The sequence below is a fragment of the Stegodyphus dumicola genome, chromosome 2, assembly GCF_044657685.1.
Source record: "Stegodyphus dumicola isolate Sdum_Otavi_A_Nest chromosome 2, ASM4465768v1".
In the NCBI taxonomy this organism is placed as follows: Eukaryota; Metazoa; Arthropoda; class Arachnida; order Araneae; family Eresidae; genus Stegodyphus; species Stegodyphus dumicola.
The window spans coordinates 191,100,599-191,652,416 of record NC_140769.1 but is presented as its reverse complement, the minus strand read 5'-3'; the positions used below and the strand labels follow the sequence as shown (position 1 = coordinate 191,652,416).

At 33.5% G+C, this 551,818-nt stretch overlaps 3 protein-coding genes, 1 long non-coding RNA gene and 1 other non-coding gene across 20 annotated transcripts; 2 read left to right on the top strand and 3 right to left on the bottom strand.

The window, feature by feature from the left end:
• Positions 1–18,278: 18,278 nt before the first annotated feature.
• LOC118200639 (uncharacterized) lies at positions 18,279–26,286 on the bottom strand. Of its 2 annotated transcripts, none has more exons than XM_035372602.2 (2): positions 24,874–26,286; positions 18,279–21,237 (listed from the first exon to the last, which is right to left on the bottom strand). In XM_035372602.2, the coding sequence occupies exon 1, from the start codon at positions 26,216–26,218 to the stop codon at positions 25,682–25,684; it is 537 nt and encodes a 178-aa protein (XP_035228493.1). In that variant the 5' UTR covers positions 26,219–26,286; the 3' UTR covers positions 18,279–21,237; positions 24,874–25,681. The 2 variants fall into 2 exon arrangements, with proteins under 2 accessions (XP_035228493.1, XP_035228494.1); XM_035372603.2 differs by having other exon boundaries at positions 25,207–26,286.
• A 366-nt stretch (positions 26,287–26,652) lies between these two features.
• Positions 26,653–149,634, top strand: LOC118200638 (uncharacterized). Of its 4 annotated transcripts, none has more exons than XM_085811590.1 (15): positions 26,695–26,730; positions 33,151–33,222; positions 33,418–33,506; positions 33,683–33,782; positions 60,053–60,127; positions 69,506–69,681; positions 75,150–75,454; positions 82,157–82,397; positions 102,658–103,362; positions 106,911–107,209; positions 125,505–125,720; positions 132,032–132,134; positions 135,552–135,701; positions 137,528–137,610; positions 141,573–149,634. In XM_085811590.1, the coding sequence occupies exons 3-15, from the start codon at positions 33,446–33,448 to the stop codon at positions 141,690–141,692; spliced, it is 2,634 nt and encodes an 877-aa protein (XP_085667716.1). In that variant the 5' UTR covers positions 26,695–26,730; positions 33,151–33,222; positions 33,418–33,445; the 3' UTR covers positions 141,693–149,634. The 4 variants fall into 4 exon arrangements, with proteins under 4 accessions (XP_085667718.1, XP_085667716.1, XP_085667717.1 ...); XM_085811591.1 differs by lacking the exon at positions 26,695–26,730 and adding an exon at positions 26,783–27,241; XM_085811592.1 differs by lacking the exon at positions 33,151–33,222 and having other exon boundaries at positions 26,653–26,730.
• Positions 94,619–94,692, bottom strand: TRNAS-GCU (transfer RNA serine (anticodon GCU)). The gene has a single exon. It is a non-coding gene; the product is annotated as a tRNA-Ser (tRNA).
• A 5,790-nt stretch (positions 149,635–155,424) lies between the features above and the next one.
• On the bottom strand, positions 155,425–447,655 carry Ziz (dedicator of cytokinesis protein Ziz). Of its 8 annotated transcripts, none has more exons than XM_085811582.1 (52): positions 447,443–447,648; positions 433,876–433,992; positions 428,361–428,533; positions 428,110–428,182; positions 425,587–425,685; positions 417,348–417,479; positions 399,073–399,256; positions 391,431–391,522; positions 386,851–386,934; positions 386,620–386,769; positions 383,523–383,756; positions 375,695–375,909; positions 374,946–375,068; positions 360,331–360,410; positions 356,016–356,203; positions 333,321–333,386; positions 330,942–331,034; positions 320,114–320,271; positions 318,266–318,353; positions 313,386–313,472; positions 313,182–313,268; positions 308,622–308,729; positions 308,230–308,289; positions 300,200–300,229; positions 290,283–290,468; positions 287,115–287,312; positions 282,661–282,807; positions 282,373–282,456; positions 278,354–278,474; positions 267,682–267,702; positions 262,271–262,449; positions 260,615–260,882; positions 255,339–255,501; positions 249,761–249,879; positions 245,014–245,080; positions 243,276–243,320; positions 241,945–242,063; positions 228,520–228,776; positions 219,712–219,768; positions 210,258–210,383; positions 210,014–210,134; positions 207,875–208,083; positions 206,500–206,557; positions 206,284–206,393; positions 196,917–197,039; positions 196,692–196,805; positions 191,819–191,965; positions 189,241–189,454; positions 183,659–183,849; positions 183,272–183,372; positions 161,532–161,670; positions 155,425–156,296 (listed from the first exon to the last, which is right to left on the bottom strand). In XM_085811582.1, the coding sequence occupies exons 1-52, from the start codon at positions 447,539–447,541 to the stop codon at positions 156,201–156,203; spliced, it is 6,600 nt and encodes a 2,199-aa protein (XP_085667708.1). In that variant the 5' UTR covers positions 447,542–447,648; the 3' UTR covers positions 155,425–156,200. The 8 variants fall into 8 exon arrangements, with proteins under 8 accessions (XP_085667708.1, XP_085667709.1, XP_085667711.1 ...); XM_085811587.1 differs by lacking the exon at positions 155,425–156,296 and adding an exon at positions 174,560–174,669 and having other exon boundaries at positions 161,551–161,670; positions 447,443–447,651; XM_085811583.1 differs by lacking the exon at positions 267,682–267,702.
• Positions 447,656–448,030: 375 nt separating this feature from the next.
• LOC146998685 (uncharacterized) lies at positions 448,031–453,776 on the top strand. Of its 5 annotated transcripts, none has more exons than XR_015039685.1 (4): positions 448,303–449,202; positions 451,845–451,882; positions 452,460–452,513; positions 453,554–453,776. It is a non-coding gene; the product is annotated as an uncharacterized LOC146998685 (long non-coding RNA). The 5 variants fall into 5 exon arrangements; XR_015039686.1 differs by having other exon boundaries at positions 452,460–452,590; XR_015039688.1 differs by lacking the exon at positions 448,303–449,202 and adding an exon at positions 448,031–448,296 and having other exon boundaries at positions 452,460–453,776.
• The last annotated feature ends 98,042 nt before the right edge of the window (positions 453,777–551,818 follow it).

The window sequence follows — 551,818 nt, the reverse complement described above, 5'->3', positions numbered from 1 at the left end:
ATTTTATCACTTATCATAGGAATAATGAAATTGGCGATATTTATTGATGGTATATGGCAATCTAGAAATAAGTCAATTGTTCAACGATTTTATCGAATTTTTAATTTTGAATTCCTTTATTTTTTCCAAAATTTACATTTGATGTCATATTTTTTTTTATAAATTTGTTCTCTTATTCGATAATTAAAACCGTCTTAAATAATAAATTAATAAACTATGAGCATTATTTTAGTCAAAAGTTATTACATTCAGTCAAATATTGTACACAAGAAATTTATCCAGAATTTCAGGTAACTTGCTCATTCTTCAGGAGCAGCGGTCTTACGACGTCGACGGCGTCTGGAACTCTTTCCTGATGCTTTCCTTCTTGATGATCTCCTTCGTCGCGATCTTGCCTTTTTAGGAGATGCACTCCTTCTTCTGCGCCTGCGACTTCTGGGAGCCCCAGCTGACTTACCTCTCCTTCTGCTGGGACTTCTTCGCCTTCTACCTCGTTCCATGACTTTATAATGGCCATCCAGTTTTGATAAAATACCTCGATCTACGGCACTCTTCAAGAATAATTTTATCTCAGCGTCAATGGATTTGACGTCTAGCTTCTGACTGTTGTTGAGGAAAGTCTTCATATCCCGAAGAGTAGCTCCTTTGCTGCCCTGAATTTTGCGAATAGTGTTCAGAAGTAGGCGTCCAAATCCTTTTTGCTGCTGAGCATCATTCTTCATAGCAGCTCCTGAAAATTCCATTTTCGTGGGTTTTTTGGACTCGTTTCCTTTATTTTCACCTACATTCATGGCTTATATAAAGAAATTATGATTACTGAAAATTATTATGTTGATTAATCAGAACTGGTAAGGGACTGGGAAATAATTCAATTGATAGTTTGAAAGTGATAATATGAATCGTCAGAAAAAATTCATAATGAAGTGACAGAATTCTCGCGCAAGATGTATGTGCAACAAAATACTCGTGTATTAAATACAGTTAAGGTTTAAAGAAAAGAAAAGGACATGCATTACATTAAACATTCATTTTATAAAATTTTACTTAGAGCGCGAGACGTAATCTACGAGCAGTCTTAATTTTATCTATGAGAACAGCGTTCAAAAAACCTAAATACTCAAAGATTTGAAAATTAATATTTGATACTGGCAACACAAAAAACATGAAATTTGGTGAATTATCTATTCCATTTATGGAGAAGAAATTACAGAATTCCAGTTACGGGAAGAAAATGTTTCAGCCTGTGATTTGAATAAATTGTAAACATTTTATACTTATTTAATAACTAATGCACTGCGATTAGTTTGCAGAAATGGCAGCTTTATCTGATTAATGGATAAAGAGAAGATCTCTGGATGAGGTGAACTTGCGATCCTATACCTTAAATTAAAAAAAATAAAAAAAAAATAAGAGATTTTTTTTATACATGAAATTTATCAAAGTGTCCTCGACATCAAAATGGCCACACCTCTGTGGCAGTCACCTTTAAATTTGAGAAAGCAGCGTTGGTAAATTTACCAGCATCCTTTTCTAGTAAAATTTAAGTTTGCCTTATTCATCCAATATTATAGTCCTATTTCCATCAGGATGTTTTGGAATAAATTTGTGACTCTTTTATGGCGCTTGGTTTTTTTTCCCAAGTAAAAAAAAAATTGTAAGGATATATTTATGCGGGAAGCCCTTTCACGAATGTTTCTGGGCTGGTGAACATTGGTTGATCTACATGAAAGTGCCTACGGACTCAATGAAGTCTCTGAGAACTTTAGTTAGTATATAACGATATGGCAGTTCATCGCTAAAAGCAATGCCTATTATTGAATATACTATAGCAATCAGAATCAGTGTAATTTTCATAGATTTGCATAGTTTCAGAAGTTTGGATATAGAACCTCCTTCATCTGCAGCAAGTGAAAATGACGAGAGAAGCCTGCATTTATGCGATAAGAATATACCAGAAAATTCGAAAAAGTTCCATTAAGGAAAGAGGCATAGCTACTGGCGCCAGCTGTTGAAAAAAAAAAAAAATAGAAAGCAACTTCGAAATAAAACTCTTCCTTAAAAGCTGAGTAAAGATGGTTGGAAATTTGAAACATTAACCAGAACTGAGAGATTTTTATGAATATGAAACACCTTTAGAAAATCTAATTCGCCAAAGAAACATATTTTTGTTTATATATATATATATAAACATTCTGGCTGCAGAAAAATGGAAAATTTGATTTTTTGACCAACAATTTTGGACAACAGCCGATCTTAAGTGTTTCGTTTTTCCTAACATATGCCTCATGTCTCTTAATTCGAAAATTTTATCCTCTCTTAGTTTGACCAAAATATATTTAACTAGATGGCAAGGAATACTGTACACATATACGCCAGAACTTCATATCCGGAATGGAGTCTAAATAAGGAATTGCAAAATTAAAAGAACATCCTCTCTTGCCAAACATTGTTGGTCAAAAAATCAGATTTAAAATTTTTCTGCACTCAAAATTATTAAAAAAAAAAACATATTCCCTTAGTGAATTACATTTTCTAGAGGCGTTTCCTATTCACAGAAATCTTTCATTTCTACTTGAGGATCCAAATTCCAATCCGTCTTTACTTTCAGTTTTCAAAGAAATTATTCCATAGTTACTTTCATTTTGTAGCAATAAATGGCTCCAGCAGTTTTGCTTTTTCCCTTAACGAAATTTTAAAAAATTTTCTGGTCTATTGTTATCGCATGAGCACAGATTTCTCCTTAATTTTCTCTTATAGCTGATGAAGAAGGTTCTATAATCAAACTTCCGATACTAGTCGTGCAAATTTACGAAAATTAGGCTGATTGTTTACTTCCCTGTACGAAGTAAAAAGGAAGTATTCTAATCACAAAAAAATTCGGGTATCAAATTTCAACGAAAATGTCCATTTTTACCGCTATCGAATGCAATTTAACGATGTTTTTGCGTGACATCTGTAGGTAAGGACAGAATAATGGACTCTTTTTTTCCCCAAAAATAATTAAAAAACTGATTTAAAATTAATTCTGAAGAGATTTTTTTCGTGGCGTCTGTACGTACGCACGTACGTATGTATCTCGCTTTACTCAAAACCAAATAGTTTCAGGACATTGAAATTTTGTATACATGACTGCTATAACATGTAGATGTGAACCTCCCATTTTAGTTGCAATCGGCCACACCAAAAATTATATAAATATATGTATATATATATATTCATATGTGTTATTCGGCTCGGTGAGATCAGTTTCTTTGTTCTTATATAGTGGCTCCCAAAATTGTTCGTACACTTATGACTTTCATTGAAATAGGGCTCTATCCATTAATTAAAAGTGAACTTTCTAAATGAGATTTTAATAATAAGATCTATAATCTATTCGTAACAAAATTACATGAAATATTTTTAAAATGTAGCAAAACTTTATTTTTAAGAAATTAATAATAAAAAAATGACAAACATTTTATCTCACAAATGTCTTCGTACATTGAAATATTTTTGGATAAAATCAAAATTAGAATCATCGTTTACCGCTTTTTTTAATTTTTGCATTGTGGTGGCATTTAAAAAATCGTTTGCTTTAATTTTTGATTGTTTACTTAATAATATTCTATTTATTATTGAAAAATGGGTCGCAGTTTTAAAGAAATTATAAACAGCATTCGAAAACTGATAATTTTTCACCATTGTCGTGGTAAATCAATTCGAAATATCGCTAAATTAGTTAATTTATCCAATTCTACAGTGAAATATGTGATAAAACGCTTTAAAGAAGAAAATCGGATTGAAAACAAGGTAAGAAAAGTTCGACCGAGAAAGTTAATTAAACGTAATGAGAAACTTATTATTAGAAAATCTGTGAAAAATCCACGTTTGAGTGTTGTAAAAGTTTCTGCAGAATTTAATGCAAAGTTTTCTACTTCAATTTCACCTGAAACTCTCGACGAGTTCTCAGAGCAGCTGGATTACATGGCCCATAAAAATTTTTTTGATACTGAGAAAAACAGAAAGTTTAGGCTTTCATTCGCAAAATCGATGATAAATACACCCGAAACGTATTGAAATAGTGTCTTATATGCTGACGAAAGCAAATTTAACATTTTTGGTTCCGATGGTCGAATGGAGAAGAAAAAATGAGGAACTTCATTCTAAGAACTTAGTTGGAACAGTTAAGCATGGCGATGGAGGTGTTCTTGTGTGGGGGTGTATGGCAAGGACTAGGTAATTTGGTATTTATTGATAGCATAATGAATCATTCTCTTTATTTAAATATTTAAAGATACAATTTAAAATTATCAGCCCAAAATTTGTGTATTGGAAACAACTTTATTTTTAATCATGATGACGATCCTAAGTATACGGCTCTCAACGTTCGCCTGTGGTGTCTCTGTGGCGTTCCGACAGATACTTCAACTTCTATTCATGAGATGGCGCCACGTGTAAAATCCAGTTCTTAATCGGAGCAGCAAAGCGACATTTTTACTCACTCAGACTTCTCGTCACACAACTGTACGCGAAGGTAGCATGAACTGTGTTCCGAGCTCTGTGTTGATCTCTTCAATGTAATTTAAATTGTAATTTAGTACTTAATATATTCTTTTGTTATAGGAGATTGTCTATTCTTATTTTCTTTAATTATATCATGCATTAAGCACACACGACCACCAAAAGTGGTGACCTTTTGACTGAGCACGCTACTGAGAATGGATTTTCAACGACCCTAAGCCACGTGCATCCAAGGCATTCTGAAGAACTGACTAAAAATAACAACGAATATGGACATTAAACGTATGCTACAACGTACCCCTTCAATTATTTCTAGAAGTATTGATATATATTGCTTGTGTTTTTTTTTTCAAAGTCGTGCATATCATCGCAAGGAGCTTCAGCAAATCATCAATGTGATCTGTTCCGTTCCGCTGACTTCGCCGTCGTGCAATAATTCTTTGATCATTCAACTTTTGTGACAAATGTGCTACAACAGTGATTTTTGCTGAATGTGCTACATCAGTAACTTTTGTGCAACGTGCTACGGCAAAATTCTTCCCTCAGTGTTCGAAAGTAGTGAATTTCTTTCCCACGTGCTACAGGAGTGATTTCCTTTTTCCTTCGAAAATGCCTTAGCAGTGTGAAGTGGTGATTTTGTGTGTGCGCAATACAAAATGAACGCATCATTTTTTTTCTCAAATAAGGGTTTCTTTTCAAATGCATTTCGGTAAAATATTATTTGTGTGTGTAATTGCTGACCCTGTATTATTTGTGTGTGTATCATTACGTAAATTTTTTATGCATGGTTAAAATATTTATTGTTATGGAAAAATATCAATAGTGTATCATCTTGCTACAATATTTGTGCTGTTAAGTGTTTATTAATTAAAGTGAAAATTATCTATCAGTATGCCCGACGATATTCCACCAGAGCCACAAATCACACGCGTTGCGGTGAAGCCACCGCCTTTCTGGAAAAATAATCCTTCATTGTGGTTCGCTCAGATCGAAGCACAATTTTCTATCGTTCGCATTAGTGAGGATTCTACAAAATTCAACCACGTAGTTGCAGCACGTAGTTGCAGCTAATGCTGCACCTTCCGGTTCATCCCTCGAACAAAAAAGTGGCTGAATTGACCAAAAAAGTATCTGAACTCTCTACAAGTCTTCATGCTTCACGGAGATACAATCGATCAAATCAGGGCCCACGTAATAAATTTCGTGCCCGAAGCAGGTGTCAATCTCGTCACAATACTCGAACGCAGTACAAAGAACCCACAAGTGGCATATGTTTTTATCATATGAATTTTGGCTCGCAAGTGTGCCCCTCCATGCACTTTTGAACAAGCGGGAAACTAAATGGGCGGTCTTCTGCTGGCCAACAGAATGTCCGCCACATCGACAGAATAGTACTGGCTCATCGTTCAACTCAGTTATGTTTTCTAGTAGATACTGGAGCTGACATATCAGTGCTCCCGAGAACTAAAACAAATGCTCACCAACTTAATAAACTTGTACTGTATGCAGCCAATTGTACCCAAAGTGCAACCTACGGCACCAAGCTATTGACACTTAATTTAAACTTGCGCCGGACTTTCAACTGGCCTTTTATTATTGCTGATGTAACTCAAGCAATTATTGGTGTCGACTTCTTGACACATTTCCACCTTCTAGTGGATGTCAAGAATAATTGCTTAATTGATGCTACAACTCAGCTGACATCACAGGGCCAAGCTTCTCACATATCAAACGTACCTACCAACATAAGTGTTTTATCGGGCAGCACACGGTTTCATCGGTTATTAGCAGAATTCCCTGACATTTTAAACCCATCCAAATCAGGGCAGCATACTCATCAGCCAGAAATGTATCATCACATTGAAACACATGGCCCACCTGTATTTTCCAAGCTTCGTCGTCTTTCTCCAGAGATGCTAAAAGCTGCTCGTAAAGAATTTGAATTCATGCTAGCACAGGGAACCATTCGCCCATCTAAAAGTCCATGGGCCAGTCCACTTCACATGGTTAAAAAGTCTAATGGTGACTGGCGGCCGTGTGGAGATTATCGTCGACTTAATGCCGTCACAGTCCCTGACAGATATCCAGTCCCACATATCCAAGACTGTACCCATCTTTTTCATGGAACAAACATATTTTCTACCCTCGATCTTGCCAGAGCATATCATCAGATCCCAGTGCATGCTGAAGATGTGCCTAAGACCGCAGTGACTACACCATTTGGTCTCTTTGAGTACTTATATATGCCATTTGGCCTTCGCAATGCTGGCCAAACATTTCAGCGTTTCATACACCAAGTACTGTCTGGCCTCGATTTCTGCATCCCATATTTTGATGATATCCTGGTTGCATCTACAGATGCGGAAGAACATTTTCAACATCTGCGTCAGATTTTCACTCGCCTTAAAGATCATGGATTAAAACTAAATCCATCCAAATGTGTACTTGGTCAACCCTCAGTTTCCTTTCTTGGATGTCCTATCACCCAGAATGGAGTCAAACCTTTACCGGAAAGAGTCAAAGCAATTAACGACCTACCTCAGCCCAAAACCATCTCTGAACTGAAGCGTTTTCTAGCAATGTTAAATTTCTACCGACGCTTTCTGCCAAATGCCGCAAAAACACAAGCCTGCCTACATGAGTTTCTGAAGAATAGCAAAAAAAACGATCAACGAGCTGTCCCTTGGACTGAATCTGCATCTGCAGCATTCGTGCAATGCAAACACGATCTGGCAAATGCAGCCACACTTTCTTATCACTCACCTAGTGAACAGCTCTCTATAATGGTAGATGCATCTGACACGGCCATAGGAGCAGTGCTTCAAGCCCATACCACTAAAGGACTTTCCCCAATGGCATTCTTTTCCAGAAAACTCACTACTGAAGAAAGGAAATACAGCACATATGACAGAGAGCTACTTGCTGTGTACTGTGCTGTTAAATACTTCCGGCATAACATGGAAGGACACGACTTCATCATTTTCACCGATCATCGACCATTAACCTTCGCTTTTAGGAAAAACTCTGACGCATGTTCTCCTCGTCAGCTTCGACATCTGGATATCATCGCCCAGTTTAGTACAGATATCAGATATGTCTCTGGTACTGATAATTGTGTCGCTGATGCATTGTCTCGGGTAAACAATATCAACCTCACTACCCCAGATTTCTCTGAAATTGCAAAAGCTCAATTGCATGATGAGGAACTCAAGAACCTAATCTCAAATCCACAAACCTCCCTTCAGTTACAACCGCTGCACATTGATCCAACGCTTAAAATTTACTGTGACATAAAGAACAATAGAATACGTCCCTATATTCCAGTCAATTTTAGACGTGAAGTATTTAATGCCTTGCACAATTTGGCACATCCTGGAATCCGTGCCACCAAAAAGCTGATCGCAGACAGATTTGTCTGGCCAGCAATGAATCAAGACATCACAGAATGGACTCGTTCATGTATTAGATGTCAACGGTGTAAAGTATCCCGTCAGACTCACAGCCCCATTCAACAATTTAAACTTCCAGCAAGACGCTTTGATCATGTGCACTTGGACTTGGTTGGCACATTGCCTCCTTCAAATGGTTACACTTACCTCCTCACTTGTATTGATCGGTACACAAGATGGCCTGAAGCCATTCCTATTGAAAATATATCCGCTGAAACTGTAGCTCGAGCATTCATCTCCCAGTGGCTTTCAAGATTTGGCATGCCTACCACCATCACTACTGACCAAGGCCGACAATTTCAATGTCACTTGTTCGCATCCCTCACCTCTCTTCTTGGCATTCGCCATATTCGCACAACACCATACCATCCATCTGGAAATGGGATGGTGAACGCTTTCACCGATCTCTCAAACAAGGTCTGAAGTGCCACAGTAGCACACACTGGACAGAAGCCTTACCCCTAGTCTTGCTTGGTCTTCGCGCAGCATTCAAAGAAGACATTGGTAGCACTTGTGCTGAAATGTTATATGGTGCAACCCTCCGTCTGCCAGGTGAATTCTTTCACCCAGAATCTACTCCAGTTAGCGACCCTCCAACATTCCTTCAACGTTTACGTGAGACCATGAGCAATATCTCGCCAACCCCAGCATCTTCGCGTAACCAGCCAAGCTATTTTGTACATCCTGCGCTTGAGACATCTTCGCACGTATTCGTGCGCAACGATGCAATTAAGCCAACTTTAACACCTTCATATGATGGTCTATTCAAAGTTGTCAAACGAACACCGAAACATTTCACCATCATCTGCAATGGCAAACAATCAGTAATTGGAATCGATCGTCTCAAACCAGCATTTCTAATGCAAGATCCAACAACTTCCTCATCAACATCACTCCCGGCAGAAAGCTTACATCCCGTTAAAGAGCAACCTAAAACTACCAGATCTGGAAGAAAGGTTAAATTTAACCCAAAGTACTTATAACGTACCGATGGTACTTGGGGGGGGGGTACTGTGGCGTTCCGACAGATACTTCAACTTCTATTCATGAGATGGCGCCACGTGTAAAATCCAGTTCTTAATCGTAGCAGCAAAGCGACATTTTTACTCACTCAGACTTCTCGTCACACAACTGTACGCGAAGGTAGCATGAACTGTGTTCCGAGCTCTGTGTTGATCTCTTCAATGTAATTTAAATTGTAATTTAGTACTTAATATATTCTTTTGTTATAGGAGATTGTCTATTCTTATTTTCTTCAATTATATCATGCATTAAGCACACACGACCACCAAATCTCTATAATTGTCCACAGGATTTCAAAACACCACCTCAGTCGCCAGATTTAAACCCCATAGAACACATTTGGAAAGAACTGGAGGTTAGAGTACGAAAACACGACATCAAAACGAAAAGCGAACTCAAAACAGTCATGATGGAAGAATGGATGAACATTGATACAGAAATTACAAAAAAACTAATAAAATCTATTCTCAGATGCTTAAAAGCTGTTATGGATGCTAAGGGATATCCTACTAAATATTAATTTAAAGAAAAATGAAAATAAGATGTAATTAAACATTACATCTTATTTTCATAAGATGTTTAAGATATATGTTTTAAAATAAGATATAATAAGATGTTACGTAAAATGAAAATTAGATGAATAATGACTAATATGTCAATATTTTTTGAAGTGTATGAAGACTTTTGTGAGATAAAATGTTTGTCATTTTTTGATTATTAATTTCTTAAAAATAAAGTGTAAGGATCTTAAGTTTTACTAACGTTTATTTTATTTTAAATCTTTACTATCACTTCTTATTTTCTACTTCCGGCCAGAATTATAAGCGTGAAGGTTTTTATGCAAAGTTTGTCTGGCGAACGCCAAGTATTTAAGTGTGGCCTTTTTGCCAAGCGAAAGAGAGGAAGCAGTAAGTCAACGCAGGCCGCTTACCTCAGAAGTTACGCAGTTGCTGTTCGCCTTCCAGGCCAGAGGTTTTAATCCTCTTGATAAATTAAACGTATTGTAGTGTTCACAGTCTCTGTGCTACATACGCTTCCTGTTATTATAAGGCCAATCTTCCACGTGTATTATTCTAAAGTTAAATTAGAGTTTAGTTTTATTTTTTATACTTTTTTACGTTAGACCCCGAGTGGAGGGTCAGTGTATTCCGAAGTACGGAAGTTATTGTATATAGAGAAAAATAAAGGGTTTTGTATACCCTTCGTCTGTATCCTGTCTACTTACCACAATTAGTGAACATAGCTTTAGTAAGCTCTCTGTTCCGAGTCAGGTCCTTGTATGTTCCCGAAGAAGGTTAGAAGGAACATTGAACCTGATAAAAGTTTCGCTATATTTTAAAAAATATTTCATATAATTTTGTTACGAATAGATTATAGATCTCATTGTTAAAATCTCATTCAGAAAATTTACTTTTAATTAATGGATTGAGCCCTATTTCAATGAAAATCATAAGTGTACGAACACTTTTGGGAGCCACTGTATATTTGTAAATTGTGCATATTTTGCTTTAAAAATGACTGAATTATGTTGTTCTTATCTTCCGGTTAAGATTTTCATGCTCTTAGTTAGCCTGCATGCAATCATTGTAGAATTATCAACAATTTAAAAGTTTTTTAAGTGCGGCTAAGCCTAATTTTTGTTTACTAGAGCAGCCATATTTGTTTACATTCGAAACTCAGCAGAATAGTGGATTTGTTGCCAATCTAGAGAAACTAAGCTTCGCAACAACAAAGTATCGTCTTCTTTTATTATTGCCGGTTAAATTATGCTTAATTCATTCTAGAATTAAAATTTAAGTTATTATCTTGTTTTTTTCGTAGAAACTGTAATTTTAATTGTAAAAATTGTTTTAACTGTACTTGGTGTTTTATGTTTCTCTATAGATTTCAATTTTTAATGAAAATATTTTGAATTTTATGTATTTTTGCCTTGCCGTGAAGTGAGAACTGAATTAATTAGTAGCGCATTAGGTAAGAGGTGATGAATCGTCTGTGAAAAACTGTTTTTTTTTTTTTTCTTTTGCACATCATTTTAGATTTATTATATTATTTGAGAAGAACTTGTGGTAATTCTTCAGATGATTTAATTTTTGTGCACTCCGAGTTATAAAATGAATGAGATGTAACGCTGTTAAGTGAACCTAGCGTCAAAGTGTCGTTATGTTAAATAAATATAATGAATTTTAAAGAGTGCATTTATTCTACTGTGGTTTATGCGCTATCGATGAAGTAGATTTAATTAAAAATTCGTTAACTGTTAATTCAATATGTTTAAATGAAAGGCAGGAAAATTGCGTATAATTTAATATTCCGTACAAGGAAGTCATGTGGTGTACACATCAGATTTTTTTTGTCTTAGTATCTCCAATTATTGTTTTTCGACGTGATATTTTTAACTCAAACAATCCCCATAATCGTATTTTTAACTCAAACAAACCCCATAATCGTAATCGTGATAATGACATGTTATGATTATTAGAGACAACAGCTAACACTTCATTTCTGACAGATTTTAAATGTATAACATTGACCGAAAGTAATGAATTTTAAACACAAAATGCACTCGTTGTAGTTCAAAGAGGGGCCTTATCGATCGCTTTCCCTTGGGTTTAGCAGTGTCTTTTTTTTTTTTTTTTTTTTTTTTTTTTTTTTCGGTTTTTGAAGGTGCATGATTAGTGCAATTTTCCCTGGGCAAGAAAAATCTAAATTTTGCTAAGCAGGCGTTTATCACAGCAGAACTAGAAACCTAACTTCTAGGAGATCTTGTATAATTTCGTCAGCGCCTGTAAAGGCTTCTAAGGATTACTTTCAGTTTTCTTTCCTCGATGAGCGGGAAACAGTAAAATTTAATTAATATTTTTGCTTCAGCATGCTAATAAGACTTCTCTAAATACGAGGATCGTCTGAGGATGTAATGACATCAGTTATCATTTTCCTGTCTATTCATTTTTGCAGAATTTTTCCTCGAATATCATCTTTCGGATATCTTTCCAGCTGAATCAAGCATCCTAGATAGCGATTGGTTAAAGTCTTGGAGCAGGTTTAGGATAGCCGAATTCATCTTGATTGTGCTTATTCTCATCTTAGTCAGCATTTATCATTTCAATGTTAGGCAAAGCAGAGGTTTCATCAGCTTTGCCTTTTGAAGAGAAATTTTTCTTGGGTTGGGCTCAAGGGAGCAACCGTTTTGTCGCCTATCGGTTCGCAGTCGGAATCCAAACTTTCATCAAGCGGCTTGAAGGGTCGCTGGTTATTTGCAGGATTTTTCTCCATTGGAGTAGATTTATCGGTATCCATTTTCCCTTAAATATGCGCTTGGTGTTTAAATATGTGATTTTCTGAAGTAGTTCTGATTCTGGTAGTCATAATTTATCATATTTCAAGCCTTCAAGTTGAATTTGGGATTTTTGGAACTTTGCATTTTTGAGTGTCTAAGTGGCTTGGTGAGGTACGCGCAAGTAACACGTGCCTACAAAAGTATTGATAACATTACCTAGAAAAACAGCAGTCGTAACTGAGATAGGCATATACAACTAATGATGAAATTTAATAAGGAAAAGTAACATAGATACATTATAATGGCTTAAGAAAGAAAATAGTCCCAACACAGACACAGATGCCAAAGTTTACATATCACGGCGAAGGTACAAGACTGAAGAAGTTACACAGACTAGACTGCGGAGAAAACTCGTCAGCCCGTAAGGTTGCCATACAGGCTTACCTTTTTTGTTTACTGTTTCGCCAATTGGCGGTTTTCTCTACAGTTTTTGAGTTTATATCGCCTGTTTGGCGCTGCCGCTGCATACTCCCTCCGCAGTGTCAACGGAATGTCACATACCGATGCAGGGGTCGGATTACTCGTCCAGAACGGGTGGTACAAATGTCCAAATTTTTTTTCACACTCTGGGAAACAATCTGAGAAGTGTCTATGGTTATAAAAGCGGGCTTCAGTCTATCTATGGAGATCGTTTTCTTAATCCCTTTTATTTCGAGATCAAGCGTTTTATCTCGTCTTTCTAGCACTTTAAATGGTCCATCATAAGGAGCTTGGAGTGGCTTTCTAACTCCGTCGTGTTGAACAAACACATGAGTGGACTCATGAAGTCGTGGATGGTTCGCTGGCCGTGGCTGGAAGTCGTGGCGGGGCGGACACTGGCAAAGTGGGACTTTAAATCCTCCACAAACTTTTTGGGGACGCGTCCCTAGGTGTCTGATCGAAAAATTCTCTTAGGAGACGAATAGTCTTGCCGTACACAAGTTCAGAAGTGATTGCTCCTATGTCCTTCTTGAAAGCGGAGCGGAAACCCACCAGAAGCTTTGGAAGGGTTGCCACCCAGTGACTGGTATCATACGCTTTTAAGGCAGCTTTCAGCGGACGGGGAAACTCCTCTAGAAGTCCATTCGCCTGTGGGTGGTACAGAGACGTTCTGATCCTCTTGATTCCCAAAAATTGGGAAAGGGCTCGAAATAAGTCACTTTCAAATTGTTGCCCTGGTCAGTAGTAATAATAGCCGGACAACCAAATCGAGTAATTCAGTGGTCGTAGAAAGCCTGTGCTGCTGTGCATGCAGTTATGTCTAGTATGGGTACAGCTTCGGGCCATCTAGTAAACCTATCTATCATAGTTAGACAGTAATAATTAATATGAGAAGGAGGTAGCGGACCAACGAGGTCACGGGGGACGTGATCAAATCTCTGATTTGGTTTGGAAACTTCATTAACGGGATTATAATATGTCTGTTTACTTTTGCTTTCTGGCATGGAATGCATTGCTGTGCCCATTTTGCACAATCTTTACGGATGGAAGACCAAGCAAACCGAGAACATATTAATTTTGTTGATGCCAGAATGAGACAAATTGTGCAATGTGGCAAAAACTTTCTCACGGAATGCCGGGGGAATGTAAGGGCGGGCTGCACTTGGTAACAAACCGCAATACATCGGTAAGCTACAATTCGGTAATGTAACTTTTCTGAGTTGTAGAACTTTTTAATCTTTAAGTAAAGTTTGTAATTCTGGATCGTTTTGTTGCATTTTAGAAATTTCCTTATAGTCAATAAGGTTAGGCATGCTTATCGCTTCTATGCGAGAAAGTGCGTCCGCAGAGATATTCTCCGAACCTTTGCTTAAAATGACTAATAGCAGCATAAGCTGCCAATAGCTCCCGATCATAAGCGCTTTCTTTTTGCTTGCAAAAGCTTTCGTCAGAAAAATGCGAGAGGCTGCAAATTTCCATTAACTATTTGTGTGTGTGTGATTATGGCAAAGCCTCGAGGGCTATCTGCCTAAGAGGAGGGATGCCTTCGTGGAGGACTTTCTAAGGGAAACTGACTCGTATATACTAACTATTTGTGATAGCGCTCCGCCGATCGCGAAGTCTGACGCATCGACCTGTAAAACTAACTGAACAACTGCTGTTTCAGAACAGTTTCTTCAGACAAGCTTTTTGTTTTATCTGGCATTTTCCCTCTGTCTATATTTTATATATTTTATTTGGAAAAATTTCTTTTAAGAACCCTTAGAAATGTTTTTATTTTATATAATGACATCCTAGTTACCAAACATATGTTTGAAAAAAAATTCAAAGTTTTATTGCCATCCACTTGCAAACTTTATATTTCATTTAGATAAAAAAAAAAAAAAATTCCTTCTGTTGGTGTAATTGACATATACAGTAAATCCTGGAATTGATGGGAAGTATGGTGCAGCCTTCTGTGCTTTTTTATTATGAAGTCGAAATTGATAGTAGTAGATGTTTTAAACTTAAATATGTACAATTCCGTTTTTCAATCAGAATGCTACAAGCCTTGAAATGAATTAAAAATCAAAGTGCAGAACTGAAATAGATATTTATTCTGATTGTTTATCACTTCTTATGTTACTGGCTGCTCCTATTACAAAAAATTATTTGGTTTTAAATATTAAAGATATTTTGAAATCCCTGCAGAAAGATTTTTGCATTAGAATGTTTCTTTCATGCGAAAGTGTCCCTTTTTCGATTTGTATGGAACTGTCGTGTGTCGAAATACTATCAGAATACTGTAAAGTGAGCTTCTGAATGTAAACAAAGAACACCCCATCTAGTGACCGAAGCTTCGAAGCAGTGCTTCACTTCTAGTGCCGGTTGGCTACTCCTTCCTTCCTTATCTCCATAATACTGATCAATGGAGAAAGGGATGAGAACGGTCTGACCGAAATCAATGTTTAGTTCAAAATATTAAAATTTCCTTGAAAATGGATATATACAAATGATATTGAGAAAAGTTTATAATCCTTTAAAATTCAACATAAGCTCTTTATTACTTAAAGGAAAACTCCTGGGTGATTAATCAATCACAGATCAATGTAAATGTTAAAAAAAAAAAAAAAAAAAAAAAAGCTCCAGGAAGAAAAATTAAAGAATTCATTAATGATTCTTATCCATAACGGGGATAAAAGGAATTTCAGCCTAGTAAAATAAATACATTAGCGAAAAGAATTGAAACACAAATGTAAAAGCTTGTCTTTCTTTTTTTGCTTGAATGTGATAGAATTTTAGTAAATTTTTTCCCCTTGTAGTCAGAGCGTTTTGTTTCATATTTTCATGTCACTTTTGTTTTAATAATATTTATCTTTCAAGTCTTTTACAATTTATAAATGAACGTATGTTTACCTTTGAATGCTTTGTAGGCTGGAATCCATCTTGTTTCTTGCAGTTCCAAATCCATTTGTTTCTCAATCCTCCTGTAGGCAAATTAAATATGGCACCTTCAGATCATTCTTACAATTTTCTTTGCATGTTGCAAGACGGCACTTGGGAGGTATAATAAAAAAGCAAATAAAGGAATTAAAATATTATTTTACAGTAGACTGTTCTTTCAAACAACAGTCCATTCACTACATTACAAGACCACGAGAAAGGTGTTGAAAAACAACATACTTGACGTCTGAGCATTCAAGTAACCCTAGTGCCTTTGAATTGCTTAAAGGAGGTACTGCTATAGGTTGTCTCTAAGTTTATGACATTTTAGAAGTTATACAGAAGAATTTTTTCCTTAATTACAATATGCTTTCATGGGGTAATTGGAAGCACATCCAGCTAGCATGAAGGAGGTCTGGAGTTTGAACTGCTGAACGCATTGTTGATTTTTCACGCTTCCTTCCCGAAATGAATCTAATGACTTTATAAGTGAAATCCAAATTAAAATGTGGTATACTTATTTTACTAGCATGAGAATTTGGCAACTGCATTTCACTCCTGCCCAGTCAACCTTCAAATGAGATAGAATATAAGGAATTTTCTTCTTTCTTACTGTGTGCTTTTGTAGTGTAGTTGAAAGCACATATGACCAGCTACTGGGAAGTTTGGGAAGGGCAATGCTGATTTTTAATGTTTTCTACTCCAAAATAAACTTAACCATTTGACTGCTACGCAGCAAAAAGCGCTGCGTTCATTTGTCTCGAAAACAGCGATGCAGCGCTTCAGTGTGTCTTTGTTGCTCCGTCATGAAGTCAAAATATAATTATAATAAAATATAAGTCAACAGACAACATCAAGTCAAAACATGTCCCACAGTTTTCGTGCATTCTGGCAAGAATTACTTAGCAGTCAAACGGTTAATGAAGAGTGATTTCTTAGAAGGTTCCATAACTGCACAGGTGTTCTCAGCTAGGGGATAATTCTGTCAGCCTAACTCTGCCTGCCCCACCAGTGGCCGAGTGGTTAACACCATTGAATACTGATAATTTGACCTGGCTAGGTAAACAAGCTGAATGCATAGTTTTCCCATATATAATGTGAATATGAGACAGTTTCCCTTAGAAAATCCTCCATGTTGCTCGAGCCATATTAAAAAAAAACCTAATCTAATCAATAACTTTTCCTGCAGTGCTGTTAAAAAATAATCTGAATTTAAATAAACAAATGCATATACTTTTTGAGTTTTGGAAAGGGTCATGATCTACCAATGATGAAAGGGCTGCATGGGACAAAATAGGGTCAGAACTCTTGCATTAGTGCTTTAAGCAATAGTATAAATACAAATTACTGAACAGCCATGACTTGATTCGGTTCAGAGTCTACTGTAGACTATTTATTGCATTACTGAGCTTTTAACTCATTAATTCCATTTTGCTCTGGCGTGATTTTGTGCTTTGCAACCTTCATGCCATGTTAAAAATTCCATGTCATCTCCGAGTTCTTCTTACATTATTTTTAACTGCTCGTCTTCCCTTTAAAAATCTGCTTTTACATGTTCACTGCTATACTTATTTATTAAATTCACAAGCATATGTAAAGTTTTATGTTCATCAAATCTGGTATTTAAACATATTTCTATGACTGTATATCATGCAACAATATTTAAATAACATTACTGCAATATCTTACTCCTTACTGCAAATTAAAAATAATATAATGAATTAAATTTAATACTCAGGAAACAGAGTCCATCTCCCCTCCATATAGTTCTGTATTTAAAATGTTCTTCACAGTTAACATAGCAGTTCTGCTACTTCTTCAATTATTTATTAGATTAAATCAAACACAGTACACTAAAATTTATATATATATAAATGAAATAATAGATCTAGCATAGCATCCTGAATAAATATGAAGAGAAAGTTGTGAAAATTAAAAATAAGTAGATATAAGAAAGAATAAGTCAAATATAAAACTTCCTTCTGATCTTCTTTTTAAGATCAAAACAACAATCATCCACATAGTGCAGCAAACTGTGAGTGGTGAGAGCTGTTGCTATAATGGTAAAAGACTTTTTATTTTTTATATGTAGCAAATTAAGCAATTTAAAAACAACATAAATACTATTCGTATTACCAGTTCTTAGTAGTATATTTAATATAAAATTTTAAAAAAATATTTACACTATTTAAAAGACATTGTTATTCCACAAAATTACATACCTCAGAGAATAATCATATATGTGCCATTTTTGTAACCAGTGGATTGTGCTTTCATGCTGTTACTGCTACACTTATTTATAAAATAACATTTTGAAATAAAATTACACAAATACTTACAGATTTTTTTAAAGATATTTCAATTTCTTGATTTTTTTTAAGAAGAAATATTTACTTTGCATTTTCAGTCTCTTTAAAGCTATCAGTACTCTTCTGTTATTGGGTGGTTCTGATAGCAGAAGAGTACCAAACTATCTAAGATAGTAGTAGAAGTTAAAAATTTATGACATATGTTAAGAGTGTAGGAAGAAAAAAAAACCTGAATTATTGTAGATCAAATTACTCTGAATTTTATATTGTTAATATAATGAGAAGTTGGTTAAAAGTCCCCTCAAATGAGTATAATTTGCCATGTTAAAAGCACTTTATTCAACAATAAATTTGATATAATTAGTATAAATACAACATGATAATGATTTGTTACTTTTTAGAGATACAACAGAATGATAAAACAATAAATGATATGAAAATTATTAGATGCAGATAATTCAAAAGTACATAATATAACTTTGAAATATATTTTTTTGGACATAAAATTGGGGGAGGGGAACCTCTACTTAAAAAAAGTTCAACATTCAAGGATGTAATCACCACACAGCTTCCACATTAGTTTTCAAGTTGCATACACAATACTGATTTCAAATGGGAATGTGAAATTACATCTGTTTATTATAGAAATAATGCTACAAAATGATAATATATTATTCATTGCTTGACATGACAGAAAACTCACTTGACACATGCTAGGAAAAATTATTCCATAAAATAAAATTTTCAGCTTTTGTCTGCAGTGTTAAAGCTTGTACAGAATGAAGAGAAGGATTTATTTCATAAAATATTAAAAAAATCATAAAATGCAAAGTTAAATACGCAATTTCACACCTTAATTAAGGATACAATGATTTCTCATAGAAAAAACTTTTTAATGAATGTTACATACATATCTGTTTACTATATATTACATGTAGAATCCTAAATCATAACTTCTGAAAAAAATTGTTTCAAAACAAAAGGAAAAAAGGATTTAACAGCATAAATTTTCTTTTTTTAATTACATTTTATAAGTGACACTAAGGAACTCTATAAAAATCTTTACTTATAAGCAGTAAGATCAAATATTTAAAAAAAATTAAAATTTATAATATTTTTAAGATAAATAATATACAGAAGCATACAAAGAATTTAAAAACCTTTATAATAAGAAATTCAGCAGCTGTTTAGTACACAAATACTTAATGAGGGAGGAAAAATTTCAATAGCAGATATGGAAAAACACAGACTATTACAAAAAAATTTTAAAATATAATCAACTGCTAATTTTGATATACTTGCATAATGAGTAACTAATCCCGTGTAACAAGATATAAATGTTAAGATATGAGAAAAGAAACGAGTTAATATTTCCTTTCTTAATCTTTTCCTTAAGAAAGAAAATATTAACTCAACCATCATATCAATGAATAAAATGAAAATATTTATGTGCTTTTAGTGACCTAAATTAAATTTAAATTGCTAATTTTTAAAAATAAACTTTCAGTTTTTGATGAAAATAGCTTTTTTTAGAATGAATGGTACTTATATATTATACCATTGACCATGAAACTGCTATCAAGAAGTGCTATTACCTTCATTTATGGATAAGTGTAACTGCACTTTTGTTTGATATAACCCTGATAAGCTACATCTCACTTTTGTGAACAAGGGTATACATTAACGGTTATTGATGTATTTTTTCCTAGCATTTTGAAGGGGGGGGGAAGACTCAAATCTGGGATTTTCCAACAACAGAATAGTAAGCGGTGGCATTTTTTTCAAAGTTATGGGATCGTAATACCTAATGTATTACGATCCCATAACTTTGAAAATTACATACATTAATAAAGTATCATTATGAAAAAAGTATGTATTAATAGAATTCCTTTCCTTCAGAAATTCACAGGAACAACTGATGAAAATTTGGCGAGATTTCCGCTAACTTTATTAGTTTGATGCTTTCACAATTGATGGGATAATATGCAAGTACTAAAAACTTTTAGCTGATCAGTGTACTAAAAGTTTCTTTACCAAAGGTTAGTGTAAGTTCTCCCTTCTTTTCAAAAACAGCTAAAAATTATTTAATTTTAAAAGTAAAATTCATAACATTAATAATAAAAATTAGTTGTTCAAGTTCAACATTTCGCTGTGTCACATTTGGAGCTTTGGCAACTGACATCCCATTAACAGAAAAGCACCAAAAAAATTAAATATAAATATTAAATACAATGTCAAAATTAATAAGATATATATTTTTTTATCATTAACAGTTCTGTGTATGGAGCACAGCTTATTTTCTACCAAATCTGCTAATGATGTGAAAGATATATAGTGTCTTACAAAAGTGTTTGCATGCTTTAAGACTTTGCAAAAAAAGCACTTTAACCTGGAATTTAATTCGAATATTAATTAAACTTTTTCATTTTTAATACCGACTTATTTTCTTTTTCTAAGACTGAAAATGTAAGGAGGCATAGAAAAAACCCGAACTAAAGTGATCGTACACCGAAACAACTTCATAAATAAAATTATCGTCTACCACTTTTTTTTTAATTAATTTTTTTCTTGTTTACTTCATTATATTTTATTTACTGTTTAAAGATGGCTCGTAGTCATAAGAAAACAACGAACAGCTTACGAAAATTGATCATTTTTTATTATAAAGATGGAAATTCAATTTGCGATATTGCTAAATTAGTAAATTTATCCCATTCTACAGTGCAGTATAATGACAAAATGCTTTAAAGAAGAAAATCGGATCAAAAATAAAGTAAGAAGACGTTGTCCGTCAAAGAGGATGCAATGCGACTCAACATAATCAGAGATTTATAGTTAAAAAAATCTAAAAAAAAAAAAAAAACCATGTTTGAGTATTTTAGAGGTTTCTTCTGCTTCAACTTGAATTAAAATTGTCCAATGAGTATTCAGATCAGCTAGATTTACATGGATGCCCTGCTCGAAGAAAATTTTTTAGAAGTGCAAAAAGTAGAAAGCTTAGGCTTTTCCTCTCAAAATTAATAGTAAATAAGCTCGAAGTGTATTAGAATCATGTCTTACTTGCAGATGAAAGCAAATTTAACATTTTTTATTTCATTGGGCGTATAATTGTTAGGAGGGGAAAAAATGAGAAATTTAATCCGAAGACCCTGGTTGGTAAAGTACAGCATGGCGGTGGAGACGTTCTTGTGTGAAGATGCATGTCTACATCAGGATTAATCCCTTAACAGACCAGTGTGCGGAGAACTGGGCCGTGCATTTTCAGCAGTTAACCCTAATTTTACAAAAAAAAAAAAAAAAAAAAAAAAAAAAAAAAAAAAAAAAATCAGCATTTTGATATAATGACTTCAATTTTTGAAGTTGTATATTTAAGTTTTTAATGTGTATTAATATAAAGAATATCACATTAGTAGAAATAAATTAAACAGGCAAAATACTAATATCATAACTATACACACAGAAATAAATACTATAAACATGAAAACAAAATTACAAATACAGAATTAAAAAAAAAAAAAAAAAAAACTAAGCAAGAATTACCTGTAGGTAATTAAATTCCAATTTAAAAATTCTGCTGTGTGTAAAATAATTCAAGACAAAGATCGACACACAGCCCTACACTGGAAATTTTACACTCAAAATACGTTGTTTGCTTTCGTTTTTCCTTGTTTTTAGCGCACGCAACGCATCTTTTCCTACCTTTATTACCTTTTCCATAAATGTAAATTTTCAGAAAATGTCTTCCAGTTAGCCGGAAATGTGGAGTGTCTGGTGATTTTGGACAAATTTTTAAGTTAGGTTTCTTAGCCATGGCTAACGGAATGAAACAGAATATAACCCCAACACATGTATGTCCCAGAACTTCTTCAAAAGACACCCAGAAATATTTCCTCCTCAAACCCTGTGCGACATCAGGTTTATATTAGAAAACTTCCTGTTTTTCTAGATTGAAAAACAGTGTCCACCAGATAACTGGAAAGTGATCAAGAAAAGGCCCCCATTGGCGGGATATCCATTACTGATCATGTCAATATATACATTATGTATAATTACATGACATTATATAATGACTATTAAAGGCATTATATATAATGGCCTAGTAAATTGAGTAAGAAAAACAAAAACGCTGGCTCTTTCCTGAGAAATGCGAGCGAGTAAGACTTATTACATGTCGAGAAAGCTGATGGTCTTTGCCCTACTGTAATAATGTTGTAATATTACTTTTTAATTAACCAAGAAAGGAAAGCTTATGTTAAGTTTCAAAATAAATGGAAAAAAGAACAACTGGTCTTGAGTTTTTCCATCACGGAAGTTCAGTGACCTTACACTTGCTACAGTCAGTTGAATGCACTTTCCACATAAAAAATGCAAATACCATAAACGAAAACAAGGATCTGGATGCACTTACCCACATTTTAATAACAACAAAAGCGAAAAAAAAAAAAAAAGAAATTCCTAGCGACATAAATAAAAATGCCTTTAATTCAAAGGCGTACTTATAAAGAACCACAATTCCCAGTTTGTTTGTTTATACCAATAAATCTATGGAAACCAGAAGCACAAAACAGAAACTAAAGCCAGTACATGAAGGTCAAATGTCATATGAATCAACCCATGTGAAAACAGTTACCATTTATCTCCATCTAATGGCTTTTAAAAATGGAAATAAATCATTCCGTTTTCAGGTTATGTATACGCAACGCTGGGTTCCAAAGATAGATCACAGCTCTTTGCGTATACGCAATGCTGGGCTGGTAGGAGTGGAGTCGTTGCATCACTGGTCCTGAACGGGTTAAACGATTTAATATTTATTGATGGCACAATGAACCCTGCTCTTTATTTAAATGCTTCAAAAGATAATTTAAAATTATCTGCCCAAAATTTGGATAAATTTATTTTTTTTATCAGGATAATGATTCTAAGCACACGGCCCTCCCCTCAACGTTCACCTTTTGGGTATCTATAATTATCCACAAGTTCTGAAAACACCATCTAAGTCACCAGATTTAAACCCAACATAACACATCTGGAGATAATTATACGTTAAAGTACATGGACACAACACAGAAACGAAAACCGAACTAAAAACAATAATCATGCAAATAAAATAAAAAATAAAAAAAAAAAAAACAACCAACCCAAAAACTGGTGAACTCTATGTCTAGATGTTTGAAAGCTGTCATAATTGCAGTATATACTACAAAATACTAACTGACAGAAATACTACAATATTTACTAACATGTGCAGATTTCTTTAAAACATAAATAGAATTTTGTGCGGTAACTTTTGTGTTACATTTTTATTATTGATTTTCCAAAAACAAAACAAAAAAAAAAAAAGTTTTAATATGTTTATAAAATGATTAATGAAGTTTTGCTAAGAGGAATTTATAGACAAAATTTTTTTGTTCTAAAATATTAATTTTTATTAATGAATAAAGCAATATATCACTGAAACTCTTTAAGTGTACGAACACTTTTGAGAGCCACTCTACATAGATAAAAAAATTATATTGTTATTCAGATACTAGTATTAAAAAATAATTTAAATAAACTGGAGTTCAGGAAAAACTTTCTACTTGTTACATGAATTTGATTCAACAATTTTCCATAATGGCTAGCCTGAATACAAAAGTCAAAGAGACTACAAAATATTAATAGGTTACCACTTTAGCAATAAACTTCATTATTATTAATATTAAATAGCTCAAATGAGTTGTTCAAGTTGAAATTGGGAGTGCAGATAATTAAAAAGTACCACTAAAATTTCTGGTTTCTTTTAATTTTTTAGTGTTTAATGGTTACCATTATTACACATTGTTAAATATACAGAGCAATTAAGAAATTGATAGTTAAAAAATTTATAAAAACTGAATGCACTAAATACAGTGGTAGAAACTTTATATGAAAATGAGTTGCAAACAGGAGGGGTTTTTCCAGGGAAATCAGATTTAATCAGCATTTTCACTGAAAGATAGTGTTCCTATAAATGGAATGCAGAATAATTTTAGGTGCAATACTGGGTGTATCAGAATTTTATTACACCATCACAGTAATACATAATTAGATCCTACATTCTTGACAATTATTGTGAGCAAATGATTTATCACGAGCCTACTCAAAAAAAGTTCAGTTATCCATCAGTACTTTTTTTTTTCAAATGCAAGGTCATAAAGTTCGGGGCAAATACAACTAAAGGCAGCAGTGGAGGACGTTAATAGATTTCTATTAATGATCATTCCTAGTATAACTAGTATTAAAAATTATGGTATGTGTTTTTTGCTGACCTTGAAAGCTGGCAGATTGTCAATCATTCTAAAAGAAATTTGAACGAACAGATTATTGTACAGCTACACTTAATTTAATATATTGGTTTCTTTTGTTTGTTGTTAAAAATGGATACTGAAAAAATACATAAGTACCAAAATTATTCATGAAAGGCAAAAAACCCAAAATACGTAAAAAAAAAAATTCACTCAGATCTGTCAGGTACAATATCTCAGGAAACTTTTCAAGCAATTCATGAAAACACGATCAAAGTTATTTTTTAAACTTTAAGGAAAAGAATCTTATTATTTTATTTCTTAAAGATGCTTCATAATAGAGAGCATAAAATACATTTATAAAGGCTAGTTAAGGTGCTCTCACAATTCTTAGTTAATCAGTATACTGCAATATACTGATAAACTTAAATAACTTTTAATACTAGGTCAGATTAGAATCTAAAATAATCATTATAAAATGTACATCATAAAACTAGCAAGTTTGATTGCAACATGAAAATATGCTCAAGGACATCATTTTGTTGGGGGGGGGGTGATGAACTTGAGATTATTAAAAAAAATTACATTGATATAAAACAGATAATTTAAAAAAAAATTTTAATAAAATAATTGATAACATTACTTACTGGGGTTTAATCCTAGTATCCGGTGCACATGGGATTTGGCTACTTTATGATGAGCAGTAAAATCGGGAGATATATGATGAATAATAAACAAGTCATTCAAAGAATACATACTATACACTATATACTACGTATATATACATAGACGTTCTTCGGGTCATTTTTGGTGTTGCGATAATTTTCAAAATCGCACCAGGGCTGCACCGTATACTAGGATTTTACCCTTACTGAAATCAACTTTTTCAGTATAAAATGTATATACACAATTTATGTACATCAATGTAAATTCCCTTTCACCTAGAATTTCTGCTTTATCCATCATTAAACTGCGATTACCTTCAAGTCAAAATGCAGAACATCCTTTCCACTTAAGTGAAGAAATTACAGATATGTGGACAAGTTTCTTCACATTTATAGGTAATATAAAATGAAACTGCAAACCATTGATTTAATAGCTATTAATAATCCATTTACCAATCGAAGAGGCACCCAATTCTACACTAAAGCCAAAAATTTTTCCATAATTCAAATAATTTCATTTTAAATAAGAGAAGAACATAATTTAATTCTGGAAAAATTATTTCAGAAGTAATGCAGTACAGATCCCTCATCTGAATTCTTATGCTAAATACTACAAACATTTGTTTTTGAAATCTATTGAATATTAAATATTTCACATACTATAAAAGGAAATATTTTGTTACACAAAATGAAATTGAAAAATAAAAACTTATAAATTTCAGTCATTCATAAGATGATTTCTTTTCATGATTAGTCATTTAAACAACTCTATTCGATGACCAAATTTTCATCAATCAATTTTAAATTGTTGCTGATATATTTTTCTATTTATTTCAGCCAGTATTATACTAAACTGATGCTCTTTTTCTTTCGACAAGTTGGAAAACATATCATCATCATCATCCTTTTCAGAAGTTTTTTCTGTTTTATCTGCATTGGAAAAGTTCTTTTTCGGTCTGCCTCTTTTTCTATGTTTCGTATTCAGGGTTGAGGGCCTCGGAGGGTTTACAACTTCGCTTCCTTCTTCACTATTCGATCCCTCACCTTCCTTTTCATTTGCATTGGAATTATTTTCAGACTTTTTACGCGTCTTTTGCAAACTTTTCATTTTTTTAAGCTCATTTTCAATTTGTAAGGAATTAAAATAGTCTGGTCTTTCCCTCTTCGTGCGCTCTGTTCGTCGTCTTTTAATTTCACCGTCATCCGTACGGCCAGTTTTATGAATACTAACAGGTCGTCTAGTCACGAAGAATACATGTCCACACGGACAAGCTTTACAAGCTACAGGTACATGCTGTTGACATTTTGGACACTGTTTAGTAACCATTATTACTTAATGGCTACATAAATGCAACAAATATTAATGACAATTCAAATACATAGAAATAATCTTTAACTCACTTCATGATAGTAATTGTGCTGCCACTTAGTTGATATAAAATATTTAATGAGAATTCTCGCAAAGACAGATAGCAAAACATTTTCCAGAATAAAATAATAAGAAAATCCCGCAATTATTTTTAAAAAATTATAATTTAGTGAAAATGACACAATATGATTATCTTCTTCAAAATATTTGTTTGATATTCATAGCTGGTATCATTTTTTTAAAGCTAGCTTAGGTTAAAATAAATTACAATTTAATATGAATCTAAATTTTAAGCTGGTTAATTGTTTATATTTAAATATATTAGCAAAATTAACATGTTAACATATTAATATGACTTTTGAGTATTTGTTGAAGTGGAATCACCATTGTGATATTGTGAAATAAATTTTAAGTTCTGAATGGCTTGAAGCGTTCAATGTGAAGTCATTGAACGGTTGGCTCTGTTTAAGGTAAACAAATGCTTTATTGTGATGTGTTGTAATAATCGTGTTGAATGAATTTGAAGAACTTTATCTGAAACAAATTAACAGGTTTAAGGAGTGAAGACGAAAATATAGTTAACTAATAATAGGGTTTTAAATAGACCGTGTGTTTGAAAAATTCCGTCTGCCCAGCTATAACGATAGTGAAATACGGAAAGTGCATCTTAATTTTTATGTTTCTAAATTAAGATTTGTTTAATTTTCTTAAAACGTTGACTTTTCAACAGTGCAATAGCAAAATAAAGTTTTATATAATTGTGTATTTTCATGGATCGAGAAACGTGTATTTTATAAATTATACATTCTTCGATTATTATTCCTAAATGTTTATTAGGAGGTTAACTTGAACTTACTTAAACACAACATAACCTAAGTATGTATTGGAGATTAGCTTATGTACGAGTAAAGTGGTGAAATTTTCAGTGCGTTATAGTTTTGGCTTTGTAATATGGTGTTTTAAAATCAAATATAGAGACAAGTAGGTATTCCTTTGATAAATAAATGGATTATCATAAATGTTTTTCTTATTAAAATACTCTGGTTTTACATGCATCTCATTTTTGCATGATATTTTTAGGAATGGTTTAATGGGAAGCAGTAATCTTGCTATAAATTTCATTATACTTTCTCTAAAGTTAATACTTTATAGATACATGCTTTACTGATATTTACTTTTGTAGAGACACAGTATTTCTTCTTCATTTACAAAGTTCAAATTCTATACTGTAGTTACTAGTAAGTACTGTGTTGAGAATTCCCACTAAATTGTCAATCAAATTTTTTTCATTCTCAACAACCTTTCTGTATCTGTTGATTGATTTTTAGAGCATTACTATTCCATTGGAATATTTCTGCTATATCACCTTCATTTATTGCTATTTCTCTGCATTTCTTCACAAATTCCATTAATTGGAAAATTTTGCATTTTGTTCGTGATATCCGGAAACCTTAAAATTTGTGGCTATCATCATAAAGCTTGGTTTGTATTCACTATACATTCTTCACGATGTATCATGAGATTGATAACTGAAGACATGTTGTTCCATTAAAATCAGTCTTGTTCTTATCACACACTGACAGAAATTAAACCTGAATAATATTAGTTTTGTTATTTATTATAGATAATCTATTTCTCGCATGTGTTCAAGGCTTAGGTGTGTCCTAATGAAGTAAATTCCCATGTGTACTAAAGACAGTATTTTGCCATCGTGTACCTGATATGCATTCCAGTGGGGTTTTTTAATTCTAAACAATTTCTAGTTATAGTTTATAGATGGCAAACACACACATATGCTGCGTGGCAGTTGATGATTTCACCTGTGCCATAAAGGGTGACAGGTACATAATGGAAAAGTACCCTTAAAGCTTATTGGAATAATAAATTTGTGTACTATTTGGTTTTGAGGGCCGTGAAAAATCGCCGAACTATTGCTGCCCAAAATAATTGTGGCAACCTTAGCGCGAGAAAGGAAGTATAATTGTAAATAACTATCTAAGGTTGATGTTTTAATTTAGATGAAAAGTTAATTTCATATAATACTTTTTTATTATAATTTATATAAAAAAAGGCTAAACATGATTGAATGAAAGCGTAAGAGTAGATAACTATTTCAGATCATTATTATAATTTATGTAAAAATTGCTAAACATAACTGAATGGATGCCTGCATCGCTATCTCGGTAGCGAATAAAAGCATAATTTCATAAAAAAATAATTTCAAAACATAATTTCATAATAAAGCATTGGTTGTTCAAACATAATTTTCTGTAATGAATGATGCCTTTTCAATGAAAAAATTCTCGGTAAACTGCAAAATCGCCGACTTATTTGTTTGCCTCTTTTTATAAGGGTAAAAACAATTAGATTTTTGTCAATTTTCTTTTACTTTTTAAGTGAAAACAGGTCGATGTGTACATAAATAAAGTCAAGGGTGTGTGCAGTGCCATTTTTTTGCAATTCTGAGATTTTTTTTGAAGTGAAAATAGGTCGATGTGTACATGGATACAGAGTATGTGCAATTCTTAAAAACGCATCAAGCAGTGGGTAATTCTGCACTTTACCCAAAATTCTATTGCAGACTTTTCTTCATGGACAATTCCCAAATTGTTAAATCCATAGGATATCAAAAATTATTTAAAAATTAAACTAGTATTTCAATGGTGTCTTAAGAAATATAGAACTATATAAACTTACGCAATCTGAAATCAACGTGTATGCTAGATTTTGCATGCTGTTAAATGGGCGTGTTTGCTAGATTTGGTGCTTTTGCGCATACATTTTCACTGCAATTTTTTTACGGTCCTCAAAATGGAATAGTACCTAAATTTTGTATTTGTAATTTGGTAAATTTGGTATAAAATCAATTTTTATAAATTTCTATTAAATTTCTCCTCGTCAGTACATTTAACACTTTGCAGCACAATTGGCTTACGTTTGTAATTGTTGTTAAGCGTAATGTCAACATAAAAGGTTACCATGCTATTTGGTATTCAGCTACTGATATTTAAAACAAAAATTGTTTTAGATATCGCTGCATGAGTCATTTCTTAAGCTGCCATGAGTTGACAGTTATGTGGTATTAAAAGCAAAAAATAATAAATTATTCCCCAGGTTGGTGTAAAAATTAGCGATAAACTTCGATAAAGTATTTGGATTTCAGATGTATGCCGAACAATAAGGTGGCGGTGAAGCGAAATTATTAATAATCACTTTTGAATGTATTTTTCTTCAACATAGAAGTGTTTTATTTAGGGCCAAAGTGAAATTAAGATTCAGGACCCTCCACATGTTTTATTAGAAAAAAGTCTACTGCACATGCGTGAAGCATTCGCTATATGCTGCTGTTGGAATCCAATTCTTTTTGGTAGGTCCGAATATTAAATCTTTCCGGATACTAAACGCGTAGATTTCGGACTTTATACTGTATAGGCTTCCCCCCTCCTTGAAGGAAATTCCCCAGCTGCTTTTTATTGTAAAAATGCAATGCACAATACATTTAAATACGTTCAATGTGTGTTAAGTCTACTGTTTACGTTATCAGTAAGGTTTCTGATCGATGCCACCTACTAATTATAGTTTTTGAGAAATTATACACACTTTTGGAACTGCTTGATGTATATCACTATTAATCCTCCTCTATTTCAAGGATTACTGTCTGCATATCTGTATATGAATAAAGAAATCAGTTTTAAAGTAATTTGGCCCAAATTGTACCTGATGAGAGCAAGAAATATTAAGTGCATTTGAAATTATTTTAATTGTATAAATTCAAATGTAAGATTTGTTCCATTCTAAAGATGTTCTTCAAAAAATCATGCTTCTCTTAAAGCAGCCTAGCATTTAAAAAATACATTAAAAATTTAAAAAAAAACGTATTTTCTTAGTTTTACTATAAGATATGACATTTAGACCAAATGATTTTGGTATTTCAAATGCATCATCTTGTCAGTAAAATCATTCCATCTCTCCTTTTCTGTAAAATATATTAAAAAGGGATGATCTTATCAGCAAAATGGCCTTTTATTTCGACTGATATGATACACCAGAACCTTTTGCTTCTGTCATTTGCTTGTAAGGTAAAAATATATTTATGGGTTCCCCTTGGCGAAAATTGGCGGTACATAGATAACGATTTTGTGCAGTTCTTTGACCTTGTTATTTTGGCTTTGTGTGGCGGCGATTTTTGTGCCAAAAAATTGCTGCTACACAAAGCCAAAACAGCAAGTCAAAGAATTGCACAAACTTGGTGTCCATGTACACATCAACCTATTTTCTCTTAAAAAACATCAGAGAATTGCACAAACTTGGCATTGTGCACTCCCTTGACTCTGTACACATTGATTTATTTTCACTTAAAAAGTCAAAGGAGCAGCCAATTCTATTCTAGAGCCAAACAAAAAATATTTAATCTCAAATTACATTTTAAATCAAACTTTGAAATAACATAAAAAAAGAAAATCATCTTAGCACTACACAAAGGATATATCGACTTACCTTATTTAGAAATTTCTGTGTCTTCACTCAAACAAAATTCGGAACTTTTCCGTTTCACCGGCGCAAATCTCGCCAAGTAGACTTTATTGGCGACAACATACAGTATACTCATAAAAAATTTTAACAAATGTTAGTTCTTAAGAGTTTTTTATTTTAAAGGCATAAACATTTTAATATTGTTTAAAATTTTGTAAAAAGGCCAATAAACAAAGACAATAAATTTATAAAAAGACATTAATTTAAGAATTTACTATGCTTTTATGGTTCAACATCCTGATTCGCCAGATCTGATCCTTATCTCATCTCGCATTGACTACGCTACAAAAATCTAATTCTCTCAATTATCTACATTAATTTCAAGTTAAATCTTAGTTTGGAATACGAGTTTAAATGAAAGAATTACAGTCAAAAGTCGTTAATTCGGACACCCATAATCCGGAATGATCTATAATCCGGACCTCAAAGCTAAAAACTTTCTGCGCATGCGCCGCGTTGATACATGCGGATAGGCGTTTACGCGTGTGCGTAAGACCTTTTAAGTCTGCGCATATGCATGTGCGCAAGTGCAGAATACGTTTTCGCGTGCGCGTTTTATGTATAACGGACGGAATAAGCTAAAATTATCTAATTATCTATTTCAGTTAATGTTGATGATTGCGTTGTTCCTTAATTTTCGAATTGGATCCGGCTTATTATTTTTTGCAGACTGTAAGAGCAGTACTATAAAAGTAAACTTGAACTTTCGATTATATCAAATAGAATTTTTGATGCTGGAGCTCCCAAACGATCTACAAAACGAAAGTATGTTTCGATGTCCATCAAACAAAAAGTGGAATTGCTGCAAAAAATGGATAAAGACATGAAGAAGGTGACAGAGAGGCTAGTGAAAACGAAAAAATTTCGATTGACAAGTTAGTCGGTATTCTCGGCACAGCAATTACGGGACTTGAACAGCGGAACTTCGTAACTGAACAAGAAATTATGTCTGTTTATAGAATTAAAGAGAAAGTATTATCACATAAAACGAAGCAACTTAAACAACTTACATTGAAAGAAATGTTTAATAAAGTAAACAAATAAATATTAAGCTTTTTTTTTTTGTAAATTTTGATACCCTTTAGATCATAATTGTTCTTTATTTCATAAATTACGGTTTCATATTTTTAATTTTAGAATTTCTGCATGCCATCTTACGAGATTTAAACTGATGATCTATAATCCGGAATCGCCGAAGTCCCGACGAGTCCGGATTAACGACTTTTGACTGTATTTCAATTTTTATAAACAGGTTTTTCAGAAATTATGTAAAACCTCAGTGCTTTACTTCGCTAGAGCCTTCTCATTAGAATTGATGAATTTAAGCCTTCACTTTGCCTTTTCTATATTTTCGCCTTCGGTGAGCAGTGTGATTGCATTGTAATTGACTTAATTACTGCGAATGACCTTAGAACATGAAATTGAACTATCTGGTAAAAATTCTATGTAATTGTATGCCAGTATTGAAAGAAACAATCAATCTGATAAGAAATGGCTGTGACTTGTTTTGAAAATGAGGTGTAAGAACCACTACCAGCGAAGATATTCCGTTTGCCATCAATTGGTGGCGACTTTATCACCTGCGCCAGCAAAACAGAAAAGCAGCCAAAATTCCTTAACAGCATCCAAAAACTTCCTAAAATTATCTGAACTAGAATCTGTATACTGGAGTCGCTACATAAATTCACAAAAATAAGAGTAAAAAATATTCTTCGACCATATGTATTTCCTTCTTATAAAAAGGACACTTATAATGGTTACTAAGTAAACCTCATTTACACACCAGTCAATTAATCCTTTTTTTTTCCCCTTTCATTCCAAATTGTACAAAAACTTCAAATTAATCTTACCACATCAACTGCCATTTTACTCTATAAACCACAAAATAACCACCCTACTTCCTAAGCAACATCCGACACACAAACAAATTTTTAAATCTTTTTTTTAAATTTCTTTTCTTTTTTCTTTTTTTAAAAAATCTTTTCCCATCATTCAAATTCACCACAACCATGCAACCAATTACATCATAATAGGGTTTCCATAACATTCAACTATTCAGGTTATAAGGTATTTCTCCCACTTCCCTAGCGTGCCTTTGTGGTGTAGTGGTTCTGCACACTGAACCTGTATCTCAGAGGTCCGTGGTTCGATTCCCGGCGAAGGCGGTTGCATATTTTTCATCTTTTCTGCTTCCAATTACACTAATAATTCTACATACAAGGTTACCATAAATGAAACAACAACTTTGTGATAATCCAAAGGGCACCCTTCAATATACCATAACCACTGTAATATTTGACATTTCAATTCAGCTGTAGATATTATTCTTAAATACTTTGATTTTTGGTTTATTGCAGGATTGTTATTGTTCTTAAACAGTTTCATGGTTCCGAATATTTATTTACTTTCACTTGGTGACAAAATAAAAGGTAATTGTTGTATGTTAAATTAGAGTTTTTGTAAAAATACATATTTTTAGAAATACCTATTAATACATATGTATTAAATACTTTTTTTTTTGAAATCTAACGAAAGATTAGACTGATGAAAATATCAGTTACAAATCAAGTATGGGAGTTCATTGTCAAGTATCAAGTTCATATTTATGCATGTTTTTATTTTAGGTATTTGTTACAAAAAATTGCAGTAAAAATGTGGCCTATGTATGTGGATTATTCGGATGATGAATGTAGGAGAGTTTTACGGAGTTTAGGTTGGTAATTTACCTAATTATTGTCTTTTTTTTTAAATTTGTAACAAATGTATGTAGTAAAATAATCTAGTATTTTACTACATACATTTTAATACTTAATACTTATATAGTAAAATATTTATGAATTTTGTGTTAATTATTATTACCTTAATTACCTTTTTATTTTGCATGGAAAGAATTAGAAGCTTATGCAGCTGTTGTCAATGCTTTTCGAGCTCAAGGTGCATTGACCAAAGAAAGAAAGAAATTGCTGCAAGATTTGTGTTTTGCATTAAGGTTAGTGATTAAAATGTTATTTTTTTTATTTTAATTACGTAGTATATTTCTTTTTGAATGAATGAACTTTTTTGTGTTGTAAAATATGTAACTGATCTGAATTTTTTAAAACAGTGCCTTATATATATTTGGTGGTCGTATGTGCTTAATGCATGATATAATTAAAGAAAATAAGAGTAGACAATCTCCTATAACAAAAGAATATATTAAGTACTAAATTACAATTTAAATTACATTGCAGAGATCAACACAGAGCTCGGAACACAGTTCGTGCTAGCGTCGCGTACACTTGTCCGACGAGAAGTCTGAGTGAGTAAAAATGTCGCTTTGCTGCTCCGATTAAGAACTGGATTTTACACGTGGCGCCATCTCATGAATAGAAGTTGAAGTATCTGTCAGAACGCCACAGTACTCCCCCCCCAAGTACCATCAGTACGTTATAAGTACTTTGGGTTAAATTTAACCTTTCTTCCAGATCTGGTAGTTTTAGGTTGCTCTTTAACGGGATGTAAGCTTTCTGCCGGGAGTGATGTTGATGAGGAAGTTGTTGGATCTTGCATTAGAAATGCTGGTTTGAGACGATCGATTCCAATTACTGATTGTTTGCCATTGCAGATGATGGTGAAATGTTTCGGTGTTCGTTTGACAACTTTGAATGGACCATCGTATGAAGGTGTTAAAGTTGGCTTGATTGCATCGTTGCGCACGAATACGTGCGAAGATGTCTCAAGCGCAGGATGTACAAAATAGCTTGGCTGGTTAAGCAAAGATGCTGGGGTTGGCGAGATATTGCTCATGGTCTCACGTAAACGTTGAAGGAATGTTGGAGGGTCGATAACTGGAGTAGATTCTGGGTGAAAGAATTCACCTGGCAGACGGAGGGTTGCACCATATAACATTTCAGCACAAGTGCTACTAATGTCTTCTTTGAATGCTGTGCGAAGACCAAGCAAGACTAGGGGTAAGGCTTCTGTCCAGTGTGTGCTACTGTGGCACTTCAGACCTTGTTTGAGAGATCGGTGAAAGCGTTCCACCATCCCATTTCCAGATGGATGGTATGGTGTTGTGCGAATATGGCGAATGCCAAGAAGGGAGGTGAGGGATGCGAACAAGTGACATTGAAATTGTCGGCCTTGGTCAGTAGTGATGGTGGTAGGCATGCCAAATCTTGAAAGCCACTGGGAGATGAATGCTCGAGCTACAGTTTCAGTGGATATATTTTCAATAGGAATGGCTTCAGGCCATCTTGTGTACCAATCAATACAAGTGAGGAGGTAAGTGTAACCATTTGAAGGAGGGAATGGGCCAACCAAGTCCAAGTGCACATGATCAAAGCGTCTTGCTGGAAGGTTAAATTGTTGAATGGGGCTGTGAGTGTGACGGGATACTTTACACCGTTGACATCTAGTACATGAACGAGTCCATTCTGTGATGTCTTGATTCATTGCTGGCCAGACAAATCTGTCTGCGATCAGCTTTTTGGTGGCACGGATTCCAGGATGTGCCAAATTGTGAAGGCATTAAACACTTCACGTCTAAAATTGACTGGAATATAGGGACGTATTCTATTGTTCTTTATGTCACAGTAAATTTTAAGCGTTGGATCAATGTGCAGCCGTTGTAACTGAAGGGAGGTTTGTGGATTTGAGATTAGGTTCTTGAGTTCCTCATCATGCAATTGAGCTTTTGCAATTTCAGAGAAATCTGGGGTAGTGAGGTTGATATTGTTTACCCGAGACAAGGCATCAGCGACACAATTATCATTACCAGAGACATATCTGATATCTGTACTAAACTGGGCGATGAAATCCAGATGTCGAAGCTGACGTGGAGAACGTGAGTCAGAGTTTTTTCTAAAAGCGAAGGTTAATGGTCGATGATCGGTGAAAATGATGAAGTCGTGTCCTTCCAAGTTGTGCCGGAAGTATTTAACAGCACAGTACACAGCAAGTAGCTCTCTGTCATATGTGCTGTATTTCCTTTCTGCAGTAGTAAGTTTTCTGGAAAAGAATGCCATTGGGGAAAGTCCTTTAGTGGTATGGGCTTGAAGCACTGCTCCTATGGCCGTGTCAGATGCATCTACCATTATAGAGAGCTGATCACTAGGTGAGTGATAAGAAAGTGTGGCTGCATTTGCCAGATCGTGTTTGCATTGCACGAATGCTGCAGATGCAGATTCAGTCCAAGGGACAGCTCGTTGATCATTTTTTTTGCTATTCTTCAGAAACTCATGTAGGCAGGCTTGTGTTTTTGCGGCATTTGGCAGAAAGCGTCGGTAGAAATTTAACATTGCTAGAAAACGCTTCAGTTCAGAGATGGTTTTGGGCTGAGGTAGGTCGTTAATTGCTTTGACTCTTTCCGGTAAAGGTTTGACTCCATTCTGGGTGATAAGACATCCAAGAAAGGAAACTGAGGGTTGACCAAGTACACATTTGGATGGATTTAGTTTTAATCCATGATCTTTAAGGCGAGTGAAAATCTGACGCAGATGTTGAAAATGTTCTTCCGCATCTGTAGATGCAACCAGGATATCATCAAAATATGGAATGCAGAAATCGAGGCCAGACAGTACTTGGTGTATGAAACGCTGAAATGTTTGGCCAGCATTGCGAAGGCCAAATGGCATATATAAGTACTCAAAGAGACCAAATGGTGTAGTCACTGCGGTCTTGGGCACATCTTCAGCATGCACTGGGATCTGATGATATGCTCTGGCAAGATCGAGGGTAGAAAATATGTTTGTTCCATGAAAAGGATGGGTACAGTCTTGGATATGTGGGACTGGATATCTGTCAGGGACTGTGACAGCATTAAGTCGACGATAATCCCCACAAGGCCGCCAGTCACCATTAGACTTTTTAACCATGTGAAGTGGACTGGCCCATGGACTTTTAGATGGGCGAATGGTTCCCTGTGCTAGCATGAATTCAAATTCTTTGCGAGCAGCTTTTAGCATCTCTGGAGAAAGACGACGAGGCTTGGAAAATACAGGTGGGCCATGTGTTTCAATGTGATGATACACTTCTGGCTGATGAGTATGCTCCCCTGATTTGGATGGGTTTAAAATGTCAGGGAATTCTGCTAATAACCGATGAAACCGTGTGCTGCCCGATAAAACACTTATGTTGGTAGGTACGTTTGATACGTGAGAAGCTTGGCCCTGTGATGTCAGCTGAGTTGTAACATCAATTAAGCAATTATTCTTGACATCCACTAGAAGGTGGAAATGTGTCAAGAAGTCGACACCAATAATTGCTTGAGTTACATCCGCAATAATAAAAGGCCAGTTGAAAGTCCGGCGCAAGTTTAAATCAAGTGTCAATAGTTTGGTGCCGTAGGTTGCAATTTGGGTACCATTGGCTGCATACAGTACAAGTTTATTAAGTTGGTGAGCATTTGTTTTAGTTCTCGGGAGCACTGATATGTCAGCTCTAGTATCTACTAGAAAACATAACTGAGTTGAACGATCAGCCAGTACTATTCTGTCGATGTGGCGGACATTCTGTTGGCCAGCAGAAGACCGCCCATTTAGTTTCCCGCTTGTTCAAAAGTGCATGGAGGGGCACACTTGCGAGCTTGCGAGCCAAAATTCATATGATAAAAACATATGCTACTTGTGGGATTTTTGCACTGCGTTCGAGTATTGTGACGAGATCGATTCCTGCTTCGAGCACGAAATTTATTACGTGGGCCCTGATTTGATCGACTGTATCTCCGTGAAGCATGAAGACTTGTAGAGAGTTCAGATACTTTTTTGGTCAATTCAGCCACTTTTTGTTCGAGGGATGAACTGGAAGGTGCAGCATTAGCAGCACTGACATAAGCTGGAGTAACAAGTTCATTAATTTTGTCAGCCATTGCTGCTAAACGGGTTAGATCTTCATTGGAAGCAGCGAGAATTATTTGTATGTTATTAGGGAGACGCGAAAGCCATAGTGACTTCAACAAGTCGTCACTAAAATGGCTTCCTGCCAGATCACGCATTCGTGACAGCAAGTATGAAGGTCGCTGATCTCCAAGTTCAAGTCCTTGTAGTAAAGTACGTATTTTTGAAGATTTACTTTCTGAATAGATTTCAATGAGCCGCTGTTTCAGTTTGGAGTATTTATCACAATCAGGTGGTTTGAGAATTAAGTCATGCACTGAATTCAGAATATCAGACTCAATTGCTGCAAGTACATGGTTGAATTTTGTAGAATCCTCACTAATGCGAGCAATAGAAAATTGTGCTTCGATCTGAGCGAACCACAATGAAGGATTATTTTTCCAGAAAGGCGGTGGCTTCACCGCAACGCGTGTGATTTGTGGCTCTGGTGGAATATCGTCGGGCATACTGATAGATAATTTTCACTTTAAATAATAAACACTTAACAGCACAAATATTGTAGCATGAAGATACACTATTGATATTTTACCATGATAACAATAAATATTTTAACCATGCAGAAAAAATTTACGTAACGATACACACACAAATAAGACAGGGTCAGCAATTACACACACAAATAATATTTTACCGAAATGCATTTGAAAAGAAACCCCTATTTGAGAAAAAAAAAAATGATGCGTTCATTTTGTATTGCGCACACACAAAATCACCACTTCACACTGTAAAGGCACTTTCGAAGGAAAAAGGAAATCACTCCTGTAGCACGTGGGAAAGAAATTCACTACTTTCGAACACTGAGAAAAGAATTTTGCCGTAGCATGTTGCACAAAAGTTACTGATGTGGCACATTTAGCGAAAATCACTGTTGTAGCACATTTGTCGTTGAATGATCGAAGAATTATTGCACGACTGGCGAAGTCAGCGGAACGGAACAGATCACATTGATGATTTGCTGAAGCTCCTTGCGATGATATGCACGACTTTGAAAAAAAAACACAAGCAATATATATCAATACTTCTAGAAATAATTGAAGGGGTACGTTGTAGCATACGTTTAATGTCCATATTCGTTGTTATTTTTAGTCAGTTCTTCAGAATGCCTTGGATGCACGTGGCTTAGGGTCCTTGAAAATCCATTCTCAGTAGCGTGCTCAGTCAAAAGGTCACCACTTTTGGTGGTCGTGTGTGCTTAATGCATGATATAATTAAAGAAAATAAGAGTAGACAATCTCCTATAACAAAAGAATATATTAAGTACTAAATTACAATTTAAATTACATTGCAGAGATCAACACAGAGCTCGGAACACAGTTCGTGCTAACGTCGCGTACACTTGTCCGACGAGAAGTCTGAGTGAGTAAAAATGTCGCTTTGCTGCTCCGATCAAGAACTGGATTTTACACGTGGCGCCATCTCATGAATAGAAGTTGAAGTATCTGTCGGAACGCCACATATATATAAATATGTAATATGAGAGCACAAGGAAAAGCCGGAGCAGTGTTGATGCGTACTTAGATCCATATTGAAGAAGAATTTTGATTGCATAGTATGCTAATAATGTTAACTTGGCAATATCTAAAGAACTTGGCAGTCGAGGCAATTTTAATCCCATTTTTATTTGCATTTGATAATTTGTGGCCACAATCACTTGGCACTCTAGTCGTGCCTTTCCACAGAAGATTCACATTTTTTATATTGTTGAGATAGAAAGCAAGCCAGCGAAATTACATCTTAGCTGAGTTGAGAGCAAAAGCTGAAGTGCATAGTTATGCAAGATGGAAGCATGCCAAGAGAAAATTTTGGTTTGCAGTTTGGTGATTGGTCAAGAGGCATCTGCATTAACGTTTACGTAAGATTGCATGATTAATTTGAATGACGCAGTTTAGACTTAAGTGCTATTTTTAGGACAGATAGATGAAGTTCCCAAATGAAATAGAAAATAAAAGAAGTTATAGTTAATTAAATTTAGAAGTTTGCTTTCATATTTTTTATCTTATTCAGGAGCAGGAATTTTGATGATGTAGAAGTGTTGATCCATAATGACTAGGAATTGGGGCGAAGGCAGATTAAATCTTCAGTTTTATTTTCAACAACATGTTGCGGCTACACACAAGTCGCCACATTAAATGTGTCTGTTCCAAACGGCTTACATTTTTGATAGATTTGCAGCAAAAAAGAAGAAGCAGACAGGCTGCTGTCTACCTAAGGCAAAGCGTACAAAGAAAGTGCGTAATGTTCAGGATGAAAAGTCAAACTGAGTTAGTTTTGGTTCTCAAAGCATTTTGATTGGATAGTTAACCCGGGTGTGATTGTGCTGGGTATGTCAAACCCACCCCTTCTTATTTTCTCTGTTTCTCTCCAACCTTTTTTTAATAATGGGTGATTCTTCTTGTAGCTGCCCCCAAGGTCCATAACCTTGGAAAGGAAGAATAGGGTAAAGAGTTCTAAAAATAGGTATCTTTAAATTGCCACTCCAGGGTATGTCACACCCAGCGCGAGCATTTGTGTTACAGTTCTGAGTATTGGTAGATGCACTGAAATCGTTGTCTGAGTATTGCACATTTTCAAAGTTATGATAAAAAAATTCGACATTTAAGAAATTTACTTATACTGTTTCTTCGGGTGAAGAAAGTCTTGAGGAAGGTAATGAAGTGCCGGATACTGGAGAAATTTACAGCGAACACGAATCTTCCACAGAACTAGAATCTGATTTAGAGAGCGATATTTCTGATTCAAATGAAAGAGACTATTTTATAGGGAAGGATAATATAACAAAATGGAGTAAAATGAAATTCCATGGAAATGTTAGAATTTTTGCTAGAAATATAATTTCGAAACTCCCTGGAAACACATGCATTTCAAAAATGTCGCTGCTCCCTTGGAAGCTTGGAACCTACTTTGATCTTCTGTTTTGATAAAAGAAACTAGTGCAAGGTACTAATATTTTTATTGGCTCAATTAAATGGGGGCAGCTGGGTTTCAGAAAGAAACAACTATTGTTTCTTTATAAACCCAAAAATAGAAATGTGCTAAAGGAGCCGTCGATGTGTGGATGAAATGGCTGCAACATATTCAACGGCTAAAAAAAACAAGTCATTCGCCTATGGCTATTTTTTGTTCCATGTTGAATGTTGTTGCAATAAATGCACAGATAATTTTGCTATCAAGAAAAACACCACCTACTGGGCATCGAACCCAATGTTCATTTCTGAAAACATCGCCATTTCAACTGATAGGAGATTGTAAGAGGTCAACAAGCAATGCTCCCACAAAGTCTAAAAGTAAAACTGGGCAGCAATGAGGCCGGTACAACCCCCTGCTAAGAAAGTAAAGACGACATATAAAAGATGTGCTGAATGCAGGGCCCAAAAAAGGCAGAAAAACCAAGTTTGTATGTGAAAAATGGGAAAAACATGTATGCATGGAACATATGGCATGCATTTCCCAGAATTGAGCAAATTAAAGGTAAAATTTTTAATATATGTTTAAAAGTGTGTTTTCTCTTCTCTGTTTTTGTTGTTTTATGTTTTGTGAAGATTTAATGGTAAAAGAGGGGAAGAAACTGCCCTGGGTACGTCATACCCAGCGCAAGCTGTCCCGTCCATTTTTCTGGTGTGAGTAATGCCGGGTTAATATTGCTGTAAAATTATTATTGGCTGTTGAGTTTTAGTTCAATTTACATCACCAGAATTACGTAAGAGTCATATGACATAGATTTTTCTCGAAATGATGCAGTGCAAATAGATGTTGCTATTTTTAGAACAGAGAAGGGAAATTAATTTCCTCTGCTAATTTAATCTGTTACATATTTTTTATTTTTCTTACATATTCCCTCCCCTTCAAGAAGAAAAAGGCGTAGCGATAGCAAAGCCTTTTTAAAGAAAAAGCATTGAAGCACTAGCAAATAAAAAAAACATAAATCATAAAATTTTGATCCTGTAAAGTATAATGTATAAATATCAGTTTTTAAAAACAAATTTTAAATTTTAGAGTCCTATTGAATTTTTCAGCATTTCAGTCCAAAAGTCTTTTTGTTTGAGAGTTCTCTTAATCATAAATCTTCAGGGAAGGTTCTTGTTATCACAGAATATCACAAAATAAAACTTTTACATAATCATTACTTAAATGTAACTCACATAAATATTTATGATACTAATTTCCATACTAATAAATATAATAAGAGTAACAGTTTCAGAAATTATGGTTTCACTGTTATTATCTTTCATTTCCAATTCCTGATTTTACCAAACTGGAAGGCCTCACAATACTTCTAAACAAACATATCCATCAATAGGGCTGTCCTCTTGAGCTAATCAGTGTGTTTGTTCTCTGCACTGGTGGCCCAGGATGCCTAGGCAGTTACTTGAAAAGGCCTCCGTTCCTTGCATAAGGTAACTGGCCTTTGAGAACTGCACTAATACATTGCACGCTAAAAAAAATATAATATAAAAAAATTTACACACATAAAATGAGAGCCTCCAACATTATCTTACATGAAGAGGGTAAAAGGAACAACTGTACAAAGGTAATTAACAGGCTTCTGTTTCAGAACCAGTACTCCCTCAACATACTCTATACTTAACACACAATCACCCATAAATTTTAACATGCATTTACTACAATTTCATATTACTTCTCTGTACTAATTTTACTTATTTTGTACATCTACTTCATTTTTAGAATAATTATAAAATTCATATTCAAAATTTCAAAAATATAAAAACTTAATAGCCTTCCATAAAAATACTTAAAAATATAAGAATTCTTTACATGCTTTTCTAAATTATTAGAATTCATTATTAAATTATATTTCTTAATATCACAGTGTTCATTTTTAATGTCCAATTTATAATGGGAACTGATATTTTTTCCTTAGAAAAAATATCAGTTCCCATTATAGACTCAGTTACACAAAAGCAGAAACGAAACTAATTTTCTGTCACCTACTTTAAGTGTAAATTTAATCCCATAACTGCGAATTTATTTGCATAAGAGTCGGATCAAGATATGCAGTTCGATGACCTTGAAAGCACTGAAATGATTTGAAAAGTTGACACTCGGAAAACATTCATTATTTTACTGTAAACAAACGCTGAATTAATTTTGAAAGGCTGGCACTAGATTTCATTTTTAAGCATTCGCAGCAAATCTATTATTCAATTTTTTTTTTTTTTTACATTTTTATATTGCTGTTGAATTACGTTGCACTTTTGAAATCACTGCATATGCCGGATTAAATTTTGAAGCATGGATTTTGACTTGCTTTGGAACACTTGTTTTGGAATGATTAGGTGTAGTTGACTTGCTGATACCAGGTTGCGCACATAGATTGACGGAGCTGTACCTATATTGAAAATACAGGTATAATTAACTAATTCGCTTTCTCAGTCGTAGCCACAATTTGGATGATAACACTTCTGTGAAGAACAGGCATATTTTGATGATTTAAAACACTTTTTTTTTTTTTTTAAACATTTAAGAGATAGCTGTACACTTTGAGACTTTCAGGTACTTGATATCCAGTATGAATTTCCGCTACACATGGAAGTTTGAAAAGATGGTTGGTTATTGCAGACATTTCCACTGGAATTCCAACGCACAGGACGTGCGTCCTGTTGACTCTGTTGTAATAAAAACAAACTTAGAAGTAATGATGAGCAGAATTTTGATGGCGTAGAAATGTTGATATATAATGATATATAATGGCTAGGAAGTTGGAGGTGAAGGCAGATTAAATCTTCAGTTTTATTTTCAGCAACATGTTGCAGCTACACACAAGTCAGCACATTATATGTGCCTGTTCCAAAGGGCTTACATATTTGATAGATTTGCAGCAAAAAAGAAGAAGCAGACAGGCTGCTGTCTACCTAAGGCAAAGCGTACAAAGAGAGTGCGTAATGTTCAGGATGAAAAGTCAAACTGAGTTAGTTTTGGTTCTCAAAGCATTTTGATTGGATAGTTAATATTGCTGTAAAATTATTATTGGCTGCTTGAGTTTTAGTTCAATTTACATCACCAGAATTACGTAAGAGTCATATGACATAGATTTTTCTCGAAATGATGCAGTGCAAATAGGTGTTGCTATTTTTAGAATAAAGAAGGGAAATTAATTTCCACTGCTTATTTAACCTTTTACATATTCTTCATTTTTTTTTTTACATATATATATACTTTGGCTACCTTGTTGTGCAGCAGCACCACAAGTCTGGGTTTCGATCCCTGGGCTGGACAATGTTGACTCAGCCTTTCATCCCTGAGTGGTCGATCAAATGAATATCAAGTTTGCTTGGGGACTAAACACTGAGGGGCCTGCAGCAAGCTGACCACTTGTCCAGGGCATATGCTTATGCACCCCTGAGCAGATGCTCAGGAAAGCGGATATTGGGATACTGCAAGCCATGGTGCACTACGTCTGTTGCACCACCAAGTTTAATTTAGTTATATATAAGTACTTTTTGATTTTCTATGTATCTAAAATGTCATATCAATAATCATTTTGTGAATTGGTGAAAGACGTTTGTTTTACTATTCTGTTCATAAATACTTATAATATGAAGCACTTTTATAAGAAATAAATTTTATATGGAGAACGACTATTTGACTCATACAGTAAAATTCCAGAAATCCGCAAAGCTTGGGGCAGAGGTTGTGTGCATTTTAGGATTTTGCAGATTTCAGGACAGAAAAGAAAAAGCATAATATTCGGACTAAAAATGCAAAATGAATAAGGCATATTAGATACATTTAATTAAATTATTATATACATTATTGCAATAATTTATTATATGCATTAATTTATTATTACATATATAAATTGATTATGTTATTCATTGTAGTATATGTACACAGCATCGAGGTTTGCCGATTTCACCTCGTGCAAAGATTTCCGGTTTCGGATTCCGGTGTTAGAATCACTGTTGCCGTAAAATTTCAATGGCTTTTCTTTATTTTTCCGTATATCATACACAGTCGTGTCGCAATTCCATACCATTCTGCTATAAATCGAGGAGTAGCACCTGCTTTCATCTTTTGTAGAATTTGCACCTTTTGCATTACCGTCAATGCAACGTGTTTACGTTTTTCAATGTTGCAAGCAGTAAAATCGCGAGTGCGATTCTTATCTGTCATTGCAGATTAGAGAGAAAAAATTTATTTATTTTATCTTATTTTTTTAACTTTTTTATATCAATCATTTGGTATTTCCATTTTGAATCATTATTATTCGGTAATTATGACATCATTATTCGGTAAGTATTTTTTTCTTTGATATTTCGTACTCAATGTTGCGGTTTCCGGAACCTATAAACTGAATGTTTATATTCTGAGAGGCAACGCGGATTTCGGGACAAAATATATCAAAAGCAGAGAAGTTCAGTTGAGTATTCAACCATGACAATTGAAAGAACAAGGCCTTGACACTGGGATTATGATGTCGCTAGTACTAGGTAAAAGAAAGAATATACTTGCACCACGGTAATCCTGTATAAGTTAGAAATGAGACAGAAATGCTTGTTAAAAATCCTGTGCCCAGTATCAACAGGAATAGTTTATTAATTGAGCATGTTTTCTTTTACTGTATCAAATTTAAGAAATTTACTGAAGTTTTTCTCTAATGCATTATTGTAAAATTGTTTTCAAGTTTTAGGTTCTTTTAAATAATTGGCATTATGTTGAAGTACAATGTACTTGATAAGTATATCTAAAGCATAGCAAGTGTTACATGATTCATAAAAAAGGTTATAAACATAACTTGATACTAAAACATTTGTTTTTATTTGAGTGTTATTTTTTCAAAAATATTGCAGCTTTTCAGCGTAATAAATATTAGGTTGTCCGGAAAATAATGCAGGTTTTTAACCTATATCCTTAAAGTATCATAACTCAAAAACAATTTTATTAATCAAAATAAGCACCATGCGAATCAATGCATTTTTGCCAACGAGATATAAGTTTATTTATGCCGGTAGAATAAAATTACGGTGTTCTGGACGTGATAAAGTTGTCAAAGGCGTTTTTGACCTTGTCTTGGTTTCTGAAGCATTTCTTCTGGAGAATATTATCCAGATGTTTGAAAAAGTGGTATTCGGTTGGCGAGAGGTCAGGCGAATATGGGAAAAGAGGGAGAGTCTCATATCTCAATTTGTTCAATTCCTGTAGAACCCTACACGACGTGTAGTTGCACGACGTGCGGCCAAGCATCGTCATAGAGAAAAACTCACCACTTTCTGTTGACCAATGGTGAGCACATGCGTTGCAATGTTAGGCGCATTTCATTGATTTGTTGACAGTACTTATCTGCTGTAATTGTTTTGTCAAAGGAGCAGCCAATCCGTTTTTAGATTTAGGAAGCTGTAGTGGATGAGACCGGCCGCAGACGACCAAACAGGCACCATAATTTTCTTTTGGTGCAAATTTGGCTTTGAAAAGTGTGGTGGTGTCACCAGTTGTTAGAGAAATCCACTTTTCATCGCACATAACAATTCGATCAAGAAAAGGATAGTTTTTGTTGCGGAGAAGAAGAGCAGGTGACACTTCAAAACGGCGACTTTTTTTATTTTCGCTCAATTCGTGAGGCACCCACTTATCAAGCTTCTTTGACTTTCCTATACAATTCAAATGATTAGAAATCATTGTTTTGCTTATGCTAAGCTCCTCCGCAAGCTCTCGAACAGTTGTGCACTGGTTTGTTTCAACTTAAGTCTTCAAATCATCGTCATCAACAGCTGAAAAGCATCCACGACGTTCTTGATCTTCCAGGTCAAATTCTCTATGACGAAACGTTTGGTATCACAATTGAACTAGAGATTCATTAACACTTTTCTCGCCCCATACTTCATTGGCATTTCGAGCCATTTGTGTTGTGCTGTGGCCTAGCTTGTACTCATTAGAGTAAATTTGTAGAAAATCTCATTTTGACATGTAAAGAAAAACACCTAGTAAATATTTTTGGAACAAAATGATCCAAATCAATACATTGTTGCCAATGAGATATAAGTTTACTTATATTGGTAGAATAAAATTCCGGTGTTCTGGACGTGATAAAGTTGTCAAAGGCGTTTTTGACCTTGTCTTGGTTTCTGAAGCATTTCTTTTGGAGAATATTATCCAGATGTTTGAAAAAGTGGTATTTGGTTGGCGAGAGGTCAGGCGAATATGGGGAAAGAGGGAGAGTCTCGTATCCCAAATTGTTAAATTTCTGTAGGGTCAGTTGCACGACGTGCGGCCGAGCATCGTCATAGAGAAGAACTCGCCGCTTTCTGTTGACCAATGGCGAGCACATGCGTTGCAATGTTTGGCGCATTTCATTGATTTGCTGACAGTACTTATCTGCTGTAATTGTTTCGTCAAAGGAGCAGCCAATCCGTTTTTAGATTTAGGAAGCTGTAGTGGAAGAGACCGGCCGCGGACCACCAAACAGTCACCATAATTTTCTTTTGGTGCAAATTTGGCTTTGAAAAGTGTGGTGGTGTCACCAGTTGTTAGACAGAATCCACTTGTCATCGCACATAACAATTCGATCAAGAAAAGGATAGTTTTTGTTGCGGAGAAGAAGAGCAGGTGACACTTCAAAACGGCGACTTTTTTTATTTTCGCTCAATTCGTGAGGCACCCACTTATCAAGCTTCTTTGACTTTCCTATACGATTCAAGTGATTAGAAATCATTGTTTTCCTTATGCTAAGCTCCTCCGCAAGCTCTCGAACAGTTGTGCACGGGTTTGTTTCAACTTAAGTCTTCAAATCATCATCATCAACAGCTGAAAAGCATCCACCACGCTCTTGATCTTCCAGGTCAAATTCTCTATGACGAAACTTCTGGTATCACAATTGAACTATAGATTCATTAACACTTTTCTCGCCCCATACTTCGTTGACATTTCGAGCCATTTGTGTTGTGCTGTGGCCTAGCTTGTACTCATTAGAATAAATTTGTAGAAAATCTCGTTTTAACATCTAAACAAAAACACCTAGTAAATATTTGGGAACAAAATGATTATTATAGAAATATGGAGCGAAAATGGAGCTTTAAAAAATATATATATAAACCGGTGTAGTTCAAAATATATTTGTTAAGAAAGATAAACAATTGCAAAAACCTGCATTTTTTTCTGGACAACCCAATATTAACTAAATTTAATATAATGTATGCATTCTAACGAAAATTTTGAGACTAATTTTAAAATTATTACATAATTAGGTTAGGTAAAAATATATTTACGGGTGCCCCTCGCTGAAAATTAGCGATTTTTGGCGGTACATGGACACTGAGTTTGTGCAATTCTTTGACTTGTTATTTTGGCTTTAGCAAGTCAAAGAATTGCACAGACTTGGTATCCATGTACACATCAACCTATTTTCACTTAAAAAAATGTGAGAGTATTGCACAAACTTGGCATTGCATACTCCCTTTGTCCATGTGCACATTGATTTATTTTCACTTTAAAAGTCAAAGGAGCAGCCAATTCTACATTAGAGCCAAACAAAAAATACATAATCTCTATAAACTACATTTTAAATCAAACAATGAGATAACATAAAAAAGGAAATTCATTTTAGCACTACACAAAGGAAATATCGACTTAACTTTATTTAGAAATTTCCGTGTCTTCACTCAAACAAAATTCCTTAACAGCATAGCATACAAAAACTTTCTAAAAAAATTATCTAAAAAAAACTATCTAGAATCGGTATACTGGCATCGCCACATAAATTCACAAAAATAAGAGTAAAAAATATTCTCCGTAATGCCAGTATCCTTCGACGTTTGACCATACACATTTCCTTTGTACAAACAGAACACTTATAATTACTACTAACAGGGTTTGTACGATCCTTAAAAGTCTTTAGATTTTTGGAATCGATTTTTAGTCCTTTAAAGTCCTTAGGTTTTTTGGAATCGATTTTTGGTCCGTAAAGTCCTTAATTTCAGCCAAAATCAGCAGAAGGTCCTTAATTTTAATCATGTGAGATTTCTGTCTTGTTTTTACGATGGCTGTTTTGAGTGTGAATTATCATTATGCAGGAATATTTTTGACAATTCAATGACAAATATGATTATCTTTTGAATGGGTTCAGGAGTTATAAATTGTTCCTATTTCTAATGTAGAGGGTGGGATACTGGAGTTTCTGAGCAAGGATTCAAACATAAGCATTTCAAAATTATTTCATTTTTTTCTAACGAAGAGCATTTAAACAACTTTCTGCTTCTGGGGATGTGAATTCTTTTATTAAATGACTCTAAATTTGGCAACTTATCAACAGTTTGGCGATTTTAAGATTAATTTCTATAGAAAATTTTTAATTTGAAGATCTGGGAATTTTTCAACGATTTTTTTTGAAACATTATAACATTGATAAATTTAAATAAAATAATGGTAATATATTTAAATTACATTTAAGGAATAACATTAAAATAAAACATTTTTATTTTCTTTTGCTGTCATATTATAAAGTGGCATTACTTTCCATTTTGGTTACTTATTATATAGTATTTTGAATATGAAAAATAAACGAGGTAATAAATGCTATAAAGCACAGTTTACAAAACAATTCATAGCAAAAGCAAAATAGATATATAATTAATTCAAAATGTTTTCCTTTTAATTTTTTAATGGTAAGAATTTTCCCCATGTAATTGTCTCAGAATTATCAGAATATGTATCAGTTTTCTATAAAATTAGTTTTCCACTGATTTTTTTTTTTTTTTCCAAAATATTTCTAGTCCTTTTTCTCTTGTAGAATTGGTAGGGCTAATTTTTCTTTAGGATTTTACACATTGCAACTTGGAAAGTTTAGAAGGATTTGAAGGCAAGATTTACAGACCCATTATTCTAGAAGGCTCCAGAAAAAATGACAGAATGAAAATGTCTTCATTGTATTAACACATACTGGATGTATTTTACAGAAAGTTTGTGATACTAGCTTCTGATACTAGAAGTCTTTTCTTAACATGTTTAACTTCCCTTTATTTTCTCAACTTTTCACTGGACACAAGTATGGAAAATATCAAAAATGTTTCTAATCTTTTTGCATGGACAGACATTTATAAAAAAGAATTTTTCTATTAATAAAGAAATTGAAATCTGACATTTTAAAAGATTTGCCTTATATATCTCAATGGATTATACATAAGGCTGATTCAAGACATTTTCCCACCTGATGCAATCTCTGTGGATCCTAAGTGTTCTGCGTGGTCTGTCCTAAATTCTAAAAGTTTTGTCATTTCTAGATTTTGTTGCTCAGTGTGTCACTAAATTCTAAAAATTCTGCCCCATCGGCCCTGAAATCAGCTCTAACTATACATCATTTCATATTTATCAGCTTTTTCTATGCATTCTAAATGCATTTGGTTTTTTAGAATAACAGAAGTCTTTAATTAATTCTAAAGTGAAGAGGAAACAAACTGAAGAAAGAAACTTAATGCATAAAGAGGAAGAAAATTATTCTTCGATGATATGTACAGTTATTATTATGCAAATTAACTAGCTGTTTATAATTTTAGCCTTTACTATAAGTTCCCCTTTCCATTTCCTCACCATAATGCAAATCAGGTAGTTTTTAAACTGAGGTTTTGCCCTCTGCTTGGATGTTGCATTAGTTTCTGCCAGCTCTGATAATTTGTAATTATTCATCTTTGCATAATTGCCGCTAACATTTGAATTTGTTATGATGATAGAGTTACCAAACCAGCTTAGATTAAAATTAGATTGTGTAGTCTTTGACTAATAGTCTACATTTTTAGTTTGAATTTGACTGTTCCTCTTTAATTGCATCACCACAAGCTGTAGTTGATTTTGTTAACATAGGAACGTGCCTGTATGTTCTAAGTTCTTTTTAAATAAAAGGTTTATTGAAACCTGTATGTGACTTTGTAGTTACTTTCAGACATAGCGATAATTTGCTTCATGTCTATAAGAGGTTTTGGGCTATTTAACTTTTACAAGATCAAGCAAAACCTCATTATGTACACTGTTAAGAGACTGGCAAATTAAGAGATAAAGCACACTGAACTAGTGGGAACATTGGTTTGTGTATTGAAACAGATTTTTAATTGTTAGGAAAGATGTTTAAAGAGAAGAAAATCCATATAAATTAAGCCAAAATGTCTGGGAAGGCTTCAAATCAAAAAGATGCATAAATATTTTGTTATGTGTTATTGCTACAAAACATAAATATTATTGGTACTATTCGGTTTTGAGGGCCGTAAAAAATCGCCAAACTATTGTTGATGCCAGTGCTGCCAAAAATAATTGTGGCAACCCTAATGCAAGAAAGGAATAATAATAATAGTAAATAATGATAATAGTAAATAACTATTTAAGATTGATGTTTTAATTTAGATGAAAGGTTAATTTCATATAACACATTTTTATTATTATAATTTATATAAAAAAGGCTAAACATGACTGAATGGAATCATAAGAGTAAATAACTATTTCAGATCATTATTATAATTTATATAAAATTGCTAAACATGACTCAATGGATGCCTGCATCGCTGTTTCACTTCCGAGTTACCGCTAAAGCATACTTTCCTCTTGTTGGTTATTCAGATATAATTTTCTATAATGAATGATACCTTTTCTTTGAAAAAATTATTGGTAAAGTTCAGAATCGCAATCTTATTTGTTTGCCGCTTTTTACAAGGGTAAAAACAATTGGATTTTTGTCAATTTTCCTTTACTTTAAGTGTATAGTCAATTTGTCAATTTTCCTTTACTTTAAGTGTATTCCTTTACTTTAAGTGTAAAATAGGTCGATGTGTACATAGATAAAGTCAAGGGTGTGCGAAGTGCCATTTTTGTGTAATTCTGCGATTTTTTTTTAAAGTGAAAATAGGTCGATGCGTACATGGATATCGAGTATGTGCAGTTTTTAAAAACGTGCCAAGCAGTGGGTGATTCTGCACTTTACCCAAAATTCTATTGCAGACTTTATGTCACAGGTAATTCCCAAATTGTTAATTCCATAGGATATCAAAAAAGTATTTAAAAATTAAACTAGTATTTCAATGCCGTCGTAAAAAATATAGAACTATATAAACTTACGCAATCTGAAATCAGCCAGTACGCTGGATGGGTGCTTTTGCGCATACATTTTCGCTGCAATTTTTTTACGGTCCTCAAAACGGAATAGTACCATATTATTTTGTAGCTTTTAATACGGAATTACCCTAATACTGTTTAAGAATCAATGTTATTACATTGATTTAAAACTGACAAAGTAAAATTACATGCATTTTAAACTGTGAAATGTTATTAGGTTATGATTTTAATAGTGCTTTTTCAACAAATGTTTTTAAAAAATAAATAAAATTTAATAGTGGTCATGTAAATATATAACCACCTACCTTTAAAAGTCTCTGCATATTAAAGCAAGTTTTATTACCTTTCATTAATCCTTACTGTGGTCAGAAGATATAGCACAAAAATGTAAAAATTAATGTAAAACTTATCCTTTGCATCTAGTGAGACTTCAAATAATACAAACCAACTTATCGCCTCTGGTGCATTAGTGACTTATTGGAACCTTAAAATATATTAACTAGGTTACAATGACAGGAACTCTACATGAAGCTATAAACCCTAACTGCGTCAGACAGATGGAGCACAACCAGGGGCGTAGCTAGAGGGGGGCAAAGGGGGGCACCTGTTCGTGGGCGCAGAATCCAATGGGCGCCAAACTGATGTTACGACATTTTAGAATTAAATGATTTCCATCCTTGGCAAGCAGTAGAGGGTGCGAAATCTTCAGTTGTCCCTGGGCGCTGAAAACCCTAGCTACGACTCTGAGCACAACTAACTTTCAAAACTTGCCAACCTCCAAACTAATCAGGCTTTCAGGTTTGTTCTGATTAACAGATCTCTCTCTAGGCAAGCAGCAGCACTGGCAACAGCCAATCTTTTGTTGCAAATTATGCTGATTATGATTTTATTTCTCATTTTAACCTATGCCATTTGACATAAAATCTACCTGCTATTTACTAAACCTCTAGACTAAGTACGTGGCAAAATGACACATAAAAAATAGAATCAACATAAAGCTGACTGTTAGTAAAACGTAAATAAAATGTCCCTAATCTTCTTTCAAACTAGTATTACTTATTTCAAACTATCTTCAAACTACGTCCAACTATTCATTCATTCATTATCCCTATTGCCGGGATATTGCAGTTGAGATGCAACGTGTACAGCTCAGTGATACTTAATCCCAAAGGGCACATGACAATGATATATCTGGAACTGGGTAGGAGTCGGAAGTGGAAAGAAGGAGGTGACTACAGGGCATCACAGGAAAAGAAAACGACAGACTAAAACCAAAGACCAGGAGAAGCGTTGACCTAATGGAAAATCTGACACGAAAAATTGTTCATGACGGGTAGGTGGGAAATAAAACATAAAACCATGGAACATTTTTTTAAATACAAGACACTGCAAGATAGAATAAATAAAAAATACAATACACAGTAAATAAAATAAAAATATAATATAAAACTAAGAACCTATGTACATATATACAGTGATGTTGCACAAACGATTTGACTAAATACAACTATTATATGTGTAAAATATTTAATGTTACCTGATAAATTTTATAAAGTGGATTTTATTCTCAAATTTATTTTATAGTTATGTTTATTAAGAATGTGTCCTACTTACTGATCTATTTTATTATTAGAGGGCTATTACAAAAACGGAGTTGAGACATAAGTTGATTGAATTTTAATTGAATTTATTCAGCTCCCATTTTCTGATAGGTCCTTGATTTTTTTTTTTTCATTAATGGTTCTTAAAAGTCCTTAATTTCCATGTGCAGAAATGCGTATGAATCCTGTACTAAGTAAACCTTCATTTACACACCAGTCAATTAATGCTTTTTTCCCTTTCATTCCAAATCGTACAGAAATTAATCTTACTACATTCAGCTATTTTACCATGTAAATCACAAAATAGCAACATACTTCCCAACCAACATCCAACACACAAACAAGCCTTTACAAATCTTGGTAAAAGTATATTTATAAGTACCCCTTGGCGATTTTTGGCAGTACATGGATACTGAGTTTGTGCAATTCTTTGACTTGTTATTTTGGCTTGCGTAGCAGCGATTTTTGCTCCAAAAATTGCTGCTATACAACCTATTTTCACTTAAAAAAACATCCCAGAGTTGAACAAACTTGGCTTTGTGCACTCCCTTGGCTTTAGCCATGTACACATCAATCTATTTTCACTTAGAAAAACATCAGAGCATTGCACAAACTAGGCATTGTGCACTCCCTTGACATTGTCCATGTACACATCAAACTACGAGGGCTATCCAGAAAGTAGATTACGTTTTGGAATAAAAAAATAAACAAAGTATAGGAAACAAATTTTATTATATACAGATGAAAGCCACACTCAAATACTACTTTTCTACATAGTCACCATACAAATTAAGGCATTTATCGTAGCGATGTACGAGCTTGGAAATTCCTTCGTCGAAAAATTCGGCCGCCTGCGCCTTCAACCACTTCGTTACCTCTTCTTGCAGCTGTGCGTCGTCATCAAAACGCTGCATAGCCAGCCACTTCTTCATTGCTGGGAATAGGTGGAAGTCGCTCGGTGCCAGGTCGGGACTGTACGGCGGATGAGGAAACAACTCCCACTTAAAAGATTCAAGAACTTTACGAGTGACGTTTGCCGTGTGGGGCCGGGCGTTGTCGTGAATCAGCAAGATGTTAGAGCTCATCATTCCTCTGCGCTTGTTTTGAATTGCTCTTCTGAGTTTTTGGAGAGTTTGGCAATACCTTTGAGAGTTTATTGTAGTGCCTCTTTCCAGGAAGTCCACCAAAATTACACCTTTTCTGTCCCAAAAAACAGTCGCCATCATCTTCCTTGCCGACATTGTTTGCATGCATTTCTTGGGTTTTTGGGGAGAACTTGTGTGCTCCCACTGCATTGATTGCAATTTCGTTTCACAGTTCACATATTTCACCCATGTTTCGTCACCAGTAACGATGCGATCGAGTAAAGAGTCACCATCCTTATGGTAAGCGTCCAAAAAGTTCAACGCTGCAGCCATTCGCTGATTTTTGTGGTCCTCTGTCAAGATTTTTGGAATCCATCTTGCACAAAACTTGTGGTAACCAAGCTTTTCGCTGATGATTTCGTGCAACAAACTTCGTGAAATTTGTGGAAAACTCAAAGAAAGTTCCGTTATTGTGAAATTTCGATTTTCACGGACTTTAGCATCGACTTTTTCGAGAAGTTCGGCGGTCACTATGCTGGGTCTCCCACTTCGATCTTCGTCGTGAACATCGGTTCGGCCATTTTGAAATCTTATGACCCACTGACGCACTCCACCTTCAGTGATAATGTTGTCCCCATACACTTCACGAAGCTGCCGATAGATTTCTATCGGTTTACAGTTTTTTGCAGTCAGAAACCTTATTACTGAGCGCACCTCGCAGCTCGCGGGATTTTCAATTAACGCAGACATTTCAAACCGTCACAGTATCTGAACGGAGCACAGCACGAACCTCTCACTAGCACGGCTAGATGCAGACTGAGCTGCGCAACGCTCTGACCCCAAGATGGCCGCGCTAGCCCCGCCCCTAGCGGACACAGACGGAAACGTAATCTACTTCCTGGATGGCCCTCGTATATTTACTTAAAAAGTCAAAGGAGCAGCCAACAAAAAAATATATAATCTCAATCATTTTAAATCAAACAATGAAATAACATAAAAAAGGAAATTCTTCTTTGCACTACACGAAGGAAATATCCACTTACCTTATTTACGAATTAACATGTCTTCAGTCAAACAAATTTGCTTAACAGCATCCAAAATCTTCCTAAAAGTATCTGAACTAGAATCTGTATACTGGCGGCGGCACATAAATTCACAAAATAAGAGTAAAAAATATCCTCCATAGCGCCGTATTATTAGACCATACGCATTTCCTTCCTACAAACAGGACACTTAATAATGGCTACTAAGTAAACCTTCATTTATGCACCAGTCAGGAAATGCCTTTTTTCTCGTTTCTTTCCAAATCGTACAGAAACTTCAATTAATCTTACCACATTCAGTCATTTTACTGTCGTTTTCCTTATGTAATATGTATAGAGCCAGCTTCCCTTGGAAAGTCCTCCATAAAGGCATCCATCCTATTAGGCAGATAGCCCTAGTTTGCTTTGCCATAATCTAATAAACCAAACCAATTTTGTCTCCACTCTTATTAACATTTACTCTAGGAACATGATAAATTTCTGGGCAGTCAGGCAGTTGTGAAAGTAAAATATCCTTTCAAGTAAAATATCCTTTCAAATCGTTGGGTGAACCAAATGTAGTTTTATGAAGTTCCTTTTTTCTTATCAAAATGCTCAGTTACTCTTGAAATGTCCGGTTCAGAACAATATTTTTTTCAAACTGAGAAGGAAAACAATTCTGTATTGACTACCACTGTAGATTCACTAGGAAATCTTACAATTCTATTCAGTGCAAAATGAAAATAAAGTTTCCATGCAAGGTGTTAGGTTTCCATTCAGGAATAAATTTATGGAACTGGAAAATGCTATGTAGCTTGCTGAATTCCAGGATATAAACTTATCCTGATATTCTGAAAAGCTTGTGAATATTCAGGAAAAATTTACGAGTCTTTCTAGTATATATTGGTTTAAATGTTATGCTTTAATTGATATGTCAGTATATTTTGTACAGATTTAATTAAATACTTTTGCATTAATGACTAACTGCAGTGTTATTTGTTAGCATCTGCATTAGCATAATTCAGTTCTGATTTTATTTATTCAAAATCTTATAGAAGTTTAATTACATTAAACATGAAATAAGGCCTAACTTTTGGATTAAGAAATACATACATGTCTAAAATACACCAATTAGAATATTTATTAAAGTATCTTCTTCAATTAAAGAAACTATGATGAATATGAAACTGGCATTTTTATACAAAAGGTCTGCATATATATGAATATTTTGATAGATTCAAATTTTGCCGGTGAATGGTACGTAACCATTTCTTGTACATAAAAATCCAGTTTTGGAAATAAAAACAAGTCCATTTTTTCAGCATTGGAGTAATTTTCTTTGCAATGAGGTACACAGCAAGTATATACCATTCGTTAGCAGATTATCAGTAACTACTGAATAAAATAATTTTCAATCCTTTACAAATATCTATGCAGTATGCAAATATCATGCTACATCTAAAAGCATGTGGTACCACAAGTTTGTTATGTCTACTAGTTCCTTTGCTGGTGACATTGCTCATAGCGGATAGAAGGCCTTGTTTGTTCATTGTTGACAGTTTAACCCCTGGGTGTAAATAATCAGATAGTACTTTTTTCCTCCCAAAATATCTGTGCTAGTATTTTTTGTAAGCTGCATTTGTGCTATCAAAGCTGAATTTTCTCTAAGCCATAGAGTTTACATAAATGTAATAAAATTCATCATCAGAGAAGTAGGATTTAATTGTAATAACAAAAATTAAAACTAGGCAAAAAAGCAATGTTAGTTTGGTATAGATTTTGACTGTTAGGTTACTTAATTTTTTTTTTTGGGGGGGGGGATATTTTGGTATTATTGCAATCATTCTGGTAGAAGTTGCCAAACTGTGGCAATCATGCCCATAACAGTTTTACAAGTAACGAAATCAATAACTGTAAGTTTGATAAAGCAATGCTGCCATTTTCATACATGTTGTGTTGATTGCATTGGAAACTGTAAAGGCAAATTGCCATATTTTTGGTCTTCAGCTGAATTTTGAAATCTGCACTTTTGGATTTGCCAGCAAAGAAAGTAACTTCTGTGAAAGAATATAATATTTGCTGCAAGGGCAGGAATATACAGATTCACATTTCATGATTTTATATTTTGGAAATGCAGCTTGAAAAAGGTGTAACAAACACATCAATATTCAAAGCAGTAATTGATTTGAAAATAAGCTGCCATTTACTACAGTAGTCAGATTTATTTACTGCTGGAATAAAGAAATAACAAATGTTAAATTTTGCTTAGAAGAGTTAGAAGACCAGTAAGATTTTGGTAGATTGGAAGAAATATGTGGGAGATACCATTTGCAGCTAGTTTTATGAATTGTTTTAAAGCTGTCATATTGAATTAAAATTTGTACCTAATAACATGTATGACATGAAATAAATAACGTTTTCTGATTTGAAATTAGCATTCTTTTTCTTTTAAAAAAATCGCCAAATTGCACTAAGGTGGTTATTATACCAAAGTACCTTTTTTTTTTAAAATCTAATTTAAAATTTTGTGTCACTTTTCCAATTTTGATATGAAATATTGAAAATAGAAAGATATTTGGTACTTGCATGTTAACATTAGTAGAAACTGCCAAATCTTCAAAATGCACCAAACTTTGAAAACAAAGCACATAATAATTCTTCAGTTTAACAAACATCATCGTCTTACAAGGCTTTTATGCTGGATTTCAAGTTCCCTTGCAGTAGATGAAATTGTAGTAAAATTTCTCCAGTATTTTGCCTTAAATTTGCAAAAGGAAAAATTGCTTTGAATATGTTCTTAAAATGATTGCCACAAAATTTCTACCAAGACCAAAAAAATAAATAATAATAATAATAATAATAAAAATAAATAAATAAAAAAAAATAAAATAAAAAAATAAAAAAAAAATAAAAATAAAAATAAAATGAATAAAACCGATCCACTTTAAGGAAATAAAATTGATTTTAGAATAAATACTTAATTACAACATAAAATGGAATGCATGTTATAAAATAATTTGTTGCTGTCATCAGTTATTCTTTTCTGTAAAAAAGTGCCAAACTGCACCAAGATTGCACTAATATAAGGGCGAGTCAAATGAAAGTGAGCCAACCCCTCCTCAGCAAGAATGGTTCGGTCCATCATTTGTGGCGCATGCGCGTAGCACAGAGACAGCCTTCATTTACGAAAGTGGCGCAAAAGTGTGAGGTTAAAGTTCTTTAAGGCGCTCTTACACTGGGTTGAAGACGGTAGCGTGACATAATGGACGCTCCAAAAGAGGAACAGCGCGGTGTGGTCAGGTTTTTGACAGCTGAAGGTGTTTCCCAACATGAAATTAGTCGCCGTATGACTGCTGTGTACGGTGAACATTGCATCGCATTGGCCACTGTGAAGCATTGGAGCAAACGGTTCAGAGAAGGACGTGAAAGTTGCAAAGACGATCCAAGACCGGGCCAAAGCCACCTTGCAATCAGCCCCGACACAATTGCACAGGTTGATGAGCTGATTAGACAAGAACGGAGGATAAGCATCGATAAACTGGCAGAGCGTGTGAACATCAGTCACGGTTCGGTTCACATCATAATTTCATGATCATCTCGGTTATCGGCTTTTGTGTGCTCAATGGATGCCCAAGATTTTGAACGACCGCCAGAAGACAGAGAGGTTCGGTGCTGCTTTGACTCATCTCATCCGGTATCACAATGAGGGTGACGACTTCTTGTCTGCAATTGTGCCCGGAGACGAATCATGGTGCCACCACTACGAACCTGAAACACGCTGGCAAAGCTTACAGTGGAAACATTTGAATTCACCACCCACGAAGAAAGCAAAGGCTGTCATTTCCTCGGGAAAGGTGCTATTGACTTTTTTTTTTTTTGATCGTCAGGGGCCATTACTGATTGAATTTGCTAAACGTGGAGAGACTATCAATAGTTCGCGATATTGTGCAACGCTGGATCGGCTGCGTGTCGCAATCAAGAACAAACGACCTGGAAGATTGACGAATGGTGTGATCTTGCTACACAACAATGCTCGTCCCCACGTCGTTGATGTGGTTAAGACACAACTGGCAAAGTTCAAGTGGGACACGCTGCAACATCCTCCATACAGCCCAGATTAGTCGCCATGCGACTTTCACATTTTCGGGAAACTGCTCAAGGGTACCAGATTCGTGTCGGACGCCGCCGTGAAGGAGTCGGTTACAGACTTTTTGAATCGACAGCCCAAAGAGTTTTATGAGACGGGGATCATGCGGCTCATTTGTCAATGGGATAAATGTCTCAGTGTTCATGGAGACTGCCTTTAAATAAAGTACTCTGTTTGTCATATATTCGCATTGGCTCACTTTCATTTGACTCGCCCTTGTATATAAGTACCAAATAATTTTATCTGTCTATTTATTTATTTCTGATCCAAATGCTTTGGTGTATTTTGAATCTTTCAGAATCAAGTTTTTAAAATTTTGGAATATAATTATTTGTTATTAAATAAATATATTCCAAAATTAATAATTATTTGTTATTAAATAAATAACAAAAATTATATTTAAAAAATGAATAAATTTATTAAATTAATGAACTTCAGATATTTTTTATTTTTTATTTATTTTTTTTTTTTTTTTTTACAAAGCATATCTATAGAAAGGCATAGAGCAGAGATAAGGAGAGCTGTGAATGATGAGCATTTGAACACAATAGCAGAAAGGTAATGTAGTTAAGAACTGCTTTAAATTAAAAATAAAATGTTTTTTACTTATAACCCAGTTAATAAATAAAAAAAAATATGCCTATAAACTAGTTTATGAAATTTTGTAATTTGTGCTTATTTATATTACTTGTATTTGGTAGTATGCTAAACACTATAGTGCACACCTATAGTGCACTATAGTGCAGAACTATACAATATTTTTCAGTGTAAAGGGTGATTTTTTTATCTGTGTATCTTTATCCATTTCTCTTTTTAAACTTTCTTTAGTTAATTATAAATGTATATGATACATAAAGAGTGTAAAAACAAGCAAATTAAGTCACTTTTGGTACCCCCACAAAAGTTGTCAAAAAAACTCTTGTCTGGCTATCTTCACAGCTTATAGCTATTCATGAATAGTAATACAAGAAAGCATTTTTTGAGAAATAAGAAATTTTATGAGGCGTGGAGGAAAGACCTATGTGGCCAATACGTACTTTACAATCCATATAAATCTACGTGCACCCAAACAGCCAATGCGAAAGTGAGCCAATGCGAATATATGTGTTTATCATGCATGTGTATGAGTTGGCTATTATCACTTGTATACTTGATAATATGCTAAAAAATGGCAGTTTTACAACATGTTGAAATCAGGGGTGCGGATATATCGAGAGTACCAAAAATAATTGTGAAGAAACACAATTATTTTTGTATCACTAAAGAATCTTAAGAATTGTGGTGTTAAAAATATTTATCTAAAAGAATATGTTTGACTTTTAATACATTGTTGGTTAACATTTTTTATTCTTTTTCCTGTAATTTGTTATTTATTGAACTCTTAATTCATATAAATTATATTGTGTACTTTTTACAAAATAATATGTTCTTATAAATTATTCTGCTAAAAAAATTATAAAGGAAAGTTATTTTTCTTTTGTGTCAAGTAAATAAATAAAGAAAGAAAATGTAGGCAATCTGCATTCATTCTAATTTTTACACTTTGTCTCAGATTAAAAAAAAAATAAGGCAATTGTTTACAAATGTTGATATTTATGTTAATTTTTTAATTCCGGACAACAGTCCGCATAAAGTTCCATTCAAATTTCAAACTTATTTAGAAAAAAATGAAGGAAAGTTTTCTTTATGAGGTAAAAATTTACAATAGAGTTTCCCTTGATATTTTTGGCAATCTTTATGATGTCAAGAATGACACCAAATTGTAATGTTTTAAAGATGAATGTTTCCTAAAGCAATGTCGAAAACGTATGATGGATATCCTGCAAATCACATAGTCCTCAATATCTAAGTTAAAAAGTTACAGTCAGATTTAATTTAAGAAAAACATTGCCACATTACCAAAAAATGGCTACCATTACATAGGGTAAACAGAGTTGATTCTGGTTTACTAGAAAAGCAGTATCAGCATTGGTATTTGGTGTCAAAACAAAGGGCACCCTTTTCTACACTAGAACCCTTTATGGCAGGGATGTCAAACTCATAGGTACACTTGGGCCAAACAAACAAGGTTTAACTTTAGGTAGGCCGAAAAAAAATCAATATTCATAGAAACGTAGATTTATTTCGAATAATACAATAATAAACATATATATATATTTATATAGAAAGGAACAAGAAAAATTTAATGTTTACGTCCTGGTACTTGACATCTCTTCTCTGCTATTATCTTTCCTATTTCGGGAGAAATTTTGTTTGCAGTGATAACTTTCAACGCTGACCCAAGGTGAGCATCATTAATACGGTTTCTAATAGAAGACTTATTATCTTTCATGACTGAAAATAACTGCTCGCACCGATAAGTGCTACCAAACATGGAAATAATTTCGTATGCAAATTTTCGAGTATTTTCAAACCTGGCTGGTAAATATTTGTAAAATTCAGGCACTTCAATGAATTTTGCTTTCAAATTTGCGTTGCATTGAATCTCGATCACCTCCATTTGCATATGGCTGGGTACTGAGTCAACACTTATTGAGAAAATCGAAGAAAACAAAAAAAAAAAAAAATTTGTCTTCGAGGGAACTAAAATCATTAAACCTTGTTTCAAATTCAGTTGTTAAATTTGCAATTTTTTCTGCGTATTTTTGATACAAACAAGTATCATCTAAACTTGATTTGTTCATGCTGCACGTCGTGAAGGGCGTCAAATCTTCATTTTTAAGTTGTTTTACCCAAAGAACTAGTTGACATTTGAATGCTTTAATTATGTCAAACATGTTCGTAATGATATGATCTTTTCCTTGTAACGATAAATTTAAATCGGTTAAGTGTTTGGTTATATCAACCAAGAAAGATAAATCTTGTATCCATATTGGATCGTATAACATAAAAACTGACATATTTCTTCTTTCAAATCCCAGAATTGTTTGAGAATCTTGGAGCAAGATAACCAACGTACCTCGGTATAGTAGGACAAACCCGAATATTCAATATCTAACTCACTTAAGAAAGCAGTGAATTGACGCTGATTTAAACCTCGAGATCTTATAAAATTTATAACTTTTTTTATATATGACAAAACATTCTCCATATTTATTACTTTCGTGCATAGAACTTCTTGATGTATAATACAATGCATATGATGAATGTTTGAACAATGAATTTCACTAAGTTTTTTTCTTAGTAATGCTACGAAGCCTTTGTTTTTCTCGGTCATTGATGGAGCGCCATCTGTAGCTACAGAATTTAATTTTGCCAAAGGTAGATTGTATTTCTGCAGAAGTCCAAAAACACAAGTAAATATATCTTCTCCTGTGGTAGTACCAGGCATCGGTATTAGTTCCAGTAATTCCTCAAAAATGTTAAAATTCTCGTCACAAGAACGAAGAAATGCTGCTAATTGAGCTTTGCCACTAATGTCCGTGCTCTCGTCACAGGCAATGGAGAAACTTTTGAAACTAGATGATTTTGCTTTGATCTGATCACTTAAATTCGCGGCTAAATCAGTAACTCTTTCCGCAACTGTATTTCGAGACAATGAAATTGATTGAAAAGCCTTCACATTTCCAGGACAAACTATTTCTCCAGCTTTCATTAGGCATTCCTTGATGAAATCACCGTCAGTAAAAGGCTTGGAATGTTTAGCTATCAACTCGGACAAGGCGTAGCTTGCATGTACCGCCACTTCACTTTCTTGCAATACTAAACATGGACTGTTGCTTTTTCACTCCTAACTTGAGCTCTTTCAACTTTTCTTCTCTCATTAATCCTTCGTAATTGTTATATTTCGTATTTCACAGAAAAAATATTCTAATTCCCATTTTACTTGATATATTCTATATTCGTCAGCGATTTTTCGTTTAGTTTTACTACCACTTGGTTTTGATATAGACATACTGAATACAAAGGGCTGGAATAAACACGATTAACGTTAAAAAGTTAACAAAAATTTATTCTTTCCACAAGAGATAAATCAAAATGCTGAAATATTTCTTCAAAAATATTCTAACAATATCACAAAATGTCAAATGTTTAGCAAAAATTAATTCAAAACAGAGAAACTAATTCTATCTCACAGCGAAATCGCTACAAATCAATCACAGCATTAAGTAAACAAACAGTTCGCTAGAACTACAGCTACTACTGAGATGAGTTGTTTGTTCTCGACTTTTATAAGCTTTATAATTAATTTCTCGAATATACTTGAAACATCTATAAATATCTGGATTTTTGTGGATGGCAACAGCAATTATGAGATATTTATTTATTAGGTATTAAATGCACGCGCTGTTCTATTTTTAACCTTCCAATGCAGCTGTTTTTTCAAAAATCGTCTGCATTGCTAAACATGAAGCAAATCTAATTACAATTCTAAATAAATAAATAAATAAATAAATAAATAAATAACTATGAAATCCGTAACAATATGAATTAAGTAATAATTAATAATAAAGCAAAGTACCACCAATATATCGTACAAAACTATGATTGGAAAACTGAGACCATGAGTTCGGCCACATTCGGCTATCGGGGAATGCGTACAAGCTCCGAGTGCACGTGTCCCCCAAAAGCCGAAGGTAGCTGAACGCGAGCTACTCACACGCATTTGTAATTTAAATAGTGTGTATCTCAGCTTGCTGTGAGTAATCTAACAACACTGAATAAATTATCGTTAATTACTTAGCAGTAAACATTTCATTTTTTTCTTCGTCGATATGTTATTTTATTATTATATATTATTATTTGCCAATATATTGGCCGGGCCGCAAAAATATTTGTTGTGGGCCGCGAGTTTGACACCTTTGCTTTATGGTATTGTCATGATGATTTGGCAACCAGATGAGCCAAATAAATTTATTGGTAGATTGTTCCAATATTGAAAATTTCATTTATACATTGCTTTAAAAAATGAAAGCATTGTATAAATAACATTTAATTTAAATTAAATTCTCAACTGGTAGGAAATGATGTAAGGAGAAATTTTTCAACTTTAGGAGATTGGTAGATTTAAATATTAGCAAAAAATTCATGTGAAAGAGTAATTAATGCATGTGTGAAATCATGTAACTTAAAAAGTGCTGAAAAAATGATGCTTTTGGGCACCATGTAAGTGAAGTGAAATCAACTAAAATGTTTCCTAAATTATATTCTAGAAACATAAGTAATATATAGTTATTAAACATAATTTTGGATTTAAGTGTGTTATTAAAGCATAGTGAAATAAAAATATTTAGTTTTCTCTTTTACCTAGTTTAAATGCATTGCATAAATAACTTTTGAAAAGGGGGATTTTAGTACTTTTTAAGAGAGAGCATGGAGCAGTAAAGGTTTGAAACTGCAGTTTTAACTTCTTTAAACAGTATTTAATGGCAAAAGCTTTTAAGCTAAAATGTCTGAGCATAAGACATACAGGGTTCGTACGGTCCTTAAGAGTCCTTAAAAGTCCTTAAGTTTTTTGGAATCGATTTATGGTCCTTAAAAGTCCTTAATTTTGGCCAAAAGCGGCAGAAGGTCCTTAATTTTAATCATCTGAAATTTCTGTCTGTTTTTACGACTGTCATTTCGAGTGTGAATTAGCATTTTGCAGGAATATTTTTGGCGATTCACTGACAAATATGGCTATTTTTTGAATGGGTTCATGAGTTATAATTTTTTCCTATTTGTAATATAAATAATGGTGGGAACTCGAGTTTCTGAACAAGAAGTGAAACATAAGCATTTCAAAATTATTTCATTTTTTGTAATGAAGAGCTCTCAAAGAACTTTCCACTTTTGGTGATGTGAATTCTTTTATTAAACGGTTCTAAATTTGGCGATTATCAACATTTTGGCGATTTTAAAATCGGTTTCTATAGAAAATTTTTAATTCCGAGATCTGTGAATTTTTTGACGATTTTTTTGTTAAATTTCATTAAAATAATGGTAATATATTGGAATTGAATTTAAGAAATAATATTAAAATAAAGTATTTTTATTTTTCTTTGTCATATTATAAAGTTCCATTTTGGCCATATATTGTACAATTTTTTGAATCTGAAAAATAAGCAAGGAATAATGCTATAAAGCACAGTTTACAAAACAGTTTTTAGCAAAAGTAAAATAGCTGTGTAATTAATTAAAAATGTCTTTAATTTTTTCATGTTAAGAATTTTTCCCATTTCTCAGAATGATCAGAATTCTCAGAAAATGCATCAGTTTTCTCTATAAAATTGATTTCACACTTTTTTCTTCCGATTTTTTTAAAAAAACATTTCTGGCTTTTTGCTGTTACAGAATTGGTAGGGGTAATTTTTCTTTAGGATTTTAGGCATTGAAGCTTGGAAAGTTTAGAAAGATTTTAAGGCAAATTTTTAGACCCTCGATTCTAAAAGATTCCAGAAAAATGTGATAAAATGAATGTTTCCGGAGTGTAAGACAAGTGTGTTTCTGACCTTCACTTGCTCTTTGCATTAGTTGTGTCAGCTCTGATAATTTGTAATTATTAGTCTTTCCATTACTGCTGCTGACATTTGAGTTTATTATGACAATAGAGTTACTGAACCAGATTAAATTGAAATTAAATTGTATAGTCTTTGACCACTAGTCCATATTTTTAGTTTGAATTTGACTCTTCTTGTTTAATTATATCACCACAAACTGTAAATGATTTTGTTTGCGTAAGAACAGGCTTATATGTTCCAAGTTCGTTTTGAATAAGAAGCTTATTTAAACCTTTATTTAAATTTATTATCTGATTTATAGTTACTTTCAGACATAGTGATAATTTGTTCACGTCTGTCGGGGGGGGGGGGGGTTGTTGGACTATTTAACTTTTACCAGATCAAATAAGCCCTCATAGGTAGTACATTGTGGAGAGGTTAGCAGTTGGGAGATAAAACACACAGAAACTAATGAGAACATTGTTTTGCATATTGAGACAAATTTCTAATTGTTAGAAAACATGTTTAAGGAGAAGGAAATCGATATAAATTAGCCAAAATGTCTGGGCAGGCCTTCAAATTAAAAAGACGCATAATTATTTTGTTGAGTTTTATGTTTTGTAGATTTTAATGTTTAATTATCCTAATATTGTTTAAAAATCAATGTCATAAATTGCATGTATTTTAAACTGTGAAATTTTATGAGATTGTGATATTAATAGGGTTTTTTTAACAAATATTATTCTGGAATTTTCGTTTGGCTGGCATCAGTCCGCCGGACCGACAGTATTAAAGTTAAAAAATAAGTATAGTCTCAATGAAATGTAATCAAAAGTAGTTTTAATGAAATTTATTGAAACATTCTAAACAAAAATACGGCTTAGCTTTACACATATTACAATATGAAACAACTATTTTGGTTACATTTTTGGCTATCTTGCATCCAAATAGTTTTGAATTGTCATCATAACATTTCGAACAATACTTTTGGACTTTATGTGCGTCTCCTTCCTTTTTGTATAATTTATGAATAATTTAAGTCGGCAATATTGCACCGCTTGATCGCAATATTGCCACCGGCTGATCGCTGCCGGCTGAACAGAAAGGACAACAAATTCGGTGCCGAGCTCAACGTGTTAAACCTTTACCGTGGTCACAAGGTAAAACACAAAAATATAAAAATTCATGTGAAACTTATTCTTTGCATCTAGTGAGATTTAATGCAAAACAACTTATCACCGCTAATGCTTTAGTGGCCTAATAGAACCTTAAATTCTATTAACTGAGTTACAACCCCTGGAACTCTACACGAAGCTATGATACTAACAGCGTCAGACAGTGGTCAGCTAACTTTCAAAACTTGCTAACTATGCCTACATCAGGTCTTTCAGGTTTGTTCTGATTAGCAGGTCTTACTATAGGCGAGCAGGAGTGGTGACAACAGCCAGTCTTTTGTTATGAATCCTGCTGATTATGATTTTAATGCTCATTTTAACCTATGGTGCTTGACATAAAATCTACTTACTAAACTTCTAGACTGAGCAAGTGTGTGACAAAAGGAGACATTAAAAAAAAAAAAAAAAAAAAAAGCTAACTGTTAGTAAAATGTAACTAAAATGTCACTTATCTTCTTTCAGATATGTCCAGTTATTATGAGTGTAAAATATTTAATGCTACTTGATAAATTTCATAAAATTATTTTTATTCTCAAAATATTAATAATTATGTTAATTAAGTTATGTTTAATAATAATGCAAGCTACTCACATTCAGGCATAGATATAATATTTTTAATTGAATTTATTCAGTTCCCATTTGCTCATAGGTCCTTAATTTTTTTCATTAATGGTCCTTAAAAGTACTTAATTTCCTTGTGCAGAAATGCGTACGAACCCTGGATATAGTTTTGCAGAAGTACATGGGAGTTTTTTAAATTGAAATTCTTTTAGAGTTAACTTTCAATTTTATTCAACAGTAAAGACTTAATTGTAAGAGTTGGTAGTGATAGATTTTACTTTTAATTTAGAGAAGAAGAGAAATAACAGTCAAAAGTCGTTAATCCGGACACCCATAATCCGGAATGATCTATAATCCAGACCTCAAAGCTACAAACTTTCTGCGCATGCGTCGACGCATGCGCGTAGTACTTTTATGCATGTCATAATACGTTTACACATGCGCGTTTAATGTTTAACGGACGGTATAAGCTAAGCTAAAATTATCTAATTATCCATTTCAGTTAATGTTGCAGATTGCGTTGTTCCTTAATCTTCGAATTGGATCAGGCTTATTATTTTTTGAAGACTGTTAGAGCAATTTTATAAAAGTAAGCTTGAACTTTTGATTATGTCAAATAGAATTTCTGATGCTGGAGCTGCCAAAGGATCTACGAAGCGAAAGTATGTTTCGATGTCCATCAAACAAAAAGTGGAATTGCTGCAAAAAGTGGATAAAGGCATATCCTTTGTTTCTCTAACCATTCCGAAATCTGTAAATTTCACGCTGCTCTGCGGGGAGGGGGGGAAACGTCACAGCGCGCAATGAACTGGAAGTTGATCTGTCAGCACTATCCTTATCTTCAGGGCAGATGTTTTTATTTTATTTGGCTTATAATTCCTTACTAAATGTAGTATTTCATCTCGATGTACTCCATCTTTGATATGATTTAAATCAAATTCCTCGTCATTATAATTTGCTTCTGGTAGTGATGAAAATGACACAGAGGGTATTGAAAACGAAAAAATTTTGATTGACAAATTAGTCGGTATTCTCGACACAGCAATTATAGAACTTGAACAGCGGAAATTTGTAACTGAACAAGAAATTATGTCTGTTTATAGAATTAAAGAGAAAGTATTATCACATAAAACGAAGCAACTTAAACAACTTACATTGAAAGAAATGTTTAATAAAGTAAACAAATAAATATTAAGCTTTTTTTTTGTAAATTTTGACACCGTTTAGATCATAATTGTTCTCTATTTCATAAATTACGGTTTCATATTTTTAATTTTATAATTTCTGCATGCCATCTTACCAGATTTAAACTGATGATCTATAATCCGGAATCGCCAAAGTCCCGACGAGTCCGGATTAAAGACTTTTGACTGTATTTCTGTTTTAATAAGTAGCATAAAACTGAATTTAGTTAGAACTTCTGTTATCAGGACCGGATTCAGAAATGTAGCTATGTGTGTGTATACATATCCGTGCACGTACTTATATCCATGCATACTTGAACACATACATGCATGCATATATACAAATCCAGTCCCGATGAGAATTTTTCCGATTTTAATTTCTCTGCATATTTCTGAAAAATTTAAGATGTAATGTTGCACTTCAGTTATTGCATTAGTCTTGATAGTTGCTTTGAATAAAGTTTTGATTTTCCGGCTCAAAAGTGCATGTTTTTTTTTTTTTTTTTTTTTTTTAATTACAAAAAAATTTGTTAATTTATATGGTTTTTAATGCTGATGTAATCCATGTCATATAATTTATATGGTTTTTATTTGCAGACTGTCAGGCCCAAATACGGCTACTGAATGGGCAATTGAAGGCAGGCGACTTGTGCCATTAATGCCTCGTCTTGCACCACAGACTGCCTTTACTGCTATTGCTGATTCTGTTGCAAATGCACAAGCTGCCAAAAATGCAACTCTGCCTTTGCCTGGAAAAACTGGCTGTAGAGAAAGTAATATTTCATAGTTTTCTTTTAATGTGTTATGTTAACAAGATTTAAATACTTTAAAATTGTAATTTAAAATTACAAATTAATATGACAATCAAATCAAAGTATCTTACAATGGAAGGAATACTTCATTTTTTTAAAATTATTTCTTCATTTGCAAGATATTTTAATTTTACTATTGCAATAATTTATATGTTTGAAAATGAAGTTTTATTTTTGTTCCACGAAAGTAAGAATATTTTAATAAGCTTAAGTAGTTTTAATATATGCATATATTGTAATTTAAACATTAATTTTGATTACGTTGAGGGCAGCATAAAATATTGTATGTTTAATTTGGTTGTGTAGTTTTTAAGCATTAAATATCTTCTGCAAAACTGCCTTAAACATCTGTGCCCTTTGAAAATAAAAACCATAAATTTTTATAAAAGGGCATCAAAGAAACCTTAAGTGCTTTTTTTTCGTAAAGTGGAAATGTTCTTCTATGGATGGAAATGGTATCAATTTCATTTGGTAAGCAAAATCAGGAATAAATATGTCTTTCATAAAAGCAACATGGCACAATGTGAACTTTTGTAAAGGGGATACTTGTATTTGAATATGAAACTGTCTTGTATTGAGTCTGCTTTAAATAGTTTAACCAGAAAAATTCAAGAGCCGTGAAAAACATCATCAATGTGATTGCTACCATTTAACAAAAAGTTCTGGACTACCACTATAACAACAATTGCATCATTGGGATGGAAAAGTTGATACTGACTTTTACGGTAAATACTGAATCCAGATCTATTAAGACCCATCTCCATAAGGAGATATATCTGCAAACAATTATTTCTGTATGTTTGGTTGTGACTGATGCATGTTGATACCTGCCTGTTGAAGAAAATTAGAGTCAAAGAAATACAAAGAAAATTATATTAATCTGATAATCTACATTAGGGTATTGTTTAATGGATCCATTGAGAAAACACATCATAGTATCCAGAAGTGTAAAGTTTAATGAAGACAAGTTGATGAATGATGATAGGAAGTTTATTTCAGAGAATTTTAATTTTTCTGAAAAAGAAACTAAAGATTATGAGATAAAGGATGAAAGATGATGATTAGGTGAAAGCATTGGTAAAGATAAAAGCGATGTGGATATATTTCATAGTAAGAAAATGAAAAATGCAAGTCCCTTAAGAAAGAAAAAGCTGCCAATTAGATATCCTGAACAAGAAGTGTATGAAGCCATTATTGCTAATGAAGAAACATTGTTGTATGAAGATATATCTATGTTGCCAGATCATGAACAAACTGTGGAAGAAGGCTTTGTATGAAGAAATGCAGGTTATGAAAAGCAATGATGTTTGATGTCTAGAAGGAGTTCTAGAAGAGGAAAAGATCAATTTCATGCATGTGGATTTTCTGGCTTTCATCTTCTGGCTTTCAGCTTCATGCAACAAGAATGTGTTGCTTATAATTATGCTTATTCACCTATTATCAATATTCTTGCCTTATGTTTTAGTCCAGTGATTATTTTCCCTGAAAATTTAACTATTTTTGTCGTAGGTATTAAAACTGCTTTCTTAAATGATGATCTAAGAGAAATAATTTATATGGATCATCCAAAGGATTATGATGACTGTTGTAGGAAATGTAGTTTATATGATTTGAAATCACCGGAAAATTTCATCGAAAAATTCACTGAAAAAAGTATGAAAAATTTCTCAATTTCGTTATTAAAAATAGGTGTTGGGCAATTAAGCAGTAAGCTTTATATTTTTATTCACCATAAAAGCACTTCAAAGGTAATTATTATTCTTTATGTGGGTAACTTGCTAATGGTTGGATCAAATAATCATGAACTTGATGTAGTTATTGAGTTTTTAACTGAAAAATTTAAGATGCCTAAATTTCTGAGTTTCAAGAGATACAGTTAAAGTTTATGTAACATAAATATCCTTAGATTAAGAGTTTTATATCTTGTCATTGTTGAAAAGTTCTCATTGAATTGCAAAGCATGTTCTCTTTAGTGGAGCCTAAATCTGTGTCAGCGAATTTCTGAAGTGATTTGCTTCTAAAAGACTTTATCAAGAATTTGTTAGTTCTTTGATGTATGTAGCTTACATGACTAGACAGATACTTTATATGCAGTTAATTGTTTGAGTCATTTGGGAAAAAATCCTACTGTTATTGCATGTGTTCCTAAGTTAATTTTTCATTATTCTAAATTGAAAGTTGTTTTCGAAAGGAATAACTTAAAATGTTTCACTATCTTAAAGGAACTGCTTCTCCAAAAGAAATTAGTGTATCAAAGTGTAGTGAAATTTTTCATTTGTCTGTGTATGTTGATGCAGATTGAGGGCAAACCCTCACAGAAAATCAATTCCTTGCTATTGTTAAGAATTTTGTACATGGATAGATGATTTTAATGCAATTATATCTGAATGCTCTGTTGGAAAAATAAGAATATATGGTCAAGTCTATTTAACATTGAGTAAATGGCTATCTCGCTAATTTGGCAAGGTATCGCCAAGCTGGCAAGGGTTTTGGCGACTAATTTTTTACATCAAACTTGACAACATTTTGGTCTCATGTGTAGCTGTAATCGTAATTCTGCCCTCATATGCCTTTCCATAATTTTGAAGCAAAAAGTACGAGAAATATCTTAGTGGTCGGGTGAAAAATATAATAAGGCCGGAGAGAACATATGTCCTCAGTTGTTGTTGTGAGTTGTTAGTTTAGAACAACTTCAGAGTATTGAAAGCTTCAATTTTTAGGTACACTTTGCTTCTGTTGTGTTTAACGTTCTTAGTAGTTTGAAGTGCAACTGTTGATTGTACTTTGTGTTATTTGTGAACATGTGTATGAGTATTTCTGCAGAAATTTCTGGAATTCTGAAATGTTTTTTTTATTTTAAAATTTATTAACCTATCATTTATTTAAATTTTATCAACCTATCATCGGACCTAAGTGCATTCAATCTATTATGAGCCCATACACACCTAACACTATGTAATCATGTTAAATGATTATTCTATATTGTCGTGTAAGAAAAAAATTGTATTGCTTTGTCCTCAACAGAAAATGTAGTTATTGCTAAGGTGTTCAAGTTTTATTGTGGCTGAAATCTGTAATTAGTGAAACCTTGATATTAACAGTATCTCAGTGTATGAAAGAATAACCAGTCATGTGTCAAGTGCATGTTTATAAAGAATAATTGAGGTAGGTAATTGCTAACTTGTTAACTAAATCTTTACTGAAGAATGAACATTTACTTTAGAGTGGTTTAAAGTTATATTAATTTAGTTCTGAATATGATTAAGGGCACGTTTGTGGATCTAATTGCATACCCTGTTTTATGGCAATAGTATTATTTCATGTTTTAAAGTGATATGTAAAACGTTTTTAAGTTTGTGAAACTGTATTAAGAATAATTGATGGATTTGGTAAGTTTAGGCATATAATAAATATGGGTATCATTAGTCCAGGTATGTACAGAGTACCGAGTAGTATGTAACAGACAATCTTAGTAACTGTCATTGCTGGTGTCTGTTTTATTGTGCCAAATCTTATATATATATATATTGTGTGTATCGTTTGCTGTGCATATTTAAAATAAACCTCTATTTTCTGTCCAGCAGAACATCAGAGCTATTATCTCAAAAAACAAGTAAATAATAAAAAATTAAATACCAAAAGAGAAGCATTTATGTCTTCTGGTATTGCGGCTCACAGTGCATAGTTGGCTATTGCTTTAGAACTTTTTTTACTATTTATAATACTAATTATATGTAAAGTAATTTCCGGAAGAAAGGCCGCATCAGCGTAAACGCCGCACTCGAGAAAAATGGCGGGGAAAAAATTAAAATTACACAGAAACGCCGCATCAACGTAAACGCCGCACTCGAGAAAAATGGCAGGGAAAAAATTTAAATTACACAGAAACGCCGCAATAGATTAAATTGCGCGTGACATCGTCGTGGGCCGTATAGATGCAAAAACTCAACCCAAGTCCTGATATATGACATACCATCTCCCTTCGGAATAGTCCTTTGTTTAAAAATGATCATCGGCTTTAGCTTGTCACCGTTTGCAGCACAAGCTAATACACATGTAAATGACATTCTTTCATGCCCCGTCATAAACATAGATACAGTTTTTGCACCAGTTTCATCAACAGTTCTGTTTGCAGGAGAGTCGAAAGCTAACGACATTTCGTCCATATTTATTATCTGCGACCGAAGAAGTTTTTTTTTTTTTTTGTCAATAATAGCTGTCACATATTTTAGAAAAGATGACTTTTTATCATGCCAGTCCATTAGTAATTGTTGCCCGACCGTTGTTCTAGTACGCACAGAAATATTTTTTCTTTTCATAAATCTGCTACACCTCCTTTGAAATCATTTATGTTCATTCGTTTTGCTATAAATTTTGCTTGTAAGCGAATTTTTACAGTCGAAATTGACATTCCCTTTCCTCGTTGCTCCTTTATCCAGTTTGCAGTGTCGTCCTCTAGATTTGGCCACCTTACAGTACCACTTCTTTTGGGTCGTTTCTGTTGTGGCATATTTTTAAGAAGTGCTTTTTCAGTTCTCCAACGTCGAATACATCTGTCATCCACTTCAAACTTTCGAGCTGCTGCTCAATTTCTAATTTGTTCAGCACGTGAAATTACATTAAGCTTAAAACCAGCAGTATAGCTTCTGTGCTGTTTAGGGACATTTTCAAAAATTTTCCGCTCCCTTCTTTCTTAAAAACTATCCAACAAGTACTTGTACCCAAACTGATGGGATCTGTATCTGGCAGAATGCCAAGAAAAATCCATTCATGCTGAAAGGGGAAATACGTCAGAGTTCGTTATTGCGAGGCAGGTGGAGTCGTGTCCGTCTTTGTTTTCAAATTTTTTTAAATTGCAGAAAAGGCAGGGGTAGGAAGAGGATGGGTCCTGGAAGATTCATCGAATGGCAGAGGAGAGAGACTATTCGAACTGATGAGGATGTTGATTTGAAAGGGGGAAGAATGTTATTGTTCTGAGATCTCGTTTAGGGTGAATAAGGCATGTAAGTCCGTTCAAGGGAAAGAATGTAAACAAAATAACGTTCGCAAAAAGCAACTGAGTGGTCTTTTGTGAGGGAACAGCACCAGTCTATGCACAATGACAAGGCCATCCAAACTATGTACAATGACCATCATAGGAAATATTTTATTTTTAGTGCACGTAAACGCCGCACCCGCTGAAAATTTAAATTTTAAACACGTAAACGCCGCGGCATTTCTTCCGGGAATTACGGTATATCAATACATTGATTTATTAAAATTTGATGCTGTTACTGATAAATATTATGCATTTTCCCATTTTTATCTTAAAAGCTGCATTGTTGTTGTTTAAATGATGTGATTTAAAATGTACTTAAAGTATATGTAAATATTAATTCATCTTAAACTATTATAAGTTCACCCACTGTTAAGTATCTCTTTTTTTTCAGTGAGCAATGGTGGGGAAACAATGGTCAGCCGTAAAAGGAAAGAACTGCCTACTGATTCAACAGAATCACCATCAAAAATGAGTGCACCAGACAACCAGTATTTAAACAATTTATTCCCTTTTGAAAGTACTAATTCATCAGTTCCTGAGCCTTCTCAACTGCCTGTTTCACAGAGTTGTGAAAGTTTTCCAGTTACTGAGAGTGTCTCTCAAGTTTCATGTGCAGACTTTAATGCACCTAAAACCATGTCTGTATTAACAACATGTGTTACTTCAGCTTCATCACCAATCAAATCTTCTCCAAAGGTTTTTATCTTTATGTGCCTGCCCTGTTTGAAACTAAGAATAGAAATATAATTTTATGTGCATGATTCACAGATAAATTCAAGTTGAGCTTTTATAATATTACAGTTTTATAAATTAATATGAATTAGTAACTTGTTATTTTTATGGTACTATCATATTATTCTATCAGCTGTAAAACCATCACCAAGCAGCAGCATGATTTAGTGCCAATTATGGATGAGTGTGATGTCACAACACACTCATAACATCTATGCTTTTTTTTTTTTATACAGCCACATATGGGCGATGCAACAAAAAAAAAAAAAAAAAAAACTGTGACAAGAGAATATTCATTCAAAAAAGAATGGAATTAAGAGCTGTGGAATCGCATTGGTGATTGCATTCCGGTTCATTTACAGCGAGTGAGTCGTGAGAATTAACCTCTTTTGAAGGGGCAAATGAGCAGCTCAATATGGCTGATAACACAGGAGTAGATTGGAACAATTGCTTGCAGGAAGTTTATAGTTTTTTAATACGTTTTTTAGAATAATGATGATTTATGCGAGGGCTGGATTAATAATTAAAGAAATGTAAAAATTTGATAGCAATATAAACACATTATAGTGCTCCAAAGTGAAAGGGGACCGCAGAAATATTTTACTAGAACAACTGGGAAGTCTTTTTTTTTTTTTTTTTTTAATTAGCCATTTTTTTTTTGGTACTAGCCATTTTTAGGCTTTCTTCGCTACTAAGCGCCAGAAGTGGTGATCATTTTATTAGGGAGGCACTGTTGCCTCCTGTGAGGGAACAGACATTCTAAACAGAGCTTCTATAAAATTAGGGAGTCTAACAAAATATAGGAGTCAATAATGAGTTTTAGGTAGTGCAAAATTGGAGTCGGTTGAATATTTCCACCACAGTTGGTATTAGATGGATTGTGCAAAGAGACTGATAAATGTTTTATTGTAAGAGTTACAGATAGAAGTGCTGCTCAGAATTCTGCAAGATATTTGACGCAGCTTTGTTGGAATCTGTTGGGTAGAGGCGAGCGAACGTTTTTTTTTCTTATGCGCATGCGTATTAATTATGATGGCGCAGCTGTCTCTTCTCCCGACACATCCGTCATTCGAGCTTCGAGCGTAGGGATATGTTGAGATGCTATTTGCTGTGTGATCTTTTTATTAATTATTCATGTACATAAAGTGTGTTGTCCTACGATGGCTTCTTTACTCTAAATATTGGCCTCTGAACAACAAATGGTAGCAGAGCGTGGTTTTGTCAAGAAGAATTGGATATAAAATACCAAGTCGAAACCGAAACTGTCTTAGTGGAAGCCAAAAATGGAGAAGTGGAACGTTCCCGAATTAACTGGAGAGAACTATTTTATTTGGGCATTGAAAATTAAAGCTGCCTTATCACTAAAAAGACTTGACTCGGTAATTTCAACAGTAAAACCAGAAAACTTAGACGAGAAAGATGAAAGATTGTGGAATGAGAAAAATGCTGACGCCGTAGCATATATAAAACTTTTACTATCGGATCAACAGGCACTTCAGTTCTCCACAGAAGAGAATGCAAAAATTCTTTGGGAAAAAATAAAGTAAACATTTACGGGACAAGCCAAAGATCGAAAAATAGATGCTGGTAATGAGTTAAAAAATTTAGAAATGAAGTTGCATGAGTCGGCTAATGATTATATCGCAAGAGCAAGAGGAATAGCAACTAAGTGCCAATCGCTAGGACTGGATGTATTTCCTCGGGAACTGGTGTTTTACACAGTTCGTGGACTTCGTGGAAAATTCTCTCGAATTAGGGAAATTGTAAAAACTCAGCGGGAAAAAACAATTGATGAAGTACTCGAAATACTCCGTGAGGAAGATTCCGTTCACAATTCAACAGATGGGAAACGACCTGATGGAACCAACGCAGAGGCGTTCATATCAAGGAGGAATAAAAACTATAAGCCAAGAATTTGTTACATTTGCCGACGGCCTGCTTACATAGCAAAGGGCTGCTATTACAGAAACAAGAATCCAAAAAGTGAGTTATCCAAAGGTAACAAGGAAAGAAAGAAGTCACAATCTACAAGTGTGAACGTTTCATCTCATTCTGATGAAAGAGAAAGTGATTTTGCTCTTCAACTTACGCGGGGGAAAAATGATGAATGTGATAAAATTTGGTTGCTGGATAGTGGTGCAACTGGACACATAGGAAAAGACTTTTTTTGGTTTCATAATATTACACCAGAGGTGAGGGAGATTTACCAGGCAGGTAAACATTCAAAAATATTTTCAGAAGGTATTGGTACTGTTAGAGCAAAAATTATAAATACAAAGAATTCTATTTTTATTAATTTAACTATTAGTAATGTTAGTTATATTTCTGATTTAAGAAGTAACTTATTGTCACTCACTGCATTAATAGATAAAGGATGTAAAATTGAATCAAGGAATAATTCTGTATTAGTTTTTACTAGGTGTAATTAATTACATTTAAGAATAATGGTAGGCTTGAAGTTAATTTAGAACCATATTATAATTCTGAATCTTGCATTGCTTATGATTGAGCTGGTAATAATTATGAACTTTGGCATAGTAGATTGTGCCATTTGAATCCAAAATATATGCTTAAAATGAAAGAATACATTGATATTAATGATGTAACTAATTTTAAGTGTGAAACTTGTGACATAAGTAAAATAACTAGAAAAAGTCATCCAAATATTGACATTAACCAGAGTTCAGAAATTTTAGAATTAATTCATTCGGATCTATGTGGCCCTGTTCAAACTGAATCAATTAGTGGGTCTAAATATTTTATGATCTTAGTGGATGATTTTTCTGAAATGTATTTTACTTATTTTCTTAAAAGTAAAAGTGAAGTATTTGACGCATTTTATAAATTTAAAGCTAAGTATGAAAATTTAACTGGTAAATGAATGAAACGTTTAAGAACGGACAATGGTTTAGAATTTGTAAATCAACAATTAGATAATTATCTTGCTAATTCAGGTATTTTTCATGAAAAAACAATTCCATATAACAGTGAGAGTAATGGGAAAGCTGAACGGGCAAACAGAGTTCTTCTAGAAAGAGCTAGGACATTACTACATGAGAGTGAGCTTCCAGTAAAATTCTGGGCAGAAGCAATTAATTTTAGTACTCAAGTATCAAATTTAACACCCCGGAAAGGAATAGAAAAAATTCCTTTAGAAATTTGGACTGGTAAAAAACCCAAATTAAACTATCTAAAAAAGTTTGGATGTGTGGCATACTTTCACATTCCGAAAGTATTGCGAAACAAATTTGACATACCAGGGATAAGAGGGATAATGTTAGAATATCGTATTTATGATATAGCAAGTAATAAAATAATTGAAGATCAGTTCAATTTAACGAATCTTTAAAAGGTAGTAATTATATGGGGAAAAATAAAACCTTAGAAACTTGGGATATTGAAGAATTAAAAGGAAAGGGAAACTAAGTAGATCAAAAACCACACCTCGAATTGGTTGTTACGGGAAATACTCAAGCAAGCAAATATGATGACTCATCGAATTTCGAAATCGCCGACATGAGCCGTTGTAGCGGGGGTCCAAACATCTGATATGACAGGGGGAATAAAGTCCAAACATCTGATAGCTATGAAAAAAGTAATAAATATGGAAATAAAATACCATTAAGACGATCCATCCGAGAGGCTCAAATCAAAACAACTAGGCGTCAAGTATAATCAGTAATGTTCCGAATGATTTTTCAGAAGCAAAATAAAGTGCCAATTGGTATGACTGGAAATCCGCAATGGAAAAAGAATTAGATTCATTACATAAGCATGAAATGTGGGAAACAGTAGAGAGGCCTGAAAAAACAAAATTAGTAAAAAGTAAGTGGGTGACTTTGAAGGAAGGAGACTCTGGGGAAGTAAAATATAAAGCGCTATTAGTAGCGGCTGGGTTTAATCAAATAAAAAGTAAGGATTGTACCGAATCATATTCAGCAGTAGTTACCATTGAATGTTTTAGATTATTGCTTGCACTTTCAGCTAAATTAAACCTGACTGTTAAATTTTATGATGTAAAAACAGCATACTTGTACAGTGACTTAAACGAGGATGTGTATATGACTACTCGACCTGGTTATGAAAAACTGATTGGAGAAGGTAAAGTATGTAAATTGAAGAAAAGTATTTATGGGTTGCCTCAATCGGGTAGAAATTGGTATATGAAAATAAAAACTGAATTAGAAAAACTTGGGCTGATACAGTTAGCATCTGATAATTGTATATTCATTTATACCAAAAACATACCAAAAACATTTTTATTTTGTGTTTGTATGTTGATGATTTAGCTGTAATCTGTAATAATAAGGAAATGCTTGAAAATATTGTTTCTAAAATTAAAAATGTATTTGAGTTACATAAAAATACTAATTCAAAATTTTTGGGAATGCAGATAGAAAAACTTGAAAATGGTATATGTTTGTCTTAAACAGAATATATTGAATCTTTATTGACTAAACACAATCTGGAAAATTGTAAAGCAGTAAAAATGCCAATCGTTAAAGGGGCAGATAAAGGTTTTTCAGGTACAAATGAAAAAATTGATGCAATTTTGTATCAGGAATTAATTGGGGAACTTTTATATTTAGCGAATAGAAACACATCCTGATATATCATTTGTAACAACTTATTTGTCACAATTTAATCATGTACCAGAAAAAAGGCATTATCTTTTGGCTAAAAGGGTGTTAAGGTATTTAAAAGGTACAAAAAATAAAAAAAAACTTTTCTATAGCAATGATTTTGGAGTTTTAAATGCATATGCTGATGCTAGCTGGGGAAATGCAGAAAATGGTAAATCATTTTCTGGTGGTACTATTTTACTAGGTGATTCATTGATAAGCAGAGAAGTGTTAGTCTGTCTACTTGTAAAGCAGAATTATTTTCTATTTCTGAAATTTGTAAGGATATTACAGTGGATGGACAAAAATATGGAAACACCTTGTGAAATGCATGTTTGAAAAGAAAGATTGATTTTAATGAAATATGTAGGTGGCGCTGGCGTTTTTGACTACTGACGCCACCTATACAACTTCGTAAATGTGCTAAACAGTTCAGTTGTTTGTCGAAGTACTGTTATGTGAGGTTGTCATTGCATTATGTCAGAGTTAACAGACTTCGAACGTGGGCAAATTGTTGGAGCACATATGGTAGGTGCTTCCGTAAGCAAGGTAGCCGAGGTGTTTAGTGTTTTAAGAGGTACTGTATCAAAGATTTATTCCGCATATTTGAAAAGCGGAAAAACATCATCTGCTAAATCACAGCGCGGACGAAAGTGTGTCCTGAGTGATCGTGACAGACGATCATTAAGGACAATTGTGACGAAAAATAAGAAGACCACAGCTGCAAAAGTTACTGCTGAAATGAATGTTGTGTTACCGAACCCTGTGAGTACCAAAACAATTAGAAGGGAGCTTCATAAACAGGGAATTGCTGGCCGTGCTGCAATTGAGAAGCCACTCATCAGTGATGCTAATGCCTGTAACAGGGAAAGGTGGTGTTTAAATCATAAAGCCTGGACTATAGAGCAGTGGAAGCGAGTAATATGGTCTGACGAGTCTTCTTTCACATTGTTTCCCACTTCTGGCCGAGTTTACGTCTGGAGAACGCCATCTCAAGCCTATAATACAGACTGCTTGTTGCCAAGAGTGAAACATAGTGGGGGTTCTGTTATGGTTTGGGCAGCCATATCGTGGTTCTCTGCTAGCCCCATGATAACTGTGTCAGGGCACATGACTGCCAAGACTTATGTGAACATTTTGGCCGATCAAGTTCATCCCATGATCAACATGTTTTTTTAAAGGTGTTTCCATATTTTTGTCCAACCCCTGTATTTTGACTGTAAATTTATTATCATAATTAAAATGTAAACAATTTTTGAATGGTGCAGTGGTCTTGAATACAGACAGTCAAGCTGCCATCCAGTGGATCAACTGTGCCAGATCTTCTACGAAATCCAGACACATGAACTTACGGTTTCATTTTATGAAGGACTTAACAAAGGACAATGTTATTAAGTTGAAATATTCACAAATTGATAATATGATTGCAGATTTTCATACTAAGAGTGTCAGTGAAGAAAAATTAATGTATACATTGAAAATAATTTCTTTAATTTCTTAATGTAATATGTTATATATTGTTTGTATTTCATTTTTGTATTGAAAAAATGTTGCTCGCAGGAGGGGTGTGTTGGGTAGAGGCGAGCGAACATTTTTTTCTTATGCGCATTCGTATTAATTATGATGGCGTAGCTGTCTCTTCTCCCGACACATCCGTCATTCGAGCTTCGAGCGTAGGGATATGTTGAGATGTTATTTGCTGTGTGATGGTCAATATGATTTCCTGTGTGATCTTTTTATTAATTATTGGTGTAAATAAAGTGTGTTGTCCTACGATGGCTTCTTTACTCTAAATATTGGCCTCTGAACAACAGAATCTCCACCAACTTTCATGGTTCGATGGTTGGCAACTTATCCAGTCAATAGGACAATATGTCAGTTCCATATTTTCTGCATGTATTGGTATTATAAGTAAAAGAATGAAATAAAAAACTGAAATGTAAAAAATAATGAGAAAATTTCAGAAATGTCTTAAATAAATGATAAATTTGTATGATATGAAACCATAAGAAAAATAAGTTCACAGTTATATTTTCTTTTACAGCAGGTAATGTTAAAGTCATCATCAACTGTTACTACATTTTCAACCTTTGACCAATTATCAACAAATTTGTTAGCAAGCAGACCTACTTCGCTATCTTCTGTTACTACAGTAGCCCAGGAAGAGCAAGTTTCTACTGTCTCTGATGTTAAAACTACATGTGAGTTAAAAAGTACTATGAGATTGTCACCATCAGTCTCATCTATGAAACCATTGTCTTCCATAACTACTGTATCGACTCCATGTAAGTAATCAGATTTTCTCTCTCATTTTATAGCTTAAAATAATTTTATTGCACTTAATGTTACAGCCCCAAAAATTTAAAATAATTAAATGAAGCTTTCTTCTCACAAATTAAACATGTCATCTGATTAAGAGGATTCCAAAAACATGCATTATTTTATGTTTTAGAACTACACAAAATCTCCTGCTTTCAAATACCATTTTGACTCAAATGTTTTTCATGAGTGCATTGTGATAATAGCAGAGATTTTATGCAATTTAAAGGAGTATTCAGTAAACATAGATTTTTATAAGTTTTTTCCTTTTTTATTGCCATAAGAAATAGAATTAGACACTGTTTTGAAAAGAGCATTTAGTGTGTAACTCTATAAATTCTGAATGAATTGGAAAATTTTCATTTGAAAGTTGCTGAATTTTTTATCATGTGAATAATCAGGTAATGAAATAAAGGTGCTTTCTTATTATGTGCCTCCTGTCAAAAATCATATACTTGTTAGCGACTCATTTTATGTCAAGCTAGTGTGTGAAAGCCAACAGACATTTTTAAAATGGTGGCTCATTAAAAATTCCACATAACAGCAACCAATCAATAAAACTGAAAAAGCAAGAAGCATTGGTAATAAAAGACTTATTTTTTTTCCTGCTGTTCTCCATGTACACAGTGATCTGTTTTAGCTAAAAAAAGATCAGAGATTAACACAAACTCAGCATCATCCAGCATTAGCATCAGCATTACACCACCAAAAGAGATGTGATAGGTGCATAACCTGGATTGTCAAGCTAGCAACATCATCGGTTGCCCGATAACTATTTTGACAACATGCTGTAACACTAATGATTATTTTATGTTAAAGTATATAAATGCAGGGCATTAAAATATTTTTTATTAATTTCAATGATGGTGCAAATTTTCAACACAAAGTTGTTGGTTATATTATAATAACTAATAATATTATATATACCATATAGGGAGATTATTAAAAATACAACAATGTTACAAGTTAAGAAATGTATTTGTTGGCGCCTGATCGTCTGCTATGCGAAACCTTTCGCCTCTAACTTAGTTGCCTAGCAACGAATCTTGTAATGCGCATGCGCCAATATCGTTTGTTTTTGTAATTCTTTTTATTAGTGTGTTCGATGAGAAATTTGCTGCTTGGATTTTTGAATGGCTCTTAATTGAGCGGTTAATTTTCTAATAGAATAAAACATGGATTTAAAAGAAATTTAGTTTTGTTTATTTTGTAGCTATAGTCCAAAACAGTGGTCCATCGAGCTGGAGTGGAATTGGCCAAATAAATTGTTGTTCCGAACGTTAAAAGCAATAAAAACTTTAGTTTGATCGTGTATTAAAAACGAAAATGACTAACGCAGATGATGACCTGAACAGTAGAGATAATTCTACAGTATTGTTATTAGATGAAAAACTAAAAGTGCTGAATCGATGTCAGGGACACTTTAAAACTAGGATTATGAAATTGGAAACTTTTTTGAAAGATTCAAATTTGAATGCTGACAAGATGCGCCTTCAAATCAAATTGAATATGGTTTCGGACATGTTATCTCAGATTGAATCGTTGCAACTGGAATATTATGATGTCATTGATGATGAAAATTTATCGAGTGGGGATTTAGAATTTGAAGAAATGAAAGACCGTTTAGAAGAAACAAAGTAAGCTTACAAACATTATTGTTAAATTCAGATTTAGTTGATAAATCTTTAACGAATAATATTAAGGATCCTAAGTCTATCTATATTAAGTTACCTGATTTAAGCTTACCAGAATTTGACAGTTGTATTGAGAACTGGAGTAATTTTAAAAAACAATTTGATAGTTTGATTGAAATAACTCTTCTTTAAATGATATTAAAAAATTGTTCTATTTACGTTCTGCATTAAAAGGAGACGCGAAAGCTGTAGAAACTCCAGAAGATGGTTTTCTGTCTTTATTTGAGGTTTTAATTGATAGATATGAAAATAAACGGTTGATTGTTAATTCTCATATTATGAATATTTTAAATTTTGAGAAATTACATGTTGAATCTTATAAGAGTCTTAGAAATCTAGTTGATGTTTTGAACAAGAACCTAAGAGGTTTAAACTTAATGAAATTAGAAGCTAATGAACTAACACATCAATTCCTTATAAATATTGTTATTCAAAAGTTAGATAAAGAAACAACAAAACAATATGAAATGAGTTTAACATCGACTGAATTACCCAAATTCGGAAGGTTCATGGAATATTTAGAAAAACGATCCCAAATGTAGAAAATTTACATGGAGTTCAATTGCCATCATTAAAAACTAAAACTTCTTATGCAAATAAAGCCAGACATTTCCTGTTAAAGTCGAACAGCAATTCCTGCATATTGTGTAAAATGTCACATTTGGTATATAATAGTTCTTTATTTTTAAAAATGACTCCATTGCAAAGATTTAATATTACTAAAAAACATGCACTTTGTATAAACTGTCTAAGTGATAAACATAAGCTTGCATCATGCAAATCCAAATATTCTTGTCGTTTATGCCAAGAAAAGTACAATTATCTATTGTGTAGGTCTGAAACTAAAAATTCCTTGTGTGAAAAAACTTCGGCAGATCAAGATATTTCGCCAAGTTTGCAGTCGGAAAATCTTTCCATTTCAGAGACTGCAGATGCTCGTAATATGCAGAGCAAAAAGAACCCTAGTTCGCCCGATGTAATAAAAAATCCAAACTTAATTGAAGCAACAGTTTTGCATCTTTAAATAAAATGTAAAAAAAAAAAAAAAAAAAAAAGTTTTGCTTTCTACAGCCATGGTTAAGGTTTGTTCACCGATTCGGAGTGATTATATTAGTGGCAGAGCGATACTGGACAGTGCATGTCAATCATATTTTATGACCTAGCAGTTCATTTCTTCGCTTGGTCTTAACAAATATAAGGTAAATATTCCTATTAATGGGTTTAAGTAGAAATATGATGAATATTAAATGGAAATTAAATGACGTTCTCATTAGTAATAATGACTCTTCTTTCAACTCAATAATAGACCTTCTCATTGTACCTAAAATAGCAGACTTTGTACCTGCTACCAGAATAAATGTAGAAAATCTGAAAACACCTGAGCATATATACTTAGCAGATCCAGATTTTGACAAGCCAGGAAGGATCAACCTCATATTGGGTGCTGAAAATTTTTTCGAATTAGTGAAGGTGCGAAAGATTCGATTATCTAGTACTTTACTTTTCCAAGATTCAATCTTCAGATTTATTGCTAGTGGATTTGTTGAAACTGAAAATTCACATCAGTGGGCTAATCTCACATTTGGAAAGTCTTGAAGAATGTGTACATAAATTTTGGCAAATCAAAGAAATAGCCAAAGAACCCCTTAAAAGCAAAGAAGAGGAGTTTTGCGAATTGCATTATCAGAAGACACATTGGAGAAACGAGAGTGTGCGTTTCATAGTACAGATGCCTATTCGAGAAGAAGCACTTCATCAATTAGGTGATTCAAAAAACATTCTAATAAAGATTCTAATAAACGTCTTATTCAGACGATTAAAAGGTTAAATAAAAACCCAGACCTAAAAAGGCTTTATACCGATTTTATCAATGATTACAAAAGCTTAAATCCAGTGGCGGCTTGTAGCTAAAATTAGTGGGGGTGCTGTTCCAAAAAAATTTAACCTTTGTTTTAAAATTGTGTAAAAGGAAACGAACAGGTATAAAAAGAAAATTTATTTTGAAACTTCATGAAATCTTCCAAGAAAAAAATTAAACATTTCTTAATTACTTTAACCAAAATTGTTACAGTTCAATCTTTGTCTATTCATTTAAAAATGAAATCCTTTCTTCTTGTTTTAATTTGCACGAAATGATCAATAATTTTGTCCTTGATCTCTGGATGACAACTGAGGATATTTTACTATATTAAAAGCAATACAAGCGCATTAGTCTTTCCGAATTCTTAGTGCTTCTTAAAAAAGTTTTCATTCTTTTCAATGTTGAAAAGCAGCGTTCTGCCTCTGATATAGTCTTGAGAACTCTCAAGAGAATTTGTATCAGTTTCGCAATTTCACTAAGAACATCATCTAGATTGTTTTCGAAGATAAATTTCAGTAGCTCAATTAATTTGCAGTATTCATGGATATCAGAACAATTTAGCAGCTGCTAAGTGTTTAGTGAAAGAATATCTGCACATTATATCAATACATAGTATAAAGTCACATATTTCCTTAGCTTCTGCCATCAGTCTCTTTGAAAAATTCTTACAGTACTTTGAATTTCTTAATTCTAAAATACCAGTTTTGAAATATGTTACATATTCATTAACTTTAAACACACTAGTTTCTCTGGATTGCATTTAGTCGTATATTATTTCAACATGAGGCATAATCTGATAAAAAAGCTCTAACCAAAATTTGAAATTATCCTCATTTAAATATTTTTAAATTCCTGTTGCTTTTGCAATAGTTTGAACTGCATTGATGATTGAATTTCAGTAAGTCAACTTTTAAAGCATATTTATTTATATTTATATATTATTATTTTATATTTTTTTTTTGCACATTTTCATGAACTCTATTTATGGTGAAGTTCCACTTTGTGGAGGAATACCACACGCGCGGAGTAAAAGCCAATCAACTTTTCAACAACATGCCAGAATTGCAGCACTGCAAGAGCGACAGTGCTCTTCGCTCTACCTGGCTTGCGTGCTGTTTTCTGTGTGCGCATGTGCAGAACAGCCAAACACTGATGCTAAAGCAAAGTTTAAAGTTTATAAAATTAAACATTGAGCAGTAGTAACAATAAAAGCTCCCTGAGATAATATGTTTGTGCAGACATTGAAGACAATAAAAAGGTTTCAATTTTAACCAATTTATTAACAATATAATAAAGAATAAAAACACAGAAAATAAATTTCAACAATATCAGAGTCTTAGGAAAAATATAATATAACCATCATTCATCAAATAATATTTTTACCTGGTCTCCAAAACACTGGCATTCAATACAAACAAAAATGTCCTAAACATTAATTATGCGGCTTAAAAATGAAGTTGGCTACACATTCAAAACATCCGTGATCAATGGTTGAGAAAACACCTGAAAATTTAAATGAAGTTCTTGAAAGCACTTAAAACCAGCCTAACTCTGTTTGCACGAGGAATCGCCGCTCAAGTATTTTAAATGCCGCCTTCATTGAAGAACATGGATGCCGCCCATGGCAGTCACTCACATGGTAGCCTCTGGAACCAAGGAGCTTTATTCTGGAACAACCATCTTATGGATATGAACCAAGGAACTCATTCTGAAACAATCATCCCGCGGACAGGCACCAAGGAACTTTATTCAGGAACAGCCATCCCGCAAACAGGAGCCAAGGATCTTTATTCACCGGACTGCATGCATCCTTCTGAAGGGGCTGGCAACCGCTCACTCAAGTGCCAGGAAAGCAGGAACTAGAAGGAGGAGAACTGGAAGGAGGACTGAGCCAGAGCGACGCGAGATACTTATATCTAGAAGTATGCATGACGTCATCTCGCAGCAACCAATCAGCTATTGGCACGAATCGGCTTTCCAGATGACAACATCACTTTCGTTTTTGCATCTTAATTAGGCTGAAACAGTCCGTTCTCAACGCAAACAGTGGCAGTAAAAACAAGAAGTAACTAATATATTACATTAAAATAAGAACTAAACTAAATAAACATTTCAAGGAGGAGAGATAATGCAGTAAAAGGTTTACAGTAAGTTATATTTTCCAACAAACACCACGTCGCTGGAACTGTGAAGCGCGCAGTTCCAAACACAGACTTTCGTAAATTTCTCACAAACTGGAGAATGGCTACTGACGTCAAGCTTACGGATTATGTATTTTAAAAGTATAAAGAAAGAATTAAAGATTAAAGGGAACACTATATTAAATATTAAAAATAATAATAAGTGGAAATAGGGGTGCTGCAGTTCCACAGTGCTTATTATGAGCCGCCACTGCTTAAATCCCATGGAAAGGGTTGAAGAAGAAAATCCTCCACCCGTTACTTTCTACTTTCCTCACCATGAAATTTACTAACCTGAAAAATCATCTATGAAATTGTGCATTGTGTTTAATGCATCAGCTTCTTCTACTACAGGATTGAGTCTGAACAACATTTTACTCTCAGGAGAGGTTAAAGAAGATATTTTTGATTTAATTGTTCGATTTCGTAAACATAAAATAGCACTGGTTGCAGACATTAAACAAATGTTTAAACAGATTTTAATCAATTCATCGCAAAGGAATCTTCTACATATCTTATGGAAAGAGCATGAAGATGACTCACCTATTATTTTTAGATTGAATTCTGTAATGTATGGGACTAAATGTGCTCCATTTCTAGCTATAAGAACTTTAAAACAGCTTTGGATGAACAGCAGCAATACCCTTTAGCTTCTGAAGTAATTCTTTCTGACATCTATATGGACGACATAGTCACAGGAGCCTCTGATTTTGAGTCTGCTATTGAATTAAAGAATCAACTAATAAAGATATTCGACAGCCGTGGAATGTCTTTACACAAATGGCAATCTAACTCTAAGAATGTATTACACACTTTAATATCTAAGGAAAAATTTCACTTTGATTCCACTGAATTTACGAAAACTCTTGGCATAATTTGGCAACCGGAATCCGACATCTTTACTTTTAAAGTCGCTTTCCAAGGCTAGTCATTTTTTACAAAAAGATGTTCTTTCAGTAATTGCGTGGTTGTATGATCCTATTGGCTTTATCGGGTCAGTCATCTGTAAAGCAAAAGTATTCCTTCAGAAACTATGGTCTTAAAAAACTGAACTGGGACGATGAATTACCTGAACCATTTGCCAGTGAATGGAATCATTTCATTTTAAAGGAATAGAAAATCTTAAGATAAGAAGATATGCTCTGCATTCTACAACCAATAAAAGGGCTATCGTAGGTTTCTCCAATGTTTCAACATCTGCGTATACAGCAGTGGTCTACCTAAGTGCCACTCAAGATAACCCTTGTTTAAAGTTACTGGCAAGCAGATCTCGAGTAGCCCCTTTAAGGACTCTATCTTTACCACGCTTAGAACTCTTGGCTTGTCTTCTACTTGCTAAGCGTGTTAAAAAAATTCTGACTTCTATAAATATAGGCATTGAAAAGGTAACATTATATTTGGATTCTACAATTGCATTAGCGGGGATAAATGCTTCACCACATCAACTCAAAACCTTTGTTGGGAATCGTGTTGCGAAACTTCAGTCTTTATCAGAAAACTTTGAGTGGAAACATATCCATTCTAAGGAGAATCCTGCTGATTTGGTTTCTCGTGGAGTCGAGCCTAGTGAACTTTTATCTTCAGAATTATGGTTCCATGGACCTTCTAATCATGACATGAATATTATAGAAAAGGCTTGGATATTAAGGACTATGAACTTTACGAATGCGAATTGAAAATATTTTCCAGAAATTTCTCCTAGTATTACTTCTAGTGCTGATTTTATTAACTATTTTCTTTCTTTAAGTAATAGTTTTGTTAAACTAATTCGTATTCTTAGTTTTATTTATAGGTTTATTTCCAACTGTCGACAAGGTAAGAGATCATCAGGTCCTATTACTAGAGATGAATTTATGTATGCCAAGCTAGCAATGGTAAGGCTAGTACAGTGAGTAGTATTCAAGGAAGAAATTCAAGCCCTTATATATGGTAAAATTATAAAGGATGGTAACTTAAGTAGTTTAAATCTTTTCGTCGACGAAGATGGAATACTTAGGTTAGGTGGCAGATTAAATAAACCATCTTTATCCTGTGACCAAAAGCATCCTATTCTGCTGTCTAGGGATCATAACTTAACTACTATAATTATGCAATACTTCCATTTAAAAAATTTACATGTTGGTGCTCAGACTTTGCTTTATTGTGTTCAACAGGAATTTTGGCCACTAAACGGCAGAAACGCTGCTCGTAAAATAATACATAACTGCATTATCTGTTTTAAAAATAAACCTAAAATAGCCCAACAACTTATGGCACCATTGCCGAAGGAAAGAGTTTCTGTGAGTCCCCCTTTTTCCGTAACTGCAATTGATTTGTGCAGAACTTCTTACTTAAAATATAAAAATCAATGAAGAGGTACCTTAACTAAGATATGTGTTGTTATTTTTGTATGTTTAGTTACTTGAGCGATACATCTCAATTTTGTTACAGATCTAACATGGCAGGCTGTAATTGCAACATTAAAAAGATTTTTCGCGCGACGTGGCCTTAGCTCAATTATATATTCGGATAACGCTACCAACTTTGTCGGGCCAACACCGATTTGAAAAGGCTGTTATACCTTGTCAAAAGTTCCCCTAGTCTGTTGTCATATTTAGCTTCTGAATCAATCATTTGGAAATTCAATCCACCACATTCTCCCAACTTCTGTGGTAAAAACGAGGCCGAGGTGAAATCCTTTAAACATCATCTAAAACAAACTACCGGAAATGCAAAATTGACTCTCGAAGAATTTTTGACTGTTGTAAATCAAATTGAAGGTATATTAAATAGTAGACCTCTATTACCTTTATCTTCAGATCCAATGAAACTTTGACCCCTGATTATTTTTTAATTGGAAGACCTCTTAATGCTCTACCTGAACCTTGTATAACAGAAATTCCCGACAATAGACTTTCCCACTGGCAGAAAATTTTTAAAATGAACCAAATAATATGGAAGAAATGGTCCAGAGATTATCTAAACAATCTTCAACAGAGAAGTAAATGGCTCTTTCAGAAGGATAATATAAAGATAGGTACTCTTGTATTAATTAAAGAGGATAAACTACCTCTATGTACGTGGATAGTAGGCCGTATCTATGACACCATTCCTGGAAGCAATGGCAAAGTCCATGTTGTTGTTATCAAAATGCCTCAAGGACTGATAAAACGTGGAATATTGAACCTGTGTAATCTACCTATGAACGATTGATGTAGTGAATTTATATTATAATTACTTGTACAATCAAAAGTCGTTAATTCGGACACCCATAATCCGGAATGATCTATAATCCGGACCTCAAAGCTACAAACTTTCTGCGCAGGCATCAAGCATGTAAGACCTTGACGGCTACGAATACGCGTGTGCGCAAAATACGTTTACGAATGCGCGTTTAATGTATAACAGACGGTATAAGCTAAGCTAAAATTATCTAATTCAGTTAATGTTCCAGATTGTGTTGTTCCTTAATCTTCGAATTGGATTCGGCTTATTATTTTTTGTAGACTGTTAGAGCAATTTTATAAAAGTAAGCTTGAACTTTCAATTATGTCAAATAGAATTTCTGATATATATTTTATATATATATTTACTAATATGTAAAAGATCTACAAGGCGAAAGTATGTTTTGACGTCCATTAAACAAAAAGTGGAATTTCTGCAAAAAATGGATAAAGGCATATCCTTTGTTTATCTAAACTTTAATGTTTGTTTATCTAAACTTTGTTTATCTTTAACACCCTGGCACGCAATGAATTGGAAGTTGATCGTCAGCACTATCCTTATCTTCAGGGCAGATGTTTTTATTTTATTTGGCTTATAATTCCTTACTAAATGTAATATTTCATCTCGATGTACTCCGTCTTTGATATGATTTAAATCAAATTCCTCGTCATTATAATTTGCTTCCGATGCGAAGAAAGTGACAGAGGTTATTGAAAACGAAAAAATTGCGATTGACAAATTAGTCGGTATTCTCGACACAGCAATTATAGGACTTGAACAGCGGAACTTTGTAACTAAACAAGAAATTATGTCTGCTTAATAGAATTAAAGAGAAAGTATTATCACATAAAACGAAGCAACTTAAACAACTTACATTGAAAGAAATGTTTAATAAAGTAAACAAATAAATATTAAGCTTTTTTTTTTGTAAATTTTGATACCCTTTAGATCATAATTGTTCTTTATTTCATAAATTACGGTTTCATATTTTTAATTTTGTAATTTCTGCATGCCATCTTACCAGATTTAAACTGATGATCTATAATCCGGAAAAATCGATAATCCGGAATCGGCGAAGTCCCGATGAGTCCGGATTAACGACTTTTGACTGTATTAATATTGCATTTCTATTTTATTGTAATGTAGTAATTTGTTTGTTATTCGTGTAATAGATATATTATTACATTTAATTGTTTCTAACTGATATATGTATCAAACTTTGAATTTTTTAAATAATTTGTATTAACTGTTAAATAATTTGTATGAAATTAGTATTTCAACGCCGGGCGGGATGTTGGCGCCTGATCGTCTGCTATGCGAAACCTTTTGCCTCTAACTTAGTTGTTTAGCAATGAATCTTGTAACATGCATGCATCAATATCATTTGTTTTTGTAATTCTTTTTATTAGCTTGTTCGATGAAAAATTTGTTGCTTGGATTTTTTAATGGGTTCTAATTGAACGGTTTATTTTCGAATAGAATAAAAGATAGATTTAAAAGAAATTTAGTTTTGTTTATTTCGTAGCTACAGTCCAAAACAGTGTTCATTGCTTTTAAATTGTTTAATCATTACAGTTATCATTTAGAAGAAAAATAAAAAATCTCAGGTTATATCTAATGGCTTTTCTAACATCAAATTGTGATGGACAGTCATTGGTAGGTATGCTGTCGCGATTTGATTTTTCGACTAATCTTTCGAAACTATCCTGACTTGTGGCTCTATCTATAATAATATAGTGAACTAATTTCTCTTTTGGTCTGAATTTTAATGATGATTAATATTAAATGGTGATGTTCGTCAGTAGAGGGCACCTTCAAAATACAGGTTCATTAGACCAATGATGACAGCTGAAGATAGAACCTGGCATCTCTTGCTCTCAAGCTTTTATGCTTTTTACTCCGAAAGCAGCTGTCCTTGAAGAAAGTGGTATAGCCATATATTTCGTGGTCAGTGTTAGCTACACTGTCGTAAGATCAAGTCCTTATTTAAAAAACAAAAGTGAAATTTCTGGACATATGGTTATTTTTTACTATAGCACATTAGTGATATCATTTAAAAAATTAATGTAATAAATGCATAACTTTTTCATTCTAATTTAAAAATGTTTATATATAAGATTGGAATTATAATTGAGGAGTTGGAGGAAAGAAGTGATGAGGAAATGATTGTATTGATGATGTTATAACAATGAATATTCTAATGCTGCAAACTTAGGGTGCAGGTTGTTTTAGATATGTAAATGAATTTATTTACCTAATTAAATGTGAGATGTGGTAGGCTATAAAGCATAGTTAATTTTAAAAAATGCTGCAGTAATAAATATATTAAAAAAAACTAATTGTTCATTTGAAAACATTTTTATATAGTAATATAAAATTTATTTACTTTTTTCAAATTATGTTGTATTTCATTAAATAATTTGGCTTTAATTTATTACTTAATTTTAAAATGTTGCAAGATGATAGCTGTTTAGAATGTGTATTTCCATCTACACTCCATTTGTGATGAAAAAGAATTGTTTGTCGTATATTTATAGTATTTCAGGAGTGTATTAGTATGTGTATGATATTTAATTTGCTATTTTAATTTCGTGGTTCAGCTATCAGTAACAGTTTCTTTTGGAATAAAATTCAAAATTAAGTAGCACTAATGTACTTGAGAAGAAAAGGTCAAAATGCTATTCTATCTTCACAAAATTTCATAATTTTAATTTACTAAATAGTTTCTTAGAAGAAAAACTTAAATAAATTAATTTGTGCAATATTTATCGTGGTAATTTTTTATTTACTTGTGCCCTCACTGAAAAAAAACTTGTAAACTTTTTGCAACTTTAGAGAGGATTGCAAACATGTTGTTTGAAAGGTAACAGCCATTTTCAAAATGGAAGCAAGAAAAAAGCAAGGAATATTGGTAATAAAATACTTACTTTTTTCAAAAAAACCTTTTTTTGTAGAGACATTAGGTATTTTTTGGAAGCAGGCAAGATGAAAAATAAGCAATCGCCTTCACTGGAAATCGAACCATCAACCTCTGGAATACCGGCCTAATGTGCAGAACTACTATACCACGAAGGCGGGAGAAATACCTTATATACTCTCCCTTTTAAATGCAACTGGGGTTTTTAGGGGACCCAATCGCCAAATCCTGGGTGAGGAGAATTATCATCCAAAAACACCCGTTTAGTTTGGGTGCCACTGTAGAGACATTAGGTATTTTTTGGAAGTAGGCAAGATGAAAAATGAGCAATCGCCTTCGCCGGGAATCGAACCACGGACCTCTGGAATAGCGGCCCAGTGTGCAGAACCACTACACCACGAAGGCACACTAGGAAGGCGGGAGAAAAACCTTATACTTTTACTTTTTCCCCCATGTGCATGGTTTTTTTTTCTTCTTGGGGGGGGGTAATCAGAGAATCACACAAACTTGGCATCATACGTGAATACTTTTTGTAACTTTTTGATGGGGAGTGCAGATAATCAGGAAGTACCCTTGTCTTTTATTCCCCCCAAAAAAATCTATAAAACAATTTATTTAGAAAAGTAAATTTTTTTAAAAGTTAAGACTGCACTATTTAGTTTTTAATGTACACTGCTCAAAAAAAAAAAAAAAAATGGGACAGTGCTATATCTCCCGTTCTACTGGGCCGATTGACAAAATTCAAACTACGTTTTTCATGTCTCGAAGGCGCGACTTAGGATATATATTAGATTTATATATAGTACTATTCTAACATAGGTATTTTGACACAAAATCGGACTTTTTCTGAAATAACATACCAATTTTTTTACATATTTCAATTCTACGACTCAAATTATGCCAGAATACCAAGTTTTGTAAAAATCGTACGAATAGTTTTTAAAATATTAGCTCTCAAAATTTTAGCTCTTCAATGTTAATTGAATTTGGCAAATATTTATTAATATCTCTTTTTTTACTAAACCTTTTTGATTTTTTCTCTCACATTTCGAAATTTTGGTTCATTCCAAATAAAATTTACCCATTTTTTGCGTTTCATTTTTAAAATTTCTATTTTTAAATAATTTTTATAAATTTTTCGAAAAAAATTTTGAATTATAACCTATAAAATTTTTGCCATCATCTTAAAGTAGGTGTATTTTTAAGCATATCTGCAAAAAATTAAGACTTTTTTATTCAAAATTTTCTAAGATATACACGAATTTACATAATTTCGCGTTTTGAAATTTGGCACCTTTTTTTTGAGCGATAATAACGCCAAATGTGGTCTATGGATTTTTGTTACACTGAATTGCCACAGCTATTTTTAACCTTAAACTTCAAGTAAAATTTTACGGAGAATTAATTATATGACATTTTTTCCCTCAATGATGCTTAATAAATATTTATTAATACTATATGAAAGGCTATTTTTTTTAAATTATAGATGATATTATTCAAATTTTTAACTATTTTTTTTTAAATTTCTCTCGTATCTTTTCTTTTTTTAAAAAATTTAAGAGTAAGTTTTTGAAAGAGTAAATTTTTACCTTTGGCGTTTTATCGTCTGCTACTTTACTTCGTTTAAATCGAATTGTCTAAAACTGAGAATTTTCGTTTGATATTTATTTGAATTTTATGACATTAACTGCATAATTTATTTCTGAACAAACTGTTGCTTTTGAAGTGGCTGAAAGAGCGGCTGATACTATTATCCATATTTTTAAAGCACAATATATTTTTATAGAAACATAATATTTAGAATAATCATTTTTTATAAAAGTCAAATTATGATATAAACATACAACCCTCTAGAGACTGAATTAATGGAAGTTCAATGGTTATGTAGAAATGATCTGCAGCTACTTAATGGCTGGATAAGTCAGCAGATTCTGTGGACAAGTAAGAATAATTATATAAACGACACCAACATTCTGGATTCAATAAACAACGAGGATACGATGTTTACTAAATGAATTTAAGAAGTTTTAAAACCTAAAAAAGCAACTCATTTTTTTTCCTAAAATGTATTTTTGTGCGTAGCGTATTTTTATTATATCCTTAAAATTCTAATTTAGAATGTAATTGTCAAGAACTGAATCCTAATCATCAGTAATATAATAAGTAATTATTGCGGTTATTAATAAATCCTTCTTATAAAGTAATTGCAAATATTTCAAAAAACTTTCTGTCTGAATGCAAACATTTTTCTATGCAAATATTTTTAATTTTATATTAATCAAGATTGCACACCATATTACTTATTTCCACTTCAATTCTTACCGTCAGTTTTAGTAGAATTTACAAATCAATTATATTTAATTAAGGATTGGATTGGATTATTTAATTATGGCAAAGCACACGAGGGCTATCTGCCTAAAGCGAGGGATGCCTTCGTGGAGGACTTTCTAAGAGAAACTGGCCCATATACACGTTACACATGGGGAAAACCACGAAACCGCCCATGCGGCCAGCCCGTTCGCGGGATTCGAAACTCGAACTGAACTACCAGTGTTCAGCGTCTTTACCGCTCGGCCGTTGGTGGGCTATTTAATTAAGGAATGACCATCTAAGTTAAGAAACAGCGTAACGTAACAACATTTCAATTATTGGTTCCGTATCTTTCATGTTACTCCCGATTGGCTAGCTACATGATTTTTAATGAGTATTCGGATTTTACTAGTAACTTCACCTGGAAATCGAGCTTAAACTAGGTTAGTTGGTTATTTGAACATAGAAAGAACATGGGAGCTATTTGATTAAGATGCTTTCATAGAGAATCTTTGTAAAGAGAACCTAAAAAACTACGAAAACCAAACCATGCAGCCTGGGTTAGACTGAGCAGCAAACAATTAGTATTTAACAATCTTTTCTTTTTCAAATGCTAGGCGACGGATGAGGCTCCAATTAAATCTCCAATTTAATATTTTATTTGTAAATATTTAAAATATTGTTGTATTCTTTGACACAAAAAGCAGAATTTAAGTTTTGTTAACTCGTTAGTAAACTACCAAGCCGTAGTGCAAATGAATATTCAATTTCTTTGGCAATAATTGTATTCACTTAATATTCTTGGAATATGAGCTAAAAAAGGAACATTCTCGGAAGATTAAAGAAGTGTTTAAATCCAGTGATATTAGGTTTGTCTTACAAGCTCAGGATCAAAACGATTCTGCAATTGCCCGAGTAGTTGACTTGTAAATGGATGTGAATTAAGCAGATGACTTTTAATCTTACAATATTCAGCCAGAAAATGTATTTCAAATGTTTTGTATTGCATGACAATGCATCTTTTCATTATTCAATAACCAGTCGGAGAACCGCTTGTGTTCGGAAAATAAGTATGTATATTCAATCGTCCTGCATGTTCTTCAAGTTTGTCTTCTTGTGATTTTTTTTTTCTTTCTCAAAAACTAAAGTTGCCTCTCAAAGGAAAGTTTTTTGACATTGAAGAGACAAAATTAATATGACATCTACTTTTAGAGGCATGTCAAAAACAGATCTCTACAAACCCTCTCTTCCATTACATGCTGTGCAGTCAGACAAAAAGTTACATCAGCGTAAATTCTATAATCTATTTTTATTATACTCTGATTACTTTATTAACATACAGTGAATATATACTAAATCTTTTACTTTAGCTTAAGTAATTCGGAATTTTTGACGGAATTGTTGTTGGAACTAGGACTTAGAAGATAAGTCAAATTGAATATTTCGATAACCCAGTAAATTCAAGTTCGAAATTTCAATATTTTATTTTCCGAGGGAGGGGAAATGTTTTCAGTTTTGGTCCATTATACTAAGTATATTTGCTTCGATTTTTTATTTTTCCATAAAAGCGAAAATTTTACGCATGGTATACATATAACGCATAGCTTCAAATTAAAATTTAATAATATACAGAGTGGTTATAATTAAAGTTCCACATTGAAACGGTCATAAAAGGAAAACTACTGGATCAAATGTTATCAAACTTGGAAATCGTGTAAAGGAGGTCATGGGAATTTATTTTCCGCGAAAAAAAGGAAGTTCGAAACCTCACCACCAGGGGGGAAATGGCGCTGTATGCAATATTGTTAAACGAAATATGGGTCGGAATCTAACTTAACCTTTTGTTAAACGGGTTTAATATGTTGTATACCCTTAAGAAACTTTGAAGTAGGCAAATTACCATTTAAAGACGTTAAATTCGATAAATGTCGAGTGCGCCATCCCTGTAAGTGAGAATTTCGTCCGTGAAAACCACGAATTAGCGATTAGAAAATGTGAGATCGCAAATCACTCTCACAAGTGCGTACAATCTGGAAATCGTTTTCTTACAGATCGCCAATTTGTAATTTTTTAAGCCTGAATTCGGTACTAAAACATGAAGATACTGATTCAAAACGCTTTTAATCGATTTGGGCCAAAAAAATCTCTCATGTTATCTATCTAGTTCCATTGCATTCTCCTACTGCATTCGATTGCATAACAGTCATTTCACACCGTTTACTGTTGAATGACAGCTAGTTTTATAACTGAACCATTTTTTCTGAAGAGCAGTCGACAGCTGGACCACTGCGATTGCAGCTCACTTAGAGCCAATATTAAAATGTTTCGTGATACATGAACTGCAGTAACATGGCATTTTAGATACTACGATTTTTATGCAGGGCTGGGCACCACCTGAAGAGCGTTGCATAGTTACTTAGGCAACATTTCACGAATGAACGTCTTATAGGCCAACACTTCCCCTCTTCCCACCAGACATCAACCTCTGTGACTTTTGTCTCAAAAGCACTGTTTATGGTGATAATCTAAACAATTTGGCAGAAATGAAAAATGTGATACACTGTAACATTCCTCCTGATATGCTATGTGGAACGTGTATACGAGCCAGTTTCCCTTAAAAAGTCCTCCACGAAGGCATCCCTTCCTTGAGGCAGATAGCCCTCGAGTGCTTTGCCGTAATCTAATAAACCAAACCAAAACCAAACCTGATATGCTAAGAGCTGCTGTTGAGAATGCAGTAACATGATTTAACTTGCTTTCGGAAAATGCTGGACGCTACATTGAACATGCTTTGTAAGACGTTTCGGAAAATATTAAACACATTTTAAACAGATGTTTTTGTGTCTTATTTCATTTAACAATATTGTATACAGCGCCATTTTTCCCCTGATGGTGAGTTTTTGAACTCTTTTTTTCCGCCGAAAATAAATTCTCATAACCTCCTTTACACGATTCCCAAGTTTGATAACATTTGGTCCGGTAGTTTTCCTTTTATGACCATTTCAAAGTGGAACTTTAATAATAACCACCATGTAAAATAAGCTTTAAAAGTCTGACAGTTTGGTTCAAGTCCCAACTTTAAAAAATATATATAAAAATATAAATTTTTATATTAATTCTCTTAGAAAGCATGTTTTATGAAGCTAATTTTTCTCTCGCGTTATAGATTGTATAAAAAAACATGATCTTTAATATGATTTAGATTGTTTCAGCCGATATAAGAATCGGGTCACTCTGTGGTACAGAATAAACCCTGCTGGACTGTTTTATTTCTTTGTCATTTAGCAAAAATCTTTTAATTAAAACATTTATCCTTTGGACTTCGCTTTAAACTTTATTTATAGGTAAAATGACTAGAAAATGAAAAGCTGTCTTTAGCTGAAACGCAATTCATATAATTGATATTTTAAAAAATTGACAAGAATGCAAAATGTATGGAAGTCTAGCAGTCGAAAAATCTTAATTTTCTTGTGTGAGCACTGAAAATAACTGTAGAAGGAAAGAAGAAAATTAGGGAGAAAAGTAAGCAAAAATTTGCAGGGAAATTTGGCTGTCAGACGTACCAAGATGTTCAAAAAGCTGGACGCTTTCGAATATACTTTCAGGATACTTCAAAGAATTTAAGTGTTCAAAGAGAAAACACTTGGACGAGTACACCAGCAAATACCCTCAATTGAGCTTGTGTTAACAGAAAAGACAAAACGATATCATTGCAGATTAAAGTGAAGAGCGACTGGTTTTAAACTATATGGTTGTGTAAATTACATTATAGAACATCATATCGTATCATAAATGGTGAATCCCATGATTTACTCAGTCGAATTATTTGAAGATTCAGGAGTTTATCCAGTGATGTGTGTGGATGTCACCTAAAGATGTTTTTTTTTCCCTTCCTGATGAAACAGCGGCCGAGCGGTAAAGTCGCCGAACACTGGTAGTTCGGTCCGAGGTTCAAATCCCGCGAACGGGCTGGCTGCATGGGCGTTTTCGTGGTTTTCCCCATGTGTAACGTGTATGCGAGCCAGTTTCCCTTAGAAAGTCCTCCAGGAAGGCATCCCTCACCTTAGGCAGATAGCCGTAGTGTGCTTTTTCATAATAAAATAAACCAAAACCTTTTGATGAAACCAGTCTTTTCTTTCATCTCATAGCTTCAAAATGTTTAGCCTCTAAAGACTGATAAAAGCTCTGACGAAATACTTCGTGAAGAACTTTCTAAGGGAAACCAGCTGTCATACGCGTTACACATGAGAAAATTCACGAAAACGCCCATGCAACCAGCCCGTTTACCGGGGTTCGAACCCCGGAGTGAACTACCAGTGTTCAGCAACTTTACCGCTCGGCCGTTTGTGGGCGTTTATGAAATGAAAGGCGATAACTTTATTTAAAATGATTGTCAGAAATACCAAAATGTTTCGAAAAGTTGGATACTTTTCAATATACTTTCAGAATGCTTAAAGAAACAGAGAAGAAAAATAAATATTTTCGTAAAATTTAGTATTCGTATTTTTTTTAATTTAAAACTTTTCAATCTTATGATATTTGATTCTTGCGATTTCAAAAATAAAATATTTGACTAAAATATGAATAACATTTTAAGAAACCAAATGTAGGATAAAATTGTGTAAACAATGGGCACAATGATAAAACTGTTTAAAGCAGTGTATGCAAGTCATCCCAAGTTAAAATATCGGTTATACATCTCACTTATTTATATATATTTTTTCTGAACGGAACATTGAAAGGCGTGTAAAACTGTGCTTTACTGTATTTTCTCTTTTAATATAGTATGCAGTTTTCAAACGCATCGTAGTCTGGGTTACAAAGTATTCTTCTGAAAAAAACGTAGTTCAAATAAATAAAATCAAATTCTGGAAAATTGATATTAATAAATATATTTAAAATGCTCAGTTCGAAGGAATAAATAAAAAATTTTAAAACAATTATCTGAAGAGACAATGCAACACAAACAATTAAAATAAAAGTATAAAAATTAGAAATGACCTAAAATAATAGCTATGACGAAAAATATATATAAAGAAAACTATTTGAAAAAAAAAATAAATAAATAAACGCTGCACCTTTATTTACGCAGTTCGAATAGGTAAATAGAAATTTTTAAAACAGTTATTCGAAAAAAAAAAAAGTGCAACCTAAACAATTAATATGAAATTCGAAAAAGAAAAAAATTACTTAAAAAAATAAGTTATAATTAAAAATATAATATAAAGAATATTATTTGGAAAAAAGGAACGATGGTGACTTTTTTTCCTAAGGAAACTGGGTTGCCATATATTAAGAAGTTAGCCAAGTGAAGTATTCTTGGCGCAAACTGACAAAAAAATGCCAACATAAATTTGTGAATTTCTCCGTAAATTTCGCTCCAAATTTTACAAAATTTCATATTTAGGCGTAATTTGAGTCGTAGAATCGAAATATGTAAAAAAATTGGTATGTTATTTCAGAAAAAGTCCGATTTTGCGTCAAAATACCTATGTTAGAATAGTGCTATATATAAATCTAATATATATCCTAAGTCGCACTTTCGAGACATGAAGAACGCAATTTGAATTTTGTCAATCGGCCCAGTAGATCGGGAGATATAGGACTGTCCCATTTTTTTTTTTGAGCAGTGTACATTCCTTTTAAAAATAGATTTAAAGTTAGAATGATAATTGCCATCATTATTTCTAAATGCTTTAACCATCTAATGTCATAAATTTTAATTTTTGTGTGTAAGTTTACCATTTAAAAATTCAAGTCATGACCTTTTAACACTTTACAGTTATGTTTTGCAAGAGTGCAATAACACTTTCAATTAGAACTCAGGTTTTATTTATATTTCTTTTTGTTGCAATATGCACTGAATATTAGTTAGTGAACGAGGAAAGGATTGATTTCTTTTCACGGCAAAGGGGCTACTTTTATAACTTGCTCATAATTGAGTTATTTCTGTAATATTTATGTGTATTGTGAGTCTGTATGGTTGGTTAATAGTTCTTTTATTTAAAATTTGTGGTGTGTTTCTGCTACAAAGTTGCACTGAAAGTGATTTATTTTTAGGTTCTTCGTCTGTAACTACAGAACGTGTGCCATTGACAAGTGCATCTAGCCCTTCATCGAGCAGTAAGTTCTTGACTCAGATTAGACCCAAAACTCCAGGGCATGGAAGACAAAATGTACCATCGAGTTTAGGCTTGAAACTAGGGCCTCAACCGCAGATTAGCCAGCGAACATTATCTCCAAAGTCTTCAAATGCCAAAGTTAAACAAGAAAACACAACTCATAGTTTTTTTACGAAAAAGCCATCACCATCTGTTTTCTCATCGCCAAATTTAGCTGAAAGTCAAGCACCACAGTTTCCATTACCAACAGTAAGTGAAACACTTGCTACGACTAAATCACCAGTAGCTGTTTCAAAATCTGTCACAAAAACTGAATCTCCAACTGTTACTAGCCAGCAATCTAATACAAAAGTGACAACTGTTCCAAAAAGCTTTCCGAAGACTTCAGCACAATATATCTCTAGATCTCTTTTTTCATCCGCATCTAAAGGCACTAGTAAAAGTTTACCACCAGTGATTTTTAATGTATCATCAACATCTTGCACTCCACTTCAGACTACAACAAAAACAACAGGATCTGTTCAGAGTGAAGCTGGGAAACCCACACCACAGCTGCTTCCCAAGTCTACGACTGTTGGGATCAGTCACAGTTTAAAACTCAGTACATCAAATACTCAGACTATTCAATATAGAAATGATGGAGGTAAATTGAGTGTATTGTATATTATTGCATTTATTTGAATCATTATTGTTTAACCTTTCTTAATTATTCTAGAATTAAGATAAATTATGTATGATGAGTAAATAAGAGATATTTTTCATTATATTCTCTCAGTATAAAATAATTAGTTTATTCCATTGTGTTAGAAGGCCCGCCAGCAGCTGAGTGATAAAGTTGCTGAAAACTGGTAGTTAGGTCCGAGGTGTGAATGCTGTGAAAGGGCTGGTTGCATGATCATTTTTGTCCTTTTTCCTATGTGTAATGTGTATGTGAGCCAGTTTTCCATAGAAAGTCCTTCACTAAGTCCCCCCTCCATAGGGAGATAGCCCTCGAGGCTTTCGCATAATCAAATAAACCAAACCCAAGCAAACCATTGTGTTAGAAGAAAGAATAAAATAAAAGATGTAATACTGAAATCAACGAATCATTGTCATCCACGGGAAACTTTATTGTATGTTTTAAAATGTATTATTTTTTCCTGGCATAGATGCTGTAGAGCAGACTTTTTTTTAGTAACATTTTGATAGTTCTTAAAATGTCACTTAGAAGCACTTTGGGTTACTTTTCCTTCAGTGGTAGTAAGCCAATTAACAGAATATGTGTCATTTGTATAGCAGCTTCAGAATGGCAAAGTTACCAATGATAGTCAGTATAAAATAATCATCTTGTTTTTAGAAAATTATTAAAAGTGTTGTTTTCTTCAGCAAACTGTACTGTTTTTGGAAGAGGGAAGTATTAGAGTATTAATGCAAAGATTTGGAGGAAAAAAGCTAAAGAAAAATTTATATTTGAGTAACTGTTTTAACTGTTATATTTTTAGTTCCCATTCTGCAGTTAAAATTCATGTAATTTTCATGGCAAAATGAGAAAATGAAACAATAGATTACAGTTAGAAATCATATAATCACTTGAATTGCTGTATTTAAAAATCATGAATATATTAAAATACGCTTTCTTTATAGACTGGATACTTTTATAGAAGATGTCAATCTGAGGCTGAATTTTGCTTAATTTTAGACCTTAATATCAGTTGAGGATCTCACAATTTCAGTTGGAGTATGTAACGATAAAAACCATATGTAGTTATGCGTTAGTTTTGCATTAAGTCAAATAAAAGCCAGAGTAGCAGCTTTCAAAATATTGCATTACTACCAAGACTTATTTTTATGCTTTAAGTTTTTTTTTTTTTAAATTTATTTTTGTCTTAGAATTAAATTTAAATTCTAGTAAAGTTAAGAATTTTGTATTTAAATTTGGATTAGGTTAGCCGAACAGTTTTGTACAATGTATTGCTAGAAGAGTTTGGATACACTCTATTCTATAAACAAACTTTATTATAAAATTCTTTACTATGCAGATGATGTAGTGTTTGCTTTTATAATGTTTCTTTTAAGGACACAGATGTTGGATTTGAAATATTGCTGCAAAAATTGTCTTCAGCTAATTAGGGATATTGTTTTTCGATGTTTCGAGTTTAACATGTCAAATTACTCATTGTTTTCCTCATTAAATTAATACATGGACCTTAATGGTTATTACCATGCTAATCGATACAAAGACTTCTACTGAATTACTGTGGTAATGCTTCTACTGAATTATTGCGGTAATGTAATGACCTAATTATCTAAAATGACACAGTTGTTCTGTGCAACAAAATATCCACAACAATGGTTTTTATTTCAATAGGTTATGTTAGATTAAATTTGTTATGACGGCATACTTATGGATTATGTATCTGCCTTTGGAATGAGCCATTATTATTATCTTTCTACAGAAGAATATGTACTTTGGTATTATGTTGTTGATTAAGATATTGTTCTGTTAACTCTGGTGTTGTACTTATTTCATCGTTCAAAGGATTTCAAGCAATGTTTAGTTTCTGTGATGAAGTGAAACTAAAATATTTATTATTGATAGTTTAGTCATATTATGCACAAACTTCAAAGTGAGTTGGTCAGTATGAGAATGAATTCTTAATAGAGTTGCTGCCAATAAATGCTAAGAATCCTAAGGCTGCTCATATATTAGATTAATTTTAATGATAAAATAAAGAATAAAATATTTTAAAATATTAGGCAACAATTTATTACTTTAAAACTTAAAGTGTTCTGTATTATAGCTAAGTACTGCATTCTTCTAAAAATGGTTGATATGATTAATTAATAGTTATGGTTTAGACTTTTATTTTTTTAAGGAGAAATGTCATGCAAGTAAATAATGTTCTAAAAAAGCATTGAATAAAACATTTCTAAATGAAAAATAAATAATAATATTCATACTAAAAAGAAAAAAAAAAACTAGCAAGCATTTATTTTACATAGGTGGAAAAAATAAATGAATTTTAAAAGAAAACATAGTTTTATAATTATCTATAAATTAAAATGTAATATTTGAAAAGTATATCAACTTGTGCATTAAGAATAAAGTGAATGATAACATTGCTTTAAATGTAAAAAATAAATAAATATAAGTAAAAATCATATTGTTCCTGAATTTTTGTCTAGACAGGTGTTATACAACTATAGAGTATGTTGTCAGATTCTAATCAAAATCGGTTACATGATAAAGCATGAATTTGTTCAAATGATTGTAATGAAGATGTGCAATGAATTATTGTAAAAACAAGAAAAATATATGTTGTATGTAAAATTAGTCACAGGAGTTCAGTGAAATTTCAGCAACGAATTTATGATAGTTTCTCATAAGAGGAAAATAAAAGTTTTCAAAGGTTGGAGACTATTAAATACATGTATTATGAAAATATTTTAATCTCATATTTATAGAAGAAATTTGATCGCTTTGTTCATCAATCTGTCATACAGTCTGATTTTATCACAATAAAGCTACAGTTGTGCATTTTAACCTATTCCTAATCTTTTAAAAAAAATTCCATTTATTAAATTTATATTCTGCAAAGTTTTTATCAATGAATTATTATGCCTTTGGACTGCTAAAATGAGCACTTTATTAATGTTAACCTGCTTCACTGGATGGACTGTGAAAAGCAATAGCAGAGATATAGAACAAAATATGCTCCTGAATTAAGAAAGCATTTGTGGAAATGCTAGCTCGAAACAAGTGGTTTAGATTCATAATCCAAACAAAATACCTGTAACATTTAATAAATTATTTCTATTTCAAACATTAATCGTAAAGCAGGAAATGGTACTTATCAGTTAACAATAACATTCAAATTGAAATTAGAAATAAGGACTCCGCAAACATTCCTTCATAAAATTTTATTTTTGTATTAATGATGGGGTATGAAAGTTAATTTCTGATGCTTCTTTTATCTGTTATAAAAAAAGGTTTAAATTATAGATTATTTATAATTTTTTATCTTACCGAAGCAGTATAAAATAGGTAATTAGAATACGGTATGTAATAAAGTAAAACATGTTTCAGAATGTTCATGGATATAAAATTACCTAAATATATTTGTAGTTAGTTTCTAAAAATATTTTCTTATTATAGTAATTACAATATATTTGTAGAGTAACCTAAATGGTTATTCTTAATTACTTTCTTAGGAATGGTAAGAAGTGCTCGTATTGTGAATATTTCTCAGCCAGTGGGATCCCGTCTTCCATGTGCCATTTCACCTTCTGCAATATCAGCATTAGGGCTGACTTCTAATCTCACATCAACTGCACTTCGTGTTACATTACCTGCTGGAACACTTAGTACATCATCTTCAGTACGTGTTTCAGCAGCTGCAAAGCCAAATGTCATTGTGGTACATAAAGCACAGATGTGGCCTCGAACACAAGGAGCTGCAGTGATCATGAGTTCTTCTGGTACACTACCTAAGCTATCCAGTGATGTTGTTGTAAGTTTCATGAAATTTCTTTTTGTAATTTTGATTTAATCCTCAGTTTACAAAAATTTCTACTTAAATTAATTTTGATTAAAAATTAAAATTCTAATTTTGATTTAATCCTCAGTTTACAAAAATCTCTCCATCAGCCATGGAAATTGGATGCCATTGAGTTGACATAGATCTCACCAAAGTTGTGCCACTTCCTCCCTCAGAATTCTGAAGGAACTGATGCATCTATGCAATCAGTATTTAACCTTCTTCATTTTTGTTGTTTATAAAAAAGCCCTTTTATAAACTGTGCTAGGATCCCATAGCTTCCAAAATAATCTGCTGCTTATTGTTCTGAAAAAGGCACGTTCCAAATTTAAATCCTTTTTTTATTTTATTAGAATGCAAGAAAAAATACAACATAATAGTAACTTATCCATGTTCACAAAAACTAAAGATGGCTTATTGAGAATCAGTTAGGGCTACACCAAATGAAAGCACAGATGTCATGATCATGTTGTTACCTCACATTTATCCATAACTGGAACTGGGACAACATTTAAGTACCCAAACATCTAATACAGTCAAAAGTCTTTAATACCGACTCGTCAGGACTTCGGCGATTCCGGATTATCGGTTTTTCCGGATTATAGATCATCAATTTAAATCTGGTAATATGGCATGCAGAAATTATAAAATTAAAAGTATGAAACCATAATTTATGAAATAAAGAGCAATTACGATCTAAAGGGTATCAAAATTTACAAAAACAAAAGCTTAATATTTATTTGTTAAACATTTCTTTAAACGCACGCATGCATAAAGCATACATTACGCATAGTCAGAATTAGAAAATTGCAACCAGAAAACTATTTGATGTATATTCGTGATACTTATAATGACGAGGAATTTGATTTAAATCATATCAAAGACGGAGTACATCGAGATGAAATACTACATTTAGTAAGGAATTATAAGCCAAATAAAATAAAAACATCTGCCCTGAAGATAAGGATAGTGCTGACTGATCAACTTCCAGTTCATTGCACTCCACGATTCCCCCCCCCCCCCCCCCCGCAGAGCAGCGTGAAATTGATAAACAGATTTCGGAATGGTTAGAAAAACAAAGGATATACCTTTATCTATTTTTTTGCAGCAATTCCACTTTTTGTTTGATGGACATCGAAACATGCTTTCGCTTTGTAGATAGATCCTTTGGCAGCTCTAGAATCAGAAATTCTATTTGACATAATCAAAAGTTCAAGCTTACTTTTATAAAATTGCTCTAACAGTCTGCAGAAAATAATAAGCCGGATCCAATTCGAAGATTAAAGAACAACGCAATTTGCAACATTAACTGAAATAGATAATTCAATAATTTTAGCTTAGCTTATGTTGGAAAATATGACTTATTGTAACCCTTTTTCTGCATCATCTCTCCACCTTGAAATATTTATTATTCTTAGTTCTTATTTTAAAGGGATATAGTAGTTACTTCTACTTCTTTTTTTTTCACTGCCACTGTTTGTGTTGAGAACGGACTGTTTCAGCCTAATTAAGATGCAAAAAGGAAACATGATGTTACGTCATCTGGAAAGCTGAGTCGTGCCGATAACTGATTGGTTGCCGTGAGATGACGTCATGCCTACTTCTGGTATAAATATCTCGCGTCGCTCTGGCTCATTCCTTCTAGTTTTTGCTTTCTTGGCTCTTGGGTGTGTGGTTTCCAGCCCCTATTGAAAGACGTTTTGCGATGCGTGCAATCCGGGGATAAGTTCCGAGGTTCTAGTCTACAAGATGACTTTTCCTGAATAAGTTCCTTGGTTTCCATCTACAAGAAGACTTTTTCCGAATAAGTTCCTTGGTTCCAGTCTACGAGATGACTTTCCGGAATAAGTTCCTTGCTTCCTGTCTACAAGATGACTTTTCCCGTATAAGTTCCTTGGTTCCAGTCTACAAGATGATTTTCCCTGAATTCTCAAAAGAGGCTACAATGTGAGTGACTGCCGTGGGCGGCATCCATGTTCTTCATGAAGGTGGCATTTAACATAAGTTAGTGGCGTTGTTTTTTTTCTGAGCTGTGATTCCTTGTGTTCAACTACTGTGAGCGGAGTTAGGCCGGATTTAAATGCTCTCAAGGACTTAATTTAATTTTCAGGTGCTTTCTTGATCATTAAGCGTGGACCTATTGACAGTGTAGCTAATTTCATTTGAGACCGCATAATTTCTGTTTAGGATACGTTTTTCGCGTATTGAATGCCAGTATTTTGGAGACCAGGTAAAATGTTATTTGATATATGAAATTTTTGATAATGATGGTTATATTATAATTTCTAAGTTACTGATATTGTTTAAATTTATTCTTTGTGTTTTTATTTTTTATATATATTGTTAATAAATTGGTTAAGTTTGAAACCTTTTATTGTGTTCAATATCTGCACAGCACATAACCTCAGGGAGCTTCTATTGCTACTCTTGTTAAAAGTTTATTTTTACAACTTTAAACTTTGCTTTTGCATCATTTTGGTTATGGGCCCAGCCCCTGAGTTATCTTCAGTGCAGACTTTTGAAGTTTAAAATTAATTTAGGACTTAAGAGACTGTGGGGTGGTTTTTGTTGAAATTCAGATATGGCTACTGTTAATGTTATGCATAATATTGCTAAACTTGAGGCAGGGTCTAAAGATATGAAGTTTGTTTTAAATGAGAAAAATGCATGGCTTTTGGTCAAAGGTATTGATAAATGTCCTGATTTAAATGATGTTAAGGGTATTACAAAAGAAATTGTTGCCGACTATCAAAATAGAAGTCGTTTGGCATTATCTTTAATTTATATGAATATAAGCCCTGAATATAGAAACTTGATAAGTGAAATTGATGACCCGGTAGTTGCATTGAATACGCTTGCCAAATACTTTCAGCCAGATTATCGATCTAGATATGTCCTTGTTTTCAGAGTTCTTAAATTGTAAAATTAAGCCAAATGAAAGTATTAGTTTCTTTTCTTCTAGATTAAAACGGGTAACTGAACAATTAGCTGATATTAATCAGGCTGTAAGAGATGTATACATATGTTTTCAGTTTCTTAGGTTCCTTCCAGATAAATATGATCAAGTAGTTCAGAATGTTTTGAGGTGGCCAGATGAAAAGTTCATATTTAAAAATGTTGAACTTGAAATACTAGCAGAGGAAACGCGTCTTAATTTAAGAGAGATAGATAGGGAAAATTCTAATAAGACTATAGAAGTTCAAAGTACTCACTGTGAACCCAAATTTAAGCAGATTAAAGGGCTCAAGTGTTATATATGTGGCCGTCCAGGTCATATTAAAAAATACCGTAGAATGAAAGGTAATTTTTCCAGATCACCCTCACCTGCTTCTTCTGTTTCCTCAGCTGTATTTAGTAGTAATAAAACATCTAAGTGTAAGAATAAACCCAAGTTGTGTAAAGGTAAAAATAATTCCCATGCTCAGTCCCACTTTATAGCTCAAGCTAATGTTAACAATTTGGAGTAAAATGATGATAGTTGGATTTTTGATACTGCTGCATCTCATCATTTTTGTAAAAATCGGGAATTGTACAATACTTTTTCTCCTGTGAAGAAGGAGAATATGCTAGTAGCTATTGATGGGGTAACTTTTCCAATTCATGGGAAGGGTACTGTTAAAATGAAATTTGGGGATGGAGTTATTTTGCTTAAAGATGTTTTATACTTACCTGAACTGAGGCAAAATTTAATATCTGGACCTAAGGTGGATATTAATGGAGCAAGATTTTATGTTAAAAATTAGCAAATTAAAGTTACTGATGATGAAAATGAAACTTTGTACAAGGCTAAGTTGATAGGAAGTAACTATCATGTATTCCCGAAAATAGTGGAAAAGAGGGGCAAATCTGTGAAATTTGAGGCATCCATAGTTCAGCATAACAATAGTGAATTATGGCATGGTCGCCTTGGTCATATAAATTATGGTGCTATTGTCAGGACTAGTAAGAGACATTCAGTTCGAGGTCTTCCTGTGTTAAAGCACTCGCCTAATTTGTTTTGTGAACATTGCCAAATCAATAAGCAAAGACGAATCTCCTATAGACCCTTAGAAGGTATTCAAGTAAAGAGGCCGCTTGAAAGAGTTTTTTCTGATGTATGGGGTCCTATTAACATTCCAGGTAGGAATAGTGAACATTATTTCGTTTCCTTTATTGACGAATATTCTCGTTATGTGGTAGTGTACCCCATTGTAGAGATAAGTCAGGTGTTAGAAGTATTTGAAAGGCATATAGCACGTGCTGAAAGATCTTTGAACCTTAAGTTGAAATACTTTAGAACTGACAATGGACGAGAAATGAACAATTCAGATCATATTGTAATAAAAATGGTGTAAAGCACGAATTTACAGACGTATATACTCCGGAACAGAATGGAGTTTGTGCGAGATTCAATCAGACAGCTCTCAACAATGTACATGCAATTTTACATGATAGTGGAATGAGTCCTGAATTTTGATCAGATACAGTGATGTACTTATATTCATTTAATAGAATTTGTCATAAGGGCCAAGATAGAACCCCATTCGAATTGTATACTAAGCGGAAACCATCAGTACGTCACCTTAAGGCATTTGGAACGATTGCCTATGTGGGAATTCCAAAGGCTAAAAGAAACTCTAGGCTTGATCCAAAGGCAATGAAGGGCCGATTGATTGGGTACAGTGTACGAACAAAAGGGTACTAGATTTGGTTGGAAAATGAGCAAAAGGTAGTAGAAACCTTAAATGCTACTTTTAAAGAGTAAATTGGAATGCAGAAAAGTGGCAGTGGAGCTGCACTGGGCACCCTTCCTGATTTGGAATCTGAAGAAAGGATAGGGTTCCAATCTACTGATACTCCAGTTGGCTATTTTCCTGAAATAGAGGAAAGAATTGATACCAGTGCACCCTCTTCTATACCTAGCACTGACACTCAATCTACATTGAGACAAGTAATTTGGCTTCGTAAACCTGTTCCAAGGCCAGACGGCACTCGTACGGATGTGTATTATTTTGAGAGGGGGTCTAATCAAAGACTACGATCACCAAATGATGTAGAAAGGTATTGCACTGAGCATAATATTCAGTATGATCCTACCTTGTTTGATTTCAAGGGAAGCAATACTTATAGTGGTGAAATCGACCCAACTGGCACTCCTTCAACGTCATATACCCAAGATAGCTGACTAGAGGTTTCAATTCCAAACTCTTATAACCAGGCAATGAAATCCACAGAAAAGTTTAAATGGATAGAGGAAATGGCCAATATTCAAAAGCATAAGGTATGGCATCTTGTTCCACTTCCTAAAGACAAGACTCCACTAGGTTGCAGGTGGATTTTCAACATTAAACATGATGAATTTGGAAACATTGTTCGTTTTAAAGCTCGTTTACTGGCTGAGGGTTATCGGCAAATTAAATACGATACCTATGATGAAACCTACTCTTCTGTAGTTAACTTTTCAGTAATAAGGCTCTTTTTCTTTCTCTTAGTTGCACATCTTGGATGGGCAAATATACAATGCGACGTAAAAAGTGCCTATCTCTACGCTCCTTTATCAGAGGAAATTTACATGTCCCAACCTCAAGGTTTTGTAGAGCGAGATAAAGAAAATTTTGTGTGTCGTTTAGATAGAGTATTGTATGGTCTGCATCAGAGTGGGCGATTATGGTACTACGAGTTGGATAGAACACTATGTAACCTAGGGTTTATTAAGTTTGAGTGGTGTAATGTCTTATCGTTTTAAAGATTTTGTCATTCTGTTGGTTTATGTTGATGATATTGTTGTGTTTGGAATAAGTGAAGTTCAGGCTAAAAGGATATTAAAAGTCCTGAATTCACATTTTGATTTGAACATTTTGGGTAAAACAAGAAAGCTTTTGGGTGTGGAATTTGAATATGAGAACAATAGTGTTTTGATTCATCAGCAATTATATATAGAAGACATAGTTGATTCAAGTCTTTTAAAATACAAATTACTTCCCTTCCAATAGTTAAAGGTGTGAAATACTCAGTCTCAAAGTCCCAGTACACAAGAAGAAACGACTGAAATGATGAATTATCCTTATAGAACTGTTTTGGGATGTCTCTCGTTTCTTTGCAATCGTACTCATCCGGATATAGCTTATGCTGTTAATATATTCTCTCAGTTCCAAAGCAATCCTGGTAAGTTTCACTGGGAAGGATTACTTAAACTTTTAGGATACGTTTCCAATACCAGACATTACAAACTTAAACTGGTATGCAAGGAACTGAAGCTCAATATATATTCAGATTGGGATTTTGCTTCAAGCAGGGATGATATGGTGTCTATTGGTGGACAAATAGCTTTGTTGGGAGAATCACCTGTATCTTGGCATACATTTAAAGAAAGGGGAGTGAGTTAGTCTTCTATGGAGGCTGAATTTATCTCCATGACTGAATCAGCAAAAGAATTAGTTTGGTTTAAAAACGTTTTGGATGAATGCATTCGGTTTAAAATTGCAAGTAACTATGTTTCAAAACAAATATTGTTTGCGGATAACATGGCTGCTATATGTTTTACAAAATCACCCAGTGGAAACTCAAGGACAAAACATATAGATGTAAAACTATTTTTCATCCGTGATCTATTGAACAGGGAAATTTTTGAACTAAAATATGTTCCAAGTAAAGATAATCTGGCTGATCCCATGACAAAACCGCTGACTAAGCATAACTTGATTAGATTTTGTAGAACAGTTTTCTTGTGAAACTTGTGTTTGTGTGTATGTAATTTTAAATTAAGAGTTTTGTTTAGTTGAAAATAATATGTTATAAGTCATATTATGATGAGTATTAGGTAATGTAAAACTGCATAGTGTAGAATGTTGTATGATTGACCAGGGCCCTGGGTAAATGTATTGAATGTATGATCATACGTATGTCTTTGTATTGTTTTGTAACATGTTGGACTTTCTTGTTACGGTAAAATTTTTAAAAATAGAATAAGATGTTCCTAAATGCTTCTGAATTGGATGAAATTGTGATATTTATTTATTCTTGTTTTGAATTTTGTAAAGATACTGGCGTTCAGTTTTATTTCAGGACGGAGATGATGATGTGGGGGGCATTTGTTGGAAAATACGACTTATTGTAACCCTTTTTCTGCATCATCTCTCCTCCTTGAAATATTTATTAGGCTTAGTTCTTATTTTAAAGGGATATAGTAGTTACTTCTACTTCTTTTTTTTTCACTGCCACTGTTTGTGTTGAGAATGGACTGTTTCAGCCTAATTAAGATGCAAAAACGAAACGTTATGTTACGTCATCTGAAAAGCCGAATCGTGCTGATAGCTGATTGGTTGCCGTGAGATGACGTCATGCCTACTTCTGGTATAGGTATCTCGCGTCGCTCTGGCTCATTCCTTCTAGTTCCTGCTTTCTTGGCTCTTGGGTGTGCGGTTTCCAGCCCCTATTGAAAGACGTTTTGCGATGCGTGCAGTCCGGGGATAAGTTCCGAGGTTCCAATCTACAAGATGACTTTTCCTGAATAAGTTCCTTGGTTTCCGTCTACAAGAAGACTTTTCCCGAATAAGTTCCTTGGTTCCAGTCTACGAGATGATTTTTCCGGAATAAGTTCCTTGGTTCCTGTCTGCAAGATGACTTTTCCCGTATAAGTTCCTTGGTTCCAGTCTACAAGATGATTTTCCCTGAATTCTCAAAAGAGGCTACAATGTGAGTGACTGCCGTGGGCGGCATCCATGTTCTTCGTGAAGGTGGCATTTAACATAAGTTAGTGGCGTTGTTTTATTTTTTGAGCTGTGATTCCTTGTGTTCAACTACTGTGAGCGGAGTTAGGCCGGATTTAAATGCTCTCAAGGACTTAATTTAATTTTCAGGTGCTTTCTTGATCATTAAGCATGGACCTATTGACAGTGTAGCTAATTTCATTTGAGACTGCATAATTTCTGTTTAGGATACGTTTTTCGCGTATTGAATGCCAGTATTTTGGAGACCAGGTAAAATGTTATTTGATATATGAAATTTTTGATAATGATGGTTATATTATAATTTCTAAGTTACTGATATTGTTTAAATTTATTCTTTGTGTTTTTATTTTTTATATATATTGTTAATAAATTGGTTAAGTTTGAAACCTTTTATTGTGTTCAATATCTGCACAGCAGATAACATCAGGGAGCTTCTATTGCTACTCTTGTTAAAAGTTTATTTTTACAACTTAAACTTTGCTTTTGCATCAGCTTATACCGTCCGCTATACATTAAATGCACATGCGTAAATGCATTATACGCATGCGCGTGCGCATGCGTAAAGGTATTTCGCGCATGCATGAACACATTATGTGTTGATGCATGCGCATAAAGTTTGTAGCTTTGAGGTCCGGGTTATAGATCATTCCGGATTATGGGTGTCCGGATTAACGACTTTTGACTGTAATAACTCTGACATTTAAATCAGTTTTTGTGCTATATATATATTACACTGAGTTGATCAGAAATACTGTTAAAAACTATTGAGCGATTTCTTGCATAAGAACTATTCTAGCAGTAAACTGCATTTATTTTGTATTTTATTCACTAGTTTTAATAAATAGAAGCATAATACTATATTTAAGTGAAAGGGAATATGGAGGCTTCACATATTGATAACTATAAAGGAAACTGTAATTTACTGTTTCCTTTATAGTTATCAATATGAAAATAAATGATATAAGACTTAAATAGATCTATATTTTTTATTTACAGATAAGGTTGCAAAATTGTTAATTTAATAAGTTTTCTGCCATCTAAATAACTTGCATAAAGGATATTTAAAATGTAGGATGAGTGTAGATGCTCTTGGGCATTAACCATCATGTGTAAGAGATGCATTTTGTTGAAGCATGCATCAGGATTGTCTCCTGAGAAAAGGTAGGCACAGCCCATTATTATGCACTGCAGTAGAACAGCTTTGAGGATTTTGCTTCACAACCAATACTGAGTTGATTTACCTTTTTTTTTTTTTTTTTTGTTTTTAGTTACTTTATGATTTTTTTCACGTGGGGTTTGAAACAGTATCTTCCCTTCACTTTCCTGTTGATATAATGAAAACGTATACTTTTTAATCAAGCAGAAGAAGGGACTTGAATCTTACCGATTTGAAATGTTAAAGGTATTCACAAAGCTTCGTAATCAAATTTGAAATTGATGTTGCTGATAGATTTATAGACCGCAAAATAAGTTCATTACCTGGATGGAAAAAAGTTTCCTTTTTAATTGTATAAAGTCTTTTCCAGAGAGAATCCAAAAGAAATTGAAATGGAAAAGTGCAGAAGAAAACTGCTTCATCTAACCCAGTGAAGGTAAATCCTTCTCTCCGTAACCTGAAACAACAAAGGCTGGATTTTTTTCCAGAGGGAGGGGGTAAATAGCTACCCCAATCTGTAGAAAGTGAAATTGCTCAATTTTTCAGAGTAAAAAAGTTGGTCTTTTCTCAGGAGATTGAGATACAACAGATAGAAGTCACAGAGGATGCTCTGACTTTCCCGAGATTCCTGTTTTAAGAAAAATTATATTTTCATCAGATGAAATATGAGCTGGAAACAGATTAAGAACTTATTCATTAAATATATCATCTGCAATTTCATTGGAATGCTCCCGTTCATGTTTCATTAAATTATATATTCACGCTGAAGCTACTGACAATAAAGCAATAACATACTTTTTAAAAAAAGAGAGGTAGTTTGTGTGAAAAAGTGACACTCCGATTAAGATCATTATTAAAGGGCTTTCTTCTGGCGCTGCTGAAAAAGGTATTTTTGTGGAAGTGTTATACGTATTTCTATCAGAAATGTGAAGCTCTTCTCCAGAAAAAGAAATGGTCAGGAAGAAAACTTGCCTGTTTTTTTTAACTTCCCTATATTGAAGAGGGTTACAGAAATTTTTCCATAAAATACTTGCTGCATCTTAAGATCTGATTGCAGGCTATAAAGTCAGTAAAACACTTTATAGCCTGCAATCAGATCTTTGGATTCTGAACTTTAGGATTCTGAACTTTGATCATGGCCACCTGAGGTGCTAGGTATTTTAACTCTCCAAGATGTTGGAAATATGCCGGCGAACAACTCGCATATATATGAAACCTGATAAAAGACAAGAAAGCTAAGTGCTAAAGACCCTTTAAAATCATATCTAAAAACATCAATACATTTAAAAAAGTAAAATCTAAAAGAATTTTAGATGCATGTTGACTTGTGATATTAATTCAGACTGCAAGGTATTCAATAGAAGTAAAAAACCCGAGATCTTTACGAGCTCCATGTCTGCCAAGAAGGAAATTGATTCCTGCTACATTAACTTTCTCGAGTAAAATGATCAAAATAGCTGACACTTGTAGAAGGACTATTTCCTCTTTTGCAAAACTAAAATTAAGAGTGAAAACTGTAGAACTCATAGAGTCATAAAAGAGAAATTTGATGCGAATTTAAAATAAGTTCTATTCAAATAATATTTCACAAAACTTTTACAAATTTTCTTTCTGGCTTTTCTGATGTCCTTTGTTTAATCTGTTTGAGGACTACAATCCAGATTAGAATGATATTGCTAGGCAGTCTCACCTTTTGAGGTTTATCTCTTGTTTGTATATTTTACATTGCTTGCCCTTTTATGGATATTCGCCCATGCTTATATCTAGTTTCTTTGTGGAATTAGTTATCAGTACAGAATATGAATTTGACTGTAATGTTATCAATATATATATAGCCTTAAATGAAGCATCAAAATAAGCATATCACACAGCATTTAGCAATTAAATCTTGCTTTTACTGTTGTCCCATTGCCATGATTGGTATAGTGGTTAGTGTTTCTGGCTGCTGAATCTGTGGGCTTGGGTTTGAATGCTGGAGAAGGCATGGTTGTTTATAAGCGTATAGTGCAGGGTGGGGAAACCTATAGCTTTAAGGTTGCATGTAACATTTTAAAGTTTTTTTTAATCCAGTCTTGCCTGTTATTTACAATTTGCAGACATATTGCATTGCAAATGTACATATCAGATTGCAAAATTATATATGTATTGCATTGCAAGTTTGAAAATTAAAGAGAGAGAATAATGCTTAAGCAAGCATAATGGGGTTATCACCTCTAGCAATGTGTAACTCTTGAAGTTTCTCAGTATCTCGTTCTGGTTTCTTTGCCAGAGAACATGTTTTTCACCCAAGTCAACCAATTGGAGTTCTTAATCAAAGCCAACATTTATGGAAATGTTTCTTTTGATAGGCTATTGAGGGTAACTAGTAGATGTGATACTGATTTTATATGCAGTTGTGCTCACAGCCAAAGTGGCTGCCTAGTGAAGTATTGTTCTGTTCCTGACATCTTAGCAGAGCTATGACTACAGCAGAGAATGCAGCAACATGCCACAATTATTTATCATCTGATTGCATCTGAATACATTTATTACCCATGATGTCTAAAGGAAGAAAGTTGTGTGAAGAAAACAGAGCATTTAATGCAGAATAGGAACTGAAGTTTTTCTTTATTTCTCTGTGAAAAATAAAATTTCACGTCTGTTGTGTAATATGGTATAACAAAATTGAAAAAGTCTAGTGTAAATCAACATTATTTTATTTATTTATTATTAGTAAAACAACATAATATGCTAAATTCAAAGGGAAATTTTGACAAGCAGCACTTTGAGCTCCACCAACAGATAGCTTTTAGTACTTTTACAAAGAAGGATATTATTGCAGTTAATGCTGCATACAAAATAGCACATATTCTTGGAAAAATAGGTAAATTACTTAGAGATGTAGAAATAATAAAGGAATGCTTTGTTGAAGCAGTGAGCTGTTTAGATAATGTTAACAAATACAAAAAATTAGTTCTTTCAAGAAAAAACTGTAAGTGATAGACAGCATGAATTAGCTCATAACATAACAGAACAATTTCATTAGCTTTAATTGAAAGTACTGATAAAATGCTCTCAACTCAAATATTATATTTTATTTGTACCGATAACTAAAGATTTTTATGAGGAAGTACTCTCATTAGGTACACTTAACTGGAGAAATACGTGGACTTGAACAACTTCAAAGGAATATGTCATTAAATCAAAACTAAGTACTGTTAATTTGGTCAGTATTTGCACAGTTAGTGCACCTTCTATGCAAGGCAAGAAAGAAGGATAGTTTCTTCATTAAAAAAGGAAATACAAATCTAAGAAAGTTAATATCGCATTGTATATTGCGCCAGCAAAATCTTTGTGCCAAAGTAATTACAGTCAAAAGTCGTTAGTTCGGACACCCATAATTCGGAATGATCTATAATCCGGACCTCAAAACTAAAAACTTTCTGCGCATGCGCCGCGTTGACACATGCGCATAGGCGTTTACGCGTGCGCGTAAGACCTTTTACGACTGCGCATATGAGTGTGCGCAAGTGCAGAATACGTTTTCATGTGCGCATTTTATGTATAATGGACGTATAAGCTAAAATTATCTAATTATCTATTTCAGTTAATGTTGATGATTGCGTTGTTCCTTAATTTTCGAATTGGATCCTGCTTATTATTTTTTGCAGACTGTAAGAGCAATTTTATAAAAGTAATCTTAAACTTTCAATTATATCAAATAGAATTTCTGATATATATTTGTTAATATGTAAAGAATCTAAAGCGAAAGTATGTTTTGAAATCCGAATCAATTTCATGCTGCTCGGCGGGGGGAACGCCGCAGCGGGCGCGTAATGAATTGGAAGTTGATCTGTCAGCACTATCCTTATCTTCAGGGCAGATGTTTTTATTTTATTTGGCTTATAATTCCTTGCCAAATTAGTATTTCATCTCGATGTGCTCCATCTTTGATATGATTTAAAACAAGTTCCTCGTCATTATAATTCGCTTCCGATAGCGAAGAAAGTGACAGAGGTTAGTGAAAACGAAAAAATTTCGATTGACAAATTAGTCGGTGTTCTCGACACAGCAATTATAGAACTTGAACAGCGGAACTTTGTAACTGAACAAGAAATTATGTCTGTTTAATAGAATTAAAGAGAAAGTATTATCACATGAAACGAAGCAAAACTTAAACAACTTACATTGAAAGAAATGTTTAAAGTAAACAAATAAATATTAAGCTTTTTCTTTTTGCAAATTTTGATACCCTTTAGATCATAATTGTTCTTTATTTCATAAATTACGGTTTCATATTTTTAATTTTAGAATTTCTGCATGCCATCTTACGAGATTTAAACTGATGATCTATAATCCGGAAAAATCGATAATCCGGAATCGCCGAAGTCCCGACGAGTCCGGATTAACGACTTTTGACTGTATTTTACAAGATCCTGTGGATAAAGTTATTGCAGTTGTTAACTTCATTATAGTTAATGCAGTTCATCATTGGGAATTTCAAAATATGATTATATTAGATTATGAAACATGTTGCTGATTGGCCCTATTGATGCAAATTTCACTGATTATCAAGGGGCTGAGTAATGTTTTAACTTTACAAGCACAATTGTGACATTCTACAAGAATGAGGGAAAGCCATGCAAAGAATCGTACGAGGGTTGGAACTTTAATAGTGGCAACTATTTATTTACAAGGAATACAAAAGTGATTCATGTCACCATGTTTTACAGTCCGTCAGTATAGTCGCCAGCATTGTGTACAACCCGTTTCCAACGATGTGGAAGTTGCATATACCTGTAGCAGCGCCTGTTTTGTTGATAGTTTGAATGGACCGGTCTACTGCCGCAAGAATCTCAGGAACAGTTTGGAAGCGAGTGCCACGAAGTGGTTCCTTCGTCTTAGGAATTAAGTCATAGTCACAAGGGCTTAGATCTGGGGAGTATGGTGGATGGTAAAGCACTTCCCAGCCCCATCGCTTGAACAAATCAGTCACTGCTTGTCCTGCATGTGGCCGAGCATTGTCATGCAAAATGAGAGGAGCGTTCTACAGATAGTGTCGCCGTTTTTTTCTCAAATCTGGTCGGAGATTGTGCTCCAAAAATGAGCAGTAATACTGCGCAGTGACGGTCTGCTGTGGGGGAACAGTATGCGTTAAGATGACACCATCACAGTCGTACACGAGAATCACCCTAACTTTCACATTGCTGGGATTCTGATGAAATTTCGAATGCCGTGGTGACCCATGATGACACCATTCGTTTGATTGGCGTTTCAGTTCTGGTTGGTACAATCGGGCCCAAGTCTCATCCAGCATACTGATACGGCATAAAAAAGCATCTCCTTCGCGCTCATAGCGTTCCAGGTGGGTTTGGGCAGCATTGTATCGTAGCCATTTCTGCATTTCCGTCAATTGATGTGGAACCCATCGTGAAGCAGTTTTTCTCATGGACAGGCATTCCTTCAGAATGTGCAGCACAGTTGTATATGCTAATGCTGTTTGTCCGGCCAGCTGACGAACCATTTGGCGGCAATCACTGTCCATTAGTGCGGCAACAGCTTGCACGTCTGCATCGCTGAAACTCGGACGACCTGGCCTCAGCATGACTGCCACGTTTTGGCATCCTTCATTGAATGCTTTCACCTATCTTGCTACGGTTCTGTAAGGCAAAGCAGATTCCCCGCTAGCCTCTTGAAGCCCTTGATGACACTGTTGTGCTGTACGACCTCTGGCACATTCAATTTTTATCCAACATCGTTGTTCTTGTTTTGAAAATATCCTGACAACACTTTAGACCACGAGCTAATACAAGGATCCGTTCTTTGCGTCACTATGCATGCACGTGACATAGGAAGGACGAGTCTTTTTGCTGAGAGGTAAGGTAGGTATGTACTTTACTTGTGGTATATGCAATATTCTTTGGTTTTGTTGTGTAGCGTTTTTTTCAGCTGTGTTGCCACTATTAAAGTTCCAACCTTCGTATTTCTTTGAATTTTGTAGAAATGCTGCATTTTCATCAGATATGATAATAAATAAAATGATTTCAATATTTTCCTTCAAGGTAAAACAATAATATATATATATATATAGTAAAGTTAAATTGACAAATATTCTCTATTCGTATAAAGCTAAAATAAAATTAAAATTTAATTAAGAAATTTTATTTGCAAAAATAAAAAATATATATAAAAAAATAAAATTTATTATTGCTACAAACTAATTTACAGTATCATTTAAATTCTAAGAGCATATGTAAATTCAGTGCACATATCTAAAACCATGGAAAAATATATTATTCCAAAAAATTAAATTGCATAAGTGAATAATTAGTTTAAATGATAATGTAAATTAGTTCGCAGTAATAATAAATTTTATTTTTATTTTTGATATTTTTTATTTTTGAAATTAAAATTTCTTAATTAAATTAAAATTTTATTTTAGCTTTACACAAATAGAGAATATATATATATATATATATATATATATATATATATATATATGATGTGTGCCAATTCCTTCAAGGTAAAACAAAATGCAGTGGATGGACAAAAATATGGAAACACCTTGTGAAACGCATGTTTCAAAAAAAAAAATTGATTTTAATGAAATATGTAGGTGGCGTTTTTGACTACTGACGCCACCTATACAACTTCGTAAATGTACTAAACAGTTCAGTTGTTGTCGGAGTACTGTTATGTGAGGTTGTCATTGCATTATGTCAGAGTTAACAGACTTCGAACGTGGGCAAATTGTTGGAGCACGTATGGTAGGTGCTTCCGTAAGCAAGGTAGCCGAGGTGTTTAGTGTTTCAAGAGGTACTGTATTGAAGATTTATTCCGCATATTTGAAAAGCGGAAAAACATCATCTGCTAAATCACAGCGCGGACGAAAGTGTGTCCTGAGTGATCGTGACAGACGATCATTAAGGGCAATTGTGACGAAAAATAAGAAGACCACAGCTGCAAAAGTTACTGCTGAAATGAATGTTGTGTTACCGAGCCCTGTGAGTATCAAAACAATTAGAAGGGAGCTTCATAAATAGGGAATTGCTGGCCGTGCTGCAATTGAGAAGCCACTCATCAGTGATGCTAATGCCTGTAACAGGGAAAGGTGGTGTTTAAATCATAAAGCCTGGACTATAGAGCAGTGGAAGCGAGTAATATGGTCTGACGAGTCTTCTTTCACATTGTTTCCCACTTTTGGCCGAGTTTGCGTCTGGAGAACGCCATCTCAAGCCTATAATACAGACTGCTTGTTGCCAAGAGTGAAACATGGCGGGGGTTCTGTTATGGTTTGGGCAGCCATATTGTGGTTCTCTGCTAGCCCCATGATAACTGTGTCAGGGCACATGACTGCCAAGACTTATGTGAACATTTTTTCCGATCAAGTTCATCCCATGGTACAAACTTTGTTCCCTGATGGTGATGGTGTCTTCCAAGACGACAAAGCCCTTGTTCACACAGCTCACATTGTCCAGGACTGGTTTTCTCAGCACAAGGATGAGTTTTCCCATCTCTCCTGGCCACCACAGTCACCAGACCTGAATATTATCGAACCTTTGTGGTCTACATTGGAACGGAAAGTGCGTTCTCGTTATCCACCGCCAACATCGTTATCTGAACTTGCCACCGTTTTGCAGGAAGAATGGTATAATATTCCCTTGGCAAACATACAGGAACTGTATTTATCCATTCCGAGAAGAATGCAAGCTGTTTTGGATGCCAACGGGTTTCCTACACCATATTAAGCAAAGAAACATGTAAAGGTGTTTCCATATTTTTGTCCAACCCCTGTATATACATATGATGTGTGCCAAAATCTCAAGTCTTTTAAAAAACATTGAATTTTTCAAAACTTTACTCTCCTGCTAGGTACCACACTAGTGATTAGTGATTGAGTAGCTAGGACTTCTGAATGCTGAGAGTTCAACCTGGGCTCAATCTCAGTTGAAAGGGCTGTTGTTTTTATGGTTTTTCCCATGTGTAACATGACTATGAAACAGCTATGCTTCATTTATGCAGGTAGCCCTCATTTGCTTTGCCATGTTCAAATAACCTAACTTCTCATTCGTATGTATGTGAAGAACATTTCCTGCTTCCTTTGCTAACATTTCCTAGTCTTAAAAAAGCAAAAATATGAACACAAAACTTCAGTAATTATAAAGCCATTTTTCAATTCTTTAATCGAAGACTACAGGGATAAATTATCATATTTTGAAGAGCATGCTCTTATGCAACTAGCTTTTGAACTGCATCTGCTTGATGTCTCAGACGCACCTATGGAACTAATTTGGTTGGGAGAAGATAACATTATTTTAAATCTCTTTTTGATACCCAAAAGAAGCCCAATGAAATATGGAAAAAGAACAGTTAAATGCCCCAACTTGTGTGACCACGCACAGCATTTTCTTTCCTATTTTGGATATACGTCCTGTTTCAAATCAACATTTTTGTATATGACATAAATTTAAAATTAATTAAGATAACAAATAACTGAGGTTCAGTTAGAAGATCAACTCAGATTAGGAGTTTGCAGCTGGAACCAAATATTGGACTACTTTCAAACAAATTCAAAAGTCGCATTAAATTGCATGTCCTTTTGTACAACACGTGTATAAATTTTTGGTATACTTTTGTTTATAATACAATAAAATTTTATTTAGAAAATAATTAAATAATAATTTCAGAACAATTAGACTGAAGATTCTATCACTTTGTGCAACCTTTAGCATCGCTGTTAAAGTTTGATGGGTATCAAGGTAAAATGGCTTCCCACCCCTTCTGTAGTTTCTGTGTAACATGGGAATATTCAGAGTATCAAAATATTTGGAGAGCCAAATATTGGTGGTTTTAGTGACTGGTGGAGAAGGGTCGAAAACCTTCAGACCCTTCCCCTCAGGATGTACTTTGTCAAATTTGGGCTGGAGTTCAACAGCTAATGTAGTGGGATCTACACCATACATTACCAGTGGTTGGGATCTACACCATACATTACCAGTGGTGGAATTCTGGTGCCTACCCCACTTCCCTGTACCTGCTATTGTTGTCCTGCTTTTAAGGGTAATTTTTTCAGCTGATATTTGTTCTCATTCTTGCTGAAGAATTCATATTACTTTTTTCTGTATGCTTTTACTGATAAAAAAAGGGCCCTTTGATATTTTTAAATGTTTGTCTTTGTTTTTACTTTTTCTTTCATTAACTATTTTAACCTTTTTGTGTATATTTAAATCAAATTGTGTGGTTACTTAATTTCAGTCATGAAATTTGTCAGTACTTCATTCTTATTTTATTTTTTCCATAAAATACTTTATATTTCTGTTTCGTTTAGAGACTAAAAATTATTGTCGTGAACTATTGGTTATAAATGTGTAGATAAAATTTTTTTATTGCTTTACTTTAATTCATTTCTTTTACTCTTTTGCAGCAAGAAACCATTGCTCTTAGCCAGAAAGAGAAAAGTAGACCATCCAGTGGTAAATTTGCTCCAAGGCCAATAGCTCCGGCTAGACCACAGTCTCCAGCAGTATCTGCTGCTACTCTTAAAGTTCCTGACACAAATCTTGTTCCCAATCCCCTTGTAAATAAAGCGCCTACATCTGATAGTCCAGTGCCATCTGATAACTTAAAGTCATCAGAAAGTGTGAGTGAAAATATAAGCTGTTATATGTATATATGTTATTCTTTAAAACTGTGCTAACTTCAATTTTAAAATTAAAAACTTTTAAAAATTATAAAAGATTCTGCCTATTTTTTGAAAAATTCATAGCTTTTAAGTTTTGAATTAAAAAGCATTATTTAAGTGCTGAAAAGTTCAGAATTTTCTTTTATAGCAATAGATATTTCTTTAAAAAATTTTGGAAATTTCAGCTGTAGGTGAGGGACTTTCTTTTTTTTTTTATTCATTTTTCTTGAAGGAGTGGCTATGAAAAGCAAATTATGCATAATTTTCAAACTAAAAGCATTGTAAAAATACATATTGCAAACAAGAAATTCAAACATTGTGAACTAGAAATTTACCTCTAAGCAGATAAATCATAATAAATGCAGCATTCTAGTATGAATTAAAATTATAGTACCTTCATCCAGTATGTCAGAGGGCAGTAACCCCCCAGTAATATGGATTTTTTCAATGAAAAACTTTAATTATCTTATACAGTGCCATTTTATATTCACCAACTGGCAGCTTGTGTACTTGAATTTTACCTTTCCAAATCTCTCCTCTCAGTCTATGACAGATGCTGTTGTAAAGAACCATTCTTAGTATTGTTTCTGTAATTTATTGCTAGGAATATCCTTTACTGTATATTCCTATCAGTTCCTAGTTATTTTAATAGTTATTGTAGAATTTTTTGTAAAATATTTTCATCAGTTTTCTTCCTTTCAAGTTTTTTTTTTTTTTTGTGAACATTTCAATTTTTGAATATTAAAAATTACGTATATGCAAAGGGGAGGATAAGAATTCTAGAGAGGATTAGGTGGGGCATAGCAGAAAAAAGGTTGGGAAACGCTGGTCTACACTGCGCAACGTTCTGTCTTGTGACAGGTATTGAAAGAGAAAGCTTTTAGAAGTCTGTTTTTGGCTTGACTATAAGGGGGGAAAAAAAAACTTTTGCGAGGCAGCTTAGCAGCGAAAATAATTGCAATTGTTTATTAGGCAACTTCGTAGCAAAAAATAATCACAGAATGATAAGTCTGGAGAACAGAATGACACTTATTTTCATGCAGAAGCAACTCTATAAAATGATTATTGACCAATGGGAACATACATTATCATGCAATACAGTGAATTTGGAGTAACAGTTTTGTACTGAATAATGTAAGATCAAAAATTGTCTGCTACATTCTTTCAAGTCAACTACTTAGCCAAACATTTAAAATTGTAGAATTGTTTTGACACCTCATGTTATAAGATAAATCTAAAAATCTAACTCCTGTTTATTCTTCTCAGAATGTAGCAATATTATTGTCTTGTCTTTAGCTTAGATTCTAAGAACACTAAATTAATATAATAATAGCAAATGTAACTGAATATTTATTTGCTCTATGGCTTAGTAGTTTAGTTATTGGACCATAGAAAACTTTGCTTTTTGTGCCTGAGAATATAATATTTTAAATATTTACAAATCAGATAGTAAATAGAGACTCATAACCTGGTTCCTACAGTAAGCAAGCTCCACCAATGGCCAACCGGTGAAGACCACTGAATACTCACACATCATCACAGGTTCTAACCTAGGTGAATGGACTACCACGTTTTCATAGTTTTCCCCCATGTGCAGTGTGAATACGAACCAGTTCCCTTAGAAAATCCCTCCAGGAAAGAATCTCTCTCCTTAGGCAGATAGCTCTTGTATACTTTGCCATATTGAAATAACCTAAGATAATGTGATGAGATTTTAGAAAAGAAGACAAAAATATATACCTTAAATTTTTATTTAGTTAGAAAAATTTAATTTGGTTTAAAATTAAAATAGTGTCAAATTTTTTAATAAACAAACAGCAAAGCTTGGATTTCTGAAACATTGCAGTTTTGAATATTACTAATTTGTGTGTATCTTAAGTGTCTATACACATATAATAACGAATCTTAGTTTTCTGAATAATCCATGTGCTGTATTTCTTTGAATCTTGCCATAAAAAGATATTCCAGTTTTTGACTACATGCACACATGCATGTAGTTATATTTGCTTGTAATGCTTCAATCTATATTCATATTTTGATTAGAATATTAATTCAGGAACCAACACCAATATTAAAAATGTTACATAATTTGAAATATCCACTATTACGAGTTCTTCCATAAGTAATTTTTGAGACAGCAATAGTAATTTACTATTTATTTTAATCGTAAAGCTCTTGAATTATTTATATAATAAAACAAGGTAGTTCAGTTATCATTAATCGATGTAATGTCAGTTCATGAAATAGTAAAATTTTATTTGGTATACTTTTGGTACAGCAAGTTTTATATTTAAAAATATTGAATCATTTTAATTAATGAGTCACTTTTAAAAATTTTTTAATGAAACAACTTTTTCAGTTTTAGAAAATTTGATGTAAATGATGTTAAAGTAAAAACAGCAGATGATAATATGATGAAGTAAAAATTTACTTAAAAAAATATGAATTTTCTGTATAATTTAAAAAATTTCTTTCTATATATTATTTATAAATATTTATTATGTATCATTAATAAAAATAATAAATTCTATATAAATAATTCTCCATTAAAAATTTAAGGTTAAAAAAAATTGTGACAATTCATTGAAGATGGTAACAAAGTGTATAAACCACATTTGGCATTATTATTGCATATAACAAAAGATGCCAAATTTCAAAACATGCAAATATATAAATTCACATCTTCAGATTATTTTAATCAAAATCTCTTTTGCATATGTGTCTAGAAATATGTGTACTTTGAGATGATGTTTAAAATGATTATATGATTGTTATGATTTAAAGAATTTTTTGAAAAACTTGTAAAAAATATTTTAGAAATAAATCGGAAGAAAAAAATACAGCAATTTTATTTAGACTGAGAATAAAATTCAAACTATGAAAGAAGAAATCAAGTTTTATTAAAAAAAGATATTTTAATAAATATATACCAAATTCACTTCAGAGTTAAAACTAACATTATAGAGTTAAAACTAAGGGCTAATTAAAAAAAAAAAAAAAAAAAAAAAAAACTGTTGCTGTGTCAAAATATGTAAGTTAAGAACAACTTTATATATAAATCTCATATATACAGTGGATGGACAAAAATATGGAAACACCTTGTGAAATGCATGTTTGAAAAGAAAGATTGATTTTAATGAAATATGTAGGTGGCGCTGGCATTTTTGACTACTGACGCCACCTATACAACTTCGTAAATGTGCTAAACAGTTGAGTTGTTGCAGGAGTACTGTTATGTGAGGTTGTCATTGCATTATGTCAGAGTTAACAGACTTCGAACGTGGGCAAATTGTTGGAGCACGTATGGTAGGTGCTTCCGTAAGCAAGGTAGCCGAGGTGTTTAGTGTTTCAAGAGGTGCTGTATCGAAGATTTATTCCGCATATTTGAAAAGTGGAAAAACATCATCTGCTAAATCACAGCGCGGACGAAAGTGTGTCCTGAGTGATCGTGACAGACGATCATTAAGGGCAATTGTGACGAAAAATAAGAAGACCACAGCTGCAAAAGTTACTGCTGAAATGAATGTTGTGTTACCGAACCCTGTGAGTACCAAAACAATTAGAAGGGAGCTTCATAAACAGGGAATTGCTGGCCGTGCTGCAATTGAGAAGCCACTCATCAGTGATGCTAATGCCCGTAACAGGAAAAGTTGGTGTTTAATTCGTAAAGCCTGGACAATAGAGTAGTGGAAGCGAGTAATATGGTGTGACGAGTCTTCTTTCACATTCTTTCCCACTTCTGGCCGAGTTTACGCTTGGAGAACGCCATCTCAAGCCTATAATACAGACTGCTTGTTGCCAAGAGTGAAACATGGCGGGGGTTCTGTTATGGTTTGGGCAGCCATATCGTGGTTCTCTGCTAGCCCCATGATAACTGTGTCAGGGCACATGACTGCCAAGACTTATGTGAACATTTTGGCCGATCAAGTTCATCCCATGGTACAAACTTTGTTCCCCGATGGTGATGGTGTCTTCAAAGACGACAAAGCCCCTGTTCACACAGCTCACATTGTCCAGGACTGGTTTTCTGAGTACGAGGATGAGTTGTCCCATCTCCCCTGGCCACCACAGTCACCAGACCTGAATATTATCGAACCTTTGTGGTCTACATTGGAACGGAAAGTGCGTTCTCGTTATTCACTGCCAACATCATTATCTGAACTTGCCACCGTTTTGCAGGAAGAATGTTATAATATTCCCTTGGCAAACATACAGGAACTGTATTTATCCATTCCGAGAAGACTGCAAGCTGTTTTGGATGCCTTTTGTCCAACCCCTGTATGTCCAAAACCATGCTTTCAAGCTATGAAAAACACAAGTTGAATTTCGTCAACTTCCCAATTGTAGATCTGGAAATGCAGAACTGTCCTATTTTTTTGACTTTATACAATAATTATTAATTTTCATCATATTCAAAAGTACTTTTATAAATAAAAACTACTCAGGATTTTCCACAGTGTAAAAGTATAAGAATGTTACAGAATGGAATTAGCCAAAGAACATAAGATTATCTAATTAAATAAATATTACTATATTTTATATCAAAATCCTCTTATTATTAGTTTACTAACTGAATTTAAGTCGGCATAGAGTTCTTTTAAAATAGCATCAATACTCTGCATGGAAATCTGCTGGATATTTTTAATTTTCTCGTGAGGACATCCACATTTTTCGTATTTCAAGGTTGGCAACTATGGAAAATCACACAAATTGGTATTGATGTTTTTATTGTAACTTTAGATACTTAATAATTAATTTTATTGATACTTTATAGTTCTCTCTCTCTCTTCCCTAGCCTTTCCTTATAAGTTATCATTTCAGTGATATTTCTGATTTCAGCATAAAGTCAGATTTTTTTCTTGTTTTAAAAAATCATTCTCTTAAATGAAATTTTGTATCTTTCATAGTAAGAAGCATGTCCTGCGTCCAGCAACATTAGTCTTTCGGTGTTCTATAGTAAAAATTGGGCTAGTTTAAAATTTATCAATAAATGCTGTGTTATCTTTTTCAGCTGAATTGCCAAGTAGATTCTTTATTAAATTTGTAATGTGTTTATTATGTCAGCAGAAAACTTTGATATTCAAAATATATCCATATTAGGTTTTGGATAAGATAAACATCGTTATGCCATATTAGCATGGTTTTTATAGCATGTATTGTTAAAAGTAGAGTAGATGCACTTATGGTATTTCTCCAGTCTTTCATTACTAGTAATAGCTCTTTTGATGGATTGTGTATGTGGATCAATAGTCATAAGCAATTTTTGTGCATAATATTTACTGAATAATGCATTTACTATCTTTCTTTTTAAAATTATAAATAAATAATGCAAAGGAAGTATTTTAACTGAAAAATTAAAAATAAGAAATTTTACATGGATTGCATATGATGTAGGATCTTACTTCAAAGCAAATTACTTAATAAAATTATTTATGTTAAAGTATGCTTTGTATCAGTAAAATAAAAAACCTGTCAGTGCAATATGCATTACTGTATTTGATGGCATATAAGACGTACTTTTTTCCTGAATTTGGTCTCAAAAATGTTACCTACGTCTTATACATGAAGGACACAGGTTAACTTTCAATACTGAATGCTATTTTTAGCCCGGATAAAGGTCTAGACACACGTAACTTTTTCTACATCTACATGTGTGTGGTCTTCTAAATACGGGTGAGTCTTATATGCCGTCAAATGTGGTAATTAAGAGGTGTGTTATTTCTGTTTCTTTTTTTTCCCGGGGGGGGGGAAGGGCTGTATATATAAAATATACTTCTATGAATATACAAAGATTGAAATTTTTATTTGCATTTCATCAATATTATTATTGATTATTTTTCTTTGCATTCAATTTCATAAAGATACTCTTATTTCAGTTCTAAAGAACCTTTTTATAAAACTTTCTTTGTAGCTGTGTATGTTTCTCCTGTAGCAAAGTTTAAGAGGAACATTTACTCATTTAAATTGCTGATTCCTTTTTTCCCTTCTGAGACAAAAGCTGCCAGGTTCTAATTTTGTTTTCCATATTGTATTTCTCTGTTTCTTTATTTAGGAGTAAAAACTTCCAACATGAGGAATTTTGCCATCTAAGTAAAATTAAAGGCAAAACAGCATTTCCAAACTTTTTTTGGGGGTGGGTTGCTCTTGCAGAATTTTAATATTTCCATTTTAATTGAGAAAATCTGTAAAAAAGAATAGACATTTATTGTAATGTGTATTTGTATATTGTATTTATAAATCTGAATCTTATTTTGCTTTTATTTTTACAGTCTAATGAAACCCAGTGTAAAAGAAATTTACTAGCAGATATTATTGAAGCATCTGGAATACTGCTCGATAACAGCTCATCTGAAAAGTCTCCTGTGAAAAAAAGTAAACTTGCCTTATTTTCATAGGTTTCAAAATTAGGTATAAATGAAATAATAGTAGTTTTGCTATTATTTCATTATAGCAAGGTTAGATTCTTGAGGTTGAAAACAATTCAATATGTAAAAGAATTCAGAAGTCAAACAACAAAAATCAGCATTATGTTTTCAAAATTTTCACAGGACTAGTTTCGATGGTTTTACTGAACCACCATCCTCAGCTGCAAAACCGCAAATGAACAAGATAGGAAATAATGATTAGATAAGATAAGAAAGCCTGGACAAGAATAAGCAAGTGGCGCCATCTGTTGGTGAAACCAGAACTAAAACATAATTTCTTTAAAGGCCAAAGGTAAAGATGGATTGAAATTAGGATTGTTAACAAGAACAGAAAGATTTTTGTTTTTTTTTTTTTTTGAATGTGAAATGCCTCTAGAAAATCCAGTTCTCCAATGGAAGATGTTTTTTGAATAATTTTGGCAGCAGAAAAATTGAAAGTGTGATTTTCGGACCAACAATGTTGAGCAGTAAACTTGCCTTATTTTCATAGTTTTCATAGTTTCACAGAGCAACAGAAGACTTCTGTGTTTCCCTTTTTTCTAACATATGCCTCATGTTCCTTGACACAAATTTTAAGGCTCTCGTAGTTTGGCCAATGTAAATTAAACCACACTGGCAAGGAATCCTATAAATACCCCAAGAATTCATATCCGGAATGGGGTTCTTGAGTATGGAACTCGGAATTTTATTGATAGGAGAATAAACTACCCGAAAGTTAAATTTCTGCAAAATATGTGCAACTTTATAGCTAATTGATGGAAAGAAGGGAATGACAACAGAATTTTTATAATCTCCTAAAACAAGAGTGTGCCTTTTAGTGTGTTGAGATGAGAATTGTTTAACTGCTTGATAATTAATGTTGGGTGAAAAGCTCCTGTCAATAGCTATTGCTTTTAAATAATTTAGTTCTTCATCAAGGGCTAGTTTGGAGGAGCAAACTTGAAGAGCACGGAAAACATAGGAATAAAATGAAGCTAACTTTTGTTTAGTCAGATGACATCATTTAAAGTGTGGTGGAAGGCAAACCGATGAAGGTTTACGGTTAACCTTAGTACTGAAGTTGGTTATTTAACTTTCGGGTAGTTTATTCTTCTATTAATAAAATTCCGAGTTCCATATTCAAGGACCCCATTCCAGATATGAATTCTTATGGTATTTATAGGATACCTTGCCAGTGTGGTTTAATTAACATTGGCCAAACTAAGAGAGCCTTAAAATTTTGCGTCAAGGAACATGAGGCATATGTTAGAAAAAAAGGGAACACAGAAGTCTTCTGTTGCTGAACATTGTTGGTCCGAAAATCACACTTTCAGTTTTTCTGCTGCCAAAATTATTCAAAAAACATCTTCCATTGGAGAACTGGATTTTCTAGAGGCATTTCACATTCAAAAAAAAAAAAAAAAATCTTTCTGTTCTTGTTAACAATCCTAATTTCAATCCATCTTTACCTTTGGCCTTTAAAGAAATTATGTTTTAGTTCTGGTTTCACCAACAGATGGCGCCACTTGCTTATTCTTGTCCAGGCTTTCTTATCTTATCTAATCATTATTTCCTATCTTGTTCATTTGCGGTTTTGCAGCTGAGGATGGTGGTTCAGTAAAACCATTGAAACTAGTCCTGTGAAAATTTTGAAAATATAACGCTGTTTTTTGTTGTTTGACTTCTGAATTAATATTTATTCAACGTGTTATTGTGTCTTAATTATGTCTGACCAACAAATTTCACGTAACTCTGTAATTGAAATTTTTTTCTCATATAAATTGTCTATCAGGCTGTAATGAAAATACTTAGCTTAAATTTTTCATGAATGTGTTCTGATAAGCTGAAGAAGGTCATTAACCCCTCCAGAAAAATAGTATCATTGGCAATGAAATCAAGCATATTCCTTTTTTGCTTCTCTCAACTAATGTGTATTTCACTACTATTTCCTTGGCAGATAATGTTTCATCCTCAAGTAAAGCCTGGGGTGGCATTTTTTAAATTACTACTTTGGTGAATTTATAGCTGCTGTTGTTGCTCTTTTCAGAAATAATTCCTTTTCATACCATAGCTTTTGCCCGCTTTGTTCTTCATTTTCTATTTTAATATTCCATTTTTTGGTCAGTATTTAGTCAGTTTATGCAATTTTATTATAATTATTTTCCCTTCCCCCCCTTTTTTGTGATAGTACAAGTTTCAAAAAATGAAACAGATATAAAGCAGTCTAAGTTGAATCATACTGTTACTTTTCCTATTCCTTCTTATGTTGTAGTTATATTTTATAAAAGTTTTTCCTAGCTCACAAATTAACAAATAAGTTAATGTTATCATTTTGAGTATAATATTAAATAACATCACTGTGAGGCAACATTTCAGGATAGTTTGTTATTGAAGATGCTACATTACATTCTCTGAAAGAGGAAACTAAGTTTGATTTGTTAATTTCAACAGGCTTAAAGACCAAGAAAAGAATTCCAGGTCAGAAAAGCTAGAAAATGCTTTTTAATCTTTAAATTCAAAGCAGCCTAACCAAGAGTGCAAATATTCATGACAAGATTTATATTTATTTATTTAGAAAACAGGAGGAATAGATTTGATCCACTTCTTTCCCTCTACTTTTAATAAAATGTGTATCTTTAAGTAATAACATTTTTTAAGTTTCCAAATTAATTACCTGATTACCTTTTATGCATGTAGTTTTCTAGCTAACACCCATGTTGCCTTGTGATTGAATTTTGATGCATTAATTGTTAGTTATCACCAAGACCCCCATCAAAATCTCATGCAATTCCCAAGTAGTAGTAAATTAATATGAAGTCAGAATGGCTATCCCTCTTCCCCCTTCAAAAAAAGAAAATACGATTATTTTGAAACAGTATGGAATTTGAAAATTGATAGAGCTTTCACGTTACAGACTTTGTGCTCTTTGACACCTTCCAAAATAAGCCAAATCAGTATTAGCTATGTTTTTAAAAATAGCTAGAAAACATACTTCCCTAAAAGTGAGCATATTTTTAACATCAAAATGTAATTAAATGCATTTTAAAATGCAGGTTAAATATTTACATTTTTTTGAATAATTGATACTATTTTGTAATGTTAGGAAAAAAACATGCCAACACATTCATCAAAAACTTGAATATAAGGAATTGTTTGTTTATTTAATTGAATACAGTAGAGATTGCTAAACTCTATGTTGATAAGAACTGCATGTTGGAATTCAGGAAAGTTTCCAAGAGCTTTGTATAAATTGAATGGATATTTTGATTCATATTGTCAGAAACCAAAATTCAAAACAAAAGCTAAAACCAAAAGTTGTAGCAGAATTCATATTATAGTTATGCTGAATTTTAATCTTTATTTATTTTTTTAATTAAAATGTTAGGTGATGAAGCTAAGACAGAAAAAGAACTTACCTATCATCAAGAAACAGATCTGAAAGCTACAAAAAGTAGCAAATCTTGCTCATCCTCAGACTCGTCTGTTAGTGCCCAGGAATCAACTAATGTCAAATCAAGGCCAGTTAAGGAAATATGTATGAACTGAATTTCTAATTTTGCACTGTATTTTGATTTTTTATTTAAAAAACTCAGTTGTGTATAAAGTGAGATGTAGCTCTTTTCTTTCTCATTTTGAGCTAGTTTAGTTTACTGAGTATTTCAAAGAGAATTTTTATTTGTATTCAGAATTAATAACAATATATTTACAATACTAAATATTTCTAATACTTTTGACCATTGGATTAATTAAAGTACAAATAATGTGCTGTTGAATCTTAAATCTCCCATTTTGCTTATTTTTTCAATTATGGCAAAGCATATCAGGATTTATTTGCCAAAAAGAAGAGAGGCTTTTTTAAAACATTTTCTTAAGGAAACTGCCTCATATCCTGCATGAGGAAAACTATGAAAATACCTAAGCTACCAGCTTGTTTGTCAAGATATGAATCTAGATGAAACTACTACATGTTCAGCAATTATATACTTTGAACTAGCAGGGATCGCTTCCTACATATATAAACTTAATCCCTTATCTTTTTTTATTCCCTTCCCTGTGGGGATTTGTCTATAAAACTTTCTGTATGCCACATCTGTCATATTTAAGGATTTGAGTGGAGATTTTTTTGCCATGCTGCATTTTTGTAGCTGGTGAGAGTTCCATCATATGTGATTTTTGCTTTGGATGGGAGATGATCATACATAGAATGCTTGAAATAGCAAACTTTTATCATTTTCTTATTAGGGGATTTATTACTGGTATTTATGTTGTAAATAATAACAATTTTGCAATCAAGTTAAATTTAATCTGACTTTTCGAAGCATATGCTTAAATGTTCAAGCAGAATGGTTGGTTAACGTGGATGTAATTTTCTGATTTCTCAGCTTTCATCGTATATACGTTAGCATGGTTGCCAGAATATGATTTCTTCCACATAAATGTCCTTCTAAAGAGCATAACTTACATATGCAGGCTTATATTGAAAAATAGTATGTTAAAATAATTTATTACCTCTCTCTTGAATCGATTATGTAGTTTCATTTCAAATAGTATTTAAACTGTTCAGTCACCCATCTCATAGATTAGCTTCCATATACTAAGTTCTTCTATATAAGATCTTGTTGTACGAAAACTTTTTTCTTTCTTTTTGCAAAATACTTTCATATTATGAAATGATTTCAGAAATGAAAGGTGTTCTCACATATTAGACAGTATTATATTAAAATTAATACAGTGCATACAAAAATTGTTGTGAGGAAGGCATGAATGAGCTTTGAATAGCATTTTAAAGAATTGGAGAAGGTGAGAGAGAGAGGTTTTATTACTATAAGTGATAAAAGGTGTTGAGCTATTTTCTAAAATGAACTGTTGAATGTTCACTCCATCGAGTTTTCTCTCTAACCATTTTCCATATCTTTATAAAATTCATTCTATATTCTTTAAACTAACACTGCATGCACAAAATGGAAGAGAAGAGGGCTGCACATTAGCAGTTTCTTTTGTATCAGTGTTTTAATATGACCTTTCATTTCATACAACCTCTTAAATTTTTATCTTTCTCCAAACTTCAAGCTTTTTTAAATCTTCAAATATAGTTTTTGTTTGAAATTACTTCAAGTAGTTCTTCAAAAAAATTAAAAAAATTAACAAAACAGCAGTGCTAAATAATTAAATTTGATTATTTACATATTCATAATTTTCTCTTAGATTATGCTTTTAGTGAAATTAAAATTTGTTTAGTTACAAAATGTATTTTATAGTTAATCTACCATAGTAAATTGGATAAACTTTGTATCTCTACTTTTTCATTATGCTTTTATTATATATCTATCTCACTGTTCTTAAATGTTTTAATTTTTATAGCTGATGATGCTTTGTCTTCTGAAATGGAAAAGAATGTAACTGATAATAAAAAGGAAGGAGATACTCAAGTAGAATCTACAGAAGTATGTAATATAAATCATTAATGTAGCTGTTAATTTTGTAGAGGAATCAAATCATATAACTTTACATTAAAAGTTATATGATTTGATTATTATGGGTAAGTTTTGCCCACTGTCAAAACAAAGAACCTTTAAAAGACAGCTGATTGAGTAATGCTCATTTCTGACTTGTATTTATTTTGTACCACGCTCTTCCTAAGTTCAATCTGCCTTTTTTCAAAAATGGAGTTACTATAATAAAACATGATCAGTACTGATTTTGCAAATGTACACCATTGTGGTAAAGCAGTTTATGATAATAGAACATCAGTGTATTTCAGTTTACAGCCATTGTATATATTGTTAGATAAAAGCTGTCATTCAGTGTTTCAGTGAAATTTTTGCCCTGCCAAGGCATAAAAACCATAATTTGAATACCCTTTAGTAACTCCTTTTTATGTGTCTGTGTGAGCAAAGTTTATTTACACTAACTTATTCAATGTATTTAAGTTCCTTATGCATAGAATAGCTTTTATTTTATTCCTATTAATTTGTTCATTGTGCACATTTTTAGCAATATTGCATTTGTGAGAGAAAAATTCTGTTAGAGTATTTTTGGTAATCAGTAACAAATGTCTTGAATTTGACCATTAAATTTCTTCAGTCATATTATAAATGAAAAAGTTTTCCATAGTAAAATTTTCAAACAAACTTATTATGGAAAATATTTTTTTACACATAAAATATTTAAAATAATTATATAGTTTAATTGTTGTTTTAAAAGTGTGTGACCTGTAACTGGTGATATATATATATATATATATGCATAGGGCGATCAAATATGAATAAGCCTTTATTCACTGAACGTCGATATGGGAACTTGTATGTGTGTGGGCAGTTGAAGTTGTTAGGTGAGTTTGCCTAGAGTAAGGGAACAACACCATCTTGCTTGTTCCATGCTTTATTTAGTAGCCCTTATGTTGAGTGAGAGGAGTGTACCCATCTCCATTGAGAAAAGCATAATTATAAAGTTCCTCATCTATGAAAATATGAAACCAGCTGAAATTTATCGCAGACTGCATGCCTAGTTTGGGGAAGCTACCCTTCCATGGTCAAGAGTGAAGGTTTGGTGCAACGAATTCAAACAAGGCCGTGAACGTGTTGCAAATCAAGGTCATCGGCGTTGTTCTCACACCTGTGTGACCATTGAAAATGCTGCACAAGTTCGCATTTCACAGTTGCTTCAAACTCGTTTTGAAGAAGAGGAAGCTTTTTTGCATAAAATTGTTACCTGTGATGAGACCTGGGTGCATCATTACACCTCCCAGTCAAAGCCTGCAAGTCCCATCTGCCAGGTATTGATCCTCCACAACAATGCCAGGCCTCACACAGCAAGTGGAACACAGCAGAAACCGGTAGAAATACACTATCGATATCGATTGAGTGTTTTAATATTTGTACACTAAATACAAGGTTGTTATTGCAATTTTGATCATCATTAGCTTTTTGTTTTTTGCTAGATATCAGAGCTGAATATCTTGACTTATTCTGCCACACAGCATTTTGATGGCTTAGGAATAGAAAAGTTTTACTGAGATTTTTTGCTTGAGAAGTAATAGAAATTTTTAAGTGAAAAAAACTGCCTCCAACTATTTTTATCAAACAATGAACTGCTATAGAAATTAAAATTTGCTACAGACATTGTGAGTAAATGAATTTATTTAACTTAAAATTACAGGGAAAATAGTGCGTATGTGTGAAATTTTTTTATAGTAAACTCATATTGGTAAAAAATTTATATGATTTGAAATCCAGATGATTTGAACAAGTCTGATTATTTTCCTTGTAAAAAATTCCAGTTATTAGCGAAATCCAATTCCCCCTCAAATTTGCATCAGATATATTGTCTGAGCATAAATTGCAATTACAAAAGCATTTTTTGGATCTTGACACAAGTGCAAAAGGCATTTCTGTATTTCAAAATCCATTTGATTGCCCAATTGAGGAGCTTCTATTGGACTTATAGTTGGAAATGATTGATCTGTGAAATAATGATGTGCTAAAAAGGATGTTTAAAGAAATGAATCTAACCCATTTCTATAAATATGGTCATTTAAAATCATATGTTCAGATCTGTATTTGTATTTGGGAGTACTTACCAATGCGAAATGAAATTTTTGAAAATGAAGTATGTAAAATTGCAAAACAGATGGCCATTTGCAAACAACTTTAATGATAGGGAGTACTATCTGTGAGCTCCAGAAAATGAAATATTATGTTGGGAAACAATTACATTAGTACAGTCAAAAGTCGTCAATTTGTACACCCATAATCCGGACCTCAAAGCTACAAACTTTCTGCGCATGCGTCACAATGACGCATGCGAAGATGACTGCGAATTTGCATGTGCGCGTGCGCAAAATACGTTTACGAATGCGCGTTTAATGTATAATGGACGGTATAAGCTAAGCTAAAATTATCTAATTCAGTTAATGTTGCAGATTGCGTTGTTCCTTAATCTTCGAATTGGATTCGGCTTATTATTTTTTGCAGACTGTTAGAGCAATTTTATAAAAGTAAGCTTGAACTTTTGATTATGTCAAATAGAATTTCTGATATATATTTACTAATATGTAAAGGATCTACAAAGCGAAAGTATGTTTAAGTCCATTAAACAAAAAGTGGAATTGCTGCAAAAAAGGGTTAAAGGCATATCCTTTGTGTATCTAAACTTTAATGTTTGTTTATCTAAACTTTGTTTATCTTTAACACGCGCAATGAGTTGGAAGTTGATCTGTCAGCACTATCCTTATAATCAGGGCAGATGTTTTTATTTTATTTGGCTTAGAATTCCTTACTAAATGTAATATTTCTTTTCGAAGTACTCCTTCTTTGATATGATTTAAATCAAATTCCTCGTCATTGTAATTCGCTTCCGATAGCGAAGAAAGTGACAGAGGTTATTGAAAACGAAAAAATTTTGATTGACAAATTAGTTGGTATTCTCGACACAGCAATTATATGACTTGAACAGCAGAACTGAACAAGAAATTATGTCTGTTTATAGAATTAAAGAGAATGTATTATCACATAAAAAACGAGGCAACTTAAACAACTTACATTGAAAGAAATGTTTAATAAAGTAAACAAATAAATATTAAGCTTTTTTGTTTGTAAATTTTGATACCCTTTAGATCATAATTGTTCTTTATTTCATAAATTATGGTTTCATATTTTTAATTTTATAATTTCTACATGCCATCTTACCAGATTTAAACTGATTATCTATAATCCGGAATCTCCGAAGTCCCGACGAGTCTGGATTAACGACTTTTGACTGTACAAAATTTAACCCTTTCTGTACTACATGCAATAAGCGGAAATATTTTATTACTATTATTATTATTTTATTTTGGGGTAAGTGTCTGCAAAATGTATATAAATGCTGTGTAGAGATATGATTTCCTAATAAAATAGTTTTAAACCTTTCATTTTATTATTTATTTTATTTTATTTGTTTATTTTGTAGTTGTTTTTGTTGCTCTTTGAGTAGAATTACATGTGTAAGTATCTTTTTAATTTGCTATTCTTGTCCGTTGAGCCTGAAATTTTTATGATATAACCTTTTCCAAAAAACGTCTACTGAGCCTTCAACTTAAAAGGTTATAATTTGACTCTGATTTATTAATAACAGTGTAATTCACATTTAAATGAATAATTAAAAAAACTATTGTTTCAGAATGATTAATAATACAGAAAATTCTGCAGATAGTTTATGGGAGGGAGATCAATTTTAAATCAAAGAAATGCAGTATTCTACATATTGTGACCTATATTTATTTTCCATTTTTTTCCATTTAGCAGTAAACTAATTAATAAATAAGTAGGAAATTTAATAAAACTATTTATGCATATTATTCATTTATTTTGCAATGCTGTGCTAAAAAAGTTTTTAGTCAACAGCAATTTATATATCTTTCTTCTAGATTCCAGCTAAAGAAACTTCCAAAGTGCTGGTTAGTCCTCAAATTGCAACTGAAAACCCAAGTAGTAGTGAACAAGTAACTCAAATTGAAATGCAGGCAGCAAAAGATAAAAATTTATAGGACTTAACACTTTTTAAAATGTTTCATTTATCTACTAAGTGAACATTTAAGAATGTAGTATCGGAATGAAATCTGTTTGTTACAGCTATTGTTTGAAATTTTTTAAGGGTTTAAGCAAAATTTTTTCAAATACGAGTGATTTATTAATTGTATTAAACTTTATTTATAAATTATTGTATGTTACTTCTATTTGTATAAATTTTACAGTTGTTTGACCTGCTCTAAATTTTAATGGTAAGAGTAGTACAACATATTTAAAAACAATTGCTTGTTCATTGTTTAAGTTTTCAAGTTTTTGTGTTTATAAGTACTTGTATAAAAATCATAAGTAATACATTTATTGCATTTGTTATCAAATGCTGTAAATACTAAAACCCATATCTTTCCAGTTTTGGAAAAGCTGTGCTATTAGTTTATTTGATATACGCAAGTTTAGTGAAAAAAAATTTTTTTTTAAATTTGAGACATAAATTATGTATTTTTCAACTTCATAACATTTCATCAAGATCTCATAAATGCTATCACCTGTGAACTGTTATTTTTTTATACCCCAAAATATTTTAACATATTTAAGTTTTTGTACTTGCTAAAGTTATCTCTGGAAGCATTATTTACATTAATTGTAAATTTATATAAGCATTTAACTAAATAATAATTTGATCATAACTATAACACAGAATGCATATGTTCTATGGTCAAATAACAAAATCTTGTAGTATACCTAAATATATCTTTGGAACATATTTATTATAATTATTTTTATTTTTGCATAATAAAGGCACATATTTCATTTATTTGAAATTAACTATAAAATGCTAATCCTTTTGTGTGTCTAATTAATCATAGCAAATTTAAAATTTAACTTGCATAATAAATATGTGAAAAAACTAATGGGTGGGAAAAATAATAATTTTAATTAAAATTTTCTTAACTCTTTAAACTAATGCAGAAATTTTATTTTTATAATTATGAGATTATTGCTGTTGTAATTGGGGACCATTACCTTGAAAATACTTTGAACTTAGGTAAGCATAAGTTTTAGTAAATTTCTCTTACATGTATGGTTTTTGAAATCTTATTTGTTAAATTATATTGGTATTTATGATTGTATTCTATTTGTATAAAAACATGTTGTTGATAATTTGTATAAAACACAAATCTTTTTTCCATCTACCATTTTAATAATGTACATGTAAATATTATATATATGATTTATCAGCTGTTATATGCAATCTTTGAATAAATATTTGTATGCATTTAACTGAATTTGCAGCTGTTTAGTAGAGGAAAGTTTGTGTCTTTAAGCATTTATTCTCCCCCCTTCTTTTAAGAATAGGATTTTTTTTTTTTTTTTTTTTTTTTTAATTCAGAAAGTTTGATGATAAATTTGTCTCATTCTAATTTAGCCATTCTCGGAAAACTATTTTTTTTATGAATTATTCACTAATATATATTTGAATTTTTAAAATCTATTCACTGAGTAATAATGCAAAAATGCTTTAAGTTTTAAAAAGGATGAATGTCAGCAGAAGGTGTTTGCTGCATTTGAATTTTTAACGTTTATATAAAGAGTTATTTAGTTTTTATTGCAAGAAACAGTTAAGAAAAAAGCATTGAAGCATGAGTTCATGTGTTAAAAACATGTAATTTTTATTCTTCTATAAGGATTCAGATGTAAATAAAGTACAGTCAAAAGTCGTTAATCCAGATTCGTCAGGACTTCGGCGATTCCGGATTATCTATTTTTCTGGATTATAGATCATCAGTTTAAATCTGGTAAGATGGCATGCAGAAATTACAAAATTAAAAATATGAAACCGTAATTTATGAAATAAAGAACAATTATGATCTAAAGGGTATCAAAATTTACAAACAAAAAAGCTTAATATTTATTTGTTTACTTTATTAAACATTTCTTTCAATGTAAGTTGTTTAAGTTGCCTCGTTTTTTATGTGATAATACATTCTCTTTAATTCTATAAACAGATATAATTTCTTGTTCAGTTCCGCTGTTCAAGTCATATAATTGCTGTGTCGAGAATACCAACTAATTTGTCAATCGAAATTTTTTCGTTTTCAATAACCTCTGTTTCACTATCGGAAGCGAATTATAATGACGAGGTTTTTGATTTAAATCATATCAAAGACGGAGTACATCGAGATGAAATACTACATTTAGTAAGGAATTCTAAGCCAAATAAAATAAAAACATCTGCCCTGAAGATAAGGATAGTGCTGACAGATCAACTTCCAATTCATTGCGCGCCGTGGCGTTTCCCCCTCCCCCGGCCGCAGAGCAGCGTTAAATTGATAAACAGATTTCGGAATGGTTAAGAAACAAAGGATATGCCTTTATCCATTTTTTGCAGCAATTCCACTTTTTGTTTAATGGACATCGAAACATATTTTCGCTTTGTAGATGCTTTGGGAGCTCCAGCATCGGAAATTCTATTTGACATAATCGAAAGTTCAAGCTTACTTTTATAAAATTGCTCTAACAGTCTGCAAAAAATAATAAGACGATTCTATTCGAAGATTAAGGAACAACGCAATATGCAACATTAACTGAAATAGATAATTAGATAATTTTAGCTTATTCCGTCTGTTATACATTAAACGCACATGCGTAAATGTATCATGCGCAGCTGTAAAAGTGTTACACGCATACGTCAATGACGCATGCGCAGAAAGTTTGTAGCTTTGAGGTCCGGATTATGGGTTTTCGAATTAACGACTTTTGACTGTAGCTTAATATAGTTGTTGTCATTTTTAATTAATGTATGATATAAAGTTATGAAATGTATATTAAATAATTCCTAGCTAATACTTTTGTTTGTAATTGAGCTGTTTAACTTTTTACGTTTGAGAAGTAATTCTTAGTACATTGAAATAAATATGAAGGGCAACAGAAAGTCGCCACTGGAGAGCAAAGACTAGAATAGAATGAGTAAAATAATGGCATAATCCATAATTATTCCTTTTTAGGAGCAAGTAATTTGGAACAAGTGCTATAGGCTTTTCCTTGAAATATACAGCAATTTTTATTGAGCAAAAATAAGGAGAAAAGAAAGGGAAGATTATGAAATAAGAGTGTTTACTTATTTTACTTCATAATGAGTTTATGAAGAAAGATATGCAAGCACTTTTAGCATTAAATCATCATCTGAAATAGTAAAATTTTGTTAATAAATTATGTTTCTGAAAGAAGGAAGACCAAATCTCAAAAGTGTATAGAGATTTTTCAGTATATATATTGGGAATACAAGTAAGTTTTCAGGTTTTTTTTGGGGGGGAGGGGTAACTTTGAAGCTTTATTCATAGAAATTGGAAGAATGCATTTTATTCAAAGTATTGTCCATCTTTAGCTACGACTTTTCCCCATCTTTCAGGTAGCATATGGATTCCGCATTTAAAAAATTCCTCGTCTTTTGAGGCGATACAAGAACCAACCCAATTTTTGCTTCTTCATATAAAGTGAAGTGCTGCTTTGCCATGTCATGAGTCATCGACGAGAACAACTGGAAGTCAGAAGGAGCAGTGTCTGGTGGGGTAGGATATCCCATTGAAGCTTTTTAAGGCTGGAGTAGTTCATAATAGATCACTCTGAACTGATCCCACCATATGCACGACATTAGCTTCTTGCCATGAATATTCGTTTTGGCTGTTGAAGATTTTGATGCATGGGCAGGCTTATCCCACGATTTTCTGTGCTTTGTGTCATAGTAGATATATTTTTCGGCCCCTGTCGCCATTCGATGCAAAAAACCCTTCCGATTTTGCCTTTGGAGCAGTTGTTCACACATGAAAAAACGGTGTTCAGCGTCTCTTGGCTTGAGTTCATATGGAACCAAATTTCCTTGTTTTTGCCCCATGGCCTTGAGATGCTTTGAAATTTCTTGTTGAGTCACTCCCAAGCTTTTCGTGAGCTCCTCTTGGCTTTGGCATGGATCCTGGTCCAATAACCCCTTCAACTCAGCATCTTCAAACTTTATTAGTCACAGGTTTTTATTGATGGAGCATGTTCCCCATATGCTTCACATAGCAGTTGATGTCCATCAGCTGCACTTTTCTTCAAATTAAAACAAAAAAACGCTTCCCACAAATTTTCTTGGTACAAAGGTTGACATAGGTTGAGCACAAAGAAAGTTTGTTGTTTACACTTCATCGAAATGAAACAGACTGATTTTTAGATGGAAATGCTGGTGCTTTAACGTGAATATAGTTACAAGATTGTGCGATAGGATTTAATACCAGTAATGCCATCTTATTATGTAAATCCCTCAAAACATTTTTGTACACCCAAAATATATCTAACAAAAATAGGATTTTGTATATTATGAGTATTTAAGTTGTAGCTATAGTATATATAAAATTTGTGGTATTGATTGGAATAGATTTCCATTGGTTTGCAGAAAAGTACTATAATGACTGAGCTATTCAAGTTATTTTATTCTTCATTATTAGCATTTAATAAGCTTCCATTTGAAGATTATTTATGTCATAAAAAATTATAATCCTTGAACTGTTGTATTATGTAATATTTTCTTTGCAATAAAAATCGACTATTGCCAAATAATCTACAAACAATTACCTACCAATAGTTCTTGTGAAGTGGCCTCTCCCCAGATCAAGTTTTCTTTTAAAAAATTAAGTTGCTGCCTTTCAAATTTACAAAACACATTTTTAGTAATAATAATGTATTATTTTTAATTAATTGCTAATTATTAATTTATTAATATAGATTTCAAATTTTAGCATTTAGTCCCTAGTTATTTATTGCTGTCAGTTTTTACTTGATAAATAAGAAGGTAGAAAGTTACAACATTATTGGTTAACTCTTTGGATTAATCAGTAATGTTGCATAGAAAGACGTATATTTTTTCACCTCTGTTTAGAAATTTAATTGTAATATTTCTGAGTTATATCTAATAAGAAAGTGCAATTTTCCTTGATTAATATCCTATGTAATAAACTGGTTCACCATAGAGAAATAAGTTCACCATAGAGAGATGAGTTGAACCAAATGGATAAACATTCTTCTGATATAGACATTTGTAAACATGTCTGTGAAATAGCATCTGGGAATCTGGCAGCACATCAGCATTTTGGAATACATTGTTTGAAAGGAAGAAAACATAACATAATAACAGAAGAAACTAAGGAAGAAATATATGCTGCTAGACTTATATATGCACATCCAAAAACAAGAACAGTTCACTGCTGTTATAATATAATATTTAAAATTTCAAAAAACCATTTATTATCAGCTGTGATTTACTAAAAACTACATCATGATTAACTTGTTGATAATATTGTATAATTATGTAAGAAGTGTAAATTTCACTAGTGAATGAAATTATTTTCCATTTAAGTACATTTAGTTTTTTGACCAATATATGTATGACTAAGTTCATCAAACTGTGCAAAATGTCTTCAAATCTTACTGTTACAACTAAATAATGATCATTTGGCATAAAATATGCTTACATTTTTATACACTGTGGTCTTCATATCAAGAATATACACATGAATTTAGCTACACAATTTTCAAAATGCTCTAAAGAAATTCAAAAATTAGCAACAGTTTTGCAAAGTATGTGAAAGTTCTCATTAAAAATTTTAAATTTTGTTATTAGGGAAATATATAAATTATTTTTAGAAACGTATATCTAGTTTCAGTAATTATTCTCATCCAGGCAGAAAGAAACATGGCAAAGTGAAACATACGATTAGGCAAAGCAACATCCATCTGAGTCTTGGTTAAAATCTAACGAACACAAAATTGTTGCTTTGCCTAATTGGTGTTATGTTTCATTTTCTTTTATAAAATATGAATACATTTTTTATTTATTATTAATATAAGATTTTAAAACATAATTAAAAAAACTATTGCGGTGAAGTAGTAAGCAAAAAGGTGATGCAGTTTTTATGTTAATAAGATAACAAAGGAATAGTTTCATAATTTCATATAAATTTATGTGAATATATGAATGATTTAGGATCAGATAATTTAATTATAAGTGCACTAGGCTGTCTGCCTAAGGAGTATCTTCACAAAGGATTTTCTAAGAGAGACTGAGGTATATTTACTTTACATGTAAGAAAAACTATAAAAACTTCATGCAACCAGCTATTGAACTACTAGGAATAACCCATTTTGAACTACTGTTATTTTGCTTTGAGCACTGAATAAGCTAGGCAACAATATTTATGAGATAAAGTTGCAAAAATGACCTATGAAAGTGCATGTATTTGAAGCAAATACATATATGTGCTAATGTAGAAAGGAACATTTAGAAAGGAGTACTTGAACAAGTTTAAAAACATTTTTTTAGTATAAATTTTAAAAACTGAAAGGTGCAGGTGATTACAGCTTTGTTTTATTCATAACTACTAGAAGATATATTAGTTTGGTATTTATTTCAAAACAGAATTTTGGAGAATTAAATAAATGATAAAAAATGTGATTAATAAATCTGAAATGCAGAAACACATATTAAATGTTTGTAAAAGATGATTATTGACTTTGCTTTAATAACTATTGATCTTAGGCATGTATCACAAATAAAATATAAAATAATAATAAGGAATTTCACAAAAGCACCTAGTTCAGTAGGTGATCTGTAAAAGAGCTATTACTTATTTTTGACAAATCACCGTTTGCTGTCTAAGTAAATTAAATTGGATCATTGAATCAGTTTGTGAGTGAACAGCACATCTCAAGAAAGTAATGTGCAATTGTAATATAGAAGGAATTTGATTATAACATTTGAAAAAGCTTTCATTTATTAATACAAATTTGTAAAGTCACTGGTTTGTGAATTTTAAATTAAACTTTGCATTTTCTATTTCAATAACAAAAATAGCATATTTACTAATAAATGAGTAAAAACAAAAAGTGTTTTTATAAAAAAAGCATTTATTTAAAACTTGTAAATTAATTAATGAACTAAAAGAAAACCAGTAATTTATCGTATTTTAGAAATAGGTGATCTAAGTTCTAGAACTAGGTAAAACTAGCGAGCTCAAAATATGACATTTTGTATAGTCTTATTTGAGCAAAAAGTCCAATTATAAAGTGTAACATGTTTAATTATAAGAAGTACAGAACTTTTAATATTTATCTTATTACAGCAGGTTGCATTCACTGAGATATTACAGAATGAATTTATTTTAGATCACTCAGTGCCTATTAAAAGATTTTGATCAGAATTAGAAGGAAATTACAAAAAAGTTGTATATTTTGATAATTATTAAGATTCTGTATTCGAAAAGACAGCATTCATTATTAATCTTATAACTGGCTCCTGAAACTGTTCATTGCTAATATTTTATTTATTTATTTTGCATAAGGTTTTAATTTAAAGCCTAATGAAATTTACACCATTCTTTCTTTGTGAGAATCATATAAAATTTGAGTTTATTTGCTAAACATTTCCATTGCTGAATTTGTTTCCATAAAACTCTCTACCTGAAAATATAAATTGTATAATTAAAAATATGCATCCAAGATTAATATTTATGAAACTGGATATGTTTGATCTTTTGCAGATATTCTGTTTATAAAATTATGAGAAAATCTTAAGAATTGTTATTTTTTTAAATGTGTATATAGTAGCAGTGTGGAATGCAGATTTACAATTTTGAATTTTTTGCATGTAGTTATTATTTGTTTAAATTAGCCCTTTCAGAACTAGATTATCTGATACATACAATCTCAATCAAAAGTACTGTGTTGGTTATAGATGTTTTTATATTATAAATTTTGAAAAGAAAAATTTGCAAATGGATCATTAAGCTTATGGTGTAACATCTTGAAACGTGCTATAAAATGACATTTTGATGTGTGTGATGGAAATTCATCAAAAATACCGATTCTGTTTTTAAAATTTACTTATACACATGTATGTTATATAAATAAATAAAAGAGGTATTATAAAGATTTTGAATTCTCAGTTAAATCTTTTGCACATATACATAGTTGCAAGAAACACTGTAAGTATTTCACTTCTTGCTTAAAAAATAAAAACTACTGATGTAAAACAAGTTTGTTTTATTTTAAGCAATTTACTATGTAATCCTTATGTTGATACATATGGATTACACGTGTGTGTGTGTATATATATAAGCAAGATATGTTGTACATAGTTTTAGAAACATCTGTTATTAATTAAAGTAATGGTGTAAATGTTTTACCATAAAAATATCAAAGTATTTTTCAAAAATACATGCTCTGTTGTTTTTAAATGGCTCACTTTATTAAACTGGTAAATAAGATAGGTGAGCAAAACTGATCTTTTATGAGATCAGACCATAACTGTTCACTCACTAAACTGAATTGTTTCTTTGATTCACTGCTCATTAACAATAACCTTCAATAAGATTGTATATAAAAAGTGAATCAAGAATAAAGTAGAGGGATGGAGTAAAGAGTGGAAAGAATCAACTTGATTAACCTGCTAATTTTCTGGACTGATTTCTGTTGACATAATTTTGAGATTCCCTAAAACCTTCCTTCTACATGGATCCAGAAGTAGAATTCTAGAATAGAAATATATCAAATAATAATAATAATAGATGATAAAAATTATACTTACTTTTAAGATGGGAGAATAAATCCCCCCCCCTAAAATGAGAATTTTAACTTTCCTAGCATGCTTCCAAATAAGAGCACTCTGCAGGTGAGCTGTAAAAGAGATATCACTTTTTTTTTTTTTTTTTTGGACAAATCACAGTTTGCTCTCTCACTAAATTAAATTGGTTCATTGAATCAGTTTGTGAGTGAAGTGCACATTTCAAGCAAGTAATGTACAGTTATAATATAGGAAGAATTTAATTATAACATTTGAAAAAAATTCATTTATTAATACATATTTTTAAAAGAAACTAGTTTGTAAATTTTTAATTAAATTTTGCATTTTTTTTTTCAATAACAAAAATAAGTTATTTACTGATAAATTACAGGTAAATACTTAATATGAAATAGTTTAAAAATTTTTATTTAAAACTTGTAAAATAATTAATGAACTAAAAGAAGACCAATAATTTATCTTATTTTAATAAGAGCAAGGAATTAACTACTTTTCTTTACAAAATTCATCTGGTATTTTATATGAAAAAAAATTAAAAGGGGCATACATGATAAATTTATATAGGTTAATGGTTTATTCCTTTTGGCAATACAATTTCATATTAGACTTTGTTGTTTAGGTGCCAACACTTTTATTATTCAGGATATAAAATTGTAGATCAATTTTGTAAAGATAATTTAATTTCTTGTTCTCACTAAACTGTACGGTAAAATATTTTTCTCTTTTAATGCAATAATTAATTTATAAGTTTTATATAAAAGTTTATTTTATAAAAACTTCTTTAATTTTTGGTCTTTTCAATAATGAATAATCACTGTTCTATACCCAGCAATTATGCTATTATTATTCAGTCTTAGGATGAAGTATATTATTTTTAACTTTAGATTAAAATTTATATATTATTGGAAAGGGAAAAAATTATGTATTTGATCTTAGACTATATCAAATTGGTTACTAGTGTTTTCTCAATTTCTGCTCAGCCCTTATTATTACTTTTTTTGAGGGGGGAGGGGTTTAGCTTTATGCTTTAAGTCCTTTCTGTGACTAACTACTCTGCTAAAAATAACACCTGCTTAACCTTCTACAAATTATTTTTTCTTAGGAAAATTGCATCTGGCATGTATTCAGCATGGCAGACACATGCCAGTGTGATGGCTGGCTATGCAAACACTTAGTTTAAAAAAAATTCTAGAATGTCTTTTAATTTTTTATTTTAAAGAAGGGCAAAAAGTTTGATAATTAAAGAAAATTTTAAAACTATAACACGTAAATTTCTAGATATTGAAATTTGAAAATGATAGGTGTCGGTCAACAAAATTGAATGATATTTGAAAATTTGCCGAAGAGTGACTATGTTGAAAATTTAATTATAAAAAAATTTTCACTCTCTCTGTCCAGTAGTGCAAACAGAAAAATTTTTAAATTCTTGGTTTATTTGTTAAATGAAGATATGAAAGACGCTGCATAATGTTATCATTTGGATATTTTATCTATTTGCCGAGGTCCTGCCCATTTTTTTAATTCACCAAATAAAAGATAATTTGCTAAAATAAGGTTAAAATAGATTATAAAAACTGTTAAGTGAACTGTTAACACACAGCATTTCAATAGATTGTGGTTCAGCAGATTTGTATGAATTTTGCAAGATATTTAAAAGTAGAGAATACGAGATTATTATCTTTTAACTTATTGCATTGTCATTATTTTCAGATTTTATTTCATCTGTAAAAGTATACCCATAAAAAACGCTACACTTCACCAAAAGGAAATTGTAATAAATTGTGCTTTTGATGTTATAAAAGACTGAAGTTTTTTTTAATAACCAATCTTTTATAGCATCATTATTTCCAGTATTATTTTTTGTTTGATGTATATACTGTACACATTTTTGAATAGATAAATTTATTTCCATACATAAATTATATTTAGAAATAAAAGATTTAATATGAGATTTACGATGAAGAATTTGTAGAAAGAATATCATAATTTTTTATGGATTTAAATTTTTAAAAAATCACAATTTTTCAAATGATATACAAAATGTGCTATTAATATGCAATTTTGTTGGGTGGGGGCAGAAGAAAAAATTGGGTTACCATTATAATATTATACACTTGATTGTAATTAGACCGATTCTCTGACATTTTCCCCAGATATATTGCTAAAAAAACTCATGTAAAAATATTTTAGGGCCTCCTTTTTGGGGGAGTAAAAAAAAAAATTACTTGAATCTTTTAAATTGCATAATTTCAGCAATATCATCTATTTAAAGTAACAAGCTCCAACGCTACCAAATTGAAAATCTAGATAAAATAGAAAGCTGCAGCCATGTCAGATTAAAAATTACTAGTACAAAAATCATTTCTTCTCTTTATATGATCAATATGATTTTTAATTCACAATTATTTCTGTGAATGTGTATTTACATTATAATTCGAGAATGTATCTGATATGTCATTTAGTAGTATTTTTATATAGTGATCCATCCTTTGAAGAAACTAAAAGCACCTACAGTTAAAATATTCAGGTTGAAATGCTAAAAGTCTCATTGTTAGTAAGTAAATAACTCTTTCAGGTGGCCGATCTGAAAAAGCTCTTATTGTACTGGTTTTTAGCATGTCAGCATTCAATATTTTAACAAAAGCTCCTAATTTACTAATGTTCAAATGTGGATTTTAGCATTTCAACATTTGTGAATGCTGTTAACTTATTTATGTTTACATATGATTTTTAGCAAGTTCACCAAGAACATTTTATTTTAATCCCTCTTATACTAATAAGAAAACAGCTAACACTAATCATATTGTTATATATTTATTATCAATTTAAAACTTTTATAAATTCTTTAGAGCTTTTATAGAGATTCTTTGTTTCTTACTACAGTTTTCTGCAATAGCCTGAGTATTAAAATTTTGGTAGATGTAATACTCAGTTAAATGTAAAAAAGCACTATTTTGATGACATTCAGACTATTGTTAAGAGGTCTTGTGTGGATTTTCTGTTTTTAAGTATTCATAAAATAAAACTTTTAAAATCATAAAAATTGTGTATTACAACTTTGGAAGACCTTTTTTTAAATTAACCTAGTTATCTTATTATTTTGTCTTTATTGTACCTTCTACTTTCATCAACCTTCACCAGAATGCAAATTAGTTAAATTATAAATATGCCTCTAGTTTCTAAGTTTCTCAGGGGACAGTGCTGGCAATATAAGCAGACTGTCACTCAGTGTTAAATTCCTTGCTGTTGTTAGGAGTCAGCCAGGCTTTAGTTTAGGTGTGTTAATTTTGTACTGTACATTTGATTTAATTTGAATGTGTGTTTTAGTTGCCTGAAAGACAGTGGCAGTTAGGTTATGTTAAACTTTTTAGTTGTAAGATCAGGTTGGCATGTTAATAAATAATTTTTATTTTTAACTTTTTATTTTAGTTGTGATCACTGTACTTACAAGGCATATATTTATAGTTATTCAGAGGTGAGTTATCTCTTGAAAGTTAATAGTATTACTTCATCTCAGGTTAACGTTTTTTTAGAACATGGTCGTTATTCAACCCAGTTATAATTAAGATTACTGCAATTTCATGTTGCAATAAATAAAGTTATTATTATTATTTTTTTTTTTTTTTGGTTTTAAAACAAAAGAATATTATTTAATGTCAAAATTTGTTTTCTTAGCATTTTCTATAAAACAGAGGTCGTGGCAATGCTCGTCCAGAATCCTTCCTCTTATTTCACCACATACAGTCAAAAGTCGTTAATTCGGACACCCATAATCCGGACCTCAAAGCTAAAATCTTTCTGCGCATGCGCCGCGTGGACGAATGTGCATAGGCGTTTTACGCGTGCGCGCAAGACATTTACGACTGCGCATATGCGTTTGCGCAAGCGCAGAATACGTTTTCGCGTGCGCGTTTAATGTATAACGGACGGTATAAGCTAAAATTATCTAATTATCTATTTCAGTTAATGTTGATGATTGTGTTGTTCCTTAATCTTCGAATTGGATCCGGCTTATTATTTTTTGCAGACTGTAAGAGCAATTTTATAAAAGTACGCTTAAACTTTCGATTATGTCAAATAGAATTTCCGATGCTGGAGCTCCCAAAGGATCTAGAAAACGAAAGTATGTTTCAATGTCCATCATACAAAAAACGAACTGCTACAAAAAAATGGATAAAGCCATATCCTTTGTTTATCTAACCGTTCCGAAATCTGTTTTATCAATTTCACGCTGCTCTGCGCGCAGGGGGGGGGACGTCACGGCGGCAATGAACTGGAAGTTGATCTGTCAGCACTATCGTTATCTTCAGGGCAGATGTTTTTATTTTATTCGGCTTATAATTCCTTACTAAATGTAGTATTTAATCTCGATGTACTCCGTCTTTGATATGATTTAAATCAAAAACCTCGTCATTATAAATATCACGAATACAAATCAAATAGTTTTCTGGTTGCAATTTTCTAATTTCGGCTATGCGTAAGGTATGCTTTACGCATGCGCGCGTTCTTTTTCTTGTAAATTTTGATACCCTTTAGATCATAATTGCTCATTATTTTATAAATTACGGTTTCATATTTTTAATTTTATAATTTCTGCATGCCATCTTACCAGATTTAAACTGATGATCTATAATCCGGAAAAATCGATAATCCGGAATCGCCGAAGTCCCAACGAGTCCGGATTAAAGACTTTTGACTGTATTAGCAAATTTGGGAAGGCTGCTGTGGAATATTTTATTCCTTTTTCTGTACCATTTTCCAGCAACATTATTGTCCATCAGCAGCCAAGCAGTTAAAGTCACTAAACACTGGTAGTTTGGTCTGAGGTTTAAATCTCACGAATGGACTGGCTGAATGGGTGTTTTCGTGGTTTTCCCCAAGTGTAACATGTATATGAACTTGTTTCCCTTAGAAAGTTCTCCACAAAGGCATTATTCCCCTTATGAAAATAGCTCCCGAGGCTTTGCCATAATCACATAAACCAAATCTGCAACATTACGATATTTCTTGTTACTACAGCAGGCTGTGAATTACTTATATTGTAAAAATTCATATTGAAAAGATGAACCAACTTAGTTTCTGATAAAAATCAGATTAAGATTTGTTATATAAACAGGAAACAAGTATAAAATATAGGAAAATGATGTCTAAAAATCATTTTATTTACATTGTTCAGTACAATTTTTATAAAGTTTTTTTATAAATAGTATTTAAATTATATTGACCTTAACAACTATAAAAAACAAAGATTTATGGCAGATTTAAATGAAATTTCTTACAATAAGTTTCAACAGAAAATATCACATGCTATAAAAAAACAAGCAATTACAGAAATGCACATTAAATGTGATTACAGAAATGCACATAAATGCAATAACAACGTAAAACATCAATTTATATTCTCACTATACAGAGATTGACAGTTTATAAAAAAATATGATGCCTTACTTAAGAAACTTTGGATTACCAAAGAAACAGCTGAAAATTGAAAAACATAAGCTGACAAGAAATATTATGCCAGGAAGGGAAAAAAATAGCACCGTGATAGTTTGCATGAAAATACCTTGTATTCTGTACACTTTCTACATAGTTACAAAACAAAGCTTTATATAGCTATTATGTGTTGGAAATGCTGTATATCTGTACATAAAAATATATTAGTGATGCATTTTAATGAAATGTTTAAATTAAATCAACTATATCACACATTGCACACCTAATTGCTGTCATGAAGTGAGTAAACATAAAAGTACATGGGAATTTAAAAAAATGACATTTAACAGTTCTTTTTGCAGTGCCTTGCCATGATTAAAAACTAATGCCCTTTGCATTACAAAGGCACTTCATTTGGCTGACTTTCTTAGTCCTAAAAAGTAATTTATAAGATAAATCTAGAAAAACATATTCTTATAAAATGTTATGCATTGCTAGAACCAGGTGATCCACTGATGTAATTGAAAACATCTAATGATGTTCTTTTGAGTGAGAGCACATCTTTTTCTTGATAGCACATCTGCAAATAAAATATAAATATATAAGGAAAAATAGCTCATAGAAATAGCAAAGTATTATGAAAAATTCAGTAAATATTCTTAGCAGGTAACATATTAATTTTCAAAGGATATATATATATACCGTAATTTCCGGAAGAAACGCCGCGGCGTTTACGTGTTTTACATGTTTAAAACTTAAATTTTCAGCGGGTGCGGCGTTTAGGTGCACTAAAAATAAAATATTTCCTTTGATGGTCATTGTACATAGTTTGGATGGCCTTGTCATTGTGCATAGACTGGTGCTGTTCCCACACAAAAGACCACTCAGTTGCTTTTTGCGAACGTTATTTTGTTTACATTCTTTCCCTTGAACAGACCTACATGCCTTATTCACCCTAAACGAGATCTCGGAACAATAACATTCTTCCCCCTTTCAAATCAACATTCTCATCAGTTCGAATAGTCTCTCTCCTCTGCCATTCGGTGAATCTTCCAGGACCCATTCTCTCCCCACCCCTGCCTTTCCTGAAATTTTTTTCAAAGGCGGACACGACTTCATCTGCCTCACAATAACGAACTCTGACGTATTTCCTCTTCAGCATGGATTTTTCTTGGCATTCTGCCAGATACAGATTGCTTCAGTTTGGGTACAAGTAATTGTTGTATAGATTTTAAGTGAGAAGGGAGGGGAAAATTTTTGAAAATGTCCCTAAACGGCACAGAAGCTATACTGCTGGTTTTAAGCTTAATGTAATTTCTTGTGCTGAACAAATTGGAAATCGAGCAGCAGCTCGAGAGTTTGAAGTGGACGACAGATGTATTCAACGTTGGAGAACTGAAAAAGAACTTCTTAAAAATATGCCACAACAGAAACGAGCCAAAAGAAGTGGTACTGTAAGGTGGCCAAATCTAGAGGACGACCTTGCAAACTGGATAAAGGCACTACGAGGAAAGGGAATGTCAATTTCGACTGTAAAAATTCGCTTACAAGCAAAATTTATAGCAAAACGAATGAACATAAATGATTTCAAAGGAGGTGTAGCAGATTTATGAAAAGAAAAAATATTTCTGTGCATACTAGAACAACGGTCGGGCAACAATTACCAATGGACTGGTAGGATAAAAAGTCATCTTTTCTAAACTATGTGACAGCTATTATTGACAAAAAAAAAAAAAAAAACTTCGGTTGCAGATAATAAATATGGATGAAACGCCGTTAGCTTTCGACTCTCCTGCAAACAGAACTGTTGATGAAACTGGTGCAAAAACTGTATCTGTGTTTATGAAGGGGCATGAAAGAACGTCATTTACATGTGTGTTAGCTTGTGCCGCAAACGGTGACAAGCTAAAGCCGATGATCATTTTTAAACGAAAGACTGTTTCGAAGGGAGATTTTCCTAATGACGTAATTATTTGTGCAAACGAGAACGGCTAGATGTGCGAAACAATCATGCATGAGTGGCTATAAAAAGTTTGGCAGTTTCGTAAGGGATCTTTTTTCCGACCAAAGGGGTTATTGATAATGGATTCCATGCGTGCTCATTTCTTTGAGTCAGTGAAAACCAGATGTCAAAAATTGTCTACAACCGAAGCAATAATTTCTGGTAGTTTGACAAAAATCTTACAACCGTTAGATTTGTCAAGTAATAAATCCTTCAAAGCTGAAGTCCGAAAGCGGTGGGAGTGTTGGATGAGTGAAGGATTGCATACGTAAACCAAAAGCGGTAAAATGCATAGAGCATCTTATGAAGAAATTGCAAAGTGGGCAGGAGGTGCGTGGAAATCGGTAGAAACATCGTCAATAATAGCAGGGTTCAAAGAAGCTGAAATTATATCCTTAGATAAAGAGACTGTAAACCAAGAGGATGAATGTGACGATCTGGAAGACTTAGATCAGGATTTACTAAATCTTTTTAATTCAGATAGTGAAGAATCAGATTTTGATGGCTTCATATGATGTATGGTTTGCTGTAATTCGTAAGTAAAATTTAAAATTTCCTTTTGTCATCCAAATTTAATATTTTGTTGTTGCAACATTTTTTATAATATAGTCTGATTGTATTACAAATATGGACTTCTTTAGTGGTTAAATATAAGTATATACGTGAAGGTAAATATATTTTCCACATTTCTTACCTTTAATTTATTTTTGAGTTATGGTTTCATTTCATGCATTTTTCTTAACTGGTATGTCATATATCAGGACTTAGGTTGAGTTTTTGCATCTATACGGCCCACGACGATGTCACACGCAATTTAATCTATTGCAGCGTTTCTGTGCAATTTTAATTTTTTTCCCGCCATTTTTCTCGAGTGCGGCATTTATGCTAATGCGGCCTTTCTTCCGGAAATTACGGCATGTTTCTCCTTTTGTTTAAATTTCCATTATTATGTTTACTTACACATTTTGATAGCATCATTGATTTAATACTCGTGTACTGTTCTAACATTTATTTATTTATTTATTTATTTATTATTATTATTATTATTATTTTCATTTTTAAATTTTCATTTTATGTGAATGTTCCAAATATTTTTAAAATTGATTTACATCGTGTAGGGGAATTCTTGGCATGCATATAAGTTAGCTAAATTTTTTGAATTGAATATTTAAAAATAATGTTAATTTTTAATTTACATATGTATGGCAAGGATGAAACAGGATGTCTGAGCAGTTGGGAAGAGAGTGAAATAAGCTAATTCCCTCCCCCCGAAGATTCAGTATTATTTCGCTATCTTTTCAATTGTTCATTTTTCGGTAATTTTCCATGATATTGCTGTAATTCGTATTTGTAAATTTTACATCTCAATTTACATGCATTTACACTGTTATTAGCTAGAGCTTCTACGGCAGTATTTACATCTGCCACTTTTTCTTTTTCAATATTTTCAATTCCTTTAAAATAAAATCAATTTTAATTTTATCTTTGGTTTTAATTTTCCTTACTTCCCTTTCCTATTTTATGACTTCGTAGATTAAAATTTATGTAGTCTTCAAATTGTAATTCTTAGTTTTCTTTAATGGCTTTCTAAATTTTTACTTTATTGGATTATTTGAATTTTTTTGAATTTCATTCATTTGATTTTATATATATATATATATATATCTACACATATATAAAAAGGTTAAAAAATAGAAGGAATAGAAATTAAAAAATAGAAGCTCCTGAAAACATCTAAATAATATATACATCCACCCAAATTCTTGGTATCGGAAAAATGAACTGCATGTTAAAATGCACTTATGTTATGCACTGATAAAATTCTTTAATAAGCCTAGTTAAAATAAAATAATAACAAAAAGCCAAATAAAAAATATTGAAAGCACTCTATCTATGCTATATATTCATTGGCTTTGACTTTTTATGTTAGCAAAAGTTGAAGGGTATTTGCTGCATTAAAATCTCCCCCCCTTTTAGGAAATTGCATAAATTATTAGTCGAAAAGGGCTTTGCCCCTGAATGACTATTATTTTTGTTTTGTGATTTTACGTCCGAACCCTATTAACGGCATATAACTTTTCAAATCATTGCCACCAAATACTGTCGCTCAGTATTATATTTGAAGAAATTAAATAATAAAGAATCTGTATGCATGTTTCTGTAGAAGAATGTATGTATGTTTCTTGCAATGGTACCTAGAGCCATCCAATTTTAAATGACGTGATACTACTGCGAATATAGGCATCTGAAAGCCCAAATTTGAAATTTGTTTTATTATCGATTTCATATTTTGTAAAACTTTAATGAATTTTTTATTAACAGACTCAAGGTTTCAAAGCGAGCAATGGTAACGTTGTACAGAAAAAACATTTTTATCTCCAGCACGAGACATTGTGTATTGGAAATTCTAAAGATATGCTCATTTTAAAATTATTTTGCGATATTGCTGTTGAATTGTATGGTTTAAGTGCAAAGAACATGATATTAAATAAAGGTAACACACAAAACGTTAAAAAAACGCCCCTTTAGACGTAATTTAAAATCTGAAACCTCTCGGATTTTTTTATTTTTTTTTAATTTTATCCGATTCTGTAGAAAAATTATAAACTTAATCGAATATTATTGTCAAGAGGGCAGAATTGTCATTGTGATTCTTTAATTTTTCTTACAATCCATTTAGATTATCTTACGCTAAATTAATTACATTTTAATCAGTATAAATTCCTAAATTAAAAAAAAAAAAAAAAAAATAAGGAATTCAACCAAAAAACCAGCTTTCCCATATATAACTAACTTCTGAATTCAAAGTCGAAATCAAAGCAAGTAACAGCGGAATATGATAATAATAAATAATAATGAAAAAAATGCAATTAAAAATACATTTTATTGCACACCAAAAAAATCCTGAAATATGCCAAAATCAAATTTTAAATTCATTTAGTATATCCATGAGGAATAAAAAATCTTACTTTAATAATATACGCACAGACACAGATATTTGGGGGAAGAATCTAAGGTAATTCTCAAATAATCTAAATCAGAAGGGAATTTCCTCTGGGAAAAATTCCCCAGTTTCAGGAGAAAATGCAGAGAAATTATTTAGCTGTTATGTATTTAGTTTTAATTTAGGAATATAAAAAACGTTTCTTTATTCAAGTTTTGATGTTCGAAAAGAAATCTTACAAACCTAGATAAATATTTATGCTTATTTGTCGAGTTTTGAGATGGAGAGGAATGATCTTCTATCAATGGTGAAAGGTTTGAGAAAACCCGATCTAAATCATAGGGATGACCAAACTTCATATTAGTTGCAGCTGCATATTTAAATTCAGAAATTTCAGGACTTGCAACTAAACTTTCTAAGATTGATATATTTATCATTTTAAAAGTAAATTAACTAATAAGGATTAACTTATTTTAAAAATTGATATGATTATTTATAAACATAAAAAATCCTTTTTGTTGTATATTTATGAAACTATTGTTATGAGGAAAAATTTGTATTTTATGACATAGTTCTATACATGCATGTCCCTTCCCAGCTGGTAAATTGAAGATTTTATTCTGATTATGTTTGATGCTTCATTTTACAAGATAAGTTGAAATCGGGTGGGGAAAAAAAAAAAAAAAAAAAAAAAAAAAAAAACATACAGAATGTTTGGTACACTAATGTAAAATGTTTTTAACATGAGTGAAAAATAATGCAGTAATTTTAAAATCAAAATTAGCCATTTTTTTTTACTTTAGCAGTATTCTATGTAAACTTCTCTGGAAAATCCAGAATACTTATTTTCAGGAAAATGTAAATTATACCTTTTCATGCAACATTCCTGACAATGAATCCACAAATTCTTGAAAGTTCTTCTTCAAAGATGTGTGGTATTCATATTGGTCAGATGTAATGATTCTTCCATTCAATTCCAATGCTTCTTGGCAGATTTTTATGAATTTTCTACAAAAAATATAAATAATTTAATATAGCTTTCAACTTAAAATATATAGTTTTACACCACCACGACATTAGCATTAGCATCAAGTTATAGTTCTATTAATGCCTCCCTCCTCCTACTAAAATTCTGATCTGGTATTTAAATAGTCTATAGATTCCTGAGGATAATGTATCCTAAATGGAATGTAAACTTAATGAATGGATATCCTGAAGGATACAGATACATCTCTTACAGGTAAAATGGAAATAAAATTACAGAATAATGTAATATTCTCTAATTTTATCTTTATTTTACTTACATGTGTAAGAATCTATGTTTTATGACAAAAAAAAAAAAAAAAAAAAAAAAAAAAAAAAAAAAAAAAACCCCAAATTCTATTACTTTTCAATGTTAAACTATTAAATATTACAGTAGAATTGGTTAAGTTTTTGTACTGAAATTCAACCTTAAATTGCATGTTTTTGACAGGTAAGTTCCATTAAAACTCCTTACATTAGAAATAAATTTTATCTAAAAAAAAAAAAAAAGGCTAATTTTTTAAAGATTTAAAAATATTTTTTTCCAATTAGATTATTATTGTTATTATTTTATATAAAATTATGCTTTTAAATTTAGTTCAAAACAAAAGTTATTCAACATACTTTATTATTCATATTTTACTCTCACCTAAAATATTTTTATTTAAATTTACATGTGTTAAAATACTAATTTGCACAAAATATTAGACTTCATACGTTGCCTTATTTTATAATTCATTCAGCAATTTTGAACACGGATCATGTTTCTTAATGATAATATATATAAAATTGGCAACCATAATATTTCAACAATTTTACATTTACTTGCACTTTCTGTTAGCATACCTACACAAAGGTATTACTTATAAATCTCAAGTGTTGCAATACTGTTAGCTCAGATTTATTAAAAGAAAATTCTGTAGTCTATTGGATTATAAACAAGGCAGTAGAAATGCTTTTTATGAAGTACACTAATGTGTAAATATTTTAGAATATTATCCATTAGATGCATCATAAATTATATTAAATAAATCTATTATTAGAAATGACACAAAGATTAAATATGTATATTATTTTTAATTCATTAAATTTATATATAATGACTGCAATAAAGTTTCATGATTGAAAAGATTAAAAAATCTATACTATTAAAATCTGTGTGCCTCTGTCTGTTTGTGTGTTTGTAACATCATCTCCTCGGGAACGGCTGGGTGTAGAGCTTAGCGGAAGGTACCGTTGGATTCAGAATTCCCGTGGCTCGCCGGATTGACCATCGGCATCTTCGTGCGACTTTAATTAGCCGAGATATTAATTAAAAACTGCTTTTTCCCCTACGTTTCCCTACGTTTTGCACTTTTTGGTCGGGTTTCCCCTATTTTAGGGATTTGGCCGAGTGCCAAATTCGTTTTTCTCGAATAACTACGGAACGGCTCCGAGTTGAGATTCGAAACGCATATCCCCGTATTCGAAAAAAGTCAACGAATCCGTCGATACCGGTCCCATCTTCGTACGACAATAATCGGCGGAGTTATTAATTAAAAACTGCGAAAACATTTCATTTTTCGGAGTGGCAACCGTCTCGGAATTAGCTGAGATAAAATTGCTTTTTCGAAAGCGCCGGGGGGATGACAATTGCTTCCGCTCGAGATTTGTGCTGGCGAAAGGTCACGTGTCAATTTCTTTTTTCTTAAATATCTATGGAACGGCGCTGAGTTGGAATTCGAGGCAGGTGTCTGCGGATTCCAAAAAATTCTACGAATCCAATGATACCATTCTCATCTTCGTAGGACGTTAATCAGCTGAGATATTAATTAAAAACTGTGAAAACGCTAATTTTCGGGCTCATTTTTCCGATTGCAACAGTTTCTTGAATCGCCGCAGATACAAATCAAGGTTATATTCTAAAGTTGAATAAAGCACGCGATTGCATGTTACCTAACTGTATTTTAAAAATATTTCGTTAATGTAGGCATTTTAAATAAACAGCTGCTTTTCACAATTTTTTTTTAATTTCAGGTTAGGATGATTGTCACGTTAATTCTTTTATTGATATTGAATAAAAGTTATTATATTACATTAAATTTAAATGATGACGTTCTTGAAGTTGTACAACTTTAATCAGCTGGGATATTAATTAAAAAATCTGAAAAAGCTATTTTTTAAAAATATGTTGTTATTTTTTTAATAATAAATTTGATTTTTTGGAATAATATATTTTTTTATGTTATTAGATACGTGCACTTAATTTAGATATTATCTTTTAATGCAAATGATATTTTAAATAAGTTCGCACCAATAAAAATTAAATTCACATTTTTTTTTTTTTTTTAGATTAAAGATTTTTCTTTGCTCCTTTGAGATGGTATACGGTAACTTTCGAATCCCGGTGAGCAGGCAGGCTACACTCATGTTTTTTGTGAATTTACGCATATTTGTTGTGTATGCAGTGTCTTCTTGATGCATAAATGAATAAAGCTGAACTCTGGTAGTTCGGTCCTAATTTCGAATCCCGGCGAACGGGCTGGGTCCATGGGTGTTTGCGTGATTTTACGCATGTGCCTCGTGTACGCAGCATCTTCTGGATGCATAAGTGAATAAAGCGGCCGAAATTCGCTCAAAACCTCTGATTACTGGTAGTTCGGTCCAACTTTCGAATCCAAGCGACCGTGTTGGCTCAATGTGTGTTTTCGGGATTTTTCGCATGTGTAACGTGTATGCGGTATCTTCTGCATGCATACTTGAATAAAGCGGGAGCAGCCCGCGCAAAACTACAGAACACTGGTAGTTCGGTCCAACTTTCGAATTCCGGGGTACTGTACATAAAATTTGGTCGCATACGTGAATACAGCGCGCGGATACCGGGTAAAACCGCTGAACACTGGTAGTTCGGTCAAACATTCGAATCTCTGCGAGCGGGCTGGCTGCATGGGTGTTTTCCTGATTTTCCGCATGTGTATAGTGTATAAAGTGATTTCTGGATGCATATGTGATAAAAGTGGGCGCAGCCTGCTCAAAACCTCTTAACGCTGGTAGTTCGATCCAACTTTCGGTGTCGGCGAACGAGCTGGCTCCCCGGGTGTTTTCTTGCTTTAACTCATGTGTATCGTTTATGCAGTATCCTCTCCATGCTTATGTGTATAAAGCGGGCGCAGCCCGGTCCACAAAATCGCTGAACACTGGTATTTCGGTCCTACTTTCGAATTCCGGGGTACTGTATATAAAATTTGGATGCATACGTGAATACAGGGCGCGGATACCGGGTAAAACCGCTGAACGCTGGTAGTTCGCTCAAACTTTCGAATCTCGGCGAGCGGGCTGGCTGCATGGGTGTTTTCGTGATTGTTCGCATGTGTATCGTTTATAAAGTATCTCATGGATGCATACGTGAATAAAGCGGGCACAGAATACTGGTAATGCGGTAATTTCGAATCCCGACGAACTGGCTGGCTCCATGGGTGTTTTCGTGATTTTACGCATGTGTATAGTGTATGGAGTATCTTCTGGGTGTATATGTGAATAAAGCGGGCAGAGCCCGCGCAAAGCCACATAACACTGGTAATTCGGTCCAACTTTCGAATACCGGCGAACAGGCAGGCTCCATGTTTGTTTTCGTGATTTTACGCATGTGTATCGTTTATGCACCATCTTCAGCATGCATACGTGAATAAAGCGGGCACAGCACGCGCAAAATCGCTGAAAAATTGTATTTCGGTCCAACTTTCGAATCGGCAGCGGGCTGGCTGGAGGGGTGTTTTCGTGATTTTACGCATGTGTACGGTGTACGCAGTATCTTTTGCATGCACACGTGAACACTGTTTTGGGCGGGCTCCCGCCCAAAAGCGCTGAACACTGGTATTTCGGTCCAAATTTCGAATAACCGCGAAAGGGCTGGAAGCATGGGTGTTTTCGTGATTTTCCGCATATGTATAGTGTATGCGGTAACTTCTGGATGCATAGGTGAAAAAAGCGGGGGAAGCCCGCGAATGCCGCTAAAAAATGGTAGTTCGGTTCAACTTTTCAATACCGGCCAAATTTAACATAGGATATCTTTTAAAAACGAACAATGATAAGCGGGCTTCAGCCCGCTCAGCTGGCGGGCTTGCCCGCTAGTCTATACTATTAAAATCTGTGTGCCTCTGTCTGTTTGTGTGTTTGTAACATCATCTCCTCGGGAACGGCTGGGTGTAGAGCTTAGCGGAAGGTACCGTTGGATTCAGAATGCCCGTGGCTCGCCGGATTGACCATCGGCATCTTCGTGCGACTTTAATTAGCCGAGATATTAATTAAAAACTGCTTTTTCCCCTACGTTTCCCTACGTTTTGCACTTTCTTTCACGGGTTTCCCCTATTTTAGGGATTTGGCCGAGTGCCAAATTCGTTTTTCTCGAATATCTGCGGAACGGCTCCGAGTTGCGATTCGAAACGCATATCCCCATATTCGAAAAAAATCAACGAATCCATTGATACCGGTCCCATCTTCGTACGACAATAATCGGCGGAGTTATTAATTAAAAACTGCGAAAACGTTATTTCATTTTTCGGAGTGGCAACCGTCTCGGAATTAGCTGAGATAAAATTGCTTTTTCGAAAGCGCCGGGGGGATGACAATTGCTTCCGCTCGAGAGTTGTGCTGGCGAAAGGTCACGTGTCAATTTCTTTTTTCTTAAATATCTATGGAACGGCGCTGAGTTGGAATTCGAGGCAGGTGTCTGCGGATTCCAAAAAATTCTACGAATCCAACGATACCATTCTCATCTTCGTAGGACGTTAATCAGCTGAGATATTAATTAAAAACTGTGAAAACGCTAATTTTCGGGCTCATTTTTCCGATTGCAACAGTTTCTTGAATCGCCGCAGATACAAATCAAGGTTATATTCTAAAGTTGAATAAAGCACGCGATTGCATGTTACCTAACTGTATTTTAAAAATATTTCGTTAATGTAGGCATTTTAAATAAACAGCTGCTTTTCACAATTTTTTTTTAATTTCAGGTTAGGATGATTGTCACGTTAATTCTTTTATTGATATTGAATAAAAGTTATTATATTACATTAAATTTAAATGATGACGTTCTTGAAGTTGTACAACTTTAATCAGCTGGGATATTAATTAAAAAATCTGAAAAAGCTATTTTTTAAAAATATGTTGTTATTTTTTTAATAATAAATTTGATTTTTTGGAATAATATATTTTTTTATGTTATTAGATACGTGCACTTAATTTAGATATTATCTTTTAATGCAAATGATATTTTAAATAAGTTCGCACCAATAAAAATTAAATTCACACTTTTTTTTTTTTTTAGATTAAAGATTTTTCTTTGCTCCTTTGAGATGGTATAAGGTAACTTTCGAATCCCGGTGAGCAGGCAGGCTACACTCATGTTTTTTGTGATTTTACGCATATCTGTTGTGTATGCAGTGTCTTCTGGATGCATAAATGAATAAAGCTGAACTCTGGTAGTTCGGTCCTAATTTCGAATCCCGGCGAACGGGCTGGGTCCATGGGTGTTTGCGTGATTTTACGCATGTGCCTCGTGTACGCAGCATCTTCTGGATGCATAAGTGAATAAAGCGGCCGAAATTCGCTCAAAACCTCTGATTACTGGTAGTTCGGTCCAACTTTCGAATCCAAGCGACCGTGTTGGCTCAATGTGTGTTTTCGGGATTTTTCGCATGTGTAACGTGTATGCGGTATCTTCTGCATGCATACTTGAATAAAGCGGGAGCAGCCCGCGCAAAACTACAGAACACTGGTAGTTCGGTCCAACTTTCGAATTCCGGGGTACTGTACATAAAATTTGGTCGCATACGTGAATACAGCGCGCGGATACCGGGTAAAACCGCTGAACACTGGTAGTTCGGTCAAACATTCGAATCTCTGCGAGCGGGCTGGCTGCATGGGTGTTTTCCTGATTTTCCGCATGTGTATAGTGTATAAAGTGATTTCTGGATGCATATGTGATAAAAGTGGGCGCAGCCTGCTCAAAACCTCTTAACGCTGGTAGTTCGATCCAACTTTCGGTGTCGGCGAACGAGCTGGCTCCCCGGGTGTTTTCTTGCTTTAACTCATGTGTATCGTTTATGCAGTATCCTCTCCATGCTTATGTGTATAAAGCGGGCGCAGCCCGGTCCACAAAATCGCTGAACACTGGTATTTCGGTCCTACTTTCGAATTCCGGGGTACTGTATATAAAATTTGGATGCATACGTGAATACAGGGCGCGGATACCGGGTAAAACCGCTGAACGCTGGTAGTTCGCTCAAACTTTCGAATCTCGGCGAGCGGGCTGGCTGCATGGGTGTTTTCGTGATTGTTCGCATGTGTATCGTTTATAAAGTATCTCATGGATGCATACGTGAATAAAGCGGGCACAGAATACTGGTAATGCGGTAATTTCGAATCCCGACGAACTGGCTGGCTCCATGGGTGTTTTCGTGATTTTACGCATGTGTATAGTGTATGGAGTATCTTCTGGGTGTATATGTGAATAAAGCGGGCAGAGCCCGCGCAAAGCCACATAACACTGGTAATTCGGTCCAACTTTCGAATACCGGCGAACAGGCAGGCTCCATGTTTGTTTTCGTGATTTTACGCATGTGTATCGTTTATGCACCATCTTCAGCATGCATACGTGAATAAAGCGGGCACAGCACGCGCAAAATCGCTGAAAAATTGTATTTCGGTCCAACTTTCGAATCGGCAGCGGGCTGGCTGGAGGGGTGTTTTCGTGATTTTACGCATGTGTACGGTGTACGCAGTATCTTTTGCATGCACACGTGAACACTGTTTTGGGCGGGCTCCCGCCCAAAAGCGCTGAACACTGGTATTTCGGTCCAAATTTCGAATACCCGCGAAAGGGCTGGAAGCATGGGTGTTTTCGTGATTTTCCGCATATGTATAGTGTATGCGGTAACTTCTGGATGCATAGGTGAAAAAAGCGGGGGAAGCCCGCGGAATGCCGCTAAAAAATGGTAGTTCGGTTCAACTTTTCAATACCGGCCAAATTTAACATAGGATATCTTTTAAAAACGAACAATGATAAGCGGGCTTGCCCGCTAGTCTATCTATACTATTAAAATCTGTGTGCGTCTGTTTGTTTGTTTGTTTGTTTGTAACATCATCTTCTCCAGAACGGCTGGGTGCAGAGCTTAGCGGAAGGTACCGTTGGATTCGGAATGTCCGTGGGATGCCATTTTGACCATTGGCATCTTCGTGCGATTATAATTGGCCGAGATATTAATTAAAAACTAATTTTCTCCCTACTTTCCCTACGTTTTTCACTTTCTTACTCGAGTTTTCCCTGTTTTAGGGATTTGGCTACGTGCCAAATTCGTTTTTCTCGAATATCTCCGGAACGGCGCCGAGTTGGAATTCGAAACGCATATCTCCGGATGTCAAAAAAATCAACGAGTCCATCGATACCGGTCCCATCTTCGTACGACAATAATCGGCGGAGTTATTAATTAAAAACTGCGAAAACGTTATTTGATTTCTCGGAGTGGCAACTGTCTCGGAATTAGCTGAGATAAAATTGCTTTTTTGAAAGCGCCGGGGGGGGGCAATTGCTTCCGTTTCAGATTTGTGCTGGCGAAAGGTCACGTGTCAATTTCTTTTTTTCCAAATATCTATGGAACGGCACTGATTTGGAATTCGAGACAGGTATCGCCGGATTCGAAAAAATTCTCGGAACGCATTGATACCATTCTCATCTTCGTACGACTTTAATCAGCTGAGATATTAATTAAAAACTGTGAAAACGCCAATTTTCGCGCTCATTTTTCCGATTGCAACAGTTTCTTGAATCGGAGATAAAAATCAAGGTTAATATTCTGAAGTTAAATAAAGCATGCGATAGCATGTTAACTCACTATATTTTGAAAATATTTCGTTAATGTAGGTATTTTAAGTAAACTGCTGCTTTTTGCAATTTTTTTATGTCTGGTTGGGATAATTGCCGCGATAGGTTATTTCCACGTTATTTCTTTTATTGATATTGTGTAAAAGTCGTGATATTACATTAAATTTAAATGATGACGTTCTTGAAATTGTGCAACTTTAATTAGCTGAGATATTAATTAAATAAACCTGAAAGCGATGTTTTTTTAAATATGTTATTATTTTTTGAATAATAAATTATTTTTATCGAATAATATATTTTTCACGGTTTTAGATACGTAGACTTAATTTACATATCCTTTTTGAATTTAAATGATATTGTAAATTAGTTGGCAGCAATAATAATTATTTTTATTTTTTTTAGAATTAAAATTTCTTAATTAAAATTTAATTGAATATTAGCTTTATACGAATAGAGAATATTTGTTAAACTCAAATGTCACTCCTTGCAGCAATGGTGCAAGAGAATTATTTAAATTGAATTTACGTATATTCTTGTGAAACGATTTTGTTGTAAATTTGTGTGGATTCTCTCACAGTTTAAAAAAAATGAATTTTCATAACGAATCTACTCTTGGAATAATAAACCGGAAAATATTCGTGATTATATTTCGTACAACGGCCCATTAGCGGCTGAGTCGCTGAGCAAGAAAGCTAAAATTATTTAATGTTTTGCTTCCTATTTTTTAAAGATCTATTCATATTTAAAAATTAATAACTTTTCTTCTAATTAACTTACGGACTTGAAATCCCGGAAAACGGTCTGGCTCCATGGGTGTTTTCGATGAAAAACCGATGAAACCGATGAACACTGGTAGTTCGGTCCAACTTTTGAATCCCGGCGAGCAGGCAGGCTACACGGGTGTTTTTGTGATTTTACGCATGTGTAATGTTTATGCAATGTCTTCTGCATTCATAAGTGAATAAAGCGGGCATCAAAGTCACTGAATACTGGTAGTTCGGTGCAATTTTCGAACCCCGGCGAACGGGCTGGCTGCATGCGTGATTTCGTGATTTTCCGCATGTATATAGTATATTCAGTATCTTCTGGATGCATACATGAATAAAGAGTGCGCAGCCCGCTAAAAACCGCTGAACACTGGTAGTTCGGTCCAACTTTCAAATCTCAGCCAGCAGGCAGTTTACACGCGTGTTTTTGTGATTTTACACATCTGTATCGTGTATGCAGTATCTTCTAGATACATAAATGAATAAAGCGGGCGTAGCCCGAGCAAGAAAGCTGAACACTGGTAGTTCGCTCCAACTTACGAGTCCCGGCGAGCAGGCTGGTTGCATGGGTGTTTTCATGGTTTTCCATACGTGTATTGTGTATGCAGGGTCTTCTGGTTACATATGTGCATAAAGCGGGCGCAGCCCGCCCAAAACCGATGAACACTGGTAGTTCGGTCCCACTTTCGAATCCCAGCGAGCAGGCAGGCTACACGGGTGTTTTTGTGATTTTACGCATGTGTATCGTGTATGCAATGTCTTCTGTATGCAAAAGTGAAAAAAGCGGGCGTCAAAGTCACTGAACACTGGTAGTTCGGTCCAACTTTCGAATCCCGACGAACGGGCTGGCTGCATGGGTGCTTTCGTGATTTTCCGGATGTATATAGTATATTCAGTATCTTCTGGATGCATACATGAGTAAAGACGGCGCAGCCCTCTCAAAACCGCTGAACACTAGTAGTAGATCCAACTTTCGAGTCACGGCGAGCAGGTAGGTTACACGGGTGTTTTTGTGATTTTACACATCTGTATCGTGTATGCAGTGTCTTCTAGGTGCATAAATGAATAAAGCGGGCGCAAGAAAACTGAACACTGGTAGTTCGCTCCAACATACGAGTCTGGCGAACAGGCTGTTGCATGGGTGTTTTCATGATTTTCCGCATGTGTGTCGTGTATGCAGTGTCTTCTAGATACATATGTGCATAAAGCGGGCGCATTCAGCCCAAAACCGATGAACACTGGTAGTTCGGTCCAACTTTCGAATCCCGGCGAGCAGGCAGGCTACACGGGTGTTTTTGTGGTTTTACGCATGTGTATCGTATATGCAATGTCTTCTGCATGCATAAGTGAATAAAGTTGGCGCAGCCCGCGCAAGAAAGCTGAACACTGGTAGTTCGGTCCAACTTACGAGTCCCGGCGAGCAGGCTAGACGCATGTGTGGTTTCGTGATTTTCCGCATATATATAGTATATTTAGTATCTTCTGGATGCATACATGAACAAAGAGGGAGCAGCCAGCTAAAAACCGCTGAACACTGGTAGTTCGGTTCGATTCCGACGAACGGGCTGTCCAACTTTCGAATAAAGGCAAATAACAGCGGGCTTCAGCCCGCTCAGCTGGCGGGCTTGCCCGCTAGTCTTCTATACTATTAAAATCTGTGTGCCTCTGTCTGTTTGTGTGTTTGTAACATCATCTTCTCAAGAACGGCTGGGTGTAGAGCTTAGCGGAAGGTACCGTTGGATTCAGAATTCCCGTGGCTCGCCGGATTGACCATCGGCATCTTCGTGCGACTTTAATTAGCCGAGATATTAATTAAAAACTGATTTTCTCCCTACATTTCCCTATGTTTTGCACTTTCTTTCACGGGTTTCCCCTATTTTAGGGATTTGGCGTTCATTGTAAACTGTTTTGCTAATTAGAAGCCTAATTAGAAGGTTCATTAAAAATGCGCTACTACCTTATCTACCCTTCCTAACTCTTTGTTGACGGCCTTTGATTCGAAAGCCACTGGTGTGGCTGAATGGGAGATGGTTTCCACAGGACTTTTGGAATCGTCAAGGCCATTCGCCATGGATGAAATTAAAGTAGTGGAGGATTTTTATTCATTATGCTAATTAATCTTCTAATTTGCCAATCTCTCTGGAACAAAGACCAAACCTCTTTTCAAAATCTGGCAATTATAAGATTGTAAATTTCGAGCCGATCGGACTGTTAGTTGTTGAGATAGTATTTTTTGTGCATTTTTCGACCAATTCGTGATTTTTGGATCTGAATAAGAAAAGCAACTTTGAATAATACAAATTAATATTTCTAATAGCTTAAATCAGCGTGCTCATTTGTCTTACTGAGCTACGTAATCATTCACTGCTTTTGTTATTATATATAAATTCATTAATTAATATATATACTGTCGTATTTTTGGTAACAAATGTTTCTGTTCGCATAAAGCTAATATTAAATATAATTTTAATTGCAAAAAAATAAATATAAATATAAATAAACTATTTATTTAAATTCCGACTAATTATTTTTTCGTTCAGGATTTTAAATTAAATTTCTGTTGCTTGAACATGGTATATGGAAAGTTTTCTTAATATAAATAATTAAGGTTGATTAATTACATTAATAAATATTGATGCACTTTTGTGTGTGATTATGTTGAAGTTTATCAAAAGGAGTTTTAATAACGAATCTACTGTTTGAATATTATACCCGAAAAGTTTTGCGGTTACACTTGGCAATAAGCCTTTGCAGTAAAATCGCTGAACACTGGTACTTCAGTCCAAATTTCGAATCCCGGCAAACGGGTTGGCTCCATAAGTGTTTTCGTAATTTTGAGTATGTGTAACGTGTATGCAGTATATTGTGAATGCATACCTAAATAAAGCGGGCACAGCCCTCCCAAACCGCAAAACTCTGGTAGTTCGGTCCAGCTTTCGAATAAAGGCGATCGCGCTGGCTGCATAAGTATTTTCGTGATTTAACGCATGTGTATCGTGGACGCAGTACCTTCTGGACGCATATGTGAATAAAGCGGGCGCAGCCCGCTCAAAACCGCTGAACACTGGTAGTTCGGTCCAACTTTCGAATAGTCGTTAAAGAGCTGTCTGTATGGGTATTTTCGTGATTTCACGCACGTGTATCGTGTATGCAGTATCTTCTGGATGCATACGAGAATAGAGCGGGCGAAGCCCGCGCAAATCTGCTGATCACTGGTAGTTCGATCCAACTTTCGAATCTCGGCGAACAGGCTGCCTCCATGTATGTTTCATGATTTTCCGCATGTGTAATGTGTATGCAGTATCTTTTGGATGCATACGCGAATAAAGCGGGCGCAGCCCGGGTAAAACCGGTGAACACTGGTATTTCGGTCCAACTTTCGTATACCGGGGAAATTTAACACGGGAACTCTTTTACACACGAGCAATATATAGCGGGCTTCAGCCCGCTCAGCTGGCGGGCTTGCCCGCTAGTCTAGACTATTAAAATTTGTACACGTCTGTTTGTTTGTAACATCATTTCTTCCGGAATAGTGGGGAGTTGAATTTCAAGAATGGTACCCCCGGATTCCAAAAATTCATGGGAAGCCATTTCAACTATTCTCATCTTTGTATGATTTTAATCAGCCAAGATATTAATTAAAAAGTCTGAAAATGCTATATTGGCAAAAAATATTTATGAATCGATTGTTGTGGTCTGCACGAGATATTAATTGCTACAGGTTGTTGTGAGATACTAAAAGCTCTGAAAACACTAACTTCGCAATAAAAAAGTATTTACAAATTGGTTATTGCGAGTTATGCGAGATATTAATTTTTGATAGTTGTAAGAAATTAATTTTTGATTGCTGGGAGATATTAATTAAAAACTTTGAAAACACTAATTTGGCAACAAAAAATTATTTCTGAATTGGTTGTTTGCTTGAAATGCTCACTAGAAATTATTAAAAATATAGTAATAAATGAATTAAACATATTTAATAAATAACTTCAATCTGAAACATAACAAAACAATATTTCAGAGAAGAGCAACAAACCAATATTTCAGATTCACATTAAAAATTATAAAATATTACAGAAATATCTCTCTTTTGAAATAAAAATAACATTTATTGCTGCCAACTCATAAAATTAATATTTACAGTTGATTAATATTAAAACTCAAGCCAAAAATAATTTCAGTTTTCAGAGCTTCAGCATTTCATTTTTTTAGACATAAAACTGAACAAATAGTAAGAAAAACATACAGTCAAAAGTCGTTAATCCGGACTCATGGGGACTTCGGCGATTCCGGATTATCGATTTTTCCGGATTATAGATCATCAGTTTAAATCTCGTAAGATGGCATGCAGAAATTCTAAAATTAAAAATATGAAACCATAATTTATGAAATAAAGAACAATTATGATATAAAGGGTATCAAAATTTGCAAAAAGAAAAAGCTAAATATTTATTTGTTTACTTTAAACATTTCTTTCAATGTAAGTTGTTTAAGTTTTGCTTCGTTTCATGTGCTAATACTTTCTCTTTAATTCTATTAAACAGACATAATTTCTTGTTCAGTTACAAAGTTCCGCTGTTCAAGTCCTATAATTGCTGTGTCGAGAACACCGACTAATTTGTCAATCGAAATTTTTTCGTTTTCACTAACCTCTGTCACTTTCTTCGCTATTGGAAGCCAATCGGAGCACATCGAGATGAAATACTAATTTGGTAAGGAATTATAAGCCAAATAAAATAAAAACATCTGCCCTGAAGATAAGGATAGTGCTGACAGATCAACTTCCAATTCATTACGCGCCCGCTGCGGCATTCCCCCCGCCGAGCAGCGTGAAATTGATAAACATATTTCAGATTTCAAAACATACTTTCGCTTTAGATCCTTTACATATTAACAAATATATATCGGAAATTCTATTTGATATAATCGAAAGTTTAAGCTTACTTTTATAAAATTGCTCTTACAGTCTGCAAAAAATAATAAGCAGAATCCAATTCGAAAATTAAGGAACAACGCAATGATCAACATTAACTGAAATAGATAATTAGATAATTTTAGCTTATATGTCCATTATACATAAAACGTGCACGCGTAAATGTATTCTGCACTTGCGCACACTCATATGCGCAGTCGTAAAAGGTCTTACGAGCACGCGTAAACGCCTATGTGCATGTGTCAACGCGGCGCATGCGCAGAAAGTTTTTAGTTTTGAGGTCCGGATTATAGATCATTCCGAATTATGGGTGTCCGAATTAACGACTTTTGACTGTATTACCTTTTAAATAAAATTTAGTAAAAATAATGTAAAATAAAAAACAGTATATACAGAAAATTGTAATCTGTACATTATTAAAAAATTTCATCTTACCATCTGATTTCACTATAATTAAAAAGTACATATTCTAATTTCATACTAATTTTATATTGCTCAGCTATTCAGGAATACATTGTCTAAATTTAGACAATAAATCACATGCAATATCTTAACCCTAAATCAAAGCACTTTTCAGGTGTAAGATCTTGTTCCTTGTGAAATGGCAACATTTGAAAGATTCTATCGATAAGTGTTTTGGTAGTGTAACATATTGTTGTGTGCATACGGGTTCGTTATGAAACGAATGCACAAGTCCAATGAAAAATGAATAAAATTTATTATCACAACAAAAATGCTTGAATTTCTTCAGATATTCGTGCAGTATTACAATATCTCACAGTAGTTATCTTTTAACCACTCAAACGTTCAAGGAAACTTAATTCAAAATAGCTAAAGAAAGCTAATCAGCGAATTCGCTACAGTCAACAAGAGCAGTTTTCTAAACAAACTCTTAAAACAACAACAAACTAACTAAAATCATCGAATTGAGAGGTTTTCCTCCTTTTCATAATATTTTTAAATCGCACGAGAATTTTCTGGAACTTTCTCGAAATCAAAAAGCAATTTTTATTAAATGTTAAATGGACATGCTCTTGTATTTTTAACTTCCCAGCTTAGCTTTCCTTTAATATTCGTCACACGCTGCACTGCACGGGGAATAAAACAATTTAATTTATATTTCAACTAACATTAGCTATTTAAATACGAAATCTGTAACACTGCCCCCTTCCCAAGGACTGCACGTTCTGGGCAGTACAATCCCTGTACAAGAAGCCAAACTTACAACAGGCATAAATGCAATAATAAGCATTACATTACAATAACAACAACAAAAAAACATGAACAATAAATGCAATCAAATACTAAATACAAATCAAATCAAATACACATTTAGAAACAAAATGGAGCATGGTCTTACACTATTTACAATTATTTACATTACGTACTATGGCCATAGTAATGAGCTAACCTGTCGTAATGAACGACTTTAGGTTTAGAGTTCGAAGACTTACGGATCTGAACCACGACATCGTTCAGTCTGTTCAGGACTGTATATGGACCATCCGAAGGTGATTGTAATTTAGGACTGAGTCCTTTTCGTTGAATCGGGTTCCACAACCATACCTTGTCTCCTTTGTTGGATCTATGTCTAGTAGCTCTCGTGTCATATCTGGTCTTCACTCTCTCCGTCACCAAATTGACTCGCTTTCGTGCAGAATGGTGCATCACTTCAAAACGGGCCTGGAGATCTTGAATATATTCCTCAGGCAATGAAGGAGCATCTGGAGGGCAACCAAACAAGAGATCACAAGGAGACGAAGGTCACGGCTGAAGAGCATCTGTGATGGGGAACAGCCGGTAGTCTCGGTAAGCCAGTAAGAACAGTGATAATTTCTTGTCCCAGTCCTGCTGGTTTCTTGAAACCACTAATGAGAGGTTATTAAGGATGGTTCGATTGAACCTCTCTAACATGTCGTCCAACTGGGGATGTAATGGATCATTTGCTGAGTAGTTTGCAGAGTTCTAGATTACTGCTGAGGTAAAATTCCTTTCCTGATTGGAATGTAACTGAACAGGCACTCCGAACCTGGAAATCCAGTGCTGTATCATCACCTCAACTACTGTGACAGCCTCTTGATCAGGAATAGAATATGCTTCAGGCCACTTGTTGAAGTAATCAATGACAACGAGTATGTATTTGTTTCCATCAGCAGTTCGTGGCAGAGGTCCCAAGATGTCACAGGCAATACATTCAAAAGGCGCACCTACGTTGTAATGTTGTAACTTGCCTCGGCTGCGTTTCCTCGGTCCTTTCCGACCTGCACAGGCATCATAAGATCGGCACCACTTTAGTACGTCATCCTTTGCATTATTCCAGTAAAAGCGCCCACGAACTCTTTACAGGGTCTTCATTATTTGAAAGTTACCTCCTGTAGGGCTGTTATGCAGTTCTTTAAGGACATCAGGAATCCACGATCTTGGAAGTATCAGTTGCCATCAGAAAGTATTCCCATCATCCGATTCGAATTTCCGGTATAAGACGCCGTTTCAAATGTGAAGTGAATCCCAGAGTGCCCAGTATTGTTTTGTTGTAGGACTATGGATAGAAATGTCCTGCCAGGTAAGTTTTCTGTTTGATGGCTCCATCAAATCAATTATGGGTTTAATGTCACGGTCTTCCTGCTGGTCTTTCCTAACTTCGTCATCACTCCACGGGTCTGGATCAGCTGAAGTTGATGTCGTAATTTGTCGTGCGACCGGACTCGGCAGCTCATATTTCGCTTCGACCCTGGAACAATATTGACAGCTTTCTGGGCAAGGTCTTCTAGACAGGGCGTCGGCGTTTCCGTGTAATAACCCTTTACGATGACAGATAGTGATGTCATATTCTTGGAGTCTCTGTATCCACCTGGCTATTTGACCCTCAGGATTCTTGAAATTTAGAAGCCAGGTCAACGATGCATGATCAGTGTGGAGCAGGAATTTTCTGCCGTATAGATAATAATGGAAATGCTCTACAGCTTTGACTACGGCGAGCAACTCTTTCCTGATGACACAGTAATTCCTCTCCGGTTTAGACAGGCACTTGCTCCAGTAAGCTACTACATGTTCTTGGCTGTCTATTTCTTGGGACAAAACAGCGCCGACACTTTTATTGCTCACATGTGTCGAGATTAAATGGTATGTCGAGCTGAGGATACGTCAGGATTGGAGCAGATGTTAAAGCTTCCTTTAAGTTTTTAAATGCATCCTCACATTCTTTTGTTCACAAGAACTTTTGCTTGCTCTCTGTCAGCTTGTGGAGAGGTCTTGCGATGGAAGAAAAGTCCTTCACGAATCTCCTATAGTAGGTGCAAAGCCCTAGGAAGCTTCTCAGCTGATGGACATTTTCAGGACGTTTCCAGGATTTAACCACTGATACCTTTTCAGGATCCATGCGCACACCTTCTGCAGAGATGACATGTCCCAGATGAGTCACTTCCTTTCAGAACAATTTGCATTTTGCGGGACTCAGCTTCAGATTGGCTTCTTTCAGTTTCTGAAGCACCTTTCTAAGATTTTCTAGATGTTCTTCAAAACTCTTTCCGACGATGATGATGTCGTCCAGGTATATCAGACAGGCTTCGTAGGAGAGACCTTTCAAAACAGTCTCCATGAGGCATTCGAATGTTGCCGGCGCATTACACAGTCCAAACGGCATCACCTTGAATTGCCAAAGCCCTTGTCCTATAGTAAATGCCGTCTTTTCTCGGTCATCAGGATGTATTTCTACCTGCCAACACCCACTCTTTAAATCAGGTGTTGAGAACCACTTGCTTCCAGAAAGAGTGTCTAGAATGTCATCAATTCTAGGAAGAGGGTAACTGTCTTTCTTCGTAACCTCATTCAACCGGCGATAGTCAATGCTAAATCTTGTTGAGCCTTCTTTCTTTCTGACAAGGACCTCATTCAACCGGCGATAGTCAATGCTAAATCTTGTTGAGCCTTCTTTCTTTCTGACAAGGACGATGGGGGATGCCCATGGACTTACTGAAGGCTCGATGACATTGCCTTCTTCCATATCTTTTAACAGTGTTCACACTTCTTCCTGTTTAGCAAACATGGAGACGTCTTGGATGTTGCTTGATCTGCATGAGGCATTCGAATGTTGCCGGCGCATTACACAGTCCAAACGGCATCACCTTGAATTGCCAAAGCCCTTGTCCCATAGTAAATGTCGTCTTTTCTCGGTCATCAGGAAGTATTTCTATGTGCCAATACCCACTCTTTAAATCAAGTGTTGAGAACCACTTGCTTCCAGAAAGAGTGTCTAGAATGTCATCAATTCTAGGAAGGGGGTAACTGTTTTTCTTTGTAACCTCATTCAACCGGCGATAGTCAATGCAAAATCTTGTTGAGCCATCTTTCTTTCTGACGAGGACGATGAGAGATGCCCATGGACTTACTGAAGGCTCGATGACATTGCCTTCTTCCATATCTTTTAACAGTGTTCGCACTTCTTCCTGTTTAGCAAACGGTAGACGTCTTGGATGTTGCTTGATCGGGGGATGATTGCCAGTATCGATTCTATGTAATGTCAAACTGGTTCGACCCATGTCAGAAGACGAGTGGGAGAAAACAACTTGAAGATATTTAATGACGCGATCGGCAGCATTCCTCTCTTTATCGTTTAATTGTGCATTCTGCAATAACTTCAGAGATGTAATGCTCTCTGAAGACACAGATTCTAGGATGTTACTCTTTCTTTCAACACTGGTTACTGGAGTACAAGCTGCAACCACTTCACTTTTCTTTACTCTCGTGTTCTCAGTTACATTGGCGACTCTCACAGGGATAACCGTTCTGGATAGGTCGACGATTGTTGAGTCTACCAGTACCCCTTTCGGGCTATTACAGTTATTGGGATATTCTATGATGCAGTAGCGGAAATTTCTATTTTCGGCTATGGATCCAGGAAGTAGAAACTCTGTTTTTGCGGGTATTGTGATATCATCTTAAGCTATGACTTTGGGGATAGATTTAACTCCTTCATTATTAATTCCAAATAGGGCTATGTCCTCAGATGCAGAATGCAATTTGTTATTTTTAAAGTCCAAGGAAAAATTGTATTTCCTTAGAAAGTCCAATCCGAGTATGCAAGAATCAGTGATCTCTGCTACATATGCTGTGTGATAGTAAGCGGCACTTCCAAACGTGATGTTAAAGTTTACTTTTCTGTCGATGTCGATCTTCTCACCGGACAGTCTGGAGGGTAACGCAAGGCAGCGTCCAGATAAGTTTGCTTCCCAGTTGTTAAGCCAAATCTTTTCGGATGATGGTAACGTTGGCTGCTGTATGTATTGTCATATTACAGGGAACTCCATTAATATGTCCTATTATGAAAAGTTCATTACTGATGCCTCTCATTGCAGAAATCTGAAGCGCTTTAACTTGGGGCTTTTCATTATCTGGCAACCTCTGACCCGTGAGATGGCCACTAATTAGTTTCCCTGCTGCTTGCTAGGAGCGGTCTTAACATCTGTACCCTGGGGTGTTCTGCAGTTTTGTCGTATGTGTCCTTCAGTACTGCAGTTCCAGCACTTTACGGTTGGTTTTTTGTCACCAATATTCCGTCTCAAGGTGTTCAGTTGTCTATTTGATCCCCTGGCTCCTGAACTTGAGCAGTTCTGATTGGGTGGCGGTCTCTATGAGTGGCTTGTTGGGCTGCCTCGAATTTCATGGCGTATACTGGAGCACTTTTCAAATTTTTATTATCTGCCATTCGCAGTGCTTTCTGTATTTCAGGGTCCCGGATGCCATCAATGAAGTACTGCAGGGACAGGATTCCCCTTGTTTCTGTTGAGCACTCAGAAAAGGTGTGATGTGACAGCCTTTCTACATCCGTGGCAAGCTCCTGAAGTGGGCTTCTGTTGACAGGATTTTAGTTGAAGCCTGCTGTAGTCTTTTAAACACTTGTTCTCAAAGCGCAGCTCCATTGCACTGGATAGAGCTTCAATGTCTAATCTCTGGTTTTCGGGAAGAGTCTGAAGGATATCCGCTGTGTCTGCTCTAAAAGAAGCGGCGAGATGACAGGCCTTAGCCTGGGGATCCCATCCATTTACTTCCACCACTATAGAAAACTGTGTCTTATACACCTGCCAGGAGGTCTTCCCATCATATGTCGAGAACTTGAGACAGGGACAAGCACGCATGGGTAGAAATTTTAAACCATCTAAAGTGCTTCCTGCTGTCGCTACAAATTTCTTTAAATTATCAACTTCTCTGGAAACTGCAGAAACCCTGTCATCAATCTGTTGTTGGATGACAGAAACTCTTCCTTCTATAAGTTGCTCCACAGCAGAAACCCTTTCTTCTATTTGATCTTTCACTGAAGAAACTCTATAATCAATTTGTTGTTCTACGACCGAAACTCTCTGTTCTACTTGTTGTTTGAGAGAAGAAACGTTTTCTTCAATTTGCTCAACTTTGTTTTCAACTGCGTCTATTCTGCCTTCATAGCCTCAAATTTATTTTCTATTATGCAGGTAATTTCCTTTTTCATCTCTTCCTGTCCTGCTTCAATCTTTTCTTTGACTGCATTCATCTCGTCTTTGACGGAATCTTTGCCCAATTTCATTTCTTCTTTAAGAGATCTAATCTCTTCTTTAACAGAGTCTTTCATGTCTTCTTTAAACGATGCTTGGCCAGCTTCCATCTTTTCCTGGATAGATTTCATCTCTTCTTTCATTTCCTCTTGTCCCGCTTTCATTTCTTCCTTAAACGTGGCAAAAGCTGATATCAACTGCCTTAACTGTTCTTCAGTCGCTGTTGTTATTGGCATTCAAACCCCACTCCTGACACCAAAAAATTGTTGGGTACGTATGGTTTCGTTATGAAATGAATGCACAAGTCCGATGAAAAATGAACAAAATTTATCATCACAACAAAAATGCTTGAATTTCCTCAGATATTCGTGCAGTATTACAATATCTCACAGTTATCTTTTAACCACTCAAACATTCAAGAGAACTTAATTCAAAACAGCTAAAGAAAGCTAATCTGCGAATTCACTACAGTCAAGAAGAGCAGTTTTCTAAACAAACTCTTAAAACAACAACAAACTAACTAAAATCATCGAATTGAGAGGTTTTCCTCCTTTCATGAGATTTTAAATCGCACACGAGAAGTTTCTGGAATTTTCTAGAAAACAAAAAGAGATATTTATTTATTAAATGTTAAAAGCATGTGCTCTTGTATTTTTAACTTTCCGGCGTAGCTTTCCTTTAATATTCGTCATGCACTGCACTGCACGGGGAATAAAACAATTTAATTTATAATTCAACTAACATTAGCTATTTAAATACGAAATCCGTAACAATATCATTATTTCCTTCCTCAAAGACAACTTTAAATTTCAAAATCTTTTTCTTCAAGATTGGCAACAGTCATAAGCTGACGATTTGCCAGGAAAGAAAAAATTAAAAATCTGCAACTGCAAGAATAACAAACCACTGATAGAACTGAGAATTTTCTCTAGGCTTCTTACACAAGCAAAATTTTTTGGAAAATAGCTATAAGCTGAAAATAGTTGTAAGGAAATTTTTCCCTTTTGCATACCTTGTTTTGCCATATGGGAATAGCTATACCTTTTGCAAAATAAGGATATTTGAAGGTCTCCTTTAAATACATGCTAGGTCTTATTTCTTTAAACAATGTCCATCATTAGTTATAAGACTAAAAATGATATTGTTCTGTAGTAGCTGTCAAGGAGTTTATAGAAAGATAAACAGTAACATATGGCATAATAATTAAAAAAGTACTAGAAATTAAGAATATATGAAGGGAACTAATTCATATAATGAAGATAAATTTTCTTCCTCATAAGCATTCATGAATTTTCTTCCTCATAAGTGTTACTACTTGCATACCTTTTTCAGCAATTTTCTGAAGTGATTTAATATTAAATGATTCAGGTTTTATTGTGAATTCTGAAAGCGGAGTAAGGTGACATGTTTAAAAGTATGGTAGCTTATTATAATTTGTGTAAACGTTTCAGTATGAATACAGGCTGAATATATATAATGATATAAAGCTTATATATACCTATATACTTCCTTCAGTGACATAATTTTGTCTGTTGGATATTTTTCAGGTTTCTTTCCTTCAAGAAATGCACTAGCATAAGCTAGTGGCCCTGCATTAACCTGAAAATTTGAGAAATAAAAACACTCTTTAAATTGGATGCAAGTGATAAAACTATTTTACTAAAGAGAAAAAAAAATCTATATATATTGAATACATTACTAAATATAGAATATATATGCACTAGCTCATTACATGAACAAAATGAGATAAAAATATTTTCATACAATTCTAGAATTTAAAGAGAACATGTTTTTAATTATCACACAAAATGGAAAATGGAAAATTTCATAAATTTATTACACCTCTTCTTATTATAGTAGATGTAAAAAATAAATTAAACTATACCTGCACACTAATACTTCCTTGTAATTTCAGCTGCAATTTCTTCAAATCAGTTGGTTGCAACCGTACAACTTCTTCCAGTTCACAAATACGAGCTTGCATTTCATCAATTGCTACTTCAATGGGACTTAAAATTTGAACACTTTTTAAACATACAGGAATCCTCTTTTTCACATAAGGGAATGAATACAAAGCTGAAAGTATGAGAATTATTTATTTCATGCATTTTTACTTTAAGTATTTTTTGTACCTTAAAATTCTTACTTTAAAATTAATGCAAACTAAACTGAATATATACATTTTTTAAAAATATAATGAGTTAAAATTTAATTTTTCATTTAAAATCTCAAATTACAAAAAACAATACTTTTAAAAACTATTTATAATTCTATCTGATTTAAAATACTGGAATAAATAAATTGTATTTTGATTATATTTTATTTTGATAACATAAAATTAATGAAGGTTAGCCCTACATTCCCTGCCCCTACAAATTTTTTGTTGTTGTTGTTATTATTGTTTAGTGAGTCTTATATTATTACCCCATTTTTGGTTCTTGAGTTTCATTTATTCAATAGCCTTTTTCTTTTGACTTCGGAAATCATTGCTGAAACAATATATTAGTTCACATTTTCATACAAATATGCTCAAAATTAATTTAGGAGCTTCTGTACAGATGAATTAACCATTGTGTATCATATTGCAACAGCAGCAGAACCACTGACTACGTTTGAACTTAAGGAACAGTTCTTTAAGAACATTTAGTTCTCACAAATGCATTTATTTCAATAATAAAAGAACAAAATTATAAAAAAATACTTTCATAATAAAAAAAAAAAAAAAAAAAGCTAAAAACTTACATTGTTATCATGGATAATATTCAGTTTTCAGTATAAATGCATGAAAAATTATTGCCTACTAAAAGCTAATAGCTAATAAATTTCAAGGTTATCAAGGCTGTTAAAAGGCTATGATTCAACATTTAAGAGATCATGTATTTATGGATAATATCCTTTTTTCTATATGTGTTCACATGTCATCTAATTATTAAAATATTATGCAAGAATTTAAAGCTTCCTGTGCATGCACATACTTTTCTTCAAGTGTGCTCTTTCTTATAAATTCCAAGGTTTGTTTTACAATAAATAAAAATTATAACTAAAGTTTCATTTATATCACAGATTTTAAACATTTTAGAAAGCAACATACTTGCTGTGTGAATAATCTAATTAAAAATAGGCAAATGCAATTAACTTAAAAGCAAAATTAACCAGAACTAACACTGAATTTGCTATAAATAAATATTTTAATATTTGCTTTTTAAAAATAAATGTTTATAGTGTTCAGCGATGAATCCCACTCCACTCTTGAAGCAGATGACCACCGTTTTCGTGTCTGGAGAGGACGGGGCCAGCGGTTCCAATCAGCCTTTCTTTTACAAAGGCACACAGCCATAACCCCTGGTGTGATGTGCTATTTCTCATGACAGAAGGTCATCTTTAGTCATCCTCCGTACATCTTTAACAGCTCAACAATATGTTGATACCATCCTGCGACCAGTTGAATTAACCTTCATAGCACATCATCCTGGGGCCATTTTCCAATTAGATAATGCCAGGCCACATACCACTCGCATATCTTTGGACTGTCTCTGTGCAGCTGATACTCTTCCTTGGCCAGCAAGATAACCAGACCTTTCATCAATCGAGCATGTCTGGGACATTGCAGGCCGTCACAGTCGGGCACCACAAAATATCGCAGATCTGGAGCGACAACTGATGAATGCCTGGCAGAATGTGTCACAGGATGACATTAGGAACCTCTACCACTCCTTGCCTCGATGAATTCAAGCATGCATTGTCACCATAGGCGGTTCGACCAACTACTAATTTGAACAGTCAATATTCTGAATTCTGATCAGGTACTATGACCTTGATTTTTAAATCATTTTATTATCTGTGTATGAGATATACACATATTAAATTCATCAAAAACAACCACTTCCTTCATGGTGCTTCGATTTTTTTGGAAAAGAGTGTAATTATATGCTACTTACCAACTTGTGTCGCTTATTCCCTCAGAAGGGGGGAACACATTAAAAAAAAATGAGAACACTAAAATACCATTTAGCTTATGACAACTACCAACACCTTCTTAAACACAAGCCTCCCTACTGAAGACTCGTAGTTTAGTGACGTCACAAACTGTTGGCCTTCTCAATGGGGTGCGAAAAATCGCCTCTAAACCAAGGCCATCTAGATGGCAGCAAGCATGGAGGTAGGAAGTAAAACCTTTCCTACCTCCATGTTAGCAAGTTAGGGGAAATTCGTCCTTGGTCGTGAGAAGGCGCGTGAACTATGTCGCCTTAATTTGATATTGATATATTTTTTTCGATTTCAATCATGCCTTTAAAGTGCTGTGTGCCGTTATTCCGACAAAATTATTGTGACGGTTCTAAAGTATGAGTATATAGATTTCCTAAGCAACAAGATGTATTACATAGATGATTAAAATCGATACCGCGAGAAAATTTTACCATTTCGAAGCATTTTCGGGTAAGTTAAGCTTAACTTGAAATTTAAATTTATTAAGGTATTTGCTTCTACATTTGAAAGAATGGATACGTTAATATTAAGGAATTTCATTTTTATAGAATACATTGTGTATAATATTGTGTAATTACGTATCGATTAGTATAATTATGTATCAAATTGTATGGTTAATAATTATGTATCGAATTGCATGCTAAATATTCCCTTACTTTTTAAAATGTCCAATTTTTTACCTTTTGATTAATTTTATAACTTGGAACTTTTAACTTCATACGTATATGGCAGCAAATGAAATTATTTAGCTTAATATTTAATATATTTTGGTTTTAAAAGTTTTTCTAAAGAAACTGTGAAGGCAATAAATATGCTTATGGTTTTTTTAATTGTAATATAAAGCGCACAGTTTTGCGTAAAACAAGAAATAATTTAAATTTCTAATACATGAAAATTCAAATATTATTAAAACTTATACCACTAAGAATCCTTCCCCCCCCTTTCTCGAGTGGGAGACAAACACACATATGCTTGCTATTTACCTGTTTTGTTAAAATAAAAATTGCATTACTAGAAATCCTACTTTTATTACTTTAAAATTAGTAATTAGGTAATTACAGTAATCTGAGTGAGCTTTCATCATGTCTAAAAAATGTTAAGATACCTGATGATTTAACAGTTGTGATTAAAAAAAATAGTCTATTTTTTCTCCAGATAAGCACAGAATTTGCTCCTTTTATATCTGTATCAGTCGTTATCCATAATGATCTGCTTGTGGAAGCATATTTTAGAGATATTCCATTAACAAAAATTAGTAACCATGAATTCCGTTTAAAAATTAATGATGTGTATAATTTCTGTTCATTGCTTAAAGAAGTTGCAAAAATTAAAGGTGATAATAATGAAAGAAGCTTTAAAATTTTATTATTCATAACTCAAGGCCTTCGGGAATTAGAAAAAAATGCCCGTGAACATAAAAAGAAAGAAGTTCAGTTTATATTTGAGCAGCTGACATTACTCGTTTTGCATAAAAATAATAATAGGTATAGTTCTGATCTGTTAATATTATCAAGTTTGATGTTTTCAATTTCTCCACACTGCTACAAATTTTTAAGAAATAGTGCATATTTACTTTGCCACATCCTTCTACATTGAAACGATTGTATTCTGAATATAATGTGTATCCTAAAGTGGAGCAAACTCCTGAAAATTTTGTGAATTATGCTAAGGAAAAAATCCACTTTTTAGACGAAAACGATAATATGTCACTTTAATAATCATAATGTCACTTTCAATAATGGTTGATGAAATTCACATTAAGCCATTCTTAGATTTCAAAGGTGAAAATATAATAGGAATGTAGCAAAATATAATTGTGAAAACGCTGCTAATTCTGCTTGTGTTTTTATGCTGCAGAGTATTATATCTTCATATAAGGATGTTATAAGTATTGTCCCAGTAAAATCATTATCAGCGCAATTTTTGCACGGATATATTGTGAAAATAATAAAAGGTTTAGAAAATTTAGGTTTTTCGTGTAATATGTGTGCTTATAAATCTATCCTGCTAAAATTTAAAAACTTCTAATATCCTTAAAAATATTTTCCACACATCCTTCTTATATATTTTTTATGCAGTTAAGTGACTTGAATATTATTAGTATGGAGGGAGATTCCAACATTACCTTACTGTTACTTACCAAACGTCAATCAGTACCTTAAAGCATCATTTTAACTGTAAACATACAATATAAGATCATAGAAAAATTAATAATATATAATATGTTTTGTGCAAAGGAAAATGTTTCCAATATTATATCTGCGAATGAATTGAAAATATATATTTTCAATATATATAAAATAAAAAACGAAAAATAATATGTATCTACATCATTAGAAAATACCCTCCTGTTAGTAAAGCTTTAAAAACATATATACTTTAAAGGCAGATAGTAGGTGACCAACGGCGATTGTCAGCCGCCAGTTTGTGACGTCACGATCTCGTAGTTGGGCTTCTGTTTAAGAAGGTGTTGCAACTACCCCAATACCTATACTTTGTCATCATAGATTTGCCATTGCAAGTACAGGCAGAAGTGGGCAAGACACCAAATTTCACCATTGGTCACACAGGTATAGTTCTACTAACAACTATCAAATACTTTTCTTGAACTGTTTTGACAAGATTTGAAGAATCTAGAAGTTACATTTTCCAACTTTTGGGGAAATAAGTAGAGATATATTTATGAGATTCTTTCAGTATCATTGTTGCTATAGAGCCTGAAATCTGGCATTCTACAGAATGCCTAGGCACTTTAAAGCAAATTATGAAATGATTAACATTTCACACACTTCTTGGGCATTCCATACATTGCTAAATGACAAACTAGCAAAGTATGACATACATTGATGTAAATTAAATGCATTGATGAAAATATAGTGCAATTCAAAACAAAATTATTTCCTTTCTTGATGCACCATGCATGTTCATATTTTATTTTATTTAATAAGAAAAATTATACTCTATAACTTTCATTTTCCTTTAAGGATTATTTTGAACAAAAGTTTTTTAATGGCACTCTTTTACTATTTTTTCTGACAAACCTTTTTTTCATACTTAGCCTAAATAGCATTTGTAATTCTACAGAATGCCTCAGTATCACATACAATGCCTAGGGAAAGTATATAACATATTCGAGTAATTCTCATATTTCATGCTTTGCCTACAAATGCTTAGGCATTCTATAGAATACCTATGTTTTATATACTGCCAGTAACATCATCTATATATTATATTGAGAAATGAAGGTATCAAGATTTGGTTGTCAAAAATATACAGTTATCATTCCAAATCATTGAACTAATAAAAACCTTATCAAATCCGATAAATTTTAGAGTACAATATACTTTGTCTTGGGACTTATAAAATTTATATAACAATAAACATGCTTTGAAGAAATTTACATGCTTAAAATTAAATTATTATTAAATAAAAATGATTTTTCTCTGATCAGATAGCTTCTATAACCATAAATATACATACTGGTTAAAATTGTCCTCCTCTTACACTGTTCTTCAGGTAAGCCTCGAACTTTGTTACTGTCTACTGTGAATGGAGTTTCAAACATGAATCTTCGCAAATTATTATTACATTCAAACTCTGTAGGTCTCAGCCGCAATTCATCTTCATCAAAATAAGGCACAACATGGGTTACTTGAATGTATGCATACTTCGATTCCAAATCTTTAGGATTGACCTAATTAAAAAAAGTCAACTTAAAATTATATACTAAATCGTGTACAATATAACTGTAATATCTTGATGACTGGGTGACAGCTGCAATGGATTAGAGATGGTGGCATTGTGACAACTTGAAAGACATTATTATTAGGAAAGGCTTTTCTGTGTAGCTATAAAGATGACACCTATGGATAAACATGGCCAAAGACAAGACATAATTTCTTCCTGGATAACTAATTCTTAATACACATATTCACACATCATCAAGGGAAAAATAGGTACCCTACAATTTATAGAAGCTTAACATTTTCAGATAATGGTTTCAGCTTACATTCAGCAATTAGCTGCAATGTGTTAGCAGAACAAGGCAGAGTGAAAAAGTGAATACGCATTCAGAAAGTCAAAAGGTATTTTGATTTGTGATTGGATAAGATCTGCATTGGAGGATTACATAAGGAAGAAGGATACAGATTAATTTTGGAGCGATGCACTTTAGATTCATATATTATAAACAGCAATTACTATTTTTAGAGCAGAAAGAGGAAGTAGCCAAATTAAAGTTAGTACTTTGCTTTCATATTTTGTAAACTTTATATGACAAAAAAAAATCTCTAATTTAAAAATTTACTTTAAATTCCTCCATTTTTCAAATTTTATACTTGTTTCTTCAAAAAAAGGTAATTCAAAAAAGGTTCTTGTAAAAATAAGGTAAGATATTACTTTTTGTTGATGTATTCTTCTCATAGTTTATTATCTTATAAGTAGTTTTGTATAATTTTTTTTAACATGCGGCTGATTTTCCACTTTTATTTCTGAAAGACATTTAGCTAATATTGCTTACTTCAGAGTAAAAATAACATAAACAAATACCTGTAACAGCATACATAACTGCAATAACTTGTACAAAGAATGCCTATATTAGAATTTATTATTGCACCTTATTCATGCTACTGCAAAGAAAACTCAATAATGACTCTCAAAATATGCCTAATATTTTTATGCTGAAATTAAAACCAACTACATGCTGCTGCTTATAATTTATTACCACTGAAAAAGGATTTAGGTTAAAAAAATAATTTGTACAAAATAATTTAAATTTCTTATTTAGATACTTAAGTGCTTGGAATATGAAGTGACTTACTCAAATTTTCTCTACAGTTTTGGTGCAATAAGAAAAGTACAGTTAATTTTGCTAGAACTTTAATCTGTACAATTCTACATACCGTATTTTTAGGAAAAAATACAATAATAAGAAATGAAATTTGAATCTCTAGCTACCATCATGATTTAGAAATATTAATGAAAAAATCATACAAAACGTGAGCTCCATGTAACAAAATCTCCTTAAAAAACTACCAGTTTTGTTGAACAAGAAATTGCTTCTAAATATCTATTGCTTCAGTATCCACATTAACTAAAACAATTTTTTTTTTCCAAAAATCTAAACGAAAACATTTTAAGTTAATAAGAGAGACAAAAATAGCTACAATAAAAGCAAAATAGCCACAATTAAAAGGATTAAATGAGGAGGATTTTTGGATCTCTTCAAAGAATAATAAAATATGTAAAATATGTTTGAAAAGTATGTAGCATTCAGAGAAATATTTTAAAAGGAATTAAAAAATTAAAATATTCAAAAAATATTTTGAAAAGAATTAAATAGTAATTGTATATTGTTGGGAAATTTTCATGATTCACTGAAAAGAAAATAAGTGAAACTGTATTTAACCTTCATTGGAAGCCAGACTATGTGCAGTGGTAGTGGTGTTGTGTAGCACCACAATTATTTGGAATGGTGGCATGGACATGATATTGGAATGCTGATGTGGTTATGGCAGTCGAAGGCATGAATGGCATAAGAGCCTATTAGAGTGTGAAGTTACAGTAATGGCCAGCATCCACTATGTAACAATACATCAAATTATAGCCAAGTGCCTGCCGACAGATATAATGCCAAATGAACTCAATGGACATGACACAGGAGAGTCATTATGGTCAAAGCTACCACCTGTTTCTCTGTAGTACAAGAACTGTCTACATGAATTTTGTTTCTGTGGTCATGTTTGCACTTATGTATTCATAATTCAATAAGTTATTCTTCAGATATATTAAACATTATATTCTTCACTTTCACAACATGTTCTCCATCTTCATAATTCTGCTATATATACATCATTCAACAAACATATGACTAATAAAATTTTGTTATATATTTCAACAAATGAAGTCATTCATATATTTCAACATTCAAGTTAAAAAAATTTAAGACAAGATAATTAATTAAATATATTTCATAAAATGAACCAAATTCAGGAAGACTACTAACAGAGAAACAATGAAAAATATTTTCATTTCCATTGATTAAAACTGAAATAATTACCTTATTAGAATCCATAATCATTCTAACCACATCTTTACCAAATTTATCACAAAACAAATGATAAAGTCGCTCAGATATTTCTGCAAGGGATGTGACTTTTGGCTCTTTATAAATGTACTCTTTTCCAGCTTCTTCAACAAAATATGCCTAATAAAAAGTGCAACAAAATATGCCTATTAAATAACTATATTTAAAAAAAAATCACCTTACAATATAATGCTAAATAGAATTCATTAGATAAGTATATATATATATATATATATATATATAAATAAAAGGTAGAGATAATATATATAGTAAGTATATTAGGTAAGAGATAAATAGCGCTAATAGCTGCTATTCAGCATATCAAATGTTGTATGATCTTAAGCAGTCAAGAGCAGTTGTATGATCTTAATCAAGTTATTCTACTACTTGCAGCAATTGCGCAAGTAGTAGAATAACTTGATTTCACTCTAAATGAATTTAAGATCATACAATATATATATATATATAAGTGTATAGTAATATATAAGCACAAAAGTATATTCACAGTAGGGGATGGGACTTCTAAATTTCTAAATACAGATAAGAAATAGCTTAGTTAAAATAACATATATGTAATAATATATATAAAATATATAAAATAATGCATGTTAACTATTGTAATAATACATATAAAATATATGCAATAAAATACATAAAATATAGCAGTATATGTATGTAATATTTTGGCAGTCAGGCACATGAATGAAGCTTGGCAATGAAATGACGACACAGAAGGATTTAAATTTACAGCTCCATACCTTTATTCCAGTCAAAAGGCATATTATCATTCTTTATTAAATAAGATTAAATTCAATGCATCATAGTATTCTAACAAAGGGAGGCAGATGAGAGCAGCAGCATAGATCTTAGAAGCAGAGGGAGAAAGTGGTCTCTGATGGCGCGAGTTCTCTATTTATAGAAGTGGTTACGTAATAAGATGGAATGTTCTCGAAAGTACTGGTCTAGGGGAAAGATTCTGAAATTGTGGAAAGTTAATTAGAGGTTGCTTTTTCACATAGAGCAAAGCTGTCCTATTTTTTATGTTTTACATATATATATGAATAACAAAATAAGATGATTACAAGTTGAATTTCAATGGTGCTATTCTCATTTCATTTTTAGATTTTTTTATTTACAGGTAATTAGTAAGCTGACAAAGTAAGCTTACAAATCAAGATGACTGATTTTAACACAAGAGAGAATCACAATGAAAAAAAAATTCTAATGTTCAAAAAGCATTTAATTTCCTTACTCTGTTGAAAAACTTTTTAATTATATCTCTTCAACTTTAAAAAATTGCCATAAAAATTATAGAATTATTTTTCTAATTATTAGTAAAAGATTGCCATAAAAATTATAGAATTATTTTTCTAATTATTGCATGAAAAGCAAAAATGAAATTTGTTTTAAATTAGTACAATGTTTGCATATTACCTAAGCTTAAATATATTAAGAAATCAGATTAACTCTTAATATGTAATTCTAGTCATTGAAAATGAAAGCATTTAGAGAAAGAATACAAAATATAAACATTAACACACAGATATATAGTTTCATTAGTCTACTAGACTATTAAATTATGTGAGGTCTAATCAAAGCAAAATTAAATTTTGAATTGATACTTCAATAAATTTCTCAGCATTCTTAAAATTTAGAATGTCAGTCCATAAAAAAATATTTTTAGTAGATTTTTCAGCCAGAGGGAAAAAATCTTCAGTGCATTTCAAAATTTGTTATAGCTGGGTTACTATGCATCTTTATTTTTTAATATGCTCTCATTTTCAAAGATTAAATTACTGTCTAGCAGGAATTTCCAAAGACAGAGTAAACAACTGGCCTCTGAAAATGTGAATTTTAGTTTTTAAAATGTTCTTTTAAAATACAGGAGCCAAAATTCTTATCTATTTGAGACAGGATGAAAGATCAAATGAAGAAAATAAACATTCACAAAATGCTGCTAAATATTTGTATGATTGCTCACAGTATCTGGATACACAGATAGAGCCATTCATGGAGTTTTTTTTACTTCAAACTGATGGAATATGAAGTATGCATAGAAACTATACCATCCATCTAAATTTTGAAAAGAAAAATAAAGGATTAAACATTGATGACAATTAATTCTGCAAGGTAAAGAAATCAGCACCTAGGTGCAAGAATAAGGAACAAAGTCAGCATCATTTTATAAGAAATAAGTTTAGTACTTCAAACTTTCAAAATCTGTTGAATACTATTCTCAGTTCTGAAAAATTGTAATATTTTTTCAATCATATCCACAATATAATAAAACTGTTGGCACCTGCAACCTCTACAATATAAGTATGCGACTTTCTAATGTTTATCAGAGTCACTGCTGTTGGTGTATGAGAGCGACTGTGAAACAGCTCCTTGGAAGCCATGAGTGACAATATCTCAGCTGTGAGTTTGAGATATTGTAAAATCAATAAAAAAATTACAGTCCACTAAAGATAACTATTTCATTCTGAGACATTTTTTCATCTACCTTGAGGGAGAAATGAAGCTGTAATCAAGAACACTCTTAACTTTTGATTTGGTATGAGAACAAAAGCTTCAGGTGAGTGTTTCATTTTACACATTTATGATGAGTTTAAGAGAATTTTTGGTGACAAAAAGGGTTCTAAAGATCCAATTAGAACTAATTAAACTGAAACAAAACTTAGCAGATCCTAGGTGTTCTGAAGTCTGTTGAAGGAAAGAGAGTTGAGTTGAAGAAAGTTTAGAATCAGGTTCTAAAGTTATTCTCAAAACCACTTACAATGTTTGTGATGAAAAGGAAATTTATATTTATCCTCATGAACAAGAAAAAATTGTTGAGGTAACTGATTATATGAAATTTGAGTTGAAAAGAAAACTGTGTAATTAAAAAAAAATTGGTTAACACTTCAGATGAATCTTTAAATATAAAACTGCTCAAAATATCCTTTCCTATGTTCAATAACAATTTACATGACTGCCTGTTATTCCGAGACATTTTTAAAGCCAATATCTTGAATCAAAACACAAGTTTATCACACACAATAAAACTTGAGTATTTAAAGTCCCCTTTAGAAGGAGATGCCCTTTGAATTAAGCAATCTATCCATATTATGGATGCAGATATTACGATCTTGCTTGGTCATTCTTATTTATTCATTCACTCAAATAAAAGGGAACAAATATGTGTGCATTAAAAAAACTTTCTTAATGTTCTAATTATGCCCAAACCATAAAGTATCATTGTAATTGAATAAGTTGAACAGTTATGTAATTGAACATCACTATGTATTTCAATAATGAATCATTGTTGATTTATATATCTTTTGCTCACAGCTCAAATGTTTTAGTTATACTTTTCAATATTTTTATGTCCAGTTGTTTATATATTAAATACAACAATTGTTTGAATGCGATGAAGCACTGCAGAGCTGGGTGGTATGTAAGCAGCTGCATCTCTGCCATATAGGCACGTGACCTACAGTCCACTAAAGTGTTATTAGTGCTCTTCATGATAAAGACTTTTTTTTGTTTCATTTTTCAAATTTAAATGTTAAGAAGAGAAAATGAAATGCTATGAAATCAGTAGGAAGGATTAGCTATAATGATGTATAACTTTCTTCTATTAATCTGAGTAATAGTTACGAATGTTTTATATAACTAGTACTAGTAGGCATGTTTTATATAATTAATAATAGTTATATAAAACATTCTGACATTTTTAGGCAACTTAGATCAATAAAGAAACACTCATAGGCTCCTAGAAAGAAATCACTCTCTATAGGAAAATAAGTAACTGAAATTTGGTTAATGAAATTCACTATTAGGCATTTTATATATTTCTACATACACAGTTAAATTACAATGATTTAAGAGATACATATAAATATAGGCAGTACATGAAATATTTTAATTGTTTAAAATAACCATTTTCAGGCATTATGTAAATTTGTAATTTAAGATGTTAAAGTTTGGAGGGTCTGATAGTATGGTGTCTTCACTTTTACAATTCAAGACTACTACACTCAATTTTATGTTTTAGAAAATGGCAACTCTAGTTTTAATTTTTTATCCTATTTACTTTACATTAAAATTATGCCAGATACGGGCAATGACCAAGATGTTTTGCAGAAAAGTGCTAATATAGGATTAATTCCATTAATGAAATGAAGAGCATAATTAATGAACTTTTTGACATGGGACAATGAAATTGCTTTTATTTTTGATGTAAAGAATTTTGTACAGCCTGCCGAGTTTTTAATTTTTCAAATCAAGTTCTTTACTTTACAGTTCATAAAAAACGCACATTATAAATTGTATGCCGATTTCATAAACAAAAGTGATATATTTATGTAATTTATTCCTTAATTCCAATAACTTCCTAGCAAACAGGATTATTTTTATTTCCCCATTTAAAAAACTTTCAGGAAATATTCATAAACACGCTTAAGTAAAAAAACAGGGTCAGATTTTAGAATTTTAATAAATATTTTTTACAAACGATCAAAAGAAATATATTTGTAAAATTAGTATTTTATTCAAAATTCCTTAAACAAAGTTTATAATTTTGCATTTTAATAACACCTAATTAGATATCACATTATCTTGAAAAAAAAATTTAACCCCTATGTAACAGTTTTGAAATGAAACGTTATATTAACAGCACCTATTAAAAAAAAAAATAATAGCCTTAGTACCATAAAATTGTTGTGTGGGGTAAAGTAAAAACATGGATATGGAATATTGCATATGAAAAAACTTCATTTATTTGCATAAATGTTAAATTACAAAGAAAAAAATTCTGATTAGAATAGATGGATGTAATAAATGTTTGAGAAACTTTTATACTTACTTGGCCAAAGAAAGCTACACGGTAATATTTTCCTAACAGCCTACGACCAGTCCTATTTACGTCAACAATTTTTGCATACGCATTATGAAGTGTTTTATAACACAATAAAAGAGCCTAAAAGAGAGAAATAGTTCTGTTTTGAAAATCTTTGAACTCCGTTACCTTTATTTGTACCTAAATATATACTATGACAAATAAAATATAAAGAAAGTTTTGGTAGCTTACTTCATAATTTCGTTGTTCTTCATAAATAGGTATGATTAATTTATATACTTCTGGCATAACTTCATACCTTTCAGCTTGCTCCAGCATTTTCACACACTTTTCTAAACTTTTCAATAAAGTCTCCTGTAAAAACACATAACTGTAATATAGTTTTCTCATTACTTATCATTTTTTAAATATACTATATATATATAACATTTAATTTTTCTTCATTGATTGAATAAGAATGAAGATTTAATGTATTTTAAAGAAATTCAGCTAAGAAATATGAAAATGTACCTGCATTTAATGAAGGCAGCATATATAATATTTTTTTCCCCCAGCATCCTGCTCAGATATACCCTTAAATGTTGCAACTAGACTGCTGGCCATTAAAATCGCTACACCATGAAGGAAAGCAAATGCGAATAAAAGATATTTATATCATGTAAGCAGTATGGCATGAATACAAAATGATTAAATTTGTAAGCTTTTTGGAGGTTACAGGGCTGCGAAATTAGTAGAGAGCACTGCCACTAATGGCAGCTAAAACGGCCCTTACCCCATTAGGCATGGAGTCAAACTGGGCTTGGATGACAGAAATGGGCAACTCATTCCATGATGAAGGCTATGCCACACTTCATCAACCATCTTAGCTGGAGAGGGGTGGCAGTCCAGTCTTTCAGCAACCGATGACCAGATGTTTTCAATGGGTGACAAATCTGGAGACCATGCAGGTCAGGGCAACAATCAAATACCCTGTGTATTGAGGAAGGTCAGAACACGACGTGCAACATATGGTCTTGCATTTTCTTGTTGGAACATCACATTTAAGAGCCTCGAAGATAGGGCTCAAGATGAGATAAGATATAAGATGGATATAAGATGTCAAAAATGTACCAATCTGCATACAAATTACCGTCGATCCGAACTAGAGATGTGTGTCATGTACACCATGGCTGCTTAAACCATCACACACAGGTGCAGGGCCTCTATGCCGATATCAAATACAAGCAGACCTTAAAAAGCACAAATCCACTACACATTTTTTTTTTTTTAATGCAGTGCTTCAGATGTTGTTTCTCTCTCCTGCATTGTCTAAATGTGCTGAATTAATAATCATTTGCATATCACAACTTCTTCTTTCTTTAATGTGATTTTGACGTTCATCAGATGATTCCTTCCTGGTGTTGCAAATTTAATGGCCAGCAGTGTAATTGGGATGATGACTGTCATATCCTCCAGCATTGGACATACTATATAATTTTCTGCATATGTTGTCTCAAGATACAGAAAAGTATAATAGAGGCATTATTCGTTAATAAAACTGTACTACACGGAGAACATAATGAAACAATTTAATAAACTTTCTGTGATGTACCTCATTCTTTCTCAGGCCATATCAATTAAAACCCTAAGTTATTAGTATAAGTTGAAAAATAAAGAAAAAATATGATGGCAAATTTTCAATAAACATTCAAAACATTCTTCTAATGCAACAGAACCAACTGTAGATTCTTTATCATTTTTAATATTGTCATCATAAGGAAAAACTATGAAAAAAAATTTAAAAAAATCCACAGGAAAAGGAAATTAAAATTAAAAAAATAGCATTTCAATACATCTCTCTCTCTCTCTCTCAGGGAAACAAATTACTATATGAAACTTCACAAAAACAAAACTGGAAACACAGTATGTCATTAAAAATAGAATAATAATTCTATTTACTACTACAATGTCTATTATTTACAAATCCCAATCTTATATTCCATGACATGTAATTTTTATAATATTGGACATTTTATATAATATCTAAAAAACCTTTACATGCTGAACATATGTGAAGTATAATCATGATTAAAAATTTTATAGCAAGGTCCTAGTCTTATGAAAACATCTTACAGAATTATATTAGTAAAAATACTTAAAATTTCTTTAGAATTCATTAGCATTATGAACCAATTTTCTATATTTCTTTAGGTCAGACATGATCTGTAAACTTTTAAATATAGCTTCTATACAGATGTATATGGCAATTCTATAAAAATTGTGCAGTTTCAGGAGGTCCCACATACAGAATGAAATAATAAAAATCTACTGAAAATAACAAATCTGTTCATACAGAACTGGGCCATAATTCTAGAGAATTTCAAACAAGTTTCTTTGTTTTAACCCCTTTGCGCCTGGTAGCGCAAACACGCGCTTATCGCGGAGGCCGGCAGTGTCTTACGCAAGCATCTGTCCAGGGCCGGGGGCTTTTTTGATACAAAGCCTAAATCCATGAAATTTCCGAAGTATCAACGCATTGTTTAATAATGCTCTATAGAGTATTTAAATGGCTTATGCTTTATAGATATTTTTATACTATATACTTTAATTACCTTATTTCTTGTTTAAATGCCTATTTTACACATTTTATTTTCATTACTCACCATTTTATGACTTTTAACATTATACATCTGAAAACTAAATATATCGGGTTGGAGGGAAAGTTCTGTCCTATTTTAAATAGGCAGGTGATTTTTCTTGTAAATAAAAAAAACATCTGGCTAGTGAGTCAATCGGATTTTTTTTTTTTGTTTTTTTAGCTGCTGTATAATATAAAAGGTGCCCTTTTTTACCCTTCATCATTTACTTGTAATACTTAAAGGGAAAAACATGTCAGTAGATAAAGTGCATTTACGACACTGCATTTTATATGAATTCCAAAAAGGAAGCAACGCATCTGTTGCATGTAAAAATTTTATGTGCGGTATTTGGAAAAGATATTGTAAATGTTCGTACTTGTCAAAGATGGTTTAGCAAATTTCGTTCCGGGGACCTGAGCCTCAAAGAAAGTGTTCGATCTGGACGACCATCCAAGATCGATAATGATGTTTTGCGATCCATGTTGGAAAATAATCCACATTTAACAAGTCGAGAAATTGCAGAAGAGTTTGGCATTCATCATACAACTGTTGGAGATCACATTAAATCTCTTGTGTTTGTGTTAAAGCAAAGTGTTTGGGTTCCACATGAATTAACGGAAAAGAATTTGTCTGATCGTGTAAGAATATGTTCATCACATCTGATTAGACACAATGTGGAGCCGTTTTTGGACAGGCTGGTTACTGGAGATGAAAAGTGGATTCTTTACGAGAATATTAAAATAAAAAAATCTTACTGCAAACCAGGAACATCATCAGCAACAGTTCCAAAACCAAGTATCCATCAACGAAAAGTACTGCTTTGTTTGTGGTGGGACAGGAAAGGTCCAGTGTATTACGAGTTGCTGAAACAGGGAAAAAACATCAACGCGGATCTGTACTGCAATCAGCTGGATAAATTGAATGCAGCTATCAAAGAAAAAAGGCCAGCATTAGCGTCCAGAAAAGGAATAGTGTTCCATCACGATAATGCTCGCCCGCATACTGCAGTGGTGACACTACAAAAACTGAATGCGTTAGGATGGGAATTCCTTAGTCACCCCCCGTATTCACCTGACATTGCACCCTCTGATTATTACCTGTTCAGATCTCTGCAAAATTATCTAACGGGAAAAAAATTCAAGTCTTTTGAAAGTGTTTCTAAGGCAGTTGCTGACTATTTTAACTCCATGGATGAGAACTTCTACAAAACAGGAATTTACAGGTTACCTGGAAGATGGCAACAGGTTGTAACAAATAACGGAGCATATATAATTGATTAATATTAAACACATATTTTTATAAATGAATTCCAATATTTTCTTTAAAATACGACAGAACTTTCCCTCCAATATTACTTAAAATTCTCTTTTTGTATGAAAAATTTGAAAACAGGGATCTACACACAGTCCTATATTACATTCCTTGCACTCGTAATAACTCATTTGCCGTTTTGGAGGATTTTTCCGGGAATGTGAACAAACGAAGCATCGTCGTCTCATTTTCTTATCAGTCTCTTCTGAACAAAGTTTTGGAAAATGCCTTTCAGTTAATCTTTCAGAATCAATATCAGAATCAATATCTGAAATATTTTGCATCATTTCTGCTATTTCATATTCTGTTAAACATTTTCGACGCTTCGACATTGCAACGGTAAAAACAGAAAGAATTCACGTCTAACAAGATCTAATTATTTTCTAAAAACTGAACTGCAAACCGAAATACCCAATGCTTTAGTGCAAATAAAACTTCTCTAATTACAGTAAACAACTACCACGTGCGAATAAAGTGCGATTTAAAGAGACGTCATAAATCACGCCATTCGGAAACATTTATTTCCCCGTTTGTCTATATAATAAAAAACATGTGTATGTGAGTCATGCGTCTCTCATTTTGAGTAGAAGGTCTAATGTACATGTATCTGAAACCATATGGACATACATTGCCATCTTGTGGCAGAAATTATAGTTTTTCAAACATCCTAGGACATTGGCACAAATATGTGACAGTCGGTAGAGAACGGGAAAATGCTCTGGCACGCCTGTGTGTCGGCCGGAAGGTGAGTGTGTTCATTGCTGGCATGTAGACGTGGCAGGTTAACGAAGGGGTTAATTCTTCTTAAAAGATCCTACAGAAGCTTTTAAGTATTTGCATTATAAACAAAATTTACTTTGAAATAAAAAAAAATGAACTAAATTTTTCATTTAAAATCTTTAAACTAAATTTTGAAATGAACTTTTTTTGAAATGGAGAAGGAATAAAAACTTTTAGAACAGATGCAATTTTTTTTCCTGACAAAAATATTTCCTAATTTTCATATCATTTTGATTATTTTGATTTAAAAAATATTTATATAAAAATGAACACATTTTAAGCAATAGTTAAGCTTAATGAAAATTAAAAACCCTATCTCACATCAAGGATACATATACAATAAAAGTATTAAGTTTATGAATTAAATTTTATAACTGGAATAAGTTTTAATAAAAAGAAAAAAATTAATCATAAATTTAATCATATAATTAATTTTATGACTTGAATGACTATTAATCATTTAATTGATGTTATGGTTTACAAGATTTATGTTGCTATATATGCAGTACTATACAAAAAAATTGCATAAACTATTACATCAATTTAAAAGCTTAGAAACATCAAGCTAGAAAAAGGAAAATATTTTCATCCAAAAATATTTTTAAACTTGTGAATTACAGTTTTTTCACCCTTCCTATTCTATATATTATATGGTATATCAGAAACTAAATTCGCTTTGGTTTGAAAAGTTAGCAGATTTTTACAGAATATCATTCTATAATGGCTTTGTAAAATTTCAATATGATTTTTACAAAAGCAACATTTCTTAGAACAGGGCTCGTACACATTTCTGCACATGGAAATTAAGTACTTTTAAGGACTTTCAAGGACCATTCATGAAAAAATTAAGGACCTATAAGCAAATGGGAACTGAATAAATTCAATTAGAAATATTATCTATGCTGAACTTCACTTTTGTAATACCATCCTAAAAATAAAATAGATCCATAAGTAGGATGTGTTATTATTAAGCATAATTAACACAATTATTAATAAGTTTGAGAATAAAATCAACTTTATGAAATTTATCAAGTAGCATTAAATATTTTTATTTGAAAGAAGATAAATGACATTTTATTTAGGTTTTATTAACAGTTAGCTTTATGCTAATTTTTTTTCATGTCTCATTTTTGTCACATACTTGCTCAGTCTATGGGTTTAGTAAATGGTAAGTAGATTTTATGTCAAGTGGCATAGGTTAAAGTGAGAAGTAAAATCATAATCAACAACAACAAAAGACTGGCTGTTGTCGCCGCTCCTGCTTGCCTAGGAGAGACCTGATGTAAGCACGGTTCGCAAAGCTGAGGTCTATCTGATGCAGTTAGTGTCGTAGCTTCTTGTAGAGTCCAGGGATTGTAACTCAGTTAATATAGATTAAGGTCCTAATAATCCACTAAAGCACCAGAGGTGACAAGTTGTTTTGCATTATTTTAAGTCTCACTAGATGCAAAGAATAGGTTTTACATGAATTTTTACAATTTTGTCTTTTATCTTGTGACCACGACAAGGGTTAATGAAAGGCAATAACTTGCTTTAAAATGCAGAGATAATTTTTGAAGGTAACCAGTTAGTTATAAGTAATTAAATTGGGTATTAGATAACCTTAGTCATTATGGATTTACATGGCCACTATTAAATTTTATTTATTTTTTAACAATATTTGTTAAAAAAAGCCTTATTAAATTACAATCTAATAAAATTTCGCAGTTTAAAATACATGTAATTTATGGCATTGATTCTTAAACAATATTAGGATAATTACACATTAAAAGCTACAAAATATTTATATTTTGCAGCAACAACACTCAACAAGATATTTATGCGTCTTTTTAATTTGAAGCATCTTTTCTAACAGTTAGAATTTTGTCTCAATACACAAGACAGTGTTCTTACTAGTTTCTACGTTTTGTATATCCTACCTATCAACCTCTCCAAAATGTACCTATGAGGGTTTACTTGATCTGGTAAAAGTTAAATAGTCCAAAACCCTCCAGACAGATGTGAAGCAAATTATCGCAATATCTGAAAGTAACTACAAAGATTTAAATCAGCTTCTTATTTAAAAAGAAGAACATAAAGCATGTTCTTATGCTAAAAAAGTCAATTACAGCTCATGGTGATGTAATTAAACAAGAAGAATCAAACGCAAACTAAAAATATGAACTAGTCATCAAAGACTATACAATTTAATTTCATTTTAAGCTGACTCAGTAACTCTATTGTCATAACAAATTCAAATGTCGGCAGCGGTAATGTAAAGACAAATAATTGCAAATTATCAGGGCTGGCAGGAACTAATGCAGGGAGCAAGGGGAGGTCAGAAACACATTCTTGTCTTACACTCCAAAAACCTCAGTTTAAAAACTGTTTAAGTGATTTGCATTCTGGTGAGAAATAGAAATGGAAAATTATAGTAAAGGCTGAAATTGTAAACAACTAGGTAATTTACATAATAATATCTGTACATATCTTTGAAGAATAATTTTCCTTTCTCTTAATGTATTCAGTTTTTTTTTCTTCCAAGTTTCCTTTTCATTTTAGAGTTTTTGGATTTAATTAAAGATTTCTGTTATTCTAAAAATACTAAATGCAATTTAGAATGTATAGAGAAAGCTGCTAATTTTATAGTAATAGGAACATTCAGAAGAAATATGAAATATATATGGTAAGGTCCAGTTACAGAGCTGGTGTGGCAGAATTTTTTGAATTTATTCACACATCGAGCAACAAAATCCAGAAATGTCAAATCTTTTAGAATTTAGAACAGCATTGGAAGCAAAATTTACAAAGGCACAAAGCAGCACAATTTAGTGTGTATGATGCATTAAGACATATTAGATGAATCGTTTAAATTGTCAGTTTTCAATTTCTTTATTAATAAAAAAAATTTATTTTCTATAATGCCTGTCCATATGATAAGATTAGAAGCATTTTTGATATTTTATGCTTGTGTCTAGTGAAAAATAAAGAAAATAAAGCGAAGATAAAAATGTTAAGGAAAATATTATAATATCAGAACTAAGACATTCAACTATTATGTTTTTATTGCTCTTCCAGATGTTCTCCAAAAAGTAAGAAATTATGTATTAATACCATGGAGACATTTTTCATTTTGCCACATTTTTCTGGGATCTTCAAGGTCTATAAATCTTGCCTTCAAATCTTTCTAAACTTTCCAAGCTGCAATGTCTAAAACCCTAAAGAAAAATTACCCCTGCCAATTCAGTAACAGCAAAAAGCCAGAAATATTTTCAAAAAAAATTTTTTTTTAAATTGGATAAAAAATTTGTAAAATTAACTTTATAGAGAAAACTGACACATATTCTGAGACAATTACACGAGGAAACTCTTACCAGGAAAAAAATTAAAAAGAAAATTTTAATTAATTACATAGCTATTTTGCTTTTGCTAAGAACCGTTTCGTAAATTGTGCTTTATAGCATTATACCTTGCTTATATTTCAGATTCAAAATATTGTATAAAAAGTGGCTAAAATGGAACTTTATAATACAACAACAAAAAATAAAAATGCTTTATTTTAATGTTAATCTTTAAATGTAATTACTAAATATTACCATTATTTTAATGAAACTTATCAATGTTACAATGTTTTAAAAAAATCGTCGAAAAATTCCCAGATCTCGGAATTAAAAATTTTTTATAGAAACTGATCTTAAAATCGCCAATGTTGATATGTCACTAAATTTAAAGCAATTTAATAAAAGAATTCATATCCCCAAAAGCGAAAAGTTGTTTAAGAGCTCTTCACTAGAAAAAATGAAATAATTTCGAATGCTTTATGTTTCACACTTGCTCAGAAACTCTATCCACCATTTATATTAGAAATAGGAACAAATTATAACCCATGAACGCATTTCCCCATTCAAAAGATAACGATATTTGTTAGAGAATTACCAAAAATATTCCACCAAAATGCTAATTCACACTCAAAATGGCAGTCGTAAAAACAGTCAGAAATCTCAGATGATTAAAAATTAAGGACCTTCTGACAATTTTGGCCGAAATTAAGGACTTTTAAAAACCAAAATTCGATTCTAAAAAACTTAAGGACTTTTAAGGACTCTTTTAAGGACCGTACGAACCCTATTAGAATTGTGTTCTGGGTATTAGAAAATTTGCATTCCTCCTTTGTGGCTAGGTTGATCAGAAAAAGATAAAAGTATATAATCTCATGGTAAAATCTACAGGTGGTATAGATAAAGACTGTGTTTTCCATATGTAGGTAAAGACTATGTGTCGTCCTGATATACCTTATTGACGTGGCCAACAGTCGTGAATTGTTCCAGCATAGTGAGGTGATTTCAAGGCATGGAAACCTGCAGTGGGATATTGCTATGGAAGACTAGATTGGAAAATAAATTTAGCACAGTGTCCAGGATAATTTACTGCACCATCAAGAACCTGCCTAACTAAATGAGCTGTCAAGCAGACTCAATTCATGTTCTACCAGTCAAGTACATTCATTTGTCATTCACCATATTTTTTACTAATGTAAAGTATATTCTACTAATGTGACATAGTCTAACATCTGTTTTGTTAAACTCAAGAAAAATCCCATTACATCTTATGTCTTCAACTTACAGCAAATGTAATTACTCCTTCGGTAGGGAGCCACGTTTTATACTACTGCATATAACCTAAAGAACCTTCAAAAATTCAAAACAACATTGTGAGTGCTCTATGTAATTTCTATAGAAGTTTAGAGCTATATCTGCCACTATAAATTTTTTTTTGCATTTGCAGGGGTGTTCTGTCTTAGAAAAACATTTTCTCTAGATTGCAGCCTTGAAAACAATACATTTAGAAATATTATTAATACAATGATTAACATCACTGATGATTTAAAAAATAATGCAATTAGAAGCTACCTGAGAATATTCAATATCATGCATGCCAGAATCCTCTTTCAGATTTGATTCATCTTGTTCAACGTTAGTAGAAATTGATTTAAAAGCAGTGCATCCTTCAGAAAACATGCCTAAATACAGAAATGACAAAAAATAGGAAAATTTTAAGGTATATAATTCTGAAAAAACTCTCATAAATCTTGAAGCAAAAACTATCATTGTAAAAGAAATACTTACATTTTTGTTTTAAATACTCAGCCTCCATTGCAGCTATGTGTATATAACAATGTGCAGCCTATTAATATGAAGGTATATTTTAATATTTTATATTACAACTATTTTAAAATACTAATATTCTAAAAATTTATAAAAGAAAAAAACTTATTTGTAATTTTTACATAAAGATTAAGAATAGAAAATCAGTGCACCATAAGATCAATCATAAGTAAAAACACTAAAAGCAAATTTATTTTATATTACTTCTCCATTTAGTTACTAATATAAAAAAAATTTAATTTATAAAACTTCATTTTTTTCTTATTAATTTTAAAAGTCAGAAGTTTATCTACAATGTTCTTTTAAAATTCCACAACCCTTTTAAATAAAGCTATGATACCTTTACTTGATATAATTTTAGATTTTCTGCCAACACACAATTTAAATGTATTCAAAGCTGGGTATTAATTTTTTTACCACATTTTTGCATTCATTGCTAAATTTTTTGGACTCTTTTATCATATTCTTCACTTTTTGATCTGTGTAATACTTGAAACAGTACACTTGTTATGTTGTTAAGCATACATTTTTTTCTCTTTTTTTGTTTGCTATATTCATATAAATTCATCACTTCCTGGCATATGACTTCTTATTGATTATGCCCTACCAAATACTATTTTCCTTTTATAGTATGCCCTACCAGATAATATTTTTCTTTTATTCATGCAATTTAAAAGTGTTTCACTTACCTTATTAATTTCATTACTAGATGAATATAAACTCAGTTTTATATTAAAATGGAGTTCTAATCAATGATTACCATCCTGAATGAGAATTCATATATTATAGAATTCACAATCCCAGAATTAATTTGATTCATTAATTTTTTTCAGTTATTTCCTTTTTATTTTTATTTATTTATTTTTAAAGTTTTTCTAATAATTTGAAAATAAATTTGATTTTTATATTATTTACTCATCATTTGAATTTCAGTTATTCTGAGACAGAATTTTAACAGCAAAATTTCTATTTGATATTATAGATCATTTGTAAATTAATCAAATCTAGTCATTACTAATTGCATATCATTTTTGCTTTAAAGAAATTTAATTGTTTGGGCCAATTTAAGAACTAAGAAAAGATAAAATTTATATTTATTTTTAATAATTAAGATTCAGATAACTTTCATAGTCATGAGGAAAATAATAATAAAGTAAAACAGTTTTTATATTTAGGGATGATAAATTCAATTTTTAATAATTTCTTTAAATGAAAAAAAGAAAGGTTTTCATAGAAATATTTCAAATCACAACTTTTAGTAAGTAAATAAATTAGTTAAAATAATTTCATTTTTGCACACGTTAAAGGAAATTGTATGTAACTGATAATTTCTTACTTCTGAATAGTCCCCATTTTTCAAGTGATTTTTTGCCATGCTTTCCAGCCATGTTTTGCGTAAAGCTGGTGTGGATGCATAACTAGTTGCCAGTTGATGCTGTAAATCTACCAACATTTCAGGATCATTTTCATGTTCCTTCATCTGCATAGTAGCCATCAAAACAGTTCTAATGCGCTTTGTTAAATCTTTTACTTCCGAAGGGAAAACTAAAGGTATAAAGCAGTGACATAAAAAAGTAATATTTAGGATCCATGTAAATAATAATTTTATACAGCATGATATAATAATAATTCAAAAAATTATCAATTTGTACTGGGTACACTAAAATTTAGAAAATCCTACTAATTAAGACACACTAGTAGCATCATCAATTATTAATGATGGAATAAAAATATATGTCTGAATTTTATTTTATTTTTTTATCTTTTGAATTTTATTTATTTGTTAATTTCCATATCTTAAAATAATTTTACTTTAAAATGGAACCCCTTTTAGAATAAAATATTTGTTTAATACTGGTTGTGTTTTAATCTGTCTCATGAGCTTGCTACTAGCATCTAGGTCTCATGTTTGTTAGGCACTCAACAGAGCCAGTGATTTCAAAAGTGCATGAATTTAAGCCTCACTAAATGCTATAAAATAATGATTTCAAACTTGCAGTCCTCGAAGTAATTTTATACAGCCCATGAATATATTTTTATATATTTGTTCAACTATGATGTTCACAATTTTAGAGATATAAAGATATAGACTGAACTATTATTAGAGATATAAGGAACAGAATATTAACTATTATTCAAGATATAAAAAACATAATGGGATTGCTATTAAAGAGAAAAAGATAGAATGAATAGGTTGGGGCTTTGTCGCTATATGCTTCTACAAGGCCATGTGACTAGGATAATGTGGAAGAATATTCCATGTTACAATCAGTAACTTTAATTCACCAGTCGCCAGGTGAGAGCATTTCAGCACTCTAATGTTTCCTGTTTTCGTGTTTAGGTTAAAAGTAGGTTTTTTAGTGCTTAATTCAAAAATTATGGTATTACTTGAAATAAATGTGAGTCTGAAATTTAATATTTAGCTGTCAACAGGTTTGAATTACAAAGCCAATACCCTAAAGAAATTTTTGTACTTCCTTATCATAACGGCCACCAACACTGAATTACTAAACAATCAAGATATCTCACCGAAATCTCTCCATGTGTTTTTATACTTTGATATGTGTTTCATCTCGGTTGATTAGAAATTAAATTTTGGGGGATGCTATAATAAGGAAATACTGAAATTTCTTGCAAGTGTCAAACTTTACAAATTCAGATAGAAAATAAACATAAATTATTTTTTCCCTTCACATTATTATTATTGTTATTTATGTATTACTTTAAAATTTAGGTTTGTTTCTGATTTTGTTTTGTTTTGTTAAAAATGTTTTTAAATTTTGTTAGAAAATTTTTCTGGCCCATCAGCTGTTTCCAGATCACATATGACACTTGCATGCAGTTTGAACTGTGACCACTGATGTAGGATATTGTTAAGCAAATCATGTGATTCATGAAATTGGGATCAAAGAATTGGCAGAAGTAGCAAATGGCAGATGATGATATGAAAAGTGCCTGCAGCAACTTTCCAGGATCAGGTAATGTCTTACAGTACGTTCACTAATACTGGACACTCAATGACTCTTAAAAAAAGGGTGATGTACAATTCACATCAATCAGAGAATGAAAAAAGTAGAAAATTTCAGGATGATCATATGATCATTATTTGTAATTTGATTCAAAAATTATATTTCTATTTATTGTTTTAACTAGAATAAAGTGTTAATATTTACATGAAAAAAATATCTAAAAGTCACTAAATTCCATAATGTTCAAACAAATGATAACTGTTTGTTTGAGTGAAAGAATGCAATAATACTTTTGTTAAATTCTCAATTTTTGTACATATCGAAACATAAAGTATTTATTAATTATTAGCTCTCCTCATTTTTAACTGCTAAAATTTAATCATAATATACTAATAGTAAAAGATACTTTGACATGCAGAAAAATTTATAAATTAAAAACAAATTGGAAAGAATATTATTTTATTCAAAACAAAAAATATTTTTAGGCATAACAATAAAAGGCATACCAGTGTTTTGCATGGCTTTGTCACTATTTGCATAATTATTAATCACAGATAAACTTTCCTGAAGTCTTGCATTATTCAAACCAACTACATCACCCAAAAGACGTGATACAGATACAATTAGCTGAAACAGAAAATACATTACAGGGGTTGACTGTGTGAATAAAACTGATATACAGAGCATAATAAAATAATGCAAGATTATTTAAATATTTGAATAAATGGAAATAAAATCATCAACAAATACCTGCAAATGGACTCGAGTTAATTCCTTTCTGCCAGAAAATTCAAAATTGCTCCGCATTAAGAGATAAAGGAGGGCACAGGCTTCATTTCTAACTGTTTGCAATTTTGAATTGCAACAGCGTAATAACTAAAAAGGAAGAAATAAACATTAGAATTAAAAATCAAATTAAAGAAAAAGTCCAATTATCTGGCATTCAGTAAACTGGAAAGCTCAAGTATCCGAAATATTTTAAAATTTATTTCCCCTTTTTTAAAAGAAAATAAAACAAACAAGAAATTTGCAAGTCCATCATAAAGCTCAGATGCAACTTAAAACCCAACTTCTAACATCTTGCATGTGAATGCAATTACATAGCTCTCTCTTTTATATATTGATTTAATCTTCTCCCCCCCCCCCAGTTATATCCATCATATTAGCTGCAAGAATACATCCTTGGAACAGGAACACTCTTCACAAAAAGTCAAATAAGTAGTACGGCATGAAAACATAAAGTTTACAGCAAGCATTAAGCCTGTCTATCACAAAGACTATTCTATCAATATGTTTATGTTGATTCTCCTCTTCCCCCCCCCAAAAAAAAGGGGAAAAAAGAAAAGAAAGAAATGGAATTAATTAAGCAGTGTGATTTAGCAACAGTAATGGATAAACATGACACAATTATATAAGATCTTTGCCTAGGTTTTATGTAAATTCAACCAATTCTCGATAAGCCAATGTAGTTTTTGTTAAGAAGGTATAAATTAAGTGCAACTTATGTTTTTCCTTTGGATTTTGAAAAAGGTGACTGAAATTTACTTTCTTTCGATAGAACACCATGTAATGGAGTATTTTCAAGAATACAACATACAGGCATTAAGAAACGTGTACATTAATGGACACAATATGTGACTTTATTTGGAAACAAATAAACAATGGTGATTCAACATGAAAAATTATGGTAAGTAGTTTTAAGTTTTTTACATGCTAAATCTTGCATCTGTTGATTACCTAAATAATAAACAATGAATGAATCTTTATCTAACTAAATAATTTTCTTTTAAATTTCTACCAGAATAACTGGCTAAATTTGGTGACAGCTCTGCCAACTTTCATGGTCGGTAAGATTTCATAATCATATAAGATGTTTCATATATTAAGGGCTAAAAATATGTTGCCTTTCATGTCTGAAATGCATTTTTCCCAAACTTACATAAAATTTTAAATGTTGTCTTCTAATATTCAAGCTGACAGCAAATAAGATGATAGTTTTTATAATTTAAAACTGGATTTTTTCCCCATTCATTTTGCAATTCCGTGGTGAACTGCACTTTTTATACACCAACTAACCAGAATTTTCACAATTCATACGGCATTTCGAGCTTTTATTGTATCTTCTGATGCAGAAAATTGGCAGACCATCTTATGTTCCAATCATATTGACCAGTGATTTTCAATATTTTTCAGTCTTTTAATAATTTAAAAATTGTTTCACACTAACAATAAACTAAATTTTAAAGAATTTTACTTGGTTAATTGATTGGCGTATCTATATTTTTGTAAAAATAGCATATGATAACAATTTTAAATGAAATATAAAAAAAATTGGCATTACAAAGTAAACAAAATGTTTATTTAATGACAAATAACATATTACATTTGATGTAAAATTTAGGATTTGCAATTTTTGATATCTCATATTTTATACTACTACTTTCATTTTGTGACACAGATTAAAAAGTCTGGGTAATTTTTTTTTGTTTTGTTTTTATGTTCATCAAGCTGAAAATCTTAATTAGATGAATAAATTTATAATAACACGCTTTAAGAATTTTCCGATAGTGTCAGATAATCATATCTAAAATTAATTCAGAATGAATTAATTGATTCTTCTGAATATTTTGAAATTAAATCTCAGCTATTACACACCAAAATTAGTTCTTCCTCTTCTTTAAAAAATAATTCATACATCAACATGTCATTTATCACAAATGAATTTTGACCCCAATTTTTTTTTTTTTTTTTTTTTTTTTTTTTTAAAGTTTGGAAAATAACAAACAATTCTCTAGTATTGTCAAATAATCAATAACTATTTTATGAAATTTTTTATAACAGTCTTTCGGAACTGACTCAAACTTCTCTATACTACCTTTTTGTACTTTATTCTTTCATTAAGTATCTTTATTTTTGAAATCCCAATTAATGGGTTGAGGTTACAATATTTTCTTTTAATTCTTGCATAATTGTACTTATGTTATTAAAAATAACAAAAACATCAGATAAGTAAGCCACATTAGAACACCATATTTTGTCATCTAACAAATCAACAAAATCATTATTACCTTGTTAAAATAATATTTTTATTTCATTTTTTAGTTCAAACAAAAGCAAGATACAATTTTTCCTCTGGACAATCACTGAACTTCCATATGCAATTTAGCAATGATTTACATTTCGTATGGTATAACTAACTAAACAGCTGCCTTCTAATGGCCTTGATTTTATATTATTAACCATTTCAACACATTATTCCAGCACTATTCTCAATTCTGATGGTATAATTGTTTTGCAATGAGCATTTCCCAATGTACAAAACAGACTTTAACTAATAGTATATCTATCTACAGTATGTTTGTTCCCTTATATGTGCTACAAACTCTTTTATAGATCCAGTCAAGGCCAGAGCACTTCGGTATAAATGGAGCACACAGATTCTCTGAAATTTTAATTTTTGCAAATATGAATTAATTTCATCAAAAAATGTTATGTGTGCTTTCCCCATAATATCAGTTGTTTTGTTGATTTGTAGAGCAAAATTTGAATTTGCAAGAGTTTTAGTACTATTTTCTTCAATATTTTGGGATAAGTTGGTTGGCACTTTATTGGAACCATAATACTGTTTGACAAACACTCAGGAACATTTTGATCATTTTCTATTGTAGATGTAAATCAATTTTATGAAATCATCATTATACTTGTGATGAACATCACATTTTTTTGGTGGAGGAAATGTCTTTCTTGCACAGGGTTCAAGCTCATAAGCCTGATTGCTAACATCATTATTATCATGGCTATACTTACTTCCTTTTTTACCCACTTTCAGAGTTTTTTTTAAATAAAAGTGATTTTGAAAAAAAATTACTAAATATATATGCTGTAACCCTATGCATCCATGAAGCAAGTGACTACTGTCTGTTTATCACAAGAAAAGCTCTCAAAAAATAGTCTTCAGCTATCTGTTGCTGGAGAGACAAGCCCTAACTCATTTTTTTTAAAGGTATCTTGAAGAATTGTTTTTCAGTTTGCCATCTTGGTGCGCTTAAATAACAAGCTGACTTTAGTTTTCCTATGGTCAGCTTTTGCCAAAACCAAAATAACAATAAAACGTTCACTTCATTTATCCCTATTTTAAATACATTAGTCCTGTTGCTATACAGACCACCACAAACTGGCAGTTGCTATAGCAAGAGACCGATTACAGTGAGATCAGTTTTTTGGACAGAAAGATTAAACTAGTATACATGTCATTTCAGCAAGCATTAGCATTGGGAATAGGAAGAAATAAGAGTGGGTTTTATCTCCCTCTCACTTCTATACGTGCAATCTATGTTTCAGATTTTCTTCTCAATATACAGGGTTCAGAGAAATGACTAGTATAGCTTTGTTTCAGTTAAATCCATAGCTGTAACAGTTATGAAAATTTCCAATTTGCTGTTTTGGTTTCCATCAAATATATTTGGGATTAAAAGTTTGCTTTGTTTAAAACATTAAACAGTCTGAGATGTGATGGGAGTGGTTCAACTATTCCCTGCTAGGAAGTCAAGAACAATTGAACTACTGTTAGACGTCACTTATGTATGGGTTGTCACAATGTAATCTGATGACATTAAGGTGTAGAAAAATCATACATGCACTATAAAATTCAGTATTGAATGAGAACAGTCACATTATATATAAGTACATACAAAATAATTTTTATTGCAAGCATTTGTAAAATTTGGTGGCACATTTCAAGAATTTCACAGTGTACTAAAGTGCCATGGCACAGTGGTTCAGAATCACACCAAAATGTGATAAATATTTGGCAATATATATAACACTTCAAAATATTGGAAGACTTTGCTAATTATACTTCAAGTGTTAAAAAAAATAACATGTACAGTCATTAAGTTATTTTAAAGAAGGGGATATGTAAAATGAACAATGCCCTAGCTGGGACTCAAAGCTGGATATCTTGAATACGTGCGGAGTGTGCTACATCATTACACCCCAAATGCCAAGGAGAGATAAAATACTGTTACGGATTTGGAATATAAATAGCTCATGTGAGTAGAATTATAAATTAAATTGTTTTATTCCCCGTGCAGTGCAGCGTGTGATGAATATTAAGAGAAAGCTAAGATGGAAAATTAAAAATACAAGAGAAAGTACATTTTACATTTAATGAATAAATATCTCTTTTTGATTTCGAGAAATTGCTAGAACAATCTTGTGCGGTCGATTCAAAAAGCTATAAAAGTCAGAGAAACAACACCTCAGCTAAGTGAGTTAGGATTAGTAGAGAGTTAGTGTTGTTGTTGATTTAGCTAGCTCTGCCATTTTGCAAATAGAGGATTCATATTGCAATCGAATTTTGTTAGAATTTTCTTAGCTCAGTGCTACACTTGGGTATCACTAAGAGTTACTCTTTTAGTGGACAATCGGACTTACAGGAGAACAGCGACTATGCGGAATTGGATGTTTCTTTTGCTATCGGATTACCAGCAGGTATTTCTAAAGAGACTCAAGAACTTTTTCGAACCCCCAAACCAGTTAAGAAAGCTAAAGCAAAGAAGTATACAAAGGAAAAACTGAAGTTGTTGCATCTAATGCACTTGCGACTGATGTATCAGACAACGAATTCAGAAATAAGACTGAACTTTACCAGGTTGAGACAAATCAGGAAACCAAACAATTTCTGAGGAACATGATACTGCAATAACGAATGGATAATTTTATGGAAAAACTCAAATCGATCGGATTCAATAAACCCAAGATGTCACCGATGGAAACCATAAGAAAACGAATTTGTACTGACAACCCCTCGACTGAAAATAATCCAGAAAATCGACAGACCGGGTGGGGGGGGGGACCCAGAGAATGAATGGATCAAGCCTAAAAAAGTTGCTAAAATTCCAGAAGAGCCCAAATCTATGGATATTGCACATCAAAACAAATTCCAAACCCTTGTAGAGCAACCAACAGAGAATGAAGGAGGAGCTAACTACGAAGAAATGCCTCACTCCATTGTTATAGCTCATAATGATGTAGACTGGTTAAAATTAATGAAATTTTCCAAGAAAACTGTTCCAAGAAGTTTGAATCAACTTTGAAGGCAAAAAACATCTTTATCTACACAAAAAACACTACGGACTATAGAAAAATGTGTAAAATACTTGTGGACAAGAGCATATCGTTCCACTCTTTTCTCCTAGAAAGCGAAAAGCTGCTACGTGTAATTCTTAAGGGAATCCCAGCCTCAGTGAAGGAAGAAATCATACTCAACGAACTTGCAAGACATAAGTTTTCAATAATAAAAGTCAAGCAATTTACTCATAGACGTCAAGAAACTGTTGAGAAACTACCCATTTACCTATTAGAATTTTTAAAAAAATGCAGAAGGTCATGCTACCCATCAGGTAAACAGAATGTTCAGCTTCAATGTTAACATCGAGACGTTCTTGCCTAGAAGACACTCAATACAGTGCTTCTGATGTCGACTCAGGCGAACACAGTTCGCAGTTTTAGGCTCCCGCGCGTGAGTGCGCTTTTTCTGGATAACAAGCAGTTTATTTTCTAACAGTTATACCATAGCATAAGTTGGAGTATCAGAGTAAAGCTCTGAATTAGTTCATCCTAAAGCGGGACGTAAAAGTGAGAACATATCAACAAGTCGAAAGAGTAATAGACGAGTTCCACCACAGTCCTGAGCTACTACACATGAGATGAGAATACAAGAGAGCACGAAAAATACAAAGCAAGACAAGAAAGTACGAAAAATACAAAGCAAGTATTGGCCAGATTTTTAGGGAGTGTCAAGAATTCACAGGTACACAATATAAGAAGCAGGTAAAATGGAGTATGTGATCAAAAAGAGAATGTGGTGCAAAATAACATATCAAATTGGAGAAATTAGACATGAAATGGTACAAAATATATGATATATGTCGGAGATGTAAGATCTTAGTTTCTTTGCACAATGTTGTTAATTTCTTCCAATATCTGGTAGAAAATGTTTGTTTTCTGACCGAGGTCATTTCCACAGTTTCCCATGTCTGGAATTTTATTCCTGAATATTTGGGTGATTTTGTTTAGGTTACTGCCAAATAATTTTTGAAATTCAGTCATAATTTTCATAAGTAGATCTTTGATTCTGCTCATTTTAAAATTATTCGTAGGATTCGAGCTTGCACCAGTTAGATCAGTATTAGCGTCTACATGTGTCTGAACAGGTTTCTGTGTTTGCACATGTTTCCTTTCAGGGTTAAGGGCCTGTGCGTAATTGATGGCAGGTCTGATGGAAGATATACCTGAGTTTTTGGCTTTTGGAAATTTACTGCATCCTCTATAAGAAGCTGGCTGACCTACTACTCCACAGTTAACACACTTAGGCGTATCAGTTTTGCCTTTAATTTCACAGTCAGAGCTTTTGTGAAAACCAGCGCATTTGACACACCTAGGTGCCATGCAGCAGGTTTCAGACAAATGATGCCACTTTTGTCAGTTAAAGCATTGGGGTATCTGATATTTTAGATACATATTTCTCAACACTAGTTTCAAAACAGTGAAGATTAGAGAGCTTCCAGAACTTCTCAAGTGTATCATTTTGAAGCAGCTGTATTTGAAAGAGCGGCATAGGAGCTTTAGTATGATTTTTTGTTAACTGCACAACCTTATAAATATTATATCTCTTTTCTTTTAGCACATTTTTGATTTCGCTAACATCCATAGTAGAGGGGAGACCCCGGAGTAGGATCTTAACAGGCTTTTCACGCCTAAAGTTCACTACAAAATAGTCAATAGCATTTTCTTTAAAAACTTTGCTGACAATTCGGTGGTCATCTTCAGTATTCGGGAGAATTCTAATAAATTCACCACTAATTCGACACAAAAACTTAACATTAGGTAGGCTTTCAGTGATTTTTTTTGGCAAAGTCACAAAATGTTTCATTTTCCTTAGATCTCACCATAATCGGAGGAATACTGATATTCACCACACGTGGAATAACTTTTTGTGAGCTAGTAGATGCCTGAGAATTAGAGTCCGGCTCGTTGTTGTTCGGATTAACATTCATCTCACTATCACAATCATCAGTACTATTTACATTAGTAACCTTAGACAAAACATCAAACTTATTAGAAGTTGGCAATTTCTTGTTTTTAATTACATTTGGCTTAACAATTTTAGCCGGTTTCTTAAAACCTGCATCATTATCAGTTAGGTCAGAGTCAGTATGTTCCATTTTACATTTGCTATTGCCTGTATCACATGCAACAGAATTAGGATTAACAGACTCATTATCCGCAACGTTAACAACACATTTTTTAAAATTGGCCAATTTGAGAGTACTTGCTAAGTAAAATTCGCACTTACCTTCCAAGTCCTTGATTTGTTGAGAGACTAGTTGTATTCCAGGCAAGAATCCAGATGTAAGAGTATCCGGTTTAGTGCAGTCACATTGAGCAAGACCTTCTAATAATGTTTGTTTTGAAACATCCCATTTCAACTTCAGGGAAGATATTTCCGCTAAAGCTGTATTATAATCAAAGTCTAAAAGAGTAGTAAAATCCTGTCGAGAGTCCAAGTTGTTATTCCTTATTTCATTCATATTTTCACAGTTTATATCCTCATCATCATCACAAGTCATCAGCCCAGGAAACCTGGGTAGGTTGCGGCGAAAAAGCACTTTCATCCACCGGTGCACGGTCGCTCTTTACATTGAAGCAGTCAGAACGAGCACCTACACACTACGCGTCTAGAGTGCAACCCTCGTGCTTCTGATTTCAGGAATTTGGGCACTCACAAGTCTGCTGCAATAAATCTAAAAAATACTGTAAATGCGGCAAACAGCACCAAACCAACCAGTGTACCCTCAAAAAAGGAAGAAAAGCTAAAGTGTATTTTTTGCGGATCCAACCATGTCAGCAGCTACCGTGCATGTAGCACCTACAAAAAAAGATTTGAGGGAAAGAGACAGCCCACTCATCATTACTCATCATTACTCTTTTGATGTAGAGGTAGATGGTTTGATTACTATAGGGACTCCGAAATTTTTCCTCATTGGCATTGGCTCAGCTCAGTTTTGTTTAGAAAACAGCTGCTGTTTACTGTAGCGAATTCGTGGACTAGCTTTCTCTATTTTGAATTAGTTCTGTTGAACGTTTTTAGTAGTATAAAGATAACTACTGTGAGATATTGGGATATTGTATGAATATCTTGTAGAGTCATTAGGTTTAATTGGAAGCAGAAAAGATGAAAAATATGCAACCGCGTTCGCCGGGAATCGAACCACGGACCTTTGGAATACTGTCCCAGCGTGCTGAACCACTACACCACGAAGGCACACTAGGGGGAGAAATACCTTATGTACTCCCCTTTTTAAAGGGCGACTAGGGTTTTAGGAGACCTAGTCGCCAAATCCTGGGTGCGGAGAATCATCATCCACAACACTTTTAGTTCGGGTGCCACTTGTAGAGTCATTAGGTTAATTGGAAGCAGAAAAGATGAAAAATATGCAACCGCCTTCACCGGGAATCGAACCACAGACCTTTGGAATACTGGCCCAGCGTGCTGAACCACTACACCACGAAGTCACGCTAGAGAAGTGGGAGAAATACCTTATAATCTGAGGAAATTTAAGCGTTTTGTTTGTTGTGATAGTAATAAATTTTATTCATTTTTCATCGGACTTGTGCATTCAATTCATAATGAACCTGTATGCACACAACAATTCAACAACCTGTATGTGTGAATTCTTGACTTTTAAACATATACCATGATTATTTTTCTCATAATTTTCAAACTCTGAAGGCACAAAAGTCCTGATGTCTAATTATTATTAATTAAAATTTAACCTAAATAAATATTAAAATTATTCCTTTTCATTAAGGAACAAAAACTATGATAACATGAATCCTTAAAACTAAATATTAAAAAACTAAAAGCTTAAGGGAAAGGAACTTCGCTTCTTTCTCACACATTTCATTCTTTGATTTAATTAAATTTTCTGTAAAGTTATTGTAAACAGCCATTTTTGCATAATAAAGTCGAAAAAAATTACATGCAATTAGCTGCAAAACCTATATCAGACATGATGAAAAAAATAAAGAGGGGGGGGAATTTTGAAATCAAAGAGTATACAGAATAAGTTAGCATATCAACAAAAGGAATTTTAACCTTTTACTGAAGACAGAGAAAGAAACAGACGAAAAATCTTACCTCAAAACATAACTTGCCACATAAAATTGCATTTCCTTGAAATAAGGCAATAGGGAACTGTCGAAATGATAAAAGGAAGCGAATATTAAGTAAAAATATTAAAAAACAAGACAATATATTTAAAAATCTAAATTATTTTCAAAATTTAACTCACATATATATTACATTATGGAACTTAAAAAACTATTTCACATGTACAAATAAGAATTTACAGATGAGTTGCAGAGATTGCTTACAAAACTGAAAATATTAGTAATTAAAAATAGCTCTGCTAAAATAGAAATTTCAAAGAAATTTAAAATTAAATCTTAATAAAACCAATTGCAACTGTATTTGACTCAAATAAAAAGCATTTTAGAAATAAATATTTAATTAAAAAATTACATGCCTCTTATGAAGATTAAAATAAAAATGAAGCATTTTAAAATACTTTTGGAATGACTTTGTAATAGCTGAATCAAGATTATATCATTTTTAACACAAAGACTGGTAATTTAAAATTTTTACCTTCTGTAAAAAGAAATTAACTGCTTTTAGTATTAAATTCAAGATTCTGAAATAGTGAAATAAGTCAAAAAATTGAAATCATCAACTGAATAAACAAAATCATTCTAATTGTTTTCTCTCATCTGAAAAAGTTATACTTATTTAACTTTACACATTAAGAAAACTCAATCAATCAAAAAGTTCAATCAAATTTTTTCTAATACATTTCATATAACAATTCCATGGATGCCAAAACACAAATGAAAAAAGTATGATGAAGCTAGATTTCTGTATAATTTGCAAGTTGCATAAAATTGCATACATGATACTGTAAAACACTAGTTATTAAACTTCACTGGAAAAATAACGTTAGGTTTACCATACTTTAAAAGATAAAACATGGACATAATATATAGCTTGAAATGTGAAAATGAGAACAAACTATCCAAAAAACTGCTTCAAACTAAACACCTTACAGATGCAAATTTATTTTATGAGATAAAGTCATTCAATTTCAGATTTCTTATAATTGACTATGAAACCTAAAAATCACAACACTTAATTTCCTTGTTTAGTCAAATTTCAGAAATTCATATTTCGACACAGGATATACTATCATTGGAAATTACTTTCAGATGTCTAAATGTTAAATGTTCTTTAGACAGCCTAAAATGAATTCTCTAATGACTTGATTTACATTAAAATATCAGGATATTTTAGGAAATAAAAGTAAAATGTTACACACACAGGAAAAAAAAAAAAAAAAAAGAGAGAGAGAGAGAGAGATCCTTCATTATACTTCTCCTTTCACCTACATAACAGCGAGGCCATTCCTCTCCTTAAACCTCTGAATTAAAGTGAATAATCATTTCACATTAATATTGTGAGCAGAAATAATATATATGTGTATAATTCTCAGATGTTCAGAATAATGCTTATATTACAGCTTAGCAGCTTTTAAAGATTTGAAATACAGAAGGCATTTTTTTTTCTCTTTTTTTTCAAAATAAAATAATGCTGATTTAACTTATTCAGTTTTACATATACAACAGTAGCTTTTTAGAGTACATACTTAGTTAAAACATTTGTTATCATCCGTATCATATCATGTACATATTAAAGCCATCAGTATCAAATCCTGGACAACAATGAGGCACTTGTATGATTACAACAGGTGTGAAATTAACAGCAAAATTTTAGAAATACCGTATTTATGCGAATCTAATGCGCCATCGAATCTAATGCGCATCCCCATTTTAAAACTTTAAATAATAAAAAAATTGTTTGTCGACGAATGTAATGCGCATCAATGGTATGAGGAATTTATTGAATATTTTATACAACAATGGATTTTTATATAAACTATCAATCAATGGTATGATAATTTTATTTAAATTTAGATACCATATTTTATACATTAATGGATTTATACGTAAAGTAGCAGAACATAGAATTGACCTATTAGTGGGCTATTGTTATGTGAAACAATCATTGTTAATTACCACTACCGTATATACGGTACCTATCGTAAAATATGAACATGAAATAAATCGTAATATTTCTATCTAGCTAACAGTTTCTAGAATCAGTGATTAATAGTAAACGTCTTTATTCATTAATGTTTTCATCACTGGAATCCTCACAGCTCTCTTCGTCAGAAGCAGATTGATTTCTTCTTTCCTCATCATCGTCATCGTCATCCCCGGCGTTCCAGAGCACGGTCATCTTCACTGCCATTCGATGAATTTGAAATGCAGCATTTCTTGAAAGATTTCATAATCATTGGTGCTTCGATGTTTTCCCAGCCAGCAGAAACCCAGTGTGCAACAATGTGCGGTGCAGCACGCTTATTTTTCCTGTCAGGGTCAATTCACGGTTTGGCTCACAAAACAATTTTTTGTACTCCGCCTGAACGTACCCATTAAAAGGTTTATTTATACTAACGTACAGGGGTTGTAACACAGACGTCATCCCTCCAGGAATTATAACAAGATCGCTGCCTAGGCTGTGCATCTTCTTTTTTACGTCGTCGGTGAGATGACCACGAACTGCGTCCAGACAAAACATTGATGGTGGATTGGAGAGCCCACCGGAACGGCGTTCCCATACATTTCGGAGCCAATCAAGCATTAATGATTCCGTCATCCACCCCTTCTCTTGGTTTCGAATCAGGACATCGTCTGGGAATAGCTTTTCATTTTTAGGGGTTTTAGGGATGTTTTCCGTTTGAAGATTAAGAAAGGGGGAAGTTTGCACCCGTCTGCTGTTATTGCCAGCATCACTGTTACGCGTTGTTTTTCACATCCCGAAGTTTTGATGATAACTTCCTTAGTCCCATTCTTCGTAATGGTGTAGTTACAAGCATATCAAACCAAATTGGCGTCTCGGCAGCGTTGCCAATTTGCCCCATTGAAAAATTCTTTTCCTTCCGAAGTGTGATGACATACCGCTGAAATGTTAGTAGTTTTCCCTCAAAATCTGCAAAAAGCTTTTGGCATATTGTTGTACGGCGTCTTAGAGATAAGCCCATCTGCTTCATAAACTGATCCACCCATCCACGGCTAGCCTTAAACTCTTGTTTCGGTATTCCAAGAACTTCAGCCTCCTCTTTTGCTTTATTCCTTATGGTGTCACTAGTCACAGGTTGTCCATTCTCCCTCCTTTCACGTACAAATTCCAAAACTTTTTCTTCAATTTTAGGGTTTCTTCCTTTGCGAGGGCCAGTGAATTTCTTTCTACTAGCTTTAGTTGCAAACAGTGCCAATTTCTGTTGCCGCCACAAGCGAACATTGCTCTCAGCTACGTTGAACTCTCTCCCTGCCTTTCTATTGCCATTTTTTTCAGCATAAAGAATTACTTTACGTTTGAAAGTAGCGTCATATGACATTCTTCTCTGTTTGCCCTCCATTTCTTGACTACGTACTCTGCAGTTTGTATCCTCTATGCAATAATGTGTCAACGATAAATGTAACGGTAAATGTAGTTGAGAAATACAGTAATCCCTTGTTACGATTTAAATTTGGTTGACTCATCGGCAAACTTTGCACTCGAATCTAATGCGCCATCGAATCTAATGCGCACCCTAATTTTGAATACTACATTTGGCCAAAAACGATGCGCATTAGATTCGCGTAAATACGGTACATTAAAAAAATTACGATTGTTAGCTTTCAATTTTGAAGTATAACAAGAAACACTGTTTTAAAATACCAAATTTAAAACAATAAATATAGCGCTACTTGCTGGAGCTCTTCCTCATTTGCATACTTTTCCCTAGTCAATTAACCAATCACAATCAAGAACACAATAAGTCATTAGCAATTTAATATTTAAAAAAAGATGGAGCTTCATTAACACTTATGTTATTTTTGACAGCATGGCTCTACTTACCTTTTAAGTGTATCATTCTTAATATATTTAAATGCCTCAAATTTATACAAGGCATCAAATGATAAATCGTTACAATGCACTGAAACTAATACACTCTTTAAATAAACCAATTTAAAATTTTATGCACAGAATTTAATTCTGCAAGAAACAGAAAAGATAAAGTCTCCCTATTGAAAACTTTTAACTACATATAAAAGCTGCATTCTGAAAACAGAAATTAATCCAACATCAAATTCTGATAAATGCAGTGCCTACAAAGGTATTTTCATATACATTTTTCCTATGTATAACATAAATATTAGTCTATTTCCCTTAGAAAGTTCTCTAGATAAGTATGTATCCTCTTTAAGCAAATAGCCTTCATATACGTTATACTGAACTATAAACATACATAATAGAAGGATTATCTCTTTCTTTACAGAAAATGAGAAAAATATTCATAAGAAATATGAAAATTTAGCTTTAAAGATAAATGTATCAATGCGTGTTATTGTGTGAAAAATTAAATATTTTAATTTGGGCAGTGCAATTTGAGTGGCAACAAAATTTTTTTATATTGCCGAGTATTCTGATTAAATTTGAAACATATATATCTTGCGCTTTACAGAGTGGCAATGCAAAGCTTTTAAATTACTGGGTTTTTAATCAGAAGTCCATTTAATTCATGTAAAATATACATATATTGTATTTTTTTTAAAAAAAGTGGATGCTGACCTTTCCCAGGACTCAAAAAAGAATTGCAGAAGGTTTAGTGACGATAGCTATAGTAGTAACTGAGTGTATTGTAAACAAAGACACACACAAACAGACATTCTTCTTTATATAAGCCTTTATTAGGATTGAGAATTAACTAAGACTTATGATTTGGAACTAGCAAATAATTTGATGCTTACTTGGAAGTAAGATGAAACACTCTCTCTTAATTTAGTTGTTGTTAATTGATGGAAGATCAGTCTATCCCCTTGATAAGTCGATTAATCTGCAATCAATGGCAATAACTTTTTTTTTTTTCAATGCTTAAAATATTTACATTTGGTTTTGGTATTTTTGTGATTAAAAATTTTTCTTAGCAGATTTTCATGTTTTTAAGCAAGGTCTTGAAAATACTAATTAAAATTCTGACTAAAAAAAATTTTTTTTTTCATTTATGGTTTTAAATTGAATTTGTGTTCCTTGGAGATGGTATATGGAAAGTTTTTTTTCTTATAAATTATTATGAATTATTGGTTTATTACTTTGCAGCTTTAGTGCAGGTCATAGGCTTTTTAATTTATTTTTAATTACTTTTATTTTGAATATATATATATACAATTTGTAGGAACTGGTACAACTGAACATGGTTTGCAAAACAGTTATTCTTATGAAGGGGGACTTTTTTGGGAGAGTGGTAAAGAAAAAAAATAGTTTACATTTTTGTTGATAAACAGCAGCAAATCATACATTTCAAAGGAAACAATATCTATTTGCATTCAGGCACATGTTTACAAGCATATTACTCTTATTCTATGCGTCCACCATTGCCACAAATTACAGTTTGTATGCGAGTTACAACACCATTAACAGCAGCATGTAGCATATCTGAATGGATGCAAGTGATTTACTGATGTATGGCATTCTTTAACTGCACCAAAGAAGAATACTGTGGACTTCCCCCCAAAATCTCAAACCCTAAAATCAAGTGCTATTAAGTCCGGCAAGCAAGGAGGCCACTCATTTCTATAATGATAGCTAACTAATCGTTCTTTGGTGAAAGTTCTTCGGAACAGTTTCACTTTGGTTGTGATATGAGGACGTGTCCCATCTTGCATCAAAGTCATTGTGTCAAAGACATTATGTTCCATTAAGTGCGATATCACTTTCTCCTGCAGCAGTTACAAGTAGCATTTTCCAATAATTTAGCAGGCCTTCCAGCCAGCTTTCGCACAGCTCTCTTCAAAGAAAAAAGGAGCCATAATAATAGATATACTGAAACCACACCAAACAGTTAAATGCGGTGAATGTAGGAGCTCCTCGATGTAGGACTGTGGGTTCTCTTTTGTCCAAATTCTACAGTTATGGGTGTTAATGGTTCTATGCAATGGAAAATGAGACTTATCTGTCCACAAGATATTAAGATGATATTGTGCATTATCATCAATTTCCAATAAAGCTCAGTTTGTGAATCAATATTGCTTAGCTTTGTCATTTGATAAGAGCTGGTGGACTGATTCCAACTTAAAGGGTACAATTTTAAAACACTTTGAAGGATTTGGATTATTGAAGACTTTGGCATACTAATTCTTTTGCTGTACTTACTGCAGTTATTGATTGTTTCCTTAGAGTGTCAGTTTGCAAAGACACATGGAAGTATGGACCTCTGATAAACTTGGTGCACCACTATGAAGGTGATGACATAAACTTCCCATTTCATCAAAATGTCATACCAGTCTGACAAGAGTGATTGGAGTTTTCTTCCATTTCTTCTGTGTCCGAAACCTTTGTAAAGTTTCAGTTGGCAATTGTGGCTGAGGCAAAACAACTTCACTAATAATGCTTTATCCAATAATGTCAGCATCGAAATTAAAACGTTACATATAAACATGTAGGAGGAAGTTAGAAATGAGCTGTTAATTACTACATGCATTATTTTTTTTAGTGTATAAAGTTATGATTAAAAAACATTATTAGTACTATTAACTATAACTTTTTAGCAAGGTTGCTGCAATGTTCCTACCTACTACTATTCTTTCAAATCTCTTTGCAGCATTATGCGCAAAAGTTTTTGAGACCAGATAGGTCTTTCATCTAATTACCAGTTCGCTTTACATTTTCTTTTTTAATTAATATTGAATATAAAAATATACAGTTACAGTTAATTTGATTCTACACAGGGGCATGAATTTACTTCTTTGCCACAGGACAAAAATATATTGACATGGCTTTACTTGGACCTTTCATATTTGATAAATTTGATGAATGGTTTAATTTCTGCACAAACCAGGTTTTATTAATTTGAAACAAGAAAATTTTTAAATGACTAAGACTACATACCCAAATATTCTAGCAAGCACTGAACCAAATTTTGACAACATTCTGGAATTTCCTATTTTCTTCTTTCTACTCTGCATTTTGTATCTTTACAGAATTATGCTTCTGTTATTTAAAAGATAACATGGCTAAAAATTAACATCCATTATTCCAATTTCTGGACACATGTGTAATTTAAAATTTTTTCCTATACATTAATTTTATTTTTGAAAAACAGGACATGCGATAATCCCACATAATACTTTAGTGATTACATAAATAGAATAACTGTTAAGAAATTTTGGAACAAAACACACAGAAATTTAAAAAGAAAATAATTAAATAAAGATAATATGATAGCTAATTAGTTGGTTAAACAATCCATGTAAATAAAAAAGGAAGTAGAGATAATTTTCACATTTGATTAATAAATTCATCCCCCAAAAGAAATAACTATTTTAAGAGAACGTCATCCAAAAAAAGAAGGGGAAATTCAGAAGCATCTGAAAGATGTATATATCAAAACACACACAACTTTATGAAGTACACTGTGGTAATAATTAAAACAGTGCTGTTTACAGCCTTAAGTACAATACAGTGATCTACATACTGCAGAACTTTGCAGGTTTACATTATGCATTATCATATGTGGCAGCTGAAGAGAGAGGAACTAATTCTAAAATCTAGTATGATAGATACTGCATAATGTATAAAGTGAATTCTTTTTAAGAAAGAAAAATGTGATAAAAATGAGTGTATATATATGTTTTTAATTATTTAAAATATGTATCCTTTCTTTGCACATTTCAATGTTCTGTTTTTCTCCACATGCCCCATTTTTTGTCCTTTCGCATTTACACATTCTACTGCAGAAAGCAGCTGTTTGAGACTACCACTTTACCCATGTTGTTTTTCAATTTCACCAGAGTATCAGGAGATCTTAACAAATCCTGTCTCTCATAAAGCAACCTCCATGTCACTATTCACAAAGGATTATATCAGATGAAAATGGCTATCTATACAGTGAAAAATGTACAATGAAAATATGGTTTGATTTGTTTAATTCCAGCAAAGCCTCGAGGGCTATCTGCCTAAGAGGAGGAATGCTTTCTTGGAGGACTTTCTAAGAGTAACTGGCTCATATATATGTTACACATGGGAAAAACCACAAAAATGCCCATGCAGCCAGTCCGTTCATGGGATTTGAATCTCGGACAGAACTACCAGCGTTCAGCAACTTAACCACTAGGCCGCACAATGAAAATAAATGGCTATTTTTGAATCTACATATAGATGCTGCAATAGCTGTAAAATAAAACTGTTGATAATGTTTTGAAACCACTCAACAGTAACTCAGCGAGCTCAGACAACTTGCTAATATTCTCAAAAAAGTTTACCCAGTGATAAAGAATTATCAAATTCCCTTATGTGCATTCTTCGTGGTATATGTGATTAGCAGATCCAATCAGCAATCAGAAGATGCATAGTTTAAATACTGGAAAAGTGGTCCTAGAGTAGTTTTCATGCTACATTAAACACAAAAGAAATGTTTAATGCTCCCTAGAGTAGCATGAAAACTAAAATGAGGTACATAATAATACATCATCACCTTGATTTGATTAACTGGGTTTCCTATATTCCTTGCACAAAAAAAAAAAAAAAAAAAAAAAAAGGACAGTTCTATATGTACTGTTCTACTGGGATGATTGTCAAAATTGCATTTTTCATGTCTGGATATATATAGCATTGCTTTTAACATAGGTATTTTGACACAAAATTGGACTTTTTCTGACATAATGCATAATACGTTCCAAAAAGAATCTGTAGTATGGATTACAAGATGATATTCCACAAAGCCATAAATGAGATACCTTAATTGTGATGATTCTGTACATATAAAGAAATAAGTAAATTAATTTTCCCAACCTTGTTAATGAAAGCTCGGAGAGCAGCAAATAAATGCTTGAACATTTTCTCAGACTGTCCAACTTGTAAAAAAGATACATAAATATCAAATATCTTTTTCATGAGAAGATTATCCCCTTCTCGATATAGCAACTGTTCTTTCATATGCAATGAGTAAAGACCTAAGACATCAAGTGCTATCAATCCAACTTCGGTCGCCATATTTGCTTCAAGCAAGGCCCGATAAAATGTATCAGCTTCTGATGAGGATAAGGGAGCTAAAAAAAAAGTGAAGGTAAAAAGGCATTAATAAACTAAACATAGTATACAGGTTACAATGACTGTCAAAACAGATTATTTCATCACAGAAAAGCAATTATGATTAATCTTCAGCATTTATAATTAAAAACACAGTGTGAAACAAAAATATTATAAAACAAAAAATATCTGATGTGGACACCACAAGACTTCCTTGTACAGATTATTAAATTATATAAACTTTTTGCTGCACATCATTTAAACTTATTTCCTTGAATTTCATTAGAGATATATTTTACAGTCAATCAATTCAGTTCTCAGTTCACCACAAGGCAGAAATACATGAAAGCTCAGTCTTCATTAAACTGTAGAAAACAGAAAAACCTAAAACACCACATATGAGTTCTAAAAAAAATTACAATTAAAATTACAGTTTCTATGCAAAAACAAGCAATTCTGTCAGCAGGCAGGAAGACAAACGTGTTCGTGCTTGATCACATTGTGTAAAAAGATACTGAAATTGATGCACCAACTAACATCATTCACTAGTCTACTAAGAGTTTCAAAATGTAAACAAAAAATGGCCTCATTAACGTTGATAATTCTATAACAATCGCATGCAGATTAACTAAAGGCACAAAATCCTTAACTGGAATATAAGAACAGTATAATTCAATCACTTTTTAAGCAAAAACTGCACAATTTACCAACATATTAAAAAAAAAAAAAAAACTGAGCTCACCAAGACGGGTAACAAAGTGGCAGTATACTGCCTATATATACACATTTGGGTGCAACCAATTGCAAAGAAAAAGGGAGGTTCACAACTACATGTATAGAAGTCCCATATACAAAATTTCAACATTCTACGGTTATTCATTTTTTGAGTTATGCAAGATACATACATACGTACGTACATAGAGATGTCGTGAACAAATTTCTTCTGACTCCACTTTTAAGTCCATTTTAATATCCATTTTGGAAAAAAGAATCCTTATTCTGTCCGTATGTATAGATGTCAAGCAAAAACATCATTCAAATGGATTCAAGAGTGGTCAAAACAGATATTTTTGTTGAAATGCGATATGCGAAATTTTTTGCGATCACAATACTTCTTTTACTTCATATTAGGAAGTAATAAATTTAAAACTAAAAATGCAAATAATAAAATCATTATTTATGAGTTAAGCTATAAATTATTATAAAAGTCTTAATTTTTTGTTAATACCAATATATTTTATAATTTTTCTTTAGCTGAGATAATCTGAAAAATATGGACACTGAGTAAGGTTTTCAATCAATGTCCAATGGTATAGTTATTTGATTTAATTATTACAGATTAACACATGACATACATAAATTAAGCAACTGATGCATCCTGCAATGGATGCTTACTAGAATTTTTGCAAATTAAGCAATTGATGCATGCTGGAATTTTGGCTTTAAAAGTGTAATATTGTTTAAAGTTAATGTGATATCAAAGAGTTAACAGCATTCATTAGTTATGACTCAAAGGCATCATTTAAGGGAAAAAGAGAAATGGCAGTTAAAAAGGCAGATTCCAGGAGGGGAAGAAAACACAATGGAGATCCCCCAATCTCATGTCCTTTAAAAAATAGCGGAACAACTTTCTAAGCAGTGGATCAGTAGACATCCTGATCAAAGGAAGCCAAGGGCAACAACTGCATCAGAAGACCCTTTTCTATCATTGACAGCCTGAAAAAAACTACAAAGTGACTACCAAAAAGCTGATTTTAGAACTTCAGATTGCCACAAGAACTTAAATCAGCCATTCTGCTTCTGCGTAAATCTTCATGTGGTTGAATTAAATGCAAGAAAACCATTGGTTTATGTCCTACCCTGAACAGTGACTCCAGATGTGTTTTGATCTGGAGGGAGTGAGGAACATGCAACTTGCCTTCCTTAATGGTTCTTCAGAAGTAGCTTCATGGTTATCCAAAATGGCTTTCTGAGCTGCTTATCTATGACAGAGGTTCTGTAATTAGTCACAGGTATGTAGATGAAATCTTGGAGCCCCATGTAAGGCTGTTTAGGGTTGCTGTTAGTTCAGAATTTTTGTTAATGGATGATAATGATCATATACACAGAGAATCTTATACCAAAATGCTTCGAAACAGAAGATATCACTCAAATGGGCTGGCTAGCTTATTCATGAGACTTGAACCCAATTAAGCATGTGTGATATGTCTTAGCCAGGAGTTGGTAATCTTTTTTTTTTTTTTTTTTTTTTTTTTTTTACCAAATCATAAAATTTTAGGCTTGGCAGGTAAACAAAAGAAAACCAAAAAAGTTTCAAAGTTTTTTTTTAGATTATATTTACATATTTATACACATTTTTCTGATGTATGCACACACACAGAGAGAGAGAGAGAGGATATTTCTATTTATTCATAAACTTGTTACAGAATAAGTTAAATTTTGTACTGACGAGATAAATGTAATTACTTTCTCTGAGATACTAATTCATTATACTGGAGTTAAAAGTCAATATTTCCTATCATTAAAGTTTTTTGCAAATGGTCATCTGTTAATAATATCTGTATTGTAACTTTACATAATTCTTTTTTGAAAATGTCTTTTCACATTAATAAGTACTCCTAAATATAGATATAAATTCCCATAAATATGATTTTAATTGGCTGCATGTATCTTTGGAAAGGTATTTATAGAATTGGGTTAAATCAATTTCTTTAAACATTAAGCATATCACTTTTTTCAGATCAATCACTTCTAACTACTGGTCTGAAAAAAGCTTTCAGTTGTACAGTCAAATGGACTTTAAAGTATGGAAATGTCTTTTGCACTTGCTTCAAGATCCAAAACATTACTGTAACTGTAGTTTAAGCTCAGAAAATAAATTTCCTGTGAATTTTTGAGGGAATGAAGATTTTGCTAATATTTGAAATTTTTTACAGCATGGAAAATTATTTAAACTTCTTTAATGTGATTTGTGTTTCAAACAATGCAAGTTTTTAGCAATATGGCTTTATGCACTGTTTATTCCTATAATTTTAAATTGAATTCATTAAGATATCCCATGATGTACATAGCAAGTGCTAATTTCCAAAGTCACAGGCTGCTTACAAAAGTAGTTGTATAGCAGTCTGGGCAGCTGTTCTCCTAAAAAAAATATTCTATGACTTCTATGAGTTAAGAAAATCTCATTCAAAACTTTCCATCACCAAGCCATCAAACTTCTGCATGGCAGAACAAGTCAAGACATTCAGCTTTGGTTTCTAATAAAAAATCACAAAACTCACAATGGTTATGTTCACGATGGTTTGAGTAAGTAAAGTTAACTGTGGGCACTACTGGTTCAGTAACATATGACAGATTGAAATGTTTCCTGCAAACAGCTTGCTTATGAATTTCATAATAAATTACCAGAGATTTTAAGAATTTAGTTTCTTTATAAGCCTTAAAAATTTGTCCACCTAATCCCCTATATGTTCCACACATATTTTTACCACCATTAGTTAAGACTTATTTTAACTGATTCCATTGCAAGTGGTACTGTGTTAACAATGTCTTGCCGATGTTAATGATAGCTTCACCTGCAGTTTTCCATAAAGGTTATTCATAGACACTTATTCTTCAGTCACCTCATTCTCAGTACTGATCTTGAAAATAAATTGCAGCAATTGGGCACTATCAATAATGTCTGTCAACTCATCAACAGACAATGAAAACCACTTCAATTCCCCCCCTCCTTGTCTTTTGAATGACTCTTGATGTGGCTTCCAAAGTCCTAATACTTGTTTTCACAGGAGGACTGACAAATGAAAACAAACTAATTCACCATTGGTAAATGCTTTCTTTTTCAGCTAATAAATGAGCTTTTTATAAGCTGACTTTAGCCACTGCTTCATTATCAGTTTTTACTCTTATGAAAAAATTGCATTGTCATGAATCATTCAATGTTAAACTTTCCAATTTTAGCAATCAATGAAGTGACTTTGGAATATTTTGCTGCCTGCTTATTTTAGCAAACAACTTCTGAGCTCAATTATGCATTAGGGTGCATATTTTTTACTCAAAATTTTTCACGTAAAAAACAATATTAAGCCAATTAAAATATTAAACAATATTAAGATTAACACAGACTGCAGGCCAGATTTGGTCCATGAGCCGCAGCTTGTTGACGCCCATCAGTTGTGCCTCCATGATTCCTCCAAGATTTGAAAATTGCATTTTCAGAGGAGTAGTGTGCACTTCCATAAATTATCATCAGCAGTTTGGCAAAATTTATGAAATCAGGACATGAAATTTGCATTCCTGTGAGAGTTGAGCATGTACACTGCTAAAAAAAAAAATGGGACGGTGCTATATCTCCCGTTCCACTGGGCCGATTGACAAAATTCAAATTGCGTTCTTCATGTCTCGAAAGTGCGACTTAGGATATATATTAGATTTATATATAGCACTATTCTAACATAGGTATTTTGACACAAAATCGGACTTTTCCTGAAATAACATACCATTTTTTTTACATATTTCGATTCTACAGCTCAAATTACGCCTAAATATGAAATTTTGTAAAATTTGGAGCGAAATTTACGGAGAAATTCACAAATTTATGTTGGCACTTTTTTTTCAGTTTGCGCCATGGATAGTTCACTTGGCGAACTTCTTAATATATGGCAACCTAGTTTCCTTTCCCGTGAGAGGGAAAAAAGACACCGTCGTTCCTTTTTTCCATATAACATTCTTTATATTATATTTTTAATTATAACTGTTATTATTTTAAGTAATTTTTTCTTTTTCGAATTTCATTTTAATTGTTTCAGTTGCATGGTTTTTTTCGAAAAACTGTTTAAAAATTTCTATTTACCTATTCGAACTGCGTAAATAAAGATGCAGCGTTTATTTCTTTCAAATAGTTTTCTTTATATATATTTTTTGTCATAGTTATTATTTTAGGTAATTTTTAAATTTTTACACTTTTATTTTAATTGTTTGTGTTGCAATGTCTCTTCAGATAATTGTTTTAAAATTTTCTATTTATTCCTTCGAACTGAGCATTTCAAATATATTTATTAATATAAATTTTCCAGAATTTTATTTTATTTTATTTGAACTGCGTTTCTTTCGGAAGAATACTTTGTAACCCAGACTACGATGCGTTTGAAAACTGCCACGCCTTTCAATGTTCCGTAAGATATATATAAATAAGAGAGAGGTATAACCGACATTTTAACTTAGGATGACTTGCATACACTGCTTTAAACAGTTTTATCATTGTGCCCATTGCTTTACACAATTTCATTCTACATTTGGTTTCTTGAAATGTTATTCATATTTTAATCAAATATTTTATTTTTGAAATCGCAAGAATCAAATATCATAAGATTAAAAGGTTTTAAATTTAAAAAAAAAATACAAATACTAAATTTTACACAAAAAAAATTTTTTTTTTTTTTTTTTTTCTCTTTTTCTTCAGGCATTTCACTTTATTCTTGCTCTTTTTCTTTAGGCATTCTGCAAGTATATTAAAAAGCATCCAACTTTTCGAAACATCTTGGTATTTCTGACAATCATTTTAAATAAAGTTATCGCCTTCCATTTCATAAAGGCCCACAAACGGCCGAGCGGTAGAAAATCGTTGAACACTGGTAGTTCACTCCGGGGTTCGAATCCCGGTAAACGGGCTGGTTTTCGTGGATTTTCTCATGTGTACCGTGTATGCCAGCTGGTTTCCCTTAGAAAGTTCTTCACGAAGTATTTGGTCAGAGCCTTTATCAGTCTTTAGAGGCTAAACATTTTGAAGGTATGAGATGAAAGGAAAGATTGGTTTCATCAAGAGGTTTTGGTTTATTTAACTATGAAAAAGCACACTAGGGCTATCTGCCTAAGGGGAGGGATGCCTTCGTGGAGGACTTTCTAAGGGAAACTGGCTCGCATACACGTTAACCAAGGGGAAAACCACAAAAACGCCCATGCAGGCAGCCCGTTCGCGGGATTCGAACCTCGGACCGAACTACCAGTGTTCAGCGACTTTACTGCTCGGCCGCTGTTTCATCAGGAGGAAACATCTATAGGTGACATCCACATACATCACTGGATAAACTCCTGAATCTTCAAATAATTCGAGTGAGAAAATCATGGGATTCTCCATTTATGATACGATATGATGTTTTATAATGTAATTTAAATTTATACAACCATATAGTCTAAAACCAGTCGCTCTTCACTTTAATCTGCAATGATATCGTTTTTGTCTTTTCTGTTAACACAAGCTCAGTTGATGGTATTTGCTGGTGTACACGTCCAAGTGTTTCTCTTTGAACACCTAAATTCTTTGAAGTATCCTGAAAGAATCTTCAAAAGCATCCAACTTTTTGAAACATCTTGGTATGTCTGACAGCCAAATTTCCCTGTAAATTTTTGTTTACTTTTCTCCCTAATTTTCTTCTTTCCTTCTACAGTTATTTTCAGTGCTCACAGAAGAAAATTAAGATTTTTCGATTGCTAGACTTCCATAAATTTTGCATTCTTGTCAATTTTTTAAAATATCAATTACATGAATTGGGTTTCAGCTGAAGACAGCTTTTCATTTTCTAGTCATTTTAACTATAAATAAAGTTTAAAGCGAAGGCCAAAGGATAAATATTTTAATTAAAAGATTTTTGCTAAATGACAAAGAAATAAAACAGTCCAGCAGGATTTATTCTGTGCCACCGAGTGACCCGATTCTTATATCGGCTGAAACAATCTAAATCATATTAAAGATCATGTTTTTTTATACAATCTATAACACGAGAGAAAAATTAGCTTCTTAAAACATTCTTTCTAAGAGGATTAATATAAAAGATTATATTTATATATATATTTTTAAAGCTGGGACTTGAACCAAACTTTCAAATTTTTAAAGTTTAATTTACATGGTGGTTATAATTAAAGTTTCAATTTGAAATGGTCATAAAAGGAAAACTACCAGACCAAATGTTATTAAACTTGGGAATTGTGTAAAGGAGGTTATGGGAATTTATTTTCTGCGAAAAAAAAAGAGTTCAAAATTTCACCACCAGGGGAAAAATGGCGCTGTATACAATATTGTTGAATGAAAAAAGACATGAAAATATCTGTTTAAAATGTGTTTAATATTTTCCGAAACGTGTTACAAAGCATGTTCAATGTAGCGTCCAGCATTTTCCGAGAGCAAGTTAAATCCTGTTACTGCATTCTCAACAGCAGCTCTTAGCATATCAAAAGGAATGTTACGGACATGTCAATGTTTCACATTTTTCATTTCTGCCAAATTGTTTAGATTATCACCATAAACAGTGCTTTTGAGATAACCCCATAGCCAAAAGTCACAGAGGTTGAGGTCTGGTGGGGAAGAGGGGAAGTGTCGGCCTATAAGACGTTCATTCATGAAATGTTGCCTAAGTAACTGTGCGACACACGTGAGGTGTGGCCCAGCCTTGCATAAAAATTGTAGTATCTAAAATGCCACATTACTGCAGTTCATGTATCACGAAACATTTTAACATTGACTCTAAGTGAGATGCAATCACAGTGGTCCAGCTGTCGACTGCATTCAGAGAAAAATGGTTCAGTTATAAAACTAGCTGTCATTCAACACTAAACGGTGTGGAATGACTGCTGTGCAATGGAATGCAGTAGGAGAATGCAATGGAACTAGATAGATAACATGAGGGATTTCTTTGGCCCAAATCGATTAAAATCATTTTGAATCAGTATCTTCATGTTTTAGGGCCAAATTCAGGCTTCAAAAATTACAAATTAGCAATCTGTAAGAAAACGATTTCCAGATTGTACGCACTTGTGCGAGTGATTTGTGATCTCACATTTTTTAATCGCTAATTCGTGGTTTTCACTGACGAATTTCTCACTTACATGGATGGCGCACTCGACTTTTATCGAATTTAACGCCTTTAAATGGTAATTTGCTTACTTTGAAGTTTCTTAAGGGTATACAACATATTAAACCTGTGCAACAAAAGGTTAAGTTAGATTCCGACCCATATTTCGTTTAACAATATTGAATATAGCGCCATTTCCCCCCTGGTGGCGAGGTTTTAAAATTCCTTTTTTTTCGCGGAAAATAAATTCCCATGACCTCCTTTACACGATTACTAAGTTTGATAACATTTGATCCAGTAGTTTTCCTTTTATGACCGTTTCAATGTGGAACTTTAATTATAACCACTCTGTATATTATTAAATTTTAATTTGAAGCTATGCGTTATAGGTATACCACGCGTAAATTTTTCGCTTATATGGAAAAATAAAGAATCGAAGCAAATATACTTAGGATAATGGACCAAAACTGAAAAAATTTCCCCTCCCTCCGAAAATCAAATACTGAAATTTCGACTTTGAACTTTTTGGGTTATCAAAATATTTAATTTGACTTATCTTCTAAGTCCTAGTTCCGACAACAATTCGGTCAAAAATTCCCAATTACTTAAGCTGAAGTAAAAGATTTAGTATATATTCACTGTATGTTAATAAAGTAATCAGAGTGCAATGAAAGTAGATTATAGAATTTACGCTAATGCAACTTTTTTCCTAAATGCACAACATGTAATAGAAGAGAAGGCTTGGAGAGATCTGTTTTTGACCTGCCTCTAAAAGTAGATGTCATACTCCTTTTGTCTCTTCAATGTCAAAAACTTTCCATTGAGAGGCAACTTTAGTTTTTGGGAAAGAAAAAAAATCACAAGAAGACAAATTTGAAGAACATGCAGGATGACTGAGTACACAAACTTACTTTCGGAACACAAGCGGTTCTCCGACTGGTTATTGAATAATGAAAAGATGCATTTTCATGCTATACAAAACATTTGGAATACGTTTTCTGACTGAAAACGTAAGACTAAAAGTCATCTGCTTAATTCACAGCCATTTACAAGTCAACTACTCGGGCAATTGCAGAATTGTTTTGATTCTGAGCTTGTAAGCCAAACCTAATATCACTGGATTTAAACACTTCTTTAATCTTCCGAGAACGTTCCTTCTTTAGCTCATATTCCAAGAATATTAAGTGAATACAATTATTGCAAAAGAAATTGAATATTTATTTGCACTACGGCTTGGTAGTTTACTAACGAGTTAACAAAACTTAAATTCTGCTTTTTTGTCTAAGAATACAACAATATTTTAAATATTTACAAATAAAATATTAAATTGGAGATTTAATTGGAGCCTCACCAGTTGCCTAACATTTGAAGATTGTTAAAAACTAATTGTTTGTTGCGAAGTCTAACCCAGGCTGCATGGCTGCTTTTCGTAGTTCTGTAGGTTCTCTTTACAAAGGTTATCTATGAAAGCATTTTAATCAAATAGCTCCCATGTTCTTCCTATGTTCAAATAACCAACTAATCTAGTTTAAGCGTGATTTCCAAGTAAAGTTACTAGCAAAACCCGAATACTCATTAAAAATCATATAGCTTGCCAATCGTGAGTAACATGAAAGATACGGCGCCAATAATTGAATTGCTGTTTCTAAAGTAAAATGGTCATTCCTTAATTAAATAGCCCACCAGCGGCAGAGCAGTAAAGACGCTGAACACTGGTAGTTCGGTCTGAGGTTCGAATCCCGCGAACGGGCTGGCAGCATGGGCGTTTTCGTGGTTTTCCCCATGTGTAACGTGTATACGAGCCATTTTCCCTTAGAAAGTCCTCCACGAAAGCATCCCTCCGTTTAGGCAGATAACCCTCGTGTGCTTTGCCATAATTAAATAATCCACTCCAATCCAATCCTTAATTAAATATAATTGATTTGTAACTTTTACTAGAGCTGACGGTAAGAATTGAAGTGTAAATAAATAATATCGTGTGCAACCTTGATTAATATAAAATTAAAAATATTTGCATAGAAAAATATTTGCATTCAGACAGAAAGTTTTTTGAAATATTTGCAATTACTTTATAAGAAGAACTTATTAAAAACCGTAATAATTACTTATTATATTACTGATGATTAGGATTCAATTCTTGACAATTACATTCTAAATCAGAATTTTAAGGACGTAATGAAAATACGCTACGCACAAAAATACATTTTACGATAAAAAATGAGTTCATTTTTTATGTTTTAAAACTTCTTAAATTCATTTAATAAACATCGTATCCTCGTTGTTAATTGAATCCAGAATGTTGGGTGTCGTTTGTATAATTATTCTTAACTTGTCCACAGAACCTGCTGACTTATCCAGCCATTAAGTAGCTGCAGATCATTTCTACATAACCAGTGAACTTCCATTAATTCAGTCTCTAGAGGGTTGTATGCTTATATCATAATTTGACTTTTATAAAAATGATTACTCTAAATCTTATGTTTCTATAAAAATATACTGTGCTTTAAAAATATGGATGATAGTATCAGCCGCTCTTTCAGCCACTTCATAAGCAACAATTTGTTTAGAAATAAGTTATGCAGTTAATGTCATAAAATAATTTCATAAAATTCAAATACACATCAAAGGAAAATTCTCAGTTTTAGACAATTTGATTTAAACAAAGTTAAAGTAAAGTAGGAGACGATAAAATGCCGATGGTAAAAATTTACTTTTACAAAAATGTACTCTTATTTTTTTTTTTTTTAAAAAAAAGGAAGAAAGAGAGAAATTAAAAAAAAATAGTTAACAATTTGAATAATATCATCTATAATTTTTAAAAAATAGCTTTTCATATAGTATTAATAAATATTTATCACGCATCACTGAGGGAAAAAATTTCATATAATTAATTCTCTGTAAAATTTTACTTGAAATTTAAGGTTAAAAAATAGCTGTGGCAATTCACTGTAACGAAAATCCATAAACCACAATTGGCATTATTATCGCTCAAAAAGAAAAGATGCCAAATTTCAAAATGCGAAAATATGTAAAGGCGTGTATATCTTAGAAAATTTTGAATAAAAAAGTCTAATATTTTGCAGATATGCTTAAAAATACACCTACTTTAAGATGATGGTAAAAATTTTATAGGTTTTTCGAAAAATTTATAAAAATTATTTAAAAATAGAAATTTAAAAAATAAAACACAAAAAATGGGTAAATTTTATTTGGAATGAACCTAAATTTCGAAATGTGAAAGGAAAAATAATAAAAGTTTAATAAAAAAAAAGAGATATTAATAAATATTTAGCAAATTCAATTAACATTGAGGAGCTAAAATTTTGAGAGCTAATATTTTAAAACTACGAATGTATAACTCGTACGAATTTTACAAAACTTGGTATTCTGGCATAATTTGAGTCGTTGAATCGAAATATGGAAAAAAATTGATATGTTATTTCAGAAAAAGTCCGAGTTTGTGTCAAAATACTTATGTTATAATAGTGCTATATATAAATCTAATATATATCCTAAGTCGCGCTTTCAAGACATGAAACACGCAGTTTGAATTTTGGCAATAGGCCCAGTAGAACGGGAAATATAGCACTGTCCCTTTTTTTTTTTTTTTTTTTTTTTGAGCAGTGTACCATATTAAAGAATGATTTGTTGCAAAGTGGGTATGATTCTTTCCAACATTTTAAAACTTCATTAAATCTGACTTAATATTTTGAGATAAATTTAATATCAAATGTGGTAATTTACATGAAATAATAAATTATTTATAAATTGTTTTTAATCATTTTTCTATAAGTACTAATTAAATTTTATTTTTGCCAATATCCTTTAATTTTGATAAGCATGTGTAGCAAAGGGATGGGGGAAGAATCTCACAGCTATGAAAATAATGCAAACTAAGAAGAAAGTTAAATTTTTGAAAAGCATTAAAAAAATGTCAGCAGGAAAAATTCTTTCAAAATGCTAAAATGTATGCACATGTAAGGGTGAGAATACTTATATAAAAAGAATTTCATAAGAACTGTACAACTAAATATTTTTTTAACTATTGATTTGCAGATTCATCGTTTCACTTCAAGAAATCAATCAAAGTAAGCTGCTGGACTACCACAATCAAGGTCATGCTGTGCCTTTTAGTAAAAATATACAACAATACAATAAAAAATATACTCCAAAATTTTTTGACATTTTGAAATATGTCAAATTAATTTTCCCCCAAAAGCCCACAAAATATTATGACTGAAACCACTTTTGAGCTGAAAAGAATAATAAAGAATATTAATTTTAAATGTGACACAAAAAATTCAATGCTGTTTACATAATTTTTAATTATAGGACAACATGTGGTAATACTTTTCTAAATGTATGAAACAGTAAATATTTACAAGGTTAGTTATTACAAATAATAGAGAACTAAAGTAGAATTATATGCTTTAAAAACTTTTTTTATTGACAATGCTTACTTTTAAAACAAGAATAATATTATAAGATAAAATACATAAATTGCAACAACAGCCAACGGCAACACTGTCAGATTTCATCTGTTCAAATGGATTATTTATTCTGATTCAGTACCTCTATCTGAATTCGCATAAATGGGAGTCAAATAAAGTATAACTACATACAAATAAAATATAACTACATACTTATTAAATTGCTTTCTTAATAGAAAAGTGTTGAGTGTATGGCATCCTAAAACAGAACCTAAATTTTCAGATTTTAACAGTTGTACAAATAGGAATTTAGAATTAATAGCTACATTCTTATGTAAGTCTAACATAAAAGTTATATTTTAGAAATTGACATTGAAAAATTTACACAAAAGGTCATTTTTATCAATATTTGTATATGGTTTCCAAAAATTTAATTAATGATATTTGGTTAATTTTGATTGCATGACTTTTTCGTTTAATATATTAATGAAAAATGCATTTCTCAGTGTCCTTTTTTAGAAGTTTATATAAAAATTTAAATTCAATAAATTTTACTAAAATGTTCATAACTAAAATTGCTGCACTCTGATAATATACCTTAGCTGAAATACCTTCTATATAAATTATTAATAACTGTCTAAATGTATGAATGTATATAGGAGGACAGACTTATTTTAACATACTTGATTTGAGAAAGAAGTTTTTACTCCCCCCCCTCTTCATATGAAGGTCAACATTTAAGGTGATAACGGTAACATTTAAGGTCCTAATGGTAACTTCTTGATTTTTTTACAAAAATATGTACATTGATATAGATTTATAGTTACTGAAAAGAGAAGTACTTATAGAATTGATTGCAGTAAAATATTTTATTGGACAATTACATAATAATTTATTTTTATTCTACTTACACACTGTGTGAGTACCAGACTCACTATAGGTACTATTGCAACGTTGTGTAAAAGCAGGTGGAGGGGTACGGGCAGGTAATGTCATTGATTTTGGTTGAAACATGGCAGGATGTTGACTTCTAAATAATGAGGAAAAAAATAAAGAATATTTACAAACAATAAAAAAATGAACAAATTTGATCACCCATAGCATAAAAAGGGCACTAATCTCTAAAATCTTCTTTAAATCATTTGGAACTGCATACCTTTTTTTAAAAGTATGCCTAATATCTTTAAATGCATATTAAGATTAAAATATATCCAAAGGGTTCAAGGGAAAATGACAATTTTTTCTGTGTTACCCAAGCAAAAATAGTGATACTGCGCAACACATAAGTAAATAATGAATTCAGTCTTGATTAAAAAAATAGCATCAAAACTAGTAATGATAGAAATATTTCAATTTTATGACAGGTAAAATCGGCTAGAATTTATTTAGAGTTATCAATATATGCACACTGCTTTGATATTTTGCTTTCTTGGAATTAAAAAATAATAGCAACTGCAGATTAACTTACTGAAGGTTAGCAACTGTAGTAGCATCATGTGATCGATTACAGGCAGAGATAAAAGATAACCCTTTAGTACACAAACATCATAATAATGATGAAAAATTAAAATTGTATGAAATATATAAGAATGTGATATACAGAAAACTGTCTTCCCAAACAGAAAAAAAAAAAAATGCTTTCCCACCAGTCATTATGATACACAACAAAATCACATACATGTACACATGTATAATTAATATGTTATTATAATTTTCTAAATTAAATAATTCTTATTCTGTCACATTCTGGTTCCTGGGTTGGAGTAGAGACTACATTTAATATCAATGTAAAAAGGATGCACCATTTTTATTATCAAGCATTATAAAAAGAAATCTATAAATTTTGTAATTTTATCATCAAGAAATTTTTAATTCTGAAGTAAAATTTTTTATTTTAGTATCAGAAAAATTTTAATTCTGCCGCAAAATTCTTTACCAAGGGGACAGTTACTTATTTGATTTTTTTAAAAATTCAACTAGGCACTTAATTTCCTTGGTAAGAACAGAACCCTTATATGCACAAATAAGTTTTGCAGCATTTTGCTTTTAAAGAGTTAAAATATTACAGACACATATCTAATAACTAGTAGCTCTTCCTTTAATCCATTAAAAGTGGATAAAACATCAGAAATTATCATACCATATGTTTTGCCTTGACAGCTTAAGTAATGCTTTGAATTAATGAGAACAGCAATAAAAAGAAAAACTGCAAATACAAAAAACAATTTCATTGTCAACTTACTTTATGTTCTTTTTTCCCATGTATTTGAACTGATGAAGACAAAGCCTAATGGAAAAAGAAAAAAAGATGCTGAATTAGATTTAATTTGAAAGTTATTCATTAAACAATTTTAATAAAGTGCACAATTAAAAATACTAAAGAATAATACAGTAATGCTTAAAAAAGGCACAAAATTGGGCAAACTATCTCTCTTTCTAGCCAGTTTTTGATGTAAGTCTTGAATTTTAAACACTTACTATGAAACTGAGAATAAATAATATTTTCTGATGTTCATGAATTAATTAATATTTAACATAAGTCAACTGAAAAAAGGTGATCCCACTTAGTGTTTGCATAATTTAAGCAACTTGTGAGGAATTTATTTTCTATTATACCAGAGGTGTTATAATAATAAAGAAATTAAGTACTTTTTATCTCTTTGAGTTGACCAATTACTCTGTTCCCTCCTAAAAATTCTAAGTAATGCATTAATGTTGGGATCATATCATTAAAAATAAAGCTAAGAAAATGATAAATTTAGAATTGAATGAAAATTCTTCCTTCATTTTTGTCCACAAAGTATAATAGAAAATAACTGCACCAAATACAAATACACAGTAACACTCATTATGTACACACACAAAAACCTGTATGTTCATTATTTTATGGTACTTGTATTTACTTTAAAAGAATATGAAAAAAAAAAAAAAAAAAAGATTTCTAAAAGTCACAGCATTATTTACAAGTAAAACAGCTGCAACAAAAAATAGACAGAAGTTTCTATAGCAACCTAAAAGTGTCAGCTGCCAAATTTCAAAAACAAGACTGACAAAAGAATAACAAAATGAACATAACGTATATTTGTGCAAACCACTCAAATTACTTTTCTGTAAACCCAATGTGGTATATTTTTTCACAAAAAATTTTAGAGCTTTCACAGAGGTATATTACTTGAAACAGATTTCCACTACATTATGCAAGCAAAGCCATGATTAAGCAATAAAAGGAGACCTTAGAATTATGTTTTTGATGTGACTGTAAAAGCAGCTGGCACAAAATTTTGAATCTCTTTAATGCCAGGAAACACTTTTCTTTGACAGACTGTTTTAATTTTAGAAAGATAAAACAGTCACAATATAACAAATCTGAAGAATGGCAAAAAGATGCCACTTGGGGTCATAGATTACTATATATACAATAGCTGACGAGAAGATTTATTGTTGCACAATTGCACAATGAATTTAGAATAGAAGTTTTCAACCATTCAGTGCAAACCAGAGCATTAAAAATTATCTGCTCAGGCAGGTAATAAAAGGATTTTTCAGTATTCACAGCAGTTTTGACCCCACAGATTTACAATGACATAAAAAAAAAAAAAAAAAAAAAAAGAGAGAGAATTTACTAATGTCACATTGTGTGTTTGTAATACATTATGACACTGTAATATTAAGTCTAAATTTTTTCTGTTTTACAAAACAAAACATAAAATAATTACATATTAAAAGTTTTCTGCTTTTCATATTTAAATTCATCATATTTAGGGGAAGCTAAATAATGATGATGAAATAAAATAATGATGAAATAGATAAAAAAATGATGAAAATAATGATGAAATTGTCTCTAAGTACATAAAATCATTACAATAAACACAGTAACTATTAAATAACACTCATAAATAAATAAATAGGGGTTAATAAACCTTGTAATGGAGTATTCAGAATTAAAAATAAATATATTAAAGCCAAATATTTAAGCTTACTCTAATATGTGAAAAAAGTCCAGAATATCATATTCACTGCAATGTTGCCACCAGCCTATGAGAAGTTCTAGCAAAGAAATTGTTAAAGCAGTTATATAATTAAAATAAATAGTCAATAACCTAAAAAAATTAAATACAATGATGGCATATACATAAATCACTAATAAAACAAAAGTTCTAGCAAAAAAAAAAAAATCGATAAATCACTGTATTCATAAAAATAATCACTATCCCTAAAATCAAATAAAATGAATGCATACATACAGACATAAAACTCACTACAAAAACTCAGAACAAGTACTAAAAACACATTTAGCATATTTTAGTGTATAATTAATGCCCATTTCACATAATACAATACAAAGTTCTTAATTTCACTTAGGCACGGAAACCTATCAGATGAATTATTATTTATTATTTTTTGCTTTCATGACTGTGTGAAGACAGATTGCAACACGCTGCATCTTGAGAAATGACTCATGCAGCATTGTGTAAATATTTTTTCTTTTTTTACTTCCTTGTACGAAGTGAAAAGGAAGTATTGTAATCGCGAAAAGTTTCAGGCAGCATATTTCAACGAAAATATCCATTTTGACCGCTATCGAATGCAATTTAACGATGTTTTGTTTTTGTGCGACATCTGAACGTAAGGACAGAATAAAAGAGGCTTTTCCTTCAAAAAAATTATAAAACTGTTTTAAAATGAATTATGAAGAGAATTTTTCGTGGCTTCTGTACGAACTTATGTACGTACATACGTATCTCGCATAACTCAAAAACGAGTAGCCTCAGAACGTTGAAATTTTGTATATAGGACTGCTATAACATGCAGATGTGCACCTCGCATTTTGGTTGCAATCAGCTGCACCAAACGTATATAAATATATTTATATATATATCCACTCTGTTAGCCGACTCAGTGATCTCAGCTTCTTTACTCTTATATGTTTGTAAATTATCCATTTTTTACTTTAAAAATGATTAAATTATGTTGTTCTTATCTTTTGGTTAAGGTATTTATACCTTTAGTAAATCTAAATGCAATATTTTTACAATTATCAACAATTTTAAAGTTGTTTAAGTGCCGCTAAGCCTAATAATTTTTTTGATGGCGGCCATTGATTGTTTACATTTGAAACAGCAGACTAGTGGATTTGTTGGCAATCTAGAGAAACTTAGCTTCGCAACAACAAAGATAATGCCTTCATTTATTATTGCGAATTAAATCATGCTTAATCCTTTCTGGAATTTTTTCAAGGAAATAAGTGTTTAAGAGTTACTTCGTAATTTTTAATACAGATATTTTGAGTTTTTATGTATTTTTGCCTTGTTGCAAAAAGAGAACTGAATTAATTAAATGAGAAATACTAAATTGTCTGTAAAAATCAATTGTTTCTTTTTTGTTTTGTTTGCTTAATTTCTTTTATACATCATTCTAGATTTATTACAGTATTTGAATAGAACATGTGATAACGATTACATAATTCTTCTAATGATATAAATTTTGTGCATTCTGAGTTATAATATGAACAAAATATAATGCTGTTAAGTGAACCTAGCGCCAGAGTGTAGCTATGGTAAACAAATATAGTGAATTTAAAAAGTGCATTTATTCTATTGTGGTTTATGCGCTATCAACGAAGTAGTTTTAATTCAATCCAATAAGTTTAAATGAAATGCATGAAAAAATGCATATAATTTAATATTCCATACAAGGGAGTCATGTGGTGTACACATCAGATTTTTTAACATTAGTAAGTGAAATAGCATGGTAACCTTTCATGCTGACATTACAATTAGCAATGATTACAAAATTTAGCTAAATTAATAAATTAATTTAGCTAAATTAATAATTAATTAGCTAAATTTAAATGGGTGCTGACGAGGGGAAATTTAACAGGAATTTCTTTCCATATGGAAAAAATAGACTTTTGTAAATGATATTCATAGGTCAAAAGATTACATTTAAGTGCTGTTTTAAATGAAAATAACTCATCTGTTATTCAGATAAGAAACACCAAGCAACAAAATTAAAGGATCGCAAAATTTTTAGAATTAAAGGAAGGCGTTGGAATGCAAAATTTGAGAGTGGAAAAAATTTTACAATTTAGGTATGTGCTTGGCATCAGAATTTCAGACCCACAGAGTCCACACAAGGCCACAAAATGTCTAGCTTTGGCTCCGGGTAATTATAGGTGCGAATTTATTTATTACAGACTCAGCCTTAATCACATGCAAGAAATAAGTTTAAGTATAATAAATAACTAACATAATTCATCCTTAACTTCTCAGTGTGCGAGAGCAGCAACATAAAATTTAGCAGAATATATTTAGTCACCAATTTCATGATATATCATTAACAGTGCAAAGCAGATGCTAGCTAACCTTTATGATAATAGCTGCAAATTTGAAGGTATTCAGATATCGCATATGCATATAAGAAGAATTTTCCAATTAATGGAATTTTTAAGAAATATGGAGAACTGGTAATAAATGAAGTTGATGTAGCAGAAGCTTTTATTGTGATGACAATGCCCCAACATCAGTCAAATAGTGGGTGGCGAAATTTGTAGTCTGATTCTAAATTGAGAAAATATTACTACTAATAAAGACAAACAGGTTGTTCAGAACAAAAACATTTTGATTGATAATTTATCGGTTGATAATTTAAGTAAGCGCAATAAGTTTCACCATGTGATTTTTAAATGATACACAGCACATCCAAAGGAAACAAAATACTGAATAGAGAATTTTTATTCAGTGATAAGCAATATATGATTTTACATTTATCATATGTTGAAATTTTCTGTTTTTAAATTTTAGCATTAATTTCAGAGGTTATGTAATAATACCTACCGTATTTGACGGCATATAAGACGCACTTTTTTTTTCCTAAATTTCGTCTCAAAAAAGTTACCTGCGTCTTATACGTGAAGGACACACGTTAACTTTCAATCCTGAATGCTATTTTTAGCACGGATAAAGGTCTAGACACACATAACGTTTTCTACATCTGCCATAATTATTTTGCGAATGTGTGAAATATCTGTCACCAAAAAGTGCCAAAGCTCGAAGCTGATATCGAAAATTGAACAGGTTCGACGGTCACATTACGTCTATGGAGCCTTTCTTTCTTTACATACACTTTCTTTGACTCAGCTGACACACGTGTTGGTATCGGTGCTTAAAACAATTTGTTTAAAAAAAATACCCTGGAAAATATGACTACAGGTAACAAGAGATTAAGCTATACAATTCAGTATAAATTAGGATTGTTAAACTACATCAAAGTGCATGGAAACAGAGCAGCAACAAGGCATTTCGGTTCACCACCTACCGAAAAAATGATACGTACTTGGCGTCTGCAGGAAGATCAACTGAAGACTACTAAAAAACCAAAATATAACCTTCGATGCCCAGCTCCATCTTGGCCTGAACTTGAAAATGCTGTAAAAATGTGGGTGATAGATAAGAGGAAATCTGGGATAAATGTTTCAACCAAAATGATAATCAATGAGGCCAAAGAATTTGCAGAAAAACATGGGAATCAAAGTTTTTCAGGGGCTGAGGGCTGGTGCTACAGGTTCATGAAAAGGCAAGGCTTATCAATGCGCACAAAAACAAATATTTCACAGAAAATGCCAGAAGATTATGAAGAAAACATACTAGCATTTCATAGGTTTGTTATAAATGCACGCAAGAAAATTTCTTTTGAGCTCAGTCAAATAGGAAATATGGATGAAATTCCACTCACATTTGACGTACCATCCAACAAGACTGTGAGTATTAAAGGGTCTAAATCAATAACCTTAAAAACCACAGGTAGTTCTAACATGCTGTGCTGATTATTACCCATAGAACTGAAACCATAAAGAATAAAGCGAGAGAATTAAAAACCAGATAGCTGTCATTCCTGGTGGACTTACTAGCCAATTGCAGCCTTTAGATGTATCGGTGAATAAGCCATTTAAGGAAAAAGTGTGAGAACGATGGAACAAGTAGATAGGAGTGCCACATCACGCCCTCACACTCTCAGGTAGAATGCAGCGGTCCTCTATTTCACAAGTGTGCGAGTGAGTAAAAAGATCTTGGGAGGACGTAAAGGCTGAAGTAACTGTTAAGTCCTTTAAGAAGTGCAGAATCAGTAATGCTCTTGACGGAGCAGAAGAAGATGAATTATTCGAAGAAGGTGATATTAGCGATGAGGGAAACAGTAGTGATGACGATATTCTCATTTTCGATGATGATGATAGTGAAAAGGATTTTTATGGTTTTAAAAATTATTAAAGTCTAATTTCATGGTAGGCAACGTTTTCCTTGAATCTGTGTTTTTTGTTGTTTCTGCTTTATTTTGTATTATGTTTGATTGCTTGCCGTTCATTCATTGATTCATTATTGAAATTTACATATCATCTCCAAAATAGCTAGCAGTTTGTTAGTTTTCCTTAATAAAAATATGTTTGGTAATTGCATTCAATGATTGTTTATTTGGCTTTTACGAAATGTGAGAACTAAAAGAAACCACATTTTAAGTTATTGTGGTAGTGGCCTTCTAAATAAAGGTGCATCTTATATGCCGTCAAATACGGTAATTTAAATTAAGATATTTTTTTAAATCCTTATACCTTTTCTCAATTTTTAATTTTCCAAAATGCAGTTACACTTTAAATCTTTAGACATACTATATTATAAATTTATTTACTATTTCTTAGTCTGTGATATCTATATAAAGGAAGAAGATACATACCTTCATTAACATGCTTTACAATATACAAAAAGCATACTAATAAATCTTTCATTTCTGTAGAATCAATTTTATCAAAATGAAGCACACTAGAAGAACTAGAGAATGGAAGAGAATGTGACCTATAAAAAGAGAGCAGGGAGAACAATTTAGAAGGACACTGTAGAATGTATATAATATTCTAATATACAGCATATTAAGTACAATGGTTAAAAGTTAAGATAAGGATTAAAAAGTGATCCAGATTATACTACAAGTTACAAGTTGTTATACTACAGACAGGGATCCAGATTATACTACAAGTTCTTCTGCCGAAAGTGACTATGAACAACCACAGCAAAATGAGGATATTATTTATGAAAGTGATGAGAATGAGTGTGAGCATTCTGACCATGATAACCCTTCAGCTAACATAAAAAAGACTGATACAGAGGACATTATTCTGTGGTACAATAAACCAAAAGATTTTGAGCCAAGATTTCAAAGACCACCAAAACCATCGCCAGGTGTTGTTATTCACCATAACATTCAAACAGGTTGTTTGGAATTTGATTATTTTTAGAAACTGCACTTGTTCATATCACAGACTCAACTAACAAAAGGCTGGAAATTTTAGGAAACAAGGAAAAGAAAGTTCTCACACCCACTGATATAGGTATATGGGTGAAATTATGATTGTCATTGGTTGTAATCTGATAACGCATTATAAGTTTCCAAGTACCAAATATTATTGATCTCATGATAAATCAATGAGAAATGCTGTTTTCAAAATCAAGGGATCATCAATATTGCTTGTTACCTTCAAAGTTGTATTTTGCAGATACTGAGAAATCACCACATGCTAGTAATACTTGTTATATAGATGATGTCCTTAGTTGTCTGAAAAATACTTGAGAGAAATGAGAAGCGATTCTAAAGTCCAGAGCATTGATGAGTCAGTGAAAAAATTCAAAGGTAGATCATCACCAAACAATATTTGTCAATGAAACTGTGAAAAGAAGGAATAAAAATGTGGCTGCATTGTGACTCTTTGACAGGATATGTATATGCAAAACCAGAAGGAATATGCGGAATTTGGATTTAAAAAAAGTTGCAAAAATCAGAATCTATTTTTAGAGTTAATAAAAATGGTACATTGTGAGTTTAGTGGAAAGACACCAAAGATGCTACGCTTCTATCAAACTAACATTCTGATAAATTAGAGACTGTGGTTTGGAAACAAAAAGATGTACAAAATTAGAAGTTAGTTGCCTAGAAGCCATTTCTCATTACAATATGTAAATGAATGGAGTTGACCACTGTGATCAAATGGCTACTCTTTATGGTCATGGCAGAAAATCAGACAAGGTGGTAGAAAAAGATTTTTTGGAAATTAGTTAAGATTTTTGTTGTGAATGCATGGATTACGAAGTGTGATGTGGAACATAAAACAGTACCGCTGTTATCATCCACGATGCCCTTAGCTGAGCAACTAATAAATGCTGGAAGGGAAAGCAAACACAAAAAGAAGACGAGAGTGCGGGCGCCCATCAACCAAAAGCTAAAACTTTGTTGAATGTAAACCGTCTTCCAGCTCACCATGCTTAGAGGAAAAGATGTAGTTACTGTTCATCAAGAAAAATAGAAACAAGAACATTTACTACTTGCCAAATGTATCAGGTTGCACTTTGTAAAGGCCGCTTTATGCCATATCATACTCAACTTACTGTAAGAATAAAATATTCAGTACATTTCATTTAACTTTATTCACATGCAGTATAAAGTTATTATCACAATATCCTAGACGATTGAGACAAATAGTCCCGGTTGACAATTTGATTGGGACATATTGTCCCAGGAGATTTCCAGGAAACAGGAAAAGTTAAAAATTTTAAATTCATATTATACTTTTTTAGTATGTTAACATTCAATTACACTAATTTTTGTAGTTAAATTTTAATCATGCAAAAGTCATGTTGAAAGGGTTTTAATGAGTTTCAGCCTTTAAACCTCCATAAAATTATATTTATTTTTCTGTTTTGTAAAGACGGAATTCAAACTACTAAAATCAGCTTCAACCATATACAAGCTTAGAAATGCAAGCAAAAATGGTAATAACACTTCAGAAAGTTTGGGATATTATTACACAGTATTTATGTTTGCTTAAAAGTATCTTAAGACCATAATAATTTTAAAAAGCATCTTAGCTTTAATATCAACTGGCAGTTTAATAAATTTAACTTCTCTATTACATTCAATATTTTCAGTTTAAAAGTGATGCCATGTTTCAGTCTGGAACATGCATTTTTTTGAAATTTCTGACTGCAGTTTAACCCCTTAACGATTGGAATTTTCAAGAAAACAGTCATAAAAGTGTCTACTTTTTTAATCCAAGAAAATTGTATAGAAATAAGTGTCTGTACAAAATATGTATTCATTTTTAATTTTTGGATTTTTTTTAGCTTGAAATTTAAAAAAATTAATTTTTTAGGAAAAGCCGACATTCAGGATTATTGTGACTGAATGTTGGTTTTCCAATAAGCCATAAAAATTTAAGAAATACGCGATTTAAACATTAAAAGAGATTTTTATTAAATTTACACATAATATAAACAAAGATTAGTAATTTTTTCTTGTGTGATAAATTTCAAAGTATGAGATGCAAAGGCCAACTTCACAGTCTGGACAACACTACCAAGTTGCCCTTTTGCATCTCTTCTGAAACAACAAACTTTGCATTCTCTTGATGATTGCTGTTTCTTATCAGTTGGGGGTATCTGTCTAATAAAATGTCTTTCAATCCAACGATTTGGATTATCCTCCAAGCTTGGCCAGCCTCTTTTTGGAATGGTGTCTGATGACTGATACATTTCAATAAGTTCATCTACTAAAGATAAACGAAACATCAGATGGAATTTTTTTTCCACCCTGCCTTTTGTAAATAAGGTACGAGTTCAAAATAATTTGATCTAACAAATGTAAAAATATTTTCTTATAATATTTCTTTTCTCTTTTTTGATCAATAGAGTAATTTCCAAGATACTGGTCTACAATATCTACTGCTCCCATGTTTTTATTGTAATCTGTGACAACTGTAGGTTTTCTGACAACTTTGTTATGACACTGTACATCTAACATGTCATTTGTATGGACTGTAGATAGCATGGTAACTCCTTTCACATCTTTCCACTTCATGAAAAGAACTTTACCGCGACGAAAAGCAACATTTTAACTTTTTGCGATGCTCTTTTTTACCAATTCTTGTAGCATTTCTTTTCGGTTTAGTTTTACAGTTCCACAAGTGTCTGTTTGAAATTTCAAAAACATGTCTGCCAATTCTGATGAGGTATAAAAACTGTCTGTTATCAGACAATATCCTTGTTTTAGCAAGGGGCTTGATAAGTAACACCACAACTTGAAATAATTGGGGCAGATCTTTATATTTTGCATCAAAAATCATACATTTTCCAGTATATATAATTTGTGACCACTTATACCCTGAATTTGATTCACATAACAAATACAATTTTACTCCAAAACAGGATCTCTTTCTTGGTATATGTTGTCACTATCCTAAAGGACCTTTGAAGAGAGTATGGGTTTCATCAATTACAATATGCCGTCCAGGAGTTACAGCTCTTTGAAACAATTCATTCAGGTGCTCTATCATTCGCCAGAATTTATACAGCTTAGGATTTGGATGTGTGTTACAATCAAAAGTTTCATGCAGAAACTTGCGCATTTCATAAAATCCATTACAAGGTATCACGGTTCTGAAATTGAATGTTTTTTGTTCCAATACATTTTTGTATCTGCTTTTTCTTACAAAACTTTGTAAAATAACTATGCTTAGAAATTTAAGAATTTCTTCTTTTGTGACAGGTATCCAAGGTTTTCTATTTTTGGATAGGCAGAATTGTGGAGAATTTCAGCATTCTTTCGGCATATCTATTTGTTTCCGAAATGATGAGATCCACAAAATTGTCATTTATGAAACACTCAAAATATTGTAAGACACCAGAACTTGTACCAATTTTATATTTACTTTTGGTGTTCCTAAAAATTTAAAACATGAGGATGCATGATCTATTATAGATGCAATTTTAGTCCATACTCGTCCAGGCAACAGAACAGATCCATCATCACTGCTCTCAGATTCACTAACCAAAGTTTAAAAAAAATCAGTTACTTCAGAATCACTCTCAGATCAATTTATACTAAAATCAGAATCCAATTCACTGTCTGACTCTGACACCATAATGTACAGAATATTAAAAAATAAGTATATTTTATCCCAGAACAGAAACTATGTGTCTTCACAAAAAGACTATCTAAGACTGGGCTGATGCTGAGATTACAAAATACATACCATAAATACATGTTTGATTAGTGCTGACATCTAGTTTAAAATAAACCAACTATCTCTAATTGCATGAAAAATATTATTCTGGTACTGCTGGTGTGTAAAATGAGAAATAAAACTTTTCCTGGGAAAAAAATAATGAATAGGTTTTAATCTTTTTGCCACATTGCTTTTGAACACTCCTGCCTGGAAATATCATGGGCATGAGAAAGAGAGGGTGAAACCTCACCTCGTCATGTTGTCAGGAGTGAGAAGGAAGGGGTTAAAACCATCACTCAATTTTTTGGGATATTTTGTACATATTTTTAAACCTCTATCTTTTATTTCCATATGCTGTAGGTTAGAAAGGTTTACAATTAGATCATCACAATTTTAGCGATTTTTAATTTAGATTTTCTATTGACCCTTTACTGATCTCAAAAATCGAAATCTATCTCACCTAATATCAATCAAATATGATCCACTCTGAAGACCTCTGATCTAGAAGCAGCTTCATAAATAGCTCATGCTCAGAGATGTGCCATTCAAAGCATAAGATCTTTATTTTATCTTTGCAAATGATCTATTACTCTTTACAAAGTGAATCATTCAAGAGCAGTAAATGCACTTCTTAATCTTTTATTATTTTTTAGTGATGTATTTAATTTATATAAATTAAAATAAATTTAATTTATAATATATCTAACTGATAACTTTAATACTTGCAGCTTTGTTGTAATTAATAAAAGATGTTTAACTCCCCTTATAATAAATTGGTGCACAGTCATTTTTAACATTTTTTTATTAAGTTTTTAAATATTTATACTTTTTGAAATTATGAACGAAAATCTTTTTTGAGGTGAAGATTGTAATCAAAACTTTCATATTGTAATTTTTCATTTTATTTTAATTGTTTTTTTATTTGATTGTTGTATTGCTTTTTACTCAATATTATCTAGATTTTCAATGCATTACTTCATTTCCCACATAAAAAATACAATATCTTAAAGATTCCAACTTGGACTCTCAATCTAATTCTTCTTCAACATTTTATGACATATTAAAGGTTAATGCAGAAGTAGATTAAATGATTTTAATGAAGTATTACATCTGCTATCAGTTAGCAAAATTTTTTCCTTCCAAATTCAACATTTTAAAGTGAATATGCATTATAATTTAATGCTCATAAAATTAAAATTAAATGTTCAATAATAAATTCCGTATTTTCTATCTAATTTTAAATTGTGTATTTTAACAAACCTTGCATGACATTTATAATCGTCCAAACTTTCTGTTCCGTCTTTTTCTTTACAGTGGGCTTCACTTTCTTTGCTTCTCTCTGATAGTGTAGATGGGTTTGAAGCATTGCTATCAATTGAAGTACAAGATCCATTAGCAAAAGTTACAGTTGGCTGCGTCTGAGCTGAAAGAAAGAACAATATTGAGATAAAATGTTAAACATGAATATATCAAGTAAAATACAAGTAATTCAATAATACAAGGACTGTCATTTTCTCAGCAAATTAACCCTTTGACGTGCGCCCTGAAACTGCCAAATTTCAAATTTTTTCCCCCTCTTCTTTCCGAAATTTTTGAGTGAAAATCAATTGATTACTGATCTTTTATCTCTAAATAACACAAAATAACTGCAGAATCATAGGCAAACTGCGAATTTAAAAGGCATCCGATTTGATGTCTTAGTTCTTATAGGAATGCTTATTTTTACCCGGATATAGATAAGGGGCTTTGAAACCACAGAAATATTTTATTACTAAATAATACCTGCACAGTGAAAAGGTCTTTGTTTTCCAGAGATTTTTCTCTGACCTCAACACACTTGCTTCCCAAGATAGTCTTGTGATTTTATAAATTATTTGGTGTGGTTTAAATTTAATGTAAATATACTTTGCTATAATTAAAAACAAAAATTGCGTAAACGTTCTATTTAAATTTAAAATATTTTCTAAATATTTTGGGACGAAATACTAATAAAATAAATATGAATGGGAAACGAATGATCTGTACCAAAGCCAAACCCTCAATTAACATAAAAAACCACAAATTTATATATAATGCAATTCTTGCATACATTTTTTTAAATTCGTAAATTTCGTCATTTATTGAAAACACGCAAGGAAAAAGGTAAGTTTTTTTTTCCTACTACCTCAGTAAGTTCCAAAGTCCTAGATGCGCGCTGGTTTCACAGTGCGACCACCACCCACAGAAAAATGGGCAAGAGTAGATTTTTTTAAATTCACATACTACTTGTCTCTAGGATCAGAATATTCAATTTCTAGTTAAAAACATTATAAAAATAATATAGCACACATCAAAGGGTTAAAGTTCTTACCCATTTCAAGATGTTATGCTATTTAGTGAGTGCCATAACAGAAATAAAAAAAAAAACTCTTATCTGTAAGTAAACTTAATAATTTGATCAAATTCTATGATCATTACATTGGGGGATATTTTATTTCTTAAGACAATGCTTTATACATTTTTATCCAATAAAGTATGTATTTTCATAAATATAAGATACTTCCCGCATGAGCACCATTATGCACAGATATACAGGGTGAGTAAAAAATATAGCTATATATGAGAAGTAAATGCAACATGCTACTGTAGAAGGAAATTGTAAATAATATATTAAACCTGAAATTTATTCCCCTGCATATAATTGTCATGGGTTTAAACATATATCATTAGCCAAGATAAGACTGAAAATGCAACATCGAGTTACAGATGCAAGGCAGGCAACAGCATAATAAAATAATGGTATAGCTGGTAAGAATCATTCGCAGGGGGACCGTGGTGAGTGAAGGACGTGTTTTTCTTCGCTCTAAAAACCGGTTTTCGTGTATGTCCAATATCAACATGGGCAGAGTCTAACTTGTACTACCTCATGCTTCGTGCTAAGACTACTTTGGATATTGATGCGACTGCCTATACTTATGCTTATCTTATGCCTATAATTGCTGGTTTGGTGATTGAATTCATCATATGATTGCTTATTAAATTAATTACAGTCAAAAGTCGTTAATCCGGACTCGTCGGGACTTCGGCGATTCCGGATTATCGATTTTTCCGGATTATAGATCATCAGTTTAAATCTGGTAAAATGGCATGCAGAAATTATAAAATTAAAAATATGAAACCTTAATTTACAAAATAAAGAACAATTATGATCTAAAGGTTATCAAAATTTACAAAAAAAAAAAAAGCTTAATATTTATTTGTTTACTTTATTAAACATTTCTTTCAATGAAAGTTGTTTAAGTTGCTTCGTTTTTTATGTTATAATACATTCTCTTTAATTCTATAAACAGACATAATTTCTTGTTCAGTTACAAAGTTCCGCTGTTCAAGTCCTATAATTGCTGTGTCGAGAATACTGACTAATTTGTCAATCGAAATTTTTTCGTTTTCAATAACCTCTGTCACTTTCTTCGCTATCGGAAGCGAATTATAATGATGAGGCATTTGATTTAAATCATATCAAAGACGAGATGAAATACTACATTGAGTAAGCAATTATAAGCCAAATAAAATAAAAACATCTGCTCTTAAGATAAGGATAGTGCTGACAGATCAACTTCCAATTCATTGCATGCCGCTGCTGGTTTAAAGATAAACAAAGTTTAGATAAACAAAGTTTAGATAAACAAACGTTAAAGTTTAGATAAACAAAGGATATGCTTTTATCCATTTTTTGCAGCAATTCCACTTTTTGTTTAATGGACTCCGAAAGATACTTTCGCTTTGTATATCCTTTACATATTAGTAAATATATATCGGAAATTCTATTTGACATAATCGAAAGTTCAAGCTTACTTTTATAAAATTGCTCTAACAGTCTGCATAAAATAATAATCCGGATCCAATTCGAAGATTAAGGTACAACGCAATCTGCAACATTAACGGAAATAGATAATTAGATAATTTTAGCTTAGCTTATCCTGTCCGTAATACATTAAACGCGCATTCGTAAACGTATTTTGCGCACGCGCACACGCGAATTCGCAGTGGTAAAGGTTTTACGCGCATGCGTCAACGCGACGCATGCGCAGAAAGTTTGTAGCTTTGAGGTCCGGATTATAGATCATTCCGGATTATGGGTGTCCGAATTAACGACTTTTGACTGTATTTAATTTTGGTAAGTAATTTACACAATTAATTTTTCTTTTTAGGATAATTTTATCTTAAGGTTTTCACGACTTGTCTGGATTTGGATTGCATATTCTCGCATATTTACCCCCAAGCTTTCGCTTCAGGTGATTGTCAGGGGCCTTGCAGGAATTTTCGCCAATACATCCGCCTGTTAGGACACCGTCGAGTGAGCCTAATTCTGGAGTGTTGGACTCCTATTTTCAGGGTGCAGGATTTTGATTTTCGATGCGAAGATGGATGCAGTACTAGGTGCAATGAAAGCGCAGATTAGTGAGCTCAATCATGTCAAAAAGCAAAATGGAGAATTCACTGATATGGAAGGCAAACTTTATAAATTTTTGCACAGTCTCGTAGATATGTTACAGGTCTTTAATACACAGATTAATCATGAGAAAACTAATACTACTAGTGAAAACACAAATCCAATTGCAGATGTCAGACACACGAGTAATGATAACGGGTTCCAGGTTCTCTCCATATAAAATAACGCCTACTATCGCTTTCTAGACTAAACCTAGACTCATCCGTAAAGAGAACAGACCTCTATTGATCAGGCGTCCAGTGGACATGTTGTCGCGCCCACTGCAAACGGTTTCTCCTATGGCGTGACGTGAGCAGCACGCAAATGGCTGGTCGCCTTGCATACAGACAACCTTCGTGAAGCCTTCTACTCACAGCTGACGTTGATACCAACCTTCCGGTGGCTGCAGCAAGGGATGATCTAAGAAGAGTCGGAGTAGCGGTTCTATTCCTGATTGCATATAATGTCAAATATTGGTCATCGGCGCTCGTTGTAGCAGTTGGCCATCCTTGGCTGAACTCCTAGGTGCTGAATCTGCGATTTGAAATTGCCTCCAAAGTCTATGAACCACAGAAGGACTCCCATTTAGCCCTCTGTCCACTTCAGTTAGACTTTGTCCTTCCTCTAGTCTCCCAATGGCTTTCTATCGTAGTTCTGCAGGCAAATGATGCCTGGAGATCATTGTTACGAATTGGCTATTTCAGATTTCTGATGTCACCACTATCACAGTGAAATATGTGCTTGCTCTCAAACATGAACTTTTATGCTCCTCGCAGATGACATATTCCGAGTGCAGCACCACTAATTTGCATATTGGAGTTTTACTCAGCTACTCTTACTTGGCAACATATTCAAATTTTACGCGGTTTGGCTTATTTTTGAGGGAGTTATCGCTATTTTTGTTATTTTCCCTTAATTTATGATAACCAGTGTATACTCATAATTGAACTACCTTGTACTGCTCTGTCTGTTGCGTGCTTTCTTGTACAGCCTAATCTTAGGCTTGCGGCCTCTTGCTTGCCCCCTTTCTACCATCACCTTAATCCTCCAACTCTATTACATCAGACTAACCAAAGTCATGTGCCTCTCGGCAACTCTTCAAGACCTGAAAACAGCGCGCTCCGCATGCTACCCCAGCAATAATTGTTCGGATCGAGCTGGTAAGAATGGCAAGATGTGATTTTAAGGCAGCCCTGTTACCACTGGCTCTGGGAAACTGGGAAAAATGAATATTTATTAGGGATATATAAAAAAGAGGAAACCCCTTGTAATGACTTATTCTAACATATATCATATCACAGTACAGTACAAAGTCCATAATCTGGACTCGTCGGGACTTCGGCGATTCCAGATTAGGGGTTTTTCTGGATTATAGATCATCAATTTAAATCTGGTAAGATGGCATGCAGAAATTATACAATTAAAAATATAAAACCATAATTTATGAAATAAAGAGCAATTATGATCTAAAGGGTATCAAAATTTACAAAAAAAAGCTTAATATTTATTTGCTTGCTTTATTAAACATTTCTTTCAATGTAAGTTGTTTAAGTTGGTTTGTTTTTTGTGCTAAACGCGCATGCGTAAACATTAAACGTGCATGTGTAAAACATACAAAAAAAAAGTTTGTGGCTTTGAGGTCCGGTTTATAGAATTAGCATAAACAAGAAACATGAATAATAATTGCAGAAACATTTGCTAATATAGCCCTTATAAAAAAAACACGCTAAGTCTAACAGGTTTGTGATGTATTGGTCTTCAGTATAAATAAATGTCTTTCTAATAGCAATGTTACACATCCCTTAGCCATAATACTATTATCACATGATGCAATCAGATGTGCAGCCATATTTCTGACTCCCCTATAGATAAATCATATATTTACTTTTGCATTTCTTTTACCATCACTTCAGTTCACATTTGCATTTTTTACTTATCTAAATTTCAACAGCATTCAGTTTTGATTAATCACAAAGTCATACCATTTGTTTATTTCTAAAATATTTAAAATGTATATATATGCACATTTATATCCAAACTTTAGTATTATATTTTAAATACTTACACTGGCCAGCAATTATAGACAGAAAATTTGAATCTCTGTTTCTTGCAGATGCTGGAAGAGATCCTGTAGGTTCAACTGTACTGCGACGTGATAAAATTGGAGTTACAGGATTTGAAAAATTTTCAGTTATTTTGGATATACTCATTTTTTCCATTTTTACTGAAGGAGGTGGAGTAGCTGGAGGTGTTCTTAAACGTAAACTGCTGAAGTTCTCAAGCAAGATGGAAATAAATGGTAAATACAGTGATGCTATTCGAGCTTGATGAGCCTTAAAAAATACAGCCAATGTCATATTATGAAAGATATTGATGACATAAAAAATATAATTATACAAATCTTACACCGTATATAAGCTGAGAGTACATTTTTTTGGTCAAAAATTTGGCAAAATTCGAAACCCATATATAAGCCAAAAGAAAAAAAAAATTTTGCAACATTTAAACATGTCATCATGAGAGTGAAAATGTTGTCAAGCAGGCAAAATGGCTAGAGTATTTTCCAATCAACTTGCTGTACAGTAAAATACCAAGTGCCAATGGTAACAGTTAACACTAAGCACCAATGATGATAATTTCAAATTACAGGTAATCGTGTTTGCTGAAAATTCTACGAATAGCAACAGTATCACTGCTTGGCAATTCTCTAGAAAGTCAGGTGCAAATTTCGCCAACATCAGATCTTAAATTCTGGTAATTATGCAACAAACCATCATTGTAAAAAATTTTGAAAATAAAATTCATTTTCATAAAAGTAATAATTCATTTCATTTAAAAAGAATTTTTTTCAAAAACTTAGGAAATATAAAGTCAAAAAGTAATATATTTAGCAATTTACTGCTTGTGTCCACCTAATGGAAAAGTACCTATGTTTTTTGCAAGATTAGGAGACTGTTATAAGAGATGATTCCCTGTAATTTAGCTTTAGAAAAAGTTTAAAAAATTCTCAGCTTATACATGAAAATATATGGTATATCAATAAATTAAATATTTTAACCTATATAAAATGGAATAATTTTTCCAGTAATGGTTTAAAACAAAAAATAAATAATCAGAATAATCACAAATTCATTCATAATTTTTAAAATGAATTTACAGCATTTAGCTAAGAATTCTATTTCCCTTTTTTTAGTGATAGCATATATCATTAGAAAAATATTTATCTATATGTCTCACTATTAAAATGTTGGCATGTTAAGGTTACAACCAATAATATGATTTTTGAAATATATTTATGATAATAAAAAGTTAATATGATTCACAAATTGTAAGGATTTATCATTTTATAGCACTGACTTTAAAACACTTAAGCTGTTTTAAAATGCTATTCAAATTTACAAAATTTTGGTTCTCCCAAACGTTTTTGCATTTTGTAGTCCACACAAGTCTAATAAAGCTGACAGTTCATTGAATAAATTCTATTTCTTAATTTGTTACAGGGAATTAAAAGAAAGAAAACCCAGAATGAGCTGCTAATTATTCTGTGCATCAAATTAGACACACATACTGAATTTTATCAGCGATTTTGTGGAAGTTTAAGAATTATTCTTTAAAATAAAGGCATATCAATGTTCTTCATATTATATTTAACATTTATAACAAGATTAAATTTTATAAATACTACTTATGCCTCTTCCTCTAAACCAAAACAATACAATACCTTTCCTTGGTAGCGATCATCAAATGCATGCTTTGCTAAAAGATTTCTGAAAACTGAAATAGCTGTTTGCCGTATCTCATGGACCTCACATAGAGATGCCCTTATTTCTTGTAATAAAGTACCCAGAAGAAAGTGATGGCGGCAAAATTCTTCAGATAAACGATATTCATGTTCAAAATCTAAAAATGAATTAGATTTCTTATTTTTAACAGCCAAAATGTACGAGAATGTTTCAAAAATTCTACATACCTACATAAGACCCAATACAAAAGGCAAAAAGAAATACGAAGGCAACAAGCTCCTCCAATGCCACTATTTTAAAAGCCAGAATATAAATAATTCTATACACATATGTAAGCACATCAATGATTTCACTCAATATAAAAATAATGCTTTATATTACACACAAACAAATATACAAATAAAATTTTTATGAATTTTATTTTAAAAGTTTTCAAAGCTGCAGGCATATCATAACCTCTGTAATAAGATTAAGTATGAAAAAGATTGAGTTCCGATTTATAAAAGTTCAACTTTGCATATTAAAAGAAAAATTCATATACAAAACTAATAAACTAAATTAGTTTCACATGCTTAATGAAGTAAGTGCTTACAGTTAAGAAATGCTTTATTTTTACAAATAAGTACACAAAAATAAACATATATCAGAAAAGGAGACAAAAAGAACTAATAAGAAAATTGTAAAATGGCTATTATTTTTACTTGCTAGAAAAAATTAACATTTTACCAGTGGAGCATAATGTATTATAGTATGTATATATATATGGAAAAAAAAAGTGAAAAAGCTTATATTGAAGAAAAATGTGCAATCTAACTTTGTACTTTCAAAATAATGCATCATATGCACATTTAAAAGGTTTAAAGTTAGACTGAAATACACATATGAGATGCATTATGGCCTCATAATGACTGAAATGTGCATATGATGCAGTACACCCACTGTTTAGAAATAATTAAAACTACTGGCTGAGGACTAGTATTAATTAGATACTTTTGCCTATTAAATTATGTCAAAGTTTTAATAATAAATTCCTCAAAGAAAATATCACTATGATCATCAAGAAAAAAATTTTAAAAATGTAATGCAGCTGTATATGTACCTCAAAAGCAAAAGAAGGTGTCACTGATATATCTTCTTACGAAAAACAAATTATTTATACAGGAAATTAAAATAAATAAATAAATAAAACTCCACACTTAACATCACTAGGTGCTTAAGTTTGAAGTTTTAAATGTTAGCACTTAATTATAACTATAAATTATTAAAATTTTATTGATAATTAAAATCAAATAAACATATATTAAAAAATAGGAAAAGATTTGTTCCATTCTTGTTTATATTTGGAAAATGTAATAATGATTCCATTTTGAGTTGATTCGCTGATTTACGTTTCTATGGAATAATATTTAATGTTGGTCACAGTATACAATTTGTTAGGTTTGCACAAAATAAATATATATATATATTAATTAATTAATTAAAATTGCCATACAGAAGCATACAAATAATGAAATAAAGAATTCTGCTATATAAACTAGGAAATTCTATAAGTATCTATCACATCCCAATTCGCCATCCTCCTGAAGATTAATATAAAAAACCCTTTGAATACTTGTTCATCATGTCTGTTTTTGGTTCAATAACTTTAACATTTAGACCAATTAAAAATTTATTACTTTAAATGCATGCTTAAAAAATGTTTAAAATAAAAATTATGTAAATAATAAGGTAATTTAATTCAAAAATGCTATATTCTAATTTATTTTTGAAAAAAGAATTAATTATGAAAAGCAAATGCAAACTCATCCATCTACAGCAAGGATGTCAAACTCGCGGCCCACAACAAATATTTTTGCGGCCTGGCCAATATATCGGGAAATAATAATATATAAAAAAAACTGAAATGTTTCAGATTTTAAATTACGTCCAAAGGGGCGTTTTTTTAACGTTTTGAGTGTTACCTTTATTTATTAAATATCATGTTCTTTGCACTTAAACCATAAAATTCAGTTCAAGAGCAATATCGCAAAATAATGTTAAATTAAGCATATCTTTAGAATTTCCGATATACACAGTCTCGCGAGCTGGAGATAAAAGTATTTTTTTTCTATATAACGTTGCCATTTCTCGCTTTTAAAGCATTGAGTTTGTAAATCAAAAATTCGTTAAAGTTTTACAAAATATAAAATCTATAATAAAACAAATTCCAAATTTGGGATTTCAGATGCCCATATTCGCAGTAGGATTTCGTCATTCAAAATTCGATGGCTCTATGTACCATTGTTTTATCACAATGCGAGAAATAGACAATCATTTATGCAGATTTTTCATTATTTAATTTCTTCAAATATAATGCAGGACTAACATTTTGTGGCAACAGTTTGAAAAGTGAACCGACATTTATGAGTCCGACGCAAAATCGCAAAACGAAAAGAATAGTCCTTCAGGGACAAAGCCCCTTTGGACTAATAATAAAATAACATATCAACGAAGAAAAAAATTAAATGTTTACTGCTAAGTAATTAACGATAATTTATTCAGTGTTGTTAGATTACTCACAGCGAGCTGACACACACACTACTTAAATTACAAATGCGTGTGAGTAGCTTGCGTTCAGCTACCTTCGGCTTTTGGGGACACGTGCACTCAAACTTGTACGCATCCCCCAATAGCCGAATGTGGCCGAACTCATGGTCTCAGTTTTCCAATCATAGTTTTGTACAATATATTGGTGCATGCATGTGCATGCACTTTGCTTTATTATTAATTATTACTTAATTCATATTGTTACGAATTTCATAGTTATTTTCATTAGTTTTTTTATTTAGAATTGTAATTAGATTTGCTTCATGTTGCCTTAGCAACGCAGACGATTTTTGATAAGACAGCTGCGTTGGAAGGTTAAAAATAGAACAGCGCATGCATTTAATACCTAATAAATAAATATCTCGTAATTGCTGTTGCCATCCACAAAAATCCAGATATTTATAGATGTTTCAAGTATATTCGAGAAATTAATTATAAAGCTTATAAAAGTCGAGAACAAACAACTCATCTCAGTAGTAGCTGTAGTTCTAGCGAACTGTTTGTTTACTTAATGCTGTGATTGATTTGTAGCGATTTCGCTGTGAGATAGAATTAGTTTCTCTGTTTTGAATTGATTTTTGCTAAACATTTGACATTTTGTGATATTGTTAGAATGTTTTTGAAGAAATATTTCAGCATTTTGATTTATCTCTTGTGGAAAGAATAAATTTTTGTTAACTTTTTAACGTTAACCGTGTTTATTCCAGCCCTTTGTATTCAGTATGTCTATATCAAAACCAAGTGGTAGTAAAACTAAATGAAAAATCGCTGACGAACATAGAATATATCAAGTAAAATGGGAATTAGAATATTTTTTCTGTGAAATACGAAATATAACAATTACGAAGGATTAATGAGAGAAGAAAAGTTGATAGAGCTCAAGTTAGGAGTGAAAAAGCAACAGTCCATGTTTAGTAAAGTGTTGCAAGAAAGTGAAGTGGCGGTACATGCAAGCTACGCCTTGTCTGAGTTGATAGCTAAACATTTGAAGTCTTTTACTGACGGTGATTTCATCAAGGAATGCCTAATGAAAGCTGGAGAAATTGTTTGTCCTGGAAATGTGAAGGCTTTTCAATCAATTTCATTGTCTCGAAATACAGTTGCGGAAAGAGTTACTGATTTAGTTGCGAATTTAAGTGATCAGATCAAAGCAAAATCATCTAGTTTCGAAAGTTTCTCCATTGCCTGTGACGAGAGCATGGACATTAGTGGCAAAGCTCAATTAGCAGTGTTTCTTTGTTCTTGTGACAAGAATTTTAACATTTTTGAGGAAAACTGGAACTAATATTGATGCCTGGTACTACCACAGGAGAAGATATATTTACTTGTGTTTTTGGACTTCCTGCAGAAATACAATCTACCTTTGGCAAAATTAAATTCTGTGCGTTCCATCAATGACCGGGAAAAACAAGGGCTTCGTAGCATTACTAAGAAAAAAACTTAGTGAAATTCACGGTTCAAACATTCATCATATGCATTGTATTATACATCAAGAAGTTCTATGCACGAAAGTAATAAATATGGAGAATGTTTTGTCATATATAAAAAAAGTTATAAATTTTATAAGATCTCGAGGTTTAAATCAGCGTCAATTCACTGCTTTCTTAAGTGAGTTAGATAGTGAATATTCGGGTTTGTCCTACTATACCGAGGTACCTTGGTTATCTTGCTCCAAGATTCTCAAACAATTCTGGGATTTGAAAGAAGAAATAAGTCAGTTTTTAAAAACGAAAAATCAAGACATAAGTTTGTTTTACGATCCCATATGGATACTAGATTTATCTTTCTTGGTTGATATAACCAAACACTTAATCGATTTAAATTTATCATAACAACGAAAAGATCATATCATTACGAACATGTTTGACATAATTAAAGCATTCAAATGTCAACTAGTTCTTTGGGAAAAACAACTTAAAAATGAAGATTTGATGCACTTCCCGACGTGCAGCATGAACAAATCAAGTTTAGATGATACTTGTTCATATCAAAAATACGCAGAAAAAATTGCAAATTTAACAACTGAATTTGAAACGAGGTTTAATGATTTTAGTTCCCTCGAAGACAAATTTTTTTGTTTTCTTCGGTTTTCTCAGTAAGTATTTACTCAGTACCCAGCCATATGCAAATGTAGGTGATCGAGATTCAATGCAACTCAAATTTGAAAGCAAAATTCATTGAAGTGGGCATGCCTGAATTTTACAAATATTTACTAGGCAGGTTTGAAAATACTCGAAAATTCGCATATGAAATTATTTCCATGTTTGGTAGCACTTATCAGTGCGAGCAGTTATTTTCAGTCATGAAAGGTAATAAGTCTCCTATTAGAAACCGTATTAATGATGCTCACCTTGGGTCAGCGTTGAAAGTTATCACTGCAAACAAAATTTCTCCCGAAATAGGAAAGATAATAGCAGAAAAGAGATGTCAAGTATCAGGACGTAAACATTAAATTTTTCTTGTTCTTTTCTATATAAATATATATATCTATATATGTTTATTATGTGATCTTAAATCCATTTAGTGCGAATACAAGTTATTATATATGTTTATTATTGTATTATTTGAAATAAATCAACGTTTCTATGAATATTGATTTTTTTTTTTTTTTTTTTTTTTTTTTTTTTTTTTTTTTTTGTGGCCCGCCTAAAGTTAAACCTTGTTTGTTTGGCCCAAGTGTACCTATGAGTTTGACATCCCTGATCTACAGTAAAGCTGTACAGCCAGCAAACCAAAGCAAACTAGCAAAACAATTCTACCATGCATAAGCAACAAGCTGTAACAGCTGGTAACAATCACTTACCAAAAGATTCATCACAGGTTTCTGTAGCAGATACGAAAAGTTAATCAGACTGGCATTAAGTGATAAATAATTCACATTCAAGTTAATTTAATAAAATTTTAGAGAATAATAGATGAACTACTGCAAGAAATACAAGTACAGCAAATACATCTAAATACAATTTAGTGATAATGTACTATACAGGAAGAATAACAATGAAAATATATACATAGGATTTTCACATACAAAATACATACAAATACTACTTTACAACATGCAAGAGAATATAAGAAAAGATACTGAAAAACGAACATATCAACACAACCAAGGTGAAAAATATACATAGACTGGGGACATATACAGATAACATATATATCTATTTCTCTTTCTCTCTCTCTATATATACATATATGCATATCATAAAGGGTATATAGTTATTTCCTTAAACACTAAAATGAATTTTGAATGCAGAAAACCAGACAGTTTGGAAACTGCATCTGCCTGCACCAAATTCACTACATTCTAGCATAAAATATAAATTACATTGCCCTCAAAGGCAGATTTTGGTAGTTGTAATCATATTATTAAAACTATAACAAGTAGCAAAACAAGAGCACATATACAGAGTATTGACAGTTTAGTATGAAATAACTCCTCGCATACACCAATGACTTGAACAGAAGTCCTGAGGTACCAGTATCTTGATCACCAGCATATGTTTCTAATGACACTGAAAAAGTATAATCTTTACATGAAATTTGCCTAAAAAACAGTAATGGATGGATGGATGATAGTTTGGATGATAGTATGCCATGTTATACCTCAATAAGAAGCCTAAACTAGTAGTAAGGAGAGATTTGTATATTAAATCTTTGAAATTAAAAATAAACAACTGCTTAAACAAGTACAGCAAAATAATACCTATGATTCCTGAAATGCTGCACAACATTTAAGAAGAAGATCTTGCTTGAATCCAGAAATGGTCAGCTGCTAATGATGGGCAACATCAAGCATGTTTAACTATTAATACTGACAGTTCTGTAATTCTAGAAACATTACTGTGTCATTTTCTTTTCAAAATATCTCACCGATGTATGAATTCTTTGCTATAATGAATTGTGCCTGCTGACATGCATAAATTCTATTAGAAAATTTCTATCTGCCTGATGATGTCATAAATATAATAGACCAGATATCAAGATATCTGTATATAGGGCTCCTATTCAAATTAATGGTGTATGCAAACCATCTTTTCATACTAAACTGATGATGCCTGACTCCTATGCTATTGATTTTTTGGGGTAAGCTACCTCTCAATAGTTTTTATAACAGGACTATAACTTCCAAATTCCCTTCTAGGGGGCTTACCCTCATCCATATTATATGAGTTCTGTTACATACCAGTTCCTTTAGCACTGAAAGATAAATTTTGAAGTACTGCTGAAATTTAAATGAGGAATTTTCTGGTGGCAACCGCTACTTTTGCAATTTTAAAGAATAATATTTGAATGAACATTTCATAAAAAGTTCAAGCTTTTTTGTTCTATGTAAGTTTCAATAGAAAGCAGTGAAAATAAATGTCAAATATAAGAAACACATAATAAATAACTCTTAGTTCTGTTCTGTAAACACTGTAAAAAGAACAACAGAAAAAGGTATAGAAATATACAGTCTCAAGCTGCTATGTTTTATGCTAATGCAAATTACTGAAAGTATTCTACAACAGTTTATGTTCAGAGAATGGTACTGTGCATTTTATATGTTATTTCAAGAAAATCAATAGAAAGACACGTAAAATAAGTTATATTTCGTTTTATGTTTTGTTTTTGAATATCTATGTTTGATTTGTACTAAATCTATATAAAGATATGTTAAACCCTATATATGTTGGTATATTAAAAGTTTTAGGAAAATTACAAACTTTCATTTAAGCATGGCTTATTTACAAAAAGAAGCAGTATTTAATTGAATTAGCAGAGATACTATGTGTAATGACAGAGAAAGACTTTAGAATTCTTGAAATAAGTGCTATAATCACAAATCTCACATATGACATGGAGCTATGAAAGAATGTCTTAAGCGCATCATAAATGATTGTAAAGGAATGGAAATAGAACAATGTGCTAAGAGAGAGAAAGAAAATGAATGGTTGTTGTATAGAAGATATTAAAATTACAATCTAGTATTATCGCTAGTAGGGCAACAGTGTCTTCTTCTGTATATGCAGAAAAGCCTCAATTAGACGTGGACAAGTTAGTTTCTAATTTTGATCCTAACACAGCCCACATTCATTTTTTTCTCGACTTGTTTGAGAGGCAATTAACCCTTCTGAAAGTACCAATTTCAAAACAGGTAGTCTATCTTGTTGGTCTTCTACCCACTGATGTTGTAAAACTAGTAATTGCAAAAGAATCTTCTGATGACACTCAAGATTATCAGAAAGTTAAACAAATTCTCTTAAAGTTCTTCATTGCTTGGCCAACAAAAGAAAATCCAGAAAACACCTGGTGTGACTTTTATTTTGACTTACAAAACTATTTTGATGGGTGGTTTAAAGAATCAAAAGTCATAATATTTGAGCAGTTTAAGAACTTGATATTTGCAGATAAAATTAAGATGAAAGCCCCACCAGATTGTATGGAACATTTATTGTACCAATGGAGTAATTGGAATTGGTGAAACAACCCACTTCAGCTTGCGGACTAATTAAATTAGATATGCATGAAGAAGTCAGACATGTACAAAATAAAAATGATAATAAAGAAGTCCTTAAGTTTCAACAATGAGATAGTCCCAAAAATTATAGAGGTAATCCTCAATATACTAAGAGTGCTTCATCAAGAGATAATGCAAAAAAAAATGAAGATCAACCAACAGTTAGTTACTATGGCTGAGGGAAGTTAGGCTTTATTAAGGCTAAATGCTCTATCTGCTCCCACCCTCTGAAGAAAGCAGAAGCTGATTTCAGAGCTTTACATCTTTGGACATTCTCTGTAGAGGAGCTCAAGGCTATTCTTTTAAGAGAAAAATAAATGAGTTGAGATGGTCCCAAAAATTATACAGGTAATCCTCAATATACTAAGAGTGCTTCATCAAGAGATAATGGGGGGGGGGAAATGAAGATCGACCAACAGTTAGTTACTATGGCTGAGGGAAGTTCCTTCTCTGAAGAAAGCAGAAGCTGATTTCAGAGCTTTACACGTTTTGATATTCTCTGTAGAGGAGCTCAAGGCTATTCTTTTAAGAGAAAAATAAATGAGTTATCCGGAATTACATGCGTGCTGAAGCAAATCACACTATAAATGGGAGAAACATTACATTGTCTTTTGAAAGAAAGAGGAATAGAATTTTGAAAAAACCAGTATAAATGTTACCCTAGTTGACAGTTTCCAGAAAGAAACAGAAGTTTATATGACCCAAGTAGATACTGAAATTGAAGGACGATCGTTCTGAATAACTTTATTTGCCTTACCTATAGCTAAAGATAACAGAATGCTTTTAGGAACTTATTTTTTACAACGTGCTGAAATTGTTTTAGACCTTCCAAATAGTTAAATTTCTACTATGACATTAAATGGAAATTTAGCTTTAGTGATGCCGTTTTCAAACCACCTGAACATCCAGAAAATAATGTGGACTTCAATACACTACAATTAAGAGTAAATGAAGGAAGACAACTGAAAACCAAAGAGAAAAACTCAATGCTCTGTTAATGAAATATGACACTGTGTTCCAAACAGGAAGAGAAGCAACTTCCAATATTGAACTACCATGTAAATACCGGGAATAACCCATCAGTTTTAGTACAAGCATAATGGACGTCTCCAGCCACGAAAGATATTTTAAAGAAGGAGCTTGATGATCTGCTGGAAAAGAAAATAACAGAAGAATGTGAGTCTTGATATGCTGTGCCAATGGTTCTTGTGCCCAAACCAAACAGAAAAATTTGTGCTAATTTCTGGTTTGTTTGAATGGCTTTCAGACTGAAAACTGCTCTGGTCACTTTTCAAATATTAATTGATAAATTCTGAAGTGGCTTGAAATGATATGCTTGTTCTCCCTTACTTAGATGACATTAAAATACTATCAGAGACTATCAAAAAAACATGCAGCTGATCTAAAAGAAGTCTTCAAGAGACTGTTGCAAATTAAACTTAACGCTAATTGTGAGAAATGCAGTTTTGCTTGCAGTAAAATGAAGTATATTGGTCATTGGATTATTGGTGAAGAAGCAGAAGTTGATCCAGAAACAACCACTGCTGTACAGAAGATGCCTACTCCAAGAAATGTGAAATAAGTGTATTCTTTCTTGCAGACCTAATCCTGGTATAAAAGATTCATACCAAAATTTTCAGTAGTAGTTAGACCTCTCTAAGTGATCTAACTAAGAAGAACATAAACTAGACATGGGGACCAGAGGAATTCTTTCCAGACATTAAAACGATTTCTCATTAGCCCTCCCATCTTAAAGCAAAATGATGCAACAAAACATTATATTATTTGGGCGGATGTTAATAAGTTTGCTTATTGGTGCTATGCTATTAGAAGGAAAATGTTCAGAGGAACATCCAATAGAATACGCAAGCAATTTGTTGTCTACCACCAAAAGAAACTACTATACAACAGAATGATAAGCCCTTGCTGTTGTATGGGCCTTGAATAAATTCAGTGGCTACATTGATGGTCAAGAGATTATCATAGCATTTGATCACAAACCATTGAAATGGATTTTAAGCCTAAAGTCACCTATGGGTAGACTTGCTAAGTAGGCTATGCAATTACAGTCTTATAATTCGAATATGGAATACATCCCTGGAAGAGGTAATTTTGTAGCCGATATGTTGTCATATCCTGTGTGCAACCATGAAGGAGAATTATGTGAAGTTTACATGATAAACATTGAAATGCCAACCAAAAAGGCAGCAGAATTCTGTAGAGAACAGCTGATGGATACAGATCTTAAAAAGGTGATAGAATCTTTTGAAAGTGAAGTAAAAGATGAAAATTTTTCAAATAGAACCAGACAAGGTTATATAATGAATCCAGGAATTTTGCATCCCTTTCCACAGATTATGAATCAGAGAAAGCTCAACTAGCAGTACCAATGCATGAATGAAGAGAATTTTTAAATAGTATCATGATGCTTATATAGCAAGATACAATGGTGCTGAAGGGACATTACACAGAATTTTCAAAGGTATTATTTCACAGGAATGCACAAATACATCGCTGATCACATAAAAAAATTCGATGAGTGCAAATGTTACAAACTTGACATCCAATGAAACCTACTGCTGGTTCCTCATCAAGATGACATCAGACCAGAGGGATGACAAATCACAGAGAAACTGTATTGTTATCACAGAAAAACTGTATACTTTTCCTCCCTTTATTCTGAACTTGCCAGAGGAACTTTTGCTCTCCTCCCCTAAGATTAGAATTTGGATTGCGCTGCCATTGGTGGACAGCAGAAAAGTCGATTGTGAAGTAATCTTTGGAAGTGCCATTATGTAACATTATGCAATCCATTTGAGGTGTAAATAAAATGCTTGTAATTCTTTTTATGTTATGTTTAAAAGAAAATATTTTAATCACCATTTGCTGAGTGCTTATTTAAGGAAAGGAAATGCACATTCCTGTTATACAAGTAATTCTTTTATAAAAAAATAGCACTAGTCCCCAACTTATTTCAGTATGTGTATTGCCAGAAATCTGTTTAGAGTTAATTGTATATTTGAGCATTTCTGAAGCTGTGAAACAATGCTATATGTGTTGTTACTAAAAAAGGCTTTTAGTTCATAATCATCCTTTTCATGAGATTTTTTCCTTGTTAACTATGATCATGTAATAATCATCAGATATTTAATAATGGCATTCATTGGTCCACATTGGGGGGAAGACATTGTTACTGATTCCCCCTGTTATTTTGCTTTCTTATCATTACAACCACAGTTAAAGAGTAAGCTTTGTCAATCACTGCTAAATGCATTGTTCTCATGAAAGAAAGGCCTTATAATATATACTACATTTTTTAAGGATAACTTCCATTAGACTAAAAGCAAACATAGAAATCTGAGATAAATAATCACATGAAACAACATCACTTGACAAAACTGAGATAATTGGCAAGGTTATTCATATGGTTTTAAAGTGTAGAAAACTTTGCATTTAAAAATAGATCCCCAAGGATGCCAAATAAGCATTTTCCACATTGCTACAACTTTCATATGTCAACATTACTATAACTTAGAAAGATAAATCCATATTTTTACATTGTTTATGTGATAGAGAACCCTCTTTTCAAAGAAAAATCAAAACCACGATTTACTTTGATTAAATAACAGAGTAAAAACTCATCAGACTAAGTCTGAAATCATTTAAGCAAATTTAAGCTTTATCTTCCAACTTGCAGTCAAAAAAAAAAAAAAAAAGTTACAGTTTATTAGCTCTTAGAATTTGTTTCTGCCAGGTTATGATAAAAAAACAGTTCTTGTAAATAAAATACTAGATAAAATTTTATTAAATTCTATTCTGCCAATTAATTGTGCATTTCTTTTAACAATGGAAAAATATTTGCATTTTGAAGACCAGCAACACATTTTAAATTACATTTTTCCTTTTCATTGATAACATTTCACACATTACTAATAAACATATCAGATGGTTTGGTGTGAAAATCCCCAAATTTCATAAGTTGCAGAACTACAGGGCATGGTCTTCATGCCATCAACAATCTGGTAGCAGTGAAAATTGCTGATGCTTCTTTCTTTACCCATGGTACACTGTGGTAATTATTTTCCAATATTAGATCTACTTACAGCCATTATCAACTGCAGTCTGCCATATGACATAACAGTATACTGCTGATTTGCATATTAATTTCAAACTGTTAATACTTCATCCATTTTCCAAATTATGACTTTACAATTGTATTTTTTAATGAACTTAACTAATTCTGAAAAAATTCAGAAAAGGAAGCAGTTCTACAGCATTTGAACAAAGTTGTGAACATATGAGTTCTGTTCTCTTTAATTAAATACGTAGCGTATTCGGAAACTAAGTACCGTTTTATTCTAGCGCCGTCGCATTGCTGTGGTAGGCGTCCTGCGCATGCGCACTAGTCTTTCTTGTTCACTGACTTTCAATTGTCGCCATTTTGGTTGCTCTATGTTGTGTTTTCAGTTTGCTGTGCACATTCAAAATGTTTAAGACAATTAGTTCTCCCGCTGACTGTGAGATTCGTGCCGTGATTAAATTTTTGAACGCGAGGAATGTTAAACCGGCCGAAATTTATCGTCAAGTGACAGAAGTTTACGTTGAGTACGCGATAAGTGATGGAATGGTGAGAAAGTGGGTAAGAATGTTTAATGCAGGTCGAACAAATGTCCACGCCGAGGCTCGGAGTGGTCGGCCTTCTGTTGTCACCGATGATTTGGTAAGGAAAGTTGATGAAGCAATTCATGAGAACAGAAGCTTCACAATGACAACTCTTTCAGAGGCATTTCCACAAATTTCACGTACTGTTTTGTTCGAAATTGTGTCTGACCGCTTGAATTATCGCAAACTCTGTTCCCGATGGGTTCCAAAAATGCTCACTGATGTTCACAAAACAAAACGACTTAGTAGTGCCCTGACATTTCTCACGCGGTACAGTTATGAGGAAGAAAACATTTTAAACCAAATTGTGACAGGTGATGAAACTTGGGTGTGTCATTTCACATCAGAATCGAAACAACAATTGATGGAGTGGAGACACACTCATTCTCCGAAAAAAACAAAAGTTTAAAATGACCATGTTATCACAAAAAATCATGTGCACCGTCTTCTGGGATAGGAAAGGCGTTTTGCTTACTGAATTTCTTCCCAGAGGTGAAACCATTAAAGCAGCATGATATTGTGAGACTATAACAAAACTAAGGCGTGCCATTCAAAACAAACGAAGAGGAATGCTCAGTAAAAGAATTGTGTTGCTCCATGACAATGCTCGGCCCAATACTGCTGGTGTCGCTCAATCGTTAATTCGACAGTTTCATTGGGAGCAGTTTGATCACCCGCTGTACAGCCCGGACTTGGCGCCGTTCGACTATCACTTGTTCCTGCACATGAAGCGCGATCTTGCTGGCAAGCGCTTAGGATCTGACGATGACACGAAAAATGCTGTGGAGTCGTGGTTATCGAAACTGGCGGGAAGTTTCTTTGACGATGGTATACAAAAACTGGTCACCCGCTATGACAAGTGTTTGATCATTGGCGGAAACTATGTTGAAAAATAGTTTAAGACATGCATTTTCATGTAAAAATAAAATTGGATTCGAAAAAATTGTTTTACTATTTTTTTTTTCAAAACGGTACTTAGTTTCCGAATACGCCTCGTATATTGAAGAGTAAAAATGCTGCAACTACCTGCTTAAAAATATTTAAGCGTGAATGTATTCCCAAATAAGCTTTTACCAAGAAAACGCTAAATAAACTAAATATAAAAATAATATTAAAACTAATTACTTTTATGCCAACTCCTGTAGCTAATTTTTATTTTCTTCAGCATTCAACTGCTACCTGTTAAGGTATGAACTGCATGAATCCTCTAAGGTATTTTGTGATCCTATAGATGTTTTACATATTGCTAGTAAATGTGTAAAAAATGAATGATAATCACCAGAAAAATACATACTTTTTATGTATCCAGAATACCTGATATATAAAAAAGATAAAAAATTGTAATGAAGGGCACAGAGTCACAAGCATGCAATTATTATTTACTTCCTTTATTTTTCATTTTCTATAAATGTTTTAAATCAAATGTTTGGGAAATTATAATCAAACCATTCCAACACCTTCTGTTAATTAAATATTAGATTTAATGAGTATTTTTCAATTCATGGTACATATCCAGTTGAAAGAAGGCACTTTCAGAAGAAAAGATAACTACCACAAAAGAATGTATTGGACCTCTAATGACATTTAGGTAAATGTGTAAGGATTTCCCCCTTCCTTATATTATACCTTCATGGTATAGTTGGAAACATGCTCAACTAACAATTGGGAGTTCCAGAAATCGAATTCCAGCACGAGCATTACCGATTTTTCATGTTTCCTCCTCTGAAATTCATCTAGTGGTACTTACACTAAAATATAGTAGACAATATTTCCTCACTACTTGGATTTAAGGACTGGGTTCCCTGCTTTCCAGACCCCCTTTTAGTGAAGGAGAATGTAAGGAATTTTTTCCTTCCTCACCACACGCTTTTGTGGTGTTATTGGAAGTACATCTGGCCACCAATCAGATGGTCCAGAGTTCAAATCTAAGCAGCAGCACTGCTGATTTTTATGTTTTCCCCTCCAAAATAAATCTAGTGACTCTACAAATAGTAGCTGTCAGTGTTTTGTATTTGACTAACTGTTCATCAGATTTTTTTTTTTTTTTTTTTTTTTTAACATAGCCCAAAGCCACTTTCTCCATTAGCCTACTTTTTTCATATTTTGTATACTAGTATCAACATTAGATATATTATGTTTAGGTACCTTATTATCTACAAGATGGAAGAGAAAACAAGAATCATTGAACAAATGATTTTCTTCCAATCATTCAAGGTTGAAGTGCATACCAATAGTTAAATGTATGGATACAGTGTAACATAATGGATACTGTATAATAAAAATATTGCACATCTAGATTAATATATGTAAATAAGATAGCCTCTAATCATGTAGCTGCACAACCAGTAGATTTGTATAAATGTAGTTACACATTATTCTATCATCACAATTAAATTTAAATATTAATAAGCAAATCCATTCTGTTAAACTGTACCTGACAGGATAACCTTTGTTAACCTATAGCATCTGCACACTGTGGCAAACTCAAATAGTTCACAATTTTCTTTCCTCAGCTCATTTTCTCAAGATACTTTCATCTGGCTAACATAATTTATTATTTAACTATTTCACTCACATCCACTGCTTGCCTCACAACAAGAAAAGAATAATACAGATTAAAAGATCTCAGTAGTTACTTTTACTCGTACTATTTAATGACATATAGCATTCATGTTACACATATTATTTGACAATATAATATTGTGGTAGTTTCGAGTGTTAGTTCTTCAGTATTTATTCTGTATAAATCACTTCAGCTAAATGATATTCACAGAAATATTGAATGGCCCATTATTTTCATGATTTTATTTATTTATTTTGGAATATTACACTACTCACTATTATCGCTTTCTGCACTAGCAGTTGTTATAGTTAATGTTAATTTTCATTAAATCACACTTATAATTTCATTTGTACGCTTTTAGTCTAAATACTCTCACACAGTACTACTTAGTTTGGGCCTGAAGTACTGAAATTAAAAAGCACCAATATTTTGTTTTATACTTAAAAAAAATATTTTTAATAAAATTTCTTTAGGTATTGGTATATTAAAGAAAGTATCAGAGCTAGATTTCACAACTTTATATTCAGTACTGTCATGGCAGCATATGTGGAGCTCTAATATACACACTGAATATCACTGCAGTAAAGAAAATAGAGTATAAAATATATGCAGCCATAACACAGCCAGAAAAATAAGTCAGCATGTGTAATAACAATAACATAATCTCAAATATCACATGATAAAATCAAATAACTATTTTTAAAGAACCACTAAATAACTATACATAAGGGAAAAATAAATAACAAAATTTACCTTTCATATTTTTAGTTTGGCCATATACTCCAATGCTTCTCATAATAGGAAGATTAAGGGCTATGAAATGCTCATGAAGGCATACAATTTCTAAAAATTCAAATTTATATTCATGAAGGATCTGAAATAAAAAAAGTATATACAAATGCAAGTAAATATAGATGAATAAACAAACAGAGGGGAAAAATTGTAGCTGTTAAATATTTCCTGATAGAACACTAAATAATTACATTAATTTTCATCTAACACATTTAATTTTAAAATTAATCTACAGACAAAGAAAAATTAAAATTTCTTCAATACTCATTTATTTTGATATGTGTTTGCTTAATAAGTATATACAATGGCTTACATCTGTTTTCAGACACATGTATTTTTGAAATTTATTTACATAGATCTTGTACTAAATATTGAAACAAAGGCTTCAAAATTTCTAATATATAATTTCCCCTTTACTTTAACCTTGTTTGCTACAAAATAAATATCATAAATTCCTTCTAATAAAATAATTTATGCAAAAAGTGTTAATCAGGAACTTGCATAATAACTCAGACACTCAAAGTTTTGTAGATACGTTTTAGTAGGTAATGTTTCCCTGCTTTAATTTTTTTTTCAGACTAATATATATCACAAGAATTATCATCTGCACTTGTATATTATTACTTGGTTAGCAAAATATGTTGTTCCATATCTAAAATAAACATCGTTAAGTTGTTACAATTGACGATAAGTTTTGTTAAAAATTAAATGATTCATGATTTTAAAGATGGATAAAATATTCAAAATATCAAACAAATCCTTGATGTAAAGCATTCAACTTTCTTTGATGTTATAAAATAATGAAAATTGTATGGAACTCTTAGAAGTGCACTGAAGTTTGGACCACATTGCAGGTTAACACCAAGATATCAGAGATTTATCTTATGAAAAATCAAATAAGACCCAGTGCTGTAAAACTAACAGCAGACTTAGAACAATGGTTTGTCATCATATTTAACCCTAAAAAATCTTTACAGTACATGGATACGCTGGACAATAAGCAAGAAGAAAATTCTTCATCGAAAAGAAAACAAGGTAAATACACCTAAAGTTCACAAATTCCACGATTTATGACATTGAAAAAATTCTGTATTTGAATATGACTCAAAATTTAATATATTTGGATCTGAAGAATGAACTATTGTGCGGCGAAACTCAAGAATTGAAACCAGAAAAACTTACTGCCTACTGTTAAGCACAGTTAATGATTTGGGAATTTTTCGCTATCTGTGGAGTGAGAATTTTAGTTTTTATAAAATAAAAAATGTAGATAAGTATAAGTATATAAATATTTTTAATTAAAACCTGAAAGTATCTGCAAGAAAACTTAAAATACATTCAAGTTTTCTCAGGATAACAATCCTAAATATTGAGGCCTAACCTTTTGTGGTTATTATACAAGCATCCTTAAGCTATCAAAACTTCTCCATGTTCTTCAGACTGAAATCCTGTTGAGTATGTAAAGAGCGAGTTGGAAAAAAAGAATAAGGAAACTTGATTCTTCTTCCAAAGCTCTTATGGAGCATTATTATTAAAAGAAACAAAATGGAACATTCCTACACGAAAATATTTGTGGAATCCATGACAAAGGACACGAAAAATGTAACTTCAGCTAAATGATATTCACAGAAATATTGAATGGCCCATTATTTTCATGATTTTATTAAATATAAACTGTTTGTTAAAAGTGTCTGAACACTTAATGCAAGTTCATTTTCAGAATGCTTCGAATAAATTACTTTTTTCACCAACAATATTTTGAATAACAATTTTGAAAACATGCAGAACTTAAAAAAGCTGATCAAAATATAAGTGAAAGAAAGTAAAGTCGTTTTGCTAATATTTAGTAAGTGATATTTTCAAATAAAACTGAAAAACACAAGTATCTGAAAACAAATGTGAGCGACTGCAGGTAGAGGTGAAATATAGAAAATTTTAAAAACTGAATGAATTCATTCAGAATATAAAAGAAGACTTTTCTTTTAATGTAAGCAGCATTAAAGAAACATTTTCTTTCACTTTCATAAAACCTACGGCTTAAAAACATTTTTGGAGCAGCAGTTATCAGGTAAAAAGGCTATCATTCAACTAACTTTTTTTTACTTTTGTTAGCCCTGTACTGTACACCTGTGGTGCACAGGGAGACTGTATGTGTTCAAAATTAAAAAAAAAAAAAAAAAGGGGGGGGTGAAGAATTTTTACATTTTGTCAGAAATTACTCATTCATTGAAAAAAATAATTCTACTTTCTTGAGTGACATATTTTAAATTGCTATAATTTAGTTATTACCATAAGGCTTCCCAAGCTCTCTGAACCTTTGCTTTAAACTTAATTATCACAGTATTTTAAAAACTACCTAAATACTTTTTAAGTTAATTCAATCTACAAACACCTTTTTGGAATATATCAAAAATTGCTTTGCAATCCATACTTAGGAAACATTTAGTTAAAAATATTACCATACATAGTAATTAATTACAGACAGAGGGGCACAAAAATGTGTAAATTATATATGTATGGATGTAATTAATGGTACAGAGTGTATTCTGGATATGTAGGTCATTTCATTGTACATGAATTAGTAGACACCTTTGACCTTATCACCATATTTTTTGATGCACACATGCATCCATTGGATCAAGATGTTTATGACATGGTGACACGATGACAGGTATGGATAGTATCATAGTGGTATAAGTTGTTGATGAAGGTCTCTACAACCTCTATGTTTCACAACATGAACAAGGTCCATTCCCCTAACCAAAAATCACAGGAAGTTATATGGGAGATCGTGAATGAAAAAGAATGAAAAACATGTTGGTAGTGTCAACAATACATGCATTAACAAAATTTATCTCCAAAAATAACTTGCAAGGCAAGTAAAACATATTACTAAACTTACCTTTTAATTGGCATTTACATTAAATGGTAACATTTTTGTGGTCCACCTTGTATGCAAAGATTTATTGTTTCAATAACCACTTTATTACAGATATATAAAATTAGATGAAAATCAATCTTACACATGAATTGGAATTGGATTATCTACAGGAAAATTCTCAGTGTAGAACTTGCTGATACTTAAATGTGCTATTGGGAGATAAAATTATTTAAAAAATTGTCTTCTCTGCTTTGGGTTTGCTTTCTTAATGACGCATTTGCATCTTTACTGGTAAAAAAAGAGAATTAAATAAATGCCTTATCTATTACAAATCTGACTGCAACAGATTTCATTACAACCATTCAATTCATACTTCAAATGACCTATGACCTTCAATGATTAAATTATCTTCAATTCTATCTAAATCTCTCATCTTTTCTTCTTTTCGTCAAAATTCTAATTATATATAATACATTTGACAATTTATCTTACACATTTGTCTGTTTGCCACAAAATTGCCCTACATATTAAAAATGAAATAACAAATCTTTAGTCTTGAAACAATAATAATAATGATACAATTTAATGCTTTCATAAATTGCAACTGCAAAAAAGAAATTGCAATATATTTATTCTTTTTTTATCATTTAAATAGTTAGACGATTTTCATTAAATTTTAAACATTTATTGCTTAGGATGCATTTGATTATTTGGAAACCTATAGCAAATTCCTAAGTGACATTTCGCAACATATGAATAACTATGAAAACAGTTAAAATTCTCAATATTTTAAAATAACCTTTCAAAAATAAAAAATAAATAAATAAAAAAAAATCCCTGAATTACAGAAATTAAAACAGAAAATATAAACATTTGTGTAACCAGTATATGAAATCTAATAACCATATATCTACCATATAAGAAATGTTCAAACACAAATCATATCTGCTTAAAATGGAGATTTTAATCAGTCTACATAAGCAAATTAAAATTTTTATTAGAAGCAAAAAAATGCATGCATGTTAAAATAAAAAGTATTAAGGGAAAAAAAGAAAAGAAAAGAAAAGATAATTATACTAATAAAAAATAAAGTCATTACCTTGACATCGTTTGGAGTAAACTTCTCTAAATAACTTTTAATCAATTTAAAAACAAAACCACGATCCATAAGGGAAAGGCTTTTCTGAAATGTGACAATAAAGAAAGGTAATGCATAATTATGATATTTTCTAATGTGTAATAAGAGAAAAGTAAAGTACCAATGAAACTAAAACAATTCATTCTACAGAAACAGCTATTTAATATGATCATATTTTGATCATAGGACATTTGAGCATGGAGTAAGTCTGCATTTTCATACAAAAAACATTTACAGGAGACAGCATACTTTTAAAAAGAATGCAAGGCTTAAATTTGCTTGCTTTGTTTCAATTGGCAAATCCTTATGTTTTTGAATAATATGAGGCACAAGTCCTTCCACAAGGCTTCGAATACATAACTGGTAATCAGCAGGAAATCTTTCCTGGCGAAGCATCTGAAAGATGAAAAAAATTATAATTTTATTAAGGTACATTTTAATATAAACTACACATGAATCAACCAATTTCTTAAATTAGGAATAAAAATTAAAGAAGGGCAGATACTTAACACAGAAACAATACCTGCAACAAAAATATTATGGACTACATTGTGACTATTAGAGTTAAAATGCTGTTAAAAATATTATCTCTTAAAATAGAAATAATATATGATTAGTAGGCTTTAAGTATTTCTCTAATAACAGGCAGCTAATTAATGGTACTGCATCACTTCACATGCAGTTTTAAAAAATACTGCTTCTAATATAAAAAAAGAAAATTACGAAAAATTTGCTCTGAGTTTATATACTTGGAACATAAAAAATATGAATCAAAATAATTACAATTAAAATCAAAATTTTATACATGATGTCAGTATTAGCAATATGATTTCTCTCTTTTATAATAAAACCCATTATTATGTCAAGCTAATTTATATATAAATCCCTGACCAATAACAAATAAAAAACACAACAGTAAATCATCAAAAAGCATTAGGAGTACTGTATTTATTACGTAACTATTTTAAGCTGCCATCATAAATTTCATTTAATTGATACTTCGATGTTCACTGCACAAAAAAAGGGGGGGGGCAATTCTATATCTCCCGTTCTACTGGGCCAATTGACGAAATTTAAATTGCGTTTTCATGTCTCGAAAGCATGGCTTTTATATATTAGATTTATATATAGCATTGTTCTAACATACGTATTTTAGCATAAAATCGGACTTTTCTGAAATAACATACCAATTTTTTTTCATATTTCGATTCTACAAATCAAATTATGCCTAGATATTAAATTTTGTCAAATTTGGTGTGAAATTTACAGAGAAATTCAAAAATTTATCTTAGTGAGTTTTCTTCAGTTTGCAGCAAGAATAATTTACTTGGCAAACTTTTTAATGTATGGTAGCCTATTTTCCTTTCCCTTCCATTCTACAGGAGTGGAAAAAAAGCCACATCCTTCCTACCTTTTTACATTGTGCATGAGTGGGAAAAAAGTCACATCATTCCTACTTTCAAATAATTTTAACAAGTGCCTAAACATTTGATGTTATTATCGCTTTCAACAAATATGCTAAATTTCAAAATGCGCCAATATATATATTCACGTATACCTTCGGAAATTCTGAATAAAAAACTGTAATTTTTTGCCGTAATGCTTAGAAATACATCTACTTTAAGATGATGGTAAAAATTTTATAGGTTATAATTCAAAATTGTTTTCGAAAAATTTATAAAAATTATTTAAAAATACAAATTTTAAAAATAAATTGTAAAAAAATGGGCGAATTTTATTTGGAATGAGCCTAAATTTCGAAACGTGAAAGTAAAAATAATAAAAGTTTAATAAAAAAAGAGATATTAATAAATATTTACCAAATTCAATTAACATTGAGAAGCTAAAACTTTGAGAGCTAATTTTTTAAAAACTACTCGTGCGATTTTTACAAAATTTGATAATTTGGCATAATTGAGTCATAGAATCGAAATATGGAAAAAAAAAGGGCATATGATTTCAGAAAAAGTCGGATTTTGTGTCAAAATACCAATATTCGAACAATGCTATATATAAATCTAATACATATCCTAAGTCGCACTTTCGAGACATGAAAAATGCAAGTTGAATTTCGTCAATCGGTGCAGTAGAACGGAGATATAGAGCTGTTCCCCCCCTTTTTTTTGCACGATGTAGATTGAAGAAAAATATAAAATGGAATTTATTGAATAATTTTGAAAAAGATAATTAATTCACACAGTGTTCATTCTTAAAATCAAGTCTGTATAAAACTTATAGTCAAAGGCTGTCATGTAAATATTGGCATTGAAAATTAAGGTTTTCAACATTATCAGTTAATAAATTTACAAAACTTATAATTTCTAATCAACTTTAAATCATGTAAACGTGCCTAGGCATATTTTTTTATTCTAATAATAAATACTACTACTACTACTTGAGGAAGGGAATCCAGCTAAAAAAAATATATTTTTATTCCTATCTATTCACCAGAGACAGTACAGTGTACGCTTGATTATCCAGGCCAATGCTAGGAAAGCAGTTCACGGATAAATGAAAAACATGGATAATCCAAACTATCAATTTTCATGTATATTGTATGGTGTTTATTTCTCTAAAAAAATTTTTATTTTACTTTATTTTTGAGAACGTTTAATATTTGTGGAATTTCACTGCATATTTTTTACAAGTGCTATTTTATCACTGTATTCGAATCCCCTTTGTTCAACGAATTCCAATAAAGTTTTAACAGAAGTCATTGCTGTCTTGAGACTAATGTAATAGTCATATTTTCTTCACTTGTATTTTTAGTATCACTTTCTGCTTCTTCTGTTTTTGTGACATTTGAAATGATATCTACATCACTTAAGCACTGAAAGCCTCAGTCAAATTGTCTCGGTATTTCCCAATCATTACGTTTGATGAATTTTACATTTTTAATTTTTCGGCATACAGCTTCAATTATTGCCTCGACTTCTTCATAATCAGATGAATCTCTGACTTCTAAATTAGGAAGAATCTTTCTCTATGCTTGCAATGTTTGTTTTTACACACTTTTGTACACTGCACTGAGTGTGCAGGTGTGGGCACTGCCATGCACAGATAATCAACAATACACCGTAGTTTGTACCTGATTCTCAGTGTCCTGAGAACCAGAACACTCAAAGCTTTCATACTTCAGGAACAGAGAAAAAACTTGCTCTTATTTTAACAGAAAACAATTTTTAAACCTTAAACAAGGAAAAATAAGAACTTTCTGGCATTATCGAAATATATATTAATGATTCACTTTAGTCTTCTTTTATGGAAGAGTAGAACCACAGAAAATTATATAACTAATTGTAATTAATTTTTAAAATACCTATGCAAATTTTCATTTCAAACACCTAAATTATTTCCTTATAAATTTTGGTAGTAATACAAATCCATAGAGGAATAAAAATTTTTTAAATTTTAGCTTCTGTAATATAGCTACCTAGACATAACAGAAAGAAAGATCAGTGTTATTAATGAAAACTTTACTATAAAAACTGTTTTCTGATTATAAAAAATTTGATTACTAGTAGTTAATTGCACTAGTTTACAAAAAAAAGTTTATATCACATTTTTTAATATGTCTTCTAAGAATTCCCTTCGTATTATAACTCCCGTTATCTAAATAGCACCAGGATCACTTTAAATTGGCAACACATTGTTAAGAATTTTGTTTTTAGATAGGTAATTTTTAGCGAAATTATAAGTAAAAATGTTGTATTTCTTTTGTATAACGTAGCATGAATAATCTAAAGAAAAGCTATGCCAGAAAAGTAAGAATACAGTGGCAAGACCATCTAACATTGAGTAAAGGGGTATCTCAGTAATTTGTCAAGATATCACCAAGCTGACAACTTTGTTGCCAAATTTGATAAGAACCTGCCAAAAGTCGCCACATTTGGCGACCATTTGGGTCCGGTCCCTGTATCACTTCAATAAATATTTAATTGAATAAATATTTAATTGATATTATAAATAAATATTTAATTGATCATTGTCAAAATAAATATTTAATTGATCATCATCAATAAATATTTAATTGATCATTGATTAGATGTAACCATAATCAGACCCTCATATTGCTTTCCAGTAATTTTGAGAAGCAGAAAGTACTAGAAATATCTCGGTGGCCGGTTGAAAACTATAAGAGGCCGGAGAGATAGTATCTGCTCTCAGTTGCTTAGTTATTGTTGCTGAAAGTCTTTCGTTTAGCGTGAGCTCGATATATCCAAGTTAGCTTTCTCTTTAGATGCGCTTTGTACTGCCTTCTGTTTAACACTCTTAGTAGTTTAAAGTGTAACTACTGATTGTACTCTGAGACACAGTGAACATCTGTCCGAGGATTTCTGTGGAAAATTCGAGAACTTTAAAGTGTTTCCTTTGATAAAAGTAAATTTTATTAACCTGTCATTGGACCAGTGTGCGTTCAATCTATTACGAACTGGTACACACACAAACCATCACCTAATGGCTAGGAGTCCTAGCAGGGTCACTTACAGTCTGCTTATGAAAAGAGCTCAGAATAGGCCATATGTTCTCACTGTTACTATCATATTTTCTGTCTTTTATGAAAATGTCTGAAAATATGTTAATTAATTTTATTTCAACAAGAAAGTGAAATCTTAATTAAAAATCAACGTAAAATCTTAATTAAAACACAAAACAAAAAAAACAAAAAAATTCTTTTTATTTTTTTAAAATTTTTTATTTACCTTTATTCTTTCTGATGACAGCAAATGCTGTGCAGTTGACTTGCTGATTATTTGGAAGAAAAACCAGGAATGACGAAGAAATTTATTTATCATTAAAAAATCTGTATTGGCAGGCTTTAGCATGATATTTAGAGACTTGACTAATTCTTCATGTACAACTCGTTTCTTTACAGTCAGTTCCTGAGTTTTGAAAACAAACTAAAAAAAAAAAAAAGAAAAGAAAAGAAAAGAAAAAAAAGAAAAATCATTTAAAATACTCTTAAAAGGTAAGAATAGAATACAAAGAAAATGGCAAAGAATATGCTTTTACAAACTTAAACCTATTTTAAGTTTGTAAAAGCTAACCTTTTTAAAGTTTATACATATCTTAATGGATAAATTGTATTTCATATCAATTTGTATTTCTAAATCATGAACTATTAATAATCTATTCCACAAGAATGGATGGAGAAAACAAAGCTTCCCCCTTTCTTTCTTTCGTTCCAAATCCTTTAGTCATGCATATTATAACATGAATGCACTCTCTTGTTTGAAGGATTTTAGTCAATCACATTCTCTGAAATATTAAATACATTTTAGTACATTCAGCCTCACATGACCCACATCCAAATTCGAAATTTAAACATGAAAGCATTCTATTGTAATAAACCAATGATTTGAAAATAATTTGGCTCAATAAACCTCACATATTTCTTCAACTTTTTGTAAAATTCTTTATTATATATTACAAATCTAAATTTTAAGTATTTCAGTTACATGTTTCTGTCTAAATCCTATAAAAGTAATATTTTGTTCTGAATATGTTGTTAGAAGACGTTTTGTTTATGATAGCAGCATTAAGCTAGAACATATTTAAAGATAGAAAGCAAACAGCTATGCAAAAATTTATTATATACACTAATCCCAAATCTCTTCATTATTTCACAATAACTGCAGAATTTTTAAAAAATAAAAAAGCTAAGAGTGATAATAAGATTTAGATTTAATGCAAATACATATGCATATAAGTCTAACACTGAAGAAAGTGGGATAGCTATGGTTAGTATGAAGATGGATTCATGATTCAATGATTTATCTCCATCTAAAAGAATGCATACAGAATGCATGAAATTATAAACAGAAAAGTACAAATACTTATCTGCTACTTAATTTTACAAAGATCAACTACAGATTTCATTGAAATTATCAATTTTCTATGCATATATTATGAGTAAAAATCTCTAATACACAATTTCTGAACTTCTCTGAAAATATCATGCACATTCTAGAAAGACAGATTCAGCAGATCATCTCTGAAAGAATGCTAATGATGATTTATATGGCCATACTATTATATATTTATATGAATACTTTTAAAAGTGTTAAAGTTATTTAAGAATACCTTTAGATATTTAAAGACAGCTATATTTCGTAAAGTAATAAATGATCCATTACGATAGATTTGTCATCCATATACATCTCATGGAAAAAAATGATGGAAACATTTAAATCACAGTATATGAACATCACAAAGAGATTGTGATGTATAATTTTAAATACATGTGTAAATACAGTACAAAGTCTGAAATCCAGACATCCATTATCCGGAATGATCCAAAAACTAGACCTCAAAGCCACAAGCATTTTTTTGGGGGGAGGGGGGGCTGTATGTTTTGCACATGCGCATTTGATTTTTCCTTCCATAATAAAACATGGGGAGATTTTCACTTAAAAATTTCGATTCTTAATTTCACATAGGCACTACATAAAATATTTCGTTATGGAAAAACAATTATGTAAGCATAAATTTGTGAGATTAATAATTTGGCTCCGTAGGTGAGTGTCTGCTTGGCATACATCTCAAACGTTCCATTCTGAAACCATTCACTTATTTTATACCCCTGATGCTGACCTGGTGAGTCATTATTTATTATATTTTGCTTTTATCACCGCATGTTTATCAATACATGATAGCTTCAGTAATAACTCATGCAGTGATGTCTAAACTTTTTTTTTATTTAGTAATTCAATAACAAGAGTATGGCAACCTTTTATGCTAACATTACGCTTGGGGATGATTATAGATTTTTAAATGCTCTAAGAAATGTTGAAGAACAAAAATTCAACAAAAATTTCTTTTCATATGCTAAAAATAGATTTTGTTAATGAAACTCATAGGCCATTACATTTAGTGCTACTTTAACTAAGAATAACTAATATGCTATTCACCATAAACCGAGAAGTGGTGACAGAATATGTCGGCACCGGACGGCAGAATTTAGGAAAGATGAAATTTTTAAAATTTGGGGAAGCTCCGAGGGGCAAAATTAAGAGATGAGAAGTTTTTTATGATTTAGGGAAAGCACTGGGATGCAAAGTTTAGGTGCGGTGAAAATTTAGAATTTAAGAAAGCGCTTTGTAGCAGAATTTAGGACCCTTAGAGACTGCATCATGCGGTATTTAGCACCGGCCCTAGATAAAGCTTTAAGTATATGTGGGAATTTATTTATTCAGGACTCAGATTAGTTTTAAGCATGTGCAAGAAATAAACTTAGGTATAGTAAATAAGGTATAGTAAATAACTAATACAATTCAGGCTTAATTCAGTACGCAATAGGAGCAAAACAAAATTTAGCGAAACAAGTTAGCTTTCATCGCCAATCTTGTGATAAACAGCCGCTAATGTATCACAGATGCTATTGAGCTAGGCTATAATTAGTGGACTGCGCTGCTCTCTAATCTTTTAGTTTGATCCAGCTTGTCATTTTTTGCAGACTGTTATTATTACGGCAATATACCCTTTAGATCATAATTGTTCTTTATTTCATGCATTACAATTTCATATTTTTAATTGTATAATTTCTGCATGCCATCTTACCACATTTAAACTATGATCTAATATCCGGAAAACTCCAAAATCTGGAATCGCCATAGTCCCGACGAGTCTAGATTTCACTTTGTACTGTATATAATTTCCTATTATTTCTGACATAGATAAATAATTTTTATGTATTTCTTCCATAACACTTGAAAAGTTTAAAACTATGATAAAAGAATGATAAGAAATTTTTTATTTCATAAACATGGGACATATATTTCCATGTTATTCAATCTATAGCATTTAAATATAAACTTTCGTGCAGAACTAAGACTCATTATTAAAAAATAATTAATAAATAAATAACATACCTGAACATAAGAATGTAGTATGTCATTTTTTCCAGCCTCATGAACGCCATGAACAATATGTATAAGTACCCGCACAGTATTCAATGCAACGTCTTCATTTGAAGTTATCACCAAGAGACGGAATAATTCATTTAATAAAGTTGGAAGGAAGTAGATGATTGTGCTCATATCTACAGCATGAAGTGTCTGTTAAAAAATCGAAATATAAATAAATCAAAGAAAATTACACTTGAGAATTTTCTTATGATTTAAACATAAATAACTTCTTAAAATGAATGCGAGAAATACACATGGCAAAGTTTCATGAAAAAATATAGTTGAGTTACCAGCAACAACAAGGATTATATGCTAAGTGGTCTTTAAAGAAAAGGATCTTTAAAGACCATTATAAAGGAAATATTGTAAAATCAATAAAAAATTTAAAAACTCTAAGCATATTTTTTATTTACCTCTTTACGAAACAAATTAACTTTCTGTCTAAATCCTTTACAGAAATAAATTATTCTTTAGAGACTTGTAATTGTAAAAACAGCTTTTACCTACTCTGAATTTTGCATGATGATATTTACATATTTTTTCAGTAGCAGAAATAAGATGTCTTTTCTATATTTATTTTATTGTATTTTAAAATAATATAAAAAATAATTTTATTTTCAGATTAACTGTCTTCTATCAAACACTAGAAACAAGCAACTGATTTAAAGTATAAAAAGCAAAAAGGAATTTCTTCTTCAATATTTAACATTTTCATATAAAATTCATTTAATAACAGAAATTTTACTATTTGGGTGGGGAAATGCATAATAAAGTATGCACATTAAATCAGACTAAATTTCAAAATATAAAAATTAAATCATTTTACCTTGTAAGATATATTATACTGCATTTTAACTATAATCAATTTCAGTTAATGGGGCATGGTTAACTACAGCAATTATTCATTTAGACATATTTTACAACAAAATTTTAAAAATATTTTTATTTATGCAGAAAAGAAAATTTTACCACTCCAATAGAAACAACATAGCTACTATGTCCTTCCAAATAAGATAGTCATATTACAAAAACAGATTAAAATGTTGAAAAATCCTTGAAATAATTGCATATTATATTCTCCACAATAATATTGGTAAGGTCACCACCACTAGTTTTTAACACTAACAATAAAATTCACACCACTTTATACATCAATGCAGACTGTAAAAGCTGTTGTTTCTGTTGGGTACATCTTCTTTCTAGTCATTAATTGCTTTTGCTATTCTTTAGCCACAAAAGTAATTCTACTCATAATGCACTAAATTACTGTCTCAAACTGATCAGTCTGTGCATAGCTACAGGTAAATTTATTTAGGATTTTTAATGTTATGCTAATGTTCTCAGGAAAACAATGATTACTCAAAGCCTTTTTTTAATAAACTTCGAATTGTAATAAAAATTTTATTCTTGGACTCTACCAATATACCATGCACAGATGTATGAATGGCTGGAAAAATCTTATATCATAACATCAGTGGGAAAAAAATATTCTGTCTAATAGAAAAAAAATAAGATGAAGACTTCAAAGTAAGATTACTTTTTTATTTCTCGAAAGAAAAGAGAACTGTGATAATAAAATGCATATTACATTCCTCTAATAACACTGACATGAGGTTAAACTTTGCCTAATTATTAAACTTAATAGAGTTTTCTGTATTTATTAAGGACATATATTTTATAATAAAAATGTTTTAATATCAAAATTGGTTTTTAATTTTTGAAAGAATTTTTCTAAGAATTTTTATTTTATTTTTTAAAAATAGCTAATTAAAGTTTTCATTGACAACAAGCATACATTCAGAAACTGTCATTACATGTATTGGCAACAAAAATGGAAGAATTAAAATTTTTCTATTAAACACTTTTTCTTTCGTCCTATAATTCACAAGAAATATATAAGGAAGATTTGAAAATATTTAACTGGTGTTTCACACTTTTAAAAGATATTAAAATCAGACTTTAGTAACAGTAAAATTAGGCCAAAATGTTACACAGTGTAACAGCTTTAAATAGTATTAAAATCTTGTAGTTTAAATATTTTAAATAGATGAACATTAAGGTATCTGTGAATGGCAATATTTGAAACCAGACTCGAGTGCATGGTGCGACTCTCACATGAAGAATGTAATTTATTTTTTAAATGCTAGAATTCTTTTTTCTTCTTGTTTTGTATGTCGCCATTTTGAGTGCTAAATAAAGTTTTTTCTGTGTTCCATCATTGGAGTTGCTTCATATTGCCAAAGAAGTATCACAGTCATAATTATTTTGGAGGCACTGATCGAGATTGAATAATCGTGCATATTTTTATTTTATTAGTTCATCACTGAACATAATATTAGTGATACCAGATTATTACTTCCTATTAATATTGAATTGTCTTATTTTATTACTGTATTGGATATTATTTTTAATATTCATTTTAGTTGTCCAGACGGTAGATATATATATTGCTCTATGTTGTTATTCTTATTTTAGTCACAATTAATGTGGTAGAGAGAATGAACTTCATATAATTTAAATATTTCATTTTTGAGGTATACGTATTTAACAGAGCATTTAATTCCATGATTCTTGACTGCATTAATTAATTAAAGTCATTGATGTGAGCTATTTTGAGGAAGTATAAAAGAACACAGTGTTCGTTAATTTTAAACATAGAAACAATGCCTTACTTAAGAAGAGCTCGTAAGGAAGATTTGCAAAATCTTGCGGCTGAACTGGAAGTTCATGTGACTGCAGATTTGAAAATAGTCAATTTAAAACAGAAAATTGTTGAAACTAGAGATTATGATGAAGTATTCATCAAAGGAGTCTTAGACACAATAATAGAAGAATGGAAAGAGAGGGAGGAAAGAGAAGAACATAGAAGACAGGAAGAAGCAGATAAGGAAAGAACAGTATGAATTAAAGAGATTAAGACTTGAAGCAGATACAAAGTCTCAAAATACCGACAGATCTGGCCGAAAACGGAGCTGCGTCACTTTATGCAGAAATTCGATGACAAGAAAGGAGATATCAGTCTATATTTGCTATTGTTTGAAAGGCAAGCAGAATGGGCTCAAATTGATAAAGAAGAATTTGTATCTCATTTACTAGGACTACTTCCTTACGAAGTAACCCACTTAATAGCTAGAGAACCCTCTGATAAAGCTAAAGACTATGAACACGTGAAGAATTTATTGTTAAGACGGTTTAAACTAAGCCCGGAAAAGTTTAGGCAGAAATTTATGAAGCATCAAAAGAGTACCGAATCCACATGGGTGGATTTCAATTATGAAATAGAAAATTATTGCAAAGTATGGGTGACTGGTCTAGGAGTTAAGACTTTTGATCAGTTGCTAGAGTTGATGGTGATTGACCAACTTAAGCGTCGAGTTCCTCCTGAAATTCGAGATTATTTTCTTGATGAGTGGGTAGAGATGATTTCATCTAAAAAATTAGCTGAAAAACTTGATGCCTATGAAAACATTTGCAGAAACTTTCAAAAAAGGCCTGTAGTGGATTGGCAGAAAGAAAAATACAATGCACTAACTCAAGGTAAATTGAGTTCAGATAATAAAAATAAACCTGAAAAAAAATTGTAATCAGGATTTAATTCGCAAAGCTGGTTTCATAGACCTAGAAGTCCACGTCAAGATGATAAATATGAAAAACGAAAGACGCCACAATGCTATCAGTGTGGGTCCTGTCAACATTTAAGACCCCAATGTCCAAAACTTAAGAATAGTACTGAATCTCCTGCTAATCTTAACCAGAATTAGTGAAAAACCTGAGGATAAATTTCTATTACCTTATACTAGTATGGGTTACGTAAATGGTCATAAAATTCCTATATTAAGGGATTTATTGATATAGTTTGTCGCAAATACATCACGCCGGAAATGCTGACAGGTGAAAATGTGTGGGTGCAACAGCTAATGGCTGTTTGCACTTGAATCCAACCTGTTTACCATTGGCTGAGATCGAACTAAATTGTGATCTTGGGCGAGTAATAACCAAAGCTGCCATTATTAGAAATGAACTCGACAAAGGAAGGTATTTATTAGGCAATCGAACTTTTGCACTGTTGAATAAACACGGAAAGGAACCTGATAGCTGTCCTCACCAGGTTAATGCTGTCTCTACTAGAGCTCAAAAGAAAAGAGAAATAGCTGAAGAGAAGATCTTGGAACCGATGAAGGAAGAAAATAAAGCATCCAGAGATGTTTTTGAAGAAGAAGATAATTTACCGGAACTAAATACGGAAGATGAAACTCTCATGAAACTGGTAAACATTGACTCAGAAGAAGTTGCACAACTTCAACTTGCTGATAAGGAACTGTCTAAAATCATCCAAGAAGTTAAAAAAGGTACATGCAAAAATGAGAACTATAGTCTGACAAGAAAAGAGCTTTTAGTTAAAAAAACAACGGATAAAATGGGCCTTGAAAGACAGCTTGTAGTTCAGAGTCGTAGCTAGGGTTTTCAGTGCCCAGGAACAACTGAACATTTCGCGCCCCCTACTGCTTGCCAAGGATGGAAAACATTTAATTCTAAAATGTCGTAACATCAGTTTGGCGCCCCTTGGATTCTGCGCCCGAGGACAGATGCTCCCCTTGCCCTCCTCTAGCTACGCCCCTGTTGTAGTTATACCTGAAAAACTCATGCCGTCAATTATAAAGATGTGCCACGAAGGAACTTCTGGTCATTTGGGTGTCAAAAAGACCAAAGACAGACTTGCTAGATATTTTTACTGGATGAGGTGTTACAAAGAAACTGAAGATTTTGTAAGAACCTGTGATGCTTGTCAGCGCGCTGGAAAAGGAAATAACAAAAAGAAGGCTCCAATGACATTAGTACCAGTAATTTCCAAAATATTCACTAAAATAAATGTCGATGCTGTTGGTCCGCTACCCATTTCAAAGACTGGAAAAAAATATATTATTACAGCTCTGTGTATGTCGTCCAAATATCCAGATGCTGTTGCGGTGACAGACATTTCTTCGCCATCTGTGATTGATGCTTTTTTGCAGATTTTCGGTCATATGGGTTTCCTAAAAGTAATCCAAACAGATCAGGGGACCTCTTTCGTTAGTGCTTTGACAGAGGAATTTTTGGAGCGTTTTGGAATTAAACATGTAATAAGCTCTGTGTATCATCCGCAGAGTAATCCCGTTGAGCGATTCCATATAACGCTAAAAAGGGTGCTAAGAGTCGTACGTATAGGCGCAACTTTGGATTGGAAGAATTATCTACCATCAGTTCTTTTTGCTCTCAGAACAGTCACACACGAAAGCACTGGTTTTACACCAGCAGAATTAGTTCATGGTTAAAACCTACGAATGCCAGTCACTCTACTTTATGAGCAGTGGCTAGAACCGATTGAAGAAAGTAATAATGTTGTCAGTTACTTTTTGAACTTATTAATCGAATGAAGAAATGCCAAGAACTTGCGGTGGAAAACATGAAAGAAGCTCAACAACGGAGGAAAACATGGTACGATCGAAACGCAGTGAAAAGAGAATTCGCTAGAGAAGATTTAGTTCTTGTTTTATCAACGAATCGTCAAAGTAAATTAGAAGTACAATGGAAAAGACCTGGAAAAATAGAGCAGAAAATTTCAGAAACCAATTATATTGTAAGTTTTGAGGAACAAAATGAGCCAAATCAAGTATATCACATTAACATGCTTAAACCATATTACAAAAGACCAGAAATGATTAATATGATAACTGAAGTGGAAGGAGACTTAGAAATGGACATTCCTCATTTACCTTCCAATCCAAGTATATTAAATTTCTCGGACATCATAGAGGATAATGAACTCGAGAAAAGGTTGAAACCCGAGCAAAAAGAAGATTTATGAAAGATTTTATGGAAATATTCTGGTTGTTTTTCAAATAATCCTGGACTAACAAACTTAGTTTGTCATGATATTGAGCTATTAAATAACAAACCAATACAAATAAAGCCATACAGACTGTCACCCCGACAGACTGAAATTCTCAAAAAGGAAATCCACAAAATGCTCGATCTTAAAATTATAGAGCCGGGAGAATCGGACTATACATCTCCCATGATTTTGATAGAATCTTCATCAAAGGATCCTCGGCCTTGTATTGATCATTGTAAACTCAATGCTGTTACTAAAACTGAATACTATCCTTTGCCTAATATTGAAGAACGTATCGAAACTGTAGCAAAAGCAAAATATATTACCCTATTAGATTTATCTAGAGGCTACTGGCAAATTCCGTTAACAGAAAGAGCCCAAAGTTATGCAACATTTGTAACTAGTTTTGGAAGTTTCAGGCCTCTATGTTTACCCTTTGGATTAAAAAATGCCCCATATTTTTTTAGCAAAGTTATGACTAAAGTCCTGACTGGATGTGAAGGATTCACTGCACCATACTTTTATGACACTGCCATTTACTCAGAAAACTGGGAAGAGCACCTTAAAAACTTAACTTCTGTTCTAGAGAGAATACAGAAAGCAAACTTATGACTAAAACCATCAAAATGTAAATTTGCACAAGATCAAGTGAGATACCTAGGCCATGTTGTGGGACAAGGACAACAAACCCCAGATGAAGTAAAGATCCTGGCTGTGAAGGAGTATCCTACACCTAAAACCAAAACAGAAGTACGTGCTTTCTTAGGACTGGTAGGGTATTATTGCGAGTACATACCGAGATTTTTGGAAATTGCTTCACTCCTCACGGACACTTTGAAGGGGGTAACAAAAAAAGGAAATATACAATGGTCTGAAATATGTGACAAAACTTTTAAAAATTTAAAAGAGTTGCTATGCAAGAAACCAATTCTGTATGCTCCCAACTTTGATAAAAGGTTTATTATACAAACCGATGCCTCAGACAATGGCATGGGTATAGTACTATGCCAATTCGATGATGAACAACGTGATCCTATCTTGTATATAAGTAAAAAATTTACTAAGTTTGAAAAGAATTATTGTACTACTGAAAAGGAGTGTGCTGCTATCATCTACGCTATCAAGAAACTGCATTTTTATCTGGATGGTCAGCACGAATTCTTGATTCAAACTGATCATAACCCTTTGGTCTGGCTACAATCCAATCCAAATGTAACTCTAGATTGATGCGCTGGGCACTCTCATTACAACCTTACAATTTTAAGGTAATTCATCGCAAAGGATCTTTGCACAAGAACGTAGATGTTCTGAGCAGAATTAAGTAATGTAATAACTCTTAGTGTATGTAACCACGTTCAGAATTAATTTTATTATTTAATGTATGCTCAACTGATGTATTTGAACGTTCTCCATTTTTTTTTTTCTTTTTAAATGTGGTGTAAAAGTATTTGTTTAAAGCTTAAAATTTTTGGCCTGAAATTTGGAAACTTATGAGAGAAGTTACCTTTTCTCTTTAAGCAAATGAGCAAGCCGAGCTTATTAAACTGTCGAATTTTACAGAACTTTTCCCTTCGGAAAAAGTCTCTCCATTAGGGAAGAGGTTGTAACACCTTTAAATAGTATTAAAATCTTGTAGTTTAAATAATTTAAATAGATGAACATTAAGGTATTTGTGAATGGCAATATTTGAAACCAGACTCGAGTGCTACGTGCGACTCTCGCACGAAGAATGTAATTTATTTTTAAATGTTAGAATTCTTTTTTCTTCTTGTTTTGTATGTCGCCATTTTGAGTGCTAAATAAAGTTTTTTCTGTGTTCCATCATTGGAGTTGCTTCATATTGCCAAAGAAGTATCACAACAGCCTGGTGTTCTCACATTTATTAAAATCGATAGTATATCTCACCTCACAAATTATATTTCAAAAAGAAAAGTACAATTCAATAAAAATGACAGAAAGTAGAAAAATAATTGATAATGATAATATAATACAAGTTTTTGCCTTCTTCTCATAACACATTTTTCTACAAAGTGTCTTAGAAATCTTTATTTAAAAATATTTACAATCTTTATCCTTCCAAACTGATACTTGTAAAATTATTTTAATATAACCAGTTAATCTTTAAAAAAGACGGATTTAAAAATTTATGTGGATTTACAATCATAGCAAAGAGAAAAGAATACTTTAAGATTATTTATTACAGAAAAGTATAATTTAAGATTATTTAGTAAGATTATTTGTTTATTGCAAAGTATTCTAGAGATGTCTTTACAGACGATGTTTTAGAAGAAATTGGTTTGTGTCCATACTACACGTCTGGAAAAACATGAAACCAGAAATATAATGTGATACTAACTATCAGCATTCAACAGTCTAATTCACTTGAGGCTCAGAAAAGCACATATAATATAAATTTTCATATAATGCATATTAATAAGAGTTTAACAATTAATTGAAAAACGTAATTAACACTTCAGGAAAAAAGAAAACTACTTAACTAGATAATGTTATCAATCAAAAGCATTTTGCCTACAAACAGATTCTATGGCATAAAGATTTTACATTCTATTTTCTCATTTCGTCAAAACTAAAATGATAAGTACAGCTTATACTCTAGTATGCTAGGCAACTTCTACACACACACACACATACACCCAAAAAATTAATTTAGAACTAATATTAACAGCAATAATTTTATTACAATTATTTGATGATTTAATCCATTTAATATACAACAAACCGATACAGCAAATAATTTTCACACTACACAATTGCAGCAGCAAATTTATTATTGACAATCAAACTGCAGATGTAGCTCCATGATTAGGATGTCATATATCAGAAAGAAATTCTCTACTTGAAAACTACTCATGAAAATACTTAATTGGTACTTTACCACACAGTATGTTCAATATATTTTCATAAGGCTAATGATTTATATTTAGGTCATCGCTTTTCATAAGCTATTTTATTCAATTAATAGCTTTTTTGAATCAAGAAACTTTCACATGAATTAAAAACTAATGTGCATATAAATTACATAATTATTATGTTATTAATATATATGTCATCATTAATTTAAATGTCACACAACAGTCATTTTTTGTCACACTATATTTTACTATGTTTTAAGAAACTTTTCTTGTATAAAATTAAAAGAAATAAATTAAAAAATTTTAAGTGCATTTATTTTTTTAATTTTTGAAGTAAATTTCACATAAAATTTGTTTTAGGAAATCAGGATTTGTTTCTACTCATTTACTAGCTAGCTGATGCTTCTGGAATAAAAAAAAAAATAAAATAAATAGCAATATTATAATTAAATTAAAATTCATATCAGCTTTATAATATAGAAATCATTTTCATTTGAAAAAGATCTGTTTGAGCTGGGGCTGCATGCACTCATTCACTATTTTTTAATTCACTCATTTTTTTTCCAATTATTGATGCAGAAGTCCTATTTAATGCATCTAGCTGGCTGCACTGGAAGAGTGTATCAAAATGCTTGCTATTTTTACAAAGCCAAATTCATTCACAATCCTAATTCAATAGTTTTGAGCCACTCAAGCAGCATCAAAATAATCAGCAGCACTTGTGCCATTTATTAATGACAAAATCACTAATAAAGTTCTAACTTGTTAAAATTATCCTTCTAGAAATATAGCTTGAATAGGTCCCACACCTAGTACTTAAAAATGCAAATAAAGTAAATGTCAATATCAGTCACAATATAACATTCAATGTATTTCTTTAGTATCAAACTGTTGTTATGTTTTGAGAAATACTTCAAGCAAACATTTGCATGCATATGCACCATGCTATTAAATCAATGTTTCTAAAAGCTGCAGCATAAAGTGTTTTCATATTTAAAAAGTTAAAATATATTTTTGCTAATGCAAACTAAGTGAAGGATGATATATGGAAGGATAAGTAAGTAATCTTTCATCAGCCAAAGCAGGGCAATCAGTAAAAGCTTTGAAAAACAGAACATGCTAATAATAATAACAACCTTCAATGTCTTGGCCATTCCATGTTGCACCTACAAACCAAATAAAAACAAAGCATTTAGAAAATATTTTTTTTATGCTAGCCTTACGTTTTTGATCCAAGAAAATAAGCTATAATTTAAAAATCAAGTCAGCTTTTTTAGACAAACACAGAACATTGCCAAACAATATTCATCTTTCAATGATTTTTAACACACGGCTCCATACCATAATCAAAAGCAAAAAATACATAAAATCAAAAGGAAAATGTGATTTAATAATAAAATCTAACCACACAATTAGGGTTAATAATGAACAGGTCTAATATTCTTTAGTGCAAAGAACTTCACCTCCAAATTTTGCTTTTATTGTTTTTAAAATACATAGACCATTGAAAAATAAAAATAAAATTTTCTCAGATACAACATAAATAAATTTAAAATGCACAAATATATACATAAATACTTAATTAAATAAAAAAATAAACATTAAAATTCTATTATTACATTGGATTATACTGAACATGCTCAAGTGTATATAAAATAAATTTGAAGCGAAATATTTATTTCCTGAAAAACCTGAGACAACAAGCTCTCACTGAAAGTTTGGTCACCACTGATTCAGTGATATATATGAAAGTAATATATATGTAAAGAAAATAAAATGTAAGAAAAATGGCTCCAAAGTTTATTCACTAAAGTGAAAAAAAACTAAATTAATCTCATATTATTCATGTATGATCGAGTTTTCTTTTTGTACTTATTTTAGGATTTATAGTTTATTAATAACCACTATAAATTTTATTGCTCAGTATATATACAGTCAAAAGTCGTTAATCCAGACTCGTCGGGACTTCGGAGATTCCGGATTATCGATTTTTCCGGATTATAGATCATCACTTTAAATCTGGTAACATGGCATGCAGAAATTATAAAATTAAAAATATGAAACCATAATTTATGAAATAAAGAACAATTATGATCTAAAGGGTATCAAAATTTACAAAAAAAAGCTTAATATTTATTTGTTTACTTTATTAAACATTTCTTTCAATGTAAGTTGTTTAAGTTGCTTCTTTTTTATGTGATAATACTTTCTCTTTACTTCTATAAACAGGCATAATTTCTTGTTCAGTTACAAAATTACACTGTTCAAGTCCTATAATTGCTGTGTCGAGAATACCGACTAATTTGTCAATTGAAAATTTTTCGTTTTCAATAACCTGTGTTGCTTTCTTCGCTATCGGAAGTGAATTATAATGACAACGAATTTGATTTAAATCATATCAAAGATGGAGTACATCGAGATGAAATACTACATTTAGTAAGGAATTATAAGCCAAATAAAATAAAAACATTTGCCCTGAAGATAAGGATAGTACTGACAGATCAACTTCCAATTCATTGCGCGCCACGGCTTTCCCCCTCGCCCACCCCGCTGCAGAGCAGCGTGAAATTGATAAACAGATTTCAGAAGGGTTAAATAAACAAAGGATATGCCTTTATCCATTTTTTGCAGCAATTCCACTTTTCGTTTAATGGACTTCGAAACATACTTTGGCTTTGTAGATCCTTTACATATTGGTAAATATATATCAGAAATTCTATTTGACATCCTCGAAAATTCAAGCTTACTTTTATAAAATTGCTCTAACAGTCTGCAAAAAATAATAAGCCAGATCCAATTCAAAGATTAAGGAACAACGCAATCTGCAACATTAACTGAATTAGATAATTTTAGCTTAGCTTATATTGTTTGTTATACATTAAACGTGCATGCGTAAACGTATTTTGGGCATGTGCACATGCATATTCGCAACCGTAAAAGTCTTACGCGCATGCGTCAACGCGATGCAAAGTTTGTAGCCTTGAGGTCCGGATTATGGGTGTCCGAATTAACGACTTTTGACTATATATGTATAATATGTAGAGTTCATTTCATTTTACATCATTCACTACTTAAATTGTGTTTTACTTTTTTTTTGGGGGGGGGAGGTATTTAGAAAAATTCAAAACATTCAAATTTTTATATCTGTGGGTATACAGTAAAAGTTCAACTATTCAAAAAGCTTGCAATATACTGAATCCCAGACAACTAAGTCTATAAAAAATGGAATTCGTGTTACAAAAGCCAAATGAATGGGAACAATTTATGCTTTACAATTATAAAAGCATCATCATTTTTGTTTTCAACTTGAATATCAAAAAGCCTACATTTAAAACTATATAATATTCTCAAAAAAAAAAAAAAAAAAGTATTTCAGACATAAAAAGTTGATGTATTTGATGGGCCTTAAACATGAAAGCAAAACATCTAATCCAATAATGAAATCCTGCCAAATGAGAAAGTTGATAGTGTCACCAATCATTCCAACAAAAGTTTAAATGTTTTATTCTTTATTTAATCACATAATTCTTTATTTAATCACATAACAAAGAGATAGAAATTATTGATATATCATATAGAAAAACTTAAACTGCTTGTCGTAATTTTTCACATTACATTACATTGCCCTTGTTTATCCATATTCAAAGTCACGCATTCGGCATTTTTGGATGCCTGGCTTTTGCAGCTTGGATAATACACCAGGTCATACTTATGTACAAATACGCATCTTCATATCACTTCATACAAATATTAAATAATATTTCAAAATGACAGGAGAAATAGAACTTATATCCTTCTTTCTAAACATTAAACCAAAACATACTTCTTATGATTGCGTTGTGATGTCATACTTATCCATTAGTGGTGCTAAATCTCATTTTCACTTCCTTGTACGAAGTAAAAAGGAAGTATTGTAATCGCGAAAAGCTTCAGGCAGCATATTTCAACGAAAATATCACTGACCGCTTTCGAATGGAATTTAACGATGCTTTTGCATGATATCTGTACGTAAGTACAGAATAAAAGACTCTTTTCCTCAAAAAAAAAAAAAAAAAAAAAAAAAAACTGCTTTAAAATGAATTCTGAAGAGAATTTTTCGTGGCGTCTGCATGAACGTACGTATGTATGCATGCGTATGAATGTATTTCGCATAACTCAAAAACGAGTAGCCTCAGAATGTTGAAGTTTTGTATATAAGACTACTATATCATGTAGATGTGCACCTAGTATTTTGGTTTCAATCGGCCGCGTCAAATGTATATAAATATATTTATAAATATATCCACTCTGTTACCTGGCTCAGTGATCTCAGTTTCTTTACTCTTATATGTTTGTAAATTGTACATTTTTTGCTTTAAAAATGATTGAATTATGTTGTTTTTATCTTCCGGTTAAGGGTTTTATGCCTTTAGTAAATCTGTATGCAATATTTTTAGAATTATCAACAATTTTAAAATTGTTTAAGTGCCGCTAAGCCTAATTTGATGGCGGCCATTGCTCTTGTTTACATTTGAAACAGCTGAGTAGCAGATTTGTTGCCAATCTAAGAGAAACTTAGCTTTCCAACAACAAAGATAACGCCTTCATTTATTATTTAAATCATGCTTAATCCTTTCTGGAATTTTTTCAAGGAAATTAGCGTTTAAGATTTACTTCGTAATTTTTAATACAGATATTTTGAGTTTTTATGTATTTTTGTCTTGTCGCGAAGTGAAAACTGAATTAATTGAATGAGAAATACTCAATCGTCTGTGAAAAACTGTTTCTTTTTTGTTTTGTTTGCTTAATTTCTCTTATACATAGTTCTAGCTTTATTATAGTATTTGAATAGAACATGCGGCAATGATTAGATAATTCTTTAAATGATATAAATTTTGTGCATTCTGAGTTATAATATGAACGAAATATAATACTGTTAAGTAAACCTAGCGCCAGAGTGTCGCTATGGTAAACAAAGTGAATGCATTTATTCTATTGTGGTTTATGTGCTGTCGGCGAAGTAGGTTTAATTCAATCTAATAAGTTTAAATAAAATGCAAGAAAAAATGCATATAATTTAATATTCCGTACAAGGAAGTCATGTGGTGTACACATCAGATTTTTTAGTGAAAATGTATAAGTGCTATATATATGTTAATAGTATTATGACAGCTATAATGGCATCACATATCTCTTGTTTACTAAAAGTGTTGGGGAAGGGGAATTTCTACAGTTCTAAAGTATTCCAGTTACTTAAACTTACTTGTTAGTTATATATAAAGAAAGACTATAAATTAATTAATTTGTACCAGCCACTGAAAAATACTGACTTCAAGATGCAAATAAATTTATGCAATGAAATCCCTGTCTGCTAAAATAGAAGATACATGTCTTTCGTGGAACCAAAAATTGTTGACGAGCAAATTAAAGAATGGTGTAATAAAGCCTAGTGATTCTAATTATTCGGCGCATATAGTTTTGTGTAACAAATGGTATGGTTCCAAAAGATTATGCATATATTATCAGAAATTAAATAAGAAGATTTTTAAAGACAAATTTCCACTGCCTTTAATCCCAGAAATACTTGATCGTTTAGAACAATCAAAGGTCTTCACAACACTAGATTTGAAAAATGGCTTTTTCCATGTATACATAGATGAAAAATGCACAAAATATACCATGTTTGTAACACATAATGGTGTTTATGAATTAAAGCTCCTTCTGGTTTATGTATTAGTCCAAATGTTTTTCAAAGGTATATTTATTCAGTATTTTGCAAGTTGCTAAATAAAGGTGTACTAATTATTTATATGGATGATATAGTTGTACCGGCTAATGATGAAGTTGAATGTTTAGAGAAATTAGAAAGAGTATTCAAAACTGCTTCAGAATATGGATTACAAATAAATTTCAAAAAGAGCCTATTCTTAAAGCGAAAAATTGAATTTTTGGGACATGTAATTCAAAACAGAACTATTCGACCATCACTTTTCAAAACTGTTGCTGTTCAAAATTTTCCACAACCGCGTAACTGTAAACAACTACAAAGCTTTTTAGGACTAACAGGATATTTTTGTAACTTCATTCCTCATTATGCTAAAATAGATAAACCTCTTAGTGACTTATTTAGAAAAGGTATTGGTTTTAAGTTCGATTCCGAACAGCAGGAAGCTTTTTGCAAATTAAAAGAAATTTTCTCTCAAGCACCTGTTCTACATATATTTAGACAAAGATATCCATTAGAACTTCATACTGATGTGGCTTTGGTGCGGTACTACTCCAATTATCTGATGATGGTAATTATCATCCAATCCAGTATATGAGTAAGAAGACTTCACCGCAGCAAGAGAACCTCTGTAGTTACGAATTAGAAGCCTTTGCAGTTATATAAGCTCTTAAGAAGTTTAGAAACTATTTTTTAGGTTCTAAATTCAAAATTGTCATTGATTGTAGTGCGTTTCAAAAAATTTTAGATAAAAAAAAATTAACTCCCAAGATTGCAAGATGGGCAATGTTTATTGAAGAATTCGATTGCAAAATTGTACATCATTCAGGTAGCCAAATGAAACACGCTGATGCTCTAAGTAGGAATGCTTTAACATCATACACATCCGATGTAACTGAGAAGATTCAGTTAGCACGACAACAGAATGAAGATGAGCATGTGAAATTGATCAAAAATTTGGTCAAGAAAGGAGAAGAAAATATATTCTTTCTGAGAAATGGTATTTTGTATAAATTGGAAAATGGTAAAGATCTGCTAGTAGTGCCAAAAACATTACAAAACGAAATCATACGGAAGGTACATAAAAGGGTCACTTTGCTGTAGAGAAAACTGTGAATGCCATAGAGCAAGAATTCTATATTCCTAAACTGAAATGCAAAGTTGAAAAAGTAACTGCAAACTGCATAGAATGTATACTGTACAACAAGAAGCAAGGAAAAGCAGAAGGATTTTCTTCATCCTCTGCCGAAAGAAAACGTTCCCTTGAGTACATACTATGTCGACTTTATTGGACCTCTTCCTTCGACGAACAAGAGATACCAACACATTCTAACTGTGGATGATGCTTTTACGGAATTTACTTAGTTCTATCCAGTGAAATCATCAACTACGGCAAGAAGTCATTTCAAAATTGAGGCAACAAAAGACTGTATTTGGGAATCCAGCCAGAATCATTTCTGATCAAGGTAGCGAAAGAATTTTCAGCTTATTGTATGGAAGAAGGCACCAAACATGTTAAAATTACTACTGATACTCCAAGAGGTAATGGACAGATTGAGGGAATCCATAGAATTTTCATTCCTGTTTTGTCGAAATCATCACATGAGGATTCAACAAAATGGTTTAAATATGTTCCATATCCAGAGAATTATCAACAGTACAACTACGAGAAGTACAAAATATTCACCGTTTGAACTTCTCATAGGCATGATAATGAAGAACAAGGAAGATCTAAGAATTAGTGAGATATTGAATGAAGAACTAAAGCAGTTGATGCAAGAACGTGATGAAATGAGAGAAGATGCGAAAAACTATATTTTGAAGTTACAAGACACGAATTGTAAGCAATTTAACAAAAGACGGAAGAAACCGAAACTCTACAAGATTGGTGACTTGGTAGCCATTCAGCGAACTCAGTATGGGACTGGTTTGAAACTACGACCTAAGTTTCATGTAACATATCAAGTCATAGCTGTTAGATCGAATGATAGATATGAAGTTGAAAAAGTAGGATGCCATGAAAGACAGAATTTGACATCTACTGCGGCTGACCATATGAAGCCATGGTCAAATTGATTGATGATTGTATCAGCTCAAATCTAAGGACCTGATACTCTCTTTTTCTTCTTCTTCTCCTTTTTTTTTTTTTTTTTTTTTTTTTTTTTTTATTCTCTTTGGAGGTACCTCATGAATAAGGCAATCCTCACTTTCCACTAGTACACTGGCGGTATACAGTGATATTTCTGGGCATGGGTTCCTATGCAATTCTTAATCCTTATGATGTGCCCTACCTTTCCAAGAAGTTTGTCGCTACATTTACGGGACACCCTGTATATATATATAAGGCAATGATATAATGAAATTACATTATCTTTTTAAAAGCTCTGGCAAATTTTTTTTTTTTTTTTTTTTTTTTTTTTTTTTTTAAATATCAGCATTAAGAAGGATTGCAGCATACCTTTTTATTAACCGAAAAAGAATATGTTGCTGGTTCAGATGCAAAATTTTCATCAATAAATAAATAAATAAATAAAACTACCAGTAACAAGGCTATGAAATTTTACCATAATGTTTTTTTTGGGGGGGGGAAGGAAAAATTGAATTTGAAGCTGTTGAAGTGAAAATCAACCTCATCATTTTACAGAATTTGACAAAACTATGCCTCATTAGTCATCAACAGGCTAGATGGCTATAGAAATGTTTTCCACTCATTATTTTTTCAGAACATTCTCTATATTGTTATAAAATCTCATTCACTTGATGCATAAAATGCCATTTTACTTTGCTCAGGCATTCAAACATTAAAAGAAATTAAAACTACTATCTAAAAGTTTTGGCTGTACTTTAAAAAACTCCAGAATGAAAAAATGAAAAGAATATTTCAAATAGTAAACAGTTTTTACTTCCCTACAGTCGACGTAAAATAAAAAATATTTTATCTAAGATGATAATCAGAACTACAAAGAGCAAATGCTGTCTTAAAATGGTTCCTATGAAGATGAATCAATCAATCAAACATTTGAGTTAAGCTTTTGAGCTAAGTTTTTGATAACTACTTTAAAACAAAGCACATGATGCTTATGTGAGTGATTGAAAAAATATAACATTCACTTTAGAATACAAAAATTAGTTACCAACATACAGCATGCATCCAAGTTGAATTGAAAACCCTCAAATATCTCATCAGTAATCACCAATTCAGATTTAATAATAATCAAGATAGATCTGATTCAAGAAATATATATCAAATCAAAATGCACATTTTAAAGTTTAAAATATATATGCATAATCTAAATAAAAGCTTAAAAATATTCAGTACAACAGACCTTAAATATGAAAATAGCATATTAAAAAAATTGGACACATAGTTCAAACAAGATTAAGTAAGTTATTACATAGCCTATATTGAACAAGAAAAGAAAGAAAAACAGAACATTCAAAGGAAAGAATTAAAACACTTACTTTTACATATTTAGAAAGCTCTCGACCAGCTTCACAACCTGCAGTTACCTGTACCTCTTCCTGTTATCATATTGTGAAAAGTGAAAGCACATTAAACTTATGCAATTTCAACTGCATATGTATATATATATATATATATAAACAACTAATAATTTACAATAAACATTTTTTTATAAAGTTATGGCATTTATAAAAAAATAAATACACACACACAAAAAAAATAATTCATCAATTATCAATCTAAATTTAATAAAAATAAAAATGCAAAATTAATTCCCAAGCAAGCAATAACAAAACATATCACAAACTATAAATTCTAATTAAAGAAGCAAACAGACAGCATACATACTTAAAAACAGAAGCATGCAGTTAGTTTGAGATGTTATACTCACAGGAGATGAAACAGGAAGAATCATAGGCATACTTTGTGGACGAGGACGCTGACACAAAGATGGAATAACAGGACAGGAACTTAAGTCCCACCACCCAAAACCCCATAACTAAAAGGAGATTGAAATTCAGAAAGAAATATAAAGTTCTATTTACCATCACCAGGCAAGTATCATTCCATTCCCAGATAAGTCACAGCATTAAACAAAGAGTGAATAAATTGGCAAAAACTGTGCAGATCTGATTAAAACATGAGATGCAAAGTGTAAATTAAATAAATAAAAAGCTTTACTGCAATATTATTTTTTAATCACAGATGCTTTCTTGAAGTTAACTATAAAAACTTAGCCAGGATAGTATAAAATCAGATAATATCTAAAGCATCTTTTGTATATCTAAAGCAGCAATATAAATTTACTTATGACTCCAAATAATTAAAATCATTTCAGTTATTTTTTTTAAATGACTTCCTCACAATACTATTAAATATTATTAGCTCTAGAGTTTTATTCTGTGTTAATAATGTTTTTGTGGGAGGTGGAATAGCCTAACTTCTGAAGGTGACATTTTTGTAGAAAATTGATTACAGATGCACAAACTAGAAAGATATTTCATTACTTTAAACATGGTTATCTCATATAACATCAGTTCATGACTTTCAAAGTTAATTTTTAACATGTTTTGTAAATACCTTGAAAACTTAACTCAGTAATTTTTTCACTTGACTGCTAAAGCAATTCTAACTTGTTTTGTGAAAATGATGTCTCAAACAATAGCATATATTGTTTTGTGTATCTATATACACAGGGTGATTCGCTACCAGATAGACAAACTTTCAGAGTGTGTAGGGGATACAGAGACGACTCAGAATCACACAGGGTTGCAAATGTCATAGTTGTGAGCTATGGTGCAAAGAAGCAGAGAAAAAGAACAGAAACAGCAACACATTAATGGAACAGAAAACATTTTATTGAAAGGTTGTACTACAATAGGTGTTCGAGATTATGACCAGAAATTATCAGGCAGGCCTGACAGCAGCACTGCATGAAATTCCTTACATTCTGGAAGATTCCTCCTCCTGGCAGTCTTGCAGTAGATAGCACTGAGCAGAAAGTTGCATGAACAGCAATCTATTTCTCGAGGTATTAAGATGAACATGTATTCAAACAATGAACTGGTTGACATGCTGATCATGTATGGAGCTTTGGATTGTAGTAGGCAGGCTGCTAAGCTTTTGTAGTAGGAATGTTACCTAAACAGGCATGCTCCACAGACATGACCTTCGCAAATGTGAAAAAAAGGTTAAATGAGATGTTTGTTTAATGAGAGCTACAATGAATCGACAGCAAACGACGAGGGCACCTGGTAATGAGGAGACGGTTTTACATCTGGTAGAAGACAATCCAAGCACGAGGATTTAAACGATCAATCCACTGTCTGGAGGATACTCGCAGGAAACAAAATGAGAACATACCATCTTCATCATGTATAATTGTTAAAGCCAGAACATTATCCACTCTGCTATATGTTTCCTGCAACAGAGTGCTACAGATTGCTTCATCCATATTGTTCACAGATGAAGCATACTTCATAAGTGTGGGAGCCTTCAATCAATATAACACCCATGTGTGGTCTTTGGAGATGCCTCATCATATGCAACCATGTGCGCTCAATAGTGTTTCTTGGTAAATGTTTGGGCTGGCATTCTTGGAGTCCACCTCACTGGATCATACCTTCTGCCCAGTCCTTTGAATAGTAGGGCATCTTACAATAAGTGCTGCCAAAACTTCTTGATGCAGCACATGTTCCTCTGTCATTACGCCACTCCATGTGATACCAGCATGATGGTGTTCCACCATATTACACAACTGATGTCCGAAGACACTTTGAAATAATCTCTGGACAGCTGTGGGTAGGTCATGGTGCCTTGGTTCATTGGCTTACCACCTCATCGAACTTATCATGCATGGACTTCTTCTTCTGGGGTAACATGATGAGTTTGGTGTACGAAATGGCCATCCCTTCAGTTGAAGACCTCATCTCTTGAATATCTGTAACTGCCGGAGGATACGTGACTTTCAGAATGACGAATCTTCCACAACATAAGGTATTCCCTGCAGCACCTCTGTCAAGCCTGTCAGATGACTTCTGGTCATAAATTTGAACACCTGCTGTATTACAACTTTTGAATATAATGTTTTTGTCCCATTAATGTGTTGCTGTTTCTGTTCTTTTTCTCTGCCCAGTCCTTTGAAAGGTAGGGCATACTTTGAAGTCCTTTGAATGGTAGCACCATTAGCTCACAACTATGGCATTTGTGACCCTGCATTTCCTATGTGATTCCGAGTCACCTCTATACCACCTACACACCTGCAAGTTTGTTGGTCTGGTAGCGAATCACTCTGTATATTTCACAGTTATGAAAACAATTTTTTTTTTAACTTGCAAGAATACTTGCAATGAATTAATGATAATTTTATCTCAAACTTATAAACAGACACTACTATATTATGCTACCTTCAATTAAACGTAATCAACAAAAGTATTAAAAGTTGACAGAATGCTTAGTTACAGCAAATTTTAAACTTTTTCAAATCTTGCATAATACTTTCCCAGTATTGCATCAAAGGAAATAACCACATTAGCACTAAATATAAACATATTTACATACACTTTATGATAGCATATGAAATGAAATTTTTAATTATTCTAAAACATTATAACTTTTAAGATTTTTTACTCCAGTTGGAAAATATATATATGTTATAATAGACATTTTACAAGTTATACAAATTTTGGAATTTATTCAACCAAATCCTTGAACCAAATGACAGTCACTAAAGTTTAAAAGGTCTGAAATACTAAGCAAAATGCAATAGAATGTTGGAATTTAGTCAATACTGATATCAATCTGACCAGTTTTCGTATAAACTAAATTATTAAGTTTATTTAATTAAATTAAAATATGCTATAGATTTATGCCACGCATATGAACTTTTGGAACTGGCAAATTTGAAAAAAAAAAAAAAAAAAAAAAAAATTCAAATAAATTAATAAATATTCACTTTGTAAGATTTTTATTTTAAATTATCCAGTTATTATAACTCGGATAACTTCTTTCCATATTCCTCACCAGAATGCAAATCAGCTCTGTGTTTAAGCTGAGGTTTCTGAATCTTGAAAAGACTGTTTCTGGCATGCATGCTATGTGCTTAGATTATGCAGCACTTTCTAACTGTAACTATGCATTTTCTTGACATTCATACTTAATCTTGTGTGCCAGTAATTTATTGAGCTAGCTTACAGCTTAGTATTTAAGCACATAGTCTTAGAGTAGGAATCAACATTTAATTTGAACTTTGTTCTTATTTTAATTTGCATCTTCACAAGTGTGGTTATTTGTAGCACAAAGTCACACACTTATATTCAAACTTCTGTTAAAATAAAAAGGTTGTTTTAAACTTTTGTAAGATTTTGTTGTATTATCTTCTCAGACATAGCAATAACTCGACATATACATGTTACGGTACTCGACATATACGTGTTACGGATTAAAGTAGCAGTACTAGACTAAATACAACCTTATGACTTCATTAAAAAAGATAAAAATTTCTTCTGAATAAGCAAAGATATCTGTGCAAGAATCAATACAGCACAGTAGACAATTCTTTACTAGGAATGAAGACTCCATGAAAAGTGAATAAAAACTTCTAGATAGTGAGGCCTAGATCTAGTTTTTGTTTTGTTTCATCAAAATAATAATCACTCATCCTAAAAACAACTGACATATATGCATGAAAACTTTACTTCTCACCATCTAAATTTACAAATAAATAATGAGTCTAAAACAAAAAGTAAGCTTTGCAATACTGACCTGCCCAAGCTGTAAGAGATAAAACAGGAAAGCAAATGGCAATGCATGTAGAGCAAACAAGATAATTTTTTCCATTTAATATGAAAAATTAAAATGCAGTTTCACTTTTCTACTATAGTTTCCTGGTACATAAAGATTTTTTTTTTTTTTTTTTTTTTTTTTTTTTTGCCCTGAGTCAATAACAGATTTCTAAAATAGTTTTACTAGTTGTACACCTACAATTTTCTGCCTTTATTTTATTTTATTTTATTTATTTATTTTTGTAACAAATATATTCCTGACATTTGATAATGTGAGGTGAAGAGCGCAAGGAGAATAACTTTACATGAATTACTACAATCCTAAAAGCATAATAAGGTCCAAATTTCAAACTACGATATCAGCACAATAAACATGGAAAATAAAAAATCCAAGATTTTTGAATTTTTTATAACAGTTCTAAACAAGAAATCAAAATTGCCCATGTTATTTATATTATAAATAGTGTATGTTAAATAACATATGCCTACAAATGAACTGATCAAAAAGTTTTGTTTTATAATATTAAATTTTGCAAATGGGTACAGAGGTTATCTTAGACCATGTTAAAGCACAGTTATTTATGTTAGGTAATGCAAAATCTTATGCATATAACAGAAAAGCAAAAAACAATAACACATAGAATTGTATACAAAAAACATATTTTCACCTTAATGACATTGCTTGCCTCAATATCTGGCACTTTAGATTCCAGTAAGCGTTGACATTGAGAAAAAAAATTGTGGAGATGCTGGTCCTAAAAATAGTTAAGTTGAAAATATATGTATAATTCATTGAGAATAATAGAATTCTTAATAAGATCATCTATTTTAAAATATTTTAGTTTTTAAAATGAAAAAGTAGTCTAATATACCTTTGAATTCACAGTTGATACAAGAATAAAGCTCACTTTGAAAAGCTCTTTACCACCATCCACCCAACGAATCTCTGGACCACTGAACTGCAGTGAATTAATAAAATCTGCATATAAAACTCATAACATTTTTGCAAAAATTAGGGAAACAATATGACAAAAATTTAAAGAGAAACAGAATTTAATCAGGAATTTTTTTTCCAGAAATTTTATGTAATTTTACTGATAACAATCTTAATGATAAACTGCATTTCAGAATGCCTTTTTGGTGTTTCATAATTTTTTCATTTCTCGTGAAGTTGTATTATTTACAATAAATTTACTTTAACTATATTAAAATACACAATTATGTCAATTCAACTTAAAAGAAGAATGAAGCCATTTTGTAACAATAGCAAAAACATCATAAATTAAATACTTATTTTATTCTGTGATGTTTACTAGCTACAATCAAGTCTCACTTATCTGACCTTTGCTTATCCAACACACCATCCCCAAATAAATAAATAAATAAAAATCATCAATCAGAAACAAGATTTGCTTCGTCAATGATACCAAAATGGCAAAAATGTACGTATTTTTCTCAAATGCATTTCAAATTTAAACTATAGTCTTTTGAAATGGAATTCTTAATTTCGTTTTGTAAGTTCTAAATAGGTTTATCAACTACTTCTTAATTCACTTTGTTTAAAGGTTGACATTTAAATTAAAAAAAAAAAAATTCACTGAAGTATTTTATTTTTTCACTTTTGTTTTCAATTCTTTTAAAGAGATGGAGTTCTCTTTTTTTTGAGATGTTTCTAATTAGAATTTACTTTGATTTTTTCCTTGCTTTGTGAAAGGGCCAGAACTTTTGGGCGAAATACTATATTTATAATTTAAATACATTGAAATGGTTCATCGGCTAATTCTGGATACAGAAAAACAAGGATTTTTGCAGAAGAGAGATTTCAATTAATTTTAAAGTCAACCCCCCTCCCCCGATGAAGTGATATTGAGACTGATTGAATTCCTCTTCTGTTTTTGTTTAATTTGCTTTAAAACTTTCAAGGTTTTTGAAAAGGGATTTAGCTTGTTTGAAATATTTTGGTTTTAACATTTTTAAATTAATTGTTGCATTTATATGTTTATTTGAAATTTATTAATTATGAATTTAAATTTCTAGTCTTTGTGAAATTTTAGTTCTAAATTTTTTACTTTATGTCTTTAATGATAATTTTTCTGCAGCTTAATGCGCAAAAATGATTAGGCATGTTTGTGTTTTGTTTTCAAAAGAATTGTTTTGTAATTATATATATATATACAGTAAGAGCACGCTTAACGCGGGATATATGTTCTATCAAAGTAGAGCGTAATATGAAACAGTATTAAACGTGATTATCCTTATCTCATCATGTAAATAATGGGGTTAGGGAAAGATTGGTAGAAATTTGGTCAGGTATTTTACCATTAAATTTATTAATTATGTTTTTATAACAATAAAACAAAAATTTATTTCTTACAAATATAAAAACATAATAAACGGATATAAACATGATTTTTTATTAGGCTCCTTAATTACAGGTAAAGTTGATTTGGATATTCCTTTCATCGCTCTTGGGTTTTTCTTCATGGGATAGAAATGGTTGTTTTGGCATTCTTTTCCAAAATAGTCCTGTTTCATCAACATTAAAAACCAATTCTGGAGGATAGTTTCCTCATTCAATTATTATTTTCAATGTCACTGGGAATTCAGCCGCCGCTTTCGTATCACCACTTGCTGCTTCTCCTAAAATCTGTATGTTATGAAGATTATTTTGATGTTTAAATCTATTAAACCATCCTCGACTTGCAACGGAAGTTTCACTTGTCTCACTTGCCTCAACCTGAATGTAATAAAAATTCTTCTTGCTTTTTACATTATAATAGATTGGCTTAATGGCATATTGTGTTCAATTTCGTCATCAATCCATATAGAAAGTCGTTTTTCCATTTCCTCTATTGTATTATTTCTAGAATGGGTAATTCTTGTTGCAGTTGCTAATGATAGTATTTTTTCTTTATTCTTAAGAATAGTCCATATTGCTGAAGTCGCCAAATTCAAAGCAGCATGAAATTGAGGTTGACATTCACCAGTATCTAATCTTCTAATCACTTGCATTATAGTTTCTAGTGAAATGCTTTTCTTGTTGCTTTATTTTTGTGTTTTTTTATTATCCCCTATGATAAAAACTAAAAATCATAACATTCGTCACTATATAAATCGTTATATTATATAAATTTATATTTACAATAATGTCAACAATGTTTGAAATGATAATAAGTTCATATAACACCGTAGGAAAGAAGAAACACAGATAAACTGCTTCAGATATCGGGAAGCCTTATGCTGCAAGCAATTTCGAGGAATCCCACAATTCAAATAAAAGAGCGTTAAACCGAAGCAGCGCTAAACGAAACAGCATTAAGCGGGGTCTTCATGTATATATATTTGGTTGCTCCTAGCTCTATTGCTGGGCACACTCGTCTACACTATGACTCATAAGTTTGTCATTCAGTGCAGCTCAATTTATCATTTTGAGAACATTTATTTATGCAGATCAGTTTATTTTCTGTTACTGTTTATGCATATATTCTGGATATGGTGTATCTATTTTGCGAACATGTTGTGGTGTTTATGCAAGCACAAAAAGAATGGAAAAGAAAAGAAAGTTCTGTGTCAATGAAACAAAAATTTCAGCCAATCAAGAGAATTAGACAAGAGAGAGATAATGCAGAAGGAAGCTTGATAACTTTGGCATTGGACAGGTAATAGTAGGAGACTGGAAAAGGAAATGAATATAGAAAAAATGGTGTGCACCAATAGTTATAAAGTAAAATTATGAAAAATATGTAGAATATGAAAAAGTGAGTGAAGCTTTTTGTATGTCTGATTTACACAGTTCAGGGGAAAAACAGTCTTTAAAACAGTTTTAAAAAATTCTCTTCCTTTAAAATACTATAGTCAGAAAAGTGCATGGATGAGCAGTGGAATTTTCAAAGATGGTTCTTTAAGGAATTCATTCCTTCAACAGGAAAGTTTTTGAAAGAAAATTACCCAGTAAAAGCTCTTCTGCTGCTAGATAATGCTTAAATGCATCTTGATGCAAAGGAACTTCAAGATTGTTACATTAAGGCAAAGTTTCTGACCCCAATGTAACATCCCTATGGAAATTTAAGGATCATGGCATTTTTGAAATAAAAAGAAATTATCACAGAAAGTTACCATCAACAATGATAGAAGAAATTCAAGAAGGATAAAACATGATTGAACTACTGAAATGAATCAATGTAAAGGATGTTGCTCATTGAGTTGCATAGACCTGGGTTGGCATAAGGGCTATAATTGTCAAGTCATGGAAGCTGCTAGGCAATGATGAAAAGGTAAAAACAGAAAGCACATAAGAAACTATCTTTGCAAGAAATCAAATGTTGGATGAAGACTAATGATCAGTATGAAATAACTAATGAAGAAATTATTACTTTTGTCAACTGCAAAGAAAACTAAACTGAAGATGGAGATCAAGCACCAGCTGTTAGGCCCCGTAAAATTTCACATGGAGTTATGGCTCTAGAATCTGCAGCTAAATATATTGAGCAACAAGAAGCTACAGCAAACGACACAATGATAGAGACTTGGCAGCAAAGAAATATCCCTCATTAAGAAAGCAAACTATGACAAAAAAATTTTTTTCAGTCATCACAGGACTAAATTTTTGAAGTACTGTATGTACTACGTTTAGAAAATTGTGACACTGTAATTTAAATTTTTCAATTAATTTTTCCTGTTTTGCTGCAAAAATCATTATTAAACTCACAATATGTAAACATACAGCATAGTCTGATGTTTACTATGCCTTTTTTTAAACACCTCCCTATTATCCAACATTTACATTTATCTGATGTTCTGCCTGCCTGTCAAATAAACAAGACTCAAATCTATCTGTTCCTAAAATTCTCCAGAAGATTTAGGTTTAAAACTTAGTTAAAAAATATATGCAGTCTGCCTGCATGCAGAAAGGTGTGCTAAGTTTGCAAGGCTATGGAAGATACTATAATGATGTAGATAATGATTTTGTAATAATAAGAGTTCAAAACTTTCACATTAGGTTGTCAGGAACATTTTAAATCAAATCAAAATAGTGATGTATGAATAGGTTAGTAAATTATGGGCAAAAGAATAATCTGGACCTTAAGTTCTAAATAACCTAATTTCTAATAACTAGATATAACAATCTATAACCTTTTAATAGCCTAGAACCTAAATAACCTATATTTTATTTTATAGCCTAACCTTTGTTTCTATCTAATAACATATAAAAAATTTCTAATTTTAAACAGAATTCTGATTCACCAATCTTTTTAGCAAAACTTTAAATAAAAAGAAGTGCATTCACCTTTCACTGATTATTCTGATCAGGAAGCAAATTATTATGCTTATAAGCATATAAAACAACATTATAAGATCATTAAATTTAATTTAAAATTTGAAAAAGAAAAAAAAAAGGACAAAGAGAACTTTTAAAGAATTTTCATGTAATTTAGAATATACAAATTGCTACATGCTACATTGATAGTAATTTCTACTATTAAACCTAAGAGATATAAAATGCTTCTTTCCTAAGTTTATAAATACTTACAGATATATGGAAGCATGGATTGATTTTACAGAATAAAATATGCTCCCATATATAAACAGAATTCCTCCATGATAATATATTCGCAAATTACATATTTAAAAAAATTATTAAAACTTTACAAAGACTTTATTTAAAGAATATTAAACTGATCAATAAATATTCTATAAGAACTACTCCTTTACAAATAAAAAAAAAAAAAAAAAAGTTATAAATGTAACGTACCCCTTTTCCCAAACCTAAGGGTTGACAAGATAAGTAGCCAGATGGCAAAGAGATGGATACTGGAAGACACTGATCATCTAAAAATAACCTGAGATGAAAATATATATAGAATTACTAAATGCAGTATAATATACACACATACAAGGCCTAATGGAAAGAAAAAATACTACATAGGGTACCAATGCATCAGCTTAGCAGATTCATAATAAGAAAAGGTGAAATAATTAATACAATAAGGCTGTTCTATAAAAATTAAAAAAATCTGATGTGTACACCACATGACTTCCTTGTATGGAATATTAAACTATACGCATTTTTTCTTGCATTTCATTTAAACTTATTGGATTGAATTAAATCTACTTTGCCGACAGCGCATAAACCACAATAGAATAAATGCATTCTTTAAAATTCACTCTAGTATTTGTTTACCATAGCGACACTCTGGCACTAGATTTACTTAACAGTATTATATTTCGTTCATATTATAACTCATAATGCACAAAATTTATATCATTTAAAGAATAGAATTATCAAATCGTTGCCACATGCTATATTCAAATACTATAATAAAGCTAGAATGATGTATAAAAGAAATTAAGCAAAAAAGAAACAGTTTTTCACAGACGATTGAGTATTTCTCATTCAATTAATTCAGTTCTCACTTCGCGAGAAGGCAAAAATATGTAAAAACTCAAAATATCTATATTAAAAATTACGAAGTAAATCTTAAACATTTATTTCCTCGAAAAAATTCCAGAAAGGATTAAGCATGGTTTAATTGGCAATAATAAATGAAGGCATTATCTTTGTTGTTGTGAAGCTAAGTTTATCTAGATTGGCAAAGAATCCACTAGTCTACTGTTTCAAATGTAAACAATCAATGGCCACCATCAAAAAAAAATTATTAGGCTTAGCGGCACTTAAACAACTTTAAAATTGTTGATAATTCTAAAAATACTATTAAATATCTATAAAAATAGATTTACTAAAGGCATAAAAACCTTAACCGGAAGATAAAAACAACATAATTCAATAAAATGTACAATTTACAAACATATAAGAGTAAAGAAACTGAGATCACTGAGCCAGGTAACAGAGCGGATATATATATAAATATATTTATATATGTTTGGTGCGGCCGATTGCAACCAAAATATGAGGTGCACATCTACATGTTATAGCAGTCCTATATACAAAATTTCAACGTTCTGAGGCTATTCGTTTTTGAGTTATACGAGATACGTACGTACGTACATACGTTCGTACAGACGTTCGTACAGACGTCACGAAAAATTCTCCTCAGAATTAATTTTAAAGCAGTTTTATAATTTTTTTGGAGGAAATGAGTCTTTTATTCTGTTCTTACATACAGATATCACACAAAAATATCATTAAATTGCATTTGATAGGGGTCAAAATGGATATTTTCGTTGAAATATGCTGCCTGAAACTTTTCGCGATTACAATACTTCCTTTTTACTTCGTACAAGGAAGTAAAAAGAACTCAAAGATTTTACAGAAGTTTCTACCACACAAAGATTCTAAGAACTTTGTAAATAATTTCAGTTAAAACTTGTGATCTACAGGCATAAATAACTATGAAATTAAAATACCTTAAATTCTTAAATTTCATTCCTCCATTCAACCAGCACATTATTTAAAATAAAAAATAAATGGTTTTACATTTAAATATTGATAAATTACATATTCCATGAAAGTCCAAGTCTTCCATGAAAGCAAAGGGGGGGGGAATACATAAAAAGTAAAAAGTCCAACTAGTTAGTTCACATATTTAAAAATAAACATCAAATCCGTTGATCTAGTGATTTAAAAAAGTTTAATACTTGCCTTCCTTTACTAAGCAATATTAACCAAGAATACCCAACCACATTTGCAACAGGACCATCTCTCTGTTTGGAGCGTTTTGGTTGTTCACAACTGATATGATGGAATGTGAAAAGAATATGATGTTTTTCATGTAACTGCGTAGGCAACAACATTTTAACCTATTAAAGATAATAAATAGTTCACATGCTATACTGAACAAGAAATGATAATTTATGTCAGGAATTTCTTTAAAAAAATTTCTCTAAAAATAAATTTAAAATTAAAGGAAACCAAACAACACATCACTAAGTTAGAATAGCTATAGTGCAAGATTATTACATATGACAAAGAACTGCAAAACAGCACTTTTCTTAAAAAGCTAACATTTTAATATAAGTTTTCAAGTAGTACTTATTCTTCCTATCCAAAAAAACACATACAAAAAGACGGGAGAACATTAAATGGTAGACATTTGTAAAGTTTAGCTACAAAGATTTTTCAGATATGATAATACAAAAACAGTCAAGACGTGTATTGATAGTTACAGTGCTTGAAATGATAGACTGGCTATACACAGTTCAGTCACATTAATGTGACTACCATCTACTTTCCATGCCAACGGGAAATAACAAATCACAGAAAGCAGGTTGCAGTACAGTGCACTAGAGCATATATATAGGGTGTCCAAGAGAAGCAGAAAGCATCACAATCGTTGCCATAATGCAGAAATGGCATGATTTATCTGACATCCAAAAGAGCATGATCATTGGCTTTCGGGCCACGGATGGAAGCATTTCCGAAATGGCTAATTTTGTAAACTGTTCACATGCTGCCATGGTAAAAGTATACTGGGCATGCCAAAATGGCACAACCCAAAATCTGTGACGTGGCAGATGTCGTGCACCACAGGCCATGGATGACAGAGGTGAGCAATGCCTGCAGAGATGCATTCAGGGGAATAGATGTGCAACCGTTTAGCAACTAACCACCCAGATGAACCAAGGAGCTACCAACAGTGTCTCCTCAATGATGGTTCAGCGAACGTTGCTGCATATGGGCCTCTGCAGCAGACACCTGGTTAAATAACCTAGGCAGACTGCAGTTCATAAGCCCAAAGGCTGGAATTTGTATGCCAGAACCACAACTGGACGTCCACTGAGTGGCAACACATGGCTTTTTCCGATGAATTACATTTATGCTCCATGGGACGGATGAACATTGGTGAATACGGAGTGAAACAATGGAAAGCAAACACTCTGCAACAACTGATGGAATGGCCAAGCTGGAGGAGGGAGCATTATGGTCTGGAGAATATTTTCGTGGCATTCTCTGTGTGCACTCATCACTGTGGAAGGTACATTGGATCAACAGAAATACGCATCTGTCCTTGCGATCATGTCCAGCCCTACATGTGAACTGTTTTTCTTCAGAATGATGGTATCTACCAGCAGGACAATGAAAAGTGTCGTACAGTTCGCAGTGTACGTGTATGGTTCAAAAAGCACCAGGATGAGTTTACCGTACTCCCCTAGCCAGCAAACTCCTCGAACTTAAACCCAAATGTGAATCTGTGGGACCACCTTGATCGGATTGTTCGTGTCATGGATCCTCAACCGCATAACCTAGCACTGTTGGTCACTGCACTGGAGTTGGCATGGCTCAACATCCCAGAGAACACCTTCAAGAACCTAACTGAGTCTCTTCCTGCACATCTTGCAGTGGTCTGCTCTGCTAAAAGTTGTTTTACTGGCTTTTGACAGGTGGTCATAATAATGTGACTGTACTGTGCATATGGAAGGCATTCTAAGGTGCTATGTGTAATAGTGTACTGAATGGTTAAAAATACTAATGGTCAGTTTTTCACCATGAATGGTCATTACCATGCTTCCACACTCTGCCTATTCATCTATCTTAGTGCCCACAATTCTTACTACTCACAAAACAAAATCTGCAGTATAACTAATTTATATGAATAAATGAGGCAAAAGCAGCACTAAAGGCAATTGTAAATGGTTTCAAAAAGGAAAGGTAATATAAGTTTTTCACAAAATTAAATTCTAAATTAAGAGAAACCAAATAATATATCACTAGATCAGAAAACTAAAATATGAGATTAAGACAGTGAACTTCAAAGCACAGCTCTTCATAAAAATGTAATATATTTATGCAAAAATACATAACATAATGTATGCAGAACTGTATAAGCACTGGAAAAAGTTTACTATAGAATAAAAAAATCATTTTGCAAACAGTTCGGCATCAGTATTTTAAGCTATTCACAGAAGCGAAGAAATATATGCCAAGCCCTTAAATTCATGGATCTAGTACAGATTATCTTTATGGATTAAGATTTGAAAAATTTCGAATATTTTATCAGAACACATATGTGCTTGCTCTTGTGTTTGTGTGTAAATATTACAGATAATTTTGAAAACAAATTATTATTAATGTTATAAGCAAAAAAAAAAAAAAAAAAAAAAAAAACGGTTCTGTTGAAAATTCTTTTGGTTGCATTACAAAGACCACAGAATTTTCAATTTTTTTTTTAAACAGTGTGAATTTTGTTTCAATACATTAATTTACTTTTGTTTAAGTTTTGGTTCAAATGTTTCTGAAACACATCACATTATTTTGTGCTTTCCTGTTTGTAAGCTTGAGAGGGATTATCTTTATGGATTAAGATTTGAAAAATTTCGAATATTTTATCAGAACACATATGTGCTTGCTCTTGTGTTTGTGCGTGCATAAATATTACAGATAATTTTGAAAACAAATTATTATTAATGTTATAAGAAAAAAAAAAATGGTTCTGTTGAAAATTCTTTTGGTTGCATTACAAAGACCACAGAATTTTCAAATTTTTTTTTTTAAACAGTGTGAATTTTGTTTCAATACATTAATTTACTTTTGTTTAAGTTTTGGTTCAAATGTTTCTGAAACACATCACATTATTTTGTGCTTTCCTGTTTGTAAGCTTGAGAGGGTATTAACATAGTATATTATTTTCTTTATATTATATATTCAATCAAATGTCACTAATCCGGACCTCAAAGCTACAAACTTTCTGAGGATGCGTCAACGCATAATGCGTTGACACATGCGTGTAATACCTTTACGCATGCACATAATGCGTGTACGCATGCACATAATACGTTTACGCATGAGCGTTTAATGTATAACGGACGGTATAAGCTAAGCTAAAATTATCCAATTATCTATTTCAGGTAATGTTGCAGATTGCATTGCTTCTTAATCTTTGAATTGGATTCGGCTTTTTATTTTTTGCAGACAGTTAGAGCAATTTTATAAAAGTAAGTGTGAACTTTCGATTATGTCAAATAGAATTTCTGATGCTGGAGATGCAAAAGGATCTACAAAGGGAAAGCATGTTTTGATGTCCATCAAACAAAAAGTGGAATTGCTGCAAAAAATGGATAAAGGCTCCTCTGTTTTTCTAACCATTCTAAAATCTGTTTATCAATTTCACGCTGCTCTTCGCAGGAGGAGGACGTCGCGTCGCGCAATGAACTGGAAGTTGATCTATCAGCACTATCCTTATCTTCAGGGCAGATGATTTTATTTTATTCAGCTTATAATTTCTTACTACATGTAGTATTTCATCTCCATGTACTCCGTCTTTGATATGAATAAAATCAAATTTCTCATCATTATAAATATCACAAATGCTTTTTTTTTTTTTTTTTTTTTTTGTAAATTCTGATACTCTTTAGATCATAATTGCTCTTTATTTCATAAATTACGGTTTCATATTTTTAATTTTATAATTTCCGTATGCCATCTTACCAGATTTAAACTGATGATCTATAATCCAGAAAAATCTATAATCCAGAATCGTCGAAGGCCCTGACGAGTCCGGATTAAAGACTTTTGACTGTATTATTTTACTGACTTGTTTTATTTTTATTTCAGTTTGTGTTCTTCCTATTAGATTGTTGCCTATCTTCTTTTGATTTAACTATTATCTCATGACTATAAATATATAAAGGTTGGTCATATAAAAACTTCCTCAATATATAAACATCTAGTGGTTATCCACTCAACCAATCACATTTAAATTTCAGATATTGTTATTTGAAGGTATGGACTTGAGACTGAGATGATTTAAAACAAAACAGCTCACACAGTTATGGTTTTTACAAAAAAAAAAAATTCACTATAATTTTTCAAAATTTTTTCATTGCAATTTTTTTTAATTGCTAAATTGATCAGCGCACTGAAAAAGCATAAATAGCATTGGAACAATACACATATGATGAAAATTGCCTGTATAGAAATTTGTAAATAGGTGCATGCCACTTGAATTGGGAATGTCAACTTCCAGAAATGAATTTTTTGGGTTGATGAAAATCCTCGTAATGTGGCCCCTGCACCTTTATACGAAGCTAAAGTGACTGTGTGGTGTGGCATTACAAGCAAATTCATTCTCAGTTTGACTTCTCCGAAGAGGTCACTTCCTAAGGTGCTCAGCACATGCTAGCAACGTGCTCACCATGAGCTAACAACATGCTCAACAATAAATGTTTGGTATACAGCACGTTGCAGAATTATATAATTTCAGAATTGCAGCAGTGAAATGTCATTGATGACACTGTATGAATGAAAGATGGTGCTTCTATACACATTGCATTATGCTTTCGGAGGGCTCGAACAACACTTTGGAGATAGAATAATCTATAAATTTGCAGTTTCATGGCCACCATAATCTCTCGACCTCACACCGATGGATTTCTAGCTCTGGGGTTATCTGATATCTAGGGTATACACATCTAATCCATGAGATTTATCTGAATTGAAAAATGCCATAAAATGTGATATTATACAGATTCCTCCTGTAATTTTATGTTTGGCATTGTTGGCAAATTCTCATGTGTAATGTGTTATCATCAGCGAAGATGGGCACATTTAAACTTATAAATGCAATAAAAGTTTTTTTCGCTCTCTTCTGTTGTGTTGTCACTAGTTCTTTACATTGCTCTTATTTGCAAATGTTTTATAGAGGCAGTTTTTTGCTTGTATGTATTGTTCCAATGGCATTTATGGTTTTTCAGATCATTATGTGCAGGAAAAGAAATGGGTATAGCCATTCAAAAATTTCAAAATTTTTTCCACTGCGGCTGTAACCTCTGAGAGTTCTATCATTTTAAATCAATTTTGAGTTTTTATTTAGATTAGTTGAGCAAATAGGCTGGTAAGGGTCCATATATATCTAGTAAGTATTTTTATGCCCCCATCTATCTCTCTCTCTCTCTTTGTATAGGGTCTGGGTCATAATCCCGACAGCCGAAATCCCAACCCAACAGGGCCGAAATCCCGACAACCCAAAGTCCCGACATGGTCGAAATCCTGACAGGGTCAAAATCCCGACAAGCCAGAATCCTGACAGGGTCAGAATCCCGAGTGTCCAGAATCTTGACTGTCCAAAATCCCGACAAGTTAATATCTAAATACAAACACTCAATTTAGCTTAATAAAATACAATTTTTAACTAACTATTACATATTACTAATTAAAAGTTTAAATCAAAAAATCATAAAAATTATGTCATTACTTAAAATAATTTTTAACAAATTGAAATGACCATTAAAATTTGAAATGAAGATTTATAAAATTCTTTTTATTAAGAAAAAGAAAACATTACTTACATATGCAAACGACATATTTACAGGGACACATTGTGAGCGATACCACGAAGATATTCCAAAAATATAAAAGGCCTAAAAGATAAGAAATGACCTTAGTGAGGTCAGCCGACCCTTTGTCATTACGATGTCCTTCCGTAAGCAGCTGTGGAAGTTATGTTAAGGGGTCATTAGGCGTTATTGGGATTTCGCCCATGTTGGTATTTTGACCCTGTTGGGATATTGGAGAATCGGGATTTTGACCCTGTCGGGATTTTGGCTTGTCGGGATTTTGGTTCGTCGGGATTCTGGCTTGTCGGGATTCTGGCTTGTCGGGATTTCGGCTGTCGGGATTATGTCCTGATACCCTTTATATATATATATATATATATATATATATATAAATCAAAAAGTAAAAACAAAAACGAATACAATTTTGTTCCTTCAATATGAAGGTCTAAGCTTTCTTCTCTGGATAAAATATACCAAACTGAATAAATGCAAAATAAAGAAGCTCTTAAAAATGGAATCTTTAAATGAAATTTAAAATGAGAAAAGAGATATATTAAAAAAAATTACAGAACATTATACTTAACAAAACAAAATAACTTTTATTATATATATATATATACATATACACACACACACAAATACATATTAGATAAGCTATCCCTCTCTGTCTGTATAATATATTGTTACATTCTTTTTCCGACACCAGTTGTTATGTTATTTTCTTCCTTCCCTTCACGTTCGTAGGGGGTTCGTACATTTGAAATTAATAACGATGACACTTGATAAAGTATCGAAACACACTTTATTTAGCCAATATTAAACAGGACAGCTCCAAAGTCACGTTTTACAGTCGTCAAAGATCTACTATACACTCGCTGGAACAATCAGCGACACAGCCTTCAGGTTATCAGGCTATAACGGTGGAGGCAGCTTCACTGCAAAACATCAGAGTACAGCTACCGACTCTGCTTGGTTGCTCTCAGAACTCCACGTACTCTTGAGACTCTCCATACTACAAATCGCTATGCACTTGACGACACACAGAACACAGCTCCCGACTCTTCAGTTCCATCGTTCCCGGAGCTCAACACGCTCTCTCGACGATGCACTAACCACGATACAATAAGAGACTCTTTCGATGCACTTGACGATCGACTCGGCACTCACTGCCTGACTATGAACTCGCTAGATCAGGCACTAACTCGATACTAACTATCTCACACTCTCTAACTCCGCTTACCAGTAAGGTTTATATAGTTTTTGGCTTGTGTTTGAGAACATTCTGGGCTAATCTGGTAAGAATTCGTTCCAGAAGGTTCTCCATCCGTCCATGGCATATCGCCACGCCAAATGGACAATTTCTCGCCAAATGTGGCAACCCTGCTTCCCTTTCCATTTTATGAAACCCTAAACCTGCTTTGCGGGGAAGCCATCTTACCACACCTGTACATTTCGTAACAATGTCCTCTCCCAAGGACTGCACGTCCCAGGCATTACAACCCTTGGTCAGACACCAAATTTGATACAATCAAAACGCTTTAAAACATACAGATAACATAACTAAAGAAGCAAATATTTACACTATATACAAGTTAGATACACAAATTAAACACATAACAATTTTAAATTATACAAATTAAAATTCAGAAAGAATTTCAGTCTCAGTCTTTTCATTAAAATATACCCAGGTCAAATACTTTTCCACTGCAGTTCTCAGATGTATTTTTGTTTTGCATATCACAGTCTGAAGATTCAGTCCTTTGAGACTTTTCATGCACAGAAAAATCTGAAACAGTTTGTTCACCACTCTGAAGTTTGTTCGCCTCATGTGTACAGTTCACCTCGGTATTTTCTGCAGCCGGTACATGCACATTTTCCTCTGTTTCCTGAGAACCAGCTCCAAATTCTGCATCAGAGTCATGAATGGAACCTGATACTTTAAAAACACAAGTATCCTGGTTTAGAATCAAGTCCGTGTCTGCATAATCTAAATTAGAAGACACACACTCAGTTTGTGGAGTGGGTGAATTTTCTTGCAATACTGGAGCACACTGCTTAAGCTGTACATCAGCTTCTTTCATCTCTGCATCACATGCATTTTCAGATGGTTCAGTACTCGTTAACTGAGACTTCACTATCAGTTTTGACGAACTTAACAATCGCATTTTCATTTTCTTCCACTTCAGGCACTTGAGAATCAAAAGCTTTTTCCCTCTCTTTTATTTCTTCATGTTTTCATTCTTTTCCTTTACTCCTGTTAGATGTTTCATCTATCATTTCTTGATCTTTCTCAGGCAGTTCATTAGCTACTTCTTCCATGTCTTCATCCTCTGATTCTTCAGATGCCACTTAAGTCATTTCTGCATCTTCTTTTATGGCTCCAATTTCTTCTGCAAGCTCCACTTTCATCTGTGAGAGTTGCTCTCGCAGCTTTTCTCGGCCGGCTTTCACCTCAGCTGTCATCTCTTCATATCCAGCTTTTATCTCGTCATATTCGGCTTTTATCTCAGTCAATCCGGCTTTCATTTCAGCCTTCATCTCTTCCTATCCGGCTTTTCTCTTGGCTCTTATCTCCTCCTGTCCAGCTTTCATCTCAACCCTCATCTCGGCTAAGAACTCCAGCAAAGTCTTTGTTTCCTCCGCCATGGCTTTCCTCTGCAGGCGGGTCACTGACATTTACTTGCAAATCCCACTTCTGACACCAGTTGTTACTTTATTTTCTTCCTTCACTTCACGTTTGTATGGGGTTCATAGATTTGAAGTGAATAACAATGACACTTGATGAAGTATCGAAACACACTTTATTTAGCCAATATTAATCAGTACAGCTCCAAAAACACGTTTTACAGTTGTCGAAGATCTACTGTACACTCGCTGGAACAATCAGCGACACAGCCTTCAGGTTATCAGGCTATAACGGTAAAGACAGCTTCACTGCAAAGCACCAGAGTACAGCTCCCGACTCTGCTTGGTCATTCTCAGAACTCCACGTACTCTCGAGACTCTCTACATTACAATTAGCGATGCCCTCGATGACACACAAGATTTATAGAGCACAGCTCCCAACTCTTCAGTTCAGTCATTCCTGGAGCACAACACACTCTCTCGACGATGCTCTAACCACGATACAATAAGAGACTCTTTCGATGCACTCGACGACCGACTCAGCACTCACTGCCTGACTATCAACTCACTAGATGAGGCACTAACTCAATTCTAACTATCTCACACTCTCTAACTCCGCTTACCAGCAGGGTTGATATAGTTTTTGGCTTGTGTTTGAGAACATTCTGGGCTAATCTGGTAAGAATTCATTCCAGAAGGTTCTCCATCTATCCATGGCATATCGCCAATTTTCACACCAAATGGACGATTTATGGCAAAATATGGCAACCCTGCCTTCCCTTGCCATTTTATGGCAACCCTAAACCTGCTTTACGAGAAACCATCTTATTGCACCTATACATTTCGTAACAATATATTACTTAATGAAAACAAAAATTTGAATTTCAATACATATTCAATTTGGAGTAAAGAGTTGGTAATAAATGAATTATTCCAAAAAAGCAATAAATAACTGTGAAAAAATAAGAAAATGAGTTCAATTTTGAAATTTAATAAACATCAAATGTATGAATGCAATAACAATAGCTCAAAAATTAAGACCTTAACAATCAAAGTATAGTTTACATCTCCTGATGCATTTTCCTAAGGGGTTGGTGCATTAAGAGAAGTAAACTGATCAGCCTGTTTTTGAACTGATAATGACATAAATTTAAAACTGTAGTAAACTACAAAACAATTTTATCTTCAAATGTTCAGAAACCAGTTCAGAAATAGGCTGAAATACTTTTCTCAATACTTCAATCCCTTGAAGAAGATGTAAATACAGTCAAAAGTCGTTAATCCGGACTCGTCGGGACTTCGGCGATTCTGGATTATCGATTTTTCCGAATTATAGATCATCAGTTTAAATCTCGTAAGATGGTATGCAGAAATTCTAAAATTAAAAATATGAAACCGTAATTTATGAAATAAAGAACAATTATGATCTAAAGGGTATCAAAATTTACAAAAAAAAAAGAGCTTAATATTTATTTGTTTACTTTATTAAACATTTCTTTCAATGTAAGTTGTTTAAGTTGCTTCGTTTTATGTGATAATACTTTCTCTTTAATTCTATAAACAGATATAATTTCTTGTTCAGTTACAAAGTTCCGCTGTTCAAGTCCCGTTAATTGCTGTGCCGAGAAAACCGAATAACTTTTGAATCGAAATTTTTTCGTTTTCATTAACCTCTCTGTCACATTCTTCATGTCTTTATCCATTTTTTGCAACAATTCCACTTTTTGTTTGATGGACATCGAAACATACTTTCGTTTTGCGCGATCCTTTGGGAGCTCCAGAATCGGAAATTCTATTTGACATAATCGAAAGTTCAAGTTTACTTTTATAATATTGCTCTTACAGTCTGCAAAAAATAATAAGCCGGATCCAATTCGAAGATTAATGAACAACGCAATCATCAACATTAACTGAAATAGATAATTAGATAATTTTAGCTTATACCGTCCGTTATACATAAAACGCGCACGCAAAAACGTATTCTGTGCTTGTGCACATGCATATGCGCAGTCGTAAAAGGTCGTACGTGCACGCGTAAACGCCTATGCGCATGTGTCAACGCGGCGCATGCGCAGAAAGTTTTTAGCTTTGAGGTCCGGATTATAGATCATTCCGGATTATGGGTGTCCGAATTAACGACTTTTGACTGTACTTCTTTGATTGAATTTAATTTTTGCACCCTACTGTTACTGCATTTATGCACTTGCTGTTAATTAAATTTCAAAATAGGAGTTTTTTTTTTTTTTTTTTTTTTTTTACAATGGTTTATTCCTTTTGCAAAATAATTTTATTTATGCCTAATTCTTTATTCCAAGTTGAATATGAATTGAATTTAAATTTTTATTATAGTTCAATACTGCCACCATATATTTAGCTTGAAGCACAAATTTGGGTATTGATTTTGGACTTTCCTTTTTACACATATACATATACACAACAGCTAAGCTAATATTACATATACTACTTACTATTATACAAACTAACTTACTTAGACTTACAAAAATATTATTGTTTCAATAAAATTCAATAAAAAATATTAACAACATTATAAACAGATTTAATATTTATTATACCTCTTTATAAAAATCTGGACTAATATTATGATGAGTTATTGAAGTGCTGGCTTCTGAACAATAAACTGGCTCTCCAGGACTGCCATAAATAACCTGTACAGAAATTGCATATGAGATAAACATACAATTACTCATAACTTACCATTTCTCCATTTTATAAAACAATAACAACAGAAGTAAAACTAAAAGAAATAAATTGTTCATAAACACATTATTAGAATCATATTCTTCTTTCTATGATTTAATTAAAACAGTAGGAAAAATAATGGAAAAGAAGTATTTATGAAAACTGTTTATCATTATGTACAAGCTCTCAGCTTGTAATAAATAGTAATTGCAGTACAAAAATACATAAAATTGCATGACATAAATAAAATGTGCAAGAAGAAGATTTTTAAAAAATGCAGAACAAGTACAATCAATCCTCATTAAACTATCCCACCCCCAATCCCCCCAATAGGCCAGACAAAAGTGACAGCATAAGCAGGGATACAGAAAACATGAGTTAATGAAATTTTTCATTTTAACCAAGGCTGGATGTTCTAGAAATGAAATAGGACATATGAAAAAAGCATTTATGCAAATACTATTTCTAAGTACACACTACAATGCTACTTTAAAAAATAACTGCATTATACAGATAAAGAATACACTAAAAAAAGTCACTTATGTTTTATTTAAAAAAATCTTTAATTAATGCTTGTTTTAATACTACTAGTTTGTTAGTTTCCACAAGTTTTTGTTTTTCTTGCCATTGAAAAATCTTTGTAATCTACTTTTTTTAGGGGGGGGGGGAACAAAAAATTAAAATTCTTTTAACCTTATTTAATGCAATTATAGCACTTGATCTAGTTCATCACCACTTCTATCAGAGGACTCAGGACAGTGTAAAATTTTAATTTGGAAACAATATTTGGTGCTGAAATTTCTCCAAAGTTCATAATTACTTCACTGTCCAAAGAAACGCATTCATCTAAATCAAATTCTAAATTATGCTTTTTTAGTTCCTAGTCTTAAGTCTTATAAAGGGACATCATCCTCACTCTCACTCTCTTTAGGATTAGCTTCTGAAGAAAATACTTTGAAATCTGTATATCTAAATAGTTTTGGTTGAAATCATACTCCAGCTTTTCGCTATAGAAAATTGCATCAAGCACAGTAACAGAAAAGGAAGATATATCATCAAGGGCAGTTATAAAATACTTCAAAAGACTTTTTTTTATAGTTTAGTCACATTTGGTCGTAAGTAGATAATTTTTATGGCTTCTAAACTGTTTACCTGGGGTGAGCTGAGCAGTTGTCAATAAGTAAAGCTATTTCAACTTCTGCAAAAATTTTGCATCTAAGTTCTTGATTGTCTTTTCCAATAGCTCTGAAGTCATTCAAGCTTTGGAGTTGTCACTGGCAAAAATTTAACACCCTTAAAACACTGGGAGATTACAGATTTTCCTAAGATAATAGGTTAAATTTTTCTCACTGTCATTCATGTTGGATTTCGGTAAAACAGACAGTCTTTCTTTACTCTGTTTTTCTCATATGCATTTTTCCTTCTTGAAAGAAAGAGTTTTGCTGGGCAAAATTCTGCAAAACAATCTGCATCATCCACATTAAAATGTAACTAAGACCACACTGTTTGCAAACTTTTTTTATCAACATGTTTTTCCAATCAAAGACAACCTCTGAATCTACATCAGATGCTACTGTCTTGATTTTTTTAATGATGAGTCATGTCTTATCTTTAGCCTTTCTAGTCTTCCATTAACAGCTGCAAAGCTTTATTCTGTGAGTTCAACAGCAATTTGAAAACATTTTTTCCTTCAAATGTGAAGTGAAAATTGGCACTTTTCTAACCTGGCATATTTTATCCATGTGGTTAAAGCTTTTTCAATTTCCTGATAAGGAGATACTCACTGTTTTTTTCTTTATTATCACAATCTATAGTGTCCTCTGATGATAAAATATCATTTAATGATGCTCGAAAAATTCCACAGGCTTTTGCAAGGTAGCTTTTGACTGATTTGATTTCTCAAACTCCTTGATAATTTTGTCTTCAATAATATTGAAATTTTATGTTTTTCTGACAGACATGAGTGTTCAAGTTTCTGCTTTCAAACTAAAAAAAACCAGGAATGACTCAGAAAAACTTCAAGTTGAACATATGTGCCAAAATCTGTCCATCTAGTTATTTTCCCACAAATGACAAGGGCACATACAGATGCCAGTTATTGTGTGAATGAGTGAGAGAAAGGAGGAAAATTGAGGATACACTGTAATCTTTTTCTTTCTTTCTTTCTTTCTTTTTCTTTTTCTTTTTTTTTTTTTTTTTTTTTTTTTTTTTTTTTTGTCCCATTCACCTGATATACAATAAAGTATTATTACCTTTAAAGGTTCAGCATTTTCATCATCACTATCCCTGAATTCTATTGTGCACACAATATTTCTGGCCTAAAATGGGAGGAGAGATGAGACAGATACATTTATAACAAATACTTCAATTCACAATCAAACAACAAACAACTTCAATATAAAAATTGTGGTCCATATATTATTCTATTGTTTTAAAGCACACAACTAAATATTATAAACAAATACAATTTTCAAGGTCCGATCGCTCATGAAAACTCCTGTGAAAAATCTGATGACACTGTGTGCAGATATGTTGCACAGTGTACTCTAGTATGCTCATTGATCACATCAGGTGCGCACTAAGCATATAAACATGGCTTGAACTAATAGTCTCTCCTGCTAAGTATGACATTTGTGCTGTCATTTGATTTCTGCATGCTGAAGGCTGCAATGCAGCCAAAATTCAGCAATAAATAAGTAACGGGCATGGAGAAATTTTCACGAATAATGGCAAAGTGTGACAATGCTGCAGGAACTTTGAAGCAGGACATACAAATGTTCATGATGCAGGCGGGCTGGGAAGGAAGAGAGTGTTAACCAATGAACTTCTTTAGTGAGTGGATCAGGCGATTAAAAAAAGTCATCAGTTCACAATTCCTGTGCTTAGTGATACGTTTCCCAAAATTTCATGGTCAGCTCTTTGTACCATCATGATGAGTGACAGACACCAATACCACAAACTCTGTTTGAGATGGGTTCCAAAGGTGCTGTCCGACCATCACTAAACACAGTGTATAGGTGCCGCCTTAATATTTCTCCAGCGGCATCACAATGAAGGAGAAAAGTTTTTGCACAAAAACTGCCACAGGGGATGAGAGAGGGATCCCTTTCAAAACTAAAGAAACAAAACAGCAATCCAAACACTGGATTCATACTCATTTGCTGAGTAAACCAAAGAAGTTCAAGGCAACCCTTCTCCAGCAAAAAGTATATGGCTACTGTGTTCTGGGACCAAAAAGATGTTCTCTTGGTGGAATTCAAGGAATGTAGCATGACCATCAAGCCTCGTACAGCGTTACTCTTCAACATATAAGAAGGACAATTCAGAATAAGTGCAGAGGAATGGTGTCATTAGATATTGTCCTTCTTCATCACAATGTGCGATCACAAACTGCAACTGTAACAAAGACGCTTCTGCAGCATCTTTGCTGCAGCTGCAGAGACTCCTACAGCATTTTTGATGGGACATGTTCGATCACCCACCATACAACCTAGACTTAGCTACTTCCGATTATCTTTGCTTTGCTCACATGAAAGGCTAGCTAAAAGGATAGAAGTTTGGCTTGGACAATAAGCTTCAGACCAGCATAGAGAATTCGCTAAAAGTACAGAAAACTGTCTTTTATGATAAGGATATTGGAAAGTTGGTATCACACTGTAACAAGTGTCTCCGTCGGAGCGGTGACTTCGTAGAGAAGTAGCTGAAAGGCATATCTAAATTTTCCAAATAAAACAGTCTTGACTTTCAATGTAGTTTTCATTTTGCGACTGATTGGACCTCGAAAAAAATAGCTCTTGTAATTTAAAATAAATTAACTTTTGCTTTAATTACACATCATACTTTAGATTCAAATTATTAAACAGAATACATATGTATAACAACAAATTAGTGTTAAACACATATACATATCCATACAGATTTATAAATTTTCTATTAGGACTTCTTACTGTACAAACATTTCTAGGTGGTTATTAAGTTCTTGCCATCTTAAATATGGAATAGGAAGATCATGTCAGTGGTTAAAATGGTTGCCTGAATAAGCTAGCAAAACTCTTGGAGTTAAGCAATAACACACATATTGCATTCCTGACATATACCTACAGTAAAAAATAAAAGAATGTAAAATCAGGTAACCTTGGTACAGTACAAAGTCTTTAATCCGGACATCCATAACACGGAATGATCTATAATCTGGACCTCAAAGCTACAAACTTTCTGCGTATGCGTTCACGCATTCGCATAATATATTTACGCATGTGCATATGCATTTACGCATGCACATAATATGTTTGCGCATGTGCGTTTAATGTATAACGGACGGTATAGGCATGGTTAAAATTATCTAATCATCTATTTCAGTTAATGTTGCAGATTGCCTTGTTCCTTAATCTTCTAATTGGATCCGGCTTATTATTTTTTGCAGACTGTTAGAGCAATTTTTTAAAAAGTAAGCTTGAACTTTCGATTATGTCAAAAAGAGTTTCCGATTCTGGAGCTGCGAAAGGATCTACAAAGGAAAAGCATGTTTTGATGTCCATCAAATAAAAAGTGGAATTGCTGCAAAAAATTTATAAAGGCATGAAGAAAGTGACAGATAGGTATTTTGTTTCTCTAACCATTCCGAAATCTGTTTATCAATTTTACGCTGCTCTGCAGGGGGGGGGACGTCGCAGCATGCAATGAACTGGAAGTAGATCTGTCAGCACTATCCTCATCTTCAGGGTAGATGTTTTTATTTTATTCGGTTTATAATTCCTTACTAAATGTAGTGTTTCATCTTCGACTATGCGTAATGTATGCTTTACACATGTGCGTGTTGAAAGAAATGTTTAATAAAGTAAACAAATAAATATTAAGCTTTTTTTTTGTAAATTAAATTTTGATACCCTTTAAATCATAATTGCTCTTTATTTCATAAATTACGGTTTCATATTTTTAATTGTATAATTTCTGCATGCCATCTTACCAGATTTAAATTGATGATCTACAATCCGGAAAAACTTGCAATCCGGAATCGCCGAAGCCCCAACGAGTCCAGATTAAAGACTTTGTACTGTATTACCAATAATTTGATATTTTGCACTTGACCAATAAGATTAATTTGACATTAATACCCTATTACAGCGTTATCTGCAAAACCCTGTGGGTTTTCATATCAAAGCGCATTTTCTAATTATTTTGTCACTCTTGATAAGGAATAGTTTTGATCAAAGTGGATGTTTAAATACTTTCTTTTTTGCTAATGTTGACTATTCTAGCATGTGTTGTTGCTGATGACACAGTATAATGTTCGTTTGAGAAGTTTAAGTGTGAATATTTCAGCCTCAGAGATGATGCCTGCTTTGGATGACCATCTTTCATAAACAAGTGTCAATTAAAAGAAGCTACAGATGAAAATTTGAATCATGCAGTTCGAAAACTACTAGACAGACTAAGTATTTCAAAAAGTAAGGTACACAATCATTTGAGCTACTATGATATATGGTATGATATATAAGCTGCTAATGGTATATGGGTACACTATACTTCAGTAGAGCAAATTATGCTTGCTCGAATTTCGGCATGTGATTCTTTGCTGAAAAGAAGTGCAGAACCTTCTTTTTTTAAATGCTTCATTGCTGGAGATGAGAAGTGAATACTGTACAATAAAGTTACAAGAAAAATATAGAACTTAAGCCAAAAGAATCTTCTTTTAGTAACATCATAAGGGAGGCAACAACTCAAAAAAGTAAGACTCTGTATTTGGTGGGACTCCAGAGGAACTATAACACTGTGAACTGTTGCCACTGCATCAGACAATAAATTTGGAAAAATACTGTGTAGAGTGAGGAAGAAAATACCTTATATACTCTCCCCCTTTTAAAAGGAGACTGGGAATTAGGGGATCCTATCGCCAAATCCTGGTGGTAAAGAATCATCATCCACTACTGTTCCGTCTTTTTGGTAGATAGGTGGCGCTCTTGATGCGCGCCGATGAAAAATATAGCACTTGACGCTTGAACATAAAGAATGACGCATGTCATATTTATTTGATGCTTAATTATGTTTCATGGCCGCTATAAGCGGAAGTAATATAAGTTTATCGTTAATAAATGTTATTTATATGTTCTGTGAAATTTGAAGTTTTGATTTGAAATTCTAATGCTCTCCCAACCTTGACTCCTGAAACGAAACGATCTTTGAATTTATGACTCATGAAGAGAGCACACACATACATTTTTCTGGTGTCTGAAACCCGCGACAAGGGGAATTACCTTTTGAAAGGTAAGACTTTTGATTTATTTGTTCTTGGTATCGATCTTTGAAAACGAAGCATGATGGATGATTTAGCAAAAGAGAAAAAGAAACGTGCTATTGTATGTAGTAAAGTTACTACACTTCTAAATAAACTTGAGAAATTATTATCGGAAGCATTAAGTAAAGAACATGTAGAAGATCTAAATTAATCATATGAATTGTTAATTGAATACCATGATAAATTTAAAATTCTTGACTCAAAGATCGATGCTCTCATAATTGATGAAAAAGAATATGATAACGAACTACTTGTATGTGAAGAATATGATGAAAAAATTATAACGTTTAAAGCTAAGATTGTTAGTAAAGTAAAGAAAATTAACAGTAATGAAGTTGTTGAAAGAAGTATAATTGCAACTAGTAATGGTATTAGTAGTACTCTGAATGGTAATAATGTTGTTACAAGTAGTGCTTCAGTAAAGTTACCTAAATTAAATATTGAAAAATTTGCTGGTGATCCCAGTAAATGGCTCGAATTCTTTAATTCGTATGATAATGCTATTCATTCTAATCCAAGATTATCTAAAATAGATAAGTTTACATATTTGAAAAGTTTATTATCTGGTTCAGCATATAATTGTGTTTCTGGTTATGCTTTATCTGAAGAAAATTATGATCTATGCATTAAAAGTTTAGAAGAGAGGTTTGGTCGTAAAGATGTTATTATATCAAAATTCATGCAGATGTTGTTACAGTTAGAACCAGTTAAAAGTTCTTCGAATGTTTTTGAGTTAAGAAAGCTCTATGATCAGTTACAAATCTGCGTTAGAAATTTAAGTAGTTTAGATGTTACTAGCGGTTCATACGGACAGTTATTGAACCCAATAATTCTTAAATTGTTACCTGAAGATTTAGCTCTTGAATTCCATAGAAAAAGAACATCTAACCAAAATATAGAAGTAAGTGAATTAATAGAGTTCATTAAAATAGAAACTGAATGCCGAGAAGCAAGTATTTTGATTAATAGCTCAAAAGGTAATAAATACACAGGGGTTAATCCTAAACAAGGGTTAAAAAATTATAAAGTCAAATCACAAGCTTCTGCTTTTAACACATCGGTAAAAATGTTTTGCATATTCTGCAAATCAAACGAACATACATCTGCCGGATGTTTGAAATTTTCCGACGAACAAAAACGAAACAAATTGAAACATGAAGGTCGCTGTTACAGATGCTTTCTGAGATCACATTTGCGGGCGTTTTGTCGATCAAAAATACAACCATGCGAACATTGTAACGAGAAAAATCATAATAAACTTTTCTGCCGTTTGAAATCGAAAGAAATGGAAGATGTTAACTCCGCAGATACGCAAAATAAAACTTTAGTATCTACTTCCCACTGTAACACTCTAAAACCTGAAAATAGTGTGCTTTTACAGACATGTTCTGTTATTGCTCAAAGCAAAAATAAATCGAGAATCGTAAGATTATTAATTGATTCAGGTAGTGAATGAAACTTCATCAACCACAAGTTAGCGAGCGATTTAGAATTGCAAGTCATTAGAAAAGAATTTCTAACAATTTATTCGTTTGGAATTCAGTGCGGTAACTCGCAAGAATTTGATGTAGTATATAGTCTAAAAATAAAAAATAAAAACGATGATCGCTGCCTTGTTGTAGAAGCTATAGGGATAGAATTAATATCATCAATAAACTTCCAGGCGCCATCAACATGTCAAAACATTAAAGAATTTATGACTAAAAAAGGTTTGAAACTTTCGGATACAAGTCCCGTTAATGAGAACATAAATATTCTGCTTGGCGCAGAGCATTTCTGGTATATACAAACAGGAAGTAATTCAATGATAAATGATGGTTTGTTTATAGTACCGACCATATTTGGATACACAGTGATAGGTAAAGTAAAAAATAATAATACTCGAATTAATGCGTTGTTTTTATCTGCCGTTGAAGGAAACACATTTGATTTGCAGTCATTTTGGAAATTGGATTCGCTAGGAATTGAAAATGAAAACAAAATATTTTCGAAAACTGATTTGGATACTATTAAGCATTTTAACGACAGTTTAAAATTTAATAACGGCAGGTACGAAACGAAACTCTTTTGGAAGGACAATAAATCACAACTTGCTGATAATTTTTTCGTTGCTAAACAACGATTTCTAGGACTAAAGCATAAATTAAAGGGAAATGATTTCCTATATAATGAATATGATAATATAATTAGAGAACAAGTTGAAAGGGGGATTGTTGAACAATGTAAGTTTGTTGAAAATGAACCTAACTGTTATTATATGCCTCATAGGCCAGTTGTACGTGAAGAAAAAGTAACAACAAGAATAAGAATAGTTTACGATGCCTCTTCTAAGTCTGAAGGAGCTAAATCGTTAAATGAATGTTTGATATCAGGCCCTAATTTAAATCCTAACTTGTTGGATATAATTTTAAAATTTCGCGTACATAAAGTTGCATTTTGTGCAGACATAGAGAAGGCTTTTCACCAAATTCAAATTGATAGTGAAGATAGAAATTTTTTAAGGTTCTTGTGGTTTGACCATCCTTACGACGATAGTGACAATAGTTTAGGCTTTAAGGTTTTCCGAATGTGCCGAGTGCCGTTTGGAATAACAACAAGTCCGTTTATTTTGTCCGCCACTATCAAACATCATATTAAGGGTTATGAAAAGAAATATAGCAAAGCTGTTGACATGTTAAATAAGTCCTTATATGTTGATGACCTTATCCATGGAGCAGACTCCGTTGAAGAAGTTTTCTCATTATCAACTGATGCAGTTAAAATTCTTCAAGACGCTGGTATGAACTTAAGAAAATTTGAATCAAATTCTGTATCTTTTAAAAATCATTGGCAAGATATTGGTTTAATTAATAAGGAAGATAATTTGTATAAGAAAACGTTAAAGGTGCTGGGAATAATTTGGGATTTGGATGAGGATACATTGAAATTAGATGTACAAGAACTTTTACAACCAGTTGACTGGAAACACGTTACAAAGCAAAAGGTATTACAGATTGTGGCAAAAATTTATGACCCAGTTGGATTCATTGCACCCTTTGTTATCAGAATAAAATTCTTATTACAAGAGTTATGGGAATTGGGTATTGATTGGGACACAATTTTGCCCAGCTATTTGAGTGAAAAATTTAAAACTTGGTACTTTGAAATTGAAGTTATTCTCAACTTGTGTATTCCTAGAAAATACATATTAAATGATGAATGTGTAAATTTCGATAAAATAGAGCTTTTTGTCTTTTGTGACGCCAGCCTCAAGGGATATGGAGCTGTTGCATATTTTCGTGATCCTGATTCTTGCTGTACGTCTTTTGTTCTTTCAAAGAGCCATGTATCCCCACTTAAAAAATTAACCTTGCCTTGTTTAGAACTTATGGGAGCCATTATTGCCGCAAGAATAGTTAAATATTTAAGAAAATTATTTACTATCCAAGAAGATAATGTATTTTGTTTTAGTGACTCTAAAATTGTTCTTCACTGGATCAGGGGTACCGCTGATAAATGGAAACCCTTTGTTGCTAATCGTGTACGGGAAATACAAGATGGTGTATCACCTTCGCAATGGAAATACTGTAAGGGAAATGACAATCCGGCTGACATAGTTTCACGTGGATTAAGAGCTTCTGATCTAGTGGAAAATAAACTTTGGTTCAATGGACCAGTGTGGTTAAAAGAGAAAATTTTACTTTCATCATCTTTTGATCCTTTGATCGAGCCTATGGTGGAAGATGTACAGGTAGAACAGCGTCAAACTACTGTATGTTCTGTTATTAGCCAAGAGGCTGAATTTGAATTGATATCCAGGTTTTCATCCTGGAAAAAATTGAAACGCGTAACTGCATGGTGTTTAAGATTCTGCCACAATATTAAACCTACATCTTTAAAACTCAAGGGTTTTTTAACAGTTCAAGAATTGGATAAGGCAAGCAATTTGATTTTTAAAATCATGCAAAATTTCGAATTTAGAGAAGAAATTAGACTTTTGAAAGCAGGGAAGAAATTGAATCTCAGCAGTAAAATCCTGAAATTAAATCCTTTTCTTGATAGAGAAGAAATCCTTAGAGTCGGTGGTAGACTCTGTAACTCGAATCTTTCAGAAAACACAAAGTATCCAATCATTCTTCCCAAAAGTCACCAAGTTACTGAATTGATAGTCAAACACTTTCACGAAGTGAACCTTCACGGAGGAGCCACATTAACATTATCTGCTTTGCGACAGAAATATTGGATCGTTAATGGCCGAGAAATTGTAAGAAAAATAATTTGGAAATGTATAAAATGTTTTAAAAATCGAACAAGCACATCCAATCAGATAATGGGTGACCTACCTGCTTCTCGCGTATTGCCGGATAAAACATTCTCGAATACAGGACTAGATTTTGCAGGCCCCTTTTTAATTAAAGCTAGGAAAGGAAGAGGAGGAATGAGATATAAATGTTACGTTTGCCTTTACATATGCTTCACCACAAAGGCCATTCACCTAGAAGTAGTCAGTGATCTAACAACTGAAGCATTCCTAGCATCTCTGAAAAGATTTGTGTCACGCAGAGGAAAACCCAAGAAAATCTTTTCAGATAGAGGAACCAACTTTGTTGGGGCTGATCGAGAATTAAGAAGATACATAGCTACACTTTCCTCTGACGAAGCATTTCAAAACTACCTGAGCGGTGAAAATATTCAATGGATCTTCAATCCTCCTGCTGCCCCTCACTTTGGAGGCCTTTGGGAGGCTGGAGTGAAACAAATGAAGATTCACTTAAAGCGAACTATTGGGACCCAGGTTCTGACATACGAAGAATTTCACACCTTAATTACACAGATCGAGGCGTGTTTGAATTCCAGGCCAATAGTTTCCATCTCATCTGACCCTGAAGATTTTAATCCTTTAACACCTGGACATTTCCTAATTGGGACTACATTAACAGCAATTCCTGAACCTGATCTTACAAATAATAAGCTAACCCCTGCTGAAAGATGGAAATTGACACAGCAAATTTTCCAGAGCTTTTGGAAACGTTGGTCTAGAGATTATCTCTCACAATTACAAGGGCGTACCAAATGGTTGAGGGATAAACCAAATTTAGCCCTCAATGACAGGACGAAAATTTGCCTCCATTAAAGTGGCGACTTGGACGAGTAATTGAACTATATCCTGGTGCTGATGGAAAAGTTCGTGTTGTGAAACTAAAAACTTTATTGGGCGAAATGAAGCGTCCTATACATAAACTTTCCCGCTTACCATTGAGTGAATAAGACTCTAAAAAAAAACATTAATTGTATATTCATAATTTGTGTCTTTATTATTATTATTATTAATTCAATTATGTTTCAGATTCAGAGAATGGACCACAATTGTGGATTATGATAATTTAGCAGTTTCATTATTTTGTTTTCCTTCTAGAGATTGTAAGTATGTTTTATTTGTAAAATTTTGTGCTAAATTTAATGTTGTTATTCAATTTAAATTTGTCATTATGCATTTTTATTTTATATGATATACTGTTGAACTTTTGGAAAACGTGTTTAAATCTAAAATTGAAGATCTTTATAATAATGTTGTAATGAACCAATGTTCATCGGGGCGGAGTATGTTCCGTCTTTTTGGTAGATAGGTGGCGCTCTTGATGCGCGCCGATGAAAAATATAGCACTTGACGCTTGAACATAAAGAATGACGCATGTCATATTTATTTGATGCTTAATTATGTTTCATGGCCGCTATAAGCGGAAGTAATATAAGTTTATCGTTAATAAATGTTATTTATATGTTCTGTGAAATTTGAAGTTTTGATTTGAAATTCTAATGCTCTCCCAACCTTGACTCCTGAAACGAAACGATCTTTGAATTTATGACTCTTGAAGAGAGCATACACATACAACTACCTTTTAGTTAGGGCACCACTCTAAAGTCATCAGGTTTTTTTTGAAACTGGATACAGGAAAAATTAGTAGTTTCATTGCTGGGACTCGAATCTGGACCTCTTAAATATGCCAAGTGTATACCTTCGTTACATCACGAAGGCATGCTAGAAAGAGGGAGAAAATAGCTTATGACTGTTCCCAAATGGCAGTTTTAAAAACAGAAAATTGAAGCAAAGTGCCTAGAAATGACCAATTATCGAGAAGATACCTGCTATCATGACAATGCTCAGTCCCATATTTCAATAAAATGTCAAAGACTTATTAAAGTATGACAGGGATGTTTTGTGTCACCCCACATATTCAATAGGCCTTGCCCCCTCGGATTTTCATCTCTTTTGGTCACTTTAAAATTCTCTAAAAGACATGGAATTCATTCCTTTGGAGACAGTCAAACAGCATCTTAATCCTCTGACTGTTTAATTTGTGGACCGAAATCGCTTCAAAAATTGTGTATTTTTTCCATATTTTAAATCTATATATTTTGGAGAATTGAAATATGCATTTTTTCTTTCTAGAAAAGATTTTTACCATGAGAAACTAAGTTGTCAGAAAAACTAATTTCAGATGTTATCAGAAAATTTTTTTTAAAAATAAATTTCAATTGAATTACAGTTAATTTCTATTTATTGCATGATATAACAAAGTAAAATGTAAAAAACTTAAGAAAATATAATGCACCGAGAAAAAATACCTTAGAAATGTAGTTTAGTATGATAGAGTTCGAAAAAGGGCTTGCTATCTGAGGAGCAGTCCGAAAAATGTATACTATCACTATCAAAACTAAAATCACTTTCAGAATCTGATATATCATCAGGAATATATACTCTGTCAATCACTGAATGTTTTCTAGCAGCCATTTCTGATTAGAAAAAGGCGGAAAACATAGTGAAGTTAGAGCGGTAAATACCAAGTACCTTCAAATGCCGCAGTTTAGGGGATGACTAATGACATGTGTTGGTCAAAACCTAAATGAAACATCTGATACTGTATATAATTTATTTCACTGGTTAAATGGTGAAAAAGCAGGATGTGTTCCTCAATAAAGGAAGAAAAATATATGCCCGTGAAAATTGCAGGATGAGCAAATTTTGCTACACTTGAGTTGCCTGTGGAAATCGCGTGATGAGCAGGCAGAGGGTTAATAACTTCTTTATGAATAAATTTAATTATATTTTAAAAAAGAAATTATCCAGCTGCTGAAAAGATAACACAATGACATAGAATACAATGGTGCTTATGCAATTCAATGAAATTTTCTTGTGTTTTCGTATTGCTCCTAAATTTATCATTTAAAAAAAAAAAAAAAAAAAGACATTTTTTGGATGACTCAATATTTTTTTCAGCAGAGGTAAGGTTCTGCTTCAAAAGCTGCCAGATTTATGACATATTCAGACAGCTGTTGCAGCCAACAACATGGATTTACTACAACATACATAGCAAGATCTTAACTAGCCTAAACAAACAATGTACAGCAGGCGGCTTCACACAAAAATTCTGTAAAACTTTGTGGCACGTTAAATTTTGATATTTTTTCATCTACTTCTTACTGGTCCTTGGTACTTCATTCCAAACACACAAAGTAATTTCTTTATTTTTAAATTACATCATTAAAAAAAACTACACATGATGATTGTATATTTGGCAGACTTGTATTAAAATGCACATACATTCAGTATCCTAGCTTCCCTAACTTTAATATTCGGTACTCTAATTACAGTACAAAGTCCGTAATCCAGACTCGTTGGGACTTCGGCGATTCCTGATTAGGGGTTTTCTGGATTATAGATCATCAATTTGTAAATCTGCTAAGATGGCATGCAGAAATTACACAATTAAAAATATGAAACCATAATTCATGAAATAAAGAGCAATTATGATCTAAAGGGTATCAAAATTTACAAAAAAAAAAAGCTTAATATTTATTTGTTTACTTTATTAAACATTTCTTTCAATGTAAGTTATTTAAGATGCTTCCACAAAAAATTCAAAAAGTTCTTTTTCCTTGTGTCATCCAATGCCACACTCCTCGCATAATTTTGAGACGGATATGATTTTATCCATTTTTTGCAGCAATTCCACTTTTTGTTTGATGGACATTGAAACATGTTTTGCTTTGTAGATCCTTTGGCAGCTCCAGAATTGGAAACTCTTTTAGACATAATTGAAAGCTCAAGCTTAATTTTTATAAAATTGCTCTAATATTCTGCAAAAAATAATAAGCCGGATCCAATTAGAAGACTAAAGATAAGCGCAATCTGCAACATTAACTGAAATGCCTTAGAATCAGTAAAGATAATTTTAGCCTAGCTTATACCGTCCGTTATACATTAAACACGCATGTGTAAACACACTATGTGCAAGCATAAACACATTACATGCATGCGTAAAGCATACCAAAAAAGAGTTTGTGACTTTGAGGTCCGGATTATAGATCATTCCGGATAATGGACGTCAGGATTACAGACTTTGTACTGTATTAGTAATCACAGCAAAGAAGATACTTAAACCTATGCAATATTTGAATTAAGTTTATTTTTGAATTTCAGTTTGTATTCAGTAAGTGACTAATTCCTTTTTAAAAATAAGCTAATTTTTTGCTATTATTATTTTAATTATTGTTGTATCTATTCTAAATTAACTTACAGGAAATGCTGCCAACCCTTCCACTACTAAATAAAATTTATGTTATTTTACTTGGATTGCTCCATAGTTAAAATTACAATAATTTTTTAACTAAAGACTTAGCAAGGGGGGGGGAAATCTCACTCTTTTCAGATTTCTACTACACTTATAGAAACACTTATAGAAAAATGGCGGATATGCACCTCATTTATGGGGAAGTTAATTGTCCTGGAACAGCTTTTAGAAAACTGTATCATTTCCAGCTTCCCAACAGATATATCCCTGTTCATACCATGTTCAGACATCTGCATAATTAATTGAGCTAAACTGGATGTTTCAAAACACAAATTAACAATATTGGTGTTGACAAAACAATGCAAATATGCAGCCTGGAAAAAGCCGTGCTGTTATACATAAAAAATGACTCAGAGGTGACTACTTGAAGTACTGCAGCACCTAGTGCATCTCAATCCAGTGCTTGGCATATCTTACATGAGGATGAGTTGCATCCATAACATGTGCAAGATCTATCCACCAGTGATTATTAGCAGTGTGTAAACTTTGCACATTGATTTGTACAGCAGACTGCATTGATCTCCAACATTGTAGCCAACGTCCTCTTTAATGATCAAGCAATGTGGACAATGGAGGGCATGTGCAATGTGCCCAATGTGCATGTGTGAGCACAGGAAAATTCAAGAACCCCATGTCCTCATGCTGTTCAACACAGCTGCAAAATCAATGTCCAGGCAGGTTTGCTGAGTGATAGAATAATTAACCCCTACTTGCTTCCAACAACCCTAGATGGAGAGACTAATCATATCTTTCTGGTTCAAGATCTGCCAGAATTGCTAACCAATGTACCACTCCATGTGCAGCAGCAGATGAGATTTCAACATGATGAAAATCCAGCCCATTTTTCCCACACTACCCACCAATATCTAAATACTATACACCGCTATGTTGTTGACAACGATATAGCGTAGTTTCAATTGGCGATACTACATTTCCTCCAAAAGTTTCCAAAAGCTGCAATTCATGCATAAGAATTGCTTTGATTTTTATCAGTTAATGCTTTTTGACATAAAACGAGCTGATCTTGAAAATATATGTAAACAAGAATACTTAATGCCGATGCATATGCAAGGGTACAAGGGCACCGTAGACGTGTTCCACAAATTGCTTAGTCCTTATTTTGTATCTACTGTTGCAATCGTAGTAATTTGTGCACCATTTATCTTTACTGTGATTTTTTGTTTTGGTGATTGCTTGTTGTTCTTGTTATTTTACATAAAAAAATTAAGAATAAAAAAAGATAAGTGCAGTTAAACTTAGGTTAGCCTTTTTATTCAGAAAAGCAACAATTTGTGCATAATTACTCGGTTTTTTTTTTTTTTTTTTTTTTTTATACAGGTTTAAAGGTTTTTAGATGCATCAACAGGAGTAGAATAAACATATTGAAGAAAATGAGGATGGAATCAATCATGAATGTTTAGTTCATATAATAATGATTCTCAGAAACTGATATAGATTCAGAAAATGAAAGTGAGAATGGCACAAATTGCTTTATCGGAAAAAAATTATTAGGAATGCTAAAAAAAATTAAGATTTTGACCAGCGAAAATGCACATGAAAACGAAAATATGCTGCGCAGAATATGAAAAATATTTGTATGTGGAACACACAACACTTTGTATAAAGTACTGCTAACATTTGTTGTTGCATTTTTTTCTCGGTGTCTATAGTGCTAATAAAGAAAATAAAGAATCGATGCAGTGTAAACAACAGAGCTAATAAAGAAAATAAGGAATCAATGCAGCGTAAACAACAGAGCTGATAAAGAAAATAAAGAATTGATGCAGCGTAAACAACACAGCTAATAAAGAATCGACACAGAGATAAAGTATTTTTTAATAAGCCAATATATAATATAAATGTTTATTCCTTTAAGAAATTTTATTCCTTAAATGCATTTTCAGAAATTAAAAATTTTAATGTGCATATTTTTTCATGGTTGATCCTAAAATTTATTACTAGCACAGATGTAACACGTTTTCTGAAGATTTACAATTTTTTCTTCAACAATCCCGAATTGGTTCTTTTGGACCCAGTGCATGTGCTTGTGGGTTAGCATAATACTATGTAACTGCACTTGCCTTTTTTTATGTAGAAAAACAATAAGCAATCACAAAAAAGATAAATGTTGCAACAAATTACTTCAATTGCAACAGTAGACACAAAATAAGGATTAAGCAATTTATCGAATGCGTCTACTCTTACATACGCATCGGCATCAAGTATTTTCACGTTCAAATAAGACAGAAGAAAAGACCAGAGACGGACTCTCGTCCTGATCATAACTTTCGGTCAAGTAAGACAGTGTGCTAGGAGGAAGGGGCACTCAGATCTGGCAGGGTCGAGACTGCCTTAATACGGTTAAATGCCCCAACCCTTAAAAGTGATCCAAGAGGCTGCTAACCTATCAGTCGAGCCGACGAGCCAAGTCTAACCTGAGTTGACAGGAATAGTCAGCAACTTACATTCAAGTTCCTGTTCTGAAGGGATGGTAAAAATATCTGCCATCAACAGGGGCCCGAACCGCAGACAGCAAAACAAAGTCACTTAAACACTGTCAGACAGAGTGGACCATGAATCCGGCCTGCTAATGCTATGTCATGGTATACAGATGTAGGCTTTAGGCCCCTCCAGGGGCAAAACAATGGAAGGATATGAATATGCAGTTTTGAGGCTCCAGGCAACCACTGGAAGCCTCAAGCAGTTTAAAGGCTCGCTGAATTCGGCAACACCATTGACAGGGATGTTTCTCACCGGACTAACATGACTATGCCACTATATAGCTCCACCACAACGAACGGAATGGACAAGACAGTACCATGCAGTCCTTGTTGAGCCTGAAACAGCCATCGGCAGCGATGACTTCAGGCCCGTGGAGATTGATTTTAAACACCTGTGGCCGAGGCTGCCTAGGTACAGATTCTAATCAGTAGCTTCCCAGGTTTTACCTAAATCGGAGGCTCTATCAAATAAGGCAAGAATTTTCCTGTTCATACAGGCAGCGAGACGAAATGCTTGTTTTAGTGATTGCTCAGCACCGCTGTGCGCCGCACGACCTTGCACCTATTGTTGCCACAGGCCTGACTTCATGTTAAGCAGAAGATATATGGACAGACTGGTAATGTTTTTCAAAGAGATGTATTTAAGATACAAAACAAGAAGTTAGAACATTAACTCCTTTTCTTATATCATGAAGAAAATGGATACCAAATTAACACAATCAAGAGTAAAAAAGCATTTTCCTATTTCCTTTACAATAAATTATGCATAGTGAAATTAATAATATTTTTGAATGCATTTGATATTTATCTCTATATTTAAGCTTATATATAAAGACAATGTGATGCTATCATTGTTTATTTATGAATAATCTACTGCATCTTAGAGGTATTGAATTTTATATAAGAGATTTTCTATTAAACATATTTTCCTGAGCAAATATGCAATTAGAGACAACATACACTGATTTCCAAAGCAGAGTAAAAATTTGAACACTCAACATAAGCGATTTTCACTTTAATCTTTTTTAAAACAATTCGGCTCAATAAAGTTAAGTTGGACTAAAATATCTCAAAGAATTATTGAAAAATGTCACATCTTCAAAAGTTATATGTTTTCTTTTCATAATGGCTATTTTACTCATGAAATTAAAAAATTTCACGTTAAAAAAATTTGGAAGGAAAAAATGCACACAGTACGAATAAAACTTACACTTGGCAAAAACCAGACAAGGAGAAAAATTTAATACTGAAAACTGAAAAAGAGGACTTTTTATTTATAGACATACAGCAAAGGAACATTATGACCACCCTGTTAATAACATTTAGGACCACCTTTAGCCCTCAAAACGGACAGCAGCATGATGCATTCAACCCCCGTCTTTGATGACTGCAAAACTGATTCCTCCTATGTATTTAATTATCACAGTAAAAATGTCCGACAGGATTAACCTGGTGAAAATTCCCCAAATGGATTTTTTTAAGCTCCCAACAATTTTTAGTGACTGCGAAAGAAAAAATTAGAAAAGAATGACACAATTTCTTGTGAGTGGTATTATTTATACTGAAGTAGATGCAATTGTAGAAACAACCTATGATTGGTTAATTTTAGTTTTAGTTACCTTTTTCAAGCAATGATATATAACATGGAAAGATCTTGAAGTTGGGAGAACAGATGAATTTAGAGGAAGGGCACTAAGTCTAGAATTGTTAATTTTGAGGTTGCCAATTATTCTTAAAGCAGGCATTGTATTTTGTTCTATCTTACAAGAACAATTTATGCAATTAATCATAAATTTTGTATTATTTTTCTACATGAAATTTCACAGTTCAATATGCACTATAATGGAAATATTTTCATCAACAAAAATTTGAAGCACTTTTTGGTGAACATTTACTTTGTGAAAACATTTGAACATTTACGTTGTGGAACTATTTTCATCAAGAGACTTTATAAGAAATTTTCCATTGGACATTTTCAAAACTTGAGGACTTTAAAAATTATATTTGTGTTAATTTATTGTTTTAGTTTATTTAGAAATTATATTGTTTGCAAATTAACTGTTAAGTATTTCGTAATTAGTATATGAGAAAGGTCATGAATCATGAAGGCAGGCTATGTCCTTGATGCTTCCTCATGTCTTTCCTCATATGATAAACCTTCTCTTACTTTGCTAAAGAAGCTATCACTTCTAGGGACGCGCGAGGCTTCCGAGAAATGTTTCGTCTAGCTAGGAGGAACATGTTCTGTCCACGGGCAACATTTTAAAACATTTCTGAAAATGTTCCAGCTGGAGACGTGTTCCTTGAATGTTCAACCAATCAGACAAAAGTTCTGCTTCAGAAGGTTCATGCATAACTTTCAATATGGCAATGGCTCTCACTGTGAAGTCACGGACGGTGGAAATAGAGGCCAATTTAATTATTGCTGTTTTGTTGTAATATAACAGCCTGAGTCATTTTTAAAATGTTTATATGTTCATTAAATATATAACCAGAGGTTCTTGCAGTTCGGGTTTGCTTACAAATTGTTCATCGCCAAATTGTTGTATTTCGTGCTGATCATGTATTATCACTGTTATATAATAGAATTTTATTTCTTAAATTTAAGTTGAATATTTTTTTTTAAATCCGTTTGTATATGCCCGGCTTTTCTCCTTATTACTTATCTTTTAAATTGTTAATTTCTTAATCAGAGACACATTTTAAACAGCATAAAAGATGCATAAAAAAAGAAAAGCATAGCTTATGCAATAATGAGAATACTCATTAAATTTGTCTATTATTTTCATGTTATTAATGAAATACTTTTTGCATTATAAATACATTAGAAACTATACTTTTATTGTAAATGCTACATATTGAAACATTGGAAATTTATGGATTTATTATTATTCATGATGAAAAACATTTGTATATATACATTCATAAATATAAATCTTATTCATTACATTAATACTAATAAATATATATTAACAACTTCTAAACCATCACATCTCTCTATCTGTATGTAAATATATGACTTATTAGATGTGTATATATGTGTATGTATGAATACAAAAATGAACCTTGAAAAAAGTTTATTTGAAGTTACTTTTAATTCATATAACGATCATGTAATTGGCAGCAACTGTAGTCATCAATTCTTTGCAAATTACCATGGATATGTAATAATAAGTTGAAGATCTTATTAGATGTGAATATATGTGTATGTATGAATACAAAAATGAACCTTGCCAAAAAGTTTATTTGAAGTTACTTTTAATTCATATAACGATCATGTAATTGGCAGCAACTGCAGTCATCAATTCTTTGCAAATTACCATGGATATGTAATAATCAGTTGAAAAATAATTGATGAGCATTTGAGTACTAAAGAGTGTACACATTTTGTTATTGGGTTAATTCATAATTATATCATATGTATGATCTACACAATATAAACATGACTAATAAATAATAAGAAATGTAGCAACTGTGCATTTATAACATTTGATTACTTAAAACACTGCACAACTGATCATCACCTTCATGTCTGTTTACATAATGAATTGTACTTTCCAATTAAGTGCACCGGCCTACTAGTGGCCGAAGCGTCGTTGAACACTCGTAGTTATGTCTCAGGTTAGAATGCGGCGAACGGGCTGCCTACATGGGCATTTTCTTGGTTTTCCCCCCTTGTAACTAGTATACGAGACAGTTTTAAAAACATCTTCTACAAAGGGATACCTCCTGTTAAGCAGATATCCCTCGAGGCTTTGCCGTAATCACATAAAACAAACTCATGATGTGCAGCACCTAATTTCTAGAGTTCATATAATTAACGTGTTTTAAGTATATTACTGAGTGTTCTATGGAACAGTAAACAACTCGCACATGTTTGATTGCTTAAGTATTCATATGCTTTATTTGATCTTCATTTTGCTGAATAGTATCTGCTGGCTGTGAAGATGTAAATATCAGCCATACAGATTTTTGTCATAAAAGGTCCCCCCCCCCCTTTTTTTTTTTTTTTTTTTTTTTTTGTCTGTTTGTTTGAATGGACAGAACAGTAATTATGAGCCATAAAGTTAGTCAAGAAAATGCTTTCACCAGGTTACAAATATTCCAGTGAGCCATCAAATTTTCATTGAAATGCAGACAACAGAAAATACACATGAGTAATGTCTGATAAATAGACTTATCCAGCACACGTTTTAAAACTAAAACTATTCTTAGTGTATACAGAATTTGGCTATTACTGATGTAATTGATTGCTATAACCAGAAGTGTGTTTATCTGTTACTTGAAGTGCCAGAGTGGAGATCAAAGTGATTAACTTGATAACAATCACCTTTCTGTTATCTTCCATTACTAACAATAAAGTTTAAAATGAAAAGAGTGTGAGCGATACATAACAAAATGAAAAAACAAACGTCACTTTCACCAATCTGAGCGATAACTGATTCTTGTTTGGCTTTCAACCTGTTTACCAAGTGAAGATGGTAACCCTATTTCGCCAAACAGCGTATGTGATAAGGGTTTAATTCTTTTTATGCCACCTTGCTCTCCCAATCTTACTTTTGAAGGTGGGGGAGGAGGATAAGTAAGATATCACAAAATATGATGACTGCTTTAAGAATAATTGGCGACCTCAAAATTAACTATTCTAGATTTGGTGCTCTCCCACTAAATTCATCTGTTCTCCCAAATTCGAGGTCTTTTCATGTTATATAATATTGCTTGAAAAAGGTAACTAAAACTAAAATTAACCAATCATAGCTTGTCTTTACAATTGCATCTACTTCGGTATAAATACCACTCTCAAGAAATTATGTCATTCTTTTCCTAGCTCCGGCCATGCTATCAATTCTATGCTACTCTGTCTGTCTTTCTCTTATTCTAAAATGGTGTTGTATCCCCATTTATCTGTGTATACAGGAAATTATTGTAATTGCTTATAATCAAGAAGGATATTGTCTATGAAGGATTATTCTTATATGCTTAAATAAAGACTGGTAATGTATCGAAATCCAGTTTCGTTACCTTCGTCTCTATGCATTCAACCCCTGGCTATGACGACTGCAAAGCTGACTCCTCCTATGCATTATATTATCATTTATATATATATATATATAAATGAACAAGGTTGAAAAGTCCACTCAGGCAGTAAAGATGTTTTGGTACTCTTCTGTTATCAGGACTGCATTCAGAAGTGTATATATGTATGCTTGTACATATGGATGTATGCATTCATGTATGCATGTTTATATGTATGTGTGTATATACATGCACAAACACATATGCACATATATATACATTTCTTAATCCAGTCCTAAAATAATCTTCACACACACACACACACACACAAAAAAAAAAAAAAAAAAAAAAAAAAAAAAAAAAAAACGAAATTATATGAATATTTTTTTAAATGCATGATAAAGGAAATAGATTAAAAGGAGCAAGTAGAATAAAAATGTGTGTATATTAATAGTTATTTCCTGAAGTTGCAACAGGTCTATTAAATGAAATTTCACTGTTATTAGAAGCATTGCAACTATTCCCAATAGTTCTAGTTTCATACAAACAACATAACCAGGTTGTTCAATAAGTTCGCGGAACGGAAATGAAGAAACCAATTTTTATTTGTAAAAATGACTTATTTTTCAACGTAGTTTTCCCTCAACTTCAATACACTTATTCCAACGGTCTTCTAATTTATGAATCCCTTGACTGTAGTGGTTTTTTGGCAGCTCTGCAAAATATCCCTCCACGGCAGCTATTACCTCTTCGTTAGAAGAAAATCGTTTTCCACGGAGATATTGTTTGAGGTGTGGGAAGAGCCAGAAGTCGGAGGGAGCTAAATCTGGCAAATTGGCTGGATGTTGCAACAATTTGTACTTCAATTCAGTTATTTTAGCAATAGTTTTTTTAGCTGTGTGGGCAGGTGCATTATCTTGGTGGAAAATGATTTTCTTCTTCTGTAATCCGGGTCTTCTTTCACGAATTTTTTCGTCTAATTAATTCAAAAGGTTACAATAATAATCCAAATTAATTGTTTTGCCAGTTTGAAGGTAATTTATAAACAAAATTCCTTTCGCAATCCAAAAAACTGATGTTAACACCTTCTTGGCTGAGTTTTGCACACGAACTTGCTTCGGCGCCGAAGAACCGGGTTCACACCACTCCTTAGCCTCCTGTTTTGATTCAGGATCATGATGGTAGACCCAAGTCTCATCCACTGTGATAAATCGAAGGATAAATTCACTTTTATTCTTCTTAAAATGCTCCAAATGTTGCTGGCAAAGTTGCATCCGAATGTGTGTTTGCTCCATCATTAGAAAATGCGGCACCTATTTTGCACAGAGTTTTTTGAAACCCAAATTAACACTCAAAATATTGCTCACTGTGCCCAATGAAATTCCTAAAGCCTCTGTTAAATCTCTTTCAGTCAATCGATGGTCTTCCAATACCATATCTTGTATTTTTCTGATGATTTTCGGTGTTGGTGCGGTTTTTGGACGTCCCTCTCGCGGATCGTCTTCAAGGCTGGTAAGACCACTTTTGAATAAACTAGCCCACTTGCAAACGATTGTTTTTGAACGAGTAGATTCACCCAACACATTCACCATTTCAGTATGAATTTCCATTGCCTTTAAACCTTTCTTTACAAAAAATTTGATAACTGCACGTTGCTCAATCTTATCCATACCTGAGAAAAGGCACAACACGTTAGATATAAAGGGCGGTTAAACAATGAATAAATTAACAGATCGAAATGAAACTTTTGACGTGTTCCTAAGAAAGAACAAATATGAAAATGGCGTCGAAGTTTTAGGTCTAATAATAGATGGCGCTCGGCAAACTTATTGAACAACCTTGTATTAGCTAACTATAATCATTATAAATACCAGGTAAATTTCACACTGCTTTGCTAAATGTTCTTAATAATAATATTATTAAGAATGTAAAATACTAATAATGTAAATTATTAATAAAGAATGTTAAAGATAATTTAAAATATTAAGGTTGATAAGTGTATTTGGATGTGGACACAACTATGAAGACAGATTATGTATGTACAATTTAATAGGATAGTACAGAACGTACTATCCTATTAAATTGTATAGTACATTGTATAGGTTAGGGAAAAAAGAACACTGCACATAATATAAAACTGTAGCATAAAGCAATAAAAACAATACAGTATGTTACAAGGAAAGTTCAGAAGAAAAGAATAATTCAAAAAATTAGGGCTTAAAAATTTAATATGGAACATGATTTCTCTTGACTTGTACACACACGTCACAACATATCCACTGGCAGTACAGAACATACTATCCTATTAAATTGTACTGTAGTACATTGTATATTGCACTATAGTACAGAATATGGTACAGAATGTACTGTCCTAGTATTAAATTAATTTTATGCAGATATTTCATTTGAATGAACGTAAAAAATAATTGTACTAAAATTATAAAGTGCAATAAATAAAATTTTTTGTCATAGTAATAGTGAATATCTAGATATAATGTAAACAGAATAAATCTTAAATCTTACCTTCGTAAATGTTTTTTGACTTTCATATTTGAGACACTTAGGGAATATATACAGATGATTAATATATGTTGTATATGGACTACAGTTGCTAGGTATTCCGCTAGGAAACTGCTCTATTTCTAAAGTTGGTTCACATTTGGGTGGAACAGGAAATGGCACTAGAGGCATTAATGAAGACGTCAAGGTATCTAAGACAGAAAAATCACATCATGCAAAAAACCTGCTTTTTCATGCCTAGGGATACATAGGTAAATATAAGAGAACTAACCAGGAATTAATTATATATTTTTTTAATTACGTGAAATTTCAGAGCTAGAATATTATTATTATTTATGTAAAAAATGATTAATGATGTATGCAAATTTATAAATAAAATTTAGCATTTAAAAATGTCTTAATCATTGCCACATTTATTTCTCGATTGATTCATAGTCATTAGCTATTAAATTAATAAAACTTTACTGATAAATCGTGTGTTTTCAGTTTATAACATGCTCAGATTTTCTCTGGAATATTTAAAATTTTTGCCAAATCAGTGAAAATGATTAAATTTCCTTTTATTTTACAAAAAACGTTTTTGAACATTTACATAAAAAAGTAATAACTATAAGTTTATTGGAATCATAATATCATTATTCTTATCACTATTCTTAACATTTCTTATATTAATATTAGACAGCTCAACTAAAGGTAGTGATAATACAGTGGATTGTAAGTAAAAAAAAAAGACATTGCATAAATGCACAAAGAATACTAGAGCTAAGACAATCACTAAACAAAACAAACACACATGCATTACATTTTTTTTTCTTATTTATATAAAAACATTTATCATTAATGTAACAGTAATTAAAATTCACCATAACAATTTTAACAAATATATTCATTTACAAAATAAAAAGCAACAAACACTCACAGAAAACAGAAGATTAATAAAGCTGAGAACAAGATGCTGATCTTTTAAACTCTACCTAAAACTTCCATTAACTAGGAAATATATTTTCTTACATTTAATGCTAAAACAGCAAAATTTAATTAATGAATAAAGATTCATATAACTTCTATACTAACACATTAATATCTAATTATGGCAAATTCAATACAAGAAAGTGTCTTTTAAAACTTGAGCAAAAATGTCTGACATACGGAAGCAGAAGATGCAGATAACAGTTGCTTTCCTCAGATGTATTGTTCAAGACAGTATCAGACTAGTTAACCTCAGTGCCAAATAGTGTGTGGTTATGAAGGAAGTTTAAAATCTGATGCACTATATCAGGATTCTCTTGTATCAATGAAGAACATGTTCATGAATCCATAGAAAATGACCTCCATGAAAGTCAGCCAAATTAATTAAATTATATTAGAATGAAAGCATACATAGAATTGAGTAGGTGATTTTGAATGATTGACAATTTACTGTATTTGAGTATTATTTATGTGAGAACTACCAAATAAATGGCCAGAAGACATCGACAAGAAAGGTTTAGAACTATTCAGTGAAACGTCATTCTGTAACAAGGCAATGTGAGACTAATATATTTTTCAAAACCGTAGCGTTTGTTTTAGGTGCAACTCCTTTGTGTCACAAGCCAAGCTTCGCTCGTCAGGCAGGCCGATGCATCCTAAATAAACAAATAAACCGTAGCATTTGTTTATGATTTGCATTGAAAGGTACTGTCACACTTGCTCTATGAATTGATTTCAACTTTTTTGCCCCCTGAAACAGTATATTAGGGGAGGAAAAATCTCATGTATGATTAAATGTTTCAGGCAGATCAAAGAGATCCAACATAATTCTATACTGCTGGAATACAGAAGCTTGTAACCAGATGGAGGTAAAAAACTGTGTTAGAGTGCTATGAGGCAATGTCAAAAAGTAGTATAGGTAATTTAAATTTCTCTCTCATGCTTCTCTAAACATTGATCAGTCCAGACGTAGCCAGATACTCCACATATATTAAAACTAATTTCTCAGATTTTGGAACTAATTACACTAATAATCATTAATACAGTTTAAAGACAATAATGATGTATGCAGGAAACCAGGTCAAGGTAAGGAAAAAAAAAAAAAAAAAAAAAACTTCTACAACAGATTGCTAAAAGAAACAGATAGCTGGTGCAAGCCCAAATTGCAAGAGAGTTTTCTGCAGTTATAGGAACTTACTATCTAAAAATATCATGAGCGACAGGTTGCATAAAACAGAGTTTGTACACAAAGATGCCCATGATTTGTCTCCATTAACTTAATTTATAAAATGCTCCATTTACAATGCCACACAGATCACCATGATTGAAGTACCAGGGACTGGAACCGAGTTCTTTTTGCTTTAGAGAGTAGTTTCCGACATTTTATTATCCAGAAGGAGTAAAACTCACATAATAAACCCTGAAAACATTTCTGAAAGGCCTCACTATACAAAACTAATGAAAACATAATTTGCTGGGCATCATTCTGAATGACTGCACTGACCTATATATTTTAACCAGCGTAACTTTGTAGCGCTGAAACATACAGAGATAAGGTTCTTGATCCTTATGTTAAGTTTTTTTAGTGCTGCAACTGGTAATGACATCCTCTAAATGGATGATAATGGTTATTCCCATCATGCTACACGAGTGGCTGATTATCTCGAAGCCAAAAGAATCCAGTAGATAGAATGGCTCACATATTCTTCAAATTTAAATATAATAGAACATGTATGGGGAGCATTAGGATGTGCTCATCTCTCTGGAAGCTTGAAGGTGCTATTCACCTTGGTTACCACAGGAACTCCTGGGGCATACAGCATGGAAAAGTACTATGAAGCTTGTACTTCAGTCAGGAATGACCATACAACTAAAAAATATTTTTCCCCCTGTACTTATAAAAAGTTATAATGCCAACCTTTTTCCTACCACACTTTATATCACATTCCTTATGTTGTTATTTAATATTATTTTTGCAGAGATGAATTTTACATTTTGAAATTATGCCGAATAAGACAAAATAAAGATTTTATGCAAGTTCCATGTTCTTAGCTATAAAATCAATCAAGTTACATGAGTTTTTATAATTTTTCATGTCAGTGTATGAATTATAAGATGGCTGTGTTAATAATAATATAGCTGAAGTGCAAATTGCAGTATGGTTTTTGCATTTAAAGTGAAGTTCACAAGCAGAAATTTCCTCGCTAATACACTTCATGCATGATATTAATGTTACATTATATAAACAAGTTTGGTTTTGATGCACTGATTCAATAAAAAATGAACAAATATGCAAAATGAGCAATAAACTAGTAGGACAAGCACATCACCATAGATGATAATATATGTCTCGTTGAAGCTTTTGTTTGAGATGATTGTCACATTCAACTTAGCAACATTGACAAGCAGCTCAGCTACTCAGTGAGTAGTATACACAAATCATTCTTGACAGTTAGGCAACTAGAAAGTAAATTATGCAGTGTGCCTAAGCAGTTCATAGATGTTAACAAAGTCATGTGGATGAGACTGCCTCTTGTGCACTTAATGTGGCTTAACGAGGACAGCATTCTGTTTCTACGTTGTATTATTACAGGAGATGCAACATCAGGTGCAGCATGTTTTAGCACACACACACACACACACACACAAATAATAATAATAATAATAATAATAATAATAATAATAATAATAATAATAATTGCATGAATTTAGCATTGTATACATTTAACATTATATGATATATTACTCTTATTATAAGCTTACTGTTATTGTTATTACTGGTACTACAAGTTTGCAAATTCTGACAGCTTATCTTCTGATTTTTTTGACTGATCAAGGCGATCACTCAAGTAAGTACTCTGAAAAGTAACATTAACCAATGCCTTACTACAATATCTATACATATCTGACTGTAAAATAGTTTGCATCTGAGAGGACTTGTTATCTTACTGGAGCATACTGATTGTTAATTTTCACTTTGGTACTAAAGCTCCTCCATGTTAAAGAAACACTTTCATTATTTTAGAAATTTTTATAATTAACAGTTTGGTCACAACCACCATTTCAAGACATATCAAACATCTTAATATACAACCTAAGTTCAGTGCTGCACTTCTATAACTTACACAAACTTATATTGGAGAAAACAATGTGGTGAATCATTGCTTATTACATTGCTTTTATCACTACATGACTATCAACTCATGCTTGAGAATAACTCACACAGTGATGCCAAAATATTTTTGTAATATTAGTTATTGAATACGATACATTTATTTTTTGAACTATGACTATATTGCAAGCTATTGTAATATCAAATGTACATAAAAATAAACAATGAAGTACTCACTTTGCGGAAGTTCTTTTAGCAAATGAACATTCATCTTTATACAACCTGGAATAACTGTAAGATGCTTTAACTTTTCAGGCCTAAATTATGAAAAAGTAAATGCAAATTCAAAGAGGGAAAAAAGCACCATACACGAAAATCGAAATCACATGAACATAATTATGGGCAAATCAGCTTCTAAAAACATGTCTACATTTTACATTTTATAATTATACAGTCTATTCACAAAAGTCTTAGTGGCCTTTATTTATGAAACTGTTAAAAATGGTTTAAATAAAGAAAATATTTATATTATGGCACTTTAAAATTTAAAAAAATATTTTTGTGAAAATTACAAAATGTAAGATTTTATACAACACTACTGTCCTGACAGTTACATTTAGTAAAAGCTTATACTTATTATAAATAATAAAAGACAAAAAGTTTGACTCCCAAAGGATAAAAATTAACTGAGATACTTAGTTTTAAAATGGCATCACATTCAGGAGTTATATACAAACTGGGCAGCAAAATGCTTATAAGTAAAAATGAAATATCAGTTTATAAAAAGATTTTTGATGTTAAGAAATTACAAGTACTACTATGCACAAATTACAAATTACAAGTACTACTTACACTGCTATGCAGACATCCATTAAAAGTATAGAACGATGTAATATTCATCCCTCCCCCCCTAAAAAATATGCTTTAGAAAAGAATGGCTGACTTTAGTACTAGCATGTGGCCAATTCATTACATGATTTGAATACAGTAAAAATAAAATACTTCTAGTTTTAATAAATAATAAATAAAATAAAATTTTTAGACGATTATTAAATTCAGATTCTAAAAGTAATAAAACTGTGTATTATTATCCTGATATCTGAGTCAATTTTTGTCATACGGGAGTCAAACTCTTGGTACTCACCTTCTTAGAATGACTAAAAAATTTTACTATAGAGAAAAATGTACCATATTAAAAGTTAAATTTTATAATTTTAAAAAACTGATCTTCTAAATTTAAAAGTGCCAAAACATGAATATTTGCATCATTTAAAACATTTCTGTAACAGGAACAATATGTTTATGACCAAAAAATATAAAAATGGTTGTCATTTAAAGGCCTTTTGTGGATACAGTGTATATATACACTCGTCATGAAGGGATTAAACAGCTATATTTTACACAGAAATAATAGTGGTATTTACCTATTTTCTATTAGATTTCATTTTAAAGGAAATTTTTATGACAACCTAACTCCTGTTCAAAATTTTTTAATAAAGTACAAAGTCCGTATTCCAGACATCCATTATCCGGAATGATCTATAATCCAGACCTCAAAGCCAGAAACTTTTTTTGTATGCTTTATGCATGCACGTAATGCATTTATGCATGCGCGTTTAATGTATAACAGACAGCATAAGCTAGGCTAAAAAATTATCTTTACTGATTCTAAGGTATTTCAGTTGATGTTGCAGATTGTGCTATTTCTTAATCTTCTAATTTGATCCAGCTTGTTATTTTTTGCAGACTTTTAGAGCAATTTTATAAAAATTATGCTTGAACTTTCGATTATGTCAAAAAGAGTTTCCAATTCTGGAGCTGCCAAAGGATCTACAAAGCGAAAGCATGCTTCGATGTCCATCAAACAAAAAATGAAATTGCTGTAAAAAATGGATAAAGGCATATCTGTCTCAAAGTTATGCGAGGAGTATGACATTGGAAAGTCAACTGTATATGACATAAGCAAAAAGAAAAAGGAACTTTTTGATTATTTTGAGGATTCCGACATCCCACTTGCAATGACTAACAGAAAAAGGGCCCGTTATGCTAAAAGTGACGATCATGACAAAGTGATGATTGAATGGGTCAGACAGCATCGAAGCGAGGGCGTGCCATTGACGGATCCAATGCTAATGGCTCAAGCCAAAATATTTCATGAAGAAATGACCTTAAAAACTTAGTGCACATATTCCAAAGGTTGGTTATCAACCAAAGTTAAAAATCGCCATGTTATAAGACAATTAAAAATTTCAGGTGAAAAAGCTTCAGCTGATACTGAATCTGCTGAACAATTTGCAGATGAATTCATTGAAATCATTACTAGTGAACAATTATCTCCAGAACAAATTTACAATGCTGATGAAACTGGTCTTTTCTGGCAATATGTACCGTGAAATATCTTGGCAACCTCTACTGAAAAGGCTCCAACTGGTGGCAAAGATTCTAAAGTGAGACTATACAATTTTAGCATGCGCAAATGCTGCAAGAACGCACAAGTGCAAACTTTTCGTAATCGGAAAACATGCATGACCTTGAGCATTTAAAGGAGTAACAATTTTCCCCATTATATATCATGCAAATAAAAGAGCATAGATGACAGAAGCGCTGATGAATGACTGGTTTGAAATTAAATTTATACCCGAGGCTCGGCGACATTTGAATTCTGTTTGTTTACCTGATGACTCAAAAATAGCCCTGATTGTTGACAACTTTTCGGCACATACTTCACTCAAAGTTTTAGTGAAAGATAATGTATCCATATTATTCTTCCCTCCAAATTGTATGTCTATCATTCAGTCTATGGATATGGGAATAGTGCACACGCTGAAATGCAAATATAAAGTAGCATTTTTAAAATCTATGTTAAATTTCTTGAACAATGACAAGACTATTCAAGATTTTTTGAAATTATGGCATAATTTATGACCAGCTACCATATTTCATGGTGAAGACGATGAAGATGATAGCAGCGAATTTGAAGGTTTTTGGACATCGCAAACTAAAGGTGAAATTTTCCAGTGATTTTGTAATGAAATGTGGAGAAGTGGTAATGAATGAAGATGATATAACAGAAGTTTTTCATTGTGATGACAATGCCCCAATCATCAATCAATTAACGGACAGCGAAATCTGTAGTATGGTTCTAGATCCAGAAAATACCACTTCCGATAATTAAGTCAGTGACAGAGAGGTTATTGAAAACGAAACAAATTCGATTGACAAGTTAGTAGGTATTCTTGACACAGCAATTACAGGACTTGAACAACAGAACTTTGTAACTGAACAAGAAATTATGTCTGTTTATAGAGCTTTGGAAAGCACACACACTATTATCATAGTACTTTGTATATACAGTTCTCATTAGTATTTGATGCAATTTTTAATAATCTGCACCCATATAAAAAGTTGTCAAGTCATTAGCAATTTTGTGAATTAATGAAAAATATTTGTTTAGCTAACTTAATGCTTTATAGGCAATGTTCTGTTCATAATAACAATAGAATGAAGAATTTTTTAAAAGAAACAAGAAATTTTATGAGGGGGAAAAAAAGAAAATCTATATGACTGATATAAAGTATTTTTTTTCACAAAAATCACACAGTTTTTAGCAGGAAAAAAAATTATTAAGGCTGACATTTACATTTTTGTATACTTTTCAGTACTGATGTTAATATATGCAGCATGTAAATCCATATGTACTAAAACATATGTGTAACATTCACATGCACATACTGGCTGTTGTTTTCCATATACTTGAAAATATGCCAAAACCATGCCATTTCTACCAACTATTGAAATGGGGTGCAGATAACCAGAAAGTACGACATTTGACACATACTGAACCATGTAACAAATAAACTGCCATATTCTTTGCCTTTTCCATATTCTAATATTAGTTCAAAACTTTTTCGACATAGTGCTTCATAGGAATGCAAGCATAACTAAGAAAATTATTTCAGAATACATATCCCCCCCTGCTGTTCAGGTTTTATACAAATACATAGGTACATGATATCTCAAAAAATTTGTCAACAGATACCAATTTTCTGATAACATATACCATTTTACAACAGTTATTACCAGTTATAATTGTCAGATTTATTAAAAATTAAATAAGTATGGAGTTCAGTGAAGTTCAGCAACTAGCCCATCAAACCTCATTACTATTGTTGACAGACAATTCTGAGATCAACACAGAGTGGTCAGTAAATTTCCAAGAAATTTAACAATCAATGCATAAGTCAAAAGAGAAGAGAAGCACACCAAAGTGAAACATAAAATTAGCAAAGTAACCACTTCGTGCCAATGCCTAAGTTTCTGTTGCTTATGGCAAGCTCTACTAAGTACTGTATCTCTCTTTTAGTATACTGCTTCTTATCTTTGATGAAAAAAGGATAGAATAATTTATTGCTAATTTGGTTTAGCTCAATTAACAAAATTTTTTAAAGTTGCCAAGACTGGATGTGGTGATGGTGGTAGTGGACTGCCTGGCACAAAAACTTAAAGGTTATATACATCAAAAACGTGTTTATTACATCGAATAGAAGTATGCCACAAGCAACAAACAAGCACAAATTTAAGAAAAGAGCACAGCTATTAAATCAAACGAGGTGAAAAAATGAGATGTTATGAAATAAACAAATAAATAAAACTCACATGATTTCAACTGCAAAACAGGACTAAAAATCAAAAGTAAAATATGAAATACATTAAAATATTAACAAACAACATATAATAAAATCAAATTAAGTAATAAAGACCTGTCTCTTTCAGGTACAGAAACAAATTGTCATTTACATCTTTCACTATAATACGTTCAAAAAGCAAGTCACAGATGCTAAAATACTTTAATCGCAGTCAGTCAAAATGCAGACATTCAATTAGAAAATGATGCACAAACAGAAAGCAATTACAATTTGAACAAAGAAGTTACTCTTAGCCTTCCAAAGGTCACTGTGTGTGACTTGAGAGTGACCAGTCTTTGGGCGTGTTAACAAGACTTCCTCCCTTTGGCTCCTAGTGGTCTTCCAAATTTTCTACTTTTTGTTTTACACTCCTCAATTTATTCAACAACAGACCATCCCAAAATAATTGCCATTTATTTAGCATTCTCTTTTGACGATCGTTTTGATACCATTGTAAGGGACAAGCTGGTTCAATAAAACAGTTGCATACATTGCTGTTGTGCTTGCCAGCTCGTTGCTTAGACATGAATGTAAGAGCAGAATACACAGCAGTCAATTCAGTGCTTAATACAAAACAAACATTGCCCTCAGTATGGTCTCTTATGACATTATGAGCGGGAGCGGGTATTTGTACCTGTTTCGCAGATTGCCACTTATAAGCAGGACGGGTACTAGTATCCGTTTTGCAGATTGCCATTTAAAAGCAGGGCAGGTGTTAGTACCCGTTTAAAATCACCACTTTTAAATGACACAAGGGAAAAAATAATGTTTCATATAATGTATGGATTGGTATATTTTTACTAGAACGAATTTTTAACTTAGTCAACTTATTTATAATCAACTTGTATAAATATCTCTTATGTGCTGAAACATCTACATATCCCTCAACACATTAGTTGATAACACTGCATTTATGAAGTTTCATATTACATCATTGACTAATTCTTTTTGTCTAATCAAGGGCATATTTGGGGGGGAAGACAGGGGCACGCGTCCCCCATGGCTGAAATGAACAACAAAAATTATAAAATACTTAATATTTATGCTTATAATATATATGCACCCCCATATGAAAGATGATGATATATGTATGTGCCCTCCCTTGAGAGTTTTCTAAATCCGCCACTGTGTCTAATAAACATTGCTTAGCATTGTGTATATATATTTTTATTATACACATCTTATATACCGTAATTTCCGGAAGAAACGCCACGGCGTTTACGTGTTTAAAACTTAAATTTTCAGCGGGTGTGGCGTTTCTACCCATGCGGCTTTTAGGTGCACTAAAAATAAAATATTTCCTATGATGGTCATTGTACATAGTTTGGATGGCCTTGTCATTGTGCATAGATTGGTGCTGTTCCCACACAAAAGACCACTCAGTTGCTTTTTGCGAACGTTATTTTGTTTACGTTCTTTCCCTTGAACGGACATACATGCCTTATTCACCCTAAACGAGATCTCAGAACAATAACATTCTTCCCCCTTTCAAATGAAAAAATTCTCATTAGTTTGAATAGTCTCTCTCCTCTGCCATTCGATGAATCTTCCAGGACCCATCCTCTTTCCACCCCTGCCTTTTCTGCAATTTTTTTCAAAGGCGGACACGACTCCACCTGCCTCACAATAACGAACTCTGACGTATTTCCCCTTCAGCATGAATGGATTTTTCTTGGCATTCTGCCAAATACAGATCCCATCAGTTAGGGTACAAGTACTTGTTGGATAGTTTTTAATTAGGGAGCGTAAAATTTTTGAAAATGTCTCTAAACAGCACAGAAGCTATACATTTCTTACCTTTATTTTTGAGTTATGGTTTCATTTCATGCATTTTTCTTAACTGGTATGTCATATATCAGGACTTAGGTTGAGTTTTTGCATCTATACGGCCTACGACGATGTTACGCACAATTTAATCTATTGCGGCGTTTACGCTGATGCGGCATTTCTGTGTAATTTTAATTTTTTTCCTGCCATTTTTCTCGAGTGCTGCGTTTACGCTGATGCGGCCTTTCTTCCGGAAATTACGGTAATAGTTTTTTCGTCTTTTCATTTGGTTTGAACTTATAAAAACATATGAGTACGTAATGTATATACAGTGGCATAGACAGGGAAAGGGCTTTAGAGCATTCCTCCTCCCCCAAAATGATTCAGAAGACACAATTTTTATGATCAAATGGTATCAAATAATACAACTTGATACTTACTAATGGCTATATCTGGGGTTGTCCCCAAAATGGTTGAGTTCCCCCTGGAAAAAAATCCTGGCTACGCCACTGTGTATATATGTAAAAACCTAAAGACTCCACACATCATATTCGCTAAAGTTCTCCTGATTGGTTGAGTAATGATTTACAACAATGTCATTTTGGCACACAGACAATGCCTCCTACTCCAAATTTGTGTATACAAGCCTACATGTTGGCGCAGTTCGGTAACCAAGTAACGCGAACTTCGACATTTGAGCACATTCTCCGTCTACACATTGGAAATTAGCGTTCATTGGCCTTATTTGCTGTGAGGTGACCATATGTGTGGGAGCACAATAAATTTTTTTTAACGTGGTGTAAATTTATTTAAATTTTATTATTTAATAACAATGAATTCTGATAGTGATAGTGATGTGTATGCAGATGACTTGTCGTAGATTTCATGTGATGCGGAGTTTCCTGAATTAGACAGAGATAGTGATGAGGAATTATTTCGACCTAGAAGAAATAGCATTTCGTACTTAGAAACTGATAATGTGCCAATTGTTGAAACATTTTTAGGACGATGTGGGGTTTTTACAATACCAAATAATTCGGAGAGATGTGGTTCAGTTATTTAATGGAAATGACTTATTTGAATATATGGTGACGGAAATCAATTGGTATCGCATACAAAACCTGGATTCAGAGCAAAATCTGTGAAGTGGAAAAATGTGACTGTGGTGAAATTTTAAAAAATTCATGGCATTTCTCCAATAATGATGACATAGATGACAGAGATCGCCTTAAAAAGATTCGTCTGATTATAGATTACTTCTTACCTAAATTCCAGGAAGTCTAAAAGCCAGAGAGGGTGTTATCATTGGATGAAAGCATTATACCATGGCGAGGTCGCCTATCATTCAAAGTTTAAAATGCATCAACAATTATAAAATATAGAATACTCATAAGAATGGTTTGTGAAGCTAAAACTGGTTACATATGTAATTTTGGCATATACTCTGGAGAAGGAAGTCATTTACAACAAACAATTTTAAATCTGCTGGAACCCTATTCCAACTTATGGCATCACATATATATGGACAACTATTACAATAGTGTTGCCACTTGTGAATTACTTTTAGAGCACAGATTTCGGGCTTGTGGCACTATTTGCACAAACAGAGGCCTTCCTCTTTGTTTGAAAAATGCTAAACTGACAAGGGGAGAATCTATATTTCGTTGCCGCCAAAACATTTTATTACAATGTTGGCAATCAAAAAGACCTGTCCGAATGATTTCAACAATACATTCAGCTGACACCGTGGAAAGCCTTATAATATTGACTGGGTGACCAAAAAAAAAAAGAATTTGGAAACTAATATGTGTTGTTGATTACAACGAATATATGAAGGGCGTTGATCGCGCTGACCAATACTTAGCGTATTACTCAATTGTGTATCATACCAAAAAATGGACAAAAAGGACTGTGATGTTTTTCATTACTTGTACGTTATTTAATGGTTGAGTTTTTAAAACATTAAATCTAGGATAAAAAAAAAGGTGTTTTTACATGATGTAGTGAAATAGTGGATTAATGATGCTACTCCACAAAATACAGATGATCCTGTAGCAGGTACATCCGCTACGTCCAGTAGAAATGATCCTCCACACAGATTATCAAAAGATTAAAAAAAAACATAAATTAGTAAAAATTACTACAGGTGGCATAAAACAAAAACTCAGAGACAGTGTCATGTATGTGCCGTGCATAAGAAAAAAAGCTTAATGTGTTATATGTGCAAATTTTGCAGTTTCACTACATTGAGCAGATTGTTTTTTAAAATACCACTCAAAAAAGAATATCAGGACCTAGCCATGACTACACATAAGTTTATAAAATAGTAAAATATTGTTCTATATGTATAAGTTTATCTATTTATTTTTGCAATGTAAATTTCTTTGTTATTTTAATAAAAGTTTGTTCATAAAAAAACTCAATCAATTACTAATATTTTAAAAAACAATGGTGGAAACCCTAATCTGATTATTGGCAATTGGAAGAAACTTATTCTAAAAATTTTTTGATTCTCATTTTTTCCAGAATTTGTTCTTTCTTGAGTTATAGTACTTTGAAATTTTTAAGTATCCTACAAAGGTGGTAACCCTAATTCGATTATTGGCTATATGGATGTAAAAACTTATTCCAGACATTTTTTTATTCTTATATTTTTTCGAAAACTTGTTCACTTTTGAGTTATAGGACTGTCAAACTTTTATGTACTCTACAAAGGTTTTTACTAATTTTAACCCACGCTAAGCAACATAGTTGCGTATGTTATATAGACCGCACAAAATGTGTTATTACGAGCGATGATACTACATGACCAGCTGATTTTGAACTGAATATCGGAGTAAGAGCACTGTATACATCCATGCATTAAAAAAAAAAGTTGCCTGTATATTATCTCATTAGTGTGTCTTTTATCAAGATGTTGAAACACATCCAGAAGCTCAAATTTTGGGTTATCTCAATATGGGACTTCCAGATGTTTTACTGGCTGGACCTTCTTACCAGACACGTAATAATTTTCTGACAGTGATTCACATCTTTCGAAAAAAATGGGAGAATGTTTAGAGGACATGCAGGAAATAGAAGTTTGTAATAATGATCAAGCCTACAGACCTGGAGATTATGATTAGACTGTGAATTAATAATGACATACTGATGAAGAGACACTTGTTCATGGCTTAACTGAAAGGATGGTTCATATCAATCAATATGTAGGCTCTTGATAGGAGATGTTCTGAATGCTCCAGAATAAATTCTAAAAGCCTGATGATGAATAGGATCTAATTTTAATAAAACTGAAGACAATGTGGATCCATAAACAACTGAACCATAGTCTAATCTGGAGTGAAGGAGGGCTGTTATAAATACAAAGCAACACTCTGTGCCCCAGGAGGTGTTTGCCAAGACTTTTAACCCCTAAGAACTTTACTTGTAATGCAAATGGAATCACTAATCCATAAAGATGTAGTACAGGCACAGGATGAAGGCCTAGCTTTGTACAAAAGTGCACACAGTCCGTAGGGATTATGTTAATTTATTTAACAATTAAATTTTGAGTTAAAGTTCCTTTCCTGTCTTCTTCAATTCCAACTTACAACTTCCGGCTAGAACGTAATTTCAGAATCACATTTGAATGCAAATGAGGTATTTAACCGTGAAGTTCTACTGACCTACTGAAGAGAGAACCAGTGATTCTGGCTAGCACACGTCTGCCTTTTTAGGCTACTCTCTCATAAGCTATTATTACACTCGGCCATACTTAGGCCCTTGATGGCTTCACCATTATTATTAGCTAAGGGGCCAACTCTGTTAGAATTTTGATAGCTTCGGCTATAGCTTTTTAGTTAAGATTCGTTAAGTTTAATTTCTGAGTTTCTGAGTTCAAGCCCAAGTAGAGGCTTTATCGTAAAACTCCAAGAAGGAGTTTTGTGAATTTAATTTGGAATAATAAAAGGTCTTTAACCCTTCTCAAGTTTTATTTACTGTCTCACGAATTCAAGCGATTATTTGCTGATCAGTTCTTAAGATTCTTCAACTTCAACTGTAACTTAAAAGTACAAAGCACAGAATCTTACAAGTCTTCTCTTTTGAAAACATAAATCCATATTTTTCAGACAATTTCTGGATTCTGCTAGTGGCAATCTGTAACTGTCTCTTAATATATCCTGTATCTGCACCAAGGCAGTTTCTTTGGAGGTCATCAACATACAAGGATCCTGAAACGACAGGAGGAAGTTTCCTTAGAGCAGAATTTATTTTTAAACTGAACAGTCACAATTAAAATGAAGCCTTGAGGCATACCCTTTTCTTGTTCAACAGCCAATCCTTACTTGAAACGTTCTTGCTTTTAAAAAGCTCTGAATGAAAATTGGTAGGTTGTCATGCAAGCGACTAGCATGAAGATCCTGCAAAATACCATATCTCCATGCCTTACCATAAGCATTTTTTATGTCAAAAAGACAGCAACAAAATGGTTTCTTTTAATGAAGGCTTCACAGACAGATGTTTCCAACAGGAGCATATTACCGATTCCAATCTTCCCTTTTCTGAAAATCATCTTCTGTCATCTTCCCTTTTCTAAAACTACTCTGATAGGAAAGATCCCCCCCCCCAAACAATAGACTAGAAGGCAGTTTAAAATTGTTTCAAATAGTTTGCAAATACAGGTCCTTAGCATAATGGGCTGATAGTTAAGGATTCAATGACTCTTTTCCTGGCTTAGGTATGGGAATGAAAACAGCTCTCTTCCACACTCAGTTATTATAAAGGATGAGAATAGCAGTCAATGACTTACAGGGATAATGTTTCAGCATTTCCTAATTCACACCATTTAAACTCCCATTGGATGTGTCTGCATCAAACTCTTCTTAGCTCAGAAATTGTAAATTCTATATTATATGGCTCAGAGCTGAGAGAGTTGAATGAAATGAGAAATGTCACTTGACAGAAAGAAATGCTGTGAGGGGAGGGTAGTTGCTGCCACTAGAAACAGCAGCAAAATTCTCACCAATAGTATTTGCAATTTCTTCTGTTTTGCTGTTCACTCAGCCATCTTTTTTCAGAAAGGAAAGCAAGTAGTCTCTATAAAATCTGCATGCTTTGTGAACGCTTTTCTATACTTGTTTACTTGATGTAAAAAGTATTATTCCAAACACATAGGATATCCCTGAATCCCCCTGGCTTTTGCACTTAACTCTTCATGCATTTGCTGTAGCTTTTCTGCAGACAATGACAAAGTGGACATATATGAAAGTGGAGATATATGAAAGTGGATATATATATAGAGAGAGTGACATATATGAAAAACTGTCAAAACTTTTCTCTGTTGCTTCAGCATATCTTGGCATTCATCGTTCTACCATGATTTTGAATATTTGGAAGCTTTGTTGAGATTATTAGAATGCCTGAAATAATGACATCCATGACCACTTTTACAGCATCATCAATTAGCACATCTTTTACCATCTCTTCTGTATCTCTGTAAAAATGAGAAGAGTTCCCAGTCTGCCTTAAGTATAAAATGGTGGGGAGGGGATCTTGACACGGCATTTACTCCTTCTTGTGTGATAGATACAAAAATAGGAAAATTATCACTATTGTAAAGGTGATTTCCAACATTAAATGCACAAAATGGTAAAAGAAATGGCTAACACATGGCAAGATCAAGAGCATGAAAAGGCCTTGTAGGCTCATGGAAGTAGGTATCAACTCCATTATGAAAGAGACAAAGGCCATAATCTTCTATCATTTTCTCAACTTGTCTGTCTCAGGATTTCTGTCCCTATTTTCACAGAGTGGACAAGTCCTGTCATGATAAAGGGTTCAGGCAGCTGCTCTATTGGGTCATCTAAATCTTGCTATCAATATGATGATTTGGGGGCAAATAAAGAGAACAAACTGAACGTAAACTCCATATATTTATTTGGATAGCAACAGCTCAGAGGCCTGAGTTTAAAGGTATTGGATCAGGACACCCCCACTCACATGTTCACCTACATGATTATCTTTCTAGGTGAAAGAATAGTTCTGAAGCTTAGCTTCTTGCATCAATTTTAACATAGTTTCTTGAAATGCCAAGCACACAGGATGATGTAAATCAGTCATATGTTTTACATTAACAAGATTTTGGTAGAACCTGTGAAAATTCCATGAAACGAAGATGACAACTGTTCACATTTCCGGGGCTGTATGGAAGTAGGTGCCTCGGGATTCTCATTCCCTCTTCCACATCCATATCAGCTAAGGGTTCAGTTCTGAAGTTTAAAACTTCAGAACTGATACTCCCAAAGGAGCTCACACTTGGATTGCTGAGAGGTGTTGAAATTTTCTTTTCTTTATTATGCTCAATTTCGTTATCCTTTCTTTATTTGTTTTAAGGTACTTTGATTATAGTATTATGTATTGTTTTCTGTGTTTTGCAGTATGTTTTGTTCTGGCTTTTTATTTTATATGCGTACTGATTTCAAGGATTTTAAAGCATCGACATATGATATATTTTTGCGGCAGCATATCCATTATTAATTTTCTTACTTCTGCATACGAAAAATTTTTAGTACTCTTATCATCTGTACCTCCTTTTCTGATTTCCATTTAAGACATTGCCTCGAATTATGTGAGCTCCATTTGCAGTTTGCACACAGTGGATCAGCATTGCAATTTTCAGCGTCATGGCCCTTCCAAACAGCAACATGCACATGTAAGTGTCTCATGATATGACATTTTGGAATAATCAAAGTGCTGGCACTGAAAGCATTGTAAAATGGTTTGGTATGTAAGGCCTTATGGTATTAAGTGTACCCAGCCTTAATACTGTTTGGCAGATCAGACAAACTGAAGGTCAGGATTATATTTTTATGATCAACTGACTGATTATTATGTTTATGACCAACTATGTATGTTTTCTTGTAATAAATTCTTGTATATATGATATGTATATTTGTAATCTTGTTTCTTGTATATATGATCAACTGACCTTCTTTGCACATCTTGATCTATCTTGCTGCACAGACATCTTGATCAGACAACTCAGACACTACTTCCTCTTCTGAAACGAAAAGGAGGTCAACCTTTGAAATAACAACATGATAATAATTAAAGAGCTAACATGCTTATGTTGACTTATCTAAACCTTTTTAAACGTAGAAGGGTGACCAATTGGATTACAGAGGCAGTTTCATTAAGGAAATTTTCAGATCACAGCCATTTGATATTTTTTTGGTTCTTCAATAAAAGACTTGATATATTTCGGTACTAGAAATGGAGAAAGTCTTTTAAGATCAGCAGTAGAATTGTTTATTACAAGAAAATGGGGTGGACGAATTTCAGCATTAGCATTTACATTTGTGTTCAATTTTTTTTAGGACGAAACATATTTAAAGTGTTTGAGGTCATATTTGAAATAAATGAAAGATTCGGACCTGGCAGCACCACCCACCATGGAGTCCGACAAAGGCCCACAGAATCCTGCGCCAGGGTAAGAGGGTCTTACGCAATCTGAAACTCCACAATCAGCTTTTCCGAAAACTTATCCCTCAGCCACAGACCCTAAGGTTAAGTGACCAGCTGAATGACATTAGCAGGGATAGCTAAGCACCTCCCATTTAAATCTGAAGCAGAGGCCAAAGTAGTGTGTTGTGGGGACAGTACCTCGGCCATTGACTGCCTGGACCCTCCTTTCCAGCTTTAGAGGTCACAATACATAGCAAATGTGTAAGGCAGTTTTCTCTCTATGAGAACTGGAAACAGAGGAATGTAACAGAATCTCATTTTGAAACCCAACTTACAAAAAGGAAACCCATACGGTTAGATTAAATAGAAATAGTACAGATAAGGGAAGATGAAAAAGAAAGTTGGAAAAATCACTAGGACTCCAGGATGGTGACCCTCATTTCACAAAAAGGGTGATTCCTTGAAGGACTAGGGTACCTTGGGATTACTACACCCATATTCATGAATAGTGAGCTCCTGAGCGGTGGCAACATCGGATATGGAAGCCTATTTGAAGACTGTCAAGCAAAAGAAGATTTTACATTCTGTGTAAAAATTTATTTATAGAAATATTTATTTATTAATATTTATTTACATAAAGTTTATAGAAAAATACCAAAAATTGAAAATATAACATAAAACATTAAAAAATATAGATATTTTTTAATACATTTTTATTGAGAAGAAATTTCTAAACATACTTTAATACCAACATCATCAAATATTTCATTTTTATCATTATAAATACATTTAATAACTTTCAATACTACATTAATTAAAATATGAAGTGTTTTAACTACAGCCTTTATAGTCTATGTTATATCAATAAGCAGAAAAACTATAAATTGAAATAAAACTAGAACTAAAACTCAAATGCGAACTGATTAATACTTTAGAAATTTGGACATTTATATTTACTTTCTGAACTCTGATAGGAAACGCAGTAAATCTTCATCAGAAAGCTTTGTACCATCTTGTCGATACATAGGTCCAAATTCTGAACATGTGTCTAGTTCACCAGAAAAGGCCTTAAATATAGGTCTGAAATAACAGATAACACCTGTTAATTTACAGCAGGTATATAATCTAACATATAACATACATTTTTAAGATGATTTAAATTAATTCAGACAATTTCAACACATACTAAAATTTGACACATACTAAAATTTGAGAATTAAATAAAAATATAAAGCATTAAAGGAAATATTTATTAATTAGCACATGATGTAAATAGACGACACAGAAAATTTGAAAATACAGATCATAGATTAATTACAGAAGAGTATTCTCAGCAAATCAGAAAAGAAGGAAACAGAAAATCATAAAACTCAAAAAATAAGTTTAATTATTGCAGCCAATTAGAGCAAAAGCTTTTAATAGAAAATCCTTCATTTTTTTAATCCCATAGAAACAGCAATTTTTGAAAAAAATCATTCTGCACAATGTATATGTTTATACTCTTTTTTAAGCCTATAATTTCATACTTGTGATTTATCTCAATGGATCATAATTCAGTTATATCATTTAAATTTCCTATGATGTTATGTACTTAAGGTCTTGAAATACTCTTCACTTGTTTTAATGAATTTTATTACTACATACACATGCATAGAAACTGATACTTAAATATACAAAATAATATAAAAAAATATATATATACGCACCTTGCAGCCCATGCAAAAGGCATTCTGTAATGACCTAGTCTCTGACAACAAGAACGAGCAATTTTTTGTACTTTTGCACCTAAACGAATACTATTTGAACCAGACTGAGCCCGCAGATAAGGATCAGCAGCTTGAGATATTCCTCCTTGAAGAACTTTCTCAATTTTTAGAACAAAATATAGCTCAGACTCAGGATGCTGGACAGTAAAAATTGCCTTAAAAGAGGGGAAAAAAAATTAAAAACAGAAAATTTACAAGACTACATTTATAAAAAAAGTAGAAATACAAATAATAAAATTAGTCATTGAAATGCTAAAAAATATGTTACGTTCAAATGTAGTTTAACAGCCACAGAATCACTAAAATAGTTCTGATTTCTTTTACAATGTCTATTAATAAAGCCAGATATATATATATATAAGGCCAGAAATATCTGACATTAATATTTTACCTCCAACTTCTGGGGTGTGGGGGCAAGATGTTGAATTAAGTTTGGATTAATGATATATGCCATTCAGAAGACTATATAAGTATTTTATTACCACAGACACATACATGAACATGCTCCTTTAAATTTATGACTAGCAAAATACGAACTTAATCGTTCAATGCAATGCCAGAAGAGGAACATCAAAGTATGAAACACTTATATTTTCACATATTTCAGTGTACTATTAAAATGTCACAAAGTAAATTGTGAGATACTCATGGCAGTTACATTTAATGATGCAGGCAAGTCATAATTTTCAATGTTCACCTAAAATACACAGCTCCAGTCAGCCACTATTATTGAGTCCACGGATACCAGTTAAGATTCATAAGTTGTATTTTCAAGAGTAAGCACCAAAATTTGAAGTGCTTGTAAGGTATATCCTTATTTTATAACAGTTATTTTAAGTTTATATGACTTTCCTATCTCTTCTAGCTTCAGCTTACAATTCCTTACTAGAATGAGATTTTAGAATCACGTTAAATACAAATGAGAAGGAGAAAGTATTTAAGTCAAAGTTCCATTGGCTTTAGAGAGAGAGTTAGGATTCTTAAAGAGCATGCATTTGCCTTTTGACTATGTCTCTCCAACTGCTACTACGCTCGGCTGTATTATGTGCCTTTTGTTAGCTTCTCTCGTTAGTTTAATATTATGGGCCAACTAGGTTAGAATTGTGTTAGGCTAAATCTCTTTAGTTAGTCATTAGTTAGTTCTTATTTCTTACATTTTAAGTTAAGCTCAAGCGGAGGCTTGTTGTATACCCTGAGAAAGGGGCCGATTGTGTTTTTAAGTTAAGCTTAAGCGGAGGCTTGTTGTATGCCCTGAGAAAGGGGCTGATTGTGTATCTTTATTTAGAGCAAATAAAGGCTAGTTAACCCTTCTTGAGTTAACGTTTTTGTTCTTGGACTTGAGCGAATAATTGCTTACTTCACTAGGTTCCTCAACACTTAGTTAATAGATAAAAGAGAGTAACATTACATTGGCACCCAAAGCATTTTGACGAACCATGTTGATAGAAAACGGAAAATTTACGTTGACCCCTCCTACCTTTCAAATCCCTCAGCCCCTAGAAAATCCTATGCAGAGATTCATTTTCATCATAGAAACCATATGAGCAGCTATGAAGTCCACCACGACATTTGATGGCAAAGGTTCCATGATGACCTTCTTAGAGCAGCTGGACCTGCATTTCACATTATATCCCGTAAACCAGCTGCAGAAAGTTATAATTGCTGTGACTAACCTAAAAGGCCAGGCTCTGAGTTGGTTTAAGGGCAATGGAAAATTCCTGTTGGGGGATTCAGGTTCCGAAACTTATACATGGGAAAATCTGAAAACCGCGCAATTAAAAGCGTTTCCTGTAGTCAAAGACCGAGTGAAGCTGCAGGCAGAGCTTTTTAGTAAATATCAGATGAATACCAAAGATTTGACTGTATCTTGAGAAAGATATAAGTATTAAATTTATTGTATGGAAAGAGGCCGGATAGCGAATTAATTTAAGTGGTTTTGCCGCATCTACTTCCATCAATTCAAGATTTCCTGGAAGTAAGAAATCCACAGATGCTAGAAAACCTATTTCAGCTTGCCATGAAATTCCAGAGTGAATGAGCTGCTGAAAACACATGTTCAGAAACTTTCACCAGTATTTGGGGTTTTTACATCAACAGAAACCTCAAAGCAAACAGCAAACTTATTGGCAAACGAGGATGATTGAAAAAGACAATAACAAGAAGACGGGTCAGTCAAAAGCATTTGCAGATCGCAATAAGAAGCAGCAGGAAGGACGGGAATAAAGGATTTAAACTGATCAGGGTAGCTAAGAAGTGGGCCCAGTACACCCTGGGAAGAAAAGTCCCTCAAAAATTAAATATGGTAGTTGTATAAAATTTATCATTATTGGAAATTCATATGACTGTTTAAACAGAAGGTTATTGCCGCCCAAGGGAAACAGTTTGTCTGCATTTGAAAAGTAAGACTGCACGTGCAAATAAAGAATGAGACACAAAAAGTGAATTTTCTGGTAGTGAAGGACTTATTAACTTATTCTGGGGATTGACTTTTTACGAGCAGCAAGGGCGAAATTAAATTTTAAGAACTCTACCTTACAGGTTCAGATGGATGCTGTAGAGGAAGAGGGGCCATTCTAGACATAGACTTGAACCACCTACAAGAAGAGGAGGAAACTAAATGGAAAATGTGTCAAGAAATTTTTGTAAACAGTTTAATGAGAAGCCAGGTTTCTGCCAGGTTGTACAGCATGAAATCAATACATGAAATGCCCCCCCCCCAAATCCAGTCTTAGCCGTATAGGTATGACCAGAAATCCTCGAACAGCATATTAAACAGATGCTGGCAAATAAATAATTGTTCCAAGTAGCAGCCCCTAAGCAAGCCCGGTAGTTTTATGTAGGAAGAAAAACAGCCTCTCACCATCAGATCCGAATCCATGGAGATTCGCTGTTGATTACCATAAATTAAATAATATAATGAAATATCCCACGTATCCCCTGCCGATAATTGCTGAGATAATCAGCAAAATCCAATCTACTAAATATATGACTATGCTAGACCTGAAGTCAGGATATATTCAAATTATGGTAAAATCTGAGGATGTTGAGAAAACAGCTTTTATAACAAAGCCATTTGTCTTCATGGGCGTAGCCAGCTCAAATTATGGGCGGGGGGGGGGCGGCGCCCATTACGACTCCTATGGCTACTATACTGTTTTGCATATTATAACATCTTCCAAGTATATAGGCGATTATTTCATGACAAATATATTATGTTAATGGCAGTTATCTTAATACAAATAATAATTATATTATGCATTTTATTAATAATAAAATTATGTAACATAATTAAGGATATATTGCATTTCATTTGCATATTTATAATTGTTACTTTACAAACATACTGAATGGGTAATTCAATATTTTTGTTTTTCAATTATTTAAAAATTATTATTAAAATATTAACATAATTTTCAAATTCATCTTTCTTTGTTTCATAATACAACTATAATAAAGATAAATAAATACATAAAATCCATATTAATTTTGCATATAATTATATAACAAAGATATTGAATTAAATGCATAAAAGCTGTAAATACATCATTTATTTTGGACATGAAATTAAACCGCAAATATATATATACTTTTTTAAAGGCAAACAGTTTTCTGGCCTTTCATTTCTGTTCGGCAATTAAAATATTTATGAGTTCCATTTTCCGTGGCTGTAAATTGGAGAATATATCAATAATTTTGTCAATTGCTATTTCTTTGGTATAATGAATGTGCATTAATGCCAAAAAATTTCTGTGCTCTTCTGTTATAGTAGTGCTATTATAATTTTCTAATTTTTTCAAAGCACTTGCAGAACGTTCACATTCGCAAGATGTTATCGGCAGTGTAGCTTCTATGTGCAAGCACATCAATATTTGGTAAAAAGATTTTATTTGAAGCTTTTAAAGCCAAAACTGGCATGTATGGGAGCTTTGCTTTGGGAATAGACATAAAATGCCATCACCAATATTTCGTCTCTTCAATTAGAAATTCCGGAGAGGGTAAATCATCTTTATATATCACCTTCAACTTATTTACCACAATTTCATGTACACGATCAGCACAAACTGATGGCTGTATGCAAAACAGGGAAGATGCAGTCTTTTCTAAATTTGAAAATTGAGATTTTAAATGGAAAATGAGACAGTCAAGTAAAGGGATTGCTAAAATAGTTTTATAATAATGAAACACAGAATCACAATGAGCATTATTTCTATAGACTTGCTTTCGAATGATGCGTAGCAGTTTAAACTCTACATCTAATTTTTTACATATTTGCCCATCATGATCAAATATACTCTTAAAACTTCAGGTCGTCCCTGAAGTTTAACTGTAATTCCTTCTAAATGAGATAGATAATGATATGTTGTTATGAATATTACAATGAAAGTAAATGAAATGATTGAATTCAGCAGAACCACCATAGCGTCTGGCTTACATTGCGCACTCCATTGATTATACACATAAGCATCTAGTTTGGTTGAGCACACAATATGCTCTAGGTATTCAGTTACATCGAAAAAACTTTAATAAAAATGCTAGTACGCCTTATACTGCATGATTCATCTTGTCCGGCAAAGGTCTAATATTATTTTCGCTGACCTAAATCATATGAGGAAATTTGACCATATGGGTTTAATGTAACCAAAAATGCAAATTTATTAGCCACCAAAACATAAGACACTATACGGTACAAATAGACTTATATTAAAACTTAGCCATTTAATAATATTACACAGAAGAACAAATATAACAGAATAGGAATAATACTGAAAACACAGTTTAAAATTTAGCGTATAACAGATAGAATTCAGAATTTCTTTCTCAATATAAGTAATAATATTTTTAATTTAAAACAATAATTTGAATTTAAACAAAGATGGATTTCAGGCAGTGCTTTATCTGCGAGATAAGAGTTAACGATTGCTAAGCTACAGAAAGCGATTTTGGGCTTTTTATATTACTGAGGAATTTACAGTTTTTCTGTGTTCTTCATTTAAACAGTTTATTGGAATTTATTATTTGAATATAAAATTTAATTATTCAACTATTTTATCTGTGTAAAATTTGAATGCATTAAATACCGTGAGTCTTTTTTTTAAAACGACAATCTTTTATTGCAGACAATTTTGAACTGCTAAGTAAATAGTCGCCATTCTCAGAAATACCGATCACTTTTATAGATGGTCTTCTAAGGAAGATGGTCATCATAAGAGGATTCCTTGTATTTAATTTGTTTCTAAAATGGAAAAGGGAACATATATTTTCCCCTTGATAAATAATATTCGAAATATTCGAATATGTGGATATATAGCTGAAAATAATAATGATATCTCACAAAAAATGATTGCTTTTTGTTACTTTTTATTATTTTATTTTTATGTCATTGGAATTATCATTTAAGTATAAAATTACTTGTAAACTTTTATTTTAATTCTGAGTTTATGGATTAGAATTTTATGAAAGCTTCACTAACACTTTATATAACACTTTAGATATGATCAATCACATTTAAACTTTTTCATAATTTCATAAGTCAAATTGCATATCGATTTGGTCTTTTTAATTAACAGAAGCAGTACAGTTCAACTTATTTACAGCTGATTCTTCAATGTAAAAGAGTTATAAAGAGGCCTTTCTTTGTATTTTTTCTCCTGCCAGTAATTCAATGATTCTCAAATTTATTAGAATTTTTAATACAACATAAGAGATTAAACATTTCAATTTTTGGATATAGGAGCAAGGAATGTCATAGCATTTAGGATAAATTATAATTAGTATTTCATATATGCTTGCTACTGCTTGTTTAAGTCAGTACGGAAAAAGCATACAAAGGTTATCTGTCTATGGGAAGGGATGCTATTACATTCATGGAGGACTTTTAAAGGGAAACTTGTTTGTTTACCTTACACACAAGGAAAACCATAAACGCTCGTTCAGCTAGTTCCTTGATATTCTAACCTATGTCGAACTAGCACCGTTCATCAATCTTATACATCCTGCCCACTAATGGGCTATATGCTTTTTTATTCCATTTAAATTCTCTTAATTTATACTTCCTTTTAATCGGTAATTATCTGATTATTTGTTCCAAACACAAATACACTCAAAATAAATAATTTTATATTACACCCAAAGGGGTGTTTTTTAACGTTTTGAGTGTTACTTTTATTTATTAAATATCATGTTCTCCGCACTTAAACCATAAAATTCAATTCAACAGCAATACCACAGAATAAACTAAAAAGAGATATATTTAAAATTTCTGATATAGTCTTACGTGCTGGAGATTAAAATGTTGTTTTTTTTGTACAGTGTTGCCATTGCTCGCTTTGAAATCGATGAGTTTGTTAATAAAAAATTCATTAAAGTTTTGCAAAATATGAAATAGTTAATAAAGCAAATTCTAAACTCTAAATTTGAGCTTCCAGATGCCTATATTCAAGTGAAGGACTATGTTATTCAAAGTTTGATGTCTCTAGTTACCATTGTTTTATCACAGTGCTAGAAACATACATACATTCATGCAGATTCTTTATTATTTAATGTCTTTAAATATAATACAGGGTTCTAATATTTGGTGGCAACAATTAGAAAAGTGAAATGCTGTTTATAGTGAGCCAAAGCAAAATGCCAAAACAAAATTAATAGCCCTTCTGGGCAACTTGACCCTTTGGGCTAATAGTAAAATAAAATAAATTACTTGTCAGTGAATGAATTTTTTATCTGCGTATTTTACAATTACCCTATTAGATAATTTTAAATTACTAGATGACTAACCCTATTAGATCATTTTAAATAACAATAATTTAAATTGCTAGATGACTAACCCTATTAGATCATTTTAAATAACAATAATTTAAATTGCTGGATGACTAAGAAAATAAAATTCATTGCATTGAATTTGGCACCCTCTTTACATTATTCCCCCCTCCCCCAAAAAAGCTTAATATTTTTGCTATATTTATTGACTTAACTGAAATTTGAAATTAATGTGAAAAACAAACACTCAAAATTATTTTACTGTGTTTCCTTCCCTCTTTTTTGCAATATTTAGATAATAAGTAGCAAATCTCAAAATTAAATAACCCAACTTATTTTTTTTAAATACTTATTTTCTTTTAAATATTATGCTTTTAGATGCTTGGTCCGAAAAGAAAGGACTTTTTCTTCTCTAGTGACATTAGGCTTGATAGCTAGAGGGAAAGTGGGAACGGATACGGAGGGCTATTCAAAGCTGTAAAAGAACAAAAGCTTTACGACTTGAAAGTGTCTGCTAACCTTCGAAGTATTTTCCCACTGCTTGTTATCTGAGAAAGGATGATTTTTTCTGATCTTACTTCTAAATGGAAAATCGTAGACATTCCGTTCATTTTTTGTTAATCACAGGAATTTTTTGGGAAGCTGGAAAGCAATATTTAAACACTTATGTCTTATCTATTGAAGATTAATTAGCACTTTTTTTAAATATAGGTAGTGGTGAAGTGGGAGGGTGCCCGAGCGCCCAGGGCACACCCCCTGGCTACATGCCTGGGCTTAAGCGGAGCTCCGGCTACATTCCAAAAAGTTATGGATATCGTATGAAAACCCATCTTAGGCAAAAGTACATTTATTTACTGTGATGATATAATAATACTACCTGCTTCTGATTTTAATAAATAATAGGTTTAAAATACACACTTAAAACTGGATTACATTTATTGAAGTGAATGTTGCATTATGTATATGTGATTATTAGGTACATAATTTAAATGTGAAAGAATAAAACTATTACCTGTCTAGGAAATGCTAACCACTCTTCTCCAATGTCTTTAAGATGAGGATTTGGAAACTGTGTATCACCGTTACAATGAGAAATTGTCTGATTAAGAGGCATGCTGCTTTTTCTTCCTTTCTTAGGAAGTATATTTCGAATGTATGGATGATTAACATCAAACCGAAAATCTTCACTAACCTTCTTATTTCGCTTGGCATCATATATTGATAATGTTGTTATATAAGGTTCAACCTAAAATCATAAATCATACAAAGAAAATCACATAAAATAAATGCAAAACAGAAAATGAATTATATATCAAACAACTAAACATTCAACAATACATAAGAATTAAATATAATAAGAATTCTGGGATATTTAAAAGAGATTTAATTTTAAAATATGGTTACAATGATATTATGTAAGATTAACATATATAATTTATCATTATTCTTCACAATGCACAGTATTTAAAATATATTTTTGAAAATAGTACACTGTTATGATATTTAACGCATGTACTTCAATTTGAAATCACCGCTCTGATTGGTACAGTGGGAAATGGTGTTGGTTGCCCCACTCTTGGGTATGCTTCAAATTCTAGAGATGCTTTCGTTGTTTGTAAATGGTGTCTGAGCAGCATGAGGGCATTTAAAATAGTGATGAGCTAAAAATCATCTCAAAAGTTTAGTGGTAAAAGAAAAGGGTTAAGAGATCTTTGGATCTGTAACCTGGGTTGTTCTTCATCATATATTGATATCATATATATATTCGTCATTAAATGGAACATAGCTTCCCCTTTGACATGGATGTAATTTGGTTACTTCTGTGCTGCACCCTGGACAACATTCTCACTGATTGAACAGCTAAATAATCAATAGCTATTGGCCATTTTCGATGAATGCATTTAGTCCAGTCATTAGGAACAACAACAATAATTTGAAATGACTATGCACAGATGAAATTTTTTCCAGTCATATGAATGTAGCTTTTTCATATATCTAAATATAAAATTCATAATGATCACAGCAGAAATCACTTAAGTATTTAAGTAAGTATCTTTAAATGAAGCCACTACATAGATGCATTATGTTGTTAAATACAATTCAGAGCTCACCACTTATTACATTCATTGGTTAATAAACTCACCTGCTTAATGCATTCAAATTTTGAGGAGCCGAAACAAATACATACTAATCAATAGAAAAACTGCTTTTTATTAATCCTTTATTTGGCACAGTAGCTCAAATGTAACATGCATTTTCATCAGCTCATATGGGAGATTTGCCAATTACAGGGTTAAACTCATCTCCACCATTTATAAAACTCCGATTGGCAAAAGACTGATTTTTCAAGGTTAAAATATCCTACTTGTACCTATCAAAGCTTTCTGTGATTCCTCCATTTAATGTATTGTGGACCATGACTTTATAGTTCAAGTATATAGTGTTTCGGTAATATGGGTTTTCCTATTTCTGTCCCTGTACTTATGAGAGATTTCAGAATTCTTTCTCCACATTGGACTTCAAAGGGCCAATTTTCCTTATCTTAAGATTAACGGGAAAAAAAATCCCTAAAGGCATTATAAATGAATGAGAATTCTTTTTCCAAAAGCAACTGACAGGAGGTGGAAGTTTGTATCCTATCTTTTAAGATTTCCACCATCAAAATCCTCTGCTTACGATAGATGCATTATGTTCATAGAGAGTAAAAAAAGTTCATGAAATGCTTCTAAGCAGTACTGTACATCAGGAGCTGTTGAATGGAAAGGAAGTTGAAACAAAGAAAAAGCAAGGAAAGCATTGATCATAGTTGTTAATCATGAAGTGGCAAATCAACTAAACAGACAAAAGAAAAATTTTCTACTGGACAGAAGTGTTAATTTGAAAGTCTGAATAAATGACTAGAAGAAGTAAAGTACAAAGTCCCTAATCCGGACTCTTCGGGACTTAGGCGATTCCGGATTATCGGTTTTTCCGGATTATAGATCATCAGTTTTAATTTGGTAAGATGGCATGCAGAAATTATAAAATTAAAAACATGAAACTGTAATTTATGACATAAAGAGCAATTATGATCTAAAGGGTATCAAAATTAAAAAAAAAAGGCTTAATATTTATTTGTTTACTTTATTAAAAATTCTTTTTAAACACGTGCATGCGTAAAGCATACATTATGCATAGTCGAAATTAGAAAATTGCAACCAGAAAACTATTTGATGTGTATTCGTGATATTTATAATGACGAGGAATTTGATTTAAATCATATCAAAGACGGAACACATCGAAATGAAATACTACATTTAGTAAGGAATTATAAGCCAAATAAAAACATATGCCCTGAAGATAAGGATAGTGCTGACAGATCAACTTCCAGTTCATTGCGCGCCGTGTCTCCCCCCCCCCCCACAAAGCAGCGTGAAATTGATAAACATATTTCGGAATGGTTAGAGAATCAAAGGATATGTCTTTGTCCATTTTTTGCAGCAATTCCACTTTTTGTTTGATGGACATCGAAACATGCTTTCGCTTTGTAGATCCTTTGGTAGCTCCAGAATCAGGAATTCTTTTTGACATAATTAAAAGTTCAAGCTTACTTTTATAAAATTGCTCTAACAGTCTGCAAAAAATAATAAGACGGATCCAATAAGAAGATTAAGGAACAACGCAATCTGCAACATTAACTGAAATAGATAATTTTAGCTTAGCTTATACCGTCCGTTATACATTAAAAGCGCATGCATAAACATATTATGCGCATGCATAAATGCATATGTGCATGCGTAAAGGTATTACGTGCATGCATAAATGCATTACTCGTTTATGCATGAGCAGAAAGTTTTGTAGCTTTGAGGTCCGGATTATAGATCATTCCGGACGGATTATGGACGTCCGTATTAAAGACTTTTGACTGTATTTTAAAAACTGAAAATTTCTCTGCAAAAGAACTTCTTGCCTGTGGAATCCTCATGAAAGGTTTTCATCAAAGTTATTTTAAATAACAGATTATAAAAATAAATCAACTAAAATGTTTTAACCAAGAATAATTGATATTGCTCATAAAAACTATAAATATATATTTATGATAAGTAAAACAAACAAGATTTTTTGTTTACCTGACAAAGAGGACCTTTCTCATTGTCTAGGGGAGCTTGCAGTTTAAAACTTATTTCTTCACATTTCACAAATATCCGAGTTCCAAATTCTTCTTTAAATGGTTTCACTTCTTTCTCAAAATCATATATATGGGCAGTATGATTCATTCTCTAAAAAGTGAAATCTCATTACAGCAAACAAATGATTAATCAATTCAAGTTAAGGAAAATATATTGAAATAGTATATTTACCTGCATATCTGGATATATAGCAAAAAGATTCTGGCGGTTTTCTTTTCTTGCTAAGGCAATAGAGTAATCTGTTTCTCTAGCATACTTTATGCAAGAAGAAGAGGGAAAAATTATATGAGTAAGCTTTATATAAATAAAATTGATTATGTAATATACAGGGTCTATCCAAAAAGAAATGAGGCTGATTCTGGTAAAAATGTTTTATTATCAGTAGGTTCAAACACATTTAATATTCTTCAAAGGAAGGCTCTTCAACATCAGTGCAGTGACTCTATTGTAAATGTCACTGTTCACAGCAGTGTAGGAAGTTTTGGTCCAAACTACCTTACAGAGGACATGTTACAGCAGCTTAAACCTGACAATTTTCCCAAAACAGTGTCTTTTCAGGCTGAGCTTCAGGAATGTAAAGAAGTCAGAAAGTCAGGATAATCTATTGTGTGTATTAAAAGTTACAACAAATCACCACATGATTTTCCTTGTGTTTATCAGTCAAAATCTTATGAATTAAATTTGGAGACAGAATTAAGAGTTTATAAGAATGGGTTAATGAAAGCTAATTTAGTCTGATGATAATCAGAATGCTTTCTGTATTTCATCCAACATCACATTTAAGAATGTATTTAGTCTCAGAGAAACTTTTCAATTGTTCAAATCTTTTAGAATAATATATGATATGACATATGTCTGATTTTGGAAGGATGAACATCATACTTCTTATTAACCTTAACGGTAGTCAGCATTCAACACAAACTTTGTTTAAGGCACATTTTCGGGAATCTTGATATTCTTACGCACAGAATGTTGTTTCCTTTGTGCTTTCTCTATTTTCATACCACTTGTACATTTGACAAAATCTCATCCCTACAGATTTCTCTTAACAGTGTTAGCATACTGGTAACAGATTTATCCAGCTTGAAGTAAAATTTTATAGCATACCACTACTCTAAACTCCACTGCATTTTTCACTGTGATGTGACAATAAAACATCTTTCACCCTGCCAGCAATCCAAATGTCTGTAATGGCACACAAGCAAATGAGTTGGGTCTGAGTGTGGCTCCAATTCCCTAGATTATACCTCCAATCCCTCATGAATGGCACAGAACTGCTCATCTCATTTCTTTTCAAACAGATATTTTTTAAAGTTTATACTGATAATTATCAATAATTACAAGTAACTACACAGAACGAAAAAACACTTGTTTGATATTGTTAAAATGATATGGATGTTTATACAGTGCCTACATTAATGCCATAAATATAAAATGGGACCATAAATATAAAATGGGAAGTAGTGCTTCAGATAAAGTTTATTTTTTTAATAATGTAGTCCAATTAAATAGTCAATTAGTCAGTGAAATAATTTCTATTAAATTTAAAAACTATAACTTCATGTACTGATTTCTAATCCACTGCTTTACTAATTTTTTTAATTGTTATACGAGGGGTAATCCAAAAAAAAGTTTACAAGGCAAATGAAAAAGTATTTATTAACGATAGAAACAAGATACAAATGGGAATCAAGAGACACATCTGGCTTTCACTTTTCCACATAGTCGCCAAACCTGTTTAGGCATTTGTCAGAACGTTCGACCAACTTGTTTATCCCGTCTTGGTAGTAATCAAGGCCCTGCTCATTGAGCCCTTTCTCAGCAGCTGTTTTCACTGCATTGTCTGAGGTGAACCATGTTCTGGATAAGTATTGCTTCAATGCTGGAAAAATGAAATAGTCACTTGGAGCCAAATCGGGGTTGTATGGGGGGTGATTCCAGACTTCCCACTTGAACCTTTGCAGCAATTCCTGAGTCTGGCGAGCTGTATGGGGGCCTAGCATTGTCATGCAAAAGAATGATGCCTTTGCTCAGTAATCCTGGCTGTTTGCATCGGATGGCTTTACGCAATTTCATTAAGGTGGCACAATAACGATCGGCCTTAATGGTATGGCCACGCTCCAAATACTCGATTAGGATAACACCAGTCGTATCCCAGAAAACAGTTGCCATCACTTTACCGGCAGAGGGTTAAACTTCTTCCTCGTCGGTGATCCAGCCTGTTTCCACTCCATCGTGGGGGTAAAGTGATGAAGCCATGTTTCATCAATGGTAATGATGCGATCAATGAAGTTTTGGCCGTCTGAATGGTATCGCTGAAGAAATGTGAGGCTGCACATCATTTGAGTGGCCTTATGCTCCGCAGACAACGCAAGTGGAACCCAGTGGGCACAAACTTTAGAATATCGCAACTCATCGGTTATGATACACTGAACATTACCATAACTCAAGTCCAACTCTGAGGCAATCTCACGCACGGTTACTCGTCGATCCCCTTGGATGTTTTCTTCAACACGTGCCGTGTTGATATCCGTCCTTGAAGAACTTGGACGGCCGATTGCTTCCATATTGCGGTTTTTCACATGCTCCCTGCCCGCTTGATAAAAAAGACACCATTTCGCTACCTGTTGTCTACTCATTGCTTTGCTCCATATACCTCAACGATTTGTCTGTGAATTTCAGATGCGGCCAAATTCTTGGCCCATAAGAATCGAATTATGGCTCGTACCTCTATGCAAAACCACTTTTATAGACGTCGTGCCAATACTGTCGCTCTTAAGTGTCTGCGTACTGACGCTACTTACTCGTAGAACCGCTGTAGGACTAGAGCCATCTGTCAACCACCCTGGGTGGAAATATTCGCTCCACAATTATTACGTTTCAAATGCTTCTGCTTGTAAACTTTTTTTTGGATCAACCTACGTATATATATACACTGGTTATCATAAATTAAGGAAAAATTACAAAAATCACGATTACTGAAAACTTTACATATAAAATTTTATGATGATGTTGGTGTATTTAATTATGGCAAAGCACACGAGGGCTATCTGCCTAAAGGGAGGGATGCCTTTCGTGGAGGACTTTCTAAGGGAAACTGGCTCGTATACATGTTACACATGGGGAAAACCACGAAAACGCCCATGCAGCCAGCTCGTTCATGGGATTCGAACCTCAGACCGAACTACCAGTGTTCAGCGTCTTTACCACTCGGCCGCTGGTGGGCTAGAATTTTATGAAACTTACCCACAATGTACAACACATAGTAAGGTATTAAATAACATAAAAAGAAATTACCAGACAATTATGGTGGTATAGTATAAAATGAACAAATCGAAGATGTCAGTTTGCTATAGGAAAAGTACCTTCAATATGGAATATGATCGCCTCTTGAAGCAATACAGCACATACAGCGATGTGTGATGCTTTCAATTATGCGGTCTATCAGTTCCATAGGAAGCAAGAACCATTGCTCTTGCAAATCAGTTGCAAGCGTGGCAATGGTCTGAGGGGGCGGATTGAGAGCAGCTAGATGTCTCCCTAAAGCATCCCAAACGTGTTCGATAGTATTCAAGTCCAGGTATCGAGCTGGCCACTCCATGCGTATAATTGCTTCCTGTTATAGATAATCATCTACAATGTGAGCCCTGTGTGGTCTTGCATTGTCGCCCTGTAATAGGAAAGCATCACCTATTGCCCTGGCATATGGGCGCATATAAGCATTAAGGATGTCATCTCTATAAACCTGAGCATTCATGGTCCCCCTTAGAAAGACATGGAGGTCTGTGCGTCCACTCAAAGAGATGCCACCCCAAACACAGACACTGCCTCTTCCATATGCATCTCTTTCACGGATGTTCAACAGATAACAACGGGTTACAGGTTCTCTCCATATCAAATAACACTTACTATCGCTTTCTAGACTAAACCTGGATTTTTCCGTTAAGAGAACAGACCTCTATTGATCAGGCGTCCAGTGGACATGTTGTCGTGTCCACTGCAAATGGTCTCTCCTATGGCATGACATGAGCGGCACGCAAATGGCTGGTCACCTTGCATACAGACAACCTTCGTGAAGTCTTCTACGCACAGTTGACATTGACACCGAACTTCAAGTGGCTGCAGCAAGGGACGATCTAAGAAGAGTCGTAGTAGCGGTTCTATTCCTGTGTGCACATAATATCAAATATCAGTCATCGGCCCTCGTTGTAGCAGTTGGCCGTCCATGGCTGAACTCCTAGGTGCCAAATCTGTGGTTTGAAACTGCCTCCAAAGTCTGTGAACCACAGAAGACTCACATTTAGACATCTGGCCACTTCTGTTTGACTTTGTCCTGTCTCTAGTCTCCCAATGATGGCTCTCTATCATAGTTCTGCAGGCAAATGTTGCCTGGAGGTCATTGTTACGAATTGGCTATCTCAGATTTCTGATGTCATGATAACAGTGAAATATGTGGGCTTGCTCTCAAACATGGACTCTTATACTCCTCGCAGATGACGTATTCCGAGTGCAGCGCCACTAATTTGCATATTGCAGCTTTACTCAACTACTCTTACCTAGCAACATATTCAAATTTTACACGATTTGGCTTATTTTTGAGGGAGTTATCGTTATTTCTGTGGTTTTCCCTTATTTCATTATACAGCAAGAATAACTCTTTTATAAACAGCAGCAAAAGACATTAATTTTCCCTAGAGATTTATAAATGGTATTAATAAAAAAAATTAGAATTAATAATAAATGCTACTTACTTTTGCTAATTCAGGATTCTTACTATGCTCCAGTCCTTTTAAAGTACCATACCCACAGGGTGAAGGGAGAAGAACATTAGACATATTATCTCCTAAAAAGAGTATAAGACATTATGGTTAAATAGATTATTAACTAATAATACAATTAAATAGATTATTAATAAACAGGATCAACAGCTATGCAAAAAATATTAAATACCATTAACAGCAATTTAAGTGCAGTATAAGCTCCGTATTAAAAAAAAAGGCAGAAAAACATAATTTACAAAGATCGCAAGTTTTTTCATTAACACATTGACTGCCAGTCACCAGAGTTAGATTGATAGTTATTGCCACCCATATGGAAGTAAATTGTATCCATATGCCAACATACTTATTATAAGAAATATGTTCAAAATATTAATAAAAGATAATTATGTGATACCTAAGTATTATTTAAGCCTTTTATTAAAAAATTTTTTAATTACGTGCCAGCGCGTGATTGGCACTACATGTCAAAATTTTCCGCAAATGCCACATCACGCTCTGGCGCTCAATATGTATTACAGACAATTATACATATTACAAAGGAATTTATAACAAGAAAATTACAAAGACATTATTTGAAAAGATACATCTAGAATGTTATTTGTATAGTATTATCTTTGAACAATCTAAGCAGTACCCGGGAGATACTTCACAAAATTTGCAAACTTATGTTGTATCTTTATGTTTCCCTTGGGAATAGCAACTTTGGCTTTCTTAGAATTTTTCTGTCTTTTTTTTTCTTCCTGTGTACTCAGCAGATGTTCAGATTCAGACTGATCACATACAGGAGCACGAAGAACAGATGGCTGTTTCAGTAAACTTAGTATCACGGATAAACGGTAGTCATACAGTGATGTGTTTTCATTGGAATACTTATTATATATAAAACGGGAATTGGTCATCATTATTTGCAAAATATGTACAAATATTTTCATGGGCCACCTAATTCTTTTTCTCTCACAAGGATAATAAGCAAGCATTTGATTTTGCTTATCAATACCGGCCATAAATTTATTATATTGAATTACAGGTAGAGATTTCAATTTAATTTCAACTCTTTTGTTTGCTATTTCTGCCATATTTTTACATTCATTGGAAATGTAAGTGACGTCTCTCTTATCCTGCCACTTTGCAATCATCACACCATTAGCATACTTTGCTACAGTTCACCCTTTCAGTTTTTTTTTTTTCATTTACTTCTTTCGGAAATGTCTTTCTGTCCTTTCTAATTGTCCCAGTGCAATGAGTTTTCCTATCAGCAAGACATTTTGCCAGTTCATAGCTGTTATAATAATTGTCCATAAATATGCTATGTCCTACATCCAGCATTCCCTTGCCTAAATTCATAACGACTTTTTTTGTATGCTCTTTTCCACCAGAATCCTACATGCCAACATGCCTGTATATACTATAAATTTCAGAACCATATCATCAGGGGTTATGATCATGTACAATTTGATAACCATATTTGTGACATGTATTTGGTATACGTCTGAATATAAGCCGTTCATGCCACAATACCATCGATTCATCTAAACTAATCTCACACCCTGGGTAATATATTTCAGATACTCGAATGTTGAACAAATTCACCATATCTTTTACTTTATACAGTCGATCCTTTGGAAGCTCTGTATTCTGATCTGGGATTTTTGCGAAGTGCAATGCCCTCAGTAACAACAAAAACAGATTCCTGCTCATATTTTCTGAAAATGCACGCAAATCAAACAGTGATTCTGTTTTCCTTTAATCCTGTATACAGTTGATTCGTATAGTTCTCATATGTATGCTCAATCCCACAAATACCAAGAGTTCCTCTTTGGTTGTGTCCTTCCAAGCAGTGATGCGAGAATGTTTCTTTTTTTCATAGCGAAAAAGTACTTTCTGAGCATAATCATTCAATAAATTTGCTATTTCCTCATCCGTAAGAGCCTTTTTATATTGAACTTTTCTTTTTTTTCAGGCGCATAGGCCCTGCAACACCATCTCTGTAACTCATACTATAAGATTATTTTTTCAATAAAAAATAAAACAATAATTTCGAAACCGCGATTATTTATATGTAGTTTCACTTCAAGCCAATTATCACTCCATGCCAATATCAGACGAAATACTCTGCATGCAATGCGAAATGAACTGGAGAATGAATAACAAGTATAGGATTTTCCCGCACTACTGAGGCATCATCCTACATCACGTGCTGGCGCGTGATTGGCTCCTTGCTGATAACACAACATCACATGCTGGTGCATGATTGGCAATCAATGTGTTAATATTTTCCAAAATTTTAGATATTAAGGATTAACTATACCAGTACAACAGAAGACCAAAAATTTTCACAACTTAGATCATCATTAGATTATTGAAAATCATTAGATTTTAGCTCAAGAAAAAACAGCCTAAGTAAAAACAAATTTTAAAAAATGACATATAACAGCAACTAGCTTCTTTTGGACATTTTGATAGAGTAATATGTATTTAATATATAATTTAATGTATCATAATAAAGCAAAATTAAAGATAAAAAGCATATAAAAATTATTTTTTTTACCTTTCTTGAACATCTATTTTACATTAATTTATTTTAAAACTAGGACATTTAAAATGTTTCAGTTTGAGCTCATTCGTCTCCCCTCCCCCCCCAAATAAGAAGCTTACCGAGTCATTATTTCCCAATCAGTTAAACAGTTTTACTGTTTCAAATAATTTTTCCAGTATTACTAGAAGGGAAATCTTTTTTTTTTTTTTTTTTTTTTTTTTGTTTAAAATTCACTGCTTTGATTCAACAGAAAACTTCTACAGATTATTTATACTAGAAATAGTGGATAAAACAGTTTTATGTCCTGACAATCAAGCTTCAACATAGTTTTAGCATGATAAGTTCTGTACATGATTTATTATTATTTAAGCACAGCCTGACTGCATACTTCTGAGTGACAAATTGTCTTGGCTTTTATTTGCAATAATAATCAGAGTACATACATACACACACACACACACACACACACACATATATATTATATATATATATATAATATATTTATATATATTATATATATATATAATATATTTATATATATTATATTTATATATATATATATATATATATATATATATATATACATATAGTTCTGAACAACTCTTGCAGCAAATTAAAAAAGGAAGCATCCACAGATAATGAAAAGAGTAAAAGAACAACACTAATAAGAATGGAAATAACAAAATATTCTCTGATGGTGTCAATCAATACACTGCACGATGTACACATTGTCCTATAAATTGTAGCAGCTGCCAAGCAACACTGATATCACAACTAAAATTCCAGCACAAGGTAGATGACTTATATCACAGCTTGTCACCATTGTATCATAAATAACTATTGTTGCATGACCTGTCATCTATCATGCTTTCAGTAGCTTTGAAAGATGAACATATGCTAAACAAATAACACAAGGCTATGGATTAATATCCAGCAGTCTAGTGGGAGCTTTGAGCTCTCCGGGATGTTTAGTCCTAGCAGCTGAAAACTTCCTTCACAGATATGATGCACATGTATCACATTGCAGACTGTTTTTACTTTTATAGGAATATCTTGTTTCCTGATGGTGGTGGTTTAAATCAGCAGGGGAATGTAATATCCTTTCCAGGAACTTAGAATCCTTATTTGAGAGAACTAAGACTAGACGCCTGTCAAAAAGTGAAAATCAAATGAAATTTTCAAATCGGATGAGTATTTTTTCATAGCATCCAAATGTATTACTCACCAAAAAGTATAAATATTAGACAAAAAATACATTTTTCTATAAAAAAAGGTATAGTGAAATAATCAAAAGCTTAATTTGAAGAATAAGATAAAAAATAAACTTAAAGGCTGAGTTATACATCAAATACATGAATTCTGATTCCAAATGGCACATGAAAAGTCAAAAAAAGGAAAACACAGTTAGTAAATTCATAATTCAAATACTTTTATAGTCTGTTACTTTAAACTATTGGGTCGTTCAGAAAGTACTTTCTGTTTGTCCAAACAAAGGGCTTAAATCTATTTTTGTTACGGAAACTTCATACTTCAGACGCATAATCATTATGTATTTTGACAGCTGATATACCAAAGCTTGCTTGTGAAAAGTTCAATTGATTCTACATAGTAATATTTGCTTGGTGTCCTTTCAAATATCGAAAGTGAAAAGCAGCATTTTCAGCATATATTACTTTTTTACTAACAAAAGATAAAAAAGCTGTTCAAGCAAAAATATATATATATACATATTATACGATGTATATGGAAAAGATGTAGTGAGAGATCACTAGAGCCAAAACTGGTTTGCAAAATTTCAATCTGGCAGTTAGAATCTGGCAGTTTTGACCTTGAAGATGAACCATGTTCTGGAAGGCCAGTTCAAGCTAATGAAGACACAATAAAGGCATTAACTGGTGCACATCAGCGAATAAGAACTCGTGAGATTGCTGAGCGATTTAATTTATTGAATTCGACCATTCATGATCATTTGAATTGCCTAGCTTTAATCTCAAAACGTGACATATGGGTTCCTAAGGTTCTTACAGAAACAAATCTGTGCCGTTGCATTCATATTTGTGATTTGCTTCTCGAAAATCAAGAAAATGATCCATTTTTGAAGTGCTTCATTACTGGGGACGAGAAATGTGTTGTTTACAACAATGTTAAATGCAAGAGATCATGGGGTAAAAAAAGATTTACCGGCTCAAAGCACTTCAAAAGCTGATATGCATAAAAAAAAGGTGATGCTACCTGTTTGGTGAGATTTTAAAGGAATCTTTTTTTTTTTTTTTCTTTTAGCTTCAACCGAACAACACAATGATCAACTCTGAAGTGTACTGTCATCAGCTGGAAAAACTGAATGATTCACTTAAACAGAAAGAGGCCAGAATTGATCAATAGAGAAGGTGTAGTGTTCCGCCAAGAAAATGCAAGACCTCATACAAGTTTAGCAACTTGCCAAAAGGTTTTACAGCTAGGATGAGGCATACTGCCACATCCACCATATTTACCAGATCTGGCACCTTCTGATTATTATTTGTTCCAGTCTCTACGAAATGTTTTAGACGATAAAACCTTTACTTCAAATAAGGAGGTAAAAAATCCTCTGGATCAGTTTTTTGTCATCAAAAATAATAATAATAATAATAATAATAATAATAATAACGAGCATGATATCATGCTACTGCCAGAAAGATGGCAAAAGACCAGAACGGTCTAAAAACTGGACCAGAACAAACAATATATAATTCAATAATAAACTATAATAAAAATCTTCTTTCATTTTTCATTAAAAAAAAAAAAACCACGAAATTACTTTCCGACGATAAGCACTTCAAAGGACTTCCCCCCCCCTCATTTTGCATGTCATCATCAATGCACAGAACTTACTTTCCCTACCTTGTCTGAGACTATAGTTAAAAATCAGCCTTCATTCCTGCACTTTCTACAAATGGAAATGAAGTGGGGGGGGGGGGGAATTAGTGGATATGACTAGAGCTGTCAATACCATAAGGCAAAGTGTGTGGAAGAAAATGACCTTGAAGCATCTGTTTCTAAAGTACAGTGTATGGGAGGATTCTCACTAACATCTCATTTAAGAATAAAATATTTTGCATAGATTATTAATAGAACGAGCTAGTCAGTTAAAATCAGGAATATTTTTATACTCAAATTCTTACACTTTTTTCTAGATGACCTTAACACTTCTCTTTTATGCAACAAAATATTCACGTCAGATTTATGCTAATTTTACTGAAATGCACCAATTTTTCAAGCACTAAAATTTGAAATGGTATTTATTCTTTTCAGCCAAAAGCAAATACAAACTTCTCATTTGATAACAACGAAAAAGTGTTTTCAAATATTTTTCAAATGATTACTACAGTACAAAGTCTGTAATCCGGACTCATCGGGACTTCGGCGATTCCAGATTAGGGGTTTTCCCGGATTATAGATCTTTAATTTAAATTTGGTAAGATGACATTCAGAAATTATACAATTAAAAATATGAAACCGTAATTTATGAAATAAAGAGCAATTATGATCTAAAGGATATCAAAGTTTACAAAAAAAAAAAAGGCTTAATATTTATTTGTTTACTTTATTAAACATTTCTTTCAATGTAAGTTGTTTAAGTTGCTTCATTTTTTGTGCTAATACTTTCTCTTTAATTCTATAAACAGACATAATTTCTTGTTCAGTTACAAAGTTCCACTGTTCAAGTCCTGTAATTGCTGTGTCGAGAATACCGACTAACTTGTCAATAGAAATTTTTTTATTTTCAATAGCCTCTTTGTCACTTTCTTCACTATCGGAAGTGGTATTTTCTGGATCTAAAACCATACTACAGATTTCGCCGTCCGTTAATAGATGGATGATTGGGGCATTGCCATCGCAATGAAAAACTTCTGTTATCTCATCTTCATTTATTACCACTTCTCCACATTTCTTTACAAAATCCAATAACTGGAAAATTTACCTTTAGTTTGCGATGTCCGAAAACCTTCAAATTCGCGGCTATCATCATCATTGTTCTCACCATGAAATATGGTACCTGGCCATAAATTATGCCAAGCATTTTTTAATGTACTTGGAGCTTAATTTTTATGAAATAGCACTATAACTCTGCATACCATTCATTCATACAAAAAAAAGTTTGTGGCTTTGAGGTCCGGATTATAGATCATTCCAGATAATGGACGTCTGGATTACAAAATTTGTACTGTATATATTTTGCTCAGATCTGCATATCTCTCATTGCAATTAAATTTGTAGTGTTCCTCCTTTTTATTCTACTAAGCTAAGTGCTGAGGAACCTAGTGAACAGCTAAGCAAGTAATCGCTTAAATCCAAAAACAGAAATGTAAACTCAAGAAGGGTCAATTACCCTTTATTTTTCTCAAAATAAAGATATACAGTCGGCCCCTTTCTTAGGGCGTACAACAAAGCCTCCATTTCGGCTTAACTTAAAATGTAAGAAATAAGAAGTAACTCATGACTAAGTAAAGAGATTTAGCTGAAATTAACACAATTGTAACCTATTTGGCCCGCAATATTAAACTACCCAGCGAAGCTTTCAAAAGGCACATAATACAGCATAGCGTAATAACAGTTAGAGAAATGTAACCAAAAGACAAACATGCACTATTCAGAAAGCCTAACTCTCTCTCTCGAAGTCGGTAAAACTTTGACTTAAATACTTTCTACCACTCATTTGCATTTAATGAGATTCAAAAAAACTCTTCTCGTACGGAATTGTAAAGTGAAGCGAGAAGACATAGGAAAGGTTCATAAACTTAAAATAACTGTTATAAAATTAGGATATACCTTACAAATTAACTCACAGTTTTCTTTTTCGACCAATACAGAACAGCAGAACTCTGACAGATAGAAGCATAAATTAAAGTAATAGGATTATTTTTACAAATAATTACACTTCCCACCTTGAATGAAACAGATCAATGAAGAACTTCATTTAAAATATAAAATTATTACTTTTACATAAATGACACTTCCATGTATTAAAAACTATATATTTGCTGGAAGGAAAAGGTATTAAGGTCTACATTACAGACAGTATTTAGTCATTCTTACCACAACTTTCAGGTGATGTTGCTTGCTTTTTGTTATTTTCTGAAGAATTTTTGGCATTTATAATTACAATATTTAAACTGGAAATCCAACTTTCCATTTCTTTTTCATTTTCAGCTGCTAAAATGCATGATTTGTGACCATCTGCCATTTGCAACTCAAATCCTAACTTGCTGCGTTTAGAACTCTATAATAAAAGAAAAACTCCACTATTTATTATATAAACTAAAAAATTATAATAATGATTCCATTTTATTAACATTTTACAACTAAAGTAACAAAAATAAAAAAAAAAAAAAATGTCTTAATGACTCTAACTCTAGTGAACATAAAATTTAAAATAAAGGAACAGAAAAGAAAACTGATACACCGGACACAACAGGTCCGTATGTATGCTCACTTATTTTTGCAGCATTAACAATAAACATTATCTGTTTGAGATCTGAAAAATTATATTCTCATTTGTTCTGTATTACAGATTTTTTAATATTGCAGGCAAGGATAATGTAAACTGCTTATGCAAAGCATTTAAGCTACTCATAAAACATTTAATGAATTACAAAAAATGTCCCATGCTTAAAGAATGCCAACAGCTCACAAATAATGTTGAAAGGCTGTCTCATCTCCCTTTTTTGGACTGCCCATCACAAACAAAGGTAATCTTGTTCCTACAGAATTTCATTAATGACATCTGGGATCCTGAAATAAAGAAAGCCCTGTGAATGGTGGATGTCAAGAATTTAAAAAGCACTTTAGTGAACATCGTGAAATTCGAGGGAGCCCAGCAAGCAACTTGTATAGATTATCACCCAATCACAGCTGCTCAAGTCCAGGAGCCAATGGATCAGGTGACTGCTCATCTAGATAATTTAACTAGGCAAGTGTTTGGAATTAAAGATGAAGGAGTTAAATCCATCCACCAAATCATAGCTCAAGATGATATCACCACACCAGTATGAATAGAATACCAGTAATATCAGCAACAACAGAATTTTTAATTCCTGCATTCATAGCTCAAAATAGAAATTTCCATTAGCTCAAAAGGAGTACTAGTAGCCTCGGCACTCATCGACCTATTGAGGACCGTTATCTGGAAAGGTTGCCAATGTAACTGATAAGTCATTACGAAAAGTGAAGTGGTTGCAGCATGTAATCCAGTGACGAAATATTAACCTTCGTTAAACGAAATATTAACATTGATAAGTTATATTAATTAATATAACTTGCGTTAAACAAAATATTAACCTTCCACCATCTTTGCAGAGCCTAGCATCACAGTTATCGCACAATGCACAACTAAGCCATGAAGAGAGAAATGCTGCAGAATGTTTCATTCAAGAATTTCATGATGTTTTTTCCCACTCACCTTCTGACAGGGATTGAACCAGTTTGACACAGCACAGAATAGATACAGGAGATCATCCACCAATCAAGCAGCATCCAAGACATCTACTGATTTCTAAACAGGAACAGGTAGGATAAGTTCTAAAGGGCATGCAAGAAAGTGATGTTATAGAGCCTTCAGGAAGCGCTTGGACAGCTCCCATCATCTTGGTCAGATAGGAAAAAGGTTCAACTTAATTTTGCATTGACTATTGCTGCTTAAATGATGTCAAAAGGAAATACAGCTATGCTGTTCCTATAATTGATGATATTCTGAGCACTCTTTCTTGAAGCAACTGGTTTTTTGACACTTGGTTTAAAGAGTAGATATTGGCAGGCACAGATGACTGCATTTATCACCAGACAAGGACTTTGTAAGTTCAAAGTGATGCCATTAGGATTATGTAATGCACCAGCAATATTCGAATGCCTAATACCTCATGAAGAACGGGCTGAGAGGTCTTTCCTATGAATCCTCTCTGATATATCTGGATGACATCATTTTCATCAGGAAGAATTTCCAAGAGCACTTTGAAAATTGGGAACTCGCTTCTGATATTAAAGGAAGCCAATCTAAAACTAAGTTCTCCCAAATGTAAATTGTTCAGACAGGAAGCGACTTGGATATGTTACCTTTGCTGAAAGTTCATGTTTGGATCTAGAAAAAGTGTTGGTAGTTATTAACATTGGAAACGCCCCAAAAACATGCAACAGCTGAGAACTTTCCTGGGCTTTTGAACAACTATAGGAAATTTGTGAAGGCCTTTTCTTCAATCTCAACACTCCTTCACAGACTGACAAATAACAAAAAATGTCCTTGTGGACAAAGGAATGTGAGGATGCATTTAAAAACCTGAAGGAAGCTTTAACATCTGCGACAATCCTAACATATTCTCAGCTTGACAAACAAATTGTTCTTGACATAGATTCGAGACATGAGGTGGTGTGGTGGTGTATTTAATTATGGCAAAGCACACTAGGGCTATCTGCCTAAGGGGAGGGATGCCTTTCATGGAGGACTTTCTAAGGGAAACTGGCTCGTATACACGTTACACATGGGGAAAACCCCGAAAACGCCCATGCAGCCAGCCCGTTCGCGGGATTCGAACCTCGGACCGAACTACCAGTGTTCAGCGACTTAACCGCTCGGCCGCTGGTGGGCCTATTCGAGACATGAGAGTGTCAGAACTGTTTTGTCCCAAGAAATAAATGGTCAAAAGCATGTCGTAGCATACTGGAGAAAATGTCTATCTAAAACAGGAGAGGAATTATTACGTCACCAGAAAAGAGGTATTCATCACAGTTAAGGCTGTGGAAAATTCTATCATTATCTCTATGCTAGAAAATTCCTGCTCTGGACAGATTGTTGACCTGGCATTTAAATTAAAAAAATCCTGAAGGACCAATAGCCAAATGGATACACAGACTCCAGGAATATGACATCACTATCCATCATTGGAAGAGATTATGAAATGGAAACCTTAATGCTCTGTCTAGAAACTGCCCAGAAAGCTGCTGATATTGTTCCAGGATCGAAGCAAATTCGCAAATTAATCAGGTGGCATGTAAATTACAACTTCAACATCATCTAACCCAGACCCATGAGGTGACGAAGAAGTCAGAAAAGACCAGTAAGGAAAAAAAATGGCAACATTAAACCCATCCATTGTCTTAATGGAGTCTTCAAATAGGGAAATGTCTAGCAAGACATTTCAGTCTATAGTCCTATGACACAACAATACTGGGATCTCTGGGACTCACTCAATATTCAAAACAGTATCATGTTCCGGAAGCTCAAATTGGATGAAAGGCATTCCAATGGCAGCTGATACTTCCAAAATCCCGGATCCCAAACATCCTTAAATAACTACATAGCTTCTACTAAGGGCTGACGTGCAAAAGTGGTGCTAATCTTGTGATAACTGTGAGAGCTAGAAAGAACTGGAGAAACGTAGCTGAGGAAAGCTGCAACATTACAATGTAGCAGCATGATTTGAACACATAGCCATTAACATCCTGGGACCTCTGCTACAAACTGCTGATGACAACAAATACATCCCCGTTGTCATTGATTACTTCACAAAGTGGCCTGAAGCTTAATCTATCCCTGGTGAAAAGGTTGTCATGGTAGTAGAGGTAATGATACAGCACTGGATTTCCAGGTTTGGAGTTCAATCAAAAGGAAGGAATTTTACCTTGGCTGTAATTAAAGAACTCTCTAGATTACTCGGTATAGCAAAAACCCCAATCAAATGGCATGACAGAAACGTTCAATTGAACCATCCCTAACAATGGATAATCCAGATGCTCTTTGGTTGTTACCGTCATCTACCCTGTGATCTCTTCTTTGGATGCCTTCCAGATATGCCTTCATCGACTGAGAAGTATATCCAAGATCTCCAGGCACAGTTTGAAGTGATGCATGTGCCTGAGGACAAGCTAACTTTCTGACAGAGAAATGAAGACTCGACATGACATGAGAGCTACACAGCATTGATTCGATAAAGGTGGCAAGATGTGATTATGGAATACAATTCGCTGGAAAGGACTTTCTCCTAAACTACAGTCTCCCTGGGACAGTCCTTACACAACAACAAACATCGTAATTCAGAATTCTAAGCCTAAAGTCAGTCATTACAATAGGCTAGCCTCTTACTGTGGTCATAGTACATAGTCCCCATAGTGCATATAATGTAAATAGTATACTAAGTACATAGTTCTATTTGCATACAAAATCTGTAAATTCATGCATTTATTTATTTATTTAGTGATTGATTTTTCATTTATAGATACTATTGTTTTAGTAGCATACTCACTTTTCTTAATTGTAAGTATGGCTTCCTGTCATGCAATGCCCAATACGGTCAATCCTTGGGAAGGGAGCAATAGTACGAATTTTATATATATGTAAATAATTTTAGTAAAATTATATGTAAAATTGTTGTACATTTTGTATAATGTAACATGAAAATCTGAAGAAGCAAAGCTTTGCCAGAAAAATAAGAATACAGGGCAAGTTTATTTACCATTGAGTAAATGGCTATCTCACTGAATTGGCGACATATCACCAAGCTGCAATGCTTCTGGTGACTAATTTTGTTGCCAAATTTTGCTAAGAATTGCAAAAAGTGGCCACTCTTAGCGATTATTTGGTGACATTTTGGTCCAGTCCATGTATAACTGTAATTGGTATTGTGATTGAATAAATGTAATTAATCAATAAATGTAACTGTAACCAGCCCTCCTATGCCTTCCAGTAATTTTGAAAAGTAAAAAGTATCTCTTGGCAGTGGGGGAAAACTATATGAGATTGGACAGAGCATCAGTTTCTGAATTGTTTAGTTCAGCGCGAGTTTGATTGTGATATCTCTGTGTTAGTTTCACTCTTTAGATGCACTTTGCATTGCATTGTCTTAAACATTCTTAGTAGCAGGAAGTGTAACAGCTGATTGTGTTCTCTGATACTGTGAAAAGCTGTATGAGTAGTTTCGTGGAAAGTTCCAGAACTGTGTAGTGTTTCTTTGGTAAAACACATTTTATACAGCTATCATCAATTCCAATATTTATTAAATTATTTCTCAAGTAACGCATGGTGAGAATTTGGTGGCAACATTTGAAAAATAATAAGCACCAAAAGTGAAGTTTAAATGAGGTCTGGTGCTAAAAAAATCCCAAAGACTAGGACAACTTTAAAACTGAGCTGATGATGCTAGATCAGAATCAAGATGATGCAAGAAGAAAAGCTGTCATCTCTTTGGGCCTCAAACAACAGTTCATAGGTTGCATAAGGAATGATGAAATATACTAAAATAAATCATCTAAAGACAAACTTGTGGCTAACATCAGCTTATCAGTAAGAACGCAGATGAATAGCAGAGAATGCAATAAATGAAAAGACATACTATTCATAAGTTATTGCCACATAACTATATGACCACTAAGATTAATTACGAGGGCCATCCAGGAAGTAGATTACGTTTCCGTCTGTGTCCGCTAGGGGCGGGGCTAGCGCGGCCATCTTGGGGTCAGAGCGTTGCGCAGCTCAGTCTGCATCTAGCCGTGCTAGTGAGAGGTTCGTGCTGTGCTCCGTTCAGATACTGTGACGGTTTGAAATGTCTGCGTTAATTGAAAATCCCGCGAGCTGCGAGGTGCGCTCAGTAATAAGGTTTCTGACTGCAAAAAACTGTAAACCGATAGAAATCTATCGGCAGCTTCGTGAAGTGTATGGGGACAACATTATCACTGAAGGTGGAGTGCGTCAGTGGGTCATAAGATTTCAAAATGGCCGAACCAATGTTCACAACGAAGATCAAAGTGGGAGACCCAGCATAGTGACCGCCGAACTTCTCGAAAAAGTCGATGCTAAAGTCCGTGAAAATCGAAATTTCACAATAACGGAACTTTCTTTGAGTTTTTCACAAATTTCGCGAAGTTTGTTGCACGAAATCATCAGCGAAAAGCTTGGTTACCACAAGTTTTGTGCAAGATGGATTCCAAAAATCTTGACAGAGGACCACAAAAATCAGCGAATGGCTGCAGCGTTGAACTTTTTGGACGCTTACCATAAGAATGGTGACTTTTTACTCGATCGCATCGTTACTGGTGACGAAACATGGGTGAAACATGTGAACTGTGAAACGAAATTGCAATCAATGCAGTGGGGGCACACAAGTTCTCCCCAAAAACCCAAGAAATGCATGCAAACAATGTTGGCAAGGAAGATGATGGCGACTGTTTTTTGGGACAGAAAAGGTGTAATTTTGGTGGACTTCCTGGAAAGAGGCACTACAATAAACTCTCAAAGGTATTGCCAAACTCTCCAAAAACTCAGAAGAGCAATTCAAAACAAGCGCAGAGGAATGTTGAGCTCTAAGATCTTGTTGATTCACGACAACGCCCGGCCCCACACGGCAAATGTCACTCGTAAAGTTCTTGAATCTTTTAAGTGGGAGTTGTTTCCTCATCCGCCGTACAGTCCCGACCTGGCACCAAGCGACTTCCACCTATTCCCAGCAATGAAGAAGTGGCTGGCTATGCAGCGTTTTGATGACGACGCACAGCTGCAAGAAGAGGTAACGAAGTGGTTGAAGGCGCAGGCGGCCGAATTTTTCGACGAAGGAATTTCCAAGCTCGTACATCGCTATGATAAATGCCTTAATTTGTATGGTGACTATGTAGAAAAGTAGTATTTGAGTGTGGCTTTCATCTGTATATAATAAAATTTGTTTCCTATACTTTGTTTATTTTTTTATTCCAAAACGTAATCTACTTTCTGGATAGCCCTCGTATATTGTTCTGAAACATTAACAAAACAATCTGTACATCAATTACAGATTGTTCCTGAAACATTACAGAATAGTAATAATTCAGTAATGATGCATAGTTAAGTTTTTCACATCTTGCATTAAATCCACAGATTCTAAAAACTTAATATCCAAATTCTCAAAAATAAAATGTCTAATATATACAGAAAACTATCACATAGGGTTAAATTTTCAAACAATAAGCATTTTTCCAAGATTCCTAATCATAATAACCATCTATAATAATTTGCGAACATTCCATTTTCATACCTCTCTTCAGACTTAGTATACCTGTGCATTCTTGAGAATTTTACTGCATTTATACAAAATGCTCTTCTGTTTATATAATGATGGACATGAAATGAATATGTAAATGCTTTTAAAATTCCCAAAAGTTTTTAAAAGTATAAAATAAATGCCAATATACATATAGAGAGTGTTTAAACATTTTTAGAATGATTTCAATACAGAATTTTAAAAAGTAAATGTTTTGGAATAAAAATTTCTGGTAACAGCTTATTATTTAAAATGACAAATTTTATTTGCTACTTTTAATTTTTTTTTAATGTTACATATAAACAAGCTGTGAACTGAAGGATATGTTTTTGTGCTTTCAAAAGAGAGACATTCCTATTCCATAATTTAAAAATGTTACGCAATGCATGGTATTTCTAAGTGCAAAATAAAGAACATTATTAATCAGAAAGAGAAAAACTATCAGTCATTACTTCCACATGGAAAGAAAACTCCACATAAATAACAAAAAAAAAAAAAAAATTGTGATTAATAACAATTTTTTTAATAAATTGTGATTAAATTTATTAATAAATTTATAAATAAATTGTGATTAAATTAAATTTTATTAATAAATTGTGATTATATAATGTTTCTAAAATTGTGATTTATAACAAAAGAAAATCCACCAATGCAAGAAAACTATTGAAAGTCTTTAAATACATTTGCAGCGACAATAAATAAAAAAAAAAATAAATAAACCATGATCTACAGCTTAAAAAAGCTAAAAAACATTATGTTTATCAGCTTTTGTTGAGGCATTTGGCTCAATGCAGAACAATTTATAGAACCCTATATGAAAATCATTCAGCAGGAGATAAAGGGAAATACATATGATCCTTGATGAAGCATGGGTTCACCTAAATGACTGCAACAAAAAATTGTCTACTTTTATAAAAAAATATGCACATCTGGTTCTATCAATGCAAGGAAAGTTTCAATTAAGGGTTTATGATTTCCACAGAATTCCTTTACAATGGGAAATTAAAAATAAGAGTGGAAAAAAATGTTAAAATCAACTCAATGTACTATCAACAGAAAGCTTTACATCCAATATTTACAAAAGAAATAACATTTCTTTATCCTAATGACTTTCAAAGAATGAAATTTCCTTGAAACAAAGCAGCAAGTCATACTCTGAAAAGTACTACTGCATACCTTGAAAAAATGAAGACTGATACAAGTATTGCATATATACCTTTTCAGTAAGCCTTCTGACATTTCACCTGTGGACTATTCTTCTTTTTCCCCATCGAAAACAGCTCCTTCACAGTGAAAACCCACCATGACTGATGGACTCTGGAGAGTAGTGAAAAAAGAACAGAAATCAACATCCCTGAAAATCTTATAAAAGGCCCTTCTATCGCGGAAATCACAATGCAGACTTGTAGTTAAGAAAAAAAAAAAAAAGGTTCTCAGCCAGAACATTTAAAAAAAATATGCCAAGCATTTTAAACATTAATTAAACGACGCCAAAATCATTCTAAAAATGAATAAACACCCTCTGTATATATGCAGCATCCATATATGAGATTATTAATTGAATGCCAGTGAAATTCTAAATTCATGACTATCTGTCACTGCATTTATGAATGCAAATGCAATGCAAAATTAGATTCACAAACTGGAAACAACAAAACAACCTTGTGTGAAACACACCGACTAGAAATAAAGGAGATTAAATGAAGAACATGTGGATTGCTAAACTAAAGAACTGAACTAAAGATTGAAAGCATATAATATTTTAAAACTTGTTACTTTATCAAAAGAAATTGTAAAAGACACCATCTAAATTCTCCCTCATGAAAAAATATTCAACAGAATGGAATGCTTTATGTACTAATAAAATTTACAATTGTATAAAAAATTACTAGGAATTGTCACCTTAATTGGGAAGCAAATCCAACATCAATAAAGGAAATAAAAATGAAATCTGTATATAGCAAGAATAGCCACCTCTTTTGTAGTCAGAAATGACTCTTTTCATAAAAAGTTAATTTCAAACTAAAAATCAAATCTACACAATTTAATACATTCAAATTCCCATGGGAGATCAATGTTGGCAAATAAAGAAAAAGTACTGGGTTTGGGGAAAAGTTTGCGGCATTTTTGGAGTAAAATTCAAGTCGTTTTCTTATAGTGTGAAAAATAATTTATTTAAACCAAATATGCTGCATTATTATTTACAATGCTTTGGCATCTTTTGGGCAGAGGCATGATGCATGCCATCAGTGAAGAACTTTCTGATTGAAAACGGTGGTTTCTGGTTGGAAAACTGAGTTGAGTTGTTTTCACAGGCCTGTTTTGAAATCAGCTTAATTCCACTGAGATAGTTCTGCAGAGATGGGAACAAGTGATAGTCTGATGATTCTATGTCTGGACTATACGGTGGGTGCATCAAAACTTCCCAACCAAGCTTGTGCAGTTTTTGACTGGTCATCAAAGAAGCATGTAGTCGGGTGTTGTCATGATGGAAAACAATACCTTTCTTATTGTTCAATTTGGGCCATTTCCTTTCAATTGCCTGGCATAATCTCTCTAGTTGTTCACAGTAGAGTTGAGAATTGATTGTCTGCCCAACTGTGGAAGCAGCTCATGGTGGACGATTCCCTTCCAGTCCAACCAAACACACAGCAGCACCTTATTCAGCATCAATCCTGGCTTTGCGACAGCTTGTCACGGCTCCCCATCGTTTATCCACGATCATTTACACTTTCAATTGCTGCATGTGATCTCTTTTTCATCCCTAGTTATGACAGGTTTGAGATTCAAAACTGTTTTGTGGTCAATGCCCAGCTCCATACCAATGTTGACACTGCTGATATGCAAATCTTGCTGGACCTTTGCTAGAATTTCATAAGTTTTTTCAGTGATTGGATGACCAGAGTGTAACTCATCTTTTATGCCAAAATTACCAGAATGAAAGCAAGAAAACCATTTGATAACATACCTTCACCATACACAGCACAAATTTTTTCACAAGCCTGTGCAGCATTCTTTCCTTTGTTGTAATAATATTGTAAAATATAAAGCAATTTTTCGTTACTTTTCGCAATTGTCAAATGCACATGACTTTCCACTCACTGTACCACATTCAATGTTTATAAACTCACAGTAACGCTTGAAGAATCACTTTTCCAAAGAGCATTTAGTGGTGTCACTGTGATCTGTTTTTCCTGAGTTATTTTCCACTGATGCCAGATCTATGAGAAAAAATGGCACGAACTTTTTCCCAGACCCAATATAAAATGATATAATTAAAATTATATAATATTAATCAAAAAAGCGATTTTGCAAAATCACTTTTTGATGACACACTAGTGATTTTGCAAAGATATATTATCTAGTTATCTAGTTAGCCAAAATCAAGCAAAATTACTTTGGCATCAACCTGATGACCATACCTGACATACGAGATGAAACTAGGGACAAAATCAAAATTGTCCCTAGCTTAACCTGGGAGACATATAATCACATTTCGTTAATTTTTATCATGGAAAATATTATAATTTTCTTGTTTAAATATACCAGAAGAAATATGTGGAAAAGAGAGAGTAACGCTAATTACAGTACATCATAATTAAATCAGTGTCTCATTAAATACTATTCGTAGAAAATTAGAAAATGTATACAATATTAAATAACACCACAGCTTGAAATTCAGAGGTACACCAATATGTATGTGTACAAATATGCATGATTATTTTGTTTGACCAAGAAACACTTGAGGAAATAATTTTGTGCAGTTTAATATAATGGAATGAAGAGGTTCAATACAAAAAAGTAGCACAAATAAGCAAAAAATAACAAGTACATAGCATATGCATATATATTAATTAAATTTTCTTACCAAAATAGCTTCACAAAGAACAAAGATATCCACTTAAGAAAGCAATATAATTCAATATGATCTGATTCTTTAAAACATTTCCACAAAGACATATTGCTGGTGGATATTCAAATGCAGTGAAATTTAAAAGATATAAATTTCATATTATTGCTAAGATCCATCAATTAAATACCCTGCTTCAGCAAATTACATAGAAGTAGATGAATATGAAACATATCCTAACAAAATAATCTAATCAATATGAAGAAAATGACTCAAATCGAGCAATAATAATAGTAATAATACTTGTCATTTTTGATATCATAATTCTGACAGCTTGAGTCCAGATTATGCAATCCTTTTGCTATAAATTTCCTTAATGCACTTTATTTCATCGATATGTCACAACATATCTGGTTTTGTAAATAGACTGTAAAATCAGTTTTACAAAACAGTAATTCCAAGGCTTCAAAATACTACAGAGGTCTGACTGATAAAATTAAAGATTACCCTTCTCTAATTGATTGTTACATTTTAGTAAACTTCATTACATGACAAATTCATTATGTCAGTTCTTTTATAAACCACTGTATTCTCTCTAATTACCATGATTTATAAATCAGCAATGCTGCTCGATTTGGAAAAGTGAATTTCTCTGCTCACACCAACCCAAACACAGTACTTTCACTTTCAGAAGACGTAAAGCTTGAATGAAGTTTAAAATGTTTACATACATATTTTTTTAAGCCTGAGGTATGACAATAAAGTTCGATTAATAACATCATAAGATGTGCATGTATGGTAGTGGGCAATGATGAAACACAGAAAAGATACTCTATAACACATTTGAATATGTTCGAGTATGGCATAAGAATAGGCATTGCATGTAAAGGTGTAGCAGTGCTGTAAAATGGAGCAGCAAATGAATCTGATGTTCTATTTCAAATTTAGTAAATCTGTAAAAGAATGCCATGATATGCTGAAACAAGTTTATGGAAATGAAGCTGTATCTTTCAAGTGTGTTTATGTATGATTTAAATGCATCTGTAAGGATAGGATTCCATTCAAGATGCTTGAAATGGCAGCTATGATTGCTGTGACAGAAACACTGAAAAGTGAAGCTGATGTCAGCCAAAAAGAGCAACAATATTAATGCATACAAGAATGTTTTTCCAGATTTATTACAGAAATCCATTATGTATATCCAAAATATGCTGGCTAGCTCCTGGTTGATAATAATGGTCAAAACATTTGGCCTTCATTTATGAAACAGTTTCTGGTTGGAAGAGGAGGTGTATCTTTGATCACCTATTGTACTCACTTTGCAGAGATACAGTCAAAAGTCGTTAATCCGAACTCGTCGGGACGTCGGCGATTCCGGATTATCGATTTTTCCGGATTATAGATCATCAGTTTAAATCTCGTAAGATGGCATGCAGAAATTCTAAAATTAAAAATATGAAACCGTAATTTATGAAATAAAGAACAATTATGATCTAAAGGGTATCGAAATTAAAAAAAAAAAAAAAGCTTAATATTTATTTGTTTACTTTATTAAACATTTCTCTCAATGTAAGTTGTTTAAGTTGCTTCATTTTATGTGATAATACTTTCTCTTTAATTCTATAAAAAGACAATTTCTTGTTCAGTTACAAAGTTCCGCTGTTCAAGTCTCGTTAATTGCTGTGCCGAGAATACTGACTAACTTGTCAATCGAAATTTTTTTGTTTTCACTAACCTCTTTGTCACATTCTTCATGTCTTTATCCATTTTTTTGCAGTAATTCCACTTTTTGTTTGTTGGACATCGAAACATACTTTCGTTTTGTAGATCCTTTGGAAGTTCCAGCATCGGAAATTCTATTTGACATAATCAAAAGTTCAAGTTTACTTTTATAAAATTGCTCTTACAGTCTGCAAAAAATAATAAGCGGGATCCAATTCGAAGATTAAGGAACAACGCAATCATTAACATTAACTGAAATAGATAATTAGATAATTTTAGCTTACGCCGTCCGTTATACATTAAACGTGCAGGCGAAAACGTATTCTGCACTTGCGCACACGCATATGCGCAGTAGTCAAGGTCTTACGCGCACGCATAAAACGCCTGTGCGCATGTGCCAACGCGGCGCATGCGCAGAAAGTTTTTAGCTTTGAGGTCCGGATTATGGGTGTCCAAATTAACGACTTTTGACTGTATTACATTTTTCAAAACACAAAACAAGAAAAATCAGCTATATCCTTCGCAGGATTCAAGCTCTGGACCTTCCAAATGCCAAATGTTTTCTCAGATTAAGCCAAGAATCTTTTGGTTTATGAACACATTCATTAATTTTTTTGTCAATCCATATATATATATATTGCTTTTTTGCTGCTAGATGGCATTGATGCCTATATATCTGGGAGCACTAACCCAATTGTCTCAAATGAACATGTCCTTAAAAGGTGACATTCAACTTCCATTATTTGTGAAGATAGTTTTATAATTTGTTGCTCGTGTCAAAAGTTATATTGATTTGAAAATGAGTGAAATATGGGAAGAAATACGGTATATGATGCTTTTTTTACTATAGAAAAGGTAAAAATGATTCAAAAACATGCAGAAAAATTTGTCAAGTATACGGTGAGAATGGCTTTGAGTAAACGAAGGACCCAGCAGTGGTTTGTTTGATTCTATTCCTGAAATTTCGATGTTGAGATTGGAAGGGAATTGTCCATTATGAGTTGCTGCAACCTGATGAAACCATCAATTCGGCCCTGTATGCACCGTGAAGATGACATCCGTCCTAGTTCGTATCTTACAGAACTGAAAGTCATTTCTGTGGAAATCAGTTACATTGGCATACAAGGCCTGTTGTTCAGTACATTTTTTTTTCTTTTGTTAAAAGATATTTTGAATAGCACAGTATTGCACATGAACATTCATATTACATAATTGAATATTATATATAAGGGAAATTATATTGCATTTATTAAATGCATATGGCAGTGCATTAAATGGGCACTACATTTGGTGTATAAATAAGTCAAATGTGCTACATTTAAGTGATGACAATCAATGTGGAATAAAGAAATTTACACTACAGGATATATATAAATGACATTATGAAACACTGTTATTGGTATTTCTTGTGTTAAATTGGCATATTTACTATATTAGAATGAATATTCATATTACGAAAGTTAGATAACTGTATGTAACAATGTATGAAAAATATTTACAAATATTTGTATATGTCAAGAAGTTGATGCAATGGAACAAAGATTTTTATAACAAAAGCAGAGTTGCCAACTCTCCCGATTTAGGCGGGAGACTCCCGATTTTCGACCGCTCTCCCGCCAACCCGATTTACAATATATTTCTCCCGACTTTTTCTTATTCTTAAAATTTCTCACGATTTTTATGCAACTTGGCTTAATACTTTGTTATATGAATAAAAAAAGTGCTTTTGGATGTCTGAAAGCAATTGAATTTTCTCTACATTATATCTAAAACAAAACCTTGCGAATCAGATAGCTTCTGCTTTGTGAGTGAAAGCATTATACGTATCCAGAAACGTCATTCTCCAGTTCTCCAATGGTCTTCGAGCTCCACTGCGTGTCAGCTGGCATATATTAGCCAATGAGGACAAAGCAAGTTGTTATTTGGACGTTCTTTTTAGTTATTTCGTTCATTTTGTCCTGAGTTGTGTGAGTACACGTGCCTTAGGGAAATAGTTTTAGAAATTATCATCTTTTGTTACGTCTGCGAGAAAGGTGAAATACTCGTGTACGTTTCAAAAATCGTACACAGTTGACTTTCCTTCCATTATTTCCTCAAGGAAATGTAATAAATTTGCGATGTGTACCGCCTGTCGTTGCGATTTTTCAATTTCGTATGTTGGAAGGGCGGATGTTCTCAAACATGTGCGTACACAAAAACACAAGGATAACATGAGTTGTTTTGAAAAAAACGAAAAATTCAATTTTTCTTCGGAAACAAAGGACCAAAAAGTTATTAATGCAGAATGTCTGTTCTCTGCCTTTTTACTGGAGCACAACCTGCCACTGAATGCATCGGATCACGCTGCAGCTTTATTTAGAAAAATGTTTCCCGATAGTGAAATCGCTAAGAAATACTCAAGGTGCAAGAATCAAAACAGGTGCAATTGTTAAAGAAATGGGTTTGAAAAATAAATCTTCAGTTATTGATTGCATTAAAACAGCTCCGGTCTGCCTCTCTACTGATGGAAGCAATAATACCGATTCAAAACTGTATCCAATTGTTGTTTCTTTTTTTGATCCAGAGTCTTCAGAAATTGAGTGCAGTTTACTTTATGTTTCCACTTTAGAAGGACATTTGACAGGCTTTAATATAGCACAGCTAATTATTAAAACTTTAAAATAAAACTGCAGGCACTCTGGATAATTGCTTAGCACTTGGTGCCTATAATGCACCAGTATTGGTAGGCTTGGAAGGCTGGTGTTGCAGGCATCTTAAGAAAGGAAAATTCAGATTATGAGGTGCACCTATCACCTCTTAAATTTAGCAGCTGAAAAAGGGGACACTTCTTTACCAATAAATGTGGATGAACACATTGTTGATATTTATTATTATCTTGAAAGGAGTTCTAAAAGGAAGGAAAAATTGAAACAGTTCCAACAGCTGCATAACAGCAGTTTACAATTAGAAAACTTGGATGAAGTAATAAAATCAGCTACGATTGACACCCAGTGGAGTTTAATTGCAAAACTGAAAGGTGCTGATGGAATTTTAAAATATAGTGAACTGTCTAAAATTGTGTTGGCCATCTTGACAGTTCCCTATAGTAATGCAGAGTGTGAGGGGATCCTCAGTGTTGTTGCGAAAACGAGGACTAAATTTAGATCTAATATTAGAGATGGCACATTAGAAAAACTTTTATTAGCGAAAGCAGGCCTACGTGGCAATTGCTGTGAACACAATGATGAAGTTTCTTTCTTAAAGAAAGCAAAATCTGCCACTATTTATAACATTTGTACAAAAACTGATTAAAGAGTCTCTTTTTTTTTTTTTTTTTTTTTTTTTTTAAACGATGCGTGTAATAAAAATTTTTTTATGTGTAAGGTATTTTTGTGTTGCTTGCATTTAAGAATTAGTTACTACTTAAAGTTAATTCATTATTAAAAACTATATTTTTATCATTTAAAAAGTCTTTTTAACATTGTGAAAAATCTCCTGATTTCTTAAAAAAACTCCTGATTTCTTAAAAAAATCTCCTGATTTTTGAGTGTCATAGGTTGGCAAGTATGCAAAAGTGTTAAATATATATACAGTAAGACCCCGCTTAACGCTGTTTCGTTTAGCGCTGTTTCGGTTTAGTGCTCTTTTATTTCAACCCGGGGATTCCACGAAATCGCTCGCAGCATACGGGGATTCCCCAAAATATTATGCAGTGATAGGTTTCAAATACATATCCGAAAGAGTGTACTTGTATTTCTTGTTTGGTGCGGTATTGTACAGACATATTTTGAAGGGGTAAATGTGGAAGATGTCGAAGAAATAATTCAAGAAGCAGCGGCTAGTCTTTCTAATGATGAGCTCAAGGAATTAACTGAACAAGAAGAAAACAAAAGTGTTGACAGCAGTGATTCAGAAGAAGAGCAAAAAGAACTTTCGATGGCGTTTGTAAAAAGGAGTTTGTCTACCATAACTGAAATAATGGATCAATTCATTGAAAATGATCCGAATTTTGACAGGAGCTCAAAAGTAAGGCGTGGTGTTAGAGATGCTCTATCCGTTTATGAAGAACTTTTAAGAGAACAACGCAAAAGAAAAAGGCAAACAACATTAGATGCTTTTGTCACAAAAAGGCAGAACACTGAAAACGCGGAAGGCTAACTAAATATGACTGACTTAGAATTTTATTTGTTTTTTTTAAGAATATTCGTTTTGTTATTTATATTTTGTTTTTATTTTTGCAAGAAATAATAATGTGGTATTAATTTGGACTTTAAGAAATAAATGTTTGGTTTTATTTTTATTAAAAAAAAACATACTTTTTAAATTTAATACCTAACCAATTTCCTAGCCATCTTCCCCTAAACCAATATTTACATGTAAAGATAGCCTCGTTTAGCGCTGTTTCGCATTACGCTCTACTTTGATGGAACGTATCCCCCGCGTTAAGCAGGGTCTTACTGTATATATATGTATAATATTTAAAAAATTAAATATTTATCTTATAGGAGCTGAAATTGTAATTTAGCTACTTGGGGAATGATTGTGATGAAAGCTGTTCCAGATTACTGTGTTTTTGCAGCACAGTATGTAGAGATAGCATGCAGTTTCGATAGAGCAACATTGTTATTTCGAATATTATTCCACCACGCTGTGCAAAACATGGGTGCTGGTTTTTTTAGGTGGAACTTCGCTGTCAAGCAGCATTCACAGTAATAGTGGTCTGGGCTGCCCACTTTCCCCACAGTCGCAGATGTCTGTGCTGAAAAGACCAAACCTATGCAGTAGGCTTTGTACAGTCCACGTCCTGCTAGGAAATGCGACATACTGCCAGTTTTGCTCTGCAGATCCATGCTTACACTTGGGAGCATTGCATGTGTGCATAGACTCATTGTAGCATCATTCCAGCGGGTTTTCCACTGTCTTATGATAAGTTTGCATGTGGAATGCTTTAGAAGCGAGATTGAAAGTGTTGTTGGACACTCGAGTAGGAATGCACTATTGGCAACTTCTTTAGACATTATATCTATACTTTCATTTCCTAATATTCCTACGTGCACTGGCACCCAACAGAGTACAGGACGAAAAGGTATAGGGATATTAAGGAGAATTCTCTGTATTTTATGAACCAGAGGGCTCCTGCTCCCTGTACTGTACACAAGTCGACCGTTTGAACGAAGCAGTCCAGTAAGGGCAACCACCAATCAGTTAGAATTGCTAACCAACAGAAAGGGAGTTGTGTTCCATCATGACAATGCGCGGCTACACACATTTTTGATGACTCGGAACAAATTGACGGAACTTAGTTGGGAAGTTTTGATGCATTCACCATACAGCCAGGACTCTGCACCATCTGAATATCTGGTCTGTTTCAGTCTCTGCAAAATTCTCTTGATGTAAAAAATTGGCCAACCGAAGCGCCGCTGAAAATCACTTGGCCAAATTTTTCGACTATAAACCACAGAAGTCCTACATCGAGTTTAAAATATTTTATTCATTCAGAACATTTGGATTATTAATTAAATCATGATTATTTCATTAAATGATAGGAATATTATTTACAATGCACAAACTGCACACAGTAGATGAAAAGATAGAATAAGCAATAAATTATTTTACTGGATATTTTTGTTTAAAATGCCATCATTCCATGTAGAATTTTACAGAAGTTTTATAAAATTTATTTAGAAAAGTCCCCCACTTCCATGATAACATAAAAGAAAATTGTAATCTTGTATTATGTCAGAATCTTATAGGAATTTACTCACCCTTGTAACCTTATTACAAAAGTCCATACATAATGCACCTTTAGAATCTGTTTTACGTTCATCTTTATGAAATTCTAGTATGTGAGTTCCATCAATTTCTTGACGTAAACTTACAAACCTCCGTTTGAATGACTGAAATAATAATTAAGGTAAGTTATTTATATCATTTTATACAGTTTTACATATTTAAAAATGATATGCCTAAAATTAATAAATTTTTCAAATACAGTTCTTTAACATGAAAATGACTCTCCTTTTTTCTAGTTTTAAAGCAAAAAGAATTTAAAACTCAGTATATGTATATAATTTTAATTTAACGAATCCCAATTTTATTTAAGTTTTATTATGCATTTCTCTTGTTCCATTAAAAAAAAAAAAAAAAAAAAGATGCAAATATGAAAGTACTTACATAAATTACTTACATTATACAAATAATACAAACATAAAGTAAAAGATGGAAAAATTAATAGAAATTTATCAGTTATAAAAATGGAGATTGATGGCAAATCTCTTTTAACATTATTGCTAGTAAGCAAAGGAAAAGGTGACTGAAGTGTACTTCAAACTGCTAATTTACGAGTGAAAAAAAATCTACTTTTAGTCAATGAGAAATATAGAGACAAGTATTTGGCTGTTTTCATGTTAGAAATTCAAAAGTTAGGTACATTTTCAGCAAATATTTTTAGCTTATCAATCCAACTTAAAATTTCTACTTAATTTGTATTCCACAAATTACAGATAAACACACTGTAGTTGCAATCTAGTTCAAATATGAGTTTAAGTTCACCAGCTGAGACATTTATAGGGTGCAAATGAAAAATTCACCAGTAAGTTAAGAGATTGTAGCCTCTCCAAAGTCCAAAGATTAAATGCTTTCTGATTGAAACTCTATAAGCGGACAAATTTCTACTAATCTTTCATTAGACATTAAATATTACAAACTATTTTGATTATTTTATATCAGTTTCAATTGCTACTGATGTTGTCAGCCATTAAAACATACATCATGTATCTTAAAATGTAGATGAAAACGTACTTTGATTTTTATGAATGAGAATGTAAAAAAAAAAAGTGCTAAATTAATAATGATTAAGGCATATACCTAACAATTTCTTATTTTCAAGTGTTGTAACATACTGTTGTTGTGGCTTATCTCACTTGTCTGACCTAATCAGAATATAAAGTCCACAAAATTTCGGATGGCATGAAGCTCAAGACTACACCTGTCATTGACATGGGTCTCGAGCATCATATAGGTGACAGTACTATTTTGCCCGTTTGTGCCACAATTTTGATGGAGAACACCTCATGGAAATGGTCCAGAGGTCTTCCAAATCTCTTCTCTTTACTTTATCCTTCCTCTTCCACCAAACCACACAAGAGAACTTTCGGCTCAGTGTGCATTTTTATTGTCACCACACTGTGCAGGCATTATATGTTTACAAATATAAATGCCTTCTTCAGTATTTGAGCCCAACAATACAGCAGCAAGGAGAAGTTGTGTATTCAAAGATATTTAGTGCCTGATTATGAGCTTCAACCCTTAGATTTATATTAAAGAACTTACTTTCATTTCAAAAAGTGCATCATTAAGGAATACTTTATAATAATAAATAAATTTTATTCACAAAATATTTAATAATTTTAATTATTAAAAACTCCACTGACACGGTTGGTTAAGTTTGCAACAATCACCAAATGTACTAAAATTGTCCTCCATCAATAATGCCTCACAAAAACAAGCATTAAGTTAAGAAATGGGTTTAAGTATGATTAGACTTTTTTTAACTGATCTGAGGAAAAAAAAAAAAAAAAAAAAAAAAATGGGAACTTTACACTACAACTTCTAGTTTTTACAAGACTTACTATTACATGAAATAAATGATTGCTTTCACAAACATAATTACATTTTCTCCAAAACATTTATATTTTCCTTCCATTAAAGCATATTTTATTGATAAAATGAAGTTTTGTATAAAAAATTCAGTAAATATGAAGGTATAATAATGTATGTCAAATGCTTAATGCTACACAAAAAAGTTTTAAAACAAAGCACAAAAAAGAGGGGAGAAAGAAAGAAAAAGAAACACAGATTTGAAAAGATGATAAACTAAATAAAGGCACCTTTTTTACTTCCTTCTATGAAGTAAAGGAAGTATTGTTATCATAAAAAATTCCAGGTACCATATTTCAACAAAAATATCCATTTAGTCCGCTATTGAATGCAATTTAACAATGTTTTTGAATGACATATGTATGTATGGACAGAATAAACTCTTTTTCCCCAAACGAATTATAAAACTGATTTCAAATGGATTCAGAAGAGATTTTTTTCGTGGCGACCGTATGTACGTACATATATATCTTGTGTAACTCAAAAGCAAGTAGGCTCAGAATGCTGAAATTTTGTGCATGGGACTGCTATAGCATGTAGTTGTGCATCCAGTGCCAGATTTACATATAAGCTGAACAAGCTATAACTTAGCCCCCCCCCCGAAAAATTGTAGCATATCTCATATTAAAAAGATTTACTCATATACCTCATAAAGTGCCCCATATCTCAAATAGCTTAAGATCTTGTCAAATCTAAATCTGGTCCAGTGTGCACCTCCCTTTTTTGTTACAATCAGCCATATACCAAAAGTATATTATACAAGATGTGACACACCAAAAAAAAAAAAAAAAAAAAAAAAAAAAAAAAAACGGTCCAATAAATCATTGTACTTACAGAATCAGTTCTCCGTAACATTAGCACCTTCATAGTAGTTCTCTTTAGCATTCACACACTTCTACTTTGGTGCTTACTTCACCATTGCTGCTAACAGATCTGGAATGAGGTTTTTGGAAGGCCTTTCAGGAGATTCTCTGTTTTTGCCTTAACCTCCTCAGCTGAGGTAAAATGGATTCCCTTTAAGTAAGATTTAACTTTAGGAAATAAGAAAAGGGTCATGGAGCCAAATCAAGTGAATAAGGAGGATGCCCCATCACAGTAATGTTTTTGCTGGTCAGAAACTACTTGACAGATAAGGCCGTGTGAGCGGGTGCATTGTCCTGGTGCAAAGCCATCCACCCCTCCACAACTGTCGCCTTTTTTCTACTAATTTTTTCAAAAAGTCTTTTTAGTACATCAATGTAGTAGTATTGATTAACAGTCTCACCACTAGGAACATATTCAATCATGATGAACATTCTAGGCAGCCTGCTCATCATTTTCTACACTGTCCTTTACCCCTAAAAACCACTTATGCCATTCAAACACAAGTGTATCTAAAAGTTTTATCTCCATAAGCCTAGGTTAACATTTGAAATGTTTCCTCTGCAGCTGATTTTTAAAACTTCACATGAAACTTAATGTTGATTCGCTGTTTGGTTTTTACATTAGACATTTTTCTAGCAGAATGCATTCACATGTGTTCACTCAACAACACAGTACTCCCCACTGGCACGGTTGGTTAAGTGAAACGATAGAAGAGGTGTGTGGCATGACATCACCAAAAGAGTTGATACTAACTCCCATCTGTTTTCAAGCTACACACTAAGTCTCATTTTTTTGTGTCACGCCTCGTATATATATGTATATATATATATATATATATATATATATCAATACCACCTGCTGACATGCATGACCAAATCATAACACTAACTGGGTTCTTCCCAGTTGCTTGAATGCAGTCAGAATGTAGCTCTTCTCCTATTCTACGTCTTACATATTTTCACCCATCACTACCGAATAACGATATCTTAGCTTCATCACTCCATATAACTTGTGGCCACTGATCATCCGTCCAATTAATGTGTCCCTTTGCCCATTGTAGTCTTTTTTTTTTTTTTTTTTTTTTCCGTTGCTGAAAATTAAGATAAGGCTTTTTTCGTGAAATTCTACCTCTCAGTCCAACATCTGTTAATCTTCTCCTGATTGTTCTTGAACTGACAGAAACACCAGCATCATTCAGATCACTTCTGATGGCCGCTGATGACATTTTTCTATCTTGGAGACATAGTCTTTTTATTCTTCTGTCATCAATAGATGTGGTGCACCTTTTTCGGCCTTTTCCTTCTTTGTTTTTTATTGAATTTGTCTCCTGATATCGTAAACAAAACTTTTGGACTCCAGATGTAGTCACTGAACCACCCACCTGTCTTGCAATTTCAGCATAGGAAAGACCACTTTCTCATAACACAATAATATTACACCTCTTTCTAGGTGTCCAATCTACTCTTTTATTTGATGTCATTGCTTCTTGACTAAATATTAAAAATTTTTACAAAAATTCCTATTTGTAATTGCAGTGTATAAGAAACAGGTCCTCCTTCTACAGAACAAAGCAAAATAATGAATTGTTTCAAGTGTAAACATGATGTCAGCTTCTACTGGCAGTTACTAACATTTGATTGGTTCTCAGAACAAGAACAGTGATTGGCCAGGAAAGCTAGATATTATAAACCACTTCATAACTGTGTTTTTCATTTATATTAAAGTACATATAACTTTTTTGTATTGCAAATAATTGAATTTTGTGTTTTGTATTGAATTCAGTAATAAATTCTCTTTAAAATGATATATACAAGTTGGCATTTTGCGAAACGTAACATTTTCTATAAGCATACAAAGTTGAAAAACATAAAAATTTCAAAAAGTGTCTATAATTTTGGCCACCACTGTATATACACAGGGTGTATCTGTACAGCAGTGACATACTTTCAGGAGAGATAGAGTACACCTAGACAACAATGGAAAGTCACATTGGAATGCATGGTCGAAAACGCTTTCCTGCGCAGTAGTAATGATAAAAATGTCAAGAAAGAAAGGACAGAAACGGGTTGGGAAAATATGTTTATTATTCGGAGTATAACAAAAACAAAGAAAAAACAACCTAAACAGCATCATCAAAGAAGATGTTTGAAATTATGACCCGGACCTAGGATAAGGGAATTCGAAAGGACCTAGGAATTAGACCAAGGATCTGTGCATTATGCATCTTCCATTCATGATGTAGATTTTCCATGCACCAGAGAAGTGAAACACGGTCCGGGATTGTAATTTTAAACACCATCTTTAATGATGATCATTGATTGTTTTTGTTCTTATTCGTAGGTTTCTGCTGTACTAAACGTAATAAAACATGTTTTGTCTCACTGTTTGTGTCCTACCTTTTTTGAGTTTTGTGTTGTCACTACCACACCAAGAAAGCATTTCCAGCCATGCAGTGCTATAAGATTTCCATTCATCTAGGTGTACTCTATCTCTCCTGAAAGTTCGTCACCGCTGAGCTGATTTGCCCTGTATATGGCCACCCTGTTACTTGGCTCACTGAGCTCAGTTTTTTTACTCTTATGCAGGTAAATTGTGCATATTTTGCTTTAAAAATGATTGAATTATTTTGTTTTTATCTTCCAGTTAAGGTTCTTATGCCTTTAGTTAATCTGCATGCAATAGTTGTAGAATTATAAACAATATAAATGTTGTTTAAGTGTGACTAAGCCTAATTTTTTTTACCATAGCAGTCATATTTATTTACATTTGAAACTTAGCAGAATAGTGAATTGATTCTTTCTGCACCTTCAGTGTCTTTTAGCCGAGTGGGACCAAAAGGAAACTTTTAGTTTTGTGCACCAAAAAATCTGCCTTCTTGCCTGCTGGCCGAATTGCTTGTTTTTGCATATATACTGTAATTTTAATTGTAAAAATTGTTTTAACTTTATTTAGTATTTTATGTTTTTCTACATCCTTCAATTTTTAATGAAAATATTTTGAGTTTTATATTTTTTTACCTCTCTGCAAAGTGAAAACTGAATTCATTGAATGAGAAATATATCTAATAAAATTCAAGGAAATAAGTTTAAATGAAATACAGTAAAAAATGCGTATAATTCAATATTCCGTACAAGAAAGTCGTGGTGTACACATCAGCTTTTTTATTTATATGAAACAGCTGAAAATACTAATACCATTACCTTTGATTTACTTTACCTATCAAAACTATTCTTAACTAGAAATTTGACACTATCTTTAAAGATTTACTTTTAAAATTATTACACTCAGATTTTATATGAGCTTGCACATTTAGCATTTGTTAATTTCTGACGAAAAAAGTAAATTGTCGCAGTCAGGTTTGTATGAAGACAAACTCGACTTCTTGGCCTGTGTTTTTTAACATTAAAAAATCTCGCTGTTTCCAAAAATAGTCACATTTTTAAGGATATGTGTTCTGATTATTTTTCCCCCTCACATTTTAATAGAATATTTAATCACATCATGTTATCTTCAAGACCGATTTTAGGCACTTCTGAGAGCAATTTGAAGCTCAATCTCTATTTAGGGCTCATAACAGAATTTATCTAAACTTAGCTATTTTTTCATTCAGCATATTAACCAGAACACCAAGAAAAAACTGACATAAAATCTGGATTTTGTATTAATTATATAGTACAAAAATTTAGTAGCTAATGTGACATGATTATATCTGCTCATTACTGGTGATGCAGTTGTATATGCATTATATCTATTCATTATTGATGTCAAACTGCAGTTTCACATTTTTGACAATTTATACCTGTGCACCATATACCAACATTATAAACTACAACTGACACAAGATTTAAATTAATTACCGGTTTCGGAAAAATTAAGACACTGAAAATCGATGAATTAAATTATTTTTATATTAAAAATTTTAGAAACTGTATTCTTTCATCACAAGCTGAGATACTAAACAATTTACAATGTATGGAAGTTGTTCAAATAAATTATACCTAGATATGATGTATTATTATTTTAAAATTAATAGCAGTATTGCAACCCCCTTAAAACTTACAGTTCCTTGCTACCTAATGCCCATTTTGAGAAACACTGGTCAAAAAATTACAGAAAGACTTCAGGAAAGTATAGACTGATTGGAATACAGCAATTTTTACACATAATCACTTCTTTTCACTTAATTCTACATAAACTATAATTCATGTTGAGTTTGCTTGTTCATTAGGTCAGTATTTCCCAGCTTGGGTTCACATGGACCCCCAGGTATCTACAGAAGTTTAGGGTATGTTCTAAAGAAATCAAAATTAGCTTCACATATTTTTAATAAAACTTTACAGTAAGAGCCCGCTTAACGCTGTTTCGTTTAGCGCTGTTTCGGTTTAGCGCTGTTTCGGTTTAGCGCTCTTTTATTTCAACCCGGAGATTCCACGAAATCGCTCGCAGCATACGGGGATTCCCCGAAATATTATGCAGTGATAGGTTTCAAATACATATCCGAAAGAGTGTACTTGTATTTCTTGTTTGGTGCGGTATTGTACAGACATATTTTGAAGGGGTAAATGTGGAAGATGTCGAAGAAATAATTCAAGAAGCAGCGGCTAGTCTTTCTAATGATGAGCTCAAGGAATTAACTGAACAAGAAGAAAACAAAAGTGTTGACAGCAGTGATTCAGAAGAAGAGCAAAAAGAACTTTCGATGGCGTTTGTAAAAAGGAGTTTGTCTACCATAACTGAAATAATGGATCAATTCATTGAAAATGATCCGAATTTTGACAGGAGCTCAAAAGTAAGGCGTGGTGTTAGAGATGCTCTATCCGTTTATGAAGAACTTTTAAGAGAACAACGCAAAAGAAAAAGGCAAACAACATTAGATGCTTTTGTCACAAAAAGGCAGAACACTGAAAACGCGGAAGGCTAACTAAATATGACTGACTTAGAATTTTATTTGTTTTTTTTAAGAATATTCGTTTTGTTATTTATATTTTGTTTTTATTTTTGCAAGAAATAATAATGTGGTATTAATTTGGACTTTAAGAAATAAATGTTTGGTTTTATTTTTATTAAAAAAAACATACTTTTTAAATTTAATACCTAACCAATTTACTAGCCATCTTCCCCTAAACCAATATTTACATGTAAAGATAGCCTCGTTTAGCGCTGTTTCGCATTACGCTCTACTTTGATGGAACATATCCCCCGCGTTAAGTGGGGTCTTACTGTATTTTAACACACTTTTAAAGAAACTTCATGTCATTTGTAATCATTCACTTCCATTGAGATCTTTGAACGAGATGATGTGATGGAAAATAAGACAAGTATTTCAAACAACAACAATAATTGTTTTACAGGTGACATATATGCCTACAGATTTGTTCTGATAATCATAATTATCTTGAATAAAAATACAAAGCTGATATGCTGAAATCTTAACCTGTTCATGATTCATTTAGAAATATGCTTAATAATATTAAAAAGTACCTTTGTGGCAAGACTGATAAAGCTATCAGTTCCAGATTCTGGTCCTTTTAAAAGAAATCCTTCTTTTATCACACCATTTTCACTGCCTGGAGTATTCAGCTATTGATAAAAGATAAACAATGCACATATTTATACTTATCGTATATATTAACTAAATTCACTAAAACTATTTTTATTCTAAAATATGATCATTGAATGAAATTATTTGAGATCATAAATGTTAAGATATATATATATATACACAAAGTGTCCTGTAAATGTTGTGATAAACTTTTAGGGGAAGTAGGGCACATCATATGGATTAAAAATTGCATAGGAACCCATGCCCAGAAATGTCAAGAGTAAGTGGTAACAGCGATAGAAGATGGGAAAGGAAACAAGAAAGTAAGTAATTTGAACCATTTATTGGACATGAATACAAATGGTGTACAATACCTTGAATGACTATTCACTTGCCGACCAAACCTGCCAACGAATTAATTTTGAAGCGTTTTTGTGTCGAGTGGTGCCACACAACAATGCGTTCACCTTAAGGGTTTTCTTGAGCCCACAAATGGTGATTGTGATGATTGAATAAGCCATCCCTATTGAATGTGGTCTCATTTGTTATCAACACATAAGCTGAGAAATTAACTTCACGGGCACTTTCTTGCAGAAACCACTATGTGAAACACACATGTTCAGAATGGTCACTGGGGAGCAGTAACCGAAGCTTTGGAGGCGAAAGGCATGGAAGGAATCGGCATTCAAGACACGCTGAATACTGATAGGAACCTTTCTTAATTGAGAGGCAATGGCCCATATGTTGGTCCTTGAATTACTCTCCACCGTATCCAAAACACTTTCTCTCCTAACAACCGAGGAGTTGATCATTGCAAACAAACTCTGATGTGGTTGATGTCTGTTGGTGAAGCATTCTCGATAAAAGCATGCGGTAGCTGGTCCATGACTCTCAACTATTCCATACACTAAGTGCATGACTGCAAGTTCTACATTTGTATAGCATGCCATGCACTTCATATGGTGCTTACTGCACAAATGAGATAATCCTCACTTTCAACTAGCACTCTCCTGTACAGCAACCCTGGGTTGCATACATTGATGTTTCTGGGCTTGGGTTCCTATGCAATTCTTAATCCTTATAATGTTCTCTGCCCTCCCCCAGAAGTTTATCGCAACATATAGGGAACACCCTGTATATATATATATAACTAAACTCGAAATTAGAAAACTGATACAGAAATCATTCATTACATAAAATTATGCACAACTTCCAAAAAATATTTCAAATCATAGATAATTATAAATAATGCAGAAACTGATGACAGCAACTTCAATCTGCTAAAAACTTTTTGCCATATATTGCGTACCCTTCTCTTTATGAAGAAACCTGGAAAATGCATGTATGATTCTATTATTTTTTTAATTCATTTATTCAAAGACTGAATTGGCAAAAATTCATTAATTGGCAGGTTTTCAAAAAATGGTATATTGAATTGGCAAGTGATAATGAGAACAATATGTGTGCATGAGAAATGCTTGAGAGAATAAATTAATCTGTAAAGAAGGGTGGGTTGTATTCAATGTGGCTGTGCACAAGAAAGTCATTTTAGGTTTCAAGAAAAGGGGAACATAATTTAAGGTGATACTGCACTTCTAACCGAAATGAATTCATGGAATTAGGAGTTAGATGGTTTCTTTCTGTAGAACTTTGACACAGAAATTTTGAAGGCTATGGTAAATTATATTTGCTTTAGATGATCTAGCGTTTCTTTTAGTAGTAAGTATGGCTACTGCAAAACAAAACAAGCACAAATGCAAAGTCGTTCAATTCACAAAAGAAAATGAAAATAGTGCTGCAGCAAGGGTGTTTGGTGTTGGTGAAAGCCCATGCATAAGTGGAAGAAAAATGAAATCACAATAATTAATATGCCAGAGAATAAATGGCTTTGCATAAGGGAGTAACGGAATGGCCTTATCTTTTCCTTATTTTTAAATCTATCATTCTTAAATCCAGCATGTAATGCACACCCATAAATTTTGATGTTACTGTTTGAATTTAAAGTGTACGTTATATGCTGGAATATATGGTAACTTTAAATAAACAGCTGAATTAGAATTTTTAAAATAAATCTTATTTTTTTCCTACATACAAATAAGAAAAGTTTAAAAAAAATCAAGAAAATTTCAAAACCAATACTATATCAAAATTTGAAATGTAATAGTAAAATGAATATTTAAACAAGGAAATTTCAACTGATTTATACCTTTTGAAAAGAAATTATCAATATTACTCTACTGTTAAATAACTACCTAGTTTAACTAATTTGAAATAAACTGACTTTCTTATCAATTTTTACAAAAACTTCTTGCTCCTAAAAAAACTATTTATCCCTTAACCTCAGAAATTATAGTTTTATTCAAAATCTCTGCTTGTCCAACTTTAACTTCTATTTACTTCCACTTTCATCTTTGAATCAAAATTATTTCTTTGTCCAATCCTTTTGCTTATAAAATACTTACACTGTCTTTGCTAATATCAACTTCTGTATCAACCTCATAAACTTGATCTTCTAATTCACTTTGTCTAGGCAATCTGTCAACAAAAAAATACCAATACATCAAATACTTTTATAGTTATATCATCACTATTTACTTCTTGGTAATAAATGTACAAGACACTAAATAATTAAAAAATTTCAATTAAAATTTTTAAAAATAAAGAAAAATCAAAGAGAAAGTTTTAACTATTGTAATGAAAATTAAATTTTTACTTTGGTAATTGTAAGTATGATCCAGAATATGACTTATATTTGTAATTAACAACATGCCAATCTTTTGTGTATGTCTTGATACACTGACGAGTGAATAATGATGATATTTCATTTGCTGGTAATAAAGGTACAGTAGGTTTAACAGTACGATAAGTCCTTTGGATAACCTCTTCCTAAAATAAAATACAGAATGTAAAAACAAGATACTACACATACACATAAAAAAATTTTAAAAGAATTATATTTCAAATCTATACATCAAGAACTGTCAAATGAAATTTTACATGAAACTAATTATTAAGGAAAGAATTTATCTGTGTCTAATATAATTTTTGTCTCATAAAATCATTTCTTTATTATTTTAACATATGAATCATTAAAATACTTCAATATCGAATGCTTTACTCATATTGGCAAATTTAATCTATTTCCTAATTAAGCAATTTTAGTTTATTAAAAAAGTAAGAGTAATTTATAATGACTTACCTTGACATAACTATATTTTAGTTATGATAATGGGCCATATAAAAGTATAATCAATAAAAAATAGTAATTTTTTAAAAAATAATCATTTAGATATTTATCAAGCTTTACACCAAGGATGTCAAACTCGCGCATGCGGCCCACAACAAATATTTCTTAGGTTTGCACAAAATAAATATATATATATATTAATTAATTAATTAAAATTGTCATACAGAAGCATACAAATAATGAAATAAAGAATTATGCTATATAAACTAGGAAATTCTATAAGTATCTATCACATCCCAATTTGCCATCTCCTGAAGATTAATATAAAAACCCCTTTGAATACTTGTTCATCATGTCTGTTTTTGGTTCAATAACTTTAACATTTAGACCAATTAAAAATTTATTACTTTAAATGCATGCTTAAAAAATGTTAAAAATAAAAATTATGTAAATAATAAAATTATTTAATGAAGGTAATTTAATTCAAAAATGCTATATTCTAATTTATTTTCGAAAAAAGAATTAATTATGAAAAGCAAATGCAAACTCATCCATTTACAGCAAGGATGTCAAACTTGCGGCCCACAACAAATATTTTTGCGGCCAGGCCAATATATCGGCAAATAATAATATATAATAATAAAATAACATATCGACGAAGAAAAAAATGAAATGTTTACTGCTAAGTAATTAACGATAATTTATTCAGTGCTATTAGATTACTCACAGCGAGCTGACACACACACTACTTAAATTACAAATGCGTGTGAGTAGCTTGCGTAAATTTCACATTTACAGTCATAGATGAATTAAATTATGATCTCTGACAACTGTTAACCAAAGAATCATTACAAAATATACAATTGCATTTGGAAGATGTGTGACTGTAGCATGTTAAAACTCTGCAAAACAATACATAAAAAGCTAACTAACCCCCAAGGAATGCTTGGGGATAGACACTTTGAATGCTAAAATACATCTGTATATGGGAAGGTTGTCACAGCTTGCTGAACAAGTAGGAGTGAGAAATTTTACCTCATTTGCCATAAATGCACGGTTTTATAGATCGACTGCTTCATCCGCGACCATGAGTGCAAACACGAATGCGCCATTCAGACCAAATTATTCTCAAAATAGGGTGGGAGGATGGGCACTTTCTTTCCCTCCAGCATAGCTCTTTCCAAAGAAGAGAAGACCCTTCACGTCGCAGCAAGTAATACCGCCCCTATTGGACGAGTCTATGTTATTTGGCAACCAGGGTTGCGCTTCAGACGGTCAAACTATACCAGACCTCAGATATTTTCCCACTTTGAAACAGCCCCAGCATGGATTTGCATCTTTCATTCCTGAAAGTGATTCCTTACACGATTATCCAAGCCATTCAGACTGAAAGAAAAGTAATACCTACAAGGAAGAGCAAATATGCTGAGATCAAGGACTTCATAGAAGTACTACAGCACAAAGTCTTTAATCCGGACGTCCATAATCTGGAAAGATCTATAATCCGGACCTCAAAGCTACAAACTTTCTGCGCATGTGCATAATACCTTTACGCATGAGCATATGCATTTACACATGCGCATAATACATTTACAAATAAGCGTTTAATGTATAATGGATGGTATAAGCTAGGCTAAATTTACCTAATTATCTATTTCAGTTAAAGTTGCAGATTGCATTGTTCTTTAATCTTCTACTTGGATCCGGCTTATTATTTTTTGCAGACCGTTAGAGCAATTTTATAAAAAGTAAGTTTGAACTTTTGATTATGTCAAAAAGAGTTTCCGATTCTGGAGCTGCCAAAGGATCTACAAAGTGAAAGCATGTTTCGATGTCCATCAAACAAAAAATGGAATTGCTGTAAAAAATGGATAAAGGCATGAAGAAGGTGACAGAGAGATTAGTGAAAACGAAAAAATTTCGATTGACAAGTTAGTCAGTATTCTCGGCACAGCAATTACAGGACTTGAACAGTGGAACTTTGTAACTGAACAAGAAATTATGTCTGTTTATAGAATTAAAGAGAAAGTATTAGCACATAAAACAAAGTAACTTAAACAACTTACATTGAAAGAAATGTTTAACAAAGTAAACAAATAAATATTAAGTCTTTTTTTTTTTTTTTTTTTTTGTAAACTTTGATATCCTTTAGATCATAATTGCTCTTTATTTCATAAATTACGGTTTCATATTTTTAATTGTATAATTTCTGCATGCCATCTTACCAGATTTAAATTGATGATCTATAATCTGGAAAAAACCCTAATCTGGAATCGCCAAAGTCTTGACGAGTCCGGATTAAAGACTTTGTACTGTACAGTCAAAAGTCGTTAATCCGGACTCGTCAGGACTTTGGCGATTCCGGATTATAGATCATCATTTTAAATCTGGTAAGATGGCATGCAGAAATTATACAATTAAAAATATGAAACCGTAATTTATAAAATAAAGAGCAATTATGATCTAAAGGGTATCAAAATTTACAAAAAGAAAAAGCGAAATATTTATTTGTTTACTTTATTAAACATTTCTTTCAATGTAAGTTGTTTAATTTGCTTCGTTTCATGTGATAATACTTTCTCTTTAATTCTATTAAACAGACATAATTTCTTGTTTAGTTACAAAGTTCCGCTGTTTAAGTCGTATAACTGCTGTGTCGAGAATACCGACTAATTTGTTAATGGAATTTTTTTTGTTTTCAATAACCTCCGAGTCACTTTCTTCACTATCGGAAGCGAATTATAATGATGAGGAACTTGATTTAAATCATATCGAAGACCGAGTACATCAAGATGAAATACTACATTTAGTAAAGAATTATAAGCCAAATAAAATAAAAACATCTGCCCTGAAGATAAGGATAATGCTGACAGATCAACTTCCAATTCATTGCGCGCCGTGTCGTTTCCCTCCCCCCGCAGAGCAGCGTGAAATTGATAAACATATTTCGGAATGATTAGATAATCAAAGGATATGCCTTTATCCTTTATTTGAAGCAATTCCTCTTTCTGTTTAATGGACTTTGAAACATACTTTCACTTTGTAGATCCTTTACATATTAGTAAATATATATCAGAAATTCTATTTGACATAATCGGAAGTTCAAGCTTACTTTTATAAAATTGCTCTAACAGTCTTCAAAAAATAATAAGCCGGATCCAATTCGAAGATTAAGGAACAACGCAATTTGCAACCTTAACTGAAATAGATAATTTGATAATTTTAGCTTATACCGTCTGTTATGCATTAAACGCGCATGCGTAAATGTATTATGCGCATGCACACATGTATATTGGCAGCTGTAAAAGTCTTACGTTAACGCGTAAATGCCTATGCACATGCGTGAATGCGATGCATGCGCAGAAAGTTTTTAACTTTGAGGTCCGGATTATAGATGTTCGAATTAACGACTTTTGACTGTATAAGGAAAAATGAAAATAAAATTAATTGAGAGGGAGTATTAAAGAGTGTTATTTTTTAAATGGCCTTCATCTTTTGTACTGTCTCAATATCCATTATTCGCTCTAAAAATAAAGTGGTCATTATATTAAATCACAGAAATGGAATTATCTTCTATTTTATTTGTTAAACTTATGATCAGCACATGGAGGCAATTTAAAATTGATTTAATTGTTAGGCACATGTAATTTAAGAAATTAAATTACTAATTGATAAAGAAGTGTGTCAATGCATAATTTCTCTTTTAAAATACAACTGTATTTCAAAAATAAAGCTACTGTTTAATGGTGGTGAATCTCGTCTGAAAGTCTACAGAGAGTTTCATAATGCTTGCAAACCGCAATTAAAGGGTCCTAGAGCTCTGTGCAGCTCGCAAAAGAAAATGACAACATTTTTAAATAAGCAAATCTTTTCAAAAAAATCATAATTAGTTCTAGTTAATAAAAAAAAGTTTTAATTTCTATCATTAAACATCATTACAAAAATGAAGACTCTCAGGAGGTGCTGGACCTAGTTACTAGCCAGTACATGAAAAATTTTGACAACTATATAACAGCCATAAATTGCACTATGCCCCCAAAGTAGAACAAGCACTAGTCTGCATTGGAAAGCTTATTTAAATCAAGCATGCTAATAAATTTAAAAAAAAAAAAAAAAAAAGAAGTTCACTATGTTCGAGAGAAATTTAAAGTCATTTTCTACAGAAACACAACCAGCATACACGAGAAAAGCCAGACTAAATATAAATTTATGCAGCAATTAAAAGTGTACATCACTTAAGAACTAACTGAACAATGTCTGGGTTTCACTATAATGTGTTAATTTTAATTTTAAAAAATCATAAAAAAATGGTGTCCTTCTTATTCAGAATGCTCTTTGTGACAAAAAATGACCAAAATTAATGCCATAAATTAAAAATTTTAAATAATTAATCTTAATTATTATAAATTATAGACTACATATGCACTATGCATTTAAATCTTTAAAAATTTTGGTACTTTCTGGTTATCGGAACCCGTAGCTTCAAAATTTAGCAGAACTGCCTAGTTTCGAGGCATATTTTCATATGCGTACAATAATATCAAAACCACCAATGCATGCACCACACATGTCTGAATGTGCATAGATTTATACACATTAACCATAATTTTGCTCACAGGTTCCAGATCCCCTCCAACACAAAAAATTTCTAACACCCTGTAAAATGTCTCTTTTCATCATCATTTATGAATAAAGCATTACCAATGAGGCATAAAAGCTGCCCTCAGTTGTAGATAATCAGAATGTACCAAATTTTTAATTATAATTCATATACTAATTCAGAAGTCAAACAACAAAAATCAGCATTATGTTTTCAAATTTTCACAGATTCATTTCAAATTTTCAAATTTCTGTGAAAATTTGAAATCACAACTCTGATTTTTGTTATTTGACTTCTGAATTAGTATTTGTTTGATGTGTTATTGTGTCTTAATTATAATTCATATGTCTAATTAAACAACATTTTTTCTTTTTAAATGGTAATAACTGTCAAAGTAGCTCAGGCAGGGTTCAGTTAAGGAAGAAATTTTCGGCTTATTACTTGTACATCATCTTGAGGAAACAATAACATTTCTCGAAGAGGATCATTTTGTAGAAGGGTCTTATTCTTTTGAAAAAATGTCTCAAAGTCAACAGGCTCTATTAACTGTGGCTTAACCTGAAAACAAGAAAGATTATTAAATTACATGTAGCTAAACTATAATAAAATATAGTAAAAATGAATACTAAATACTTTGTATAACACAATACAAAGTCAAAAATCTGGTCAAACAATAACAAGAAAATTCTAAAACCAAAACTTCAAATAAAACTCCCCCCTTCCCCCCATACACAGCTAGGATAAAAGAATGTAATAGTCAAGAAAAAGCAAGAGGAGCATAAAACAATTTTTCTCCCAATTAGCAAAGATTTCTTTTCCCTAGAAACATCATTATCCACAAAAATATTGTGTACTTTGGTGCTATCACAACCTACATTGGCGTAATTTGTCAATTTCGTTTAGAAGAAAAAGAATGGTTATTTCATATCCTCCTATCATACGTGTAATTAGGTACACTGCGGAAAAAAAAAGGACCATTCTACCGGGCCAATTGATGAAATTCAAATTGCGTTTTTCATGTCTCGAAAGCGCAACTTAGGATATTTATTGGATTTATATACATCATTATTCTAACATAGGTATTTTGACACAAAATCAGACTTTTCTCTGAAATAGCATGCCAATTGTTTTGCATATTTCAATTCTACGACTCAAATTATGCCTTAATATTATATTTTGTAAAATTTGGTGCGAAACTTACGGAGAAATTCAAAAATTTATTTTGTACTTTTTTTCAGTTGTGCCAAGAATAGCTCACTTGGCGAATTTCTTAATATATGGCAACCTATTTTCCTTTCCCTTTTTACATTATGCGTGAGCAGAAAAAAGCCACATCGTTCTTTCTTTCAAATAATGTTCTTTATATTATATTTTTAATTGTAATTGTTAGTATTTTAAATTTTTTTTTTCTTTTTTGAATTTCATATTAATTGTTTAAGTTGCATGGTTCCTTTCAAATAACTGTCTTAAAAATTTCTATTTACTTATTCGAAATGCGTAGTTTAAACAAAAGGTGCATCATTTATTTTTTTCAAATAGTTTTCTTTACTATATTTTTTAGTCATAGTTATCATTTTAGGTGATTTTTAAATTTTGAGACCTTTTATTTTAATTGTTTGTGTTGCATTGTTTCTTCAAATAATTGTTTTAAAATTTTCTATTCATTCATTCGAACTGCCCGCTTTAAATATATTTAATATAAATTTTCCCGAATTTTATTTTATTTATTTGAATTGTGTTTCTTTCGGAAGAATACTTTGCAACCCAGACTACGATGCGTTTGATAACTGCATATATTAAAAGAGAAAATACAGTAAACCACAGTTAACATGACTTTCAATGTTCCGTTCAGAAAAGATATATAAATAAGAAAGATGTATATCCGACATTTTAACTTAGGATGACTACCACACATTGCTTTAAACAGTTTTATCATTGTGCCCATTGCTTTACACAATTTTATCATCCTACATTTCATTTCTTAAAATGGTATTCCTATTTTAGTCAAATATTTTATTTCTGAAATCGCAATAATCAAATATCATAAAATTAAAAAAAAAAAAAAAAAATACTAAATTTTATGCTAAAATTTATTTTTCTTCTTTCTCTTTCTTTTTCAAGCATTCTGCAAGTATATTAAAAAGTATCCAACGTTTTGAAATATCTTGGTATTTCTGGCATTAATTTTAAATAATGTCATCGCCTCCATTTCAAAAGAACCCACAAACAGCCGAGTGGTAAAGTAGTACTTGAACATTGGCAGTTCGCTCCGGGGTTGCTCGTTTTCCAGAATTCGAACATAATTGCATGGGTGTTTCCGTGGTTTTTTTCATGTGTAACGTGTATACAAGCTGGTTTCACTTAGAAAGTTCTTCAAGAAGGCATCCCTCTTTTTAGGCAGATAGCCCTACTTTGCCTTATAACTTAATAATCCAATTCAATCCATTTCCTCGGTTATTTGGTCAAAGCCTTTATCAGTCTTTAGAGAATAGGCATAATCATTTAAATGCTTGACAGAATAAAGAAATATGTAAACAAATACTAAGCAAAGATAATATAATTCTTTCATTGTGATGACAATGCTTCAATCATCAATCAATTAAATGAATAGTGAAATCTTCAGTACAATTTTTAAATACATAGAATATTATCATTTTAGATTTGAGTCAAATTTAAATTTCATGATGTGTTCATTCAAACATTATCTTTCAGCCTAAAGACAACTTGTTCACCTGGTGGCAAATCCCAAATCATGATAGTGAACAAGAGATAAAACTGCTAAATTCTGATATTTTAACTCAGGTTCAAATTCTGGTAAATGGGCAGATTGCACTGAAATTTTCATGGTTTTTGCCATGTAATGTATGAGGCAATTTCCCTTAAAAAGGCAAAGAAGGCAATCTTTTCTTTAGGCACAGACTCCTTAGATATTTTGTCAGAATCAAAATAAAGTAAAAGTCTTTGACATGGCTATTTTTGACATTTTTGGATTCATCATCATCCTCAGCAATCTTTATTATGCTATGGATCTATACTCAAGAGCCAAAACATTACGACCACCTTTCAATAACGAGTTGGGCCACCTTTGGCGTGCAACACAGCTTCAACCAGCCTTGGCATGGATGCCACAAGTCCTTGATAGATGGCCGGAGACAGATTGTACCAGATGTTGTAGCAACGGTCACGCAAATCCGAGATATTGCGAACTGGTGGTCTTTGACCTCTGAGCTGCTGTCCCATGACATCCCAAATGTACTCTATCGGATTGAAATCCGGTGAGTAGGTGGCCAGAACATTAACTGGAAATCAGCATCATGTTCCTGGAACCACTCCAACACTATTAGCCTTGTGAGATGGGGCGTTGTCCTATTGGAACATTCCTTTTCCAGCTGGAAAAACAGAGGTCATGTAAGAGTGCAACTGGTCCGCAATGATATTCAGATACCCTGTAGCATACATGGTCTGCTCTACCACAACCATGAGTCCCAGAGACGCCCAAGAGAACGTCCCCCAGAGCATAATACCGGCACCACCGGCTTGTGTATGACCTACTGTGCATTGAGGGAGCAACTGTTCGCCTGAAAGATGGGGTATCCTGACACGGCCATCGGCGTTATGAATGACAAACTGTTATTCATCTGACCAGGCAACTCTCTCCCACTGATCCATGGACCAGTCGCGATGTCCCCGGGCCCAGCGCAGGTGCAGTTGGCGATGACATTTGGTCAGCAAAGGCACACGAGTGGGACATTTGCTGCATATCCTCATATCCAACAGTGTCCGCTGAACAGTGTGCTCTGATACTTTTCTACTTGGCTCTGCATTGTATTCGGCTGTCAGCTGAGCCACTGTCTGGCTCCGGTTTTGCTTCACCATGCAAGACAGTCTCCGACGACCATTTTCTTTGATAGCGTGTGGACGTCCAACACCATGTCGTCTACTGCTGGTTTCCCCATCATTCATCCACTTTTCATACGTACTAACAACTGTAGATCGGGAACAACCCACGAGTTGTGCAGTTTCGGAAATACTTGTTCCGAGCCTTCGAGCCATTACAATCTGCCTTCTCTTCCTTTCCCATCACACACAGAAGTAAGTGAAAGAATGATTCTTCAGACTCTCCAGCAGCAGTTAAATACCACTTCCACCTGATCACATGCCTTCCACGTCATCTAGGCGCATTCATCGCAAAATGTAGGGCTGTTCATAATGTTTTGGCTCTTGAGTGTATGTCATGAATTATTTCATCATCACTCAAAAATTGTTCAATTTTTAACAATTCCAAAATTTATCTATTCCATTTTATTTTTTTAAACGTGCCAAAAAATTTTCAGTTAGCACTGCTTTCATTTCTAATACACGCAAACCATATATTTTACTGTGATGCATAATTTTAAAGCCATTAAACCACCCAATACTGATAATGCAATGCCAAAATCTCATCCACTAATGAAATTTGAAAGCGTTACTGATTTCCACAGAGCTGTTCCTAATGTGACTGAATTTTCACAGCTGATTTTTTAAACTGCTTGCTGAGGCAGTTAATAGAGACTTTGATAGAGTCTTGGTTAGTATTTCTGACTACATTTGAAAGATCCTTGAACAAACATCACTGAGTACAGAAACTTGAAAGCTGTCAGATTTTGAACACTAACAATCTTGCCTACAATATACTGAGCTCACTTTTTTCCATTATAAAATACTTATTTGTAATGACAAATCTTACCTTATTTGAGAAAGTTTTATACACTTTATATAAGACATAAAGTTATAAGATGTTTGATTCCCATATGACAAAAATTGACCAAGTATTTAATTTCAAAATTTGCAATTTCTGATGTCATTATCAACTTGCCTTGAGGGATCAGTTAACCTTTTGATGCATGCGATATTATTTTTATAATTTTTTAATTAAAAAACTCTAGAAATTGAATATTATGATAAATAATATATGAATTTAAAAGAAAATCTACCCTTGTCTATTGATCTGTGGATGGTGGTTGCACTGTGAAACCAGTGTGCGTCAAGGACTTTGAAACTTACTGAGGTAGTAGGGGGAAAAACTTACTTTTTTACATGCGCATTTCTAATAAATGATGAAATTTGCGAATTAAAAAAAAATGTATGAAAGAATTGCATTACATGTAAATTTTTTACATTATTTTATAAAGTAAATCGTCAGTAAAAATTTAAAAATGAATATTTATGTAATTTTCGTATAGTAGTGAAAACATAAGAACCTACATAACATGGACATTTGGATTAACGGATAAAAAAACTCAGTAAAGTAAAGGTAAAAATGTTTTTATTAAATGTCAAAGAAAAAAGTTTTTTTATGACACTGTTCAAGGCAAGTTTTGTCTTTTTGGTACATGCATAGACTCAAATTGCACGTTTTGCACATGTATCTTGTTCTAGGTTTTTCCCTTGTGCTACAAAATCTTCACTGACTGGATTTGTATTTTACTGCTATATGTCCGGCGTTATCTAGTCTCTTTCATCTGGCACATGAAATTTGTGGTTTTTTATGTTAATTGAGGAGCCTTGGTCTTTTTGGCTTTGGTACGGATCTTTCGTTTCCTATCTGTATTTATTTTATTCATATTTCGTCCCAAAATATTTATAAAATATTTTTAATTTAAATAAAACTTTTATGCATTTCTATTTTTAATTATAGCAAAGTATATTTACATTATATCTAAACCACACAAAATAATTTATAAAATCACATAGGATGCAAGCATGTTGAGGTCAGAGAAAAATCTCGGGAAAAGAAAGACCTTTTCACTGGGCAGGTGCATGCAGTGGCGTAGCTAAGATTTGGACAAATGAAGAATTTGCACCCCTTTCTGTCTGTGTACCAACAATGGAAAACATTTCATTAAAAAATTTCATAGCATCAATTTGGCACCGCCTTGATGCTGCGCCCGGAGACAGATGTCCCCCCTTGCCCCACCCTAGCTATGCCACTGGGTCAAGGTATTGTTTAATAATCAAATAACTCTGTTTCAAAGCCCCTTATCTATATCTGGGTAAAAATAAACATTCCTTTTTGGAAAGCAGCAAACACCATTGTAAAGAATAGTGGTTTCAGGCTGTGACCACTAAGCCTCCAGAGGATCGTGAGCATTGTGAGACAATGCTCTAGTGGCTCAGTGGTGGCAGCCTGAAACCACAAAGCAAACGCTATAAACATACATAGTTTTTTTATATATGCAGTTTAATTGTTGTTATTTTTTTATTGTTTGTGATAGAAATAATGATGTGGTATTAATAACTTTTGAAATTTAAAGTTGCAACTAATCTTTGGAATATGGTAACAGGTAGTTTGGCGACATTTTGGTAAAGTGATAAAGGTTACTAGCTGGGACTTTAGCAGTGTACATGGATATAGTCAAGAGTGTGGGCTATGCCATTTTTGTGCAATTCTGGGAATTTTTTCAGTTGATCTTTGGATTATGGTAACTTGGAGATTTTGTGGCGAAAATTTGGCGACCAACTCTGCTACAGCAACCCTCTATTTTTTTTTCTGCCGCCATTTTGTCTTCATGAAATAAAGACATGTTTCTTTTCTTTTTATTTACTCAACACTTTTTCCAACAATCTACTAGCCGAATTAAACTTATGCTAGAAATTTTATGTAACAAAACTGCTTAATCATGACAAATATTAACTGCAAAATGGGATAATGTGCACAATCGCAAACTCCTTGCGTGTTTTTCAGAATAGCACATACACATAAACCATTTACACGTCGACTTATTTTTACTTAAAAAAGCATCCCAGAATTGCACAAAAATGGCATTGCACACACTCTTAACTTTATCCATCTACACTGCTATTTTCTCATAAATTACAAAAATTTGCACGAAAATGCAGGAAAATTTTCTTAATCTTTAAACTCGGTAAAAAGCACATATATGAAATTACCTGATCGCGAAAAAGTACGAGGGCCATCCAGGAAGTAGATTACGTTTCCGTCTGTGTCCGCTAGGGGCGGGGCTAGCGCGGCCATCTTGGGGTCAGAGCGTTGCGCAGCTCAGTCTGCATCTAGCCGTGCTAGTGAGAGGTTCGTGCTGTGCTCCGTTCAGATACTGTGACGGTTTGAAATGTCTGCGTTAATTGAAAATCCCGCGAGCTGCGAGGTGCGCTCAGTAATAAGGTTTCTGACTGCAAAAAACTGTAAACCGATAGAAATCTATCGGCAGCTTCGTGAAGTGTATGGGGACAACATTATCACTGAAGGTGGAGTGCGTCAGTGGGTCATAAGATTTCAAAATGGCCGAACCAATGTTCACGACGAAGATCGAAGTGGGAGACCCAGCATAGTGACCGCCGAACTTCTCGAAAAAGTCGATGCTAAAGTCCGTGAAAATCGAAATTTCACAATAACGGAACTTTCTTTGAGTTTTCCACAAATTTCGCGAAGTTTGTTGCACGAAATCATCAGCGAAAAGCTTGGTTACCACAAGTTTTGTGGTAACCAAGCTGCAAGAAGAGGTAACGAAGTGGTTGAAGGCGCAGGCGGCCGAATTTTTCGACGAAGGAATTTCCAAGCTCGTACATCGCTACGATAAATGCCTTAATATGTATGGTGACTATGTAGAAAAGTAGTATTTGAGTGTGGCTTTCATCTGTATATAATAAAATTTGTTTCCTATACATTGTTTATTTTTTTATTCCAAAACGTAATCTACTTTCTGGATAGCCCTCGTATATACCCTTTCCAAGGATGAACGGTTGATCTTTACATTATGGTAACTTGGGGATTTTTTGGCGAAAATTTGGCGACCAACTCTCCTACAGCAACCCTCTATTTGTTTTTTCCCACCGCCATTTTGTCTTCACGAAGTAAAGACATGTTTCTTTTCTTTTTATCTACTGAACACTGCTTCCAACAATCTACTAGCCGAATTACACTTATGCTAGAAATTTTATCTAACAAAACTGCTTAATCATGACAAATATTCACTGCAAAATTGCGAAAAGTGCACAATACCATACTCCTTACGCGTTTTTCAAAATAACACATACACATAAACCATGTACACGTCGACTTATTTTTACTTAAAAAAACATCCCAGAATTACACAAAAATGGCATTGCGCACACTCTTCACTATATCCATGTACACTGCTTTTTTCTCATAAATTAGAAAAATTTCACAAAAATACATGACAATTTTCTGAATCTTTAAACCCGGTAAAAAGAACATATATGAAATTACCTGATCGCAAAAAAGTATATACCCTTTCCAAATATGAACATATCCACATATACAATAAATAAAATATCCAAAAACTTTTACCTCTAAATCATGTATTATATTATAAACGTCACCAACGAATTCATACCGCAAGCATAACAAATACTTAGTGTCAAATATTTAAATTATTTCCATGCACGTTTACTTCAACTAAAACGTATACCAAATTCGTACAAACATAAAATTCACAAAATAACTATCATTTAATTAAAATATCACTAAACCATGTACACGTCGACTTATTTTTACTTTAAAAAAAAATCCCAGAATTGCACAAAAATGGCATTGCGCACACTCTTCACCATATCCATGTACACTCCTTTTTTCTCATAAATTAGAAAAATTTCACAAAAATACATGACAATTTTCTGAATCTTTAAACCCGGTAAAAAGAACATATATGAAATTACCTGATCGCAAAAAAGTATATACCCTTTCCAAATATGAACATATCCACATATACAATAAATAAAATATCCAAAAACTTTTACCTCTAAATCATGTATTATATTATAAATGTCACCAACGAATTCATATCGCAAACATTACAAGTACTTAGTGTCAAATATTTAAATTATTTCCATGCACGTTTACTTCAACTAAAACGTATACCAAATTCCTACAAACATAAAATTACTTTACTTCCACCTTACATTTAGAACAATGCATAAAAATAATATCCTCAAATAATTAAAAATACTAACTTACCTAATCTTCTTCAGAATCTTGATTACGTGTCCGATAAACTTTTCAGCTGATCTTTAGAATATGGTAACGGGTAGTTTGGCGACATTTTGGAGGCGATAAAGGTTACTACCTGGGACTTTGGTAATAATGTGAGCAGTACTCAGTTCCGATTACGCATTATTTTGTGTGAGGGAAATGAGAGATCATGGGATATGTCATGTGATATTAATGGACGAATTACGGTTCTTTAATCGGAAAAGGGGGGAAATTGGGAAAAAATCTGGAAATTTTGTGTTTGGCTTTATTCTGTGTTGTGTGAAACAGTGTACGTTAATTTTTGGATCCCATGGCCCTAACTAAAGTGAATTCGAAATGGGTATTTAGTGGGATTGAAAGGGGTAGTAATATGTGTTTTTTTAAGGTTGTGCGAGATAGAAGTAAAGATGTTTTATTAAGTTATTTATTTAACCTGGTACCTTGCTGTGAACTATAAGTATGATTTTAAAGATCCTGAAACAGAAATAAGAAAAGTTTATCGGACACGTAATCAAGATTCTGAAGAAGAATAGATAAGTTAGTATTTTTAATTATTTGAGGATATTATTTTTATGCATTGTTCTAAATGTAAGGTGGAAGTAAAGTAATTTGCGTAAACGTGCATGGAAGTAATTTATATATTTGACACTAAGTATTTGTAACCATTTGTAATGTTTGCGTTATGAATTCGTTGGTGACATTTATAATATAATAGATAATTTAGAGGTAAAAGTTTTTGGATATTTTATTTATTTTATACGTGGAAATGTTCATATTTGGAAAGGGTATATACTTTTTCGTTATTAGGTAATTTCATATATGTTCTTTTTAACGTGTTTAAAGATTAAAAAAATTGTCATGCATTTTCGTGAAATTTTTCTAATTTATGAGAAAAAAGGAGTGTACATGGATATGGTGAAGAGTGTGCGCAATACCATTTTTGTGCAATTCTGGGATTTTTTTTTAAAGTAAAAATAAGTCGACGTGTACATGGTTTAGTGATATTTTAATTAAATGATAGTTATTTTGTGAATTTCATGTTTGTACGAATTTGGTATACGTTTAAGTTGAAGTAAACGTGCATGGAAATAATTTAAATATTTGACACTAATTATTTGTAATGCTTGCGGTATGAATTCGTTGGTGACGTGTATAATATAGTAGATGATTTAGAGGTAAAAGTTTTTGGATATTTTATTTATTTTATATGTGGAAATGTTTATATTTGGAAAGGGTATATACTTTCTCACGATCAGGTAATTTCATATATGTTCTTTTTACCGGGTTTAAAGATTAAGAAAATTGTCATGTATTTTCGTGAAATTTTTCTAATTTATGAGAAAAAAGCAGTGTACATGGATATAGTGAAGAGTGTGCGCAATGCCATTTTGTGTAATTCTGGGATGTTTTTTTAAGTGAAAATAAGTTGGCGTGTACATGGTTTATGTGTATGTGTTATTTTGAAAAACGCGTAAGGAGTATGGTATTGTGCACTTTTTCCCAATTTTGCAGTGAATATTTGTCATGATTAAGCAGTTTTGTTAGATAAAATTTCTAGCATAAGTGTAATTCGGGTAGTAGATTGTTGGAAGAAGTGTTCAGTAGATAAAAAGAAAAGAAACATGTCTTTACTTCGTGAAGACAAAATGGCGGCAGAAAAAAAAAAAATAGAGGGTTGCTGTAGGAGTGTTGGTCGCCAAATTTTCGTCAAAAAAACGCCAAGTTACCATAATGTAAAGATCAACCAACTTTTCTTATTTCATCCGCTAAATAAAAAGCAAGCGTATGTGCGCCTGTTTCAGGATCTTTAAAATCATACTTATAGTTCACAGCAAGGTATCAGGTAAAATAAATAGCTTAATAAAACATCTTTACTTCTATCTCGCACAACCTTAAAGAAACACTTATTACTACCCCTTTCAATCCCACTAAATACCCATTTCGAATTCACTTTAGTTATGGCCATGGGATCCCAAAATTAACGAACACTGTTTCACACAACACAGAATAAAGCCAAATACAAAATTTCCAGATTATTTCCCGATTTCCCCCCTTTTTCGATTAAAGAACCATAATTCGTCCATTAATATCACGACATATCCCATGATCTCTCACACAAAATAATGCGTAATCGGAACTGAGTACTTACTGCTCACATTATTACCAAAGTCCCAGGTAGTAACCTTTTTTCGCCTCCAAAATGTCGCCAAACTACCAGTTACCATATTCTAAAGATCAGCCAGATGAACATTTCCACGTATAAAATAAATAAAATATCCAAAAGCTTTTACCTCTAAATTATCTATTATATTATAAACGTCACCAACGAATTTATACGCAAACATTAAAAATAGTTACAAATACTTAGTGTCAAATATTTAAATTATTTCCATACACGTTTACTTCAACTGAAACGTATACCAAATTCGTACAAACATAAAATTCACAAAATAACTATCATTTAATTAAAATATCACTAAACCATGTACACATCGACTTATTTTTACTTAAAAAAACATCCCAGAATTGCACAAAAATGGCATTGCGCACACTCTTCACTATATCCTTGTGCACTGCTTTTTTGTCATAAATTAGAAAAAATTCATGAAAATGCATGAAAATACTCAACGTACACTACTCAAATATATTCCAAAATACTACAAACATATAACTCACAAAATCACGATTATTAAATTAAAATATAATTAAATTAAAAAACGCTACTTAAAAAATAAATAAACACATACATTAAATTAATAAAAATTAGATTACAATCCTAATTACTTTAAACTAAATCATTGCTAATAACAATTTTCCAATAATACCATATTAATTTATTTAATCCTTACATTTAGAACAATGCATAAAAATAATATCCTCAAATGATTAAAAATACTAACTTACCTAATCTTCTTCAGAATCTTCATTACGTGGCACGCACACTTCCCTACAGAAAGAGTTCCAATCGGCTGCAGTACTACTGCTAATTTCTAAATCCAAAATCCAGTTGTCAACTGGCAGTCTATTCACCAAGTAATAAGAAATTAATAAAATTTCACCCATACTCAAACTACTTTCAGCAAACCACGTACCCTTCCTTACACTCCGTTTCACAAAATGTCCATTTTCACCAGATTTCTTGCAAGCCATTCAAACTTATCTGTAATATCCTTCCTTTCACACAATCTCAACTTATTATTATTATCAGATAAATGCATTAAAAATTTAGAATTCACTTTACATAGTGCCATGCAATCTGAAAATTAATCAACACTATTTCACACAACACACAATGAAGCTTAATACAAAATACTTTTCCAAATTTACCCCCTTTTCCGATTAAAGAACTGTAATTCATCCATTAATGTCACATGACATATCTCATGATCTCTCATTTCTCTCACACAAAATAATGCGTAATCGGAACTGAGTACTTCTCACATTATTATCAAAGTCCTAGGTAGTAACCTGTATCGCCTCCAAAATGTCGCCAAACAACCTGTTACCAAATTCCAAAGATCAGCCGTTTTTTTAAGTGAAAATAGGTCGTAATGTACATGGATGATACCGTGTTTGTGCAATTCGTAAAAACGCGGCAAGCAGTGGGGGATTCTGCACTTTGTCCCAATTTCACACCTAATCTTCGTCATGATTAAGCACTTTTGTTCCATAAAAGTTCTAGCATAAGCGTAATTCGGCTAGCAGCTTGTTGGAAAAAAATGTTGGAAATGTTGAGTAAAAAAAAAAAAAAACATGCCTTTACTTCGTTAAAACAAAATGGCGTCCAAACAAAAACTAGCAGGTTGCTGTAGCAGGGTTCGTTGCCAAATTTTTGCCAAAAAATCGCCAAGTTACCATAATTCAAAGATTAACCAAAGTTGTTTATATTCATAAAACAAAGTTATTTTGTGTCATTGAAAACAAATTTTAAAAGGCATACGATTTGAAGTTCTAAGACCTAAAAAATGTATGATTCTGCAATTATTTTGTGTTATTTAAAGGTAAAAGATCAACCAGTTTTCACTCAAAAATTTCGGAAAAAAGAGGAGAAAAAAATTTCAAAATTGGTGGTTTCAAAGAAGTACAACCACCGCACGTCAAGTGGTTAAGTAAGTTAGAACAATTTGAGAAAATGAAAAACAGCAAAAATATTAAATTAATAGGCCATACATGAAAGTCATGTGGTGTCCACATCAGATTTTTTATGTATTATGTACATTATTTCATTTGAGTCGTGAAATGGGCAATCTCTTGATGATTGCCTTTTGAAATTTCTTAAACTTTTTAAATGCTTTTAATTTTATATTAATATATTTATTTTGTATTACTTTGCTTTTATTTTGATTTCCAAATTTTTGCTTCAGCTGCTTTTAATTGTTCCTTCCTTTGTATACTTTGCCACTACCGGTTGATATTAATTACATGTATATTTTATCTATCTTAATTAATTGCGCTGCATTCTAAGCGGCATTTATTCTTATTAATTAAATATTTTTCAGTTTCAGATCTATATACTGGATGTTAATCCACTACCAAATTACATTTAAATAGCAGTAATAATTTCCTCTGTGTAAAGAGTTACCCATGTGTCCCATAATTTAACTCACCCTTTTTTCACTCAATCATCCGCATACAACGCGTTCCTAGACTTATAATTAGATTTGCAGAGTATTAAAGCATAACATTATTTTTCAGAATTAACACAGCAAATCTTTCAAGTGACTTACATTTATAAAGTATATTTATAGCTTTGGGCTACATACACGATATTAAACTTATTTAAAAAATTAAATCTAAATTAAAATAATAATAAACTTGCTAACTCACTGATTTACTATATCAATTTATTTATCGGAAAATCATTTTATATACATTAAAACAGAATAGTTCAGGTTTAAAGAAATCAAAATAATAAAACAACAGTATCCCTCCACGATCTAAAAGATAACTGTAATCCAAATGTAAACAAATTTCCAATAACTTTTAATGTAATTTAAATGGACCAAGATGCAAACTTACTATTATAGTACTTTCGCGGACCGCCTGAGAAACAGTTTCTCGGACTTGTGCCGCCGATCCGGGTTTATTAAGGCTACGGGTAAATTTTCTTTCAGCCATGACCTATTATTAATCTGATCATCCTCTGAAAGATGTATCGGAAATAATTTTTAATACCGACTATCATACTCAACACAGAAGAGATGACACTTCTCGAATGACACACAATGTTACGATGCCATATTCTAATAACTAAACATCTCGTATAATAAATTTTCCACTCTTATTTCAACATCATAATCAACTTTAGAAGATTGATTTCATTTGATAAGGAGCACAATTCTCATATTTGTGTTCTTACACATGCTATCTGTAATATTAAGGGGCGAATTCAAGTGCAACGCTCTGATAAATTGCAAATGTTAGCTCGCAAGAGGCGTTCCTGCTATCGTCTGCTAAAGTCGAATTCAAGTGCAACGCTTTACCCCTCTGGTAACTGATGACGTCAAAATTGCAATGGGGAGCTGGTTTGCTCTCGTGCCAGGAGAGCTTGTCCGATAAACTACATCAATATCCAATGAGACTGCGTGTCGATGTAAACAAAAAATATCAGTTCCCATGATTTCTCTGAGCTTATGGTCAAGTGTTTACTGCGTTGTAGTGTGGTGTAACGAATTGTTCCAGTCCTGAAGTATTTAATGTGTACAACTTTATTTACTTTATCCTATAGAAAATTCCCTCCAAAGTAATCTAGAGCAACATATGTGTGTAAAATATATTTTACTTTTCAGACAAAAATCCTTGCTTTTTCAAATATAAACCGCATTTTTTCCCCCATTTTCAAATTACAGCATTTGGTTTTAATTCTTCTAATAGTAAGTTTAATTTAAAATTCAAATTTGTGTTATATTTTTATTGTTTAATGCAGATGCATGATTCTTCAGTGACAGTAGGCATGTTTACCATATGAAAATTAACTAGTTCTTGAATTATATAGTAATTAATAAGCCCATCTATCTACAAGCAGATAAGCCTGCTGAACACCGCTATTCCAGTCTCTTTTTAAATCCAGGTGAAAAAGCTGGCTGCATGAGTGTTTTCTTGATTTTTTCAATGTATAACATGAATACTAAGTTTTCCTTAGCCTTCCACGCAGGCATTCCTTCCCTTAGACATTCATTATGTGATGAAACAGTTAAGAGCAATTTTTAGATTTATATTGTACATCGTTGGGAAAATATAAAAATGAAATTAAAGGTATTTCAATGTAATACAATAAATAAAAAATTATATGAAACCCTGATAATTCTAATGTGATATTAATGTAATATATACATCCAGAGTAAAGGTTAATTTATAAATTATGCTTTGTGTTCTGCTCATTATATTGTGCATTTACAGTACACTTTCTGCTTCTTAAGTGAAAGTTTGGACCCATTTTCGGTTGATCTTTACAATATGGTAACTGGTAGTTTGGCGACATTTTGGAGGCGATAAAGGTTACTACCTGGGACTTTGGTAATAATGTGAGCAGTACTCAGTTCCGATTACGCATTATTTTGTGTGAGAGAAATGAGAGATCATGGGATATGTCATGTGATATTAATGGACGAATTACGGTTCTTTAATCGGAAAAGGGGGGAAATCTGGAAAAAATCTAGAAATTTTGTATTTGGTTTATTCTGTGTTGTGTGAAAAAGTGTTCGTGAATTTTTGGATCCCATGGCCGTAACTAAAGAAAAGTTTATCGGACACGTAATCAAGATTCTGAAGAAGATTAGGTAAGTTAGTATTTTTAATTATTTGAGGATATTATTTTTATGCATTGTTCTAAATGTAAGGTGGAAGTAAAGGAATTTGGTATTTTTGGGAAAATTGTTATTAGCAATGATTTAGTTTGAAGAAATTAGGATTGTAAGGTAATTTTTATTAATTTATTGTATGTGCTCATTTATATTTTAAGTAGTGTTTTTGAATTTAATTATATTTTAATGAAATGATAGTTATTTTGTGAATTTTATGTTTGTAGGATTTTAGTATACGTTTTAGTTGAAATAAACGTGCATGGAAATAATTTAAATATTTGATACTAAGTATTTGTAATGGTTGCGGTATGAATTCGTTGGTGACGTTTATAATATAATAGATGATTTAGAGGTAAAAGTTTTTGGATATTTTATTTATTTTATATGTGGAAATGTTCATATTTGAAAAGGGTAAATACTTTTTCTCGATCAGGTAATTTCATATATGTACTTTTTACCGGGTTTAAAGATTCAGAAAATTGTCATGTATTTTCGTGAAATTTTTCTAATTTATGAGAAAAAAGCAGTTTACATGGATATAGTGAAGAGTGTGCGCAATGCCATTTTTGTGCAATTCTGGGATGTTTTTTTTAAGTAAAAATAAGTCGACGTGTACATGGTTTAGTGATATTTTAATTAAATGATAGTTATTTTGTGAATTTTATGTTTGTAGGTGTAATGACCTTGCGGATTAATAAGGCACCATGAGGAAAACGACACCAACATTTATTAAAAATTAACTTTCAAAGAATAATGAAAAAAAAAATTAACATTTAAAGAATAAAGGCAAACTCGGAGCACTACCTCGCTCCTACAACATAATTAACCTACAACCTGCTTCCTCTGAGGCTAACATGCAACTGTCCTCTCTCTCACTTGCTGGGCTCTGCCAGGCAGCTGATTGGCTCACCGCTGCCAGATACATGACAGTAGGAATTTGGTATACGTTTAAGTTGAAGTAAACGTGCATGGAAATAATTTAAATATTTGATACTAAGTATTTGTAATGCTTGCGGTATGAATTCGTTGGTGACGTGTATAATGTAATAGATGATTTAGAGGTAAAAGTTTTTGGATATTTTATTTATTTTATATGTGGAAATGTTCATATTTGGAAAGGGTAAATACTTTTTCGCGATCAGGTAATTTCATATATGTTCTTTTTACAGGGTTTAAAGATTGAGAAAATTGTCATGTATTTTCGTGAAATTTTTCTAATTTATGAGAAAAAAGCAGTGTACATGGATATAGTGAAGAGTGTGCGCAATGCCATTTTTGTGCAATTATGGGATGTTTTTTTAAGTAAAAATAAGTCGGCGTGTACATGGTTTATGTGTATGTTATTTTGAAAAACTCGTAAGGAGTATGGTATTGTGCACTTTTTCCCAATTTTGCAGTGAATATTTGTCATGATTAAGCAGTTTTGTTAGATAAAATTTCCAGCATAAGTGTAATTCGGCTAGTAGATTGTTGGAAGAAGTGTTCAGTCGATAAAAAGAAAAGAAACATGTCTTTACTTCGTGAAGACAAAATGGCGGCGGGAAAAAAATAGAGGGTTGCTGTAGGAGAGTTGGTCGCCAAATTTTCGCCAAAAAAACGCCAAGTTACCATAATGTAAAGATCAACCCCATTCTCATTTGATATCAGTTATGTTCAGATTTATTTATTTCATAAAATTTCAAAAAAAAATTTTTGGCTATTAAAAGCTACAAGTGCAGAAACAAAAGCTTAATTTCTTTACTGTAACTGTGTCATGCTTCTCTGCTGATAATGAAAGTCGTCTTTTAATAAGATTTCTTTCATTGCATATATTAATTATATCTTTTACCATACTGGTTGCCATCTTTGATTGTGCATTCTTCAATATTTTTTGGTACTTACGTATTAACACAAACACCTGGCTCAGTTTGGTGGTCTTTATAAATGAAAAGAGAAAAATACTTATCAGGAGAAGTACGTTGTTTTTGCAGCTTGCTTTTAGCATAACCAAACTATCAATATTTATCTAAGTTGGCAAAATGTTATCAACATATCAAAGGAAAAAACATTTAACAAATTTTAAAATACTAATTTGAATTATTAAATAAAAATTATATGATAGTTTTAAAAAAAACATTTTCCACAAATTTTTTGTCTAATAAGCACTTGTGCCAAGTGATCTGTTTTCACTTTAAAAAAAAAAAAAAAAAAAATCAGAGAATTACATAAACTTGATACTGCATGCCTTGTCTATGTACCAAATTCATCTCATAGTTGTTTCCATTAGAAATTTTTGTACTAAAATGTTCTTTCCTGCAGAACTTTTAACACACCTTCGTCTTTTGATGGTAAGCTCCACAAGCAGTATTTTAAATCTGAAATTAATCTAAAACAACTATTCGTATCTAAAATCCATTGGAACTTGAAATACAACATAAGAAACACATATGAAAATGGTGACATTGCTTGAATGAAAAATTGTCATGAGCATGTTACCTGAAAAATTTTGATACATAATCGTTGCCAGAGTTTGGCACATTTTTGAAAATTTGGTAACTTTTATTAAGGTGGTTTCAATAATATGCAAATATCTTTTATTCTTATGATTGCTTCATTGTATACTTTTTCCCTTTCCCTAGAGTGCAGCACAATACCACAAGTTTTCCAGCCAAATGCGGTATGCATTTCAAGTTTCTATACATTTATATAAATTTTAAGAGAGTAAAATATTGACAAAAACTGCATTAAGTTTCCAACTCTTGTTTTGTTTTTCATTAAAAATTTGCTACCATTATGAATAATTCATTTTTTTTTAATGTAAATGTTTTTAAGTATTTGTAGGATAAAGGCAAATTACATTTATTCATTCTTTCTTTGATATAATACATGTAGCTCTTTACCTGAAATCAATGTTTGTCAAATTATTATGCATAAATTAGAAGTATGCATGTTTCTCTTAAGTCAGTTATGTTTCAGGAACTATCTTTAATGAATTGTATAGAAAATTCTGGATGAGGTGTTAGGTGTACAGGAACGTGGTATATTATAAACATGTATAATATATCATAGTATATAAACTCATAACTTTGATTATGCAGTATGCTTTATATATTATTTCTGAAAGCATGTATATTTCAATCAAGATTGTTGAGTAAACTTTTCTTGCTTTATGCTATCTCTGAAAGCATGTATATTTCAGTCAAGATTGTTGAGTAAATTGTGCTTATTTTATGCTTTTTTCTTTTTTACATTAGAAAATTCCACACCTTTATCACGAGGAAATCTGCAATGGCATTTAGGACTGACAAGTTTGTATCTATTACATAAAATCTAATGTTTTCTGGATTCTTCTTTTCCTTTTCCTCCCAACAGAAAAACTTTAATGGTATAAATCAGCGGTTTTCAACTTTTTGACTGTAGTGTACCATCTAAGCAAAAACTGAAAAACATTAATACTACCACTAATTTTACAATGATTATTTTTCAATTCCTCAATAGAAATATTAAAAACATATATATATATTGCCATTTGCATACTCTTTGTATTAAATATGTACACATAAAAAACTATTAGATTAAAAACTGATGATTACTTAATTATCAAAATTAAATTAAATTAATTATTCACTTGATTATCAAAATTTCAGTTATAATACTTTAATATTTAATTTCTTTACGTCTGCTCTTATTTCATTTAATGGTAAATTAGGATCCACTTTTTATTTTGGTGAGTATTTATATTTCAAATTTAACATGGAAAAAATCATTTTTCACACAAACAGGTTGTGCGAAAAGACAATACAAATTTGATAGCTTTATTTGAAATGCCTTTAAATTCTTTTTTTCGGTTCAGCCAAAAGTTAACAAGTGTGTCATTTTCCAAATCTTCAAGTCAATTTCGATCAAAGGAAATTTCTATTAACTATTCTTTTCTTTATGAGATTTGTGAATTTCATAAAGAAGTTAGAATAGTTAAAAATATTTTGTTTCTTTGCATATCACCGGCTGAGAACCTCTGGTATAAATTAATTATAACAGATGTAAATTAATATTTCTCATACAAAAGAGTTATTTCAATTCTTTACTGCGAACATTATATACAGAGCATGTCTTTTATTAACAACAAGATTTTAAGAATTTAAAATAATTATCATTAAATCCTCTTGATCTGTAAAGTCTTAAAAATTATAAAGGGAAAAAAATTGAAAGTTAAAGAAATCAATAGTATGAATTATTCCTTTTTAGAGAAGTTTCATTGTTTAATTAATTATAAAAAGTGTTTTACATTATGAAATATAAAAATTAAGAATATTTGAATTTGAATGAATATTTTAAAATTTTCCCTCAGATAGAAGCTCGACTATTCGAAGCAGGAGAACGAAGAGAAAAAAGGAAGAGAGATGATATTACAGCTGCAGAAAAGGAAATAATTGAAACACAGAAGAATATATTAATGTACTGTGTGAAATATGTGACTTGTATAAGCAATCAGTTGCAAATCAGTCTGCTGTCATAGAAAATCAAAATATAATTATTAATTTATTAAAAAAATAAATCATGCATTTCAAATATTACAGTGTTTTCATTCTTGTATGTATTTCTGCAGTGTGGGATTCATATTTTAATTGTAAAATTTACTACTTTCTTAATTTTATAAAATTTTGTGATTATAAAAATTATTTAAAAGAAATTCACAGATCCATTATATGACATAAACATTATAATAATTCTAATACCACTATTATAAGTCTCGTGAAAATATTTATGCATTTTACACAGCAATTATCTTTTTCCTGGAGGAAATGGGAATAAGACCTGTAAGAATCTTTAGTCAATGTATTACAAATTTTAATTTTCAGATATAACACGAAATGAATTAAATTGTTTTTCAATTATGTCAATAAGTTATATGAATGAGATGTGGTATTAAAAATTTCATTTGTTTTTATCATTGAAGAAATAACATTCGATATCCTACAGCTCCATAACAATGGCAGATAAAATTGACATTCTAATTTCGAAGTTCTAAAAATACAGAGATGACAACTATTAAAGTATGGCTATTGTCTAGTTTACAATAACAATGTTGAGTCGCCTACTACAAAATTAAGTGAATCAAACTGTATTTATTTTCCCCCTTCTGTTTTTTTGGCTGAAAAACAATTTATTATACACTCATGATTTTACTTAAATGTATTTCTTTTAATGGCAAACCCACTGAGGTAAGTATGCAGTAAGTTATAGTGAATGCGTAATAATGATATAAATCTAAATTCAGCAAACAATCTTTCCCTTACTTTAATGTTTTAAAATCTAGAATTAAAAGAAAAATGTATGTTCTTTAAATAATACAAGAGGATATGGAGGCATAAATCATAGGCTGTTTATTCTTTACATATTATGCTAATCAGGAATTGGAGCAAAACCCTGCTTAATCGAAGAATACGCTCACAGGAATGGTGGAGGAAAATTGAACTGTCCAATATTTGTTTTGCCCACACCCAAGAAGACATAAACAGTATAGAGTCAAATAATTGTTTTAATTTATACTATAATAAATAAGCATGAAGTTCTTATGCTATTAAATGTATATTGTCACATGGAAATTTTTTATCCTGTCCCACAGAAGGGGACGAAAGGGAAACATTTGACTTTTTGGAAGAAACTGAATTTCGGTGCAGTAAATCTGATTGCTAAGTTTAAGATAAATTAAGTGCAATGCTAATTTATAGTGACTTACTATTGTAAATCATGACTGGCATACCAACACTAAAATATATATATATAACAAGCCTATTAAGTTATTTCTGGTAGTCAAGAGTTTTTAAACATAAATGATGGAAACAAGAAATTCAGAGGGAAGAACAATAATGATAAAAGTTGTCAGTATGCATTTGAAACCAGGACTAATAAAATTATTTAGGATTATTATTATCAATTAAAATCATTTAGGGTTGTGAATTTAGTTACAGGTTTAAATATAAACCATGGCTTGTGGGTCCCCAAGAATATATTATGAAAGTAATTTTTTTCATAATATATTCTTTATTATCCATGAAGGGGGTTTCACCTTTGCCAGAGGTTCATTGTTGCCCACTTTGGGTTTTTATTATCGAGTTTCAAAATTTAAAGATAATTCATTGTGCAATGCACTGACTGAAAACTTTCTGAAGGTACCAACACATCATCTTCAAACACATCAATCTCAGGATTTTCAACACTATACCTTAAGCATATATTATGTAAAATGGCCACCAGATATGACCATTTTACATATTTTGCTTTCTAATACAATAGTGTTCCACCAGTATCGTGCAGTACCCTAAATCTTGATTTGATCTCTATAGCTGCACGAACTTTTCTGTGCTTCTCATTATAGAGATATTTCCGTGATAAAATGGGAATATAATCCACTATCTCCCAAAGATATGCACGATGCGACAAAATACTATCTAGATTTTGTTTCAGTTCACTCCATATAAATGCATCATGAGTATTGCCTGGCCATTGTCCTATAGCATAGAGAACCCTCAGACCAGCATTCCATACCTAGAAAAACATAAATCCTCAGTCAAAAGAAAGTTTCATCTGAAATTTTAATACACAGATTTTTAACATTAAATATAGTTGATATATTTATAAATCAGTCTATTTAAGGAGTTTATTTTCCATTTTTAACAAAAATATGTCACTGTTTTTTCATTATTAAAAAATATGCAATAAAACGTTAAAACAAGCACACACACACACACACAAAAAAAAAAAAAAAAAAAAAAATTACAGCTACCCTTTTTTTATTAAATTGTAGTAATTATAGTAAATAGGTGATTCTAAAATTTATTTAATATTTTGTATTATTTAATATCTATACATCACTATAATTATAGTATAGATAGCTTTTTGTTATTATTATTTGAATAATAATGAAACATTCTTGCAGTAATTTGAAATGACTATAATATTATACTTATTATCATATATTTCTTACCTTTTCACCATTAATGGAAAATTAATTTTTCCGGTTAATGAAGACAAAACAAAAATTAATATCACCACACTCGCAACATCTGCAGTTTCATTTGTATGTAACCCAAAATAATTCTTGGTAAGCTAGGTAAAATCACATTTGTGATTGCACTCCAGTTCTTTTACAGCTGGTCGAAAGAATTAACATCTACTGTATGTGGAAATAGCGAACAAAACAGTAAGAAATTGGAACAATTACCTGTGGACAACTTGTATTCATAGCATTCTAAAATGAGCTTTTGGTAAAATTTGACCGCAAATAAAACAGTAGTAATGAACGAATGTTTTTTCACGAAGTGGGTCCAATACTTTCACAGCAGGGTTATTTCATGTATTCTGCAGAGAGATTGATGTATGGTTTGTTGTAACTGCTGTATACAAATGTCTGGCTCAGAATTCCACAGCAGCAATTGGCACAACTTAACTTTCATGGTTGATGGTATAATATGGAGGTACCAAAAATTAGTATTATCACAGTAACTGCAAGATGGCTTATATTTATAAAACTCAGTTAACACATTTCATGCAGAAAGAAAATATTATCTAGTTTCATACTTAAATCAAGGTCACTGAAATGTGGTAAAAGCAACCTGCTTAAGAAAACAGATGCCCCTGTAGAGGACTTTCTATGGAAAACTGGCTTTCATTCCCATTATACATGGGCAAAACCAATGTCATGTAATATAATAATCTATTAGTACAGTAAATACATTTAATTTCTTTGTATTTATTTATGTCATGCTGCTTTTCGTGTAATTTAGTATGATAACCTTATAAGTTTATTTAATTCTGATCATGGTCTACGGAAGTAAGGTAAGGCACCTGTTATCGAGAATATCAAGTTATTAATAGTTATGTGAAAGTCTGCAATAACTTTTCATATAAGAGATTTACGAATGTTTATATAACTACATGCAAGATCTATAGAAAGTATCCAAAATTACCATGACATTAATCACACTGTACAAACAGGCAAGACATTATACATTAGGAGAAAATTAACTAATATTTTGGGGGATGAAATACTATTTTACACATGGGAACTGTTTAAACAGCTGAGAAAAATTCATGCTTTTTCCCCCTACAGTTACAGAATATATATATATTGTTTCATAAGAATAAAAAGTAAAGTTAAATTTAAATAATTCTCATGTGCCATTGCTGCAAAGAATGAAATTTGAATTTAACAAATATTCTCTATTCATATAAAGTTAATTTAAATTATGAAATTTTAATTGCATACATATCAAAGATTAATTATTGCTGCAAACTAATTTACTATATCACTGAAATTCTGAGAGCATATGTAAATTAAATGCACGTATCTAAAACCATGAAAAAATATATAATATATAATATTCCAAAAAACTAATCCCAAATATATACATATATATATATATCTCAAACACAGGCATATGCATAATTTCTGTTAGAAAAACAATTTCTCCGAGATTACGTTTTAGAGTAATTAAAACAATAAATTAATGGTGATATTATTACTGCATTCCAAAATTCATTCAAGTGCAACGCTTGTCATGGTAATCGCACTTCCATTGCAAAACCGAATCGCACTTCCATTGCAAAACCGAAAGTGCAACGCTTTTCGGACACGCCTACTGAAAATACGTCACTACCATAGAGGAATTTTGCGGCTACTCCTGACCTGCCTCAAACTCTTAACAGCGACTGTAAACAAGATGGCTGAAGTGATTTTGCTCAGACGTTTAAGAAATCGGAGAAATGCTGATCGAATTCCTTGGCATTTAAGAGACAGTCGTAATGCTTTTGAAATGTCGGAGCGTGAATTCATCAGTTGATTCAGATTAAATCGGTTTGCTTCAATGAATTGAAACCTTTTCTGAAGGCAACTGCCAATGGATATTCTCTGCAAAAGCAGGTTTGTTTTTACTTTAGATTATGAAAACTGAAATACTTCTGGAAATGTTTCCGTATCAAAGACTATGCTTAAATGACCTATTTGAGAATATTATATATTTTTATACGTAAACACACAAATTTTTAATGTTATTGTATCAGGATACTTTCTTTTTTCATCCCTTTTTTTTTTCGTAGTAATGATCGAAATCGTTAATTACTGCGAATTTTGGAATGCAGTAATAATATCACCATTAATTTTATGTTTTAATTACTCTAAAACGTAATCTCGGAGAAATTGTTTTTCTAACAGAAATTATGCATATGCCTGTCTTTGAGATATATATATAGGTATTTATTTGGGATTAGTTTTTTGGAATATTATATATTTTTGCATGGTTTTAGATACGTGCATTTAATTTACATATGCTCTCAGAATTTCAGTGATATAGTAAATTAGTTCGCAGCAATAATTAATCTTTGATATGTATGCAATTAAAATTTCATAATTTAAATTAACTTTATATGAATAGAGAATATTTGTTAAATTCAAATTTCATTCTTTGCAGCAATGGCGCATGAGAATTATTTAAATTTAACTTTACTTTTTATTCTTATGAAACAATATATATATATTCTGTAACTGTAGGGGAAAAAGCACGAATTTTTCTCAGCTGTTTAAACAGTTCCCATGTGTAAAATAGTATTTCATCCCTCAAAATATTAGTTAATTTTCTCCTAATGTATAATGTCTTGCCTGTTCGTACAGTGTGATTAATGTCATGGTAATTTTGGATACTTTCTATAGTTCTTGCATAATACACATTCGTAAATCTCTTATGATATGAAAAGTTATTGCAGACTTTCACATAAATATTAATAACTTGATATTCTCGCAACAGGTGACTTACCTTACTTCCGTAGACCATGATCAGAATTAAATAAACTTATAAGGTTATCATACTAAATTACACGAAAAGCAGCATGACATAAATAAATGCAAAGAAATTAAATGTATTTACTGTACTAATAGATTATTATATTACACAACATTGGTTTTGCCCATGTATAATGGGAATGAAAGCCAGTTTTCCATAGAAAGTCCTCTACAGAGGCATCTGTTTTCTTAAGCAGATTGCTTTTACCACATTTCAGTGACCTTGATTTAAGTATGAAACTGGATAATATTTTCTTTCTGCATGAAATGTGTTAACTGAGTTTTATAAATATAAGCCATCTTGCAGTTACTGTGATAATACTAATTTTTGGTACCTCCATATTATACCATCAACCATGAAAGTTAAGTTGTGCCAATTGCTGCTGTGGAATTCTGAGCCAGACATTTGTATACAGCAGTTACAACAAACCATACATCAGTCTCTCTGCAGAATACATGAAATAACCCTGCTGTAAAAGTATTGGACCCACTTCGTGAAAAAACATTCGTTCATTACTACTGTTTTATTTGCGGTCAAATTTTACCAAAAGCTCATTTTAGAATGCTATGAATACAAGTTGTCCACAGGTAATTGTTCCAATTTCTTACTGTTTTGTTCGCTATTTCCACATACAGTAGATGTTAATTCTCTCGACCAGCTGTAAAAGAAGTGGAGTGCAATCACAAATGTGATTCTACCTAGCTTACCAAGAATTATTTTGGGTTACATACAAATGAAACCGCAGATGTTGCGTGTGTGGTGATATTAATTTTTGTTTTGTCTTCATTAACTGGAAAAATAAATTTTCCATTAATGGTGAAAAGGTAAGAAATATATGATAATAAGTATAATATTATAGTCATTTGAAATTATAGCAAGAATGTTTCATTATTATTTAAATAATAATAACAAAAAACTATCTTTACGATAATTATAGTGAAGTATAGATATTAAATAATACAAAATACTAAATAAATTTTAGAATCACCTATTTCCTATAATTACTACAATTTAATGAAAAAATGGTAGCTGTAATTTTTTTTTTTTTTTTTTTTTTTTTTTTTTTATGTGTGTGTTTTAACGTTTTATTGCATATTTTTGAATAATGAAAAAACAGTGACATATTTTTGTTAAAAATGGAAAGTAAACTCCTTAAAAAGACTGATTTATTAATATATCAACAATATTTAATGTTAAAAAATCTGTGTATTAAAATGTCAGATGAAACTTTTTTTTGACTTAGGATTTATGTTTTTCTAGATATGGGATGCTGATCTGAGGGTTCTCTATGCTATAGGACAATGGCCAGGCAATACTCATGATGCATTTATATGGAGTGGACTCAAACAAAATCTAGATAGTATTTTGTCGCATCGTGCATTTCTTTGGGAGATAGTGGATTATATTCCCATTTTATCACGGGAATATCTCTGTAATGAGAAGCACAGAAAAGTTCGTGCAGCTATAGAGATCAAATCAAGATTTAGGGTACTGTACGATACTGGTAATATGTAAAATGGTCATATCTGGTGGCCATTTTACATAATATATGCTTAAGGTATTGTGTTGAAAATCCTGAGATTGATGTGTTTGAAGATGATGAGTTGGTACCTTCAGAAAGTTTTCAGTCAGTGCATGTTGAAATTGAATTGCACAATGAATTATCTTTAAATTTTGAAACTCGATAATAAAAACCCAAAGTGGGCAACAATGAACCTCTGGGCAAAGGTGAAACCCCCTTCATGGATAATAAAGAATATATTATGAAAAAAATTACTTTCATAATATATTCTTGGGGACCCACAAGCCATTGTTTATATTTAAACCTGTAACTAAATTCACAACCCTAAATGATTTTAATTGATAATAATAATCCTAAATAATTTTATTTGTCCTGGTTTCAAATGCATACTGACAACCTTTATCATTATTGTTCTTCCCTCTGAATTTCTTTTTTCCATCATTTATGTTTAAAAACTCTTGACTACCAGAAATAACTTAATAGGCTCGATATATATATATTTTAGTGTTGGTATGCCAGTCATGATTTACAATAATAAGTCACTATAAATTAGCATTGCACTTAATTTATCTTAAACTTATAAGATTTACTGCACCGAAATTCAGTTTCTTCCAAAAAGTCAAATGTTTCCCTTTCGTCCCCTTCCGTGGGACAAGATAGAAAATTTCCATGTGACAATACACATTTAATAGCATAAGAACTTCATGCTTATTTATTGTAGTACAAATTAAAACTGACATATTCTGTCAGATATTTAAATGTATTTCCTAAAAACAATTATTTCACTCTATACTGTTTATGTCTTCTTGGGGGTGGGCAAAACAAATATTGGACAGTTCAATTTTCCTCCACCATTCCTGTGAGCGTATTCTTCGATTAAGCAGGGTTTTGCTCCAATTCCTGATTAGCATAATATGTAAAGAATAAACAGCCTATGATTTATGCCTCCATATCCTCTTGTATTATTTAAAGAACATACATTTTTCCTTTAATTCTAGATTTTAAAACATTAAAGTAAGGAAAAGATTGCTTGCTGAATTTAGATTTATATCATCATTACGCATTCACTATAATAACTTACTGCATACTTACCTCAGTGGGTTTGCCATTAAAAGATATACATTTAAGTAAAATCATGAGTGTATAATAAATTGTTTTTCAGCCAAAAAAAGAGAAGGGGGAAAATGAATGCAGTTTGATTCACTTAATTTTGTAGTAGGCTACTCAACATTGTTATTGTAAACTAGACATTAGCCATACTTTAATAGTTGTCATCTCTGTAATTTTAGAACTTCGAAATTAGAATGCCAATTTTATCTGCCATTATTATGGAGCTGTAGGATATCGAATGTTATTTCTTCAGTGATAAAAAGAAATGAAATTTTTAATACCACATCTCATTCATATAAATTATTAACATAATTGAAAAACAATTTAATTCATTTCGTGTTATATCTGAAAATAAAAATTTGGAATACATTGACTAAAGATTCTTACAGGTCTTATTCCCATTTCCTCCAGGAAAATGATAATTGCCGTGTAAAATGCATAAATATTTTCACGAGACTTATGATAGTGGTATTAGAATTATTGTAATGTTTATGTCATATAATGGATCTGTGAATTTCTTTTAAATAATTTTTATAATCACGAAATTTTATAAAATTAAGAAAGTAGTAAATTTTACAATTAAAATACGAATCCCACACTGCAGAAATATATACAAAAATGAAAACACTAAAATTTGAAATGCATGATTTTTTTTAATAAATTAATAATTATATTTTGATTTTCTATGACAGCAGTCTGATTTGCAACTGAGTGCATATACAAGTCACATATTTCACACAGTATATTAATATATTCTTCTGTGTTTCAATTATTTCCTTTTCTGCAGCTGTAATATCATCTCTCTTCCTTTTTTCTCTTCGGTCTCCTGCTTCGAATAGTTGAGCTTCTATCTGAGGGAAAATTTTAAAATATTCATTCAAATTCAAATATTCTTAATTTTTATATTTCATAATGTAAAACACTTTTTATAATTAATTAAACAATGAAACTTCTCTAAAAAGGAACAATTCATAATATTGAGTTCTTTAACTTTCAATTTTTTTCCCTTTATAATTTTTAAAACTGTTTATAGATCAAGAGGATTTAATGATTATTATGTTAAATTCTTAAAATTTTGTTGTTAATAAAAGACATACTCTGTATATAATGTTCGCAATAAAGAATTGAAATAACTCTTTTGTATGAGAAATATTAATTTACATCTGTTATAATTAATTAATACCAGCGGTTCTCAGCCGGTGGTACGCAAAGAAAAAAGTATTTTGAACTATTAAATTCAAAAATCTCATAAAGAAAAGAATAGTTAATAGAAATTTCCTTTGATCGAAATTGACTCGAAGGTTTGGAAAATGACACACTTGTTAACTTTTGGCTGAACCGAAAAAAAGAATTTAAAGGCATTTCAAATAAAGCTATCAAATTTGTATTGTCTTTTCGCACAACCTGTTTGTGTGAAAAATGATTTTTTCCATGTTAAATTTGAAATATAAATACTCACCAAAATAAAAAGTGGATCCTAATTTACCATTAAATGAAATAAGAGCAGACATAAAGAAATTAAATATTAAAGTATTATAACTGAAATTTTGATAATCAAGTGAATAATTAATTTAATTAAATTTAATTTTGATAATTAAGTAATCATCAGTTTTTAATCTAATATTTTTTATGTGTACATATTTAATACAAAGAGTGTGCAAATGGCAATATATATATATATATATATATATGTGTTTTTAATATTTCTATTGAGGAATTGAAAAATAATCATTGTAAAATTAGTGGTGGTATTAATGTCTTTCAGTTTTTGCTTAGATGATGCGCTATAGTCAAAAGGTTGAAAACCGCTGATTTGTACCATTAAAGTTTTTCTGTTGGGAGGAAAAGGAAAAGAAGAATCCAGAAAACATTAGATTTTATGTAATAGATACAAACTTGTCATTCCTAAATGCCATTGCAGATTTCCTCGTGATAAAGGTGTGGAATTTTCTAATGTAAAAAAGAAAAAAGCATAAAATAAGAACAATTTACTCAACAATCTTGACTCAAATATACATGCTTTCAGAGATAGCATAAAGTAAGAAAAGTTTACTCAACAATCTTGATTGAAATATACATGCTTTCAGAAATAATATACAAAGCATACTGCATAATAAAAGTTATGAGTTTATATACTATGAGATACTATACATGTTTATAATATACCACGTTCCTGTACAGTCGGTCACAAAAGTATTCGAACACCGGTACCCTATCAGAAAATGACAAGATGGCGTTTTTTTTTCTCTTTCTCTCTGTGTGTCGTGTTATTCCATCCTAGGTTTTCTTCTCCCCCCCCCATCTTGGAAAAAACTGGAAAAAATTGGTTACGATCTCTTTTCGAATGGGGAGATGCCATTTTGAGAAAAAGCTGACGACCCTATCTTGGAGAATGAACATGACCGCTCTACACACCCTTTCACTCTCTCTCTTTGAATTGGGAAGCCATTTTGGGAAAAATGCAGACGACCCTATCTTGGAGAATGGAAATGAACGCCTCTCCCTCTTTCCTTGAAATGGAAAGCCATTTTGGGACCTTCTATTCTTGGGGAGGGAGAAAACTGAAGTCTGCACTTCGCTGTCTCTGAAAAGCGGACCCTCTTCTTCTGATCTTGAAGAACTGAAAATGAACGCTCTACACGATCTCTCTTTGAATTCAGAAGGTATTTTGGGACCTTCTAATGTTGGAAAACTGAAATGAACGCTCTACGCATTTTCTCTCTCTCTCTTTGAGATGAGTAGCCATTTTGGAGGATTCTCCACCACCATCCTAACCTTGGAAAACAGAAATGAACGCTCTACACCATCTCTCTTTGAAAATGGGGGGTGTCATTTTGAGACCTCCCTCCCCTAAACTTGAAAAAAAAAACTGAAATGAACGCTCTACACTTTCTCTCTTTGGACATGGGTAGCCCTTTGGGGACTTTCTCCTCTTGGTAGGAAAAAAAAAGAACTGAAGTGAAGGCTCTACACAATCTCTCTTGGAATGGGATCCATATTTCGGGAAACGTGGATCACCTCATGCTGGAAAACTGAAGTGAACCACTAAGATTGGACTCTATATAATATATATATATATATATATATTTTTAATTGACATCATGACCCTTCTCCAATTTGTTATTAAAAAAAATTGTTTTTGTTTTGGTTTTTATCCCATTTCCGATGTGATTTCAGAAATGCAATTCCATAACAGTTCAATTTCATTCGAGGTTAAATGATCTAAACAGTCTTTGACCCACCCATCCGTATGATTATTTTCTTCTCCTTCCTGTTGCACCAAATTTTGTAAGTCCATATAATCATTCCATACGGGAAGGGCTGGATCCTCACAAGGCTGTCTTGAAACACTTGGAGTCTCTTTGGGATGAGTGGAGGGATCTAGGATGTCTGGACCCGGCTGCGATTCTACCTCCATGATTTCTGGACCCGTTGGAACTTGTTTATCCGGCTGAAATTCTACCTCCATGATTTCTGGACCCGTTGGAACTTGTTTACCCGGCTGTGATTCTGCCTGCATGATTTCTGGACCTGTTGGAACTTGTGGACCCGGCTGACATTCTACCTCTACGATGTCGGGACTTTTTGAAGCTTGTGGACCCGTCTGACATTCTACCTCTACGATGTCGGGACAGGTTAGAGAAGAAGAAGAAGAAGAGGATACTGGAAGAGGTTCTGTCTGTGAGGAGTCCGAAAGAGGTTGCCTGTTTGAACAAGTCGGGGAAGAAGAAGAAGAAGAAGCTTCTGGATTCTGAAGCGGATCTTGCACGCCAGGTAGGTTCCGGTAAGTCGACCGTTTTTTAAGAGGTAATTTTTTTTCTTCCTCCTCATCTTCAATTGTGATGACTTCAATTTCATTCCGTTGCCGGGTCGATTTTGTTTCGGGAAATAACGGTTTGGTCCAGCTCCTCTTATCATCTAAGGAAGGGATGGGTAAAGGTGGCGGAGGGTTTTCTTCTTCTTTTTCTTGAAACATCATCGGCGATTGGAAAGAAATCTCCTCTTTCAATTGTTTCCAAAGCGAGTACGAGCACCGATCGACGAGAAAGAGACTCTTCTGGGTTGTGACGATGAGATATTGCGTTTTCGGGGGAACGACATAGTTTTGAAAAGGTCTTAGAATATATTTCTTATATTTCATCCTGTCGCTGACTTTAAAACTTCTTTCCTTCAGATTGGGGGACGATGATTCGTAATAGGCGAGAGGAGCGGCTGTGGTTTGAACAATATGAACTTCGTCCTCAGCCGTCGTTCTCACTCCAAACGTAAAATATCGTTTCGTGAGAAAAATATTCTTCCACCGAAAACTCGTGCGCGGATCTGTATATCGCCGGTCTGTTTGAATGGGCCGTCTCAAAGCTCGATCCATCCGATTCCAAGAGAAGGGAGATTCCTCTTTCGTTTGTTGCGATTCGAATAAATTTCTGTATATATTCTGAACGAGCAGGTTGGAGGATTCGACATCCTGGTTAAAGAAACGATCGCTTGATGAGGTGGTAAATGCGGAATAAATGTCGCACAATGACACGCCAAAAAAATTTTCAAGTTGGAGATTTGCTTTAGCGTCTTCAAATCCTCCCCGTTCGAAATCCGTTGAGTTGGAAAAACGTCTAATAGCGACATGGCTCCCAATGGAAAAGAAATGATCTCGCCCAGTACTCTCGTCTTTTTATATATCTATATAGACACACACAGACACACATAGAGGCTCTATGACGTCCGTTTTATTTGTTTTTTTTTGTTTCTCTCTCTCTTCTTTCCAAGAAATCTTATCTCCATGACGTCTTTTTCTTTTCTTAAAAAGATGAATGTGAGTGGGAATGAGGAAGTGAAAGTAATAATTTAATAAACAAAAAATTATCCAACAATGACCTTCTTTTTTTTTTCAAAGTCACCCTTTCCAATCCAAGGACATCCAGAGATAGAGGAAGCAGGGAGAGAGGAGGAGGAGGGAAGGGAAGGTCACACTCTCTTTCTCTCTATAAATAAAAGGGGAGAGCCCCAAAGTCGTATTTTTGTCCAAGTGGATCATGAGGAGGCATCCCCAGCTCACTACGTGTATTCCTTTCAAATATAAATATGTTGATCTTTCCTTTTATATCATCCAAGGAGTCGTTTACCTGAAAGCCTCCGATTTTTCAAAATGTGCGGGTTATTATACCGTGGGGAGTTATCAAAAGATGCGGGACGAATTTTTGTCTGACGAAAACGTGTTGATGGCTCCTGACATTCCACCTTTGGATGCACAAATTTTGTTAATGAAACGAGCCAAATATTTTTATACGGCCCACTTTCTAACCGTCTCGCAAATGAATAGGATTATGGATCGTCTTGAGAAGACAAAAAAGATTGTTGTTCATTTTAGTGAATGGTTGCATAAATGTTTGCACGAACCTCTCTCGATCGAGAAGACTGGGAAGAATACCTACTATATTCTTCTCGAGGACTCTCCTCGTTCGTCTCATCTTAGAGAAGCTACGACTTTTGAAAAAATCCTCGAGCAAGAAAAAATAGAATGGTGGAACAACTACCCCATCCCTCTCCCCTAGCATCAAGAGGAGCCTGTTCAGAAGAAAAAGAAAAAACCTTTCCAAAAGCCTATCTTCATCCTCCTCGATAATGATGGGGATGAGGAGAAGCCTGTTCAGATTCCTCTCCGTTTGTCAAAACCCGTGGAGGATGAAAAACCTCTCCCTTCCTCAAAACCCCTTGAGGAAGAGAGACCCCTCGAGAAGGAGAAATCTCTCCCATTGTCAAACCTCCTCGAAGATGAAAAACCTCTCCATTTATCAAGACCCCTCGAGAAGGAGGGACCTCTTCCTTTATCAAACCCCCTCGAAGATGAAAAACCTCTCCATTTATCAAGACCCCTCGAAAATGAGGGACCTCTCGATTTGTCAAAACCCCTCGAGGATAAGGGAACCAAAACTTCTCTCTCTTTCGAAGAGGAGGGACCTCTCAATTTGTCAAGACCCCTCAAGAATAAGGGAACCGAAAATCCTCTCCCTTTCTCAAGACTTCTCGAGGAGGAGGAGGAGGAGGGACCGCTCCATGTCTCAAGACAGGACCCCCCTTTATCTCTTGAGGATCCGAGGGAAACGATTCTTATTGAAAAACCATCTATCGACGATCCCCAGAAAAGGTCTTCGGAGGAGATTAGACTTCCATGTAGAAAACGAATCTGCCACAATCATAATAATAATAATAATAATAATAATAAAATACCCCCTTCTCAACAACAGAATCCTACAACATTTGCAGATAAATGCATTCAAACCAATCCCTTTATAGTAACCCTTTTGATTGGAGAACCCGTGCATTAGCCTCGAAAAATAAAATGAGATTCTAAACTGTTTCTATGACCAGAATGTTAAGCCAATAGATAGGTCTAGCTCAGAATTTTTCTTTTTAAAAGAAAATATATAAATAATCCAAAGACTATTCGTAAATATAAATGGTAAAGTCTCGAGTCGGCTGGAAAAAAATTTTCAGAGCTGAGAAAAATTTTCCAAAACATTTTGTTAATTTTTATCATGTCTTAGACATGATAAAAATTAACGACCCCCTTTCCTTTTCTTCTGGGAATGTTGTCTCACTCTTTTGAAAAACAAATCGTGATTCATTCATGGAATGATTGCCATTAGCGAAAGGATGAGTCATGGTCTATTTTGAGAAAGGGTGAGACATCCTTCCCAGACAAAAAGGGAGGGTCATTAATTTTTTATCATGTCTAAGACATGATAAAAATTAACCAAAAGCTTTTTTTTTTTTTTCATTAGAGAATTTTTATCTCAGCTCTGAGAAATTTTTTTTTCTCCCAGCCGATTCGATACTTTACCATTTTATTAAGAATGATTTCTCCCTGATCTATTATTTCAAAATTCCAAGTTTCGCTTCAGAACCATCTGTGCTGTTGAAGAAGTAACATGATATATGTATTTTTTTTAATGAGTTCTGTCAAGATTGAATTGTGCAGGATCGACCTTGCGAATTTTTTCTCTGTGTCTTTAAATAATAATGATACCGAACCGCTTTTTGTAGAGCGCAATGGAAAAAACATTTTGTATGGTTAGGACAATTCATGTGTTCGATCCCATTGTATTTGAGAATCTCTTGCGTCGATCCCGAAATGCAATAAATGGATCTTTGCAACCATTTCTCTAAAAACTGCCGTTTCATTTCTCCTCGCACCCAAATCATGGAAAAAGGTTCCGTCAACATCGTTAACACCCATGGAAAATAACTGTACGGAATTTCTCCTTCGTACCACGACAAGCCGTGATAATAATCACTCGCCCACACAGCGGTTCGTTTTTCTTTCTCGGTGAGCATTTGCCATGGAAACGGGGGCTTAAAAACAAATACCCCTCGAGAAGTACCGTCCAATGTGACGTAAGCCAATTCTTTCACAATAAAGGCTCCTTGAGAATCGTAGAAACCTTCAAAGTCGAGCACGAGTTCCATGTTTTTTATTTTTTTTTCTTTCCTAGGTGACCTTTATTATTATGATGATGGATGTGTATTGAGATACGCACGATATTATTCAAAAAACAAATATATATATACGAATGTGACCTTTCCCAGAATTCATACGACCTGTCACGTGCAACCTTCTCTCTCTATATATATAAAAGAGGAGACGGCGAGAGAACGCTATCCATTTTTTCCTTCAGGACACACAGCGAGAGAGAGAGAGAGAGAGAGAATTTTGTTTTCTTTTTTTCCTCAATTGAAGAAGATGGACATTTTGAGTACCAAACCTCTCAAAGATTCCTACATAGTTCTGGACATGGAATACTTTCACTGTTATGATCCAAAGACGGGAGATATATGTTTCATCTTGAAAGAACTGGGCTACATCACTTGCGATTTAACCTTATGCGGATCCATGATTTTTCTCCCTCCTGTCCATTACGATGACTTATCGTCCCGCAATCAAGCTGTGGTCAACCAGACTACAAATAACCGACACGGCCTGCAATGGACCGAGGGTCGTCTTTCCTACGAGCATCTTCCTACGATCCTGAAAATACTGACCGAAAATGTGGAGGTGATCTACGTCAATGGATACGATAAAGCCGAATTTTTCAGCAAGCTCTGCCAGCGATCCGTTTACGAGTTTTACATCCCAGGGAAAACCGAGTGGCGGAACAAGTCGAAATGCACGCGACACCAATATTTCCAAAAGATGATTCATTGTGCCGAGAACAAGGTGACAAATTTTCGATACCATTTGATGGAGGGTAGTTACGTTTTCCGGAAATTACATTGTTACCCCTCCGAGAGCAAAGCTGTCGAAGACGAAGAGGAGGCGGAAGAATCTCCCCAGGGGAACTCGTGCGACGATGAGGAGGAGGAGGAGGAGGATGAACTTTCTAATAATAATAATAAATGTCTAAGTTGGGATGCTTTAGAGACCTAAGAATATTGGTCTCAACCCTTATCTCACCTAGACCTGAAAGAGGATCCTCAAGTGTACTCTTTGTGGTCCTCTTCTAAAATTTGGTCTTGGAGAGAACCCTTGAATGTTCATGAATGAAATGGTATGTAAATCCCTAGAGAAAAAAAATAGAAAAAAAAAGTTCCTTTTTTTGTAATATGTTTATTTCTTTCCAATCCCATTTCTTTTCCATAACTCCACCCCAATCGACGAGAAGAAGACGAATCTTCCAAGTTACACAAGACGAATCTTCCAAGTTACACAAGACGTAGAAAGATTTCACAAGGATTTATAAATCACACGCTCCCACATGATATATGTATAGAGAGAAAAAGACCCTCTGTTCTCTAGCCAATACGTCAAGACTTCCCTAAACTAAGAGAGATCATGAGTACCGAGGAAACCTTAGCAGAGCAAGTGGAAAGACTTTCAAAGAGATTAGAAGAGTTAAGACGGGATAGATTTACAGTTCCGCTGACTAAAGAGGAAATTATCATCGATTTCAACAAACCGCTGTACTTTCATCCCCTACCCCAAAGAATGAGACGAATGGACTCGCCGTTGAACAGTTCCAATGAGAAACAAAATGTCACTTATTTGAATAGCCAATTTCAACACATGAATATTTCATAAGTATTTTTTTCCCTAAAGCGTAGGGAGATCGGATCAGTAGTTTTTCTCTTTTCATCGTCGAAAAAGATTGGGAGGAAAAACCTTTCTCAGCTCTCTCAGAAAAATTTTTCAGCCTCAAAAAAAAAAAAAAAAAAAAAAAAACTTTTTGTTAATTTTTATCATGTCTTAGACATGATAAAAATTAACTCTACCCCCCCTTTTGTCTGGGAATGTTGTCTCACACTTTCTAAAAATAGACCATCACTCCTCCTTTCCTTAAGAATAGAATTCCAAGAATGGGATCTGGTGTATTTTTAGAAACGGTGAGACCCTATTCCCAGACAAAAGGCGGGTAGAGTTCATTTTTATCATGTCTAAAGTTCAGGGTCCATCCATCTTCATATGTGAAACGGTGACCCTGACAAGATCGAGATAAACAAGTCCTGTGAGTTGTTTTGTAATCTTGACGCGATCCAAGAAAGACTTTTTATTATTTTTTTTTTGAAATAGGCGGGGGGTGGGGAGAGAAAATGTTCTCACGACCCTCAGATATCTTTTCATAAATATATTTTTTTTTATCAAAGTGGTTCTTTCAATCCGATCCTTTTAAGAGGTTGGAATGACCCTGACATTTAGATGGGGTCGCGATCCCGACAGATGTCGCGCGAGTATAAAAGTGTGTGTCCTCCGCGAGATTTCTTCAGAGAACAGAAGAAGACGTGAACTGAGCTGGTAAGTCCCTTTGGTCCTATGAATATGGTTATCTATAAAATCAATTTGATTCTTAGTTTTTTTTAATCATAATAATCATAACTTCATTTAAAAAGACCTTTGAAAGTTCTTAACCCTTTGAAAAGAAAAATGTCTCTTACAAGACGACGACTCTAAAACGTTTTATTGTTTCCCCCCCCCCTTTCTAGATCTTCCCTGTTATACATATATACATTTTCGATTCTCTTTTTTGCTCCTGTTTGTGGAAGAAATCACCGTATTCATCGCCATGGCGTGTTCAGAAAATTTTATCGTGCTCCATCTAGAGGGTTTCCAGTCCTACAACCACAAGAAGGGTGAATTTACCTACGTTTTAAAAGAATTGGGCTATGGGACAAAAGATTTTTTGACCGTAGGATCGTTGACGTTTACTCCTCCTCACCCCTTCCACCAACTGAGTGAAAAAAACCAAAAGACAAATGCCTGGCTGACAAGAAACCGGCACGGACTTCGTTGGAACGAGGGTCATATTCCCTACAACCATTTAGGACGCATTCTCCAATCGCTCACTCACAGCTTCTCCACGATTTATGTGGTGGGATGCCAGAAAGCTAAATTCTTTGCTAAAGCCTTGGATTATCAAAAACCCGTGACGGAAATTTATGTGCCAGATGGAATCATTTGGAAGTATCGGGAAAAATGTGCCCGACATCATCAAAGGATGAAATATTTCCATTGTGCCGAAAACAAAGTGCGCAACTATCGATGGCATATTATGGAAGGAGATTTTCATATCAATCACGTCTATCCAGACGGAACGGAGAAAGAGGAGAGGATTCAGGAGGAAGCAGACAATCCTCTGCAAGCTTTTGATAAGGCCTACGATCAGTTAGAGAAGGATCCGTCCCCAAAAGCGTACGATAACCTCATCCAGAAATGGGATAATCTGTCCTGTTTCCAAGTGATGGAACATCCGGATGAGCATACGCCTTTAAACTTGATGGGCTCTTCTACTTCTTCTTCTTTGTCGTCAACTTCCTCCAATAACTCGAGGAAGACGGAGGGTTGGGGAGACATACCTGAAAATATTCCCCATTACGATCCAGCACCCTGTTGGGACGAACCTTCCAAAGAATCTCATGAGACCCCCAAAATATCTTCAGAGGATCCAAAGACAAAATCCACTGAGTGTTGGGACGATGAACGGACGACTCATGCTCCAAAATCCACTAAGACTATGTCCACTGAATGTTGGGACAATGAACGGACGACCCATGCTCCAAAATCGACTGAGACTATGTCCACTGAATGTTGGGACGATGAAACCGAAAAGACGACAGAGAATTGGGATGACCGTTCTCAAAAGTATTTGAATTGATATATATATAAACTCAGGAGAAAAAAAAAGAAAAGATTTTTAGAAATAAGTTAGGAAAGGTTCTCCGCTTTCCCTATATTTATGGAAATGGACTGAGAAGAGAGGGAGAGAGACGAATCAGGAGACCAAAAAAAATGGGTCTTGGAAGGAATGAGTGCAAATGCATTCGATTCCCTCCAAGACCCATCTTTTTTTGGGTCCCTCTCTCATCCAATCTTGGAAAAGAACTTTGTCCTATTTTTCTAGGTCCATTCAAAAAGAAATGAATCTATCCATAAATTTTCTTAAAAGAAAAAAAAAAACAAAAAGATCCTTTACCTCATGACGGTCCAAAGTCGAGAATCTTGGAAAAAGTTATCCACTCTCCCCATCCAGTCAAGCTTCTCTGTAGAAAATCTAGTAGGTGCATCTGCATTCTTGAACACCCGGCAGTTATTATTGGACGCGAAACGTCGAATGCTGAAATAGTTAACAGTGAGCCCATTCTTAAAGAAACGGGGATGTTTTATTCATCCAGTCGAGTGCGGAAAAATTTCTGAGAGCCGGAGAAAAATTTCTCTGACTGAAAAAAAAAAAAAAAAAAAAAAAAACCCTTTTAGTCTGAAAATTGATGTCTTCAATTTTTCGAAAATTGAAGACATCAATTTTCAAATTTTCAGACTAAAAAGGGGGGTAATTTATTTTTCAGAAACTTTTCCCAGCCGACTCGATGTGAATAAAACTTTACTGTTTGTTAAGAATGTTATTTAATGGATCGATTTCAACCTATCGAGTTTCGCTTGAGTTCCGGCCGTGCTGTGGGCCCACCTGGATACAAGTTTTCCCCTTTTGGAATAGATTAAACTTTACTGTTTTTTAAGAATGTTATTTAATGGATCGAATTCAACCTATCGAGTTTCGCTTGAGTTCCGGCCGTGCTGTGGGCAAACCTGGATACAAGTTTTCCCCTTTTGGAATAGAATTTCCGTCAAGGTAGGCTACTTTTCCTCTTTTTGCATTTTTCATGTCATTTCATTTGTATTACAATATACTGAAAACGGGCGTTCGAACTGATTTCTAGGCTATTTCCATACAAATGGAGCTCGATCCAAGAAAGAAATGATGTCTTTTTTTTTATTTTGTGGACTGCCAATTTGTATTGGAATATACTGAAAACGGGTGTTTGAGTCGATTTTCAGTATATTTCAATACAAATAGAGCTCGGTCCAAGAAAGAAATGATGTCTTTTTTTTATGTTGTGAACTGCCAATTTGTATTGGAATATACTGAAAACGGGTGTTTGAGTCGGTTTTCAGTATATTTCAATACAAATAGAGCTCGATCCAAGAAAGAAATGATGTCTTTTTTTTTATTTTGTGGACTGCCAATTTGTATTGGAATATGCTGAAAACGGGTGTTTGAGTCGGTTTTCAGTATATTTCAATACAAATAGAGCTCGATCCAAGAAAGAAATGATGTCTTTTTTTTTATTTTGTGGACTGCCAATTTGTATTGGAATATGCTGAAAACGGGTGTTTGAGTCGGTTTTCAGTATATTTCAATACAAATAGAGCTGGATCCAAGAGAAAAATGATGTCTTTTTTTTATGTTGTGGACAGCCAATTTTGTATTGGAATATACTGAAAACGGGCATTCACGTCGGTTTTCAGTATATTTCAATACAAATGGAGCTGGATCCAAGAAAAAAATGATGTCTTTTTTTTATGTTGTGGACAGCCAATTTTGTATTGGAATATACTGCAAACGGGCATTCACGTCGGTTTTCAGTATATTTCAATACAAATGGAGTTGGATCCAAGAAAAAAATTATGTCTTTTTTTTATGTTGTGGACAGCCAATTTTGTATTGGAATATACTGAAAACGGGCGTTCACGTTGGTTTTCAGTATATTACAATACAAGTGGAGCTGGATCCAAGAAAAAAATGATGTCTTTTTTTTATGTTGTGGACAGCCAATTTTGTATTGGAATATACTGGAAACGGGCGTTCACGTTGGTTTTCAGTATATTCCAATACAAATGGAGCTGGATCCAAGAAAAAATGATGTCTTTTTTTTTATTTTTTGTGGACAGCCAATCTTGTATTGGAATATACTGAAAACGGGCATTTACGTTGTTTTCAGTATATTTCAATACAAGTGGAGCTCGATCCAAGAAAAAAACGATGTCTTTTTTTTTATTTTGTGGACAGCCAATTTTGTATTGGAATATACTGAAAACGGGCGTTCACGTTGGTTTTCAGTATATTTCAATACAAATGGAGCTCCATCCAAGAAAAAAATGATGTCTTTTTTTATTTTGTGGACAGCCAATTTTGTATTGGAATATACTGAAAACGGGCGTTCACGTTGGTTTTCAGTATATTCCAATACAAATGGAGCTCCATCCAAGAAAAAAATGATGTCTTTTTTTTATGTTGTGGACAGCCAATTTTGTATTGGAATATACTGAAAACGGGCGTTCGAGTCGGTTTTCAGTATATTCTAATACAAATGGAGCTCCATCCAAGAAAAAAAATGATGTCTTTTTTTTATGTTGTGGACAGCCAATTTTGTATTGGAATATACTGAAAACGGGCGTTCGAGTCCTTTTTTCGACTATTTCTATACACATTCCACTATATTAAAATGACGTCATGGTTGAGTCCAAACAGAGTCGTCCCCGGATAGAGTCGTCTCCGGACAAAGTCGTCCGCGGACAATTTTATACAGATTTGGATAGAAATATACTTAAAATGGGCTTGGAGGGGGGGCGGAGTCCAAACAAAGTCGTCCCCGGACCATCTTGATGACCAGACATATTGCCTTTTCAACAGCCCGTATTATTCTGAACAAAAACGTGGAATACTTTTATAGAAAAGAGAAGAATTGAAAGTGAAAGTCAAAAAGCAAAATGGGATCGGCTGGGAAAAATTTCTGAGAGCCGAGAAAAAATTCTGAGTCAGAAAAAATAAAGAAAAAATATATAATATATATAATATATAATATATATATTATATAATATATATATTATATAATATATATATTATATAATATATATATTATATAATGTATATTATATAATATATATTATAATTACTTTTTGTTAATTTTTATCATGTCTTCTAGACATGATAAAAATTAACTCATCCCCCTTTTGTCTGGGTATGTTGTCTCACCGTTTCTAAAAATAGACCAGAACCCAGTCTTTTCTTGGAATTTAAAAGGATGAGTCATGGTCTATTTTTAGAAAGTGGGAGACAACATTCCCAGACAAAAGGGAGGTGAGTTAATTTTTATCATGTCTAGAAGACATGATAAAAATTAACAAAAAGTTTTTTTTTTTTTTTTTTTTTTTTTTTTTACATCTCAGAATTTTTTTCTGAGCTCTGAAAATATTTTGCCAGCCGATCTCATTTCCTTATCATTTTTTTTATTTTAGAATTCATCAACCTTGTTCCTCCTCCTCCCCTCTCTCTGTCTCTCTCTCTCTGAGGAGTCTATATAAACGGATCGCTTGACTGGATGGGGAGAGTGGAAAACTTTTTCCAAGATTCTCGACTTTGGACCGTCATGAGGTAAAGGATCTTTTTTTTTTTTTTTTTTTTCTTTTAAGAAAATTTATGGATAGATTCATTTCTTTTTGAATGGACCTAAAAAAAATAGGACAAAGTTCTTTTCCAAGATTGGATGAGAGAGGGACCAAAAAAAATGGGTCTTGGAAGGAATCGAATGCATTTGCACTCATTCCTTCCAAGACCCATTTTTTTTGGTCTCCTGATTCGTCTCTCTCCCTCTCTTCTCAGTCCATTTCCATAAATATAGGGAAAGCAGAGAACCTTTCCCTACTTATTTCTAAAAATCTTTTCTTTATTTTTTTTCTCCTGAGTTTATGTATATATCAATTCAAATACTTTTGAGAACGGTCATCCCAATTCTCTGTCGTCTTTTCGGTTTCATCGTCCCAACACTCAGTGGACATAGTCTCAGTCGATTTTGGAGCATGGGTCGTCCGTTCATTGTCCCAACATTCAGTGGACATAGTCTTAGTGGATTTTGGAGCATGAGTCGTCCGTTCATCGTCCCAACACTCAGCGGATTTTGTCTTTGGATCCTCTGAAGATATTTTGGGGGTCTCATGAGATTCTTTGGAAGGTTCTTCCCAACAGGCTGCTGGATCGTAATGGGGAATATTTTCAGGTATGTCTCCCCAACCCTCCGTCTTCCTCGAGTTATTGGAGGAAGTTGACGACAAAGAAGAAGAAGTAGAAGAGCCCATCAAGTTTAAAGGCGTATGCTCATCCGGATGTTCCATCACTTGGAAACAGGACAGATTATCCCATTTCTGGATGAGGTTATCGTACGCTTTTGGGGACGGATCCTTCTCTAACTGATCGTAGGCCTTATCAAAAGCTTGCAGAGGATTGTCTGCGTCCTCCTGAATCCTCTCCTCTTTCTCCGTTCCGTCTGGATAGACGTGATTGATATGAAAATCTCCTTCCATAATATGCCATCGATAGTTGCGCACTTTGTTTTCGGCACAATGGAAATATTTCATCCTTTGATGATGTCGGGCACATTTTTCCCGATACTTCCAAATGATTCCATCTGGCACATAAATTTCCGTCACGGGTTTTTGATAATCCAAGGCTTTAGCAAAGAATTTAGCTTTCTGGCATCCCACCACATAAATCGTGGAGAAGCTGTGAGTGAGCGATTGGAGAATGCGTCCTAAATGGTTGTAGGGAATATGACCCTCGTTCCAACGAAGTCCGTGCCGGTTTCTTGTCAGCCAGGCATTTGTCTTTTGGTTTTTTTCACTCAGTTGGTGGAAGGGGTGAGGAGGAGTAAACGTCAACGATCCCACGGTCAAAAAATCTTTTGTCGCATAGCCCAATTCTTTTAAAACGTAGGTAAATTCACCCTTCTTGTGGTTGTAGGACTGGAAACCCTCTAGATCGAGCACGATAAAGTTTTCTGAACACGCCATGGCGATGAATACGGTGATGTCTTCCACAAACAGGAGCAAAAAAGAGAATCGAAAAGGTATATATGTATAACAGGGAAGATCTAGAAAGGGGGGGAAAAACAATAAAACGTTTTAGAGTCGTCGTCTTGAAAGAGACATTTTTCTTTTCAAAGGGTTAAGAACTTTCAAAGGTCTTTTTAAATGAAGTTATGATTATTATGATTATTAAAAAAAACTAAGAATCAAATCGATTTTATAGATAACCATATTCATAGGACCAAAGGGACTTACCAGCTCATTCACGTCTTCTTCTGTTCTCTGAAGAAATCTCGCGGAGGACACACACTTTTATACTCGCGCGACATCTGTCGGGATCGCGACCCCATCTAAATGCCAGGGTCATTCCAACCTCTTAAAAGGATCGGAATGAAAAAAACACTTTGATAAAAAAAATATATTTATGAAAAGATATCTGAGGGTCGTGAGAACATTTTCTCTCCCCACCCCCCTCCTATTTCAAAAAAAATAATAAAAAGTCTTTCTTGGATCGCGTCAAGATTACAAAACAACTCACAGGACTTGTTTATCTCAATCTTGTCAGGGTCATCGTTTCACATAAGAAGATGGATGGACCCTGAACTTTAGACATGATAAAAATTAACTCTACCCGCCTTTTGTCTGGGAATAGGGTCTCACCGTTTCTAAAAATAGACCAGATCCCATTCTTGGAATTCTATTCTTTAGGAAAGGAGGAGTGACGGTCTATTCTTAGAAAGTGTCAGACAACATTCCCAGACAAAAGGGGGGTAGAGTTAATTTTTATCATGTCTAAGACATGATAAAAATTAACAAAAAGTTTTTTTTTTTTTTTTGAGGCTGAAAAATTTTTCTGAGAGAGCTGAGAAAGATTTTTCCTCCCAATCTTTTTCTACGATGAAAAGGGAAAAACTACTGATCCGATCTCCCTACGCTTTAGGGAAAAAAATACTTATGAAATATTCATGTGTTGAAATTGGCTATTCAAATAAGTGACATTTTGTTTCTCATTGGAACTGTTCAACGGCGAGTCCATTCGTCTCATTCTTTGGGGTAGGGGATGAAAGTTAAGCGGTTTGTTGAAATCGATGATAATTTCCTCTTTAGTCGGCGGAACTGTAAATCTATCCCGTCTTAACTCTTCTAATCTCTTTGAAAGTCTTTCCACTTGCTCTGCTAAGGTTTCCTCGGTACTCATGATCTCTCTTAGTTTAGGGAAGTCTTGACGTATTGGCTAGAGAACAGAGGGTCTTTTTCTCTCTATACATATATCATGTGGGAGCGTGTGATTTATAAATCCTTGTGAAATCTTTCTACGTCTTGTGTAACTTGGAACATTCGTCTTGTGTATCTTCGAAGATTCGTCTTCTTCTCGTCGATTGGGGTGAAGTTATGGAAAAGAAATGGGATTGGAAAGAAATCAACATATTACAAAAAAAGGAACTTTTTTTTTCTATTTTTTTTTCTCTAGGGATTTACATACCATTTCATTCATGAACATTCAAGGGTTCTCTCCAAGACCAAATTTTAGAAGAGGACCACAAAGAGTACACTTGAGGATCCTCTTTCAGGTCTAGGTGAGATAAGGGTTGAGACCAATATTCTTGGGTCTCTAAAGCATCCCAACTTAGACATTTATTTTTATTATTAGAAAGTTCATCCTCCTCCTCCTCCTCCTCCTCATCGTCGCACGAGTTCTCCTGGGGAGATTCTTCCGCCTCCTCTTCGTCTTCGACAGCTTTGCTCTCGGAGGGGTAACAATGTAATTTCCGGAAAACGTAACTACCCTCCATCAAATGGTATCGAAAATTTCTCACCTTGTTCTCGGCACAATGAATCATCTTTTGGAAATATTGGTGTCGCGTGCATTTCGACTTGTTCCGCCACTCGGTTTTCCCTGGGATGTAAAACTCGTAAACGGATCGCTCGCAGAGCTTGCTGAAAAATTCGGCTTTATCGTATCCATTGACGTAGATCACCTCCACATTTTCGGTCAGTATTTTCAGGATCGTAGGAAGATGCTCGTAGGAAAGACGACCCTCGGTCCATTGCAGGCCGTGTCGGTTATTTGTAGTCTGGTTGACCACAGCTTGATTGCGGGACGATAAGTCATCGTAATGGACAGGAGGGAGAAAAATCATGGATCCGCATAAGGTTAAATCGCAAGTGATGTAGCCCAGTTCTTTCAAGATGAAACATATATCTCCCGTCTTTGGATCATAACAGTGAAAGTATTCCATGTCCAGAACAATGTAGGAATCTTTGAGAGGTTTGGTACTCAAAATGTCCATCTTCTTCAATTGAGGAAAAAAAGAAAACAAAATTCTCTCTCTCTCTCTCGCTGTGTGTCCTGAAGGAAAAAATGGATAGCGTTCTCTCGCCGTCTCCTCTTTTATATATATAGAGAGAGAAGGTTGCACGTGACAGGTCGTATGAATTCTGGGAAAGGTCACATTCGTATATATATATTTGTTTTTTGAATAATATCGTGCGTATCTCAATACACATCCATCATCATAATAATAAAGGTCACCTTGGAAAGAAAAAAAAATAAAAAACATGGAACTCGTGCTCGACTTTGAAGGTTTCTACGATTCTCAAGGAGCCTTTATTGTGAAAGAATTGGCTTACGTCACATTGGACGGTACTTCTCGAGGGGTATTTGTTTTTAAACTCCCGTTTCCATGGCAAATGCTCACCGAGAAAGAAAAACGAACCGCTGTGTGGGCGAGTGATTATTATCACGGCTTGTCGTGGTACGAAGGAGAAATTCCGTACAGTTATTTTCCATGGGTGTTAACGATGTTGACGGAACCTTTTTCCATGATTTGGGTGCGAGGAGAAATGAAACGGCAGTTTTTAGAGAAATGGTTGCAAAGATCCATTTATTGCATTTCGGGATCGACGCAAGAGATTCTCAAATACAATGGGATCGAACACATGAATTGTCCTAACCATACAAAAGGTTTTTTCCATTGCGCTCTACAAAAAGCGGTTCGGTATCATTATTATTTAAAGACACAGAGAAAAAATTCACAAGGTCGATCCTGCACAATTCAATCTTGACAGAACTCATTAAAAAAATACATATATCATGTTACTTCTTCAACAGCACAGATGGTTCTGAAGCGAAACTTGGAATTTTGAAATAATAGATCAGGGAGAAATCATTCTTAATAAAATGGTAAAGTATCGAATCGGCTGGGAGAAAAAAAAAATTTCTCAGAGCTGAGATAAAAATTCTCTAATGAAAAAAAGAAAAAAGCTTTTGGTTAATTTTTATCATGTCTTAGACATGATAAAAAATTAATGACCCTCCCTTTTTGTCTGGGAAGGATGTCTCACCCTTTCTAAAAATAGACCATGACTCATCCTTTCGCTAATGGCAATCATTCCATGAATGAATCACGATTTGTTTTTCAAAAGAGTGAGACAACATTCCCAGAAGAAAAGGAAAGGGGGGTCGTTAATTTTTATCATGTCTAAGACATGATAAAAATTAACAAAAAGTTTTTTTTTTTTTTGAGTTGGAAAATTTTTTTCAGCTCTGAAAATTTTTTTCCAGCCGACTCGAGACTTTACCATTTATATTTACGAATAGTCTTTGGATTATTTATTTATTTTCTTTTAAAAAGAAAAATTCTGAGCTAGACCTATCTATTGGCTTAACATTCTGGTCATAGAAACAGTCTAGAATCTCATTTTATTTTTCGAGGCTAATGCACGGGTTCTCCAATCAAAAGGGTTACTATAAAGGGATTGGTTTGAATGCATTTATCTGCAAATGTTGTAGGATTCTGTTGTTGAGAAGGGGGTATATTATTATTATTATTATTATTGTTATTATTATTATTATTGTGGCAGATTCGTTTTCTACATGGAAGTCTAATCTCCTCCGAAGACCTTTTCTGGGGATCGTCGATAGATGGTTTTTCAATAGGAATCGTTTCCCTCGGATCCTCAAGAGATAGAGGGGGTCCTGTCTTGAGACGTGGAGCGGTCTCTCCTCCTCCTCCTCCTCGAGAAGTCTTGAGAAAGGGAGAGGATTTTCGGTTCCCTTATTCTTGAGGGGTCTTGACAAATTGAGAGGTCCCTCCTCTTCGAAAGAGAGAGAAGTTTTGGTTCCCTTATTCTCGAGGGGTTTTGACAAATCGAGAGGTCCCTCATTTTCGAAAGAGAGAGAAGTTTTGGTTCCCTTATCCTCGAGGGGTTTTGACAAATCGAGAGGTCCCTCATTTTCGAGGGGTCTTGATAAATGGAGAGGTTTTTCATCTTCGAGGGGGTTTGATAAAGGAAGAGGTCCCTCCTTCTCGAGGGGTCTTGATAAATGGAGAGGTTTTTCATCTTCGAGGAGGTTTGACAATGGGAGAGATTTCTCCTTCTCGAGGGGTCTCTCTTCCTCAAGGGGTTTTGAGGAAGGGAGAGGTTTTTCATCCTCGACGGGTTTTGACAAACGGAGAGGAATCTGAACAGGCTTCTCCTCATCCCCATCATTATCGAGGAGGATGAGGATAGGCTTTTGGAAAGGTTTTTTCTTTTTCTTCTGAACAGGCTCCTCTTGATGCTAGGGGAGAGGGATGGGGTAGTTGTTCCACCATTCTATTTTTTCTTGCTCGAGGATTTTTTCAAAAGTCGTAGCTTCTCTAAGATGAGACGAACGAGGAGATTCCTCGAGGAGAATATAATAGGTATTCTTCCCAGTCTTCTCGATAGAGAGAGGTTCGTGCAAACATTTATGCAACCATTCACTAAAATGAACGAGAATCCCTTTTGTCTTCTCAAGACGATCCATAATCCTATTCATTTGCGAGACGGTTAGAAAGTGGGACGTGTAAAAATATTTGGCTCGTTTCATTAACAAAATTTGTGCATCCAAAGGTGGAATGTCACGAGCCATCAACACGTTTTCGTCGGACAAAAATTCGTCCCGCATCTTTTGATAACTCCCCACGGTATAATAACCCGCACATTTTGAAAAATCGGAGGCTTTCAGGTAAACGACTCCTTGGATGATATAAAAGGAAAGATCAACATATTTATATTTGAAAGGAATACACGTAGTGAGCTGGGGATGCCTCCTCATGATCCACTTGGACAAAAACACGACTTTGGGGCTCTCCCCTTTTATTTATAGAGAGAAAGAGAGTGTGACCTTCCCTTCCCTCCTCCTCCTCTCTCCCTGCTTCCTCTATCTCTGGACGTCCTTGGATTGGAAAGGGTGACTTTGAAAAAAAAAGAAGGTCATGGTTTGATAATTTTTTGTTTATTAAATTATTACTTTCACTTCCTCATTCCCACACACATTCATCTTTTTAAGAAAAGAAAAAGAGGTCATGGAGATAAGATTTCTTGGAAAGAAGAGAGAGAGAAACAAAAAAAAAACAAATAAAATGGACGTCATAGAGCCTCTATGTGTGTCTGTGTGTGTCTATATAGATATATAAAAAGACGAGATTACTGGGCGAGATCATTTCTTTTCCATTGGGAGCCATGTCGCTATTAGACGTTTTTCCAACTCAACGGATTTCGAACGGGGAGGATTTGAAGACGCTAAAGCAAATCTCCAACTTGAAAATTTTTTTGGCGTGTCATTGTGCGACATTTATTCCGCATTTACCACCTCATCAAGCGATCGTTTCTTTCAACCAAGATGTCGAATCCTCCAACCTGCTCGTTCAGAATATATACAGAAATTTATTCGAATCGCAACAAACGAAAGAGGAATCTCCCTTCTCTTGGAATCGGATGGATCGAGCTTTGAGACGGCCCATTTAAACAGACCGGCGATATACAGATCCGCGCACGAGTTTTCGGTGGAAGAATATTTTTCTCACGAAATGATATTTTACGTTTGGAGTGAGAACGACGGCTGAGGACGAAGTTCATATTGTTCAAACCACAGCCGCTCCTCTCGCCTATTACGAATCATCGTCCCCCAATTTGAAGGAAAGAAGTTTTAAAGTCAGCGACAGGATGAAATATAAGAAATATATTCTAAGACCTTTTCAAAACTATGTCGTTCCCCCGAAAACGCAATATCTCATCGTCACAACCCAGAAGAGTCTCTTTCTCGTCGATCGGTGCTCGTACTCGCTTTGGAAACAATTGAAAGAGGAGATTTCTTTCCAATCGCCGATGATGTTTCAAGAAAAAGAAGAAGAAAACCCTCCGCCACCTTTACCCATCCCTTCCTTAGATGATAAGAGGAGCTGGACCAAACCGTTATTTCCCGAAACAAAATCGACCCGGCAACGGAATGAAATTGAAGTCATCACAATTGAAGATGAGGAGGAAGAAAAAAAATTACCTCTTAAAAAACGGTCGACTTACCGGAACCTACCTGGCGTGCAAGATCCGCTTCAGAATCCAGAAGCTTCTTCTTCTTCTTCTTCCCCGACTTGTTCAAACAGGCAACCTCTTTCGGACTCCTCACAGACAGAACCTCTTCCAGTATCCTCTTCTTCTTCTTCTTCTCTAACCTGTCCCGACATCGTAGAGGTAGAATGTCAGACGGGTCCACAAGCTTCAAAAAGTCCCGACATCGTAGAGGTAGAATGTCAGCCGGGTCCACAAGTTCCAACAGGTCCAGAAATCATGCAGGCAGAATCACAGCCGGGTAAACAAGTTCCAACGGGTCCAGAAATCATGGAGGTAGAATTTCAGCCGGATAAACAAGTTCCAACGGGTCCAGAAATCATGGAGGTAGAATCGCAGCCGGGTCCAGACATCCTAGATCCCTCCACTCATCCCAAAGAGACTCCAAGTGTTTCAAGACAGCCTTGTGAGGATCCAGCCCTTCCCGTATGGAATGATTATATGGACTTACAAAATTTGGTGCAACAGGAAGGAGAAGAAAATAATCATACGGATGGGTGGGTCAAAGACTGTTTAGATCATTTAACCTCGAATGAAATTGAACTGTTATGGAATTGCATTTCTGAAATCACATCGGAAATGGGATAAAAACCAAAACAAAAACAATTTTTTTAATAACAAATTGGAGGAGGGTCATGATGTCAATTAAAAAAAAATATATATATATATTATATAGAGTCCAATCTTGGTGGTTCACTTCAGTTTTCCAGCATGAGGTGATCCACGTTTCCCGAAATATGGATCCCATTCCAAGAGAGATTGTGTAGAGCCTTCACTTCAGTTCTTTTTTTTCCTACCAAGAGGAGAGGGTCCCCAAAGGGCTACCCATGTCCAAAGAGAGAAAGTGTAGAGCGTTCATTTCAGTTTTTTTTTCAAGTTTAGGGGAGGGAGGTCTCAAAATGACACCCCCCATTTTCAAAGAGAGATGGTGTAGAGCGTTCATTTCTGTTTTTTTCAAAGTTAGGGAGTTTTCAAATGACTACCCATTTCAGAGAAAGAGAGAGAGAAAATGCGTAGAGCGTTCATTTCAGTTTTCCAACATTAGAAGGTCCCAAAATACCTTCTGAATTCAAAGAGAGATCGTGTAGAGCGTTCATTTTCAGTTCTTCAAGATCAGAAGAAGAGGGTCCGCTTTTCAGAGACAGCGAAGTGCAGACTTCAGTTTTCTCCCTCCCCAAGAATAGAAGGTCCCAAAATGGCTTTCCATTTCAAAGAAAGAGGGAGAGGCGTTCATTTCCATTCTCCAAGATAGGGTCGTCTGCATTTTTCCCAAAATGGCTTCCCAATTCAAAGAGAGAGAGTGAAAGGGTGTGTAGAGCGGTCATGTTCATTCTCCAAGATAGGGTCGTCAGCTTTTTCTCAAAATGGCATCTCCCCATTCAAAAAGAGATCGTAACCAATTTTTTCCAGTTTTTTCCAAGATGGGGGGGAGAAGAAAACCTAGGATGGAATAACACGACACACAGAGAGAAAGAGAAAAAAAAACGCCATCTTGTCATTTTCTGATAGGGTACCGGTGTTTGAATACTTTTGTGACCGACTGTCTGATTATACTGGGAGAACCATAAAATCGGAAAAGCGATGGGTTTCACAGTTAACGAGGCAATCGAAGACAGACTGGGAAAGAGAGATCCTTTTTTTTAGCTGAGAAGCAGATTGCCCTGGAAATCCGTGACTCTGACCATATAATTTCTCCATAGACTCTTTGAACGGTATTCAGGAGACATCCTCCATGAGAAAAAAAAAAATCTCCCCTTCTCCTTCTAAATCGACTGGAAAGAGAATGAGGTGGAAGAGATCCATCCACGAGAGATCATACTCTTGAACGTCAGACAAATATGAAGTCGAATAGCTTAAACAAAAAATGCTTGAAAAGTCATCGAGTCTCGAAAATCTAGGTCTCTCTCTCTGAAGGAAATGAGAAAATGGGAATCTGCGTTTTTCTTCCTAAACGGCTAACATTCATCTGAAGTGACACTCGAAATGTTTAAATAGATAAACGAGAATCCATTCTTAAAAAATGACGCTGTGTCGTCAATTGGAGAATCGAGTCGGCTGGGAAAATATTTTGAGAGCCAGGAAAAAAAATTTTCTAACTCTAAAAAAAAAAACTTTTTGTTAATTTTTATCATGTCTTTAGACATGATAAAAATTAACTACCTTCCCCTTTTGTCTGGGAATGTTGTCTCACCGTTTCTAAAAATAGACCATCACTCATCCTTTCTAAAAAGAATAAAATTCCAAGAATGGGTTCTGGTCTATTTTTAGAAACGGAGAGACAACATTCCTAGACAAAAGGAGGGTAGAGTTAATTTTTATCATGTCTATAAGACATGATAAAAATTAACCAAAAGTTTTTTTTTTTTTTTTTTTTTTTTTTTTTTAAGAGTTAGAGAATTTTTTTTCCCGGCTCTCAAAATTTTTTCCCAGCCGACTCGATTCTCCATTGACAAGACAGCGCCATTTTTTTAAGAATAAACTCTCGCTTATCTATTTAAGCATTCCCAGTTTGGCTTTAGATGAGTGTCAGCCGTTGAAGACGAAGCATCCTGTCACTTGGGAGAGATATATTTTGAGGAGTCAACATGTTGTGTGGACCGTTGAGATCGATTTTTCTCTTCCCATTGTGTGGACATTGTTGAGCGTTTTGTGAAGCTTTGAAAGAATGGAGGGGTTTTGATAGAGAATATTTCTTTTTATTGAATTTTTTGAAAAAAAAGATTTAAGATTCACATTTTATAACAGGTTTTACATGGAAAGAAGGTTTTCTTCTAGTTTGACGACTTCTTTTTCTTGGGAGATGTTTCTATTGGAAAGATGGAAGGAAAGACGATTCCCACATTGAAGAAGGTTCATGAGAAACTCGTACGGATCTCGGTTCTCTTCTCGAGCCGAAATATCATACGGAATCCGGGACATGTTTTGCAATCGCTCCAGTTCCTCCTCGTATTTTTGCTTGCTCGCCAATTTCATGCGGGGACGAAACTGGTCCAGAATATACAATCCCTGGGGTTGAGTCACTCGAGAAAAAGCGACATATTGCTGAAATCGATTAAAAGGTCCGTGCATGTAAATTGCGATCGACGGAAAGGTGGCTCCTTGGGCTTTATGAGCCGTAATCGCTTCGGCTAACATCAAAGGAAACTGTTCGCGATAAAATGCGAGTGTTTTCGTCGAACAGGTGTCAATACGAATGGAGACGCGATCGATAGGAGCTAGACTATTCGAAAATTGCAGCCAGACACGCGTCACAACTCCGTCTTCATCCTGGTCTATTTGGTGTAGTGTTCCAATTGCTCCATTCATCCATCCTTTGGATCTGTCGAGCGTTTTAGTCAATTGATATCGCGCTCCTCTTTGTAAATGGAGGACGGATTCGAGATTCGCCATCTGAGATCGATGTAAATGTTGACTCCGTTTCATCATCCTCTTCCGCAATTTTTCGCTCTCGGAATAAATCACGTCTCGAGCCAGACACGAACAGTACGTCCCTCGGGATTGGAGACGTTTCATATTATATTTCTGTGCATCCTTGCTCGAAAAACAGAGAATAATAGCTTCGCGAGGAATTTCGTCGAAACTGCGAACGCGGGACTGAAAAAATGCCACATCGTCCGGTTCTAAAAAGTGATTTCTCGTTAAACGATCGAGTCTCTCCTCGTAATCCAGAGAGAATCGCATACATTCGACTAGTTCATAGTAGAGCGTGGATTGAGGCGTCCACCACCCTTCAGAATAAAAAATGGGCATGTCGCGAATCGGTTGGAGCTGCTGCAAATCTCCGAATTTAATCATATGCACATTCCCAAACGGCTTATCCGGCACATGACACAATTGCCGAAGTTGCTGGTCGAGGCGCGAAAATAAATTGGATCCGATCGTGGAAACGTCATCCAAAATCACCATCCGTAAAGGAGCATACAGGGGTCTGTAATAGTCTAAAGTCTTTTGGGTCAGAGGTCGAACAAAAGTCCCGTTCATTTGAAGACGCAGGGCATGATGCAAAGTATCTCCCGTAATGTAAACCGCTCCTTGAGCACTGAGTGCGAGTTTGAGAACCGAGCACGCTTCGCTAAAAAGAGGCGTTCGAATCAGAGTTTGGTATAAAGCTTGGATCAGGAAAGATTTACCCGTTCCGGCAGATCCTTGCACAATAATATCCAGAGGAGGGGGACGTTTCGATTCAGGTAACGCGTAATAAGTGTACAAACGGACGAGAACGTAGATCAGGAAATTGTATTGCTCTTTATTACATTGTCGAATACATTTTTGATAGGCTTCTTCGGACCACATATCCTTATACTGCAAATTCGTATAGCTTTCCCACTGCTTGGGAGGAAGAAATTTCTTTCGCGGTCGGGAGTTTTTTTTAAGAACAGCATAACGTTCCCTTTGAAGTATTCGTTCTCGCTCTCGATTAGCTGAATTGCTTCGCCAGCGTCGTTTCTGTTCACGCATTCTTTCCCTAAGACGTTCTCTACTGGATAGGCTCATCGTGACACCACTCAAAAAGGTGAAGTGTGTGTATAGAAAATCACTTCCTTTAATTTATATACATATACTTTTTGAGGAGGGGGGTGTGTGTGAAATGACCTCGTCTCGAAACGAACCAATAGCACTTCGAGAAGACTTGGAACGAGATAGGTTTCTTAGAAAGAGAGAGAGCGACACAAAAAAATATATAAAAAATCAGAACGATTTATCCGTCGACCTCTGGGCTAAAAGTAAACAAACAAAATTTGAAAAGGTCAAGGTGAACTCACTGAATTCATCTTAGAAATCAGATAGGAAAAAAAAATGAGGGTACCCATGTTTCCTCTTCAACAACATAGACTCATCTAAAACGAAACTCGGAATGCTTACACAAATAAACAAGAATCCATTCTTAAATAAAAAATGGGGACGTCTTGTCGATCGAGTGGGCTGGAAAAAATTTCTGTAACTCTGAAAAAAAAAACTTTTGGTTAATTTTTATCATGTCTTCTAGACATGATAAAAATTAATGAACCCCCCTTTTTGTCTGGGAAGGATGTCTCACTCTTTCTAAAAATAGACCATCACTCACCCTTTCTAATAGCAACAATTCCAAGAATGTGTCATGGTTTGTTTTTTTCGAATGGGTGAGACATCCTTCCCAGACAAAAAGAGGGGACAGTTAATTTTTATCATGTCTATAAGACATGATAAAAATTAACTCTGAGAATTTTTTTCAGAGCTCTGAGAATTTTTTTCCCAGTCGACTTGGCTGGACAAGACATCTCGGGATTCTTTCTGGAATGGACTCTATGATCTATTAAAACATTTCGAGTTCCGAGTTTCGCTTCAGTTGAGTGTGAGCCGTTCAAGAAGAAGAAACCATCCTGTGAGTGGAGAGAGAACTATTTCTTTTTCCATTCACCCATTGTGTTAAACCGTTCAGATATTTGCTTTTATTAATATTTTTTTTTCCTAACCCACCCGTCTTTAAACAACAGAATAGTTTGAAAGGGTCAACCCATTTTATAGATATCAACCTCATACCCTCATCTCAACGGGTCTCGAGTGGGAGGAAGGAAGGAGCAGGCGACGAGAACTAAGCATGTCTGTTTATCGAGTAGACGCATCGGGGAAAGAACGATACCCGACCGACCCCCAACATCCTCACTACGAATTATACGTTACGGATCCTGAAGGAAATCCTATCTTGGCTCGAGACGAAAACGGTCATGAGTATTACGCAGTAGATTTAAACGGAAACCAATACATTTTAGCTCCTCGACGGTATGCCCGAACGGCTTTTGGACGAGAATACTACCCGAAATTTCAAAATGGGGACGAGTATTCGCTTTATACGTCTGTTTTATTCCCTTATGCCAAAGACGAATCGGGGCATGAAATGTATCCTAAAAAGGCGGATGGAGTCGAATATTGTTTAACGGCCGGCGATCGAATTCGTTATGCTCGCGATGCTTGGGGAAACGAGTTTTATCCTCGAAGATCGGATCAGCAAACGGAATACCTCTGTGAAGAAGTGGGGTATGCGAAAAGAGCCGACGGATCCGAAACGTATCCTAAATTTTATATCTACACTTCTGGTTAAGATCTCTCTCTCTATCGAAAGAGAAGAAAATAATAAAGAGTGTGTTACTGCAATGGAGCATTCTGACGCGGAACCTGTTTCTTATTCCATTTGGTGTGTGAAATGCCGAACCAAGACCGATACGGTCGACGTCCACTATCGCATGTCGAAAAATCGACGGCCGATAGTCACGGGAAAATGTCAGGCGTGTGGAACCAAGAAACAACAGTTTATTACAAATGCTTCCGTTCCACCTGGAATTCAGTTCCTGGATGAGGAGGAAGAAAAAGGAAAATGTTCCGAGTAAGAAGAAACAAGTATATTCAAATCAAAAATTGGAAAAAGATGGATCTTACTATTATCTGCTCTCCTAAAGCGGGTGGTTCACCTTTACAGTTTGGCATACAGACGGATTCGCATAATCCGATTCCAAGACTCGTGAATTTTCCTCAACCGGCAACTCCACCCTTAGATACTTCTTCTTTGAATGAGTTTTCTAGCATTCTGAAAGAATATCTAAACGTCGTGAGAGAATTGATTCTTCCCCTGCATCGAAATGTTGAAGAAAAGAGCTCTGAATGTGGAAGCAAGGACACAGATCCAAAGCCAAATTCGGAGGGTTGAAAGGGATAGGTGAAAATCCATTATTAAAAAAAAAAGAAACAATGGTCATGTCATGTCTTGTCGATCGAGTCGGCTAGAAAAAATTCTCTAGATGAGATTGAAAAAAAAAAACTTTTGGTTAATTTTTATTATGTCTTATAGACATGATAAAAATTAACTTTCTCTTCTTTTTGTCTTGGAATGATGTCTCACCGTTTCGAAAAATAGACCATCACTCATCCTTTCTAAAAAGAATAAAATTCCAAGAATGGGTTCTGGTCTATTTTTAGAAACGGAGAGACAACATTCCCAGACAAAAGGAGGGTAGAGTTAATTTTTATCATGTCTTCTAGACATGATAAAAATTAACCAAATGTTTTTTTTTTATCACTCAGAAAATATTTTCCAGAGCTCTGAGAATTTTTTTTTCCCAGTCGACTCGATGATCCAAACAACAAGACATCCAAAATTGTTTCTAGAAGAAACTCTCGCTTCTCTATTTAACCCCCCCTAGCGTTTCCAACTTCAGATTCGTGTGTGCTGTGCACTCAACCTAGATACGCGCTTTTCCTCCCTCCTGGAAAAAGCCTTTTTTTTCTGAGCTCTTAGCATTTTTTTTCAGCTTCATTTCCATTCTCCAGGTTTCTGTCTCCTCCTTTCCGTTAACACTGCAAAATTTCTAAATTTCTCATCACTCGGAGCTTGGAAATCTGTCATCAAAAAAACATGACATAGCTCTGCTTTCAAGGAGTCGGTTTAGATTCGTCAGGATCATGGCTGATTTTCCATGACGGCTCTCCAACCTCAATATTAGAGTTTGAAAGGAATAAGGTAAAAAAGTTCGTCCTAGATATGCAACGAAACGTAAAAAGAGCGACGAGGATCTAAAAAAGCTACGACTCTTTCCAGAAGGGGAGGGAGCAATGGATATTCAGGTGAGTCCACAGCATGGACTGCACGAAACTGAAACGGCTTCCGCAGATAACAGAATGTTCGAGATGTCTCTCGTCGATCAAGTCAGCTGGTAAAATTTTCTAAGAGCTGAGAAAAATGTTCGCATACCTTCACAGAAATTCTTTCCAGGAGGGAGAAGTGTGTATCCAGGTCGAATTCACAGCACAGACTGAACTGAAGTTGGAAACACGAGTGGTTTAAATAGAGAAGGGAGAGTTCCTTCTAGAAACAATTTGGATCTGTCTTGTTTGGATCATCGAGTCGGCTGGGAAAAAATTCTCAGAGCTTTAGAAAAAATTTCTGAGTGATATAAAAAAAAAAAAAAAAAGAAAGAAAAAAAACTTTTGGTTAATTTTTATCATGTCTTATAGACATGATAAAAATTATCTCTCTCTTCTTTTTGTCTGGGAAGGATGTCTCACCGTTTCGAAAAACAAACCGTGACTCATTCTTGGAATAATTGCCATGAGAAGGATGAGTTTTGGTTTCCTTTTCGAAACTTTGAGACATCCTTCCTTGACAAAAAGAGGGGACAGTTAATTTTTATCATGTCTATAAGACATGATAAAAATTAACAAAAAGTTTTTTTTTTTTTTTCTCAGAAATTTTTTCTCCCCCTCCAACCAACTCAATGGACTAGACGATGAGTTTTCAAGAATGGACGTTTTGTTATTTATGCAGATATTCCGAGTTTCGCGTCACGTAAATGCGCGCTCACCTTAGATTGAATTCCCTTCAGACAGGTCTAGAGATTGGATAACCCATCAAGAATTCTTCAACAGGTTTTTGGAAAAAAGAAATCGTCAAGAAGTGAGTATTGATTTTGATATTTTCTTTTCAACCTTGGGTCAGTTTCTAGTACATTCCTATACTAATTCCATTGTATTTAAAAAAAATAATGTCAGCACGGACTGATCTGACCCGAAACGCTTGCCCATCCAGTTGGCTGCTGGAGGGAGGGGAAAAAAAAAAAGAAATTTGTTTTGAAGGATATGTCAATTCTTTTCTAAAAATAGATTTCTAAGAAAAGAATGAACCTTTGTTGGAAATCTATTTTTAGAAACATGTCTAGACAACATGTTGACAAGAAAAAAAATTCTTTTTTTTTCCTGAGAGCGAAATGATTTTTTTCTTTCCACCCACTTTTCTTATTCTTTGGGAGGAAGGAAGAACTTCCTTTCCCCCCGCCTTTTTTCCTCTAGTATTTATATAGATCCGAGTTTTTCTGCCTACAGGGTTCATTCTCGTTCTTCCTTCTCAACCCAGCAAAACTAAAATGTCGACCGATGCCGTTGCAGTTCTACCTACCCTGGTGGAAATCACGCCCGTCTGTCATCTCGATGTAGCTGATCAATGGGAACCTCTCTCCCGTTTCGAAGAATGGTTTCGGGACCCGGAGCGTATGGAACAAATCGTCCAAGAAACCATGTGCTATTTATCCTGTTACGATGGAAAAATCCTGCATTATTTTTCGTCCATCGAAGTTTTCAAGCATTTTGCTTTCCAATCGATGATGGAGGCAGGAACCTTTCGCTTACACGCTTATCTGCGATGGGAAAATGTGATCGCCGTCGATGCTGGAACTTTTTTAAAACTGTTTTACGTTTCACCCGAGTGGGTTCATATTCTTCAAACCGGAGAAGCTTCTATCCGTCTTTATGGATGGGAAATGGAATCAGAAGCCGACGGGTATCGTAAGATTCCCTATCGACTGCGAGCTCGCTCCGTGTACATTATTCACGGACCTCTTTACTACCAACTCCAATTTCATGACAAGACGGTGTTTGCCGTAGACGCCCTCTCCAGGAAGAAAATGGAGTCTTTACGAGCGTTGCGTCCTGAACAGCATTTCCAATTCCCTGCTCGCGAGGAAGAGAGGAGAAGGAAAAGATCCAGAAGGAGGAGACACCTAAAGAGGTACTAAAAAGAAGTCGGAAGGTAGAAGCATATTTGTTTTTTCATTAACGGAAAAAAAAACTGTGGATCATTCTTTGTATATTTCTTGGAAAAAAAAGAAGAAAAGACTAATAGTCATAATAGAGGGAGTTAGGAGGGACCCTATCTATATATAACTCTCTATATAAATCGGAAGCGTCAACAGGACGGTCCACCCAAAACAATCTACGTTATCTTTCTCAGAGCAGAGTGGAAGAAAGGCCAAGATGCGTGGACTCATTGGAAGCAAAAAAATTCGAGTAGTTTAAATAGATAAGTGAGAAAAGATTTTGAGAGGTGTTGTTTTATGTATGGAGCTGGCTGGGAAAAAAAATTGGCAAAGCTCAGAGAAAAATTTCCTGAAATGCCAAAAAAAAAAAAAATAAATAAATAAAAAATAAAAAAAAACTTTTTGTTAATTTTTATCATGTCTTATAGACATGATAAAAATTAACTCTCTCTTCTTTTTGTCTGGGAATGATGTCTCACCGTTTCGAAAAATAGACCATCACTCATCATCCTTTCTAAAATAATAGAATTTCAAGAATGGGATATGTTCTATTTTTCGAAACGGTGAGACATCATTCCCAGAGAAAAAGAAGAGAGAGTTAATTTTTATCATGTCTATAAGACATGATAAAAATTAACCAAAAGTTTTTTTTTTTTTTTTTTTTTTTTTTTTTTTTTTTTTAAACTCAAAATTTTTTTCCACAGCGCTGAGAAATTTTTCCCAGTCGACTCACTCATCCAAACAAGACATCTAAAATTGTTTCTACAAGGAGCTCTTATTTTTTTCTATTTAAGGAACTCGAGTTTCGACTTCCCATCAGTCTGTACTCTGCATTCAACCTGGATTCCCATTCTTTGGAGATAGGGGGGAAACTTTCGCAGTTTTTTTTCTGAAACCCTCTATGGATCAGAGAATCTCACACATATCCTCCTCCGTGGATCGAAATGGACTGACCGCCATACCTGTTTTAGATAATAGTTTTGAATTTTCCACCTCCTCCACAAGATTGGACTATCTCAATATTTTTTTAAAGAAAAACAAAATTATTTTTTATGATTATTCTACAATTTTTAGGTTTTCTTCCCCCTCCCCCACTCCTCTTTAAGAAGAATAAAAACATAAAGCACATTGAAACAGTTCCGATAAATTTTGAAACTGAAAGTCCATCACCTTGTTCTCCACGGGACTAAAATAAGTTTCCCCGGTCTGAGAATCTTCTTGGATTTGAAGAGGTTCTCTCATCACACTCTGAAGCCAGGTCGAAAAGAGGAGAGCGTCTGGATCCAAATCGTTGAACAGTCTTTCCAGGCAATCGAAGGTGATAAAAGGGGTATAGCGGAGAATCCGGCTGGGGCGGTCCGACGTATCGATCCAGAGATCCGTCGTTAAGGATCGGTAAGGGCGAAAAGGGGCTCGAGAGATCCATTGCTGAATAGTCCGTTGACTTTTCGAACTCATCCAAGTCCCTTGCTGGGAAAGGCAAGTCACGAGTTCCGATCCTCGAAAATAGAGCGTGCCCGACCCCAAGTAAAACGTGAGGGGGATCGTCTTGGCGAAACGGAAACGAATCGCGAGGGAAAAAGACTCTCGCCGTAACCACTCCATGGCATTTAGTTTTTTTTCCATCTCTCTCCTGAGGACGAGATGGAAAAAAAAGAAAAGACAACTTTTCTCTCGGTTTCTTTTATATATAGGAAGAGAGAGGGGAAGGAGTGTTCTCGAAAAGACTCATGGGAAATTTCCTCTTCTTTTTTTTGAGGTAGGTGGGAAGAACTTGTTTTTTTTTGGCGGAGAGAATGCGTCGGATGACATCCCGAGACATTTAAAAAAAAGAATAGATAGGATGGATTCTTCAAGTGGGAAATGCGGGGTGGTTAAGGGATCTTATTTTAAAGAATATTATTACCATTCTTCGAGGGTGAGTCGTCTTACCATTAAGTCAGGTAATCCGAGATGATGAGCATTCCTTTTGACATGCCTCATATGTTTTCTAATAGTTATGTAACATAAATTTTCCAGGCTAAGAATACGTGGTTCAACAGCATAAATGAGTAACTGCATATTTTCCTCTTCCAATTTTCCATTTTTTCGCCAGCGTTCTAAAACGGTTTTGGGATCGCAACACCGGACATTTGCACCAGCAAGCAACAACATATCCACGATGAGTTTGCATCGTAATTGACAGGCATAGTGTAAAGGAGTAAAACCAAAAATATCATGTTTGTTTATGTCGCATCCAAGAAGAATCAGTTGCCGAACGATATCATCCATTGAGAACAAAATAGCGAAATGTAAAGCATTTCTTTTCGTTAATCTGTGTTCATAAAAAACGGGTGGTTCCGCGTTTATTATTAATTTTGTGAATATCCATTGATGAAAAATGTTAGAAAAACTCATATTGAATTCAACTCTATTAAATTTACGCGTAGCTTCTTTGATAGATAGGTAGGAGATATCCTTAAATTCTTCACTGGACGGGGTTCTTGAGAAGAGAGGGTAGAACCATGTTGGAGAGCACACACTCATTCTAAAAGGAAACACGGATTGAACTAAAGCGAAACTCGGAATGCTTAAATAGATGAGCGATAGTCCGTTCTTAAAAAATTGGATGGTTTTGTCCATCGAGTTGGCTGGGAAAAATTTCTGAAAGCCAAGAAAAAAATTTCTAAAACTTAAAAAAAAAAAAAAAAAAAAAAAAAAAAAAAAAACACTTTTGGTTAATTTTTATTATGTCTTAAGACATGATAAAAATTAACTGTCTCTTCCTTTTGTCTGAGAATGATGTCTCATCCTTTCGAATATGTTTCTAAAAATAAATTTCCAAGAAAGAAATGAGTCATGTTCTATTTTTAGAAGCATATTGAGACAATAGGTTATCAACATCATTTGAAAAAGAGGGTATAGTTAATTTTTATCATGTCTAAAGACATGATAAAAATTAACAAAAAGTTTTTTTTTTTTTTTTTAAGGTTAAAAATTTTTCTGAGAGAAATATTTTTCCCAACGACTTAACTTTTTTACTCTTACCTACTTTCATTCCCCCCCCTCTCACTCTTTCTCTATATAAACGATTGCAGAAGGAATCGCGGCTCATTTTCTTGAGCAGATAGGTCTAGAACAGATGGCTACGAGAGACTTAATCATGACGTGTGAAGACGATAATGAACCCTGTTTGGACTTGCAACCTTCTTCGCCTTTATATGAATGTGTTTCTTCGGAGAATGAGTATATCACGTCGTGGTCTGATATATCGCCAACTCCTTCTCTTCCACCTGTCCGCCGTAGGATCAAAAAGAAGAAACCTAATCCAATTCGTGATACTCCTTCTCTGAATTTCAATCCACCGTTATCGCCCATTTCGTCTTCTTCCTCTCATTATTCAGAAATAATGGACCAATCCTCTCCACCACACATGCGTTCTACAATCGAAGAAGATCTTCCCTCCTCATCTCATTCTACTTCTTCTACTAAAAAAAAGAAATATCGAACTGAAATTCATCCGAGTGTCATAGGTGTGCTGGCCATCACGTCTGATGGATACACTCTGACAAACAGTGTCCGGTTTGCCTCTAGAGACATGAAAACGTATCGACCGCATACCAAATGGATTCAGCAATTGAATGAGGATCTGCGAAAACTTCATATTCAAAGACTGTATGTCGCGAATGAACATTGTCGAAAAAAAATTTATCAATTGCTCCGTGTTGAATCTGTATGGACAGTAAGCTATAAACCTTCTCGTCGTCCACAGAAATGTGAGTATTGTGGAACGAAATATTGTCATCGATTTATGGCTATGATCGCCCTGCAACAAATAGTGAAATATGGTGTCAATAAATATATTCATTGAAGAACCAAATGAAGTGTCTTTTTTTTATAGATGATGATTAGTATTTTGTCCAACCTCCTCTGTGTTCTATGACAGATGCAATTCGTCGAGGCATGGACGCGATTAATTTTTCAAAATAAGTTTCTTCCAAACTATAAAAAGCATCGCGGACCAAGTCCCATAATTCCAATCGGTTTCGAGCTACCCGATTCGCTAATCGACGTTCTAATTCCGCCCAAACATTTTCGACGGGATTCAAATCAGCTCCTTTAGGAGGCCAGTCTTCAACCATAGGAATTTCATGTTCTCGAATCCATTGTGTGACGCGTAAACTCGTATGGATCGGAGAGAGATCGTGCATGAACAAGAGACGGTGTTCGGTGATCAAAGGGTTTAAAGAAACATCGGGAGGTTGACTATGATCGAGAAGCACCGGCTCTAAAATATTAGAGAGGTAATAGTCGGCATTTAAATGCTGGATCCCGATTCGACGGATTTGGTTGGGAAATTTTCCGCTCATGCACATCCAGACACTGAGATTAAAACGACCGGAACGTTGACGGCCTTCTAACGCAGAAGAAAAATAACGTTCGTCTTGATAACGCAGGACCTGTCGAGGCCGCCATACGCGAATAGGACCGTACCCGATCGAACTGAATACTTTCTCATCGGAAAATATAATCCGGGACCAATCGTCAACCGTCCATTCCGCACGCTGAGAAGCAAAGTCGTAGCGTCGTTGACGATGAATCTCCCGCAAATAATCTTTTCGGACGGGGATGCGCGACACTAATCCTTTTTCTTTTAATCGTCGACGAACCGTTTGAGCGGTGCAAGGCACTTGTAATCGACGACCAATATCCGTCGCGGGTAAAAAGGGATCACCCGTCGACATTTCAAAAATACGTTGATCCATTTCTTGGGTCGTGGCTCGAGGTCGGCCGGATTTGTGTTTGGTTTGATAGTTCTCCTCATTTTCCGAGGAGCGGCAGATCCAATATTGAACTGTGGAAGGAGCGACATTCAAGTGTCGAGCAATTTGACGAACCGTTTGCCCTCGTTCATAATACAAACGACGAATTTCCCGTCTTATTTCAATAGGTGTATACGGCATGATAAGAATAATACAAGTAGGATCTTGGTTACCATGTTCCTTAATTTCATTTCAACGTGTCACGGTCCCGGTAAAATCGTAGCAGGTGTCAATGGTCAATTGCAGTGCACGGAATGTGATCAAATTCAAGATGCGTATGCTTTTATTTTACAAGCATCCTTTCCTGATGACAGTGATCCGTTCTTATCGGCGCGTCTAGCTCGAGAATATGCGAATTGGACGGGAGATTTGAACGTACCCTGCACATTTCCTCTCATAGGGATTCCTGGTATTTTACCGATCCGTAATGTTTCCGTCACGTTACGTATTTTATTAAACGGGATTCGATTATTACAATGCGTGAATGCCCCTTTTCGATCCCAGGCCGAACCTTTTGAATCGTATGAATCGCTCGAACGGTTTATGATCGAATACATGGACGAATACGCCCAGCATATTGAAAAAATCGCCAATGAAGAGAATCACTCCCAAGTCGATAAAGCGGCTCTGCACGCTCTTTTCACCAACATGAAATCGCTCATGGAAAATGTCCATCAAGACGAGGACCAACCTTTCAATTTCTTAAGTTATTATCACAAAGTCCTAGCTCCCTATGTAAAAATATGTGACGGCGACGATGCTTCGTTCCTTCTACCTCCTACTTCCAAGGATGTTGAAAAGGATCCCGCTTATCAATTATGTTTGGAAATGAAAGCCTCGAATCAAATTCGGGCTCGTTATTCTCCTTACACGACCCTATTTGATCTTGTGCACGTCATGATTTATTGCAATTTATGCCGGAACGAACTCAACGTGGTGGCGAATTTCGTGTTTGAGTTTGGAGTTCGCATTTGTCGTCGCCCCTTCTTCTTCAAAGAATCGTTCTTGACCCAGCAATTGCGAAAACTGGTCACTTCTCAAATTACGTACCATCGGAATACAGAATTCTACTACCTCCTTCGAGAGATTCAACAAGGCGGCACGTGCGATGCCTTATCACTAGAATTTATTGAAAAAATGAGTCGAATCGAAACCTTTTTAGCGAAAGTGTTCCTAGGAAAAGCGGATGATCGAATAAAGCAGTTTGCGTTCAAACAAAATTTCCCCTACGTCCTGTTTGTTCCTAAAGAAGACGAAGAGACGACGAAAAAAGCCACCCAAATTGATGAGTACCTCGGATATCTTTTCGGGACCGGGTTTATTATTTCCAAGCTCAAAGGTAAAGGATTAGTGAAAGGTTCGATCGCGACGGGTAAGAAATTTTACCGTCTTGTACAGAAAGTGGCCTTGAAAATACGCGAATTTGAAAAATCCGACGAAGAAATTTTCTGGACGATGGAAATGGTGAAACTGTTTTTATGTTCCGACGGGTATATGGAAAAAGAATTGAGAATGTTACTCAATGTAGCGACGAAGGAATCTCAAGTTCCCTCTCGTCAAGAAATATGTCAAGGAGGAGGAGGAAGAAGAAACGAAGATGGCGAAGAGATGGATATGTCATAATCAAGTAAATCATTGGAAAAAATGGCAGACGCAGAGGAAGAAATCTGTGGAATTTGCCTGAAGGCCTTCAAAGAAACGAAACGCCATAAAGTCTACAATCTCGATTGTGAGCATTCCTTTCATATTAAATGTATAAAGAAATGGATTCGAGAGTATGGTAAAAAGAAATGCCCGACCTGTCGGACTCGTATCAGCCAGGATGATATGCTCTATTTTACCAGCGGAACATTGCAAATGGAACATTTAAGAATAGATTCGGATGAAGAGGAGGAGGAGGAAGAACCAGAGGTGGAAGAACCGCCAAGGCAACGACGAAGACGAAGACCCGAAGAAGAATTAGTCGATCTGGGAGGCCATGGTCTCATTTTTTCAGGGCCTAGTACCAGTCAAATGAGACCCAGAAGACAGAGAAGAGAAGATTTAGTGGGAGATTATGCTTATATGGATACACCTAGACAAAGTTCACCTACCTCAGATGATGAAGAACGGGAAGTCAATCCTTATTTTGGTCGACCGAATGCATTTTGGAGAGAAATGAGACGACAAAGACGAAGTAGAAGGAATTAGATGATTCTTAAAATAAAAATAAAAACAGTAAACAAAAATGGAAAAGTAAGACTGATGACTGGTATATAATATTTCGTTATCAACAGATCCATCTCCTATACATCGTTATATCAACAGATCTATTTCCAAATGGAAAAGTAAAACCGACCGACTGTTGAAAAATATTTCTCAAAAAATCTGATAGTAAAAAAAAAAAAAAAAAAAAAAAAAAACTTTTTGTTAATTTTTATCATGTCTTTTAGACATGATAAAAATTAACTGTACCTTCTTTTTTATTTTGAATGATGTCACCTTTTCTAAAAATAGATTTCTAAGAATGAATCATGCTTTTCTTGGAAATTTATACTTAGAAACATGTCTAGACAACATGTTGACATCATTCCAAACAAAAAGGAGGGTAGAGTTAATTTTTATCATGTCTAAAGACATGATAAAAATTAACAAAAAGTTTTTTTTTTTTTTTTAATACCACATTAGATTTTTTTTTGAGAAATATTTTCCACCAGTCGGTCGGTTTTACTTTCTTTTTTTGGAGATGTTGATAACGATATATAAGTCGATATATAAGTTTCACTCACTGGGTTCTGATTCATTCGTTTTCGCCTTTGCTTTCACGAGATATCGAGACCGCTTCAGCATTTCGAAGGAAGCCCCTTTGATGTTATACTGTTTCTTCAATCGTCGCTTTAGATTAAATAAATACTGGTAATGATTTTTTCCAAATAGTTTGGATGGAGGAGCATTGAAAAGAAACTGGAATAACTTTATCTGATTTGGATCCTTATAGACTTCTAAAGATTTAGACGCAAACGCTTTTCGTTTCTCTGGATCATCGTTTAGATAGCCCAAGATGTGAATCATCCTCAATTCCGTTTCTAATAGTAATAAGACTATCAGCGACAGTTCATCTGTTTCATAATTGGAGAGACAGTGATTACAGATTTGATTCATCTGCTCTGCTGTAAAAAGTTGGTGTTTTCGACGACGAGGTTTCTTGACCACCACCTCATCTGCAGAAGGTAAGAACCATTTTCGTCGAATAGCATTTAAAGCATTTGAAATATATTTCGCGGAACGTTGTTTTTGATCGATAAGATATTGGTGATATTCTTGAAGTGTTTCGGTATGATTTAGATCTTTATGCATTTGTAAACACCAAGTTTCATATTGATTTTCATAAATAGAGTAGACTAATTTACTAGTTTTTGAGGGAGACATGATGCTTCTTTTATTTTTGGTATAATGAAGAACTCTTACTTATTTATAATTTTTTTAATAGGTTTTTAATCAAAAAAAAATATTTATAATAAGAAGAAGAAACAGTAGAAACAAAATGGCCGAATGTTGTCCAATTTGCTTAGACGAACTCATCGCCGAAGATGTAGAAACCATTTCTACTTTAACGTGCCAACATCAGTTCCACACGAAATGTATTGACATTTGGAGAGAAAAAGCATTGACGTGTCCTGTCTGCCGAGAACCGTTTGAAGATGCCCTGCAGAAATTAATTTCTATGTTTCTCCCTTTGCGACGTTCTTTTTTATATGATGTAATTTACGATTATGAAAACCGCATCAGGTTTTCAGACGATGAGGCTGATTTAGATGATTTACTCATGTATGAATTATTGGGACCTTGGGAAACTTCTGAGGAGGAAGAGGAGGAGGAAACAATCAATCGAACCTGAGGAAGAAAACCAGAGTGAGGAAACTAATTGAGACTGGAAAAAGGAATCGAGACCATAGATGGGTTTGAGTAAATTAGCCGATGACGGATGTAAGGATCGGACTCGAACCGATGGAATGGATTGGGACTGATATTCATCCCATTTCTTTAATCCCATCCGAAGATTTAAAGCCAATGACTTTTTCATATATTCGGAAAGAAGGAATCGCCAGGTTTTGGGACGATACTTTCCAACAATCTCGAGAGCGTTTAACATGCTGAGATAGCATTCTTGAGCTGTCCGACACAGTTTCAAATGAAAGACAACATCCATTTCATTCTCGACTTGCTTCCACCATCTCCCAGTTTGATATTCCACTTCATTGTGTGGATATATTTCAGCCTCATCTTCGATCCACGGTTTCATGGTACTGGAAGGAAGGTCGTAGGGATCGCCTAAATGATAATTCAGTAACTGACAATTAGATAAATTGAGATGAAGATGGCTCGTGAAAACTATGAGACGATCGGCATAGGCTGGTTTGACCACCGAGTCTCCAAAATTCGGTTCGATCCAGATGAGAAGATCGCAATGCGTGCCATCGCATTCGTAAGACGGATCTAACCCGCTGACGAACCAATCGTTGGAATCGTCAAGAAGAATATGGACCGTTTTATGATGTCGAACAAAAAGGGTTTCCAAATGATAGGATAAGAGGGAAGGATGCCTTCCTAAATTACCTAATACAACGGTCACGGGTGCGTCTTGACATTTCTTGAAAAGATCTTGAATGGAACCCATGCTGGTTGTTCCGCATACTTGATTCCCGAGACGAGTCAGAAAAGATCCCATGCTTCTTTATTTTTTTAACGCAGCTCGCATATATTCTTGATCTTTCTGGAATTCCGATTCAGGATAAGGTGGCTTTTGAAGACTGGCATTCACTTCATTATGTTATTGAAACCAGACGTGGGCAAAGTGTTCGCCTAAAAACCGTTTTTTATACGTTTTGAGTTTGGATAAGTAATGATACACACAAATCCCGCATCGGAGAGTTCGATATAAAGATTCTGTCACAAAGTCTCTCCAAAGAGTTTTCGCGAGACGAATATCCTCGTCCTGCTCGTCCTGAACTGAAAACGCTTCGGCCATCCAATGTAAAAGCCGCCAGTAATAAGGACCAAAGACCAACGTGTTATGGTAATTGATGTGATGAAAATAATCTTCGGCTGAAAAAGGTTGTGGGGATACGGAAATGCCGATCCGGGTCATCAAGTCTCGAATCGCCTGACTTTTCCCCTGGAGTAATTCAATCACCGCTTCGTCTAAAAAGAAAAAGTATTCGCTCTTCCATCGAATACGGTACAGGAGCGTTAAGACGCAGTACGTAGTCAATTTAAAGAGTTGAATCCAACTGTATTCGCCTACCCAAGCTCTAGGTCGTAGAAACGACCGTCCCCATTTATCTTGGTTCATTAAATTGGCCATGAATAATAAATAGGTGACGACGACTTCATCTAATCGTTGTTGGGGCTCTTCTTCTCGGAAAGCGGTCGTAAAGTGGGTGACGTCAATACCCGGAGGAGGAGGTGGAGAAGAAGGGGTTTTGAAGTGTAAAAGTTCATGAATTTTATGAGCCACGAACGGTGAAACACGAGCCTGGCTTTCTTGGAGTTCGTTCGAAACGATCGGTTCATCTTCTAAATAAGTTCATTTTAAACGTTTAAAGGTTTGAGCATCCATTCTCTTTACTTAAACCACCATTGACGAAAACGGCAATACCAATCTCCCACGTCTTTATTTTGCACCAAACTGCCGAGCAATTCCCCGAAAGTTGTAAAAATCGTCAGCTTGCGAATGTATCCAAAAGCCAGAAAGAGAAAAATGAGTCCGTTGATGAGGAGGAAAAGGAGAAAGAACCAGCTTTGTGTTAAAATGAGACAAAACAGGATCACGAAGGACGTATACGCTCCAGCGACTAAAAGCGTTCCTAATGTTAAGGAATCCATTTGTTTTGTTTTCTTCTTCTTCTCTATTCTTGACCTAATGTCTCGTAATAAAGGGTCCGATACGTAATATTCTGGTAAGCATTATAAACGGGATGGTGGATAAAGAGAAATAATAAAATCCATAAGAGGATCGATACCATATTTTTGTTTTCTTTGTTCTGAGTCAGAAGAGAAGAGATAATAATAAAGTAACTCATATTAATTAAAAAAAATGGTTCGAAGGGATAAATCCAAATCTGATAAAGCCGAACGAAAATTGCTTCGAATGGAAGCAGCTCCTCCTAATCATGTAGGAGACCCAGTCGTTGACAACCCCCTTAACAATTACCCTCCAAGCAATCCATCTAACCATCCTCCTCCAATCCATGACAATCCTCCTAATAATGATAATGTAGGCAATATTCCCATGGACGTGGATGAGGAAATAATTCGTCGGCATAGGCGAGATCTCCTGAATTACGAAGAATACTACCCCGATCGAATGAAATCAGATAAACGCTATGCCAAATTGGCTGACGGAAATGAGATTTATGCTAAGAATCGACAAGGAGATGAATTTTACATGCTGGATCCCGATGGAAATATTGTGTTTGCAAAACAAATCTCTCCCATCACCGGTAAAATAACCCCTGTCTATGCCGTCGATCATCTGAACCGTTCTATTTTACCCGTCGACGCTCAAAACCGTCCCGTGTATGGATTTGATAGTGATGGGGAACCCATGTTTCCCATGGAAAACGGAAAAATGGTGTATCTGTTCTACGGAGGAAAAGAATGGTATCCGGAAAATCCTCAGACCAAAGAACAAATCTATGCTTTAGACGAGCACCATCGACCCTATTTTGCCAAAGACGAACATCAAAAGCCTTACTATGCTCGAAAACTCGATGTCAATCAATTCCCTATCGAATATGCCCCTCTCGATTCCAACGGTCAACGGATCTATATTCCCTTAGAGAACAATAAATTCCAATACCCGTTTAATCTCGTCACAAAACGACCGCTGTTTGAACTCTCTTCGGATCAGGACGAAATGTATTTCCGAAACAATACGCTAGGCGAATATTATCCCGTCAACGAATTCAACGATGAAATTTACGCTCGAGATCGTTTGCACAATGAAATGCCGGCTAGGAACATCGATGGAACCCCTTATTACGCTAAGAGAGCGAGTGGAGACGAATACTATCCCAAGCAACTCAACGGTCTCGAAACGTATATTCGAATTGGAAATAGGGACGAACCGGCCTTAGATGCTTTAGGAGGAGGCATTTATGCGAAAGATGAAAACTTGGACGAATATTATCCGAGAATTTACCATGACGACAATGACGAATAAAGCAAAACGATTACCAAAGGATCTTCGATGGCAAAAGATGAGTATTATGCAGTCGACAATCTTGGAAATCAACGATATAGAAAGGATCGAAGGGAATTTGAAACATATATTACCACTGACGATCCCAGTCTACTGTATGCCCTAGACAAATATAAAGTTCCCCATTATGCTAAAAAACCTGTATATATCGGTGGAGAAAAAAAATTTGAGGAGTATTATGGAAAAATCAATAACTTGCCCGTCTTTCTAAAATACCAGGGTCGAGAAATTTATGCCAAAGAGCATTCCGGGGCCGAGATGTATCCCAAAGATTTGTTTGGGAACGACATGATTGCTCGAGATGCCGACGGGCGGTATTATTATGCTAAAGATGAGACAGGAAATGAAAAATATCCCTTGTTGGCCGACGATACGGAACACAAGCCCGAATACATGTCTTACGCCCTCGATAAAAACGGTATTCCGTTCTATCCTATCAATTCTCAGGGTAAACCCATCTATCCTAAAAATGCTACAGGCGATTAATTTTATCAAATCCTTCACCCTTTCACTCAGCAAGTCATCTTTGGAAGAGATACCGATCAGAACCAAGTGTATGCGCGGAAAGCGGATGGAGGCGAAATTTACCCGGATAGCGGTCAATTCGCCATGACGAGGCTGAAAGAATTCTTTTATGCTCATGATAAGAACGGGGTCATTATTTACCCGGTTGATCAACACGGCAACGAACGATATTTAGTGACGGACAAAGGATCGTACGATCAATTTATCAGGTTCAATGTTTCTTCTAACCTTCTTCGGAAACATACAATGACCTGACTAGAACAGAGAGCTTACTAAAGCTATGTTCACTAATTGTAGTAAGTAGACAGGATACAGACGAAGGGTATACAAAACCCTTTATTTTTTTCTTTATATACAATGACTTCCGTACTTCGGAATACAATGACCCTCCACTCGGGGTCTAACTTAAAAGATATCAAAATAAAACTAAACTCTAATTTAACTTTAGAATAAGATTGGCCTTATAATAACAGAAAGCGTATGTAGCACAGAGACTGTGAACACTACAATACGTTTAATTTATCAAGAGGATTAAAACCTCTGGCCTGGAAGGCAAAGTAGCAACTGCGTAACTTCTAAGGTAAGCGGCCTGCTTCGAACTCACGGCTTCCTCTCCTCTCTGCTTGGCAAAAAGGCCACACTTAAATACTTGGCGTTCGCCAGACAACTTTGCATAAACTCCTTCACGCTTATAATTCTGGCCGGAAGTAGAAAATAAGAAGTGATAGTAAAGATTTAAAATAAAATAAACGTTAGTAAAACTTAAGATCCTTACAAATTGATGAAAGATCCGGCCGTGAAACGATACGCCAAAGATGCAGACAATAATGAAATCTATCCGGAAATTATTCATGCCGATAAGCGCATTACCCAAAAACCTTTAGGAAACCGGTACGCTCAAAATAAATTGGGTGAATATTACTACCCGGTCGATCGATATAATAACGAGTACATTGTCCAGTTCAAGAAAGTGAGTGAGGAACAAATCTTTGCGAGTGGATACCCCATCACGTGTGATCAAATCATCATTGTTCCCAATTTAAATGACAAGCCCTGGACGCCTGCGTTTATACGAGACCCTAGAATTGAACCCGAAAATTTGATAGGCTACTTGTACCGATCGCATTCGAAACCGATGGATTATTTGACCAATTTGAGATCTAAACGCGCTTCTCGACACGGGTTCCAACCCTATAAAGTTATATATAATAACTCGGAGGGTAAAGTGGTCGAGAAAGTGGAAAGCGGTCTTCCAGGACAAGAAGATCCAGTGGAAGAGGAAGAGAAAAAGAAGAAAAGAAAGAAGAAAATATACGCCAACCCGATACAGTCTGACGAAAATAATCATCAATCCACCACCAACTGGACAAAAATCATTCTTTCTATGATAGGTATCTTGGTCATACTTGCGTTCCTAATCTGCATTAATATACTGTTTAAAAACTAAAGTCGTGAGAGAAAGAAAAATATCTGAAACAATCCATTCTTAAAAAGATTGGGATGTCTTTTCAATCCAGTCGGTTGGAAAAAAATTTTCAAAGCTGAAAAAAAAAAAAAAAAAACTTTTTGTTAATTTTTATCATGTTTTCTAGACATGATAAAAATTAACTATCTACTCTTTTTGTCTAGGAATGATGTCTCACCCTTTCGAAAATTAGACCATGACTCACCCTTTCTAAAAATAAAATTCCAAGAAATAAATGAGTCATGGTGTATTTTTAGAAACATGGTGAGACATCATTGAAAACAAAAGGGGTTAGTTAATTTTTATCATGTCTAGAAGACATGATAAAAATTAACAAAAAGTTTTTTTTTTTTTTTTTTTTTTTTTTTTTTTTTTTTTCATTACAGAATTTTTTCTTAGCTCTGAGAAATTTTTTCCAGCCGACTGGATTCACAAGTCATCACCATTTTTTTTAGGAATGAACTCTTCCTTATCTATTTAAGCATTTCGAGTTTCGCTTCAAATGTGTACGTGCTGTTGAAGAGGGACCCACCTAGATCCTAGTTGACTCATTCATGGGGAAGGAAAAAAAAAGTATTCTATAACGTGTTGGATAATGTTGGAGGTAAGTCTCTTTCTTTTTCATTTTTTTCTAAAGATTTATGAATGACAAACGGAAAGGTTTCTTTCTTGTACTCTTGAAGGCGATGAAAATAAAACAAAGCTTCTTGGAAAGCACAATATTTGGTCCGACCTATATGTTTCGGACAAAACGATGAATATTCATAGTTCATTGGTATGGGCGCGGTATGAAACGCCTCCTTGTTCTTGGAGACGAAATTGAAATAAATAGGACGGGCCAGTATCTGGTACAAAACATTAATTTTCCAATAATGAGGGCAGTAAATGTTTTTATATCCTGCCGTTAGAGCTACGAGAAACGGTTTTAATTGATCGTACGGCAAATGACCCTCATTCCATGAAAAGCCATGCGTTATATCCGCTAACGGTAAATGAACACTCTATACACTTTGTTTGGCGGAATAGGATAATTCAGACCACGGTATGGGTGGTTCCACGTAGATAATGCCTTGGGAACGATCATGGGTGATATAAGCCACTTCTTTAATAATATAGTCGGAAAAGTCATCATTATAAGAAAGATTAAGTTCTTTGGCGAGAGGATCACCATTCAATTCGAAACCTTCGAAATTGAGAACGATATAGGATTCCATGTTTTATTTTTATCGGTCATCTTGTTTCAGGAGAACATTGAATCTAAAATCCTCTACGGTTATCACATGAAAATCTCTCAATTTGCCTTTTAGATAGGTGGCTCCAACTAAGTGGATGGATTGAGTTCCATATTGATACTTGTACTGCAACAGGTCCTAGACGTATCTTATCCTTGCGAGTGAACAGAGTTATATATTCTATACCCACTCGATGTTGACGAAACTTTTGTAGAAATTGTATTAAGGACCAAGATTGAAGACCCAAGGTCGATTTTAAATCTCTTTCCAAATTAAACGTGGCAGTATGGGAAATAAGAACAATATATCGAAAGGAGGGACCTATTTGTCGATTGAACCGTTCGGTGATTCGCCATGGAAGAAAGGTTGAATGATTCATTTTTTTTTTCAATTTAATTTAATTTTTTTTCTTCTTCGGTTCGAAGGATTAAACAAGCATGGCAGAGTATTACGATATTTCTGTTTTTAAAACTATTCAATTACCGATTGATCGACTCATCCGATTTGTGATTGGGCAAAATCCTCAACTTGAAAACTATCAAGCGACGTACCGGTTTCTGAATTTATTTTTTGAGATTACGCCTCGACTCGTTCGAGATTTTCAATCACAGGCCGTTGCTCATATCCGTCACGTGTTAGATAATATGTCGCAATATGGACACCTATATCTTTTAATCGATCAGCAGCCCCTGTTTAATGCCCTGGAATGGAATGATGAAGAATTTATTTTATCGAATGAAGAAATCTTAGACCCTATTCGCAAAATGGCCAATCAGTTTTTTCCTAAAGATTCTGCTCATTACCATATCACTTGCATCTATCTCTTATATTTTTACGCACTACTCGCGAATCCGAAATATACTTGGATCACAATGGATTATTTAATGCACGGCAATAAATATCATCAATATTTATTAGCTAAACATGCTCACGAAGAAAAGTAAAAAATAAAATCATTAGACGAGAAATTTATTTTTGAAAAGATAAAGCAATATAATGGAATTTTATTCGAATCGATATGGTAGCGAATATTACAAATATCGAAAAAAAGATCCAGTCTTTGTGAAAAGTGAATATGGTCATGAAAGGTATGCCATTCACTCCCAAAAGGGGGAAATCTATCCCGACAAAGGTGATCCTTTCGCTAAAACTCGAGACGGCCTTCCATATTATGCCAAAGATCGGAAAGGAAATGAAAAATATCCTCTACAACGTAAAAAATCCCTCGTTATTCAAATTCAAAACGAATTCGTTCTGGCCAAATACGCGGACGGAAAAGAACGATACCCGGTGGATTTCCGAGGGAACGAATATTATTTAGTGAAAAATGAAGAACCTTACGTCCTGAAAGATGCCCAAGGTGAAATCTACTTTGCTAAAACATGTAGTGGAAAAGTCCTCATTCCCTGGAATTATTTTGAACAGTACAAGTATCTTCTCTCAGAACATTATAAACGCACATGCGATGCTGCAGGAAACTGCGTTTATCAATCCACGGTACCCGTTGAAGAAATTCTTAAAAAGTTGTTTCCATGCCTCTGTTTGTGCTTAGCTGAAATACCTACAATGGCTTTTATTCTAGCAGCTACGTTAATGTCAATACCAGGACTGTAAGAACAACGTTCTTATATATAGTCAGTGAGAAGAGAAAGAATGACTCGAAGCTGGCTGAGAAAAAATTCTATTTAAAAAAAAAAAAAAAAAACTTTTTGTTAATTTTTATCATGTCTTTAGACATAATAAAAATTAACTCTACCCCCCTTTTTTCTTTTTGTTGTGAATGATGTCTCACCCTTTCTAAAACTAGATTTCTAAACAAAAGAATGAGTCATCGTTCTTGGAAATTTATTTTAGAAACATGTTGACACCTGATTCAAACCAAAATAGGGGTGAGGGGTGGTAAAGTTAATTTTTATCATGTCTAAAGACATGATAAAAATTCACAAAAAGTTTTTTTTTTTTTTTTTTTTTTTTTTTTTTTTAAATTTAGAATTTTTTTTCTCAGCTGTTAAGAAATTTTTCCAACCCGACTCAATCGACCGGACATCACCATGTTTTAAGAATGGACTCTCACTTATATATTTCAGCATTGCGAGTTTCACTTCACATGATTCTGTGTTTTTGAAGAAGAAACATCTTGAAATCTGGCTTTCTTCAGTCAACTTTTGTTTTTTCCAAGTCATTACACAATGAAATGTTGAGAACCTACCTCATGCATATGTAAAAAGGTTAGTAATTCTTGTCTTTTTTCAGATTTTTGATGATAACATTATCGTAATAAATAACTTGTCTTTTATGCTGAGGCAGATCAATGGGTTCATCGTCCACTTTTAAATGTTTCGTGGTTGAGTGTTCTCCCTCTTCGTCGTCATGCTTTCGTTTGAGAGACGAATTCAATTCGGCATTTTCAAACTGAAGGGGTTCTACTATATCCAAAGACGAGGAAATATTATTTTCGGCTGAAAAGGATTTGAAATCCATTTCGGTCCGTTTCAAATGTCCAAATTCATCATTGAAACGCATAATGAGTTCCGTTTCGTGGATGGAGGTGTCGCGCATCGTTTTCAAAAATTGTCGAATGGCCGATTTCAGTTCGTTAAAGGTCGTAACAGAACCGGGAATGATTTGTACATCGGCATACTGTTTGAATTGTGTAAAAATATCGGTCGAAGATAGAAATTCGTTTTTGAATTCTACTAATATTTCAGGTTCGGAACGGTAACGGATCATGCCGTCCTCCATGTTAATATTGTGGGCCAGATGCAGATAAATCATTAAAAAGAAACCTTTATAGGAATCTTCGACGATAGAATCTTTGGTTTCGAGTAAATATTGATCCTGCGTCACTTGTTCTGAGGTGAGGGATGGAGCATTTTTCGTAAACACGGCGTCAAAAGGAATTGCTACCACGCGATCATTAAACGCCTCTGTGGCCGTACACAATGGGAACGTATTGGTAGAAGCCATGAGTTTGGCACTGGGAATCGCTCCTACATTTTGCTCGTACAAATTCCGAAAACTGGTGGTCGAATTACCCGTGATTTCTTTCACGAGGTTTTCGTTTAATTTTCCCGACATTTCTTCAACAGTCACTACCCGACAACAAAATAACGAAGAGGCCAGTTCGGGTTGGGCTGATAGTCCTTGACCACTCGTCGTTTGTAAATTGACGGCTCGAATACCATGACTATAGCCTCCAAAGACCTTCGAGATCATTTGAAAGAATTTACTTTTTCCATTGCGCGTGTTGCCTTTCAAAATAAAAAATTTGCGACCGTAATTGGTCGCAATGAGAAGACTGGCCAGGACATCTAAAAGGTATATGAACAGATCGTATTCGAAACACGTATATTTACACATGTGCACATAAAAATGAAGCATGCTTTGAATGAGCGGGTTGGTTTCTAGTTTGTCATGAAACTCGCGCACTTTTTCCCGCAGCGTATCCAGTAAATCGTCCGTGAGGTCGAGAAAACAGCTTTTCAGGTATTGTAGAAAAAATTTCCGGTCGGTTAATAAACGATAGATGGCTATCAAATCCGGATCGTGACGAAATTGCATCAACTCGTGTCGACTAAAATTGATGCCCAGACGTCGATCCGATAGGTAAAATTCCGGAACCGTCCCTCCTACATGACCCGTCAAGAGATTCAGAACCCCATCGTGGGTTCGAATATGCCATTTATGTCGATCCATTTGAATGATTTTACGATCAATGTTGGTTCGACTCAGAATGGACGAGACCACATAATTAATGTTGACCTGTTTCATAATGTCTGTGAAAGGACACATGTTTTTAGTTTTATCGGCAAACTGATTCCGAGCATAGGCCTAAATGGAGGACCAGATGGCATTCATCAGGTTTAGAATTTCTATCTGGTGGGGCACTTCTTGCCAGTACTCGTGGATATTATTCCACATATAGCGTTGAGGTTTCTTGCAGGAATTGTGCATGGTAATGACGAGAATCGGAAAATATCGCTCTTGAATTCGATGAATTTGTTCCACGAGCTGATCTCCAGACACCGAATATAAAATAACGCCTTTCATGGTTTTGATAATAGCTTCCAGTTTATCTTTAAATTTGTAAATTTTAGGATTGAGATTCGAACCACAAAAGAGGATCGTGTCGAGAGTAAAATCTTGGGAAATGATATCTATAATTTTACTGTTGATTTTTTCTACAGAATCTATGAGTTCGTGAGATTCTAATGTCGTACGCAAATGGGATGCGAGTGTATGGGAGGACATTCGTAAATGTTGACACAAGGCACAAAAGACAGGTAAAAAATAGTAACCTTGATTGTACTGCATAATCGTACGAAGGGGATTGGGATCGGAATGCAAACTAGGATTGTCTAACTTGAGAGCTTGATTCACCGCCTGGAATACATCGTTTTCGATGACGATAGAATTTTGACTTTCCCGGTACCATCGTTTTAGAGCTCGGTTATTCGATTCAAAGTCTGAAATCACAAACCCGTTAAACTTGATAAAGTAAAACGTTTTTAACCAATGATGACCTTCGGTTCCAAAATCCTTCCCTTTGTAAATATACATCGGGGTTTTTAGTTTATACACAAACGTAGCCACTTTTTCATCGTCAGGTCCAGCTTCCTCATCTTTGCTAATAAGCGTGGGATACGATACTCGATACAAAGGATCGTACAGTGTCACCACAGGCATCATATATTCATAAAGTTGTTTTTGAATATCCATTGGCTGGAGGTGGAGCAGTTTACGAAAAAAGGAATTGGTATTATCCTTGCGACGTTTAAATTTTGATTGAATGCCTAACAATCGCATGCTGAAAGCATTGGGATTGGTCAAATCTAAACGCCAGGTGGTTTGTTCGTCTACATAAATAATCAGCATGGGTTCGTATTTATTCGTATAGGGCTTGGAGGAATTCACAAGCGTCGCATTCGCTAAAACGTCCAACTGGAAAATAAATTCAGATGTTTCGTGATAGAACCGGGGTTGAAGTTGGCTGCAGAATTGAATATAATCATCATGAGCGATCGAGATTTCCGGCAAATGGACATGAATACCACCTCCTGGACGAACAGCCACAATAAAAGTAAAATGCTTAAGGTATAAAAAGTAAAATTTTAAGGTTGAGAGAATAACAGAATCTACATAATCGTAGAGCATAGATGAAGGAAGGGATGCATCGCATTCAGTTTTAATATCAATATCTAGGATAAGGGAATGATGGGTCGTCGAGCAAAGATCCATCGTTAAAAAAAGATTTTCGGCAGACGTTCGAGTATAAAATCGAGAAAATTGTGCGTAGTCTTTTCGGTTACAGTAAAAGATTCCTCCCGACATCTGGTAGAAAATGTAAGCATCGTTGGGCGCATCTCCAACCGAATTAATCCTTGTTAAATAATGGAGGCTCTGCGACATGATTATATATCTTTAACTTGATTAATATTTCTTAAAAAAATACAAGCAATGCTTTGTAAGTAAATATCCTATAAAATCTCCACGTGCTCCTCTAAAGAATAAATAAACTGAGCACTTTTACCTTCATAAAGTCTGTTCCTATATACTGTTGAATTGACGGCACAGAATGATTTAGAGTGAAATTCGTTTCGCACATCTTAAATAGATAAACCAGAGTTCTTTCTAGCCAAAACTCAGAAAAAAATTCTAAAGTAGATATTAAAAAAAAAAAAAATAATAATAAAAATAAAAAAAAACTTTTTGTTAATTATTATCATGTCTTTAGACATGATAAAAATTAACTACCTTCCCCTTTTGTCTGGGAATGTTGTCTCACACTTTCGGAAAATAGAACATGACTCATCCTTTCTAAAAATAGAACTCCAATAAAAGAATGGGTCAAGGTATATTTTTTAGAGAGTGAGACATCCTTCCCTGACAAAAAGAGGGGACAGTTAATTTTTATCATGTCTAAAAAACATGATAAAAATTAACAAAAAGTTTTTTTTTTTTTTTTTTTTTTTTTTTTTAATATACATTTCAGATTATCTGGGAAATTTTTCCCAGCCAGCTTTTACTTTTCTAGAACAAAAGAGGATCCTCGTTGGATTAACGTCTCTAGAGATACGACCGATCAGTTTTTACAAAGTTTATTTCCCTCTCGAGATTTTATCAAGGTCTCCTATGAAAATAATACCTTATTTGTTTGTTCGACCATCAATCCGTTTTCCTTGTTCTGGAAAGTACTTCCTCGCAATATGGCTTTTCGCGCCTTAAGCGATCTGACGATGACCTACATAAAAAGAGAACCTTTCCAGTTAGAGCATTGCATGCGCCTCCGATTTTTCAAACGAAATACGCACGTCTGGGAATCGTGGTCCAACTGGTATCACTATTTACATCCCATGCTCATCCTCCACTTCATACATTTAACGGGACAAGCTGCGAGTGCTCAATTGGCTGCCAAACTTCATAAATTGTGGAAACGCTCCCTTCCACCTTACCTGCATACGGATTCTATTCCATCGGACTTTTATACTTGTGAAATTACTTTTGATGACACGAAATTAACCGGTGTTTGGTTTGTCGTTTTGAATATGTCTTTAGTGATGTATGTTTCGCCCATGATTGCGTCATTCCATCATGAAACGTTCCTCGACGTGAATCGTGAACAATGTAATTATTGGCTACCGTTTTACCGAAATAATGAATTATGGACCCAAGAAGGATTTAAAATATACGTTTCCCACTTTAGAAAGAATCGTCGCTACTTGAAAGAAGTCATGATTTGGTTATCGTCCCGCTCCGAAGAAAAATATCAATATATGTTGCTCGATTTGAACAAAGTAGCCTACCTTTTAATGATTTAAAAAAAGCAAAAAGAAAAGAATGTTACGAGAACTGGTTCGATGTCTTATTCAATACCAGTCCGACCCCACTTTTATATCTTTAAATGTCGTTGATGGTCTCAAACAAAATCTTCGAGACGACGTGATCGATGCTTTTCTCCTGAGTCGACCTTTACTCCATCTCTATCCTCAACTGTATAAAAAGAGTTCGAGCATCATCGATTTCTTGTTTCGCATTTCGGGCTTGCATTTGGAAGAGATTGTTCCGATGGAATCGCAGGACCTGGAAAACAAAATCGCTTCTTTGGAAACTCAATTGGAGGCAGATCGGAAAGCTTTTGAGAAACAAATCGAGACGCTCCAACAAGAGCACAGGAACGAAATGCGTTATTTTCTAGCGGAAAAAGAACAATATGTGAATACCGCTCGATTCGGAAAAGAGCATTCAGTCGTGGATTTGCAACGACAATTGGAACGCCTTACATGGGAGAAAGAAACCCTGCAGACTGAGTTGGAGCAGCTGAAACGGAATCACGAAACCTTACAAACTCAGTGGGAGCAATTGAAACGAGATCACGAAACCTTACAGACACAAATTCGAACGCACGAGTCTGAAAAAATACAATGGCAGAGGCAAATAGTAGAACAACAACAACAACAACAACAACGACAATTGAATAATAATAATAATAATAATAATAATAATAATATCGAGTTTCCGAACCGTTTGATGAACGAATGGCAAATGCTCCACCAACGCTACGAAACAGGACTTGAAGAATGGATGCAACGAACGGAAAGTTTAATCCGCCCTTTGCAAATGGCTTTACAAGAAACGATCGAGCAACTGAAACTTCCTCCTTCTTCTACGACTACGGTCATTGAAACTTTACCGCTCGAATCGCCTCCTTCTCAGCAGCTCATGATCGAGTCGTCGCGATCTAAATTAGAACAATTACAAGAAACCCTCGACCAGTTTTTAACATCATATCAATCGGAACAAAAACAGCGCGTCCAGCAATTAAACGAGGAACTGAAAGGACAATTGACCCTTTGTCAAAACGAAAAACGTATATTGGAAAAGCAGTTGGAGCAGGGTCAGAAAGAACGAACCGACCTCCTGCAAAAATGGAAAATCGAGTCCGAAACACATTTTCAGGAAGGTATTCAACGCGTTCTTGACACGCTGCAAAAGAAAAATCCTCATATCGAGACGATTCTTCGAGACGAAATGGCTAAACAAATGAAGGAGTTCCACGAAACGCAGTTTATGACGTTTTTACAGACGATCCTTCCCCCCTCATTTTGGAAACCTTTAGGTGCAAACCAAGATTGGAAGACATTTTTCTTCCAGCAAATTCAAACGTATATCCAGTATTTACAAAATTGGCAAACCCAACTTTTGAACCAATTAACACTTCTCGGGAATGCTTTAAATCAATCGCTAACGCCCGACAATTTAGCTCATACCATTCTTCACAGTCTCCCTTCTTCCTCTAAAAGCATGATGGAAGACACGACCCTCTTGCAACGATTGCACGATCTTCAACAATCGATTGAGAACCAGAACGAAGCGAAGGAGGTCCTACAACAAATCCAAGCTCAACTCCATTGGGATCGTAGCCAAGAACATAAAAAATTACAGAAGAGTCTAGAACATGAAAAACGGCAACGCGTCGCTTTGGAAAAGAAACTGGAGGTCCTGAAAACGAATTTGGTAACTCTGATACGGACTAAATGGAATGCGTATTTTGGGGCCACGGATTACGATCAGATTCTCTCGGAACTCGAAAAAGTATTCCAATTCAAAGAAAATCTGGAGAGGACCCTCGAAACGCAATTGGCGCAACTGAAAGGTCATTTTCCCGAAATACCGGTCGTTCAATTCGATAATTTGGCGTCGAGCATGATCGAATGGGCTCGACAGGTCGAGAATCACAACGATTGTGAAGTCGAGCTCCATAAAACCAAAGAACAACTTTTCGAATTGAAACAGAAACTTGATCAAGTCGAAAGTAATTATACGAAATGTAATGAGTACCTTCTCTACGCCAAAACGAAATTAACCACGTTCCTAAAAACGATCCTTCAGAATGACCCTAGTGATCAGAGGGAAGATTGGCCGCAAGCCGTTGTCCATCAACTCCAAAACGTGATTCACGAGCATCGACAATTTCAAGATCTCGTTTATAAACAAATTGTCACGCTTCGAGCCCAGTTTCCGAACATACCGGATCCCATTGAAGAATTGGCGAATTCGGTGATTTTATATTTCGAGCAGGAACGAGACCTATATCGACGGCAGTTGGAGGAACGTCCTCACATCACCGAAGTGAAAGGACCCACTACTGTACCGGCCATTACGTATCCTACGGATCAAGTGGAGGAATTACAGCGGGAAGTGAAAGATTTACAAAACCAACTGGAAGTGTCTCGGTCTCGAAACCAAACTTTAGAAAACCAACTGGCTAAAGCTCTCGTAGCTCCGCAGGATGTAGAAATGTCCGATACTTCGAAATATAAACGAAAGCACGTATCGACGGTCGACGAAGACTATGTAAGAGGTCTGTCATTGGATTTACAAGAGGCCAAACACGCTTTAGATCGATGTCTGGACGAAAACGCCCACTTGCAAAAGGAATTGGAACACATTAAAACCGAACCAACCCCTTCTCCCTCCGTATCGTCCGATTTCAAAATGCTCAGCGACCTGTTTTATCAATTATACGTGTCCTATTTTCGATTACGATTTGATGTCGTGTACGGAAAAACCGTTTTTTCGTCGGAGGAATATATTAGATCCGTGCTGAATAAATTGGATTTCGTGGATCGAAGCATTCGATCCAATATGACGGTGAAAGAATGGACCGATGTTTTATTGCAATACATCAAGTAAGACGTACAAACTCTGACAGGAGGGTTAGATTGGCAGGGGTCGCATACAGCCTACATTAAAGATGAATTCTTAACCTATTGCATGAATCAAACGATTGAAATCATTGACCGGTACGCGAAATAATTGAGGAAACAGACTGAGATGTTTAGAAGTCCATAAAATAATAATAAAGGGGAACTATGGAATATTCAGAGTTAATCGATCGTATTCTTGCGCACCCGATTTTAAAAGCGGGGATTGACGAAATCGTTGAAAATAACCCGAGAACGTTAAACCTCGTGAGCCGGGAATGGAAAAATATATTAGCCAACAATCCTCAGTTTCAAGATTTTTAAGCTAAAGCGATCCCGTTCCAGCATCCCGTAGAAAAAGGTTATATTCAGATTGAAAATATTAAAGATTTCAATCATCATTATAATATTCTCGTAGCGGGGTATTGGGTTCTCTGCGCTACTAATTATAAGAGGAATCTGAATGCCCATTCTTTCATATCTAAACTCTGTCCTCCTCTGGTGGACATTACCAAAGCCGTGGCCGCCGATCATTCCCAAATGCTGATTTCAGAACAATGTCGGTTCTTCAATGAAAAATGTAGACCTTCTCTCTGTAAAGCGTGTCGGCAAATGAGTCAACGAAATGATCTGAATTCTCAGATGTCTCAAAATCAATGGTGTTTACGCAAAACCAAAGTGTTTGATGGAACGACCCTTTTAAACGTGTTTCAAGAAACCCTGGACAAAGAATTTGTGAATAACGATATGTTTATTGGTATTTTAAATATTAAAATTAATTCGCAGTACTTTTACGAAACGGACGCTTTGTATTGTAGAGTAGGAGGCATTTGTAGAGATATGATTCTCTTTCAAGAAGATGCTCTGAATATGATCGAAAAACCCGTGTTTCAGTTAAATATTTTAGAACCTTCTTCGAGAAATATTATTAACGAAACCATTTCCACTACCTTCGATAAAGAGAAAATCAAAACTGAAAAGGTGGATCCAGACCAGGTTCCCATCAAAAGCAAGATCAATCCAGATCTGCGCAAACCATTCAAGAAAGAGAAGTCTAAGAAGGAGGCTGAGGATGTAAAAGACAATGAGGATCCAGTCTATTTAGGTGAGGTTTCTGCCAGTTCTATGAAGAACAAGTTTAGTAAATTTGCGTATAAACCGTACGCTCTCAGGTCTCGTCGTGATCTGGATTAGAAGTTAAAAAAAAAAAAAAAAAAACTTTTTGTTAATTTTTATCATGTCTTTAGACATGATAAAAATTAACTACCCTCCCCTTTTTGTCTGGGAATGTTGTCTCACTCTTTCGAAAAATAAACCGTGACTCATTCTTGGAATGATTGCCATTAGAAAGGATGAGTTATGGTCTATTTTTAGAAAGTGTGAGACAACATTCCCAGACAAAAAGGGAAGGGGATTGTTAATTTTTATCATGTCTAAAGACATGATAAAAATTAACAAAAAGTTTTTTTTTTTTTTTTTTTTTTTTTTAGATTTTAAAAATTTTTTCCAGCCGACTCGATCAACAAGACCATCATTTTTTTTTCAAGAATGTGTTCTCACTTATCTATTTAAGCCATTCGAGTTTCATTTCAGATCGTTTGATGCTGTGGCCTGTGTACAAGCTTCTACATGATGAAAACAGATTCTGTGTCAAGGTATATTACCATTTTTTTTTTTTTTTTTTTCTTTTTACATAATAGAAATTTTTCTGTACTGACTTTTTAACCCCCAACCAAATCAATTTTTTTCTCCAAACCTTTTCGCATTTAGCAAGTTAGGAACCGCGTATCAGAAAACTGCATGGCATTTTTCATAATGAGATTATCGGGCAAATCCTTTCTCGTCAATTGTTTATTTAAAGCCGTTTCTTTGGGATACGTGATGCATTTGGATTGATAGAGATACGAAGATCCTGTTTCTTCTCCCATCACAACAATCGGTTCAGGGTGACAAATATCTTCTAACGTATAAAACCCAACCCCTTTCTTGTACGCGACATTCGAAATGACGGTTTCGGGAACGAGGTCTAAATTGGGTAGTTTATGAAAATCGAATAAACAATGCGCCAGCAGGAAATTGTAAAAAGGAGAGAATTCCGTTTTAGGGTCGACAAAGAGACCTCCATTCGCCATGTCGCATACCTTTATCTTGTCGAAGAGCGTCGCTCCATTTGAATTATTAATATAGTGATATAAACCGCAAAGACGTTGCTGAAGCGTGCTCTTGAAATGAACCATCATTTCTTCTTGCATCTTCGTGGTATTGTTCACGCCTAAACCAATTTCGTTCGTGTTGCCAACACTTAAATTCCGTAGCAGTTCGTAATGGAAACGCCGATCAAACACATCCATGGAGTTATTGCGTTTCAAGTCGGTCGGGTCTTGAGAATACAGGTGGTTGATATAGTGCTCTATGCACGGGTTGAGTTTAAATGTGAGATCGTCCAACTGGACGTCGTGTAAATCGGGTCGGAAATGTTTATCCAGGAACTGGCGCGTCGGTAAAATGACAGTATTTTTCGGAAACGAGAAATTTTCCTTCACAATCAGGAAAGGTCCAACGACCTTGGTATGCGATTCCGATTCCATTCGATGATAATAAATTTGCAATCCATAAGGATTTCGAAGATGGTTCAGGCAGAGAATATTCCGAAATGCCGAAATATTGTCCGACCCACAAGGAATTTTTCGATTACTAAAAATACAATTGGATTCGTTCATTGTCTTGGTTTCTGAAAATCCGGCAAGGGTCAAGAGACATGCGATTTTTTAACAAGTCTGGAGGCAAAGTCGCTAAACAATTTAAACAATTCGACATTCCTGTCAAACGAGCAGGGGAGGTCGCTAAAGTCGTCGCGAAGAATAAACCCCTTCAAAAAGCTTTTGATAAAGTGTTTAGTAAGAAAGCTCTTCTGACCGCAGGAGGGGTGACGGCCGTCGCGCTCGGTTCTCAATATGTCAACCAATACATTCGGGACAATTCGGGCTGTTTTCTCTACAACGGAGGGGACATGGTTTGTAAACTTAAAGAATTGAGTTGTTGTCAACCCGAACCTGTTCACGGGATCGAATCGTGCACGGGATTTCCTATTCAGCAATGGAATGCGTGTGAAGGGTACGACAACGAGAAAGAGGATACGTGTTGTCGATTATGTGATTGTCAATATCACGATTGTACACCGACGCAAGAATTGAAATGCCGTCGACCCACGATCGGAGAAGCTTTAACGCATTTCAGTCAAGACGTGACGGGTTCCATCACGAGTGGTATTTTAGATGTTTTGGGTAATATACCGTACCTAAAACCAATCTTGTTGGGAATTATTCTTGTCATCATCGGCCTTATTATTTGGAAATTCGTATAAGAAAAGATGGATATCGTTACACTTCAATCCTTAAAGACTCCTATCGATCACCTTCTTCACCATAAATATCGTCCTCGACTGAATACCGTGGTACCTCAATATATCAAATTTCATAAATTTCCGCCCTTCACGAGCCTCGTCACGCTCGAACTGGTGCGCGATCCAGAAGTACGGGAAGCGGTGCGAGACTATATTCAAACGCTGTTTCGAGAAAAAGAGAAATACGGCTATTTGTATTTTTTGAGTAAACAAAACCTCGTACTTCCATTTACAATTCAATGGAATACAGAATTGGTCGTGGATCCACTGAACTTTTTTACTATCATTGCGGAAATAGATCAGATAGCCGACCAGTTCGCTCAACGGGGAGATATGACGTACGAAATAACTCGCGTTGAAATACTCTATTTTTTAGTGTTGATTGTGAATATTCAACTCAATTGGATCACGGTCGATTATTTGCTAGGATGTAATCAGATGTATGATTACTTGATTGCTGTTCCTAATCGAATCTTAACCAATTCCGAAATGGAAAAGAATACAATATGATCTCCAAGTTACGAAATGCTTCTTCTTCAACCCTCCTGAGCGATCTGAAGTAAAACTTGAAATGTTTAAATAGATAAGCGAGAGTCCATTCTAGAAAGAATTTTGAGATGTCTTGGCAATCGAGTCGGCTAGAAAAAATTTCTGTCGATGAAAAAAAAAAAAAAAAAAAAAAAAACACTTTTTGTTAATTTTTATCATGTCTTAAGACATGATAAAAATTAACTCTCTTCTTTTTGTCTGGGAAGGATGTCTCACCGTTTGAAAAAAACAAACCATAACTCATCCTTTCTAATGGCAATCATTGCAAGAATGAGTCACGGTTTGTTTTTCGAAACGGTGAGACATCCTTCCCAGCCAAAAAGAAGAGAGAGTTAATTTTTATCATGTCTTAAAGACATGATAAAAATTAACAAAAAGTTTTTTTTTTTTTTTTAAGCTCTCAGAAATTTTTTCCAGCCGACTCGATTCACAAGACATTTCAAGATGACGTCATCGTTTCAAGAATTGTGTATATCAGTGGATAACTTTCGCACTTCTTGTGAGTTGAGTTCCTAGCTGAGCTAAGGGAATCACCATCTCTCAATCTACAGATATTTGCTTCGTTTTTTTTCTCTTTACAACAGAACACATGGAGAGGAAACTGGTCGTTCCATAAATTCAATTTTTAACCGGACAATATCGAGAAATTTTCGAGCTTCCCGACTTAGGCGAATGACGATCGGGGACGATGAATTTCTTGGTACAATGATACCTTCTTCTTCTTCGGTTTCGACCGTTTCGGCCGAAAAGTATATTTTATGTCGAGCCAAAGTTAGAGCCAATTGAAAGAGTTTCAGATTGCCGTACCTGATTTCTGGATCCGTGGAACGATTCTGATGATAAAACTCCAGCCATGATTGAACCAGGTAAGGTAGATGAGCATAGGGTTTAGCAAGTGGAACTGGTTTTTCTTCTTCGATTTTGGTCAGACACCATAAATCATGAGGAATGGAAGCATATCGAACTCGGTGAAGCGCATGCTGACAATCGTATTCGTAACTCTCGAGAAACGTCAATTCGCTCACATCTGTGACGGGATGGAACAGACACGCCGTGTTTCTATTAGCAGGTTGTTTCGGATGAGATTCGAGCATGACATAACTTAAACACAAGAAAGCCTTTTTGTATTCAAACCCGATGATCGTTGAACAGAGTACGACCGGTTGAAGTGGATACGTGGTTTCTGGTTCGTAAAGAATAGGAATCCAGTGCACGGTCGTGGGAATGGCTTGATATTCCATGTACCGCTGATACGGTGATCGAACATATAAAATCGTTTCCGGTTCAGAACCGTTGACGACGAGTCCAATGCATTTCCCGTTAGGATTCGATCGAGTAGCATTTTCGAACCCGATTTGAAACGGGTATTCAATCAAGAGTCCGACCTTCTCAAGCGAATTTCTCTGATCGTACGTATTCAAAATATCTTGGACAATATATTGAGGATGGTGCTGATACGTCCATTGTTTTTGAATGAGCGCCGTACTCTTATTGTATTCAATGGGAAACGGAATGGGTTTCTCAGGATTCACGGAGGGTAAAAATTCAATAAAGGAAGACGGAAAAGCCGTTCGCGTTTTCAGAGGATCGTAATAAACGTCCGGTCGATCTTTCCATTCGTTGATGAAATTATGGACGAGGTCATTCTCGTGATGGACCTGGTTGGACAAAAAACAAAGACGATACCTTTTCCCTCCGTCATCTTCTGGTAAATGTAATCTGGGCCCGTTATCATCATCAAAGTAATGTCCTCCTGGATACGGTATATCCCATTCGTCTAAATATAGAATTGTATGATTATTTTGGGAGCGGTACACGTTTTCGAACACGGGATTTTGTAAATACCGTTCGATCGTTTTAGGATCTTTCACAAAAAATGGTGTGGCGAAAAGTTTGAAAAGATTGTGGGAGGATTCCGATGAATCCGGGATCGTGGGGAAAATGACCCGTTCGTTTTCTAAAAGAAGGATCCATGACGCATTGCGTTGAAGAAAAACGGTACACGACAAGTCCGACATTTTACAATAGGCGGCTAGGGCGAGAACGAGTGGTTTCTGACTCGGGACGACTTTATCGAAATGAGCGAGTTTTCGAATCACAGAAGGTTGAAGCCGCATATGGGCTAAGGGAAAAAAAATCGTATCTTGAATCACATTGAATCCTCCTAAATGCAAGCCATGAAATTGGCTGTAAAGTGTAGCGTATTTATGAATATTCATTATCCTTTGTTTTTGAGAGGGTCGGATTAAAAAAAGAAGAAAATAGACATCTGAGAAAGTATCCGCAAGTGGAAAAGCTTACGATGAGCCGATTTTATAGTTGGCGTAGTATCCGAACTGACATTCGCTAAGGGGTCTAATAAAATCTAAAATCCATGGCTAGAGAATAGATGGGAAAGTCTTTTATGCTTCTGATAAAAACCGCTCGTTGTAAATCCAGAATCCATTGGTTAGAACAGATGCGGGAAATGTATTTGGAATTCTAATAAACAGACCAAACTGCCTTGAGTATCTGCAAGTAAAAAATCTTACGATGAGTCAATTTTATGGTTGAAGTAGAATCTTGGATCCATTAAGGATATTGATAGAACTTGTATGTAAATAGAGAGAAAGGAATGAACAAGATAAAATGAGTTATGAATCATTTCTCCGATCCGTTTTTGGATCTAATTATAAGACATTTATGCCTTTTATTCATACTATTCAGCTTTACTGTTTATTTGTCATTACATTAGTAATTTGTCTGACCATCTACATGATTTATGAAACACAGCAAGATAAATATTAGGAAAACTATGTTCCCCCTTCATGGTATTTGTTTTTCAGACATATATATTATGAATTAAGTTATTTCTTTATCAATAGCGTCAGATCCTGGCACCCATTCAAAAAAATCATTAATAATAATTTAATATCATTAATAAAATTTTGAAACCTTCTAGTATAAACCTTTTTATCAAATTTTTAGTAAAATAACAAAGATCCTAAAATCCTTACCTTTTAAATGTAGTGTGTCCCATAGGACAAACCGGTTTGTCCTATGGGACACACTACATTTAAAAGGTAAGGATTTTAGGATCTTTGTTATTTTACGGTCAAGGAAAATTTAAAAGTTCTATGGAATCCTTATATTTTTTTTAATCAATTTACTTTTTAGGTACCAAAAAAGGATTAGATTAAAAAATAGTGACGAAGTGAAAAATAATAGATAATAATTAATAATGAAGGGTAGGAATCAAGATGGATACTGAGGAACCTACAATTTTATCTGAAAGGAAAAGAAAAAGAAAAGCATATTTGAAACATTATTGGTCACTGGAACGAGTAAAAGAAGCAAATCGATGGAGAAAACGAGAAAGGCGAAAAGATCCAAACGTTCGATTCAAAGAAAAAGAATACCAACGAATGAGACGATGGAAATGTTGGGATAACGCTCTTCCTAAACATAGACATAAGCCTGACAATACAGTATTCAAACAATGTCCGTCGATGGAGGAATGTCAAAATATTATTAAACGTATGAATATTTCGGAAGGAACACGAGCTAAGTATGAATTTTATTTTAATGAATTCTATGATTGGTATCAAAAACATGGTGACGGTATAAAATATCATTATAAAAGAGCACTAGAGATATATGAAAAGTATCTGACTGAGGAAAAGAGGAAATCGTATAATAAAATAAAAAATAAAATCGTGTTTTTATACCGTTTGCTCGGTGAAAAAAGGGAGCGCTCGAAACAAATTCATATTAAAAGATGTCAAGGTCCTCTTCTTACATTAAATGATCTCAAAAAACTTAGAAAAATAGTTATAGATCGCTATGAATATGAAGAGATGGCTTTATTTATTCTTGTCATTCTTGAAACTGACTTAAAAGCAAACAAAATTTTAAAACTTCTGAACGAAACAGATCTTCGACGACATTATGCAGAAAAGAAATTGGCATCGTCCAATATATGGGATCAACGTAATCGGTTTTTGTATGAATTTTTGGCTTGGGTTATTGCCGGCCCACTTTTTCCTCGATCATTAGATGGTTGCTTAAGAAAATTAAAACGATTTTTTCGAAAGTATTTTCCGTATCGACCCTTTAATCCTTCCTATACTATCATTAAACGTTCCATGAAAATTGCAAAATATCGTAAATATATACGAGAAGAAGCTAAAAAAGAGATGGAATCAGTAACACAAGAGTCTATTCTTTAAAAAACTTTCAAAAAATATAGGGATCATTGCTTTTATGGATTGAAAAAGATAACCAGATTGGATCTTCAAAAGCACTTCGTAATCTGAAGTAGAACTCAAAACACTTAGATAGGTTCAAAAAAATAGGATAATCATTTCTTTCTAGTAAAACGAAAAATAATTAAGAAGGAAAAATCTCTTACCTTTATTGAAGCATTTGTCGTAACGTAGAAGCTGCGTTGAAAGATGTTACCTCTTCAGCAGTACAGACTGATCTGTAGGGAATGTCGGATTGTTTAAATAGATAAGTGAGAGTCTGGATAATTAAAAAACCATAAGGATCAAATCGATTGAATTGGTCAAAAAAAAAAAAAAAAAAAAAAAAAAAAAAAAAAAAAATCTCTCTTTTTCGTCCGAAATTGATGTCTTCAATTTTTCGAAATTGTGAGACATCATTTTCGGACGAAAAGAGGGGTAATTTCTAATTGCACCCAATGTAAGATAGAGTCACGTTTTTTTTTTTTTTTTTTTTTTTTTTTAATTTGAGACATTTTCAGACGTACATTTTTTAATGATCCAGTTCATTACGGATCCCGATAAAACCGAGCTATATTCCTATGCACACACTGAGGTTTTCCTTGAATCATAGCCTTTACTTGTGGAAATTGACACATGCATTCATGCTGATTGAACCCCCTATAGATAAATGTACCATTTTGACAAACGTCTTTCGCCAATTCTCCACAATCCCGTCCATTGTAAAAAGCTGGATCCGTACAGTAACACGACCACTGATAGAATCCATTTTTTTCGGTAAGAATAATCATACCCCCTTTTTCAGTTTGACACGGGTAAGGATTCAGTTTGGGCATACAGAGTCCTCGAACACATTGCATTTCTTAACCGTTTGTGCAAAGAAAATCACATGTATCCACACACCAGACTTTTTCTCGTCGACAATCTTTAAGCGGTATAGATTCGTTCATGGGGATGGAATCCGATTCTATGACAGAAGTAGGAAAGAAAAATAGAAAGAGACCAAACATCATCAAGAATATATACATTTCAGCCATCTTTTTTTTTCTTTGGAAAAAAAACAAAGGATAAGGATATGGAAAGACGAGTTGATCAACACGAAGAACGTCGATCTTGTCGTCAAACGGCTCTTCAGTCTAAAATTAATACTTGGCGAGATGCTTGTACGGCATGCTTAAAAATCATGGATGATTGGGCCACGATCGATTTTAAAAAATTCCATTTCATATTTGAACGATGGGTCTCGATTCTCAATCGTATCTTGGAAAATCCAATTCGTCGATTGGACCGTTACGAAATGTCCATGTATTATTGTGAAGAGCCAGGAGGACCCAAAGAGGTTATTCAGTTATATATTAATGAAACCGAAACCGAGGAAGGAAAAATTCCCGTCTACGTTATTTTTAATCTTTTCGAGTTTATTAAAATTCATCGCAATTACTGCTTAAACTATTCCACTTCGAACAAGATGCTAGTAGATCAAAACAGGGGCACGATCAATATGAACACCTATTATGCTAATCAGGTCAATGTAGATCAAACTCGATTTTATCGTAATGAAACGACATGGCAATTATTATTCATTTTTACTTTACATGCCTTGGCTCATTTAGATGTGTTTGATTTATACGATCACGCTTACTATGATACACACCAGCACGTTCGAGATTCAGTTTTCTTCCGATTATATTTCTATGGACAAGTCATTTGGGGAATATAAAGCAAAAAAAAATGTCTTATCCTTCCAAAGTTCCTATTGAGTATGTTCAAAAAGTGTTAGAAGAGAAATTAAATCGAAACGTGCATCGTTCTGAATTGACAGGGACATGTTCGTTGGGGCACGTTTTATTCGACTTGTCTCATTTACAAAAATTTTTTCCCCGCTATAGTCCAGAAGAGTTTATAAAGTTTCGAGACGATAAATTTATAATCATTCCGGGAAATTACTGGTATGACGCTATGAGTGAAGAACCTCGTGTCCAAGACTATGTAAAACGTTTCTTAAACCGTAATAAAGTAGAAATAAATCCAAATATGCGGCGTCGATCTCAACGTCAACGTTCTAGAAGTCGATCGAGAAGTCGATCTCAAAGTCCAACGAGAGTCCGAACACGATCTCAAAGTCCAACAAGAGTCCAAAGTCGATCTCCAAGTCTAACAAGAGTCCGAAATCGATCCCGAAGTCGCTCTTCGAGTATAGATATACCCATTCGGCATTACTTGGCTCCTCTACCCAAAAAAAGAGGGAGAAAGAGAAAGTCCAAACTCAAAGCTCGTGTTGGCTACGATCAAAAGTTTATAAAAGCCCTCGAGACAAACGAATCGGGTCTGATTCTAAAACCGACTCGAGGAATGGATCGAGATTTAAATTTGCCGGGATCTATTTGTCGGGGTATTCGCCAAGTCTGTCGCTACAAGGATCCTCAAACGAAACGTTACATCAATTTTGTTCGTGACGGGAGTGAAGATGATGAGTACGTGCTGCAACTGGAATATTAACAAATGATGGGATTTTCTAACGGATTAAAAGCTAGCGGGACAAGAGCCTTCCAGTGATCCGAATAATATAAATTATAAGGATCGTAATCATATACATAAGACGGTAAAATGGCTTTATCGGTATGATTCTTCCAAGCATAATCATCTCGAAGGGACAATAATACTGATTTAGAAGTGCACGGTGACAATAAACCTTGAATCATGCGTGTTTCCAGTAAAAGAGATGAACGGGGTCCAAAATATTCGGGATCCATAATTTGATGAGTGATCTTGGCCGTTTTATAGTTATACACCCATAGTCGTATGGACTGGGTTAAATATCGAGTACTTTCGTCTTGAGTTAAGTTCAAAAATTCTCGAATGGCAGGAATGTTACTATTCAGATACATTATGAAATTATAAATTTGTTCTTCGAACATCTTGTATTTAAACATATCAAATTCAGCAAGATGGTGACTGGACAGTTTAACACGAAAACATTTTTCCGGATATTGATTTATATTAAAATCTTTAGGATCGATTTGTCGTCGAATAACCAATTTACTACTCTCGTCCGAAGTGATAAATTCCAGTTTATATGGATTGGGTTCTTCTAAATATCTTTGATTCAACTCGAAACATGGGGAGTCAAATCGTTTTACTTTCCCGTCTGATTTATAAACCTCTTTGTAATAAATATCCATGACCACATAACCCACTAAAATGGGATATTTTTTCTGTTTCAATAAATCGAGGACGAGTTGTTTATAATCCATCTTCTTGTTTATCTCGCAGAAAGCCACGTTCGAATGAGTTGACGATTAGGCTCATGGGGCATGAGTTCTTGAAAAGTATCTAAAACCTCGGCCAGACTGCGTTGTCGACTTTTACAAATCAGTTGATGCGTTACATCGTTGAAGACGACTTTCTCGGAGAGAATGCATTGACCACGACATTTCTTCTTAAAATAATCCGGATGCATGAGTTTCACGTACCGAATAATGTCTCGAGTCGTTCGTCGTTTCAAGAACCGATGCCATTTCTTCTCGTTTAAAAATTCTCGATGACCGATGCGTTCTCTCTTTTCCACATTCAGAGCTCCAATATCCACGAGCACGGGATGATGGTCCGTGTACACAAAAGAACATAATTTTAAAACGGGAGCCGTTCCTCCGAGTCGATAACAAATACTACACAAGAAAACAATGAACGTGTAAAACGTTTCTGCTAAATATTCCGGTTGAAGAATGCGAGCACTATAAAGTCCAGGATTCATTTCAAAGAGACCTATTGTATATCCCGAACGTTCTCGGAAATGCGTCGCAAAAGGCAACACATACTCCGAACTCAATTGTCGATGAAGAAGGATCAAATCGAAAAAATGTTCGGGCAAGTCACAAGAGCTGCTGGCACTGTAAGATCTCCACTGCATCGAGTGGGAAGTAAACAGGCAGTGGAATCGTCTTTGATTGAAATTATTTAAAATGAGAAAACAGGCATAATCAAAATGCCAAGGACATTTGGAAGGAGCATAATAAACAATTTCTTTCACGTGTTCAATAATAGTATGAGTGGTGGATCGACTCATCTTCTTCTTTCTTTAAAAAAGAAAGATGGTGGTGGTCTGTGTCTTAGATATGGATGAGACGCTTGGATACTTTGAAGGAGAAACATTTCAAATTCGACCCAAAACCAATTTCCTGATCCAGTTTTTACGTCTTTGCAATATCGATATCATTTTGTGGAGTAAAGGTTCGGATGATTATGTCGAGCGAGTGATCAACAGTTCATTGCACGATATTGCACGATATGCGTATCGGATATTTGGCCGCACACAATGTGAAAAGTCGTGTCGAAAGTATAATATTTCAAAATGTTCGGAACATATCAGAGTCTTGTACGATTACGACATTCTTTTAATTAGGGTCGATGATAACGTCAATGAAAATATGGACGAGCGCTATGATTTAAGAATTCACGTGAAGCCGTACAAGCAGATAGATCCCCGTGATCAAGAACTGTATAAAGTCGTGGAAAAAATTACCCAATTTTGTATAGATCATCAACGAGAGTTGTAGATGAAGCGAGATAGGGTTTCTGCTATGTCAGCTGGGAACCCCATTCCGTATAGAGAAGTGAGTACGAGAAAGTTATGTGTATATAGTTCTTGAAGCAATGACGTCATTTTTAAACAAACCAATAGTAAGCCAGTTTTAAAAAATGATGATTGAGAAAAGGTCGGTTGAAAATCTGGCTGGAAAAAAATCTGTCAGGAAAAATTTACAGCTAACAAAAAAAAAAAAAAAACTTTTTGTTAATTTTTATCATGTCTTCTAGACATGATAAAAATTAATGACCCCCTTTTTTGTTTTCAATGATGTCTCAGCACCATGTTTCTAAAATACACCATGACTCACCATTTCTAAAAATAAAATTCCAAGAAAAGAATGAGTCATAGTTTATTTTTAGAAATGGTAAGACATCATTCAGAGACAAAAGGGTGGTAGTGTTAATTTTTATCATGTCTAAAGACATGATAAAAATTAACAAAAAGTTTTTTTTTTTTTTTTTACTCTCCAGATATTTTCTTCCAGCTCTCACAAATTTTTTTTTCCACTCGACTTCATCAACCAAACAAGACATTGCAAAATTCTTTCTAGAATGAATTCTCGCTTATCTATTTAAGTCATCCCATTTTTGCTTCAAATCAGTTTGTGCTGCTGAAGAGGTAACATCTAAGGCCAGTAGTCTAATAACCAAGATACTACATTCTACTTTGTTCGAAAAGAAGAAATCTATTGAGTAAGAATGGATTATTCGTTGATTATCAAGAATATTCTTTCTTCTCCCATCCTTGAGAAAGCTATCGACGAATTAAAAGAACGTCAAGGTGCTCTCAACTTAATATGTCCCGACTGGGAAGATGTTTTAAATCACGATCCGCTGTACGAGACACATTGTCAACAAAAAGTTCAATTTTCCAAAGGAACTCGAAAAGATACTGTTCACATCCGAAACATTATTGGTTTACAAAATTGCTATAATGTTCTCGTGGCTGGTTATTGGTATTTGAAACCGGGGGAGAACAATAAAACAGGAACTTCGTTCATGACTCGACTGTGTGCTCCTTTAACTAAAATTGGCGAAAGCATGAAAGAGAATCCGCAACACAAATTTGCGGAGAATTGTCGTTTTTTCATGGACCGGTGCGATCCCGCATTTTGCTCTGCTTGTAAAGGAGCCCAAGATAAATTTCAAATTCATAGAAATATGTGGTGTATACGAAAGAGTCGGATCTTTAATGGAGAGGGTTTAAAAAATACTTTTCAGTGTTCGATTGAAAATATGTTTGGTACGACGACTTCTTTTCTAGGTATTCTAAACCTTCAAATTTCTAACCGGTACACGTTCGGAGAAAATTCGTACAAGGTAGGAGGTTTAGTTCGCGAATTTATCTTATTTAAAGAATCTGTTCTGTTCTCGACCGATCTGGATATCGAAACTCCTCTTTCCCTCCCTGTAGTCGAAGAGGTGGAAGAAGGGGAAGAGAAGTGTCCCGAAATTATCGGCATTCCCAATTACTTCAAACCCGTTACTCATTTTTAAATAAGAAGAAAGCATTTAGAAATGGATTTATGGAAAATCCATCGTCGACATTTATTATCCAAACGACGTTACCGATTTTTTGCCAAGATGGCTCAAAAAGAAATGGATCAACTTCCCTATCTCACCCCTCATAATATGTTTATTCATCGAGGTTTATCGGAATCGCTGTTGAGTAACAGTTTTGTGATTACCGATCATATGCTTTCCAGCATTATACACCGAAAAGATAATATTGATCCTCAGTACAGTCAATATTTGAACAAAATCGTTCCTTGCCGTAATTTTAATCAACCTCTCCTCCTTCAGTTAATAGCCACCTCGATCGCGGAAAAGGTGAAAACGGAACAGAAAGAATTACCGATGGACACAAGAGGACTTCCTAAAGACCCAATAGAGGATCCAAACGCTAGGAAAGTAAGTGTTATTAAGGGGGGTCCAGGAACCTCCACGGAGGATGCACTGAATCAAATGTTTGGCGTAAACAAGTAATTTAAAAAATAATGGACGACCCTGTCAAAATGGTGAAGGCTCAACGAAACGATATGGTCTACAGTGTTCGAAAGTATTTATTATCGATCCAGAATCTACAAACCAAATATAAATTTTTGCAATATTTTGAACAAAAAGGGGCTCAACGAGATAATGCCGGTCTGGTGCATGAAGATCGAGGCGATAAAATAAAAGTTGTGAACCTCTATTGAAAAAAAGAAGATGACGCTTTGGATATTTCTTCTCGTCTTTTATCTTTACCTGATCATGATCTACCTGTTTCGAAACGAGTCCCAAACGACTACAACCCCTCCTTGGCAATCCATTTCCTACCACCCTCCTCAGCAGACGACGCTTTATTCGACTTGTATTCACGCAACCGATTGTGACGACGATCAAATATGTTTTCGGGGTGAATGTCTTCCCAAACTCCTTCCCCATGCTACTTGTTCTTCAGCTACGGGAGAGTGGGTTCTGGTGAATCAAAAAGGATTGAAATTCGCGACCTGTTTTTGTAAATATCCTCATCTCGTCACGCAAAAAGAACGCGGGGGAATTGTGACGTAGACATTGCTTGCGGACCTCACGGCCGATTAGAAAGTTTAGACAAAGATCCTTTGAAAGAAGGTAAATGTGTTTGCGATTTTGGATACAAGCCGCTTTTGCAAGGTTTCGGGTGTGAAGAAATGACCGCTCACGAACGATTAGCGTTTTCGAAGGAAGAAGAAAAAAACAACGTATGGGATCCGACTGTATTTTCCGAAAAGTATCTCGCGTCTTTCCAAAACCCGGTTACTTCCAGCAGCCCTGTTCCTTCGATGCTTTTACAGGTCAGCCTTTAAAACATACTTTTTATCATGCAGAATTTGGCAGTTGTGTGTGTGATCCGAGGTATGGGAATATTGGGGTGCGACTCGATCATCCCTATTATTTGAAAAATAACGATAAGGGCTATAATGCTTGCGCGAATATTTTTAAAAGCGAACCCGATTCCCCGATCCATCATGTGAAACTGTTTGCCTATTTCTACATGTTTGATTATTCGCCGGTCGCGTTCATCGAATTTGAGAATTTAGACCCGACTCAATTATCCTATCCTTTCAATTATTACGTGGTCCAATCCAAGAAACACCATCTACAAATCGAAGAAACGTGGCCTTTTGACTACATGCAATATGTTTTTAAGTACCTTCCCTTTACGGTGCATACGCGTCACTGCCACGAAGATCTTATTTTTCATGTCAAAACGTGCTACGAAGCCATTATTCGACAAAACCAGCTCACACGTTGCCAGTTTATCGAGCAAGAACTGGATGGAAAATTAAGTCAACACGCGAACGCCTACACGCTCCTGTATCGATATCCCGTATGTCTTTTTTCAGAGGAGGATCGACGCGTTCCCGAAATTTATCAAGGCCATGTTGTTCTCAATCCTTTCCATTTACTGTTGAAAGCCCTCCCAAACCTTCTTCGATCGAACGGTATTCAGATGAAACCGAATGAGGAAGGCATGGGGCATGTTACGTTTGCTCGAGCTCCTTATGTAGAAACATATGCGGCGACGTTAGATCCAGCCGTCTTTCCCGATATTAAAGGAGAACCCACGAAAGCGTTGGAAAAAGGTCATTTCTTTTAAAGAGAAAGAGAGAGAAAATCAAAATAAAAGAAAGGGAGACATATAATCAAAATAAAAATGAAACGCGCTCATGAAGAATCCGAAAAGGAAATGGACCATGAAGAGGGGGAGAAGGAGGAAGAAGAACCTACCCATAAACGAATTAAAGAGTCGGACGTGTCTCTATTATTAGAGCTTCAAAATAAACACACAGATCCCGGTCAGCAAATGAATCGAGAATTGGAAACGGCTCGCGAAAAATATCTCGTTTCTTATCTACGGAAAGTCATTGAAAAACTGCCCATGAGTAAACACGTTCTAGATTCAACGACCGAAATTCCAGAAGGCTACGAAGGATTTTTAAAAATGTACAGTATCGCTAAAACATGCGTCCATTCGGAAATTCAGTTAAAAAATTGATGGCATTTAATTCCATCTTTGACATGTTGAATGGCGTGATCGGGAAAGTCATTCACGATAAATATATCGCTCCATATTTAACGAAACTCGTTACCGATCATGATTTGAATCGGGCTTTTGCCGTATTCCAAGAAACTCTGCAAGCAGACGATACGAACGTATCCACGGAACTCCATTGCGTTTCGTTTTTGATTCAAGACGAATTGTCAAAGAAGGAACCTCTCAAAGTCCCCAATCCTTTGTATAATCGTTTCACGCAGCAAATGTATGCCGTCAGTAAATACGTGACAAGTATATTAATGGCGATCGCAGCGAATCATGCAACTGCATCTACGCCTGACTTTGAAATGATCGGAACACCTAGAAAAGGAGAAAAATAACCAATGAAAAAAAATACGAAAGTCCATTAGTAACAAAACATGACAATGTCAGTTGGAAAATTTTTCTAAGAGCTAAAAAAAAAAAAAAAAAAAAAAAAAAAACTTTTTGTTAATTTTTATCATGTCTTTAGACATGATAAAAATTAACTCTACCCCCTTTTTCTTTTTTGTTGTGAATGATGTCTCACACTTTCTAAAACTAGATTTCTAAGCAAAAGAATGAGTCATATCGTTCTTGGAAATTTATTTTAGAAACATGTTGACACCTGATTCAAACCAAAATAAGGGGTGAGGGGTAGTAAAGTTAATTTTTATCATGTCTAAAGACATGATAAGAATTAGCAAAAAGTTTTTTTTTTTTTTTTTTTTTTTTTTTTTTTTTTAATGGCCAGTTTGATGTGGACAAGAAGTTACGCTTTTTTAACCAGAATAAACTTTCACTTAACTATTTAAATCGTCAGTCAGTGCTGTGGCCTGGATCCAAGCTTATACTCCATCATAGGAAAAACCTTCTTATTTGGGTCCATATTCTTAAAAGAATTTCTTTTTTTGAATGTCTATTCTCCATTCGATAAACCACGCAACCAACACCAGAAACACGATCCATCGAAACTGAAATATATAGAAGAGTTTAGGAAAGAAATGAAATCCATGGAATATAGTTTCGGCCGCTTCATGGTATCGTAAACGCCGATCAAGGTTGACGAGCTGTTTAACCGGTTCAGGAGCGATTAATAATTGTCTGTCTTGATTCACCAGAATCACGGAATGAGCCCAATCCACCTCATTTAAAGAATCCACGTTGAATTTTTCTGCCGAGGGGTAATTGGGATAAACATGTTCCGTTACATATCGTAAATGCGCGTCTAAGAGTTGAGCTGTAAAAATAATATTTTTGGGATACGTCAATAATAATTGACTTCTTAGAAATTCTTCCTGATAAGGAATCCAAGCTGATGAACGATCAAGAATCGTTTCCATCATGATATTATTTCATCTACTCTGTTTTTTTCTTCTTTACCTATTCCAATGTTTCATGTACCGAAATTTACTCGTCTATTATTCGGGACAATCGATCCCTTTTCATTTCAATCTTCTTCAATGGTATCGACAAGTCCATCAAGAAATCACATAATAAAGGAATCATTAGTGGATAAAACAATGTTTGGTTTTAATCTTCGTTCGACTCTCGCCATAACCATTTTAATATGTCTGGTGACAACACTGGTCATCATGGCCCTCATCGTATATCGTCTCTCCTACGGCAGTGTGGCTTTCGTTTACGATGCTGCTGATCCGAATAAAGTCACGACCAAAGGAACGACAGCGAGCGATTTCTGGGGCAACAATAAAATGTTGCTCATTGCTCCAACGGTTGTCAATGTGATCAATATACTAATGGTCGGTTTATTACTTTACGTGTAACCGAAAAGAGAATAAAGACTAGATTCAAAAATACATCACGATGGATACAAAGGCTATCATGGTAATTATCTTATTAGGAATTGTATTTGTCTCGTTACTCAATTTCGGCTACCTGGCAACAGCTATTTACAGTGATGCGACACCCAAAACAGGAGCCGAACATTTTAATCAACGCAACTGGATGTTTTACGGAAATATAATGCTACATATTATTGCTCTGATGCTAGGTGGAGGCATTTTTATGAAAAAGTAATGATTTAATTCAAAAAAATATGACAAGACCTACCCAAGATGAATCCAAAATCTTTCAGAGAAATACTTTCATACATAACGATGAGTCACTCGTATTCATAAACACGTTCAAGGTGATGGACGGGCGTAACTTCAATCCAAGAAGAAAAATACCAACAACTGCTTTTATTGACATCTTGCCCACTCAAGAAGGAAGAACAAGAATGATCAGAGTCAGCTAGAAAAATTTTCTAAAAGCTAAAAAAAAAAAAAAAAAAAAAAAAACTTTTTGTTAATTTTTATCATGTCTTCTAGACATGATAAAAATTTACTCTACCCTCCTTTTCGTTTTGAATGATGTCAACATGTTTCTAAAAATAGATCTCTAAGAATGAATCATACTTTTCTTGGAAATCTATTTTTAGACACATGTTGACATCATTCAAAACGAAAAGGAGGGTAGAGTTAATTTTTATCATGTCTAGAAGACATGATAAAAATTAACAAAAAGTTTTTTTTTTTTTTTTTTTTTTTTTTTTTTTCACTACTAGAAAATATTTTTCTCAGCTCTCAGAAATTTTCCCAGCCAACTCGATTGACCAGACATCACCATTTTCTTACAATAATGAACTTTCACTTATTTATTTAAACCATCCCAGTTTCACTTCAAATCAGTTTGTGCTTGAATACAAGCTTCTGTTCAGGTATGTTAATAATATATTTTTTGTTCCTTTGGCTTTTCGCGTTTAGTTTATGTGATTCGTCTTTCGCTATAGAGATCCAATATTTTATAATGGCAATTTTGATTTAAGATGGTCACCATTTTCGCCATTTTCCGTAGCGCTTGATCTGCTCGAGTGTCCATGTTGCGTCTATCTTCATAAGACATATCTAAATACAGCTCATTGGCGTTCGGTTCAATATTTAGGTGATACACTTCATGATTGCGTTCTTTGTCCATGAGAAACTTGAACACATCAAATTCATTTGGCCGGCGATCGGATTTGAACGGTTTCAGGACTCTCGGACTGTAAAGTCGTTTCCCCTTCGGATCAAAGACGAAACCCGGACAAGGTCCACCTTTTTGAAAACGAACTTCCACCTCGTCCGGTTCAACATCTTCTTCGACCTGTCGGCCATTGTCGGAACGATACTGTAATTTAAACCGTCGCCAATTGTCAATAAACGCGTCGAGAGTATCCTCCGATTCTGGAAAATATTGTCGGTAAAGCGTTTCGGCTTGAGTTTGTTCTTCGGGTAATAAATTGGCATACTCCACATATTCAGTGAACAATTTCCGGAAAATAGGATCTTTCTCACTTAAATAAGTGGCCATTTCATCCAACGTCATTTCGTATAACTGTTCGACAAAATTCATGATGGAAGTGCTTTTTTCTTCTTATTATTATTATTATTGAATTTTCAAAGCGGACATTATATCTTCCATTCTCTCACATTGATAGCGGTATTTTAAATATTTGAAAGATGTGATGGCCATGAGCGCTAGAAAAATGACGAGCGTTAAGACCGTGAAATGAAATTTAAAGTGAGTTTCTTCCTCATGCACAATCAACACGCAAATGGAATAGAGTAATCCACCCGCTAAAGCAAAGATACCGAACGGTTCTAGCTTCGAAATATTCATGGGGATCCTAAAAGCGACTGGGCAACTCTCAAGTTAGTAAATACTTTATTCCAAAATTCTTCGTGAATAGCAAGCGAATTTTCTAAAGAGGCCTGGAACGTTTCGTACTGAGGCAGAGTTTGAGCAAACGATAAAATACAGTCTTTGGGATTCTGCATCGGCGTATGAACTAACCATTCGCGTAACCGGTTCCACGTCTCGGGCCAACATTGAATTTTTTGGTTGAACCGATCGGCAATCGAGGGACCGAACGTTTCATTCAAAAACCAAGAAATGCAAGCTACAGTTTGTTTCATAATCGTTTCAGAATTCATGGTTCCTTATTTTTAAATATTTTTTTTTTCATTTATTTCAGAAAAAGAAAAAGAAGAGCAAAGAATGAATCATTTAGACGAATTGTTTCAGTACCTTCTCCAACACAAGAAAACAATTGTGTTTGGGAACCTGAGTCGATTGCCCTATGTGATCAACGATTACATTTCCAAACATTTATCCCACCTCACCATTTTTGTCATTTGTCCCTTTTATACGTACCCGTCTTCCCCTCATGTGCGTGTAATTAAACCGGAAGAATTGAGCACAAACACGTGCGATTTATTATTCTACATTGAACCTTTTCCGCATGCCGTTTTACACCACGACATTAAAACGGCTCAACACCTCGTCATTTTAACGAGCCACATGATTTTTATCGATCGATACCATACGTGTTCCTATTTATCCTATTTTCATTTCCCGGGAAGTTTAGAAAGGTATATGGAAAAAACCAAACAGCTGATGGATTTGGAACAGACGTTCCTTTACAAAACGGATCTACCCGAAGTTAAAGAGTCCAAGAAAGCTCTTTCGATCGGTCCTAGTCCTACCCTGGATCGATGGATCAGTCCCGAGAATCCCGATCCGACTCCCTTAGAAAACATGTCATGGATTTTAATCGATCTCACGTCCTTCCGGAATACGTCGTCACTGTTATTTCATTTTTGGACAGCTTTTGATTACATGCTGAATCATATCGATCGCATTGAAGGCTGGCAATTGTGTTTTAAAACGTCCGCGGAAGCTCGCGCTTATAAGAAACTCGTTCAGAAATGGATCGATTATCTCTGTTGTAGGGAATTCCAGCACGGGAACGTGTTACAATTAAATGAAATTCTCTCCCTCACGCCTTTTTATCGAGCAGGGACGGTCGATCTTCCCATTATTTTAGAAAAGAAACGATTCGGACCTTTGGAATATATTCTTTGCACATCGGTTCAAGATGCGTATCGAGCTTCTATGCGATATAACTTAGATCCTGTCGTCGGATCCGTGTTTCGATTGAAATAAAGTCAGAATGAATGATCCTAACGAGGATGATGTTTCGAAGGAAATTCCACCTCTTGGAACACCCGAAGTTATTTATTATGACGATATTCTACCTTCACAAATTCAAAACCAAGTCGACCTTCCCGACGATTTCGAACTTCAATTTCCTCTCCACACGTATGCCAAATCCGATGTAACCACTAGCCCTTACATTATTCGACCGTCCGTTTCTCCTTCTTCTCGAAGTTCGAGTCCAAGTTCAAGAAGAAGTCCAAGAAAACGCAGTCCGAGTCCAAGAAGGAGCAGAAGTCCAAGTCTAAGCAGGAGCAGAAGTCCAAGTCCAAGAAGAAGAAAAAGTCAGAGAAATCGTAGTCGTAGTTTAGAAATACGTCATTCTAGAAGAAGAAGTCCTGTAAGAAGAAGTCGTTCGGCTTCCTTTTCATCGTCTGCATCTTCTTCTTCTTCTCCTTCCAATATCAATCGTAGAGGAACACAAAGACCCATTCGTAGAAGACCTATGAGAAAACGTCGAGGATACGTTCTTGGATCTCGAACCGTTCGTGTGGGTTCTAATCGATTGCTTCATAAATATGGTAACCATTCCATTACGTTTGTGACCGAAGGTGGGGCCCACATACGAAATAAGAAAATTCCCAATAAAGCTTGTCGATATCTATTAAGTCATTGCTCACGACGGCATCCAACAGCTCGAGATCGATTGCCACGACAAGCTCGTATTGTTTTGAGAAAGAAAAGAGCTTAAACACAACGAGTTGAAAAAGAAACAATATCCAAGCAATTCAACAAAATAATAAAGTTCACTTACCAAAATGTGTATATAATAGACTTTAACTGAAGCTCTTTCGAGGCTGGTATCCAAAGCACAGACTGATCTGAAACCAAAACTCGAGTAATTTAAATAGTTAAGTGGAAATCCTTTTTCTGGTTTTATCGATCGAACCAACTGGGAAAAATTTCCAAAACTGTATTAAAAAAAAAACTTTTTGTTAATTTTAATCATGTCTTCAGACATGATTAAAATTAACTATCCCCCCTTTTGTTCAAATGATGTTAATCTGTTGTCTCGATATGTTTCTAAAAATAGAACATGACTCATTTCTTTCTTGGAAATTTATTTTTAGAAATATGTTCGAAAAGATGAGACATCATTCCCAGACAAAAAGAAGAGAGAGTTAATTTTTATCATGTCTAAAGACACGATAAAAATTAACAAAAAGTTTTTTTTTTTTTTTTTTTTTTTTTACTACCCAACTTTTGCTTCTCCTTTCTACCTCCCCCCTTTCGTTTCACAGTATATAAACAGCTGGAGCTGAGACGATTTTCTCATTTCATACTGAGGACAAGATGGATCAGGAAAACACTGTAACCCTGGAGCCTTTGACATTACCCTTGAAGGATCGTCTCAAGTACGTGTTGGATGAAGTCGTGCTGGAAGAATTTAATCAATCTAATTTGTTTACGACTAAAACCACCGTTCAGTTGAGAGTTTTAAAAAGAATAGCTAATATGATGATGTTTCCGTGGACCTTGATTCAAGATTTGAAACCTCTTGTACCCGTCCATCGATACTGTTTAAATACCATTTGGCGTTTATGGATGGATGTGCAACAGCAGTTGGTACAAAATGAAACCATCTCCACGCCAGATGAATGGAATATGATCGAGAAAGTTTTATCTAAAGACTATTCTAGATCGACCGATCTAATAAGACTTTCCAACATCTTATTCAAACGACAGGAAATACCTAAGATAGAAGTGTATAAATTATTTGCCGTAGACGGATTGCTGGGCGAGGATCTGCAAAAGTATGTTTTTAATCTACAGTACGGAGGAGATGAAGAAACACCTTTAAACGAACAAGAAGTTCTAGATTTTAAAGCAGTTCATGCTCGAATCGTCCGTTGTTTATATCACGAAGTTTCCAAACGATCGGAATCTCTTCTCTACGTGGATGTGATTCGACGTACTATAGAAGAAATAATAAACACTACACCTTCTACCAGTGATGAAGTAAGCGAATGGGGTGCATTGTATTTAAAGTATCTTGGAGAGGATCTATTTTCAAATATATTTTACGAAATTAAAGTCTGGAAGACGAAAGAATTGGAACAATACCAGGCGAAAAAGAATCAACAAGAAAATAATTCTCAAAAGAGAAAGAATGTGAGAGAGGATCCTAGAATCAAGAAGAAAAACAGAAATAATATGTCGGACCCTACTTTAGCTTCGAGTGATTATTTCGACCCTTCGATTGTCGATTTGCAACCTGTTCGTTATCCTTCTCCCAAGAGTCCACCTCCATCGGAAAAGGGGGAAGAAGATCCTATTTCTCTCGAGAGTCCACCTCCATCGGAAAGGGGAGGAGAAGATCCTGTAGAAGCTTCCTTCGAAAGACTAGAGTGTGAAGACGAAAATGTAGAAACTACAAGTAGTGAACAAGGCAAAATGAACCCCTAGAGACTCGGAACATTTTTTCCATGGCTCTTTAATGGAATATAAAGAGTGGACAGTCCAATAATACATTGAAGGTATGTGGGAGACTATATATATATTTTTTGGAATAGATTTAAATACTTTAGATGCACAAATATTAGACGAAATGAACTTGCTTTTGTCCTTTACAAGAAGAACTACTAACCATGATAAAATGTTTTTTGAATAGCATCCTTTCCAAAATATTTTTTCATCAGGTTCCATCCTCAACTGTAAAAACTGATTTTGACAAGATTTTATAGATAAGATAGTTCATTAAAAAAATTTTTGAGAACTGGTTTTTATCGCTATTCCATACGCAACTGTAAAAACTAAAATTTATAGGATTTTATAGTTGAGACAATTTATTTTTTAATTAAAAAAAATTTTTTTTGGAACTGGTTTTTGTATATGTTCCATACGCAACTGTAAATACTGAATTGAATCTCATTTTATACTTGTCACTATATAAAAAAAGAATCCTTTTATTTTTGTTGTTAAAAAAAGCAACAACATCGAACTTTTTTTCGATATATAGGAACAAAGCCCTCCTCCAAGATGAAATGGGATTCGTTTCAAAATAGAAATGAATATACTGTCACTTCTTACGATCTCGATCACGCTATTCGGTATGCTCAAGAAGCGACTCAACTCTATATTTACGAACAAGCTCTTCAAAGTCGGTACGCTTTTATTTTTAAACATACCACCTTCCAAATAAGAAAAGCCGACTCCAAACGGGATTACTACATTCCTAAAACCCTCGATCCGGAACAATGTCACGTCGTCGAAAAATTTGTTTTTACGCAAACGGGATGTGACATGATTGCCTGCTTCCCTTTCCAAGAAAATTTAGAATCGTGTTCCCTGGAAGATGAACCGCGATGGATTCGACTCGGAACGGGTTTCAGTTTAGCTTGCCAACCCGCCTGCGATCGTTTATATTCCAACACGCAGCAGAGTATGGACACGGAATATCGAAATGGAAAATGTGTAGCCGTAAATCTCGCCAAGAAATTATTAGCTCTCTTGCCCGAACAAGTTTTCTTTCAATCCAATCATCCTTCTCTTCCTCGTCATCATGCCGGCCTCAATCTCGTCGAGGGTCATTTACGACTCAACCAGCCTTATTGTGAAGCGTACGGTCTTGTTTTCAACGGGTCTGATTGTGTGACGACGACGGGGCAAGATATTGGCGAATTTTTCTTGGGAAGCAGTATCTATCGATCTATTTCCACTCTGCAAAAAAATCATACGTTACCACCATATCCTCCTCATCTTCCCGACTTTGTACAAAACTGGCCCAAGAAACATGTGAAACGGTCCTTGGTTCATGAATTGGCGATTGATGTAGGGATCGATATTGGATTAGAAGCCGCGCAAAAAATCCTTGAAAAACGAATGCCTAAACTCTTAATCAAATTGAGTATGCAGTCTCTTCCCATTCAATCGGCCATCCTTCAAGCCGTCGTTCGGACCCAATTAAGTACGCTCGCAACACTTTCCTGAATCGCCGCGACAGGATTCTCGGTTACTTCCAATGTGCTGACGGGTATAAGTATTCTGTCCGCCGTACTCGATATATTGGATCCGTTTCATTTCAATAAAGTGCTGACCGCTCGAACTCTTTACGATATCGACTGGCGATTAGACGTTCAGTTTTATCAATCGGAAACTGACCATGTTCTAGAAATCACACCCGATCTTCTATGGGACGTGTTAGAAGAAGATGCGAGCGATCGATACCTCTTCTTTGCCGAGAAAGTGCAAGAATATTTAGATGCTATCCATAAAGTGCCCATGACCGATCGACCCCAAACGCGAATGTCATTTCTCCAAAAATCACGAATAGACGAAAGAACCCCGAAAAATTGGATTTATTTCACGATAATTGTTTATTTGTTAACAGGATTCACCTTCCTATTTCAACCCTACATGCATTACTTATGCGTGACCATCTTTTTCCTATTTGTGTTTTATTTTTATCATCATTCTAAATGAAAGCTGAAGATTTTTGGAGGGGAAAAAAAACGAATGACTTGGAGGGGGAGTAACTAACCAGTGAATAAACTAAAAATCAGTTAGTACTTACAAATTATAAGAAGATGTTTCTTCTTTCACAGCACAGAGTGATCTGAAGTGAAACTTGGAGTTTAAATAGATAAGCAAGAATCCCTTCCAGAAACAATTTTGACATGTCTGGTTTTGTGGATCAAGTCGGCTGGGGAAAAACTGTAAGAGCTGAAAAAAAATTTCTAAATTAAAAAAAAAAAAAAAAAAAAAAAAAAAAACTTTTTGTTAATTTTTATCATGTCTTTAGACATGATAAAAATTAACTACCTCCCCCTTTTGTCTGGGAATGTTGTCTCACACTTTCTAAAAATAGACCATCACTCCTTTCTAAAGAATAGAATTCCAAGAATGAGTCCTGGTTTGTTTTTTCGAATGGGTGAGACATCCTTCCCAGACAAACAGAGGGGACAGTTAATTTTTATCATGTCTATAAGACATAATAAAAATTAACAAAAAGTTTTTTTTTTTTTTTCAGCTGTGAAAAATTTTTTCCCAGCCGACTCGATGGACAAGATACCATTTTTTAATAATGGACTCTCGTTTATCTATTTAAGCTTTCCAAGTTTCGTTTCAGATGAGTCCGTGCTGCGGATACTGTTCTCCTGAAGATCTTTCAATAATACCACTTTCTCGGATAAAATTCATCACCATTCGCTTTTTTAGCATAACTTAGATAGATATAGAGAAATTCCTCGTTTTTATGATCTTTCGGGTAATACTCATTTCCATTTTCGTCTCGTGCATATCGGATGTAATTCGTCTCTGGCTTTTCCCGAATTCTATCCTGTATATAAATATTCTTTTCCAATGCTGGATTTAGGATAAATCTCTCCTCCCATCGCATTGACAGCATACGTTTTCACATTTACATCCAATGAATTTAACGGGTATTCTCCTCCATTGTTTAATTTAGGATAAAACTCGTCTCCGGAATTCGATTTGGCGTACCGACGAGGAAGCGCTATATATTCATGACCCCGATATTCCACAGCGTAATATTCATTTCCATGCTCGTCTTTGGCAAAAGTAGGTCGATTGTCATTATCGAAATAATATAGCTCCTGTTTAGGTTTTTTAGGATCTTTTGGATATCGTTCTTTTCCAAATTCATCTATGGTGTAAACCGAAACCATGTTTTTTTCCTTTACCGATCTTGATATTTACATGAGTCACCTCCGATTATCCAGTTATCTTTTGATACATCTTTCGAATCCAGTCTTCAATCGATTGGCCCGTCGTTTTGAGATGTTCGGAATTATGAACGGTCAAATAAGCCATGTAAGCAGCTAGACCAAACGTGAGGACTAATAAAAATAAAAAGATGAGCCGGTTCGTTAAGAGGGTGACTGCGACTAGGATGATGCTGATATAAACCGTAGAGTAAAACAATATGCCTTGACCTAAATAACGATCCATTTTTTTTTCTACTTTATTCCATTTGAATCAACGAGTCAGCCGAGACCGGATAGTCATCGGTCGTGACGGGCTTTTCGGTCATTTCACCTGTGTACAACAACGTCATGTCAGGATCGGGGAGGGCTTTTAATTTTCGGTCTTCCCAGTAAGCTGAACGAGGATGCGTGACGAGAATTCTAAAAAACAATTTCATGTCGCGCTCGGTCCAAATTTCATAGACTGAGGTAAAGAGGGGGATACCTTCGGGATGCTGCGTCGCATCAAAAACAGCTTCTCGTCCATCTATTTTATATCGCGCTCCATGTTCCGGTATAATACGACTCAGCTCTTGAACTTCAAGTCGAAGGGTTAATCCAGCCGGTAAAATCCCTTCATAGGCTTCTTCTTTGGGTACGCATACGTGATACCCGTACGGAGTGGCTCGAATTCCTTCTGTGGAGGAAGAAGGACAAAAGACAAAAGGTTGACGCCAATTACAAGTGGCATATAATACGGAATCGGGAATAAATCGTCCCGATCGTATGCGATGGCCTTCATGACACGTTTCGGGAACGCTATAAGTCGAAGCTTGTTTCACGAATCGCTGCGACCAAAATTTCAAACCTTGCCGTCGAACGCGTTTTTTTCGAATTTTTCCCTTTTCGAAAAGACACATATGAGGAGAAGTGGGTAAATAAATAGCCGTTTTCAATTGTTTGAGGAATGGGTACGGCGTGCAGTCGGGATGAGAACAAATATTATAGCCGGGAATATAAACTTCTTCGTTGGTTTCGTCACAAGAGGTACGAGGTTCATGATCAAGAGTCGTCCAGGGCCGAATCCAATTCGCAACGATCGATAAATGATCGAATTTAAACACATCGAGATGCCGATACTGAAACGCGCCGGGGATGCGCGGTCGACATTCATTTCCGTCAAAAAATGTTTGAGGAGGACACGTTTGAATTTCCCTTCGAGCGCAATCAAACTATTGATCGCTCGTATCGCCTATCGCGAGTTTCGACGATGACGACTTATCCTCACAAGCCCATTCAACCGTATATTGATCCGACACTCGATAGCCTGGTTCTAGAACCATACGTTTTCGGGTTGGATCACACGTGTAAGCTACAGCTCGATCCAAAGATGTTGAAAATTGATAGGACAGGAGATGTTTCGTATACTCGTGAGCGGGAACGACAGTTTCTTTTGAGCTCGGTTGAACATTTTCACAGAAAAGAGGCGGTTGACATGTTTGGGACGTTTCGTCGTACACCATCGGTAAATGGAATAAGGCATCGCCGATCCATGTGTCCCAGGAAAGAGGACAGGATATAGTGTCTCGAACCATTCCGTTTTCACAAATCGCGTAACCCGGAGAGTACAGAAAAGATCCTTTTTGGACGATGGGGAGAGGTCGTTGCGTATTATCCGGAAATCCGTCGCAGAGATCAGACACGCATCGCCGATAATGTGTCGAATATTTTTCTCCGGGCGAACATCGAATCATTTTCGGTCGATGGCCACGACACTCGATATACGTCACCTCGTCAATCGGAAAATGTTGACCGTCTTCACAGTAAGATACGAAATGTTTTCGCAAAGTGCAAGCGTCGTAGTAGAAAAATGTCTTGGGCAGACAGGCGATTCGAATCGGTTGTTCGTTCTGGCATTCGTAATAAAAACGTCGATTGGTTGGATCGGGTAAAACCGATCCGTCATGCTGATCGATGCAGGGATTGATAGGAATGCAGGTAGAAGGAGAATGTTCTTCTTGACACATGAGCACGTCTAGAACACGACCGTGCCGACATCGATAATAATAATACATCATGGACTTTTCGCGGGGTACAAAACTCTGCGATGCGGGGAGCTGAGTATCATCGGGCTGTCCAAAACATTCATCTTTTTCCCAAATCCGTCCTTCCACGAAATAATATTCGGGTGGGAGAGGAAACGTCCATGTTTTTCCCGTGGAGGTGTGAAACGAAACCTCGTTGTCGTTTGAGGTCTCGATCTGATATTGGAAACGCGTCGTTGTCGTCCGAGGAGAAGAAGGAATTTTCGGGGACGGGACCGAAAAATTATAGAAATACAAGTAGCAGTAGTATAAACCCAAAACGAATAAAAGTATGACGAGCATCCAGCCTTTATTCATAAACGAGATGTGCCAATTATGGAAAGAGCAAAAAATTCCGAAAAAGGACGCAGCAGCGTCTTGTTCCAAACCGAATTATCGACATTTTTTAAAACAAGATCGCGCGTTGGATGAAATGCCGGCTCTGTATCGTGAATGTTTATCCTGTCAACAAAAAAGAAAGATCTTGGCGCGATAAAAAAGTAAGTCAGAATGGATTCGTATCGTCTAACCCGACGTTATTTTCGTCAATTGCAACGGCTTCACTTCCTCTCGCAAATGCGGCAACGCGATTGGTATCATCATATCGTCATCCAATACGTGATGGATCCCCAAAAAGGACGCCATTTCACACTTTTTCATCCGGCTATGGATACCCATACAGAAGAGTCGCTGGTCTTCTTTGGAAAACGTCGCTTGTTTCTTACGTTTATGTTGAAACGGATCGTTCACCAAGGTTTGAATGCCGAACAACGGTTACAACCGAACGCGTTATTGCCTCTCAAATCGCTCGACGATCCCGTCTATGAAACACAACGCAAGGCTATTCAAAATATTTGGGAGGTCGATGCTCATTGGTATACTACGGAGAATAAAAACGATATTGCCGTGAAGAATACGGCTCCTTTCATCAAAACCGAACCTTAAGCTCTGTAATTTAAAATATCCATCGGATGGGTGAGATGATTCGGATACGACACGATTTCAATCGTATGAGGCCATTTTAGCATGTATTTATAATGTAAAAGATCGTGCCGCTTCAGCGTATCGAGCCGGATAGCTGAAATATAGGTTTTTTCTTCTTTGGTTTTCTCGTACAAATAACAAATACCTTGATCGACGAACACGTAAACGTCTTGAGGAAACAGTTGCAGAAGCGACTTGTCCTTGGAAAAGTGTCGAATCACAGTATAAAGTGAACTCGTAGGGATCGGAACCGGTTCTAATTTATAAAGGAGGAAAGAAAGAAAAATGATACACCCGAGCGCGATCATTCTGTGCATTGTATTTCTAGTGACTCTCTTGAATCTTTTTTATAAACCCAATCTCCGGATGCCTTCTATTCCTCCCTCATCATCATTAGCCTTACCAGAAATTTCAACCGAGACGTATTGCCCTTTCCAAATCTTTCAGTGTCCCGATAGCCATTGCGATTGTTCTCAGCTCTGTGAAACAAATCCCACGTTTTACGAAAAACTCACGCTTTCTGATAAAACATGGAATCATCTCGAACCGGGTACTTATTGTATTCCCCAAGGAATCCGGACCGCTTGTCTTTCTTCCTCGGAAATTCCCATTTTTTCGGCCTCGGGATGGCTCTGTGCTCCTCGTACCTCTTTCACCCATCCCTGTAAACATCCAGAAGCCCGTGATCCTTCTCTCAATGTTTTAATAGATCATCGAACCCAACAACCCGCTCAAGAAGTAGCCGATTATTACGAAACGTTAGAAGATGGATCGTTCCGATACCAGTGTCAATGCCATTCTTTAGATCGACGAGGTAATCGAATGATTCAAACATCTCCGTGGGTCTGTTCTATCGATTACTGCGTTCGAGATTTGTGGAACGTGCCCGGACTAGGATGGGACGCCGAACGACACGTCTGTGAATGTGGACCCTACGTGCATCGAGTTCTGGGCGATCTATCTTCCCCCTGTGTTTTGGAATATACACACATAGACGAAAAGCATAGGTTAACGGGAAAACGAGAATGTATGACCGACCAATCTGTTGAATTCCGACCGATTTATTGTCCAGAGAATCAGTCGGTTTTACGGTTCACAAAACGGGTCTTGCGAGGCAACACAGCGTACGATTATGTCATTGTACATGGAACAAGTGTTCCTAAAATTTCGAGAGGTCAAGAATGACATCTCATTTCAAACGAATCGAGAAAAATTTTCAAACGGACCAAGAATTGAGTCGGTTTGAAAAGGAAGACGAAAGCCCCAAAGAGGAAGGATGGTCGAAGAGACAAACGTTCGCCATTCATTTACTACTGGTAACGGCAGGTTCTACGATTCTTTTCGCTTTACTGGGCAACGTATTGAAGATTCATTATTATGTCGTCTGTTTAATTCTATTATTTTACTTTGGAGCTTTGGCCTACTTGATACGATACCGATTTCAGTGGCTATTGCAAACTTTTAAAGAAAGCCAGAAATATATTCGTTGAATATGGGACTTGAAGAGTGGATTATATAAAAAAACTTTGAAAAAAAATGAAGAGGGAGAAGAGTAATAAAAAAGGAAGAAGCAATAATTTAACCATGGCGATGGATCCTGTACTTATTCATCTATCTCCCAAAAATTCTGAAGGTAAAGAGTTAGATTTGGAAATATGGATAAACCCCGATGATGCGGAATACGGATGACAAGATTATAGAAATACATCGTCATGATCGCAAAGACAAAACGAAAGAATTTGAACCCTGTTGTCAAAATCCTTTTTTAACTCCCGCTATCCTCCAACGTAGAGAAAATGAAAAGAATAAAACGATAGATAAAACATTAGAATTGACCAAAGAAGCCATTCACATGTTGAAAGAAGTCTTTTCGGGAAATGGAGAATTCAGTACAATGGAATTTGATGCATCGTCCACTGAGGTAAGAGCTGATTTTAGACAGCCGACCAAAGAACCTGAAGTTGAGAAAGCAACAAGTTGTCAAGGTCGTAAACATAAGAAAAGAGTTAATAAAAAGAAATAGTACATTTAAAAAGACCTCCCCATCCTTCTATGAATTTCTTGAACAATGAACTGTTTTCACGAGACTCAATCCACATCTTTGCTGGATCTAAAGAGAATCTTGAGAGAGACATGGCTTAAACTGTTTCCAGGAGAGTTGAAGTGCAGGCTTTTTCAACAGCACAGAGGGATCTGAATCAAAACTTGAAATGCTGAAATATATAGAACAGAAATTCCATTCTTAAAAAAAACTGGGATGTCTTGTCAATCGAATCGGGTAGAAAAAATTCTTGGCTGAAAAAAAAAAAAAAAAAAAAAACAACTTTTTGTTAATTTTTATCATGTCTTTAGACATGATAAAAATTAACTCTACCCTCCTTTTTGTTTTGAATGATGTCTCACCTTTCCTAAAAATATATTTCTAAGAATGATCATGTTTTTCTTGGAAGTCTATTGTTTACAAACATGTCTAGACAACATGTTGAAATCATTCAAAACGAAAAGAAGGGTAGAGTTAATTTTTATCATGTCTAAAAGACATGATAAAAATTAACAAAA

Bases quoted from the DNA above. Each gene is read 5' to 3' on its own strand.
- LOC118200639 (XM_035372602.2), bottom strand. From the start codon at position 26,218: ATGGTTACTAAACAGTGTCCAAAATGTCAACAGCATGTACCTGTAGCT.
- LOC118200638 (XM_085811592.1), top strand. From the start codon at position 33,446: ATGTGGCCTATGTATGTGGATTATTCGGATGATGAATGTAGGAGAGTT. The intron at 60,128-69,505 runs GTAATGTAGTTA...TTTTATTTGCAG, and splicing joins TTGAACACAATAGCAGAAAG to ACTGTCAGGCCCAAATACGG. The intron at 132,135-135,551 runs GTAAACTTGCCT...TTAAAATGTTAG, and splicing joins AAAGTCTCCTGTGAAAAAAA to GTGATGAAGCTAAGACAGAA.
- Ziz (XM_085811582.1), bottom strand. From the start codon at position 447,541: ATGGCTGAAAGAAAATTTACCCGTAGCCTTAATAAACCCGGATCGGCG. The intron at 375,910-383,522 runs GTAATAGTTTTA...CCCTCTTTTAAG, and splicing joins GGTTAGCATTTCCTAGACAG to GCAATTTTTACTGTCCAGCA. The intron at 210,384-219,711 runs GTAAGATTTTTC...CTTCCTTTTTAG, and splicing joins GTGGCAAGTTATGTTTTGAG to TTATTACGCTGTTGCAATTC.